The sequence below is a fragment of the Mustela lutreola genome, chromosome 7 (assembly GCF_030435805.1).
Source record: "Mustela lutreola isolate mMusLut2 chromosome 7, mMusLut2.pri, whole genome shotgun sequence".
Classification (NCBI taxonomy): domain Eukaryota; kingdom Metazoa; phylum Chordata; class Mammalia; order Carnivora; family Mustelidae; genus Mustela; species Mustela lutreola.
This window is the reverse complement of record NC_081296.1, coordinates 67,793,090-68,358,501: the sequence shown is the minus strand read 5'-3', so window position 1 is coordinate 68,358,501 and position 565,412 is coordinate 67,793,090. Positions and strand designations below refer to the sequence as shown.

General features: G+C 46.8%; 10 protein-coding genes, 2 long non-coding RNA genes and 3 pseudogenes across 41 annotated transcripts; 8 read left to right on the top strand and 7 right to left on the bottom strand.

The window, feature by feature from the left end:
- The first annotated feature begins 12,252 nt into the window (after window positions 1–12,252).
- On the top strand, window positions 12,253–74,871 carry PLA2G4E (phospholipase A2 group IVE). 2 transcript variants are annotated; one of them, XM_059181255.1, is made up of 20 exons: window positions 12,253–12,663; window positions 44,652–44,724; window positions 51,042–51,178; window positions 53,134–53,265; window positions 54,068–54,108; window positions 56,542–56,584; window positions 57,904–57,967; window positions 58,800–58,960; window positions 59,067–59,156; window positions 59,487–59,524; window positions 61,234–61,369; window positions 62,645–62,781; window positions 64,910–65,132; window positions 67,847–67,961; window positions 68,482–68,619; window positions 68,885–68,992; window positions 69,552–69,755; window positions 70,604–70,770; window positions 72,167–72,350; window positions 72,830–74,871. In XM_059181255.1, the coding sequence occupies exons 1-20, from the start codon at window positions 12,643–12,645 to the stop codon at window positions 73,048–73,050; spliced, it is 2,433 nt and encodes an 810-aa protein (XP_059037238.1). In that variant the 5' UTR covers window positions 12,253–12,642; the 3' UTR covers window positions 73,051–74,871. The 2 variants fall into 2 exon arrangements, with proteins under 2 accessions (XP_059037238.1, XP_059037237.1); XM_059181254.1 differs by lacking the exon at window positions 12,253–12,663 and adding an exon at window positions 38,870–38,965.
- Window positions 17,680–18,760, bottom strand: LOC131836159 (uncharacterized). Its single transcript, XR_009355524.1, has 3 exons — window positions 18,604–18,760; window positions 18,220–18,274; window positions 17,680–18,065 (listed from the first exon to the last, which is right to left on the bottom strand). It is a non-coding gene; the product is annotated as an uncharacterized LOC131836159 (long non-coding RNA).
- Window positions 74,872–85,610: 10,739 nt separating the features above from the next.
- On the top strand, window positions 85,611–164,353 carry EHD4 (EH domain containing 4). The gene is made up of 6 exons (XM_059181253.1): window positions 85,611–85,953; window positions 103,403–103,579; window positions 114,676–114,773; window positions 143,492–143,904; window positions 153,452–153,616; window positions 160,272–164,353. Exons 1-6 carry the CDS (start codon window positions 85,718–85,720, stop codon window positions 160,806–160,808), a joined length of 1,626 nt encoding a protein of 541 aa, XP_059037236.1. The 5' UTR covers window positions 85,611–85,717; the 3' UTR covers window positions 160,809–164,353.
- Window positions 164,354–168,141: 3,788 nt separating this feature from the next.
- SPTBN5 (spectrin beta, non-erythrocytic 5) lies at window positions 168,142–214,069 on the top strand. The gene is made up of 70 exons (XM_059181219.1): window positions 168,142–168,252; window positions 168,526–168,693; window positions 171,305–171,421; window positions 173,088–173,245; window positions 173,773–174,001; window positions 175,049–175,686; window positions 176,925–177,063; window positions 177,162–177,394; window positions 177,632–177,788; window positions 177,874–178,074; window positions 178,162–178,368; window positions 178,813–179,013; window positions 179,677–179,829; window positions 182,623–182,753; window positions 182,977–183,216; window positions 183,528–183,815; window positions 185,001–185,241; window positions 185,411–185,550; window positions 185,700–185,799; window positions 186,530–186,700; window positions 187,215–187,370; window positions 187,817–188,028; window positions 188,428–188,605; window positions 188,829–189,029; window positions 189,257–189,373; window positions 190,396–190,553; window positions 190,949–191,084; window positions 191,330–191,475; window positions 192,246–192,360; window positions 192,467–192,577; window positions 192,831–193,010; window positions 194,217–194,426; window positions 194,599–194,748; window positions 194,979–195,083; window positions 195,478–195,645; window positions 196,165–196,314; window positions 196,437–196,628; window positions 196,832–196,927; window positions 198,246–198,361; window positions 198,446–198,560; window positions 199,357–199,470; window positions 199,653–199,774; window positions 200,024–200,186; window positions 200,379–200,567; window positions 200,822–200,899; window positions 201,530–201,702; window positions 203,585–203,675; window positions 203,808–203,954; window positions 204,536–204,673; window positions 204,770–205,026; window positions 205,195–205,381; window positions 205,594–205,803; window positions 206,249–206,445; window positions 206,568–206,772; window positions 207,051–207,245; window positions 208,176–208,331; window positions 208,577–208,794; window positions 208,959–209,148; window positions 209,369–209,545; window positions 209,717–209,821; window positions 210,180–210,413; window positions 210,589–210,660; window positions 211,129–211,215; window positions 211,306–211,397; window positions 211,543–211,628; window positions 211,959–212,087; window positions 212,431–212,481; window positions 212,737–212,830; window positions 213,054–213,205; window positions 213,827–214,069. Exons 1-70 carry the CDS (start codon window positions 168,142–168,144, stop codon window positions 213,892–213,894), a joined length of 11,412 nt encoding a protein of 3,803 aa, XP_059037202.1. The 3' UTR covers window positions 213,895–214,069.
- PLA2G4B (phospholipase A2 group IVB) lies at window positions 214,068–226,120 on the bottom strand. The gene is made up of 22 exons (XM_059181251.1): window positions 226,025–226,120; window positions 225,754–225,830; window positions 225,366–225,525; window positions 222,211–222,283; window positions 221,775–221,911; window positions 221,542–221,673; window positions 221,160–221,200; window positions 220,923–220,965; window positions 220,617–220,671; window positions 220,143–220,273; window positions 219,796–219,879; window positions 219,444–219,478; window positions 218,715–218,850; window positions 218,040–218,176; window positions 217,612–217,834; window positions 217,369–217,486; window positions 216,959–217,096; window positions 216,686–216,790; window positions 216,349–216,528; window positions 215,854–216,020; window positions 215,129–215,315; window positions 214,068–215,041 (listed from the first exon to the last, which is right to left on the bottom strand). The coding sequence occupies exons 2-22, from the start codon at window positions 225,771–225,773 to the stop codon at window positions 214,827–214,829; spliced, it is 2,517 nt and encodes an 838-aa protein (XP_059037234.1). The 5' UTR covers window positions 225,774–225,830; window positions 226,025–226,120; the 3' UTR covers window positions 214,068–214,826.
- On the bottom strand, window positions 226,025–231,217 carry JMJD7 (jumonji domain containing 7). The gene is made up of 5 exons (XM_059181252.1): window positions 231,093–231,217; window positions 227,368–227,521; window positions 227,041–227,294; window positions 226,567–226,682; window positions 226,025–226,120 (listed from the first exon to the last, which is right to left on the bottom strand). Exons 1-4 carry the CDS (start codon window positions 231,154–231,156, stop codon window positions 226,570–226,572), a joined length of 585 nt encoding a protein of 194 aa, XP_059037235.1. The 5' UTR covers window positions 231,157–231,217; the 3' UTR covers window positions 226,025–226,120; window positions 226,567–226,569.
- Window positions 231,218–231,350: 133 nt separating this feature from the next.
- On the bottom strand, window positions 231,351–284,839 carry MAPKBP1 (mitogen-activated protein kinase binding protein 1). Of its 3 annotated transcripts, none has more exons than XM_059181248.1 (32): window positions 284,678–284,839; window positions 283,922–284,144; window positions 259,847–259,938; window positions 248,193–248,255; window positions 247,903–247,960; window positions 246,970–247,140; window positions 246,457–246,594; window positions 246,004–246,186; window positions 245,737–245,754; window positions 245,270–245,430; window positions 244,291–244,480; window positions 243,567–243,713; window positions 243,168–243,343; window positions 242,300–242,391; window positions 242,038–242,163; window positions 241,600–241,670; window positions 241,341–241,462; window positions 240,768–240,843; window positions 240,538–240,649; window positions 240,297–240,360; window positions 239,926–240,060; window positions 239,573–239,709; window positions 239,308–239,363; window positions 237,710–237,937; window positions 237,116–237,282; window positions 236,736–236,881; window positions 236,438–236,635; window positions 236,186–236,270; window positions 235,605–235,888; window positions 234,787–235,383; window positions 234,260–234,345; window positions 231,351–233,790 (listed from the first exon to the last, which is right to left on the bottom strand). In XM_059181248.1, the coding sequence occupies exons 2-32, from the start codon at window positions 284,036–284,038 to the stop codon at window positions 233,563–233,565; spliced, it is 4,524 nt and encodes a 1,507-aa protein (XP_059037231.1). In that variant the 5' UTR covers window positions 284,039–284,144; window positions 284,678–284,839; the 3' UTR covers window positions 231,351–233,562. The 3 variants fall into 3 exon arrangements, with proteins under 3 accessions (XP_059037231.1, XP_059037233.1, XP_059037232.1); XM_059181250.1 differs by lacking the exon at window positions 284,678–284,839 and adding an exon at window positions 260,054–260,150 and having other exon boundaries at window positions 283,922–284,058; XM_059181249.1 differs by lacking the exon at window positions 245,737–245,754 and having other exon boundaries at window positions 283,922–284,839.
- Window positions 284,799–293,548, top strand: LOC131836155 (uncharacterized). The gene is made up of 3 exons (XR_009355523.1): window positions 284,799–285,099; window positions 285,679–285,849; window positions 293,403–293,548. It is a non-coding gene; the product is annotated as an uncharacterized LOC131836155 (long non-coding RNA).
- MGA (MAX dimerization protein MGA) lies at window positions 288,426–458,904 on the bottom strand. 25 transcript variants are annotated; one of them, XM_059181225.1, is made up of 24 exons: window positions 458,829–458,904; window positions 378,889–380,019; window positions 352,278–353,226; window positions 351,445–351,523; window positions 351,235–351,330; window positions 339,819–339,950; window positions 339,485–339,589; window positions 337,573–338,234; window positions 335,730–336,075; window positions 320,524–320,750; window positions 319,329–319,505; window positions 318,654–318,726; window positions 316,846–317,360; window positions 314,340–314,637; window positions 312,454–313,065; window positions 308,639–308,929; window positions 306,936–308,452; window positions 303,770–303,900; window positions 300,121–300,172; window positions 297,247–297,453; window positions 295,615–295,726; window positions 295,100–295,330; window positions 293,449–293,625; window positions 288,426–292,285 (listed from the first exon to the last, which is right to left on the bottom strand). In XM_059181225.1, exons 2-24 carry the CDS (start codon window positions 379,950–379,952, stop codon window positions 291,006–291,008), a joined length of 9,333 nt encoding a protein of 3,110 aa, XP_059037208.1. In that variant the 5' UTR covers window positions 379,953–380,019; window positions 458,829–458,904; the 3' UTR covers window positions 288,426–291,005. The 25 variants fall into 25 exon arrangements, with proteins under 25 accessions (XP_059037208.1, XP_059037204.1, XP_059037203.1 ...); XM_059181221.1 differs by lacking the exon at window positions 458,829–458,904 and adding an exon at window positions 458,535–458,635; XM_059181220.1 differs by lacking the exon at window positions 458,829–458,904 and adding an exon at window positions 388,080–388,221.
- LOC131837171 (small ribosomal subunit protein uS12-like) lies at window positions 451,576–452,289 on the top strand (annotated as a pseudogene).
- Window positions 458,905–497,384: 38,480 nt separating the features above from the next.
- TYRO3 (TYRO3 protein tyrosine kinase) lies at window positions 497,385–514,115 on the bottom strand. 2 transcript variants are annotated; one of them, XM_059181217.1, is made up of 19 exons: window positions 513,708–514,115; window positions 511,754–511,937; window positions 511,398–511,498; window positions 510,479–510,649; window positions 508,916–509,002; window positions 507,994–508,109; window positions 506,246–506,423; window positions 505,414–505,559; window positions 504,678–504,822; window positions 504,161–504,290; window positions 503,980–504,080; window positions 503,624–503,719; window positions 503,267–503,347; window positions 502,817–502,909; window positions 502,258–502,379; window positions 501,738–501,847; window positions 501,394–501,553; window positions 501,060–501,196; window positions 497,385–498,869 (listed from the first exon to the last, which is right to left on the bottom strand). In XM_059181217.1, the coding sequence occupies exons 1-19, from the start codon at window positions 513,832–513,834 to the stop codon at window positions 498,476–498,478; spliced, it is 2,679 nt and encodes an 892-aa protein (XP_059037200.1). In that variant the 5' UTR covers window positions 513,835–514,115; the 3' UTR covers window positions 497,385–498,475. The 2 variants fall into 2 exon arrangements, with proteins under 2 accessions (XP_059037200.1, XP_059037201.1); XM_059181218.1 differs by lacking the exon at window positions 508,916–509,002.
- Window positions 514,116–522,565: 8,450 nt separating this feature from the next.
- Window positions 522,566–540,004, top strand: RPAP1 (RNA polymerase II associated protein 1). 2 transcript variants are annotated; one of them, XM_059181216.1, is made up of 25 exons: window positions 522,566–522,653; window positions 523,879–524,135; window positions 524,444–524,592; window positions 524,872–524,961; window positions 525,422–525,539; window positions 526,162–526,383; window positions 527,266–527,445; window positions 528,662–528,777; window positions 529,047–529,145; window positions 530,189–530,290; window positions 530,514–530,681; window positions 530,936–531,118; window positions 531,453–531,587; window positions 531,689–531,859; window positions 532,352–532,509; window positions 532,970–533,128; window positions 533,258–533,459; window positions 533,880–533,989; window positions 534,339–534,534; window positions 534,745–534,897; window positions 535,115–535,257; window positions 535,833–536,589; window positions 538,994–539,170; window positions 539,324–539,383; window positions 539,490–540,004. In XM_059181216.1, the coding sequence occupies exons 2-25, from the start codon at window positions 523,955–523,957 to the stop codon at window positions 539,637–539,639; spliced, it is 4,179 nt and encodes a 1,392-aa protein (XP_059037199.1). In that variant the 5' UTR covers window positions 522,566–522,653; window positions 523,879–523,954; the 3' UTR covers window positions 539,640–540,004. The 2 variants fall into 2 exon arrangements, with proteins under 2 accessions (XP_059037199.1, XP_059037198.1); XM_059181215.1 differs by having other exon boundaries at window positions 538,973–539,170.
- A 3,992-nt stretch (window positions 540,005–543,996) lies between these two features.
- On the top strand, window positions 543,997–548,401 carry LOC131836146 (leukocyte tyrosine kinase receptor-like; annotated as a pseudogene).
- A 1,767-nt stretch (window positions 548,402–550,168) lies between these two features.
- On the top strand, window positions 550,169–552,551 carry LOC131837170 (leukocyte tyrosine kinase receptor-like; annotated as a pseudogene).
- Window positions 552,552–553,140: 589 nt separating this feature from the next.
- Window positions 553,141–562,659, bottom strand: ITPKA (inositol-trisphosphate 3-kinase A). Its single transcript, XM_059181213.1, has 7 exons — window positions 562,071–562,659; window positions 555,145–555,241; window positions 554,843–555,059; window positions 554,509–554,713; window positions 554,176–554,277; window positions 553,860–553,931; window positions 553,141–553,745 (listed from the first exon to the last, which is right to left on the bottom strand). Exons 1-7 carry the CDS (start codon window positions 562,557–562,559, stop codon window positions 553,542–553,544), a joined length of 1,386 nt encoding a protein of 461 aa, XP_059037196.1. The 5' UTR covers window positions 562,560–562,659; the 3' UTR covers window positions 553,141–553,541.
- Between the last annotated feature and the right edge of the window lie 2,753 nt (window positions 562,660–565,412).

Here is a 565,412-nt window from a genome sequence, read left to right as displayed (position 1 = left end):
CAAATATCCAAAACTTAACAAGATCTTATTTAGGGTCATACATGTATGTAGTAAACATATAACTGAAGTCAGGAAAATGATAAACACAAATTCAGATTAGTTGTTACCCTTGCAGGGAAGTTATGATCACTGAGGGGCGCACCAGCAGCTTCATCGGCAATATTCTGTGTCTCCAGCCAGGTGGGGGTGGGGGGAGCCGGGGTTGGGTAGGGGTGGTGAGTACGTAGATATATGTGTGGGTTTTTTTTTTTTTAAAGATTGTATTTATTTATTTGTCAGACAGTGAGATAGAGAGAGAGCACAAGCAGAAGGAATGGCAGGCAGAGGGAGAAGCAGGCTCCCCGCTGAGCAAAGAGCCCGATGCAGAACTTGATCCCAAGACCCTGGGATCATGACCTGAGCCAAAGGCAGATGCTTAACCGACTGAGCCACCCAGGCATCCTGATTACTTTTGACGTCCTACATGTGAATGTGTAGGATATCTATTCTTTGGTATTATGAAACATCCCATAATAAAAATAAATAAAAGAACTAGGCTCACTACCTGGGATACCATCGCAGCTTGCTGTTCTCACAACTGATGCAAAAACCAGGAGGACCAGCAATGGCTACCATTTATTGAGCATGACCTGTGAGCCCAACTCTTCACATTTTTTTTTTTTTAATTCTCACGCTAGCCCGATGAGGTAGGTGCTGTGCTGTAAGTTAGGCCGTGAGGCTGGAGGTCATGAAATCACTTGCCCATGGCCACGGAGCCAGTGAGAGGAGGAGCCCAGGTCCAAACCCAGGCAACCTGCAGAACTCACGTGCCGCTAAAGCCCATCTTCGGAGGCAGGACAAGCCCCCTGATGATTCTCACTCCCAGTGCAGAGCTCGGGTAGTGGCCTCTCACAAGCCAGGAGGCTTAAAGAATGTCTATCCTCTCACAGGCTCTGGAGCTGCTGAATCCATGGCACAACTTGGGTCCTAACTGCTCAGGATTGAGAGGGGAAATCAACTTGCTCAGGACTGAGGGAGTTCCTGGGACTTTGGAACATCAGTGCAAGGACACAGCAAGTCCAGGCATACCAAGAAAGATTGGTTGTCCTAGCGCCTTGTCATGAGCAGTAAGCAAGGGCAGAGAATAGGCCCTGACATCCTACAGATGCAGGGAGATGGAGAAAACTCCACGTAACTCTTGACCTTTGGTGTTTTAACCCATTCCCTAGTACAAGACCCAGGCAGTTTCTCGAGCTTCTTCTTTTTTCTATTTTTAAAGATTTTATTTATTTATTTGTCAGAGAGAGAGAGAGAGAGAGTGCACACAAGCGGGGGGGAGGGGCAGACAGAGCAGGCATGGGGAGAAGCAGGCTCCCCACTGAGCAAGGAGCCCGAAGATGACATGGAGCTCGGTCCTAGGACCCTGGGATCGTGACCTGAGTCAAAGGCAGACATTTAACCAACTGAGCCACCCCGGCGTCCCAATGTCTCAGCCTTCTACTAATGAGAAAATTGTATCCCGCTTGTGTAAATGGACAAGGGAAAGCATGCATGCCTGTCACCTCCTCATGGGCAGAGGGAGATATAGGAAGAGGAGCTAGAAGCATTTGCCTCCAAGCAGAGAGCCACAGAAGGGAGCACAAGCTCTTCTCCAGCCGTCCTGGGGAGGCGTCTGGTCTAGAGGCAATGAACCTGGAGCGTAAACTTGAATAGTGAGGCACCTCATCGTAGAAGGTGTTAGAAACCAGGACCATGGGAGAGCTGGAGTCCAAATCCTGGTCTGTGTACCTTGAGATGCTTATTGAACTTGTTAGTCTGTTTTCTCATCTCTAAAAGCAGACAGCAGTAAACACTTCGCAACCTTGCTTAAGGATTACACAGAACACCGTATGTGAAGAAGTTGCCATAACATCAGCACACAGGTACTAATAAATGAGAGTTGTTATTCTTAACATGTTATCATGATTTTAGAGGTGGACCTGTATCCTGATTGTGAGATTAAGACGGAGCAGTTTTATTCACATAAGTGATACTTGGCTCAAGTAAAAGTTATATCCTGGGTTGTGATACTTAATACAATGCTTGGTTTGAAAAGCAGGCAATTAAATTCCAGGAGGCATGGTTGCAGTTTAGGCAGCCGCCACCAGGGGGCTTTGTTACCCAATGACCAAAAAAAAAAAAAAAAAAAAAAAAAAAGGAGGGGCGCAGTGGATTGCAAATCCAAAGGACCTGCCGTCACTGTAAACCATTCCACAAAGCATGCTTTAAAACCCAGGCAGCAACCTTAAATGTTAATTACTAACCAACACGTGCATATATATTCAAGGAAGTACATAATTCAGAGGACTGCAAAAAGCTTCTCATTGAACTACTATCTCCATCCCATAGGACTTGGAATCTCTCTCTTTATGGCTAGGATGTCTATCAGCAATAAAATGGATAAATGAATCTTGGTGTAGTCATGCAACCGAATATAGCTGTAAAAATGAACACCGTGCATCTACACACAACAATCTGGTTGGATTTCATCAACATAACGTTGAGTTTAAGAAGCCAGGCATAAACGAAGAATACTGAATGATTGCTTTTTTTTTTTTTAAAGATTTTATTTATTTGACAGAGATCACAAGTAGGCAGAGAGACAGACAGAGAGAGAGGGGAGGCAGGCTCCCTGCTGAGCAGAGAGGCCAGTGTGGGGCGTGATCCCAGGACCCCGAGACCATGACCCAAGCCGAAGGCAGAGGCTTTAACCCACTGAGCCACCCAGGTGCCCCTGAATGATTCCATTTTTATAAAGTTCCAAAATAGATGAAATGAATTGAAAAATTAGATCTGCTTACTGTTGACCTCCAGTGTTTAGGAGAGCAGTGCATAAGGAGGGTTTCTGGGATGCTGATAATGTTCTGCTTCTTGATCAGGGTGCTGATTCTGTAGGTGTGCTCAACAGTGAAAATGCATTGAACCACACTCTTCGGATTCATGCCCTTTTTTGTAGGTACATAAATCTTCACTTGAGAGTTTATTTGAAAATGCTAGGGATATCAACATCCGTATAGTGGACTCTACTACTTTTTGATTTGTGCTCCCCTAACAAGGATTCCCATCACTCTTCTCTGTCAACAAGCTGGGCCCAGTGGCCTCAGGCGAGAGGGTGTAGCCAGGGCTGGCCTATCACGCAGTGTGTCATCTTGTTGACACTGCAGATTAGCCCAGGTACTGAGACTGAACTCAAGCAAGCTGATCAGAGACCTTCTTTGGGATAAAGGTACCCAGTTAAAACAAACAAACAAACTTCCCCCTTGATGTGGGGCTTGCTAAATTTGGGCTGCCAGTGACAATATCCCCCACAGGTGGAAGGGGGGATATTCTCTCACATTAGGAGAGAATGAAGTCAAGGGCAAAGAGAAGCAGAGGAAGAGGACACGGGAGCCAGAGTTCTATTGCTTCAAATCCCACATTCCCTCCTTCCTCGACTTGCCAAGATGTTCATTTCTCAATTCTCTGAGCTAACCCTGTGTCTCTCCCAGCTAGATGAGGCAATAAGTTACTCTTGATCCTTAAGCTTGCTCCTAATACCTACAACTGAAACAGTCCTGACTAATCTATTGAGCAATTGGGTGGATGACAGAACATTTACTGGAGTAGGCAACAGGAAGGGGAGGAGCCCTCTCTTCTGGAGAAAGCATGAGCATTCATGAGTCCATCTCCTCTGGGAAGGGGATGAGAGCTCTTTTGGATGTCAGGAAGTTTCCATAACTTGACGTTGGTGTTTGACATGATCTTTAGCTACACAAAGGGGTGATGATTAGTGCCTGAGGTAAAAGCATATAATCACTCCCCTAGCTTGGCATTCAAATTGAGATTAAATTGTTTTTAATTATCAATGTAGTTGACTTCAAGCTTCTACCTAGTCCAGCTTCGAAATGTGTCATTCTTGGGGTACCTGTGTGGTTTAGTGTGTTAAGCATCTGACTCATGATCTCAGGGTTGTGAGTTCAAGTCCCAGCTTGGAGCATGCTTAAAAAAAGAATAAATAAATGTTTTTCCTCCCTGGATTTCTTCCATCAGTGATCACCACAAAACCTCCAGGGACGCTTGCTAGTCCAAAGATGGTGGGTCGTGGCCCTTAAAATCTTGAGGAAACAGGACAACCTCCCTTCCGCCAAGATTCTCAGCTGTTTTTGCTCTCAGTGCCACATGGTGTCACTGTTGTAGCACGAGCAACCCCAGCATGGGCCTGCTTCCGACCATGTGCTCAGCCCAGGGCCGCAATGGTGAACTACAGATGCTCCGGCTACTCTGGGGTTGTCCTCTTTGCCCACTGCTGGGTGGTCTGGGCCAGCTGACCGTGGACCCCACTGACAGCTGGTCTCTGATGTGCCCCTGTGCTCGTTCTCGGGAAATTAAGCTGAGGGGGCTTATTGGTGTGCGCGTGTGTGTGTGCATGTGTGTGTGCACACACACGCACACACACACACTCCACTCCCCTCCCCTGGGGCAGGTGGTTTGGGCTGGTCCGCCATTTTGCTGGTTCAGGACCCCTCTCGGTTCCTCAGCTCCTGCCATGGTCACCAGCCCATAGCCACTCACTGCAAGGCCTGGGTACCAGGGTGCTAGGGGCCAAAATGTTTCCTAGACCATAGCTTCAGGCACACGCCAGCCCTGAGCTACCTTCCTTTCCAACTCTGTCTGCATTCTGGCCCCTGGAATGAGGGAAATTTTAACTCAAGCCAAACCTTGTCCCATTTCCTGCTCTTCATGAAGAACTCCTCAGTGTGTGTGGAAGGGGTTAGGGGGAGAGCATAATGCTAAGTGCACACCCTTAAAGCTGGTTCCTTTTTTTTTTTTTTTCAAAGATTTTATTTATTTATTTGACAGGGAGACAGTGAGAGAAGGAACACAAGCTAGGGGAGTGGGAGAGGGAGAAGCAGGCTTTCCACTGAGCAGGGAGCCGGACACAGGGCTCAATCCCACGACCCTGGGATCCTGACCTGAGCAGAAGGCAGATGCTTAACAACTGAGCCACCCAGGTGCCCCTTTATTGAGTTTTCTATCTCTGACATGTTGATTGTTTTGAGTAAAAGGCACTTAAAAAAAAAAAAAACAACAGCTGGTGCAAGACGGATACCAGATCTTCCTTTCTCTTCCGAAAGCTGGAGGTAAAACTCCCAAGTGGAAGATGCCCTCCCAATACCAGGAGGAAAGAAACATTTTTATCACCAGAGATTGTTATGCCCCAATAATGGGTCCTCTCTTACAAGAGAGGGCGATCCTTCTCTGTTTCACAGACTAGCTTTTAAGGGCAAAGGCCATGCGGTCAGGCCTGGCCACTCACAGGTGGCCAATGAGATTGTAACACACACAGGAAACTCCACAATAATGCTAGGTGACCAATTGAATTACAATTTCCTCTAGTAGACATTTGAACTAGCCTATTACACCTTGATTAGGATTGGCACCAAAAAGACAGTATGTGCCCCCACTGATGGATGTTTCCACCCGGCCTGACCCACCCTTGTATCTGGGCTTTGTTACCTGGAGCTGGTTTCCAGGACTTGTTTTTAAGTAGGTTCCCTGGGGGAAAGGGAACAGGGACAGTTTAAGGGTTAAACAACAAGGTTTTTGTTTAACCTCAATGAAAGCCTCTTGCTAAAATATAAAAATATAAAATAGGTCCTTATAAGATGAGGCGTTGAGGCAGAGAGGAATCTGTCCAGCACACCTGGTTAAATGAGCTAGTTACTTTTCCAAAATTAACTGCCCTAGCTTAAGCCCCTTGTCTTGCCACATTTTCACTATTTACTACCCTTTGTCTGACAGTACATCTAAGTGTTTGATCCTCATTTTTCTTTGTGAGGGTTCCCTTATACATTTTTTTTTAACCTGTTAAAATTTCTGTTTTTCTCTTGTTGATTTGTCTTTTTTTTTTTTTTAAGATTTTATTTATTTATTTGACAGACAGAGATTACAAGTAGGCAGAGAGGCAGGCAGAGAGAACGGGAAGCAGGCTCCCCGCTGAGCAGAGAGCTGGATGTGGGGCTCCATCCCAGAACCCTGGAATCATGACCTGAGCCGAAGGCAGAGGCTTTAATCCACTGAGCCACCCAGGCGCCCCGTTGATTTGTCTTTTGTTACAGAGCTCCAGCCAAGGACCTAAGATGAGGAGAAAACCTTGTCCTCCCCCCACTATAATAGGTAAAATTTCATGTCCATGGAAAAGACTTGATCCCAATGATAATAAATGGAAAACAGCTCAGTGTTATTCTATTGAAAATCAGTCAAGACATTAAATTGGTGTCATTGAACTGGCTCTGGAATATACTTTTCTCCCTTTCTCTCTTCAATTTTAAGTTTACATAAATTTTATATTTAAAAAACACATTCCTGTTACCAGCAATTGGAATGAAACAGGAATATACAGCCTCTCCTCTCCTACTCTGATTCCCATTTATCAATTACCCATTTACCACTCCCAATTACCACTCCCATTATCAACTTTAGGCTTTTTTCATAAAATATTGTCTAGATAAAAATTCATCAACATGAATATGCTTCTCATTAAAATGCTTACATTTCACAGAACGAAGTCAAAACTTCCTCCATGTGGTAAAGCAGATGCATATTAATGCCACACCAAGGGGCCAGATGCGCTGTCACCAGGAATTGCTTCAGTTGATCCCGGTCCCTCTCCACAACTGTACCTTCCTCGAATCCTCCTCCACCTTTCAGAAGCATTGACCAAGCCCCTGCCCCACACCACACTCAAACCCAGCCCCTCCCTCGGTGAGGGAGGGGACCACACAGGCAGAAATGAGTCCAATGAGACCAGCACCGTCAGGGGCAGTGGCGGGGACCCGTTATAAATATTTAATTCTGTATGTATTTAAGTTCAGAACTCACAATGCTGATTGTAGCCATTCCCCGCCAGCATTCACCAAGAATGCTGCGGGGAGGGGTGCCTGGGTGGCTCAGTGGGTTAAGCCTCTGCGTTCAGCTCAGGTCATGATCTCAGGGTTCTGGGATCAAGCCCCACATCTCAGGCTTTCTGCTCAGAGGGAGCCTGCTTTCCCTTCCACCTCTGCCTGCCTCTCTGCCTCCTTGTGATCTCTATTTCTGTCAAATAATAAAAAAAAAAAGAATCCTGCGGGGAGTGACTGAGCCTCCTGCAGTCCAGGGGAGTGGGGCGCTCTGTAGGACTGGTGGGGAAGGGGCTGGCCCTCGACCTTGGGGATTTCTGGGCACAAGCCCCCCAGGACAAGAACTTGTGTTTTGGCTGAGGTTAAAGTTCACTTGCTTGCCTTTTATTTGTAATATGCAGGAAGTGGATTTTGCAGGGGACTATGCTAGAGGAAACCTGGAGACATTCCTCATTTCTAAAGGGAAAACACATTCAGATACTCCCTGACACAGACCTGTGCAAGACTTGAAGGCTTCTCCCGGGCTGTTCACCAGGTTAAGCCCCTGAGGGTCTGCAGGGAAGGAGCTTCAGGACTCAAGTAGAAGCCACCACAGAGGATGGCAGTTCGAGCCAGTGTGACACTAGGGACACTGTCCAGTCACCTTCTGACTTGCTTCTATTTTCCCAGCTTCATTGAGATGTGATTGACAAATAACAATTTTATCTATTGGGGTGTCTGGGTGGCTCAGTTGGTTAAGCAGGTGCCTTCAGCTCAGGTCATGATCCCAGAGTCCTGGGATGGAGTCCCACATGGGGCTCCCTGCTCCACCGGAAGCCTGATTCTCCCCGCCCCCAACTTCCCCTGCTTGTGTTCCCTCCACCTCTGTCAAATTAATAAATAAAATCTTTTATAAATTTTTAATATATTTTAGGTTGTTCAATGTTGTTATTAAAAGGTGAACAAGGCGGCCGCCTGTGTAGCTCACTCAGTTAACAGTCTGCGTTTAGCTCAGGCCCTGATCCCAGTCTCTGGACAGAGTCCTGTGACCCACTCCCTGCTCCGCAGGGGAGTCTGGCCCTACTCCCCAGGGAATTTGCTTCTCCCTCTGTCCCTCCCACTCAATCTCTCTCTCTCAAATAAATAAATAAAATCTTTTTTTTAAAAAAAGGTATACAGCATGATGATGTGATACATGTACACGCTGTAACCTGATTACCACAATCAAGTTAATTAACCCATCAGTCTCCCACGTGGTTACCAGTGTGCACGTGGGCGCGCATGCGCATGCTCCAATTACCACAATCAAGTTAATGAACCCGTCAATCACCCCACAGGGTTACCAGTGTGTATGTGGGCGCGCATGCGCATGCTCTTGGGCAACAGGATGGGATTTACTATCTTAGCAAGTTTCAAACACACAATACAACATTATTAACTATAATCACCACTTCCCCACTTCTTTCGGAGACGTTTAAGACGTAAGACCCTCTACCTTGATTTCACACCCTCTCCACAACTGTCCTGACCAAAATAGCACTCTGAAAAGCAGACTGTTGTCCCAGCCTCTCCCTACCTCACAGACCACCCCACCCCCCCCCACCCACCCCCCCGTCGGGGAGACACAGACACAGATGACCAAGACCAGGAAGATTTGGTCAAAATTGGCTTCATCTTCTCTCCTGGAAGAAGAGCTGTGTCTGGCATTTCTTCCTGGGAGCTGGAGCAGAGTCCTAAAGTGAGAAGCAGGTGTGGACTGGGGCGGGTGAGGCTCAAGTCTTCTATACTTGGAGCAGGAGAGGAGGTCACTGGGGCGGGGGTGGGGGGGGGTGAGGGGGGGCGGTTCCACAAGATGTTGTTTTGGAATGTTGAGAGGTCCTGAGTGCCTGGCGCAAAAAGGTGGTTTTATTAAAGCATGGGGCCAGGGCCTGGCCGGGGAGGGGGAAAGGGAGGGGGTGGCGGGTGAGAGGTGGGCAGAAAGAGCTGCTGCTCAGGGGTTGTGAGGAGTGGCTGATTATGTACTTGGGAGCTGGGGGAGGTAAAGAAAAAGGGAGTTATCCAAAAGAACTTTCATATGCTAAAGAAGACCTCAGGATACTGGAGGCCTGGCTTGTGTCAAATTAAGGTTATTTTTCCTTCTAGTAAGGAGCTTCCTAGAGGAATGTGATCCTCTCTCACAAGTCCTCATCAATAGGCTGAAGGTCATAAAGGAACATAACTTTGTTTACATTTCCTTCTGCCTTGGTTTCCCACATCACTCATAGAAGGGAAGGTGGTATTAGGGCACCAAGAAATTGAGTTTTGGGTCTCTGAATGTTATACTATTGATAAGAATGCTTTTTCCTTGTATATCACTAAGTCATTAGAACATTCGTGTCTTTCAGGGCTGTGATCAATAATCTTTTACCATTTGCTTTTCCCTCTCCTTAGTCTAAGGGCAACTAGGAGGGCCTGAGGAATGCCGTGTGTGTCCCACTGGAAGGGGTGGGAAGGTGAGGTGGGGGGTGTCAGTTTGTGCTTTGACCTCAGCTTACCTTCTGCTCCCTCATCGCCCATCTCCTCCCTCACCCCCTCTCTCCTGTCACCATGCTTCTGCCTTGGAGCAGCCCTGAAGTTGGGACTCTGGAAGGTCACCAAGCAAGGAGAGGGTCTTGGAGGGCAGGAAGAAGGGAGGCAGGGGAAGGAAAGCCCTGGGTCCCCTCTCTGCAGCCCCACATCCAGGCCTCTCTCTGATAAGGCTGCTCTCTCCACTCACTTTTCAGGGAGTCCTGGCTTCTACGCTGCACCACCAGCTCTGCCACCACCAACTAGCACCAGGTTAGCCTTGACCCAGGATCTGACGGGTTGGCTGCTTAGAATCAGCACCCATTCTGGGTCCCGCTCCCACTCCGTGAGGCATCGCAGCCTCTTTCCCGCTCCCACTCCGTGAGGCATCGCAGCCTCTTACCCTCCAGGATGCACTGTGCAGGGTAGAGGGCTCTGAATCGCCGTGCCTGGGCCCTCCTTTGCCTTCACTAAGCCTGAAAAATACTGACCAAAAAAAGTTTTAAATTACCCCCCTTCTGATATCTATATTTTATCTTTAAAATTTCGTTAAAATTTTTTTTTAAATTTCTAAATTTTAGGGTAAGATTAAGAAAATGAGAACAAGGGACGCCTGGGTGCCTTGGTCAGTTGAGGGCCAACTCTTGGTTTGGGCTCCCATCATGATCTCAGGGTCATCAGATCCAGCCTCACATTGGGCTCCAAGCTAGACGTGGAGCCTGCTGAAGATTCTCTCTCTCTCTCTCTCAAAAAAAAAAGGGAAGCAAGAAAGAAAGAAGAAAAAGAAAATGAGAATATGTAGGTACAGTTAGGTATTTAATTGACTCGTGTTCAATCATCACCAGCCAGTACCTGATCTAATCTGGGTTTCCCCCAGCGTTCTGAAAGTTCTCCTGTAGTCAGAAGTTCTTTTGGGTCACACAGATGGCTTTCTCTTAGACGTCGAGGAAGCTTGGCTTCAAATTTCCTTGTAGACCAGGTATCTTCATCCACAGAACTTCTTTTTCTTCCAACCTCGAGCTTCTTCTCTTTGTGGCAAGATAAAAAGTAAAATATAGTCATATCTGGCCGCTGCCTATTTACTCTACAAATAAATACATTTCCCCCAATCATTTGCTGGCATCGGCTTCTAATAAAGATTTCCAGAAATAAGGTCCCTCATAAATGGCCATGCTTAGTAAATGGCCGAATGCCATGTTGACAAGAGATCCAGCGACTCTGCAGGTCATTTTCCAAATGCCTCCTCTGTGCAGCGACCTGTGCGCGTGTGTGTGCATGCATGTGTGTGTGCATGCATGTGTGTGTGTGTGCTTGCTTTTATTATTATTATTACTGTCATTCACGCTATGTTTTCCAAATAGCATGGTAGGGAACAAAAAAATCTCCTTCTCTACCCATCTCAGTTTCTCTGTCTGCTGTCCTGTGAATTAGAGGGACCAAAGACAGAAAGGCACCAACAGAAGTACATTAACATGTGTGTGGTCAGGGAACCGGGGACACTTGGTCAGGAGTAACTAATGGGGTGCTCAGTGTTTTGGATTACATAGCACTTTAGCAAAGGAGCAATATATTTTTATTTAAGATTTTTTGTTATTCATTTAAGAGAGAAAGAGCACAAGCAGAGGGAGCTGCAAATAGAGGGAGAAATGGGCTCCCTGCTGAGCAAGGAGCCCAATGTAGGTCTCGATCCCAGGACCCTGGGATCATGACCCGAGCCAAAGGCAGACGCTTAATGGACTGAGCCACCCAGACACCCGGAGCAATGCATTTCTAGAGAAGTGACAAGATAAAGGAAAAGGACCTTGAATTTCTAGGGTGGCTAGTTAGTCAAGTCTGTCAGGAGAGTTCCTCTGGTGCTTCTCTGGGGTGATGAGGTTCAGGTGTTGTTTCCGCTGATTAACTTCCATCCTTGCTGGCGGCCAGGGAAGGACAGACACATCTGTAAACGTTTGTCCCGCTTTTAGGCAAAGAGGGGGAGGGCAGAGGGCTTTTCTCGTACCTGCTTCTTTTCAGTTGCCTTCAGCTTAAAATAATCTTTGCGCCAAGGGGCATATCTGGGGCAGGGAGAGGGTGAGGCCAGACGGTGCCACTCTTCAGCTTTCTCCTACTCTTACTCTTCTTACAGAAAAAGGCAAACCGGGGAAACGACGCTTTCCGCACAGGCCTCCGGTCCGTGAGATGTGGGTCCAGCCGCCGCTGGGTTTCTGATTCGCCATCGGCTTAGGTCACAGACAGTCTCTGCTTGGAACACCACAGCCTCAGGAACGAGAGCCCAGAAATAGGGGAGCTCACGGGGTGTCCCCAACTAGAGACGATGCCGGGTCACTCAGAGCCCACATGCTCAGAGACTAAAAGACGCACCTTCGAATGGACATTTTCAAACCCTCGTCAACAGGACGCACCGAGTGTTTGGGTTTTGTCTTTAGGTTAGCGGTTACGGAGCTATGATGCATTCTCTCTCAGTTGCCAGACACCGCATGTATTAAACCAACGGAAGAGCTCAGATGAGATACAGAGTGAATTTTTAAATTCTCTTCTGGCCTTGGGGCCCCTTCCGTCGGCCCTGAACACCATGCCAGGTATTTATTTTGGGGGCTCAATGGAGCGATGTGGGGGTGTCAGCTAAGAGCCAGAGAGTGGCTCCTCCTCCCTCAGGAACCAGGACAGCCTCAGTCACCTCACCTCCAGCCCTGTTCCACCCACTGACAGGCTGGGTTTCACAAGTTTAAAAATAGCTGCTGAGCCGGGAGCAGCCATCTCTGAGCCTGCATCCAGCTCGGAAAGGCAGGCCTCCCCTGACCAAAAGCGTCATCCTAGCTCCCTGCTTTCCTTTCACACAACACACGAACATTCTCTCCACCAAAATAGGTCCAGATTGTTTGAATATTCACAGAGACGTGGGATTCCTTCAACTCAGCCCTGACATCTTTCACCTCCGTAATAATTCATCAGGCTCATTTATCTTCCCGAGGAGTCCAATGGCATTGTTCCACATTTTCGCAAAACTCCCTTGACATTTCCTGAGGATGTCCAGACGCCTCAGTGTGAACAACCAACCCCAGCTCCACACAGTCCATCCTGAGGCCCAGAGAGGGGGACGCGCCCGGAATGACCCTCTAGAACCTGTAAGAGAATGAAGAAGACAGCAGGTCAGAAAGAAAGGTCAATGAGTTAGAGCATCCACGGGACCTGGAAAGTTCCTCGTCACCCACCTCTGCTTCCCATGGCCCTCTGGGGTGCTCAGGTATGTCTGCATTCCTGGGGACAGGGCTCCTACCCCGTAAATTTTACCCCCACTTTGCTGACCCTGAACGAGATCACCCGCATCACGGTGGAGTTAAGAGGTTGAGTTTTTGTTCATTCCTTTCCTGCCCAGAGGAATGTCTTCACCCTCACCCCCCCTCACCTGTCCTTTCCTGCCTCCTTGACCCGGTGACAGCTGTTACTGAGGGCATTCTAAGTGCCGGACACTCTGCGGCCAGAGGGATCAGAATTTCTGTTTGAGAAGGCTGAGGCTCAGAAGGCTCTGGTCCCCCGGCTAGTCCACGGGAGACCTGGGCTGGAGGGCATTTCTATTACTCTGATACTGAGGAGAGGGGATGCGGAGGTCGTGGGGTGTGTGGCACGTGGCAGGCACTCAAACCGGGCAATAGAAGTGGCAGGGCGGGGACGTAAATGTTGGGGGGGGGGGGTGCGCTAAATCGGCCTCCCTCAGGAACCCCCCTCCCCATTGGTCAGTGAAGAGAAAACCTTGAATAACCAAATGCCATTGGTAATTTAGTGGACTAAAAAAAATCGAACAGTGTCTTTAGGTAGTTATCAGTGGGTCCAGATCTGCCCACCAACTCCCAGTCTGCCTGCGTGTGTGAGCTTCTTGGAGGCACCCAGCAGCTGGAGAGGAGGCAATGTTCCTGTGTTCTTCTGACAGCCACTGTCTCATCAGTGGTGCCAGGCTGAGCTCTGCAGGGGAAAGCCTCTTCCTTCTGTGGGCCTGAGCCTTGCTCACAGGGAGCACTGGCCATGGTCCCTTGGCTTCCTATGGACCCCTCTGTCCCTGCCTCACCTTCTGTCTGGCTCCAGGGTTGGTGGGTAGATCCTGGGCCTTGACCATAAGGTCCCCTTGCCTGGCCCCCATGGGCCCCATTTCATAGCTGCAGTGGTTAACCAGCATCCATAACACAGGCAGTGAGGGCTACTGGGGAAGGGGGTGACCAAGCCTCTCAAGGAAACCACTCTACCTCTTGACCAGGATGACTGCCCTACAGAATCACTAGGACCCCTGCCCAGTGACTTCTGTCAGAGACACAAGTGAAGAGTGGCCAAGGGTCCATTCCAGGGCTTTCCTCAATCTCCCGGCCCCACACTCTTCCCACCCATCCTATAATCCTCCCCTGCCCTCCTCAGTGAGCAGGCTTTCTTCCCCTCTTCCTGACTCTATCTTCTTTCCAGAAGTCTCTGTCATCTGATAGGTGACTCCTGCTCTTAATATGCTGCCGTGGGAGGAGACACACTCAGCTCTTGCCCTGACAGAGAGGTCAGCCCCTGCCTCCCCTGGTATCAGAAACCTCCTGACTCACACTTAGAAGCAGCCGGCCTTTAAAACATAATGGTTCAGTATCTGTAAGAGTGTTGTCCTCACTGGTGAGGTGCAGAGGGCATAGGTTGTGGAATCACACTAGGGTTTGATACCTTTCTCTGTCCTTTGCCAGCCCTGTGACCTTAGACCAGCTTCTTAACCTCTTAAGACTTGAGTTTCTTCACCTAAGGGGAAAAAATTATGAGTAGTAAATAGCGTGTGCTTAGCAGATGCTTGGAGCATATGAAATTGGAGCAATGTTGACCATTATTGATTTTATGATTCTTTCCTCCCTTATTTATGCCTGTGTCATCCCCACGCTTGACGTGGTTCAGGAATGAGGCTGCATGGTTGAGAAAGAGGCAACTACACAAAGACATTGTATTTAATCTTAATATTTTCATGTGTGTGTGTGTATAATCATTTCAGAAAATGTTTGGAAACATAAAGGAAAAATCCATCATAATCCCTTAATACAGTAACTGTCCCTTTTCATCTTTTTTCTTCTTAGATAACTTTGACATAGTGGTGCTTATAATATTTATACCAGGGGAAAACCTAAAATTATAGTCATAAATATTTTCTAAGTTGGTCCTTAAATTTCACAATTGTCACTTCAGTGGATAAATCCTATTCTATGGTTGGCCTTTACTCTAATTTATGAAGATTTATGGTGAAATACTAGAGTTTTTATAGGTGCTTTGTTTTTGCAAACTTCAGTGGAATTCCTCAAACTGGTCAGTCGGTCATTTCCTAAGTCCTTCTGAAATATCTGAACAAGATAAGAAGAAACACAGCTCCGCAAGGGGAGGTTTAATGTTAGGGAGTGTATGTCTTGGGGAGGGGTCACATATGACTGGGGAGGATGTATGTGCATTTGGTGATGGAGAAGTCCTTGATCACTTACATGACAAATTTAGAGGGAACCACAAGAAACCACCTCCAATCTTCAAACAGCTCCTCATCTGCCCTCTGTTTTGGTCCTGGGAAGACCACCACGTGGACCGTGTCTTTGTCTTTCTAGAGCCCTCTTAGAGGCCAGCATCACTGGGAAGTATATTGTCATCCAGCAATACTTCAGCAAAAATCATTTTATCAGATAAATTGCAAATCAGTTTTCAGAGTCACCATTTCCTCCATTGCATTCTTGGGTAACTCTTCCTGTAGGTCGTCACTTATCTCTCATCTCAAGAAGACCAGGAACCACATGCAAAGCATTTATTCATTGGTTGAACAAATATTTATTGAGCTCCCACTGTGTTCCTAGTGTTGTTCTAGGAGAGGGATATAGAGCACTGAGCAGGTCAGGCAAGAAGCAGCTCTCTTCCAACTTATATTTTAATGGGGGGAGACAGAAAATAAGCAAATAGATAGCTATTTCTGTGTCACAGGTTAAAGAACAAAATAGGTGATAATGAGGGAGAGCAGCAGGGGAGGAACATCAGTAGGATGGTAACACTTGAACCAAGACCTGAACCATGAGAAGACTAATGGGAAAATGTTCCAAAGAGAGAGCAAATTGTACGTGCAAAGGCCCTGAGGCAGGTACAAGATTGATCTGTTCTGGAAACAGAAAACCAGTGTGTTTGGGGAGAAGAGAGCAGGGAAAGAGAGGAAGAAATCTGTGGTGGAAGATGAGGTCAGAGCCTTATGCTGGCTTGGATGTCACAGAGGTGGTTTCCATGTTGTTCTGAAGCAGTGGGGGGGCCCAGAGGGTTTTCATTGGAGGGGCGGCTTTATCTGATTTGTGTTTCGCACAGATCACTTTGGCTGATCTGTGGAGAAAGGGCTGCCTGGCAGACAAGAGAGGAAACAGCCAGCCAATTGAGAAGGTGTCTGCTGTAGTTTAGGACACAGCTGGGGCTCGACTGGAGTGGTCATGGTGGACAATAGATGTGGACAGATTCTGAATTTTTCTGGAGGTGGGACTTACAGGACTGACTCTCGCTTGGATGTGAAATGAGACATCAGTGATGCCTCCTCAGTTTTGCCTTAATAAGTGGAGGGGTGAGTGTCCGTACTCTGCTGGGGAGCACCCAGGTAGAAATAGGACCAGGGTGGAGGGCACTGGAGGTGTCTGTCTTGGACATTTTAAATCTGAGATGCCGGATATATACCCAAGTAGAGATAGGTGTCAGATGGGCAGTTGAAAATACAAGTCTGGGCCTCAGGAGCCAGAGACTTGCTCTGTAAACACCCCATACTATCATTGGATCGGGTTGTCAGTAAAAAGCACAAACTTTGTGCCACTCACTCATGTCTTGTCTGGCACGGACCTGGGATGTTGAGAGACGGGCCACTGGCAGGCTGGCTGCTGGTAAGAGCGCCCACTATCTGCGACATCAAAGCTGATGCCTCCTGGCGGCTGCAGAGACCTGGCCAAATCAGGCCCCACCCTTGCTCCCCTACTCATGTCACACACCCTATGGCTCAGTAAGGCTTGCTCACTCCCTCACTCCTTCCCTCACGCGGTGCTGCCCACCTGGCATGAGGCAAGCTCCTTCCCACTTCTTCTGGATTCTGCTACTTCCCCTCCTGGAAAGCCCTTCCATCCTCCTACTTTTCCTTCCAGGCCCGGCTCAAGGCTCAGTTCCTCAGTCTCTCCCCGCCTGCCCTCCACTTTGCGACTTGGTGGACTTCCATTCAGGACCTCCCCTATGGTTACACCTTTCCCCGCCAGGTGACTGAAGCCACTCCGTGTCCTTTACCCACCCTTTATATCTAACCCACCTTCCTCCTGCGTAGGGTCTGTCCCGAAGTCCCTCTCAAATCCCACCTCTTCTTTCCATCTCTGCCTCTCAGCCTGGCCCAATTCATCATTTCCCATCTGACCCACTGCAACTCACCTTCCTACCTCCAGCCTTGTCTCCTCCATTCCACTCACGGCAGCCAGTGACCTTGTTCACATCACTTCTCCGTTTCACATCTGCCCATGGCATCCAATCCCATAGGATAAAATACCAGATCCTTGCCAAGTCTTCAAGGCCTCATGTGATTTGGCCAACTGCCCACATTCCCAGGCATTTCTCACTTCGTCACTCCCTACTTACGATGGCCCAGACACACACGTTCATCTCCTAAATGCACCAGCTTCGACCACTGCTCGGCACCTTGTACATGCCGAACCTGCAGTCCATGTGGGGGCTACCTCAGATCTTTCTTTACATTTAGTTTAAAGGCTGCTTCCAAGAGCTCATCCCTGACTCCTCCCCTGGGCGAAATCTGGTATCCTCTGCTAGGGTCTTTAATAGCACCCTGTGCTTTTCCTTGATCAGACAGGTCAGAATTTATTATTATAAATTGCTTTTCATTTATTTGTATGTTGCCCAGCAACTGGATTTCACCACTGCACAAGGGCAGGTGCCACATCTGACTTGACACCCAGAACATACAGTATAGCATAGCATCTAGCACGAACAAGTGCTCACTGTCATTGCCATCAGCGAACAAAGCTTTCCTTCACTTCTCTTCCTCAAACTGACTTTTAGGTTCTTTGCCTTTAGTTAGTCCTTCCCAATTTATTTGTCTCATAGCAGAAACATTAAAAATAGAAATAGCTACCATATATTAAGATTTATTCTATGCTAGACTCTGCATGCCCATCATGTGTGTGTGTGTGTGTGTGTATCTTTACAATAATCCTATGAAATAGATACTATTAATCCCATTTTATAGATTAGAAAAATGAGTCTCAGAGAGAGAAAGTAATCGCCTAGTGCTACCCAGCTAGTAAGTGTCACAGGCCAGGTGTTTATTCAGGCCTCATGGACTCCAAAACTCTTATTTTTCCCTCTACATTTGTCTGTGGGGGTGTTGTCTCCAGCTGGTGTGTGAAATTTTGTTGTTGTTGTGTTTTGTTGGTGGCCTCTTGGGTTTGTGGTGGTTGCTGTTTCTCTGTTTTGTTTTGTTTTCGGTATCTTCCATCTCTGCACTGGAAGTCCCCATAAGTACCTGCCACTTATGTGTCACGTTATGATGGTGCGTCAGAGGACAGGTGAGAGCCATGCAGGACGAAAAAGGTTCCAGATGTCTGTCAGAGTTGCCCTGGGAGGCGCATTCCAGGGCTGGGTCTAAGAAAGACAGGGCAGATGGCCATCTGCAGAGTCTGACTTACGGGGGCCCAAAGGCCCGGTGTCTCATAATATCTCGCTGATCAGGCCAGTCTGGCTCTGTCCCATCCTCTCCTCCCTGCACGGTGAAATTCCCATCACGGGAGCTGCTTACGTGTTTGGCGACAAGGGTTGTTGGTCTGACCTTCAGAAGGCCTCTCCTGTAGACACTTCAAGCAGTAGAAGGGGTAGAGGGGGTTAGTTAGTGAATAGTCCCAGGATCAAGGGTGTGTCTGGATAGGGAGTAATAGACTATCAAAAGGGAAGCAGATGTCCCAGATTCTAGAACCATCTCTGGCATAGTAGAGGACTCTCTTTTGTGCTCCCAGGCAGGTACCCCTTGCATAATTCCAGCAATGGAAATTTCATACCTCCCCTGTGACCAAGTTCTTTCTCACCCTGAGGTCAAACCTATCCACCCACAAAGGCCCATTTCCACTGCCAGGTGTGACACAGCATCAGTCTAACCCTTTTCTGTACTTGACAGCCCTTTACATACCCTGAGTTAGTTTCCGTGTTTGGCAGTGCCAGGACCCCACTGTCCTGGGCTCTGCTTTGCATCCCAGTCAAGTTTTCAGTGAGCCTTGGGTTTGCTCCCTGCTTTGTCCCCTTGGGGATGTTCCAGCTGGGGGAAAGAGGAGGATCCAGATGGTGAACGGTAGGCCAGCTGCTAGGTGGGAGAAGGAGAGGGCCTCTGAGCACTTGAGGAAAAATCTGTCCCTGACCTTGTCCTTACTCAATGCTTCCTGCTCCTCTCAGAGAACAGGCCTAAGAGAATACACCTGCATACTTTTTACAATTAACATATGTAAATATCCAGTATGGTGACAGCACAGAGTAAGCTTGAAATCCAGTAATTTTCCTTCCCTTGTCTCCTTATTTACATAACATATAAGTTATTTAATACACAATCACTTTATTTAAGGTATAGTAATCCTACTTTTAAAAAATTTTATTTATTTATTTGACTGGGGGTAGAGGGGAGGGAGAGAGTAGCAGAAGGAGAGGCAAATTCCCTGCTGAGCAGGGAGCCTAATGCAGGGCTCCATCCCAGCACCCTGGGATCATGACCAGAGCTGAAGATAGATGCTTAACCGACAGAGCCGCCCAGGCGCCCCAGTACTACTACTTTTTTAAAAAAATTGGTTTTCTGTCAAGAACATGGTAAGATATGTTCAGGATAGGTACTAGAAAAAATTTTTTAAGTTTAATAAAGAAAATAAACATTCCCAATAATCTCATCATCTAGAGATAACTTCTTGAACCCTTAAGACAGTTCTTTTCAGTTCTTTTTTCTAGGCACATAGATACTTAGAAATCAGTTTTATTTACATACGCATGCAATATTGAGCTCATATTGTAAAACTTTTCAGCAAATAGTAATCGTTTTCCTTTGCCATTAGAAAAAATATATTTTAAAAAATGGTGACAATTATCATCTTACCATCTAAGTGTGATCATATCTGTCAATGTTTGATGCTGTATTACCTCAAAGCCCAGAAAACAAATATCCAAATTACAATGATTCCTCTCTCCTCTTTGCCGAGTTGGCAGAGATTTCAGTATTTCCCCAAGATTTCTCTCCAAGCAATTCAGAGAATTCCCAGGCTGTTGTCCTTGTCCATGAGGGGGTTCCCGTATCACTTTTTTGCTGACTCTAGACTTCTCTGCAGAGGTATCTCTGCTGACTTGCCCAGGCGAAGGAATGGACTTGCCTGCTCAGAATTAATGAGGAGAATCCCCTAGAAAAGTTATCAGGTTATTAACAAGCACTTGGTAATGATAAGGTTCTCTCAACCCCCCCAAACACAGAATCAGTCCCCACACCCCGCCCATGGCAGCAAGTTGATAAAAGAACTTTCAACATCATTCCCGAGGCTTAGATTCCAATAAGCTAAGCCCCAATACTGAATTCCAGACACCAGTCCAACCTTCTCTCCTCTCTAGGGGCGTTTCCTTCTTGGGACTCCCAGTGTCCTTCCCTGCCCTATGACCTCAATTGGTCTTTTGAGGTCTCTTCAGTTCATTATAGACATGTCAGTAATTTGAATGCCAGTGGGAAAGGGTCAGGGTCCTAAACTCCTTTTTCCACCAGGTGGCTTCTCTGCTCCTACATAAATCTACAGGATTCCTAAAAGAGAGCGTTAACCCAGTTGTCCTCAGCAACACCTTCGACCCAAAAGCCATGGCTATATTAAGACGGGAATGATTGCTATCTCTGTCCATCAGCAACTTCCAAACCATAACCCTTGTTAAGTTCACAAAAACATGTTAAACTAAACAACAAGCTGCCTCATGGACACAGACAACAGCCCAGAAATTCTCAGAATTGCTTGGAGAAAAATCTTGGGGAAATACTGAAATCTCTGCCAATTTGGCAAGGAGGAGAGAGGAATCATTATAATGTGGATTTTTTTTTTATTAGTTTCATTATATTTAACTCTGTAATTACTGTAACAAGTACAATGGACACAAAGGGGTTTATAAAAACATTACAACTTACTATTGGGGAACATATACCTTAAATGCTGAATGCCAAGTTCAGCAAAGATTTTGAGGAGTTGATGCATTTGTACTGCCTTAAGCACATCATTTATGATCAGCTGGCCCATTAAAATGAAGGCCCTTGCTGATTTATGCGATAATACATAGGGCTAGTCTTCCAACGACTCCTACCACTTCTACCCTCTAATACTTAACCCAACTGTGATACTGGATGAAAATTTTTATTATCTTGGGATTTGGCTAAGGTTACAATAAATCTCAGTTTAACTTGGCGAATTGTAATTTGGATATTAATGACATGTTTTCTGGGCTTTGAGGTAATACAACATGAAAAATTGATGGGTATGACCACGCTTAGATGATGAGATGATAATTGTCGCCATTTTTCAAAATCTTTTTTTTTCTAATGGCAAAGAAAAACGATTACTATTTGCTGATAAGTAGAAAAGTTTTACAATATGAGCTCAACATTGAATGTTAACCTAACAACCAACAACAAAAATGAAAGGCAGTTACCGGAATAATGCTACATTGAATATCTCTGAGGTTTTGTACAAGAGTTTCTGTATAATCAATTCCTAGAAATAGAATTGCTGGATATAAGTTCATGCAAATTTTAAATATTAATAAAGATTACCAAATGGCCCTCCAAAAAGTTTGCGCTGATTTACATTTTATCAACAAAGTCTCGTAGAGTCTCCCCCACACCCTGACCAATGTGCAGCCTTATCAACTTCTCATCCTTGCCAATCTGATAGTTGAAAAGTGACATCACTTTGTTGTTTCAATTTACATCCTCGTTATTCGTGATAATCTCTTACAGGTTTATTGCACATTCCAATGATCCCGACTTTGTTGAACGTTAGAATCACCAGGGAAGTTTTAAAAATCCCAGGGTCCAGGTCACTTGTCACACCAAGTACATCAGAATATCCAGGAGCCGGGCATCAATACTTGTTTAATGATCTCTAGGTAACTCCAGCATTGACCATAGTTGGGGAGACGCTGACGTAGGCATAACTACCCGTGTGTATCTTTTGTCAATTTTTCTACTGAATTGTTTGCTTGTTAGTATTTATTTGAAAGAGCTTTTTGTTTACTGAGAAAATTAGCCCTTAGTCCTACATTTGACGAATATTTTTGCATATGAGCCTTTTAGTACTGTCTGTGTTTGTCTTGACACAGAGAAGTTTATTGTGTCCAGAGTCAGAATTATCAATTTATTTTCTTCATTGCATCGCAGTTTTGGATCTCATTTCCTCAATAATGATGATAAAACAATAACTAATTGGGTTTTACTTCATTTTGGAAAGAGTAAGGTATGGATCCAGTTTATTCTTTATCCATATGGCAAGGTTGTTACTTTTTTCAGAAACTACTTAATTTTCCAACATAATACTAGCGCGCCTGGGTGGCTCTCTTGGTTAGGTGTTTGCCTTCGGCTCAGGTTGTGATCCCAGGGTCCTAGTATTTGCCCCAAGTCTGCTTCTCTCTCCCCCTTTACCCCTTCCTTCTTCTTGTGCTCTCTCTTTCTCTCTCTCAAATAAATAAAATCTTTAAAAAAAATTTTTTTTTTTTCTGGGGCACCTGGGTGGTTCAGTTGTTAGGTGTCTGCCTTCAGCTCGGGTTGTGACCCTAGGGCCTGGGATAGAGCCCTGCATTGAGCTCCCTGCTCTGTGAGAAGCCTGCTTCTCCCTCTCCTACTCCCCCTGCTTGTGTTCCCTCTTTCACTGTGTCTCTCTCTGTCGGATGAATAAATAAAATCTTTTTAGAAAAGCACTTTTTTCCAACATAATATAAAAAAATCCATCTTTCCCCTATTAATTTGTAATGCCATCATTTTCACAGGTAAATTTCTTATTTATTTGCCCCCAGATTTACCTACTATATATATCTTTTTAAGATTTTTATTTATTTATTTGACAGCAGAGGTCACAAGTAGGCAGAGAGACAGGTAGAGGTTGGGGGGAAGGTGGGGGAGATGCAGGCTCCCCACCAAGCAGGAAGCCCAATGCAGGGCTTGATCTCAGGACCCTGAGATCATGACCTGAGCCGAAGGCAGAGGCTTTAACCCACTGAGCCACCCAGGCGCCCCTACCTACTATATTTTTATTGCTATTGTGTATGTGATCTCATTTTCTCTGGTGGTTATGATTTTTATAGGAATATTTAAGATTCTTGCTTATTTTTTAATTTGTAAATTTAAAAAAATTTTTTTTTCTCTCAGTTTGAGTTTCCAAGAGTAGAATTACTTGGGCATGCATAGTTTTATAACTTCTGATAATTCCTACTGTATGCTGTTAAATATTGCTGGCCGTTGGTTTGACTGTGATAAAGAAGGACTGAGACAGGTATACTGAGTCCTAAGAATATAGGTGGGAGGAAGTAAATGATCTTGAAAAGATACTCACGATTACTGTATAATCAGGGATATATACATTAAACCACAATGAGATACCATTTCATACCACTGGATTAGCAAAACTCAGAAAGTCAGCCAGTACTCCTGGGTATACCTCAATGGGAGCCCTCTTCAATGGTGATGGGAGTATAAATTGGTAAAAATATTTTGGGGAACAACTGGCAATATCTAGTAAAATTGGTAGTAATGTACATTATAACCCAGCAATTTCTACTTCCAGGGGAATATATACACTAAAGAAACACAACACCTACGGGAAAATTCACAGTAGGGTTAGTGCTACTATGTACTTTATTGAATCTAAGGTGCATCATTCACTAAGGGAAAACATTGCCCATTAAAGTATAACACATCATTGGTTTTAATAAGTATCTCTTAATTCAGAGATTTTTAAATGTGAAAAAATGTAAGCCTTAGAATTGATGAAATATAGTAATTATAAAAACTTAGACACAACTTAAATGGCCATCACACAAAAATATGTAGATAAATTGTGGTCTGCTTTACAGCTATGAAAACGAATGAGACAGATCTATACTTAGCAACATAAATAAGCAAATTCTATAAACATAATATCTAGTAACCAAGTTTGCTACAGAATACATATTCATTATGTGATATTGCTTATATAAAGTTTAAAACATGTAATGTGATACAAAATGGAGCTCAGAAACACGGACATATTTAGAAAAAGAATGAAAAAGATGCCTCGGAATGATGGCTAGAAACCCAGGATTGTGGCTATGCCCAGGAGAGAGGGGAAATGACCATTCAAGTGGCACACAAGAGGACTTAACTCTGTTACCACTGTTCTATTTTTCACTCTGAGTAGTGGATTTATGGATATTTATTATTCTCTATACATTTCGTATGTCATAAAATTGCTCATACTTTTTTAAAAGGAGAAATTCAAATTAGAAGCTAAGCCAGGGAAGATGTGCTTTGCCGAGAGGAGAGGCTCATTTTCGTGGGCAGGAAAGCAGTTTCTCCCTCCTTCCTCCCATCTTCTCCCAGCTGGATGGTTTGGGATTAAAAGGTCATCCTGAAGGTCAAGTATTGAGCTCATTTGTGAATTCTTAAGATATGATTTCCATTTCCTGTGGTCTTTCTGCCATCTGCTTCTTCCTATGCCTGATCTCTGGGCCTGCCCCATCCTGCCTGCCTTTCCCTTCCGTCCACTCAGCCTTACTCACTGGGAAGGGATGGCTGCCTCTTTCCACTCCCAGCCCGCAGACAGAGCGAGCCTCCTCTACTCCTGCTCTAGGCAGGGATAGTAACCAATGCTCTCTCTTTATCCTAGTTTACCTAGTTACCTGATGTAGAAATGGAATAAGAAAGGCAATGGTTGGTCCTCCTGTGACTAGGAAAGGCTTTCCCTATGCAGTGATGTCACAAAGGCAAAAGGTATGTGGTGATGTCACAAAGGCAAAAGGTATGTGAGTGGGAGGTAGATGTATGATAGGGTTGACTTCCAGACTCAAGGACCAAAAAGAGACTTCACCAGATCCTTGAAACAAGGGGAGGGATGGGAGCAGAGGAAAGAACTTGGAAGAGCTCTTGCCCCAGTATCCCTGAAAGATACCCCTGAAGATAAAAGCACAGACAGGTACCTCCCACCTTAGATGTGTCCTGGAGGAGATATTGTTTCCCTAATCTAAAGGCACAAGGGACTCAGTGCAGGAGTCAGAAGAGGATATAACCCTGGATAGGCCTCCCCTCCATCTCCCTAATGGATAGCCCCAAAAGTGCTTTTATCAGAAGAAGGGGAAAGGGATTTGGGGGGTCATTATGTCCATATACCAGGATCTCACACACAGACTCAATCATCTCTTAACCTCAGAACTGGCTTTAATATATTGAATATATGAAATTTTTCCATATAGATTTTGCTTATATACTCCAAAATAAAGCCAATATACAATCAAATTATTTAATCTCAAATAACTATAAAACTTAAGAGTAATTATAAATACTTATAAATATGAATAATTACAAATTGCAGGTCTGGCATGCCAAGTTTGTCTACTGTCCAGGGGCCCCTCAGTGGTGCCGTCGTTGATCTTCAGGGATCCTGGTTTCAGCTCAAGTCATGATCTCATGATAGTGGGATCCAGCCCCACAGTAAGCCACGCGTCAGGCTCAGAGCTCAGTGAGGAATCTGCTGAGGTTTCTCCCTCCCTCTCCCTGTGTCCCCCCCTGCTCTCTCTTTCTCAAGTGAAAAAAATCTTGAAAAATAATTTCTTTCCAAGAAAAGTTAGAAATAATGTAACCAATCATCCTAGTTTGCCCAGCATTCTGGTTTTAGCACTGAACGCCCCTTGTCCCAGGAAACCCCTCATGCCTTGGCCAACCGGGTCATCTGGCCACCCTAAATGAGCCTTTAGTTATTGTTTGCAGCAGACGGGAGCTCAGGGCTCCAAGCCACGTACAACAGGGGCCTGGTCTGCACTCCTGGAACCCAGAGTCCTTCTCTCCAAGGATGTGCTGTTATGCCCACATTCTGAAACCCCCCAAAGACGACCACCAGAGTCCAGAGTCAAAGCCAAACAGCAAGGGTCGTTTATTACGAGTTCGAACCCGGACCTCCATGCACTCGTTGCCGGTGACGCCAAGAGGTCCCGAGCTCAGGATCACAACACTTTTTATACACTATTTTTGGGGAGGCAGGGACTTAGCATACATCATAGTATCTTGTAACAAATCGCCACATACCGTGGGAAAATCAATAAGGAACTCTATAATATGACTGGCACGCTACAGAGCGGGAAAAGGCTGGGAACAGATTATTGGTTAGGTCAAAGGGCTATCATTCTTCAGACTGCTTGGTTGGCACCGCTAGGGTATGTGTCACTTCAGGATTGGCCGGGGTCTCCCTGTCAAGCCACGGGGTGCCAGATGGTTATTATCTCTTGCACCCAGAGCTGGGTGGGGGAGCAATCATTCTGTCACGTCCTATTCTGGGTGGGGGTTTCTCTGCGGCCAGATGACTGTTATCTCTCAGCCCAGAGCCGGGTGGGGGTCCGGGAGTGGCCACTCTGCTAGGTTCAATTCTGGGCGGGGGTTGTGTGGTTACAGAGTGCCTATAGAAAGTCTACTGGTATTTTTCCATCTCCTCATGGGTTAGCAAGCGAAGGTACAGAAACAGAATTAGCGGTAATGGTTATAATTTAGGCATCTCAGTGCATCACCAGAAAGAGGACTGGCACCCCCTACTCCTTCCCACCACACGCCTAGAAAGGCATGTACACAGAGGGAGGAGGGAGGTATCACCTGCACTTGGCAGGAGATGGCTACAAGACTGCCAGCTCCCACGCACTTGGGATGCAGGGCCTGCTCTGGACAGAGCTGAAAGACCCAGCTAGCAGCAGGAGGTGGCTCTACTGGAAGGCTTGGGGCAGGCAGGGAGAGGGCTCCCACCCTTCTCTGCTCCTCACAGATGCAAGGGCCCCTTCTGCCTGCTCTCCTTGGAACACCCCCATCTTCAGGCTTGTCCAGGCACAGCCTAGATTCTAGCGCCCCAACTCCAGAGTCAGCCCCAAGGCCCGCCCCACCCACCCCACCGCCAAGAATGCCCTTCGGCCCCATACATCTTCCCAGCAGCACCCCTCTGCTCTCCAGGCCCAGGGTCCTGAAGCCCACCTGCCACCAACCCGCCAGCACTTGTAAGGGGGTGGGGCAAGGTGGGGGTGGGGCAGAGGAGGGCAAGCCACCAGGTGGGAGAGGGCCTCCCAGAAGCCTTGAATACATGCAATTCTGTGTCTGTCACCGGTGCCACTCACCACATCCTCAGAGTAAATCCTTTAACTCAAATTCTGGTCATGACATCAACATCAACCAAACAGCACTAAAAAAATCCTCAGGATATTTTGCCTAAAGGAGCCACAAGGCTCACATAAACCCTGAGTCTGGCAGAGCAAGAGGGCTGAGGCTCATGGGGATGGCTGGAAATGGGACTTTAGGGTTGTGTTCTAGGACCCCCAGGGGCTGATCCAGTTCAGTGCAACAGGAGTTTGTTCTCCAGCAAGGGCTCAGGGTCACCCCCCACAACAAGAAAGAGCACATGTGTACGCACCGCAAGTGCACACCCCTCCCCGCAACTCCCCCACCACACACACACACACATGCAGCTGGGAGAAGGAGTTGGTAAGAGAAGCCACCAGCCCTGGATCCTGCTGAGAACAGCCCCAAGGCTGTTTCACTCACCCCAAGTGCCCTCCTCATCAGGCCTCCCATCCCCCTCACCAAATGTCAACCTATTTTTAGTCACTTTTAGCTCTTCCCTGACCGTATCCTTGGCTGTTCCTCCTTTCTGGCATCAAACTCACCATTTTCACAGTGTGGTGACTGTCCTATTTTATTCAGAATGACCCTAAGAGTCCCTCATTCTGATTCTGTGCTGAGGCCCAAGCACAGTGAGGCCTCAGTGGGCCGCAGGGCAGGACAGACCCCTGAAGTTAGCAGCAGCCAAGGACTCCAAGGCTTCCCAGTTCTGTGGTCTTGCCATGGCTGCATCCCAGACTCACCTGAGATGAAGGTTCCCTTGCGGGAATGCAGGACTCACCCTGTCCAGCCACCCATTGTACAGAAGATGAAAGTGAGGCCCAGAGAGAGGAAGCCATTTGTTTCATATAATCCTGCAGGGCTGGACCTGCAGGCCACAGCTCTTGGCTTTCAGCCCCAGGGCTCTGCCCAGCACACACAGGGCTTTCCTGAACACGAATGGACACTGACCTTGAAATCGATAAGGAGCCAAGGCGTGCTTCAACTCTGCTGGGCCTTATCAAATTTGGTATGAAGGCATCTTCTGCTCATAGACCCTCACAGGCCAGTACTGTGTGGCTTCCTCTCCTCTGCTCTGAGATGTGGTGGGGAGCATTCTCAGGAAGGGGCTGCAGACCCTTGGCTCAGGGGCTTGATCCAGAAGGAACCAGTGGGGGAATTATATTCCTCTGCTAGAACTTGGCTAGAGCCAAATTCAGGCTCTAGCCAAGGGCGCCTGGGTGTCTCAGTCGGCTGAGTGTCTGAGTCTTGATTTCGGCTCAGGTTATGCTCTCAGAGTCGTGAGATCGGGCCCTCCATCAGGCTCTGTGTTCAGCAGGGAGTCTGCTTGAGATTCTCTCTCTCCCTCTGCCTCTGAAATAGGTAAATAAAATCTTTTAAAAAAGAAAAAAGAGAACCAGTGAACGCTATAGACTGGATACAGTTCTTAATGGCGCCAGTACAAACTCCACCATGACACATTACCCCAGGGCTGAGCTTGCTAGAAGACTCCCCACCAGATCCTCTTCCTGTGGGGTTTGGGGGTCCCCCCAGTTTCCCCAACTGAGAAGCTGATTTCAAGAGACTTAGAAGAGTTTGGGGGGGAGCCTGGGTGGCTCAGTGGGTTAAGCCTCTGCTTTTGGCTCAGGTCATGATCCCAGGGTCCTGGGATCGAGCCCTCCATCAGGCTCTCTGCTCAGCAGGGAGCCTGCTTCCCCCTCTCTCTCTGCTTGCTTCTCTGTCTACTTGTGACCTCTCTGTCAAATAAATAAATAAATAAATAAAAATTAAAAAAAAAAAGAGTTTGGGGGATGCTTGGTCAGCCGGCTTTAGACCAAGAAGTGAGGGCCTGCTGTCACCCTTCTGTGGGAGAAGCCAGGAGCTCCCTCCACATCTGTCCTGTAGGTTCCCTCAGGCCTAGCAGGGGCGGCCTGTGGGATGGGAAGGGCAAAGGGAAGGGTGAGGGAAGATATATGGCACCTCTTTATCCATTCATCTATGGATAGACCCTGAGGTTGATTCCATATCTTGACTATTGTCAATAACACTGCCCTGAACACAGGGGTGTATGTATTCCTTCTGACTAGTCTCTTCATTTTCTTTAGATAAATACTCAGTAGTGGTATTACTGGATCATACGGTAATTTTACTTTTAAGTGTTTGAGGAACCTCCTCCCTGTTTTCCCCAGTGGCTGCAGCAGTTTACATTCCCACCAGCAATGTATGAGGGTTCCCTTCTTTCCACATCCTTGCCAACACTTGTTATCTCCTGTCTTTTTGGCAACAACCCAACTGATAGGTATGAGGTGATATTTCATTATGGTTTTGATCATCTTTTTTTTTTTTTTTTTTTTTAAACCCCTTGGTAAATCTTTGATCCTCAGAAGAGGATAATTCCCAGAGAGTCCCTCACTGGCAAGCAGTGTCTGTTCAGGATCCCTTTCTCCAGAATCAGAGCCTTGTGAGGAGCAAATGTTCTCTTCCAATGTAATGTCATCTGTTGGAGGTACCTGATCCCACCTGGGCTCTGTGGCCAGTTGGCTTTTGCCTGACGTGGCCTCTGTCTCTATCCAGGCCCTCTCACCCCTGTAAAGCAGCCATAGGGAAAGGCAGTATCATGCCTATGTAGACTTAACTTCTACCTAACCACAGACAGACTGGACTATGCTCTGGCCTGGCAGGGTTGACTGAAGGCAAAATGAAGAAATGAATAGAATTTGCAACACCCTTCCCCACTGTCCCCCAAGCCTTACCACCACCACCACCACCATCTTCCCCTGCAGCTTTCAGGCCTGCTCTAGAGTCCACCCCCTTCTCCACAGATAAGCAGATCTTTATCCTTCCCCAGTGGCAGCTAGAGAATCCTGAGGAGGCTGGGGCCTCTCTTAGACAATGGCTTGCCGCTGGGGCCACACTGGGCTGATAAAGGAGGCCAGCCTGCCTTCTAGCACTAAAGACCACAAAGTGCTGCTGGTCGCTGTTGCACGGGGATGGGGGAGGAACGGCTTCTATCTTTCTCAAACATTCTCCACTCAGAAACTTTCCCTGAATTTTACACTGCCAACAAAAGACCATGATTCTTATACTTGATATTCAAGACTTTCTTTTGTCTCTTTTCTGAGCCTTCATACCTTTCCTCATGCTGGCTTGCCTGACACAGATGTCCCTTCCTGCTTTATTCATCAGGTCCCTACCCTTCCTTCTGAGGCAAGTGCGAGGTCTTCCTGTGCCTGGCAACCTCTTCCAACCTTCCCCGCCCTGGGCGGCCATGCTTTCTGAGTGGCATATTTTCACGCCTCTCCTCATACCTGACAGGAGAATCCTAAGACCACTTATGTGACCTTTCCAACTCACCCAAATAGAAAGGAGCTCCTTGGGCAGGGATGATGTCTTGGTGTCTCTGGTATTACTGTGCCTCACACCTCTGTGGTGAAAGCATCACTGACTAACCAACCGTCTGCTGTGTGCTAACCGCTTTATTTCCTTCAGTCTCCATAACCGCCCCATGAGGTAGAAATCATTATGCTTTCCATTTCATGGAAACTCAAGTATATAGGGATAAATTCACCCAAGTTCATGCTGCTAATAGATAGCAGAAGCTGTGTTCAAATCCAGGTCTATGAAACTTTGACGTCTAGACCAACTCTGTCATATTCAGTCAGGTTTGAGACAATGGCAATGTCATCTTCACAGAAGGAACTGGTGACAAAGAGTAAATGGCAGTGTACAAAAGGCTCCAGGCAGTCTCGCTGTATGAGAGAGAGAGTCAGGAGCCGGAAAATAAAACCTATCTTCTAGTTGCAACCAGAGACCACAACTGTTAGGAGCAGGAACTTCACAGGATGGAAAAATGCTGAGCTGTGGACACAGGCGCTTTGAGAATGCAAAGTGCTCAGCTGGGCCTTACACATCGTGTTGTAAAGAGGAAGGACGGGGATGCCTGGGTGGCACAGTTAGTTAGATGCCTGCCTTTGGCTCAGGTCATGATCCCTGGGATCCTGGGATTGAGTCCCACATCGGGCTCCCTGATCAAAAGGGAGCCTGCTTCTCCCTCTCCCTCTGCCTGCTACTCCCCCTGCTTGTGCTCTCTCTCTCTCTGTCAAATAAATAAATAATATTTGAAAGAAAACCAAAAGAGGAAGAATGGGAAATACTTGTGAGCCAGATCTATTGACTGCACTAAGAATATTACCTACACTGGGATGAAGGTCCTTTCTTGTCCTGTTTATGCTTACTTTGTATCTCCCATCATGAAATGGAGTCACGTCTAGCTTGTAGGCCAGAGATTCTGATACATCTCAACATATTAACACGTATCTCCTCATGTGTGTGTTGTTAGAGCCAGACTGACTTGCTTCTCAAACCTGTCACTTACCATGGTGACCCTTAGCTAATTACTTATTACTCCATGTTTCAATATAGTGAGATAACACTATCTCGCAGGTAATATGAAATATGTATCATAGTCTTTGTTGCTTTGTATACATTTAGTAAATGTTAGCCACTTGATTTGTATTGACATCTGTGTAATATTCCAGGTGTGTGAATGTGTCCTAACATTCAAAACATTTCCTCTACTAGTGGGGTTCGGCGTTTCCAGCTGATGAACAAGACAAGCAATATCTTTGCCCTATAAAAGGTTATAGTCTGATAGAAAGAGTCAAAAAGAATCAATGAAAAAGATAATCCAAGATACGATACATTAAATCAGATCAAATAAGCAGAGTGACCCAGAAGCAAGTCGCTGGGCCAGAGGTATACATGTTCTGGAGAGTGGTCAGGCAAGAGTTGCTAGAGAAAAGGACATTTGAGCAGATCCGTGACCATGAGAAGGAACAGCAACACATAGAGTCAGGGTCAAGGATATCAGGCTAGGGGGGCACCTGGGTGGCTCAGTGGGTTAAAGCCTTTGCCTTCGGCTCAGATCATGATCCTAGGACCCATGATCCCAGGGTCCTAGGACTGAGCCCCGCATCCGACTCTCGCTCAGCAGGGAGGCTGCTTCCACCTCTCTCTCTCTCTGCCCATCTCTCCACCTATGTCTGTCTGTCAAATAAATAAATTATAAATAAATTATATATAATATATATTATATATATTTTTATTTTATATATATTATATATTATATCATTCTATATTATTCTATTATTCTATATTATTCTACATTATAATATTAACTATTATTATATATTCTATATTAATATATAAATATTAATATTATATATTAATATTATATAATATTTATATTACTATTGATATAATATGTTATATATTATATAACATATTAATATTATATATAAGTGTTATTAATACTAATATAATATATATTTATATTAATATTCATAGTAATTTAAATATCAAATATAAAATTATATTATTAAATATTAAATACCATATTATTATATAATATAATTATATTAATATTAATATAATATTAAATATTATTATATTATTTTATATTGATAAATATTATATTATATTATTAAATATTAAATTATATTAAATAAATAAATAAATATTAAAAGACAACAGGTCATATATTATATACTATATCAATATAATATATTAATATTAATATATTATTAGTCTTATAATTAATATATAATATTATATTATTAATAATAATTAATGATTACATATAAAAATAATAATCATCAACAATTATAATATTATTGATATTATTATTAGTATTAATATATTATATTAATATATTATATAATATATGACCTATTATCTTTTAATATCTATTTAATAATATAATTTAATATTTAAATCAATTTAATTTAATTAATTAAATTAATATTTAATGTTTAAATTAATTTAAATTAAATCAATATTTAATGATATAATTTAATATTCAATAATACAATCTATTATATAATTATTATATATTAATATTAATAATATAAATATATTAATAATATATTAATAATGTTAATATATTAGTATTATTCATATTTTATATTTTTATTATATATTTATATGTTATATATAAAATATAATATATTATAATATTAGTTATTATAATATAATATTATATATTATTATTACTATTATTCTATATTCTATTCTATATTATTCTATTATTTTATATTATTCTAATATATATTTATATATATAATATATAAATTATTATATATTATATATATTATATATGTTATATATTTATATATATAATATATAAATATGTATATTTTTAAAATTATAAATAAATACTGTCTGGGGCGCCTGAGTGGCTCAGGCTCAGTGGGTTAAGCCTTTGCCTTCGGCTCAGGTCATGATTCGGGGTCCTGGGATCGAGCCCCGCATCAGGCTCTCTGCTCAATGGGGAGGCTGCTTTGCCCTCTCTCTCTGCCTGTCTCTCTGACTACTTGTGATCTCTGTCTCTCTCTCTCTCTCTCTGTCTCTCTACACCAAATAAATAAATAAAATCTTTAAATAAATAAATAAATACTGTCTGTCAAATAAATAAATAAAATCTTAAAAAAAAAAAAAAAAAGGATATCAGGCTATGGAACAGCAAGTGCAGAACCCCTGATGTAGGAAAGAGCTTGCCATGTTCCAGGCATGGAAGGCCGGTGTAGCTTTTGACAGGGGGAGCAGAACAGATGTGAGCAGCCAGACTACCCTGGACCTTTCACGGCCATGGCAAGACGTGAGAGCAGCCAGGGGCTGGGAGGGTTTTACTCATGGCCGTCACAGAATGTAGCTGATGTTTTTAGGAGATCACTTGTGCCTTCAGCAGAGAATGGCTTGTAGGAAGGCAAAAGTGGAAGCATCGAGACCAGTCAGGCTAACTCAGTTGTTGAGATGAGTAGAGGTGGTGACTGGCACTAGACCAGTGGCCGTGAAGCTGGGGAAAACTAAAGGGAAAAAAATCTCCTCTTTGTGCAGAGGACCGAAGACATGGAGCAGATCTTCTTTGGTCCCATGAGCCCCATGCTTGCCCCTATGATCGGTTATTTCCCTGTACCCACATATCCTTCCCCATTCTCTCGTCGGGAAAGGCAACCACTACTCAGCCTTCTCCATGTTTTCCGACTGAATAGCTGCAGTGAAATCTCATTGGTGTTTCAATGTGCCCTTCCCTGAATGCAGATGATTCTAAGCATCTCCTCAAATGCCTGTTAGCTTTTTGGGTTTCCCTCCAATATAAACTGCGGGTTCCAATCTCTGGTCCGTTTTTGCGCTGGTGCAGCCATCTTTTTACTTGTGGACTACATAAAAATTCTTTGTGTATGCCAGATGTCAATGCTTTGGTGATTTGCAGATGCATTATAAATACCTTTCGTCATTCTCTCTTCCATCTATCAACTTTTTTGTATGTGATCTTAGTTACCGAAATCCTTAACCCTTATGTAACGACATTTAGAAATGTTTTTGCTGGGGCGCCTGGGTGGCTCAGTGGGTTAAGCCGCTGCCTTTGGCTCAGGTCATGATCTCAGGGTCCTGGGATCGAGTCCCACATCGGGCTCTCTGCTCAGCGGGGAGCCTGTTTCTCTCTCTCTCTCTCTCTCTGCCAGTCTCTCTGCCTACCTGTGATCTCTCTCTGTCAAATAAATAAATAAATAAAATCTTAAAAGAAAAAAAAAAAAAGAAATGTTTTTGCTGGGACACCTGGGTGGCTTGGTTGGGTGGGTGGCTCAGTTGGTTGGGCAGCTGCCTTCGGCTCAGGTCATGATCCCCGCGTCCTGGGATTGAGTCCCACATCGGGCTCCTTGCTCGGCAGGGAGCCTGCTTCTCCCTCTGTCTCTGCCTGCCATTCTGTCTGCCTGTGCTCACTCGCTCTCCCTCTCTCTCTCTGACAAATAAATAAAATCTTAAAAAAAAAGTCTTAAAAAAATAAAAAAATTAAAAAAAAAAAAAGAAATGTTTTTGCCCTATGGTTCATGGTTTCAATGTACTGTTTAAGAAATCCTTCTCATCCCCAGATCACGGGTAAGATTCTCCTACATTGTCTTCTATGAGCTTCGTCGTTTTCCATGTCAGATGTTGATCCCATTAACAGCCCTTTTATTTAGTATAGAAGTAAGTGGGGATGCTGTTTAATTTGTTCTACTTAGTGAGCCCCTCATGTCCACGTCATCTGTTAAACAGCTGTTCTTTCCCTATTGACTTGTGCCAACTTTATCATTGATTAATTTCCCTTAACAGGGTGTGTCTCCTAGCCCTCTATTTCATCCCATTGGTCCGGTTCTTACACCAACAACATACTGCTTGTCTAAGTGTGCTTTTGTAGTTTACTCAGAATCTGGTAGGGCAAGACTCTCCTCTTTACCAGTATATTTTTTTTTTTTTTTAGATTTTTGTTTATTTATTTGACAGAGAGAGATCAGAAGGAGGGAGAGAAGCAGGCTCCCTGCTGACTAGGAAGCCCGAATGAATGCGAATGCGGGGCTCGATCCCAGGACCCTGAGATCATGATCTGAGCCAAAGGCAGAGGCTTTAACCCACTGAGCCACCCAGGCGCCCCACCAGTGTTTTTTTAAGGGTGAGTTTGTTACCCATGGATGTTTATCAAGAGGAAGAAATTTGGGATATATTTTGCAGATAACAGTGTCCTTGTAGCATCCTTTTGCTTTCCCGAAATTTTATGTTTCTCTATATTCAAATCTGGTAATATATCCTTATTGGCTTCTAGGTTTTGTACCTGATTTAGGAGATTCTCTCCATCCCAGTATTATATTAATATTCTCCAATATCTTATTTTAAATCTTCTGTAGTTTTATTTTAATGGTTAGATATTTAATCTGTCTGGAATTTGTTTCTGTGTAATTATGAAGTTGGGATTGAAGTATTTTATTCCAGTGGCAAGCTAGCTTTTCCAATAGTGAATAGCCCATCCCTTCACCCCTATTTGAAAGACTTCCTTTATCATATTCTAAAATTCCATATATATGTATAGGGCTGTTTGGGCGGCTTTACTTGATTTAAGGAAAGTGCTGGAATCCAAAATTTGTTGGCAAAGGTTGGGTAAGCAATGGATACATTTGAGCAGGAGAATGGCTGTTTAAAAGGGTGTTTCCAAAGCTCCCTGGCCAGCCAGGTGCGTGGAGATGAATTCCTGAGAGAATGAGGAGGCTGAGAGACAGATGTCATAGACAGGATAGGAAGGGAGGGACAGGCACCAGAAGCCCCTTGAAAGAGGAAAGGTGAGGAATTCATCCTTGCAGACTTCTTGGGCTTCTCCAGGGAGGGATGTCAGCTGAACCACTGGACAAATCTGCTTTTCAGTGCTGGCTTTCCCAAGGCCAAGGGCTGCTGGCGAGAGGCAGGTCCTGGTTGCAGTATTCAATTGGAGTCAATTAAGAAGGCCCTGGACATTGCCACAGGCAGAGGCCTCCCAGGATGCAGGTTGGGGTTTCTGGAGGAGATCTCGGGCTCCCTGTGCATCCAGGGGGAGAGGAGCTGGGTGGGAAGGAACTCAGTGCCTTCTGCTCTGTAGCAGCAGCTTTAGAATTTCCCCACTAAGTGACTCTGGGACAAGGTGAGAAAGGGGACCTGGCTTGGAGCATCAGCTGTGTACCAAGAACACTGTTTAAGCTTCAAACGTGTGTTCATTTGGAGATGTATTAGGTGCAAAGGGGAGGCTGATGCATTCCTTCCTTGGTCACATGGACTGGCACTCCATACTTTCCCAGCACACTTCACACCATCCCCATGGAGACCCCTCTCCCCTCCCGCCCTGCTTAAAGTCCACGCTGGACCCTTTACCCTTGAGTTCAGCTCCCTCTTCTCCTCTCACTAGATTGTAAATCTTTGGTGGTTTCCTTCCAGATGATCCTGCCCTGAGCAGACAGCACAGAGCGGGGCACACAGTGGGCAGTAAGGATGTGCTTGCTTCTGGAATGTTCCCTCAGTTCACCACTGCACCAGCTCTAACCTGGGTCAGAAGCCATGCAAGGAGTGGGAGGAAGGAACTCCTCTTAGCCTCCTACTCAATTTGATTTCATTCAGCTGAAATGAGACCCTGCTCTTGAAGCATTTTGGACCATGAGGAAATACAGTGGTTGAAGACCTAGATTATTCCGTGCGTTACCCTGGATGGATGGAGTGGGCTGTGGCTGGGCTTCTTCAGTGAGGAGAGATCATGTACCAGGCTTTGGGAAATGCCCTGGAGTTGGGGGCTTGCCCTGGGCCTAGGGCAACAGAGTGAGGGAAGGGGCAAGCAGGAAGGATCCCCAGTGAGGAGGTTCCCCAGAACTCAGCATATCCCTCACGCCTCACTTTCAGGACACTGTAGTGCTGTGGTTGGGTTGCCCACAACATCAGTTAGCATTGCCTTCTTAAAGTTCAGCTCTGATCATGTCACTCTCCTGCTCAAAAACCACCGATGGCTCTTCATTGCCTTGGGAGTAAGTTCAAATTTAAAGCTTGACCTTTGAGGGTCACAACTATTGGGCCCTAATATATCTTTCTGGATTTGTTCTTTCACAAAGCTTCCCTCCTCTCTGCCCAGCTTCCACATTCCCTGTGTCTCACAGTCCACCCCCCACATCTCCTTCCACACCTTACTCCAGACTACTTGCATAGCTGAGCGGACCCTGCTTTCTGGCCTCCCTATTTTTGCACATGCTGTTCCCTTCCTCCTAGCATACTTTTCCCACCTAACATTAGCTTTTGAAATCCTAGCCATCCTCTAAGATCCAAATCAGGTGCCACCTCCTGCGTGAAGCCTTCCCAGATCTGCTCTTTTACTTCCAGCCAACATCCACCTTCTATTTACTGGGCTCCCTAGCCAGTTATTAGCTATGTGAACCACAGGTTTATAAACGTGAATTCGTATTCCTCCTTCTAAGATGCCCCCTGTTACCTTGGGAGACTTGGACCTCTGAGCCTCTGAGCAGTTGGATGCATTTGCCGCCTCCCTCCCACCCCCCACCCTACCCCCGGACTATCAGCAACTTCAAGCCTGGACTTTCCTCTCTTAGTAGCATGTATACAGTTGGTGCTCACTAAGTGTGTGAACTAAATTGAATTTGGTGGATTCCACTGAGGAGTGTGGGTGCTGAGTCTGTGTCCTTGGCTGAGGGGTAGATGGCAGGGAAGGGGAAGGATGCAAGCTGAGAGGGGTCCACGCTGAGGCCCCATCTGCCTTCTGGAGGTCCTGAAGAGCAGAGGGGAGCGGGTGGGGTAGAAGGGGGCACCTCTGCTGGGCACAGAAAGGCGTCGCACGGATACAACCAACCAGGTTCCATCCCTGCATTTGGGCCTAGTCAGCCCTGTGTTCAGATCTCACCCTCAATTTCACAAAATCGCTTTAATATGTGGGCCAGAAAAGCCGGTTGTAGGGCCTCGGGCGATGGCTCAGGCAGGAAACTCCCAATGTACCTAGCCGGGCAGCCAAGCCTGCGAAGTCACCTTACCAGGCCCCTGAGTGAAGAAGCAGTGATCAGGCCAGAGATAGGGATCAGATGGGTGGAGCGGGAGCATCCTCTAAGCTGTCCTGAGATAGGCAGAGGCTGGGCACACCCTCTCTCCACCTGGCCTCCCAGGAGGGAGAGCTGGAGACACTTGCACTTGACCCTTTCCTCACCAAGGATTCGGGCAATTATTTTTTTCTTCTCCCTCTAACTTTGGGAACCCTGACCATCATCCCTGCCTCCCACGTGGTCCCTGCCCGCAGCTCCTGGGACCAAGGTGTGGGACTACGTGGAGTTAGGAGGGACGGTACTATTCCCCATACCTCTCCCTAGACGCCCAGAAGGGCATGACCTTGATAAGCTGAAGAGAGATGATTTATCCCAAATCATGGCTGGGATAATCCTAAGGTGGTGAGGGTCCAGCATGCCCTTCTTGCCACCCGTTCCCTTGGACCACCAGGTGGTTCTGAGTTTCTGGGGGCAGCAGCCTGCTGACCTCAAGGGTTGGAGCCCCCTGCTGCTTCCTGCCTTTCCAAGCAAGATCTGAAGGCCTCAGGGCCCCTTGATACCAAGAGGTCGAGGCCCCCTCACCCCCCCATCCGCCTACCCACCATAACCCCTCCCCATGCAATCCCAGCAGAGAGGTATCCAGAGGGTGGAGCTCTGAGTCAGAATATAAATTCCCAATCTTGCCACCCAGCTGGAGAGCCGCCACGATGCTGCACAGACAGATGCCCGCCTGGCTCTCGCACTACCTACCAGACCTATGCCAAGCGGAAGATGGCAAGCCTTCAGCCCCCCGGGCCTCAGAGGTGAGGGAGCCGCACTGGGTAGGTGGGGCTGGAAGCTGAACGCAGGAGGCAGGCACCGGGAGGGCCGTGAGTATTGCAGACGTATTGTAGAGTCCAGAGACACGGAGCATCTGGGCTTGGGCCGCCCTGACCTGGCACCTGGGGATGTGGTCTGGCCCGGATGGGGCTCCTGGGTGGATGGCCCAGCTAAGGGACCCACAGATTTGACCAGGTATAGTGGTGTGGCTCAGGGCCTTCTGGGGCCAGGCCAGCACCCAGGTAGATGGTGCTCAGTACTGCCAGGGGTGGATCCATGCTAGCCTGTCCTAGCGGTGAGCCAGCATTGACCTTGTGGACATTCGAAACTGCCTTGCTGTGTGAGTGTGTGGTGTGGTGTCTCAGAAGGATCAGTGGCATTGCCAACCTTTCACATGGGCTGAGAAGCCCAGCTGGATCTGTGGTCAAGACTCCTGGGTCCGTCAGACTCCCCTTAGCCTCCTAGGGAGACCTTGGGTTCAAGGGTCAGGTTGCCAGCGCTCCAGACCAGCTCTGCCTCTGCTTTCCCATTTACCGCAAGCTTCCAGTTTGCCATTGGCACGACATGGTCAGGCCTGGCAGCAGCATCTTCTTCCTTGTTCTCCTCTATAGGCCCCTCCCCTAGCCCACACTGAATCAATGAGATGAGTGAGACCCCCAAAATATCTTGCCCTTTGGGGGTAGAAGGTGGAGACTCTGCTCAGACTCCCAATAGCCCAAGGAGGGGAGCTCCAAGTTTCATGGTGCCCGGTGCTCTGCTGTCCTGGCCAGGATAGGTGTTACCTCCTGGGGTGTCCCCACATTTCCCCACAGCTCTCAGGGGGCTGGAGAGCCTCTGGTCAGCACTTGTGCCTGTCTCCCTAGTCTGGTGGAGCCTCCGAACCTGGGCTGGGTGAGGGGAGAGCTTCCACAGAAGGGACAGAGCACCTTGAAGGAGGGTGTAGAGCAGCTGAGAAGTGTGCCTGTCCCTCTCAGGTCCCCAAGGCTCCATGACTCAGAGCTGGACTTCTTGCCCTGACTCCTCACCTCCCCTGTGTGATAAAAAAGGAGAACAGCCATGGTAGCTTCTCCTGGTCTGGGATGGTGCTCACACTAGCTGGGTCATGTCCTGAGGTCCTATGAAGTCCTCATCCCAATGGTGTCCTTTTAGGGAGAGCCCACACATCCTGGAAGCCACTGCCGGGCTGCTGGGAGCTCCGACACAGGTGTTGCAAGGAACCGGTGGGATGGATACACCCAGCTCCCTGGGGGGAGGAGGAGGTGGCCTCACCGGCCAGGCCTGCCCCAGAAGCCTTGGTGAGGGAGTTCCCACAGGCGCCCTCGGAGCCGTCTGCCCTCTCCTGCACCCAGACCTTGTGGGCTGGTTTGGTTAGGGTTCGCCTGGCCCCGGCGGATGGGTATCACACCCACCACTTCTGAAACCCCACGTGTCAGACCCCCTTCCCCTCTCCCCACTCCCAATGTGGGAGCCCGTTGGTGATAATTCTTCTGACAGATTTGTGGTGACAGCCAAACCTGGGGTGCAGGGAGAGCCCTGAATTGGCCGCTGAGGGCTTACTCCTGCCTCTGCTATTAAGCAGTCCAGGGCATGACCAGGAGCAAGTTTTTAGCGGGTTTGGTTAATTCTCTGTGAGAGCCAGCCCCCAGGCGGATGGAACGCAGGCTACCCTGCGGTCAGGAAGATCTGCGCCCCAAGTCCTGGCCCTGCGGCTTCGGCGCTGGGTACGGGCGTGAGAAGCAGTATCTGTAGACCCATGCTTCTCCACAAAGTAGGGATAAGAGCACCTTCCTTGGAGCGTGGCTGGGGTGCTACATGAGAACAAATGCGGTGCCCCCTGGGATGGGCTCAGGGCCGGGCGCACTGGAGGAGGACAGAGAGTTGTGCTCCATGACCCACACCAAGGTCCTATCTACGAAGCTGGGGGTGGGCGGGGTGGGGTGGGGTGGAGGGGCATCTGTTGAATTGCCTAATAGCCAGTCCTGAGAGTCAAAGAGTCACATCTTGTCCACAAGAGAAGGCAAGATCCCCCTCTTCTGAGTAGGTCTCAAGGGGAAGTAGGGTCCTGCAAGCTCCACCCCAGGAATCAAGGTGGGGGGGGGGGGCGGAGCCAGAGCCGCCTGAACAGTAGAGCCCTTTCTCCCACATGGCTTCCACGAAACCGCTCACACAGGCCCACCGTCCCTGCACAGCTGTAGTTACTGGTTATTAATGCGCTGAATACATTTCTTTACTGTTTGCCCCACAGTTCCTGCCTTGAGCTCCAGCTCCCCTGGGTGCTCCCTGATCCTTACCCAGGACCCTGCAAGGCCCCCATCAATGTCCATCCCAGCTCCAGGCGGCAGCCCAGCTGGCATGGTGCCCAGCCATGGCTGCTGTTCAGTAATTTTATTTTCACCCTGATAACCAGCCAAGGTATCCCGTCCTAGGGTCAGGTTTGTTCAAGTCCTTAAAGTGTTTACCCTTACCACACTGTAAGCCACCCCGTAAACTTGGGATCTGTAATGTCCCTGGTTTCTGGTTCCCATCTGCACAGCCACAGACATTGGTACTTTGTTCCACTGGATCTTTCTACCATGTATCAGTTACCTCTGGGGCCATGAAGTTTTGCTTCTCTCCAGCACTCCTTCCGTTGAGCTGGTTATAGCAAGAGTAAAACAGGTACATTCATTTTTTATCCAAGACGGTCATTTTTTAAAGACCTGGGTGTCTCACTCATCTGGGCCCCAGACTTGAGTCCCATGTTCCCACCTCCTTCCTCCCAGCATGACCGCTCTGGGCTCTCTCTCTCGACACCCCTGCCAGGTTCTGTCTCCTTGCTGGAAAGATGTCAGAGTCCTTTGAGAAGTGCTTTGGAACTGGGTCTCTCCTGCAGATTCCTGAGCTAGAAGTTGTGATTTGAGACTCCAGGTAGACCACAGAGGAGCCTTCTCCTTCAAGAACCCTTAGGCTCTTGTGTGTGCTGGCTCTTTAAAAAAGAGCGAGATGGTGGAATATAGTGGCAGAAATATAGCTCGTGAAAGCGTTCCAAGTAGAAGAACTATTAGAGTTTGGGGGTTATTTTAGAGTCTTGGGGGAATTCCCAGTGAAAAGAAGAATCTGTCAGGGAAATAGTTTCTAAGAGGAAAAGATGAAGGAGGAGGGGGTGGAGGGCAAGAGGCACCAGTCTTTGTGTTTAATGTTAATGCTCGGTTCCAAGTAAGGGGATACCATGGCTGTGGTTACACGCTCAGGCTGAAGAATAAAAATTGAATTCAAACTAGGGCTCCTCCGATTCTAGCTGAGGGCCCAACATCCAAGGACTCAGACTCAGATTCGCCATCTGTAAAGTGAGGTTAATAAGAACTGCTCCGTGGGGGTGTTGTGAGGACTGAGCAAGATGGAATGTAGAGATTACACACACCACGCTTAGCACATGGCGGACGCTTGACAGGTTGCCGCTGAGGCGGTTGGCGCTGCTGAGGTAGAGTGGGAAGAGGTGGGCAGCCTCCCTGGACTTTTCCTGGAAGGCAGAGGGGACCTGGAGTGAGGTCCTAGCGGAAGCCGTGAGTTCTCACGCCCTTCCAAAGAAGACACATGGGGCGGCAGGGGGGTGCAGTCCAGCCCCTCCGGGAGGCAGGAGAAGCCCTTCAATGCTATGAAATGTCCCTGAGGACTGACTCTGGCCCGGGCTGAGGCCTTCGGCGGTCCATTTGAACTCTTGTTGCCCTCTGAGAAAGTAGGCCAGTGGGAACAGGCTTTGCCACAGATGCTCTCACAGGTGAAACCTGACTCTCGCTTCCTCACCAGATCAGACAAGGACACCCACTCCTCGGGAAGGGGGAGTGAGAAATGAGGAGCCCACCCTGCTTAGAATGGGCCTGGCCAAAGACCCAGCCCTATTTCCAGCCCTGGGGGAGGGTGGTGGGGAAGGGGGGAGAAGCGGTGTGCGTGGCCTTTGGCTGAGTCACACAGCTCCAAAGAGAATCCTGTGAGATCGTGTTACGGACTCTGAAGACAGCCTCACACCCACACCTTCGTGAGGTTGGCTATTTCAGAGCCAGCCTCACACGAAGGGATTCAGACCTATTTATAACTATAAACTATAAAGACTATTTATAACTATCAGTTTAGCTTCTGCTCTGATTCTGAGGCAGCTGATGGGGATTGAGGAGGAAGAGGCTCTAATTCTATCTCAGGGTCTATGGAGCAGCCCCACCTCTGTGTATCGTTCTGTTGTTGCTGCTTAGAATGGAGCTCTGGAAGAGGCTGGAAAGACAGACATCAAAAGGGTGACAGTTCTCATGACAAGAAAAAAAGCTCATTGTCACCCTGTATGGTGATGGGTGTTAACTCCTTGTGGTAATCTTACTGCAGTATCTGTGTATATCAAATCATTACATTGTACACTTAAAATGAATACAATGTCATGTCAACGATATTTCAATTTAAAAAGATAGCAAAACCTCTGTCATAAAGGTCTTATGAAGGGACGCCTGGGTGGCTCAGTTGGTTGGGCGGCTGCCTTCGGCTCAGGTCATGATCCCAGCGTCCTGGGATCGAGTCCCACATCGGGCTCCTTGCTCAGCAGGGAGCCTGCTTCTCCCTCTGCCTCTGCCTGCCACTCTGTCTGCCTGTGCTCACTCTCTCTCCCTCTGATAAATAAATAAAATCTTTAAAAAAAAAATAAATAAAAATAAAGGTCTTATGAAGATTTAAATATGTAAGAAAAGTGTCTGGCAAATAGTAAGTGTTCAGTAGGTGCTAGCTAGGTCTTATAGTATTATTACCTTTGACGATACCCAAAGCACATAAATGATCTGTGTACAGTCTGAGTTGAAAATCAAAATAATTATAACATTTATTTACTTTTTAAAAGATTTTATTTATTTATTTGAGAGAAAGAGAGCAAGAGAGAGAAAGAGAGATTGCATGCACAAGCAGAGGGGAGGGATAGAGGGAGAGGGAAAAGCAGACTCCCTGCTGAGCAGGGAGCCTGATGCGGGGCTCAATCCCAAGACCCTGAGATCATGACCCAAGCCAAAGGCAGACGCTTAACAACTGAGTCACCCAGGTGCCTCTAATTATAACCTTCAAAAAAACCCAAAAAACAAGAAAGTGATTATAGTGATCGTCTGAGTGGTGGGATGCTGGAGACTTTTCTTTTTCTTCATACTTTCATGTTTTTCCCAAAACCCCAATAATATTTTAAATAGAGAATTGCATCCTCTTAAAAAGGCATAATGAGATTTTGACAGCATAGCGTGAACTGTGTGGAGTGTAAAAAGTTCTAGTTCAAAGGCCTCTGTAAATATGGTCATTTGGTCAGTGGGAAGGGTCCCAGGGCATCTGCCATGGGCGCAGGCTAGGAGTGAATGGTAAACAGACTCCTCTAAGCCTGGGTAAAACTCTCAGGGAAGGGTCTTCAAATCCTGTGATTCAACCAGGAAAGGCATGAACAGAACAGGCCTGAAGCGGTCTCCTTGCAAGATGTGCTGGCTCATAGTGGGGGCAGGAGAAAGCCTCTCACCTCAGTGGCCTTGGGGGCCAGTGATATCCTCCGGAGCCCAGAAATGCACATTGGCAGGAGAGGCTTCTTGAGTCTGAGCAGTGGGAGCCTGTGACCAGCTTGAGCTGCTCTCTCTGTCAGCGTTGTCACCTGAAGACTGAGTACGCTATCCTCTCCATCCACAGGGCGGGCTGTCTCCATGCCACATGCTAACCGTGAAGGTCATCCGGATGAAAAATGTCCGACAGGCTGATAGGGGTGAGTATCCTGCCCTGTCTTTGCCTCCTCTGCTTGTGGGACCTGGCTGGAGACACATCGGAGATGTGCAAGGTGTGGGGGTGTGGGAGTGTGGGTGTGTGTGTGTGTGGGTGTGTGTGGGTGTGTCTGCTATACTCAGGTTGTATTTCAGACTTCGGGGTTTATATCATTTTTCCAGGTCCCTCCTCGCACCTATAGCCTTGGCACGATCAGCCCCTACTGTCTGCCTGGGTCTGAGAGCCCCGTTCACCTTACTCTCTCCTCCCCACTCCCCTAGCACCCACTTCCAGGGGCAGCAGCTTCTCCTACACTGGGTACTCCTTGCTTCTGAATGAGTTGGTGGGCCAGTAGAGGTGAAGGAGAGGGAGAGGCCCATCTGTCAGCCTAGTCCTGGGGCCCCTTCTTGGTGTATGGCTCCTACACTGGGTTCTGGAGTTCATGGCAGAAGCTGCACAGCACCAGCTCAGCAGCATAGCCCCATGGAATAGACAGTTTGATTCACCAGGGCTGGTTGTGCAGTGTTTTCTCGCAGACGTCACTTTGCCCTTGTCCCAAACCCCACTGCATTCCCAGGTTATGGAGGTCCTGGGAAGTCTCTGGCTTCAGTGAGAAATGAAGGCATCTGGGTGGTCAGGATGCTCTTCTGATGCTTATCTTTGGGAATTCGAGAAATCAGAAGAACCCAGATCCCCTTCCTATGCCACCCTCAAGTTGCCCCATCCAGAGAGAAGCTTGGACCTCAAGGAGGAGAAAGCTCTGTGTCAAGGCCCCATGGCTGAGGGCGTGTCCCCCATCACTGGTGACCACACAGGAATGGCCCAAGGGCCACCAGGGCTCCCCAGAGCTCATGATATTCGTACTGCACTTGCCCTGAGATTTAGGCTAGAGAGGTCCTGGGGTGGTAAGGGGGTGGTGGTGCAGAGAAGGCAGAGAGCTATGATATCAAGAGTACATTTTTTTTTAGATTTTATTTTTATTTATTTATTTATTTATTTGAGAAAAAGAGAGCACACGAGAAGGGAGAAGGTCAGAGGGAGAAGCAGACTCCCCGCAGAGCTGGGAGCCCAACGCAGGACTCAATCCCTGGACTCTGGGATCACGACCTGAGCCAAAGGCAGTGGCTTAACCAACTGAGCCACCCAGGCGCCCCCCAAGTGTACATTTTAACAAGGGAGACATTGATACCCGAAGCGATTATAGACCAGTAACAGGAGATGGCATTCTAACCTTGTCACTATAGAATTTAGAACTGGGGGCGCCTGTGTGGCTCAGTCAGTGAAACGGTTAAGCCTCTGACTCCTGCTTTGGGCTCAGGTCATGCTCCCCTGGTTGTGAGAGCCAAGCCTCATCAGGGTCAGAGTCTCAGGGTCAGGGTGTCAGGGTCAAGGTCCAGCTATGTGCTCAACAGGGAGTCTGCTGGAGATTCTTTCCCTCCCTTTGCCTCCCTCTCTGTTCCACCTCCTACTCATGCTTTCTCTCTCTCTCTCAAATAAATAAATAAATAGATAATAAATGAAATTAAAAAAAAAAAAAGTAAACTGGAGAAGGACACCGAAAACCAGGAGTAGCTAAGGAAGGCCACTCTGAGGGCCTGGGATCTTGAGAGGGGCATAGTGTGAGCATCCGCAGGTCCTGGGAGCCTGATGTGGAGAAGAGGCCATCTTGAGGGAGGGAGAGAAGCCGCTGGGCATCTGGGAGCACCTGTGGGGGGCAGCTTGCTCCTCTGAACGACCTGAGGGTAGTGCTGATGCCCACTGGGTGGGTGAGGGCTGATAATTGCCTAGAGGTGGAAGTAATGTTTGATCCCAGGTCTGGTCCTTGGGGGGCGTGGTGGGGGGACGACAGGACAAGCAGGAAACAGAGGCTGGGGCCAGGCAGAGGAGGAACAGGGATCCAAGGGACAGGGCAGCTGGGTTCCTGACGGGTTCCTGAGGAAGGGATTGTGTGATTTCCTGAGGCGAGTGGCAGACTGTGCTGGAGCACAGGTGGGGAGAGGCTGATGAACTTGGTGAGATGCTGTTGCCACGGTGCAGGCATGAGTGTGTAGGGCAGAGGAGGGAGTGCCCTGGGGCTGAGGGAAAGCCAAGGGGTGGGGAAGGACTCCAGCTGGGCCCCCTGGAGGACAAGTGTCCAGAGCCCATGCTGGCCAGTGTCCAGTTTGGGCCTGGCTTTGCCAGGGACTTCTCGAGTTTCTCGGGGCATCCCAGGCCACCGGTGAGTGATCTGAGGAGAAGTGTTCCCTGGGCAGGGCCTGTCTACCTCTTCTGCCTTCCTTGCCCATGCCATGGTGGGTCATTCGGATACTTCACTCACCCCTGGGCAACGGTCACCCACTCCCTGCGCCCCCAGGATACCTGCAACTTGCACACGCCCACAGCTGCCCTCACCTGTCTCCACTCCTGAGGTGTGTCTGTCCCAACCCTGCGGGTCATCCGGGCTGCACACTCTCGTGACATGCCTGCACCTGTGAGTGTAGACCTTCCCTTGGTCCAAGCTTCTTTCTTCTGTCTTCTCCTGCCACACCCGTCCCCTGCATATCCCAGAGGTGAGAGGATGGGGCAACAGGCAGCCAACAGATGGGCTGAAGTCTGACCCACCGCCCTCTTCTTCCCTTTCCCCACAAGCCCCTCTGGCACACAGGCTGACTTTGGGAGGTTTCCAGGTTCCCCTTGTTGTTTATGTTGTTCTCATTTCCCCTGAGGAACAGGGCGGGAGGCATACATGGTGTCTAGGGGTGTCAGCCTGGGGCATGTTATGTGTAGACCCCACAGAGGACGCAGGCTGGACTCTGTTGCCACCTTGCCTGATGTGGTTGGCAACTATCCTGATGTCTTCTGGTTCCTAGATTACTCTTGCCCCAAACTGTTCTCTTCTAGCTTGGATCAAAAATGTGCTCCACTCTGGTTCAATCCTCTAGTGTGTGTCTGAGTTTCCCAAGATTTCAAGTAGCCTGAAAGGGACGAGACTCAGGAATCCACCCATTCCCGGGCTAGGACTGGATGGAGTAGACCTGGAAACCTCCCAGTGGCCAAGAGCTTTTATTCCTCTTGGGAAATTCAGGTTAAAACTCAAACCAGTACCCTAAGGGAGGCAAGGCAGGTGTCTCCAGAGGTATTAGGAAGATAGTGTTCTCAGCATCTGTAGATCTCATTGAGTCATTCTTTGCCACCCACATTCCGGGAAAGGAGGCATGTCATTCAAATGACCAAGCCCTCTATCACTTAAGAGGAACAAGGATTAGAACCATCAATGCCTAGGAAATCCCCTGCAGTCTCTGAAATCCTCAGAACTGGGTCAGCATTGCTTAACCATTCTTCATTGCCAGCATGCTGGTCACTCTCCTTCCAGTGAGAATATCCTCCAGGCCCCTACCAGCCTTGCTGTATCAAGTCACCTCTCTCCTCCCAGGATTTCCCCCTCCTTTGGCTGCTCTCTCCTTCCCAACCTTGTGGAGAGCAGTGGCACCAGTTCTCTTAGAAAGAACTGAAAAACCAATCAATGCTGGAAGTGTGGGTGTCTGAGCGAACCTGTCTCTTCCAGGAGTATTTGTATCTTACCTAGCGATTTAAGCCTTAGGCCAAAAATAATGAGATTTTATTCAATGGGCTTAATGGGAGAATTTTAGGCATGGACTGAAAATAGGAAAGGGATTTTAGAGGCAAAGGGGCCTCTACAGGGTTGATGAAATCATGCTAAGTAAATGGGTATAGAGTTGGCGGGGTCACTGCCTGCAGGCTCCTTCCTCTATACAGGAGGAAGACCTGAGAAGAATGTCTCAGGCTGAGACATTCTGGCAGGTGTCCAGAAAAAGCCAACAGAGGGGTCCCAGGAGATCCCTGAGGAGTCTCCCTATAGGCAGACGAGTCAGAGATCCAAGTTGCTTAGCTGTATCTGTGGTGACAGCCCAGAATTTGATGCAGTGCCCTCAAGCAGGAAGTTGGGCTTTTCTATTCAGTTCATTTATCCAACAAATGTTTAGTAAGTGCTGACACATGGTCTCCAGGCCCTCCCGGCATCCAGAGTGCAGTGGAGACAGGTGCTCTGACACGCACTGTGGTGGAGTGTAGCTAGTGCCCTGCCAAGAGAAGAGCAGAGACTCTAGGCTAGGAGCAGGGAGGGGCACCTGGCCAAGATGTGGGGACTCAGAGAAGCCTCCCAGCGGTGGTTCCTAACCTGAAGGAGCTAGCCAAGGGAAGGGTGAGGCGAAAATGGAAGAGAACAGTGTTCTAGACAGAAGGAATGGCAAGACAGCATGGCACTCCTGAGACCCACAAATGACTGAGTTTGTCTGGAGTCTAGGGGGTGAGTACAAGCACTGTATGTGCGTGCGCCTACGTGTGTGTTTGGTGGCAGAGCAGGGGCTGGGTGGTAGGGAGGATAGAAGGAGGAGGGCTGAGGCTGGGGAAGTGGGAGAGGTATTCATGTTGAGTGATGGGGACTCCCTCCTGAGGGCAGATGGGAGCCACTGAAAGATTTTAAACTGGGAATAACACAGTCAGCTCTAAAAAGATCCTTCTGGTTTATTCTGAGAGAAAATATGAGAATAGGGCAAGACAGGAGCCAGGACGCCCAGTTGGGAAGCGGCCACAGAGGCGACGGTGGCCTGCATCAAGGCAGTGGTGGCGCAAGTGAGGTGTGGGTGGGCTGGAGAGGTCAACAGAGTAAAGTGACGTCACGTAAGAGCCAAGGATGGCACTTGAGGTCTGGCCTGGCCACCTGAATTGATGGCGAGGAGGAGCAGGTTGGGCATGGAGGGGATGGGTGGAGATGATGAGGTCATCATTTTCTTTAGATTCCTCTGGGTTTGGTCATTCTTTGTGTCTGGATTAAGCAATTATGAACTCTAAAATGCAGTGTCATCCTACCTTTATCGAGTGGGAGGAGGGCCATGTTTTCCAATTCACTGAATGTAAAGCCCTCAAAGATTAATTAGATATCGGAGATGAAATCAGAAGCTAGGGATGCTTATGATGCAAAACGTGGTTCTTAATTCTGTAATGTTCTCAGTGGGGTGACAAAGTAAAACTAGCCAATCCAGGGGGACATCTTGGGTTTTACTCTCATAGGACATTACTACTAATAACTATGAACTAGTTTTGGTCAATCCTACTAGAACAAAACTCATATGTTCACACCAGCTCCACCATCGAGAGGATTCTCTGACACCGGAGACTGTGTTGACTTTTGCCATTTTCTACATATCTGGTGTGTACCCTGGGACTTACCCCAGCACATTGCCAGGAGAGAGACTAGGGCAATCACATCCCCTCTTCCTCCCTCCTCCCAGGTAGAATGGAGGGAGCCAGGCTACCTGTTATTTTTTTTCACCCCATGCCTTCTGCTGCTCCAGCCAGAGGACCTGAGAGGCCTTCATCTACTTTGGGAGGGACTTTTAAGTACAAAACCTTTGCCCCTTCCCCAGAGCACATCTAGCAACATCACCCTTGGGTCATTCAATTCAAATGAGGAAAAAAAAAAAAAGTACATGGCCTCAGATGTGAGGGTTTCTTAAGTCACATGACTTGTGTTGGGAGACTAGTATAGGTATGAAGAACCTGGCTGGATGCAGTCAAGACACTAATCTTATGTAAATAGTGGCCCCTGCTTCTAGATTCTCTTAAACTCTTATTCCACCCAAGCCCTTCCCCATTCTGGCCTCTGAGCAGACTCACAGCAGACTCTGACCCCCTGTTCTCAGCAGCCCTGAGGAAGAGCAGAGCCCTTCTTTGGTTTCCCTGGTACCTTGGGCTAAGGCAAGAGTTAAACTAGACTCTGTGGGATCTCATCCTCTAGATCTTCCATTGGCAGAGGAGAAATTTTATAGGCAGACTTTGTCCTAACCTAGCAGGTGATTGCTCAGAGAGCTGGGATGCTTCTGAAAAGAGCCAGAAGCCAGGACACCTGGATAGCTCAGTGGGTTAAGCCTCTGACTTCAGCTCAGGTCATGATCTCTGGGTCCTGGGATTGAGCCCCGCATTGGGCTCTCTGCCTGCCTCTCTGCCTACTTTGTGATCTCACTCTGTCAAATAAATATATAAAATCTTAAAAAAAAAAAAAAAAAAAAGAGCCAGAAGTCATCTGTGTCCATGAGAGTGATCAGTGGGACCTGAATCCCCCTGTGAGTTTTCTAGCCTATAGGCTGTGACCTTCTTGGGGGTTCTAGGACAAAGGTCTCTGAAGAGCCACCCATGAGTGAGGAGGGGAGACGAGGGCTTGTGCTGGAACTTGCCTGAAGTTTCCTTCTGACTCTATATTCTCCTCTCCGGACCTGGGTTGGTTCCCCACCCTTCCCTCCAACCCTTGTCTTCCTTGGACAGTGAGCCAGACAGACTGCTTTGTGAGCCTCTGGCTGCCCACTGCTTCTCGTGAGAGGTTGAGGACTAGGACCATCTCCAACTGCCCAAACCCAGAGTGGAATGAAACCTTCAGCTTCCAGATCCAGAGCCAAGTGAAGGTGAGACTCAGAGGATGCCTTGTGTCCGTCAGCCTTGCCTACATTTCTATTCCCTTCCATGATTGCTTGTCCTTCTGTTTGCTTATGTGTCCCTCTTATGTCTATTTGTCTTTCTTCCCACCGACTTCTCCTCCCAGTGACCCATCTTCCCACTCACCACTCCTTCATGAGGCCTGCCTCATGTTTGTCCCTCTGAGTCTACTTATCCTTCTACCTTCTTTCCTTTCTCTCTTGTCCTTCTACCTAATTGTTGCTAGAATTTGTGGTTCCTGCTGCAAAACCGAGCGTGCTTGCCAAACATGGTCCAAGTAGGAGAATACGGGGAAGGGAAAGGCCATTCTATTCACTAGGTCTGAGGCCAGTCTAATTCTAGCTGGGGGGCTTTCCCTATCTTAACTCCTTTTTAGAAGGCTTTATTATTTCTAATTCCTTGAATGTCTATTCTTTCATTTGTTGGGCTACTGTTTCATGGTGTTGGCCTTTCTCAGATATATGGCAGTTCTCGTACTAGAGAATTCTCCTTTGAGCTTACTGAGCAGTATGTTTTTTGGGGTTTTTTTTTTTTTTTTTGGCGTAATGTGGGGCTGAAACTCATGACCATGAGATCAAGCTGGGCCAAGATTAAGAGTCAGACACTTAACTGACTGAGCCATCCAGGTTCTCCCTCAGCAGAGTGCTCCTAAAACAAACTTGGTCCTCATCATAGGGGTATCAACACTAGTCTTGGGGCACTTGAGTCTTGATATCTCCAGCTTACTGCTTCCATATTTTAGGGTGATGCTTTATTTCTGGTTCATGATAAGTCCTTTTTTTCCTTTTAAGAAGGGCTTTGGGGGTGCCTGGTGGCACAGTTGGTTAAGTGTCTGACTCTTGATAACAACGTGGGTCATGATCTCTGGGTCATAGGACTGGATCCCATGTCAGGCTCCACGCTCAGCACAGGGTCTGCTTGGGACTCTCTCTCCCTCTCCTTCTGCTGCCCCCTGAGCTCTCTCTCTCTCTAAAGATAAATAATTAAAACTTTTTTTTTTAAAGGGGGCTTTATATTTGTTATTATAAAAATATCTCTTATATTTGTGATTTTGGTGAGGTAGGGGGATTTTGACATGGGCTCAGTCTGCCATCTTGAAACCAGAATTTTGACTTCCTTTGTCTAAAGATCTGTGGGGCTGCTCATATGAATCAATGGGATTGGTTCTGGGACATGTCTGTTTTTCTAGTAATTACAAGGTCAACAGGTCTCATTCAGCAAGGAACCCCCAGACCACCTTGTGTCCACCTGATAAAAACCAAAGAGTCAAACCCAGCCCTAACCTGCATCTCCCAGGTTCCTTGAAACAAGAGAACTCAAAGCTAATCCAAGTCATCCAAAACTGCTGACCTTATCATTCAGCCAGATGTCAGGGTAAATGCTCAACTTTGGGACTACCCATGAGACCTCTTTAGGGGCTGATGGATGGAGGGATAGAGTTCAAACACCTCACCCTAAGCCAACCAAGTATGAGAATCCCTGTAATCTGCCACATCACCCCCCTGGAGCATTAAGGTGTTAACTTCCCTGAATTGGTTTTTCTAGCATGTAATGGGCTGTCTTCAGCTCTGGGGTCCCAGTGCTGAACACAGTCTATGACTTGGCAAGGGTCCTGCTTTTCTGCCCTTCCATCATTCCCCAGGTGAAATGATATCCCCCACACTTCACAGGTCCTTGTCAACCTTGCAAAATAACACAGTTCTCTAGGACAATCAGAGCTGAGGGTCAGGAAGTCTTCAGAAAGTTAGAAAGGAGAGTTTAGACACGATCTCCCCCCTCCCGCCGAGTTCATCATTCTACAAATGTCTGTCATGCTTGAGCCGAGACCTCTGTGCTGTTCCACATCCCTGAGACCCACCTCCTTGCTAAGAAAATGGGTCCATGCAAACACAGTAACCAGACTTGCACCCTCCTTTCTCCCCAGAACGTGCTAGAGCTGAGCGTCTGTGATGAAGACACACTGACACCAGATGACCATCTCTTGACAATCCTCTACGACCTCACCAAACTCTGCTTCCGAAAGAAAACCCACGTGAAGTTCCCACTCAACCCAGAGGTGGGTGCCGGTGTCCAGGCCCTCAGCGTCCTGTCTCATAAGGAAGAGCTGCTTATGTCTGGTGCTGCTCTTCGGGCTTCTCTCCATGTCGCCAAGTCAGAAAACGACAGTACTGCTGGCTCAGTCCCAGTGTCAGGCTTACTAGCTGTGTGGCCTGGCAGGATGGATTTAATTCTTCTGCGCTCTTTTTCCTCATCTGTCCAATGGCAATGGTGATGCATACCTCGCAGGGTTGTTGTGACCCTGAAAAGGAAAAACCTAATTAAGGCCCCTAGCACTGTTCATGGTACAAAATGGAGATGGAGTAAGTGTTGGTTCCCTTTTCTCCCCTAAGAGTCCTTCTGCTGAGATAGCCCAGGGGACGGAGGGCAGATGAGGGTAAAGAAGGGTAAATCTGCAAATCAGAGAGAGTCAGAGCTGGACAAGACCAAGATGTTAATCAATTCAATCATTCAACAAATCCTTGACTTCCTACTATGGTCCAGACACTGTTCCGGGCCCTGGGGACACGGCAGAGGACAAGTCTCTCTGCTCTTGCCCGGCTTCCATTCTGGCAGGGAAATTAAGGTCCATGAAGCCACAACTTCCTGAAGTTACACAACAAGAGGTGTGAAGGAACAGATGAGGGAAGGGGACTCTGTCCTTTGGTGCTTGAGTCTCAGCTCTCCCTTGCCCCAGATGCTGAGCCCCTTGGGAAGGCAGGAGAGCAATGGCAAGCTGGGGGTAGAAGCTAAAGGGGCATGTCTGGGAACAGACAGGGGCAGCCCCAGTCACAGCTGCCTTCCCTTTATCCCCCTGCCAGGGCATGGAAGAGCTGGAAGTCGAGTTCCTGCTGGAGGAGAGGTGAGTAGACCCCATCCTCCAGGACCCCACCATGGTCCTAACCCCCCAGTGGCTCTGAGCAGGCACTTGGGCTGCTCTTGGGCTAACCTCCCTCTCCCACTCTCACCTCTGGCACCCCACACTGTGCCTCAGAGTCACTTGCGAGCTTCTAAATACTGCAGGTGCCTGGGCCCCGCCCTGATCACCCTGTTCCACTAACATCAGTTTTGCTTCAGAGATCTAGAACTCTGGCCAAATTGCCTGCTTCAGCCCCTTGTATTCCTGAGAATGGCCTTTGGGAAGAATTTCTGCCCCATAGTGATGGGGCTTTGGAGAAGCCACGCTGAGAAAGAGGTCAGGAACAGGGGGTTTCCTCCTTGACCCTGAACTGTTAAAACAAACTGCCCCAGGGTTGCCTGGGTGGCTCAGTTGGTTATGTGTCTGCCTTCGACTCAGGTCATGATCTTGGGGTCCGGGGATGGAGCTCCATGAGCTCGGCAGGGAGTCTGTTTCTCCCTCTCCTTCAGCCCCTCCCCCGCTGTTCATGTGCTCTTTCAATCCTTTCTCTCTCGCTCTTGCTCTCAAATAAATAAAATCCAAAAAAAAAAAAAAAACCCCAAAACAAAACCTCCCCCAAACCCTTGTCTGAAACAGCCTGTCCCCTCTGCAGCCAGCTCTAGAGCCTCATCAAGGAGATGCTCAGGCCCAACATGTGGGATTATTTCCTGTCAGTTTCAACTAGGAAAATGACCCGAGGTCCTGGAGATTTCACTATGCTGGGCACTGGAGTAGGATTGGCCCCCAGAGCTGAAAGATAGGAAAGAGAAGAGGACAAAGAGAGAAGGGGCGAGAGGGGAGAAGCCTGCCCAGGATACTAGTGTGTTTTGGTGCTTGAGTCAGCTGGGCAGCTGACTCCTCTCTGTGGTCTCCATAGTGCTGAGCCCCTGGACTCAGGATCAGCCTCAGGAAAAGGGGGAGGGTGAGAGGCAGGAGCTAGAACAAGAAAGCTTGTCAAACTCCATTCCGAGAGAGTCCTCTACCTAGGGGCATGTAGAACTCCTTGGGGTGCCTCACTTCCTACCAACCGCTGATTAACAAATTAAAATCAACTTTGTGTCCCATTGAAGAACATCAGGACTCTCTCCTCCAGTCCTTGATTCAACAAGACTTGGGGGGAAATTCCTTGTAGCTCGCAAAATGAAACATGTCGAAATTGGTAGGAAGAGTTGATCTGGAGACACAATCATCTTGGGCCTGATTTTGGCAAAGGGAGACTGTAGACTCCCATAGGCTAGTTGTAACCTTGAAGTCTTACATTCTTGACTTTATAATATGAAGGCATTTCGTATGCACCAGGCCCCTCTCCGGCTGGATCAGAACTGTTTGTTAAAAGCTTGAATTAAATACAGCACAGAAAGGGGAATGGGCTGTTTCTGCCACCAGAAATCTTTCCACCAGTTGCAGGTGGCAGGGTCAGCCTTTTCCGGCTACCTCTTTATCCTCATAGCTCCTTAAAGTTGTGCAGAAAGCACAGTTGGGTATCTGGCTGGGCATAAAGAATAGTTATCTCTCTCTCTCTCTCTTTTTTTTTTTTTTAAGTTTTTATTTATTCATTTTATAGACAGAGATCACAAGTAGGCAGAGAGAGAGAGAGAGAGAGAGAGAGGGAAGCAGGCTCCCCACTGAGCAGAGAACCTGATACGGGGCTCGATCCCAGGACCATGACCGGAGCTGAAGGCAGAGGCTTAACCCGCTGAGCCACCCAGGCGCCCCTAGGATAGTTATCTCTTTAAAAAAAAGAAAAAGTCAGGAGGTTCCTGGGTGGCTCAGTCAGTTAAGTGACTTCAGCTCAGGTCATTAACCCAGGGTCCTAGGTTTGAGCCCCAGATCAGGCTCTGCTCAGCGGGAACCTTCTTCTCCCCCTCCCTGCCACTCCCCCTGCTTGTACTCTCTCTCTGTCTGTCAAATAGATAAAACCTTTTAAAAAAGGAATAAAAATTTTTAAAAAGGAACTCTTCTTCCAACCTTTACATTTATTTTTTTCATATTCTATTTAAAATGTATGCCACTTTTCGCCTTGACAATCCACAGATATAAGGTTGCTTTATTTTTTTTTTTAATACTGTATTTATTCACTTGAGAGAGAGAGGACAAGCCAGCAGTGGGGTGGGGCAGAGGGAGAGGGAGAAGCAGACTCCCCGCCTCGCAGGAAGCCTTCATGCAGGGCTCAGTCCCATGACCCCGAGATCATGACCTGAGCCAAAGGCAGATACATGCTTAACCAACTGAGCCACTCAGGCACTCTGTGATCTAAGATTTCTTGAGCCGTGATTTTTATAAGAATCAAGGAGACTCTGCTATCTCATTATTGCCCCGATTTAGGTTCTTTAACGCCTCTTGAGAAATCAGGCAAGAACAATATAACTGACCAGGAGTTCTCATTTTGTTTTCCAGTTCCTCTCCACCGGAGATCCTCATCACCAACGGCGTGCTGGTGGTAATTTGTCCTTCCAGGTTCCTGTAGCTCCAGAGACCACACATGGCTGCTGCTCCCAGGAGAACAGAACCATGGGAGAGAACACAGCCCACCCAAGCCCTTGTCCCAGAGCCTTCCAGGAGTCAGACTAACTGAAGCAAGCCAACGCGGACTTGGGCGGTGGGGTGGGGGCCGGGCCCCTGCTTCTGGGGAGGCAGGGGCTGGAACATCCATCCCATATCCCACAAGGATGACCCCTCCCCTTGGGAACCTCCCCAGTAAAAGCATCTCCCTGGAAGCAGCCTCCTCCCAGATTCAGCCTCCGTCCCATCCCCCCTGCCCCCTAACCCCAGCTCCAATTCCTCTACAAGTACAAACTCGGTGTTTTAAGATTGTCATAATTCAGCTCTGGTTCAGACATTTCAGCTAAATAAATGCATCTCAAGCCTCAGGATTCGAGGAGATCTCCCCCCCGCCCCCGAAATCAGTCTTTGGGAGACTGTGGTAAAAGAATCTGACTTTTAGAAGACTATTCTGTTGGGAGTTCTCATTCCAAAGCCCCAAAAGAGGAATGTTCCCTCTTTTTATTTTGGACCAATCCCGCAGCTTCCATCCCTGACGTGTAGCTGAGACCATGACTCCTGGTATATAGAAAGCATATAGCCTGGGGCGCCTGGGTGGCTCATGATCTCAGTGTCCTGGGATCGAGCCCCGCATCGGGCTCTTTGCTCAGCGGGAGCCTGCTTCCTCCTCTCTCTCTGCCTGACTCTCCGCCTACTTGTGATCTTTCTCTCTGTCAAATAAATTAATAAAATCTTTAAAAAAAAAAAAAAAAAAAAAAAAAGAAAGCATATAGCCTAGATTTTTGAAGACAGCTTCATTTTCTTTTTTTTTTTTCCTCAAGATTTTTTTTAAAAATTTTTTTCTTTTTTTCTTTTGTTATTTATTTGACAGAGAGAAAGAGAGAAAGATCAATCACAAGTAGGCAGAGAGGCAGGTAGAGAGAGAGAGAGGAGGAAGCAGGCTCCCCACTGAGCAGAGGGCCCGATGCGGGGCTCCATCCCAGGACCCTGGGATCATAAACTGAGCAGAAGGCAGAGGCTTAACCCACTGAGCCACCCAGGTGCCCCAGGACAACTTCATTTTCAAGTACTGCATCTCTTAATGAGATGACAAGCCTTGATTGGGTTCAGAAAATGTGGTTGGCACACCATGGTTCCCGGGAGCAGGCCCCAAATCAGACCAGCGCTGTATTTATCCCCGGGTTCATCTCCTCCATTTGGCCTGACAGAGGGAGAGGGCAGCCAGCGCTCAGACGGACCCCACTTCCTTTGTTTCAGTCTCGGCAAGTCTCCCGCCTGGAGGTTCATGCAGAGTGTAGGAGGCAGAAGAAGAGGAGGAAAAGTGAGTCTTTTGATTTCCTCTGGGAAGTCAGTGTTTCTTCCCACAGCTATCCTGTGCTGCATCCTGATTGAGCTTGGCCATCGCTCCTCGGGGTCACCTCCCCCTCAGGGGTCATGAACCCCTGGCCTCCCTGCCACTCTATAGGGAGCATGCTCTTCCAGGCACCCATGGGACCCTCAGCACCTGGGCCAGGGCCAGGGTCAGTGGCACAGCACAGCCCTCTCTGCCCACACGGGTTGGCCCTGCACACCTGGTCTGCTGCAGTGGTCTTCCCCAGGGCAGGTCGGCACTGACAACCCCCACTCCCCCTTCTAGCTGTTCCCCTTCCTCACAGAGGGTCCTAGCATTTCATGGCCAGCAGGGACCTAAGAGATCCACAGTTACAAGCTGCTTCTGCTTACCATTCCATTCCATCTCAGTCATGCAAAGCTTCCAGCCCTGTCCCAAGAGAGGAGAGCAGCGTAGCTGCCCAGACATGGGAGAGGGAAGGAGGAAGAAGCTGCACCCCCAAACTGGCGGTATGGAGAGGGCCTGTCTTCGATGCAGGGCACCTCCTGGAGAAGCAGAATCTGGGAGGACCAGTCCAGGGAACTCAGCATCTCAAGGCCTGCTGGGGACCTTCTTTGTCCTCATCATACACAGCCACAGTAAATACAGATTCTTGGGCCCTGCCCAGCCTTACAGAATGAGACTTGGAAGCCTTTTAATCTGTGCCCTAGATGCTTCTGAATCCCTGCCCCCAGGTTCTTCCAGCTTGGCTTTCTCTTGGTGCAAGCTGGGGTGGAGGAGTGAGAGGCTTCTAGGGGCTCAGGCCTCTTGTCCTCTCTTCCAGTGAAGGACCTCCTGGTGACAGTGAAGGAGTCCTTCGAGCACACCCAACGTGTCCCATGCCGCCAGGAGCCCTGCTGCCCAAACCCGGCCTGCTTCCACTACCCCAAGTATTTCCAGCCCTGTATGCATGTGGACGTGCCCACGAGCCAGTGGAGCCATGGGGTACACAACAACGACGGTGGGAGTGGGGGGTAGGAGGGACTGGGGCAGCCAGACCTGCCAGAGGAGCCCCTCACCCCTCCCTCACCAAGCCTGCCCATCCTTCCAGCTTTGCTGCTGCTGTGCGCATAGCAAGAACAGCCCTGTCCGCCAGCCCCTTGACTGCCTCTCTGATGGCCAGACGGTGACCCTACCCGTGGTAAGGGGACCCTGAGCAGCACAGCCAGAAGTTTCTGTGGGAGGAGAGTGGGAAGGGCTTGGGGGGCGGTGTCATGGGAGAGGGTTCTCTCAGGCGGGGCAGAGGAGTCTGCTGGGGTGGGAGACTGCGGGCTGTGCTGTGGGGCCAAAGAGAGTCTGTAGAGGCTGAGCTGAGGGTCATAGAAGGAATGAGGGTAGCATGTGTGTGTGTGCATATGTGTGTGCCGAGTCAGATCAGGGGGTACCATCTGGTGAGACGCCCCTCCTTTACTTGGTACCCCTTGGCTCTAAATCGTCATCCCTGAAAAGTTTTTCCTCTTTCTCTTCCCAGGGCGAGGACTGTGAATTACACATGAAGTCTACACCCTGGTAAAGCACCCTCCTTCTGTCTACCCCTCTGATTTACTAGAACTGAGGGAGGGAAATGAGATTTTGACTTGCATTGCCCTGATGTCTCACCAGGCTGAGCATCTTTTCATGGGCTTATTGGCCATGTTTATATCTTTTGGGAGAAATGTCTATTCAGATCCTTTGTCCATTTTTAAAGTGGGTTACTTGCCTCTTGTTAAGTTGTAAAAGTTCTTTTTATATTCTGTATACAAGTCCCTTGTTGGAGAGATGATCTGCAAATATTTTCTCCTATTCTGGAGGTTGTCTTTATACAATCTTGACGATGTCCTTGGGCGCAAATGCATTTTGAACTTTGGTAATGTCTAGGGCATGCGTATTTTTTCTTTTGTCACCTGTGCTTTTGGCATTATGTTTCAGAAATTATTGCCTCATCCAAGGTCATGAGGATCCCCTGCTTTCTTCTAAGAGTTCTTATGGCTTTAGCTCTCACATTTAGGTCTATGACAGATTTTGAGTTAATTTGTATATACAGCATGAAATAGGGATACAGCTTCGTTCTTTTGCATGTGAATCTCCAGTTGTCCCAACACCATTTGTGGAAAAGACTATTCTTTCCCCTCTGAGTTGTCTTGGCACCCTTGCCAAAAATCAGTGATCTGACAAGAGGGATACTCAGCAACTATCAACCAGTGTTGTTATTACTGTTGTTTTATTATTTATTTTTCATTGAGGCCAAGGAAAGAGGTATTTCCTCACAGTTGTGTCTGTAGGCCTGCATACAACACGGAGGAAACACCATTTCAGGGCTCCCAGGCTCTGCTTTCAAGGACATATGATCTGGTTGGTGACTCGGGTAACTGAGTAAGGCTCAGTTCCGAAATTGTCAATGGTCAGTCACCCAGAGTCCCAGGGGAATCGAGCCTGGAAGGACACCAGGGACGGACATAGGCAGAGGGAGGAAGGTTCTGGTAAAGCCAAGGGCTGCACAAAGCCTCAGAACCCGGACTGCTTCTGGGATCTGAAAGCCTGTGGCCCCTTCTAAGAAGCAGCAAACAGCGAGGGCACACAGAGCAGCTAGGCTCTTGGCTGCCAGGCCAGGATCCTGGACGTGTCCAGGGAAGGAAGGTGGTCAAAAGAAGGCAAGTGTTGGACATGCTTCGGCAACTCCTGCTCCACCTGCCTTGTGGACCTATAGGGATGAGAGGGTGACATCAGGAATACGAGGGTTTTCATAGTTACACAAACACACAGAAGGATTATTTACTCCAGGAGCAGGGAGAACTTACCAAAGAACATGAACTCCACAGGAAAGCCCTTACTGTAGAGCCTGGTCCAGAGGGATTGGCCAAAAGAATCCCAGGGCTCCCTGTTACCCATGTGTAGCCTCAGGTCATGGAAGATACCTGGGGGAAGTCTTCCTGGGCTTTCCAGATCAGGCTGAGGATGCAGAGGGTTGCATGAGCCCCCAATTTTGCGGAGGACCTGCCTAAAGTGTCAGATAAGGGTTCAGTGGCTTTCCGTTTGTCAGTCTCCTTAAGTACGGAAGACAGTGCTGGGAGGTAAGCACAATTAGCCCCATTTTACAGATGAGAGAGGAGAGACTCTAAGTCACAGGAAAGGTATATGGCAGAACCTGGTTTCAAGCCTATGACCCACTGACCCTAAAGATATGTCTTTGTGGTGGTGAAGTCTGCAAGCCTGCTTCTCAGGATCCTCTGTCCCCATAGCCCTCAGACGCTGGACGTGCGGCTGGGCTTCAGCCTGTGCCCCGAGGAGCAGGAGTTCCTGGAGAAGCGGAGAGTCGTGGTGGCCGAGGCGCTGCAACAGGTTTTGCAGCTGGAGGAGGACCTGTCTGCGGACGAGGTGGGTAAGCAGGGGCCTGCCCGCCGGGGCTTCATCCCCCTCTAAGCTGAGCTTGTCCTGCCCACACTGCACACTGCCACCTGCCCCCAAGCCCTTCTCTGCTCCAGAGTGGCTTCACCACTGCCTTTCCTGGGTCCCCAGCGGAGGGCTGTGCTGAATGTGATTAAGTTGTGTGTTTGCAAGGGGAGGGGCGGGGAAGGCAAAGCCGAGAGAGAAAGGAAGGAGTGTCCCTCCCCATCCCTGCTCCTCCCCAGGCACTGAACAGATCCCAAGGGGACTTATGAGGTCTTACACAGGACACAATGGCGCCTCCCCACCACTCCCCCCAGCCAGGAAAACAGCTGAAGCCCTACTATCTCCAATCAAAAGGCCCTGGGCTCTTTGTTCCTCAATTCTCTCTTCCCCCCAAATAGGCGCACAATACGAACCGCCCCCCCAGAAAAAAACAACAGTCAGTGGCACACTACAGAGAAGCCCCTTCCCCTGCAGGGCAGGCTTCTTCCCACAGGCAGAGAGTGTGCTTTTGTTAGGGCTCTTTGTCACCTCCCAGGTATGGACAGGTCTACACCCTGCCCTCCCCACACCAGGCAGCAGGTCACCCTCCAAGTGCCAGAGGATGGAGACCTTGTGCCCGAGGACGGTTGCGATGGGACTTTAGTGGACAGAAGGATCTTACCATCCCTGCTCAAATAGAGTACATCTTGGCAAGGATCCCCCTCCCCACTCTCCCCTCTTTAGAGGAAAACCCCAAGGCCATTTTCAACCTTTGTGAGTCCAGAGGTGACAACCTCGCTCCTTCCCACGTCAAGAATTCAGTGATTCCAGCTGTTGTACATACAGTGTATACTGAGCACCTGTCACGGGCCAGGTCTGGGCCAGGCACCCCCATAGCACATCCTTGCATAGGAGGAGCTGTTAGGGAATCGCCCACTAGCTGGGTCCTCAAGCGAGTCCCTCAGCCCCCTGGATCCCGGTGTCATCACCTGCTAACTGAGGGCTAGACTAACTGTGCAAAGAACTCTTCCAGCCACTACATGTTGATTGACCAAGCTGTGTGACGCCCCGGCACCATTTATGCTCACCAACTACTGAGTTTGGAGGGAAGATCTAATTCTAGCCCTGTGAAAGGCCATTTTCAGGTCACTTTAGTGCCTTGTGCTCTGCTGTCTGTAGCCAGTCCTCCCGCCTCCACCATTCTTTCTAAGCTTCCGTGGGTCAGTCTGTGTCTTCTCCCTCCCCGCACGGCCCCAACAGTCTGCCTCTGTGTGCTCCCAGGTACCGCTGATCGCCATCATGGCCACTGGGGGTGGGACAAGATCCATGACCGCCATGTATGGCCACCTGCTGGGGCTGCAGAAGCTGAACATCCTGAACTGTGCCAGCTACATCACTGGCCTGTCTGGGGCCACCTGGTAAGGAGCTGGCTGCCACTGCCCAGTGGAGCCCAGAGCAAGCACTAAAGAGGCTGACCAGGGTCTCTGGTGAAGCTTTCCCTGCCCCAAGGTAGTGTGACTCACAAAACTGGGAGGCTCTACCCCTTACAGCTGTGTGATGCTGGGCAGCAGCTTCACTTCTCGGAGTCTCAGTTTCTGAATCTGTAAAATGGGTATAACTAGTATTGACCCCATGGGGTCATTGAGCGAGACTCTCCCAGTCCTGGGTGCCTTGGCGCTGTGGCAGGGATCTGGGAATATGGTAGTTAAGAGTTGTGACCCACTCCTACCATTGACCCATCCTGTTGGGAAGAAATAGCTGCCTTCTCCAACCATGCCAGCTCTCCTAGGCTGTGTGGAGCTGGCCCAGCTGCTCTAGCTGCCCTGACCCCAGCCTACCACCCCCATCCTTGCCCCTCCCTCTGCCCTGGTGCCTTTTTCACTCTCTGCTGGTAAGCAAGGAGAATGAGTCCCCCGAACATGAGGCCAGTATTCATATGCCTAGGACCCACAGTGCTTGTAGAAGCCCAGAAAAATGTTTTACCTTCTTTTAAGATCAGGGGGAAAAAAAAAAAAAAAAAAAAAAAACTTCTTGACCAAGAACAAATATAACATTATTATATTTATTTTTATACAACAATCATAAAACATGTTTCATATTTTTATGGTGGACGGGGCCCACATGAGGTCATAGCAGGGGACCCTGGAACAAAATGGCTGCATCTTCTGTCAGGGACTGGTAGGCCTCTGAGCCGTTAAGGTCCCAAGTGGCCCCTCACCCTGGAGGAGCTCTAGGAACTTATATTTGAGCAGTAGATGTGAATTTGCCCTAGGAAGGCCAAGGGCTGCTAGTGTGTCAGAAACTCTGTGGCTTCAGCCCAGATGGGACAGAAGGACAGCTGACGTTTGTTGGCATGGCCTGTGGGTAGTACAATAAGGAGATAAAAGCTGCTTCCATCAGGGCTGAGGGGCATCTGCATCCTTCTGGCCCTGCCTGACAAGCAGGAGACTGGAAGGAACTTGGTGGGTGGGGAGGGGGTACTGTAGGGGAAGAGGGAAGCATCTCCTGGCCTGAGAAAGCACTGGGAAGTATCCTTTTAAAATCAATCATTTGTGATGGTTTTGAAATCTTTTAAACATGTAAAAATAAGAGTAAATCTTACGGAGAGCGGGGTGCTTTTTGTCCATGAAATCTCTTGACCAATCCCTACCTTCCCGGACCAGAAACAAGCCCTGTGAAGGAAGAGGTCACTGTTCAGATACAGTGACACTGCAGACAAGGTCACCCAGGGCACGGGGGTTCCAAGGTGCTGTCCTGACTTCAGCAGAAAAGCTAGCTCCAGGCCAAGAAGAGACCTGGGGCTACAGGGGTCACTGTTTTTGTTTTTGTTTTACTCCTTCCCATTGCCCATGTATAAGTTCAGAAGAAGCAGGGGAAATAAATCTTTAGCCAGCACTGTAATTATGGGAATGGATGCAACGAAGTGGAAACAGTCCAGGATTTGGAATCAGCCAAACCTGGGTTCCAATGTTGGCCTCACCACTCCATGACCCAGCATACACTTCGTCCTGGCCACTGTTTGAGCCTCTTTAAATTGCATTAACTCATGCAACCTTCACAATAACTCTTTGAGGTAGGTGCAGTGCTAATTCTCTCCATTCTACAGATGTGGAAACGGATGGACGAGCAGTTAGATAACTTGCCCAGGATTACACAGTTAGTGAGTGGCAGAGTGTGGTTTTGAACACAGGAAGATCTTGGTCCAGAATCCTTGCTCTTTTTTTTTTTTTCCCCTCCCCACTAAGCAGGGAGCCCAATGCAGGCTCCATCCCAGGACCCTAGGATCATGACCCAAGCTGACGGCAGATGCTTAAGCAACTGAGCTACCCAGGTGCCCCCAGCAGCCTCACTCTCAAGCAACATGCTATACCTGGCTCATGGTAGCCATTGTGACTATGATTAAAAATGTCCTCCCCTTCCCTCCAGGCTCCTCTCCTGATGAGTTAGGGTCTCCCACGATCTGTCCACCTTCTCTCTGGCCAGGGCCCAGAGTTGATTGGACCAGTACTGGCTCAGTTCTATCCCTGTGTGTGTGTCTCTCTCCAGGACCATGGCTACCTTATACCGTGACCCTGACTGGTCCTCCAAAAACCTGGAGCCTGCCATATTGGAGGCACGGAGGCATGTGGTCAAGGACAAGATGCCTGCCCTGTTCCCAGACCAGCTGGCCAAATTCCAGGAAGAGCTTCGGCTGCGTAGTCAGGAAGGCTACAAGGTCACCTTTACAGATTTCTGGGGCCTGCTGATCGAGGCCTGTCTGGGGGATGAGGTAGGTGCTTAGCTTCTTCTGAGGTCCAGCCTGCCCTAGCTGATGACCTGCTCTCTTTCTTCATCAGGGGGTTCTGGACTTAACTTCTCAGAAGAAGGATGTTAGCTGAGACCTGCAGATTCAACTGTGGGTCATAGGAAGCATGAGGTTCCCAAGCACATGATGGAGGAGGATTGTGGAATTGGCTTGCCACATCCCTTTAGTGTATGACTGAGACCCTTGGGGTGGTGATGGCTTAGGAACAGTCCTGCAGATTGGCGGCATGTCCTCTGGGCCATGTCAAGTTACCACAAGAGAACAGGGGGAGGGAGCTGGAGGAGGCTGGACAGACATCAGACTGATACAAGTCTGACCCCAAGTGGAGGAGAGAGGGAAGAAGGGCTGGGTGGAAGCATCAGGACTGCTGATCTAGAAGGTTCAGTAAGTCGGTTGGATAGGCCTCTAGACAAGCTGCTGGTCAGAGGAGTTTGGGGCCCTCCATGGACATAAATGTGCATGCCTCAGGATCCCTCCTGCTCTTAGATATGTGCTGGGAGCAGCCCAAGCCTTGTGACCCCAGCACAAACTCAGTGCAAACTGGGAGGCCCTTAGTTGATTATACTCCTTGTAGCTGAAGATCTGTAGGGCCCCTTCTCATGGCTGCCTTACAGAGGTTGTGCCCAGAAGTTCCTCCCTGCTCTGAGATCCAACAATCCGAGCACTGTGTGCCCAAGAAGAGAAACAGTCTGTATTGGGGGGCTCTCAGCTGCTGGGGCACTCTGTGCAAGGTTGTGGAGCAGTGGCATTGAGGGGAACACCCTCAGTGGTTCAGTGAACACCCAGACTCTTCCAGCTGCACAGGCCCTGGGGAGGGACCAGCTGTGGCTGTCACTTGTCCCCAAAGCAGAGCTTCCCACCTAATTTCTCTCCAGACCTGCAGTTCTCAGCCCCACTCCCAAAAGGCTCTGAGGAGTTCTGAATTCCAAACACAGCTTGCCAGGAAACGGAAGGATAACAAATTATATTCTAGGTGGTCTGTAGAGAGATGAAGGTCATTTCTGAAGTGATAGATGACCTGAACTTCATCTTGGACGTGCATTTATTCCTTCATTTTTTTTTTCTTTCAAAAAAATTAAGTACCTCCCGCATGTCAGAAACTATGCCAGGCAATGGGGGTTTGGAACTGAGGCACTCACAGCTTTTGGTGGGTCCCACCCACCCTCCCCCTCAATAACCACCATCTAATCTGTGCTTATGATGAAGCAGGACAGGTGGAGACTGAAGGAGTTGGCCTTTGGGTTTAGGCAGGTTGGGGTTTAAATCCAGGTCCTGCTCTGTGCCATTCCTTAAATGGAAACTACATCTATAAGGGGTAGTTAATATTTCAAACAATACTTAGTGCCCCATGTGATGAGGAGGAAAGCACCCAGGCTACTGACAACAGACATCTGAGTGTTGCCTGGGGTGGAGTAGGAGGAGGAGCCAAGGTTCCCAGGAGGGCAAGTGTAGGATTGAAATTTGGAGGTCTCTACTGTTCCACTCTGGCCAAGGCAGGAGCCTCTTCCCCTCGGACTCCTTTGACTGTGAGTGTAGACTGCATTCTTCCCTGAGTCTACAGTTTTCTCTACTTCCAGGACTCAGCTTTGCAGTGCCCAGATCTCTGGGCCATTGTGAAAGGCGCCCTGCTTGCCTTTCAAGGGAGGCCCAAGAGTTGTTTGCCCCACATGTGTGTTTAGCATCCCACACAAGGTCAGGGGCCTTCACACACCTGAATAACCCTGGATGGTCACCCAGCAGGCAGCTGCATAGAGCCTAAGGTCAGAGCGTGGCCCTCTAACCCCTCACCTGGCCTGTCTACAATGGTTGATTCATTTCAGTAGGTGGCCTGGCTGTTCTGCAGGGACAGGGAGGCCGCAGTTCCCCCACGGGGCACAAGAGGGCACCCATGACTGGCTACTGCTGACTCCCCTCTGATTTGGCAGCACCATGTTCTGGGGACTCAGAGGGACCTTAGCTGCCAGCTGACCTTGGCTGCCAGCTGGTGCACCATTTCCAAGCCTTTTGTTTAGATTTTTAAAAAAGGTTTTATTTATTTATTTGATAGAGAGACACAGCAAGAGAGGGAACCCAAGTAGGAGAAGTGGGAGAGAGAGAAGCAGGCTTTCCACCGAGTGGGGAGTCCAACGCAGGGCTCGATCCCAGGACCCTGGGATCATGACCCAAGCCAAAGGCAACCGCTTAACTGACTGAGCCACCCAGGTGCCCCTGTTCAGATTTTTTTTTTTTTTAAAGCAGCTTTCCTCCTCCTTCCCAAACAAATTTTATGAGGGAGCCCAACATGCAAAAGCAGAGAAGAAAAATGCACCTGCTCTGGGGTATGTTGGGTGGAAGATGATGGGGATGGAGAGGGACAGTGGTGGCCTTTTCCACCTCTACTTTTTCCTTCTCTGGTCCTTGAGACACCAGGAGAATCTTGGGACTCTGAGGGACAGCCCTAAACTGTAGATTCACCCCCACTCCCGTCCATGTGTCTGGGATGGTGAATAGCCCAGGGACGAGCGAACATTCTCTGGGTACATTTTAAGAGCAGGTTTGACTGGTGTCAGCTGGGATCTGCACAGTGGCCGGATGGGCTCAGGAGCCAGGAAATGGCCTGCTGGAGGTCCAGACCATCCCCCTTACTCTGCACTGCCTCCAGGCTGCCTGTGCTTCTTCACCATTTCATGTCCCCACAGAGAAATGAATCCAAACTGTCAGATCAGCGTGCTGCTTTGTGCCAGGGCCAGAACCCCCTGCCCATCTACCTCACCATCAATGTCAAGGATGATGTAAGCAACCAGGATTTCAGAGGTAACACTGGTGGCTAGTTTATAAGGGGGTCCCTTCTCAGCAGGCAGAAGTACCCAGGGCCCCAGCACACGCCCAACCCACCACATTTGCCCCCTCCACCTCAACTTGGCTACCCCTTCTGTGTGGATGGATCAGACTGGTGGGGGCTTGTGGCTTTTCTAGGAGCAGAGGTTTGATGGGAAGGGGGTAGTAAAGTTAAAAAAGGGAGGGGGTTCTAAATATTTCTCAAGGTTCCCAGACTGAGGGACTCTAGAAACCTGCTCTGCCTGCTTCTAGGTCAGTTGTGAGCTCGGTTTATCCAGTTTGGTGGAGCAAACTAGCCATGCAGGTGACAAAGCAGTCCGACTGGCCAGCAGTAGCCAGTCTTGGGCGCCCCCTTGTGCCCTGTTGGGGGAACTGTGGTCTCCCTGTCCCTACCAGCCCCCGCGCTCCATGCCCCTGATCTGTAGGAACCCTGAGGAGGGAGGGTGGGGCTCTCAAGGCCTGAGACTGACACGCCACCCTTCTGCCCCCCATGCAGAGTGGTGCGAATTCTCCCCTTATGAGGTAGGCCTGCAGAAGTACGGGGCCTTCATCCCCACCGAGCTCTTCGGCTCTGAGTTCTTCATGGGGCGGCTGATGAAGAGGCTCCCAGAGTCGCGGATGTGCTACATGCTAGGTGACTCCTGGGGGGGGGGGGGGGCAGGGGAAGGCCCGTTCCTTTCCCTCAGGATCTTGTCCTGGGTTCGGGTGTTGGTTTGGGTTATCCCTTGAGAATGGGACCCTCCTGCATTTGCCGGGGTGGGGGTGGGGGAGACCAAAGTCTGTCTCACCCCCTGAGCAGCCTGACTGGGAGGGAACATCAAGGTCAAGGGAGAAGCAGGCAGTGTTTGGGTGGCTGGGGCTCTGGGGCAGAGCCACTCACGGCTGGTCCTGCTCCCTAGGCTTGTGGAGCAGTATCTTCTCCCTAAACTTGCTCGATGCCTGGAATCTGTCCCAAAGCTCGGAGGAGTTCTTCCACAGGTGGACGAGGGAGAAAGTTAACGACATCGGTGGGTGACCCCACTGGCTTCCCCTCTTTGGTTGGGGGATGTAGGGGTGGATAACAAACCAAGGCCCAATCCACCTGGCCACCGGTTTCAACGCCATGTCTGTGGTTCCAAGATGAGAAAGCAGCTAGGATGAGGTCGTCCTTGCCTGGAGGGGAGGGAGAGGGAGGCTCCATCACAAGCTTCAGGGGCCAGCCCTGGCCTAACTGGGCGGTGAGGGTGGGGGAAGGCCCAGCAGAGGGGCACAGTGCCCTGGATCCCAGGTAGGGATCCATGAGCACAGTGACAAGTGGCTCTTGTAGATTCCCTGTCTTCTCTGGGACGCCCCCCCACCCCCGCAACTTACTTGTCATCACCGCTCTTCTCCACCGCCCTGTCCCTTGATCTCTCACCTGGGTCTTCCTGGCCCCAATGCCAGGGCCTTATCATCTCAGCAAGGACGGTGTGAGCCTCACTTCCAGTGGCTGAACCCTGGGTGTCAGGTAACCATGCAGGCTTTGCCTGGGCCGTCTGGGGACCCCAGCCCTTGTGACCTGCCTTCCGTCCTCCCTCTCCCCTGCAGAAGATGAGCCACTCCTGCCTGAAATCCCCAAATGTGATGCGACTGTCCTGGACACCTCGGTGGTGATCCCGGGGTCATGGCTGTCCAACACTTTCCGCAGCATCCTCACCCACCGGGCCTTCGTGTCTCAGTTCCACAACTTCCTGCGGGGGTTACAGCTGCACACCGACTACCTCCAGAACAACCAGTTCTCCATGTGGAAAGGTAACCCTCCCTGGCTGCCTGCCCTGGCCTAGATAAAGGGGAAGGGCATGTTGAGGCTGCTGTGGAGAAAGGCTGGCAAAGCCCCTCTGGCCATGTTCTCTGGGGTCAGGGGTTGGGGGGGAGGCAGACTCTCTCCAGGGTGTCTTCCATGTTTGGCGAGGTTCTGAACGTAGGTGCTGTACTGTTGGTATGTAATTACTTGAATCTGTACAACAATCCCAGCAGGTAGAACTTGCGGAAATGTGGGCCTTGACTTGCTCTCATTGTGCTCTGGGGGCCCCTTTTAATGGGAATGGTGCCCTCTGAGGGTGCAGCAGGGATGACCAGCTCAAGAACCCCCAACATGGTAAGTGGCGGGGCCAGGTCTTAAATCATGGTCACGGAGCTTCAACTCGGTGCCCCCTCCCCTTCCTGCTAAGGCTTGAAGATTGACTTGCCCCTGTCTTTGGAATTTTCCTTGGCTACAGCCTGCCAGTGGCTGCTTTGGCCTGGCCTAACGATGCTCATTCTCCCTGTCTGGGGCAGAAAGGGCAGCTGGCTCTGGGCCCAGCGTGTGCACTGATTTATAAGATATTGTTATACCCCTGCAATCCCAAATCTCTGTGTCTAAGTCAGAAGAGTTTTTATCTGTGTTGTAGCAAAGACTTGCTACAGCCCCCAGGATAATGCTCTTCTGTATCAGCCCCCACCCCAAGGGGCACTGGGACTCATGGGGGGGTGCCTCCTGGCTGGAAGGGGTTAGGCCCGGGGCCCAGGCCCAGGTGAAAGAGCTCCAGTCAGGGTGTTCCGTCCATCCGCTAAGATCAGGGCACCAAGGCATGACGGTAACTGTAAATCCTGGCTTTCAGACACAGTGCTGGATGGCTTCCCGAACCAGCTGACAGAGTCTGTGAACCACCTGTGCCTGTTGGACACCGCCTTCTTCGTCAACTCCAGCTACCCGCCCCTCCTGAGGCCTGAGAGAAAAGTGGACCTCATCATCCATCTCAATTACTGTGCTGGGTCCCAGACAAAGGCAAGTGTGACAAAGAAATGCTCCTGCCCACTGGCAGGCCACTCGGTTGTGGGATCTCCCAGGACCGAGCTCCCACAAAACTGGGAAATGGGAGAACAGACTTTCCCCCACGGGCCCCAAGACTTAGCATCTGAGAGACTCAAGCTGTTCTACCTGGCGTGAGGTTAGCCATTCAAACCTCTTGGGGCGGGGGCGGGGGGTGGACGTTGGGCAGCCGCTGGCCCTCACATGCAGCGTGGGTTTTAAGGAGCAAATTCTAGTTTTATTTCAAGCAATTTTATGATCTGAGCATTTGCTGTATTTGGCCATTCATTAGCTGCAAAAAAAAAAAAAAGGAGTTTTTAAAAATAACTTTAATGGGGGTGCCTGGGTGACTCAGAAGGTTAAGCCTCTGCCTTCAGCTCAGGTCATGGTCCCAGGGCCCTGGGATCGAGTCCCACATCGGGCTCTCTGCTCAATGGGAGCCTGCTTCTTTCTCTCCCTCTGCCTGTCATGTCCTCTGTTTGTGCTTTCTCTCTGGCGAATAAATAAATAAAATCTTTAAAAAAATAATTTAATGGAGTCCAGTCCATTCTAAAGTTTTGTACCACTCCAAGAGTTTATAACGTCCTATTTTTAAAATAACCACATTGCCCTTTTCCGCAGGAAATAGGGCCCTCCATGAGATTATATGAAAAGCCAGGATCAGAGGTTTTTATTTATTTTTCTCTATTTACCTTTGAAAAGTTCTGGCCTTTTAAGGGGGAAAAACTGTTTTTTGGTCTCCTTTACTATAGTGCTAGCCTGAAGCCCAGGAAACGGGCTTACAGACAGAGGACCAGCAGGACACCAATGATAAGGACTCAAGTGTATAAATGAGTAACGCTGTGCTTTCCTACCTGTGCTCTCACTTGATCTTTACCCCAGCCAGCTCTTTGAGGTAAATGGCACAGTCAGGAAACAGGCACAGAGAGGGGAAGTGGCTTGCTTGAGATCGCACAGCTAGTGTGCTTGGAACACAGGGTGAGGGCAGAAGTAAGGGGATTCTGATGTTCTCAGTCCACTGCTTTTTCTATTATATCAGACCTTTCAGAGTCCTTTCCAGCCTTGTGGCCCTTTTTCCGTTCCAAAGGCCATGCCCATCTGACAGGAGCCTGGCCAGACGTGGCCTAGCTCCAGTTACCCTCAGTCTGCCTCCCAGGTCTGTGTTTTGAGTGAAGCATCCTTGAAAGGGCTTCTCTCCACCTTCAGAAGGAGCTTACAGTTGGACACACACCAACCTACCGCCTCAGGCCCTTTGTTCCAAAAATAGCACAAAGAGGCAAAGCCATGTGAGACCTGAGTTGTTGTCTGGGGGATATCAGGAAGCTGGAACTAAGAACTCCGTGTTGCTTACCCACCCCACCTCTCATTCCAGCCCATGAAGCAAACCTGTGAGTATTGCTCGGTGCAAAACATCCCCTTCCCCAAATACGAGCTGCGAGAGGACGAGGAAAACCTCAAGGAGTGCTACTTGATGGAGAATTCCCAGGAGCCTGATGCCCCCATCGTGCTTTTCTTCCCACTTATCAATGACACCTTCCAGAAGTACAAGGCCCCAGGTAAGCCGCCTCCGAGCTTGGTTCCCACCACCCGCTTGCTAGCCTTGGGCTGAGAGCTCCTGTGTTTAGCCCAGCCCCATCATCTATCTGACTGTACTAGCAGGGAAGCCCAGCTCCCCTCTAGCCTGAACCAACCTTGGCTTTGGGAAGAAAGCAAAGCCCCTCCCCTGCGTGAGCCAGCAATGTCATCCTCTGCTCTTTCAGTCATTCAGCATTTATCCACATCCCACTAGGTGCCCCGTGCTGTGTCCTGCTAGGGTGGCCCTAAGATAGGCAAGCTGCATCTCTCCCCTGGGGAGGGTGGAGGTGTGCACATGTGCGCATGTGTGTGCATGGGTGCTCGTGTACGTGGGCGCCCATGTGTATGTGGTTTTCGCACAAGTGTGAGTACCCACGTAGGCGGGGCAGGCCATGGGGAGAGATACAGAAGCAAATCATTACAACCCTCCGTGTATAGCAAGTCCTTCTGCTGCCTCCAGGTGTGGAGCGAAGCCCCGAGGAGCTGGAGCAGGGCCACGTGGACATTTATGGCCCCAAAACCCCATATGCTACCAAGGAACTCACATACACAGAGGCCGCCTTTGACAAGCTGGTGAAGCTCTCTGAGTACAACATCCTGAATAACAAAGACAAGCTTCTTCAGGCCTTGAGGCTGGCGGTGGAGAAGAAGAAACGCCTGAAGAGCCAATGTCCCTCCTAAGTTGCAGCGAGCCTCACCGATCCTATGTCTGCTTCTAGGGTCAGAGGCGCCGAGCCCATGGGGGCTGACCGGCTTGCACTGCCGGCTCTGCTATCTGGCGAGGGGTGTAGGCAGGCTGACCTGGGCTTTCTATCAAAAAAATAAATATTTAAACAAGTTGAGGGAGATAGAGAGAGAAGGAGACAAAGGAATACAACGTAGGCAAGTGTTGGGATTTTAGACCTGCAGGAATTTTTTTTTTTAAACCTGTCCCTGCAAGGAAGGGGGTCCCATAGCCACAGGGTCCCACACATCCCCAAAGTGTGGAGAATAAAATCGTGGCCTGTGGAAAAGACTGGTTCCCCCAGAGACCTCAGCCTGCGAGCTGGAGCTCAAAGCCTCCTCCACTCAACTCCTCCCAGACTCCTGGCATAGAGGGCCTCCAGGAATAAATAAGGGGAGGAACCTGAGGAGTATGGCGGGCTCTCTGGAAAAATGCCTTTTTAAATTAAAGGCAATCATGATTTTTATAGGCTATTACATTTTGTGGTTTTCATTGTTTAGAATCAGGGTGTTCATAGATAGTGTGAAGCCAGAGCATCTAGACCGAGCACTGGTCTCTTCAACAACAAAGCCAGACTAGGTAGGTGACAGGTCTCAGTGGCCCCTCTCTAGCCGCTCTGAGCCCCAGGACCGGTGATCCCTGGGATCTCAACCAGGCAGCTTCATCTGAGCACCCATGAAAATGCCAGGCAAAGCCCGAGTTTGCAGCTCAGGCTCACCAAACAAGGATCGGGGGGTGCAGCTCAGGGACGTCTGAGCAGGTAAATGGAGTCAGGCTTCAGGCTAGCGCTCGCCGACCAGCCTGCTCCAGGAGCACTTCTCCATTCCCTTCTCACCTTCCTCTCCTATTTTCAGGTGGGATTATTTATTTCTAAATGGGACTCCTCTTATCTATCATGTAAAAAACGCTGTGGCCAGTATACCCGAAGCTCTCAGAGAGTCAGGAGTCACGAGTCACGGAGAGAACAAACAAGGAAACCCTTCAGGGAGTAGGTTAGCCCTGAGGAAGACACAGAGAAGCCCAGCAAAGTGTCCAGGCCTCCCATCAGGCTAGGAACATGACTAAAGAAATAGGTCACCTGAGTCATAGAGAAGCCCAGGCCGATGGAAGGTGTGACCAGAAAGGCATGTGGTCCCCACGAGGCCCAGCAAACCTGGAAGACTTGGCCCTCTTTCCTGGCCTCTAGGAGATGATGAGTAGTGATAGGTAATGAAAGTTCAGAAAAATCGACTTTCAAAATCCATCCTTGCTACTCAAAGTGTAATGGGGACTCATCAGAAATGCAAAAGTTCAGGCTCCACCCCAGGTCTGCTGAATCAGAATCTGCATTTTCAGGAGATTCCCACCTCCCCTCTGCACCCCGTGGTGGAGCATGGAGCATCTCATGCTCCATTCCCATAAGACTACACATATTAAATTTGAATGGTGTAGATTTATGCCACACTCTCCTATAAGCTTGGAAAGCAGGAATCCATGAGTGCCCCTAAGCCACTGGTAAACAGGGCTCCTGGACCTGCGAAACTGGTCCCCGCCCAGATAATGCGGACCTGAGACACCGCCCATGCCCTCCGAGGGAGCAGCCAACAGCCTCGACCTTCACATCTTTTCTCTCTATCTGCAACAAACAGGCTCTCCTTAAATTAGAGTGAGCCACGCTGTAAGACCTGTTTGCTGGCCGGTGAAGACAGCCCTGCCTTGGATTCATCAAAGTGCGTACAATGAGGCTTGTAAAACCATTGTATTATTTGATCACAGAATAAAATGGCCCTGTGGGTAAATGCTGTTGACTCATCTTCGCTCATCCAGTGCTACAAAACCAGCCGACTCCTGCCCTCACCCCTGCCTGGGCTTCTCACACACCACTGTGTTCTGTCCCCACGTCCCCGTGAAAACACTTCTCCCCAAGGTCACCAGCGTCCTAATTGCCAGATACACTGAGCCAAATGGCACCAGCCCTTTACAGGCCTTATCTTACTTGATTGTTCTCGGGATTTGGCACCGCAGCCCACTCCTGCTTCCTGAAACCATCCCTTCCCACGACTTCCTTGCCAACAGCAGTTCAACTCTGTTCCGCCTGCAAATATTTCTTGCCTTCTCACTACATGCCAGTCACTGTGGTAGGCACTGGGACAATAAAAATGATTAACAACTGACCCCACACTTCAAGGAGCTTCCTTTTGGTCCCTCGTAGAAGGGCGTCATGAAAACAGAGCCTTGCGAGACAAAGGGAAAGTTCCATATTAGCGGTATACACATGGGGGATGCATTGGGGGCTGCCAACTAGACTTCCGCCTAGAGGGAAGGGGCCAGGTTTGCTGGACACCATCCATCCTGGTTTCCTTCCCACTTTCCAGCCCTTCCTGTTGTCTCACTGCCCCTGCCCTCCATTAACTGCTGGTATTCCCTGAGGTTCTCTCCTCAGCTCTCCTCTTTCCACTCTGTACTCCTTAGGCAATCTCATCTACACCCAGGACTTCTATCTTGAAGTCCTGAAAATTCTCTATCTTGAAAATTCTCAAACCTTTAGCACTAGCCAAGCCAGTTTCCTAAGTTCTTGATTCGTGGATTCAAATACTATACCAGTTAGCATTATTTTTCATTACATAATCAAAAAGGTCAAGAAACTTTTGATCTTTTGATTCTTAAGAGTGTCATAAAGAAGATAGAAGAAATTGATTTCTCTATTTCTTAGCAGATACCCAGGTTCCTCTTAGCTCTTGCTTCTGCCATACTCAAGTTTGCCTTCTGGTCCAATATAGCTGCTAGAGCTCCACCCATTATATCCACATTCCAGACAGCAGGGAGGTTAAAGGGTTCTGAACTCCTGCTGACAGTGAGCACACCAAAGTAGCCCTGGTCTGCCTACCTCTGAACATCTTTTCTGTGACAGAAAACCAAATTTTTACCTTAACAAGATAATGAGAATTACCAGTTGTCCCAATTTTCTATTGCTGAGCAAACAAACACAAACAAAACAAAACCCAGAATATAACGGCATAAAAGAACCACCATTTGATTATGCCTACAGATTCTATGGGTCAGGAATTTTAAAAGGGCACAGCAGGGACAACTCTTATTCATGCTGGGAGGCCTCCGCTGAAATGACTTGAAGTGCTTGGGAAGGGCTCAGAGGGCTGGGGTCTGGAAGAGCTGGAGCAGAAGGATCTACCTCTGAGATGAGCAGTGCCTGGGTGAGAGAGGCTGGGACAGCTGAAGGACAAGCTCAATTTGATTGACTGTCAGAGCACCTTCATGTGGCCTCCCCAGTGTGGTGGTTTCAAGATCCCCGGCTTTCTTAAATGGCAGCTCAGGGCTCCAAGAGCGAGTGTTACTCAGCAACAGGTGCCTTGTGTATTATGATCCAGTATCCGAAGGCAGAGACCATCACTTTCACAGCACACTATTGGCAGACGCACTCACAAGCCAACCTGGATTCTAGTGGAGGGGACCCAAGATCCCATCTCTCGATAGGAGGCATATCGAAAAATACGCATGGTTATATTTAAATCCCAGCCTGAGTAATTGAATCCTTAATGCTGACATTCCCTCTCTTCCACTAAGGAAATGTCACATTTGGGTTCTGTTATTGCAGATTCTATATCTAGGAACAAATTCAGTGCTTAGATAGGAATTAGTTTCATCTCTCTCACTAGCAGAGACCTAACAAATAGGGGCCTCAATACATTCATGGGAAAAAAGCCCACAGGGAGGCCATCCAAGGCTGGCATGGCATGTCCAGGACTCATCAGGGATTCTGCTCCTCCCAGCTCTGAGTTACCTTCCCATGTGTAGTTCTTGGCCTCATGGTCCGGGATGGGCCCTTAGGTGCCAGCCAACACATCCCTATCCCAGACTATAAGAGAGAGGACAGGGAGAGCCAAATGGAACTTTTTCTTGTTCTAAAGGAGACTTCCTGCAACTCCCATGCATCCTTCAGGTAACATACCAGCAACCATCCCTTGGTCTTAGGATCACACTTAATTGCACAGAGACTGGAAAATTTTGTCTTTACCTGGTAGCAATGGGCCTGGCTAAAAATGAGAGATCATGTATAAGTGGCTGGTTGTCTTACTACAAGTACCTACTAGACATCTCCACCTGCCCTGTCCTATTAGCCAACATCTCCAAGTGGCAGCAGTGACTTGGGTAAGTGGCCACAGAGAAAGGAGAGGTGTGTGTGAGAATGAAAGGGCTCTTTGCCAAAGTACCTCCTCTAATCTCTTTATCATGTGTCTCTCAGGTCTTTAACTTCTCTGGGACTTAAAGTATCAGAGTAACACACTGCACTTGGTATGCATATAGAACAACCACTGAATATGATCTACAGCAAACCTTGTGAGGGGCGCCTGGGCGGCTCAGTCAGTTAAGTGTACGATTCTTGATTTCAGCTCAGATCACGATCTCAGGGTCATGAGATGGAGGCCCATATTGAACTCCGGGCTGAGCGTGGAATCTGCTTAAGATTCTCTCTCCCTCTCCCTCTCTCCTTCCCTACCCTGCTCACACCCACCAGCACAGTCTCTCTCCCTCTCTTAAAAAAAAAAAAAAAATGAGAGAGAGAGAGCAAACCTTGTGAACATCAAATTACCAAGAATGAAAAGGGGAAAAAAAAACCCCTTCCACAAGAATTATGATTAAAATTTCCATATAACAAAGAGAGTTGTTGAGTATTATTATCAAAATACTTATTTCATGAATTATTTAATCCAACAAAAAACAAGGTAACTAATGGCACTCTCTGCAAAACATTAGCCTGGAAATAATAACGGGATTCAGATGAAAAGGTGACCGTGATTGGAATTGTTGAGTCTGAAGAAAGAAAACCAAAAGAAGATCACAGCTTGTAAATGGATGTGAGATGACTGTCCTGAGGGCGATCAAGAATGAAAACAGTTGTATGAAGACAGAAAAGGGAGAAAAATAAGATGTTGTAATTTGTCCTCTGGACCAGGCTCTTTCAGGACTTCCACTGGTTTTAAGATTAAAGGCAATAACTTTTTTTCTTCCTTCAATTTTTTTTTTAAAGATTTTATTTATTTATCTGACAGACAGAGGTCACAAGTAGGCAGAGAGGCAGGCAGAGTGAGAGAGGAGGAAGCAGGCTCCCCGCGGAGCGGAGAACCTGATGCGGGACTTGATCCCAGGACCCTGGGATCATGACCTGAGCCGAAGGCAGAGGCTTAACCCACTGAGCCACCCAGACATCCCCCTTCAGATTTTTTCTGATTGTAAAACAAGAGCCTGTTTATTGTGTAACATCTGAAAAATGCAAAAGCACATAAAGAAGGAAACTAAGAGCATTTATCATTCCAAAACCCAGAGATCATTACTATTTTGGGGTTCATCTTTCCATGTTTTCATGTCTTTAGAGACTTTTTTTTTCCAGAAGTACAAAAACCCTATACATTTTTAAATTATGGTAAAATATACATGATGTAAAATTTACATCTTAACCATTTTATAGCCATTTTATAGCCCAGTAGTGTTACCTATGATCACATTGTTGTGATCTCCTGGATTTTTTTCATTTTGCGAAACTGAAACTCTATACTACTGAAAACTCCTCATTTCCTCTTCCCTCCAGCCTCCAGTCACCACCATTCGACTTTCTGTTTCTATGAATTTGACTACTTTAGATACCTCATAGAAGTGGAATCATATACTATTTGTCTTTTTGTAACTAGTTTATTTTACTTGGCGTCATGTTCTCAAGGTTCTTGCAGATTATGGCATGTGACAGGACTTCCTTCCTTTTTAAGCCTAAATAATTTTTCATTATATGTATATACCACATTTTGTTTATCCATTCATCCATTAGTGGAAGCTTGGGTGGCATCCACCTCTTGGCTATTATGAATAGTGCTGCTATGAACACGGATGTGAAAATATCTCTTAAAGACCCTACCTTCATGTTTTTTGAAAGTAGGATGACTGGAACACATAGTAGTTCTGTTTTTAATTTTTCAAGGGGTTACCATGCTGTTTTCCATAGTAATTGAATGTCTTCTCTTCTGTAATCTTTTTTCCACTTAAAAATATATTCTGAGTCTTTTCCCAGGTCATTAACATTCTTTTTCTATGACACAATTTTCAGAGACTGCGTAGGAATCCATTATCTATCTAACTAATCCTCCATTGGAGGAACAGCTAATTACAGCTTTTCACTATTGTTAGTGCTATGCTGATAAACATGCTTTAGGTAAAGCTTTACACTGCTTATTTCCTCAGGGCAAAATTTCTGAGTCTAGAAGTCTGAGCATTTCTAACAACTAGTAAACATAGAGTTAAACAAGATAAACCACAGATATTTAAAGCACACAATTTGATGAGTTTGAGCAGATCTGTACAACTGTCAATCATCACCACAATCAAGGTAATGAACAAATCCTTCATCCTCAAAACTTTTCTCATGCTCTTCGTCATTCTTCCCTATGTTCTTCCTTTGCTGGCTCATGCAGTAAGTATATGCTTGACTTTTTAAGAAATTGCCAAACCAGGGCACCTGGGTGGCTGAGTGGGTTAAAGCCTCTGCCTTCGGCTCAGGTCATGATCCCAGGGTCCTGGGATCAAGCCCCACATTGGGCTCTCTGCTTGGCAGGGAGCCTGCTTCCCTTCCTCTCTCTCTGCCTGCCTCTCTGCCTACTTGTGATCTCTGCCTGTCAAATAAATAAATAAATAAAATTTAAAAAAAAGAAAAGAAATTGCCAAACTGTTTTCTAAAGGAGTTGTATAATTTTACATTCTACTGTTAACATATGAGAGTTCCAGTTGCTCCACATCCTCACCAACAACTGGTATGGTCAGTCTTCTAATTTTAGGCATTCTAATAGGTATGTAGTAGTATCTTGTTGTGGTTTTAATTTGAATTTTCCTAATGACTCATTAAAAAGATGTTGAACATCTTTTTATGTGCTTATTTTCCCATACATCTTCTCTGGTGAAGTAGCTGTTTAAATTTTTTCTCTATGTCTTAAATTGGGCTGTTTTCTTATCATTAAATTTTAAGAGGTCTTTGTATATTCTGGGTATAAGTTCTTTATCAGATATGTAATTTGAAAATATATTTTCCTAGTCTGTGCCTTGTCTTTTCACGTTCTTAACAGTATCCTTCAAAGATCAGAAGTTCTTAATCTTGATGAAGTCCAATTTATTAATTTTTTTCTCTTATGGATCATGCTTTTGGTATCACCTAAGAAATCTTTCCCTACATAATATTTAAAGGTTTTCTACTATTTTTTTAAAGATTTTATTTATTTATTTGAGAGAGCAAGCAAGCACACACAGGAGGAGCAGCAGAGGGAGAGGGAGAAGCAGGCACCCTGCTGAGCAGGGAGCCCTATGCAGGGCTAGATTCCAGGATCCTGGGATCATGACCTGAGCTGAAGGCAGATGCTTAACCAACTGAGCCACCCAGGGACCCCTGTATAATGTTTTCTTCTAGAAGTTTCATAATTTTAAGTTTTACATTTTTAAAAAAGATTTTATTTGACAGACAGAGATCACAAGTAGGCAGAAAGGCAGGTGTGGGGGTTTGCGGGGGAGAAGGAAATAGGCTCCTTGCTGAGCAGAGAGCCCAATGTGGGGATTTATCCCAGGACCTTTAGATCATGACCTGAACCAAGGGCAGAAGGTTAACTCACTGATCCACCCAGGTGCCCCTTAAGTTTTACATTTATGTCATAGTCATTTTGAGTTAATTTTTATACACAGTGCAAGGTATGGGTCAAAGTTTATATTTTTTGCATAAGGATATCCAATTGTTGTAGCATTATTGGTTGACAAGAATTTTCCTCATCCATTGAATTGCCTTTTCACTTTGTCAAAAATCAATTGATTATATATCTGTGGGTCTATTTCTGAGCTCTATTTATTTCTTTGATGTATTAGTCTACCTTTATACCAATACCACACTGTCTTGTCTTGATTTCTGTAGGTTTATAAGTCTTGAAATTAGGTAGTATAAGTCCTCCAGCTTTTGTTAGTTTTCTAGTCATTTTGGCTAGATCTTTTGCACTTACATATGGATATTAGAATCAGCCTGTCAATTCTTACAAAAATAACAACCTGCTGGAATTGTGCTAACTCTATACATTCATTTGGAGAAAACTGACATTTTAACAATCTTGAGTTTTCTGATCCATAAGCATGGTATATGGTGTATACCTCCATTTATTTTAGGCCTTTTTTATTTCCCTCAGAAATGTTTTGTGGTTCTCAGTGTATAGACCTTGTCCATTTTTTTTTTTTAATTAGAGAGAGCATGCGTGTGACCAGGGGAGAGGGGCAGAGAGAGAGAGAGAGAGAGAGAGCCTGACAGGGGGCCCAATCTCACAACCCTAAGATCATGACCTACGATGAAATCAAGAGTTGGATGTTTAACCTACTGAGACATCCAGGCGCCCCTAGACCTTGTACATTTTAAAATCTGATTTATCCTTAAGTATTTCATATTTTTGATGCTATTATAAGTGTCGTTGATTTTTTTATTTCATTGTCCCATTGTTCAGTTTTAGTATATAAAGACATAGCTGGATTTTGTATATGTGTATTGTAATCGATCCCCTTACTAAATTCACTTTTTAGTCCTAGTAGCTTTTTTGGTAGGTTCCATAGAATTTTCTACATAGATGGTCATATCTTCTGTAAATAAAGACAAATTTACCTATTCCTATCCAATCTGGATACCTTTTCTTTTTCTTATTGTACTGGTTAGAACCTCTAGTATGACATTGAACAGAAGTGATAAGAGTAGACATCTTTACCTTGTTCCTGATTTTAGCATTCACCATTACGTATGATGTTGCAGAAACCTTGAATGTGCATTTTCAAGATTTTTGATAAATATGGATTCCATTAAAGTGCTAATTTACTCCATATCCAACAATGTATGTGATGATACCTTTTTCCACACTCTTGCCTACATTAGACATTATCTTGGAAAACTAGGCCTGCCATTCTTTTTTTTTTTTTTTAAGATTTTATTTATTTATTTGATAGAGATCACAAGTAGGCAGAAAGGCAAGCAGAGAGAGAGAGGAAGAAGCAAGCTCTCACTGAGCAGAGAGCCCGATGCGGGGCTCGATCCCAGGACCCTGAGATCATGACCTGTGCTGAAGACAGAGGCTTAACCCTCTAAGCCACCCAGGCACCCCCTAGGCCTGTCATTCTTAATGTTATTGATTTTAAATTTATGTTTTTTGACTATTAATGGAGGTTAGCATCATTTAACGTTTATTGGCCAATTATATGTGTCTTTAGTCGTCTATGTCCTCTGCTCATTTTCTAATGGAGCATCATTTCTTTTTTAATAATTTTAGAGTAGCTTTTAAAGTTCTACTATCCTTAATTAAATATATCTATTATATATGTCTGTCAATAGTTTTTCTAATTTGTTTTTGTCTTTTACCTTTGTTTATAGATTTATTTTTTATATATACTATTTTTTTAAAAGATTTTATTTATTCATTTGATAGAGATCACAAGTAGGCAGAGAGGCAGGCAGAGAGAGAGAGAGGGAAGCAGGCTCCCTGCTGAGCAGAGAGCCCGATGCGGGGCTCGATCCGAGGACCCTGAGATCATGACCTGAGCTGAAGGCAGAGGCTTAACCCACTGAGCCACCAAGGTGCCCCACATATATACTATTTTTAATAGAATTTTTTAGAGCAGTCTCAGATTCACAGCAAAATGGAGCATAAAATACACGGAGTTTCCACGCACCTCCTGCCTCCCCAATACATAACCTCCCATTGCCAACATCCCATACCAGCAATATCCACCAGAGTGTAACTGATTCACTCAAATCAATGAATCTAGCCTACACTGACACATCATTATCACCCCAAATCCACAGTTTACATTAGGGTTCATTCTTGGTGGTATATGTTCAATGAATTTGGACAAATGTATAATGACATTATCATACAGAATTATTTTCACTATTCTATAAATCTCCTTGCCCCTCCTCTTCATCCTTCCCTCTTTCTTAACCCCTGGCAATCACTGATATTTTTACTGTTCTCATAGCTTTGCCTTTTCCAGAACGTCGTATAGTCAAATCATACAGTGTGCAGCATTTTCAGATTGTCTTCTTTCACTTAGTAGTACGGATTTAAGGTTTCTCTGTGTCTTTCCCTGACTTGATAGTTCGTTTCTTTTTAGTACTGAATAATATTCTATCAGCCGGTTGTACCACAATGATGTGTGTCCAGTGAAGAACATTTTGGTTGCTTCCAAGTGTGGGCAATTATGAATAAAGCTGCTCTAAATATCTATGTCTGGGTTTTTTTTTTTTTAAGATTTTATTTATTCTCTTGACAGACAGAGATCACAAGTAGGCAGAGAGGCAGGCAGAGAGAGATAGAGGAGGAAGCAGGCTCCCCGCTGAGCAGAGAGCCCAATTCGGGGCTAGATCCCAGGACCCTGGGATCATGACCCAAGCTGAAGGCAGAGGCTTTAACCCACTGAGCCACACAGGCACCCCTCCATGTCCGGTTTTTAGCAGACATAAGCTTTCAGCTTATTTGGGCAAATACCAAGGTGTGCAATTTCTGGATCATATGGTAAAGAGTATGATTACATGTGTTTGTATTTTTAAAAATACACTAAAGCCTTCACTTTTTTGTTGAAATTCCTGCCAATCTTTTCCTTTACAATTTCTGTGTTTGGTTTTGATTGGAAAAGCTTTTCCCTTCCAAAAATTTTTATTAATTTTTTATTTTTTATAAACATATATTTTTATCCCCAGGGGTACAGGTCTGTGAATTGCCAGGTTTACACATTTCACAGCACTCACCATAGCACATACCCTCTCCAATGTCCCTTCCAAAATTTCATAAATCCTCACATGTACCTTCTTCGAGTACATCTATATGTTTCTTTTATTTTTACATTTTAACCTTTGTTTTATTTTGACATGAAGCAGACATCGAAGTTCATTTTCCTTTGGCTTTCTTTTCACTTCCCTAGTTGCATACAGCTTCCTCTAAATATTTGATCCACACAATTCCCAAGGAGTTTCCATTTTTACAAACAAGGAAACTGAGGCAGAGAAGAAGCTCATTGCACTTAAGGCCATATAGCCATTAATTTAGTCGTCAGGATTCAGACTCGGGTCTTTTGATGCTGAGTCCTGTTCTCTCTTCACCATAGCCCTGGCACTGAAAGTATAGTCCACAGACAACACTGGAAACATCTGAGAGCTTGTTAGAAATGCAGTCTGGGCTCCCAACCCACACCCTGGAATCAGAATCTGCATTTCTAACAAGTTAGAGAAGTACTGTTGTGTAGCATATTTCCCCAAATTTAGGGTGTCAGAATCACCTGGGAGCACTTGTTGAGCTCCATGCCTCCTCAATATTTTAACTCAGTGGGTCTGGGGGAGATGCAGAAATCTGCATCTTAACAAGTATCCCAGGTTATTCTTAAGCAGGTGACTCCATGGATTACACCTGAGGAAGACTCTAAAACAACTGAGAAATATTCTCAAACTGTTACCTAAAGCACTAAAAGTGATAGCTGATTATTTCTCCCAGTCTCAATTTAGACATGTCCTTTTAACCAGAGAAAAGAGAGAGCTAGACCATAGCAATAACTCGTTTACATATCCCTATGTGGTAATTAGGTTATAATAATGAGGATGATGATTGGGACGCCTGGGTGGCTCAGTTGGTTAAGCAGCTGCCTTCAGCTCAGGTCATGATCCCAGGGTTCTGGGATCGAGTCCCGCATCGGGCTCCTTGATCGGCATGGAGCCTGCTTCTCCCTCTGCCTCTGCCTGCCTCTCTGTCTGCCTGTGCTCACTCGCTCTCTCTCCCTCGGTCTGTCTGACAAATAAATAAATAAAATCTTTAAAAAAAAATAATGAGGATGATGATTAAACCCTCAATTTTACATTTAGTCAAATAAAGAAAAATAAGGGCAAAAGGCCTTCGATTTATCCAGAATTTAGTGGAGGCAGTGGAGGCAGTTTGAAGTAGGAGGAATATCTAACCAAGTAAACTGGAGTCACCTTCCCCTTATTCAAATCTTGTCAGTATGTCTGTGAGTCAAGGTCTCTTCAGAAATAAAATGAAGGTAAATAGCCCGCCAGCCGTAGAAAGAACCTGCCTATCAACTTCGGCAGTTTTGACCCCAGCATCGACTGGGAGGAGTAAACTTCCTGGGAGACTAAGCAGCCTCCGGAGGCTCATTTTTGCCAGCTCAGATTTGCCCGGAAGCCGACGCCACCTGGCCAGAGGTGGGGCTCCGGCGACCTAAGCGGGGCCCCTCCACAGACCCGTCTGCGCCGCGGGGCTGGGGGACACACTCTCCCTCGCGCAGTCCCGCGGAGAGACTCCGTCATCAATAATTCATTAAGAACCTCCTCTCCATTGGCTGACGCCACCACCCCCGCGCTGGCAGCGACCCAATGAGGAAGGAGTTGAGTGAGCCTTCTGAATAGTGAACGAGCTGCCGTGACGTAACGACCAGCGATTGGCTGCGACGGCACGAGGCGGGGCCAGTTCGGGCGGCGGCGAGAGCGGCTGGGGCACCTCAGTGCGAGCCGGGGAGGGTCAGACCCGGAGCCGGGTGGGAGCGCGGGGCAGGCGCTGAGAGGGCGGGCGCGGGGTGCCGACCGGCCGCAGGATGTTCAGCTGGATGGGGCGGCAGGCGGGCGGGCGCGAGCGCGCGGGAGGCGCGGACGCGGTGCAGACGGTGACTGGCGGCCTGCGCTCGCTCTACCTGCGCAAGGTGCTGCCGCTGGAGGAGGCGTACCGCTTCCACGAGTTCCACTCGCCAGCGCTGGAGGACGCCGACTTCGAGAACAAGCCCATGATCCTGCTGGTGGGCCAGTACAGCACCGGCAAGACCACCTTCATCAGGTAACCCGCCCCGCCCGCTCGTCGCCCTCGCCGGGACCCCTGCTCCCACCACCTACGTGGGGGCGGTCCTCCCCACGTGTGCGGGTGCTGTCACCAGCCTCCCACCGCCCTCGGACGTCCTGCAGCGCCCGCTTCCCCGGTGCAGAATCTCCCCCGCAGCTGTTTCCCCCTTCAGCATCGGCGTGAGCTCAGGTTCACCGTCCAAGCGCGTTGCCTGGGAGCCCTTCGCCTCGCCCCGGGGTGCGGCCGCCCAGGAAGGGGCTGCCTCTCCCCCACGCAGGCAGGAAGGTCCCCGGAACTCCTTCTCCGTGTACTCTGAGCCCTTTTTTCCTTACTCTTGATAAAGGACTCTTCTGACTGGATTTGTTCTGTCACCCTGGCCTGGAGACCCGGGGAAGGGAGGGAAGAGAGCGAGGCTATAATAAGCATCTTCTTGATGAGCGAGTGGGGCCTAGGGCTAGAAATGAGGACGGAGGTGTGTGGTATCGGAATGGGCTATTGAGTCATAGTTGAAGAATTAAACCCCCAGCGCATAACTTCATCGAATGAATGGATGAATGAATGAATGGCAACAGGGGAGGGTACTTCTCCAACACCCCCTTCCATTAAAGTCCTTGTGTGCCGTCCCCCACCAGTGTTGGGGGGAGCGGGTGGAGAGGCCGCTTTTATTAGCTCCTGCACAGCCTCGCCTTTATCCGGCTGTAGGAAGTTAACTGTGTAGCAGCCCCAGCCGGCGCCCAGTGGAACTAAGGGGGAGTGTCATATTACTATTCGTTAGTTTCCATTTCTTAGGTGGGTCATTCCCTCCTCCCTTGACAACTGAAAATATTTGTCATGCTTGCTCTGTCTCCAAAAGCAAACAATTACTGTGCATGCGCTAAGGCTCAGATCATATGGCTTCCTCTGAAGTGATTTTTGTTGGGAAATCATTTACATTGAAACGAATTTCTTTTTGAAGAAGACTGTGACTTCTAAACTAGAAGTAAGACACTTTCAAGGCTTACTTTCTTTGCTTAGGAAATTTATCTTCCTGGGTTAAACCCTGGGTCAGTTAACACAAAGTGACTAATCATTTAAGCGTTTGGTCTACAGTTTGGGAAATTGTAACAGTCTTTTCATCACTGATGTTCAACAGGTATCCAGAAAACTGCATCTATATTTGGATATATGCTGTTTCTATTAAACAGCAGTCTCTTTTTCTCCACTCCAGTGACCTAAATAGTTCCTACAAATAGAGTAGTTGTCACTACAGGAAATGTTTTCAATCCAGACGTACAGTACAGATCCATTATGAATGAATTCAGCAAAAGCAAATACACTATATCGAAATACAGTTCTAGATAGTAGAGTGAAAGTGAAGGAAGACTGAAGGAATTTGGTGTTTATTAATAAGGTGGAAATAGTATTAAAAATATCACACCAGACACTCAAACCTAAAAATGTCACAGTCACCGGTACCTTGAAAGATGAAAGACAATACCTTTCAGGTCTCGGTAATATTAACCAGTTTTTAAGTATATGGGATACTGATTTATTGAGATCAAGTGTGCAAGAGTGGAAGGTGGGCCTTCTGAAACACACAGATAAAGGATGAGAAGCTGCCATTGTCATAATTATAATAATCGCAGACATGAGCAATGGCATGCTCATGGCACCCTGGGCATTTCCTCCTGTCTGTCTCTGGCACAGGGCTTTATTGTGCCCTGTGTGATTAGGGAGCCCTGGTGCTGCTGTCCCCACCAGGATGTGAAGTGACCATCTCTCTACTCACATAGCCTCACTCTTCTCTTTTTCATCGTTTGTGGGGAGCTCTGTGGAATGGCTAAGCATACTTGTAAGAAAGATTTTGAGGCTTGACTCCTGGGAACTTCATCCATATGGACCACTTCTCGGTAGTCACAGGAGACAGGTGCAACCTCAGGGGAAGGGAGGAGTCAGACACCTTACCAAGATGTCACTTGCTCTTTGAGACCTTCTCTGGCCTAAGTGACTTAGTCCTTAGGCAGTGGGCACAAAGTGGACCTGTGAGATTAGAAGGAAATCACGGTGCGCAAGAAGCTTGGTGAGCTACCAGAGATCTGAGTTTGGTTTCAGAGTGGAGGTAGGTGCAGGAGATTTAAGTCCCAAGAGGAAGGCCCCAAACAAAAGGGCAGCTACCCTCTAGAGCCTGCCCTGGGAAGCAGTGGAGTTGGCCCAGGGTGCTGACCCTCCTGGATCCTGCCTGCATCCATGGCTGTCTTTTCTCTGAAGCTTATCAGTGCCTGGATTGTTTGTTTCTAGCCATTGAGCACTAGACGCTCATACTTGGCTATGGGGTGCACCTATTTACATAGTCAAAGATTCCCATCCACCTGACTTCCTGTATATCCCAAGAGGTCACTGGTAACACAGAGCCCGCAATGACAGGAAGGAAACTTCTCTCATTCTAAAGCCAGTCAGCAAGGCCTTTGGTGTGCATCGCATACCTTTAAGAAAACCATTCTTCCCTTCTTTGTCCCTTGACTGGGAAGAAGGAAGAGCCCCACTAAAACATGGTGAGTAAAAAGTTCGTCAGGGATGAGGAAATTAAATGTGTGCCTTGCTCTAATTAAAAGGTCTTCTAGATGGGGTGGATGAAAAATCTGAGTGTCAAAAACTATACTTATTTTTTAGAAGTGTATGGAAGTATATGGAAGGAGAGTCTTGGTGGACCCTCCTCACATGGGTCACAAAACTGGCCCAGAAGGTGACTTCAGATGTGATGTAGGTATTTGTCAAAGTTTTCTTGGGATAGAAGCAGAACAGCTAATGTGCCTACTGTCTGACAGTTTCATTTCTCAGAGGTCAGTTTTATTTCTCAGAAGGCAGAGGATGCTATGAGAGAAACCAGATGTGCTCTACCTCTAACCAGTAAGTAAGACTTGGCCAAAAAAGGAGAAGAGATGGGTATGGGGAAAAGTGGTCATGTTGTCTTAGACTATGTAACAGCCAAGGAAGGGTAGATATTGGGCCCAGCCAGGCTTGTATCCAAAACCTGAGGAAAACAGATTTCAGAGCTTCCCCCAGAAAATCCCTGGGCCCAGGTGCTGTGAAGGAAGACATTTCCTCTGAGAGGAGGTCAGGCTCACCGAAAATCAATTCAAACCACACAGTTGGCATTTTTTTTTTAAAGATTTTATTTATTTATTTATTTGACAGACAGAGATCACAAGTATGCAGAGAGGCAGGCAGAGAGAGAGGAGGAAGCAGGCTCCCTGCTGAGCAGAGAGCCTGATGCCGGGCTCCATCCCATGACCCTGAGATCATGACCTGAGCCGAAGGCAGAGGCCTTAACCCACTGAGCCACCCAGGCACCCTGGCATATTTTGGTTTTTAAAAACTCTGCTTTCTCTCTTGCTCCTACACCCTGTCCCCTTCTCTGAGAAAAATTTATTCTAATGAGGACAAAAGAGGGAAGTCACTCAAGAAACCGTATAGGCTTTAAAAGGGTAGAGCCCAAAGCAATTAGACAAGAAAAAGAAATGAAATGCAGATTAGAGAGGAGTAAAACCATCTCTATTCACAAAGGGCATGATCATATATAGAAATCTTAAGGATTTAGGAAAATCCTAAAAACCTTTTAGAATAAACAAGTTCAGCAATATGTTAGGATACAAGATCACTATACAACCTCAGTTTTATTTCTATGCACTAACAATGAACAATCTGAAATTAAGAAAATAATTCCATTTATAATATCTGAAAGAATAAAATATTTAGAAGTAAATTTAACAAAAGTAGTATAAAACTTATGCTCTGAAAACTACAAAACTTTGCTTCAAGAAATTTAAGAAAACCTAAAAACAGAACAGGAAAGACTTCCCATGTGCATGGATTGGAAGACTTAATATTTTTGGAAGGTCAGTACTGCTCAAAGTGATCTATGATTCCATGCAGTTCCTTCCAAAATCCCAACTGCCTTTTTTACAGAAATTGACAAGCTGCTCCTGAGATTCACTCTGAAACGTGAGGGATCCAGATTAGCCAAGACAATCTTGAAAGACAACAAAATTGGAGTTCTCATACTTTCTCATTTCAAAGCTTGCTACAAAGCTACAGTAAACAAGATAGTGGGATAATAGCATAAGAATGGAGATAGAGACTGACAAACAGAACTGAGAGCCCAGACATAAACCCGTTTGTCTGGTGAATTTGTTTTCCCAAGGGTTCCAAGATAATTCAATGGGGGAAAGAGAACATTCTTTTCAACAAATGATGGTGGACAACTAAATAGCCCCATTGCCAAAGGAATAGAGGGGTGCCTGGGTGGCTTAGTTGGTTAAACAGCTGCCTTCGACTCAGGTCATGATACCAAGGTCCTAGGATCAAGTCCCACATCAGGCTCCTTGCTTAGCAGGGAGCCTGCTTCTCCCTCTCCCTCTTCCCCAGTTTATGTGCACGCTCTCTCTCTCTCCCTCTCTCTCTGTCAAATAAATAAATAAAATCTTTTAAAAAAAGGAATAGAGAGTGACTACTAATGGCTACAGGGTTTCTTTTTGGGGTCATGACAAAGTTCTGAAATTAGAGAGTAGTGTTAGTTGCACAACTTTGTGAAGTTACAAAAAACTAGAGAAGTGTATCTTACCCTTTAAAAGGGTAGGTTTTATGGTATATTAATTTTATCTCAGTTAAAAATATAAAACAGTTCGGTCTTCCAACAGTTCAGCATCCTGTGATTTCTTTAATTTCCATAATTGTGCAGTTAGTGTCAGTCAAGTAATTTCTACATCTCTATCCAATAATTTAAAATAAAAATGGTTGCCAGAGAGAAAGCAAAGCAAAAATTGTGGAAATAAACCAAAAGAACACATGGACAAAAGGAACTAAGGAATATATGTGAGGGGGAAAGAGAGTACAGAGATACCTGGGTGACGCAGTCAGTTAAGCATCTCACTCCTGATTTCAGCTCAGGCGTTGATCTCAGGTCATGAGATCGAGCTCGGCCGCCTGGGCACTGAGCATGGAGTCTGTTTAAGACTCTCTCTTCCTCTGTCCCTCCCCTCTGTGCGACTTCTCTTTCCCTCCCTCAAATAAATAAATAAATCCTCAAAAAAGAAAGAAAGAAAGAAAGAAAGAAAGAAAGAAAGAAAGAAAGAAAGAAAAAGGAAAACAAGTAGCTATCACACAGTCCCTGTATTTTCCTCCATTATTCTTGTCAGTGTAGAAACGTTTGTTTTTTAGTAAAGTCAAAGTCTAATATTTTCCTATAAAATGCTTGATAAAGTAATTGTGTTTTAAAACTTTAAATATCAGTTAAATATAGTGTTAATAGGGGGAAATTTTCAAGTTCCATGTGCAAGTGTGGAAACAAGGTTTATGGACAGTATGAAGTGTTAAGAAGCTTTTTGGAACAAGGAAAGGCGCTTTCCGGTATGATTAGAACAAGAAAAAGAATCAGGAAGTGATAGGCCCACTGCTTGGGACTCTTGCTGTAACCTTCAAAGAAAGCAGAACTACTCAGCTAGTATTGTATTGTCTCCTTTTCTCTCAAAAGCAAATGATCCGGAGATGGGAAGGGGAGCCCATAAATACTGGGGGGTCAGGAGGTAGATGGCAGGACCAGTTAGGAAGGACTTGTAGTTGGGCTCAAAGGGCTGTGTCTGGTAATTTTTAAGTAATTTTTAAGAATAGGAGGAGTATCTGAAAACTTGAAGCAGGCTCATGTCCCAGTTTTCAGAAGAAGGGGGAAATAGATGCTGTTAAAGAACAAAGCTCAATTTCATTCCTTTGATAAGCTCTAGAGTCTGTTATTAAAGTGAAGAGAAGTGAAGGCTCTCACTAGGAGGCAGCCTGGTTTACCCATTAAAGAAAATCCCGTTAAGGAAACACTGTGGCCCTTTTGGGTGGTTCTCACTGTCAGCCAGGCCCTGGAGCCCCTGAAAATGATAGTCTGCTCTGCCAAATATCTAGCCATTCGTAGATCTTTCCAAAATGCTGAAATATTTAATTTCTACAGAAGAATGGACTATCTATAATACACAAGATCATACCTATATACCCAGTGTCCATTTATTCAAATAATATTGATTTCCAGGAAGGGTCTGGCTATCCCAGAACTTAGAGTTTCATGGGGAGTGTGGATAAGAATCCACAGGCCATGAGGGTCTGGGTGACCCGAGCTGTGACGCTAGCAGCACAGGGTAGGATGGGGACATAGGAAAGGCCCTTCATTCAGCTTGGAGGTTGGAAAAGGCCTCCCTGATGACACAACCTAAAAGCTGAGCCCTGAGGAATGAGCCAGAATTAGCTGCCCAAACCAGACCAGGAAATGAGGGCAAGAAGTGTCAATGATGAGGCCCAGGTTTCTTGGATAACTGGGTGGGTGGTGGAGCTATCCACCAAAATGGGGACACACAGAGAGAAAGAGGGGAGGCATAATTACGAGTTTAGATTTAAACCCATGTTTAAGTAGACACCCTAGTGTAGGGTCCACAAGGGGGTGGACATACAGGTCTGGAGTGAAAGGAAGACGAGCTTGTAGAACCACAGGGAAAAGTCACCGGAGAGGTGGGTGGCCATTCAGAGCCATCGTAGGGCTGTTTTGGTTGTGAGTAACAGAAACTCAGGTAAAGAAGGCTTAAGGAAAAACGTACTGTTTTCTCATAAAATTGATCAGACCCGGGTGTGCTGGCTTCAGGCCTGGCCTAGGACCCCAAGTGGCACCATCTGGTCTCTGTCTCTCAGCCCTGCTGCCTTCCTCATGTTGGCTTCCCTCTCATGGGGTGGGCAGGTGGCCATCTCTGATTCCAAACTCACCTGACAGCTCAGCAGCCCCAGTGGGGGAAAAAAAGAGAAGCTTTTCCCAACAGTTTCTGCAGAGGTCTTAGGTTTGAGTCTCATTGGTTAGACCTTGGCTGTATACACATCCTGAACCAATTCCTTGAGCCAGGAAAATGAAATACCCATGTCTGCTGTGGGATGGCCGGGCCCCAAGCCATGTAGACTAAGACTGGGGCAACGTGGCACCTCAAAAGGCAAAATACTTGCTGCATGTGTGAGCCATCGGGCAGCCCCCACAAAAGCCAGCGAAAGAGAGGGCATGGTCAGCAGGGCCAGATGCTTCTGAGAAAAGGGTTGAAATGGATCCAGTAGATTAGCCATCAGGAGTGAGGGTGACCTTGGGAAGAACCATGCCAGTAAGTGGCGGTGATGGAAGCCAGGTGGCAGTGGGCTGAGGAGTGAGTGGGAGGTGAAGCGTCAGATACAGAAAACTCTCAGTGACTGGGTACTGCAGTGGAGGAGCTGTGCCCGGGTGACCGGCATTCCAGCAAAAGCCATTGTAAGTTGATGGAAGGGGCCCCTGGAAAGTGAGCAGCTGGTATCTCAGAAACCTAAGAAGAGAGAGGCCTAGGGGCAAGGGAGGGGGGGCTGGAGGGCAGGGGTTGTGTGGGGGTCACAGCAGTCACGGAGGGAGAACTTGCAGGTTGGCCTCCTGTCCACGTACCACACCACCTGCCTGACAAACGGCAGCAGTTCCCCCAGACGAGGAGAGATGCGAGGAGAAATGTGTTCGGGTTTGTTTGTTTTTAGTTATAAAATTCTCTTCTTTAACTCGCATCTAGAAGCTTGCTTCTAAAAGGCATTCAGGATACTTTTCAAGACCTTGGAAAATTATGAACCAGAAAACCATGGTCCCTGGATCTGGCTATGGGTCAGAATCACTGGAAGCCTGAGAACAAATTCCAGGGGCCTCCATCCCAGACCTCCTGAACTGGAATCTCTGTGGGAGAGGCTCTGAAATCTGGTTTGGGTTTGGTTTTTAGAAACCACCTCCCATGGTAATTCTTAGGTAGCCTCCCCCAGGAAATATTCGGAAACCATAGATAGACAAAGGTTCAGCTAATGGAATCATGATGCTTGAACTTTTTAACTCCTGAGGCGGGTCGGCCTCAACCCAGAAGAGGGAGGCTCCCTTTGGTGGCCTTTCCATGGCATGTGGTCCAGGCTCCATCTGCTCACATTCTTAGCGAATGACCTAGATGAAGACATAGAAGTCATGCTTTCAAAACTGGGAATTGTGCAAAAAAATGCAATTTAATAAACAGTCTTTTTCACCTAATATGATATGATGAACTCTTTCTTGTGTTATGAAGTAATCCTCGGAAATAGCTCTCCTGACTGCATCCTAGTCTATCCTACAGCTTGGAACATTGTTTCTAATTTTATGCTGTTATCTGTAATATAGCAGTGGACATTCTTAGCTGTGAATCTTTGTCTCATTTTTTTTTTGCTTTCTAAGAATATCTGCCCAAGTATCAATTACTGCATCAAAAGGTATAAATATTTGTCAAGTTTATGTATATTGCTGATTTTGTATATACATATAGTACATACATGTTTATATTATATTTTATATAAAATAAAACATTATTTTATCCTGAATATGTATATGTACATATAACTTTTCAGAAAAGTCATCCCAAATTAGATTCCCACCACAGAATCTAATATGAGGATCATTATTTCACCAAACTGTCAGTGAAACTATGTATTATTATTTAAAAACAAATAAGTGTGATGGGAAAAAAAATTTTTTTTTAATTTATTTATATATTTTGAGAGAGAGCACAAACAGGGGGAGCAGCAGAGGCGGAGAGAGAAGCAGACTCCCTGATGAGCAGGGAGCCTGTTGCAGGACTTGATCCCAGGACCCTGGGATCATGACCCAAGCTGAAGGCAGACACTTGACCGACTGAGCCACCCAGGCGCCCCTTGCTTTTTTATTTAGCACTATTGAATAATCCTACCTTTTCCCATTAGTACATGAGGCTTTCTCACATGCTAATTTATTAAATATTGGGATCTTTTGGAACTTTCTCTCCTGTCTTATTGCTCTGTTGGTAGATTCTTATGCCCACACCACACTGTCTTAAGGACTGTCACTTTAAAACATTCTTTAAACAGTGACAGGCAGTAACGCTTTTGATCTCACTTCTCTTTATTTTGCAAATACTGTCAATCATCATTTCCTGTTATTCTTTCAGAGGAACTTTAAAATTGCTTCATTAGATCCTCCCCAGAAAATACCTTTGGGATCCATTTGTATTGGAACTGCCTTGTATCTTGGTATTTGCTCTTCCCAAGCAGGAACACAGCATGGCTTTGACTCAGACCTTTTATGGATCTAAGAAAGGTGTTTGATGTACTTACATAGGTTCTATATACTCTATATTGTTCTTAGGTATTTTATATTCCTTGGCTCTTATGAGTCAGATATTTTTCCTTTATATTTTCTGGATGGGTATTGCAAGTATGTGAGATAACTACTGATTTTTATGCATTTTTGTTTTGTATCCGTTCGTTTGATTCAGGTTACTCTCACAGCTCTTAAGTAGGTTCTCTTGGATTTTCTAGGTAGACAGCTGTATCAATTACGTTCATGATTACTTTATTTCTTCTTCTATTTCCTATTTGATTGTCTTGGGAAGCAAGCATCCACACCAAGCTTCTAACTGTGATGACAATTCTTTTGTTATTTCACCTGAGGATTTGCTGTTAGCTGCTGGTTTAATATTTTATAAATCAATCACATTAAGAAGTATCTTTCTATTATGAATTTTAAAAGAATTTCATTTGAAAACACTAGCACAGATGTTGAGCTTCACTAAATGCCTTTTTACTTTTCCATTTAACCAGTGTTCTGTGGATGGTAGTTCTGGGAGATTGTTAAATAGGTATTCAAAAAGGGTCCTAGAGTTCAGGAACTTTGGGAAATGCTGTGTTCTGTAGCCTTCTCCTGAAGCTTTCCAATGCTCCCAGCTCAAGCTCACTTCTGTTATCTGGTTCATAAATTACAAGTCCTCATGTAGAAGACACTTATTAGATCTTCAATGCATGAGGAAACGAATGACTGGAGAAATTAACAGGGCTGTAAACAACAGGGAAACCTGTTGCCTTGGATTCCAGTGAATGTCCTCTCCCTTTCCTCTCCTTCCTTTCTGTCTTTCTTCCTTCTAGCCTCCTTCCAGAATAGCATGGAAGGCAGAGTGGGGTGGCTCATGGTACTGGCCAGTTAGACAGCCACGTGCCTTAAGCACATCTCGGCCCTGCATGGTTGAAATGCCATTCATAACTGGGAAAATTGAGCTGTGGAAAGGCTTTATGCAGCAAATTCCAGTTTCTTGATCCCACAGGTTAATGTGGATTCCTTCGCAGACACAGCAGTTTGAAAGATGATGTCACCTGAACAAGGAGCTCTGGCTGTAATAGGTCCATGATTCAACCAAAGGAGAAACAAAAATGAAAATAAAAGTCAAGTTTCATCCTTAAGGAAGACCTAGAGTCTTAAAATGGAAGTGCAGCTTTGCCTGACTTAATTTTTCAGCAACTTAAAGAGGATTAAAATTTTAAAGAAAGCGAAATATTTCTGATATTTATCTCGGCATTCTTTATGAGCCAGAAATGGGAAGCTGTTTCAATGCCCAAGAGTAAGGAAGTGGCAAACCCAGTTGTTAGACATTTGTCTTAGAATAGTCTGCAGCCACTAAAAATTGTTTTTGAAGAATTTCTGATGGCATGAGGAAAAATTAATGGTGCAGAAAATCGAGAGGCAAAATTATTTAAACATTCTGATCCCAATTTTAGAAAGAAAAAATATATATTCACAAGAACAGTGATATATTGAGAGAAAGACCACATTATGTAATTTTTATTATAGTATATTGTTATAAGTGTTCTATTTTATTAGTTATTTTTGTTAAGCTCTTACTGCACCTAATTTATAAATTAAATCCATATCATGGGTGGATAAATTAAATCCGTATCATGTAGGAAAAATCAAAATCATTGTGTGTATAGCATTCAGGCATCCACTGAGGGGCTTGGGACATATCCTCCATGAATAAGGGACGACTACTGTATTGCTAAAATGATTAACGCCTTTTCCATTATTCCAAGCACAATTTGGAACCTAGACAGAATGCATGAATGAATAACCAGGGGAGAAAACATTTGCAGCTGGAATTTTGGAAGTCTGTCATTGAATACCGTACCTTGTTTTTAGTCATTCTTAAGCCCATCTCTGAGAAGATGGTGTTTGAGTATTTTGAGGGACTTTTCATCATCCTGAAGATTTCCTTTTCCTCTTAACACAAAACGTTTTTTTGCTATGGCGTTTTGTTTTTTTTTTCCCTAGCCTAAGCTATGGAAGAAGAAAAGACACTGTCCACTTATACCTTTGCATGAAATCAGCTCCCTGAACCAAGGCTGGGCCAGTGTCCCCAGAAGCCATTTGGACGAGGCCACACCATGGCCTTCAGCGGAGAGGGCCATCCTCCTCACCAACCCCCTGCCCAGCTGCTTGGAATCCCAGATGTCCGTCCTTTTTTTTTTTTTTTTTTTACATTGAGGGCTTGGAGCAATCACCCCTGGAAGTGGCAGCCTTTTCTGAGAACACAGAAAAGGAGAGCAAGGCGGAGCCAGGGACCAAAGCCCCGTCTAACACACAGGGTGCCAGTTCAGTGGGCTCGTCGGCTGTGACCCGCAGTGATGCTCATCTGTAGTCTTCCCAAGGCCTCTTGTTCCTTTGAATTCTTGTTATTGCAGATAACACTACAAAGTCCCTGGAACTCGAGCTCTGGGAAAGCCTCTGATACATCAATGTTTAACACAGCTGATCAGCCTTGTGCCTGCAGGTGACCTGTTCTTGTATGTCACACCTTGAAATCCCCTCAGACTCTCCAAGGTGGCTGGTTTTGAACCTTGTCCCTTTCTTTGCACTTTGTTCACTTCAACATGCTGTTGTCCTTAGTCCCTCATGGCCTCGGACATGTGCCTGCCCAACTGGCGGTGTGACCTCAGTGTGCCTGAGTTTCCCCATCCCCCAGTGTAAAACTTCTGGGCAGTCAGCTTAGACTGTCATATATTAACTCATGTATTCGACATGTCCTACTTAGGGTGCCAGCAGCTGGGGGCTGTGTGGGACCCCAACGCTATGGGGCTGAGCATGGTGTAAAAGCAAACGCCTTGGGCCAAGAACGAGGATCCCCAAGCTCTAAGTCTTGCATGGCCACTAACGAGTCTGACCAGCAAGTCACTGCCGGCTCCAATCCTCAGTCTCTTCACCTATCAAGACAAGGCGTTGAGCCTAAGAGAGTTTGGGACTGGAGAGTTCTGAGCGTGTGGATTGCACCCTGCAGGAAGGACGACCTACCAGGAAAGAGGAGATCAGGCCCTCAAACAGCACCCATGCCAGGTGTTCCCGAGGAGTTCCACAAGAGAAGGGGAGGGGGAGGGGGGGAGGGGCCAGAAAAAAAGGTCGTGGAGGGCTCAAGGAGGGAGGACAGCCCAAAGGAGTTGATGCTTTGCCAAGTGACTCAAAGAGCAAGTAGGATGGAAGGTAGAAATCATAAGACTCGATTCCTAGCCAGACAGAGGGAATGAAGTAAGGGGAGTTGGGGCAGGAATTTCAGACCTGGAAGAGACAGAATCAAGGAGGGAATAAAGCCTACCGCAGGTGAGGAGCAAGAACCCAGAGTGCAAGGCAGAGAGGATGGCTCATGGGGAAGGGAAGTCACCTGGGGAGGATTGGGTTGTTGGTGAAGGCTGTCTGATGGAAGTGGTATGTAGAAAAACAATCTCATCTTGCAGGACAGATGGGGGAGAGGGAGGCTGGGAGGCAGCTGGGCAGGACAGAGTGACCAGAGCCAACATGAGGTGCAGAAAAGTGAGGGAGGGAGGCCAAAGCCAGATGGCCACCTGGAGGAGGGCATGGAGAAAGCCGGTCAGCTGCTGGACACTGGTTCACCCTTGCCATGTTCCAGATGCCATGTTAGATGCTAGGGTACGATAGTGAGCCAGACAGAGGGCCTCCCACTCAGGGTGCTCCTGATAACCTGGGACAGTGACGTGCCCACAGAAACATGGCAGAATGTCAGCTCCTGATAAGTGCTCTGATTAGGCTATGAGGAGGAGGGATGGGGAACCAGACCTGAGAGGCTCCTGTGCCAGGAGGCTCCCCAAGGAAGTGCCTGGGGGAGAGCCTTCCAAGCAATCCTGAGGTGGGAATGGCCTTGGCATATTGACAAGGTGGTGCAAAGGCCAGTGTGATCAGACACTCAGACGCTCATTATTTCAACAAGTATTTCTTGAGCACCCCAGCCATGTGCCAGAGATCATTGTACACATGTGGGAAGTATTAGTGAACAGAAGAGACTAAAAGCCCTGCTTTCCTTTAGCATATACTCTACCAGGTGGAGGCAGGGAATAAGTCATAAATATAATAAGTGAATTTTATATCGCAGTAGAGCCATGGGAAAGAAAACACAATTTTCTTTCTCTCTCTCTTTTTTTTTTTTTTTTTTGCTATTATAGGTAATGCTGCAATGGACATTATCACATAAAAATCTTTTTCACGTGTCTAGGGTTTTTGCTAAAATAGATTTCAAAAGGAAGAACTAACCCCATTTTAAAGGCTTTTAACATAAAGTATCAAATTGCTTGTCAGTGAGATTATAGCAACTGATTATTCCACTAATATACATAAGGGTGTTGATTTTACTACCCCCTTGCCACAGTTGGATACTATAAGCTCTTTAAAGCATTAATACATTGTGTCTTTGGCATTGCTTTGATAATGAAATTGAACACTGAATTTTGACTTCTTATTATCTGTGGGAGAAAGTATCACTAACCAGAGTAACAAGGTAAAGAAGCTATACAGAGCCCTTCCTAGTTCTACTTCTCTTCTGCGTCTGGGGCCCACAGATGGAATGGTTTCTCAAAGTCACCTTTTGGGGGCACCTTTCACTTCAAACTGATTCACATTAGCAGCATACTTTAGCAAATATTTGCCAAATATAAACTGAAATATATTTAAGTATACTTTAAAAGTAGTTTATTAAAGTTCCATCTGGTAGGGTTGCTGCTTGGGAAGTTCTAGCTTCTCTTAGATTATAAACTTGAAAATAAGAAACACCTGCTATTCTTTAAACGATTTCATATTCCAGGTTTTTCCTTGAAACCCCTATTACTCCAAAATTAGTAGGGTTTGTTGTGCTTTTATATAAAACTATATATTTCTATGAACATCCAAAGCTATTCAGACTCTCCTTGGCCATGATGGCCTGACTTACACACTTTTACATGTAAGTTACTTCCCTGCTGAGGATTCACTGCTGAACCCTGGCATCCACACAGCCCTCCACGCCTGGGGAAGTGCTGAGAAGCAACAGGACTGCAGAGAGCCACTCAAGGTGGGACCCAACAGTGGGCTTTCCCCCAAAAGGCAGAGCTACAATTCTTGTCTGGTTTGTCCATTTTGTTGGTGCAAGTGTGAACATCGTAGGCTGTCTTCCAAGCCAGCCATTGCTGTTAACATTGATTCCATGGGAGAGTGCCTGTCAAGTTTACGCCAACACTTGGACCTGAGGCTTTTGTGAGAACTGTGTGTGCTCCAGAGAGCATGGCGACATTGACTGCTGTTCTTCCAAGCCCAGCACCCCACCTCGGTGGTCCTCCTTCCTCTGTCCCACAGATCTCCAGGCATAGCATCATCCAGGCCATGGGATGTGGAAATCAAAGTGGACTTGGGAGGGGTGTGACCTGGACTTGAATTCTAGCTTTGCTGATGACTGACTTCAGACTTGAGATCCCAGAGTAGCTGTAAAACTGAAACTCCACATATGAAATCCACATACTCTGCTTACACACTGCAAGTGCTGGAGTCTCCCAGAGCGTGAGATGCTGCTGCTGGTTTCACCAGTATTGCTAAGACCTGTGTGGAATTTCATAAGAAGTTGTGAAGGGGAACATTTCTGCTCCTAAGGGTATTAAGTAGTGTGCTTGGTACCTGCAAAAGTTTTGAAATTTTTAAAAAATTTAATTTGAATGTGCTTTGAAAAGTAGCTCCTTCTCTCCCCAGCTTTTCTCTAGGGAGAACAGAGGGAGCTGGCCACTTGCTGTTAGGGCAGCCCCAGGACCTTGCAGGAAGAGAGTAGGGGAGAGCTCTGCTCCCTGACTTTTGAGGAGAATCAGGATTGCGGTGCTATGGCCAGCACACTGCATGAGGGTGCACTAAACCCCCCTTGTGCTCCTCATCACCCAACAAACCACCACCTCAAGCCCAGGTTTAAAACATTGTCTGGAGGGGTGCCTGGATGGCTCAGTGGGTTAAGCCTCTGCCTTCTGCTCAGGTCCTGATCCCAGGGTCCTGGGATCGAGCCCCACATCAGGCTCCTTGCTCAGCAGGGAGCCTGCTTCTCCCTCTGCGCCTTCTGTCTGTTCATGCTCTCTCTCACTCTCTCTCCTAAATAAGTAAAATCTTTAAAAAAAACAAAGACAAACAAAGAAAAACATTGTCTGGAGACAGCCCAAGGCCTGGAGTCCAGCTGCCAGCATTCCATTTCCACTGAAACACACTTACTGTGTGACCTTAGATAAATTGTGTAGCTTTTCTGATGCCCCAGTTTTCCCACCTGTAAAATGGGAGTAATATTAGTGCCCACTTAAGAGTGTTAACAGGGTTTGCACGAACAATTTTGCATGTGGAGGGCTTTGTACTCCAAGTAAATAACAAGCACTTGGTAAATGCTGGGTGCTATTGTCTAATCATTTTTTCACATTTCCTCAAAATTTAGGGGACATATGTAAATGTTAACTATTCTGGTGCTTCTCAACTTCACAGTAATGTAGAAACTTTGGATGATGTAAAAACTAGCAAATGAGACCAATTAAATGTTCAGAATTTAGCCTACTGAGATGGCTAAACAATGTCAGTTTTCTTTATATAGAAAACATAGGTTTTTCAGGGTTGGCCTGATTTCTTATTCTTAGAAAGATGGCAAAATTATGTTGGGCAGTTGAGTGCAATCCCTCTGTCCCAGGAAATAAAATCACAGGTTTGGGCCTAACTCTGATCAGTTGGAATATTTTAGAAATAAATCGCTGTTAGCTTCAAGAATGGAGAGTCAGCTGGGGAAAACTGTGCACTTTCATGCCCTTGAGCTTCTCCCAGGGTCAAGGGTCATACCCTGGCAGGCTTGAGACATGGCTCCACTCGAATCACCTCCAGTGGGGATTCCTTTCTACCGTTCCCAAGCCCTAGAACTTGCTCTGGGTCACTGTCAAGTATTCTCTGAAGGTGTTGCCTTTCCACTTGTCACTTGGTAATGAAAGAAATGTATTTCAAAGTACTCTTTCTTCATGTTCTCCTCGCTGCAAAGGAAGGAGGGAGGAGTCTTTGCTCTGCCCCTGCCCCATTCCATACACACAAATACAGGGAAGTGTGTTTCTTCTGCATGGAAAGGAAATCTTGCTGGGGAGGGAGGGGCTCTGAGGGCCTTCAGCTGAATGAAGTGCTAGCAGAGGAAGGGTGATGGGGAGCACAGATGACAGGGCTCCACCATTTTCCACAGGAAGCAGACTTTCCCCACTGTGTTACCTCTGGTCACCTTGCCCCGCCCCAGCCATATCACTAAGCCAGTCCTTGGCCTGGATCCGGTCAACTGGTCTCCTCGGCCCCCAGAATAGGAACCCTCGGTGACATTTGCTGGGCCCACCTGCCCAGTTGGGTGGGTCAAACATCATATGGCACTGGGCAGGGCAGCATGTGTGGGGTAAAATCCAGCTAGCTTGCTAAGCTGTGGACCCTGGTGCAGGGCTGTGTCTGCCTGGAGGCAGGGGCATTATTGTGCAGTTTGCACATAGGGCCGGTCATGGCCCTGGTGGTGTCTAATCTTAACCTCTTGCCTTGCCCCCGGCCCCAGCCCCTTCTTCAACCCCCATCCGCCATAGCAGCCTCTGTTGCTGCTGAATTCTTTTGAGATGCGCTTCCATGACCATGACCTCGAGGAACCCAAGGGAGCTATAAAGTGCACAAGGGAGGATGACCCAGCCTCACTGATCACTAGTGACAAGGAGAGATGGTTCATTATTTCATTCTCTACATGGAGTGCCCTCTGGGCAAGCATGGGGCTGGGTGCTGGGGCTTTGCATCTGGCTGTAGGCATGGGCCTGTCAGCAAGGGCCCACAAAAGAAAAATGCAGTGCCCCTGGTAAGCACCATCACTGCAGGCATGGGGTGCCCAGGCCCCACAGAGGAGGTATGCCCAACACAATGGAGGAACAGGGACACTTCCCAAAAGGAGGTGGGCCTGGACAGGTTCTAGCAGGATGCCCAGGAGCTGGCTGGGTACACTTCCCTGGGGTGGTGTCTGTTGTGCCAATGGAACCAGGAGCAGGAATTGTGCTGAGCAAAGGTACATTTTCAGAAGACTTAAGAAGTCTGCAAGATGCCTGATCTGTTACTAGGGTTCAGTGGGGAGGGGGGGTGGGGCTTAGGTCTTTAGATTGTAAGCTTTGAAAATTTATCATTAGCCAAAGAGTAAAATGTTAATCATTCTTTCCCTGGTGGTTCGATTTCTAGGCCTAGGAAGCTTTCTGGCCTCTTGCTTTGTGATAACTTGCTAAGTTTCTTTTCTGTTTCCTCCTCCAGATACTTACTGGAGCAAGATTTCCCAGGCATGAGGATTGGACCAGAGCCCACTACGGATTCCTTCATTGCTGTGATGTATGGGGAGACTGAGGGCAGCACCCCAGGGAATGCTTTAGTTGTGGACCCCAAAAAGCCATTTCGAAAGCTCAGTCGCTTCGGAAATGCATTCCTCAATCGGTAAGGACCAGCGACCCACTGTCTTTAGTCAGGTTGTTTAAACCTTGTCTTTGGATTCTTGCCAGTTATGTATAAAGCTTCAAAAATGGAATGGTGCATGTCTATTCTAGAAGAGAGAAGCTATAAAGAATATGCTTATTGTTATTTAAATATTTGAAAAGATAGAGAATGATCATTTATTACCTATTCTGGGTGGCCTCCAAGGGCAGAGCTAAAGCCCCAGGACTGGGTGTTCTAAGGCCACACAGTACAAGGAATAAATTTCTAATAATTTCAGCTGCACAGAAGTGGATCAAGTTGTCTTATAAGGTAGCGAGCTACCCGTCACTGACAGTATTAAGTGGTGGCTGGATGGCCACTGCTCAGGCATGGTGTGCTAGGGATTCCTGCACTGAGAACTTAGCCCAGAGGACCCCTGGGGTTCACCTGATCCCCAGATCCAGCCTATTGATTTTTCCAGGACAGGTCACCTTACCTGCCTACTACCTGTTATGCTTCTCACTCTCATGCGCTGAGCTGCTTCCTTATTCATTAAGGCCGGGCCAAGGAAATAGAGACAAAACAACACAAAAAGTTAAATTTGTGACTTGGTCATCGTATGACGGAAGTGATGTTGTGGGATAGCTGAGGTTCTGTTTTAGTTGGAGCTGTGTTTCATTTATACTTACCCTGGAACCTCCCTCCAGCGCTCCCAGTGGAACACTGGTGTGAACCCAGGGCACCTGCCCTCTCTGACTGGCCTCCCATTCCCTCCCTCTCCCTCCTCTTTGTCACTCCTAGCTTTTTTTTTTTTAAACCCTTTTCTCTTTCTTGTCTCCTTCCCTACCCCTCGCCCCTCCATTCCCCTCATTTTTATGAGTCTCCTGCCTTAGACCAGTTATGCTAGGGGCGTGAGCCACAGGCATGCAAAGCCAGGGAGGAGTCATCCAAACAAGAAACTATACTTCTTTTTAGATGGTTTTAAAAATAAGGAACGGGGCCGGGGCGGGGGGGCGCCTGAGTGGCTCAGTGGGTTAAGCCTCTGCCTTCCGCTCAGGTCATGATCCCAGGGTCCTGGGATCAAGTCCCACATCCGGCTCCCTGCTGAGCAGGTAGTGTGCTTCCCCCTCTCCTTCTGCTGCTCCCCCTGCTTGTGCTCTCTCTCCTTCTCTCACTCTTTGTCAAATAAATAAATTCTTTTTTTTATTACTTTTTAAATCTTTTATAAACATATAATGTATTTTTATCCCCAGGGGTACAGGTCTGTGATTCACCAGGTTTACACATTTCACAGCACTCACCATAGCACATACCCTCCCCAATGTCCATTTCCCCACCACCCTCTCCTAACCTCCCTCCCCCCAGTAACCCTCAGTCTGTTTTTTGAGATTGGGTCTTTTATGGTTTATCTCCCTCCCGATCCCATCTTCTTTCATTTTTTCTTTTCCTACCCCCCAAACCCCTCATGTTGCATCTCCACTTCCTCGTATCAGGGAGATCATATGATAGTTGTCTTTCTCCGATTAACTTATTTCACTAAGCATAATACCCTCTAATTCCATCTACATCATTGCAAATGTCAAGATTTCATTTCTTTTGATGGCTGCATAGTATTCCATTGTATATATATATACCACATCTTCTTTATCCATTCATCTGTTGATGGACATTTAGGTTCTTTCCATAGTTTGGCTATTGTGGACATTGCTGCTATAAACATTCGGGTGCATGTGCCCCTTCAGAGCACCACGTTTGTATCTTTAGGATATATACCCAGTAGTGCCATCGCTGGGTCAGAGTGTAACTCTATTTTCAGTTTTTTGAGGAACCGCCACACTTTTCCAGAGTGGTTGCACCAGCTTGCATTCCTACCAACAGTGTAAAAAGGTTCCCCCCCTTTTTTTTAAAGAGTTTATTTATTTATTTGAGAGAGAATGAGTGGGAGAGAGCATGAGAGAGGAGAAGGTCAGAGGGAGAAGCAGACTCCCCAAGGAGCTGGGAGCCCGGTGGGAGACTCAATCCTGGAAGTCCGGGATCATGACCTGAGCCAAAGGCAGTCGCTCAACCAACGGAGCCACCCAGGCGCCCTAGGAGGGTTCCCCTTTCTCCACATCCTCGCCAGCATTTGTCATTTCCTGACTTGTTAATTTTAGCCATCTGATTGGTGTGAGGTGGTATCTCATTGTGGTTTTGATTTGTATTTCCCTGATGCCGAGTGATGTGGAGCATTTTTTCATGTGTCTGTTGGCCATCTGGATGTCTTTGCAGAAATGTCTGTTCATGTCCTCTGCCCATTTCTTGATTGGATTATTTGTTCTTTGAGTGTTGAGTTTGTTAAGCTCTTTATAGATTTTGGATATTAACCCTTTATCTGATATGTCATTTGCAAATATCTTCTCCCATTCTGTCAGTTGTCTTTTGGTTTTATTAACTGTTTCCTTTGCTGTGCAAAAGCTTTTGATCTTAATGAAATCCCAATAGTTCATTTTTGCCCTTGCTTCTGTTGCCTTTGGTGATGTTCCTAGGAAGAATTTTCTGTGGCTGAGGTCAAAGAGGTTGCTGCCTGTGTTCTCAAGGATTTTGATGGATTCCTTTCTCATATTGAGGTCCTTCATCCATTTTGAGTCTATTTTCGTGTGTGGTATAAGGAAATGGTCCAATTTAATTTTTCTGCATGTGGCTGTCCAATTTTCCCAGCACCATTTGTTGAAGAGGCTGTCTTTTTTTCATTGGACATTCTCTCCTGCTTTGACAAAGATTAGTTGACCATAGAGTTGAGGGTCTATTTCTGGGCTCTCTATTCTGTTCCATTGATCTATGTTTCTGTTTTTGTCCCAATACCATACTGTCTTGATGATGACAGCTTTGTAAAAGAGCTTGAAGTCTGGAATTGTGATGCCACCAACTTTGGCTTTCTTATAAATTCTTAAAAAAAAAAAAAAAAAAAGAAAGAAACATATCCTTCCGGCCCTCTGTCATCCTCCGAGAGGCTGGTATTTCTCATTGCACAACTCCAGGGGGCGCCATTCACAAGGACGAGGGAAAGAATGATGTGTCCAGGTGCTGTGCAGTGTCTCTGCCAGGGGCAGCACAGGCAACCTCCGGAGATGCATCTGGAAGAAACCAGACTCGAAGAGCTTTCTTATGCTCCTATCATAAATCAAAGAAGGCATTTAAATGGCAGCCAGGGACTATGGCAGTAGGATAGATAGAAATGGAGCGATGATGTAAAGGGAGTCACAGAGAAATCTCTTGCTTCTGACAGTAATTTGCAGAATACTGTCCAGATGATTTTTTTCCACTTACAAGATGCTGTCTGGGAGGCATTTCGTCCTCATCTCCAGAGCAGCCTTGGTTGCACCAGAGCCTGTCTTATGGGAGAAGTGTAGGGGTGGAGCCCAGGCAGGAGAACACCAGAGGGTCTCCCAAGACAATTGAGGAGAAGTGGGACAAAAAGTTCCCCCATCAGGGCCTCCCAGGGAGCCCTGGTCATGGAGCAGGCAACAGCCAGGCCTCCTGTCCCAAGATGGGTCCTGGAAGTTTCCGGAGGCCTGGAAAGTGCAGGCCACAAGCTCCTTGACCATGAGACACTGCCCGGAATTACATGTTTTTGTTACCACTGCCTTATGTCTTACTCTTTTTGCCTGACAAAGGCTTAAAAAAGAAATAAGCTGCCACTTTTTTCAAATTCCTGTTTTGTGAAGTCCTATTCACAAGGGGAAACCCTGAAAGAATGGCTATTGGCTTGTTTTCTTTTGGCAGATGATTTACTTCCCAAACAAATCTTTTTTCAAATGCCAAAGATACAGCAGATGAATATAAAAAAGCAATTAAGAAAATTTTGAATGGTGAGGCTCATTATCTGGGATCTAAAACTTGCTGAAAATAATCCATGCATTATGTTATCAAGCATTAATTAAATTGAGAATACAAAGAAAAATATTAACAAATAATAATAAGCATTTACTGTGTGTCAGATAGAGTTCTAAACTTTACTGGTATGTTAGCTCTAAATACTCAGCAAACCCCTGTGACCTGGTGCTGCTCTTACCTCCAACGTAAACAGGAGGAATTGATGTACAGACGTTAATTTAACTTCCACTGGGTCACTCAGCTGCTAAGTGGCAGCTCAAATTGGAACTCAGGCCATCTGGCCCATAATCCCTACTAGTGACCACTGGACTGCCAAAGGGCATGACATGTGGACTGAGAATCACTGCCTGCTGCCCCCTATGGAACTTTGAAGGCTGTCCTTAATGTAGCCCACAGAAAATGATAAAGGTGATGATTTTGTCCTCAGTTACAGAGTAATAATTTCACACACACTACTTTTTCTGGGTTAATAAGACAATGCTACTGTGGCCATTCAACAGAAGAGAAAACTGAGAGCAAAGAAGTAGAATGACTTACCCAAGAAAAGGCAGACTCTATTAGAATTCAGTTTGCTTGTCCCTTCCATCCACCACCCTGCACCTGCTGGACGGCTGGCGGAAAAGGGTTTCTGTGGCCGTGCATATGGGACGCATCTCATCGCACCTGAGAGTAAACAGCGTGACTAAGTCATATCCACACAACGGTGCTGTTGTTTCTCCCAGGGCTTATGTAAGAAAAAAAGTCAATTAGCGTAGGGCGCTCAAACATGTGTATGTAAGTATACTGTCCCTGTAATTATACTGTCCCTGTGGGAACACCTGTGGGGCTCCCCTCAAGGCAGGCAAACTCCTCTTGACATAGCATACTTTCTGGGAACAAGGTCCAAATACAGTACATAGCAGGAATGGGGATTGGTTGTCTGCAGGGGAGAACTTTCTCTGCACCCCCGCCCCCCGCCCCCAGCAACCACAGGTCACCCCTGGGATACATGTCATTACCCTGGCCTTCTCATTACAAAGCATTGGTTCAAGGCTCTGCCTCCTGGGGCATCTTTAAAAGAGCTTAGTACTTCATAAGGTGGTACCAGGTGACACCTGGAGGGTGTCAGCCTCGAAGCATTAGGCAAACCCATGCAGCCTGAGTTTCAATGTGGAAGGCTGGTTTCTAAAAAGGTAACAAAGAGTCGCTGGAGCAGTTTGGAGAAAAGAAGATAAATTCCCAAAAAGGCAGCTTCAAATTATAGACATTCCACACTTGAACAAGGAGTTGAATCTAACATGAAAACGTCTATGAAAACAACGTGAATGTAGCATTTCGAAACTCCACTGCACTCCCTCGCTTTTGAGAGGAATTCCACAGGCAGGCCTGTCGGGGAGCTGCCCATGTGGGAATGTGGTCCCTGAGGCTCTACAGTCTATCACCTGGAGGCAGTTCCTACTCAGGCAGGAGAAGATGGATGGCCAGCATCGCCCCCCCCCCCCCCGAGGGCACAAGGCCTGAAGGCACCGTGTACCTCATCAATTCCAGAAGTGTCAGGACCAGCTCTGACATTCCCCACCCCACCCATCTGCTTCTGAACTGGGTGTTGTGTTTTTCCCTCAGTCTACTTTTCTAAACATGGTAGTCTTTTTTTTTTTTTTTTTAAATCCAGATAGCTGTAGGCATTGTATTTTGTTTAGGATCTAGTTTAATTTTAAATTGCAGTTGTCCACAGAAGAAATTCATCTCATTTCCTCATTGCCTCTGTTTCCTTTTGAAAAATAGCTTTAACCAGCAGCCCCAGGGACTGAAATTTTGCAACTTTCTTTCGAGCTGAAGGAATCTGAGGGATACTTCCAACATACCTGTCCTTTTAGCCAGGCCTGATCATAGCGACGAGAAAATACAAATCCACTGTCTCACATTGCTGTGAAGATTTAACAATACTAGAACACACAAGTGTATTTTTGGACATATACCCTGTCACCACTCTGAAATTAAACAAAGCTTTAGTAATAGACTTTTTTTTATACGAATGTTACAGTCACTTAGCACCACTGGGATATTTTTTTTTTGTCTGACTTCCCACAAACATACAGCATCAGTCCAGACACGTGCAGGCTCCCTCAGCTAATTTAGATGCAGAGACGAAGGAAGAGAGATTTTTGCCAAGAATCACCAGCAAATTTGTTACTTTCTTTTTAATCTGAGTGACAGACTGGTTCTGTTGGTTTATTTGTTTCCTTTGTGGTGTTTACCCATAATAATCGCCCTGAAGCTCTTCCCATTAATCTTTAAGCTCAGGATTTGTGGTGGCTGCTCGGTCACTGACCATTGCTCTTCACCGGTCACTGGCAGCTGCCTCTGTGGTCCTGGTCCTCAGAGACCAGAAAACCAGCTTCACCTGCTGCCCCCAGGCAGACCCTCCCAGTGCCGGCATGTTGCCATTCCTCACTGCAGCAATCAGGAAAGAGAGACTTCAGTGTAGAAAATTACCTATTTGGGTCATACCACATGAAATTTCCAACATTCAGCCAGCCTTGACTTGTAAAACTGGTGATGCTGTAAGATTCAATCAAAGGGGGTAGCTGTGGGCTCCTTAGAGTCTGGATATGAAGTTAAATTTCTCCTGGGTACTGGAAGTTTTGATCAGCCATTCGTGGCAGAACCGTGTGGTGATAATGATTGGGGCTTGGTTGTAAAAGTCTTTTTTGTGTATTGTGTGCTCTTTACTGTGCCATCTTAGGAAGTCATGTCCTCTATCTGGTCTCTCTCAAGTGGGCTTGAAGGGGTTGTCCCTTGTGTCCCTTGTAAGCATCCGATGTGCTCTGAGCCTGATGACAAGGTGGGAGTTCTGGGGCTGGTAGAAGTGCTTAGATCCCTAGAGCTCACAGCGTGAGTGAGCAACGTCTTCTGGCTCTGGCACCTCCGCCCTCCAGTGTTGGACTGAGAGCACATCACAGGGGAGTCTCTGGTGTGGGATTCCAAGGCTGTGGCAGTCACTCCCTTGTTTTGTTTTGTTTTTTTAAGATTTTATTTAGAGAGAGAGAGATCACAGGCAGAGAGGCAGGCAGAGAGAGAGGAAGGGAAGCAGGCTCCCTGCTGAGCAGAGAGCCCCTATTCGGGGCTCAATCCCAGGACCCTGGGATCATGATCTGAGCTGAAGGCAGAGGCTTTAACCCACTGAGCCACCCAGGTGCCCTGGCACATCACTTCCTTGTTGGAGGATGTTGCCTAATGTGATGAGGTTGGCTTGCACACACAAAATGGTGGTAGGAGTCTAGTAGTCAAAAACCCCAGCCCAAGGCCAAACTCCTAGCTTAGCATCCCAGCTCCATTGCCTACCAGCCATGTGACTTGACAAGTTGTGGTATGTACCCCTCAGTGCCCCATTCTCGTCCTGTGTAAACGGCAACACACAGCCCCTACCTCTCAGGCTGTGGTGAGGATTGAGTGAGTTAAAATGTATACAGAAAGTGTTAAGTGCAGCACTTAGACACATAGTAGGGGGACGGTAAATGTTGGTGCCATTTTATGGTTACTGTAACTGCTGGATATCATGACATTGTTTGGAAAGCAAAAGCAGTATGAAGATACTGCCCAGTTCTTTTAAAATGTTGATCATTAAATTGGAATGTTAGCATTTGGAGGCAGTTTTAAAATCCCTACTCCTCTCTGTTTAAAATCCCTCTCCTCCCTGTTTTACTATGTGGCAGGACCTCAGAGTCCAGACTGTTCCTTGATCCAGCCCCCTTTCTGCTAACCCTGAGCCGCCTTTGGGAAGTGGCAGGGGATGGGGGTCAAGCGCAGAGTCTGTGCCCATCTTCCCCTCCTTTTATCAGAGAACAAGAGGCATCAGGGCAGCTCTGGGTGAGCAGACACTGCCTAACAGCTTCCGTGAGGCTCCTGGGCTTAACCAACACAGGTCTGCCTATTTCATGGGAAACTGTAGGAGGCAAGGTCCAGGTACACTTAGGTTAGTCACTCTGGGAAGGAAGAGGAAATCCATCTTGGGACAGCAAATCTGTGCTTGGAAACACTTCAGCACACAAACATAAACAAGAGAAGCCTGACTCAGGGCTGACTGTAATATACCCAGTAAATAACCTTGCCTTTCACCTTCCTTTCTTAGAGCATAAAAGTAATACAGGATTGCTGTAACAGCATTGCATTAGGGTTTTTTTCTGATTATAATTATTTAGGAAACTATGTGTGGTTTAACTCCTCTTGTAAGACGCCTGCCCCCACACAGGGGTCTGAAAGCTGACTCATGCTTTGTGCTCCCCTGCCACAACACCCCTACCTACCCTCCCCCTTCCTGACCCTCTCACCACCACCACCACCACACCCCCCTGACCCCCACCCCAGCCCCAAGCTTTCTTGCTTTCTTTCATGGAGTGTAGTCTGGTTTTGCACACACAACCCAGCCACTATCTCTCAGGGTGCCCCTAGTGAGCTCCCTCCTCCTCTCTCCGCCATCTTCTCCCTTCTCTCCACTGCCCCATCCCCTACCCCCCCTCCACTTACCCCCTCCTCTTCCCCCTCCTCCCCTTTTCTACAGTTATCCCTGTGGGTCCCTCAGCCTGCCCCCTTGTTTGTTGTGAGGTAACGTCTCCACATTCACTGCATCTGACCACATCTTGTTTTGTGGCTCACAGATTTTGCCTGATTTCGCCTCTGCTGTTATGTCAGGAGGCATGCGAGTTGTTGAAAGTTTGTCACTTTGCAGAGAGAGAGTGGACAGTTTACACATTTGGGATCCTTCTGTTTAACTCCACACTAGAATCCAGGGGTTTTGTGTTTTGAAAAAGTTGCTAGTGAGTGTGAGCTTGTGGCTTTGGAGAAAGGTCAGTCTCTCACAGGAATACTTTGTGTAAAATAGTTCCACATACATGCAGTTTTTCAGCATTATCAAATGTTTCAAGCCATCTAATAAAAAAGATGGGACTGTGATAAGAGACGGAATCATTACTGATGAGACATGCAGTCTACCACAAATGTGCTCAGAACTCTGTTCCTACCTCAGTTCCAAGCCTCAAATGTGGTGGTTTTTTCTCTGTGAATTTACAAAGAGTAAATGCTTAGTGATCTCTGTGCACTTCGTTCTCACAGATCTGGTCTCCCAAGTTTGGACAGTGGGATTTACTGAAAAGTCTGGAGGGTGCATGAGGGGCAGGAGAAAATCAGAAATGAGAGGTTCTCTTCAATTAGCCTGACCGTTTATTTTTAACATTTATTGGTTGAGTCTAGCTCAGCAGACATCAGGTATATTAGGTCGCCCTCTCCAGCCAGCCATACCTTCACGGTGTGACCTCAAGATGTCATAACGACTTTGAGCTTCAGCTTTTCCAGCTGCAAAATGACCCTAGTATCTTTTCCTACATCTGTCCGGGCTGACCTGAAAATATAGAAAAGAATGTGTGGGAAACTTGTCCTGAGCACCTTCAAAGAAAGCTACTTTGAAATGTCAGTAATTGTACCTCTTGCTCGGGACTGCCCACCCACTGCCTGTGAGGCCGTGACCCCACCCTGGCCGGGGGACTGTGCCATCCACGTGTGCACTGTGAAGGCTGGCGTGGCCCCCGGCCTGCATTCCCAGCATATTTACTTTCTGAGTGATCCCACCAGTTCTCCTGAATGAAATAATTGAGCTTTCACTGAGGGTTTTCCAGCCTTCGGCCCACACAGATACAAAAATGACATCTGTTCGTAGCACTCTTTATAACAGTAGAAAATTATTAACCATCCAAATAGCCACAAATTAGTTAAATAAACTGTGTTATGTCCCTTTGATGGAAACTAAGCAGCTCTTAAGAGGAATAAAGTAATTTAACTATACTAGCATGGAACAATGTCTGTGATAGACCATTACAGTTATCCAATTACAAAACAGGAGGAGAGCCACTCTATAGGTTTTGCCTTAAAACAGACACAACGGGGCGCCTGGGTGGCTCAGTCGGTTAAGCGTCCGCCTTCGCCTTCGGCTCAGGTTGTGATCTCAGAATCCTGGGATCAAGTACTGCATTTGGCCCCCAACTCAGCGGGCAGCCTGCTTCTCCCTCTCCCTCTGCTGTTCCCCCATTTGTGTGTGTGCATGCACACGTTCTTTCTTTATCAAATAAATAAATAAAATCTTAAAAAAAAAAAAAAAAAGAAAGAAAGAAAGAAAGAAAGAAAGAAAAAAACACACAGTGACTACCAGAGATGCACCTTGGGCTTTGCTGCCTGGATAAAAGGAACAAAATGTTTCCCTCTGCTACTCTAGAGTTATTCACTATTAAAGCTAAAAAGGACCTTACCGGTCCCCATCCAAGTATCTCCATTTACACATAAGGACACAGGCCTGGAGCTGGGAGGCCCTTGTCCAGGGTCCCACAGAAAATAATTGGCAAAGGCTGAGCTGAACCTGAACCCAGTCTGCTGACCTAACAGCCAAATTTTCCTCCCACGCCACTCTGCTTTGGGTAGGCTGAGGCCAGGGCAGCTGACCGCAGGAGGATGGGGATGAGAAGGAAGAAATGGTATCAGGAATGTGAGGGCCAAGGAAGGAGGCTTGAGCTGCACCACCGGAACTCTCCCATGCCCCTGCCACTTTATCCACTCTTTGGCTACCCCTCGGAGTCTGAGGCACCTGGAGGATTTGGAGTGTGGCCCACGGGTACTTGCAGGGCTTGAAGCCAGATGGGCACTGGACTGGATGCTGAGTCACCAGGGCAACAGTGAAAATAAGCCCCAGTACCTCCACGGCCACAGCAGGGAGTGGGCGGTGTGGCTGGACAGGGAGCTTAGGGTACTCCGGCATGGCAGGGCTGTGACCCTGAGGGAGGTATGGTCTGCCCTGGGAGAAGAAGCCCAGGACACTTGGCCAAGGAGAAGCACAGAAAAGAAGCAAGCAAGGCTGATGGACTTTGTATCTGGCTGACCTGGGTTTAAGCTCTGAGTGATGCTGTGTAAGTTACTTCTCTGATGTTAATAGGAATTTCTTCCTCAAGGGGTTACTCTGAGGGACAAATGAGATGGTGTTTGTAAAATACTGAAGCATTCAGTAAATATCAGCTAAAATCAAAGTTAGCAGTTAAGGATCTGGTGGCAGGTGACAGCATACCCGCCCCCTGGTCCAGCACCTGGCCCCGTGGCACCAGTGGATGTGCTGTCTGTGCAGAGAGTCCTTTTGCAGACAATGGCAATAACCTTAAGAGGCCAAGGATCTTGTTGGAGCTTGGAGAGGTGTGGTTCCTGATCCCACCTTTGATCCTTTTTTCCAGATTCATGTGCTCCCAGCTGCCCAATCAGGTCCTGAAGAGCATCAGCATCATCGACAGCCCTGGCATCCTGTCTGGGGAGAAGCAGCGCATCAGCCGAGGTCAGTGTCCCCTCTTCCCCCACCCCCCCCCCGCCCCAACCCCAGCACTGCTGAGGCTCACTGTCACACCAGCAGGGATGTCTGTCAAGAGGGATTCCATCCAATCCCACCCCGACACCGGGATGCCTCTAGCTACCCTGGACAGATCAGGGGTCCAGAGCCGGGGGGCCCCAAGAAATAACAGGAGGCAGGCATAGAGAGCATCGAAGGTCCTGCCTTTCGGCTGAGAAACTTTCTGAAGTGTTAGCTGTAATCTCTTAGTTCCTTTAAATGCTGCCATCTGCCACTAGTTCCCACCTGACATAATTCTTCTGAGTTTGGGAGGGGACCTTCATATCCCTACTAACCATTCCCTTGGACACATAGGACAACAAATAAAGGAGAGGAGTAGTCACTGCAAAGGAGAGAAGCTGTCCCCGCCACTCTCCCTCCCTCCCCCATCCCACCCCCGTTGCCCCCGCAGCACCCTCCCTTTGTGTCAGCCTTTGTCATGGGCCAGACGCTGCTCTGTCTGCTGGGATGTGGCAAAAAGAGGCCAAGGTTCTGCCTTCAGGAGCTCCTGTTCCCATGGGGAAGACAGACATGGAGCCAATTATCGCAGGGAAATAGAAAGTGAGAACTGTATCTGGGAGGAAGGGGAACTGGCCTGGCCTTGCGATGTTCAGAAAGATTCCCCGGGAGAGGCGACACCTGAGCCAAGACCTATAGGATGAGTGGGAATTACCTAAGGGAGGCCACAAGATGGGGAAAGAGAAGACTGGATGGCACTCAGAGGTCATCTATGGAGGCCCCTGAAACCTCTAAGCCCTCCTTTCTCATGGCATTTAGGGGATACTGACTTTGTACCCTCCATGGACCCGCAGAGAGCTGGGTCCTGCCTTGCTGTGCCTTCATGCCTGAGTCAGGGATTCTGTGGGCCATAGGCCGCCCTGAGGCTTTCAAGATTATTCCTCATAGAAAAAAAATGGCATAATACTTTTCTTCTCTCATAAATACCTGTTAATTTTATTTTCTGTTGTAAAAGTCATGTTTTTTGTAAAGGATTCAAGCAATGAATAGGGACGGGCGAAATATCTCTGTCACAGTTAACACTGGAGTGCTCCAGCTCCTTAGAGACTTTTTCCTGCACATGTACAAACATACCATTTTTAACCCAAATGCCATCTCTTGGCACATTTTCTACAACTTGATTTTTTTTTTGCTGTAATGGTCTATCACAGACACTGTTCCATGCTAGTATAGTTAAATTACTTTATTCCTCTTAAGAGCTGCTTAGTTTCCATCAAAGGAACAACACAGTTTATTTAACTAATTTGTGGATATTTGGATGGTTAATAATTTTCTACTGTTATAAAGAGTGCTACGAACAGATGTCATTTTTGTATCTGTATGCCTTAGTGCCAGTAGATTTTTTTTTTCAGAGCCAGTTTTGGACCACTCATTTGGCCCCGTAAAAGTTGCTCTGCAGATAAAATGTTTTGTTTTAAGAGGAAAGTAAAGCCACCGCATGTCCCACAGCTTTTCTGAGCTGTCTGTCTCTGACTGCTGCTATCACTTGGTTGATTCTAATCATCCATATTCTTTTAAGATTTTATTTATTTATTTGACAGAGAGTGAAATAGAGCATAAGCGGAGGGAGCAGCAGAGGCAGAGGGAGAAGCAGGCTCTCTGCTGAGCAGGGAGCCTGATGTAGGACTCGATCCCACGATTCTGGGATGACCTGAGCTGAAAGCAGATGTTAATCATCCATATTCTTCATGGCCTCTCCTTGGCTCCATGATTATAAGTGTCTTTCAGACTATAGCTCCCCTATAGCCGTGTAGCATGGCAGACTGCTTCTGGGAGGCTTTGAAGACCAGTCCTTTTTAACTCTTTATAGCAATCTGACTCACATCCTGGTCTTACGATGGCATGCACTTACTCACATCCCGTGCCCAGAAATAGTCTACGTGGTTCCAAGCAGTTGTTGCTCGGTGGCCCCTGCCATCCTGACAGACAGAGCAGCTGGTGGGGAGGGACCAAGAGCTGATAAGGATGACGGCACCCTGCACCAGGGCTGACGTTCCCAAGCCTGAGTACCAACCTGTGTTTGGTACACAGCTGGTGGCCAGGGGTTCCCTCAGCTGTCCATTTCTACACGCTCACTCCGAAGAATCTATACTATTTTAGAGCTGCTCCAGCTTAAACTGCTGCATACAGTGCTGCATTCCCACTCACCCTCATGCTGCTTCCATCCCTCCAGCCTTGTAATCATGGCACCACCTTCACCAGTCGCTTATGTCGACATTGGATGAGGGAGGAGGTATAAACAATGAGCCGTAGGATGTTTGAAACATCTGCCATTGACTTTATGAGTGGGGCTTTGACTTCCTTATGGGCGTTCTGTCTCTAAAAGAGGAAAGATGGCAGCTGCTGTGCCTTCTGCTTGTCCCTTGGTGCAGCTGATGGATTAACCTTCAAGAAGCAGAGTCTGATCAGGCAGATGCCTCTTACACATCTAGAGGGTCTCTTTAGGTGTGTATCCGTAATAGCAGTATGAGAACATCCACCTTATACTGAGCCCTTGCTGTATGTCTACACTGGGCTCATCATTGGGGATTTGCCATCTACATTCAACCTGCTTATACTCATGCACTAACAGAAGCTCAGCCCTGGCCAGGTAAACCCCACTTGCCCTCCCTCCCCTGGGAAAGCAGAGCCTTCCAACGGATTGTGAGAGCCTTTGCCCCAGCAACTAGGCAGATGGGTGACTGAGCTTGACATCTGGGGAGTGGACACAGGAAACACTGTTCACTGGGTGCTGCAGGCGGAGGTTGGGAGGGACTGCATTGGCAGACCCCAGTGTCCAGAGCTCTGGGGGCCAGATGGTCAGTGAGTGTGTAGCTCCAGGAAGGAGTCCTGACACCTTAGTGGTGAAAGCAAAATGGGGACTCTGAACATGGGGTTCAGTAACGTATCTCACCTCACCAGGGGCTCCATTCTTCCTGGCTTATTCCTCTCTCTCATGATATGATAAGCCTGGTTCCTTTTTGTCCGGTGCTGAGAAGAGGGAGTAAGTGCGATTACAAGGAGGACATAGCGTTCACAGTTGTGGCTCCTCTCTAGTCCAAAGTTGTAGGTGATGGGAAGAAACATTTGACATTTCTATGTGATCGTTTGTATTTTGTGGTGTCAGATTGGAGGTAAAGCATGCCAGACCCGCTCTTATGGTTAGAAGAGACCTTTACCAAACAACAGGTGTTGGCAAGGATGTAGAGAAAGGGAACCCTCTTGCACTGTTGGTGGGAATGCGAACTGGTGCAGCCACTGTGGAAAACAGTATGGAGGTTCCTCAAAAAATTAAAAATGAAACCACCCTATGATCGAGTATTTGCACTACTAGGGTATCTACCCAAAAATACAAAAACACAAATTCAAAGGGATACATGCACACCTGTGTTTATAGCAGCATTATATATAATAGCCAAATTACAGAAGCTGCCATGTGTCCACCAATTGGTGAATGAATAAAGATGTGGTATGTATGTGTGTGTGTGTAATGGAATATTACTCAGCCATAAGAAAGAATGAAATCTTGCCATTGCAACAACATGGATAGAGCTAGAGTGCATTATGCTAAGCAAAATAAGTCTGAGAAAGAAAGCATATGATCTCACTCATATGTGGAAATTAAGAAACAAAACAAACAAGGGGAAAAAAGAGAGACAAACCAGCAAACAGACTCTTAATTATAGAGAACAAACTGATTGTTCCCGGAGGGAGTGGGGGGACAGGGAAAGCGGGTGATGAGGATAAACAAGAAAGAAAGAAGTGAGCTTTACCAATTAGGATCCTTGTACTTGCAGAATCGTAACATTTTCTCTAGCAGTCAGATCACTGGACCCCTTGTGTCCCTATTCTGCGCTTCAGAGTAAAACAAGAAGGCATAGTCAACATTTGGGGAGTGTATTACCTAAATCCATTTGGTAGCTCTATAAATAAAACCCACCAAGGTGATTGATTTTGGAACAATTTTTAGTATACTCCATATGGAAACCCGTTACTATTCAGATGTTCCTTAGTTTAATTATAGTTTGTGGAAAATCTTTAGAAACAAAAGATTGAGCTTAGTTACTAAACTGTAGTTTTCTTAGCTGACATAAAAAATATCCATCAAGCCCAGATAAAAATGTTCTGATATATTTATAATAATAATTTTTTTCTAATCAAGTAATAGCTAATAAAAGTCCAAGGAACATTTCCTGATTCTTTTCTTGTAGCCAATAGAAGAATGTTTGGATTTTTAAGATTTTCTAAGTTATCTTCTTGAAAGGTGTGAGCAAAATGTAAGTTAGTTGATTCACTTTTTTTTTAAAGATTTTATTTATTTATTTGACAGAGAGAGACACACAGCAAGAGAAGGAATATAAGCGGGGTGTGAAGGGAGAGGGAGAAGCAGGCTTCCCCAAGAGCAAGGAGCCCTATGTGGGGCTCCATCCCAGGACCCCTGGGATCATGACCTGACCCAAAGGCAGATGCAAAAGACTGAGCTGCCCAGGCACCCCTGGTTTACTCTTAAGAAACACCCTTTGCCCTGACGACAGCATCCAAGTTTGGTTTTTTTTTTTTTTTAAGATTTTATTTATTAATTTGACAGAGAGAGATCACAAGTAGGCAGAGCAGTGTCAGGCAAAGATGGGGGGTGGGGGGGGGGGGTGCGGGCAGGCAGTCTCCCCACTGAGCAGAGAGCCCAATGCGGGGCTCGATCCCAGGACCCTGAGTTCATGACCCGAGCCAAAGGCAGAGGCTTAAACCACTGAGCCACCCAGGCACCCCAGCCTCCAGGTTTTTTGCTTACCCACACATCCTTATTTTCATTCCCACTTTCTTGTTATTCTGGCTCCTGGCCTGTTTACTTCCTAAAATACTGTTTATCCATGCTGATCCTAAGCATCATCTGGGACTTATCTCTGGATTCAGGCATGAACACAAGTATATTCCCAACTCCTGGTCCGAATCTCTGGGCTCTGGCTCTGATTGTAATGCGCTGGTCGGACAAGAAGAACACTGAAAAATTTGAATGTGGCAGGTGGCATTCTTGTCCATCTATTTAACATAGAAGCATATGGAAGGCGCTTTAGCAGTGAGTAAGTATTCCTGTGGTTTCCTGAAAGGATGAGGTTTTGTGTCACCTTCAACAGCCTTCACTTTGGTAACACAAGTAGTACAGTTTTTCTTTTAGAAATGTAAATTACTCCAAAAGAGAAAAACTCTTAGTCTGAACTTTCCGACAGCTGGATCTATTCCTCTGAGACCAGTACCTGTCAGCTGAAAATTTGAGAGCATCAAGCCCTTCTCATATTAAGTCAATGAATGCAACTGGGAAGAGAGGGGGGAAGCGGAAGCAGGAGTAGAAAATGTCCTGCTGGTAAAAGCAATAAATTACAGTAATGCAGGGGCGCACTGGGTGGCTCAGTGGGTTGAGCCTCTGGCTTCGGCTCAGGTCATGGTCCTGGGGTCCTGGGATCAAGTCCCATGTCGGGCTCTCTGCTCGGCGGGGAGCCTGCTTCCCTCTGTCTGCCTGTCTCTCTGCCTACTTGTAATCTCTGTGTGTCAAATAAATAAATAAAATCTTTAAAAAAAAATTACAGTAATGCATATGCAACAAAAGGGATCAAAATGTGCTTCAGATAACATGGCCCTCACAGTAGCTTCAACAATCACATTAGCTTCAAAAATTGATTCATGTTTTAACATTCACATACTGACATCCTTAAGTCCCCTTAACTTTAGCAATGTTAAGGAAAGCCTTCAGGAATAAAAAGGGCATCTATGGAGATGACAGGAAACGTGAATAGGCAGTTTCAAGGGTTTGCCAGCTCCTCCCAAATGTAGTATCACACAAGAGCTGTGACAGACCTGGGGAAAAGGGACATGCAGCTCCAACCTGGAATTAATGAAGGTACAGAAAAAATAGAAAAGCTACAAGCAAACCAAAATCAAGGAAGCACAGACACACCTACTTGACACGTCTTTTGAACTTGAAAGGCCAGAGTTTGAAGGCAGTCCAAGAAAGGAGTGAACATTGAGAGGTGTCCCAATAAGACTGACTTCCACCCTCGGGCTTTGGGACTCACTCGGCCTAGGGAGGAAAACACACACATACACAAAGAAGAAGGAGTCTTCTTCCTCTAAGAGACCAAGAAGACCTGGAGCAAGGTGTTAGGCACAGTTGACTGCAGCAAAGACCCTTCTAAGAAGCTTGGGGAGAGCGGAGAGCTAGAGACTTCGGAGGCCAGCAGCAACCTGCGTGGGACAGCGATGTCAGGGGAATCCCATTCTGAAGGTGGGCTGCACAGCCTGGGCTGTGGATGTGAGCTCCGAACTTCATGGAGACTTTCTGAGAGGGGCCTGCTAATGTCCCTGGAACACGGGTATTCAGACTTTACCTGGGTAGAAATAATAACTGAATAAATGGGGGTGGGTAAGGCAGCATTCTCCTTTCCCTCATTCTGGTCGCCACCCAATCACGGATGCAGCTCAGGGCCATTCCAGCTTTCCTGCAGCACTAGAGACTGCAGTCACAAGAGCTCAATGGACCTGCAGCCCCTAGCTCCCCATCCTGTGGTTGCTATGGGGTTTCTTGATTTTTTGTTCTGTTTCTTGGGGCTTGGGCCTAACCACAGTTCGTGCTCTCTTAGCTCCTTTCCTTGTCCGCTGTGGCTCCTCCCAGCTTCAAGGCGTTCCCAGTTTTCATCAGCACGGTCTTGGGCCATCACCCTTGGATCCAGAAGTTGGGTGAACAGGGCCAAACCTTGAGGTACACCAGTAGAGACTGGCGTCTAGGTTGACAGCAATTCATTAAGGATCAAGTTCCACTGAGATGCAGTGAACTCTTGTGTGCCAAGTACCAGGCTAGGAACGGGGAGTAGGAAGATGAACAAGGACCCGCCCCGGCCTACAGTGGCCACAGCCCAGTGTGCTCATCCGGCCGGTCACTAATGCACCCAACTGTTATGAAAGAAAGGTGTCCCCTCAACAGACTTAAATCCATCCAACAAACTGTAGGCCAAAAATGGACACAGTCACTGCCCTTACGGAATTCATGTTCTGATGGGAGGGTCAGACAAGGTCAGCAGGGAAACAAAGGAACAAATGAATAAATCCTTATAAATAGTGGTGAAGGCCAGGAAGGAACAGATGAGACCCTGAGCACAATGAGAGGGACTGGTGTGGAGCTGCCCACTCTCGGGAGGTAGGGAGGCCTGGGGCTTAAAGCCCAGAGGGAACCAACCTTCAGATTGAGGCTGGGTGAGGTCTTGCAAGTTTCAGCTGTCTGTTCAGATATTTCCCACCCGATATATAAAGGGTATATAAACTAATAGATGTTCAGCTGTCAGATATTGACACACGGATTTCAGTTTCTTTTTTTTTTTTTTTTTAAAGATTTTATTTATTTATTTATTTGACAGAGAGAAATCACAAGTAGACGGAGAGGCAGGCAGAGAGAGAGAGAGAGAGGGAAGCAGGCCCCCTGCTGAACAGAGAGCCCGATGCGGGACTCGATCCCAGGACCCTGAGATCATGACCTGAGCCGAAGGCAGCGGCTTAACCCACTGAGCCACCCAGGCGCCCCGGATTTCAGTTTCTGAATATTCATGTTTCCGTTCTTCTCCATCCCCACCCCTCACCCCCCAGGGTCTTTTCTGTGACCTCCATCAGCTGGTCTGTAATCCCAGAATCAAACAAATTGTTTTCTTGGGTCCAGTCAAGGGATTGAAATCCTGAACATAGTATAGCGGGAAGCATGGGCAGTAGTTCTGGTCTTCCTGGGTCCAGCTCAGCTGTGTACCGCTCATGTGACCTTGGGGAAGTAGAGAGTCTGTAAAGGGAGAGTAACGATAGAACCTCACATGCCATGTTGTTGTCACCCGGTTAACACACAGAATGCAGGAAACCATGCCCCGCCCAGCGCATAAAAAGTGCTCAGTGCATGTTAGCTGCTCTTATTACTCTCATAATCTCCTTGTATTATTGTCGTTGTTGCTGTGGAAGGCCAAAGAGTTCTCACAGGCTGAGCTTAATCAGCCTTCATATTGGTTTCTTGCTTCTTGAAGTCTTATGGGTAGGGGAGATGTTTGTCAAGTGGTCCACAATATAGTTTGTTGCTCAGGGACTGAATATTCTATTTTTAGATAAGTGTTCCTACCTCTTACCTCTTATCCACATCTCTCAGTTGTTTTATTGATGATTAGCTTTTAAATTTTGAAATCATAGGCCCCTCTAGCTGTAGAAAAGAGATACCACTCTAATCAATCATCCAGTTTTAAAAATAATTGATGGAAAAGAATTTTAAAATAACAGATTGTGTGTGTGTGTGTGTGTGATCTTTTCAATATTCTTTTATTGTAGAAGTGATGGTATAAAGAGTGGTGTATAATGTTAGGGGCATGCTAGAGACTGTTCATTCAACACACATTTAGATCAATTATCCACTGGGTGGCAAGTACTGTCCTAGATGCCAGGATTCAAAATGAGTCGGACACAGGCTTTGGCCAGGGCACTCATACTCAGTTGGGGTGGATAGACCTGCAAACAAGTCAGGGCTATCCTGTGTGTTACAGGAGTTCCAATCAAGAAGTACAGTGAGTAGGGACCCCACCAGTCCCCAGTGGGGAGTGGAAGGTAGTAGGGACTCTTCTTCTCCCCCTTCTTTTTTTTTTTTCCTTTTGGACTTGCATTTTCTCCCTGTCTCAACAATTTAGTAGGTTTTTTATATATTTACAAAATTGTGCAACCATCACCAAAACCAATTTTAGAACATTTCCATCACCCCAAGAAGAAACTGAATACTCATTAACAATGACTATCAATTTTCCCCCCACCCCCCAGACCCTGGTGACCACTACTTTCTGTGTCTGTGGATTTGCCTATTCTGGACATTTCATATAAATAGAATATGTGGCCTTTTTATCTGGCTTTTTCCACTTAGCATAATGTGTTCAATGTTCATCCATGTTATAATAGGTATCAGTACTTCATTCCTTTTTGGGGTTGAATAGCATTCCATTGTATTGCCATGTAACATTTGATTAATGCATCAATTGATGGACATTTGGGTTTCCACAGTTTGGGCCATTTTGAATAATGATGTGATCATTCATGTAGGAGTTCTTGCAATAACATACATTTTCAATTTTCTTGGGTATTTACCTAGAAGCAGAATTGCTGGGTCCCATGGCAACTCAGTGTTTTGAGGAACTCAGTGCTCCAAAGTGGGTGCATCATTTTACATTCCCACCAGCAGAGTACAACTGTTCTAGTTTCTCCACATCCTCATCAACACTGTCGTTTTAATTAGAACCATCCCAGTAGGTATGAACTAGTATTTCATTATGGTTTCAATCTGCATTTCTCTGAAGGCTAATGATGCTGATCATCTTCTCATGTGCTTTGTTAGCCATTGATATATCTTCTTTAAAGAAATGTATATATAGATTTTTTGCCCATTTTTAATTGGATTATTTGTCTTTTATTGAGTTTAACATTCTTTATGTGTTCTCTATACAGTCAGATATATGATCTTCAAATATTTATTTTGTCTGATGTCGTGGTTGTCTTTTCACTGTCTATATGATATTGTCTGAAGCACAGAACTTTTTCATTTTAATGAAAGCTAATTTATCTATTTTAATTTCTGTCACTTTGCCTAACCCAAGCTCATGAAACTTCAATACTGTATTTTTTTTTTTTTGAGAGGTTTATAGTTCTAGCACTTGCATTTAGGTCATTGATCTATTTTAAGTTAATTTTTGTATATGGTGTGAGGTTGGGATTCACCTTGATTGTTTTGCATGTGTATATCCAGTCCTCCAGCACCCATTTGTTGAAAAGACAGTACTTTCCTTCATTGAATTGTCTTGGCACCCTCTTTGAAAATCAATTGGCTGTAAATGTGAAGCTTTATTTCTGCACTCTCAGTTTTATTTCATTGATCTATATGTCTAACCTTATGAAGCAGCACATCTTGATCAGGGCTTCCAGGTAAACAAATGAGTTCATCAACCTGCAAGCTCAGGGCGTTATCAGATAGAGTGAAGATATAGTAAGATGATGGTATGAAACTCCTACCACAGCACCTGTCTGGTGCATAGTCACGGAAAAGATAACCATGGCTGTCCTTATAATTGTTACCATTTTCCAGGCAGCAGAAGGTATGTTCATGAACAGAGGATCATGTGTGAGCTGGAGCCCTTTGGAGGAATGTGCATTGTGGAACATGGGCATGTGTGGGGCCACACATGACAGGAGACTGGGTTTTGTCCTGGAGATTGCACGGAATATGGAGGAGTGTGAGGTAAAGGATGACATGGTAGAGAATTCTGTAGAATAGAACATATGACTTCAACCTCAGACCACGAAGCCATTTTTATGTTTAGAGCTTGAGCTCAATGCTTGCCTCAGAGCTTTGTTTGAATTTGGCAACAACAGAAGTGTCCATCCCCCAGGGAACGGGGCTGACCCACGATGATTTGTTGGCAGATCCTGTTTTCTGGCTGTGCTAAGGCCAGTTAGGGTGTGAGGTCCTGGACACCACTCGCTCCTTGGGCCTCCCACAGGAAATCCTGGTTCCTTTTTGTTTCAGGGAAGTTTGCTGACAGACGCATTCATGGCTCCTTTTCCGCCACTGCCACAGGAAATTCCACACCACAAGTGCTGCTGCTCCTGTCCCTGATGTGAGCCTGTCATCACTGTGACTCAGAAGGGCCTTTGCCCAGCCCTGGCAGCTATTTTTACTTCTGTCAATATTTTAAATGCATGCTTGATCATGAGGAATGACTGCTTCTACCCAAACTTTAAACCTACCTACCCTTGTAAAAATTTTTTTTTGGGGGGGGGGGGGTAGGGAGAAAATCACTTATCTTACTATCCACTATGGAGCAGCTCATGATCTTCAAATATTTCATAGACATTGGGATGCAGAGATTAGTCAGAGAAAAGCTTCATTCCTTACTCTTGAGTAATAATAATGGCTAATACTTCCACAGCACATTGTAAATTGCTTTTCATACATTATTACCTCATTTGCTCCGCACAAGAGCTCTATGAAGTATGAAGCACATTTCACATTTCACAGGAGAGAAAAATGAGGCATAAAGAGTAAGTAAGTAACTTGCCCACAGTCCTCTAGAAGTGTGGTAGCTAGTCTCAAAAGATGCCTCCTCCTCCTCCCACCACCCCCACCACCATGTACCATGCTCCCGATATTCATGCCTCCTGTAGACCCCTCCCCTTGAATCTAGGACAGCCTTCTGACTCACTTTTTTGACGAGTACAATTCTCCAGGAGTGATGTTTTGTAACTTCCCAAGTCTTAATCATAAGTCCTGAAGTCTCCAGCTGGATCTACAGGCAGCCAAGTGACATTGAAAAAGTCTAACCACCCAGATACCAACATACTGTGAGGGAAGCCCAGGCTAGTCACACAGAGGCTCAGGCACCGCTAGCCTAGGTGAGGTAAGTGAAGAGGCCGTCAAGGACAACCAACTCAGCTGAGCCCTCAGACGGTTCCTGCCCCAGCTGCCATTTGACTGTCCCTTCATGACACTCCCTGATTGAGAACCACCCAGCTGAGCCCAGTCAACCCTCAGACCAGAGAAAATAGTAAGTTATTATTTAAGCCTCTGAGTTTTAAGGTGACTGATAACAAGAGCAGAGAGTAAATGGATGAGTGGGATCCAAACCACACAGCCTCCTTCCAAAGTATGTGCTGTTATCCACAAGAGACGAGGATACAAACCAGGGAAACCTCTCTCTCTCGCTTACTGTCTCTCACACACACACACACACACACACACACACACACAGAGAGAGAGAAGGCAGCGCTGGGGAAGGGTACTGGTGGGGCAAGTTTCCATTTAATTGATGCTTTCCCCCTACAAACACCAAACTTCTGGGTTTTTTTTACCTTCAGCAATTACTGAAAGGCCGCGCACACTGCCCTACATTCTCATTCAAAAGACATTAGCAAGGGGAAGAGGTTGTCTTATATTGAATATCTTCCACGCACCAAACTCTGCTTGGTTCCTCCTGGTCCATTTCTTCCATGTCAGGCATCAGGGGCTTTACTTTTAAACAGAACAGGATAGACCCTGTCATGCCTTCCTGGAGTACACACCAGGGAGGGGGATGGGTGAGCAGAAATACAAAGCAAATGCATGTTGAAAGGAAGACTTGAAGAAAGTAATTGCTGAGTCCCACAGCAGGGGTGTTCTGACTTAGATGGGGTGTTGGGGGAGGGTTCTCTGAGGAAGAGACTTGTAGGTTAAAACCCAAAGAATAAAAGGATTAGCCTTCCAGGGCCTTGGGGAAGCCCAAGAGGAGTGAAGATCTTACGGGTTCAGGGAAGGCTAGAAGCTGCTGAGTAGCTGGGAAGTGGTGGTCAGTGAGGTGGGGAGCCCTTGCTGTGGGGGGGCTGTCGGCCTTAGGGAAGCATGTGGATTTTATTCTGAGAGGAATAGGAAGCCATTGAAGGATTATCTTTTTTAATGTCCTCTTGATTACCCAGAATTATTACTATGAGCATCCGGGAGTTGTGGCCCTGAGCAGCCACAGAACCAGCCCTGGGTCTGCCACTCTGCTTCTGTGGGTTTGGTTGCTAGGTTGGTTTTCTCTTTCCTGGGTGTCACTGTCATTTCTTCTGTGGGACCTGTCCTCAGGTCACCCTCTTTCTGCCCCGTTTCTGCCCTGGAGTTGATGAATCTATGAGTGAGGCCAAGAAGCCCTACCGCTCTGATCCTCAGGCCCCAGGGAACTTGGTAACAGGCTACTTCCTGACCTCAGCACGAGCAAAGTGGGGAGTGTGGGGTGGGGCCGCTGCTCGCGGATCCCCACTTGGAGGAGTCTGGGGTTGCTGAGTGGGCCTCCTGAGTCTGCCCTTTCCTGTGTGCTCCACCACCCCCGAGGCAAGTGAAAGAAGAGAGGATTACAAACTTGGGGAAACTACCAAAATGGACTTGAGCTCTGCCCCACATCTCTGGTTTGCCGGTGAACGCTGTCCTCTTGGAGGCCAGGATGGAGGATGTAAGTTGGTGGGGGTCCAGGGCAGGGTGTCTTTGGGTGAGGCGGGAGCCTCTGGCACTGGGCTGGGCTCTGTGACTCACCAACATCCTCCTGGGGAGGGCTGTGAAAGGAAGCAGAGGTAACCGTCCCACCGTGGTCTCTGGGTGACCCAGTGACCGTGGTTGCCTTCACGAGTGGGCTTCTGACAGGAGTCCTGCCTGACACTGCTGTCCTCTGCTTAGGCCTTCCCTCCATGGAAGAGCACACCTCCCCCCAGCATTTCCATACTTCTTTGGAAGTCAGGAGTTTTAGGAACCTCTAATAAAGAAGAGTTTTTTTTATTTTTTTTTAAGATTTTATTTATTTGACAGACAGAGGTCACAAGTAGGCAGAAAGGCAGAGAGAGAGAGAAGAGAAAGCAGGCTCCCCACTGAGCAGAGCCCTATGTGGGGCTCAATCCCAGGACCTTGGGATCATGACCTGAGCTGAGCCGAAGGCAGAGGCCCTAACCCACCGAGCCACCCAGACACCCCGAAAGAAGAGATTTTTTAAAAATGTCTCATTTACCTTTTCAGATGTTTAATAAGTTCACTGCTGTAATGAGGACATCCTTGATATATAACCTGCACCCCTACAGTTAGGTGTGGTAAAAGCCCTCACCCCCAAGTCACTGTGCACCAGTGGGGAACCCCCAGATTGGAGGGTGGGAGTGATAGATTGAAAATGCAGGATTCTAGGTGGAGGTGGAGCTGTAGAGTGCTGAGCAATGCTGACCTGAAACATTTTTCCATTTCTCTGGCGCTTCCCCTCGCCAGCGGGGGTGACCTGGGCAAGTTCCTCCGCCTCTAGGAACCTCAGTCTCCTCCTCTATAAAATGGGAAGAAAAGTTCTTTCCTTGCAGAATCGGATCTTGTGAGGGTGTGAGTGATTGGTGTGAATGCCTAAGTGTTCCAGAGACATGAGCAATGAAGTGTGCATCCAGTGAGAGGACCCGGAGTGGGGCCGGAAGTCAGGTCTCACGCACTGGCACTGTGTGGCTGAGCATCTCGAGCCAGCAGATGTGGACACGTGCTGAAAATGGCAACACTTTCAAGGCCTCTTTGTTTTCCATGGAAGCAGAGAGGAAGGTGGTGAGAGGCTCACTGTGGGTCCTGGAGGAGGCTGACCTGAGTTCAGATCCCAGCATCCCCACCTCCTGTAGGATCCTCATTTCATGCTTGTATAAAGGGTTGGAATTCTCCCTCCCAGGGTCATTTGAAGATACAGTAACATAACAAGTAAAAAATCATTTGGCAGAGAGTCACGTTACAGATCTGGTGGTTTAAGTGCCCTCATTTCATGGACTTGGATGGTCCCCGCATAGAAGGACCAGGACAGCAGGGTCAGCTCTGCCAGTGCTCCAGCGTTCCCCAGGGATAGCGGATGGTGGCAAGTCCTGGGACTTAGACCAACAGGGACCTTGCTCTTCCAGGAACCCAAAAAAGGAGAGAGGAGGAGAAAGGAAATAGGAGGACTTGACCACAGACCTTTGGAAAGAATACGGGGCGAGTGCAGCTCAGGAAGGGAGCTGGGGGAGCCTGCTGAAGACAGTGACCAACGACCCAGAGGAGGTGTTCTCTTGTAGCCGAGGGCCCTGGCTGTCCGCACGTTTCCACTTCTTTTTGCCATAATCTTTCTGGTATCTGGGGCTATTTCTCACATGTGCCAGATGCAGTTGCCTTTAGAAACCTCCTCTTCGCCTGTGTTATGTCAGTCTCTTTCTCAAAAACCACCTCCTGCTTGAATCCAGATCGCAGTGTAAAGCACAAATCAGACCATTACTCGGCATTTCACCTTTCATTCTGCACAAGTATGTGTACCCACCTGAGATGAAAAATTTACATTACAGAAAGTTAGGTGGGGAAACATGTCCCAACGGCACCCCTAGTTCCTCTCCCAGAGCAAACCCTGTCGGCAGTGTCTCCCAGAGCCGGAGGGTCCCGCACACTGCTCTGCACTGAGAATGTTCCACCTAGCTGTAAGCCTTGCAGCCAGCGCTTGTCAGGACGTTGGAGTGTTCTGTCATACAGAGTTGCCCAAATTAACAGCCGGTGTCTTTTGGGTGGATGGCACCCAAATGTGTTCCAAACTGTGCTGCAGAATATAGTTGTGCACACAGTGCAACTATTCACAGTTTGCGTAGTAGGGTGCGAATGGGACTCTACGATATAAAACAAATGAGCAGAGAAACAATCAGACCGGGGGTCTGTTTGCCAGAGGGGAGGTGGGCAGGGAAATGGGTGAAATTAATAAGGAAGTGAGGGGTACAAACTTCCAGTTATAAAATGAATAAGTCACAGAGGTAAAAAGTGCAGCCTAGAGAATATAGTCGGCAATACTGTAATAACATCGTATGATAATTTCTCTCACTGGGGTGAGCACTGAGCAACATGTAGAATCACGAAGTCACTATATTGTACACCTGAAACTAATATAACACTGCATGTCAATTACACTTCAGTTTAAAAAAAAAAAAAAAAAAAAAAGATGCCCTCTTAGTAGTGAAATTACTGAGTCAAATGGAACTGAGGTCTTCTTACAGAGTTAGCCAGTGCCAAAACGCCTTTTCTAGAAGATGTCCCTACTTCCATTCCCATCAACAAAACATCCTCCCCAACTCAGGGCATTACTATTTCTTTCCCTTATCTTCACTTTATCTTTGATAGGTGAATGGCCTCTCAGTATAATTCTAATTCTCATTTTTATTATTAGTATGGTTAAGCACCTTCCCCTATTTTCAGATTATTTCCAAGTATTTCCTTTCTGGGGGTATTTGACCATTTTGAAATACTATCAGTACCTATGTGAACTTTTATTTAGTAAAATAATTGAGTCATTTTTATTTTAAAGTTTTACTTATATATTTGACAGAGAGAAAGACGGCGAGACAGAGAATACAAGCAGAAGGAGTGGGAGAGAGAGAAACGGGCTTCCCACTGAGCAGGGAGCCTGATGGCGGGCTCGATTCCCAGACCCTGCGACCATGACCTGAGGCAAAGACAGACGCTTAACCAAGTGAGCCATCCAGGTGCCCCCAATGCAGTCATTTTTTATAAAATAAAGAAACCAATGATTATTCACATGGTCCCCATTGACTTGACCTATCTTTCCATCGGTGACATAAACCCAGAAATAACTATCTCTGGGCAATAGTTTGACTTTAGGAGCAGGTTATCCGATAACTTACTGGCTGGCCCTGGTCTTCATGACTGGCTGTTGTCCAAATGCTCACAGAACACTCACACAACACAGGGATTGTTGAGAAGGAGAAACAGGGCAGGGCAGAGGGTCAGAAGTCATTTGTAAGCCGTCTGTTGATCCCAAAGCTGTCACCATCTTGGTTTAACATCTCTCTTGAGAAAAGTATAGCTTGAAGAAATATTGTCTTTTTGCCCTTCTGAACCATAAAATGACAAGATGTATTGTCAAGGTAGAAGCCTTGTTTGGAAATACTCCGTCTCCTCATACTTGGGTGGAGACCGTCTCATTGGCCTTTTGCCTCAAGAAAATCCAGTGTAAGTACCAACTGACCGTCTGATTTATAGATGTATTGTGAGAGGCTTTCTTGCCTTAGGTACACAACGCCCACTTGAAAATGAGGCATGGGTAATCTCCGTGTGCATGACACTTAGTTCCTGGATTCACTTACTTCTATTCTTAGAAGGTGGAGCTGATGATCTCTTAAGCATTTTTGGATGCCTCAGATTCTGTGACTTTTCCTTTGGTAATTTCTGTCAGCACAGAATTGGTGGCAGTTGGGTGACAAATTACACTTCAGGGCAACTAAAGACCCTTCTGGAAACATTCAAGGACCTTCCAATCAGCCCTGTGTGCCATAGTGCATGAGTCCAGGGGTACAAATAGAGTAAAATGAAACTCGTTACTTGATCATTTTTTTCCCTTGGATGTAGTCATTGAGTGTTCCCGTAGCTACCTGAACAGTTTTATGTTCTTATGCTGGTACTATAACTAGCTAATATCTATTGTCTAGATACTATCTAATCTAAGATCTGGAATAAAATCTTTTTTTCCAGATAAGTAAATAAAATCTTTAAAAAAAAAATCTTTTTTTTTTTTAAAGATTTTATTTACTTATTTTACAGAGAGAGAGATGGTGAGAGACGGAACAGAAGCAGGGGGAGTCGGAGAGGGAGAAGCAGGCTTCCTGCAGAGCAGGTAGCCCAATGTGGGGCTCAATCCCAGGACGCTGGGACCATGACCTGAGCCAAAGGCAGGCACTTAATGACTGAGCCACCCAGGCACCCCTGAAAAAAAATCTTCCTGATCATCTAACCCATCTGATTGATATAGAAACTGAGGCCCAGCAAAGCAAAATGGCTGACCCAAGCTCCAGAACTTGGGGCATTTTCTTGGTAAATTTTCACCAACCTCTCTCCCTGGCAAAGAGCCGTAAAATGCCACATAGTATTGCTGTCTCTTTCCGGGGCTCAGTGCTCATTAAATGGCTTTGCTTCCTAACCTCATTTTTAGTCTGAGATGGAAAAGAGATATGAAACCCAGTTTCCCCCTTTGACATGGTCACCTGACCAGAGGCCAGGGTGTTCATCGGGCCAAATATTCAAATAGAGCCTTTCTCTGTTCCCCACCTGTGCAGGATGGTATCATCCCATGGTGTGAGCGGCCTTGGGGGTCACATGCCCCCTGCATCGTTATCTTTACGGCAGCCCCTGGGGAAAGAGAGAGGCTGTGAGTTTGGCTTGTTTATTTTAGGAGGAAACAGGCACCGATAAATTAGTTCACAGACTTTTGGACTAAATTCCAAAGGAAGAAGGAGTTGGGAGAGGAAATAGAGGATAAACAACACCAAGCCCATCCAAGGACAGATTGGTCCTTGATTTTAGTTCAACTGTGGTAATCCAGTGGTGGAACCCCCTGCAGGCCAGGCACAGTGAGACTGGGAACTCTGCAACCACAGGGATTTTCTCATAGACAATTACACTCTCTAAGGGGGAGCCACCACCACCTGAACACTTTGAGGTAGACACGCCCTAAACCCATCCACAGCATGTGCAGATAGGGAGGCCCCTGTTCCTCTTCTCTAGCTGTCTTGTTGGATCTCCAGGACAGGGTTTAGGGTCAGCCCCTCCCAACACCCCGCAGAAACCTAGAACTGCCCCTCCCACTGCTGCCCCTGCCTCCGCTTACCCCCACCCCCCCACCGCACCCCACCTGTGCCTCTGATCAGCTTGGGGTGAGGGGAAGTAGATTGGGCAGAGGGAGCAGAGTGTCTGTAGCTCCTCTCCTGACCAGCTTCTTCCCGATGCTCTGGCCAAGTGTGGCTGATCCAGGGCCGACTCCTCCCCCAGAGGTAATGTGTAGTTGTAAAGACACTACTGCACCCTCAGGGTTTCTTGAGATGGTGATAAGCTGGAAAATACTAGAAATCCAGGCTCTGGCTGAACACCTTTGTAGAAGAAAAGGAAAGCCTTCCTCAGTAATACTGTTAGCGTAGTCACATAGGGACCAATAATCTTTACAGTATGCTTATTCTTTTCTTATTACAAAAAGAGTATATGTTTATTGTAGGACACATAAAACTACTTTACTTTAGAAAGATCGGAAAGAAGGAAATAAAAACCACCTCGAATGCCACCATCCTGGCACACCTGTGGTGCCGTGCAGTGGATAAAAAACACAGGCCCTGGGATGCAAGTCCCTGGGTATGAATCCTGGCCCTCCTAGGAAATAGCTGCGTGACCTTGGGTAAGTTATTTAACCTCTCTGAGTCTCTGGATCCTCACCTGGAAAATAGGGATAATCATAGCACCTGTTTCAGGGGTTACTGTGAGGATTACAGGAGATTTTGTGGGTAGAAATTGCAGGAATGTTGTGAGAATTCAGTAAATATTTGCTGCCATCATTTATTTTGAGCTCTCATTCTCCACCCAACCCCAATCACATTTTCACAAACAGCCTTTTCCAGTTGCAAAGTTAACCCAGACTGTAAACAATACAAGGACTGGTCACACGTGTTTAACTGAAGTAGCTGCTATTGTTAACTGAAGTGACTATTTTTGAAAATATATATTTAATACCTGAGTACTCCCAGAAACTTGATGTCTATTTGAGGTTATTTGTACTTCCTTAAATTAGTAAGAGCTCTTGTTTTTTTAGAAACTCACAGCACTATTTAAGCCTTGGCCTCTAACTTGCTAAAAATCAGTTACACTTCTCATTCCCTTCAATTCACTTCATTAATCAAATTTATTTAATTGTTTTTTATTTTATATGCAGACATATGTATTACATTAAGAACACTTAAAAGGCCGTCCACCCTCTTAAATTTTTAACTGTACAGTACGATATTGTTAACTATAGGCATAGTGTCATACAGCAGGTCTCTGGAAGTTTCTCCTCTTGCTGAACTGAAACTTTGTGCCTACTGCTCAGTAATTTCCCATCCCCCTCCACCCCACCGAGCCCCTGGCAACTGCTGTTGCATGCTATGGTTACATGAGTTCGAGTATTTTAGATCCCTCATATAAACAGAATCACATAGTGTCTGTCTTTCCCTGAGTGAATTTATCTCACTCAGTGTAATGTCCTCCAGGTCCATCCATGTTGCAGAATTTCCTTTTGTAAGGCTGCTTCATATTCTGTTTTATGTCTAAACCACATTTTTCTTAGCCGTGTGCCTGCCAAAGGCATTAAGGCTGTTTCCCCATCTCGGCTATTGTGAATAGCACTGTAGTCAACATGGGAGTGCTAATAATTTTTGAGATGCTGATTTGAAGTTTTTTCGATTTAATTCTCCTGAATTAATCCCAGAAGTGGGATTCCTGGATCATATGGTAGTTCTATTTTTAATTTTTTTGAGGAATAACGCAATTTTATTAAACACCTACTCTGTTCAATAGTGGGTACTGAGTACTAGGTATACAGTGAGAAGTGGAGTCTCTGCCCTCGTAGAGTTTCTGCCTTATTCTCACCAAATGAATACATCACTGGAAAGTGTAAGTGTAAGAAAAATCGTTGATGTGATAAGAATACATCACCGGGAATGTGATTTGGACAGTACAAAGTGTTCTGTGGTGGGCTTTTGGGTTCCAAGCATGACGAAGACTTGGCCCCTGCTCTCGGGCTGCTTATAGTTTAATGAGTGAGCTGTGGCCGAGCACAGAACCTCTCAGGAGGAAATGGGGAGGGAGGGTCTGTTCCACTCAGGTGGGGGAAGGCCTCTTGCAGGGAAGCAACCCAGAGGGCTGGGTAACTGGAAAGAGCAGAGCATGCCAGGCTGAAGGAAGTCTGGGCAGAGGTCCAGAGGCAGGAGACTGTAAGATGTCTCTGAAGAGGGGCAAAGAGCCTGGTGTGGTTTATGGGGTGGGGAGAGTGAGGTTTAGTAAGACACCCTGAGACCAGGCTGGAGAGGGAAGGTGAGAGCTAGTCTTGGAGAATTTGCAAATATCTCTTCTAAAACTAACCAAGGATCTCAACTTTTAGCTCCCAATTGTGAGAAGGAGTGGGGACATTTGAGTGCTGGATTAGAAAGGAAGGAACCTGGGAACAAGAAGTACAGTTCAAAGGTGCTCCCAGCACACTCGTAGGGTCTGGCTGGACGGTCTGCATTGGGCAGTCAACTAGGTGCTGGAGGGACCTCCGGGAGAGAGGCTGGGGTTACCCATACAAACCAGCACAGTGAGAGCTGTGGTGGGGGTATGAGTGGCCTGGCATGGAACAGGAGTTCCTGGCTCTAGAAAGGGCAGGCCTGTGCCCCACCAGTGAGGATAAGTCTAAGCAGAATCTTGGGTCGTGTCCAACTGGGCAAGTGGCTTCACCCACCCCAAGAATGGAACCAGGGGCACGGGCGGGGAGAACCTGGCCTCTGTTCTGGCTGTCCTCCATTGTCTTGCATCCTTTTACTGACACACAACTTGTTTAAAACTCATGTAATTAGCAACTTGGCTCTGGGAAGAAATTGAAGAATTTTGTTTTCTGCTCTATTGAAAGCAGACTGCCAAATTAGTTTTCTCAAGGCCCCCACCCTATATTTACCTGAACCGGGGGGGCAAAAATCTCAGATGTCATTTCCTGGTGGGTGCCTTTGGATGGAGACCACAGCTTCCATGGGTGGAAGGCCCTGATTGGCTGGAAAGGGCCCCTTCCTTCCTGCCCCCTCCCTTTGTTCCCAGAACGTGGAGCCAGGATGCCAAGCTGGGATCTTCCACAGGACAAATTCTCTTTCTCAGCTCCCAAAGCTATATTACTTGTGGATCCATTTGCAATGATAGGAACCCCATTTTTAACCAATTGGGCTGATGACATCTCTGTTTTGTTCTAGACCAATAGAAGTTCCATTAGGTCTAATAGAACTAAGATGTCTATAATTAAATGAATAAATTTTAAAAATACATTGAGCACCATGGGGGCAAGTGTGTTAGGATGTGGATTCCTGTACCTTCCATACACACTCACTAAATAATGCAAGCATACATGCGTTGCCCCATGTGCCTGTGTACAAACACACACACCCATCCAGGTGTGTATGTACCCTGGGCTATGTTGTGTTGGATTCTCATAAACTCAGAGTGCTGTCATCCCTGACCATCACCATGGGAGACTCTCTCAGCCAGAAGGTAAAAGACCTGTTAAATGACACAACTCTCAAAGTTCCAGTGGATGGGCCAAATTGTACATTAACCTTTTTGGTGAAGACTGATTTCGACTAAAGCCTGAGGCTCCTGCTTTCACTACATTCAATTCCCTACCCAGCCAAATGTGCTACAAAGTCGGCTTGGCAAACAGATTTCAACTTCCTGGTCCATCCAGCAGTTTGTGGAAATGTTTATCTTCAAACAAGTTTAGCAGCTTTGAGTACATTCTCCCTTCCTTTCCTTCTTTCTTTCTTTTTTTTTTTTTTTTAATTTTTTAAGGCAGTCTTATTGCAGTAGAACATAATAATGTCCAGTTTGATGAGGTTTTTTTTAAGATTTTTATTTATTCATTTGACACAAAGAGAGAGAGCACAAGTAGGCAGAGAGGCAGGCAGAGAGAGAGGGGGAAGCAGGCTCCCCGCCGAGCAGAGAGCCCAATGCGGGGCTCGATCTCAGGACCCTGAGATCATGACCTGAGCCGAAGGCAGAGGCTTAACCCCCTGAGCCACCCAGGTGCCCCCAGTTTGATCAGTTTTGACCAATGTGTGTACCATCATCAAGAAGTAGAACCTTTCCATTGCCCTCAGAAGTCCCTCTTTGTCCATGTCACTTTGTAGCCCCATCCATGGGCCCGCTCCCAGTCACTATAGCTTGGTTTTGCCTGTTCTAGAATTTCACATACATGGAATCCCGTGGTGCATACTCTTCAGTGTCTGGCTTCTCTCACTCAGCCTGGTGTTCCCGAGATACCCCCGTGTGGCTGCACGTAGCTCCTTCTTTGTATTACTGAGTGCTGTTCCACTGGACAGTTTATCCATTCACCTGTCGAGGGACATTTGGATGGCTGCCACTCTGGGGTTAGTATGGATAAAGCGAGCAGCCTTTGTTTTATAGAAGTATATCCCTCAGCATCCATCCTGAGCACATCCTAGGCATTTGAGAATTATTAATTAATCCATTTTTGACTTTTGTATGTGAAATGTATTGTTACATTTCTAAATGTTTAGTGTACTTCTGAATTCCAGAGAGAGAGGTGTTCCGAAAGCTTATTGAAAGCTACTTCTGGGAATTTTGAACACAGTTTTGCACAGAGAACCTTCAGTCCCTCAGGAAGCATGTACTGAGGCCTGCTCTCGGTGAGCCCCGTCTTGGTGCTGTAGGGAGCAGTGTAAAAAGGGCCCCTCCCCTTGGGTGTTACAGCCCAGAAGGGAAACAGCTGTGGCCTCAGATGGTGCAGTTCTCTGGGGAGCTCTAAGACCCCAGCGGGAGCCCAGGAGCAGGCGGTGGCCTTTCGGAGGCAGAATTTGGTCTGCGTCAGAGCTGTGGTATTTCCACTCAGAAGTGGGCAGCAGGTGGAATGGGCTGTTAGAACTACAGTGCATGTCTGGACCAAAAACAGGCCAAATCCAAACATAACATCACTGTGTAGGCCGTAGGCCCAACGGAATAGCAGCCGAGGGCCATGGTCAGTGTCAGGGCCACTGGTTTCCACTTTGTTTAAGTGGCGGCTCTGTCACAGACCCACTTGTGTGGCTCTGTGGCTGAACTCTAGTTGGTAATGGGGACCTGACCGCCCTCTGTAACCGAGTCTTTGAGAAAATTCGTTACTCCCCTCCTACTGGGTAACAACGTGTGCGTGCCCTATTTATCCCGGCCTGTATGGCTATGCATGGGCTTTTATAAGCCGGGAAGTATCTGAGGTTAGAATCACAGCTTTATTTTAGGAGCAACCCAGGGCCTTTAGGACCAACTGGTAGAGCTCCACCTGTTTCACAAGCAAAAAAAGAAAGGCCTCTGGACTTTGAGGGCCCACCAACTTTATTTATAAGGTATGGGCGATTCTCTGCTAAGTCATATCTTCTATTAGCTACTTTCTGAGTGCCGATTCTTCCACTTGGCTCGAGCGTCATAGGGCCGTCACCTTTACTCTAATTAATTGTGTTTTGTCTGTGGCTGCAGATTTTACTTGACCCCAGGAAGGCATCCTTCAACATTTACCGCACTCCCACCATGCCCCCGTTGCTAAGGTTTCTTAAATAACCAGTAGATAACATTTTGGAGAGCTTTCTAGATGTCAGGATGATTCAAATGTTTCTCATCTGTTAACTCCATAGCCCCATGAGGTATGTGGATGCTATGATTAGCTAGCTTCATTTTACAGATGAGGAAATGAGGCACAGAGAGAGAGGTTAAGGAACTTGCCCTAGTTCATGAAACTGGTAAGTGATGGAGCCAGGATTAGACCTCAGGCAGCCTGAGTCCAAAGCCTGTATATACTCTTCTTTTTTTCCCCCCAGCTTTACTGAGGCATAATTGACAGGTAAAAATTGTGTATACTGAAGGTATACAACATGATCTAGTGTACATATACAGTGAAATGATTCTAGCAGCTAATCAACACATCCTTCACCTTACCTCGTTAGCGCCTGATTTCTGGTTGTATGTAATTTGTGTTAACTTTTTACAGGAGAGAAATAATAGATTTGCAAAAAGAGTCATGTTGATGAAAACAGAAATAGTATCTACCCCAGACTCATGAATTGGTTGATTGATTAATAATAAATTTGGGTGCTTGGGTGGCCCAGTTGGTTAAACATCTGCTTTGGCACTCAGAGTAGCGGTGCTCACATCACCAGGAATCGCCAGTTATCTGGGAGGTTTAAAAACTGCGGGCTACCAAGCCCAGCCTCGGGGATTCTGATTCCATGCTTCTAGGGAGGGATCTGTAAGTCTCACCTTCAGCAAGCAGCTTACTTGAGTCTAAGACCTTCCTTTGATAATCAGTGGTCTGCAGGTCCTTCTGTGTCACCATTTACTTTCAGCAGACAGACTAAATAACGTCATTAAATTAAGTTGTTTCTTTAACATCAGCTGGAACTTTTTTGGTAGATAAGTCCTTGGTACCTGTCTTCTCTCATGAAGATTTAAGAGTCAAGCAGACCTATTCGGCCTTCAAAAGGAAGGAAATTCTGAAGAAGTCTAAAACAGGGGTGGGTTTTGAGGACATTGTGCTAAATGAACGAAGCCAGTCACAAAATGGTACTGTATGATTCCAGTTACATGAGGCACCAAGAGTAGTCAAATTCACAAAGACAAAATAGAATGGTGTTTGCCAGGGCTGGGCAAGGGACGCATGGGAAGTTAATGTTTAATGGGTACTTAGTTTCAGTTTGGGAAGATGAAGAATTCTGTAGGCAGATGGTCATGATTGCACCACAATGAGAATGTGCTTAAAGCCAATAAACTGTATACTTTAAAAATGGTAAAAGTGAGGGCTGCTTGGTGGCTCGTCAGTTAAGCATCTGACTCTTGATTTTGGCTCGGGTCTTGAACTTGAACTCAGGGTTGTGAGATCGAGCCCCTCATCTGGCTCAGTGCTCGGTGAGGAGTCTGCTCCAGATTCTCTCCCTCTCCCTCTGCCCCTTCACCCCCGTCTAAAATAAACAAATCTTTTCTAAAAATTATTTTAAAAAATATTTTTAGTAACAACAACTATGTATGAAATAAATGAGCAGACCAACCTCTCCCAGCTGTGGTAATTATTTGCTTTCTCCTGAGACACTTGGTGATTTCTTTACCTTTGATTATACTCCCTAATGTGTAACAAATAATACCTGTTCAGTGACAAACAGAACACAGTTCTATCTACCTGTACTTCTTAAATCTTTAGTTCTCCTGGTTACTTTAAAACAAGAAAATATGGCCAGAGATAAGTAGTGGCCTCGCTCACGGTAAACTTCTATCTAGCAGCTCTGTTCCCACCTTTTACTTCAATGAAGCATTGGAATGACATCTTTTATAACTTTTTTTTTTTTGAAGATTTTTTATTTATTTATTTGACATACAGAGATCACAAGTAGGCAGAGAGAGAGGAGGAAGCAGGCTCCCTACTGAGCAGAGGGCCCGATGTGGGGCTTGATCCCAAGACCCTGAGATCCTGACCTGAGCCGAAGGCAGCGGGTTAACCTTCTGAGCCACCCAGGTGCCCCTGGAATGACATCTTTTAAAAAGACGTTTAAAATAACTACTAGAAACCCAAGTTTGGGGCACCTGGGTGGCTCAGTTGTTAAGTGGCTGCCTTCGGCTCAGGTCATGATCCCAGGGTCCTAGGATGAACCCCACTTTGGGCTCCCTGCTCAGCAGGAAGCCTGCTTCTCCCTCTTCCACTCCCCCTGCTTGTGTTCCCTCTCTCACTGTGTCTCTCTCTATCAAATAAATAAAGAAAATCTTTTAAAAAAAAAAAAAAGGAAAAGAAAAGAGAAACCCAAATTTAAGTGAGAGTTTAAATATGGGTACTGTCAAGGCCAACCACTTAACCCAGGTGGTCCTTGGAAGAAGAGATTTGTGTGTCTGTGGCTGAAATTGCATGTGTGCAGGCAGGGACAGCAATGGGGGTACCAAGTGTCTTTGGGCGCTGACTGGAAGAGTATTTCTGATGTGGGGAAGATTATTCACCAACTGTGATTCTTGGCAGCAAACCAAAGAAGCTGATTCTGATATAAACAGAAAAGGAAATTTGCAGAAAATCAAGTTGTTCACAGGATTAATAGGATGGAAAACTAGTCTCAAAAACGAGGTGAGGAAGCTACCACCACCTGACTCTCAGTTCAGCACCACTGCCATTAGGAAATTCTCATTTTGGGGACACCTGTGTGGTTAAGTGTCAGCCTTGGGCTCAGGTCATGATCCTGAAGTCCCAGGATCAAGCCTCACATCTGACTTCCTGTTTGCCTAGGAATCTGCTTCTCCCTCTCCCTCTGCTGCTCCCCCTAATAGTTCTCTCTCTCTCTCAAATAAATAATTAATATCTTTTTAAAAAAAAAAGGAAAGAAAGAAATTCTCATTTTCCCTGTGACTTTGTTTCATTCCCTCAAGATCCAATACCCTTGCCTGGTAGAAGGAAATGATTCTCTGGTTCTAGGTCACCTGTCTGTACCCCAACCTGTCAGTGAGTGGGGTGACGGACTGTCCACTACATCTTCAGCATCTATGGCCCACACGGGACCCTTGGCCCAACAGGAAGGGTGCCCAGAAAATGCAACTCCTGTCCACTCCAGTGTCCACAGGCAGGTCCTTCTGGTGGTCAGTTCTAAAACATCTTCCTGGCTCCCCGGGCACAGAGCCATCATCTGCTCAGGATCTCTGAGCCAGGGTCTGGGGCTATCGGGCTGACCCAGATCAGTCTGGAATGACAGAAGCTCCTTGGCAGGCAGTTTGCCCTGTCTTGGTAGGGACAGAACTCCAAGTGAAATCTGCACTCAGAATCTTTACGTACTGCTGTGCGACCCCCATGCCACGGGCCTTTGATTTTCTTCTGTTTTCACCTGACTGCTGATCGTGATGAAAATCAACTCTGGACCACATTCTAACAACTGCCTTTGCCCTCTTTGTCCCCAAGGAATCAGGGGGTGCCACTGTGGGACAGAATAGAGAAGTGAAAAGTCTGAAAAGTCTGAACCAGGGAACACGCAAACCTGTAATGACAAGAAACACCACACTCAGGGCGGTGCTTCCCCCGGGGAGGGGTCTGCAGGGAGTGTTGCGTTTTTGGAATGTTTCATGTTCTTTATTAAAATTGTGTCTAAATCCTTCTGTTCTTCAACTAGTTCTCTTACACTTGTTCTTCAAATTTATGCAAACTTTCATCTACTGACCCCCTTTATGTTTGAAAATACATCATTCTTTAGATGCTTTCTCATCTACCTTAGAACCCTCGGAGTTCATCAGTATTCCAAAATTAGCATTAATATTTTTTTTATTTGTGCTGTCATATACGTATCTCTCGGCTCCTGAGTGTTGATTTGTTTTTTAACACTTTATGGGAATGTTATCATGCTGGACCTATTCTTTTGGAACTGGTTTTTTACTCACCATTCCTTCGGAGATTTGCCTGTGTTGATGAGGGAAAATCTAATTCATCCTCACAGGTATGCAGGATTTTGTTATAGAAAGTACACTTAAATCCTTTAAAGCATCTGAGGCAAATAAAGTGAAAGGTCAAGGTTTATTTAAGTTATGTGATGGGTACATCAGCATTTATCATTTTATTTTCTAGACCTTTACGTGTGTTTGGAGATTCTCAAGACCTATAAAAAGGGGAACAGGAGTCAGGAAAGGGACCATCTTGGCCCTCCTTGGGCTATGTCAAGCCTAAGCCCACAGCTAATCAGACTGGGATTAAAAATAAACCTTGTGGGACTGGTCTTCTCTTGTTTGCTTTTCGAGGGCCTCTGCCTCCCCTGGGGGAGACCCAAAACAGGCCTTAACCAGGGCCTGTGAGAAGTGTTTACAGAGCTGTGTGATTTGGAGCCTATTGGCATGTGGCCAAAGTGAACTAAACAATTTGTTGTCGGCCTGGCCATTTTAAAAAAAGAAATTGGCAAGAGACCACTTCATACAATGGCTGTGAGACATGATCTTTTAAAAATATTTATAACTTACTTACGATATAAATAGTCCAAATGATAAATATTGGTCACCGTTTTGGGGCAGGCCAACATTTGGCCTTCTTAACACCTAAGAACTTAGGATAAGAGAAGACAGTTCCTCTTTTGTTGTGCTTAGTGGTGACACCACGGGACCCCAAGCAACCCCTGAGTTTTCTTCCTTCTCCACCTCCGCTACTTTCAGAAAAGCAAACCTTTGGCCGAAGGGAGAGTTTTGATCCAGGGCCTGTGGCTTTATAGACTCATTGATCCAATTTGTCATCAATCCCAAGGACCATACCAGGAGAAGTAAGAGACTTGTGGGGACTAAATGAAATCACAGATCTAGAAAGAATGCCCCATCCAAATGACTACGAGCACCTTTTCAGGCCCTGTTTTTTCCCAGGGGAGGGCTCCTGGGATCCCCAGCATTGACTCCTGAATGTGTCCAGCCCCAGGGGGCTCACTTGAGGTGATTTTCAGGCCATCAGACCTCCGTCACCTCCTTGGAGGTGGCGCTCTGTCCTTGGCAGTCGCGGCGCACCCACATGTCCCCTGGTCCTGAGTCCCAGCCTCACTGATATGCCCTTCTCTCCACCCAGGCTACGACTTCTGCCAGGTCCTGCAGTGGTTCGCAGAGCGCGTGGACAGGATCATCCTGCTCTTCGATGCTCACAAACTGGACATCTCAGATGAGTTCTCGGAGGCCATCAAGGCCTTCCGGGGCCAGGATGACAAGATCCGCGTGGTGCTGAACAAGGCTGACCAAGTGGACACACAGCAGCTGATGCGCGTCTACGGGGCCCTCATGTGGTCCCTGGGCAAGGTCATCAACACACCCGAGGTGCTCCGTGTCTACATCGGCTCCTTCTGGGCACAGCCCCTGCAGAACACTGACAACCGCCGCCTCTTTGAAGCCGAGGCCCAAGACCTCTTCAGAGACATCCAGAGCCTTCCCCAGAAGGCGGCCGTGCGCAAACTCAACGACCTCATCAAGCGAGCGAGGCTAGCCAAGGTGAGCCAAGGAGACCTCTTCCCGTGTCTCCTCTCTAGGGGAAGGTGGGGGCGCAGGAGGGGATGGAACGTGAACAAGGTTCAGAAGAGAGCCTCAAGATCAGGAGGCCTGTTTAGATTCTGGCTCCTACTCTGTGATCTCAGGCGGATGATCCAACCTTTCCAAACCTGTTTCCTGCTCTGTAAAATGAAGCGCATAAGAGCACGTCATAGGATGCCTGTAAGGATTCAGTGGGACCTCGCTTGCAGGGCACACAGGGAGGGGTCAGTGCGTGCACCACCTGGGTACTGCTGTTGTCTTAAGACAAGGGGGATGTAGACAGCTAAGCCAGAGAGGTGGCCTTGGTGGAACCTGTAGGGTGCTGAGATGCCACCACTGGTCACCCTTTGCCTAAGGCATGGACCCCAGTGTCCCCAACTCTGGAACCAGAGTTGTCATAGGAGGAAGGCTGGGTCAGCCCAACACCCTAAGTATGCTACTTCGGGGGCCGCAGCAGGTCCCCACACTGGGTGGGGTGCCCACAAGCATGCCTGCTGTGGCTTTGGGCTCCTCCACCCCATAGCTGGACCTTTTGGCAGCCCCAGGGGTGCACATCCAATAGGGTGAGCGGTCATCTGCTCGCCATCCTCAAACACTTGTCACATCCCTGAAGAGAGAAAAGCACATGACTCCTCTAAAAAAAAGTGTAGGGAAAAAATGATTCTTTAAAAACTGTGTGCCCCTTTCATAAAATCCCATATTCCTCTCCTGCTGGAAGTGCCTACAGATTTCGGCTAGTGTCAGTGATCATAAGAAGCATCCAGGAGCTTAAACCAATGTAAGTTCCCAGGCCCTGCCCTGGAGCTTCTGATTCGTGTGTGTGTGCATGTCTACGTGTGTATTTGTGAGTATGCATATGCGTGTGTATGTGCGTGTAAAGCTCCCCAGGTGATTCTGATAATCAGCCATGTTTGGAAGCCGGAGGTCTAACCACTCCCTAATTTCAGAAGGACGCAGTAGAATAAGCAATCTCTCCAGGGTCACCTAATCCACGAGTAACAAAACTAGAACGAAAAGACAGCACTCCTGCTCTCAACCTAGCCCTGTGCCTTGTCGCGTAAGCTAAAACCAGTCCACAGGCCTGCCTGGCCAAATCCACGGGCGCTCTGGTCAGGAAGGGAGGAAGGGTACTTCCCCTTCATCTTCTGGTGGGGAAGATGCCCCCTCCCTTATTCTCTTGCTGCAGAGAGAGTGACTTCTAGGCTGGCCTTGGGGGCCAGCAGGCCAGCCTTCTGGAATCCACCACCACTTTGCCTCATTGCAGGCCCCTTTCGCTCAGCACCAGGGCCAGAACTAGGGACCCTAGCGGGTGCAGGAGGAGGCCCCAAACCCCCCATTACAGAATGATGATCTGTGTGCTGAGTGAGGTGTGGACACCATGCTCTGAGGAGGGGGCCTGGCCAGGGGAGGTAGGGAGGGCTTCACTGAGGGTGACTGCTAGACAGGCTATTGGCCTTCTCACACCTCCTCATCTCCGCCCAGCAGCCTCTGTCTTCATGCCAGTGGGCTCACCCAGCAGCCTCTCTCCTGTATCCAGAGAGACAAGGGACACATGGGTGGCTCAGTGGGTTAAGCGTCTGCTTTGGCTGAGGTCATGATTCCAGGATCCTCGGACCGAGTCCCACAAAGGGCTTCTTGCTCAGCAGGGAACCTGCTCCTCTCTCTGCCTACTGCTCCTCCTGCTTGTGCTCTCTCTCTCTGACAAATAAGTAAAATATTTAAAAAACGAAAGAGATACCTGGCGACATCTCTCTCTGGCCCCACAGATAGACCCTCCATCTGCTCTTGTACCCTCGGCTCACATCCCGTCCTGGTGCGAGCTCACGCATACCCCTGTCTTGTTCAGTTGCTCTGTAGCCCCGGTGCCCCTGTGAGGCACCATTCTTTATCCTGTCTTCCTGGTCCAGCTGCTTCCTGTCAGGAGCTGCAGCCATTTTTCTTACATTTCTACTAGGAGGTCCTGCTAACCAGTTCATAAATCCATTTGCAGCTTTCTTGAAGTGCTTTCTTCGTGCGCTAGTCCTGGGCCTAAGGCCTAGTGGCAAGAAATCTGCTTTTGCCCCTTCAGTGGCCCCTTGGCGTGTGGTACTTCTTTTCTTCGGCTGAGACATCCGAACTTACACTGCAGGGCCCACGACACCCAACCTTTATTTTTTTTTTTTTTAATTTATTTTTTTTATAACCAAGATGGTGGATGCTGTGCTAGCCTTTGTAGATTTCAGGATTGTCTTGGAACTATTTAAAACACCCATGGACATTTCTACTTCACCAGTCACTGCTGAAGGCCTAGTGATTCAAGGCACAGCTGTATTCGGTCACAGAAATAAATAGAGAGCAGAGAGTCCACTGGGAGCGCCAAGCGCCTTGGGAGTTCTCTGCCCTCCTTGAGCGTCAGGCCCTCCAAACGGACGGACCCGTGCGGCCACAGAATGCTGCTCTGTCCTGACACTGGGAATAATGAAAGCCCTTGTGCCCATGCAGGGGCTGGGGGGGCAGGGTGGCAAGCAACTTGCTGAGCTTACTTCTAGGAAAAAAGCTTGTCTTTTTTTTTTCTTCCTAAGAATAGCATCTGGCTTGTTCCTTTTCATAAAGGAAAATGTTTGAAGTGTGGCTGTTTCCAGCCGGAGCTTCTCAGTGCCAGGGTGCTCCCAGGGCAGTACCATCCTGCGAAAGGGGACAGGAAATAGAGGCTCAGGCAGAGAAGGAGCAGAACTCAGCACGGTGGCCTTAGCAACAACCGATGTCATCTGCTCTATGCCATCTGTGACTTTCTGGCCGTTTGTGAATTTGTTGTTGCTTAAATGGATGAGGAGTCACTCGAGTTTTCCTCTTTGCAGTGTTTATATTACGTGAAAATGCTCTTTGATTTTGGCGTACTGATCTCTGTTTCTGTTGATCAGGTGTTGCTTTGCTAGCCATCCCTTCCTGAGGGGCTGCGGGGTCCCACAAGCTCTAGCACGAGTATTTCATGCATTCCTTCCTCTGATCCGATCCATAACTGCACAAAGTCGGGCATTATCTTTGTTTCTCTTGCAAGAGAACTGAAGCTCAGAGACGTGAAGCAGCTTGCCTGAGGCCTCACAGCCTATGAGTTGCAAAATATAAACTCAAATCTCAGTTAGTTTGGCTCCTCAGTCTGGAGAGCATTCACCAGAAATGCACAGTGGACAGCCTCTGTAGCTTCTCACTATTGTTTTTTGTGTCCATCTGTCATTACGTGTAGTCTGTGAAATTGTCTATGGGAACCCTGCAAAGTTTAGAGGTTTATCAAGCTGACGTTTTGAAAACATGCAACGAGCAAGTTTTCAGATGTCACTTAGGAAGTGTCAGGTCGAGTTGGGGTGTGGACTGTATCTATTAGGCAGAACTCACATTCCATCCAGGAGTGAAGCATGTGTGTCCTGTCGCTAATATCCTGCTGGGTTCTGCAGTGATCAAGCTCTAGGTACCATAAAAATGACACTGTAGTAATTGAAAAATGGTACTCTTGGGGGCGCCTGGGTGGCTCAGTGGGTTAAAGCCTCTGCCTTCGGCTCAAGAAATGATCTCAGGTCCTGGGATCGAGCCCCACATCGGCCTCTCTGCTTGGCAGGGAGCCTGCTTCCCTTCCTCTCTCTCTGCCTGCCTCTCTGCCTACTTGTGATCTCTGTCTGTCAAATAAATAAATAAAATCTTTTAAAAAAAAAAGGAAAAATGACACTCTTACCAAAGATCTCTTGAAATTTAATGATTTCCCTGGTTTTTCTACTTTTATGTATATTTTTTACATCCCTCTAGTTCAAGGAGCAAGAAAACTTTGGGGTGGGTTTTTTGGTTAACCTCAAAGACCGCATCTTAAGGATATCAGTAGGCATCCTTTTCTGAAGACTGTTTACAATTTAGGGTGCTAATCCAGATTCATTTCATGATTCTTCAGGCGATTTGGGGAAAGCTCAAAACAGCACTGAAAAAAATACCATGTAGTTTTATGCAGCTGTCACTAACCCAGCCAAACAGAAGAAATTCAGCTCTTCCAGACAAACCCCAAACAAGAGTTGTTCATGGAATAAAGGAACAAAAATAGTGAGGGCTCCACCCTTTGTAAATGTTGTCCAGGAGCAAGAGAGGTTCCTACCCCTCTAGTGGTCTTCACACAACAAAAAAAGTGAGTCAATGCTTGAGGAAGGAACAGCTCAAAATGAGAAAGAAAAGGAGAGGTCAGTGGTTTTCCGAGTCCTCCGCCAGGTCTGTGGCATTCAGTGTTGTCTTCAAAGCGTGTTCTCCTCCAATCTCGTGTAAAGCACAGAGCCTAGCTTTGTGGTCTGTCTGCCTTGCCAATTCCCTTTGTGGAGCAGTTAGATGTTTTGAAATTCACCAAATGGACCCAGGTGAAGGTGTGAGGACCCTTCTACAGCAGCTGATGACACCCCACTATGCTTAGCGTGCCACGGGGCTTTTAGAAATCTCTCTGTCCGCTGTGTATGCGTGTGTCAGTATTTGCGCCCAGGCAGGGAAGCCCATCTCCTTGAAGGCTGACCTCACACGAGTGGGTGGGCCCCCATGGGGCCCCCTGCAGCAATTCCGGATGAAGAGCTGTGGGCTTCAGCTTCAGTTTCAACAGAATGACAGACCCCAGCATGAGGGAATCCGGTGAGTGGCTCTTCTCTGCCGCTGATAGTCTCCCAGGCTTACTACTCCACAGCTCCACTTTCTGGGTCTCTAGTTCATGAACTGATTTTTTTTTTAAGATTTTATTTATTTATTTGACAGAGATCACAAGTAGGCAGAGACAGAAGGGGAAGCAGGCTCCCTGCTGAGCAGAGAGCTGGATGCGGGGCTCAATCCCAGGACCCTGACATCATGACCTGAACCGAAGGCAGAGGCTTTAACCCACTGAGCCACCCAGGCGCCCCTGATTTTTTTTATATATCCTCATAAACCCACTTTTTAAAATGTGCTGATCCCCTCGTGTTCAATGCGCAGTGCAACTAGCTGGGCCTCCAAAGACACAGCTCTCCCAACATTTTGGGTTAATGTGCAGATGAGATAACATAGTGAAGAACCATGTTCCCACAGCCCGAGTCCCCCTAAGCTGCTCCTCAAGATCCAAAATCCATGAGGATGTCCACTCCTACTGACCATGAGCTCTGGAAGCTTCCAGCACTCGCTACCTGGGGCTGCCCCCACGCCCAGGAGGAACATATCCAGTATCACTCTGAGTACGTGCTTCTCTGCCTTGGAGATGTATGGACACTTGTCACTAGACACAGTTAATGAGCTTATAGCAGAATCTCTACATGAAATAGATAGAAGTTCATGTTCATTTAAAGAGAAGGACATCTCTTTTTGCTCATTGTGTGATTAGCCCAGACAGAAACTGACATTATGATGCATTTGACTTCGCCCAAATCATCAGCCTTGGATGAGTTGGGGCTTTCCCTGTTTAATACTAGAGAAAGGGTGAATTGGACAAGATAAGAATATCCAGAAGCCACCTAGGGTTCAATGTCACTTATATGTGAATGAAGTGCTTGGGACCCATATCCCTCATATTACTATTCAAATATATAGAACTTATTAATTTTTTCAGTCACTATTAACTCAGTAAGAGTTTATTCTTTATTCAGTAAGAACGAAACAACCACAAGCCTTCTCAGGTTTTACTAACCCTCTGACTCTGGGGTCTTTGGTCATTAGGCAATAATAATTAACATTTTTATTTCTTTTTCAAATATATCCAAATCCATGACCTCTTTTGATTCTCATCCTAACAACCCTGTGAGGTAAGAGCTGTCATTTCCAGTTTGCGTGTGAGTCAGCTAAGGTGGGGGCCTCGAGTCACCTGGCATGGCTCCACAAGTGGGCGGGAAGGCCTGACCCTGGCCTTCCAGAGCCAGGTCTCATCAGGCCTCCCCCTTCTCCGCTCGCTCTTCCCCATAGCTCCCTCCTTCTCGATTAGTTTTCTCTCATTATAAAGAACAAAATGACCTAGACCAAGTCCACCTCCTTCCCCAGGGACCATCACCTGGTCTGGCCCTCAGTCCTGTGTTTATCTGGGAAAAAAATCCTTTGACACAGAAAGGCAGGAATGTGCCTCCAGGTTATCCCCTCTGTTTACCAAGAGTCTTTAGAAAACTACAAGGTGCCATCCTGCCAGAAGATTGCGGTCTTTACCCACATCCTACATGTTATTCATAGTGGTGTTTGCAACAATATATGCATTTTTTGGGTACGGGGAAGGAGACTCTAAATGACCTTCCCATACAGCATCCCTGGGACTTAGGGACAATCAAAACCCATCAAGTCTCAGTCTTCCACAGTTTTTCTATAGGACACAGTTCACATTCAGTTCCAGATTTTCAGCAGCTTTAGTAAGATTTTTTAATGCATCCCCCAGAGAAAGCAATTAACTCTATAAGGACAGGAATGAGGCAGCTGAATGCTAGTGACAGTTCTGCACCTCCTAACTGGTGGTGTGACCTTGAGCAAGTCATATGAATTTCCTGGAACCAAGAGTTCATTTAGATACAGGGAGTCCCTTCCAGATGTAATGTTCCATGATTCTAAGGATTGTAATTTACCTTGTAACTCAATACACGTCTTCTTTTTTTTTTTTTTTTAAGATTTTATTTATTTATTTGACAGAGATCACAAGTAGGCAGAGAGGCTGAGCAGAGAGCCCGATGCGGGGCTCGATCCCAGGACCCTGGGATCGTGACCTGAGCTGAAGGCAGAGGCTTTAACCCACTGAGCCGCCCAAGCACCCCTCAATACACTTCTCAAAAACAGGACCCATACACCGTATCTGGGGCAGGAGGGGGTGGCCAATTAGAGGTAGCACAACAGGAGATTCCCGCAAAACAGGCCAGTGGAACTTTCTGGAAGTGGAGGTTGAGGCTGAGAGCAGCCTGCAGCATGAGCAGGGCACCTGAGGGTGGTGACTCGGACAGTGCCAGACAGGATGGAAGGAAGAAGGAATTGAGGCCCAGTTTCTGTCAGGGCACCGGAGGCCTGGTGTCCAAGGGCAGCCCACCGTCCAGCAGTCTTGGCCATCAGCCAAAGGACACCGTGTGGACTGTGATGAGGGAACAGGTGCAAGGCTGTGGTGGAGAGCTGTAGCAGGTGTCAGGCCAGGCCAGGTAACACAGGCCCCCGGGAACTAGGCAGTGTTCAGAAACCAGGTGCCAATCCCAGTGTGGCCGGCGGCTGTTTGGGGAGTCAGCCTTCCCTGAGCACAGGCCTGGCAACTCGAAAGGTCCACATTAGTAGGTAGTGAGGAAGTCTTGGGGAGCCCTGCAGGGGTCTGGCAACTGCCCCAGGCCTGAGGCCTGGAGGTTGAGGTTCAGTAAAAACCCTTGTAGATAGGAGACTAAGCAGCTTGGGAGTTCCTGCTTCAGGGGGGGCTGGCCCCAGCACAGGGGCAGGCCCGAGTATGGAAGGGAGAGGGACCCACAGACCTGGTACAGAAGTTCCAGGAGGGTCTGGAAATGACGCAAGGACAGCTAGTGAGCAGCTGGTTCTCCCAACTGAGTATGGCAGTCCCCCCAAGTCCTTCGTTGTGATACAGTGCCCTCTACCAGCCCCATCAAACCAAGCCAGGCAGTCACTATCGAGGCAAGGAAATTTCTAGTTTTACCATTTATTCATCATACCTCAGGAATGCAGTTAAAGTCTGCCACTCTAAATAAAGGACTCCCAAATTTGGGGTTTCTCTTTCTCAAAGAATCATATAAATGGTTTAAGCTGTTTTCATTTGAAAAATGGGTAAGTGTACTCGTGACAGGTTTTGACATCTCCCTGCCTATCTGTACTTGTGGCAGCAGCAGACAGCACAGTGCTTGCTTCTGTTGAACGACCTCTGCATAGATGGGAAGGTTCGCATTGTCTGGTCTGAGCCTGTCAGTGTTTACATTACGCCCTTATTTTAGGTTTCAGATCTTAGCAGAATGTTCTGGGTTGCACCCAGTGTGTGTCCTTACGCAGAGGCTTTCAGCTGAGGTGGAGGATGTCTCTGCTTACCCCCTTTATTTGATTGCCATTCTTCCACAAGATGACAGAAGTCTGTTTTCTTTAATAAAGGAGCTCCCATAGCTGCCTAGTCATTTTCTTTTTGTCACCACTGTTCTGTTTTTCATCCATTCTCATTTTATTTTCTTGACTTCTAAATGACTCTACAGAATTCTGGCATACAAAGAGAACTTTTGTAAAGAACATTTCTTCTCATCCTAAAGTTGGAAATCAGCAGAAGAGTGGAAATGTTGACAAAGGGGTGACACAGCCGAGCAGAGCCCCCCACCCCCCTGCAGGGTTCACCACCCCTCGGGTGACAGTCCTGGACCTGCTCCTGCCAGCTCATCAGGGTTTCTGAAGTTTCCCCTTCGTGCACCTGGGGTCCCTCTCCCAGTGGGAGCTTCCGCCATCCAGCCTGGTACCACACAGCTGGGGTGGGAAGGGCTTGTGCAGAAAGGACTTCAGTGCCATCTGTAGAGAACCTGGGGTTCAAACTCTCCATGGGGAGGTTATAAGACTTTCCATCTCCCTGTTCACTTGGCACAGATTTCCATGAAGATTAGCCACTTACTAGCCATTTACATCAGATCAGCCGTTTGCATCGGCCTCCAGTTTCGTTTCCTGGTGCCCTGCTGAAACTTTCTTCAGGTCTTCCGGTTAATTGCCAGAACTGAGGTCTTTCTGCCTAGGCCCCACCCATCCCGCTCGCTCCCTGCGCAGACTTGGAACAGCCACTCAGAGGCACAACTGAACTGTGCCCAAGACCTTGCCCAAGTCAGTCCCCACCCCCCATCCCCGGCCTCACACCACTGGCCAGCTTCCAAAGCAGGGAGCTCATTAGCATCACAGTAGGTTAGCGGAGGCTCATTCTGATCCACCTATCAGCTCCTAGCACCCCCAGCAGTCTGCCCTCCCTGCCTCTGGATACGTGTCGCAGCCACATACACAGCACCCCAAATACGGCCCACAGTGTGTTACCTCCGCACTGCCATCCATGCTCTCCACTCCTGGACGGCAGCAGCCCTCCCTCATGTGCTCCCTGTCTTTGGGGCCCAGCTCAGTTGTCCCCTTTTCCTGGCCCTCCTTTCCTACAGCCTTTATCTGCCACAGCCCACTCCCCGTCCTGGTCCTTCTTGGTGGGGTTTTCTCTGCTCACTTTCCGTTGGTAGTCTCAACCACTCCTCTGGTTCCAGGCACCACCTCTGCTTCTGCTTTCAAACCCAACACCCAGGCCAACTCGGAGCTGGGGGTGCGGGAGGAGGGCCAGGGGGGCCTCTTTCTAGGCACCTGTAGACAGTGCCAACTGGGGGATCTTTCATGTACCTCACATTCTGTACACCCAGAAGCAGGCTTATAATGTACTCCCCAACCCCTCACCCCCGATCCCCTCCCTTCTGTCCTGAGGGCCATGGTCCTGCTGGGCACCTGTTCCATGTTATGATACATTTAAGACACCGACCTGTGTATCTCTCTGGTGCAGTTCTAAATAGCGTGTCCTTACTGACATGTACCCCTTCAGGTCCATGCCTACATTATCAGCCACCTGAAGAAGGAGATGCCAAGCGTATTTGGAAAGGAAAACAAGAAGAGAGAGCTTATCAGCAGATTGCCAGAAATCTATCTTCAGCTGCAGCGAGAATACCAGATTTCTGCCGGGGACTTCCCAGAAGTCAAGGCAATGCAGGTACTGGGAGCTCATTGTAGCCTCATGGGTGTATAACGGAGAGGCAACACCACCTTGTCTGCTGGTTGCTGGGTACGCATGAGGGTTTCATGGTTTAGGATAGAAAACACAGGTCGCCTGGGTGGCTCAGTCACTTAAGCGTCCAACTTGATTTCGGCTCGGGTCATGATCTCAGGGTTGTGAGATCAAGCCCCACGTCAGGCTCCGCCCTGGCTGTGCAGCCTGCTTAAGATTCCATCTCTCCCTCTACCCCACATCCCTCTTAAAAAATAAAGGATAGAGAGTGCAATGAATGCATCTTCCTAATGGTGATCCATGATAATAGGCTTCTGTGAATAAAGCAGAGATTGCCTGCCTCCCCAAAACATTGAACCAAAAAGGGACACATTTTAAGAAGTAAATTTCTACGGTGGAATATTACTCAGCCATCAAAAGGAATGAAAATTTGCCATTTGCAACAATGTAGATGGAACTAGAGGGTATTATGCTAAGTGAAATAAGTCAGAGAAAGACAAATACCATATGATTTCACTCTTGGTGGAATTTAAGAAACAAAACAAATGAACATTGGGCAAGGGAAGGAAAAATAGAAACAGAGATGGAGGCAAACCATGAGAGACTCTTTTTTTTTTTCTTAAGATTTTATTTTTTATTTGTCAGAGAGAGAGAGCACAAGCAGGGAGAGCTGCAGGCAGAGGGAGAAGCAGGTTCCCTCCTCAGCATGGAGCCTGATGCTGGACTCGATCCTAGGACCCTGGGATCATAGCCTGAGCTGAAGGCGGTTGCTTAACCGACTGAGCCACGCTGGCAGCTCCATAAGAGAATCTTAACTCTAGGAAAGAAACTGAGGGTTGTTGGAGGGGAGGGAGAGAGGTGGGGGGATAGGGTAACTGGGTGATGGGCATTGAGGAGGACACGTGATGTCATGAACCCTGGCTGTTGTGTGCAACCAATGAATCATTAAATTCTACCTCGAAACTAATAATGTATTACATGTTAACTAAATTGAATTTAAATAAAAATGGTCAGCCAAACTGACCATCATTTTGTCCAGAGAAAGGACCCATCTCTGCACCAGAGGCCACTGTTCTCCCTGGACAGCAGGCCACACAAAAGCAGACGCCCATAGCTAGTGAGGCAGGCCAGGCAAAGAAAAACCACAACGCCCTCTTGGATTCTTTCTTGTCTTCCCACATTTGATGGAGATGTGGGTTCTCGGAAACAGGACTCTCCCAGGAGAAAACCAGCCTACGAGTACAGTGAGAACTGTACCCCTGGGGGTGGGGGGGCTGGGGGGCTGGGCAGTCTGTGCCCTGCTTCTGGCCACACCCTGGAGACCTCCAGGTACCATCTTCTGCCCTAAGCCACCGAGAAGGATGGGGCTAGAGGAAGAGCAGTAGGAGATATGCCCTTGGAAGGTGGCCGACGAGCTGCCTGGCTGCCTCAGAAAAGCATCCGAGGAGGAGAGGCAGAGCGGTGGGACAAGGATCAGCAGGGAGCAAGAGGGGAAGCTTTGGCCCTGGGGAGTTCCACAGCATAAACCCTTTCTATAAAGGACACACTAGCATAGGAGTGGGCCATACTAACTGTTGAGATGGCAGGGTTCAAGATGGTAAGAGCATGTGGGATATAGGAGGTAGTCAGGTATGACTTAGCTGGCTTCAGAATAAATCCAGAACACCTTTTTTTCTTCCAGAAATGAAATAGGTAGTCCCGTACTCAGAAGATGAATTGGGGGGTGGGGGTGTTTAATCACAAGATGGCTAATTGGAGGGCTGCAGGGCCTCTGGAGCGGTCTTCCTGGGCGGGTCCGCCTCACACCCTTCAGCTATGCCCTGTACCCCGTGACCAAACTGAGGGACAGTGATCTCCTTGCATCCTTCAGATCTTTTTTAAGGGAAATTGGCTTCTTGATTGTAATGAAAGCTATGAAGAAAAACACCGTGCACACTATGGCCTCATTAGCCTCTTGAGCGAGCACAGCACCCCACCCACAAGAAGGGGCCGCTCCCAAGGCCTGAGGCATCGCCAAGCCCAGCAGAAAGCCACTGTAAGCCTCCTTTATAGGACCCGCAGGCCTATCCCAGGTGAAGTCCCATAACACCGGTAGTGTGCCCCCGACCAGAGCTTCTCATAGCCATGTTAGCTTAGCCTTGGCTCAGCCATGTCAGAGGAAACCAGGCCTCTCTGAGTTGGAGCAGAGGGGCAGTCCCTGGGGAAGAAGACAAGGAAGCATGAGCCCCTTAACTAGCATCTCAGGAGAGGCCTTAGCACCATCAGCAGACACCTGAGGGCCCCCAGCCCTTGGAGCGAGGAGTGCATCCTGACGGGTACCCCCCATTTACCCATGTTCATTCGCTCACTCACCAAGAAATATTAAGTGTACCGTCTCAGGCACTGTCCTGGGCCCCTGGGATAAATCCGTGAGCAAACAGCACAACAAACAAACAGCTGTTGTGCTCCCTTGTAATTCATTGATTCACTCAGTGATTCTCTCCCTCCTGAGGCTCCAGGAGGCCAGGGACCCACGTCCTGGGCACCACCATATCTCTGGCCCCTGCCACGTAGCAGGTGCCCCATGTGTAGTTAGATGAGCTCCTTGATAAGTTAGTGTGTGTTTCTATCCAAGCAGGCTGAGGGGGTAGTGACATTCTGGGATCCTGACCTCACCCTGACACCCATACAGCTTGTAGAGAGATGGGGACACCTCCTTGGGAAGCTGGCCAGGTGCTGACCACAGCATCCCAGCCCCTTCAGGGACTCCCCAGGAGACAAAGCAGGCCTGGATGCTTACTATCACCTGATACTTCGAACTAGTTTGCTGTCACCCAGGAAGCTTTGTGGGCGTTGATGGTGGGGGCCAGGGTCTCCATTGTCTTGGATTCTGTGGAGCATCTGACCTCCCCTCCAGCACAGGTGTTCCTCCTCTCATCCACCACATCTGGGATGGCAGTGGGGACACAAGCTGGGAGATAACTTTGTTAGGATCTTTGCACATCTGAGGGCCACTCAGAGAGCTCCCCGAGGCCAGCTTTGCTCTGACCTCCCTGTGTCCTCACAGACCACGCTGCTTGGGGTGACTCAGTGGAAGCAATGATCTGAATGTATTGAAGGCCTTTATGTGGTGCTGAGAGAGGCCTGTGACCTGCTGGTAAAGTAGCCCTCATCTGCCCTGCCTCCTTCCGGGAGGGAATTTGATTTAACCACACAGTAGGGTCCAGATTGGAGAAGGAGAACACGAGCAAGGCCCCTTGGAGCGCAGACTCAGTTTCCCTCCTTCGAGAATGCGCCCCCCGTTTGGCTGACCAGCTGGCCGCATTCTCACAGCAGAGGGCAGCAGAGCCCTCCCCACTTGCTCAGCCCAGCTGGAAACTGGGAAAGTGCTTCTGGTGAATGCCGGGAGTGAGTGGGCAAGAGGGAGGCCAGCAAAGACCCAGCCAGGAACTGACCATTGTGCTTTGGGAGGGAGAAGTTCCAGGATCCGGGGCTTGGTGGCTTCCATGGAGGCAATTGTTGACAGGTTAATCTTTAAATTCCCCAGTGTGTATTCAACCCAATACAAAGATGTCTTTTTGGAGGGAACTCAGTGGAGGGCAGAGATGGCAGAGGTTTACCTCAGACCCCATACTCCCTTGTCAGGCCTTGGGATGAGAGTATAGGGTTTGTTTCCTCTGCACCCTCCAGGCAAGGGGTGGCTGCTGCTGTTACTTCCTGTCCACCCCTGCAACTATGTGGCCATTTCCCCTTGCCAGATTTCCAGAGGTTTGCCGTCTGAATGCACGTACCCCGCGGGAGGGTGGAAAGTTCGGGCAGACACCACCCTCCTTCATCTGCTTGGCCAGACACTGGGGCTTTGTGTGTGCTCAGAACTCAGGCTCATTCATGAGGCAGGAGGGTAGGTGTCTGTGCACCCAGGGGAATCCAGACTTGTTTACCCCAGCAGCACTTGGATTTTTGTGTAGGCTGCCCGCTCTCCTCCTCCTGGGCTTTCTCTTCTCCATTCCCCTGGCTGACCAAGCGAGTGGCAGTTAGAGCCTGAAGTGTCGGGAACGTTGTTGAGTCCTGGTGTTGGGGCACCATACAGGTGACACAAATGGGAAGGGGTTTAGAAACCGGGCCTGCCCCACCTTGCGGCTCTCAGTGGGGCACAGGCTGCCCGCAGGGTATCAGCCCAGCCCAGCCCTGCATGGTTTGAAGGAGTCACAGTTTGCTACTGAGAAGAGTGTTGGAGGTGCCTCTCTACACATCCATCGAGCTGTTTAGCTTTTAACTCTGTCCGTCCATCTGAAGCTCAGGGCTGCCCTTCTAAGCAACAGCACAGAATGTCTGTCCTACTGGCACCCTCTGGACACCACAGTTTTGACTCTCCAGTGGAAACACGTCCAACCACACAGGATAGAGTAAATGAGGAATGGCCCGGCTGGACCATTCAGTGTTGTGTGGGTCTTAGGAATAAGGTTTATAACAATTATTATCAGGGAAAGATATGATACATTTTTTTCTTAAAAATGCAAGTTGTCAAACAGTGTGGTTTTATTTCAGTTAAAAAGAGTGTGTGTGTGTAAGTGTGTGTGTGTGTGTGTGCGCGCGCGCATGTGCCCGTGTATGTGCACACATTTATAAAAATGGCTAGCAGTGTGTGCCCAGAGAAAGTTAGCAGAAGTTATTGCTGGGGGATGGAATTGTAAGTGATTTAAATTTTTTATTTTATCTATCAGTTTTTTTCCCCAAATTTTTACAATAAAGTTGTGATATTTATGATTGCACAAAGCTCTGCTCCCCCACCCCCCACCAATTGCCCATCACATTACTTCTGCCCAGAACAGTGAGGTCTGAGTGAAACCTCTTTTACTCAAGGGTCTTCCTACCTCATCTCCAGGAAATTGCACACCTGGAAAGCCCCTTGCTGGCCTTCTAGAATTTTCCTAACAGAAATATTTCACATAAATCCCATATAAAAACTTCCTTATCTGGAACTTTCTGCATTTATTCAGCAAAACTGTTGTTGAAAACATTTTTCAAAGATCAGAAAAAGCCCCAGGTAACTCTCACAATTCAGAAAAAGCATGTCTCTTACAACGAACAGATGGCTTCTTCCCTCAGGCGATGAGAGGGTGTGCCCCCCAGGACCCCAGACACGGCTTCTGAGGAGCGGTAGCTTTTCTCACCTTTGAAGTCTGATGTGATAGTACTTTCCTCTCCCCTTTAATTACTTAGCTTTTCCTTTTCTAATGACTCTCTTCTATTTCATGTTATCATTTTTCCATTGTAAGCTAAGTCAAACCCTTTTTGAAAATAGGCAGAAACTAAAAATATTAGAATGTTTTCCCTCTCTTAGAGCATTAGCTCCCTGAGGGCAGAGACTGACTCCTCATGATTATATTATCCCCAGACTCCAAATCCCGGTAATCCCCAGACATCCCATCCTGGTAATACCAATCCCCAGACACCATGCCTGGTAATACCAATGGCCAGTAATGTTGGATGGGTCGATGGATGAAGGATGGATGGATGGATGGATAAACGGATGGATGGGAGGCAGAGTAACCAAGGAGAACCAAGGTAGGAAGGACTATTTCTACAGAACCATCCACAGAGCCTATGTGTCATCTATAGTTGGCTCCTGTCCGAGTTGGGCAACTGCTGTGTCCCAGGGCCCTCCGCTGTGCACATCTTCCTGCCGCTCTGCCTGTTGATGGGCCCGTTCTCCTGGCAAGTGATGCCGAGCCCTGCCCTGCCCTGACTAGTGATACTCAGCCCTACTGGCTGGATCTCTACTCACCCTCCCAATCCCTACTCTTCTCCCATTCACCAGTTTCAACTTTTACTTAATTGTACCTTAAACAATACTTTTTCTAACTGATCCAAAAACAACATTCTTAAATAATTGTTTTATCTAAAAAGACCCTTTGACACAGCTTCATGTTACAGCACAAAAGAACATTCGTCAAGGGGCAGGAAGCCATGGGCTCTCGTTTTGGCTCTGTCAGAACACCCCATGGGCTATGCATCCAACAGGGTTACTCACCCCTGCTCCTCCTTGCTCCCAGCATTGTTGTAAAGATCAACTGAAGTGTGTCATTAGATCACCTTAAAAGATAAAAAAGGATAAAAATCACCGCCTGGGTGACTCATGGGTTGAGTCTCTGTCTTCAGCTCGGGTCATGATCTCAGGGTCCTGGGATCGAGTCCTGCATCTGGGTCTCTGCTTGGCGGGGAGCCTGCTTCCCCCTCTCTCTGCCTGTATCTCTGCCTATCTCTCTCTCTCTGTCAAATAAATAAAAATCTTCAAGAAAAAAAAAAAAAGATAAAATGTTGAATCTCTAGAGCACCAAAAAAAAAAAAAAAAAGGCAAGGTTGAAGGAAGGGTATCAGAAAGCCCTTGGGGGACTGCTATCCCTCACATGACTTCCAGACAAAGATTGGTTGCTGTAAAAAATTGTTGTCTTCCCAGCATCTTGTTTCTTGTTCCATAAGCCAATCCTGGATCTGGTGGATTCAGATGTTGGGACTCCAGCAAATAGAGAGAGAGCTCCGGAGCAGCCTCGGGATGGGATGTCTGTTTACAGGACAGTTCTGCCTGCTGTCCTCCCTCTCCCTGCCTGCTTCCTGAAGTGAGGGCCTGTGACCAACTCTGTGGTTTATCCTCTTGCAGGAACAGCTGGAGAACTATGACTTCACCAGGTTCCACTCGCTGAAGCCCAAGCTGATTGAGGCTGTGGACAACATGTTGAGCAGCAAGATCTCGTCCCTGATGAACCTCATCAGCCAGGAGGAGAGCAGTATGCCCACACAACTTGTGCAAGGCGGGGCCTTCGACGGCACCACCGAGGGCCCCTTCAACCAGGGCTATGGGGAGGGCGCCAAGGAGGGCGCCGATGAGGAGGAGTGGGTTGTGGCCAAAGACAAGCCTGTCTACGACGAGCTCTTCTACACCCTGTCACCCATCAACGGCAAGATATCAGGAGTCAACGCCAAGAAGGAAATGGTGACATCCAAGCTGCCCAACAGCGTCCTGGGCAAGATCTGGAAGCTGGCCGACTGTGACTGTGACGGCATGCTGGATGAAGAGGAGTTCGCGCTGGCCAAGCACCTCATCAAGATCAAGCTTGACGGCTACGAGCTGCCCAACAGCCTGCCCCCCCACCTCGTGCCCCCCTCCCACAGGAAGTCCATGCCAAAGGCCGACTGAGGGCCGGGCCGCTCTCAGGGCAGGCCATGGGCAGTAGGGAATGAGGGCAGGAGGGCCCGAGGCCCGTGCTGCCACTGACTCACTGACCCTGGCCACAGTACCGCCCTCTCTGTGCCTCAGTTCCCCCACCTGTGGAATGAGAAGGGCAGACACAGGACACTAGATGAGGTTCTTTCACCTCTAAAATTCCTGAGTTTCTATTCAAATGTTGGAAGGAGGGGGTGGATAAGGAGATGGAAGGGTTGAAAAAAAGGAGAGATTTGACCAAAGAGTCCTTGGAAGGCTGGAGAGACGTAGGCAGGAGGTGGGCTGGATAGAATTTCACAACCCCAGGGAGTGAGCCGAGGGCCCTCCCAGAGCCAGCAAGACTGTGCTGGGCCACACAGCACAACGCATCTGTTTGTCCCTTAGAGCGTACTGGGAGGGAGCAAAGTTGATCTTATTTATTTCATTTCCTGCTGTATTGAGAGTGGAAAACAACAGCACAGAAGGTTTCTCTTCTCTCCAGGCTGTCTACCAAAGAGAAGACTGCTTCCCCACCGAGTCTGTGCCTGTGTTTGCTCCCGTCCACCCCTGCAGGCTCAAGCAGGACAGGCAGCCAGGCCAGGGGAGAGCATCTCTGATAACCAGCATCCTCCTGACTAATCCAACAAGAGCTCCCCCACCCACCCCAGACCCTGCCCCGCAGAGTTACATTTGGTTTGGAATTTGGAACTCAGAAACTTTATTAGCCCCTGGCAAGATTTCTGGTATTCAAGTCATGTCAAAGTCTGAAGGCTGGCTTTTCTTACTGGTCTGTCCAATAATTTGTAGCAAAGTCTATTGATCATAACCAAACCACAATAAAGGAAAGAGATGGTTCTCTGCAGCCATCAGTTAGTGTGGTGACACCTCCCCAAGGCTCCTTGGTCAATGGCGGGAGTTAAAGTTAAACCCGCATCTTGGTGCCTGCTGTGTGCTGGGCCTAGGGACATAAGGGGAACACAAGGCGAGCCTACCCCATGCTGCCAGGTAGAAAAGGTCATTCTCTAGCTTTAGACACTATTTTTTAGTTCTTAAAAAGTTGGCATTTTTATTATGTCCAGTTTTTCTTTCTTACAGGAAAAGCCTTTATACAGAAACAGGACAGAATCTTTCATATGAAACCTTTTCTTCAAAAGGCTGTGAGTTCATATGGTGCCTGCCCATCACAAGGCAGGATTTGGTTCCCGAGTGTTCTCTCTCTGAGTCTTGGTATAAAGCTCTCTGGTCCACTTGCCCAGGTGCCCAACAGACGGAGGTAGAGACAGGTAACTCTCACTACCACACTCCGTCTGTGGGTGGCAGCGCTGGAGTCGCTTCATTATTATTCATGCAGTACAAAAGAGAGGCACAAAACAGGGATAGCCCCAGGGCCCTAAAGGGAAGGAAATCATTACAGTCCCGCCCAGGCCTTCCAAAAACCACATTTTTTTTTTTCTTTTTCTGATTTCCCCTGTAACATCAGGGGCAGAAACGCAGACTTAAAATTTTTATTTTGGGAAAGCTTTGATCCAGAGGCCAGTCCCACACTCCCTAGTTCACTTTCTAAATAATGTCACTTTAAGAGAAGTAAATTCATAATATGATTTTTAATCTTAATGAGCACTTTTAAATTAATTTTAAATTAATCAGAAACATAACCAAAAGGTCTACGTCAGTACTATGATGTAAGCAGATGGTTTGATGAAAGCATGAGGACTGCCCAAGTGTGTGCCCACAAGGGAGTCCACCAAAGGGCAAAGCAGAGAGAAGAGAGAGAATTCATTGATCCAAAGGTTTAGAGATGCCAGGGTTCACTGATTTTCCATTGAGAATTATCCTGCTCCTTTAATTCTTCTCAGTCATCCTACATAAAGATATACATATACATACACTGTGTGAGTATGTTTTCTTGATACTTGCCATTGGGTATATAGGCAGATGGGCAAGTTTTGTCTATGCAGAGACATATAGGAAAGCTTGCAGCAGACTGAGGTTTCTGCTTTCTTTGCGGAAGGAAACTTCTGGTGGCACTGTGATCGCCACCCCCATGCTGTCAGGTGACAGAACATCTGGCAGTTGCCTCCTTTCCCTACTGAGGAAGAAAGAAAAAAGGAAATCCCTTGCCCATTTTTCTTAACATCTTCTCTTAAAACATGAAGTCATTCATCATGAAAAGTTGATTAAGAACTTTGAAAAAAAAGCCCTGGAAAACCTCAGGGATGGCTGCCAAGGATAGGGACTTGTATGTTCCCAGGTCCTGCACCAAGTTCCTTGAGTCTGTCCAAAACTCCCCTTATCCTACCTCCCCATGCAGCAGGGCTGGGGGACAGCAGAGCCCTCTAGAATTCTGTTCACACTGCCCGACCGCACTGCCCTCCCCACACCACCCCAATTTTAAAAAGTAGCCTCTCCACAGAGTTTGCAAGCTGGGCAGGAGGGCAGAGGTAGACAAACCCTAGCACTGTGAGACGCCATGCTCTCCATGATTCCACAGAAGAAGATCGAAGAATCTTGACTCTACAGCCCCAGGTCCCATGTAACAAACCTCCGCAGCCTCGAGTGTAAGAGGAAAGCAGTTTCAGCCTCCTCCTCCCAAAGTCAGCTTGCAAGCTGGAAGCCTGCTGATGAGGCCCTCCTGAACCAATGTGCAAAGAAACAGTGCACCAAGACCTCTCAAAACCCTCTGGTTTCACGGCGACATGCAGACATCCAGCCTGCTCCAGCCTCATGCTCCAGCCCAGCATCCTACGTGGATTCCTTCCTCACCCGTGCCCTGGGATGGCCCAGGGGTCCCCCTGCAATGGGGAGGGGCATGCATTCAGCTGGCTTCCGCCTTTCTGGGACTGGACTGGGTTCTCCTCGGAGCACTCGTCATGACACAACTATAGTGTCTTCCCATCTGGAGCTGTGGTTCTTCCTGCAAGACGGTGGTGGGCCTTTGAGGAGTTAAATTCTGGATCACGGGACTGCATGTCCAGGCGGGTGAAAGAGCATGTGTGGAGAAGCCAATGCCTCCTGCCCTCTTCTTAATGCCACCCCCCCCATTTGCCCACAGGGGAAACCTCCGCAGAGCCCTGACCCCCAGTCGTCTGACCACAGCCCTTTGCCGTGCTCCGTGGTCTCCTGAGGAGCTGCCCGCCCACCGGGCATGTCTTACTGCAGCCCACTACCCAGTCAGGGGGCTAAGAAACTAGTCATGGCCCGACAGCCCCCACAGGGACCTCCCCACTTTGCACCGTTACACTCCTTCATGATGCTCAGAGTAGTAGCCCAGGCAAACTGCCTTGAAGAGAAGGAAAGCGGTTAACAGAGACGTTCTTTATTTCCTCTGAGGAATGTAGCAGAGAAATAACATTCTTAGGACAGATAACCATGGAGTTTATTCAGGTAAACACGGGCCTAATTTAAGAGTGTTAAGTTATGTGTCCATTAGCCAATGCAGTTAATACACAATGCTTCTATTTTTTTTGTAATCGTGTTTAGAAATGTCAAACCAAAAAAGAAGACACAATCTGTTGATCAATAAACTTCTGAAAAATTTACTACCTTTCCTCCATTGATTCTGGTTTTCCAGTGACCCAGTTGTCTCAGGAGTAAAGCGTGGGGGCCAGGGGCAGCAGACTGGGGAGGCGCCTGGATGGCTCAGTCATTAAGCATCTGCCTTCTGCTCAGGTCATGATCCCAGGGTCCTGGGATAGAGTCCCACATCGGGCTCCCTGCTCAGTGGGGAGCCTGCTTCTCCCTCTCCCTTTGCCTGGTGCTCCCCCTGCTTGTGCTCTCTCAAATAAAATCTTCCAAAAAAAAAAAAAAGAGTAAAGCAGGGATCTAATGGAAATGAGGCAGAGAAGTTAGGGGGGAGGGTGTACCCCTTCTGTATGCTATCCCTGTGACTCCCAGCTCTTCCTATGTCCTCTAGGCTGGGAGACTCCCAAAGCGGGGCTTCTTGAGCTGGAAAGCAGCTCCATCTGCTGGGGGCAGAGGCCAGGTCTGGGAGCAGACCCCAGGTGAGGATGACTGGAGACCAGGATGGAAGGAATCATGGGGGCTGGGGGCCTTGTGAGGCTGGGAAGGGCACCACTGAGCACATTCAAGGGAGCTGGATCCCTGAGGCCTCGTCCTCTCCAGCTCAGGGGCAAGCCACTGCGCCTGAAGGCGCAGGAGTGGTAAGGTTGGCGCCCCCTGGTGGCTGGCACTGCTCCTGCCTCTTGTCACCCACCCCCCCACACCCCCGGCCCATAACAGACATCTGGGTTTTCCCCACTGTCACCCATCTACCCTTGCGGTGATTCAGACCCAGAATTTCCTTTGCAGAGCACTCCCTACTTCCCCACCCTGTTTCTGAGCCACAAGGTTTGGGTGAAATAGACACCTCTCCAGGGTAGGTCCTGACTGGCTCAGCCAATGAAAGTATTTCATCCTCCCTGCCCCCCTTCCCATCACAAAAATTGGTTCAGGAATGGATATGTAGCTCAATTCAAGCCTATGAGAGCCATGCACCTCAGATTCCTCTTCAAACTCTTGAGAGAGGTGTTCTCTCTTCTCTGAACCATGAAGTGTAGAGAAGTGAACTCATTAGTACAATACCAATGGCATTGAGAGGACTGCCCAGAGCTACTGGGGGTAGAGGAGCAAGGTTAGGCTGGCAGCAACCAACTCCTGGAGCATGAAGATGAAGGAAGCATCGAGAAAGGCAGAGGGAGTCCAGGCCTGTGGAAGCATCATCTGAACTGCTGGATCAAACCTCTTTGATCTCTTTGACTTTAGGATGCCTAAAGTCCTCCTCTTCCCAGACATTTCAGTCCTCTGGGACTTTTATGTTGTTTAAATCTTTTTTATGTTGTTTAAATCTGTTTGACTTGAGATCTTAGTTACTCACCACACAGATAGCTCAAAACTAGGTACTGACTAACAAGGAATTCTCATTTAAACAGGGGCTGCAATCAGTGGCAGCGAAAGAGGAGCCAGGCCTTGCCGCATGTGCAATGGCTTTAGCGGCATCTGAGCTGAGGAAGAAGACGAGCAGTCCCCCAGCCCCACTCAACAACCTCATAGGACAAGCTCTGTTGAGGTCTGTGTTCAAAGCATCACACAGCTCCAGCCTGTCCTCTGGTGGTCACATCATACAAGACACCCTGGGCCAATGCTCTTGATAGGAGGAAAGACAAACTGGGAACAAGAGGGCAAGTGGCAGGGAACCTACTAGAAGGAGCAGGATTTTTAACTGGGGCTGATAGGATAGGAAAATGTGGATCATGAAGAACAGAAGGCACATTCTAAGCCAAAAGAACAGCTGAACCCCAATATGGGCGGGAAAGCACTGGTCCAGTTGAGGCGATGGGGAGACTTCATAGGCATGAGCAGAGTTGTGCTCTGGGAGGTAAACTAGGGAACTGTGCATAGGCTGATGTGTGGGCAAGATGTCAAGTGGGGGAATGCTGATGGGGCCGTGCAGGGACAGTGTAAGCAGAGTAGGAGGGTAGATCGAGGGGTTCTGGGGAGCATGGAGCAGCTGCCATTGAGGACTGATTGGATCTGGGGCTGTGAACGAGGAGGAAGCTTGGGCTCACTCTGATGTTGGGAAGCCAATGGCAGGAGGGACCTCATAGGGAGAGGGCAACGGGAGGAAACTTCTCTCAGATGAGGGGAGCTGTTGCCATCCTGGGAGCACCATGCCCTCATTCCCAGCCACAGCCCCAGGGTTCCAGAGTGCTCTCTGTCCTGCCCAGCTCTGAAGGGCAGGCTGTGGCCACTGTTCCTCTCACCAGCCTTGGCTGCCCGGGATACCCGCCTGAGGAGTATGGCATCTCCTCTCGGAGTCTCTGGAGCTGCTGGGTGAACCCACAGACACCCACCCCAGACCAGTGACTATGACCCTGAAGTTAGCCAGAATATTTTGTGAAGCCACCCAAATGAGAACCCTCTCTAGCCTGCAGTTCAAGATTGCTCAGGGAGAGGGGCACCTGCGTGGTTCAGTGGGTTAAAACCTCTGCCTTTGGCTCGGGTCATGATCCCAGGGTCCTGGGATCAAGCCCTGAATCCAGCTCTCTGCTCAGCAGGGAGCCTGCTTCCCTTCCTCTCTCTCTGCCTGCCTCTCTGATTACTTGTTATCTCTGTCTGTCAAATAAATAAATAAAATCTTTCAAAAAAATAAATTGCTCAGGGAGAGAGGGAGGGAGAGTTGCCTGTGGGCTCCCTCTATAGCCCCTGCCCTGAGCCACAAGACCCAGATAAAACCCCTAAAAGTGAACACTCTGTCCCTGGCTTTGAAGGAGACTCTATCATTCCCACACCCTTTGCGTCTCCAAGTTACCCCTTCCCAGGGAGAGTCCCCTTCAGAAAGTGGCCCCTGGGTGTGAGGGGGCAGCCACAATTGGGCCCTGGCCGGAGCCCCAAGTCCCAGGACTCCTCTCCCTCTATAGTGGCATTCCCCTGGACAGGACGGGCGCGCCAGTGTGCTCCCTCCCATCCCCACCCTTGTGGGTGCTCATAAAGAGGCCCTGCAGGGGTGCCAAAGGGCAGTCCCAGACTGGGAAGTGGGTGCAGAAGCTTCTGACCAGGGGCTCTGCTATGTTGGTGCTATTTACCTGGACAACAGCAGCCCCATGGCACTCCCACCCAGAGCCAGCTCGGGGTGCTCCCATAGGCCTCTGTGACTTGGCAGCCAGGACCCCCACCTGACACTGGGAGCATCCGAGGTTGGGGGGTGGGGGAGGATGAAGGAGGCCCTCCTGGGACCACAGGCTGCAGCATTCCTGAGCCACCCCCTCCCAGTCCAGGCCCCACCCTTTGGCAGGTGGGAGGACAAAGCCTGCTGTGTGGCGTCACCCCTGCCCCAGGGCTCAAGAGGAGGGCCAGGGCGTGGTCCCAGCTCCAGCCTTGGCCTCTCCTGTGGTTCTCTCCCTCCCCACGCAGCCCCTGCTATCTGCCGTTTCCATCTGTCCAGTAGGGTCCCTTCCAGGCACAGACATCGCCAAGGTGAGTTTCTTGTTTCCCCCTACCCTGCCTGCCCTTTTCATGCTGAGGAACAGCAGCTAGTTCCCGTGCCCCAAGGAATCTGGAAAGTGGGGCGGGTAGGGGAAAGGGCTCTGAGGCATTCAAGCGCAGGGCACCAGCCAGGAGCTCCAGAACTTTACCTGGCTGGGCCCTAAACCACAAACCGCCCCTCCAAATGTGGGAACCGTCACACTCCTTCCCCAACCTCCCTGCCCCTCAACATCTCTGGCTTAGAGAAATATCCAGTGACCTCTCATCCCTAAAGGGCTGCAGGCCTGCCAGCTGGTCGGCCCCACAGTCCCGTCCAGAGCCGCAGGGCAGCTGTCCCAGTCCCGCCATGGACTCCGCATATGAGACAAGCCACATTCGCAAGCTGCAGGCGCAGCACAAGCGGATGCAGGAGAAGACTTTCACTAATTGGATCAACAACATCTTCCAGCACGGCCGGGTGAGTGCATCGGGGCATGCCCAGCAGCCCGCCTCTACTGTTCCTCCCCTGCTCCCTGGCCAGTGGACTCGGGGGGCCGGCCAGGAGGTCATCTGGCTGAGACTTCGAATCCCAGACCCCAGAGCCCAGCTGAAGCCAATTCTGTTGACTCTAAAACCCACCTGAAACCAAGGAAGCTGCTCTGGGCTGCACCTCCCAGGGACTAGGGATAGGCCGGGCAGCTGGGGAAGGCTGACCCTGTGCCTTCTCCCCCCCCCCCCCCGCCCCTTCCAGGTGGCTATCAAGATCCAGAACTTGTACACAGAGCTGGCTGATGGCACCCACCTACTTCGGCTGCTGGAAATCATCTCAGGGGAGTCCCTACCACCCCCCAGCCGGGGCCGTATGCGGGCGCACTTCCTGGAGAACAGCAGCAGAGCTCTGGCTTTCCTCAAGGCCAAGGTGGGGGCTAGGGAGAGGGGATCAGCTGGGCTCCTAGATCATCTTTCCTGGGCTGGTCAGGGCAGAGCAGAGGATCTGGAGCCTGAATCTAGGCATAGTGGCTGGGATACAGAGGTCCAGAAAGTCAAGCCCTTCCTTGAACAGCACTCTCAGCTTGGAGAGCACCAGACTGGCTGGAGTGGGGACAGCTGTCATCGTATGGGCGAGACTGAAACCCACCTCTGCCTGCAGTGAGAGAATTGTGGGATCCTTAACTTTCTCCTTTCCTATATAAGGAAATAATTTGCCAGCCAAGACCCATGGTCCATGGGCCGGCAGAGCCCAGATGCGGGGCTGTGGGAGGCAGGCTGAGAGGAGGACACGGGAGCAGAGCCCTGGACACTGAGCCAAGCGGCAGAGGCAAGAGGTACAGGTCTGCTTTGGAGAAGCTGGATCAGTTAGCTGGCAGGGGCCGCAGCAAGCAGGAGGGAGCCACAGTCTCCTGAAAGAAAGAGCCCAAAGAAATAGTCATTAAAAGGAGGCAAAACTCCATGGCCATGGAAGGACCCTCATGGCCAGCATCGGGGGCTAGGCAAGGGTCCTGTATACTGACAGCCAGGATTGGGGAAGCCCACAGGGCTCCTGGCCTCAGGTCCGGAACCCATGAGGTAGCTGTTCCTAGAGCCTGCAAAATCTCTGAGCTGGAACTGGCTGGGCTGAACTTGAGTGTGTGTGCCTGTCACTTAGGTCCAGGGTGAAGGTCACGGCCCCCTGGGAGCCTGGCATGCCTGAAGCCATTTAGAAGCCAAAGCTAGGGATGGGGGCACTGCTGTCCCCAAGCCTAGGGAGGAGCAGAAAACTGACAGCCACAGGATCCCAGGCTCTTTTTGGTCTCAGGAACCATAGCCTGTGAGCCAGCCACCTTCCCTCCAGATAGTTGGGTAGAGTGGGCACCCCATGGCCCTTGTCAGAGGCTCTGCAGCTCCCCTTGAGCACAGCTTGTCACTGATACATAGTCTATGAAGGTGACAGCCTTGTCTCCACTCCACATACTGCCGCCCCAAAACAGGGTTCATGAGCAGAACGTGGGATTCACTCGCTTCTGGAGACCGTGTCATTTGCTGGGCACTCCATGCCAGGCTCCAGGACCACGGTCATCAAAGCCCAGACCTGGCTGCAAGGGGCCCACGGTTTCAGGGAAGACAGTTGACGTGAACTCAGCTCAGTGGATGCTGGTAAATGTTTAACAACCAGCTCTCCGCGCAGAGGGTCATTCGTAGCATTTGCTAATTTCCCTGGCATTGCTACGGCTGATTCCAAGCTACCAGTGTGATATCACTAAGCACAAGGTGGGAAGATCAGACTTCACAAGCTGGTAAGAGCAGACTCCGACACCCCACCCCCCAGCTGCTCCGGCTCCAAGCTGAGATGAATACCAAAGGGCTCAGGTGTGCCAGGAGAGGAAGGCTGAGCACCAGCTGGACCCCACGTGATACCCAGGGATGCAGCCCCTCTACTAGGCAGGTGGTTGGCTGAAGCCAGCTTCCCGCCAGGTCTTACAGAGAGCCTCCCCTCTTCTGCCCCATTCAGTGCATCTGTATCCATTACCACTATTTGCCAGCCACTCTGCTAGGGAGAGAAAAAGAGAAAGAGACATAAGAGAAAACCAAGATCCCCATCCAAGCAGAGTCAGGGGCTTGAGCACGTGTGTTTAAGGAGGAAGAATAGTCCCTGGGCTTCTATTTGACATAAGGTGGCTATTGAAAACACCCTTGAAAAAGTGGTATTTGGTAAAGACTTAGAAGAAGGGAGGGAAGTAGCCATGTGGCTATTGGCGACAATATTTTTAGATAGCAGGGACAGCCAGTACGAAGCCCCCAAGGCCTGTGCCTAAAACCCTAAGGAATAGCCAGAATCCCACAGGCCTTGGAGCGTTGTGGTCCAGGAGAAGAAGACAGAGCCAGAGGTGAAGGGGCCCAGGTCCCATGAGGCTTTGATGTTTACTCTGTTCCTTTCTCCCCTCATTCATTCCTCTTCCCTGTCCATGCAGGCAAGATCTAGGGCAGCAGGTTTTCAACTTTAGTGCCCAGGAAAACCACCTGAGGAGTTTATCCAAATGCAAATCCTGGGCCCTGGCCCACAAGAGTCTGATTGGGTGGAGCTCGGGAATCTGCCTTTTTACCAGGAGATGGACCACTGAGGAAGAGGGCTGAGATTGAAGTGCTCCCAAGCACCCCTATATGCCCTGAGAGGCAGAGGCCGACAGTTGCTGTTGTCTCTTGAGCCCATATATTATTGACTATGATGAGCCTTTATTTCCAACCCTTACGGCAGAACCACTGATCTTGGCTCCCATTTACCTGTACCCCACATATAGGGAGGTCCCCCACCCTGGGGGTCCAGCCCATTTCACCAGGCTGGGGTTTTGCTGAGAAGGACTTGAGTCCAAAACAGCAACCATTTAAAAAGTCTTCACCTGTGTGGCATTGTGCCCTGCATCTTCCTTCCTTGGGGACCTCCTGGGACAGGATGGACCCTCCCATCTGGCAGCAGACCCCCCCCCAGCTTTTGGGTACTCAGTCTTCTCTGGTACATGGGCTTCACAGCTGAACCCAGCTAGCTGTGCCTGCAGGTGCCAATACCTCTCATTGGGCCAGAGAACATCGTGGATGGAGACCAGACCCTCATCCTGGGACTCATCTGGGTCATCATTCTGCGTTTCCAGATCTCCCACATCTCCCTGGACAGGGTATGTCCCAGCTACCACCTGCACCACCCAGCCCAGCCCTGGCCTCACCCCTGGCCCCTGGGGACAGAGCAGTTCCTCCTGACTCTTAGGAGCCCCACAACAGACCCTGGTGTCCACACAGTGAATATAAACTCTTCAACAACGGGCAAAGAATTGAGAATGTCAGAGAGACTATAATATCCTGAAATAACAACTAGATCCACGAACTTCCATCCTGATCTGGGACAAGCCATTCACAAGTGAGCAGTTTAGGAAACTGCCCAGTGCCCGCCTTTCACCCCGACTGGTTGTTCCCTACTTGGCACTAAAGCCCTCTAACTCCTATTACACATCTAATGTGCTGCTGGAGGAAATTAAACACGTGGAGGGAGTCCCAGCCCCAGAAGTTTCCAAATCCCCAGTATCCTGAACATCAAAGAGATTGTCCTCTGTCCTCCGCTTGTTCTCCCACAACCAAATTGAAAAGAGTAAAAACATAAAGTCCTTATATTTATCAGTTTTCACAGTTTGGTGGTATCCAAAACTCCACCTAACACTTAATTCCACTAGGATATAAAAGCCAACCTAGAAAATGAGACCCTAATGAAAAGAAGCCATAGATCTGGCCCAAATCCAGGAGGACCCTTGACTGTGACTGTGAGCCCCAGGACAGCAGGAGCTTTGCCTGGATGTGTCCCCAGGGTCTCGCACCTATGCGATGAATGATTGGATGGGTGAATTTCTAACTGGCCTCAAACCCAGTTAGAGTTGGAGAGGAAGAAGGAGAGGGGCCTTTGGGGCAGTGAGGGTGAGGGAGGGAGTGGGTAGAAGAAGAGTCCCACTGAGGGCAGGACAGGGACCAAAAATGGAGGCTGGACGTGGCGGGGAGGTGGGGGGCAGGAGACAGGAAGAAGGAGGGGGAGAGTAGCACTGAGGGGAAGAGAGATAGCAAGGCAGGGGTGCAGGCAAGTGGAACCAAGAGCAACAGAGTAAAGGAAACTCTCAGTAAGAGAAACATCAAGGGCGACAGGGGTTCAAAACCAGAGGAAGATATCCTTGCCTGCCTACTCTGCCCTCAGCAGCCCTGTGAGGCATCGAGGTGGCGGACAGGGGGCGCTCACCCGTCAGAGGCAGGCTGTCAGCCATTACAGGACTGGCAAGCCTATTGGTGGAGGGATGCTGGGCAGCCTTCTCCTTGCCCCTCTGCTCCTCCTTGTGTCATCCCTAGAATGGAAATAGTAATAGTGTCCCCCTCGTGGGGCCATGAGAGGTTGGAAAGTCACGGCCCTGTGCCTGGCTGGCAGACAGCCCACGGGGACCAGGAGCCAGTCTGCCAAATCCCAGCCTCAATTTCGTGGGGCCCATTGTTAGCCCAGTGCCCCCCGCCCATGAGAAGGGCTGGAGAAATGACAGCTCCCGCTGTTGTGGTCACCAGCGGGGACTCAAAACCAGCTGCTCAATGGGACAGTGTTCAGGCACTCCACTTTGGAAGGATGATCTTTCTCCCTCAGCCCCAGTCCCCGCCCACCACAAATGAAATCAGTGAAAGAGAGAGCCATCTGCACCTGCCCCCTCGTTGGGGACAGAGAAGGATCACAAGCAGGCCCAGCTCGCCTCTTCCGAGGCTCCCAGGTCCCGCTGCCTTCCCAGAGTTCCTGCATGGTGACCCGCTGTCCCACCCTGCCAGGAGGAGTTTGGGGCCAGCGCTGCGCTGCTGTCTGCCAAGGAAGCTCTGCTGGTCTGGTGCCAGAGGAAGACGGCCTGCTATGCCAATGTCAACATCACCGACTTCTCCCGCAGCTGGAGTGACGGGCTCGGCTTCGGGGCCCTCATCCACGCACACAGGTATGCCTAAGGGAGAGCAGACCCGGCGCTCTCAGCCTCTCAGCCTTCCCCCTGGAGGCCCCCACCACTAAGCCGAACACCCACAATGGGCTTGGGTCCCAAACCTGCCCATCTCCCACATCCCTGGGGCCCATGCACCCCACAAACGGAACGGACGTAGAGCAGGCTGATAGCCTTGGCCCTCCCCTGTCCTTAGGAAATCCTGGGGAGTTGGCCCGGTTTGCCTTGACCCTTGCCCTTCTCTACTTTCTGTGTCCCTGACTCTATTCTCAGTCCTTTTCCCGGCAAGTGGACAGGAAAAACCGGGAGCTTCTCCCCCTTCCCAGAAGCCTGGTCCCTGAGGGAAATTAACATGCCCCCACCCCAAGAGCCCGATTCCTTCATGACCAGCTCAGATTACCAACAGGAGAAACTAATGTATGGTAAGGTGTAAACAGCCAACAGGAGCTGGTTGGCCTTTTTAACAAGTTCCCTAGACCCAAGCAGTAAGTGACTCTGGTGAGGAGCTCTGCCTGCTCTCTGTCCAGGCCAGACCTGCTTGACTACTGTTCCCTGCGTCCGGAGCGTCCACTGCACAACCTTGCCCTGGCTTTCCGAGTGGCTGAGCAGGAACTGGGCATTGCTCAGCTGCTGGACCCCGAGGACGTGGCAGCCCTCCAGCCTGATGAACGCTCCATCATGACCTACATCTCTCTCTACTACCATCACTTCTCCCGCCTGCACCAGGAGCAGACGGTCCAGAGGAGACTTGCTAAGGTTGTTGACAAAGCAAAGGTGGCATCAAGGAGAGGTGGGGTTGGGACGCCTGGGTGGCTCAGTTGGTTGGATGACTGCCTTCGGCTCAGGTCATGATCCCGGATTCCCAGGATCGAATCCCACATCGGGCTGCCAGCTCCATGGGGAGTCTGCTTCTCTCTCTGACCTTCTCCTCGCTCATGCTCTCTCTCACTGTCTCTCTCTCTCAAATAAATAAATAAAATCTTAAAAAAGGAAAAAAAAAAAAAAAAGGAGAGGTGGGGTGAGCATGGGCTCCGGAATCAGACACACCTGAGTTTGAAGCCGGCCTCTGCCACTTCCTAGCTGTGTGGCCCTGACCATGTCCCCTAACTTTTCTCCCTGTTGCCAAACGGCAACAATAATGCCTGGGGTCATAGAAGGCTGCCGTGAGTTTTGGGGGGTGTTAGGCACAGTGCCCAGCGCGGGGTCTGGCGCACAAGGAAAGCCAGGTGAGTTCCATTGCCTCCAGCCCTCCCCCTCCCCCTGCTCTTAGGCTGTTAAGCTCCTAATGGGATCGAAAGGCTCAGAGAGCCGGACTCTGTAAGGACAGCCACAGAAGCAGCTCTGCTGAGCTCAGTCCCAGTTTCGGGGAGCTCTCTTCCTCTCCAGGCATAGTGGCAGGTGCAGAGGTCTGGGAAGGCTGTTCTTAGGGTTGGTGTCTCAGTTGGGCATGAGGGAGACGATTGAGGCCAAGGGTTCTGAGCTGCTTTAGGGATGTGGGGGCCTCAGGGAAGAGAGAGACGGCTCAGAAAAAGAACGGGACTCCCGGACATGAGACCAAATGGGGTAAAATAAGATGGAGGAAGCCAGGATGGGGGACCCACGCTTCTGGGTCTAAGTGTGCAATTCAGGCAGACCTGCTTCTCTGGGGGCTGGGAGGAACCCCACTTTCATGCAACCTCAGCTTGGGGAAAGAAGCTGCCACCCACCCTAGGAACCCTGGTGGTCAACTCAGCAGCCAAAGGGGGAGTGCCTTCAGCCCAGGGCCTGTGCCCCAGTGCTGCCCTGTGCCCTTGCCTCCTCCAGATCCTGCTTCAGCTCCAGGAGACAGAGGAGCTGCAGACCCAGTACAAGCAGCTGGTGGGCGACCTGCTAGGCTGGATTGCGGAGAAGCAGGCACAGCTGGAGGCGCACGATTTCCCAAACTCCCTACCGGCCATGCGCCAGCTCCTGGTCGCCTTTGCCCACTTCCGCACCCAGGAGAAGCCACCACGGCTGCAGCAGCGAGGGGCCATAGAGGCCCTGCTCTTCCGGCTACAGACTGCGTTTCGGGCCCAGAACCGCAAGCCCTTCCTGCCTCCCGAGGGCCTGGGCCTGGCAGAGCTGTCCCAGCTCTGGACATGCCTGGAGCGGGCAGAGGCCTCCCGGAGCCAGGCCCTGCTGCAGAGAATCCTGCAACTCGAGCGGTTGGAAATCCTGGTCCGGCACTTCCAGCACAAGGCTGCCCTTAGGGAGAGCTTCCTGATGGACACAGAGCACATGCTGGACCGGGCTGCAGCTGCCTCCCCACCAGCCAGCCTGGCCACAGTGGAAGTAGCTGCCCAGAGACTAGGAATGCTGGAGGCCAGCATCCTGCCCCAAGAGGGGCGCTTCCAGGCCCTGGCCGAGATTACAGATGTCCTCCAGCAGCAGCAGCACCCTGGCTGGGAGGAGGTGGCCTGCAGGTGAGCCCAGGGCACGGAAACTATCCTCAAAACAGGGTAAGGCCTTCCTATCATACCCTTATCTTTACGTGTGCCCATTCCTGGCCATAGGGGTGTAATATGGTAAGGGCTCCCCTTGGGAAGCCCAAACTCCCACCAATGCCTGAAGTTCCAGCATCTGTAATGGACCCCTTTTGGTAAACCATCACCCTTTCTACATACTTCTTATTAATTCACTCACTAAACATTTATTGAGCATCTACTATTTCCCGAGCACTAGGCTAGTGCTGGGGATTTAGTAGTGAAGAAGACACACAATAATCCCTCCCTTCCCAGAGCTTACACACATCTAAGGAAAACAAACTATATAGATAGATAGATAGATAGATAAAAAATAGAGATAAAGCATAGGAGATTACAAGCTGCCAACAGAGGGAGAGGAAGGTAGACTGGGCAGTCAGAGGAGGTTCACTTTTGAGCAAAGACCACTGAGGAGTGAGGGGGCAGCCATACAGATGGGACAGACTCTCCCAGGCAGCAGGAATGGCTTGTGCAGTGCCTGTAAAAGATAGCACAGAGGCCAGTGCTGACCGAAGGGACCGGCAGCAGCTGAGGTCCCAGAAGGACAGGACCAAAGGCTGGAGCCAGATAGCATGCTGGGTTCTCTAGAGTGCCCTAAAGACTCAGAGGGGAATGAGTCGTGGGAGAGCCTGAGCTAAGGAGTGCCACAGTCCAACTCCTCTTCTACAGTGATCACTTTGGAGGCCATGTCGGGGACAGATGGAAGAAGCAGAAGCAGACCACATAGGAGGCTGCACAATAATCTAGGCCAGAGAGAAGTAACAGAGGCCAGAGAGAAGTAACAGAGGCCATGAGAAATGGTGGGATTCTAGAAATATTTTGAACCCAGAGGGACTTGCAGACAGACCAGATGTGGGGTGTGAGAAAGTGAGTTCTCCAGATTTTAGCACAGGCACTTAGAAAGCTGGAGTTGCTGTCTATCATCTGAGATGGGGCCTGGAAAGAAGGATTGGGGGCCCTGAAGACCTGAACCTCACAGACCCTTCCTCTGACTTCTCTGTCTGTGTCTGAGAAGCAAGAATATGATGGCCCAATCACCCCAGGCTAGGATGCTCCAAGGCCCCAGCCTCCAGGCTGAGGCTCCTCCCTAACAACCAAGTCCCCCACCAGCTATAGCCCCCAAGGTGGCTTCCCCATAGCAGCCCAGTAAAGACCACCCTTATTCTCATGTACTGCAGGCAACTGGAGATCACTGGGCGCTGGGAGCGACTTCTTGAACGTCTCCAAGGGCAGAAGAAGCAGATGGCAGACCTGCAGGCTATGCTGGGCTTGCTGCATGAGGTGGAGAGTGCCTCCAATCAGCTCAAGGAGCTCCAGGTGGGCCCTGTACCAGCCAGCATCCCCCTCCCCCAGGCCAAAAAGCAGGTGAACCAGCACTATGGGGCTGCAATGTTCACTTGTCCACCCCCGGCCAGGTGCTGGCTAGCTCCACAGCCTGTGGGCAGCTGCTGGCAGAGACCATGGAGCTACTGCAGAAGCATGACCTGCTGGAGGCCCAGGTGTCCGCCCACGGAGCCCATGTGCGCCATCTTGCCCTTCAGACCATGGAGCTGGACTCCTCCCTGGGCACTGGTGCGGAGGTGCTGCAGGCCAAGGCCCAGTCACTGGCCCAGCTCCACTGGAGCCTGGTGTCTCTGGTCAAAGCCCGGTAAGAGCTCATCCCACTCTTCTACCTACTGCAGAATCTTCATATAACCCAGTAACCTCCTGCCCATGTTAAAAACTACTGCTGACTTGGCAACTTTCTCCACATTGTCCCTCACCCCCAAGTCTTCTGGGTCCCCTGCTGAGTCATCCAGAACAAGAAAACTCTTGTCTCAGGGGAAGTGTCTGAATCTGGTGGGGAGCCCTCCCCAATCCCTTTGGGGCCCCTGCCTTCCCTCAGGCGGGCCTTGCTGGAGCAGAGCCTGCAGCTGGCGGAATTCCTGCACCACTGCGAGGAGGAGGAAGCCTGGTTGAAGGAACGTGGGCGGCTGCTGGAGGATGATGGGGCCCTGGGCCCGGACCTCAGCCAGATCAGAGCAGCCCTGCAGAAACACAAGGTACCCTCCGCCTGCCACCCTGCCAGTCCCCACCTTGCGACCCCCTTCTTCCCTTCACCCAGATCCCTACTCTGCACCCCGCCAGGCCCTGGAAGCCGAGCTGCGCCACCACCAGAACGTGTGCACTGATCTCGTGCGGAGGGGATGCGACCTGAGTGCCCGCGGGCCCCCCACGCGGCCAGATCCCCGCAAGAGGGCCAAGGCACTGCAGGGCACGTGGCAGTGGCTCCGGGCCGGGGCGGCCAGGCGGGGGGCGAGGCTGCAGGCGGCTCTGCTAGCCCGGCAGGTAGCGGTACGGTGGGCGGCGAACGGCGGCGGGTGTGTGCGGGGCGTCCAGTGCACAGCCTTCCCCCCCCCACCCCCCCCCCCGCAGTACTTGGCCGACGCGGCAGACGCGGCCTCTTGGCTGCGGGAACAGCAGTCGGCCCTGGAGAGCGCCCCCTGCGGACCGGACCCGGAGGCCACCGAGGCCCTGCTGCTGCACCACCGGCGGCTGGAGCGTGCGGTTCAGGCCTTCGGGGCCGAACTGCGGCAGCTGGATGAGCAGGCACGCGCGGCCGCAGCGCAGGTGTCCCTCACGGTGCGTGGGGCTGGCAGGGCCCCAGAACTACGGGCCTCCGGCTCCAAATGCACGCGTGATCTCAGCGAGGCCCCTGTCTCCCGTGACCACACAGAAGATGGAGATGGGAGGGCTTTTGTGGCCGTGGACCAGGAAGCCTGGGCTTCCCCTGGGCTTGTGGGGGCGGAGGGGGTGGTGCGGGGGACGGGGCACCCCTCCGCGGCAACATCCTGCCTCCTGCCCAGCCCAGTGCGTGGCATCCCGTCTGCCCACCCAGGGAGGTCATCCAGTGCGTCTGGCTTTGCTCATTTTGCCCACCAGTTTCCAGGCATTAACCAGGTTCCTGCTGGAATGCCCCCTCTTCACTTTTACCACCCCAGGGACAACCTCTAGGTGCACCATTTGGAGCCTTCTGTGCTTAGGGGAGCCCCAGTGGATGTGCTGCCCTCTGTCTTATCAGCACAGGTGGTGTCTGCCCTGAGCTCTCCGAAGAAAGCCCTGAGCCACCTGGGGACCTGGAGCGAGGTCTCCTGCTACTCCAGCCCCCCAGGCACCCGGAAGATGGCCCTCTCGGCTGAGCCTGACGCCATCTTTGACCCTAACACCATACTCCAGACACAGGACTGCCTGAGCCGAGACTATGAGGGCCTGCGGGCCCTGGCAAAGGTAACATTCTTGTTCTAGAAGATGTTCATGGAGCCCTTACTCTCTACTGGACCCTGAGCTGGGAGCCCAGGGACAGAGCCCTTATTGGACATGCATCCTGGCTGCAAACAGCTTATGTGCTGGCAGAGGAGATGAGAAGTCAGTAGACAGCTGTGGATGTGATAGGAGCCCAGGTCAGGCTGGCAGACAGGGAGGGCATCCCTGAGGGAAGAATACTTGGGCTGAGACTAGGAACAAGGAAAGGCTAAGAGCAGGTAAAGGCGAGGGGGGTGCTACAGCAGAGACAGGGACACAATGGCCTAGGCAGGACCTAAGCCAAGGCAGGAAGGAGGCCCAGGAGGAGTAAAGGCCAGAGAGTCTGGAGCCCAGCAGTGAAGCCGGGAGTGGTAGGCAACAGGAGGAGAGCCTGGAAGGGAGGTGGACCAAGCTAGGCAGAGCCAGGTCCCCCAGAAGTAGGGCCCTACCAGAGAGCCAAGGGCTAGATCAAAAGGGCACACTCTGCCAGGGTCCTTGACCTGATGCTAAGCTCTTGTCAGCGCCCTTCCATAGTCCTCTGACAGAGGGCTTTGTGCCCACCAGTGGGGAATTGGGGTGACAGGACCACTCTGAGGGCCCCATGGGAAGTTGACCCTCACCACAATCCCTGGGCCGGCCTATCCTCAGCACCACAGGGCGCGCTTGGAGGAGGCAATAGCCCTGTGGGGCTTCCATGGCTTCTGTGGGGAGCTGCGGTCCTGGCTGGAGAAGCAGACAGCACTGCTCCAAGCCCTGCAGCCCCAGGCCCACAACTTGGAGGTCACTCAGCTCACATATGAGGTACTGCTCACCAAGGCTGGGGGGGTGGGGTCTCAGCTGCTTGGCCCTGCCACTTCTCCTTATTCCCCATCCTTCTTCCTCCCTGCCCGTTCCTGCCTCTCCATTATTCGCTCCTGTGCCTGACTGATCCATGTTCACTCTAGTCCTCTCTGGGAAGGAAGAGCAAGGGGTCTGGCTTTGGAGTTTTTTTTATCGAGCATAAATGACATGTGACATTACGGTAGTTTCAAGGATGCTATATAATGGTAGGATAGTTGCAGGTATTGTGAAATGATCACCACTGTAAGTCTAGTTAATATCAACACATAATGTTCTATATTACCATAAGGACTCAATATACGTGTACATTTTACAATAAGTTTGGTTAACAGCCATCACCACACATAGTTACATACATTTTTTTCTTGGGATGAGAACTTTTTTTTAAAGATTTTTTTGGCATTTGTCAGAACACAAGCAAGGGGAGTTGGCAGGCAGGGGGAAAAGCAGGCTCCCCGCTGAGCAGGGAACCTGATGTGAGACTCGATCCCAGGACCCTGGAATCAGGACCTGAACTGAAGGCAGATGTTTAACCAACTGAGCCACCCAGGCATCCCTTAGGATGAGAACTTTCAAGATGTGCTCTCTTGGCAACTTTCAAATATGCAACATAGTGTGATTAACTGTAGTCCCCATGCTAGACATTCCATCCCCATGACTTATTTTATAGCTAGAAGTTGGCTAGAACTTCCTCACTACCCTGGCTGTGGGAAGGGGCTACTGGGCTGAGGTCAGCAGCAATGCAGAACAGCTGAAGCAGAGATATCCTGAAGGTATCCCCAGAATTCAGCAACAGCAGGAGGAATTGAGCCATTACCCATGTCATCCACCCCCAGCTCCCTACCTCTGGCAGCTACCAATCTGTTCTCTGTGTCTGTCTTGTTTTGCTTTGTGCTTTTAGATACCCCCATACAAGTAAGATCATACAGTATTTGTCTCTCTCTGACTTACTTCACTTAGCCGAATGCCCTCATGGTCCCTCCCATTGTCCCAAGTAGCAAGACTTCATTCTTTTCCTATGGTATGAAAGAAATATTTAATTCTTTTGGATGCAGTAGATATATATATATATATATATATATATATATATATATATATATATATATATATATCATATTTTCTTTGTCCATCCATTAGTGGACAGTGGGGCGGCTTCCATATCTTGGCTATTGCCCGTAATGCTGCTACGGGCATGAGGGTGCAGATATCTTTTCAAGTTAGTGTTTTCATTTTCTTTGGATAAACGCCAGAAGCAGAGTTGCTAGACCATAAGGTAGGTCTGTTTTTCATTTTTTGAGGAACCTCTGTGTTCTTTTCCATAGTTGCTGCACCAATTTACATTCCCACCAATTGTGCACAAGGGTTTCCTTTCTTCCCCTTCTCCACATTCTCACCAGCACTTCTTTCTAGTTTTTTCCAGAACAGCCATTCTCTAGTGATCTCTGGTTGTGGTTTTGATTTGCATCTCCCTGAAGATTAGTGATGTTGAGCATCTTTCCCTATGTCTGTTGGCTATCTGTATGTCTTCTTTGGAGAAAGAAGATTATTGGCTCTTGGTGTTGAACATTTTGAATTTGTTGTTTATGGTGTAAGGTAAGGGTCTAGTTTCATATTTGGCATGTGGCTGTCCGGTTTTCCCAGCACTATTGAAGAGACTATCTTTTTTTCCCAATTGTATATCCTTGGCTCCTTTTTCATAAATTAATTGACCCTATGTGCATGGGTTTATTTTGGGGATCTCTCTTCTGCTCCACTGATCTATATGTCTGTTTTTATGCCAAGACCATGCTATTTGATTATTATAAATAATTACTATAGTTTATTATAGTAAACTGTATAGTTTGAAATCAGGGAGCATGATGCCTCTGACTTGGTTCTTTCTCAACATTGTTGTAGCTATGTAGTCTTTTGTGTTTCCATACAAATTTTAGGATGGTTCTAGTTCTGTGAAAAATGATGTTAGAATTGATATGGATTATATTGAATTTGTAGCTTGCTTTGAGTAGTATGGACATTTTAACAATATTAACTCGTCCAATCCATGAACATGTTATATCTTCCCATTTATTTGTGGGGTTTGTTTTTTTTTGAATTTCTTTCATCAGAGTCAGTTTTCAGTGTGTAGGTCTTTCATCTCTTATGTTAAATTTATTCTAGGTACTTTATTTTTAATGTAATTATAAGTGAGCTTTTTTTTAAATTTCTCTGACAGTTCATTATTAGTATACAGAAGTGCCAGCTATCCCTGTAGATTGATTCTGTGCCCTGTATTGTTGCTGAATTCATTTGTTGTAACAATTTGTCAGTGAGGTCTTTATGGTTTCTGTATGTAATACATGGTCATCTGCAAATAGTGACAGTTTTACTTCTTTCTAGTTTGGATACCCAGCTTTGAATTTTTTTTTAAGATTTATTTATTTATTCATTTGACAGATTACAAGTAGGCAGAGAGGTGGGGGTGGGGGGAAGCAGGCTCCCTGCTGAGCAGAGAGCCTGATTCGGGGCTAGATCCCAGGACCCTGGGATCATGACCTGAGCTGAAGGCAGAGGCTTAACCCACTGAGCCACCGAGGCACCCCCTGGCTTTGAATTCTTAAAAAGCCCTCCAGCCCTTTAAGGACAGAAATCCCAGTCCTTTGAGAGGGAAGCAGTTCAAACACCTAGGCAGCAGAGCATGTCTGAGGTAATTTGTAGTCTTGAGGGCAGCTGTGAGAAGAGGAAAAAACCCTCAAGGCCTGGTCTTCCTTTCCCTAGAACTTCCTCACTACCCTGGCTGTGGGAAGGGGCTACTGGGCTGAGGTCAGCAGCAATGCAGAACAGCTGAAGCAGAGATATCCTGAAGGTATCCCCAGAATTCAGCAACAGCAGGAGGAATTGAGCCAGAGGTAAGAATGAGGGAGTGCAGGACGGGCTGGATCCAGTTCCCCAGGCCTGTGGAGCCTGCTTATCTACCTCCCAGGATGCCAGGAGGAAACACTGTGTGTGTCAGGGAGGAGAGGGTGTGGGAATGGCCAGCCTGTTAGCAGCCATTGTGTGAGCCCCCAGCCAAGGTCCTGGGATGGATGGGGATGTCCCTGTGATGGAGACATCCCTGTTCCCTCTGGTCAGGTGGGGGCAGATGGAAGCCCTGAAGAAAGAGAAGGAAACACAACTGGCACACACCGCAGATGTGTGCACTTTTCTGCACGAGTGTGGATCCACACAGGTCCAACTGCAAGACCTGATTCTCCAGCTGGAAATCCTACAGCTGGGGCAATCCACGGACAGCCACTGCACCCTGCAGCTGGCCCAGCAGAAGATGTTAACGCTGGAGAGGAGAATCCATTACCTGCAAAGGACAGCCATGAAGTACAGCCTGGGCTTGGCATGGGGACAGGGCCCTGGGAGGCAGGGGAGGACTGAGCAGGGTTGCGGGAATGAGGAATGGGACAGAAAGTGGAGGATGGGCAGGATGTGCTGCCTGAAGGACAGGGACACAGGTGGGGGAAGGGTACAAGGAAATGCCCATGGAGAAAGGGCGGGCCACATAGGCTTGCTGCCCCTGGGGCAAGGGAGGAAATGGGAATGAGGGATCCCCACCCCTTCTCCTGGGGAATCCGAGCCTGGACACCAGGCCTCCAGGGCAGGGTCCTAACAAGGCGGTGGACCCCATCTCCCAGGGCTGAGGAGCTGGGCCCCCCAGAGAGCCGATCCCTGCAAGAACAGGTGGAGCCACTGTGGGAGCTGCTGGAACGGGGACAGCAGCAGGTGGCCCGACAGGCCAGGGCCTGGGCTGAAGCGAGGGCGCGGCAGAGCTTCCTGCAGGAGAGCCAGCAGCTGCTGCTGTGGGTGGAAGGCATCTGGGCTCAGCTGCGCAGGGAGGAGAAGGTGGTGGATGTGGCCTCAGCCCAGCAGCTGCTGATGGAGCACACAGACCTGCAGGTGGAGATACAGCTGCAACAGGAGAGGTCAGGAGGGGAGGGCAGACAGGATAGCCTTCAGGGGACAGGCCACCAGAAAGTGAGAGGCAGGAAACTGGGTGTCACCCAGGGGAGTAGGCCAAGCTAGGATCCAGCAGGTGCTTGGAGCAGGTTTTAAGGAGGGGGATATAGGGGCGCCTGGATGGCTCAGTGGGTTAAAACCTCTGCCTTTACCTCAGGTCATGATCCCAGGGTCCTGGGATTGAGCCCCACACCAGGCTCTTTGCTCAGCAGGGAGCCTGCTTCCTCCTCTCTCTCTGCCTGCTTCTCTGCCTACTTGTGATCTCTGTCTGTCAAATAAATAAATCTTAAAAAAAAAAAAAAAAGGAGGGGGATGTAACCAAGAACTGGTCAGGTATCCTGTGTACTTCTGGGGGTGGGGTGAGGTGGAATACAGGGCAGAATCTTAGCTTCCCGGAAGGTTCTGTCAAGTGCAGATTTGGCCATAAGCCATACCCCACCCAGGTGAGCCTGATGGATTGCTTTGAGTACTCACTTCTGGATGACACAGACCCCACAGGCTCCCATAGTCAGATGGCTCCTCCCCAGTCTGGCTAGACCATCGGTCTTTCGGGGATGTCAGCCCAGGTCTGTCAGGCAGGCAGGGTCACCACGCACAGTTGACAGGCTGTGACCACACAGGAGAACCTGAAGGTAGCCGAGTTGGGCACCGAATCCATCCCGTCCTCTGTTTCCAGACTCTACTAATGGGTTAAGGCTGCCTCACCTCAGAGGAAGCAGAGCCTTTTCCGAATCCACACAAAGGTGTCACCTGTCCCCAAGCTGTGTACCCATGTGCTCAGCTGGCTGAGAGAGGCACCCTTTCTCATGTCCATGGCCATATGGTGGCCGAGGTGCAGTTTGAGGGATTCTTCTACTTGCCTGGGCATGGCCAGTGGGATGGGGCCCTGGAGCAAGTGTGTGACCAGCAGGAAGCGTGGCCGCCATGAGACCTCAGCAGCGTGTCTGGCCCATTATGGTCTGCGCCTCACTAGTGAGCTAGGGCACAGCTGTCCTAGGGGACGAGTACGCCACTGGGGCTAACCAGCCTCAGGTCCCCCCTGCCAGTTAGCCCTTTATCAGAGCTCCAAAGTGAGTGACCAAGGGAGAGGGGAGGAAGGGACAGCGAGAGGTGCAGATGGGATTTGACACTCCGCCTGTCGTTCTGGACAGGCTGCAGCAGCTGGAGGCTCAGGGCCAGACCCTTTCAGTCTTGGACTCCCCGGACTCCCAGGAGGTGGCCCGTGCTCTGAGCCTCCTGGGCCAGCAAGGCCCGGCCCTGCAGGCTGCCTGGGAGCAGAGACGGCAGCGGCTACAGGAGGGGCTGGAGCTGCAGAGGTTTGGCGGAGATGTCGATGGTTTCACTGCCACCTGTGCCAGACACGAGGTCTTCCTGCAGCGGGACAAGCTTGGGGTAGGGGGCCAGGGATACAGGGCTGCAGGGCGCTTCCCCATCACTGGGGGGAGCTTTGAAGATGGGCAGGGGATGGGGTGGGGGTTGCTGGTGGCCCTAGAGCCAGCAGTGGGCAAGATGGTGCTGACCTCATCATCCCAAGCATGACCTCCGGCCTCTGCCCCCCAAGGACGATGTCGGGGAGGCCCAGAGCCTGCTGCAGCAGCACCGGGACTTTGGGTGGCTCCTGGGCATCCTTGGCCATCAAGCAGAGGCTCTGCGGGCACGTGGTGAGAAGCTGGCCCTGAGCCAACACCCTGCTGCACACAAGTGAGCCAAGGCCCATGGGCACAGAGCACACCCTATATGGCCTGCTGCCCCGAGGCTGGGAGAGGGTGTGGGCCTCGAGGTGGCAGCAGGGCATGCCCTGAGCCGAGTCCCCTACCCCTGAGCCCTCCCCCACTCCACCTGGCCTCTAGGGTCCAGGAACAGCTGCAGAGTGTCCAGGCACAGTGGACCAGGGTCCAGGAAAGGAGTGAGCAGAAGAGGAGGCGGTTGCTGGCTTCCCTCCAGCTGCAGGTGAGGTGGCCAGCCCAGGTGGACGAGGCCTCCCGGGAGGAGGGCCTTGGAGGCCCCTGCTGCGTGAACACTCGTGCACAATGCAGAGCCCTTTATGGTTTGCAAAGCACCTTCCCACATGTTCTGTTCTGCCACGGACCCGCATAGCCCCTCTTGTGGGACATGTGTTACGGCTCTGATTTTTACAGGCTGAGGCCACACTGTTGAGGCAGGACTGAACAAAGTCCTGATAAACTCTCTTGGCCTTCCCTCATTTGGCGACTCCCATTGCCCATCATTTTGGGCCACACTCTGGGCTCACACTTGGGCCATGGGCACCCACCGCAGACCTCGGCTCTGTCAGAGACTTGTTCAGCCCCCATGGGGACTCAGAGCTGTGCCGGTCCACAGGCCTCCTGTGGCATAAGCCTATTAGGAGAGAGAAATGGCCATATGTGATCTGAGGTGGCCTGAGTGGTGGGGACTGACCAAGGGCTCCTGTTACCTGGGCACAGGACACCATTGGGGAACCCCAGGCTGTCCCTCCCCGGACCTCCTCCTGCTGTGAGGGGAACATTTCCCTCCCCATCTCCGCTTTCCTGTCCCCACTTGTGAGCAGTAACCCAGGCCCCACCTTGCACACTGTGTCCTGCTCTTTCCCAGGGGGTCCATGAGACCCCCTCTCTAGAGGTCCATGCATCAGCCCTTCCCCCTGGCTCATGAGACCCATTTTCTCCTGGTTCTTGGGCAGGAATGGCAGCAGGATGTGGCAGGTCTGGTGCTGTGGATAGAGGAGAAGGGGCTGAGGGCAGCAGAGGAGCCTTCCCGAAAGCCCAGCGACATCCTGCAGCAAGCTGCATGGCATGAAGCTACCAAGCATGAGCTGCTGGCCTCCTCTGGGCACGTGGAGGGCCTGCAGCAGGTGGGGGTGCTAGACAGAGGGTGCAGGGCTCATGCCTCTTCAAATCCCCAGCCCAGCTGGATGGCCTGTTTTCATGGAACAAACTTGCCGAAGGAAGACTCAATCTCAGTCTCCTCAGAATTAGGATCCCCCAGCTTCCTCCTCCACTCTGCTGGATACCCCTCTGTCTTGGTGCCCAAACCAGCCCAGAACATTCCCTTCGTGTCTTCCCACCATCCCCACCCCACCCCCCGGCTCTCAGGGCAGCTCTAGCACCTGCCACTTCCACCTGACCAAAGCCTTCCCGTCTGCTGCGGGCTCACCCTGCTCACCTCGGGGGCACCAGCCCAGAGCCCGCCTAGCGCTGCCTACAGATCGGGGGGCTACAGGAAATTCTTGAGCCCTTGCAGCCTGGAGAACACAACCTGTAGCAGACTACCCCTCCCCCCACCTCTGCCATCTGGGTCCTGCCTGCTGTGGCCCCTCGTGGAAAAGCAACTTGACACAATTCCCTCCATCTTTGTGTCTACTCCAGGCGGGGAGACGGCTGCTGAGCGACGGGCACTGTGCCGGGGAAGCTGTGCAGGCCAGCCTTCAGGGCCTGAGCAGCAAGTGGGAAGAGTTGAAGAACAAGCTGGCCCGGCAGGGGGACCGGCTCCAGCAGACTAGACAGCTTCTGGGGCTGCTGAAGGTCTGCTGAAGAGAGGCCCAGGGCACAGGAGGGAGACTGAGGCTTTGCTGGGCCAGGATGGGGAAGGGGAACAGGCAGGACAGACAGGGGCATGGAGGAGTCTGGGGTATTCTGCTAAGTCTGGAGGGGCCCTGGGGAGTCCTGCCGTCTTGAGAGGCCTCTGGCTGATGGCAAGTGGGGCCTGGCTCTGACAGTTCAGAATTGTCTCCTGTGTGCCCAGGGTGTAGTCAGCACAGCTGGGATACCTATGGAGGAAGAAGCATGAGGGAATGGGAGTGTTCATGAGGCTCTGGGGCGTGGGGCGGGTGGGAGGTGGACGGTGAGACTCTGGGGTCCTCAGTAGGTCCTCGGCGAATCTGGTAAGCGGCAAGCAGTATGGTCTCGGAGTCCAAAAACTTGCAAACCTGTGCTACAGAGCCTGATGCAGGACCCTGCACTCTCCCCAGGATGCCAAGGAGAAGATGAAGCAGCTAGAGAGGAGCCTGCAAAGCGCAGAAACAGGGCAGGACCTGGGTTCGAGCCGGGAGTTACAGAAATGGCACAGCCAACTGGAAAGCGAGAGCCAGGCACTGGCCAGCAAGATGGCTGCCCTCGTCTCCCAGGCCCACCAGGGGCTCACTTCCCAGACCATTGTGGAGACCCAGAAATACCTACAGAGGTACCCACCTGCTTGTTCCATCTTCACCCCACTCTATGCTACCTCCCACCCCATGAACATGAGGACAGTTTACCCAGTGAGGCCAGCAGTGGCATCTACATGACCTACTTGTCCAAATCTCCTTCCCTTATGAGGAGGGTCATTCCCGGGATAGGAAGGCCAGAGACCCCAATTCTAGGCATCCTCAGTACCCCACAATCTGAAGTCAAGCAGGTTATCTGGGTGAAGTGTTTGGCCCTGGGTCCTTTCCAGCTGCTTCACCATCATCAGATGAGGCTCTCCCCTGTCCTCTGCTTTGTTCCTCATGGGTCCCTCGCTGGACTGTGGGAAGCCCTGAGGGCCTCCCCCCTGTCCCACTGACTGTTTCCACTGTCTACCATGTCTTCTGCCTTCACCCAGGTTCAAGTCTCTGCAGGGACCTTTGGCCGCCCGGCGCCTACAGCTGCAGGCCTCAGTGGAGCTGCATGAGTTCTACCAACTGAGCAACCTGGAGCTCACTTGGGTGGCTGAGCGCATGACCAGAGTCGGCTCCACCCAGTGCTTGAACCGAGCCCAGAGACTTTGCCACAAGCACGAGGTAGTCGCCCCCTGTTCCTCCCAGGATCCCTGACCTCCCACTCTGAGATCTTAGAAGCCTTCTGTCACTAACATGTTGTCCCTATTCCCAAGTCTCTGCCCCCTGTTATTCTCTGCCCAGTTTTGCCCCAGTGGGGCCTAGAGCCGCATGCACAGCTCTGTTGCAGGGGCCCGGTGCCTAAGGGAAGCCCAGAGGCAGCAGTCCCCATCCCATTCTGTGGCAGGAGCTGGGGGCGGAGATGAGAGCCCACCAGGGACAGGTACAGCACGTGCTGGGTTCTGGACAGAGCCTCGCAGCCTCGGGGCACCCCGAAGCCTCACGTGTCCTGGAGCAATGCCAGAAGCTGGAGGGCCGCTGGGCTGAGCTGGAGCGGACGTGGGAGGCACAGGCCCAGTGCCTGCAGCAGGCTGTGGCTCTCCAACAGGTGGGACACGGAGAGCCCCCAGAGTCACACTGTGAGGGAGGTCTGCAAGAGCTGGGCCTCTCAGGGGGGCGGGCCAATTGGCAGAACCCCGGCCCAGAAGCTGGCAAGTCCCCAACAGACACAGAATCCTTTGTACGGGCTGCTGGAAAGCCTAGGGCAATGTCCCCAAGGGTTGGTGGAGGGTCCCAGCTGACATCATCAGGGTGAGGTGGCCTCATTCCTGGCAGTGCTTTCTGGCTGCATCGGAGCTGGAGGACTGGGTAAAGGAAAAGCAGCCTCTGGTGGACAGTGAGGACTGTGGTGGAGATGAAGCAGCCACCTCCAGGCTCATCAAGAAGAACCAGGTACCATGTCCCGGCAGCCTGCACACAGCCTGCCCTGGAGAGATGATGAGCCACTAGGAGAGGTGTATCATGCTCGCCAAGGGCACATTCTCCTTCCCAGGGGCACAGAGCCCTGCTGTTTCTTCCTGAAGATACAGCCAACTCCTTTCCTGCCAACCCCCAAGTCTGGCAGGGCCCCCTGCCTATCCCCAGGGCTCCCGTCCTTCAGAGACAGCTCTTTGAAGAACTCTGCCCCCTTCTTTAGTCTCCTGACCCATTGACACCCCTGTGGGCTCAGGATTTCCCTGCCTTCTTCCTCTCTTGCCCCAGCACCTTCTCCCATGTCTTCCTCAGGGTTCTTTCTCCCACACTTTGAATGTCACCCTTTGAGTTAACCAAATGCCCTCTTGAAACCTACCTCCCCTGGCAAGCATTCCCCCGCCACAGTTAAAGGGAGGGTGGCCCAGTGCACCCTCCTCCTGGGCTCAGACTCTCAGGACCTCACAGCTCTGAACCCCACAGCAGCCCTGGTTCCGGCTGGCAGTGACACGTCCTCTTGTCTGGACGTGGTTTCCGTAGAGCCCTCATGGTCGGTGTTTCCACGTCCTGGGATGGAGGACTCTCAGCCATTTGTGCGGAGCATGCCTGGGGCCATGCCCTTGTGGGGCTTCGGTGTCCCAGACGTCCTGGGCAGCTCACTTAACCCCAGCCATCGCTGTCTTCTGTATTGTCTGGGTCTAGTGCAGTATCTCCTATGTCCGCCCTCTCCCGGCCCCAGTTACCCAGCACCTAACCTCTCTTACTAAATAGTGAGTCCTCTGAGGACACAGTAAGAACTCCACGAGCATTGGGTGGGTGGATGTTGGATGCATGGCTGGGCAGATGGGGTGGGGATGAATGGACGGGTGGATTAGTGGGTATGTAGATGGGCAGACGGTTGAGTCTGAGGATCCGTGGCTGAAGGGAAGGGTGGGGAAGATGCGTGTGTGTGTGTGAAGGAGCCATCCAGTCTGCACCGGACCTGGGTCGGTGTGTGCTGGCAGGCCCTGCAGCAGGAACTGGCCCTCTGCTGGAGCTCCATGGAGAAGCTTGACCAGAGGGCGCAAATCCTCGCTGGCCCTGGGGCTCCGGAGCACCTGCGCGTGGTACGGGAGAGGCTCTGGGAGCAGCTGCGGGCACTGCGGGAACGGGCGGCCACACGGTAAGGGGGTGCTGTACCCGCTCTGGGTCTGGCGGGGCCTAGCCATGGTTGACCGTTCCCATGCCGTGACCCTGAGCTGGAAGGAAAGTCTGGCCCCCCAGCCCATAGAGATGTGTCAGAGGAGCCCTTGCTGGGGGTTACTCTCCTCCTTCCGTCATGTCCACAGCAAGGCCCGCTGGGCAAGAGCTCAGCCCCCAGCTCCCTGCTCCCAGCTCCGGTTGCTTCCCTGCATATGAGCCCACTGCCCTGCCCTGGCTTACTTCTCCCTGAATCCAGAACCACAGGCTTTCACAGAGACCACGAATATGCTCCTTCAGGTTCCCCCCTTCCGCTGGGCCCACTCTCCCCAGGGGAGTGGGCAGCCAACCTATAGGAACCACAGGCTGTCCCCACAGGGGCCAAGAGCTGGAGGGGACTCTGAAGCTGCATGAGTTCATGGGGGAGGCTGAGGAGCTGCGGACCTGGCTGGCTAGCCAGAAGCAGGCGGCTGGGCTGGGGGAGAGCCTCGGAGAAGACCATGAGCACATCTTGGTGAGCAGAATAGGGTTGGGAGGACACCCTCAGGGAGAAGGCCGGGGGCAGTGGGCCGGCCCAAAGGACTGTGGAGGAGGGGGCTGTGGGAGTCCTGAGTGCTGGCTGAGGACAGGCCTTCTGAGGAGGTATAGGCAACAGGGGCTGTCCCACCCCTCGTTGCCCAATCAGGAGACCCCAGCTTCCCAGCTGCTTGCTGCCTTCCTGGGGGGTCACTCTGTCACCCACTCCCCTCTTGTCCTCAGCACCTCTGCACTGAGTTCACAAGGTTTCAGCGGCGAGTGGAGCTGGGTGCCCTGCGGGTGGCGGCCTGCCGGCAGCTGGCAGAGAACCTGCAGGAGCTCGGGCACAGGGCCGCCCCTGATGCCCGGCAGACGCAGCAGCACCTGCAGTGAGTGCCCAGTGGGCTAGGCGGGGGGTGCTGGCTTGGGGGAGTGAGCTGTGCAGGCAGCTCCTGGGGTGTTCAGAGAGGGCAGGCTGCTCTGAGGGCCACACTGGCTCTGTCTGCCTGCAAGGATTCTGGAGAGGGCGCTGGCCCCAGGGAGGCTGAGCCAGCTCCTGGTGACCACAGACTGTGAAGGGAGGCAAGTCTGGGTGTGCAGATCAGGGACGCCTGCCCGGACCCCCAGGGACACTTTTCCAAACTCCTGGCTCCCAGGACTTGGGGAAGGAGCTGTGCAAAGACGGCCTAGCTGCCACCTGGCTGGCATGGGTCCCCCCACCTCCAATCCCAGCCTGCGGGCTCTGAGGCCAGGCCTGACTTGTCCATGACCCCTGGCATGGAGCCTGGCCTGGTGGAAGCCTTAGAAGCTCAGTGAGAGTTGGCTGAGCACACTGAGGAATGGAGAGAAGATGCAGCTCCTGTCCTTGAATGTTTATAAGCTGATTGACATTTGCGACTGGAACACACAAGAGGGAAGAAGGAGCACAAAGCTTAGAAATCAAGGGCTGAGCATGACAGCAGTGAAGGACTGAACTCGTGGTAAAGCTGGAAAGGCTCCAGGCAGGCCCTGAGGCAGGAAAGGGGTTCCAAAGGGGAGCTCTGAGCCAGTCCTGGATGCAGCCCGGAAAGGACAAGGGCTGACAGGACCAGCCAAGTGTGGAATGAGATGCTGGGCCAATGGCTGACATCCCATTCGTCTTCCACACACCTGGGGACAGGGCTGCCTGGTCGGAGCTGTGGGAGCTGACCCAGGCCCGAGGCCACCAGCTGCAAGATGCTGAGGTCACCCTCAGAGTACACAGAGATCTGTTGGAAGCCCTCACGCAGGTCCAGGTACGAGCCCAAGGGGAGGAAGGGGATTCTTTCTAGAAGGGGACACACCCCCAGTTCGGTGTCGCACCCTCTATTCCTGACAGCCTTGGCCATCTCCTCTCCTCAGGAGAAAGCCACAAGCCTCCCCAGTGAGGTGGCCCCAGACTTGCATGGGCTGGAGGCTCAGCTGAGGAGACACGAAGAGCTGGAGCATGAGCTCAGGGGCGCTGGGCAGCAGGTGAGCCAGTCTGGCTGCCTCTCCCCCCTTTACCTCCTTTTCGCCCCCCTCCCCCCCGTGCCTCCACTGGCCCCCTTGAGCTTTGTCTATCTCTTCTTCTGGGTTTCCTGCGCTCTCCCAGGGCCTCCCACTGGGCCTACTGGGCATGGCAGGGCCTGGCTGGAGGAGGGTTCTGTGGGATGGGCAGGCCCTTCAGTCTCCAGGAGGACGTGACATTCCCCCCACCACCCCCGTCTCCTCTCCCTGCCCCCAGCTGCAGGAACTGCTAGAGGCTGCAAGTGCAGTTCAGAAGCTGGGGCCAGGGCCCCAGGCCCAGGCTGTGCAGCAGAGGCAGGAGGCACTGGCGCAGGCCTGGGAAGCCCTGAAGTTACACATGGAACAGCGCAGGACGCAGCTAGAGCGGGCATGCCTCCTGGCCCGTTTCCACAGAGCGGTGAGGGCTCTGTCCTCTTGGGCTGCATGCGTGTACGTGCGTGTGTGTGTGTGTGTGTGTGTGTGTGTGTGTGTGTTGCCATGCACGTGCATGTGCTATTGAGGCCCTCCAGCTCTGGAGGGAAACTCAGTGTGGACACGAGTTAGAGGAACACAGGTACGTCTGGAGGTCTGTCGCAGGTCCGTCTGTCTGCCAGGGCACTGAATGCGTGGGACACAGCAGGTACTCCTTAGGTTTGAGTCAACAGCAGCACAGGTGAGTAACAGAGCAGTCAGTGAGGCCTGGGAAGGAAAAGCAGCCCATAATGGGAGAGTCACATGTTCTAGACAGTGACCTCAGGATAAGCTAGCATCTGTTGAACATCTGTGTCTCACTGTCTACCGGGGTCCATGGATGGAGAGAGAAGGGTGATGAAGAAGCTAGGTAAGATGGACTTGGTTGTCCTCAGGGAGCCTCTCTAGATGAGGGGACAAGCCTCAAACTCCAGAAGCCAGATTGGGACGGGGACCCTGGCCACAGGCTGTCTCAGAAGTCCCCAGAGCCAGTGCCTGGTAAACCAGGAGGCCCAAACTCTGACCCTGCAAAAAGAATTGATCTGGGGATCTGCCTCTGCTACTGTCCAGCAGCGTGAGCTTGAGCAAGGCCTCTGTCTGTGAGTCCTCCCTCACACACACTGTGCCGTTGACCGTTCTTCACCTCGGCAATGAGGAGTTTGGACAAGGACCCAAGGCCCCTTCAGCTCTCATGCTGTGTACACGGATCTGAAGACAGTGTGCAAGTGTTAAAGCAGAAATCTCTCGAGTACAAGGTGAGCAGCGAGGTGTCACAGTGTCAGAGAAGCCTTCATGAGGTAAAAGAGGCCCTGGACCCTGCAGAGCATGTGAGCTGGGGAGAGACGGAAGGGGGAGGAGAAGGAGCTTATAAAGCAGGAGGGACACCAGAAGCAAAGGGTGAGGAGCCTTGCTGAGGGGGACGAGGAGGCTGGCAAACAGGCACATTTCATGAACCTGGAAAGATTAGGTTGGATGACAGTAGAGGAACCTGGTGACAAAATGCCCCTGAGCCTCAGCGGAAGCTCTGCCCTGGAACGGTTAGTCTGCTGTGCGAGTGGACACGGGCCGGCTGGAGTTGGGCCTCAGAGCCCGGCTCTCTGCTGCCCAGCCCAGCCCTCACCCAACTCTCTCCCTGGGTCTCCTGGGGCCACAGGTGCAGGACTACACCTCCTGGGCGGCCGCTGTATGGCGGGAGCTGCAGGGACAAGAGGGCTCCCAGGAGCCCGGCCATGGCCTTCCCATACTACTCAGCAGCCACCGGCAGCTCCGGGCAGAGCTGGAGGCCCGGGAGGAGCTGCACCAGAGGGCCTCGCAGCTGGGCCAGCAGGCGCTTCTGGCTGTAGTAGGGACACCCATCAAGGAGGTGGGCCCCTTTCTCCGGTGCCCCCCCCACCTGCCCTGACCTCGTCTGAGCCCCATCACCTCACACCCTGCCCCGTCGTGCCACGCTGGCCTCTCGTCAGGGGCTTCCCTCAAGATCAGCTGCCAGCTTGTCCAGGCGGCTTTCCCCAGGCTTCCCATGTGTCTGTCCCCAGGTCCAGGAAGGGCTGCGAGCCCTGCGGGATGAACGGGAGCAGGTGTTCCAGGCCTGGGAGCAGAAGGAAGAGAAGCTGCAGGCCATGCAGCGGGAGCAGCTCTTCCTCAGAAAGTGTGGTCACCTGGACCAGATCCTCACGGTCCAGGAGGCAGGTCCTCCCCCTGCCCCACCACACACGTCCCCATGTGCCCCCTTCTCCCTTTCTCCTCTACCCCCTACTTGCTTCCTTGCCTCCTGGGACTCAGCTTTTTTCCTTGATGGGAGGCCCAAAGACTGGGCACAGCCTCAGTGCACATGGCTGCAAATGGGGGTCGGGGGGCCCAGCTGTTTCTGGACAGTCCCTGATGGCCTATTTGACTTCTCCATGGGCTGATCCAGATCTCCCTGAAAACCGGTGCACTGGGGAGCTCAGTGGAAGAGGTAGAGCAGTTGATCCGCAAACACAAGACTTTCCAGAATGTTCTGACTGCCCAAGATGAGAAGGTAAGAGGCTCAGAACTGGGCATGGTCAGAAATTGGGGGATGGGGGAGGGAAGCGGGTGGAGTCTGGGGACTTTGGAGAGTTCTGAATGGGGAACATGGAGGGCTTGGTGTGCACCCACAGGTAATATCGGAGTATAGGGACAGCCTGTGGGTCTAGAGGTGCCTGGCTGGGGCTGACTGAGCAGAAGTGGGTATGTGGCTCAAGAGGTGGGCCATGCTTCAGGGACACCAGAGCCACTTGGCTCCCCATGACATGGTCACAGGGGAGCTGTGGGTTTGGTTCTGGCTTGCTGGGAGAGAAGGGCCATGCTGGGCTGAGGGAAGGGCTTTCTTGTGGGCCAGCCTCCCATCATGGGAGAATAGGAGACTGTGACCCTGACCCTCCCCCCACCAGGAGGCAGCCCTGTGTGAGCAAGCGAAGACACTTGGGGGCCCCATCGTGCAGGATTGGCTCCACACATTGTTAGAGCATCGGGCTCAAGTGAAGGACCTGGCAGAGAGCCGGGGACAAGCCTTGAACACCTGTCTCCTGATGACTGGCTTCACCAGGGCTGTGACCCAGGTCAGAGGGCCACCCCCAACCCTGTGCCTTCTGCTTGGGCCACATTTTACAGGGTACCAATGACCTTCACCTTCCCACGCTCCTTCAGGCCTCACCACACCCCTGTGATGAGGACACTGAAGTCTGGAAGGTTCAGTGGATTTCCCAGTGGCCTTGCTGGGACCCAGAACATTTGATTCAAAGACACTGTGAACAGAGATCCTGCTGCTTCCTGAGCCCATGAGGGCTAGGTCAGAGAGAACCAGGGAGGCAGAGGGAGGGAGCCAAGTATCCTGAGAGTAGGCCAACTTTCCCTCCAGAGGCCCTGTCCAGCCCTACCCTGTGGCTGGGGACAGGGCCAGGCCTGGAGCATGTCCTCTTGGGCTAAAGCACTGGATGGCATCTATCCAGCTTGACTTCACCCAGCCCTGGGGGGCAACAGTCCACTCCCTGGGCACAGCTGAGAATGAGTGCGTGGGACATCCCTGGGGACTGAAGCAGAACCGGCATAATGAGATTCATGACCCCAACCCCCACCAGGCCCAGGACTGGATTGAGGAGCGAGTCCGGCAGCTGAGAGAGCCAATCCCTCCTGGGGACCTGAAAGATAAACTGAGGCTCCTGCGAAAACACCAGGCCTTCGAGGCTGAGATCCAGGCCCACGAGGAGGTCATAACCTCTGTCACCAAGGTAACAGGCCCTCAGCCCCAGTCCTACTCCAAAGTGTGGGCTCTTGCGTGGCCAAGGAGGAGGGTTTCAGGCAGGGGGAGAGGTGACGGGTAGGCAAGATCTGTGGGTGTCCTCTCTCCCAGGATGGCGAGGCTCTCCTGGCACAGAGCCCCCCTCAGGCAGGAGAAGTCTCCCAGAGGCTGCAGGATCTGCAGGAACACTGGCGGAAGCTGAGGCAGGCAGTGGCTCTCCGGGGCCAGGACTTGGAGGACAGGTGGAAGTTTCTGGAGTTCCTGTGGAGAGCTGACCTTACAGATGCCTGGATCCAGGAGATGGTGAGACCCAGCCGGGCAGGGACAGAGCTGGGGGTAAGGCTTCGGGGCTGAGAGATGGGGACAAGGACAGGCCTGCTACTCCCCAGCTCCCTGACAGGCGGGAGCCCCAGCAGACAGTTGCCCCAACACTGCTCCAGGAGCTGGCTGCCCTGGTGCTGGGGCTCAGAGCGCCATCCCAGACCCTCACCCCTTGGCCTCTGCAGGAGGCGATGGTGAACCTGGGCGAGCTGGGCCAGGACCTTGAGCACTGTCTGCAGCTCCGCAAGCGTCTCCGGGAGCTCCCAGGAGTCTGGGCCGAGGTATGGGGTCGGAGGGAGGAGGGGGAGACACAGTCAACCTGTCCCCATGGGGGGACAGAACTGCTCAGAATAGTGAGACAGCATGGGTCGGGGAAGGGCTCCAGCCACTGCCCCAGGCTCACTACGTGCATGTGCTTGGGCAGCCCCCTCATCTCACCAAGTCGTAGTTCCTACGTCTTTAAAATGGGGATAATGCTGGCTTCCTAGGTAAGAGAGCCAGAATGAGTGGTGGTGGTCACATGAATTGGTACTTGTGCTGAAACTGCCAGGAACTGTCCTCCCCACCACACATACACAGTTGCACATGTGCAGAAACTGACATACTCTGAATCAAACCCGTGGTCGAGTCTGCAGTTAGCATGTCCATTCTGTGCCCCAGTCATATAAGGTTTTACCCTCAGGGGAAGCTGGGGGAAGGGATTGTGTGGCTTCTCGATACTACTTTTATTGTTATTGTTGTTGCTGCAATTTTGCAATTTCCTGTACATCTATAATTATTTCAAAATTAAAAAAAAAAAAAAAAGATACACATGTGCCTGGATGGAGTGGACAATCCAACCGAAAACTCCAGCTGCCCAGAACCTTCATTCAGCTTCTCGGCTTCTTCTCACCACACCCCCACACGCACCCCCAAAATCTCTCTCCTGTGAAAGAAATGAGACAAATGTAGTCACAGTCAGGTGTTAGAGACCAAACACGCTCCCTTCCTCCATCCAGTGTCAGCACATACGATTTCTAGAAGGCTGAGGTTCTTGCCCGGAGCTCCCCTTTGGTGCTGGTGGAATTCACAGCCTCCCTGCCGGGTGCTGTGGTAGAGGAAGCACCAGAGAGACTCAAAGAGGAGGGCTCAGATCCTGGGCCTGCCACACACCAGTCGTGGTAGCCTCTGGCTCTGCTCTGGTGCATGCAGAAGGAGAGCGAGCCCCTCCCCTGCCCAGCTCAGCTGAGACCCTTCCTCAGAAATGCTTGGGGAATTTTAACCAGCTCTCTGAATATGAGCTGCTGTTACTGGGGGCAGGATCCCTGCACTCTCTCCTGCGGCTGGGGACCCCGCCCAGTGGACCCATAAGCCCCTCTCACAGCCCCCGCCCAGGACGCATAGGGGTGCAGACGCTCCTGCACCAGGAGATCCCAGCTTGCCATTTCATTCCACCACTTGCTTTGCTTTGCTTGTCTATTCTTATTCTCAACTCTTTGTGCTTTCTTATCACTTGCTTTCCCAAGCAATTTAACACGCCGTTCCTCATCCTCTCTTGGGCTGAGGCAGACCCTCCATGGGCTGTGACTGTCCGGGTGCCCTCACCCTTCACCCCTGCAGGACACCGTGGATGACATCCACATCAGGAGCATCAGTGACTTGTCCCTGAAGCTCGGGAACCTGGATCCTGAGCAAGTCAAGACCATCCACAAGCGGCGACAGCAGCTGAACAGCAGGCCAGTCCCTGACGGGAACGCCATGGGTCTAGGGGAGGGGACTGGAGGGCCATCTCTGACTAAGCCTTACTCCTCCCTTCCCAGATGGAAGAGTTTCCGTGGCAACCTACTCTGGTACCAGCAGCAGCTTGAGGGGGCCCTGGAGATACATACATTGTCCCGAGAGCTGGATGGTGTCACTGAGCAGATTGGGGAGAAGGTAAGTAGCAAAAGACTATGGCAGCTGGGGGGCAAGGCGCCCACCCAGAGTTTCCCTTGCATCTTGCGCCCCCTTCTCTTCAGCTTGGGTAGTGGAGGTAGATGCTTCTAGGGGTCCTTCAGGGCTAGGGAGAGGGGTCTGCCAGGGGCTCTCTCGCTATTGACTCTGGGCCCGAGAAGCCCCCATTACAGGCTTGGAGGCTGGCCCACCTGGCTTCTAGAAACACTGTGGGTCAAGAAGCCAGAGCACAGCTCCCCCACATACTCTTCTGTCTCTGGTCCCTGAGCATGGCCAGAGCGCACAGGTGTTTGGCCCCAGAGCATGTCAGCAACCACTGAGAAACGTGGGCTGAACGCTGGCAGGGAGGTGGGGGGCATGTGAAGAAGTCGTCTGCCCCCTCACCACCCAAGAAGTCCCATGCAACACAGATGGTGCCCTGTTCTGAGCGTGAAGGGGCTCTTGCCTCACTCTTCTTACTCCTCTGTTCCCTGCCCCCAGCCAGCCAGGCCTGGCTCTCTGTCCACGCTCAGTTCCCCCCAAAGGAATGAGAGACCACTGAGACATGGTATGTGGAAGCAGCACACAAAGATGATGGGGTCAGAAGAGACTCCATCCCCTGGTCTCTCCTGGGAATTGTTCTTCACAGAAGGAAGGGACCTTGGTCAGCAAAAGGCTTGGGGAAGGGAATCGGTGGGGTACTTGGTTCTCACACAGAAACCCCATGGCTGGTGACCCCTCAGCAGTGAACAGGGAGCTGCAGAAAAGGTAAAACCAGTAAGGTTACATTCCTTCCCAGGCTGCCCTGGTCCAGGCCCTGGACTATGGAAAAGATCAAGAGAGCTTGCAGAGGCTGATCCGGAAACACAAGGAGTTGGAGCAGGAAATAGGCCTCCTCCAGGCCCAGGTGGAGGTACACCTCGTCTGGGGGATGCTGGGCAGGCCACAGAAGGCAGGAGGCCTTCCAGACCAGGGGAGCCAGCATACTCCATTGAGCATTATGCCCCCTAGAGGCCAGGGGCCTCCCTCAGCTGGGGCTCCCCTGACTACCACCTACCTCCCTGCCCCAGCTCCTGAGCCCAGCTTTCCCCACAGTCCCTAGAGCGGGCGGTGGGCCGCGTCTGCCAAAGAAGCCCTGGGACAGCCCACCGCCTCAGCAGCAAGCAGCGGGAGGTGACAGACAGTTGGTGGCAGCTCTGGAGGGGGGCCCAGAAGCGGTAAGGACCCCTGGGCCTTTTTCCTCACAGACTGAGTCCTGGGAGCCTCTCTGTCTCTCCCCCTCCCCTTAACCCTGGTCTCCCCTGAGAACATTTTTCCACCCTTCGAATAACCATTGATGTTGTCCCCCTATTAATCCCCAGCCCTGGGCCCTTGTCTGGCCAAGGGGATTCGGAGAGCATTGGTGTGGGTGTGAGGGAAGGAGGGGCTCGGAGGCTCCAGGGCTAGCTGATGAACCCTGCGGGCAGGAGGGAGTCCCTGGAGGCCTTATACGAAGCTCAGAGTCTGCAGGCCGAGCTGCGGCACTTGTCGGTCTGGGCCCAGGGGCTGCGGGCGGAGATGGAGGCCCAAAGCACCCCGAGCAGCCCTGCGGAGGCCCGGCGCAGGCTGGAGGAGCACCAGGAGCTCAAGGTGAGGGCCGGACCCTGGGACCTCATTTTGCCTCTGCCCTGTCCCAACTTTCTCTGAGCCCTTCCTCCCTCACCTGCCCGGGCCTCTGTCCTCTTCCATCTTACCCACTCCGCTGTGTTCCACCTCACGCCGCCTCCTCCCTTGCATGGAGGGAGCCCTGGCCTTGGGGGTCTTAGGCCCATCTTATGACAGGCTGAGCTGGACTTGAAGACAAATCGCATCAGCCTGGCCCGAAGCACCGGGCAGCGACTGCTTGCTGCAGGGCACCCAGCTCCCCCTGACCTCCGCCAGGCCCTGGCTGGCTTAGACCACGAGCTGAACAGCCTGGAAAGGGCCTGGCAGGACCACCAGCTCCAGCTGCAGCAGGCCTTGGAGCTTCAGGTAGGCAGCCTCCATCCTGCCCTCCCTTAACCCCACCGGCCCCTGGTCAAAGCCAAACCCCGAGGCCACTGTTCCGAGGCTTTGCCCGGTGCCCAGCGCCCAGCTGGCCCACAGCAAGTCCTGCCGGCTGTGCACGTGTTTTATCGAGCCAAGGTCTTGGTCCCTGGTTTCTCCTCAGGGCACCCACAGGCTCACTCCACCTACACCGAGGGGAGCCTCTGCTCACTTCCTTTTGCCTTTCCCTTTCTTGACAGCTGGTTCTGAGTTCCGTGGAGCAGATGGAAAGTTGGCTCTGCAGCCAGGAGGCCTGCCCCACTAGCAAGGGTCTCGGGGTGGGTGCTGACCCAGGTTTTACCAAAGCAGCGGCAAGTGCTGTCTGAGCTCCCCAGGCCCCGGGGGCAGGGGGAGGGCTCCCCATCCTCTACCATCTGCAGCCCTGAAGCCTTCACTCCTCCATGTTTGTGGTTCTCCTGCACCTGGTGCTCAGCCCACAGGGAATGTCCCGGGAACTGAGAGGGTGGGCGTGCATCCTTTGACCTGTTCTTGCCTCCTTCCCACGACTTCTTACCTCTGCCCTCCTCATGTCCCTCCCCCAAGGTTTGCTCTTCTAGCCACCATCCCAACCCCTGTGGCTGGCGAGCCTGATTCAGGGGGGGTCTTAGAAAAATCAGGGGCCAGCTGGTTCCTTGCTGACACAGTCTTACCAGAGTGCAGAGGCGGGGGTGTTCCTGTTGGGTGAAAAAGCTCCATGTGCCCTGAAAATTATGACCCTGACACCATCCTCAGTACCTCCCCTGGCTAAGAATCACTGTCCTAAAGCCAAACGCAGCCCTGAGACCTCAGAGGGATGGGTTTGGGCAGAGGGCTCATCATGTGGGGGAGTGTGGGTGGCATGGCCGGCAGAGAGATTGGGATGGGAGGGGCAGCCCCGCGGATGGTAGTGGCTTCCCTGCTCCTGCCAGGACTCTTGGGCCGCTGCAGAGACCCTCCTGAGGAAGCACGAGGTGGTGGAACGGGGCCTGGAGGCTCAGGCTGAAAAGATGAGCGCGCTGGAGGCCGCGGCCCGCAGGCTGCACCAGGCTGGGTACCCCGAGGCCCAGGGTGCCCTGGGTCGGTGCCAGGCCATGCTCCTGAGGTACATCTGGTTCTGGGCTGTGGGTGGGGTGGTGCAGCAAACTCCCCAGCGTTTTCTGGGGGCTGAGGTCGATGCCAAGCACCCCTGCCGGCCCAGCATGTGGCCCCCCAGGGGAGATGAAAGGGAGTTGTACCAAGAAACGTGTCCCAGGAAACTGAAGAAGGGGCGACCTAATGGAAGGGCCTGGCCAGAGCCCAGTGGTTAAGTGTCCATGAGCCAGTGTCCTGAGTTCCTGTGCTGCCCCCTTGTGGTGGGATTTGGGGCACTTGCCTCACAGAGTTTCAGATCTACAAGGATGGGGTAACAACGCCTGCCTCTTCAGGTAGTGGAGGATTGAGAAGGTACCCTTGATGTCTTAGCATGGTGCCTGCCACTCGCGCAGGTCAGCACATTTCTCACGCCCATTTATTTATTTTTTTTTAAAGATTTTATTTATTTGACAGAGAAAGAGATCACAAGCAGGCAGAGAGGCCGGTAGAGGGAGAGGGAGAAGATGGCTCCCTGCTGAGCAGAGAGCCCGACGTGGGGCTCGATCCCAGAACCCTGGGATCATGACCTGAGCCGAAGGCAGAAGCCTAACCCACTGAGCCACCCAGGCGCCCCTCTCACGCCCATTTAGATGAACCCAGCACAGCTCATGAGACACCAGGCTCTTCCTTTTTTCCTCCTAAAAGCCTGTCCAGTTCAGCTAAGTCATCCAGCTTCTCAGACTTTTAGAGCCAGATGGATGTGGCCAAAATCCAGCTCTCAGACTGGCAGGGGTCTCTGCCTTTTCCAGAGAGCCCACTGGGGTCCACAGTGCTTGTCAGCCCTCATGCAGGCCCAGGGGGGGGCCTGGGCCCTTTGCTCCTGTTCCTTGCTCGTGGGACCCCCACCTGGCTACCAGGAGGCCTTTGATGGACAGATGACAAATGCTGGTTTGCTGGTCTCTGTCAGTGCCCTCCCCTCGTGGCCCCCCTGATCACCTTAGATAGTTTCTGGTGGTCTGACTTGCCCCTGGGACAGTGCCACCGTGACCCCTCCCCTTTGGGCTTCTGGCATCTTCTGGGGAGGCGACAGTTCCCATTCCACCAAGCCTCGCTGCACCTCCACCCCCACACCCTTTGGTAGCCCCAGCGGGAGGAGAGAAGTTTCCACTCAACGCTGGTGTGGAGACGACAGGGATGTGGTCAGTGTTAGGGTTTTGTTCCTATTTATTTTTTAGATCACGGGTCTAATCTCTCTTTTTGTGCGTACAGCAATGTATTTGATACACTGGTACAGAGAGATACACACACACACACACACACACACACACACATATTTGGGTGGGTACCCGTTCAGAGTCCTTCCTAAGGGTAGTGCATGATCCAAACTAGTGGTTTGGATGCTGTAGTAGTTGGCTACTGTGGCCATGACAAAATCCCACAGACTGGTGACTTCAATGCCAGAAACGTGTTTTCTCACAGTGCTGGAGGCTGGAAGCCCTCAATCCAGACGCTGACAGGGTGGGTTTGTCCTGAGGCCCCTCTTCTCGGCTTACACTCCTCCCCTCTCCTCACATGGTCATCGCTGCATGTGCGTGACACCTGACATGGCCGCTTGGGGGCGCTCTGAGAAGCTCATTTTAACTTCTTTAAAACCCTGTCCTCCGATTCAGTCCCACTGTGAGGTACTGGGAATGAGGACTTCAACTTAAAAATATGGGGGGACACAATCAGCCCCTGATAGGCACTAGTGAAGAGGAGAAGTAGAAGTTCTCTCCTTTCAGAGGGAGCCCGGGGGTCCGGGCGTACTGGTCCAGAGGAAGGGCTGTGGCCATGGGGAGGTATGTGCATGCCCCTGGAGCAGCTCCAGATCCGGTGAAGGGACCTGAAGGCCCATGAGACCCTCTTTCTGGCAGGAAAGAGGCACTGGTAGAGCGAGCCAGGACCCGTCGCCGCCAGCTAGAGGAGCTCCAGCAGCTGCAGACTTTCCTGCAGGATTCCTTCGAGGTTCCCGTGGATTGGGGGGTGGTAGCGGTTGTGGTGGGGAAGAAGAGGCCAGCCTTCCTCGGGGCAGCCCAGAGGTTCGGGGGTAGGGGGAGAGCCCGAGGGAGCTGGGCCTGGTCCTCTGTGTATGTGCAGGTGGCCACGTGGCTGAGGGAGAAGCACTCGGTGGCCCTGGAAGAGGGCTGGAGGGACCCTGCTCTGCTGCAGGCCCAGCTGCGGAAGCAACGGAGTCTCCAGGCTGAACTAGATGCAAGTGTCCACCACCACCAAAGGCTGCAAAAGGTGAGGGGACAGTCCTGCAGGCCAGAGAGTGTGGGGAGACCCAGCAGAGCCCTGGCCAGGGCTCTGATCCGGAGTCGCGGATGACTGACACTTATCTAGTCCTTTCTGTACACAAGCACTATGCCCAACACCCAAGGGGAGAGACAAACAGTAGCTTTTCTGGGGCACCCTCTCCAAAAATAGTGCCTTTTCAATCACGTATTGACGGAATAGTTTTTAAAGCCATCTTGGATGGACACGAGGGGACAGAGAAAGGCCGCAGTGAGCAAGCCTGTGTGTAAAGGAGCCAAAGTGTAGCATCTTTGAAATTTACCCTCTCCCACCTACAGAGGGCAGGACCTGACCCCAGGCTGGCTCCCTCTAGCATGAGGTGTCCTGCTAAAAATGTTTGATGTTTGATCTCGCTTTTGAAACAAAATAACTGTTGTTTTCTCCATTCTATGGATAAGGAAAATGAGCTCAGAGAGGTTCAAGAATTCGCCCAGGTCACACAGTGAGCTCACAGGCTGGGGGTGGAGCCCGCGCAGGTTCATGGGCACCAGCCATCCTAAGTCCTAGTGGTGTTCCCTGTGTGGCTGTAGGAAGGACAGAGGCTGTTGCAGGAGGGCCACCCAGCCTCAGAGACCATCCAGGAGCGGCTGCGGGAGCTGGGGGAGCTCTGGGACGAGCTGCAGGCCAACAGCCGGAGGAAGGCAGCCATGCTGCAGGTGGTTTGTGAGGTGGGCTCTGTGTGCCAGGCGACAGGCCAGAGGCGGCGGGGGGTGGTGGTGGTGCTAGGCCTCTCCCCCATGTGCCCACCTCACATTCTGCCCTAGGCCCTGCATCTCCGGCGGAGAGTGGAGGAACTAGAGAGCTGGCTGGAGCCTGTGGAGGTTGAGCTGAGAGTCCCTGTCAGGGACCAGGACCAGCCTGGGCTAGACAAGCTCCTGGGGGCACAGGGAGAGCTGGAGGTCACCGTGGAAGGGCAGGCCAGGCAGGCACAATGGCTGTGGGGCCAGGCCCAGGTCCTTACAGGGGAAAGCCTCTGCCTCGCCCAAGATGTAAAAGACCAGGCCCTGCAGCTGCTTCGGAGGTAGATCGACCTATGTGCCTCCTGCTTGCCCCCTCCCTCCCTGCCCTCCAGCTTGTCTCCTCCGGGCCACCCCCTGCCCCCACGATGAGGGGCACTGAGTGGGTGAGCGCTGGGTTACCATCTGGCCCCCACCCCTGACTGTCCCGTCCCCACCCTCCACCGTTGCAGGTTTGAGTGCCTGAGGGAACCCCTGCGGGAGCGCAGAGCTGCCCTGGAGACCCGGAGCCGCCTCCTGCAGTTCTTCAGGGATGCTGATGATGAGATGGCGTGGGTGCGGGAGAAGCTGCCCCTCGCCACCACCCAGGACTGTGGACAGAGCCTGAGCGCTGTGCGACAGCTGCAGGAGAAGCACCAGGTGTGGGTCTGCTCACCCTGAACCTCAGATCAGGCACCAGTCCCAGCTAGCCAGGGGTGCTGGGATCTCTCCACCTCTGGGGGGCTTTGAGGGCACCCCAGGTTCTTTGTGGGCCAGGAAAGGGAAGGCTTTGGGGGCAGATCTGCGGGATCCTCTAAGGCTTCTAGCACGACTCTGGGTCCCCTGAGGTGGGTCTTCCTCCCACTCCCCAGAACCTGGAGAATGAGATGAGTAGCCACGAGGCTCTGACCAAGGCCGTGGTGGCCGAGGGACACCAGCTGGCACAGGCCGGGCCCTTCACCACAGAGGCTGCCGCCCGGGTGCAGCAGCTGGAGAGTGCCGTGCGCGGCCTGCGGGCAGAGGCCACGCGGAGGCAGCTGCGGCTGCAGCAGGCTCAAGAGGCCCAGCAGTTCCTGATGGAGGTGAGGGGCTGAGGCGGGCACAGCTGGGCCTGAGGAAACCCAGAGTGTAGGCGGCATTCTGGGCTCTCTGTGCGTCCCCTCTTCCCTTGGCTAAGTGCTCTTCTGCGCCCCACCCCTGGAGCTCGTCCTTCTCTGCAAGTCGCCCAGAGCCCTGGATTGGGTGTGATTTTGTTTTGTTGTCTCTTCTAAACCGGTGGTTCTCAGTCATTGCCTTCCATCAGAACCACCTGCAAGCTTTACGAAATGCAGATACTCAGGTTCCATTCCAGATGAGATCAGAATCTTCGGGGTTGAGGGCCAGGCACGGGGAGCAGGGAAGCTCTGGGGGATTCCCACGTGCAGCCAGGGTGCGAACCACAGCTCGAGACCTCAAGGCTGTGCGTGCCCCAAGCTGGGGGCCCCAGAGGCCGTGACCCAGGGAAGACTGCTCTCCCTGCACCTCTAGCTCCAGGAGGCAGAAGCCTGGCTGGAAGAACGGGGCTGTGTCCTGGAGCTCAAGGATGTTGGCCAGAGTGCCGAGGCCATGTGTGCCTTTCTGCGGCGGCTGGAGGCCACCCAGAGAGACCTAGAGGCGTTCGGCTTGCGCATTGAGAGCCTGCAGCAGACGGCAGCCCTCCTGGAGAGCAGGCAGAACCCGGAAAGGTGTGGGGGAGCCCAGCCCACGTAGGGAGGCCCAGGGAGGGCTCTCCCTTCAGAGGCAGGCATGTGAGGCTGTTTTGGCCTAGAAAGGAAAGACTTCAGCCAGGTTGTCCTTTGTGCCACAGCGGCAGGGCACTGGCCCGGATGCAGGCAGTGAGGGAGGCCTACTCAGGGCTGCTGCAGAGGGCAGACGGCAGGCAGCAAGGCTTGCGGGAGCAGCTACAGCTCCACCAGCTGGAACAGGAGGCCCTACTTCTCGAGGCCTGGCTGGCCAGCAAGGCTGCCACGGCTGAGTCGCAGGACCACGGGCAGGACCTGGAGGCTGTCACGGTGAGTCTCTCCTGAGCCTGGGGTCAAGTAGATGGAGGCCGAGCCAGGGCAAAGGAGGCGTGCATTTGGGCAAGAGGGAGGCGAGGGTGAGAGCCGAAGGGAAGAGGGGGTGCTCTGGGCGGATCCCCATGGTGCCAGAGCCGGTGTCAAGGGATGTCTGCTCCTGCCTCGTCCAGTATGGGTGGGGCGGGGGGTGGGGGGGGAGGGGAATGACTTCAGACAGTGCCAACCCTTTGCGAGCTGCTAGACGTCACCCCCTTGCCCTTCTCTCCCCGTAGATGTTGGAAGAGAAGTTTGATGCTTTCAGAAAGGAAGCTCAGAGCCTGGGGCAGGCCAAGGTGCAGGCCCTAAGGGAGCTGGCAGACTCCCTGGAACGGATGGCACCCAGGTGCACTCCCCAGATTCAAGCCCAGAGGAGTCGCATCGAGGCTGCTTGGGAGAGGCTGGACAGGGCAATAAAAGCCCGCATCCAGGTAAGTGCCCCCCTAGGCCAGGTGAGGGGCAGCCAAGGAGCAAGAGCATTGATGCCTTCTGCCTGGGTCGGAGGCCTGTAGGCCAGCCTGGGGTACGCGTAGGAGCATGGGAGTGTGGGCATGAGTGTGTGTGTGTGTGTGTGTGTGTGTGTGTGTGTGTGTGTATACGTGTGCATGTGGCGAGAGGGGGCTGCCTTTGATTCCCAGCACTAGGCAGATGGGGACTCCCAAATCCTTGTACCTTCACCTCCCCCTACCCCAGCTCTCTCCAGCAATTTTCTTTCTTGATGGCACAGTTCCTCCTCCAGGGAGAAACAGAAAGCCAGTCTGGCCAGCTTCCAAACCCCTCGGAGCCTCCTCTAAACACAGGCCTGGGGTCTGAAACCACCCACAGTATTGATCTGTCCTCACCCACATGCACTTAACGGTTTCCTTTGCTGCACCCCCCACATTCTCCGAGCTGCAGTGCCTTGTGCAGACGGGCTCCATGTTGCTCCCTGACCTTTGTTCTCAGCTGGAGCCGCTGGTTTTCTTTAACACAGGCTGCTCCCCAAGTCCCTGACAGCCCGGGCAGCCTCCTGAATTGACCCTCCCCTCCTTGCCAGTCCTCCCAGAAACCAAAGCCCTCCTTCCTAGGGACCCATCCCCCATGCTTTAGAGCCTCCATTTCCGCCTTTCTCGTGATTTGTAACCAAAGATCCCCTCATCACACGGTGCCCTCCTGAGACCCTATCCCCTCATCTGTAACATCACACACTCATTGAGCACCTGCCACATCTGGGACATTCTCTGTACCTGGTGGTGACAAAGGAGTCACCGAGCCCCATGGTCCTCATTATTTAAAGGGAGGCGGCCCACAAGGCCACATCTCTAGAGAGAAAGACCCTAGGAATGAGCTTAACCAAGAGCAGACCCTCATCCCTCTCCCAGAGCCTGGCCATAGCCCGGGAGGTCCGGGGCTTTGAGCAGGCAGCGGCTGAGCTCCAGGAATGGATGCAAGAGAAGGCCACCCAGACAGTGAGAGATATCTGTGACCATAGCCCGTCATCAGTGCAGACCTTGCAGCAACAGCACAGGGGCCTGGAGGTGAGGGCCCCAAGGTTTCCCTGTGGGTCGGGGAACCCCCCCACACCCAGAGGGGAGAAGGGAAGGCCTTCCTAGCCCGGGAGTTCTTACCCGGGGTACATGTGGAACACAGTGGAGCTGGCTTGGGAAATCCTGGGAAAGAGGACCCCCCCCACACTCCGCGCAGAGAGGCTGGGGTGCTCCCAGAATGAGGGGCATGCATCAAGTTGTGTTGGGTGAGGCCTGATCAGGTATTCTGGTGGCAGCGGGACCTGGCAGCTCTGGAGAAGGAGGTGGCCCGGGTGCAGATGGAGGCCTGCCGACTGGGCCAGCTTTACCCTACAGCTCAGGAGGGCTTGTGCAAGCAGCTGGCCAAGGTGGAGGAGGCCTGGGTGACCCTGGACATGAAGGCTCTGGAGCGGGGTCGGCAGCTGGAGCAGGCTGCCCAGGGCCATGCCTTCCTCAGTTGCTGTCGGGAACTGCTGTAGGTGACATCCCGCCCTGGTATTGGCCCAGCTCTGCCCTGCTGGGTGGGGGTCACCCCAGCTCTTCCGGGAGCTGGTCTCCCCTTCCCTGGGCACACCTCAGGCCTTGCTTCTTGAGGCTGCTCTCCCAGACCTGACGGCAGCTTCATCTCCTTGCCTGCAGAGCATGGGCTCAGGAGAAGAAAGCTCTGGTCTCTTCCGAGGAGCTGGCCGGGGACATGGTAGGGGCTGAGCGGCTCCTGGTGCAGCAGGTGGAGCTGGGGCAGGAACTCCAGGAGCCTTGCCTTCGAGCCCACGATGTACAGCAGGAAGGGCGGCAGCTGATAGACAGCGGCCACTTCATGTCCCTGGAGGTAGGAGCACAAAAGGGATGGAGCCCGACTGCCCAAGGCCTTGGAACCCCTAGCAGAAATCTCAGCCCTCAGGAAAAGGCAGGCAAGGAGCAGAGAGAGAGGCCAAGAAGGGAAGGGGAGGGTCTGGGCCTTCCCTGGAGCCCTCTGCTGGCCCCTCCAGGCCTCCTCTGCCTCAGTGCTTCCTCTGGAGCATCTGACCCAGAGCATCCCTTCCCACCAGGTGGCAGCGTGTCTGCGGGAGCTAGAAGGGCAGCTGCAGGCACTTACAGAGGCCTGCACCCTGCGCCAGGAGCGCTGCGAGGAGAACTGGGGCCTGCAAAAGCTACGGCAGGAGCTGGACCGGGCCGAGGCTTGGCTGGCCTCCCAGGAGGTTCTACTGCTGGACCCCAACTATGGGGTGAGCCCAGTCCCTCCACCCCATTAGCCAGTTACACCGACTGGCAGCTGTGGCCAAGGGCAGGTCCTGCTGTTCCTCAGCTCCCTACCCGCTAAACCGGGTTGCAGACCCCGAGGGGAGGCTCTTGGCACCCCCTGGAGCTGGGTTTCACCTTGGCTGGCTTCTCCCCAGCACAATGTGTCCGACGTGCAGCTGCTACTCTGCAGACACCAGGACTTAGAGAAGTTGCTGGCAGCCCAGGAAGAGAAGTTTGCCCAGCTGCAGAGGAAGGCAGGGGTGAGAAGAGGCTGGGTGAGGGTCCACCAGCAGCTAGGGGCCTGAGGGTGGGGGGCGGGGAGGGGTGGGAGCAAGCTGAGAAAGGAGCTGCCCTATGTCCCATGCACTGAGCCCACGGCTGACCCCTCGGTCAGCCTCGGGATGGAGCTGATTCTTTGCCAGGCCAGCTGCAGGGCCCTGTTACCCTCCGACCCGGGAAAGGCTGGAGTCCCACTGTGGACTAGGATGACGGGGAAGTGTCTTAAGCCAGCTAAAGCAGGAACAGATGAAAGAACCATGAGGCTGGGGTTCTCTCTAGGGGAAGGGATTCGGGGAAGAGAGGTGACCTGACCTGGCTCACCTCACTCCCCTCTCAAAGGTGGACTGGACGCTGCTGCAGCAAGTGACAGGGCTGGAGCCCAGGAGTGCTGGCCACAGGCTCACATCCCCCAAGCAGAGGCCCTTTGGAAGCTGGTGGCCAGGAGTACAACTGACGGAGACAAGGGACCTGCAGCCAGGTGTCCCCATTGGGCCACCCATACCCTCTGCCACCACGGTCTCCCTGGAACCTGTGGCCCGGCAGCAGGAGCCCAGTGGGGCTGGGGCCACAGGGGTAAGGCCCAGACCCTGCAGCCAGCACTGAGCCCCGGGGTGGGGGGCACTGGACCTAGGAACTGAGAGTCCTCGGGAATGAAGTAATCAGAGAGGGGAAGATTGCTAGCCCACCTCTCAGAGGGGGCCTCTCCTCTGTTTTTGGATGTTTCCTGTGCCCCATCTTGCCCTTTCAGGATGCTAAGGATGTCCCCACCATGGAGGGATTTTTGGAGTTCCAGCAGCAGCTCCAGTCTGCCCAGAGGCAGGTAAGTATGAGAAGGTTCCTTCTCCAGGCAGCTCTCTCCCACAGAACAGCTTGGGCTCAGAAGGGCCACCAGGGCCTGGAGTCTTGACATGGTGGATAATCCCCCACCCCCGTTCTTAAGACAGTTTCATTCTCTTTATTTAAGTAATCTCTACACCCAGCACGGGGTTCAAATTCACAACCCAGCCCTGAGAGCAAGAGTCACACACACTATTGGCTGAGCCAGCCGGGTGTCCCAGAACAGTTTCCTTCTTAAGCTACCTCAGAGCTTCCCCACCCCAGGCTGGAGGATGGGACCCTCCTCCTCCTCCTCCTCTTCCTGGTTTCCCAGCACCTCATTCCCAGGCTCCCTTGGGCCAGTCCAGCACTTGGCCTTGGAGCCTCTGGTGACACACAGGTCTTCGCAAGGCCAGACTCCAGCCTCCCCTCCACACCCAGCTGGTACAGCCTCCCCACCTTCTCCCCACAGCCCTGCTTGAGCCTCTGGGATGGCTGCCATGGGACCCTAAGAGGTAGCTCCCTCAGCCTCTTCTGGGACAAGAGGACAGCAGCAGAGGTACTGGGCAGTGGAAAACATGGAAGACAGAGGACAGGCCCACAGGGAAGAGCGGACATGGCCGCGGTGACCCCTCTCATGTCTTCTCAGAATATGGCCCCGGTGGCCACCCTTGACCTCAGAGGAGCCCAGTGCGAGAGGCCAGGGCACCAGCATGGCAGGAAACACGCCTTCTCCTTAAGGTGAGGGCCATGTAGAGAAGGAGACAACAGCCCAGGGCCATACTGACCCAGCAGGCACAGCCTCCGAAGAGCAGCCCAGGGGCTGGAGGCAGGGGTCCCCTTATGGGTGGCCAAGAATTTTGACCCCTGGCTCCCTGGGTGGCAGGCTGAGCAGCAGGGTGGAGACGCCCTGGGCAGCACCATCAGAAGGGCAGGCCGAGAGCAGGATTCCAGCCTTGAGCAGCGCAGCTGGTAAGCACTGGGGGAACCTGGGGAGGGACTTGGGGTACTGAGTCCCTGGGCCCCCGGCTGCTGTTTCAGACATCTTCAGAAGTGCCATATCTAGTACCTCTCTACTTAGAGAGGTAAGTGGGACATCATGTCTTCCCAGAGAACTGAAGGCCCAGAAGGGGTAAACCACTTGCCAAAGATCACAAAGGGCAGGCTGGGCTTGCCCCCTGGCTGCCTTCTGGCCCTATCCCACCCCCCTCGGAATCTCTCGGACTCCCCTTCATGCTCCTTGGCTTTGTTCTGTGACCCTGGGACATTCTCTAACCTTCCAGTCCTCAAAAATCTCTGCAGGCCCTGCCCTTGGGGTGTCCTGTGGACAGTGGCCAAACCCAGCTCCAGCAGGAGGCATGCCTGGAACACACCCCAGAAGTCTCTCATCACTGTGGTCAGACGGGCTCCATCCAGAGACCGTGTGTTCAGGTCCTGTCCTCAGGCTGCTGTGAGCCCCGGGTGGGAGTCCCTCACCTGTTCCTCCCAAGCTCTCAGGGTTCCTGGCTCCCTTCCTCAGTCTCTGGTCCCATGGGAGCTGAGCCTGACCTTCCAGCATCCCAAAGGCCTCCTGAGTGTCTTCAGGGTCTTCTCTAGACTGAGTCTTTCTCAGCCCGTCTGCATTCAGCCTTCTGGGAGGCAGGGTGTGCGGGGTACCACATGGGCAAGGCTTGACGTGTGCCTGGCCTCCTGTAGCAGGCACGTCAGTCCATTTGAGCTGCTTTTAAAAAAATCACAGACTAGGTAGGTAACCAGAACCATTTATTTCTTACAGTTCTAGAGACTGGGAAGTCCACCATCAAGGTGCCACCAGATTCAGGGTCTGGTAAGAGCCATCTTCCAAGTCGTGATGGGAGCCCTCTCACCGTGTCTCACTTGGTGGAAGGGGCTAGGTTGTTCTCTAGGGTTTCTGTAAGGGCTCCCCTCTCATCACCTAATCATCTCCCAATATCATCCCCTTAGCGTTAGCATTTCCATGTAGGACTCTGTGGGGGAGACACAAACATGCAGGGAGTCTGCTGTCTACAGAAGGCCTCGCACAGGGGCCGGGACTGACCACTGATCTCCCTTTGCTATGCAGCCCAAAGTCTGAGCCTGGAGCACCCGGCCAGACCAGGGGGCCTCCCCTCTGAGCACACTGCTGAGGGCGTGCCCGGCCCGGCCGCCCCACTCAGGTAGGGCACCTGCGGATGTGGTGGGGGAGTGGTCCTGAGCTCCACGATTGGCACAGCTGCAGCCCTCTTAAGCCCAAGATCTGAAGACTCAGATCTGCTAGGGTGTGGGGTAACCCCCATATTTGAGACCCTCAGCAATAGAAAATCCTAGCACCCACCCTCCCAATCGGGTATGAGCCTCTGCTCAGAATCCAGGCCCTGAGGGTCCTCCTTTTCCTCACAGATTCCACGCCTGTCCCCTGACTTCTTCACTGAGGGAGATGCCCGTGAGCACTCACAGCCAGCCCCAACCCCTGGAGTTCCTGCAGGCTGAGGGCCCTGCCCAGGCACCTGCCCCCGGCTCACCCTCCCTTCCCTGCCCTGGCCAGGCCCAAGGTAAGGATACGCTGGGCATCTACCCCTGGCTCACTTCTTGGCCTCCTCTTCCTGTCCAAGACAGAAGATGGGTTGCCGGCTAGCCATATCTGGCCAGCACTCTGCCCTCTCTCCGGCTCTTCCCTCTTCCAACAGGAAAGGGGAACCTTACTATCCTCGAGCAGGCCAGAAGTCAGGCTGTCACCCCTCACACATACACTCATACAGACTCTCGCAAAGACAGACACCCCAGGTCAGGCCCGAGGAGTGTTTCCAGCACCTCAGAAGGCGGCCATGGCTGTGGTCTCTGGCACACAGGCTCCACTTTCAAATCCAGAGAACATGTTGCTGAATGAATAGGCTTTGTCCCTGGATGGTGGCTTCTAAGGCTCCCAGGGCCCCCATTTTTTTTCCACTGTGACACTAGCTACATGCCCTAGGCAGGGCCCAAGCATCAGTGGGCCAGAGCAAACAGGGGGATTTGGGTCACAAGAACCTGTTCTCTTCCCTCTACCCTCTGCACACTATGTATGGTCAGTCCTGCAGCTGCCTGTCAGCCACAATCCCAGCACCAGCAGGAGGAGGAATGTTCTAAGGGAGGCCAAGCCCTAAGTTCACTCTGCCTTCCTGTTCCCCCAACAGGTCAGGACCCTGAACCAAACCCTGAGGTGGCAGCAACCCTCAGGGCTACCAACAAGGACAATCTCTAGGAGACCAGCCTAAGATTCTGCTACCAGGACCAAGGTCTGGAACAGATAGTTCCTTGTTAAGAGGCAGCCCTCACCAAGACCACAGCTTGCTGTAGGAGGTCACTCTCTTGTTCCTGTGGCTCCTCTGATTGCAGATGTGGCCACCCCTGCTGTGGGAAAGAAAGCAGCCGTCTGACGGGGGTGCCACTGCCTCTGTGTCCACTCACCTGCGCAAGGCCAGGGTTCCCACAGCAGAACCCCCCGGGCCAAACGGGCCTCCCCACTGCTTAGAAAGGGTGGCCCTAACAGGGCACATGTGGTCTTCTCCTCAGGGGAAGTCCAGATGCACCTATTCGCTAGCTCTGGATGGGGTCTGGCAAGAGCTTTTTCAAACCAGTCCTTGTTACGTGTAACCACGAGCCTGGCATGATGTCACCTGTTCCCACCTCACATTTATATGAGCCTCTGTGACATATAAACCGCTCTATTTCACACAGTACAGTTACTCAAGGGAGCAAGGGGAGAGGGGCCCAGGGCTTTGAGCGCTTCCACAACTAGGATCCATACCACTCTGGGCTCAAGCCATTGTCTCCCATGTCTACCTCGGGTGACCACAGGCCCTCTAAACGTTCTCTTTGCTTGAAGAGGGAGCCATCTCTGGCCTGAGGAGACCAGGCCCAGCCCTTCTAAGCCGCTCAGGCTCCTGGCCCATGTAGGGGACAAGGCTGCTGGTAGCTGTGGGGCCCTGTCAGGGTGGTGTTGGGCACATGGCCTGGTGAAGCCCCTCGGAGGGCAAGGGGGCCGTGGCTAGGCCCTCCAGGCCCCAGGGGCTCTGGAACCCTGGGTGAGGAGTGTCTGCCCCAACTCTTCCTGTCCACCAGGGTCTCCTGGGTGCAAGTCTGAGGGGCCCGTTGGGGGGCTCGGGGGAAGCCCTGAGCCTGCCCCCCATGCCCTCACTGGGGTTGGTGGTGCTGTCGCCTCCGCAGCACGGCACCCCGCAGGGCCTCCAGTAGCTGCTCCCGGTTGTTGCAGATGTTGTAGTGGGTCAGGCGGAGCAGCTTGTCTGCATCCTCCAGGCTGTAGGTCAGCTTCGAGTAGTGGTAGGGAGAGTCGGAAGGAGACAGGTTCACCTCCCCAGCCGCCTTCTCTGTGGGGGTCCGTGGGATGCCTGGGGGAGGGTGTGGAGCTGAGGCTGGGGGTCCCCCAGGGAGAGGCATGAAGGCCGGGCTGGGGTGACAAGGGGCTGGGGGCTCACCCGGGGCCGAATACTCCCGGAAGGAGTCGTCCACCAGAGGGAAGTGCAGCACCGCCGGGGCGTCGGGGCAGTCTGGGTCTAGAAACAAGTGGCACTCGCGAGGCTGGCGCTGCTCCTCAGGGCTGGGCGAGATGGGCGGGAATGGGATGCCCTGCTCCCCACACAGCCGGCCCAGAAGCTGCAGTTGCTGCACGGCAGGAAGAAGGGGGTCAGAGGGCAGGGCCCGTGGGGGCTCCCCAGTGTCTCCAACGCCGGGCCAACTGAACGGGGAAGTCAGCTGAGACCCCTAGGACTAGGTGCCCAGATGCCAAATCGAACCCAGGCAGACCCCCCAGGACCAGGCCAGACTTTAGAAAGTGCTTCAACACTGAGCTCACTGCAAGGGGCTGCTAACAATTCCCAGAAACTTTACTGGACGAACGAAAACTGACATCAGAGGGTTCCCGAGGTTCAGGACCAAATGGTGGGTGGCAGGGAACCCAAAGGGGTCCCAAAGGTAAAATACACTTAAAAACCTCTCCCTGTCCCTCTAACTTCCCCTGGTGGTAAAAATCATAGGATCCAGAATTCACAGGACGCCATTCACATGTTGTCTCCATCTCAGACCCTAAGGGAACTAGGACCAGATACTGGACTTTAAGGTAGATGTCCTGGGAGGCAGGAGCCAGAATGTCAGGCCAGGCCCGTTGTCACTACTCCCTCCCACACCTGCCCCCCCAGCCCACCTGAAAGGCTCCTTCAAGGTTGTAATCCAGTGACAGGACGAGGTCCACATCCCGTGTGGGCCGCAGAAGGGGTGGGAAGCTGGTGTTGATAAGGTAGCCAACATCCAGCAGACAAAGGTGAGGCTCGGCAGGTGTCAGCTGGTTGGGGAACCCATCCAGTTTGGTGGCTGGAATGATTAAGGGGATGGGGTGGAAAAGCAGTGCTGAGGGCACCAGACCCCTTGAGCCTAATGCTAGCACTGTGCTGCTGGTAGAAGCCGACTCTGTCCTCTGGTCCCTGAGCTCTCCTGCCAGAGTCGCCCTGCCCCCGCCAGAGGGGCCCTGGTTCCCAAAATAAGGAGAGAAAAAAAGCTTGCCAGTCTAGGCAGCCCAGCGAACTAAGCTCAAGAAGCTTGCGGCCCAGGGGTCGGAGGGTGTCGATGTCTAGACCAGAGACCCAAGGCTCAGGTGGCCATGGGCAGACCTTGGAGAGCCGGGACCAAGGAGAGAAGATACCTTTCCAGGTGGAAAAGTAAGGATCATGGAAATAGTCCTTATGGAAATGGAGGCCACGCAGGAAATTATGGGTGGCCTGGGCCAGTGGGCGCCGTGTCAGAAGGTCGGTGAAAAACTCTGCAATCCTTCCGGCCCCCGTAGGAGGCTCTTCTATCTTCAGAAGAGGGACCTGCTCCTTGTCTGCAGTCAAGAAAGGGGAAAGTGGAATGTCTTTTAGGAAATGGGGACCCCTGAAATTTTACCCCAGTTTCCATGGACTCCCAAAGGCCAGCCCACCATGCCCCTGCTACCCCAGTGGCTGCATCTCCAGCTCCTTCCAAGAAGCCCAGGCACCTACCCCGGCTGGCCTGATCCTGTGCCCAGCGGTCCCAGAACTGGCTGGGCTCCGAAGCCCAGTATAAGCTGTCCTGGAGGTTGGCTGCATACAGGTTGCTCCAGATACCTGAGAGAGGGACACGAGGGCGACAGCCCCCCACCCTATCACAACCTGACCCATCCTAGACCAGGAAACGGCCCCGTGACTGAGCCAAGAGGTGGAGGCTTGCCATCTGCCTCGGGCCCCTTCTCCCCACTACCCCAGCTTCCCAAACCTGCCAGGCCCCACCCTCACCTTCAAGGAAGCAGATTCGGGACTCAGGAAGCCGCTTGGTCAGGCGCCCCATGAAGAACTCAGAACCGAAGAGCTCAGAGGGGATGAAGGCTCCATACTTGGGAAAGCCAACCTCATACGGGGAGAACTCGCACCACTCTGTGGGAGACGACACAGCCTCACTGTGGGGATCAGAACCCCCGCACCCTCTAACACCACAGGCTTCACATCGGGGCAGCCTGGTGACCCAGAGACTCAGACTGGTTGCAGGCACCCTGAGCATGAGTGACTCTGGTAGGATAACAGTCTCTGGCAAGCATGAGACCTGGCCCTGAAGTGGGGAGTGAAACACCCACCTTCTACACACAAGCCCAGCTCCCCCCGACCCTGCTGGCCACGAGGGCGCCACTCTCGGCACCAGGACTGCTCACCTCCAAATTCAAAGGTGGTCAGGCCCTTCTCCTTGGTGTTTAGGGCACAGTAGATGGGCAGAGGGTTCTGGCCTCGACTCAGGGCCTCCCGCTGGTCTGACAGTGTGCAGTCACGGGGCTGGTGGAAGGAGAGGATTCGAGCCTCAAGCTGTGGCTTTCTGGGGCCGGAGACCTTTGCCCGCCCTGCTGCCCAGGGCTGCTCCCCATCTCCCAGCTGTGCCCTGGCCATGCCCCTCCCCGCACCTCCTCGTGCAGCAGGCCCTCACTGATGAGGGCCCACAGGTTGGTGAAGCAGGGCGGGTGGCCCAGGCGGGCCCGCTCAGCCAGCTCCTGCCGGTACCGCTGCAGCTGGCTGGGGGCAAGCACGCCCAACTTGCTTTTGGTCACCTGTGTCTTCAGGGACTCGGTGGGTCCCGCCAGGTCCTTCTGAGACCATTCTGGGTCCTCATAGAGGTTGGTCAAAGCCCTGGGAAAAGCCAAAGCCAGGGCGTCACTGCACACCGTGCGCTCTCTATCCCAGTCCAGTAGGCACCTTCCAACAGTCCCGCTATGCAGGTCTCCCTCCAGCACATCCTTTCTCCCTTCTCTCACTGCTGGGTCAGAGGCACCCACGGAGTCTAGAAGAGTCCCCCCACCCCCCAACTCCTGCACTGCACCTGCCGCCAGCTCACCAGGTGGAGCCCGAGGCCCCTGTGATGTAGGAGACACAATCCAAGAGCCCCAGCTCCCTCAGTCCAGCCAGCTGCCCGTAGAGGGACAACATTGCCCGTATCCCACCGCCGGTGGCCATGACAGCGACCACGGGGACCTGGAAGAGAGCACACCAGGCCAGGTCAGGCAGGCCTGCTGAGGAGGATCTAATCAGAAGTAGCCTCTCAAGGATTGGATTTATTTGGTTTTAAGAACTCCAGTACAAATGGACAAGTTCCAGGCCTCACCTCCTCACCCCTAGCCCCTGAGGAGTCTGGTGACCACTTTCTGGAAGCCCCACAGCCACCTCAAAAGTCTCCCACACAGCCACCCCTTTCCCTCTTGACAGGAGATTCCCCAAGCTGATTGAGCCTCCAGGGGCTCCCCCAGGCCCACAGGCAGCCCTCAGGCTGCATGTCCCACTGATTGGGCAGACTGGATCCAAGTCCCAAAACCTGGACCAGGCTGAGAATCAATAAACAAGGAGAAGGAAAGTGGTTTACAGCTCCAGGTGCCTGGTGCGATGCTCTGCTGCGTCGCCAGGGAAGCAGCGCAGGGGCAGGCACACAGGAGGCGGGCCGAGCTCTGCTCTGCTGAAGAAACAAGCCCTTGGCTCTGCGCCCGCCCAGCCTGTCCAGTACACATGGCCCACAGACCTCGTCCTCCTGCAGGTCGTCATCCAGCTGCAGGACCTGCTTCAGGGCTCTGGCCACCAGCTGCTTCCTCCTGCTCAGGAAGGCCTGCTCCTCCGCACAGGGGCCACAGCCCAGCCGCACGGCCAGCTCCTTTGGTCTAGGGGGGTAAGGAAGGGGCTAGGAGGCAGCTCCCCACCTCATCACAGACAAGGAAGCCGGGTCTGCCTCCCCTGAGAAACCCACTGCCAACTCCCACCCCTCTCCCCAGCCCTCACCCCTGCCTGGCCTGAAGCATGAGGTGTATGACTGTGAGGGGGAGAAAGTGGACACGGACCCCCACAGGACCACAGGAAGGCAACAAAGTGGATTCGCAGGACCAGAAATGCTGGGGTCCCAGGCTGCATGGAGGCCGCTGGGTGGGTCCCACCACCACAGATCTACTCCCCCCACCCTGAGCTTTGCTCCCTCACCACCCAAAAATGACTCCAAAAGAGATAAGAAACAGTGCTCCCACCTCTTCAAGGTGAAAAGCTAGTCTTCCAGGCATGTGAGGAAGGGCCCAGTTTGGGGGACTCCTCTTGTCTCATGAAGGTTAGCTAAGGTCCACCCACAACAGCTGCCACCCAAAGGGAGTGTGATTTCTCTCCTCTGGCAGCTCCCTTGCGCTCTCTCTGCCTCAGTCTCAGGCTTAGGTACTTAGGTAACCCCCCCACACCACCACCCCACCGCCCTCTCCCAGCCGGTTCTCACCCTTCTTTTCTCAGCTCCACCCTCATCAGGGGCTCCTGGAAACCATAAACACCAGTCACAAAAGTCGGCCACCATGTTTCTTTCACCCCAGCCCAAGTTACACCCTATGATAACAACACACCACACCACACCCCCCCACCCCCCACACACCCCCCACCCCCCACCCCATGCTCCCTTGGGCCTCCGGCCATCTCCACAGGGGCAAGGCCTGAGGCTTGAAGGCAGGGCTGCTCAGAAGATCCCTGTCCCCAGAACCTGGCCCAAAGCCTGCAGCCCCTACTACAATGGGCCAGCCCTGAAAGCCTAGGGCCCGGCCCATGCTCCTGGCATTCTTCCTCTGGTGATCAAGTACCTGGGATGTAGGGAAGACAAGCCTCACTACTTGGCCAGAGGGCAAGGCGCTTAGGGGCACCTTTAGTTGCTCTTGAGGGGCACCCTGCAGGGCAGATGAAAGAAGACCTCAGAAGACCCTTTGGTTCCAGCAAGGACCTCACCCATTGCCCCCAGGGAGTAACAAAGCAGCAGGAAGAGGGGTAGGAAGCCATCGACCCACCCTCTTCTCAGGATGCCTGATTCTGCTAGAGAGTGATGTGGCAAAGGGCTCAGCATGAGCAGAGGGGCCGGCTAGGAGCAAGCAGGGAGGAAAGGAGGGAGGAAGACCCCGCAGGCCCTGCCCCATATGAGGAAGCAGCACACTACCTGCAGAAGGATACCCAGCTCCTGCTCCCAGCAGGCCGGGCAATGGAAGCAGACAGGGCCAGCGCCTACGGAGGCCTCCTGTTGACCCTCACAGGACCCAGGAACCACAAGCTGAACTCTGCCCTCAGATTCTGGAAACAGGAACCAGAGCAGAGATGCTGCAAGTGAGATCTTGATGCTCAGAGGCCCAAGGCTGTCTCACCTAAGGGGCCTGAGGGCCACTTCTGTCCCCCCACTGCAAGGGAAGACTGGCACAGGACCAGGCTGGGCGATGGGGCCCCCACCATACCCCCTCACAGACTATGGGGCACACTCAAGTCCTAGGAAGTCCCAGCATGGATCTGCCCCTAACCTCTACTGCTGCCTATGAGAGCAGAGGGCAGCTAATGGAAGGTCCGTCCCTTCCAGGGTCCCCTTAGAAAGGGGAAGACAAGGACAGAGGGCTGTGGGCTATGCTAGTAGGTAGAGACTTACGTTTCTGATCCCCTGCCTCCTCCAGTCGAACATGCAAGCAGGAGAGCTCCCGGGCCTGAGTCATTAAGAAAGCCCCTTAGACTTGAACCCCTCTGTGCTAGAGGCCCCCACCCTCCCAGTACCCTGGTTTTGGTCCTCAGCACCTTATTACATTGGCACTGAGTCACCAAACATGTGCTTGGGCTTGTATTCTCTTGAAGAACTGAAATCCCACGGCCTCCCCAACTCAGATCAACCCAAGTCCCCAGTGGGGGCCCAAGCTTCGGGCCCAGGAAAGAAGGCCTGAGGGAGGGTTTCTGCACTCACCACCAGGATGCCATTACTGACGAGCTGCTCAGCACAGTCTGTCCTGGAAAGAGCCCCCAGTGACCCTCAGTGTAAGCCCAGCTTTCCAGGTTCTCACCCTTCAAGGAGGACAAGACATTCCCCCACCATCACTAGAGGTCTCCCAGGGAAAGGTGTCAGCTCTGCGTGTGCTGGGCTCTGTCCTTTCCCCAAAAGAAACACTCCCACCCAGGAATCACCCCATCCCTCCTGACTCACAGTCTCTGCAGCCGAAATTCAACTTCTAGCCGCTCCTCACCCTGGAGACATAAAAGGGCAAGTTAGAAAGGGAGAGGAGCATGTGTATAGATTTTAATGCAGATGCCAGCTGGGGTTCCTCGGGCCCCAAAGGTGGGGAGAACCAATGTCCATCTCCAGGTTGCTCTGTCCACCTTCTCTGGGGGGCTCCTAGAAAGCTGTTCTTGGCTTAAGGGCCACGAAAGAGGGCCGGAGATGGGACTGTTCTTCAGTGACAGCAGGTCCTGGCTGACTATGGCCTTTGAGATGCCAGGGAGCCTAGACCACTCACTGGAGAAGAGGGCCATGTGCCCAGCTCTCCTCCCTGGGCGGAACCCCACTGTTACCCTGTGCACAGCCTTGCCTGAGGGTTCAGTGAGAAGCTCTCTCGGCGAAAGTCCCCAGCCTGCAAAGTCCCCAAGTCAAACAGCACTGACAACATGGGGTCATCACTGGTCAGAAGGTCCTGGTCAAAGACTTGCAGCTGCAAGACATTCTGGAAAGGAAGAGAGTGAGCAGCTGCAGGAAGGAGGAGTGGAGTAGGAAGATGAGCAGGTCAGAGCATGGAGTGAGGGCTGTCAGGGACAGTGGGCCCACCTTGAGCTGGCTGTGGATTCGAAAGCGAAAGCTCTGATTCCAGATGGGGTTTCTGCTGTTCTTGACCGTGCGTGTCTGGAGCCTGTGGCTAGAGGCTGTGGGCAGCCACAGACTCACATAGCAGTCAGAGGGAGTCACTGTGGGAAGGGGGAACATGTGCCTGCTAATGGTCAAGAGCCCAACCCAGCCCAGCTGCCCACAGTCCATGACCTTCCATCACAAGCAGGCCCCAGAGGCTGAGACCCATGGAATGGGGCTGGGTCAGGAGGTAGGAGGAGGAGAGGCTGAGGGCCTACCTGACATTCAACCCAGTCCCTCCTCTTGGCACCCTCTCTTGGACTTCCTGCATCCCCAGCCCTGGAGTCTCTTCCCACTGGCTCTGTCCCACTGTGAACCCAGCTACAATGTCGATGTCCTCCCTGGGCCCAACACTCACCTAGGTCCTTTGAGGGCAGGCCATGAGCCTGCAGGACACGAACAGTGAGCAAGCAGGTCCCAGGAATTTTTGCCTGCAGAGTGGGGAGAGGACAGGCTTGCTGCAGGCTGCTGGGCCCAAAGGAGACGAGGGTCATAGAAGAGGCCAGGGTGACCCCTCCAAGACTAATCATGACCCAAAGGGACTGGCCCTGCCCAGCCACACGGCTGCTCTGCACCCCATCAGAGCCCTGAAAGGAAAGGCGGCTATGGTAGCAGCTACCTACCAATACTTACACAACACTCGGCGCCGGCACTGGTCCAAGGGCTTTATGTACATTCATTTAATCACACAACCGCCCTATGTGTAGGGACTACTTATTATAACCAGTCCCACAAGGAAACAGAAGCACAGAAAGGCTAGTCACTTGCGTGAGGTTCAGGGCCAGGACAGACCAGGCTGGCACAACTCAAGCTCTCCATCCCACACTCACCTGCTTCCAGTTCCTGCTATAGTTTCTTCCAATCTTTTGACCCCATAGCTAACACATCCCAGCTAACCCCTGCTAAGTGGCCTGGAGGCTGGCCTTGGGTGGCAGGAGGCCTGGAGGAATAGGAGGCTCCAGAGGGAGCCAGACCCAGCCTGGCCTCGGGCTCCCTGGTGGGACCCCTCCCCTAGTTAAGCAGCTAAATGTAGGCATTTAGCTGCAGGTCTCTTTGGAGAAACAGAAATGAACACAGACTTGGTTTTCAGACAGCCTCTCCACCCCTGGCCAGGAATCATTTCTGGAAATGGGCCCTCTGCTTGAGTAGGAACAGCAGTTAGCAGCTCCCACCTCCCACAGGTTTTCAAGTCCTCCAGGGGCTACAGGGTTGGGCGAAAGAGGGTCCCCAGGTGGGTCCATCCAAACCCATGAACATGGATCTGGGGATATAAACCATGGCAAGTGTGCCAGGGAAGCCTGTACCAGCTATTCCTTTTGGCCTCAGAAGGGTCCTGAAGGATACAGTCCAGGAGCAGAGCTGGGGAAACACATCTGTCAGTGTCTGCCCTGGAGCCCCCACGGTCCAAGCCTGGGAGAACCCACTTCCTCGGAACCTGGGCTCTCAGGGCCCAAACCCACAGGGCCAGGGAACTCTGCCTGGAGCCCATCGCTAGGGCAGGACACCTTCATCCGACACCAGCATCCCCCACCGACTCCCTTCTCCACACCTGGAGACACCCACAGCTCCCAGTAAGAAATAGCATTAAGCTGGAGACACCAGGGTGACTCAGTTAAGCATCCAACTCTTTATTTCAGCTCAGGTGAGGACCAGCCACGGGCCCCCAAAAGTCGGGCCCCACGCATCGGGCTCCGAGCTCCGTGGGCAGTAAGCTGGAGATTCTCTCCTTCTGCCCCCTCTCCACCCCCAGCTCCACATGCGTACTCTCTCTCAAGTCAACAAATTTTAAAAATTAAAAATAAATAAACATTAAAGAATAAATAGTATTAACCAGGCCCCAGGAGGACCAAGGGTCAGAGTAGGGGCCTAGTGCCCTAGCAGGTCTTACCAGAGCCATGAGGCTGGCTGTTCTCAAGGGCCACAAATGGCAGGCAGTGGACGCAGGACCAAGGACTGCTGGCTTTTTAACCCAGGGCCAGTGATGTACCTGTTTGCCCCAAGCTCCTCCCTGGTCCCTCCCAACTGCTCCCACTCCACCCAAGCCTCACACCCACTCTAAGACAAGCCACCTGCCAAGGAAACGAGGGACCTTAAACCTATGCGGAGACTCAGACACCCCCGTGATGGGGGCCTACCACCCACGAAGACCTGTTTCCTCCAGCCGTTGCCATCAGCACCAATCCCACCCACCCCTGCTCTCATGCCCGCACCTAGAAGGGCCACTGACGTCTAGAAAGTAGGGAGTGGGCCCAGGGCAGCAGCAAGTGGAAGAGTCTCATCCCCTGTCACAGGGTCTTTCACAACCTTCAGTGCCAGTAGGACAGGAATGCCCGGTCCTGACTGAAGCACTTGGCCAACCTCAGTGCCTCAGGCCCATCACAACCCAGCAGGGGTGTGGTTTACTCCGTGCAGCCTTCCCAAGTCATGCAGGGCTGCCTCCACCCTTGGAGCCGGGTGGCCAGGATGATGAGGCCTCCGGGTGGCATTCAGGGATGGGGGCTCTTCCAGGTCTGGGTGGCTGCAGGGAGGGAGGGGGTCTGAGTGCAGGGACCCCTGCGGAGGTAGGGGGCAGGGGTCCCCTACCTGTCCTTGTTGTGGGAGAAGCAGGAGTGTCCCTGGAGGCTCCAAACCCCACCAGCTGCCCTGGAGCCGGAGGACAGCCAACAAGGCAGAGTAAAGCTCAGTGCGGCTTCACAGGCTGAGTCAGTGAGGTGCACTCGCCCTAAGAGTGGCTGTGATGGCTATCATGGAGAGAGGGGTCTTGGGAGCTGAGAGCCCCTCAGGCTCAGGTCTGAAACCGGCCCTTGGCCGCTATCAGAGTAACTCTGAAATGTTTACCTAAACCTTCCAGCCCTCACCAGACCATAGAAGGCACCTTCGAGAGGGAGTCTCAGCACATGTAAATCAGTCATCTTTTATTGCATGTTTCCCTCCATGACAGCCCTTATGGTCCCTAAGGCGCTCTCTCCGAGGCTCCCAACACCCCGTGGGGAAGGAAGCAACCTTCTGCCAGTGCTCCAAGGCAATCAGCTGCCCGAGGCCACGGGGCCAGCGAGAGGTGGCACCACACCTGAAGCCCCACGCCTCCCCCCAGGACAAGCTGCTGCCTCACCTGTGTGGCAACTTCCTGGGAGCCTACACCCAGACCTGTCTGGCACCTCCTGGACCTCCAGGTCACCTCCCCAAGTCCTCCATCGCTGATCCCAAGCTGAGCTAGGCCAGCAGCCAGCACACTGACTCTGGGTTGCCTCTGGAAGTGACCTGGCCAGGGAGGGACACGACCTTTTCCCCCAGTTGGCAATGTAGGCAGTGTTCAGCAGGGCTCCATCAGTCGAGGCCCGAGGCCTTAGTAAGGGAGTCAAGCAGCTGGAAGTAACTGTACTTAAGGTCATACTCCATGTCATACCAGTAGTTCACTGTGGACAAAATGGAGACCCTTGCACAAAGGTCCCCCTCTGAACTACCTGCCACCCTGACCCACCGCCCAGCTGCCCTGCTGGGCCAGCTCCTCACCCGCAATGCAGCCATGGGACTGCTGCACATGGTGGAACCACAGGGCCGGCAGGTAGAGCATCTCACCGGCCTGCACCGTGCAGCAAAGGGCCCGGGCCTGACTGTAACTGGGGTACCGGGCCAGATCCGGAGCCAGCGGGTCCAGTGGGATCCAGGGTACCTGGGGACACAATGGATGCCGGGGAGCAGGTCAAAAGCCCCCAGGCCCTGCAGCTCTGTCCCGTCCAAAGGTAAAGCCCACGAGCCTGGCCCTGTTCAGCACTGGGAGAGCCCCAACTTAGGGATCTTTCAGAGTCAGATGCCATCTCCCCAGCTCCATTGTGCCTGCTCCTCAGAGACCAGTATCCGACCCTTCCCTCTCCCCAGGGCCCAAGAACAAGGCAGACACCTTCTCCATGGCCTCTTCATCCACTATCTCAAAGGAGTCCTCTTCGGTTAGCTGGTAGGTCGCCGGTGTGTACAGCTCTGAAAGCAGAGAAAGGTGTGCGGACACTAGAATGGCTGCGGCTTCAGTTCCTCCCACTTGCTCCCAGTGTTGAGTACAACTGCAACACTGCATCCACACCTCAGGCCTGGCGCACCAGCCCACCCAGGGCCCTCACTGGCCTCCCTCTACCTTGGCCCCCTGCTCTTCAGCCCCTGCTGATGGAGTCCCATACCATAGGGGATGAAGGGCCGGTCGCTGGGTGGGTGTAGCAGGAAGCGTTTCTCCCCTGAGACCACACAGTAGAGGTTCTCGTAGTGGTCCTTATGTACTGCCAATGCAAAGAAGGCCCAGTGGGCAAGGTTATGAGGGTCAGGGCACAGGAGGAGCCAAATAATCACATTCAGGGCCCTGCCCCCAAGACAGATGTGACAGATGGTCTAAAAGAAGAACACAAGGGAGGCTCAAGGGGATGGTGAGGATGTGGGCAAGCATTAGGGTTTCAGATCTAGGCCCACCAGGGACCTGATGCTCACTGGGGCTCATCTCTAACAAGAGGGGGAATTCAAGCAAACAGGGCTCTTCTGAGTTCACCCCTGACCTATCTAGCCTTTGGTAGGCTTTCTAGAGACCTAGAAGAAACCACGTCCTCTGCTGCCAGTGCCATGGGACCTTCCCCAGCCTGAGCTGTCGGGAAGCCCTCTGTTGTGTCAAAACCCCAGAATCCGGGTAGAAATCCTGGAGAGAATAGTCAGTCCAACTTCCATCCAAACCAACCTTCTACTCTTGGCCTCCTCTTCCCTCCTCCCCCACCTCTGCATCCCTTTGACACCTACAAGATGTCACTGCAGCCGCCTCCCCCAGCCAGAAGTTCACAGCATCAGGCATCTTTCCTGCAGGTTGGAGGTAAGAGAGCGAGTTAGGAGGGGCTGTCCTCCAAGGCCAGGCTGGGAATAACCACCATACGGTGATACTGGTCCAGAGCCTGGAGGGGGGACCAGAGACTCACAGGGAGAAAACAGAGAAGGGTGAGTTCCAAGAGGGGCCTCCTCCCCTGGAGCACAAAGGAGGACAGCAATGTTCAGTTGTTCAATTCAAAGTCACGGCCTGGAGACTTGGGTGTTTAGTGCACAGAACCCGACCCTGAGGGACCAAGAGTGTGGGCGAAGTCATCACCCAAGGGAGAGGCTGCAAGCAGAGCCGACTCCTTCCTCCCCATTTCTTCCCTGCCCAGCTGACATCGTCACTCACCCAGTGCCTCGGAGGCCCAGGGAACATGGGACTCCAGATCAGGCAGCAGCTGGGGCAGCTCGGTGGGTAGGTTGGAGCACTGCTTCTGCACGTAGAGGACCCCCGGGTGTTGGGCATGGCCCTCTAGCACATCCAACACGTGGTTCAGGGGCAGGCGGCGCTCGGCTGGCATCACGAAGCGGTCCGCTCGAACGGCATCGGCATAGCCATCGGGGGTCACAGCCACGCTCACCTCTGTGGAGCCCACTGTGGCTCTGGAGGAGAGGACTTTCAGCTGCACCCAAATACCACCAAGTACCACCCAACACCCCCTAGGGCAGCCCCCACCTGAGATAGGGGAAGGACCACTTCCGCAGAGCTGGCCAGTGCTGCAGGGCATTACGGATGATGCAGGGCCTGTTGGGGCAGACCCAGTCGCGGTAGAAGTGGAGCGGAGTGGGGGGCTCGTCCAGGTAGGGCACGGCAGGAGGCACGCTGAGCTCTGAGAAAAAGAGGTGGAGGGGGGCTGAAGACGAGAGCGCCCAGCTGCTGCCCCTCCCTCTGCAGGGCACACTGTCACCACTGGATGATGCCCACTGATGCCCAAGGGACCCTGGACAACCAGGAACTGATGAAAGAGGGAACTTTAAGGGAGAAAGTGTGAAGCACCCACAAACACACCAAGATGCAGCCCTCAGAGTCCACAAGCCGGAGGCTGCTGCTCAACCCCAAACCCAAACCCTCCTCGAGACCACGTCCAGCCCCATATAGTGACCCCTTGGCTTTCCCATTCTGCAGTGCCTAACCCCCCCGCAGCCATGAGGGCAGGCAGCCATTTCAGGTGGTGCAGGGAGCTCCAGAATGAGCAGAGCTGAGGCCCCAAGGCCACAGACTGGTGTGGGTGAGTCAAGACTCTGGAAAGCACCCTCCCCCCAGTGATATATTCACTGAGCACCTAGAATGTACTCAGTGCTTGGTCTGGCCCGTGTGGAGGTATCAAGGGAGGATCCTACTGTCATCACAAGAAGATTACAACCCAACTGGGGAGACAGGCTGCCCCACGAAACCCTAAGAGGAAGAGTTAAGGGCTGAACTGTGTTTCTGATCTTACCCAATGGCATCACCACCCTCGGACACCCCACGCTACCTTGTGCATGTAGGCAGGTCGAACAGGACGCCACCTGCGCAGATGTTTCTAGTGGCCCTGTGTCACTTCTCACAGACCTCCTCTTCTCGGCTCTTCCTTCTTCCTCACTCTGGTCACCCTATGGGTGGTCCTGAAGTTCTACTGATGCCACCTCCTCTGTCTCTCCAACCACCCCCCACCTCCCCTCTGCTGCTATCTACATTCAGACTACCTCCTTGGGTCCTCAAATATCACTTCAGTGAGGCTTCCTTCCCTGGCGACCCTTTTAAATTGGAACCTGTCCCAAACAATCCTACACCCCTTCCCTTTTTTTCTTTTCTCTCCCTTTTTCATCACCACGTAACACACTACGTACCTCCCTTAGCAAAACTGTTTATTGATCTCTCTTGCTAAAATAGAACATAAACTCCACAAAGACAGAGATGCAAGTCTCATTTGCTGGTGTATCCCCAGGTCATAGAATGATCCCTAATACACAGCAGGAGCTCAGCAAATGTTGGCTTAGTGGTTGAAACAGAGTCTCCAACATCTCCTGGCTGGCTGTTTGCTGCAGTCAACTAACTAGTTTCCTTGGCTTACTTCCACTCCTTCGCAAAGCACCCCTCACCCTGGCCCTAGTCATCTTCCTAAAATACAATCTCATCTTGTCATACCCCTCGTTTAAAAAAAAAATGCTTTGATGGTTTACAAATTATAGTCCGTCCTGGCATGCATTCAAGGTGATACATGATCAGGCCCAACCTACCTTTCCAGTCTGGTTTCCTCCTGTCTGGTGCCGGCCCCTTACCACACTCTCAGGTGGAGCCAAACTTTGTTCCTGCTGCTCACTCAGACTGGAATGCCTTTTTCCTGGCTTCTACAGAGGCCGCACGGGGCTTCACTTTTTAGTTTCATCCGTGAGATCTAGCCTGAATGTCTTGGCCCCAGTGGGCGGGCGGCCACTGCACTAATTTTCTCTCTGAGGTCATTCCCTATCTCTTATGTCAGCCTCCACACCAAAGCAAAGTCATCTTTGCTTTGCGGGCAGAAAGTAAATGTCTTTAGATCAAAAACTGGAACTGAGTGGGAAGACCCTGGCAGGCCCAAGAAAACTGAAAAGGATAAGAGCTGGCACAGTGATTGCTTCACTGTCTAGAGAGGTAAGATGGAAACTGCCAAGCAGAAAAGGAAGCAAGGGGAGTGGGGAAGTTGGGGGGAGAGACACTGGCCCAGGGTCTTCCTAATTAGGCCATCCCATCAAAGCAGACACCCCTGCTTTGGGAAGGTGATTTAGGGGGCTCTGAAAATCTCCCTATTGTTCTCACTGAGATTCTTAAAATATGTGGAAACTGCTTTTTTTTTTTTAACCTTTTGCATTTTCTGCAATTATTTCAGTTTTACTACTTCCAGTTAAAAGACTTCCTGTAGAGAATGGCTATTGCTCCCTGCTGAGGCTTCGATGTGAGAGAATTTCAAAAGGAATTCAAACAATTCCTTTGGTCTAACAGTTCTTCTGTTAGAACTTTAAACACAAAATTCACAGGTGCAGAAAGCCTGCTCCAGCCACACTGGCCTTATCACTGTTCCGTGCACTCACCACACACCAGGCACGGTCCCACCTCAGGGCATCTGTCCCAGTGCCCTGTACATGCAAGACCCTTCTCTGATGTCTGAGCAGCTCACTTCCTCCCCGCCGCCCCCCTTTGTCAAGCCTGTGCTCAAATGTCGCTTTATCTAAGCTTACCCACCATGAATATCTTACTTAAAATTGGAACCTGCGCACCCCCCCTTCCTAGCCTGAGACCTTTTATTCTGCTTTACTTTTTTACCCACAACACTGATCTTCTAATCCACCTCTTCTACTGTATAATTAACTCATTTAGTGTGTCTAGGATTACCTCCTCACCTGGAATGTAAGGTCCACCAGGGCAAAAATTTTATTCAGTGACATATCCTAAATACATTGTTCAGAGCCTCACACATTGAGGTGCTTAGTACTGAGGGGCTCAAAATATTCGTTGCAACATTGGTGAAAAGAAACACTGCAAATGACCTAAATGCCTATCAACAGTAGGCTGATTCAGTGAATTACCATACTAGTACACAGGAGTGAAAATGACTGAGAAAGAAGGATATACGACGATCTTCAGGATACTTCGTGCAGAAAATTGTGTTTATCAGGCTACCACTTGTATACAGAAGGAGCTATATAGGCGTGTGTGTGTATAGATATAAACTGAGTATTTCTGGAAGGATGCAAACTGGAGCCTAGAATGGGAGGTATCCTTGCATTATAAATCCGGGTTTTTTTTTTTTTTTAAGCCACGTGCACGTGTTGCTAATTAATGGTAAAACAGATATGGGAGGGAAGGAATTAAGGAGAGAGAAAAACAAAAAAACAAGCAGGGGCAAAGCCAATGATTACTTATACAGCTGCCTACAATTCTCCCAAAGCTCTGCACCAGCTCGTAGAAAAATAAAGCGTTCCAGCAAAGGGTTCGGAAAGGGAGCATCCGACCACCTTAAGACAGCGATAGGAAAGGCTGGGAAGGGCAACAACAGACCGCCCCATTACTCAGGACGGGCTGACTGTGGGAAACACACCAGGGGGAAGACTGGCCCGGGCCTTGGGAGTAGGGCGAAGAGTCACCCCCAGAAAGCCACGAGAACACTGGAGCAGGGGAGCTGAGGACTCAGCACGGGGGCGAGGGCAGGGGTGGAACAAAAAAGAGTGATCGGAGAGGGGCCGGCAACGAGTCAGGTGAACGAGCTCCTGCGCTCCTTGAGGACACGAACTCACGGGAACCGTGGTGTCGGCGGCCCAGGAGGGTCAGGGCCCTCCCGACTCGGGGCCCCGGTTCCCCGCATGCCCAAGGTCCCGCCCGCGTCGTGAGGCTGCCCCGCGGTCTAGGCGAGGCCGCCGCAGCCTCCGCGTGAACCCACTCACCCCTTGCGGCGGCCGGGAATTCTCGTAACTCCCTCCGCACGGCGTCCAAAGCCGCCTCCGCCATCACGCCGCCGCCGCTGCGAGGCCACGCGTCCGCCCCCTGAAGACTCCGCCCCGAGAGGCCCCGCCCCACCGGGCCCGCCCCCAGCCGCTGAGCCCCGGCCCCCGCCTCCCCCCCTCCCCCGCGCCCGGATTCGGCTAACACCACCGCCTGTGAAAAGCCGTGCCTTCTCCCGCCTGACCCATTCGCTGGCATCCTAGAGTTAACAAATGATTGTTTATTGACGAGTTCATACATCAGTACAAACGGACGAGTTAAAAACAGCCCCTGCCCCCGTGAGACCTGGGGAAGAGGGAAGAGCCACGGTCTGGACAAAATATAAAAGTTATAAATAAGGGGGTGGGTGTTTCAAAACTGGGTCAGGGCAAATCTGGTCGGGGCGGGGGGTGGGGCGGCAGTTGCCGGTGGCCTCAGACATGCAGAAGGGGACGGGCGACGGCCGACCGCAAGACCCTCTCTCCCATCCGACACTCGGCTCGGGGTAGGGAAAGGGCGGCCACCTTCTCACAAACCTTAGCGGGAGTGTAGTTAGTTCCCTCAAGCGAGGGGCTGGCTGGCTGATTGAGGATCGAGAGGAACCCAGGCCAGAGGGCCAGGCCTGAGCCCTATTTGGTCTGGGCTGTGGCTAGTGTGCCGGTAGGGGGAGTGGAGTAGACTTCTAAACCCCACAGGGCAGCTGCAGCCCCGCTGGGGTTCTCTGCACTTTGGCTGTGCAGGTGGTGGTACGAGGAAGGTTGGGGGGGGGGATAGGCTTCATCTGTTCTGGTGCACTCCGGCTGACGCAAACAGGAGCTGCGCACTCTACGGAAACCAGTTTCTTTCTAAGTTTCTGTCTAGAGAACCAGCAGGACCCCATGGCCTTTCCATGGGAGCATAGGTTTTCCTGACCTGAATCTTCAGGAAAGCTACCCGGACATACATAAGGCAGAGGGAAGCAGTAGGGCCCAGAGACACGTGTTCTTCACCCCAACTCAACAACAGCCTCACTACTTGGTCCTAGTCTACCTGCCTGCTCTGCCCTATATCCTTCCCCCACTCCTAACAGCTGCCCTTCTGATTCTAACCTACCCCCTCCCCTCTAGCACTTACCCATTCCACCTACCTTTCCAGTGTGTCTCTTGGCCCCTTCTGCAGTCGCAGGTGCCTCTGCCTCCCCTCAACTTCCAGTCCCCAGGGAGTCCTGGGTGCCCAGCACTGGCTTTGAGGAGGCTTCTTCCACCCAAACCAGAAACCTATGAGCCATCTCATTCTGGCTAGGTTGTGGACACCAAAAATCCAGAATTCGGTTTAGTGTGTCCCAGTCCTTTTCGTGCTCCCTAATGGTTCCACATGAGCCAGGGTGGTAAAGCAGGAGTAGCAAATGAAGGGAAACCAGGCACACGTCAGCCAGCCAAGTACTCTAGCAATGAACACTCAACTGTGTGTGTGTGTGTGTGTGTGTGTGTGTGTGTGTGTCTCTAGACTCCGTCTTCGTCTGTGGCCAAGGGCCTTAGAAGGTGGTGCCCTGTAAACCATGAGGGAAGTTCTAACACCAGCATCACTCAGGATGCAAGGAAAAGGTGGCCTCTGGGTCTAGCAGCCTGCTGGGGATCAGGGTTGGGAAGACAGGGAAGACCAAGGGGCTGGGAAAAGGAGGCCAGGGCTCTATGTCTGCCCAGCAGAGGGCTTTACTGTCCTGCAGCAACATCCCACAGCTGTCTCCACAAGTTCTGGCTAGGAGAGAAAGGGGAGCAGAGGGAGAGAGAGAATGCTAGGGCTCTCTTAGAGGGGGCAATGGGAGTGGAATGTGGGGGGCTCAGGCCTTGATACCAACTCCGGCCTCCTTATGGCTGGGAATGCCTGGAGGGCTAGAGGGTTTTGCCTTTGGGAACTGCCAGGAACTGGGGAAAACAGCCCCGGGTCTGGCAGCCAGGTGAGTGCAGCTGGTGTGGGAGGGGAAGTGGAGGTAGAGGTGAAGCTCCCGCTGTTGGTTGAAGGGCACTGATACCACACGCCTCTCACTTCCACCCCACCTAATACCCTGTGTGTGCTCCCCCCCCAGGGAGCTGATCCCTGCAGTAATTTCAAATGGCTTCTAAGAAGAGAGGGCCAGCCCTTCCCAATTTCCCCCAGATGGGGCAGGCTGCCCTCCGACTCCTCACAGCACCAAGATGACGAAGATCCAAGACCTATACCCTGCGTGAGCCACTGAAGGGGCTGTGGAGGCAGGAGTTCCAAGAAAGTGAGGCAACAGTCAGGGAAATAAATTAATAAATACAAGGGCCCCATGAGGAGTGGCTGGGAAAGCTGCTTCCCCTCTGAGCACTGATCCCTGCTATCCACTCCAAGCATCCCCTCCAGGTTTTAGAGAGTGGATCAGGGGCTACAGTCTGGAACAGGGGGGCTTTCACTTGGAACGGGATTCTGGAACTAGAGTCTGCGTTCCATGCGCCGCTCCACTGCCCGAAGCAGCAGCTCTGAGTATTGCTCTAGGAGGGCCTGTGTCTGCTCAGCCCCCACGGCCCCGGGGCTCCCGCCCGGGCTGCACAAGACTGCCCCGGCCAGGGCCTCGAGCTCCTGCCGCACTGAAGAGAAGGTGCTTCTGAGGAGCTGGGTGATGCGACTTTGCTCCGCTGAGGGTGTCTTGCAGCCAGCCACCTGTAGCAAGACCCAAAAAGGGAGTCAGAGGGACAGTGGACGGACGTCCTGTCAGTGGATATATAAAGGGAGGGGCCCACCTGGGCCTAGCCTGCCCCCAGAGAAGGCCCTCCTGGACCGTCCACTGTGTCTAGGGTGGGCAAAGTGCTACTGTTGATAATTACACGGGAACAACAGGCATAAACTGGGATGGTCCTAGAACAAACCAGGCAAACTAGGCCATAGGGTCTCTCCACAACACCCCCCCCCCCCCATCCAGTCTGAGGAAGTCTCCAGACAGAGAGGATCAGTAGGTGCTCAATCAAGAGGCCTGGTCTGGCCTCTAAGCCCCTCGCCTACTCTGCCCGGGATGTTCTTGCTTGCCCCGCCCACCCGTCAGTGGAAGAGCCTCATGGTTGTTCCTTGTTCCGGATACTCAGCTGGCACTGCTGATGTGCTACCTCCCCCACGATGGGTGCCCAGCACGTACCAAGTGGTAGAGACGCACAGCCTGGCGCACATTGCCCTGGAGCTCTGCCACAAGCTGTTCGCACTCCTCCAGGCTCACTACCGGTTCTGGGGGGTGGGGGGACACATACAACTTAATGAGGCCCAGTGAAGCTGCCCTTTCAGGCCTCCCCCGTCCCAGAGGCCCTGAAAGCAGGAGAGGCCTACCACAGGAGCACACACCCCCTCTGCTTTCCTTTGTCTCGCCTCCTTCCTTCCCAACACTGCCAGCCCCCAACACCACACAGAAAAAAAGGTCCTGGGGGGAGGGCCAGCCCCAGCACAAGCAGCTAGAAGGTGGCGAAGGGGCAAGTAAGTCACAAGGAGGTCATGAAGATTAACAGGAGTGTCTCACCATTGGGGTGTGACTTACAGACCAAGACAGGAGCAGAGACAGGACGAAAACGCCAGAGGCTGGACGCACAGAAATGGGATGGAGCCAGAGAGCAGACAACAGAGATAGGAGAAAGAGGATGGGGCAGGAGATGAGAGCTGGGGAGCTGTGCACACCTGAGCCCTGGCTCAGGGCTGCCCCTGGCCTGGTGCATTCCACGGGGCTGGGGGTCTTCTCGAGGGGTGGGAGCTGCAAGTCCTCAGGGCCTCGGAGGAGGCTGCTGACCGGCAGCTGCTGGGCACAGGGGCTGTTGGGCCTAGGCGGAGCTGGGCACTCTGTCCTAGGCTTGGGAGGGCCACCCTCCCCCAAACAGGCCCGCCGCTCGGATGTGTTGTGAGCCTTTGTGAGGCCCATTGGGGAGCCAGGCTGTTCTGCCTCACCAGGGGCCCTGCCCTTGGTAACAGGTGAGAACGTGGCCAGGGTAGGACGGTCAGGCAGTGGCTTTGGGATGTCCAGGACCAGGTGAGCCCGGCTGGGCAAGGCTAGCTTGCTGAGCGGTGAGACTCGAATGGGAGCAGGAGCCTGAGGTTCGGCTGCCAGGCCCAAATTCTCCCCAACAGACACGCTGCGGGAAATCTTGGCCATGGCACTGGTGGTGGGGTTCTGGTAGGACTGAGGCGGAGACGGACAACCATCAGCATGCAGCAGGGAGCACAGGCCCTCCTGGGCATTGGTCTCCCGTGAGAGCAATGGGCCTGGTGGAGTGGCCTCATCTGCAGAGAAGACAGAGACACAGGTCAGGTGGTGAGGAAGGCTTCCCAGACGTTAAGGCTCACAGCTCCCTAGGAGTTGCTGTGCCCTGCATACACCCACTAAGGGACACCCAGTGGCAAGCACAGGGGCACATCAGGGTTGAATCAGCCCACCTTCCTCTAGCATGTGCATGCACGCCACACTCTCCGCTCCCTGGACTTGAGCCCCTCAGGCCCCTCACCCTGCAGCACCAGACTTTGCACAGACTGGGCCTTCTGGAGTCCACCTAAGGTACTGGCTGCAGCCACTTTCTTGGGAGCCCAGCTGCTGTCAGGGTTGAGGCGGCGTCGAGGCAAAAGCACAGGGACTGGCTGCTGGGGGCTGGCGTTTCCAGGGGAGGGCTGTGCCTCCGGTGGCGCTCCTGGAGGGCTGGCTCCACTGCCTCTCAGGGAGTCCCCTGAATCTGCCAGCATCTGGGCTGCTCTCTCTGTCAGCGCCAGGCTTGAGGAGGATGGAGACGGTTCCCTACAGGGAGGAAATGGGGAGGAAGGCCCAAAGGCTTAGGAGTCCTCCCTGCCAAGATGGGGAGAAGCTCTCACAGCACCAGAAGCTCTGGGTAGGAAGGGCAGGCATGAAGCCAGTAGGCCAGTGGTCCCCAAACACGGGATTATGCAATGCTGTTTGATGTGGGAAGACAGAAGTCGGCACCCTTGGAGGGAGAAGCCTCACCTGGGGGCGGGACAAGCCCTCTGGGGAGCACTAGGAGGTCTAGTGAGCCACAGCTCCTAGTCAGAGAGTGAAAGCTGCTGTGGGGAGAGGTACCTGAGCGGGGCCGTCTGTACTTGCAACAGGAATCGTGAAGAGATGCTCCGAGACTCTGTCCTCTCTGGTACCCGGACTGGGGCCCCTACCAAGGTGACAGAAATCATGAACTGAAGCCTGCCCTCACCCCGATTCTACCTTCCCTCAAAGGTAACCCCAGGGCACGGCCTGCCCATGGCCCCTCCCTCTCAGCCAGGCAAGGAGGGAAGGAGGGCAGACGGCCATGACCACATACGGGCCCTCTGAACACACCTGGAGCAGCCCCATGGGCCAGAGTCTCAAAGTGCTGTTTGAGAAACTGCTCCTGGTCTGGGGTATGGGGACTGCCTTCCTGCAGCCCATAGGAGCCAGTGCCTCCCTCTTCTTCCTCCTCTTCCTCATCACCCTCGGCGGGCTCTTCAAGGTCTGAGGAAATGCCATCCACACTCAGGGGCTCCGTGCTCTCCGAGTCTGGATGTGGGGAGAGAGAAGCAGCACGCTGCACCCACCCCTCGCCAGAGCCTCAACGGCGGCCTCGGCCCATGGGCTTCCCTCGGAGCTGCAGTCTCACCTCCGTTGGGGTGCTCAGGGCTGGAGAGGCGGCTGCTAGTATCATCTACAGAGCAGGCGCTGTCAGGACTGTGCTTCTCAGGGCCTCTGCTGCCTGGATATACTCTTCCCAGGGTCCCTCGGACTGGTGCCTGCACCTGGAACTCACTTTCAGGAAGGCCAGCCGGGGAAGCAAGAGGCAGTCAGTAGGGGTGAGTGGCCCCACCAGGACACCTGGCTTCTGTCTCCCCGACCTGTGAGTGGGGCTGGGGATGAGGCAGGGGCAAGGGGGCGGGCAAGCCCCAAGGAACCTGGGCCAGCCCTCCCCTAACTAAAGGGAAGGGAAGCCTGGGAAAGGAAGACAGCATGGCCCCTGAGGTCTGGTGAGGGAAGGACCCTTGCCTGGTATCCAGGGTGGGGCTGTCACTCGGCTCCGGGTAGACAATACCATCTTCGATGGGTGCAGCCTCCAGATCTTGGGCAAAGACCCCTTCCTCTTGGGACAACAACCGAATAATGTGGGGACAGGAACAGGGCTGGGAAGCCTGAGGCCGAGGGGGCTTTTCGTTCTGGGAATACACAAAGGAGCATTACTGAGGTTGCTGGTGTGAGAGAGGGTCTGGGAAAAGAGGGGGAAGTGGGCAAGGATCTGGTAGGCGTCAGTTCTGGGATGATGCTGAGTAGTCCAGCTCTGAGGAGAACTGCTAATGTTCTTGAGTTTCTGGAAAGACTATATTCTGTCATACTCTAGACTGCCAACCTCCAGTCACCACTTGATATCATGAGCCCTTTAAGAAACCTGGCCCAGGGCAAAGGGTACCACCCCAGTTCCCAGACCATACCGCTTAGCCAGCTTGACCCTCTGCAGTCCCAGTTACCCATGTGTCACAGGGGCAGGGCAGGCCAGCTGGCCCAGTGCTCAGGCCCCAGCTGTTGGCATAAGGCTGGTTAAGGCTGCTTGGCGATCTCTAGGTTGCTGGGAGAAAGCTGGCTCACCTGGCTAGCACGGGAGGCCTCAGGAGCCTGCTGACCAGGGCAGGACGGGGTCATGGCCAGCAAGTCTTGGCTAGCACCGCGAGGGCTCGGGGCCAGCGTCTCTAGCTGCCGCAGGTCCAGCATGGAGCGGACACTCAGCTCCACACCTGGCTGGGCCCAGCGGCTCCTTCTCCTGGGTCCTTGGTTGGCTGCAGGGGCTGGGGCCAGGAATTCCGCCGTCTCCTGCGCCTGGTGTGAGGCAGGGATTGGGGAGGAGGTCACAACCACCAGACAGCAGTATCAGCAAACACTCAGATATCACTCATTGTGTGCCATGCGTTTTATGTACATGTACCCACTCCCTTAATCCCCACAGCAACCCTAGAAAGTAGGTATTATCATTATCCCCATTTTTATAGGTGGGAAAACTGAAGTACAGTTTTCCCATCTATAAATTACAGGTTTTGAATTATAGTTTTGAATGACTTATCGAGTCCTGTGGACAGAGGCCTGCCTGATGTTTACAACTCGAGTGGTCTGGCTCCAGAGTTCATGCTCTTAGCTTCACTCTACATCCTGTCTGAGACCTTCTAGTCTCAGCCTTCACCTGGTCTCACGGACACCTCGGAGCTGGTCATCCCTAAAAAGTCCCTTACTCTGAGGTCCATTCAGAACACCAAGGACAAACCCAATAGTCCAGCCCTGAGCCCCTGGCCTGGTCAGAAGGCCCTGAAGGCACCACGCCACCAGCATTCTAGGGAGCTGCTACTGACAGTGACGGCGCTGCCATCTGAAGTCTTGACACGGCACAAGTGAGGGTACGGCTGCCTTGGGGATGGCTCAGAAAGCCTTGACCTTCCTTCTGGCTGCCCTGAAGTAGCTGCCCAGTTACTGGTCCTCTTACCACCCGGTCCCTCTAACTAACTGCTCTGGAAGTTCTGCGCTTGGGGGTGGTGAAGCCCACGGGTCTCCTAACCTGCAGTCTTCAGAGCTACAGTTCCTCCAGATGCCTACTCTTTGAACCTTTAAGGTTCTTGAACTTACGTTCTTTTTTTTTAAACATTATTTATTTACTAGAGAGAGCGAGCTACTGCACACAGGCACACGGACACAAGGGGAGTGCAGAAGAGAAAGAAGAGGGACAAGCAAATTGTCCTCTGAGCATGGAACCCTAAGAGGGGCCCCACATGGGGCAAGGCTCAATCCCATGACACTGAGATCATGACCTAAGCTGAAACCAAGAGTCAGACGTGTAACCAACTGGGCTACCCAGGCACCCCTTGAACTTCAGCTCTACCTCTTTGGCTCAGACAACCCTTGTCTACTGCCCACCTCAACCTGTTCTTTCTTTACACTTCCCCGCCGGCCCCCAGGAAGCTGAACTACTACAGCACTTCTTCTAGTGGTGACTAGACCTTGCAGGCCACCCATCCTGGCGTGCAGGAAGGAGACCCGTGGGCTTCACCACCCCCAACCTGGGATCAGCCGAGCTGCTTAAACTCTCCCACGAGGCCCTTCCTGGGACACAAGGGGTACAGCACAGGCTCGGAGAGCTCTGCCTTCACCTCCCTCCACCCCCTGGGAACCTTGGAAGGGCATTTTTAATGATGGTGACTCACCCGACTCATCTCCCAATGGGACAGGCTTCGGGGCAGGGCCGGGCCAGGCACTGAGGCTAGACAGAGACAGGCAGTCAGAGAGAGTGTCTCCTGCCCACCCACCCACCCAGAGCCCCAGCCCCGCACCAGCTCACCCCGCTGTGTGGCCATAGTGATGCTCTGGCCTCCTCAGCTCACCCTGCTCTCACCTCCAGTCCCAGAAAGGGCACATCTAGCCACTATGCCAACTGCTGCCTGTCTCCCCCTCCTCCAGACTTCCACATACCTGGCTCCTTCTTGGTACCCTTGGCAAGGATGGGCAGAGCTGGAAGCTCCTCTTCTTCAGTGCCCTCATCTTCTCCCTCCTTGTCACTGTCTGATGACAGAGCTGGTCCAGGAGACAGCATCGATGGGGCCTCGTGCCTGAGTCCAAGACAAGGAAGGTCACAGGAAGAGGAGATTCAGTTCAGAAAGAGGCCAGTGTTCATGGGTCTTCAGGTATGAAACAGGTGTTGGGGGACCCAGGAGTCAGGAGGTACAGGTGAAAGGCAGGTCCAGAGCATAAAGGGAGGAGCACTGAAACAGCGAGCAGTCCAGATGCCTACCCACCTCTAGCCCGTATCCACACTCTGTTCTCACCGGTTGGGTCCTGCAGCCCTCTGGGGAGAAGACGGCGCTTGCTGCTTGACCCCTCGTTGACGCTGGCGCAGCTCAGCCAGACGCTGCCTCATGCTGATGGTCATCTCAGAGCTCAGGCGCCATACAAATATACAGCTGAGTAGAGCCAGAGTTGGGTGAGGGAGAGGTAAGGTAAGACACCAGCTCCCCTTCTCCATGGGCTGGCAGGAGGGCCAAAGCCAACCTCTAGTGCCACATCAGGCCCAGCCAAGAAATACCCCTGCTCAGCCCTACTTCCCAGAGACATCCCTCATATAAAGAGAGAGGAAGGGGCAGTGTGTGTGTGTCACAGAGGAAAATTCTGTGTCTCAGGGAAGTCGGCTCCTACTCACCTGTCCCCTGACACTGAGATGAGATGTTTGCAGTCATTACTAAACTTCATTCCAGTGACAATCTCTGTGAGGAACAAAGAATACGGCCTGTGAGCCACCCTAAAGTCCTGGCCAAGCTTCTGCCCCAACAATGGAGGTGGATGTTGGTTGGAAGCAAGGGACAGGCAGCTCTGTGAGGTCCTGAGAAACTAAAGGAAGAAAGAGTAAAGTTCCAGCAGTAGAGTACTGGGGCAACGCTCACCTGAGTGGCCGAACATGGTGGCCACGCACTCGCCTGAGGAGAAGTCAAAAATGGAGAGGTTCTTGTCAGAACAGCTGGTGGCAATGTAGATCCCTGAGGGGTCTGTCTGCACCTGAGGAGCGGGACACACAGCTGGCAGAGGACAAGGGAGACGCCAGTCCCTTTCCACCTTGTACCCCAGTGCTTCCCTTTCTGTGGCCTAGGGTCCATCCTCCTGGGCAAGGCCTTACCTTAATCAGAGTGCCGTCCTCACCCTGTGACCCTTTAAACAGCTTCTTCTGCTTCCCACTGCTGATGTTAAAGATCCTGTAAAGAAACATGCTCTTGGGGTGCCTGGGTGGCTCAGTGGGTTAAAGCCTCTGCCTTCGGCTCAGATCATGATCCCAGGGTCCTGGGATCAAGCCCTGCACTGGGCTCTCTGCTTAGCGGGGAGCCTGCTTCCCCCCGACTCTCTCTGCCTGCCTCTCTGCCTACTTATCTCTGTCAAATAAATAAATAAAATCTTAAAAAAGAAAGAAAGAAAGAAAGAAAGATGGTCTTGTTCACATGAGGAGGAGGCCGTGATCAAGCACACCCGGGTGGCGGGGTCCCTAGCATTCGGTCCCAGCCATGTCCTCACTGGGAGCCAGGCCCCAACACCAACTCCTGCCTCCTTGGTACAGTGAAGTGCTCATTCTCTAGGCTCAAGGGGGCACAAGGCCCTGGACAAAAAGATAGAAGTAGGGAGAGAGCTGCCAAGAGCTGACTCCCTGCCCCCGGGCTTGAAGGAATGCTATCAGACGATTTGAAAAGGACATGCCCACCGAATATTTCGGTCCTGGCAGCCGATGGCCGTGTACTTCCAGCTGGGCTCCACATCCATGTCATAGAGGGTCGTCTTCCGTACCACGTGGTGTGTCCGTGTAAACTGGACTCCGTCTCCAGACTGCAGGGGTAGAGCGCATGGCCCCACCAGGCCCAGAAAGCCCCGCTTTTACCTCCCTTCACCTCTTACAACCTCAGCTGGGGGCAGGGTAGGAGCCCCCCACCCCCACCCCAGTCCAGGAAGCCCCAGACCCTCACCTTCTGTGCTGTGCGGAAGTAAATGCTCTTGTCTGCTCCACAGCTGATCATGCGGACTTGCCCGTCGCTGGCTACGGAAGATGGGAGCCTTGCTATTCCCACTGCTCTCACCACAAGGGGCCAGCCCTTCCTCTACTGGCCCACTACCAAGCTCTCTACACGACCCAGACGACCGATTAAATCAGGATCCTTCCCTCCAAACCTAAGCTTTCCGTACTCTCCATCTCCAGCCAACTGGTTGGCTCAGGGTCCCCTACACATAGAGTCTACACTCCATCTGCCTTCCAGTGAGGCCCCAAGCCTCCCAGCAGCTGTCCAACATGCCCCTGTGAGGGGCACACCCCTCTCACCGAGCCGGGAGGCTGGTGGCAGTCGGAGTGGGGGTGGAGGATGTTGGTGGTAGGTGGTTAAGATGTGTCCCAACTGCCCTGCCCCCACCTGCAAACTTGACAGCGGTGATGGAGGAGGAGTGCTCGTCCAACGTCTGCTGCAGGCTATACTCGCGGCCAGCATCTAGGACGTGGATGAGCCGGTCCCGGCTCGCTGATGCCAGCAGCTTCAGACCTGGGGTTCAAAGAACTCCATCAGCCCGTGCGTGCCCACAGCAGGCCCCTATCTGGGCCCAGCGGAAGGCCCGCAGGAACCGAGCCCCGTAACCCTAAGTCAGTGAACCACGCGGAGCAGGAATGGAGCTCTATACCCGTGTCCGGCTTAGAGTACTCCAGGCAGAGGATCTCTGAGTCATGGGCCTCCACCTTCAGCATCTCGCTCAGGGACTGCAGCTCATGCACCCTGCAAAGAGGAGAGGGAGGAGGTCACTGCCAGACTACAGGAGGAAAGACTCACCCTCCATTCTCTGCTATATCTTCCCGCCAGGGCCTGTTTCTAAAATCAAATTTTTATTTATTTTTGAACTTTGAGGCTTAGAGAAAAGTGGCAATGAGTACAGCGATTTCCCGTGTTAACGACAAATCGAATACCAGAACCGGGAAATCTACATTGGTACAATACTGCTAATTCAAGATTTTAGTTTCATTTCACCAGCTTTCCCACAGTATCTTTTTTTCTGGATCCAGGATCCTCGCAAGAGTCCAAATTGTACTTAGTTGTTACTTCTCCTTAGTCTCCTGTAGTCGGTGACAGTACTTCAGTCTTTCCTTATCTTTCATGACCCTGATGCCTTTACTCCCCTGTACTCTTTAGAAGAGTACTCATTACTCTTGTCCTCTTTACCTCAATTTGAGTCTGTGGGCTGTTTTCCCACAATCGGACTGAATTTATGCATTTTTGGCCAGAAGACCACCGAAACCACTCTCTGTAGCTTCTTAGTGCATCCTATCACAGGCTTCGTGATGCTATTATGAGGATGGTAAGCTTAATCACTTGAAGGATGGTTTCTGCTGGGTTTCTTCCTTGTCAATTTACTACCTTTCTCCTTGTATATAGACACCTTGTTCCCCAATCTTTTTGCACAAATTTTTCTCAAGCTCTGTCCTTTGGGACCTACCCCCCCACACCAAAGCCTGCACTGCAGGAGGCTATTGGTACCACTCCCAGCCTGGCATTACCTAAGCGTGCCTACACGGTCCCCAGAGGCTAGATGCTGTCCATTGGGGCTGATACACACAGAGCGGATGCCCACACGGGGGTCCATCAGGGACCCATCAGCCTTGTCTCCTCCGGGCAGCTCCGTGTCCAGCAGGGCCTGAGTGTTCCCATCCACATAGATGATCTTAATGAGGTCCTAGTGGAGCAGGTCAGGAGGAAAGGTGGGTAAGGCAGGCCTGACCCCATACAGCTGCAAGGGGAGATGAATGCTGGGCAAGATAAACCCTTGGCTCAAGGAGCCCAGCCGAATCTAAGCCGGAAGATCTAAATCTGGGGACCCAGATCCTGAGAGGGAGGTGTGAAGGCTGTGGGGGGGGGCACTGAGCGGGGAGCGGGTGCCCTATGGCCTCGGGGCTCACATTGCTGAGGATGTTTCTGTGCAGAGTGGACCCATGCACCCCGGAGCTCTCTGTGTTCCACAGCCGGATGGTATTGTCCGAGGAGCAGGTGATAAAGGAACTTGGGGGCAGGCAGGCCTGGTTACTGTCCTTCACTTCAGGGTAGACCTGAGAGGCAGAGGGAACAGAGTCAGATCTCCAGTTAGGGGGCAGTCCTTTCCCTGCCTGAGGAGATGGACGGGAATGCGATTTAAAGACAGAACGTTGGAAGAACTTAGCGCCATGTTTGTCACATAGGAAGCAAGCTGTCGCTACTGGATACTCTCTGTAATGGCTAAGGGCAAACACCTTAACGAGCTCCTACTACATTCCAGGCCCTCTTCCACGTCTCCCATTTATATCGTTTCATTTAGTTCTCAGGACAAGATTAAACAGGTGCCTCGATTTACAGCTCAGGAAACTGCGGTTCAGCCAAGTTCAGTAACTTGTCCAAGATCACCCAGCGCAGGATGAAGCAAAGCTAAGGTCAGACAAGGGTACAAGGGAAGAAGCCCGAGCTTTAGAAGCACTAAAATTTAAGCTCAGTCCTTGGGACCCATCTGAAGATATGGAGATACACAGGGATGTTGCCAGAGAAACAAGGAGGCAGCAGGAGTATAACTTTATACTCAGGGATTCCCACTTCCCACCTCACAATGGTATCCCAGCAAACATGGTCCATCCCAGGCCAGCCCAGCCCACATACCTCCACACTCCAGACGCAGGAGGAATGATACAGAGCCGAGTACACCTTGCCTACTTTCTTGGGGTCCCTCACATCCCAAACATAAATGCTGTGGTCGTTGTATACACAAGACAGCCACTGATTCGTAGGATCAAAGGTCAAAGCAATGGTGTCTGGATACTTGGCATTGGCCACTCCAGAGAAGAGGCGACTGTGGAGAAGAGGACAGGGCAAAGAGTGAGTGGGGAGCTGATGAAACGAAGGACTGGAAAGAATGAAAACCAAAGCCAAACCACAAAGGAAGCAGCAGAGTGAGCCTCTTCAGACCTGCAGGGGGGAGCTGCCTGAGAAAGGAAAAAGCAGCGCCTCATAGTTGTCAGTGGGGAGCTGACCTGGCACACGCTGTTGGACCATCGAGTTCTCTTAAGGAACACAACCCACGTCACGGAACACCACAGTCTGACAAGGGAACTCCGTGGCCGTGACGGAGTGGAACAAAACAAGACCTCTCATAACCGTGTCCGAGAACACAGATAAACACACAGCACAGCACAAACCACAAACATGACCAAACGTTCCCGGTCCCGTCTGTGGTGACTGGCTACTGCTTCTTCATCCATTACAGCTTTTGCCCCATACCTTCCCTTCCACCTTTGAGATTAAAATTATAAAGATGCCCAACTGTGCAACTGCCCCCACTTTCTGACAGCATCTAACCAGAGCAAACCTTCAATCCCTTGAACCATCCCTAAAATCCTCCACTACAAGCCCAAATCTTAAAGCCCCGCCTAACCCCCCCTTACTGAGACACTCCCCACTTTCCTAAGATGTATGGTCTTCTCTGTGGCCACCATTATCAGGAAACCCAAATCTGTGGGACTGCAGAGGTGTTCCTGGCAATCACTGGGGCAGACACACTCTTCATACCACACAGCCAGGGAAGGCTGGGCCCAGAGGGAGGCTCTGAGCGGAGGCAGCCCCCGCACCCTCCGTAGCTCACCTGGCCTCAGTGACGCTGGCAATGTCGGTCCCCAGGGCGTGGGGCCGGGGCAGCGTGCTGAGGAAGTGCAGGTTAGAGGGGTTGAAAAGGCGCACGGTGCCATCGGCACAGCCACAGAAGATGTAGTCTTGGCTCACAGAGATACAATGGGCCACAGTGGTCTGCAGGCGGAGGGGCTCGGGTCAGCAAGGGTCCCCCGCCCAACCCCTCCACCATAGTCGCCTGCCAAAAGGAGAGCAGCTAAGCAGAGGCTGCTCTGGCCTGAGCCCCTCAGCTGCTGACTAGAGATGCCCCTCCCTCCAGCAGCAGGTGGCCAGCAGGCCCACAGCCACGTGCAGTTGGGGGATGGGAGCCAGGGACCCTTCTAAGGCTCAAGAGGTTTCAGCCAAGAGGACAAAGTAAGGAAAAGCCCAGCAGAGGGAAAAGAAACAGCATGAGAAAGACAGGAGGGTCTAGGCCCCACTTACTGTGAAGCTGTCTGTATTCTGAGCAGAAGAGGAAAGCAGGGGAAAGAAAGGCAGGAAGAAAAAGCAGAGAGGAGGGAGTTATACAGATCTTCGTGGGCTGGAACTAGGCCATGCTGGGGCTCCCCCAAGCTCCTCTCTCCTGTGGTCCCCTCCTACACGCCTGAGGGCCTGAGCCCCTGCTTACGGAGCCAGAGGCATCCGATCTCCCCTGACCTGACCCCCGGGCGGCCAGCCCTGACCCATGGACCCATGGTCGGAGGTGCTTACTCTCAGCTCCACCCACTTATCCAAAAGCCTCCTGTCGCTGAACTCGCACAGCAACCCTGAGGACGTGATGCAGAAGGTGCTGTCAGCCTTCTTCCCTCGGCCACAGGCCACGTCGGTGAACAGGTTGTTGCGCAGCTCCCCCAGCAGCCCTGAGCGACCCAGCAGAGGCACAGTGGCATTCACCTGTGGAGACACAGCACTCTTGCCGCCCATCCACCCTGGAGCCTGTCCTGACACATGAGGCCCTGAGGGGAGGTAGGAAAAGGAGCAAGCCCCCCCCCCCCCCACCGGCTTGCTCTTTGAGACGCTCCCTCAGCCCAGATAGCATCTGGCTCACCCAGAACTTCTGTACCGCTGCTGAGTGAGTGGAGGGGGGCCCATGTGGAACAGGGTCTCCTGGGGAGGGCCGAGCAGGCTCTGGCCCTGGGGCTACTTCTGGCTGCATCGGCTCACCTTTGAGGTCTTACTGTCATCGAGGTACCAGAATTTGATGTGCCGGTTGCCTGCAGTGACGAAGTAGCTGCAATCTTCCGAGAAGGACACTGCTGTCACCCGACTGGACACCTTGTTGGAGGCCACCACAATGTTTTTCTGGAGGGAAAGCCAGAGGAAGAATCTAAATTCTGCCCCGTGGGGCTAAGGAGGAGGTTCAGAGGACAGCGGAAGGGTTGGATAGGCTGTGTACTTTTAAAAATGTTCCTTTCCAAGATTTTTTGGTCAGAAAAAGAAGGGAGAGAGAAGAATTTCTTTCCTTGGGAGGCCCCCCCCCAGAGACATAAAACTAGCCCCTTTTTACCAGCACACTTGGCTACACAGTTGCTTTTCTGTGCTTCAGGCTCTTTTCTAGAACAAGACTGAGATCAGCGGGGGGGTGGGGGGGGCTCCCATCAGCTGTGTCCTGGCTCCCCAACTGGCCCGTGACCGCCCACCATGAGACTGTCAGGCCAGCCCAGCCAGTCCACTCACCTTCCAGGCCCAGACGTTGACAATCATGTCATGCTGGTAGCCCACGGAGACGATGTACTTGGCGCTGGGGGAGAAGGCCACACAAGCCACCCCGTACTTATGCTCCTGCAACTCCGCCACCTGGCTCTGCTCGGCCACGTCCCAGACACGTACGGCAGGCATGTGCCCACTCTGCAGGGCAACAAGAACCGGAAGTGAGGGCCGAGGCATGCAGCTTCCCTGAGCCTTTCAGAGTGGGGGCCCCTGCCTCCCCAACAACTACGTACAATGTCTCTAATGACCCTTGGCCGAGAGTCAGGAGCAGAGTGCTGTATGGGGCCAAGGGTAAAAACCAAAACAAAAAAACATGATCTCTATCTCAGGACCATAATGATTATCCAGGAGAAGACGACCCCAGATTTTGTTCCACATCTCTGTATCCGTGTGTGCACCTGTGTGTTTGCTCGAAATTCCTCGAGTGATTCTGATGGGCCTGCAGGGTCGAGAACTGCTCCCACTCAGGCCTATTGGGGCTCCCCAGGGGGCCTCCCGGCAAACCTGAGAAAGAGGCATTCCCCATGTGCCCAGCAGGGGGCCTCCGGGGACCAGGAACATTTTAAGACTGTGGATTTAAAGCCTGCTTCCCAAATGGGCAGAATCAACCAGTGGGAACTTGTAAGAAATGCAGATTTTGGGGTCCCATCTCAGACCTATAGAATCAGAAATCCTAGGAGGCCTGGCCATGTGTGCTTCACCCCGCAATCCAGGCAATTCTAGAGCTCACTAAAGCTTAAGAACTATTGTTTTCTCAGGTAGAGCAAAAACTAGGCTTTAGCATCTATTCAGGAAGCCAGAGAGGCAGCAGCCCTCACCAGGCCTAGAACTGGAGCCCTCTGCTGAGGCTAGGCCAGTCCCCCCACCCCCAGAGGACTGCAGCCCCCTTCTCTCACTCACCTCTCCGGTGACCAAGTACTTGCCATCGGGAGAGAAGGCGAGCGCGGTGATGGTTTTCCTGCAGGGCAAAAGGGGGCCTCAGAGGGGCACTGACTGCCTGGCTTAAGCCCAGCTCCCACAGAGTCCCCTCAAAAGGCAAGACCAGCAGACGCCAAACTCCGTGCGTCATTTTGCTCTCTGGGCCTGGGGCCCGAGCAGGCCCCAGACCGCAGAGCCACAACGCCCCAGGCAGTGCCTTTCTCACAGCTCCCCGGAAAAGGAGGTCCTCCCCGAGGCACAGACCCATTTACCTGGAACTGTTGAGGATGTGGTGCTGTTTGTGTTTCCGGGGATTGAACAGCACGACCACACACCTGGGGAGATGAGTGAGACGAGAGACTTAGCCCCAGACCACAGCTCCCCCAGGAGCATCCAGGCCACCTGGAAATTCCGGTCACTCAGCACTGAGAGCTGCGTAGAGAGAGTGCAGAGGGACCCTCTGCTTGCCACCGAGGGCAACTGACAGCTTTTTGGCAACCCACTTTTCTGACTTCCCTTTCCCACCCACCAGGACCTATCTCTGCAGCCCCGTGAGCACGAAGGCTCCCTGGAAGGCTATCCTGCCAGGTCCCTAAGCACCAGCAACATCTCTGGTCATACCCACAAAGGGCAGCGAGGGCTCAGGCCTCCCCACAGCCCTTGCCCAGAGCCCAGGAAAAGGTGCAGGAAGGAAGAGTCCATGTGATTTGATAAAGGTTGGCCACAGGTGTGCAGCCCAATTCACAGGCTTGGAGCCACATGTCTGACAAGTGTTTGTGCTCCAAGGAGGGGTGAGGCCTCTCCTGGGTGTGCCCACGTGTGTACCTGGCAGGAGCCCACCCCACACCCTCTGTGCCTCAGATGAGGCAGGGGGTGGGAGGCAGGAGGCTAAAGGTTCAGGGATGCTCAGTGAGACTAGAATCTCAGTGAGACTCAGGCAGAGAGAGCCCAAGAGGGCCTGGGGAGGCCTGTTCAGTGTCTTGGATCTCCTGGGCCCTGCCCTGAGAATCCCTGGCCCCAGCAAGCCCAAGAAGGGTCCTTCAGACTGCCAGAAGACAATCAGAGGAGAGAAGGGTGGGAGGACCCTCTCCGACCAGGCAGCATGGGTTGACAGGATCAGGCTCAAACCGACTTTCCAGAGGCAGTTACAGGAGGAGGCCAGGCAGTAGGAATCAAGGCAGGAAGCCCAAAGCTGTGGCTGGGCAGTGTTCTCCCATTGGCTCAATGGCTGTCAGCAGGCCTGGGCCCATCGCCCCTTCTGCCTCATTTCATTAGTACTGTAGGTAGCTGACAGGAGCAAGCGTGGGGCCTGCTACGCCAGGTCAGGGGATGGGCACAGAATGAGCAGAGAGTGGCATCCCCAGACCAGCCTTGTTTAATGGGAAGCCCAGTGCCTGCTAGAGCTTGAAGCAAAGGCAAGTACAGCTGCTGATGAGCGCTTAGCTCCACGGAACATTTTGATACGCACATTCCACAGGTATCTCTGGGGACCCAGGCATCTCTGAGGCACACTAGGTATGCCCACAACTGCCAGGCTGAGCAACAAACAGCCTTGGAATTCCTGAGTCACATCTCCTCCTCTAAGCCCTCCCCAGATCTGCCCTCAGTTTCCTCTCTCCTTCACTCTCCGTCTGCTCATCTTTCCTTGTTCCCCTTCCTCATCTCCCTTCTCACACCAACTTCTAGTCTCCTGCTTCCCTTACACATACGACAAAAGTTAGATGGCCTTGGGAACCCCGTGCCCCATCATTCTCCTTCCCTGTTCCCAAACACCACACACACACACATACACACACCCCCATGCACGCTTCCCCAGTTTCTGTTAGGGGCAGTCCGGGGTACAGGGAGCCTAATTCCTCCAAACAGACAGACTCAAAGAACCTTAGAGCTGGAAGGAAGGATGGAAGGAATTAAATGCAGTGTGCTAGGTGACTTTAAAATCATTGAGTCCAACCCTCCAGAACTTTGAGATGAGGAGGCCTAGGCTCAGAAAGGTCCCAGAAAGAATACAGCCAGGACTCCCAGGCCTCCTGCTTCCAGTGTACTTTACATCAAACATATATCCATGTCTGATCTGATCATAACACTCCTGGAAGATGAGCCCTGGGGCTTCTAAAACCAAACTCCTTCAAGTACCCATGAAGGCTCTGGGTTGTATGACCCCAACCCACCCTCCAGCTTCACCCTGAACCATGCTCCAACGTCATTCTTTCACTCTTTTTAATCTCCCTTGCTCCTTTGCAGAACTATTTCCCTTATCTAGAACATTCTTCTCTCCCTTTTCCAATTAGTTCATCTTTAGTCCCCTTTCAGATCTCAGCTCAAATGGTCTCAGTAGATGCTCTCATAGCAAGCATGGCATATCAATCTTGTAACATTTATCAGAGCTGTAATTTCCATTATTTTTGAAGGCCTTCCCACCAAACTGTGCCTTTCACGAGAACCGTCTCCTGGGCCCAGGAGAGGCTGGCCCACTGCAGTTGTTCAAGAAGGATGTGAATGGGATAGTGCCTCCCTTAGTCCACTAGCTTGGTCCTGTGCGGCATCAGTAGGCCCAGCCCTCCCTGCTCCACGCCCCACCTGTCTTCTACGGACGGAGGGACTGAGGACATCTGGATTCTCAGAGGTAGAGTTGGGGCGGTCAGGATGCTGTGGGCTTTGGAGGCAGAGACCAGGGTCTGAGCCCTTGTTCCCCACGAACAACTCTACGACCCTGATAAGGTACAAGCATATCAACTTCTCTGTAATAAAGGATGGACACTCAGATCTAGCTCACAGGGCTTCTATGAAGATTAAATGATTTTTTTCTGACAGATAGTAGGAGCCAAACAAATGGCAATTCTTAAATTACTACTCTTTAAGCACGGAAAGGAAGCTGCAAGGGGGCTCCTGGCGGTGGGCAACGAGGTGTTAAGGGACTGTGTCAGGTTCTTCCTCTGAAAGAATGGAGGGAAGTCCTGTTAGGATCTCAGCAATGGTAAAAACTTCAAAGGAGGCTTTATTTTTTTGTTCTCGGAAGGCAGCCAGGAAAGGAGAGTTTGATTAAGCTTGGGGAAAGAAAATAGCCACATCTCCATTCACTGAAGGCATGACAAGATTGGAAGGTGGCAAGAAAGGGATGGGGGAAATGCGGAGAGAGAAGCCCCCTCAAATGTCTAGAACAGCAGTGCAGAGGCATGGAAGGAAACAGAAGTGCCATCTCCTGGCTAAGTTAGAAAGAACCACACAAGAGTTTCAGTGCACCGTGAACATGAAGGCTTCCAGTTCCTTCAGTAAGACGTCCTCAGCTCTGCACGCAGTGGGGTTCAGTAACAAGAGTTACCAAAGTAAGCACTTTCTAGGTAGCAGGCACTCTGCTAAGCAGCCTTCATGTCTGGTTTTAGCTAATCCTTACAGCAACCTTGTGACTCTTAGTACAATTATCCCCACTTCAGAGACGGAGAACCAAGATCATAGAACGAAGAACCAAGAGCAGCAAGGTAACTGGGTCAAAGCTACTCAGCTAAAGCCACAGAGAGAGTCAGGATTCCAGAAACAGTGCTCTCAGGGATCTGGAGTGGAGTGAATTGAGGAAAGTGAAGTTGGAGATGAGAGACATGAAATGCAGCTGACCTAACGTGTGCAGGGTGCCTGGCTGGGGAGCCTTTGAGAAGAAGGGAAAGCTGACTGGAGCACTTTGAGGGGAAAAGGATTTGGGCCACAAGATTTTTGGAAATCAGGACAGGGCAGATGAAAACTATAGCAGTTACAGTTACGAGTTCATAAATTTAGATACTTAGATTTTAATACTTTAGTCAGGGGCACCTGGGTGGCTCAGTGGGTTAAAGCCTCTGCCTTCCGCTCGGGTCATAATCCCAAGGTCTTGTGATCAAGCCCCACATCAGGCTCTCTGCTCAGCAGGAAGCCTGCTTCCTCCCCCCACCTGCATCTCTGCTTACTTGTGATCTCTGTCAAATAAATAAATAAAATCTTAAAAAATATATATACTTTAGTCAGTGTGGGGGGAAAAAATCACACACACACAAACACACACCTGCTTTCCACCATGTTTTCTAATTTTCTTGGTATCTGGGTCGATCTGCTGAGAAGGCCCGTCTCTGCAGGCTCATCTCTCCAGCAGTGACCTCCAGTGTGAGCGGTTACAGGTTACCCGGCTTTCTCATCAGCTCCACAAAAACCATGGCAAAGGGCTTCGGCTGAGAGCTGCTCTGACTCAACCTGACCCCACACATATTCCAGTCGGCCGCACTCCAAATCCAGGAAAAGTAGGTGATGAGGAGACTCTATGATATGCTTTTGAGTTTTCCTTTAAGCCCGTCATCCCAAAGCAGCATTGTGACTTTCCAAGGACGGTGCATCAGGCTGCTTAAAACACTGTCCAGGGACACCTGGGTGGCTCAGTGGGTTAGGCCTCTGCTCATGATCCTGGGGTCCTGGGATTGAGCCCTGTGTTGGGCTCTCTGCTCTGCAGGGAGCCTGCTTCCCCTCCCCCTCTGCCTGCCTCCCTGCCTACTTGTGATCTCTCTCTCTGTCAAATAAATAAATAAAATCTTTAAAAAACAAACAAACAAACAAACACTGTCCAAATCACCCCATACTCACTCTGAGTCTTGCTAGACCACAGCACCTTGTTTCCTCCTCCTGATAAGTACAGCTCCATGGGGGAAGGAGGAAGGAGAGCAGTGTGTGTATATAAAAATACAGCACAGATAGAGAGGGAGATGACCAGCTGTGAGGCAACCCTTCCCTTCTCCCACACTGTTTCCCCCCCACCCCCCAGCATAGCCTGGAAAGTTCTCAGGCATGGCATAGAGGAGTTACACAAAGAGAAATGTGCAAAGGAGAGGAACACACAGAGATAGACCCCTAAGCTGAAATTTTTACTTTTAATTATTCAGATCTGGAAACCTCCCAATAGAGAGGAAGAGGAAGAAAGAGACCAACCCCTGGTCACAGCTCCACTGGGGAGAGTAGTGCAGGTGCCAAAGGGAGGGTAGAACTTGGCACAGATATCCAAGGTTCCCACTGTGCCCCGCTGGCTGAGGTCCTCGCAAGAGAAGAGAGCTCAACAACACTGATGTGAGAGCCACATCCGTCTTCTGTGACCCTGAGCAAGCTCCCCAGTCTACAGGGAGTGGAGGGTGGGGTGCAGCCTGCATCAGCCTTTGGCCCTCCGCCTTGGCCTCCCGGGCCCTTGACCTCGCCCAGGACAGCAGGCAGGCATCTGCACGTGTGCCCTTACAGCACTGCTGGCCGCAAACCACCACAATGGCTAGGCTGGTCGAAACGGCTGAGTCCCATAATTCAGAACCCCAGGCTGTGGGTGCAGGGAGACAGTGAGGTCTCTGTCCCCCGGGGCCTCGGCCTGGGAGTCACGTGGTGGAACACCAGCACCAGGTGGTGGGCCCACTGCCCAGGAGCTCCTCTGAACCAGGAAGGGCCAAGCCCTCAACATGCCCCTTCCCTGGACAGGTCCAGGCTTGCCGCCATCACCAAGAGCCTGGCATTCTCACAGGATCTGCCTCCTACCACTCTCCATCCCCCAGAAGGCAGAAACAAAAGAAGCGTGGGATGAGCAATGACACAGCAGCACAAACAGGGAGCAGGACACAGAAGGTTCAAGCGGAGACCCTGTGACTTAGCCGTTCTCCTTTCAGACCAGGTGAAAACAGAAGGTGACTCACACGGGACAAGAGGTCCTTCAAGCCTTGCTCACATGTCACCCTCCAGCACGATTTGACATTACAACCCCATGCCCTACCCCCATTCCCTATTCCCTTTCACTGTTTATTGCTTATACTTTTCCTAAAGCACACATTTTATATTCTGTGAAGTTCACTTTGGGGGAGGGAGGAGATCTGCCAGCCCTGTGCAGGTGGTACTTGTATCCGTTTTGTTTACATCTCCAGGGCCTAGAAGAGAGGCCCTCACTCAATAAATATCTGTGATGGAGGGAATAATTGACTAAGTCACTAACCACCAGATCTCAAAGCCAAGGACCCCCTGATGAGCAGAACTGAGAACTAGGGCCCTAGGGCAGGTATGTGTTCTCCCCTACCTCAGGCTTTTCAGACTCATGGTCACCTGAGGGCAGTGTGATGATGGAAGGAACAAGAAAACTGGGGCAAGGCAGACCTGTGTGCTAGCATACTGTGTGATCTTGGGCGCATTCCTTAACTTCTCTGCATCTCAGTTGTAAAACTGTAAAACAGGAAGAGTAATGTCTACCTCACAGAACTGTGGCAGGGACTGAAGAAGACAGTGTGCACAGTGACCAGCACAGTGCTCCTGGCCATTTTCTTGAAGGGGACTCTGGCCCACCACTAACAAGGACAGCGAAATCCAGGGGATCAGCAGTTAACTACGGGAGCCCCCACTGTGGCATCCCAGACACGACTTGTTGGACACTAATGACTCATCAGGATCCTCACCCAGGTGTGGAATTATAAACCATCCCTCTGGATTCACTCCCAAAAGGGAACCATGTAGCTTTAATTATTCTAAGAGACAATGAGTCTAAGATGTTTCCGAAGGCATCCTTGTCTGCCGTCCTCTTTAAATGCCTGCCATCTGGGACCTTCCAAATAAGTGATCCTTTGAGGCCAGGTCACGGGCCCTACTGGCATCTCTGTTTCTGGGGCATTTTATGAGTCCCTCTTCAAAAACAGGAGAGAATGGGGCACCTGGGTGGCTCTGATGGTTAAGCATCTGCCTTTGACTTGGGTCATGATCCTGGGGTCCTAAGATGGAGGCCTGCATCGGGATCCTGGTGGCAGGAAGCCTGCTTTCTCTCTCCCACTCCCCCTGCTTATGTTCCCTTTCTCGCTCCCTTTCTCGTTCCCTTTCTCGCTGTCTCTGTCAAATAAATAAAATCTTAAAACAAATAAACAAACAAAAAACAGGAGAGAAGACAGAGTACCATGGGTATCAGTGGAGAGCTGGGCAGCACTTCTCTCTGCCCAGAGGACTCTAAGCACGGTCCCTTCTAGAACAAGATGGGAATCTCTGTGGACTCTAAGACTTACAGGCCCCGCCAAAATGCAATGTCTGGGCCCCCGTCCTCCCACGCATTATACTGTAGCCACCACGGCCACCATTCAGCCCCTCAAACAGATACCCAGTTCCTCTTCTCCCTGGCACTTTGGTCCCTGCGGCTTCTGCCACGCGGACCACTGGGAAGTCAGATCCTCACAAGTTCGTTCCTCCTGGTCATTCACACGTTAGCTGAACGTGACCTCCCCCTGAGTCTTAAACACCCACTCCTAAAGCAGCCCCCTCCCCAACCCCAGCCTCTCCAACTGGCCACTTACCCTCCTCTCCGTCACTTGGTTTTACTTTCTCAGAACACTTCCCATCTCTGATGTCATCTTGCTCATTTATGGCCTTACACGCTTATGGCATGCCTGCCCTTCCTGAATCTAAACCCCACAAAGCACAGCCATGCTTCCTGCCCTGCTGCCGTACACCCTGTGCCAGGAACAGTGCCTGGCCCAGAGCAGCTTTCGACAATAGCTGCTGACCAAAAATGAATGAAGGCATCTAGGACCAAGCCACCTGAGGAAGAGCTAAGGCGACTCAGGGTCAGATGTGAGGCCCACAGAGCGACCAGAAGACAGACCCCAAGGGGACCAAGGCTTGTGAGAACCCCTTCACACGACTCCCATCCACCAGGGCACGAAGCCCAGGTGTCCTCTCTCAGGCCCACCCAGTGTCTCCACAGTCCCATGCACTCCCTGGCAAACCGCCACACAGGGCTTGCCCATAGATAGAAGCTAATTCCATGCGCCCTTAGCTCAGATGTCATTAGAACACTGTTCAGGTCGAGAGACTGTGGTTTCATACTGATGAAGTCCCAGAACCTAAGTCAGGTTCGGTGGGGTGAGGAGGTTCGGAGCCGACGACTAAAGAAAGAATTCTTAAGACGTCGTTGGTGCAAAAGGTGATTTATTAAAGCACGGGGACAGGGCCCGTGGGCAGGCAGAGATGCGGCTGCCCCAGGTTGTGAGGAGTGGCTGGTTATATACACAGGAGTTGGGTAGGTGAGGACTAAGGGGTGTTCAGAAGGGCTACTGGGGCAAAGAATACTATCAGGATATTGAAGGCTTAGTTGCTATCAAGTAAAGACAATTGAGAGTCTCCTGGTGGAATGTTACATTCCTGCTATCAAGCATCCTTGTTAATGAGATTTAGGTTTAGAAGAAATTTAACTTTATTTACTTTTCCTTCTACTTCCACCTCCTTCAGTTTTTTATGGAGGGGAGGGTGACATTAGGGCTTGAGGAACTGAGTTCTGTGTCTTTGGAAATTGGGCTATTGATAAGGTAACTTCTTTGTTGTAATCTCAAGGACATTTGCAAACCAAGGGAGACTCCTGTCTTGCAGGATTGTGATCTCAGCAAGTTAACTATTTATCATTTTATGGCAGTCAGGGGTGCCTGAGGAATGCTACACCTATGGAGGGGAGCGGATGAAAGGGGGAGGGGTGCAAGGCGCCAGCTCTTGCTTTGTCCTCAGCCAGCCTCCTGCTCCCTCATCAATACCTTGCCCAGTGCTTTGGAACTGGGAGAACCTCAGTGTGACTTCCAGGATGGGCTGAGTGAACGGTAAGGCCTTCTCAGGAAATCTGGGTTTGCCTTTCTCCTCCCTAGCCGAGGCAACGAAGAGGTCTTCTCCAGGCTGCTGGAGAGGGCTCCTCTCACTCCAGTGAGGGCTCTGCCCAGAGCATTCCCCCCAGCCCAGGCCCCAGACTGAGGCACTGGGGGTCAAGAGAAGCTCACTCTCAGAATTGACGGGCCCCACCATGGCACTGGGGGCCATGCTGGGCTCTGCAGCACCTGAGCCCTCTACCAAGCCAACCACAGGAGGGGCCCAAGTCAATTATGGATGTGCAACTAAACTGAGTCCCTCCAAGAGGCTATCTGGGGACCACCTGGCCTCCTGGAGTGGGGGGACTCTAAGTGTGACAGGTGAGGGGTAGGCTTTTCTGCGGAGAGAACAGCAAAGGGGGAGCTCTGGAGAAGAGATGCAGGAGCCACTAAAACTGAGGGGTCTCTGCAGAGACGTCACCCACCTCTGCCTGACACACAATCCCCCCAACCCCCACTACCCCACCCTCTTGGAGCGGTTTCATTTCCTTTCAAAAAACTTTGTTTTGGTTTGATATTTGCCTCTAGGCCTCCAGGAGACTTTTCTGAGCTTTGTTTTTCTTCTTGTTTCTAGGATACCTGAGCCACTCCTAGAGCAACAAGCACAGTAGGAACTAGAGAGTGGGGGTGGGGTTAGGATCCCCAGATAGGAAAAGAAGAAGAGAAGGGAGGGAAAGAGACTCCTTGGCTCACAGAGATTTTGGGGGCCCCCAGACACCTCAGAAGCACAATAGGGACCTCCAGCACAGAACAAAACGAAAAATACTCAGAAAAAAGGGGCATTTGCAAAGAGAGGACTTGGAAGTCCTAGGAAATCAAAAGGTCAAGGAATAGATCATGTCACCGCCCAGGGCTCACCCAAGCCAAGCACCCTGAGGGAACCTACTAGATACAAAGCTTCCATATTCCATCTGGAAGGCTACTGACTCCCAGACACATGTGCCAGCATGGGCCCTGGTCACACACAGAATCACACATCCTTTAGCACCAGGCCTGGGGTCAGGAGTGTGGGGGGAAGAGGTAGGGAGCACAGCTCTACAATCCCGAGGGCAGGCACACTGGGCTCAGCACAGACCAAGCAGCTGCCCAGGTCTTTCCTGCCCATCTCAAATCCAGCCCCGGCCCAAACTCCAACAAGAAGGAACCCAGCTTTCCCAGGCAGAGGCAGGCACGAGTGGAATTCCCCTGAGGCCGGCTGCACAGGGTACCCAGCAACAGAGGTCATTCATCAGCTTGCTTCTGTAAGGGGAGAAGGAGGCCAGCCCAGCCTCCGCAGAGGAAAGCTGGCGCAGCTCTCACAGTACCCCCACCATAGACATCAGATGCCAAAGGGAAGATCAGGAGAGGCACTGGCCCCAGAACCCAGACCCAGAAGTTTCCCTGGCATAGACTGAGATGCCCAGAAATTGGGCTCTTCTCAATCGTGTGGCAGGTAGGCAGCTACTCGAGATCCAGCTTTTAAAAAAATAAGCAGGAAGTCAGGTCTTCCCCGAGCCCACACCATTTTGAGATCGAGAGCTTTATAGCCAGACTACTAGGGTTGAAATGCCAGTGTAGACACCCACCAGCTGTGTGACCTGGAGCAAGCTGCTTAACCTCTCTTTATCTTAGCTTCTGCTCTAAATGGGATAGTAGTAGTACCAACCTCACTACCCAGGGTTGCTCTGGGTAGTAAATGAAATCATTCCTTACAAAGTGCTTAGCAAAGGGCCTGGCACAAAACAAGTTGTTGACAAAGGCAGATTTTGGATGGGATGATCAAACTAAGAGAAATCATATACTTGTATAAAAGCTACAAGAGTCGCTGTGGAACTCACACTGGGAAAGTGGGCACTCCTGAGCTGACAGTGGGGGAGGACAAGTGGAGCATGGTGGCCTTCCCATTTCTGGGCTCCCGTGCCCAGCAGCAAGGTACGGAGGTTGACAGAGAGAACCAGAAACAGCAAGGGCACCAAGCCTCCCGAGGAAACACTTTTGCAAGAGCCTAAAGAAACTGTGGCTGAGGGGTTTCTCATCTGCAGGAGCAGAGGAGTGAAAAGGCAGCAAGGGACAGAGGAACACCGGCCCCAGAAACCCTGCTTTTCTTCCACGGCACTGACATCTCTCCAAGTGAGGAGAGTAGGCAAATGTTCAAAGCAGTATTTTTCTTTCTTTCTTTTCTTTTTTTTTTTTTAAAGATTTTATTTATATATTTGTCTGATGGAGAGAGAGTGAAGGTACGAGCAGCGGGGAAGGGCAGAGGCAATGGGAGAAGCAGACCCCTCCGAGTAGGGAGCCTGATGTGGGACTGGATCCCAGGACCCTGGGCTCATGTCCTGAACTGAAGGTAGATGCTTAACCAACTGAGCCACCCAGGCACCTGGTATTTTTCCTAAAAGTAGCTGGAAAGTGGAAACAACCCAAAAGCCCATCAACTGATGATTAGAGGAAGTATGGGACATCCACATAATGGAATATTTTCCGGCCATAAAAAGAAACAAAGTACTGATACCCAACATGACATGTATGAACATTAAAAACACGATGCTCAGGGGGAAAAGCCTCACAAAAGGCCAGATATTCTACTTAAATGGAATGACTCCACTTACAGGAAATGTCCAGAACAGATAAATCTATAGAGACAGGAAGTGCGTTAGTGGTTACCTGGGGCTGGGGGTCTTGGGGTTGGGGGAGAATGGGGACTAACTGCTAATGGGTATGGGGCTTCTCTTTCGGAGTGACGAAAATGTTTGAAGATGAACTGTGGTGATGGTGGCACCAAACACAGAGTTGTACATTTTAAATGGGCAAACTGTGTGGTACATGAGAAAGTGACTAGAAGGTAGATATTAAAGATGGTGATGGGGGGCACGTGGGTGGCTCAGTGGGTTAAAGCCTCTGCCTTCGGCTTGGGTCATGATCCCAGGGTCCTGGGCTCGAGCCCCGCAGCAGGCTCTCTGCTCAGCGGGGAGCCTGCTTCCTCCTCTCTCTCTCCCTACCTCTCTGCCTACTTGTAGATCTCTATCTGTCAAATAAACAAAATCTTAAAAAAAAAAAAAAAAGATGGTGATGGGAACTGTGTGTAATATCAAGTGTGACTCTCTATGTACTGGGCAGATGGCAACAAGGACAACATTCCACAAAGAGCCTTGACCTGGCCCTGTTATCTCCTTTACAGAAAAGGTACCAAAACATTCACCTGGACAGATCTCCCGGAGAAAACCAAAAAACCCTTGCCCACCCCAACTGGTTTAGCATGGTTAAAAACTCCCATGCAGTAAGCCTTCTTCCAATGTACTTACCCTGCCGGGTAGGCAACTAAACCCGATCGAGGGTCACAGGCAAGTCCTCTGCCTCCAGACACTGTTATTCCAAGTACCTTCTCCAAGGTCACCTGTCAGAGCAAGACAGAGAAGTGACATATGGAACGGGGTTGGGAAGGAGGTGCTGAAGGTACACACGGTCACCTAGCAAACACTGACTACTTTCTTCAGAATAGGGCTACTGACTTCTCCAGGGTCTGTCCAGGCCACATGTCCCTTGGTCACATGGGGGAAAAGCCAGTGTGCGTCGCAGGGTTTTAACAGGGCTCAATCTGTGGGGACCCTGGGAAAGAAAATGAAGAATTAAAGCTCAGCTCATAGCCACAGGGGAAAAAGCATTCCCCCAGATCGAGAGAAGTCTCTGTTTACAAGATAAAGCCTACGGTCCCCAGACTGGACTCTTGGGTCTCTGAGAGTCAGGAGAAGTCACTGATCTTCGTGCCTTGGCAGGCATGAAAGAAAGGCTGCTCTGATCTACCAAGAGTCAGAGGAATGTGAGGTACTAATTAGGTGACTCATAATATCTCTGATCTTTGCATCCCATCACGTTCCTCCACCAGAGAACTCTACCCACCTCAAACATCCACACCAGTTCATACAGACTATGAGCCTAGGAGACAGAAACATGACTTGATGCTGTGTTTTGCCAAGCACAGATGCTCAGAGTACTCTAATTATTATTATTAAGCCCCACTCCCACAGAGATGAAAGGGAAACATGTGTAAAGTGCTCAGAGATTCTGAGGACATGGCCATATGCGACATTCACCATCACTCTCACCAACAATATTGTTACCCAACACTGGACGCTCAGCCCTAGGGCGTACACTGAACTAACCTCAAATTAGCTCACTGGCTTTTCTGCTAGATGATCCCATGAGAGATTCAAAATGCCCTGGAACCTCTTCTCACTCCACCTCACTGTCAGAACATCTTGCTTGATAGAGGGCCGCCCTCTAGTACTGTCTGAACTCCCTGTACTGGCCCTGCTCAGAGATGTCCTTGGTCTCTCTGTTGGCTCAGAGAAAGAGGCATCTGAATGCGGAAAGGTCATGTAAATAGGCTACAGTGTACTCTGCTAAGAGCCTCGGAGGCCCTAGGAGGGTGATGTGAATCAGAAACACTTCAGGAGTATTCAAGTCTGTGGTCTACTCCTAGTCCAGGCCAGTGTCTAGAGGGGAAACCCAAACGGGATGCTTGGTGGCTCAGTGGGTTAAGCACTTGCCTTCAGCTCAGGTCATGATCCCAGGGTCCTGAGACTGAGTCCCGCATCACGCTCCCTGCTCAGGGAAGCCTCAAGAAGCCTGCTTCTCCCTCTGCCTGCCTCTCTCTCTGACAAATAAATAAATATATATATATTTTATTTTTAAAAAAATAGGGAAGGAAAACCGAGATTCAGTTAGGATGGTTAGGATCTCTCCTCTCTTACTGTTCCAGCTGGAGAATTCAAAGTCCTTCTAGAGGGCAGGTTTAAATTCTTATCTCCAAGGACCATTTTAGCTTGAATTAGGTTAGAAAGAAATGCCCTTTGGTGGCCAAAGACCAAAATAACCCCCCGGGACATGATAGTTAAAACCTATTCCTCCAGGAAGGCCCCCAAGAGTCTTCTGAGCTCCCTGGGGGATGTGGACCAGTAATTCCAACTTGTGTCTACTCACTGACAGAGGCAGGTTAGTCCCACAGCCAACCCACAGCCTTCTGACAAGTACCGGACTTGCCAGTAACCGTGGGGCCTACCTGAGCCACTAAGCCTAGTGTGGGATAAACTAACTGTACCTGTGTTTTTGAGAGTTTGCCCTAACTTATGCCTCCTTCCTCACTTTTTCTTCACTGCGTCATGCCGTGGCACCCAGTGAGCATGCTGAAAGGTCTGAGTACCAGGCACACTGGGTAGGGAGCACAAAACACCCCCGTGGAAGTCTGGGGAAAAGCTCAGCTCAATGCACCACTCCCCATCCTGGCACTGTGATCTCCAGCTATCGCAGAGGGAGGGCACTCGGGAACGTTCCTGCTGCACCAACTGCCTGCTGCAGACAGAACAGAAAGAGAGAGAAGAACCCAAGGCCAGCATCACCCACATAGATGGGAAAGGTCACAGAATCAGGGGCAGTGAGCTAAAAGGCTGCTCAAGTCCTATTCCTTTCCAGCGAATCATTTCAGGTAAATCCTTTGGATTCAAATTTGTATCAGTCCCTCACTTAATGCTATGGCTTTGGTCCCAAAGAATCAGACCAGTCTGCCTGTTCTCAGCTCTCCTTCCCTCTGCCAGTAGTCTGGGTAGGTGTTTTGGGGACAGATGATAGAGTTCCATAAAAGATTCATTCTCAAACTAGCTTGGACTTTTCAACAGCAAGCGAAAGCAGGAAGGAGATGTCAGTTACTCCTACCTTTAAGGCCAGTGTTCACCAAACGTTTTGGACCAAGACCCACAGTAAGCAAGACAGTTTATAAGTTTCTATCATGACCAGGTATATAGATCCATGTACATGTGTGCCTGTACACACACACCGAAATAAAAGTTTCACAAAACAATACTTCCCTGATCACATGTGATATACTTGATTTTCTATCACATTCTATTTCATTAAAAAAATGATACTGGTCACAGCCCAGGGTATTGATTTCATGGCCTACAAATGGGCTGGAAGTTCCAATTTGAGAAACTGCTGCAGACCACCTTTTCCTTGCTGGGCCTGGGTTCCGGGCTCCGATGTCTAGCAACTTTTGTGTTCCTTGGGCCCTTTCCTCCTAGGACTCTTGGCGGTGGGACAGACATCCGGGCTAGGAAACCCCATGGGCAGAAGTTTGCCTGGGCTCCAAACTTGGCTTATTTTCAAAGGATTTATGGGTTTGGGCTTTTTCTAACTTTCTGAACAACTATCCAAAGACAAAAAAAGGCAGTTTCCTTTGGCTCTGCGGAGTGGGAGGAGCAAGGGAAAAACATTCAGGGGCATCAGCTGGTTTTTATTTTATGTTCTAACTCAAACCAGCTTCCTGTTTGTAGGGAGGTTTTGGGCTGAATTCCACTTTCAAAGGATCTGAGAGAGTCCAAAGCTCCTGTGAGGCCTCCAACATCTAGGCTTATTTTGAAAGGGCCCAGCATGATGGAAATTATAAATGGACTCTCTCCCCATCATAACCTCCATATCCCCTCCTTCTGAAAAGGTGATACAGCTTCCATCTACCATAGAAAATGAATGCCCCCTGAAAACACACCGGCAGCTGAATACCCAAGTTCAAGCAGCGGGGTGCCTGAGCCAGCTTCCATGAGCTTAGGACAGCGGACAGTGCCCTTGTCTTCCCACCTCCTCATTGGGGGGCGGCACACTGGGAGCCCGAAATCACCACAGTGGGAGTACTTACACCATGGAAATCAGCAAATGCTACAAATCAGGGCTCTTTTTTTATCCCCAGGGAGAGCCTGTAAACATTCAGCAACACCCCACTGAGTTCAGGCTGCTGTTATCTCCCACTTGGACTATCATTCCCATGTGTTCTCCCTGCTTCCGACCTTGGCCCCTAGAGTATTCTTCTCAACATGACAGGCCACAGTGGGGTGGTTGTTGTTCTGTTTATTTTTTAAGATTTTATTTATTTGACAGGCAGAGAGAAAGTACAAGCAGGGGGAGCAGCAGGCAGAGAGAGAAGCAGGCCCCCGCTGAGCAGGGAGCCCGAGGTAGGGCTCAGTCCCAGGACCCTGGGCTCATGACCTGAGCCAAAGGCAGACGCTTGACTGAATGAGCCACCCAGGCACCACCAGAGTGAATTTTTTTTTTTTTTAAATATATATGAGATCATGTTATTACTCAGCTCAAAACCCTCCACAGGCTTCCCATCCTTCAGTTCAAATTCAAACACTTTACCCTGTTTACAAAGCCCTAAATCATCTGGCCTCTGGCTCCCTCTCTGACCTCATTTCCTCCACTCTCCGCCTCTTCCTCCACCTCAGCCACACTGGCTGCCTCAAGCACCTCAAGCAGATTCGAGCTTCAGGTCCTGCGTATACTCTTCCTTCAATTAAAATGCTCTTCCCTCAGCTGTTCACAGAGCTACTCCCCTCAGGTTTTTGCTCAAAGGTCTCCTCCTTAGAGAAGGCTTTCCAGACTCACTTCGTTGTTACCATTCTATACCTAACTTACCCTGTTTTATCTTTCTTCATAGCACTTCGATTCAGGTAGTGACCCTACACTGATTACATTTCCATCCACACACTTACTGTCCATCTTACTGCCCAGGTAAGGGTGAGCACAAAGGGAGCTTAATGGTACAGGGACCATTTTGTTTCTTAAGCTGAGAGTAGGCAGACAGTTGTTCATTCTATATCTTTACTGTATGTCTTAAATATTGCACAGTTATTGTTAAAGAAAAGATAATGGTCTAGGACGTGCCATGGGGCTCAGTACCTCATGAACAACATCCTTCTGGAATTCATACCTTTGGTTCTCTTTTCCCCTGTAAGCAATGGCTTTTGGATACTCACTGACCCAACAATGTTGGGGGAAAGGGTACAAAGAACTCAAGAATATGAGTTTCTGTTTGATTAGGTTTCTCACTTATGTGCTTCTAAGACTGCACGTTTTTATGATGCTCTGACACACCATTTTCAGTGGAAGCTTTCGACAATCACTATCCCTTCTCCTGACTGCTAAGCATGGCAGCAGATAATAAGAGAGCGCTCCCTCAGCCTGGGTCCCTGAGTAACTTTGATGAACAGAGCCCCTGTGCTGACCCATAGTGAATATGAGCATGAGCAAGAAATAAACTATCTGTTAAGTCAGGAAGATTTTGAGGTGATTTTGTTACCACAGCATGACATAACCTGGCAATTTTCATACTTTTTGGTCTCTTACACCCTTTGGTTTCTTTACACTCTTAGAAATTACCAAGGACACCAAAGAGCTTTTATTTGTATCAGCTTATTAGAAGTTACAATAGAAATAGTTTAAAATATTTGTTAATTCACTTTAAAATAATAATAAATCCATACCTGTTAATATTTTTATTAAGGATAACTCTATCTTCCAAAACAAAAAAAATTTCAGTGAGAAGAATAGCATTATTTAACATTTTTGCAAGTCTCTTCAATGTCCAGCTTCCCAGTAAACAGCTGGATTCTCCTATCAGCTCTCCATTCAATCTATTGTGATATGTCATGCTAGTTGAAGATGAAGAAAATCTGGCCCATTTGGATATGTAACTCACAGATGCCCTAAAAGGGGACCCAGGAATTCCCAGCCCATACTTTGAGAACCAAACACCTAACCTGTCCTGAATAAGATAGCATTTTTCCACATAAGGAAGCAAGCCCACCAGTGTGGTCTCAAGCATTGTTGAGGAAACTGAGGCAGGGAAGAGATCCTGTGAGAAAAGAGCTGTCCTGAAAGTCTGGGGTGGGGCCCAAGGTACTGAAAGGAAAGTAAGTCATAAACCCTCACTGCCTGCATGCCAATGAAACCTAGCCGAAAAGACAACCAATCCAGGTAACTGATTATGGCCAGTGACTTGGGACACAGCCACTATAGGCAGCTGGCACCCTGATACAGCCACACAGTTCTAGAACATCACTTCATGCACATGTGAAAACAGAAGAAGAGAGCACCCGCATCAGACTCTACAATGATCTCCTCCACATCCGAAAGCCCAGAAGCAGAGAAAATGCTCAAGGCGTGACCCAGCCTTTGCTTTGGCAGATGGGGAGTGTTGAGATGGAGGAAAGCCTACACCAGCCTGAGAGGGGGTATCATCTGTCCCCAGAAGCGAAGACACAGGAGGGCAGAAATTACTACAGACAAACTTCGAGGGAGGCCTTGAATAGCCACCCCTCCCAGCACACACTTGGCAGAGCAGTACCGTACCCTCCTGAGAGAAAGAAGGAAAGCAAAATCATCCCTCACCTTAATGAGATAAAGGGATAACTTCATAATAGCCTAATCCCAAGAGAGAAGGAAAGACTATAAAGCCAACTGTTTTGTTAAGTGCTCTTCTGGCTCTCATTAAAGGAGATGGAAAAAACAGGTGGCCAAAGGGCAATAGACAGGACAACTTGCTTATACTAGGTAGAATAATATTTTCCAAATGTGCAGATTGTAGCTTATTAATGGGACCTGAAATTGACTGATTTAGTGGGTAGTGAATAAATACAGCAGAACACAAAACAGATCTCACAGCATGTAGTGACAGTATGTATTGACCATGAAACTTCTGTTGGGAGGGGTGTATTCTGGGTTACAATATAAAATGTATCTCTTAATGTGGGTCACCCTCAAAGAAGTTTGAAAATCACCAGGATGTTATAGGAGATCCTAAGATGAAGAATACACAAACTCTACCCTCTATTCTCAAAATCCATTAGGGAGAAGTGCCTGGGTGCCTCAGTGGGTTAAAGCCTCAGCCTGAGCCTTCAGCTCAGGTCATGATCCAAGGGTCCTGGAATCTAGCCCCACATTGGGATCTCTGTTCAGCAGGGAGCCTGCTTCCCACTCTCTCTCTCTCTCTCTCTCTCTCTCTCTCTGCCTGCTGCTCTGCCTAGTTGTGATCTCTGTCTGTCAAATAAATAAATAAATAATCTTTTAAAAAATCCATCAGGGAAAATTCATGATATATTACAAAGCAACCCCCAGTATGTGATAAGCGTCATAAGAAAGATACAAAGTGCTCAAAGAGGAGGAAGAGAAATGATTTCTGAACAGGATCAGGAAAGGAAAACCAAAGAGGCTTTCTTGGAGGTCGAGATGGTATTTGACCTGGGCCTTGCCATAAGGATAGGATCTTAACAGGTAGAAATACAGAAAAAAGGAATTCTCAGTAGAAGCAGCTGCATGAACTAAAGCTTGGCAGAAGGAAATGACAGAGCAGGTGAGCAATGGTGAATGCAGACAGTGTTAGGAGAGTACGTCGGGAGAGGCAGACTTGCAACCAGACCAGGAAGAGCCTTGAATGCCAAATGAAATGGGGTCATCTGTAGGCTCTGGGAAGCCACTGAAGGATTTCAAGCTGGAGACTCAGTCAAAGCTATGTTTTGGTGATGACATATGTGAGAAAAACAACACAAGCAGGGAGCCCAATCAGGAGGCTCTTACAACAGTTCAGGTGAGAAGTAATGAGGATTTAGACCAGCATGAAGATAATAAGAGCAGAAAAGACATGATGGGTTCAAAAGTAACAAGGCAAATAGAATCAGCAAGACTGGGCACTTGACAACTATGGAGAAAGAAGGCAGAAGACTCAAAATTTTTAAACTCAGAGATAGAGAACATGAAAAGAAATGGTGCAGGATCAGAATGCAAACCTGGATCTGGATAAAGGAGGAAGGATGGGAGCCAGTGATGTCTGTTTTAGGCATGCTGAATCCAAAACATTTCTGGGATATTCAATAGGAACCACAGAATATGCACTTTAGCAACATAAACATGGAATTAAATGCCTGGGAAAGAGGTCAGGGCTCGAAATAGGTATCCGAGAATTATTTGCATGGAGGTGAAAACCACCACTGAAAGTACAGTAGAAGATGGAGGGGGTGGGGGGGAGAGGCTGAGGAAAGAATCGTGCAGAGTAACTATTTTTAGAGTATGGAGAAGATGAGATGCCAGGCAATTAGAAAGAGAGAAGGAGACCCAGGAAGTCAGTGAAGGGGAGAGCACCCAGAAAGGAGAGGGAGTTGATGTAAGTGCCCAAAAGAAGTGAAGGAGGCAAGAAAAGGACTCTCCAGAGTCCAGAACCATCTGCAACACAGGCAGCAGAGCACAAGGTTCCAAGTAGTCCCAGACTCCTAAACACGTGATCCCGGGAAGCCTGGGGAGGGTCATCTAAGCCTCTCTGGTCTCTCCATTAGGGCCCTAGATCGGCTCAGTCCACAGGCTAAAGTAGAGGCACCAGGCAATGAAAGATCCAGCCTGTGGAGCTAATACAATGGCTCTCCTAGCGAAGGGCTTCTTGTTGGAGTCTGAGATAGAAGTGACATGGAGTTGCCCTTCCTTGCTCAGCGTGAGGGTCCACTCCAGTGAGTCTGCAAGGGCAAGTTGGCAGCTGCTCCCTTAAGGAAGAGAACAAAGAGGCCAGAGCCACAAAAGGCCTGGGTCATCTAGGACTGAGTTGACCTCAAAGTGGTAAAGAAACCCAGCAACTGGGAGGAAGGTGACCTCTGGTTTTGTTGCCCCCAGTTCCTACTTCCCCCCTCCCTTTCCCCACTTCTCAATCCCACTAACACAAGCTATAAATACTTGAATTGTAAGTCATTCCAGCCAAACCATGGGCTTGCTATTTCTATAAACAAGCATGTCACAGACCTGTCCATGGCAGAGCACTCTCCGCCTTCCCCTCCCTTCCTGCAGGTTAAGAATAACTATGCTTGTCTCTTACCCACGCACTACACTCTAATCTCACAGAGCAGATTCGCCACCAGATTCTGACAATTGCTGCTTATAAAAAAGCCACAGAGAAAGCCCAAGGCCAGCAGGCTTTGTGCATGGACTTCGCCAGCTGGGCAGGGACCCAGTGCCTGGCCTGGGGAGGGGGAGGGGAGAGGTGGGTACCGTGCCCAAGCTCAATCACTCCTGTTCCTTCAGAGTCCAAAGTGCCATCTGGTCGGAGGCAGGAAGGGACACGACGGCCACGACAAGACTGCAGGACAGATCCTGCCTCTCCATGCTGCTCCTGGCCTCCATCCTGTCTGGCTGATTTATAATTCTACCCTCTATACCATGAAGACTTCCAGAGACAAGTAACTTCCAAAATGACCGAAAAACTGGGCTCCCAAGCTTAGAGTTCAGCATAATCTGGAGCTGAGCCAAATTCTCCAGGTTGGGATTAAAATAGCCTCAGCTTCTAGGAAGGTAAATCTGCCCCAGCTTGGGAGGAGGTGACCTTAGAGATCCTCTGGCCATAAACCCCTGAAGACTAGAGAACAAAGGTTCTCAGTCCTGGCCTACCAACAGAATTACTCAGAGGGTTTAACAAGTCTTTCTCAGTTATCAGTCCTTACCCTATGATTTTCACTCAGCAGACATGGAGCCGGGGGTTCGGAGTCTGCATATTAAAGCTCTCCAGGGGGCTCTAATGATTAATCAGGTAGTGAACTATAAATTAAAGCATTTTGCCTTTTTATTTCCAAATGTCAGCCCCTCCTGGGACTAAGGAGAAAACAGTGCTCCAAATGCTCTCCTAAGAATATCCAGACCCATGGGGTGTGAAAGGTCTGTGCAAAAAGAGAATCTACAGCTGTAACAACTGCCATTCACTGAATGTGTACTCGGCCAAGAACTGTGCTAGGCAATTTGTAAGATTGTTTCATTTAATACCCTTGACAACTTTTTTTATTTTTTTATTTTTTAAAGTAAGCTCTATGCCCAATGCGTGGCTTGAACTCCTCACCTCAAGATCAAGAGTTGCATGCTCCACTGACGGAGCCAGCCAGGCGCCCCTTACCCTTGACAGCTTCATGAAGGACAGGCATTATCTCCATTTTTCAGATGAAGGAATCAGGTTAAGTAGTGAGTGGAAGACCCAGTATTTAAACCTATGTCTGCCTGCCTGGTTCCAGAAACTCTCGTGACCTGAGGAAGGAGTTCGAGTTCTCCCAAACCATCAGAATGGTGCAGTTTGTGGAAAAGCACCTGGGGAAGTCCCCAGGCCTTCATAGCAGCATCAGGGATAGGTCTAGGAACCAAGGTAGAAGGCAGAGGGCACAGGACGAAGTAGAGGGGAATAGGGTCCTCTCTTGCTAGTTTTAACATACTTTTTAAAATTAGCAAGTCTTATCAGTATCTGAAATGGGTCTAAAAAATGGGTTCTGACCTCTCCTCACTGAATGGTTGCAGAGAAAAATAAACAGAGGATCTTCTAATGCCAGAATAGCACCTCACCCCAGGGCCTGCTCATGTCCAGCCAGCTCTAGAACCTATAGTCAACATGGACAGCTGACACCCATTTCCAAGGCAAATGACATCATAGTGTCCAAAGCAGCAGCATCTGATTTCGTGTGCAGATGGAGGAAGAGGTGAGGGCAGCATCAGACCTCAGACCTGAGTTCTGGAAATCAGAGATCCCAAGCTAAGGGACTCTGTTATGGTATCACCATCAGCTTGCACCCAAGTCCAAAGAGCAGTGTTAACAACACAGTGCCTGGTACAGAGCAGCACTTCCACTCTCTCTTTCTCTTCCAGTTATCAGGAAGACCAGGATAGGAGATACCTCAACTTAAGCTACCAGAATAAGAGGGAAAAAAAATTTTTTTTCCTATCTAGTGTCAGTCCTTCCTATAGCAAGACCAGAACCACAAATAACACTTCATTAGCAAAAGTCTGATCATGAAGAAAGGTCTAAGTCCTCCTCATTCACCAGCTCTACATGCCTGAGTTTTCTTAATCTGTTGCTTCCAAACTTTGTAACCAGGGAGAATACTAAGTGTTCCTTATCTGAACTAAGTGTGCAATGTGGATGTGTGATCTGGGACAAAAAGGGCAGTGGGGGAGGATCTTGGTACCCCTGTAATCATGCCAGCTTGGGCCATGAGACTCCCCTCTACAAAATGCTCACTTCTTTTCCATTCTGAATCCCAGCACCCTGAACTAGGCCTTCAGCACCGCATTCCTGTATATAGCAATGACTTTCTAATCAATTTCCTTCCTATGGACCCTGTCCTCTTCTCCCTTGACCTGTCAGAACAATCTTGCCATAGCACAGCTTTGATCACATTCCTCCCTGCTCAAAAACTTTCAATGGCTCCTCACTGCCGACAAAATAAATTATGAATGTCTTAGTCTGGCAACTGCAGCTCTCTGTTAAGTGATCATACCTTTCTTCTAATTCTATTTCCTACTACTCACCTATATGAATCATGTGCATTTGTCAATCTGGATTATTCATGATTCTGGAAAGGTGCTTTGGGGCTTTAGTTTATAATCTTCTTCTACCAAGAAGCCCTTCCCTTCCACCACCCCCTCCTGAAATCCTTCCCTTCCTCTCAAGGATCAGCTCAAATATCATATCCCCTGTGATTCTTTGCATGATCACCGTGGCCAGGAATGATTCATTCCTTGTTTGGTACTCTTACAATGGTAATATGTGCCTCATTCACATGGCCTGTGCTACTTAGCACCTCGTACGGAAGTTCTTTATGGATCTGTTACTTCTCTCCTACTAGTCTCCTGAAAGGCAGAGGCCATACCTACACTCTATGCTTACAACACAGAGCACAGTGTTTAATAAATATTTGAGTCCATGTTTTAGTATTTTAAAAATATTTGTGAATACTCTGGTTCATCTTACCCAGTAAGTTCTTTAACCTCCTAGAGAATTCTCCATCTATCACAGCCAGCCCTAGAAGTTGGAGCAGGAAGCAGGATTTTTATGCCTTTCCAGAAAGAATGGGGAGGGCCCGTATGGAATAACCCATGTGCTTTAAATGATTACAGACAAAACCATTTCATCCTTGACTTTAGTAAATATATGTATGGCATAAATATATGTATATGTATATGTATATGCCATACATGTATTTACTTCACAAGTCTTACAAAATCATAATTAAAGACTAAGTCTAAAGAGATCAGAGGTATTATTTATTTATTTATTTATTTATTTATTTATTTATTTAAAGTAGGCTCCACGCCCAGCATGGAGCCCACTTCAGGATTTGAACTCATGACCCTGAGATCAAGACCTGAGCTTCAATCAAGAGTCAGAGGCTTTTTTTTTTTTTTTTTAATATTTTATTTATTTATCAGAGGGAGAGAGGGGGAGAGAGCGAGCACAGGCAGACAGAATGGCAGGCAGAGGCAGAGGGAGAAGCAGGCTCCCTGCTGAGCAAGGAGCCCGATGTGGGACTCAATCCCAGGATGCTGGGATCATGACCTGAGCCGAAGGCAGCTGCTTAACCAACTGAGCCACCCAGGCGTCCCAAGAGTCAAAGGCTTAACTGACTCAGCCCCCCAGGAACCCCTCAGAGGTAACTTTTTAAATAAAAATGACAGTACTGTTATTTAAAAAGAACATTACCTCTCCTTTATAATCAGAAATGGATACAGCTATAAGTAGTTATTCTGGATGTTGAAACTATGAATAACATGTTTTCTTTACGTTTATCTGTATTATTTGTGTAAAAAATCTTTTCAGAAAGCATATGTACTGGGGTGCCTGGGTGGCTCAGTGGGTTAAAGCCTCTGCCTTAGGCTCAGGTCATGATCTCAGGGTCCTGGGATCAAGCCCTGCATGAGACTCTCTGCTCAGCAGGGAGCCTGCTTCCTCCTCTCTCCCTTCCTGCCTCTCTCCCTACTTGTGATCTCTGTCTGTCAAATAAATAAATAAATAATCTTTAAAAAATAAATAAAGAAAGAAAGCATATATACTTCAGAAAGTATTAAAAAAATATTTTGTTTACCAAAGCTAACCAAGAAAATATTTCCAAAGATACAAAAAATGAATTATCTCCAAAAAAATGAATCACCTCAAATTCAACAAGTTAATGATGAATTTGTGAGAAAACATTTTTATGTCCTATCATTGTAAAAAAAAAAACCCAAGTTATAATTTCATATATATTTTTCAACATTTGTGCATAACTTTGTGCTTGCGTGAGTATATAGATTTTTAAAGTTAAGCATTTTAGATTTAAATATGAAATACACAGGTTTAAATTGGATACCTTTATCTTTATTGTTTTCTACTTACAAAAATAATACAGACTTATTGTAAAAAAATTCCAACGTTACAGAAATATAGAAATGTAGACAGTGAATGTCCGCCATAATCTACTAGCCCTCCCTGAGGTAACCAATATTAACAACAGTTTGGTATTTATAGCCTCACTTTTTTTTTCTATGCATATACTGACATACAGCTTTTAACAAAAATATAATCATTAACATAAAAAGTTATATAGTTTCTTTTTGTCACTTAATATATCTTGTATACCCTTTCACATCAGTAAATATAGATTGACCTCATTCTTTTGAGCAAGTGCAAGGTGTTTCATTTCATGGATTTATCCCAATTCCCTATTGATGGCTACCCAGACTACTCCAAAGATTTTACTATTGCGAGTAACACCAAAAATAATAATAATAATAATAAAATTCAGTCATATACACTTTTGTGTGGTGTGAATGTTTGCATAGAATAGATCCCCGAATTATAACTGCTAGATCAAAAGATGTGAATATATTAATGCTGCTTCTAATTGATATCACCAAATTGGGCAAATTAGAAAACTTAAAACAATGGGTTATAAATTTAACACGTTTTCACTCTGTCTTTAAAGTCTTAGTCTGAAAAGGAGCTCTAGGACTAATTCATTTCCCAAATTATTTTTCAATACAAATGAACTGGCTCCCAAAGAAGAAAAATTATCTCTAGAGAAGCTAGAGATTTTTAATCGCAGTTAAAAAGCATGCGCGTCCCTCCAGTGGTTTCTAAATAGAGTAAACTAGGACTCCTACCTCCCGTCCTGGTTCATGAGTTTGACTTTTCAAAAGTTCCCAAAAATCATACCCAAGGCCCTGAAATAATGAACTATACAGTAGTTGGTATTAAGAAAAAATGCTTGCTAAGCCTTTCTCTTGGTCAGTATTGTTGATACAAGTTACAATATTGGCAAGAAAAACGTACTGAAGATAACTGAAAGCTGCATGTGGAGGATGATTAAATGTTGGAACAGAAGAGGCTGAACCTGCAAAAAGGGACTCCTCGCAAACGTAAATCTGAACGAATAAAATCTTGCCAGCAAATGAGAAAAAAATTCCTGAATATTTTAGAAAGCTATGAACCCTCATAACATTAGCAACCCCTTAACAGCGATAAACTTATTTAGACCTTACAGTGTGCTTTCACATTCATTAGCTCTCCTTTAATCCTCACAATAGCCCAAGGAGGAAGCCCTCCCTCAGTGTTCTCACTTTACAAAGGAGAAAGAAGCCAGCATGCGCTCGCGCTCTCTCTCTCACTCACACACACACACACACATACACACACACACACACACAGACACCTGACTACTCAATGTACAGCCCAAGGAAATGCAGCAGGGGCTTCACTCAGGAGCCTGGGTGAACTGCAGAGTTCCAGGATAGACCCAAATCTGAAACTGCTTTTTTAACCAGACCACTCATGGCCTCTTGCCCCTGCCCACTAACCTGCCTGCACATTCATTCTTAGAAACCCTATTCACTAGCCAGTTCTGGGTTTGCTATGAGGGCCAGTCGTGAAGACAGTTGCTGGCGGGGTAGGGTGGGGGTGGGGGGGGGAGCCTCACTAGAGAGATCAAAGCAGCCTGGGGAAGGAAGGACACCGTAAGGAGAAAGGACATGTTTAGTCTGCACCAGGTTACTATGCCATATGAAAACAATCATGGATGTGTGCCTTTTCCCAAACAAAAGTCGAGCATCAGGATAACTCAAGGAGAGCAGCTACAGGCTGCCTACCCCATGTTTGGTTCTGACAAGCAGCTGCTTGCTTTTCTCCAACGCAGCAGTCCAGAAGTGGCAAGGGTCAGAGTCTCTGAGCACGCTCTGAGCTCCTCCCCCACGATCAATCACAAACTGCCTGTGGGCTGCCCTCCACCACCCAATCCACCTGGCCTGGGGCTTCCTCTCCTCAGATGACCTAGGGCAGCTGCAGGAAAGCATGTATTAAGATCCCATGCTTTTGCACCCATAATGTTACCATCATTGCCTATTTGACAAAAGAAATGAAAATAATACAAATCTGAGGTCAGGGGAGGCAAGATCCTTGCTCAAGGAACTTAGCAACCTTGGAGCCTGCCCAACCAAAGAGTCAGGTGGGCATATGACCTCATTTTTGCTCTTTTTCATGGTCACTTGAACTCCAGCTGTCATCATCGAGATTAGCTCTGGCATGGGGCATTTTAGATGCATTTTTTCCACAGAAAATAGGCATTTTAACTCAGCAATTCTCCACTGTTTCAAAGACAAGGTCAGTTGTGAGTAGGGAGAGGCAAAGAAATAAAAAGGCAGAAGTAGCAAGCCATCAGGAGTGTGAGCTACACATTCTGGTTCAAGGCCCTTGAGTCCCCCCACACCAAAACAAACAAAGCATCTGCTGGTCTCCACTTTACTCCACCACCTCACTCCAACCCCAGAGAGAAGCAGCAACTACTTGCAGCTTATGGTCATCTGACATGAAAGAACTGTGCCCGGTCAACTTGACATTCATGGACCCACAGAACCACTGTGTGTAACAGTACAACTGCTCCTAATGGTACCACAGGGCAAGAAGTGGAAATCTGGAGTTGGGGGTGGGAAGAAATGCAAGGATGTAATGGGAAAGGAGGGTTACCAAATGATGGCTCTAAAATAATCTGAGAGGGGTATCAGGGTGGCTTAGTCGGTTAAGCAGCTGCCTTCCACTCAGGTCATGATCCCAGGGCCCTGGGATCAAGCCCTGCACGGGGTTCCCTGCTCAATGGAGAGCCTGCTTCTCCCTCTCCCTCTGCCTGCCACTCTGCCTACTCTGCCTAATTGTGCTCGCTATCTCTGTCAAATAAATACATAAAATCTTTTTTTTTTTTTTTTAAGATTTTATGTATTTATTTGACAGAGAGAAATCACAAGCAGGCAGAGAGAGAGAGGAGGAAGCAGGCTCCCTGCGGAGCAGAGAGCCCGATGCGGGACCCGATCCCAGGACCCTGAGATCATGACCTGAGCCGAAGGCAGCGGCTTAACCCACTGAGCCACCCAGGCGCCCCCTACATAAAATCTTTTTAAAAAATAAATTATTTTGGGGTGCCTGGGTGGCTCAGTGGGTTAAGCCACTGCCTTCGGCTCAGGTCATGATCTCAGGGTCCTGGGATCAAGTCCCGCATCGGGCTCTCTGCTCCGCAGGGAGCCTGCTTCCTCCTCTCTCTCTCTGCCTGCCTTTCTGCCTACTTGTGATCTCTCTCTGTCAAATAAATAAATAAATAATCTTTTAAAAAAAATAAATTATTTTTAAAAAATAAACATGGGGACCATGTTTTAATTACATGCAATATGATGTTATTGTATTTCATAATTTTTTTAAAGTTAGTTTTGTTTTTTAAGGGCTACCACCTTTAGCAAGGTTAGCTGGGCATATGGGGAAATGACCAGGGGCACCACTAAAGGAATATAGATCTCAAAGCCTGAGAAATATGATGGGAAGTTAGAAACTGTATTGTGCTCAGCATGAATGAGAGGCAATGTTCAAATCCAGAAGAACCTAAGAAACTCCCTTCTCAGGATTCCTCCAGAAGAGAATCTACCATACTGGGGAAAAAAAAAAAAAAAAAGAAAGAAGGAAAGAAAGAAAGAAAAAAATCAGTCATGTGGTTTCACTAAGTGCTCCAAGATCTTTGAGTAAATTTAAATCTCAGCTATGAAAGAAGGGGCAAGGAGGGGAAAAAGTCTTTAGCTTCATTCCAGTTTTAGGAAGAGATAAAGTATATAAACTTAGAATCTAATCTAAAAAAAAAAAAAAGAGTGTTTTATAGATTACAGAAGCAACAAAAAGCATTATAAACATTCTCTGGGATAAAATGAGAGCGGGTAGAATTTACTCCCAAGAAATCTAAGAAGAGATACCCATCCTGTGATGTGAACTCACTCTTCTGTAAGTGCCCTTCAAAACCAGAGGAAAATGCTGTAGCCAATTAAGAAGCACCGCAGACTTGGTGATTAAACTGTTGGGAGAGAGGAAACCAAGGTGTGGAAAATGGAAACACTCAAAAATACCAACCCTAAAGATCTACACTGCCCCATCTGTCTGTCGTACTCACTTAATTTCGTGCCCCCCCCTTAGCCTTTCTTTTCATTTTAAGAGGTAACAGAAGTTAAGGTAAAACCCACAGTGTGGATCTGATTCATCAAACACCCAAGCAGGTGGGCAAGCTCTCATTGCTCAACTCTGCTGAGAGGTACTGTAAAGGGAAACTACGAGAAAACCCGTTAGACAATGGGCCCAGAGGAGAGACTTAGCTTGTAGAGATGGGAATGTGATGTATAATATAACAAATCCTACTGCAAACACTGTAGCTGTTTTTCTAACCAACATTGCAGTCTGCCCATGAAGTAAAACCAACAGATACTTGGAGAACAACAGTGCAACAGACCCCGTTCCCAGAGAAGCTTAGTTTGAATAAACAGAGTCCCAAATTTCAAGCTCTGGACTGTTTCCCAAACAAAGGGGCAGTGATAAGAGTCCACAAGCCCAACTTTAGATTCAGGAGGTTGACGGAGAGGTTACAGAAGTCAGACTGAAGGCTTACTTCTACCAATGTTTTTTTATTAGTCAAGAGATGGAAAACACGCAAGTGACAAATGGAAGAGGGAAGAGTGAAGGCAGAGAAATACAAATAGCCCCAAAGACATTCAAAATATGGGCAAGAAATAAGATAGTGACTCAAACTGACCCAACAGGGGAAACTTGCCTCAAATTACAAGCAGAGGGAGGGGAAAGAAACTTGGAAAGCAGCAGTGTTGTTAGACTTTGAAATAAGTGAGACCAAGCAGATGAGGGATAGCTCTGCAAGACGACTTAAAGCCTGAAGAGGCTGGACTATTTTAGACAGCAAAGGAGGAGCTGGGCTGGGGAGAGAGGAATCCTCTCTCTCCAGTGAGAATCACTTTGAAAGCTGAGGGCAGCTGCAGGCACCGGAAGGAGAAATGAAGCAGAGATCAAAGGAACAAAACCAGGAGAACACCTCACACTTTTCCTTGGACACCACCTGTTCTGAGAAGCTCAAGGCACTTTACGAGCCTTACTTGAGGAATAAGTCAGAGATAGAAAACTCAATAAAGGGGTGCCTGGGTGACTCAATTGTTAAGCGTCTGCCTTCGGCTCAGTCATGATCCCAGGCTCCTGGGATCGAGCCCCACATCGGACTCCCTACCCTGTGGGACGCCTTCTTCTCCCTTTCCTAATTCCCCTGCTTGTGTTCCTGCTCTCCTTATCTCTCCCTCTCTCTGTCAAATAAATAAATAAAATCTTTAAAATTAAAAAAAACTCAATAACAAGTTGCTCAAGGTCATTCACAAAGGCTGGTGAGGGGCATGTCTTTGGCCCACAGGGGCCCCATACCCTTCGCCATCTACTTCTAGGTGGGGAGACCAGAGAGGGTGTATTTTTTTTTAAAGACTTTATTTATTTATTTGACAGAGAGAGAGATCATAAGTAGGCAGAGAGGCAGGCAGAGAGAGGGGGGGGGAAGCAGGCTCCCCACTGAGCAAAGAGCCCAATGTGGGGCTCAATCCCAGGACCCCAAGATCATGACCTAAGCCAAAGGCAGAGGCTTAACCCACCAAGCCACCCAGGCAACCTGAGAGAGTGTATTAAACACTAAAAACCCTTGGTTCCTATGAATGCCAAGGGAAGTGGGTAGTGGAATGGTGACATAAAAAACTGGCCAGGACTCAAGAGACATTATCATAAAGTTTCCTATTCCTGCCCACAGAGGAAATTCCTGCTGATCTGTCTTAGTAAGGCAATTATCAGTTCCTCATATCTGACCCTGCAAAAGGGCAGTTCTCTCAGACCTATCTCTGACATAACACTTTACACAGCAATTGGTCTAAGAGACAGTGGAGATAAGAACTGCCCAAGGAGAACAGTATACTCACTGGGCTAGCTTTCTATACTCTCAAGAAGTCTCAGTGAGGGGGCACCTGGGTGGCTTAGTCGGCTAAGTGTTTGACTCTTGACTTTGGCTCCGGTCATGATCTCAGGGTCATGGGACTGAACCCCACATCCGGCTGTGCTCCGTGAAGTGTCTGCTTGAGAATCTCTGTCTCCTCTCCCTCTGCTCCTCCCCACATTCATGCTCTCTCTCCCTCTCTCTAATAAATAAATAAAACTCTAAATAAAGTAAAATAATTTTTTTTAACTTTTAAGTCAGAGTTGTAAATGAAGTATGAACCAGCATTACCATTCTACAGAATCTAATTTTAATTTTATATTTACCACCACCAGTAAGGTGTTTTGGGTTTTTTTAAAGATTTTATTTATTTATTTGACAGCAGAGATCACAAGTAGGCAGAGAGGCAGGCAGAGAGAGAGAGGAGAAAGCAGGCTCCCTGCTGAGCAGAGAGCCCGATGTGAGGCTCGATCGCAGGACCCTGGAATCATGACCTGAGCTGAAGGCAGAGGCTTTAACCCACTGAGCTACCCAGGTGCCCCAGCAAAATAATTTTTGAAAAAACGAATAAGAAGAAGAAGTCTCGATGAGTGCTAGGGTATGAAGCCAACAGATTTCAGGTCCTAGCACTTAAGCCACAGGTTTGTAATCCAGCAGCAGGCTTCTGGTGGAACTTAAATTATACACTGCTCTGTGGGGAGCCTGCTTCGCCCTCTTCCTCTCCCTCTCTTTCTCTCTCTGTCCAATAAATAAAAAATAAAATCCTTAAGAAACAACTACCAAACCCTACCCCAAGAGGAAACCTGGGTGGCTCGGTCGGTTAAGCGTCTGCCTTCGCCTCAGGCCATGAGCCCCAGGTCCTAAGATCGAATCGCTGAGCAAGGAGCCTGCTTCTCCCACTGCCTGCCGTGGCCCCTGCTTGTGTGTGTGCTCTCTCTCTCTCTCTCTCACAAATAAATAAACTCTTAAAAAACATATTAAAAAACAATTTTAAAAAGCTCTACCTCCAGAGCCTCTGATTCCAGATTGCTAGGATGGGGCCCAGGAATGTGTATTTTTTAAAACACTGCAAAAGTGTTCTGTCTCCTGCTGTCCTGACTCCTCCCCCAAGTCAAGAGACATCCAGCTCAAGCCAATGATGGCTATATAAATGCCCTGGAAATGAATATGCTTTCCCAATACCAAACAGACAGATTAAAGGGTCTCAGTATTAACACCTGGACTCAAACACTGAGCAAAAGCTAAAATTAGATTATTGCCAGTTTTTTCTCTTCCATGAAAATCCCCTACAAAAACTCTTCTTAGAGCCGCATATTAAAAGGCTCAAAGCACCACCATACAACCAGACATGAGAAAATTTGGGGAAAAAATGAGAGAGAATGCGTTAAACTCGTACCCATAAAAACTGAGAACTAGAAGAAAGCTACAAGTCATCTCACCCATTGTTTCCGGAGAAATAATAATACATAACCCAGAGTGGACAAACGGCTATTAGGGAGGAGGAGGTTTTCAAAACCTCTTCATTTACTTTTTTCAAAATCTAACAACTCTCTAGCACAGGCAATCCTTTTGTATCCCTAACTGAAATCGTGCCTGCTCGGCTTCATTCCATTTCTGTCCTTTGTTAAAAGAGAAAAATGACCCAGCTCCCTCCACATAAAAATCTGCCAGAAATTTTAAGAAAAGAGGGGGAGGGCTAGCTACCCAGAGCACACACATTTCTGAGGCTGAAAGCACAGCCTCTGCTGAAAGGCAAAACTGACAACTGTAGAGAATTTGAAGCTGAAGCATGTTTACAACTGATAACTTTGAGTTACATTTCATCAACGCTCAGCAGATTTGGCAATAAAACGTCAAATTACTCTTTTCTTTTTTTTTTTTTTTTTAAGATTTTATTTATTTATTTGACAGAGAGAAATCACAAGTAGATGGAGAGGCAGGCTGAAAGAGAGAGAGGAAGAAGCAGGCTCCCTGCCCAGCAGAGAGCCCGATGTGGGACTCGATCCCAGGACCCTGGGATCACGACCCGAGCCGAAGGCAGCAGCTTAACCCACTGAGCCACCCAGGCGCCCCCTAAATTACTCTTTTCTAATTCTATCTCACTGCAGAGACTTCCCTCCCTTAGAGAAAGCTTAATACAAATCCCAGCTCTCAATTACCCATTTCTCAATCAAGACTCTCAATGCCATTTCTACTTGGCTCTCATTCCAGCTTTTAACCATATTTCAACCATATTTTAACTAAGTCTCTCCTGAGTTAAAAAGTCTTTAATGAGCACTCTTTTCTGAATATATGCAACCCCTCTTCTCACTTGTGCCCTTCATCCCTAACGTGGCTGGCTACATCTCTACTTCTTTTTCAACATTTTCATATTCCTAATTCCAATTTTTCTTTAAAGACATCACAAAACTCCTCCTGATCATCTCCCTTTCTTCTGGAATTCCAAGTTTATTCCCACTATATCTGACACCATTAAAGTGTTTTCATTCACTTATGCACTTAAGATTTACTGCTCACCTTACACTATACTAAACAATGTGATATAAAAGAAATAAATAACATGACTCTTGGCCTTAAGAAATGAAGGCATACATAAAAGAGCAATTAGAGGGCGCCTGGGTGGCTCAGTGGGTTAGGCCGCTGCTTTCGGCTCGGGTCATGATCTCAGAGTCCTGGGATCGAGTCCCGCATCGGGCTCTCAGCAGGGAGCCTGCTTCCCTCTCTCTCTCTCTGCCTGCCTCTCTATCTACTTGTGATTTCTCTCTGTCAAATAAATAAATAAAATCTTTAAAAAAAAAAAAAAAAAAAAAAAAAAAAGAGCAATTAGAGATTGGTTCCAAGGTAGTGGGGCTACTCAGAGAAGTCCCTGTGGCTGCAGTAAATATAGAATTGGAGGTAAAAGTAAGGGGAGAGGACGCCTGGGTGGTTCAGTTGGTTAAGTGGCTGTCTTCAGCTCAGGTCATGATCCCAGGGTCCTGGGATCGAGTCCCACATTGGGCTCCTTGCTCAATGGGGAGCCTGCTTCTCTCTCTGCGTCTGCCTGCCTCTCTGCCTACTTGTGATCTCTCTGACAAAAAATAAATAAAATATTGTTTTTTTTTCTTTTTAAGTAAGGGGAGAATTTGATGAAAAGGCTGCTTTAGACAGGAGGAATAGTATGACTCCAAGCAGCAAGCCATCTGAGGTAAAAGCTGCACAAAGGCCCTCTGTCACTTCCTTCTTTGCCCGCCCCCAACCTCAAAGGCAGATGTCTTTTGGTCGTCAAATTTTACTTCAGCATTAGTTATCCGTGAATCACAAGCTTTCTGATTGTTATCATGATGACCCACAGCCACCACATAGTAGAGCAGCTCACAAAGCTTTATCATCAGGTCCTATGTGGATTACTACAGGACAGGCTTTTAGAATCATCTTAAGTCAAGAGTTCAGTGAGTGTGGGGGGTCAGGCATCTGTAGGGTCCTGGGCACACAAAACCAGCAACTACTTTTGGGTGCTAAAGATAGACACCAGCACTCTTGCTCTGTCAGACTACTCAAGGGTCATTCAACTTCAGCTAAGTATTTCCTTCATTCTCAGCTCTAGGACAAACAAAGCCATTTAAAGCAGTCTGAAACACTGATTTTCTATTTGAAAACAGGGATGTTTAATGGTGATGCCAGAGGGATACTCTTTTTCACTGTTTTCCTAGAGAACTTCTCCTCTTTTCTTGTCTCAGGACTCAGGACTTCACCTCTGTGAAGTCTTCTCTAATTCCCCTAAACTGACTTAGGTTCCCTCCCATGTGTTGCCCTTAAGACCTTTATGCTTACTTCTAGGACAGCAATTAAACATACCAAGTTGTAATTATTTGTTTCTATATCTGACTAGCCACAAGCTCTTTGATGGCAAGGATGTTTTATTCGTCACTGATTCCATACATAACAGGCACAGAATAAATATTTGTTGAGTCCTTTAATGATGAATGATATGGGAAGTTTTAAAGAATGGCAACTGTACCTTCTGAATTCCATTCCAAAATTATAGTAAGTATTAACACTGAAGAATAAACTCCCATTACATAATTCTACTACCTATAGCATTCTTGGTCAGAAAAAGAGGCCAAAACATATGAGAAGATTGCTTCAATAGTGGTAGTCACTGTCAAGTTACCAGCCAAGAATAACAGAGCTTGCAGTACTAAGAATGATCCAACACAGTAAATGAGCGAAGACAGTCAAATCTTAGTTTCTAAGTTCCAGGATCATTCTCCTACTTCTGGAGAATATGAACAGTGAATTCCTATTAGAGTCCTTAGAAAGGTCACCAACTCCACTGCCATGAAACCTTGTGGCTAATTTCAATTCAATATGACCTCTGCTGGAATATACAGGAAGGCTGTTCTCCTTCTGACCACATTGAAGTAAGGTTCTGTTAAAGGACAGAGATATGAACTAAGCCTTCCCGGAATCCTTCCATGTTGTACATGAGCACTCTAAATTATTCCTCATTGGCCCTACTCATCCTCTGAAGAGATACAGGCAAGGCAATAAAATGCTGCTGTTTCCAATGCTTCTCCCTGTAGCAATCCTGTACTGCACAAGGCTACTGTGCATATTGGCTGCTAATATTACACAAAAGTCTACCTATTCTATGAGAACAAAGCCCTAGGTTCCTTAAGGGATTAAATAAATTTGGTCTACTTTTCTAATCCCAAAGTTGTGGGGGCTCAACGAAGTTGAAGAAAACATAAGGACCTACACCTGGACAAGTGAGGGGATGGAAAAGGACTGGCCTCTAAGCAACTTCTGGAGTGTTGGGTTGGGGGTGTGTGTGTAACAGTGCTAGGCACAGAATGAGTAAGACAGGCAATGTTCAAGGACAAACCAGGAGAACTGTTTTGCTGGCAGATACCTGGCTCCTTGCATGTTATCATTCCTTGGCTGACCAGAGGCTCCAGTTAAGTTAATTTAGGCTTCTTGAAGAGACAAATTTGTTTTGACCCCAGGCAAAAGCACTTAGCAAGCCAACTCCTCAAACTAGGTGTTCTTTCTGCTACTTCTGTCTTGCATAACCTCAGCCATGACACTAACACCTGCAGCTACCTTAGTCACAATTTAGCCCTTCACAGGGTATATGGTCCCACTACTTTATCCAAAATGGGCTGAGTCATCACTTATGAACTGGCTTCCCCAAGCACCGTTTGAGTTTGTAGCGAAGCTACAAGTGAACCCGGGTTGCTTTTCTCTTATTCCTTTTCATGGAGAAATCTCAGCATGCCCACTCCTGCTGCTCTTTTTCCTTTAACCTAAAATGAAATCTTTGCTTCCTTGAGGAGCAGAGATGGGCACATTTGATCCTTTAGAGCCGACAGGAGCTCTTGGTTCTTCTCTCTCCCAAGAAAAGAGGAAGCTGAAAGAGGAACATGGAAGAGAAGACGGGAGGACTGGAAAGGGGTGCCTCCCAATTTTAGGACTCACCTTGGAGCTGAGATCCTCCCGCCGGTTTCCTGCCTTACTCCTGCGTAATTTGATGGATGGGGATCGCAGCAGGTTCTTGATTCGGCTGGTAATGGTTGACCCTTCCACAGCCATCATGATGAGGAGCACCCGGGGACAGATCCTGGCCCAGTCTTGGAACTTGTCTCAAAAGCGGCACTGCCTTCCCACTCCACAGGTCCTTCCAGTATGCCCTCCCACTGACCTGAGATGGCAGAGGCCACCTTACCTTCTGCCTAGCTGTGTCTGCAGCTCTTATCTCTAGGCATTACCCTCTCTTTGCTCCTCACACCTGCCTTCAAGCCCTGCGTGGTTTCTTACGTCTGAAGGACAAACCCATGAAAAAGAGGGGGGAAAAGAGCTGCAAAGAAATACCAGGCCCACGCCTGCCAGAGGCATTCAGCTAGAGGGATGGGATTGGCCCTAGTAGGGCTTGTGGTTGTTCTGCTCCCCGTTAATTCCCAACTGTTTCCATGGCAACTGCAGTGTCTAAAGAAGGAGGCCGCCGAGGCCACCGAAGAGTCCGCCCAGGGCTTGGACACCTGAGCTGGCGGCCACAGGGACGCTCGGCGCGGCGGGGTTCGCAGTGGCCCGGCAACCGGTTCTGCCACGGGAGCCTCCCTCCCCCACCCCCGACCCTCCGGAGCTCGCTCTCCGCAGGGGCCCTGGACCCTACTCTTTCACCTCCCTCAGCAGCCCCAGCAACTCGCCAGCGCCCCCGCTCGGGCTCAGCCTCACCAGCCCCAGGGCGCGGGGGGCACCCCGCTCACAGCGCCCTCAGGCATCGCGCTCGGCGATTTCGGCTCCGCAGCAGCAGCGGCAGCAGCAGCTATGGTGGCACGAGCGGCTCAAAACGCGAACTACCGCCTGGGCCAAGCTACAGGCTGGTGAGGCGGAGCCGAGGCGAGTGGGTGCGGTCTGTAACCAGGAGGGCGTTCTGAGAGTGGACCAGTAAGGCTTAAGAGGGCGGAGCCAATAAAAGGGCCTAGGAAGCAGAGACGGGACTCGACAACTAAGGGTTTCGCACAGTGCGGTCGCGGGGAGCGCTCCTAAAGGAAGGTCACCAGAACATGGCTTCAGAATTGAGAGAACCAGCCTTTTATGGTATTATGAGGCCCGGTCCTCCAGAGAAGTGCTCTTCCCAGAGCTCCAGCAAGACGGTAACCACGCCCCCAGGGTGCAGCGGTTGGCATTTGAAAGGCCCGGGGGACCTTAGCCTTAACTGACTCCTAGCTCACGATTACAAGGTTGAGGTACAGCTACAAGGCTCTGCGCCCATCGACCCCAAGCGCTGGAATTTAAAGCGGTTTCTGCTCGCCGCCTCCCCCGGCGCTTTGACCTACGTGAAAGGACTCCCCTAACTCTTTAGATAATAAGTGTTTTGAACTGGGGGCAACCTGATTGGCCATGATCGAAAAGGGGCAGGAAATGATAGCCATGTACTGAGCTTTAGATATGTGAGGTAAGTGAATGCTCCTGAGATACATTTCTTTAGGCTCCAATATCCCACCGCACTCTCACCTAGCTGATAAGGACTTTGTTGATCCAGATTTTTACCCTGTTTTCTTTCAAAATTTTTCAAAAGTTTTCCCTAGTATCGTTACTTTGGCGAGGTCACCATCAAGCTTGCTTTCACTAGATATAGTGGTATAGTCTGAACTTTCTAGCTCATTGTGGGGGAGAGGAATGCAGCGCTCGCACAGAAATACTCTTTATATATTACTTCTTTGGTGTCTCAGTTTGTTTTCTAGAAGCCCTCTGGCGTCATTATTACTTCAAGATGGCCTATGAAAAGGTTAACATAAGCCAAAAGACTTGGGCCCCAGACGAAGTGTACACTGCTATGTATCTTGTCTCACCCTATCCAAATCTTTCGAACCCCTGGGGGAGATGACGCCTTAGCAAAAGAGGTATGTACTTAGGTGTATTATAGCCATGTATTAAAAACAAGATCTGCAAAGCCCACAAGTTGAAACAAAAATCAGAAAAGTCATCTCCTAGACAACCAACTGGCAATAGCTAGGAGAGGCATGAGGCTTCCTTCTCTTCCACCACACACTGCAGACATAATGGAACATAAAATGGGATTTTCCATTTATTTCTCAAATCTGAGGAAGTAGGCAAGGGTCAGCCAGAGTATTCAATGGAAAGTTGGTTCCTTCAATTCCTTGCCACTATTTTATCTCTACTGGGGGCGGGGGACAGGGGGAGAAGGAAGCAAATGTAACACTAGTAAATGGTGCCACCTGCCGTCCTTGCTTGTGTGCTACATGGCCCAGCAACTGCCCACCTCTACCCTCGGTTGTCCCTAATTCTCTCCACATTTTTGCGTTCTCTAGTGGTTTTCTCACATCCCTTGTGGCCAGACGAATAGGTTTACAAAGTGTCATTGGTCATTTCCTGTCCTAAGTTAAGTTAGCCTGGTTTATCCCCTTAGAGAAAATGTTCCCCAAATTACTCTCATCTGAAGTTGTGGAGGCAAATCCAAGCTCCTTTCATTGTCTAAAATGATCTGGCTGAAAAACTGAGAACAGTGTAATGAGATATTCTAAGTCTAGAATCTGCGTACTTCCAGTCTAAGATCCCAACAAAAACCATGTATCTTTAATTCTATACCATTTAATCCATTTATTGTCTAGGTTACTATGCAGCTTTTCAGTATGGGAATAGGCTGTAGGCTGTTCCCATGCTTCATGAATTATTTCCTCAGAAAACAGTAATCCTAGGTCGTGTAAATAAAAGCGCTATTCCCTTTTCTTCAAATTAATTGCCAACCCACCCTGCAAATGCAGTTGACCCTTATGTAAGTATTTCACCATCCATACACTATTTCACTTTTTATTCTGCCTGTGTATGTCCTAAACATACATGGTTGTCATATTCTAAAATGTAGATGTCTAGGAATAGATGCATACAATTTTGCACTATATTCATTAGACCAGATTTTTAAATTCACTCTAGGCTTAACATGCAAAAAGGTGCAATTCTAAGATCCTAGAAAACTAACAGGCTGGAGTAAACATTTGCTCATCAGTTCAAATATTTATTGAGCACCTTCACATGCAAGGCACTGTGGACAGCTGAGATCAATGCTTGCAGTTGGAAACAGGATGGATCTCAAAACAATGCTTCCAAGACTGCTTTCCTATTTAACATAATCTCTTCTAACAGCAGTTTGCAATGATGTAAGAAATTTAGTAGAGCTTAGATTTGTCTCAAAATACCCAACCCATTCCGTGGTTCAGCCTTCTCACCCTCCACATATGCCTCGAGGCATCACACCATTACTCAATGCTTATGTACCTCTGTAGAGCAGGTAAAGCATATTTAATATACTACAGACATGCCTCAGTTCAGAATTTATATCAAATTATTCCCCTTAGTTCTGAAAATGCATTTATTTTTGACTGAACTTTTTCTCCAAATGGTAGTGAGAGTCTATGTACCTCAGCTTTAATTTTCTTTGTATCCAGCCATTCGTGTTCATGTAAAATTTCATTAGAGATAATACAATAACATGAAGATTTGATGCCCTCACAAGCATTTTCTTTGAAATCAACAATTATGTGCAAGAAATGTATTGAGATTCTTGGTTATCCATCATTCTCCATGAAAGTACCTAAAAAGGTGCTGCCTATTCTACTCTGTGCATTGTTTTTTAATCTGGGTGGGAGGAACAAGGGTTATCACCATTTTTCAAACCCATCTTCAAAGTGCATTTACCTCTCTATTCACCTGATCCCATTCAATTATCTTAACCAATATAATTGAGAGAGAGAGAGAAACTACTAAACACTGTCCCAAATTATATATGGATTATCTGCTTTTCATTTGTGTTCAAAACATTTTCAAACTTGTTACAGAAGGGCCTGCCAGGTATTTCCTTCATAGTTCTAGGGGGAAGAACTCTGAATTTATTATACATTTACCCAAAGTAATTTGCATCAAGTTTATAATACATAGTACACAGATTTCATGTTATCTTCATCTTAATGTCTGAAGGACCCCTTTAACAAAACTTTTTGTAAATCCTGATACTAGTTAGTAAACATGTACTTTGCTTCAAGAACATTTATTGTCCTTAGCCCCTCAGACTGTTTGTCTCCTTATTCTCTAAGGTAACTGGTATACCTTGCACACATTAATATTATGAGACTAGCCTTTCTTCACTCTAAACTTCTTGAGACAAACACTTGCCATCAATTTGTGTAAAATTTTGAAGTCTCCATGTAAAATATGCTACAATTAGCAAAGATCTCCCCCAAACGGCACGTCAGACACTTTGAAAACAGGAAGTAATTCCTATGATAAAACTACTTCAGTGGCACCTCTCTCATAGACTCAGGGCATTAAATTTCTCTGCTCCAACTCAGCACAAACCTCCCAACAAATCCTGCTTTAATTATTATAACTGATTTATTTCAAGTTTATACAGTCTGCCTTCCACTCACCAAACTTGTTCTTACGTTTCTAAAAAAATAAGTCATTTTTCAAAAGCAGAAAAGGAAAGATATATATTTAATATATAAAAGAAAAGGCTAAATCTGACATAATTATATTCTTAAAAACATTCCATTTATTTACAGATGTATAAAAAGGCGAATTATTGGTCTACTGAGATCATGCTTCTTATAGTGTTAGGGTGAGAGCTCACTATCCTCCCAATTCCTCAACTCCTCTCACTCTTTCATCTTTCATAATCTTTCATAATCATACATGTCATTTTCATAGATCAGTTTCTCCTGGGGTAAGGTTAAAGGGTAGGAGTTTTTGGAGATTTGAGATTTCTGTCAAGACTGCAGGACTATTGTAAAGACGGAGCCCTCCAAATTAGCCCTCACAACTTAGTAGTTCTAAGAGGTCTTGAAAACGCCATTATCTTGGGAGTTTGTAAAGACATCTGCAGCCTTCCTTAAACACGTGGAATCATCTCTTATTTCCATCTTTGTACATCTCTCATGTCAACTATCTTCCCATCAAGAACTGATACTACCTGTTTATCTATTTTCTTCTAAAAAAGGAAACAGTGTTCAGAAGCAGAATGGTCCTTCTTTTCCTGAGGATTATTCAACTCACTTGCCTTCTCCTTGGCTGACCCTCAAAAGCCCTAAGAGCCTTGGGAAGTCAGGAGGAAATGTGAGGACGAGACAAGCAAGTTAATAATGGGAAACTGCGATACCTGGATTAAAGTACTAAGATCTCCAAGGACAATTATTAGCAGGGGAGACAGGTACTGGACTCCTTGGCTAAGGCATTGAATGAAATCTGCTGGGTAAAGAGGACTGGGAGGGATAATGAGAAGCTGAGGGGCACTCATTACCTACTTCAAGCTTCTTCAAGAACCTTTAAAGGAGGGAAGGTTGAATGCTGATGAGCAGGTCTAGAAAGGCAAGTAGCACAAAACCAACAATGAATTTGCTCTCACTGTAATTTGCGGAGGAAATTTTCCATGCTTTTTCAATCTGCTGATACCAGAGTTATGAGAAAGGGAACCAACCATGTTAGTACTAATTCACTGGCTAGAACCATTCCAAAGCTGGTCTCACAAACTATGTCTGAAGATATGCTGAGTGGGATTTGGCATAAAGAAGGCAAGGGGTGGGGGGATGCAGAAGAAACAGCATCACCTAGGCACAGCCCAGGCACTGGAAGCTCTTGTGTTAGTGTTTCACAACACAAGCAAATCCTGTCAATGAAGACAGAACAGGGGTTACATTCCAAAATATAATTATTTAAGAAAGGCAAAATGCAGCAGCTAAATCCCAATCTATACATTTTCAGAATAGTGATTCTTGCCCCCAGGAGTTTCCAAGAGACCCCTCAAGTGCACCATGATTATTTACAAACTAGATAGGAAACATCATTTCTATACTCAATACAAATCTCATCTTCTAGGTTGAAAACTTCAGCCTTTGAGAAATCTATGAAAACAACTATACAAAAATATAAATATCTTTATCTTTACAGGCTGTCAGTCCTTCATACCCTGACAGCTAATGAGTGAAAAAGCTCTACAGATCATTGAATCCATGGTAGCAGATAATAAAAAATATATCTCGTGATTCAAATACTGCCTCATTTCCCTGGTAAAGAGTGCCTACTGTGACTTTCCTTTTCTTTACATCCTGTGCAGGTAATAGTGAATGAAACCTTCAAGCACCAGGAGGCTGGTTTGATTTGGGAAACATCCAGCCCCACAATTTTTTGTTTTGGCCACTGTCTCTGGTCTGGGCAGGGAATGCTTTTCATTTTAGCTGTCTTTTGAGTGATGTGATTTATGAAAAGGGGAGGGCTCCTTCTATGCCTATCTCCAAAATATAAATTCCAGGTAGAAATCCCTGGTACTATGAAATGTCTTTTCAACACCCAGACAGTAAGGAGGAACTAGTATTTTCCTTAACATCTCAAAATAATCACCTTAGTATTAAAAGTTAAAAGCATTCCTACTTTACCAGAAGGCTTGGGTTTATAATTCTGATTGAAAAAATAAGGGAATGGAAGCTACTTGGGAAAAAGAAGAGAAAATTTTGCTGAATGACACAAAGTGTTTCACTTTGGTATTCCATGGTACCCATCCTCTCTCCCACTACTCTTAAAACACCAACTAAAATCTATCTCTTCTGGATCCCTTTGCACAAGTGCATCACATTCCTTGGATTTCAGACTTAAACCACTTAAAACAATAGCTATCCACTACAGTTCAGCCCATAGCAACTCCAAAGTCTCAAGCAGCTTTTAATCTAGGAGGGAAGAACTAGGAACCACTATGGACCTAGAGTCTTGTTATGAATTCCTTAGGTAAGAGGGGCACCTCGTGTTCAGTAATGGATCACATCTTCTTAGAGAGGATGAGGAGACCCAGCACCACAAGTGAGGTAACACATTTTAACATGATCAGAATTTCATAGTAGTTATTTCTAATACCAAGGTCAGCACCCTACCCCTCTTTCTCTACCATCCATCCACCGCATCAAAGTCAAGGATCACAGTTCCATGACACAAAGAGATGCCTATAGAGAAAGGAGGTTTCCCTCATAGCCTGGCTTCTGCCTGAGGACAAGTAAGTTCATTTCCCTGCAGAACTTGGTGAGGCCCCAGAGTTGCCCAATTTGGCCACAACAGGTGCCAGTGTAGGCATCACCTTGCTCTCCCGGCATTCCTGGTCATTCCCTGTTAAGTTCATTTTGTGTCCAACTGATCCAACTTTGGCAGCTACAGGTGCCAAACAAGGCATCACTTTGAGACTCTGACCATCTGCATCACTAGAGGGATTAGCTACTTTTAAACCTAGAGGTGCCAACTTTGGCATAGGCCTCCACAAAGTATCTGTGGTGCTGCTGTTTTCTAGGCCAGCCTTCATGTGTAGGACAGGAGGTGAGGACACACTTTCAGGCTCTGCAGGGACACCAGAAGTACTCTTCCCTCCATCACTGGCTTTCCTGTGGGGAAGGAGGGAATCCTTTATCTCAGAGTCAATAACAATCTTAAGGACATCTGGCTCAGAAGCTGGTTCAGCAAGTTGTTTTTCATTCTCAGAAAAGTCATCATCTTCCAAGTGCAAGAGGAGAGGACTGACAGAGTCACTCTCCCCTTGTACATCAGGTAACTCTTTCAAACCAGTTCCCAAGTGGCCAACCTGGAAAGTTGCTCGGTTCCCAGGAGGAAGCTTACTGATAAAAGCCCGTCGAGCATCCCCTGTGAACTCCGTATCCATAGAGCTGGGCAGTTCAGCCAGGCTAACAGAGTCATCATTTAGTTGCTGATTAAGAAAGGCAATCTCATTGAGCAAAGAAGTCAGTGTCTCATCAGTATCATCCTCATCTTCCATGTTAGTTAGCAGTTCACTGGGATCCAGCGCTGCTTCCTCTATAGCAGATGCTACCTTTCTCAGTTCCATCTCTATACTTGAGTCTTTGAGATCTTTCATCTTCAATTTATGAAACGTAGACTCCTTTGGCTTCGGTTTCTCCCGTCTAGATTCACACTCTTTCCATTTATATTGAATACCTCTCATTTCACCAGAAATCTTTTTGGGTAAGAACTCTTGTGTTTCTTGCATACTGGAAACATCAACTATCTGTGGAAAACCAGAATCTTTATTCGCCAGAAAAACTGGTGTTGAACCCAATGCCATTCGGCCTTCTCTATGGTTGCTTCTGGAAGAGATTCTACCCAAATCTTCAAAGGAGTTATCTTCATTCCTGATAGTACTTTTCAGGTGGTCAGATGGCTTGCCATCAGGAACTTCATGAGGATATTTGCTGCCACCCATATCTCCCAAACCTCCCTCTGTGGCCAATGATGTCACATTAACAATTCTTGGCATCATAAATAAGTCGTCATTTTCTGGGGGAGGGAAAAAAAAAATGCGTTTAGATCTACATTGGTAAGCATCCCTCTCTCATTCATACCCAAAGACCAGAGTTCTGAGAGATTTAGTAGTCAAAATTCACCAGTTTACTTTTTAAATTTTTTTTTTATTTTTATTTTTTAAGATTTTATTATTTTAGAGAGAGAGAGAGAGAGAGAGAGAGAGCGCACTCAGGATGAACGGCAGGCAGGGGGAGAGGGAAAAGCAGGCTCCAGGAAGCCTGATGCAATGCAGGGCTCAATATCAGGACCCTGGGATCATGACCTGAGTCGAAGGCAGACACTTAAATGACTGAGCCATGCTGGTGTCCCTCACCAGTTTACTGTTATCAAGAAGATGAAAGGAAATATTAGCTCTTCAAATTATGAACCTAGCTTAACAAGAAAACAGGTAAAATCTAACCAAAGGATTCTTTAACAGTGTTTAAAGTCTTATTTAATTATTTTATAGAAATGCTCCCCAGTTTATTTTTTTATCCTGAGGCAAACTTGTATCTTGATTCTGTTCACCCAATTAACTGCTACTCTGAGGGTAAAATGAAGCCCTAAGAGGCAGCACTGTAAAGAAAAGGTGACCCCTCTAGAAAGGGTTTAGCAGTTACTAGTACTGGTAAAGATACCCTTTTACCTTAATAGAAATTTAGGTGCCTAGAACCTAAATCATCAAACTGAGACTTCCTTTTCAATTCTACTCCTTATCCCCAAAAGGGAGTGGTGCTCAAACTGAATCAGGCTAGTAAAGCAGAAGTGCACCATCTCAGATTATAACACAAAATTAATAAATATTTATCAACACCAAAACCTAAAACAATGACTCTGCATCTTCCTTTTACTTTATCTTTTCATGTTTTTCCTACTTAGAAATAACTAAAAATCACAAAACAGTTCCCAATCCCAAGTTTAAAAAAAAAAAAATCAATAGAGCCAAACATGTTATAAAAAGAGGGTCAATTCTTTCCAAAGAAAATGCAAATATAAGAGATCTTTATCATTACAGAACACATTCAAAAGCTTTCTCTGTCACAATGGTACCAGGGTAACTCCTTTTGTTTGTTGTTAGTGTTTTTTTGTTTTTGTTTTTTTTTTTAACCAGGGCTAACTCTTCTCCCTACCCAAAGAAGATAACACTTACAACATACCTGATTGAGCCACAGCACTGGTGGCAACTTGAGGCTTCAGATCTGCTTCCAAGAGAGCAGGAGAAACAGTTACCACTGGTCCTGAGAATAAAGGACCCTTCAAGGTGAGCAACTGCCCTTGCGGAGTCATCACGATGTTAGCAGAGGTGTGTGGAGTGTTAGAGGGTGAGGTATTTTCTGTAAGGAAAATCAGAAATAAGTTAAGGACAAAAGATCTTCAATTATGCTAATATAACCTAGGAGTCTAGGAGATATCCCTAAAACCACACTCTGACTTAAAAGGCCAAGAAGTAAATTTCAAATTTGGTTAGGGACCCTCAACTTGGAATTTACTTCCTGAACCACTTTTCACTGCATAATGGGTTATCTGTGCACTGATTCTCCTAAGGGACAGAACTTCTGTTGAGGAAAACTCAACATGCAACCACTTTTTCATTGGAATGGTTCCAACAGTCCTGATAGTGAATTTAGATAAAGGCAAGCATAATTCTATCCTCCGGCTTGCTTTTCTTATACACCTCTAACAAAGTACAAGTTTCTAGCCCTTAAACTTTGTTTTTCCATCTATGAAATGAGGTGGACTAGACTTAACTGATCATTAAAATTCTTTCTTAGCAAAGTTAAAACTACCTCATTTTAGTATCTCTCAGTACTTTCCTAGATTTCCTGGTTCACACACTGGGCAACGCAAAGAGTAAAAGAGGAAATACTATTCTCTTAATGATATAAACAAGTAATATTAAAGCAGAATAGCCGCATTTCCAAAATCAAGATAGGTGAGAACAGTAACTTAAAACCAATTTACTTTGTTCCTTAATAGCAATTCACTGATAGGCAATTGGATAAATATGGAGTCTGGCTCAACAAAATTAAACTTTTTTTTTTTTTAATTTATTTATTTGACAGACAGAGACCCCAAGTAGGCAGAGAGGCAGGCAGAAAGAGAGAGGAGGAAGAAGCAGGCTTCCCCGCAGAGCAGAAAGCCCGATGCGGGGCTCGATCCCAGGACCCCGGGATCATGACCCGAGCCGAAGGCAGAGGCTTTAACCCACTGAGCCACCCAGGTGCCCCAACAAAATTAAACTTTTTAAAAATTCCAATTTATTGGGGTGCCTGGGTGGCTCAGGGGGTTGGGCCACTGCCTTTGGCTCAGGTCATGATCTCAGGGTCCTGGGATCGAGTCCCATATTGGGCTCTCTACTCAGTGGGGAGCTTCCCCCTCTCTCCGCCTGCCTCTCTGTCTACTTGTGATCTCTCTTTGTCAAATAAATAAATAAAATCTTTAAAAAAAAAAATTCCAATTTATTTGTCTCAGCAAGACAATTCAACTCAGAAACAAAAACTGCAGGGAAATCAAGAGTTTGAATATAAAGTATGAAAGGATGGCAGCTTAAAAAAAATGATTATTGAAACATTAGGATAACATGACTGCTATCAAAAGCAGGTCTTACATGTTACCATAACTGGTAACTTAAGATTTCCTTGAGTATGTAAAGCTAGAAACTAAAATCTAATGTAGCTAATATTCTTTTTATACAACCTACCTTTAATTCATTTAATTAAATCTAAAATTACAGACAAGAGATGACTCACTCCACTGAACTAAATGATATTCACCTATATTAAGGAAGGCAAAAAATGTCCCTCCTACCTGTGGCCTGGTCTCTTTTTCTGGAAAGAATCAAAGGTTTCCCCTTCCTGTTATTTATAAACATCTGTCCAAGATCTACAGATGATGCAGATCCTTCCTGCTGTTTGCTAGTTCTGGGAGACACATCAAACTCATCTGATCCCATCTTCTTTTTTCTTTTTTGTGCCTCTAGTGCTTGTTGTTTTGCATAAATATACTCCAGCTTCTTCAGGACCACTTCTTCTGTCTTACCTGTAGGTTGATAGGGAATAAATTGTCACTCTTTATAAGACCCCATATAATAATGAGAAATAGAGTCAACTGAAATCCAGTTTATTTAACTGTATTCCCCAAAACTATGGAAGGCAAGAGTGATTATAATTCAGAGGAAACATCCCACCCATTCAAAAGGTTAACTGTTAGCTCTGGGAACCAAGCCATAAACTAAGAAGTATCTGAAATGTCTACTGAGGATTTCTCCTCACTAAAGATGTTGTATTATACTCTTTTTACCAGGTATCATTCACGTATCTCACCTGAAAGAGATGATACTTTCCGAATCAAAATATTCCGTTTTCGAGTCAGAAGATTTTTCTGTCCTATCAACTTGTCTGCTTGATCTGTTAGTCCCTGAATTTCGCTGAATGCCTAAAAACAAAAAATTAATATGTGAATTGATTTGCTCTTTCCTATAAACAGGTAAGGCCTACACAATTTCCTCAATGAAAATATTTTAATCTAATGCTTTATAGAAAACTTTATGTCATTTAAAACAATTCTTAATGCTTCAGAAATTGCTTTGTTAAACTGTAGGAGGCTATACTTATATAAGTATACTTATACTTCTAAGGAACATGACTATTTCCAAAGGGCACCACTGAGTGTTTCATAGGTGTTTCTACTACTACAAGGAAATAGAAAACATTTTACTTTGCTTAGATTTTAATAATCAACTTTAAAATCAGCACCTAGTAAGTAAAATCTGGTTGCAGTAATTATGTTCTAGATAGACGTGAGTGCTTGCCTTGTACTCCTCCAACTTCTACTTAGAAGCAATTTAAATGAAATTACTGTAGATATTTCAGATTTCCTTTTAAAATGACTGATGACTGTTTTTTTTTTAAAGATTTTATTTATTTATTTGACAGAGAGAAATCACAAGTAGGCAGAGAGGCAGGCAGAGAGAGAGGAAGGGAAGCAGGCCCCCCTGCCGAGCAGGGAGCCTGATGCGGGACTCAATCCCAGGACCCTGAGATCATGACCTGAGCGAAAGGCAGCGGCCTAACCCACTGAGCCACCCAGGCGGCCCTGACGACTGTTTTTAAAAACTGTTAAAATACCACCTATGTGACCACCTGGGTGGCTCAGTCAGTTAAGCATCTGCCTTCTGCTCAGGTCATGGGTTCCAGGGCAGACTCCTTGCTCGGCAGTGAACCTGCTTCTCTTTCTGCCTGCTTGTCCTCTCTCTCTCTCTCACTTACACACAAATAAATAAAATATTTTTAAAAATCAGAAACATTAAAAGTATCCATCTATCTATATATCACTTATGTTGTGCTTTTCACTGTGGTAAACTATTCTAAGGCCACCTCAGTGGTGTAGTCGGTTAACCTATTCAACTCTTAGTTTCAGGTCAGGCTGTGATCTCAGGGTCTTGAGATCAAGCCCTATGTCAGGCTCTGGCTTCTGCACAGAGTGTGCCTAAGACACTCTCTTCCTCTCCCTCTATCCCTCCCCACTGCTTGCTCTTGCTCACATGCTCTCTAAAATAAATAAATCTAAAAGTAAATAAAATGACGGGCAACTGTTAAAACTATGTTAAAATATCTCTTATGTTGTGCTTTTCACTGTGGTAAATCATCCTAAATGCTATGGAGAACACCAATGCTAAAGAGATTGTGGTAAGTAGAGCTAATCAGAGTTTCTGACTTAATCGAAGTTAGTTTAGCTGGTTAAGAACTTGACTTTAGGTGACAAACAGCTCTGACTCAACACGAGGTGTTTTCCCCTTAAGAGATTTGTTGGATGTTCACTAGTCCATATTCAAATGTTAAATACAAGCTCTACTTCAATCTCCTCTTAGGGCGAGGATTCTCTGTCTCATAGTATGTCGAGAAGATTCTCTTAGTCAAATTGTCATTTGTGGGTCATTTATAGATGACACTTACCCTAGTGAGAATGAGACTTTTGGAAACCTTGGAAGAATGAAGCAATCCCAATGTGATCTTCAATTTCTCAAAGAGATCCCTCATTTCACCACGCCGGCGACGCTCATTGGCAGTGTGTGTCCGGCGATAATAAGCAAAAGCTTCTGCTTCTTTTTGTAGTTTTTCACTCCAGTAATCAGGCTTCAGTTTTAGAGGAATTGGTGGAGCCTATCCAAACAAAAGATTGCCACCTGATTATTTCTCATTCGTACTGGCCCTCTACCTCCATCCCAAATGGCAATGTTCCATACTACATACTAGATATCCATTGTTTTCTATCTGTCTATTTTAATAACCTCTTGATGTTGGTCATCTTACTATCAGTCTATCCTTCCTCCAAATCTGGTAACCAACAGTATAAATCACTACGCAGCTCAAATTTCAGTGGTTCTCAAATGAAGAAGACTTTGAAGAGGGAAATCTAAAAACTTACCCATGTAATTTATTATTAAAACTTGTTTTCATGACAAAAATCACATGAAAATTTTCAACAAAATCTTAATTTGTGGAAAACAGGTTTAAAATTTTTTTCTTAAATGCTTTAAGATCTTTTACAATTTGGTAAAGGATCAACTGCCTCTCTTCCTAAATCACCATTCTGTCCAACCATTCTCAGGTGCTAGAAGTTTCCAAAATGCACTATGCAATCTCACACTACCCTGCCATTACAAACTGTTGCCTGAACCTATCCCTCCCATCCTATTCTCCAAAACTCAACATGTAAAAGTCATACTTTGCATTTCTTCAGGAAAGTCTTTCTTGACCCTCAGTATGCCTTAGGCTTCTTTCTCTTACTCTCACTTTTAAAAAAATTATTTACTTAAAAAAAAATAAATAATAGTAGATGCACATAGGGTTTTAAATCTAACTATCTGAAGAGCTTTTAATGAAAACCAACTGTTCCCTACATTTGTACCTGAATCCTTAAAAACAACCACTTCCTGATTCTTTCAGAGGCTTCTTCTGGTTCTTAAATCTGTATTCTAAGTAAAGAAAACAGTAATACAGCTTATACTTCTCCATTTTCAATGCTATCTACTTCCTGCTATGCAGAAGTTTTAGCTCACACACCACTCTAACATCTCACATTCTTCCTAATATAGACATGTCAATAATTCTAATTCTTCTACTGATCCCTTTGCAACCTGAATATAATTCTACATCAATTTCCCATTTCATCAACACAGTATCTCTCTGTAAAATGAGGACATCAGCACTCATATCCTTCATTTCTTCTTCCCTCTTTCACCTCCCAATTTGTTCTTTGTACTTACATACTTTTTAAGACTGCAAGTAAGTCTTCCATACTTTATTCACAGATTATGAAAGCTTGAAAAAATCATTAACAATGGCTACCTTAAATCAAGACAATGTGAATACTACTCATACAAAGTGAATCATATTTCCTGTCTTCTATAGTTTCTTGGTTTTGTGTTTTTTCACTATGATGTTTCTAACTCCTTTCTGACACTGGAGGCCTTTATCTAACCCTGACAGTATCCCAAAACCCTTACATAAAATCACTGTCTTCCTAAAGTCAAACTCATTGTGCATTAGTATAGTATGGGAAAAGAAAAGATACAAGATACAAAATTATCAAATTTAATTATATAGTAAGACACTACAAATGATTTGCACATAATAATTAGGGGTCAAAATAGTGGCTTACGTACATAAGGTATTATGAAAATTCTTACATCTGAAAAATGTTTTAGGATGAATGAAAAAATACGGTGATATATGCAAAATGATTATAATCATGTAAATATGTCCACCCAAGGGCGCCTGGGTGGCTCAGTGGGTTAAGCCGCTGCCTTCGGCTCAGGTCATGATCTCAGGGTCCTGGGATCGAGTCCCGCATCGGGCTCTCTGCTCAGCAGAGAGTCTGCTTCCCTTCCTCCCTCTCTGCCTGCCTCTCCATCTACTTGTGATTTCTCTCTGTCAAATAAATAAATAAAATCTTTAAAAAAAAAAAAAAATGTCCACCCAAAACCAGATCAAACTCCAACTAATCACCCAGTGGTTTTTAAAAAGGCTTGAATACCTCAAACCCATATCCATCACTGTTTTATATTACTTAAACTAAAAACAAACAAGTGGAAAATGGTTTAAACAACCAAACTCTCTTCCACGCTTAGCCTAAGTGGGGAGGAGGGGAACCTTGCTTAATTATGGTGCTATGAAATCATACACTCAAATACATCAAGAAAAGCAAAAGAGGGCTCATAATTTAGTGGCTCCTTGAATTTCTAGCCATCATTCAGAGAATTAATTTTTTTATTCACTGAAAATCATGAGCCTAGACAGAAAGAATGCCAGCCTTTTTTCACATCATACAATTACAGTACAGGATTAGTTTTCAAATAAGCACATCAATTTTCATCAACTCTGTACCCATTTTATTTTATTTATTTATTTTTTAAAGATTTTATTTATTTATTTGACAGAGAGAGATCGCAAGTAGACAGAGAGGCAGGCAGAGAGAGAGAGAGAAGCAGGCTCCCTGCCGAGCAGAGAGCCCAATGTGGGACTCGATCCCAGGACCCCGAGACCATGACCAGAGCCGAAGGTAGCGGCTTAATCCACTGAGCCACCCAGGCGCCCCTCTGTACCCATTTTAATTCTTCTAAAATATTCTATTTAGTAGTAGAGAGTTAAGAGAGGAAAAAAAGCACTTCAACAGTATAATTTCATGAAGGAAAAAAAAAAAACTAATTATATTAACCCACTGGCACAAATAACCCTGAAAAGTCATAGCTAATAGAGGAATGTTATTTCAACTGTAATGACAAATGTTATCAATTGCGTTATTGCCATTAAATATATTGTAAATACCTTTCGACTCCTTTCAGCAGCTTTTTCATCTGCAGAGATATGGGTACGGCACCTAGGTAAAGACAATATTTTCCAATGTCTTACTGAAATTCAATAACCCAAGACCTATTTCACTGAACAAAGCCATCCCAAACTGTTTGAAAGTATAACCAGCTTCTTTTAGTCAAGGTCTGATGATATGGGGCAATATGATTTATTTCAACAGTATGCTTTTTCCTCTAAGTATTCAAATAGTCCCTAAAACTGCAAATTACTTTTTCAACCATGAAATATTTCATATATACAACCTGTTTAAACAAATTATACAATGAACATCTATCTGGGTGTCTACCACTGAGCTCAAGAAATAAAACATCTCAAATATACAGGGAATCTTTTTTCTATTTCAAATTTTTATTTAAATTCTATTTAGTTAACATTCAGTGAAGTACCAGTTTGAGGAGAATTCAGTGACTCATCACTTACATACAACACCCAGTGCTCATCGTTATCAAATGCCCTCCTTAAATACCCATTACCCATCTAGCCACCCCCTCCCGCCCTCACCCCCTGCTGCCCGGCCCACGGCTCAGTATGTTCTCTAAGAGTCTCTTAGGTTTTCCTCTTTCCTCCCCGTACCATATGTTCATCTGTTTTGTTTCTTAAATCCCACACATGAGGGAAATCATATGGTATTTGTCTTTCTCTGACATATTTCGCTTAGCAAAATACACTCTAGATCCATGCATGTGGTTGTAGATGGCAAGATTTCATTCTTTTTGATGGCTGAAGAATATTCCACTATGTGTGGAATACCACCACACACATCTTCTTTATCCATTCATCAAAAAAATACAGCCCACCCAATCACATTTCCTTCCTCTCTTTTTTCTTGTAGGTGAACACTCTCAAAATGAGTTTTTTGGTTTTTTTTTTTTTTAAGATTTATTTATTTTGAAAGAGGGGGTAGAGAGCACGCATGAATGGAAGGGAGGGGCTGAGGGAGATGGACAATCTCAAGCAGCCTCAGCAATGAGTGCAGAGCCAAATGTGAGACTCGATCTCGTGACCCTGAGATCATGACCTGAGCCAAAATCAAGAGCTGGAGGCTTAACTGACTGAGGCACCTGGGTGCCCTCAAAATGAGTTTTAACCTTGCATATCTTTGCAGTTTTACTAGGAATGTACATATCCCTAAATAGAAAATACTAGGTAGCACTTTTAACATTATATATTATGGTATATCTTCATCTGATTTCACTCAACATTACATCTGAGATATTGACAGACACAGTTCTAGTTCAATCATTTTAACTGCTATATAGTGTTCCCTAAGCATGAAGTTTACAAAATTTTTCAGAATTCTAATAATTGTTTAGATTGCTTTCCAATTTTCTCAATGGCAAACAATGTTGCAGTGCATAGTCCCATACATGGCCCCTTGTACCTATGTGTGAACTTTTCCAGGTTATATATACCTAAGAGTAGAATTGCTGGTTAGAAGAAAGGTGTGGAAGTCAACTTCAGTCATATCACACTACTCTCCAAAATGGTTATAACAATTTATACTCCCACCTGCAGTATGTTCTGACTGCTCCACAATTAGACACAACAGTATGATGAGAAATCACAACTTTTGCCAATCTTATGGATGTAAACTAATGAAGTCACTGTGGTTTAATCTGTATATCCCAAAATACTTGTGAGGTTAAACAAATTTTTATGTGTTTATTGTTCGTCCAGGTTTCCTCTTCTGTGATCTGCCTATGATATCCATTATATACTTACCTATTCCCTCATCTTTCTCTTACTGACTTAAAAAATTATTTATATCATTGATACTAATCCTTTGTCAAACATGTACTGCAAATATTTTCCTTATACTATTAATTTGCCTTTCACAGTTTTCATGGTATAGTAAGAGAAATTTTTAAATGTTTAACAATCTGTTCCTTTGCAATTTGTCCTCTGTGTTGGTTATTCTTGACCCTTTTATTGTTCCAGCCCATTAAGATGGTATCTTTCCATACAAATGTAGTGATCCGAAGGGGCACATGTACCTGAATGTTTATAGCAGCAATGTCCACAATAGCCAAACTATAGAAAGAACCTAGATGTCCATCAACAGATGAATAGATAAAGAAAATGTGGTAGGTATATATATATATATATATATATATATATATATACACACACACAATGGAATATTATGCAGCCATCAAAAGAAATGAAATCTTGCCATTTGCGATGGTGTGGATGGAACTAGAGAGTATTATGCTTAGCGAAATAAGTCAATCAGAGAAAGACAATTATCATATGAGCTCCCTGATATGAGGAAGTTGAAATGCAACGTGGGGGGCTTGGGGGGCAGGAAAAGAATAAATGAAACAAGATAGGATCTGGAAGGAGACAAACCATAAGAGACTCTTAATCTCACAAAACAAACTGAGGGTTGCTGGGGGGGAGGAGGGAAGGGAGAGGGTGGTGGGGTTATAGACACTGGGGAAGGTGTATGGTATGGTTAAGTGCTGTGAAGTGTGTAAACCTGGTGGTGATTCACAGACCTGTACCCCTGGGGCTAATAATACATTATATGTTAATAAAAAAATTAAAACAAATTTAAAAAGATGGTATCTTTCCATTTATTGACTTGATCTTCAATGTCCTACAGTAATTTTATAAAAATTTTACACAGCTTTTGTTAATAATCCAAATATGTTTTTTTCTATTATAAATGGTATTTTTTTGTTTGTTGCTATTGTTCAGAAAAATCAACTTTAGTATAATCAATGTAATCCAGCGATACTGCTAACCTTAAGTCTAATTAATTACATTGTTAAAAGATTTAAACTCTTTCAACCTTAACCAACAGGCAGCTGAAATAGTCTCCAAATAGCTCTGCAATGAAGAAAATTATTAGACCTATGTCCCCATCCTGAGACTTTCTCAGCATCATCAGGGATGAAGAATTACTCTTTCTGAATTACTCTTTTACATGGTGGTTAAAAAGATAACAGGAAAAGCACATCTGGCACAAAATAAGGACTTCTATCTTATTTCCATCAATCTCTCACACCCCAATCCCTAAAAATTACAAGGTTTACTAACACAGAAAATGGAATAAATTTTCCTGAACATACTCTATTTTCATCTCATCTGAACACATAAAAATTGCCCAACTGTATCTCACCTGTTCAACCAACAAAGTAACCAAATTCAGAATTTAATGCCTATTCTTAAAAGACAAAGGAACTAACTTCTGTTGAGTATAGTCCACTTTTGTGTCAGTTACCCTAGTCACATACATGATCTTATAGAATACTTCAAATTAGGGGTATTTTCCTCATTTCACAGCTAAAGAATCTAAGACTCAGATTAAAGACTCGCCCGAGGTTAAACAGCTACAAACAGAACTACTATTTTACTATCCATGTGTCAGGCTCCAAAAGCGTAGGTTATTCACATTCACACATGGTCTTCTAGCAATAACCAAGGCAAGTTAATTACCTCTGAATTCCAGCTCCCCTCCACCTACTAATCAGAAAAAAGCTAAAGGAATAAAGAAACTAGGTCAGTTATCCAGAGCTCCTCAAAAGAACATTTAATTTTGTTTATGGTAACAAAACAACGATAACAAAAAACAAAAATCCAAAGACAAATTAAGACTTACGGCTGTTTGAAAGTCTGTGTTTGGGCAGCTGTGGTCTTCACGTGGGAAACATTAATTTCCTCAGAGAGCTCTTCTACAGTCTCAATGTCCACCTGTTCCTCATCATCCTCAATGTATTCTACACAGTTATTCTGAAATAAAGCAATCCAACAGTAAATAAAGTATTGGGAAACAAACATACCTAAACCTTCTTACCAAATACTCCCTTTATAAAACCAACCAGGGCCAAACATTGATTTTAAACCATGAATACTAATGTTACCAAACTTGTTTTTCATTAAGAAGGAATGAGTTAGAAGATAACATATGGTTAGAGCTAACAACCAAGCACTACATTAAAAATCATACATACTGAACAGACATCACTAGAGTCCCCAGAGGGCTGTATATGTTTCAGTGTTATTTCTAGTGGACAAAATTCAGGTACAAATATATTAAAGCTTCATAAATCTTAAGATTAAATAGCAGCGAAGTAAAATTTTGTGACTGGTAGAGGGAAAGGAGAAAAATTCATGTTCTACTTCACGAGTGCTTCATGGCTAACCCCTTATCACATACCCACAAAAATACACTCAAGGCAGATATGAAAACAGAATATAGCCCAGAGTCAGTCTTCTAAGCCTCTTAATCACACACAAGGAGAGCTTCTGAGGAATTTCAGATACCAAAAAAGCCCAAACTTACTGTACAGTTAAAAAAAAACAAAGTTGGGCTGCCCAGGTGGGCTCAGTCGATTTAACAACCAACTCTCGATTTCAGCTTAAGTCATGATCTCAGAGGTGTGAGATCGAGCCCCACACTGGGCTCCACGCTCAGCTCGGGAGTCTGCTGGTCCCTCTCCCTCTGCTCCTCCTCCACTCATGCACGTGCATGTGCATGCACATTCTAACACATAAAATTTTTTTAAAAAGTCTATCAGTGAGCATTTATTGAGCACCTGTCATGGAAACTCACTGTATTATTTTATGTTAACACCAGATTATAGAAATTATGGAATATGTAGATATACTTAAGTCCACCTTTAAAAGTGGTGTTTACTATGCCAGAAACTAAACTGGAAATATGTTATCTGTTTATAACAGTACTATACCTGAGAGGCACAACTTAAATGAAGCATCCCAATCACCTTATTAATTCTGTTTAAACTTGATGGAAAAATTACTTACCCCCATGAATTATAGGTTCCATAAGGCTGACAGACACTAAATGCAAGCCATCAATTATGGTCCCCAATTCAAACAATGTCTATTAAATTTAAACAATGTGAACAATATATATTAACTCTAGGAAGCTAAATCAACAGAGTTGACAGAATCTAACTAGTAGACAGAATCTAAAAAGTCTGAATTATAATGTAGGTAGATGCTTTATGGTGTTTAAACTGAAGAATGTCTGCCTACAGCATGGCTTTAACTGAAGGCTTTATAAATAATATCCAATAAACTTCACAATGGAAGATTAAATTAAAGAGGCTACTCACTACTTTCCTTAACTATTCCAGTATAATGCTAATCACATGCACAAAAATATTCTATGTGTCAGACAGGTACAGAAATACAGTACAGAATTTAGATTTGACAGACCATTTATTATAATGCCTGTACTTTTAAAAAGGTTTCTGTACCTTGTATGTCAGATTCCCTATTAGGAAACCCAATCCCTTGATTATGACACTTTAAAGCTTCTGTTAAGTCGGTTCTACTGAGAGCAACAGTTTTCACTGGTTTTAAGGTTGGACTGTCTTTGGTCTGATGCTTATCCAGGCTGACTTACAATGGGAGATTCCACAAAAAGCACAAGAAGTTCTGCAATCTAACTCTTAAACTCAATGAATTCAGATTCTTCAGCTACCCATAGGTTATCTGTCCTCAAAAAGGATGAGGCTACAAATAGAATAAGGCAAATGTATATAGAATCCTCTAATAGTAGAGCTAGATCCTCGTTTTACAAATGAGACAACCGAGGTAAAGAAATAACCAACACAGGAACATTAGAATACTTAAACATTTTTGAGTTTTAAAATACTAATCTTCCTGTTATATTTTATCTGCATAAGGCAGTTAGGCATTAACAGAGAAGGACCAGGTAACACAGAGACTGAATCTCATGAAGTGAGATTCTGAAACAACCAAATGCATGATGATCACCTCAGAGGGCCATATTATCTGCTCCTAGTGAGAGGGACATGATTTAGATTTAAGGGCATCCTACAGGCAGCTGGCTACAATCTCCTTATGTTTTACATCAAACCCCATTGTCAGGCGTCAGCATACGAGAGCCTGCCATCTGTTTTCGTAAATACAAGTTTTACTGGAGCACAGCCACACTCTTTCACTTACTATTGTTTATGGCTGCTTTCATGCTGTAACAGCAACCAGTTGCCAACAACAAGCCATCCAGCCTACAAAGTCTAAAATGTTAACAATCCAGCCCTTTACAGAAAAAGTCTGTCCAACTCCTGCCCTATATGCTTCTTACTTAGATAGGGTTAAAACCTTAAGCAGAAGTCTAGAAAAACGGCTTCAGAAAAAATGGTTGTGAAAATTATAAAAGTCATATTACAAAGGAAGATGACCAAAGTTTAGAACATAAACTCTAGAAATCATCAAAAGCAAAAAGAAAGCACCAAAATAAAAAAAAAGCAACTTAGGGCAGGGTGATAATAAAATATTAAATGGTATTTTCCATTTTTCTCCAAAAAAGAGAAACCTTTCTCTAAATGTAAGCAGTAGTTCTCCACTGGTGGTAAGGCCACCCTTCCCTGTTCTTTATGTAGCTACCAGACAGGTTATAATCGCTTCACACAGAAAATGTCAAAAACAAAACAAAAAAACCAAAACTAACAAAAAACCTGAGAAAAATAGGAGCAGGAGTTTCAGGAATTCTTTTTTTTTTTTAACCTAACTTGAAAGCACTCTCAAGCATCTATCCCCCAAAGGCATAAGCCAGCCTTTCCATAATAGCAGGTACGTCTCAAAGAACAATATAAGCTCAATAAATGTTACTTGACTGACATAGCCTAAAAACTACGAAGTCATTTAATCATGATCTAAACCTAGGAATCCAAATCAATGTATCAAGTCTTAGTGATCTTCTGGAAAAGCTACTGTCTCTAATAAATCATTTTAAATTCTTGAGGTTTCAGTCACAACAAAAATGGGCTCACCACCTTGTCTACATCATCAACCTCCTCACTCTGGTAGTCAGAAACAACATCCACAATCTCATCAATAGAATCATCGGTTTTCTCATTCTCATCTTCCTCATCCTCCTCTTCCAAATCCAAAACAGTCAAGTCAGCACTGCTTCGCCCACCCTTCTTCTCTTGCTTTGGTTGTATCTGTTCTCCTGACAGCAGTAAGTGACCTTGAAAATGTCCTTCCCCTCTGCTCCCTTTTGTGGCTCTCCGCGGAACACTGGAGAAGGCTGTAGGACTAGAAATCCTACTCCAAGAATCACATTCAGTTTTTAAAACTCTGACATTTTCAGTAGTTTCACTTTTTCCAAGTAGATCAGAGATGCCTTGTTCTTGCTGAAACACATCAGAATTTTCCTGACAGGTCTTTATTTCTTTAATTAACTGCTCATCTGCCTCTTTCTTGCATTCTTGTGAAGTTCCAACACATTTCTGGGTCAGAGGGCCCTTCAGGTGTTTTCTCCATCTCTCCCTAATACTGTCCTTCTCCAGAGAGTCTCCACATCCCTTCTCCTTGGCCTCTGGCTGTGGAATAGATTGTTGCTCCACAACTTTGTTCCCTGATAATTCGAGTTTACTTTCTTCCTTAGAGAAGACTGGAAATTCATTTGATTTTTCCTCTGGATTTTCTAATCCTTTCTGCTGTTCCACTTTCACATCACCAAGCTTTTTAAGCTGTATACTACTTACACTTTGGACTGTCACATTGCTGGCTTTTTTGGAAATGGTCTTAACTTCTAGAACAGTCAGTTTTTCTTTGGAATTATTATGATTTCTAATCCCATACTCTTCATCAACATCTTTATAGTCTTCACCTGTGTGTGACCCAGTGATACAGGAGTGCTGAGAAGGTTTAACAATTATAGGACTCTCTTCTGTAAGGGATTCTTCATCTAAATGATCACCCCCATCTACCAAGGAATCACGCAGGATTTCTTCTGACGCAGCAGCCCCAGAGTTTTGCTTTATTACATTAGCTCCAGAATCTATAGCTTCTCCTTCTGACTGCAGGGCCTTCTTAGTATCCTGCTCTCTTTTTAAAAAGCTTGTTCCATCTTTCTGGTCTGCACTCTGAGACTCTCTTTTCATCTGAAGAGAAGCGACATGTTGAAGAATAGAACTGGGAACAGGCTTTTGTCCAGGGAGCTGCAACAAAGCAAAACTACCAGACTGGAGAGGAATAAGACTGGCTGTACCAACAGGCTGCCCTCCTGAACTATAGGTTATTTTGGTCTCAGAGCCTGTTTTACTTGCAAAGCTTTGTGGTTCAGGAGGGGAAATCCTCAGGGTCAATGTACCAGACTGAGACACAAAACTAGGTCCAGAAGAAAGCAATGATGGTGCCTGAGTGATAACATTCACTGCTGGAGAAGACCCAACAGCCTGAATTACAGGATTCATAACAGAGAAAGCAGAGGACGAAGCAGAAGATGGTGGAGTCTCTGAAGGTTTGGAAGGAGTGGGTAACCGGATTCCCATCACAGAACCTGATAAGAAAAAAAAATTTTTTTTTTTTTAATTATCACTGCCTGTATAAAGACTTTCAAGGCATGCTTTTCTTTTTGGCAGGTTAACTCTAATAAGAGACTAAGAAATCCTGGTGTATTAACATCCCATACGGCCAAATGATTCAACAAAAGAAAAACTCATCAGAAAGATCTCCAGTTTTATACCTGGGTTCCGAAACATAACAGGCTGTAAGTTGGGCTGGGTATTAGAGCCTCGAAGCTGATGCAAGGGGAGGAGCTGAACAATCTGCCCGTTAGGATGCCTGAACAGATTCATCCCACTTGGGCTCCTAACAGGCTGCAAGACCATCCGATGCCCCTGAAGCTGTGTGTTTGGAACAGGTCTAAGAGTAGGAGAACCTTGCTGCACTGGAATCAGCAACAATCGAGGTCCAGTACGTTTCACTGGGTTAGAAGAGACCTGAGGAGTAGCCACTGGAATCTGAGGGGCATTTTCTGAAAAACAGAAAACGGAAACATAGTATCAGTTCACTTTAATGCATACAGAAAAAACTATTAGGACATAAGATCTGACCACACTATAAATAATTTCTAATTTGAATTGTACAGTTGGTGAAATCCTGTACCTCTATCATACGTTACTTAATAGTCCTATGGCGGAGAACAATTTATCTTAAAACCCAATTATCAAGACATTGTAGGACCTTATGCTCAGAATGGTTAAAAAAAAAAAAAAAGAAAGGAAAAAAGCATCAGTTGTCAAGAGGTGCATTTAAAGAGATAATGCCTCTGCCTAATGAAAAACATGGCAGGCCTCTAAATCTCGATTCTCATTAAAATTAAACAGATCATTCATGATAAAATGCTCTTCAACTTTATAATTCAGGTCATTAACAATAAAATTACGACTTCATTTCATAGGTCACACTCAAGTAAGATAAAGTCAAGGACTAAAAATCACGAGGCTTAAAAAACTCCTTGGCTTTTAAAATACACTGACAAATAACCAAAGCGTAAAGATATGTGGAAATTATTTTTCAGAAGAAAAAAAAATACATACCCCCAAAAAATGGAATGAAATTAAGAGACATCAAAGAAGCAGGGAAATAAAGCCTGGTTAGGAAGAGGCAAAAGATAGTTTTAAAACAAACAGAAAAAGCAAAAATTTAATGCAAAAGATGTGAATTTTAAAAAATTTCAAATCATTAATAGTACCTAAAGTCCCACTTCAATGTTTGGAAGAGATATTTAGAAATACTGAAGACAGAAAAATAATAATACGAACAATCTACAGACAGATTTTTGGTCATGGGGATGAAAAGACAGGAGTGACGGTGATGCTGGGCAGAAATGAAACTAATCTAACATTACTATTCAAATTAGTGAACTTATTTAACAATACTAATAAATATTTTCATTAGTTTGTCGCTAAATAAAAAAAATCAACAAACCAAACGAATCAGTTTAACATGTGACACTATCAGATAAGTACTCTACCCACAAAATATATCCAACTTCTAAAAGGAAATTATGCTCCTAACATTTACATGACAAATTATATGTAAGATCCAGAACTACTCTTGAAAGTGAAATAAAACACAAAGACCAAACTGTTGGGGGAAGGTGCAACTTAAATTAAAAACATCCACCTTACACGAATTAAGAAACACGTTAAAGCATTCTTAATTTCCTGAACATTTCTAACATTTTAGAGAGTGGTTCAAACCCAAAGCACTCTTAATTCAGAGAACGAAAGCAACCTTTAACAGACACAAAATATGCAAGTATTTATTCACATGCAGGTGAGGGCTAAGAATGGAAAAGAAAAATAAGTTAAATGAAAAAGTCACAGACATCTGTCTAAGTACCCAAGTTGGGAATCCTCTTTACGAACTTAAAACGAAATTACACACACTTAGAAGTTACCAGAGTCAGCTCCATTTTAAAAAGAGCAGTTAATAAAATCTGTTAACATTAATATTTCCTCAAGTGGTATTACAGAAGATATTTTTAGATGGTATATGGATATAGTATATCACCATATCATGCTGTCAGAAAGTAATTTCTTTTTCAATTTTAATCTTCTGATTATATACAGAAGAAAATACTAGTCTTTGATATTACATCAGCATTTTCTAGGTTTCTTCATTAACAGAGTGCAAGCTACATATTAACATGGTAGCTAGCTACAATGTATTTCTTTTTATTATTGTTTCTAATGTATTTATTTATGGAGTAAACCTCTGTTAGGACAAGTAATGTTGGTTTCCAATTACAGTAAAATAGCTCCTTCTAAAAATACATTTAAGCAAACAAAGCAGTTTATTTAAATAAGAATATTAAGTCAATAATAGTACAAATGAGAATCAGAGCAACATAACCTGAATGTATATTCCAAATGACTGAAATCTGAGAAACAGCAAACCACAAAAAGCTAAACAAACTACTTTATAGTTTCATGACAGAAGTAAGGAAAAGGGTTGGAATCCGTATCGTTTAGAAAAATCTCAAGTTAAAATATGACAAGATATAAACCTTGAGATCCAATAGGAAATCAAAATGGCTTTATCAACAACAATCTCAGTTCTGAAACTGCATATTAAACTAATCATTTTTAATCTTTATATATGGGGAGAAGCAGAAGATAACAAATTTAATCCATGTTTCATTTATCCTTTGGAAAGACCTTCAACTTTAAACTAACTCCCACATCACTTCATTCCTAAAACACTGATAGAGATTTGGACTTTGTCACTAAATGCAAAAATACTTAGTAGGAAAAATATGAATAACCAAAGAATTATTGTTGCCTACTTATTTCCCCTTAAGTCCTATGAAGTCTCTCACTCTTACATAGTAATTCTGAGAACATTAAGAGAACCATTTATTTTAGCTGGTTGAATTAGGATATAAAAAATTAGCCAAGTGTAGGATATTCCTATTTTATATTCACTTAACATAAGCCTACAAAAAAACTTTAACTGAAAAGTTGATAAACATATAGATTCCTAAACAAAGATATATGCCTCCTTATTTCTATCTCAGTCAGTTCATACAAAATAATAAATAGAAGGATAATGTCAGTAGTATATAGGAATTGGTTGGATTCACAAAAATGATTTTTACTAGGTAAAAGGACTTAGGGTCTTAATCTTCAGTAAGGAGAGAAAAGCCCTTAGCCTGGCTGTAGCATGGCAAAAGCCCTCTGTTCTCTTTTTTAATTAAAAGGAAGCACACACAGGGACTTCTGGGTGGCTCAGTCAGTTAAGCATCTGCATTCGGCTCAGGTCATTATCCCATAATCCTAGGTTCTGGGATGGAGCCCCACACCAGGCTTCCTGCTCAGCAGGGAGCCTGCTTCTCCCTCTGCCTGTGGCTGGCTCCCCTCTGCTTGTGTGCATGCGCATGTGTGCACATGCTCTCTCTCTGGAAAATGAATAAATAAAATCTTTTAAAAAATAAAAAGAAAAAGAAGCACACACAGTCCCCACCCCCACCCCCCAGAAAGGAATACCTACATTTGGGTTCCCTCCCTCCTCAGAGACGTACAGACCTAGCTCTCAGCACACAGAAGTACACTTCGTGCTGTGCCCATCTTGATGGCAGCTCTACTGGCTCAGAACTCCACTCCTACATACATTATTTCAGATTCAGCCAGTATTTCCATTACAATTTTTTTGAGTATTTTTAATCTCCTCAGAAAATCTCCAGCTCCACACTAAACCATCTGTCAAGGCTGTTCAATTTATCTCTAAAGTACCAGTTATGGTTTTTATCAGTGCTCTGGTTACAAAGTTGCAGAGATTTTTAGTGATTTGTCCTAACCCTTTATTAACCATGAGGTCTATTATTTTCAGTGTTTAGTTTTGCAGAAGGTCAAGGTTTTCAGGAATCCATGTATCATGTTACAGCAGAAACACCTACACTGTTACCCTGATATAGCCGTAATCCTAACAAAACGGTAAGTGATATAAACAGTTGTATGGTAGGTAAACCAGCTAGTAACATCTAGGCCTTACCTGGTCTCTGGCTCACTGGTGGACTCCCATCAATTCCCGAGAGTATAATGGGAACAGAGCCCAGAGATGAAGTTGGTGTGGTCACCATGGAGGAAGATGCAGCTGTGGTCACCACGACTATGGAGGTGGAGGCAGTGGAAGCAACAGGAAGAGTTATAGTTGGAGGAGATGCTACCAAAGACTTAGGAAAAGCAACTGAAGCCACAGTCGTTTTGATAAGGTTCACAGTGGCTGTAGACTGGGAAGGTGTTACAGGGGTGCTGGTATTAGTTTCAGAAACCTCAACAACCCCTGCAGTGGTGGCACCAGAAGAATAAGTAGTTTCTTTAGTTCCCACGTCAGAAATAGCAGTCATAGGTGTCACAGCAGTAACATTCTCTAAAAACACTTGAGGGGTGGTAGTAGTGACAGCAGCAGTCACAGGGCTGCACACCTGAACTGGCTCAGAAGAAACCACAGGTGTGACGACCATTACTGGAGAAGGTCTGATACTGAACTTCTGTGGCCCTGTTAGGGGTTGGGGTGTGCTAACTCCAGGTATCTTCTGCTGCAGGGCTCCAACTTTACTCATCACAAACTGTGTGAACACACCACCAGGAGAGGGTCGAGCCGCTGCAAATAAAAATTTGCAGGTCAAATATCTTCAGTTCTCATATTTTATCCTCTTAGTGATTGTGTTTATCAACATTTATTGTGCACCACTGGGTCAATTTCTTACAGGTACTACCTACCGGCATGATATGTGCCAATTTCCACCCACAGAAATCACACACTTCTCTCAACCCAAACCAAACCTTTATAATACTATGAAAGGGATTAAAACTAGGTGTTTCTACTAAGATTCTTTCGACGGTGCAATATAGCCAAATTGCCAGGACACTAAAAAGGCAATATAGCAGCACACAACTTCATCATCTAATACAGTGAAGAACATCGTAAGGAGATTTTTCTTCCCCTAACTCTAATTTTAAAACTTGTTTCACCACTTCCTCCTGTCCCAGCACCTCCACGTCTTTGTAACTGCTATCCTCTTATGAGACAGTTAAGTTTTACATATTTCTGAAGTGTATAAAGACACTTTTCAAAAGAGAGCAGGATAGGACTTAAAATCACCAGTTAGAGCTACTTTAAAAATAGTAAAATGGGGTCTTTTTAAGGCATACAATGCTTGTCCTCCATCTTCATATAACTCCAGCATTCAGCCGGATTATTTCAATTTCCCATTACAGGAATAAGAATACAGCAATGGACACTTATAGTCCTAAACAGATCTGAACAACAAAAAGAATTATTCAATAAACTGACTACATATACTCGCAATGCTATAACACAAAATGCTTTCAGAAAGTAGTTTATTACAGACTCCAGCATTGAAATATTAAACAAATGAGGTTTTCACAGAACAGGATGAATAGAATAAAGCAACACTTCCAACTTATGTTTTTCAAGAGCTTTTTATTCTAAGCCTATACTACACAAACTCAACCCCCTTGGATTTGCTAGCTCCTTGGTTTCTTAAGTTCAAGGAACATATATATGACTGGTTACAAAAATACCAGGGCCCATAAAAGAAATATTAAAGTAGGTAAAGTATTTAAGAGTAAGTCTTCCTTTTTTAAAAGTAAAATAAAAAATCTAAGTCTTTTCTGTATTAATAAAACCAGCCTAAAAGTCTAGAAATAACTATTAACTAGAGTTCATCTACTATCATAGGTGGTCAGGAAGAATTACCAAAAACAGACAAGATCAGGCAAGACAGACATCAAGAATAAGAACAATGCCAATTATATATTTCTCTAATTTTCACAACCTCTATACTTGTATCCACTGGCCAAGCACCAAGGCACAGGCCTTTCTAAAATATATATATATACAGTCCAACTTACCAATCGGTCTTTTTGCCGGGACAAATGCCTTCAGATTCTTCCCAGGGTGATTTGTTGTAGCGCCAGAGAAGGATGCCGTTTTGCAATTGGATGTTGAAGGCAACAGGGTACGTGGTTTCCTGGATGCAGCCACCTTGGCATTGGATGCTACCTTGGAGATGACAGTACTGAGGGTTGAGAGGTCCAGGACTGAGGGTCGCAACCTGCCTGTGATATAAGCAGCTAGCCTATTGGCTGGATGCAATGCCCCCATCTGTCCCAATAGCAACTTAGCCTGCGGGTAACTCTTACCATTAACCTGAAACAAGTGGCAAAGAGAAATTCTGTAAAGATAAAATTCTCTTGCTAACTTATCTCCCTTGACAGGGGTTTCATTTTTACAAGGTTTTAAAAGTCTATTCTTCAGATTTAAAGGGAAAAAGAAATGAACTTTTTCCATTTGATACATAATCTGAGTATTAGAAGGTGGGAAAAAAAAAAGCTGCCATCTCATATTCTGAACTAATCTCATCTTCATTTTGGTAGTTTGGAAACAGACTACTTAGTTCATCAATATCTGCTCCTAGATATGTGAGAGGCACAGTCAAATCTAAGGAATCATCCAACAGTTTTACTTAAGCAATTCTGGTTAAACTATTAACAATCACCACCAAAAAATGAATAGCTGTGTTCCCCAGAATCTCTCTGACAAGACCAAGGAGGCACAGTGAAGCCCTCTCAAGGGTCCCTTCAAGCATCCTTCATATTTGAAAAATATATGGTGAATCTACTTTTAAGTTTTAAGAAAGCCATTGTTATAATATCCTAAGCCAAAAGGTCCCCTTCAGTCTTTAAAACCCTCAACTTTGAAGATTCTGTTACGTCTTGGACAAAACTTGAGCTCAAGAAAAGAGCTAGAAGAAACTCAATTATAACTTTAGAAACAATCACTGGCCACCAGAACAAGTAATCAATAAATGAGGTAAAGATTTTTCTCTACTGCCTGAGCTGACACACTGTCCATCTGAGACTGCACAATTGTTTTTTTAAAAAGAAAAGGAAAAAAAAAACCTTCTCTAATTTCTTACCCATGTTCTCAAAGTCCTATTCCTGGGTGACTAGAGAAGACATCCTTTTCTGTTCCTCCTTTCCATCACTGAAAAGGGGGAGAGGGTGAAGTGTGGTGGAGAAACCCCTACTCTCTAAAGTAATAGGAAACTGGTAAAGAGAAGAGCTACAGCAAGCCAACCTCTCCTCAAAGACAAAAATTACTCTTTACTACTTAAATGAAACCACAATTATTCCCAGATAGATCAGAAATATCTCTGCCTTGAGTTTGATATAAAGAATGTGATCTTTCCAACCTAAAGGAAAGTTTACTGTAGTTTTTCAGGGTCTCTGGAGGTCTAAGATACCTCATCTTCTCCTTTGGGACTTGCTGTGAAGACTATTCAACAGCTTCCCTAAAGCCTACATTACAGTGGCTTGACTACTTAGGCAAATTTGTATTTTACGGTGGCTTTCTGAGTCCGAGACAGGAGAGAACACAAATTTCTATACCTGTATTGGGGGGGGTCCCCAAGTCTCACTAGAAATGAGCTCAAGTCTCTGTTCTCAAAGTATCAAAACAATAAATAAGAAAACACTGTTCCCCTCAAGAAATACCAAAAGAACCAGTTACATAGCACCATCAAGAATAAACTGCAATAAAAAGTTTTTAATTAAGTAGATAAGTGAAAGAGTCATATTAATGGAACAGCCCACAGCCCAGAGAAGTGGTCAAGCTAGTAAAGTCAAGTAACCTTGGCAAGCATGTCAGACACTTCCACCCATTTGCTACTCTGACATAAAAGTGCATTTAATATCACTGAGCAAGAGGAGAAAACCTTTTTACTAAAATTACATTTTACTTCAAAACTTCTCCTTCCAAAGGATTTTCTAGATGCCGGTGTAATTTTACTAATATAACCTGTCTAAATTACTAAACAACGAGGATTTATTTGTACTATGACAATCATCATATTAGCAAGAACCCTACTATGGACCAAATCAAGAAAAAAAATGCAATTTTTAGAAATTTTATACTTTTCAATAACACCTTGCAAAACTAAAATTTTCTCCAAGTTTCCAACCATACACTACTACCTTACAATCAATTTCACCTTGTTTTGTTTTGAAAGCTATTTATTAATAATAATAATCCCAAGAACTAGATGGAACTCCTTACTATAGTTGTCTAAGTATCAGCAGAGCCCAAGCAGTAAAATTTTGAGAGTCAGGAACTTTCTGAGAAGATAGAAATAAAATCATGAGCTAATATAGGGCTCCACAGTTCGTTTATAAATGTGTCAAAAATTTACTCTAGGTATGCATTTATAAACTAGGCCTATTACAAAAAGAGATGTTTGTCACCCAGTTCCCAGGAAATGTGAAGATAAATGATATAAGGCCCACAAAGGGCTCTGAAAAATCAAGATGTTACCTAAGTAGAAAAAGGTGCTACATCCAGATTAAAGGCAATTCTCACCTGGATAAGCCCAGATGTGCTTGAACTGGGTTTACGTTTATAGGCCACAAGCTTCCCTGCAGGAGAAAGCCCTGCGTAAAAAGGCAGACCTTTGCCTCCATGTAATCTCTCCCTCACTGAATCCAGGGCATCTGTCTGCACAGGAGAGATATCATCCATTTTCCCAGGGGATAATGGACCATCAGGAGTCTCTGATCCAGATTTCTCAGCCATATCATCTTGGTCTTGGCATGATGGCATAGAGATTTTCACACGAGAAGAATAAACAGGAGGGTTCTTCTCACCCCGGCTCTTTCGCTGAGAAGCCAACTCAATGATGAAGTTGCCCACCTTAAGTGACTGTGGCATGTTGCTATTGATGTGCTGGGATAAGATGCTCAAAATCTTGTTCCGATCCTCCTCCCAGTTGCAGTCTGAGATGATTTCTATCAGTTTGGTGGGACCACCTGGTGACCTCTGATGCACATAGGAGGTAGAGGATTCCCCTTCATTGCAGGAAGACTTCCAGCTTTTCTCTGATAAGGAATTGAAAGATATTTCTGCATCATAGCATTTTGTACTGAACTTTAAAAGATTTTATTTTCTCTGGGTTCTCAGAAAAGTGCCAATAGCACAGAAATTGAGCACTTGCCCAGTGTCTGAATCCCACGTACTTCCAGTGGTAATTTAACAACTCACAATTTGGGACTTTTCCATGAAAAAGGAATATTCCAGAGAATCATACTATAATAGGATATCCTGCTGCTTGGGGTCACTAATAAAAAAAGAGTCTCACTTTAAGACCGCTCCAAAAGCCATAACTATTATATAAGAAAGTGTTACACCTTGCAAACAAAGCATGACCTATAACCAAGGTTAAGACTTGATATAGTTTGGTGTTCTGCTATCCATACAGGAAAAGCAAAGACACCTGCAAGACGCTTTGTAACATGTGATAGCTAGATTCAATCCTAAAGAACAAGTGTATTCTACTTCTAGTTTCTACTGCAAATACTTCTGAATTACTTCTGTGACACTAGATATGACTGCTCCATTTCTACATTATGTGCAGATTATTTAGCTCACCAGGTATTTATATTCATAGCAATGTGTTAACTGGATGTCTGTTTCACTGATTTCTACAGCACAGTCTCCCAACCACTGTGCTAATTACAAGTATGTCAGGATATAGATGCACTCAGCCTTCAAGGTGGCTATGTTCTCAGACAGGTTCTCTTTACCCCAGCAGCCTCTCCCAAATACCTCAATATGCTATAAAAATAATACCACTTTTCATGTGTATCATGCCATTAAAAAGAGGGGGCACGCTTGGGTGGCTCAGTGAGTTAAGCATCCAACTCTTGATTTGGGCTCAGGTCATGATCTCGGGGTCCTGGGATCATGCCCCACATTGGGCTCCACGGTCAGCTGGGAGTCTGCTTAAGGACTCTCTCTCTTCCCCTGCCCCTGCCCCCCACTTGTACTGTTTCTAATAAATAAATCTTAAAAAAAGACAAAAGAGAGAGAATCATTAAACATATCCTAAGTGTCTCATGAAATAACGTGCCAGATCAACATGAATGAATTTTATTTTTTTTTTTAGTAGGAGTGATAAACAGTCCAAATAATAGGAAAAGACTTCTCTATCATCTCCATTTTTAGAAGAAGCTAGAAAAGGGGTAGGTAAAAATGTTTTGTGTGTGTGTGTGTGTGTGTGTGTGCGCGCGCAGATTATTACCATACATATATATATATATATATACATATACAGATTATTACCATACATATAATTACTATAAAATGACTTAAGACTTAATTTTCAAACAGACCTTGCAATTTATCAGAATCATCCTCTAGGTCACAGGTGACTGGTTTCAATGGCCGCTGTTCAGAATCAGGCTCCTAAAGAAGGGTATAACACAAATACTTCAACACAAAATAATTACCAACAGAAACTAGGACATAGACATTGAATCTCTGAAAGAAGCCTGAAACAGCAGAAAGACTCAAGTGTCAACAGCTTCACATCTATATGCACAGCTGCATTACTATCATATTATATAAGCCTTGGCAAAAACAGCCTAGCTCTCTAATGTCCTTGACAGTAACTGAGTCACCAAGAAAAAAATTAACAGCACACTTTATATTTAGTTTATTCTAGTAAAGAAGGCAAAAAATTCGATGTTTAATAGAACAAGCTTCAGTTAATCTGAAAAATCACTAATGCAGATACTAATCCTAATAATCACAGAAAAATGATTTAATAAAACTCAGAAATGTTTAAGCTTTTAAAAATTACTTCAGCTTCAGAAATAGTACTTTAAATAACCTTAAGGGATTGTTCTCTAAAACAAGTATGCAGAGAAACAAACTGATACATCATCACATAACCTTTCTCTGCCCCTCAAGAATGACTCCAAATTTTTCTGATAGTGATGTAAATTCTAATACTAGCAACAGGGAAATGGAAGTTAAAAAGACAAATCAGGCAATAAGTAAATCACCTTTACACTACAGTTCTCGGGACTAGACTGACATGAGCCCTGCTGCTGAAATGATGGGGATGGGGATGGTGATGGTTGTCTCTGTTCCTCTTTCTTTCGTTCATATACTCGAACTCGGGCACAAGTCATCATACTCTCAAAGTACAAGTACACTGGATCCTTGTCCTCTTCCCGAATCTGTAAGTTTCATAAAACAAAACATTCAATACAGTGGGGTAAAAAACATGCTAGACTCCAAAAGGAAAAGAATGTTTAATCTTTATCTCTATTACAACATTTGAAATTTTTAAATGCAAATTTTAACGAGTAGAATCAATATGTGCTAAATGTCGTGGGCAGTCAGAAAGGATCTGGTTTTCTACCAAGAAATCTCAGATCACATCAGAGCAGTGCTTCTCAAATAATCTGCAATGAGGATGCATTTCTGAATTACCAATCCAACACAGACTGATCCTTTTGTAAAATGTTTTTAGAAAAACAAAAGACATGTAAAATACAAGCCTAAGTATTTTAGTATTGAGTTTAATACACATAAAATTATTCTATCAAGTATCTGTAAAAGTTTCTAAATATTTACTCCCATTTTCTATATTTATTTCATCATATCCTAGTAACAAGTAGTTTTGGATCAGCACAAAGAACACATTGAACAGCACCACACTAAGACATCTTTAAGACTGAAATGGATTTAATCATCAGAAATGCTTAAGCTCTTAACAGAAAAAGCATCAGCTCTTTTACCTATCAATCTTCACAGTCATATATCAACTATTACTTAAATCTTTACTGTTACTGTATATAAAGAAGTCGGCTTTAAAAAGATGAGTTACTTCTTACAGCTTTTCCAAATGCTTTCCTACTAAAAATATGTATGCACTACATCTCAATTACTCAATATTCTACACTATAGGACTAAGAACAGGATCTTTAAAACACTTTTGAACACAACTTTATATGATCTTCCTGAATAGAGATCTGGCTATCCTTAAAAACAGTAGGAATTCTTAGTATATTCACTCCACTTTTAAAGACATTTAAAGTTCCAGCAATTAAGCTAATTAAAAATTGATGCTCACAGGTGTATTACTTAAAAGCAGAATGATTCACAGAATACAAACCAAAAATCTCATTGAAATCCATTATCTCTACAAATGACTTTTGTAACTTGCAGCAAAAGATGAAAATCTGGGCTTACCACAGGATTGGGTTTGGGAGTATATGCCCGTGCAGGTTTAATTCCAGCGAGCACTTTGCCCTTCACAGTAGCAGGTAAAACTTCTGGCTGAGGCAACAACAATGGCTTCATAGGCTCAATGACAGAAGGTGTTGGGATATAAACTGGCTCTGGATCTACTTCACCTTCTACTTTCACCCATAATGGGTAATGTCGAACCGGCTGTTCAGGCTCTGTTTCACATATAGCTTAACAAAAGAGACGGGTAAGATTTTAAGTGACTTTGGCAACAAAAGTTCAGAGGCATTTCCAAAACAAAATGTGTTCCCTCACAGAAAGCAGTAACTCATTAAAACGATCTAACAGATGCCCCCTAAAAAACCTTTAGTTGCCATCATATACCTTAATTTATTCATCTATTAACCAAATATTTGTTGAATACAAAGTTAATATAACAGTAATTTGCAGCTGTACTGAAAGACCCGGTTTGCTGATTGGCTTTGGGGACCCGCGCGCGCGAAGAGAGAGGCGGGAAGGGGGAACAAGCTGATTGGTTCTGAGGGCCCGCGTGCGGGAGGAGAGAGGCAGGGAGGGGGAACAAGAAGGGGGAAGGTAGGAATGCCATCATGGCGTCTTCTATTATTTCTATAAGCCAAGCAGTTACAGAAGGGCAAAAGAGCAATTAATAAGCAATTAATAACCTAATTTACGCCTAAAAGCCAGCGGTTCACAGAAAAGCAAACAAGTGGTTAGTTATCCTATCTATCTTCTAGGGGAGGGGTCTTTCAGTACTTTGTTTCCTAGAGGATTTAAGAGACTAATACTTTTAAGAGGAAAAAAAATTTATTAGTGTAAAAGCTATTATTACTTTAATTTTGGTTTGTAACTTGAAATTGTTTTCTAGATAATTTGGAAAATTAGTATTTTTTTAAAGTTTTAGTTTATCTTTTTGAACAATGTATAAAGTTGTAAAACTGTGACATCAGCAACTGAAAAGGGTAGGGATGGAGGTGTAAAGGAGAATTTCTGCATGTTATTGAAGTTAAATTACATAAATTCGACCTAGTGTCTTACAAATTTAGAATATTAAATGTAATCCCATGGTAACCACAAAGAAAATAGTTACACAGTATACATTAAAGAAAACAAGGAAAGAATCGGAAAAATTCACTACAAAATACCTACTAAACACAAAAAATAATAATGTAGGAAATAAGGGCCAAAAGGCTTCAAGGCATACACAACAAATACAAGATGAATAAGAAAAAGAAAGCACAATGACAGAAGTTCCTCCTATCAGTCATTATTTTAAACATAAATGCATTGAATTCTCCCATCAAAGACAGACTGGAAAAACTGATAAAAACACTTGATCTGGTCGCCAGGGTGACTCAGTGGGTTATGCCTCTGCCTTTGACTCAGGTCATGATCTTGGGGTCCTGCGATGAAGCCCCACAACAGGCTCTCTGCCCAGCAGGGAGCCTGCTTCCCACCCCCTGCCTGCTTCTTTGCCTACCTGTGACCTCTTTCCCTGTCAAATAAATAAATAAAACCTTAAAAATAAAAAACAAAAAACCCCACACATGATCTAGTTATACCTTGTCCACACAAGACACAAGATCCAAAGACACAAACAAGTTGAAAGTGAAAGGCTAGGAAAAGATATTCCCTGAAAATGATAACCAAAAAAAGAGTAGGAGTGGCTGCACTAATATCAAACAAAATAAATATTAAATTTAAAAAAGCTGGGGCGCCTAGGTGGCTCAGTCGGTTAAGCATCCAACTCTTATCTTGGTTTTGGTTTGGGTCATGATCTCAAGATCAGGCCCCACAATGGGCTGAAGAGTCAGCGATAAATATGCATGAGATTCTCTCCCACACTCTCTGCCCCTCCCCCTACTTGGGCGCTCTCACTCTCTCAAAATAAAATCTTAAAAAAAAAAAAAAAGTTGCAAGAGACAAAAAAAGAACATTATGTATTAATAAAAGTTTCAATACATCCAGAACAAGTAACAATTATAAACATGAACATACCTAATGACAACCCATCAAAATATATGAAGCAAAAACTGAAAAGAATTAAAGGCACAAACACACAGTTCTGCAATAATACCTGGAGACTTCAAAACCCCACTCACAATAACGGATAGAAAATAAGTAGGGAAACAGAGGATTCAACACAATAAACCAACTAGATCTATTTATTTGACAGAGAGAGAGAGAGAGATCACAAGTAGGCAAAGAGGCAAGCAGAGAGAGAGGGGGGAAGCAGGCTCCCTGCTGAGCAAAGAGCCCCATGCAGGGCTCGATCCCAGGCCCCTGAGATCAGGACCTGAGCCAAAGGCAGAGGGTTAACCCACTGAGCCACCCAGGAGCGCCAAACTAACTCGATCTAAAAGGCATATACAGAACACCCTACCCAACAAGAGAACACACATTCTTCTCCAACTGCATATCTTCTGGGATAGATCACATGTTAGGTCACAAATTAAGTCTGAAGAGATTTAAAAAGATATCATGCAAATTACTTTCTCTGCCTAGGACAGGATGAAGTCAGAAATCAGTAACAAAAGAACACTGGATAAATCACAAAACTGTGGATATTAAACAACACACTTTTAAACAATCAATGGATTAAAGAAGAAATCAACAAAGGAAATCAGGAGATACTGAGAGACAAAGGAAAACAAAAATACAACACACCAAAACGACAGACAAAGCAGGAGTGGTTTTATAGGAAAAACATAGCAGCTCTAAATGACATTAAAAAACAAGAAAGACCTCCCAAATTAACAACCTAGCTTTACAACTTAAAGTTTAAGGTCCTATTCAGCCAGAGCCTCCCCACCCCAGTTGAACAGCCATTTTGTTGTTTATACAGTAAAACTTATATTGACCCTGCTCCCCCAGGGGAACTTACTTAAAAGCAAGTCCAGGAAAACCAGTCCTAGGTAACAAAGCTCAAATACAAGGGTGGGTCAGATCAGGTGGAGATAACAGCCCGAGAATCAGGAATGAGTCGGGTCTGGTGGAGACATCCAATCAGTGGAGTATGCATACTGTCCCCCTAGGAGTGTGGGCCCCACCTTTTGGGCACCTTTTGAAAGGCATCAATTCTGACCAAGGTGATAGGCTAGTTCAAAATAGCTACTATGGGGTGAACTTTAGTTCAATTGGCCACCCGTGTGTGACCTAGCATGACTGTGCAGCTTTCTCTGTGTGTTGCAATCTCATTGGCCACCTGTGTGTGGCCAGGTTCAACCACCATGGTCTTTGCTCTATAAAAAGTTAGTCTGTGAGGCAGGGAGGGGTCGCCCTCTCTGTAAGAGGTGCCCCGAATGGTCTGTTTGCTGGTCGGTTTGATTCTTAATGCTTGGCGCGAAATAAAGCTTTGCTTGACCTTCCCTTTGTATCAGTCTCGCTCCTTTGACCATGGACCCATTATTGGGGGACCCAACAAAAGAACTAGGAAAAAGGAACAAAGCTAAATAAAAAGAAAATAAAGATTAGAACAGAGATAAATGAAATATGTAATAGAAAAATAAAGACAATCAATGAAACCAAAAGTTGCTTATTCAGAGAGATCAACAAAACTATTATACTACCTAGACAGACTAAGAAAAAAAAGTGGACTCAGATGACTAAATCCAAAATGAAATTAATTCTACAAAAATAAAAAAGATTACAAGAAAGCACTATAAAAAACTGTAAACCAACAAACTGGACCACCTAAATGAAATGAACAAATTCCTAGAAATACAAAATCTACCCAGGGGAAACAGCCAATCAGACCTAAAAACTAGTAAGGAGACTGAATCACTAATCAAAAACCCACTGAAAAAGCCCTGGACTTGAAAGCTTCACTGATAAATTCTATTGAACACGTTAAGGACAAATATCTCAATCACTGTAAAACTTATCCAAAAAATGAAAAAGGGTACATTTCCCAACTCATTCTATGAGGCCAACATTACTCTGATACCAAACCCAAAGACATTTAACAAAAATCCAGACCAATATCCTTTACCAACACTGTTGCAAAATTCCTCCACATGGAAATAAAGACTTAGACAATTACAACCACAAAACACTTCTGAAAGAAATTAAACAAAACACTTCTGAAAGAAATTAAACACAACAGAAAAAGAAGCACACCCCATGCTCATGGATTTTAAGATTTAACATTAAAATGTCAATATTACTCAAAGCAATCTACAGATTCAGTGCAATCCTCATTAAAATCATAATGACATTTTTTGCACAAACAGAAAAATTCATTCTGAAATTCATATGGAATCTCAACTCATGTGACTAGCCAAAAAAAATCTAGGACCAAAACAAAACTGGAGTACTCACACTTCCTGATTTCAAAACTTACTACAAAACTACCATAATCAAAACAGTGTAGGACCAACATAAAGGCAGACAAACAGACGAATGGAATACAACAGAAAGCCCAAAAATAAATCCTTGCATATACGGTCAATTAATTTTTGAACAACAGTGCCAACCAAGATCATTCCGTACAAATAGGACAGTGTTTTCAACAAAAGGTGCTGGGAACACTAGGTATCCACATGCAAAAGAGTGAAACTGGATCCTTATATAACACCACATATAAAAATATTAACTCAAAATGGATCAAGGACCTAAATATAAGACCTAAATCAATAAAACTCTTACAAGAAAAAACAAATGCTTCAAAACACTGGATTTGGTGATCACTTCTTGAATACAACATTAAAGGAACAGACAGCAAAAGAAAAAGAACCACAAGAGTCATAAAGATTTTTTAATATTTTCTATCAAAAGACAGAAAACAAAAAGTAAAAAGGTAACCCAAGAATCGGAGATTTGCAAAAAAACACATTTTGGTAGGAGATAATACACAGAATATAGAGAGAACTCCTAAAACTCAGAAACAACAACAAAAAAAACCCCAAACAACCCAGATCAACAACGAGGAGCTAACTTGAATAGGCATTTCTACAAAGAAAACAGACAAATGGCTAATAAGCACATGAAAAGATGCGTGTCAACACCAGTAATCTTCAGGGAAGTGCAAATCAAAACTACAATCAGATACCATACTTCACAGACATTTGGATGGATTCCATCCAAAAAGGGGGGGGAAAAAAAGATGCTGGTGAGGATGTAGAAAAATTAGAACCCTTGGGCACTGTTAGTGGGAATATTAAATTGCACAGATACTACAGGAAACAGTAGGAAAGTTCCTCAAAAAATTTAAAAAAGAATTACAATATGATCCCAAAATTCCCCTTCTGGATATATACCCCAAAAAACTAAAAGGATCTCAAAAAGATACCTGTACACACCAGCATTATTATTTTTTTAATTTATTTATTTGATAGACAGAGAGAGATCACAAGTAGGTGGAGAGGCAGGCAGAGAGAAGGGCAAAGCAGGCTCTGCTCAGCAGAAAGCCTGATGTGGAACTCGATCCCAGGACCCTGAGACCATGACCTGAGCCGAAGGCAGAGGCTTAACCCACTGAGCCACCCAGGAGCCCCGTCACCAGCCTTATTCACAATCGCTAAAATGAGGAAAACAGGAGTGCCCATCAATGGATGAATGGTTAAGCAAAATACAGTACAGTCCATCAATGGAATATTATTCAGCCTTTAAAAAGGAAGGAAATTCTACAATAAGCTGTAGCATCAGTGAACCCTGAGAAGGTATTATTAAGTGAGATGAACCAGTCACAAAAAGACAAACACTAAATGATTCCACTTATATGAAGTACTTGGTCAAAATCATCAAGACAAAGTAAAATGGTGACTGCCAGAGGCTGGGGAAGAGGGAAAAGAGGAGTTATGGTTTTAATGGATTCACAGTTTCAGCTCTTTAACATAATGAAAGTTATGGTGATAACAGTTATTAGCAACAGTGTGAGTGTATTTAATACCATTGAACTGAGCACTTCCCCACATCAGGTTCCCTGCTCGGCAGAAGGCCTGCTTCTCCCTCTCCCACTCCCCCTGCTTGTGTTCCCTCTTTCTCTCTCTCTCTCTCTCTGTGTCAAATAAATCTTTAAAACACAACAACAAATGGTTAAGATAGAAGTTTATGATGAATGTATTCTACAATAAAAAAGTTTTTCTAAAGAATGGATGTTGAATTTTAATCTTTACAGCATTTGCTAGTATCATAAAATTTCTCTCCTTTAATCTTGCTAATGGGGGGCACCTGGGTGGCTCAGTGGGTTAAGCCGCTGCCTTCGGCTCAGGTCATGATCTCAGGGTCCTGGGATCGAGCCCCACATCGGACTCTCTGCTCTTCGGGGAGCCTGCTTCCTCCTCTCTGCCTGCCTCTCTGCCTACTTGTGATCTCTGTCTGTCAAATAAATAATCTTGCTAATGGTTTTAAATGTTCTATCATTTGAGATAACACTGTATCCCTGTGTAAAGATAAGTAAAAATTTAACAATAAATTTCCCATTTTTTCATATCAAACAGCCAACAACAGTCCTATATGTAAACATGTTTTTCCTTTTTTTCTCTTATAGCTTTATTGATCTATAACATATAGTACCACACATTCAACTTAATGAACTCTGACATACATATACCACTGTGAAACCATCACAACAATTAAAGGTAACATCAACTCCAAGATGTCCTTGTAATTTTAACTGGATAAACTTCTTATACAATCCCTCCATCTTCCCCTCTGCCTCCAACATCCATCCCAACCCTGTCTAGGCAAACACTGTTCTATATATTAGGTTTTTTTTTTCTTTCTTAACATAGAATAGAAATGTTAACTTGGGGGAAAGGTTGAAGCCAACTGCTTATCATTCAGCATAATTATTCTGAGACTGATCCTTATTGCTGAGTGTATCAATAGTTTGTTTCATCTTTCTGCTGAGTAGTATTCCACTGTTTGTAACTATACCAAATGTCTTTATCCATTCACCTCTTGAGGGACACCTAGGCTGTTTGCAATTTTCTTGCTATTACATATAAAGCTGTTATGAGTGCCCACACACAAGATTTTATGTGACACACACTTTCATTTCTGTTGAATAAATGAAAACAAGTGAAATAACTATGTTGTACGGCAGACTTATTTTTAGTATTTTAAGAAACTACCAAACTGTTTTCTAAAGTGACTATACCGTTTCACATTCCTACCAGCTATGCAAGAGACTTCATATGCTCTATATTCTAATCAGGACTTGGTACAGTCAGTCTTCTTAATTTTAGCCAGTTAAATGTATACGTTAATATCTTCTTGTGTGTGTTTTTTAGCTGGGTACAGTGCACTTTATTGATGGTACATAACAAGGCAGGACTCCCTAAGTCCCTCCCCTTCTCCAGGTAATCTGGGAAGAAATTGTATAGAGGTCAAGACATTCTCAGTGTGCTGGGGCAAGAATTCTCAACATCTCTCTTCTTGCTCTTCCTGAGGCTGTTACTCCTTGGAGGCCATGCAGACTGTAAGGTCCACCACACCTGATTCGTGTAGCCAAATTCATTCTCACACCAGAAAATGAGCAAGGGTGGAAGACTGGGTGTCAGTGTTAAAGATGCAGGAGACAATCTTGTCCTCCAAGTGGCCCAGGATGCCCTCTGAGGAAGCCAGTCAAAGCCTGTTTACTCCAGTCTTCACCATCATGTCTTGGGGACAAGGCTGGCACTGCACCAGAAGATGAGGCTATCTATTGATCAGGGAAGAGCAGAGAGCCTCCTCGTGGCTTTAATAAAGCACTTTTTAATGACTACTGATAACTTTTCATGTGCCTGATCTTTGTGTACCACCTACTTATATTGTCTTTTCATTTTTCTGTTCATTTTTTAAAAATTATGTTGACTGTCTTCTGAGTTCTTAGTATTTTCAATGAATTTTAAGAATTCTTTATTACAGGGCGCCTGGGTGGCTCAGTGGGTTAAGCCGCTGCCTTCGGCTCAGGTCATGATCTCAGGGTCCTGGGATCGAGTCCCGCATCGGGCTCTCTGCTCGGCGGGGAGCCTGCTTCCTCCTCTCTCTCTCTGCCTGCCTCTCTGCCTACTTGTGATCTCTCTCTGTCAAATAAATAAATAAAATCTTTTAAAAAAAAGAAAAAAAAAAAAGAATTCTTTATTACAGACAAGGGCCACCTGGGTGGCACAGTCAAGCTGGACATGTGACTTCGGCTCCGGTCGTAATCTTGGGGTCCTGGGATACGGCTCTAAGTTGGGTTACCTGCTCAGCAGGCTCTGCTTCTCCCTCTGCCCGCACCCGCCCCATCTCAATAAATAAAATCTTTAAAAAAAAAATTCTTTATTACAGATACAGGTCCTATGTTGGCTGCATATTTTCTATAGTATTTCTCTTAGTTTATGGCTTGTCTTTTAATTTTAACAGGTCTTCTGAAAAGCAAGTTTTTAATCTTGAGAAATTCATTTCATTACATTTTTTTATATTAATGATTGTGGTTCTGGTATCCTATTTTAAAAATCTTTATGAGTCACAGATCACAAAGGATATTTCCCTTTATTTTGTTCTATACAGTGTATACTTTAAAGCACTTACACTTAATCCAAGACTAACTCTTAAATCTTGAGATAATTTTTATATATAAAGTCATGACTGAGGTTCTGATTTTATTTTTGGAGGCAGGAGAGAGCAGTTTCTAGCTATCAAATTGCTCCACATTCATTTGTTGAGAAGATCATTTCCTCATTAAACTGACTTGGCACTGTGCCAAAAAAATTCACTGAATTCACTGGCTTTGTATTTATGTATATCAACTTCTGATTTCTCTGTTCTGTCTCACTAATGTATAAGTCTTTATCCCAAATCCTTCAGCTTTATAGTATGTCTTAAAATCTGGTAGTCTAACTCTACCAACTCTGTTCTTTATTGAAATTGTTTATCAAACAGCCATTCTCAGTTCTTTGCTTTTCCATGTAAATTTTACAAACTTGAAAATTTCTACCGAGAAAACCCTGCTGGGATTTTCACTGGAAGACCATTTTTTTTTTAAATATTTTATTTATTTCAGAGTGTACGAGAGAGAGAGAACATGAGAGCAGGGTGAGGGGTGGAGGGAAAAACAGACTCCTCGCTGAGCAAGGGACTCTGGGATCACGACCTGAGCCAAAGGTAGATGCTTAACTAACTGAGCACGCATGTGCCCCATGAAGAGCATTTATTTATTTATAAATCAGTCTGTGGAGAACTGTATCTTACGAAGATAGTCTCCAGATGTACAAAAACAGTCTACCTCTCCATTTATTTAGGTTTATTTAAAAAGTGCTCTCACAGGGTACCTGGTGGCTCAGTGGGTTAAGCCACTGCCCTCGGCTCAGATCACGGTCTCAGGGTCCTGGGATCAAGCCCCACATCATGCTCTCTGCTCAGGCAGAGAGCCTGCTTCCCCCTCTCTCTCTGCCTGCTGCTCTGCCTACTTGTGATCTCTCTCTCTGTCAAATAAATAAATAAAATCTTTAAAAAAAAATTGCTCTCAACAATGTTTTGTAGTTTTTAATAAGAGGTTTTTAGGCAACTTTTATCAGATTTATCCTTTAAGTGTCTATTTATTTGGATGCTATTTTAACTGGTACTTTTTATTTCAATTTCTAGTTCTTACTGGCATCTATACAAATATATTGTCTACTGATATTATTATACGTCATAAACTCGCTGAACTAACATAGTTCTAGTAGTATTTTTATAGATTCCTTAGGATTTTCCAGTCTAAGAATAAAACCAATTTTACTTCCTTCTTTCCAATCTGGATACATTTTCTTTTTCATGACTTACTGCACTGGCTAGGATACCCTATACAATTTTAAATAGACAAGGCAAAAGAGGACGTTTTCCTCATTCCTAATCACTGGGGAAAGCTGTCTTTCACAATTAATATGCTGTTTGTATAGTTTTTCATAGATACTCTTTATCAGATTGGGAACGTTTCCTTCTACTATGCTTAAGAATTTTTACCAGAAATGGATTTTGTCAATTTTTAAAACTATCTATTGAAATGATAGTATGGTGTCTGCCTTTTGCGCAGGTCATGTTTCTGAAGTCCCAGGATTGAGCCCTGGATTGAAGAGTCTGCTTCTCCATCTCCCTCTGCTCCTCCCCTCATGCGTGTGCACTCTCTCTCTCACTGATGAATAAATAAAATCTTAAACAAAAAAAAGAAATGATAATATGGCCTTTTTAAATTTAAAGTCTATTATGGTAATGGTGAACAATGCTGATCATTTTCAAATGTTAAATCAACCACGCACCACTGTGGTAAATCCACTTGGTCATGATGTATTATTCTTTAAATATACTCCTGGATTTGGTATGTTAAAATTGTATTTATCATCTGTACATATGTTCATGAGAGAATGTACTCTACCATTTTCTTGTAATGTCTTTTTCTGGTTTGAGCATCAGGGGAATGCCAGTCTCTCAGAATGAGATCATTTTATGGAAGCATTTAAATTAAATGGGCATTATTTCTTCCCTAAATGTTTGAGAATTCAACAGTGAAGGCATCTGGACCACAGCCATTACTGTGCAGTTTTTCACTGCAAGTTCATATGTATAGGAGTAAGCAGTTACTTATTTCTTCTTGAGTGAGTTTGGTAGCTTTGCATCTAACAAAGAATTTGTCCATTTCATCTAACTTATTGGCATTAAACTGTTCCCTACTAATCAATGAATGTCTTTAGTGATGCCATTTTTCATTCCTGATATATTGGTAATTTGTGTGTTCTCCTTTTTTCCTAATCAGGTATCAATTTTATTATCTTCCCTTTAGACAGTTAACTTGTACATAGAGACACATCTCCAACAACTCTCTAAGTGGGCTAAGAAAGCAGGAATGTCATGTTTTATCCTTTCTCTTGGTTCCTCCCACAGCAGCTAAGCACAATGCCTTTACATCAGCAGCATTTTTTTTAAACTAACAAAAGGGTAAATGGACGGTAATCAGGTGAAGGCCAAATTTCAAAAATCATTATTTTATACACTAGGAAAAAAAAAAAAATGAAGACCTTCAAGTCAGAAAAACTTGGGTTCAAATCTCTATCACTCCCTTAAAATGAAGCTGACTTTGGGGAACAAGTTACATAAACTCTCTAAGCACACAATTAGTACATTTGTAAAATGGAGAATCCCTCTTACAACAGGTTTTAAGATTTAAGTGATATAACCCTCATAGAGTGCGCTGCATAAAGAGGGACACCAAAGAGAACATGAAAAGAGGCACAATATCACTTATCATCAAGGAAATGCAAATCAAAACTACAATGAGGTTATACCTCACACCTGTCAGAATGGCTAAAATCAAAAACACAAGAAACAAGCATTGAAGATAATGTGGGGGGGGGCCTCTTGCACTGTTGGTGGGAATGTAAACTGGTACAGCCATTCTGAAAAACAATATGGAGGTTCCTCATAAAGTTAAAAACAGAACTACCCTCTGATCCAGGAATCACACTACTGGATACTTACTCAAAAACTACAGAAACACTAAATCAAAGGGATGGATTCATCCGTCCCTACGTTAATAGCATTATTTACAATAGCCAAATTATGGAAACAGCCCAAGTGTCCACTGACTGATGAATGGATAAAGAAGATGTGGTATGGGGGGTGCCTGGGTGGCTCAGTGGATTAAGCCCTGCTTTCGGCTCAGGTTATAATCTCAGTGTCCTGGGATAGAGCCCTGTGTCGGGCTCTTTGCTCAGCGGGAGCCTGCTTCTCTCTCTCTCTGCCGGACTCTCTGCCTACTTGTGATCTCTCTGTCAAATAAGTAAATAAAATCTTTAAAAAAACAACAACAAAAAAGAAGATGTGGTATGTATATATACTATGGAATATTATTCAGCCATAAGAAAAAATGAAATCTTGACATCTGCAAGATGGATGGTGCCAGACAGTATTATGCTAAGTGAACGTCAGTCATTCAAAGGAAGACATATACCATATGAGCTCACTCATATGTAGAATTTAAGAAACAAAATAAATAGGCAAAGAAAATTAAAAAGACAAAACAAGAAACAGACTCTTAACTATAGAGAACAGATGGTTATCAGAGGAGAAGTTCGGGGAGGGGAGGTGAATAGGGATGGGATTAAAGAGTATACTTAACCAAGATGGAAAAATAAATTAATTATTTTAATCCAGTGTAAATTACTGAAGATGATGATCTCTTCAACATCAAACTGATTTTAAATCCTTCCTAGGCAAAGTGGTTTCTCTTTAAAACAGTTCAGGATGTCCTCTTTATTCTTGATGTTACAAATATAAGAAACACGTGTCTAGATGGTTATTATTGCCTGCTATTCAGGGGACCCCTTAAATCTGAAATTTCATGTCCTTTAGAGATACTTTTTTCTATCATTTGAGTATTTTCTCACCTCTATAACTTCTCTAAATCACCCCCCCACCTATGTTTTTTCAAAACAGACTAAAAGATTTCTTCATCTTCTTCCAGTTTTTATGTACATTTTTGTTTGGTTTTGGTTTCAGCAACATTTTGCCTCTAAGAACTCTTCCCTATTTCTATTCCTTTTCCATAGCAGTTATAACAAAAATATCTTCCCACCTTTCCTCATCTTCCCTAACACTACAGGAAAATGATGGCTCCTAGAACACAGTAAGGCATGTTTTTTTATAATGGTCTAATACCAGTGAGAAAAACAAAAAAATACTTTGATAACTGGCTAGCTTTTGGAGTTAACTCAGGTCAAGAATAAGACATAGGGTAAATACACTAACCAAGAAAGCAAACTAATGAAGCCTAACAGATAGTTTTCATTCTTATGCATCTTCTAGAGCTTATTCTTGTTACTTTGAAATGGAAAAGTACTGTTTTAAAAGTGCAAAATGGGGGAAAACTCAGGAGATACAGATAAAACTAAACTAATAATCCTGTATTTTATTTCATTTTAAACCTTTTTAATCTTATCTATATAAAGATCATTTAGGTATATGGAGGCAATATCTTAAACACTGACATGGCAATTAGAACAGCCTGGCACTAATCACAAAATAGCAGAAATCAGAAACAGACACAGACATAAATATTTTTTAATTTACTACATAATTGGTGACATTTTAAGCCAGTAGGGAAAGTATTTCTTCTCAGTAAGTCAGGGGAAAACTGCCTAGCCATACTGTGGAAAAAAGATTTCCTACTACAAATTTCACATCAAAAAAATTCTAGATCATATTTTATTTTAAGCCCTTTATTAATCTAATTAGTATTTCTTTTTAAATCTTGCAGATGAAGAAATACATTCTAAACACTCTAAACACAGAAACCATAAAAAAACTTTTAAAAAAACCACTAGACTTAACCATCCTTGCTTTTTTCTTTTTCAGAGCAAGTGAGGGAATAGGGAAGAACTATTAACAAAGCTAAAATATAAATTACAAAATTATAACCTGTGAAAAATGAAGCTCTTGGAAATGTAGGGAAGGGGGAGCCTGGGTGGTTCAGCTAGATAAGCAGCTGCCTTTGGCTCAGGTCATGATCTCAGGGTCCTGGGATTGAGTCATCATCAGGCTCCCTGCTCTGGGGCGCAGGAAAGCCCGCTTCTCCCTCTGCCTGACACTCCCCCTGCTTGTGCTCTCTCTGTCAAATAAATAATTAAATTCTTAAAAGTAATGCAGGGAGGGGCGCCTGGGTGGCTCAGTGGGTTAAGCCTCTGCCTTTGGCTCAGGTCATGATCTCAGGGTCCTGGGATCAAGCCCCACATCGCGCTCTCTGCTTGGCAGGGAGCCTGCTTCCTCCTCTCTCTCTGCCTGCCTCTCTACCTACTTGTGATCTCTGTCAAATAAATAATAAATAAAATCTTTAAAAAAAAAAAAAGTAATGCAGGGAAAAACATAGGTGGCTCCAATGAAAACAAAAAATTCAAAAAGTCAAATTTACAGAAGCAAGTTTATGACAAATGGTCAATAAACCTACTACTTGAAGAACTATAAATTTTAAAACAAAGTATCAATTTCTGCCTATCAGGTGAACTACCCAGTTAAGAGCATAGAAAATCCAGCACTATCCAACTATTGGTAAATGTGTACCTTGGTACAATTCCAGAAACATCTATAAACCTTTAAAGTGCTATCACTGCCACAGCAATTCCACTTTTAATAGCCTATCATCACTGTACTGTTTATAATAAAGAATATATAAAAAGGCTGAATGTCTGACCAAAAGGACTGTAATAACATGAAGCCATTTAAACTAAAATTATAATATAGATCTTTATTGTATGGTCTACATACGGAAAACAAAACATGACTTTATATCAGATTTCTAAAGGTTATGATACCATATACAGAGCAATTCCATTTCTAGAGAAATATGTATGTATGCACACAAGTCTATTAACAGAAAATCCTGGAAGAACATACACTGAAATATTAAACATCTATTATGACTTAAGTATGTGGTAATCAACGTGAATGTAAATATAAACTGCCAAAAAAGGAATTTAGTCTCCTAATAAACTAAGAAGCAAAAAACTCTTCAATTGTATGGCAAAAATATATTCAATGTATTTGAACAAAATAAAAAGATACAGTAGAAAGGAAAAAAAATCAAAAATGATTTAGTATGTAATTTGGTGGGACAACAGACTATTTTATCAAAAAAGGAAAAATAAGCTTTTCAAAATAGTACATAATGCTTAACTCAGTTACGCCCTTATCCTGTCACCAAAACTCCAATCACCTGGTTAATGGCTCAAACCAGAACCAAAGGGTCTTGTTACAAATCTCTTCATTTAGAAAATAATGAGATGGATTAGTTGACTTGACTGTGATAAAATCATGTCACAATGTATACCTATGCCAAATCGTCATATTGCACACTTAAAACATATGCAAGGGTACTTGTCAATTATACTTCAATAAAAGCTGGAGGGGGGAATGGATTATACTGATCATCATGTATTCAAAGAACACAGGAAGAGAAGGGAGACACAGAAAAATAGAAGTTTCAAAGGCATTCTGGAAGTCCAAATGAATGATTCCAATGGAGCACAAAAAAGCCATCTTCAAAAGAAAAAGTCTGTTTTAAAAAGGTGTATGTGTGTGTGTACACACAAACATTATCACACAAACCACAAAGAGCATTTAAGGATATTAAGAATTTCTCAAAATTCTTTCTAGACCACTGATTAAAGGATTAAAATAAGTAACAGTAATATGTTAAATAACCAAACTGTTCTAAGAAAAACTATACACACTTTTAATTCTCAGTTAATACTCACTGTATTCTAGCTTCTTCCTCCTCTTTTTCTCTTTCAATTGTTCTTCCTCCTCCCTGACTCCCTCTTCTTCTCCTCGTTGTTCCTCTCCCAAAGCATCATAAAATACTGGGTCACGATGAGCAGCTTTCCTCTGGAAATGCTTAGCTTTGGATCCTCCTTTAACAAGCACAACTTTTCTTTTCAAACAAGTGCAGCCAAACATGCAGTCTGGTCGGCGGCAGTGAGCAGGCTGACGCTTCTCCAAAGCTAGACTGGAACACACGCAACCCAATCGACAGAAGTCATTGTTGCATGGAGGGGCTCGTTTCCTTATGATTGTGTGGATGGGTTTAGTTTTGAGAGACGCCTAAAGTTAAAATAAAGAATTGTAAATCTACTGAATCATGCCCCAACACCATCCACAACTTACAAGTCATACTGGTCTGCCTTTTTGGACTCTGAACACTCAGTACCAATAGCACAAGATTAGCAGTATATTTAAAGAAGAACATAAATATAACCAGGACTCTGAACAATCTGCCTTTCTAAAGCACAGCGCAGTCGAGAGAAATTTTTTTTAAAATATTTTATTTATTTGACAGAGAGATCACAAGTAGGCAGAGAGGCAGGCAGGGATTTTGGGGGGGAGCAAGCTCCCTGCTCAGCAGAGCGCCCAATGCATGGCTCAACCCCAAGACCCAGAGATCATGACCCAAGCCAAAGGCAGAGGCTTTAACCCACTGAGCCACCCAGGTACCCCAAGTCAAGAGAATATTTAAATTAACTATGAGCCAGAATATCAACAGCGATCAATCTATTCTCAATGGAAATCACATGTAACGTTCAGGGCACCTGGGCAGCTCAGTGGTTAAGCATCTGCCTTTGGCTCAGGTCATGCCTGGAATGAGCTCCACATCGGTCTCTCTCTGTCAAATCAAGAAATAAAATTAAAAAAAAAAAAAAAAAAAGAAAAAGAAAAAGAAAGTAATGTTCAAAGGCAGGGGTTGACAAGACGCAAAGGCCAAATTCAGCCTGTTTCGTAAAGTTTCACTGAAACACAAAACGCCTGTGGCATTGTAAAAGCAGACATGAGTAAATGCAACAGAGTGTATATGGCCTACAAAGCCTAAAATATTTACTACCTGGCCCTTTACTGAAATACTTTGCGGACACCTGCTTTCCAGTAACTAATAGAAAGGGACTGGGATAATATGTACTTAACAGTCTTTAGGAATGATTAATAATAAAGGATACACTGTGTATTTAATCCAAACATCTAATCATCTTCAGGTCTAGAATTTATTTACATAATTTAAAAATGGAAGGTAAGGTGCACAAATTTCATGACCAAAAAAAAAAAATTAGTCACATGCTATTGTAACATTTCATGTTCACCAGAGGCTGCTCTAAGACAGGTAAATCGATAAGTGAAAAATTCTCAATATAAAATTTTATAAAACACAAAAGCTTTTTCTCCACAGGTCTATAATTTTTAAATTTTCTGAAATGTAATACCTTTTAAGGAGAACTTTCAAAGCGGTTTTAACAAGATTAGCAAACATACTTGCCCACATGCTAGAGAATGAAATTAGAGATTTTCAGAATGGACAGCTGACTTCATACAAGGTGAAAGACATTATCCAAAAGCACAACTGTACTGTCCCCCTCTACTGGCAGAAGGGTATCTACACTAAGGTGTCTAAGAACAACAACAAACCAAGAAAATCTCCTTAATTATTCTATCACTAAGATAACTAAATGGCCTATCCTTCCGCCAAAAAGCCCATACACATTTCCCCTTACTAACCTAATTTTTTCCAACCATGAACTAATACACTTCTAAAAAAAACCATCAGATACTTACTTGAGCAGTAAGCAGAGTTGTTAAGGATACATCTGCTCGCTCTTCAGTGATATAGGTCCTTGGTTTTCCTTCCCAAAGTGCACAGTCTTCCAGGTCCATTAGCTTCACTTGGGATTTAGACAAGCCTGGTGGGCGAGTTCCCTGTTGCTGTTGCTGCTGCTGCTGGTGTGCCTGCCGCAAACTAATTTGCTTTGGAAATGTATTTTCATCTAAAGTTGGCACAACAAAGTTGTTCACCTGATTTTCTGAGATAGTACTTGAAGAATTCTTGGCAACCTTATCTCCTGGAATCACTTGAGTGTGTTTCTGCTTTGGTGAAATAGGGTAGGGTAAAATGGATTTATAAGATGATTTAGTTCGGCCACCAAAAGTTGTCTGTTTGTTCTGAGACTTTGCCTTTCGAGAGGCAGAGGGCACAGAATGAGGCTTCAAAGAGTAGGAGGTAGAAGGGGAAATGGTAGATTGCTTCTTTAGTACACTGTCAAGTGTTCGTACATAGCTGGTACTCTTGGTGGGAAGCTGGTATACCACAGGAGATGTAGGAGCATTAGAAGAGAAACCCATACTGGTTTCCATCAGTTTGCCTTCATTTTCCAAGTACTCATCTAGTTTATCACTGCAGAAAGCAGAACGGTTTTTCAGTGGACCTTCAGAATTTCCACCTAGAAATAAGGAGATGCAGATACTTAAAGAAACATATGGCAGATCTTCAGAAAAATAAACTAAAAAATGCCAAGAGCATTAAGTTATAAGCTACTGAATCTTCTCAACTGTCCTTAATCTTCTAAACATAGGAAAAACAATATACTATTAATAAACCAAATGAAGAGATGGAATCATACATTCATTACATTAAAACCATCTCATTACATATATATACATTAATTTTGGGGAAATACCAACAATAAATTAACATTAAGGTAAGAGTCTACAACTCTGACAACTTATGACCTTAGCAGAGAAACCACATTTAAGTAAAAACATAAGAACAAAAAATATACTTAAGTCAAACTTCAACAGAACACATCAATTGAGATTGTTTAACAGATTGTAATACCTGGACTCTGATATAAAACATAAGGGAAGAGGTGAGGGCACAAAAAGAGAAGTATAAAATTTAGTTTCTAAGGAATGAAAAAGCAAATGTAGTGGACAGACAAGCATTGTATTATTGTAACACTGTGGAGAGATTCAAAGATGAGAAAAACTATTTTGGATACATGATAAATTTACCTGGCTAGAATGTAAAACCGCAAGTAACTACAATGGGAAAAGCACTAAGAAAGGAGACCAACAGGCACACAGTCCAAATGCTTGGGTTAGAAGTTTTCCTTGGACTGTAATGCTGTCAAGAATCACTCTATAGCTATAAAGTACACAGTTCTGAAGTAATACTTGAGAATGGTGATTATGGTAACTGCAGGTGGCTCAGTCCGTCAAGCTTCTCTAAAAAAATGAAAATTTAAAAAATAACTGAAAGGCAGTACAATTGAAAAGCGGGTGCAGTTGGGGCGGGTATATGCTATAGTGAGTGATGTGAAATGTGTAAGCCTAATGATTCACAGACCTGTACCCCTGGAGCAAATAGTATATTATATGTTAATAAAAAATTTTTTTAAATAGTAATAATAATAATAAAAACAAAAAATAATTAAAATTTTAAATTTTTTTTTTAAATTAAAAAAATAAAACATAAAATAAAATAAAAGAGGTACATGGATTATTTAAGCCTGACATGGTTAGGGATATGGAACATAGGGAATGAACAGACATTAGCAAGCAATTTATTTGCCCTGTATTTTATAGCATATAAAGGAAAGATGAAGAAAAACCACCAAATCTTACTTTTAACAAAAGGCTTTTTGGCCACATGTTTCAGAACACATTTACAGTTCTTTAAAAAGCTGATTACCTTCACTCCTAGATGCAGAAGCACTATGAAACTTTCCCCTCCATCCCTTGATTTTGGTGAAGTCATTGGTCTTCCCTGTCCTAGAAACAAAGGGAAACCCAGCATCTATAAAAGAAAAAGTAAAAGAGATTACCAAAATTCAAGTCAACTAATATTTAATATCTAATTAGTTACCAAAACTTAATCACAAAAAAAACTTAACCTAAAACGCATAAATCATTAAGACTATGCCACCAGGCAAAAAAAATCTACCTTAGAATATCCTAAATGTCTCTAACAAAGGCAGTTTTTTACTTATATCACAACTTTGACTTTACAAATGCCACACACTCACCAGGAGAGGCAGGGTTGGTTCCGGTAAGGTTCCAAAAAGGAAAGCTAGTGGCTGGAGCCAAAGGTAGCTGTACTCCCAAATATTTAAGATCAATGCTCATTGTCGGATCCACGGAATTCAATTTTAAGCCCACTACAAGGAAAAAGAAACACAAATTACATTCTTTTTTTAAACTTCTGAGGTGTGAGGAGAGAGTAAAATGGGAGTGAAAAGCAGAAATGAAATAAAAATAAAAAGTTGGAGACAGACTTTAAGTTGGCCCATGATCCTCACCTCTTAATACTACATATTTCTGTACTCCTCCATCCTCCCTCTCCCTTAAGTGCAGATAGGACCTTTGTTTTATTTCTAACATACAAAAAGTGGCAAAAGGGATGAGATGTACATGATTTGGTGTTTATGAGACTATGGGTGCATGTATCACCCATCTTGCTAAAGCTGCAAGGATATAAATTCTGCCAACAACCTGAGGGAAACTGGAAGCAGAATCCTCCCAAGTCAAGCCTCTGAGGAGAAACCAGACCTGACATTTTGACTGAAGCACTGTGAGACACTAAGCGGAGGACTCAGTTAAGCTATGCCCAAACTCCTAATCGAAAGTAAATGAAACAGTATGTCTTAAGTTTACACTAATTTGTTAAGCAATAGAAAACTAATACATAAACACAGCAGAATTAAGATCCTTTGTGATCCAGAGACTTTCTAGGACTTTCAATACAAATCTGTCATTGACTAAGCTTCTGGCCTGAATTAGGGTTTCTAATTCCCTAGTAATCCATTAGTGTTGTTTATGGTTAACTGAGCCTATAAATATTATAACTTATTTGTAGATTAAGAGGTAATCTTTTGGGAAAATATTTACTCATATCCTTTTAGAGGTTTTGGTGAGCTCCCCCCCTCCCCTAACATTTTACGACTGAGATTTGTCTATGCTGACAGATTTATCTGTGGACCATTTATTTTCACCACCGTACATTACTCCAGATTATGAATATATAGTACTACCCAATTTATTCACGATTCCCCTACAGATGAGAATTAGGTTGTTTTCTAACTTTTTTTAATTTTATTTTTTGAGTACACACAACATTAAAATACCATTAACTATATTCTTTACACTGTACCTTGCATTCCTGTGATTTACTCATCCCTTAACTGAAAGCCTGTAACTACTCCCAGCTCCCTTCACCCATTTTTTTCCTACTTTTAACAATTACAAGCAATGCACCCATGTAATTATTCACTGTGTACAAGAAAGTGTATCACAGGGAACCTGGGTGGCTCAGTCCCTAAGCATCTGCCTTTGGCTCAGGTCATGATCCCAGGGTCTTGGGATCAAGCCCCACATCCAGGAATACTATGCAGTATGTGCATCCATCCTGCTAAGCAGGAAGCCTGCTTCTCCTTCTCCCACTCCCCCTCCTGGTGTTCTCTCCCTGACAAATAAATAAATATAATCTTTAAAAAAAATGTGTATCACAGAGATGATGTGTAAGAGCTTCTCTAGTGCATTTAGCTTTTCCTTGTAGCATTTAACCAGGAATGGAATTGCTATATAACAGGGCATATTCATCTTTCAACTGTATTGGATTGTGAGTGCTCAACATACTTGTGGCTGTCCAAAATATTTGAACACCCTTTCCCTAGCTTTTACTAGCTGTTACTTTTCTCCATTATAACCCCAACCTCTTCAAGGTAGGTATTGGGAAAAAATCACTTTCTACCTTCCCTTGCAATTTATGTGCAGACATGTAACACAGGTTTTGCTGATCAACTGTACCATGAAAGACTTCAATTTGGGTAAGAGTACCATGATGGGATACTTTGCAGAACTGTGTGAATGAGGGTGATGGTGTTTGGCCAAGTAAAGAATTTTTAGAGGCAGAAGTAACCAAGGTCCTAGCTGTATGCATACTGTGTGCAGTGTCCCTACTGAAAATGGTGGTGCTTGTCCAATGTTGTGGGACTGCTTATATGCGGATTCAGTAAAAGTAATGTGGGCATGTTTCCCTACTGCACAGTCCCAGAGTGTGTTTTTCTGGCATTTTGTGTGTTTTCAAGAGATTGTGTAAGTCATCTGGTACTCTTTAATAAATTTATCTTCTATGTCATCTGTACAGTCTGATATTTACTACTAAAAAGGTAAATGATACACTTAGTTATTCTGAATACTTCTTGTGTAATGGCACATAAAATGATAATTAGGGGTGCCTGGGTGGCTCAGTCAGTTAAGTGTCTGCCTTCAGCTTGGGTCATGATCCCAGGGTTCTAGGATCAAGTCCTGCCACCCCCTGTCCCGTCAGGCTCCCTGCTCAGTAGGCAACCTGCCTCTCCCTCTTCCTCTGCTGTACCCCCCGCTTGTACTTGTGCTCTGTCAAAGAAATAAACATCTTTTTTAAAAAGGTAATTATACAACAAACTGGGATAAACCTGAGGCTGCTTTTCACTAGAGGCAACCAGCTCTACAGTTATTAATTACCCTTTGTCAAGCTTGGCCATTCTGAGGAGATCACTATCTCAAGAGCCTACTATTGTCACACATCATGGATAACCATGTGCAACAATGCACTAATTGGGAGTCTGCACTAAATAATGCCAAATTACTCTCAATTTATACTCCCTCCAGTAGTGCATAAGAGCTCTTGCTGATCCAATTTCTTTTCAATATTTGATGTCACCTGTTCCAATCTTTTGCTTTAAATTTATATCCTATTATTCTTGAATTTATATTTTTCTGTTACTAATGACCATCATCTACTTTGTATTCACTCATCTGTGAATTACTAGCTTCAAATTATTGTGCAGTAAAGTGTTTAACTTAAATTTTAACAAAACTGAAGCCAAAAGGAGTTCAAAGTATTAAGTATTCTATTAATAGCTATCAGAAATCTTAGGTACAGGTTTTTAATAAAAGGCTTACATAATACTCATCGCCTGAAAGGTGAAGGCATTAGACAGATTATGAGCCACAAACTCTTATGGCTAATTTGTATATCCACCACAGAGAACTTACCTTAACAAAGGAGATCACTGAATCACTATGCTGTTTTAGTACGTTAAGCCCAGTTCTTTATTTTTTTTTTAAGATCTTATTTATTTATTTGACAGAGAACACAAGTAGGCAGAGAGGCAGGCAGAGACAGAGAGAGAGAGAGAGAGAAGCAGGCTCTGCACTGAGCAGAGAGCCCGATGCGGGGCTTGATCCCGGGACCCTGGGATCATGACCTGGGCTGAAGGCAAAGGCTTTAACCCGCTGAGCCACCCAGGCGCCCCAAGCCCAGTTCTTTAAATATTGTATCTTATTATTTCTTTTTTTTTAAAGAATGTTATTTATTTGACAGAGAGAGATCACAAGTAGGCAGAGAGGCAGGCAGAGAGAGAGGGAAGGAAGCAGGCTCCCCGCTGAGCAGAGAGCCCTATGTGGGGCTCGATCCCAGGACCCTGGGATCATGATCCGAGCTGAAGGCAGAGGCTTTAACCCACTGAGCCACCCAAGTGCCCCTGTATCTTATTTTTATTTTATTTAAGTACATGGTATGATTCCTATTAACATCAATAAAACATTCTTTCCAGGGGCACCTCTCATGCTTAGTATGTTGAATATGCAACTCCTGATCCGGGGGTTATGAGCTCAATCTCCACACTGGGTCTAGAGATTGCTTGAAAATAAAATAAGATTTGGTGGTGTTTTTTTGTTTGTTTTTTTGTTGTTGTTGTTTTTAAGATTTTATCACCTCTTTGAGAAAGACAGAGAGAGAGAGAGAACATGAACAGGTGGAAGGCAGAGGGACAAGCAGATTCCCCACTGAGTGGGGAGTCCCAAACAGTGCTCAATCCCAGGATTATGAGTTCATACCTGACCTAAAGTCAGACACTTAACCGACTGAGCCACCCACGTGCCCCGATTTGAGAGAGTGAGAGGGCATGCACATGAGCAGGGGGAGGGACAGAGGAAGAGAAAGAACCCTCCATCAGACACTCCCCCACCCTACAAGTGTGAAGCATGACACAAAGCTTGATCCCAGGACCCTGAGGATCATGACCTAAACAAAAACCAAGACTCTGCTTCTTCTTTTTTTTTTTAAGACTTTATTTATTTATTTGACAGAGATCACAAGTAGGTAGAGGCAGGCAGAGAAGGGGGTGGGGGAAGCAGACTCCCTGCTGAGCAGAGAGCCCCATGAGGGGCTCCATTCCAGGACCCTGAAATCATGACCTGAGCTGAAGGCAGAGGCTTAACCCACTGAGCCACCCAGGCACCCCAAGACTAGGCTTCTTAACTGAGCCACCAAGACACCCCAGAAATAAAATCTTTTAAGCAATTATTCTTTCCTCATGTTTCCAGTCAATCAGGGGAAAATAAGACTGGGAGTCAAAACAACTGGTTTCTAATCGTGTGCTTGGGCTAAATTTCTCTTGGCTTTTGCTTCCTCATCAGTAAAATAAATCGACTACAATGAGTTTTATGTTTTAAGAATTTATTGCACCTTCTTTGTGAAATACTCTGTAATACAGATGGTAATAGAGATAAAAGACATTCCCCAGACCTCAAGGGGCTTTAATGCTATTTTCCCAACTGACTCATCAGTAGTTACAATGGTGTAAGTAAGTCCCAAGAGAGGTAACCAAGAAGAAATAATACTTGAAAAGCCCAAGGGAATGTGGTAAAATTTTTACTGAGTCTGTAGTTCTTAAGTTAGAATAAGTAAAATTAACTAAGAAAGGTGGGAAGGGACAGCAGAGTGGAACCACAAAGTAAAATACTCAGAAATTCAAGTAAGAATTGAATCCTAAACACAGGATAAAGATACTCTAATTCTTTGAGAAGAGAAAAATACTATTATTATTGACCCCAAATTGCCAAAATAGCTGCCTACATAGATGATAAAAATAAAGGAATTAAGTTGATAAAAAAAAGCACCCATACACAGACCTGCAAACTCTAGACCCCACACAATCAAATTTAGAGACTGTTTTTCCTATTTTCTTGTCTGTGTTTACTTCTATTTTAAACTTCCACTTTCCTCCAAAAGTGAAAGCAAGTTCTAAAAACAAGATGAAATCTATTTTAAATATACCTATCAATTTTTTAAAGCCATAAAAGTAGAAGTCAATGGCACATAGACAATGTTCAAAGTAATTCCCAATTTAGCTTCTCTGTACCATCGTGAAATGTTTGCCCTGCAAGAAAATCCCCTATTTAGCACATACATGAGACCTAGACTTAGTTTCCTATAAATGAGATTAACTTGTACAGAAGATAACTAAATAATTCACAGAAAGCATATCCCCCCCCCAAAAAATAAAATCCTTTCCACTAGGACAGTTTAAACTGAACTATATTCCTAAATGCGTTGGCCTTTTCACCAGATTAGGAACTACTTCCTAAAAACATAGGAACTACTTCCTAAAAACATATTATTGCACCATTACAAAAAAAAGACTCCTAAATTCAGATTCAAATGAAGAATCACATAAGATCATAAACCATAATTTAAAAAAAAAAAAATGCCTGGGATGCCTGGGAGGTTCAGCTGATTAAGTGTCATCTGACTCTTGACTTCAGCTCAGTTATGAACTCAGGGTCTTCAGACTCAGCCCCCAATAGGCTCCACACTAGGCATGGAGTCAGCTTGAGATTCTCTCTCCCCATCTCCTTCTACCTTCCTGCCCCCTGCTTGTGCGCATGTGCTCACTTACACATGCTCACCCACTTCTCTCTCTAAAAAATAAAACATTTTAAAAACTGTCTACCCCAGCTAAACACACTAAAATATAAAGCACCCAACAAAACACACTCAAGAGGAATAAACTCCTATATAACTAACCAGCATAAAAGAGCAAATCTACATAAAAAAGAAAAGCTCCAGTTAATTGTCAATTTAACAACACTCAGTATTTTTTAACTAAAATTCAAGAGTCACAGAGCTCTAAAGAGATTGCCATAAAGGAACTTAACATTGTAACTGACAGAAGTTCATAGTGATATAATAAATAAATAAATAGGTTGCAACAACATCAACATGGATGGCCCTTTAGAGTACAACGTGAAGCAATGTAAGTCAATCAGATAAAGACAAATACCTTTTCACTCATATGTGGAATTTAAGAAACAAATGAACAACGGGAAAAAAGGGGAGAAACAAAATGAAGAAACAGACTCTTAATTATAGAGAACAAACTGATGGTCACTAGAGGGGAGAAGGGGGACAGGAGAAATAGGGGACGGGGATTAGGATGTGTACTTGTGATGAGCAATGGGTAATGTATGTAACTAGTAAATCACTGTACTGTACACCTGAAACTAATATAACTGTATGTTAACTAAAAGGCATTAAAATAAAAACTCTTTAAAAATTGGGGAAAAAAGAAATCTCTGCTGTAGAGGAATTCCAATTAATTTATGCTCATTTCTACCTCATATTCCACAAGAAAGTAGAGCTTAACTTCCCACTAAATATGAACTACCCAGTGACTTCCTTCTAATAGTACAGCATGGAAAGGTCAGTGATTGTTGATAAAATGTACCCTTGATACAATGGGATGAAAATGGCACTCCCTCTCTGTGATCTTCCTCTCATGAACATACAACCACAATCTAACCATGAGAAAAACAACAGATGAAACTCAACTGAAAGACATTCCACAAAATATTTGACCAGTACTCCTCAGAATTGTCAAGGTCATTAAAAATTTTTAAATCTGAGCAACTGTCCCAGCCAAGAGGACCCTAAGGAGACATGACTACTAAATTGATTTCCTAGATGGAATGCTGAAATTAAAAAAAATAAGGGAATCTGATTAAAGTATGGACCTCAGTTAATATTAATATATCAATATTGTCTAATTGTAACAAATATTCTATACTAATGTTAGATGTATTTAATAATAAGGGAAAAGGAATGAAGAGTATATGGGAACTCTGTTATGTTCCCAATTTTACTACAAACCTAAAACTTAACTAAAATAGAAAAAAAATTTAGGGTGCCTGGGTGGCTCAATCATTAGGCACCTGCCTTCAGCTCAGATCATGATCCTGGTCAGGGTCCTGGGGTAGAGCCTCACATTTGGCACCCTGCTCAGTGGGACTCTGCTTCTTCCTCTCCCTCTGTACCTCGCTCCACTCTTGTGAGCACACATACTTGCGTGCACGCTCGCTCTGTCTCTAAAATAAATTAAATATTTTAAAAAATGTTTTAATTAATGTGGAATTGACTTGGTAGCAGTGAAGTAGAAATGCTTGTATAAAAATACCTTTAAAGTTCAAAACTAGATGGTAATTTCTAGGTTGACAGGAAATACATCAATTTGGATGTAGTACCTCCAAGTTAGTACATAGGATAGTACAGGAGACAGAAAAAATATAGTCCTGTGGAAAACAACATTAAGATTCTTATTTTAGGAGTGCCTGGGTGGCTCAGTGGGTTAAAGCCTCTGTCTTCAGCTCAGGTTGTGATCCCAGGGTCCTGGGATCAAGCCTCACATCAGGCTCTCTGCTCAGCAGGGAGCCTGCTTCCTCCCTCTCTCTGCCTGCCTCTCTGCCTACTTGCAATCTCTGTCTGTCATATAAATAAATAAAATCTTTTAAAAAATTTTAAAAAGATTCTTATTTAATTTTAACAATAAGACTACCACCACCAATAAAAACACTTCCTCAGGCTTAACACTTCTTCCAGAACTTCAGAGCAAGCTCAAAAATCTTAGTTAAGTTTTTCAAGTTTCCAACACAAAAAGTTGTGTTTTGTTTTGTTTTTTTAATATTTTATTTATTTGACAGAGAGAGACACAACGAAAGAGGGAACACAAGCAGGGAAGTGTGAGAGGGAGAAGCAGGCTTCCTGCTGAGCAGGGAGCCTGATGCGGGGCTCAATCCCAGGACCCTAGGACCATGACCGAAGCTGAAGGCAGATGCTTAACGACTGAGCCACCCAGGTGCCCACAAAAAGATTTTTAAATGTTTATATTCTAAAGAATAGTGAAACTCCACAGTTAACAGAAAGGGAGAGAAAATGACATTACTGAAGTAAAATTTAACAAGTTCTTTAAATCACCAATTTTTAGAGAGGGACCTTAAAGGAACATGTGATTGGCTCAATCCCAGTTACAAATACTTAACAATGTAACTCATTTTTCTGAAATTCTAAGTCTTAAGAAACAAAGGTTGAGGAGTGGAGGGATATCTGCCAAAACAAAATAGAAAAATCCAAAACAGATCTCTACCTCACATCTTATGAATAGCACCACATGAATTACAGATTTAACTGTTTTTTTTTTTTTTTTTTTTAAAATAGGGACACCTGGGAGGCTGTCAGTTAAGCATATGCTTTTTGTTCAGGTCATGATCCCAGGGTCCTAGAATCAAGTCCTGCATCCGGCTCCTTGCTCAGCGGAGTGCCTGCTTCCCCTGTCCCTCTGTCACTTCCCCTGCTTGTGCTCTCTCTCTCTCTGTCTCTGACAAATAAATAAAACATAGATAGATAGATAAAACAAGACTATATAGGGCAGCTGGATGGCTCAGTTGGTTGAGTGTCCAACTCTTAATTTCAGCCCAGGTCATGATGGTGCAGTCCTGGGACTGAGCCCCCATCTGACTCCATGCTCAACGCAGTCTGCTCGTCCTGCTCCCTGTTTCTACCCCCACTTGCACTCTCTCAAATAATAAAAATCTTTTCGAAAAATAAAATAATAGGGGCGCCTGGGTGGCTCAGTCATTAAGCATCTGGCTTTAGCTCAGGTCATGATCCCAGAGACCTGGGATCAAGCCTCACATTGGGCTCCCTGCTCTACAGGAAGCCTGCTTTTTTCCCTTTCCTACTCCCCCTGCTTGTGTTCCCTCTCTTGCTGTGTCTCTGTCAAATAAATAAAATCTCAAAATAATAATAAAACTAAGTAAGAATACAGTTGAATTAATTTTAAACAACATGATGATTAAATAAAAACTTATATATGACACCTAATGCAGAATCTGTACAGCAGGTGAAAACTGATGGCTCACCCACATTTTGTTTGGCTCAGTGTTTAACACTTTGCCCAAAAAACTTAGAAGTTGAGCATCATTACATAAAAATGCTGACTTCAGTTTCTACTGAACAATGAGAATTTCTGAAAATACTATGCCAGTCTTCCCATATGACAATAATCCACAACTATGACTGCCCCTTTAGAAGAGGCACCTGTGTTCCAGCCTGCCAGAGTCCAACCTTGTACACGAAATCAGGCTAATTTCATTTGCTTACCTGCTTAGTTTCTAGGAGCATTTGACTTTGAACCCCAACTACACAGAGGAAAATACCAGATTTGTCTACAATGTATGTAGGGGAAGGAAAAAACACACTTAAACCTTAACCAGCCAAGAAGTAATAGGCAACCAAACCATAACGAAAAGACCAACAGAGAGCATGGAATATATTTACCTCTAGAACTAAGACTGAAACAAAGGTAAGGATTAGGCTGCAAGATATTTATACATTGTTGGAGTACATAACTACCAAAATAGGAAAGTAGGAGGGAGGAAAAAAGATAAAGGAAAAGTTAACTGATAGAGGTTAAGAGAATACTATTTAAATAAAATAGCAGAAATGAAAGCTGACAGTAAGCGATAATAAATGATGTGACTGTAACTGTCCCATTACAAACCACAGTACCCCTCTAAGATCACAGTGTCAGACAAGCAGCCTCATATTAAAGCAAAAGTTCAAGTATTACTAGCTGACTTAGATACTGAATGATCATCTTATACATCATTTTATTAGCATACAATGCTTAGCTTCTTATATAAATGATCTATTATATAATGTAAATCAGCTCAACAATCCCTTGGCGGGGGGGGGGGTGGGGTGGAGGGGGGCTGACTAATAGCAAAAACTCAAACTACTCCAAAAGGTAGTTGGGGCACCTGGGTGGCTCAGTGGGTTAAAGCCTCTGCCTTTGGCTCAGGTCATGATCTCAGGGTCCTGAGATCAAGCCCCACATCAGGCTCTCTGCTCAGCAGGGAGCCTGCTGCTTTACCTACTTGTGATCTCTCCCTCTCTCTGTCAAATAAATAAATAAAATCTTAAAAAAAAAAAAAAAAAAAGGGCTCTCTGCTCGGCAGGGAGCCTGCTTCCTCCTCTCTCTCTCTCTCTCTGCCTGCCTCTCTGCCTACTTGTGATTTCTCTCTGTCAAACAAATAAATAAAATCTTTAAAAAAAAAAAAAAAAAACCTAAAAAAAAAAGGTACACCTAAAATCAAACACACAAGAAACTAAAAATTGGAGCACAGTTTACAATATCTCATTTACAACAAGTGGGAAAGTCAGTAGTTGCTATGATGGTAATAAATATAGAGCAAGTCCTCCTCGTCTGCAAGGGATATGTTTTAAGACCTGTAGTGGGTACATTCTAAGACCCTCAGTGGATGCCTGAAACCACCTGGTACCAAACCTTGACGCACACACACACAGACACACACACGATGTTTTTTCCTAGACATACGCACTCATGATAAAGTTTAATTTATAAATTATAAATTTATAAATTAAAGAAAACAATAACAAATAGAGTAATTTGAAGAATACCCTGTAATAACAGTTATGGAATATGGTCTTTCTCTCTCAAAGTATCTTATTACACTGTTCTCGCCATTCTTCTTGTGATAATGTGAGATGATAAAATGAATTGAAGTGAATGATGTAGGTACTGTGATATAGTGTTAGGCTACTACTGACCTTCTGACCATACGTCAGAGGGAGGATCATCTGCTTCCATTAAGTGAAACCACAGAAAGACTGCACATTTGGGGGAGGCAGGGGGTAGGACTAATATAGATTTCAATATTAAAATAGAGGATTAAGCAACATAATCAAAACCAAAGATAATTTATTACAACAAAACAGAGATAATAATGAAAATTTTAACTGACATCCCAAGCCATACATGAAATACACAAAATATGCTGACAGCCACACAATAAGGAAAGTATTCTATTTACAGACTTACATATTACTAAGTATATAAAAGAATAAGTAGCCCCCCCCCAAAAAACATACAAAAACAAAAGCAACTAAAACTTAAAAATGATAAACAGGGAAGAAAATACTGGGTTTTAAGACAGAAGAAACACCAATTTCTTATTATGACACGGTTTTTAAATGCGTAAGATATGCTTCACAGAGACAGTATCTTCAGAGTTGGGAAGGTTTTTCTTAGGATAAAAAAAAAACTAGAGAAGCTTTCAAATTAAGAGGAAGAATAAGAGAAAAAAACACAAGTTGAGAGGGGCACTAAAAGAAATGAAATCAGGGATGGGGGGAAAGGAAGAAAAACAAAAAACGGGTAAGAACAAGAGGGAAGGGAAAGAAGAGGGAAAAGAGAAAATGAGAGAAAAAAGAGAACAAAATTAAAAATTGGTTTGCATATATGGATTTTTAAATATTACCTTCTTGAAGACCAGGATGTATCACCTGCTTATGCCGCAAGGCCTTCAAGTCTTCTATCAGTTCCTTTTCCAGCTGGGAAATTCTTGCTCTACAACCTACTCAGAAAATAATGACAAAATAAGCTGCTGTACACTACAGAAAAAGAAACATTGCATCTTTCCCCTCTAGAGCCAAATCACAAATCTCTCTCCTTTTAAACTATATAATACCTGGGTCGTTTGTGGTTGATGCCTGAAGACTACAGGGTTCTTCGGCTGTCCCATCAACTGCATGAATGTCAAGAGCTTCCTATATATAAAAAAAGGAAAAAGTTCTTATCACTCCTAGAAGTTTAAATGTAAACAAGGAATCTTTTCTTTTCTGATACTTTTGATATTTTCTCAATGTTCTACATTAACAGAGTTTCAAATATGAAGGAAAAAAAAGAAAAAAATCTGAACAGGAACATATGCTGATCAAACTGTTTATGTCAATTTACATACTGATATAGCCTATGTAAAGAAAGCTTACTCAGCAATTAACAAAGAGACAGAAGACCAGCTAAAGAGAATTCAACCTCTCTGTAGCCAACTTAGAAATGCCAGGCTTCTATAAAGATTTAAAAGAAAAATAATGCAGCTAAAGAGCTGCAGTAAAATAAAGAAACTATCCATGTGTGAGACAACAGAATTTTTAAAACAATATTAGTTCTCCAGTGGTACTCTGCTACTATTGATGAAAACCAGAGGATGGGATATACTGAAACAGTCAATTTTTCATGTATGTATGCCTTTTTAGAGTCTGTAATAATGTAAATTCCAGTAACAATCAGTTCAACAATCGTGAACTGAAATCAAAGCAGACATTTAAGTCCATTCCAACAAAATACCTTAAGTGGTGCCTGTTAATTAAACCATTTTGGAGACACTCCCCTCCCTACACACACAAACCTTCACATAACAGGTGCATTCAAAAAAAAGAATTCTAAGTTAGTTATCAACCTGTATACAATTTGAGAATCACTATCTGACCTCCAAAGAAATGCTGAAAATTATAATCTTACCTTTGATTCAAAGGAAACAAAGAGAACACCATCCACGTCTTCCAGATCAGGCTTCACATCTGGAAAGTTACTCCCAGGACCCAAAGGAGCGCTCTTTGTAGAAGTTAAAGATTTTCCTGTGCTTTTAGGTGGTCGCCCTGCCTTAGAGAGTTTCAATTTTCGTGGTCTTCCTCTTTTTCCAGGGATATTTGAAGGGACATTCTGATTAGCATTCACAACCTTGGAGGCTGTTGAAATCTTAAGCACAGTTGTTCTCCTTCTGCCCAAGTCTTCTTTTGCTAAAAATGGGTCCCCAGCTGAACTCTTCGAACTGTCAAGTATTCTTTCTGTGTTAATGCTGTCAGAAAGCTCAGGATATTTCCACTGAGGCTCTTTAAGTAAGGGGTATTTCTGTACCACTCTGAGATCTGGTGAATGTTTTCTAAGACCATTGTCTGATTCCTTGCCTAAGCAGAAGCCAGTCTCATCAGTATTTTCAATGTACGTGGGCAAATAGTCTAATTCTGTCAATACAGAAGACTTATCCTTTCGAGATGTGGAAAGCATGTTATCAGGGAGCTCAGAAATCTTCACTGTGCTTTTGGTGACAGCACAGGGTTCCAGATAGACTACTGGCATCTTTCCAGCGTCTAACTTGAACATTTTAGCTTGAGCAACACCTGATGGGCTATTTGGTAGCCATTTAGAAGACGGATGGTCAGCTTCTAGGTTATCAACTTTATTGTGCCTCTTTAGCTGTTTCTCTAGTATAGGATCATCATCACTGTTTGAGTATACATCTGTTTCCTCATCTGTCTCTTCCTGTTTTATAGTTACCCCTTCCGGGCACTCAGCAAGTTCATATTCATAATCATCTACAGGCTCCTCTTTAATAACCACATCGAAGTTTTCATTTGGGTCTAATGGTGACACTACATGGGGATCGTCTTCAAAATTGTTGGCAACAAGACTGAAGAGACAGGGGAGGGAGGTTAAAAGGGTAAAATTAAGACTCAAGAGAAAAAAAGAAGTCTGTTGGAAACCAAGTGACACATCAAATTTCATGAGCCATTCTCCAAAAAACAATGTATAACTTAGCGAAGTTCTCCAAAGCAGTTAGCAAAGTTCTCAAAAGCAGTTTGTCAACATCACACTTTTACCCTTTCCATCAATTTCTCAGAAACTATACAGGATAAAAAGTAAGTTTTTAATGAGTAACTTTATCACAAATTTAAAAATGTAGCACTTATTTACTAATGGTATTTTTCAAATAAACTCAATTTTGAAAGTCAGTTGACACTGACCCAAATTCAAACTCAAGAACTAATTGGCCCACCAATTAAAAGTAAAAGCAAACAAATGTCCATTACAACTAAGAATTGCAATAAACATCAGGAAAGGACTTTCAAACTGCCTGATCTGTTTTAACTGAGATAAAATTCATATAACGGAAGACATAACTGGTTGGCTCAAATGGTAGAGCATATGAGCATATGACTCTTTATCTTGGGGTTGTAAATTCAAGCCTGATGTGGGTAGAAATTACTTAAAAATCTTTTAAAAAAATATAAAACATAACATTTAAAAAAATTTTAAATGTACAAGCCAGTAGTTTTTTGGTATATTCACAATGTTGTTGCCAGGTGATTTTCAACTTTAAAATAGTAAAACTCACTTTCAATGTAATGAATACACCATTAATTCTTCCAAAATAAAAGGGTAGGGTAGTTGAAGGAAAGTACATATAATCAGGTAAGCTCAGTGTCTATATTTCATTAAAAAAATCTTTTTAGCTTCCCCCCTCCTCCCCATTAACCACTGAAAGCATTATTAATTGTACCAATATAACTTGAGGACATGTTAGAACTACTCATTGACCCAATTAAAGCCACTTGTCTTTGTAAAATTGTTTATTAATCTCAAATACACACAAAGCAGCCCCTAAAATAACGTGTAAGCTACTCCTTCCTTGCACAACTTAGTATCTTGACCTTACTCAAAAATCCTTCAATGAAGGACTTCTACTTCCATTTAGAATGTGGAAGATCACAAAGACAATCAATTCTGTCAAAACAATTAGAAAACACTGGGTAAATTAAAACCCTTTTCTTTTTTAAAGACATCAAAGACCTCTAGTCACAAGTCCAAATGAACTGAATTCTAGAGAGGAACCAGCCTTCTCTAGTTGGCCACAGATGAAGACTGCTTTAAACCCTGAGTACCGCCGTTTACACTGTCTGAAGCACAAGTGCACAAAGAAAAAAAAGCAGTGATAGACAAAGGATCTTTAGTGAGACACAGAGAAATCAAACTTTCAATACCTGAGTGTGAGGAGACTAAAATCTAGAGAACCCCAAGGAGAAAACTAGTCCTCACTCCCACCAATTACCTCCAGAGCACTTCTGCAGAGTAAGCAGCAGTGATGCAGGAAGTTGGCCTGAAAACCAAGCACTTACAGTCTCCCACAACTTATTTTCCAATTTCCCATCACACGAGTCCAATTCTAGCCCTAACACATTTGAAACCTGAAGTAAGCTAAAATTTATTAAAGTAAATCACCTAGACAGAAGGATAGGGGAAAAAAAAAAAAAGTATGTCAGAAATCTGTGGGACAACACCAAATGACCTAACATAACATTAATTGCACTTCCTAAAAGGCATAAGAAAGGAGAACATTTGGAGAGAAAAATGAACAAAAACACCCCAAAAGTAAAAGATTTTAACCCACAGATCCAAGAAGCACAGCCAATACACAGGAGAATAAATAAAAAGAAAGTCAAACCTAGGCATATAAAGATCAGGTGGCCAAAAATTAAAAATCAAAAGAATAGTCTTATAAACATCAGTAAAAAAGAAACATTAGATAAACAACAAGAACAGACTGACTACTCACTGGAAACAATGTAAGGCAAACAAACAAACAAACAAACAAAAAACAATAAATGATAGTACTGAAAGAGTACTTAAAGAGTCAACCAATCTAATGTTCTAGATTACCAAAGAAGACTTTTTCAGACATCTGAGAAAATTGAGACTGCACAAGAAATACTACCTCCTAAGATCAGAAACAAGGTAAGAATTTCGTTAACTCTCACAACTTAAACTCAGATGTACTAGAGGTTCCACCAGGGTGATCAGGAAAGAAAAGAAAATAAAAAACATCCAGATTAAAAAGGACAAAGTAAAATTTTCTATTCACAGATCATGATCTTGTATATAGAAAATCCTAAGGAAACCACTAAAAACCTAATGAACTAATAAATGAGTTTAGCAAGAGTATCCAAGATCAATATACACAAAAAACGTTATTGCTACAAATGAGAAGCATCAAAATGGAATAAATTCCAGGAGCACCTGGGTGGCTCAATGGGTTAAGCCTCTGCCTTCGGCCCAGGTCACGATCCCAGGGTCCTGGGATCGAGCCCCACGTGGGGCTCTCTGCTCAGCAGGGAGCCTGCTTCCCTTCCTGCTTCCCTTCCTCTCTCTCTCTGCCTGCCTCTCTGCCTACTTGTGATTTCTGTCTGTCAAATAAATAAATAAAATCTTTAAAAAAAAATTGAATAAATTCCATTTTCATTTATAACAGCATCAGTAAGAATAAAATGCTTAGGAATAAACTGAACCAAAAAAAGTGTAAGAGCTATACACGGAAAACTACAAAACACTTTTTTTTTTTTTTTTAAGATTTTATTTATTTATTTGACAGAGAGAGATCACAGTAGGAGAGAGGAAGGGAAGAGATCACAGAGAGAGAGGAAGGGAAGCAGGCCCCCTGCCGAGCAGGGAGCCCGATGCGGGACTCGATCCCAGGACCCTGAGATCATGACCTGAGCTGAAGGCAGCGGCTTAACCCACTGAGCCACCCAGGCGCCCTACAAAACACTTTTGAAAGAAATTAAAGACAACCTAAATAAGATACAGCCTACATTTATGTACTGTCAGACTTAATACTGGTACAACAGCAATAGCAATACTGCCCTATCAAGATCCCACCTGTGACTTTTGTAAAAAAAAATTCGTAAGGTGATCTTAGATTAAACATGAAAATACAAGGACCTCAAAATAACCCAAAAAATCCTGAAAAATAGGAATGGAGTTCTCTAAAACTTGTATTTCACAATTTCAAACCTTACTACAAAGCTATCACCATCATAACAGTGTGATGATATCCGCATAAGGCAAAACAGAAACCAACTGAATATAATTAGAGTTCAGTAATATACACCCACATTTACATCAAATGATCTTCAATTGCCAAGGGTACCAAAACAATTCAGCGAGGAAAGAATAGGCATACATTATTTATAACAGCGAAAAAGTGGAAATAACTTTAATGTCTATCAACTAATGGATGGATATATAAAATGTGCCATATCCACAGAATATTATTTTCAGCAATAAAAGAAAAAAGTACAGATACACACTACAACATGGATGACCTTGAGAAAGTTATAAGACCACACATATTATATAACTGCACATATATAAAAGTCCAAAACAGACAAATCCATTCAGAGAAAAAGGAGACTAATGGTCATGTATGGATGGAGTGGTGTTGAGGAGGCAATGTGGGAAAATGAAGAGTGACTAAGAGAGGGCAAGAGGTTTATTTGTGGGGTGATGAAAACATCCTAAAAATAACTGTGTCATGGCTGCACAATTCTATGAGTATACTAAAAAATCATTAAACTATACACTTTAAAAGGGCAAATTTTAGAGGCACCTTGGTGGCTCAGTCTGTTAAGTGTCCAACTCTTGATATCAGCTCAGGTCTTGATCTCATGGTCATGAGTTCAAGCTCTACACTAGGCATGGAGCCTACTTAAAAAAAATAAAAATAAGGGGTGCCTCGGTGGCTCAGTGGGTTAAAGCCTCTGCCTTCGGCTCAGGTTGTTGATCCGGGGGGGTTCTGGGATCAAGCCTTGAGTTGGGTTCTCTGCTCGGCAGGGAGCCTGCTTCCTCCTCTCTCTCTCTGCCTGCCTTTCTGCCTACTTGTGATCTCTGTCAAATAAATAAATAAATAAATCTTTAAAAATGTAAATAAATAGGGCGCCTGGGTGGCTCAGTGGGTTAAGCTGCTGCCTTCGGCTCAGGTCATGATCTCAGGGTCCTGGGATCAAGTCCCTCATCGGGCTCTCTGCTCAGCAGGGAGCCTGCTTCCTCCTCTCTCTCTCTCTCTCTCTCTGCCTGCCTCTCTGCCTACTTGTGATCTCTCTCTGTCAAATAAATAAATAAAATCTTTAAAAAAAAAAAGTAAAAAAATAAAAATAAAAAATAAAAATAAATTCCAAAAAATAAAAGGGTAAATTTTATGGTGATGAATGAATCTCAATTTTTAGAAAGTTAATAAAAATATACTAAAGAAAGTTCTTTGAATAAATAGGAAATGGACCAATATGAAAATGGATCCAGTAATGAATGACAAATAAATATGTAAGCATTTACACCACTTTTTCCTAGATTTCATTAAGTAACTACTGTTTAAAGCAAATAAATAATGATGTTTGTGGAATTTATAACACATGTACAACATGAATTATAAGGACTATCCTTATTAGCTGTACATGTACTGCTACCATTAACTGAATTCTACTTAATAAACTAAAGATACATATACAATCTCTATAAACACTGCAATGGATTGAATTGTGTCCCTCCCAAGTTCTTATGTTGAAGTTCTAACCCCCAAAGTGACTGTACATGGAGAGTCTTGAAGACATAATTAAGGTTTGGGGCGCCTGGGTGGCTCAGTGGGTTGGGCCGCTGCCTTCGGCTCGGGTCATGATCTCGGGGTCCTGGGATCGAGTCCCGCATCGGGCTCTCTGCTCAGCGGGGAGCCTGCTTCCTCCTCTCTCTCTCTCTGCCTACTTGTGATCTCTCTCTGTCAAATGAATAAATAAATCTTTAAAAAAAAAAAAAAAAAGACATAATTAAGGTTAAATAAGGTCATAAAGGTGAGGGCGGTCTTTACCCACTCTACATGAAGACACAGTTCACAGGCAGCTGTCTAAAGCCAGGATGAGAGTTTTCAACAGAAACAGAACCCTGCCAAAACCCTTACCTTAGCCTTTCTAGCCTCCAGAATTGTGAGAAAATTAATTTTCATTGTTTAAGCCACAGTCTATGGTCTTTTGTTATATTAACCTAAGCAGACTAATACAACCACTTTAAAAAAAAAAAAAAAGGGGGGGAAGAAAGAAAAAAGAGGCATAGCTAAAAAGGCAACAGGCAGTATAAATATAATTTAAAAAACCCAATCCACATGAAAACAGGGAAATATAACCAAAGAACCCATGAGAAAAGCAGAAAATATCAAGACGTAATGCTTTAAACTAGGCCTATTAGTGATAATATTAAATGTAAATGAACAAAACAATCCAGATAAAAGTCAAGAGATTTTAAGAGTCAACAACAAAAAAAGTTCCAACCATAAGCTGCTTAAAAAAATCCACACAATTTAAAGCCAAGGACAGAAATAGATTCAAAGTGAAAGAAAGGAAAAAGATAAAACCATGTAAACAGAAAAATCAGAAGAAAGCCAAGGCGGCTCAATAACATCAAAGTACACTTCTTTTTTTTTTAAAAGATTTTATTTATTTATCTGACAGAGACACAGCGAGAAAGGGAACACAAGCAGGGGGAGTGGGAAAGGGAAAAGCAGGCCTCCCACCCAGTGGGGAGCCCTACACAGGGCTGATTCCCGGACCCCAGGATCATTAGCTGAGCAGAAGACAGATGCCCAATGACTGAGCCACCCAACGGCCCCAAAGAACACTTTAAAATATGTACCATCAGGGCACCTGGGTGGCTCAGTTGGTTAAGCATCTGTCTTCAGCTCAGGTCATGATCCCAGGGGCCTGGATCAAAGTCCCACATCAGGCTCCTCACTCCATGGGGAGTCTGCTTCTCACTCTGACCCTCCCCCAACCCCCTCCCCTGGCCTTGTAATCTCTCTCCCGCTCTCTCAAATAAATAAATAAAATCTTAAAAAAAAAAAAAGACTGCCATCAAAGATAAAAAGAGACCTTATAAAAATTTTATGAACTCAATTCATCAAAAAGACAACCCTAAAAATATATATAACTTATCATATAGCTTCAAGATAAACGAAGCAAAAATTTATATTACTGAAAAGAAAAAGACAAGTCCGCTAACTTTGGTGGGAGATTTTAACACACCTTTCTCAGTAACTGACAGAGGACATCATACAGAGAGACTAACTGAGAAAGAAGAAATGAACAATAATATACTCACCTAAGAAAACTACACAACTCCACTACATCCAGCAACTATGTAACACATACATTTTCAAGTGTGCACTTAATTTTTTTTTTAATTTATTTGAAAGAGAGAGAGAGAGAGAATTGAGAATGAGAGAGGTCAATGGGAGAAATAGACTCCCCGCCAAGCAGGGAGGTGGATATGCAACTTGATCCAGGACTCCAAGATCATGACCTGTGCCAAAGGCAGTCAATTTACCAACTAAGACACCCAGGCGCCCAAGTATGCATTTAGTATTAATCAAAGCTGACCATATAACAATAAAACAAAGTCACAATAAATTTCTATTCTTTTAAGATTTTATTTACTTATCTGAGAGAGAGAGAGACACATCAAGAGAGGGAACACAAGCAGGGAGAGAGGAGGAGGAGAAGCATAATTCCCGCTGAGCAGGGAGCCCCATGCAGGGCTTCATCCCAGGACCCCAGGATCACGACCTAAGCCGAAGGCAGACGCTTAAGGACTGAGCCACCCAGGCGCCCCTAAATATCTATTTCAGAGGTTTTTAGGTTACATGTTCTCTAACAATAGAATCAAGCTACAAATCAATTAACGATAATCAGTACAACATATCAAAATTTGTAGAAGGCACCTAAACCAATGCTCAAAGGAAATTTCATAGCTTTAAATAAAAAGTCTAAAATCAGTTATTTTAGTCAGGAGTTGATAAACTTGTCTGCTAAGTGCTAGATGGTAAAAATTTTAGGCTCAAGGTCCAGTCTCTACTACAACTACTCAACTCTATCACTGTAACATAAAAGCAGCACAGACAATATATAAACAAATGAACATAACTATATTCCAACAAATGGACAATGTAATTTGAATACTATATAGTCACAAGTGACAACATATTACTCTTCTTTTGTTCTTTTTCCCTACCCATTTGAAAATATAAAAATCATTCTTAGTTTGCAGGCCATGCAAAACAAATAGCAAGCTAGGTATGGTTCACAGGTCTTAGTTTGTCAAGCCCTGTTCTAAAATAGGCATATTAGGGGCACCTGGGTGGCTCAGTGGGTTAAGCCGCTGCCTTCGGCTCAGGTCATGATCTCTCATCCCGGGATCGAGTCCCGCATCGGGCTCTCTGCTCGGCAGGGAGCCTGCTTCCTCCTCTCTCTCTCTCTGCCTGCCTCTCTGCCTACTTGTGATCTCTCTCTGTCAAATAAATAAATAAAATCTTAAAAAAAAAAAATAATAAAATAAAATAAAATAGGCATATTAGAGGGCACCTGGGTGGCTCAGTGGGTTAAGCTGCTGCCTTCAGCTCAGGTCATGATCTCAGGGTCCTAGGATCGAGTGCCGCATCAGGCTCTCTGCTCAGCAGGGAGCCTGCTTCCTCCTCTCTCTCTCTCTACCTTCCTCTCTGCCTCCTTGTGATCTCTCTCTCTGTCAAATAAATAAATAAATAATCTCTTAAAAAAAATAAAATAAAATAGGCATATTAGAGCAAAACTAAGTAGAAAGAAGGAAATAAAGATAAGAGGAAAACTGAAACAATGAAACAGAAACAGAGAAACTGAATTTGTGATCTGAAAACCTGCCAACAAAGAAAATTCCGAGGCTTCCCTGATGAAGTCTATCAAACACATAATGAAAAAAATACTAATCTTGCACAAATCCAGAAAAATGCAGGAGAGTGCAACAGTCTATAAGTTGTTTTATGAAGAAAGCATTACCTTGAATGAAACCAAGAGATCAGAAATAAAACTAAAAATATTCATCATGAATTTACATCTAAAAACCCTCAACAAAATATTAGCAAGTTGAATATAACAATATTAAAAAGGATGTTATTATAACCCAGCAATATTTATCCCACAAACACAAAGCTGGTACAACATTTCCAGCCCTTACACTAACTTTGTTCACAGACAACACAACTGCATATGGAGAAAATCCAAAGGCGTAAAAAACCAGTAAGCGAATTCAGCAAGGCAATAAGATACAAAATCAATACATAAATATCAACTGTGGGACGCCTGGGTGGCTCAGTTGGTTGGGCAGCTGCCTTCGGCTCAGGTCATGATCCCGGCGTCCTGGGATCGAGTCCCACATCGGGCTCCTTGCTCAGCAGGGAGCCTGCTTCTCCCTCTGACTCTGCCTTCCACTCTGTCTGCCTGTGCTTGCTCTCACTCTCTCTCTCTCTCTTACAAATAAATAAATAAAATCTTTAAAAAAAAAAAATATCAACTGTATTTCTATATAGTATCAGAAGTTAGAGGATTACAATACTGGATTCCAAGAATTATTATATCCAATGTCATCAAAATTGAATGGTACCAGCAAAAGAATAAATGGAAAACTTAGTCCAAAAGTAGACCCAACTATACATATACACACCTGATTTTCCAAAACATGATACATTTTAATGGAGCAAATAGTCTTTCAAATAAATTATCATAGCCACTAGATATCTGCATGGAAAAATATGAGCCTTGACCTTTATCCTCACACCATACACAAGAACTAAGCCAAGATGGATTACAGACTTAAATGTGACAAGCTAAAACAAGTTCCCCCTTTCAAAAATTTCACTTAAAGGGGCGCCTGGGTGGCTCAGTGGTTTAGGCCTCTGCCTTCAGCTCGGGTCATGATCCCAGGGTCCTGGGATCAAGCCCCACATCGGGCTCTCTGCTCAGCGGGGTGTCTGCTTCCCCCTCTCTCTCTGCCTGCCTCTCTGCCTACTTGTGATCTCTCTCTATCAAATAAATAAATAAAAATCTTTAAAAAAAAATAAAAAATTTAAAAAAAAATTTTTCACTTAAAAAATAGCTTTTTCTTTATGTTTTCTTGAAACAGCTTTATTCAACCTAACTGTGCATCCATAGAACAATGGCTAAAGAAGATGTGATATACAGAAATGGAAATTTACCCAGCTATAAAAAAGAATGAAATCTTGTCATTTGCAAACAACATGGATGGACCTAAGGGTATAATGCTAAGTGAAATAATTCAATCAGAGGAAAATAAATACCATATGGAGCAACCAAATCTAAGCTATTGTAAATAATGCAGCAATAAACATAGGGGTGCATATATCTTTTCAAATTAGAGTTTTCATTTTCTTTGGGTAAATATCCAGTAGGGGAATTACTAGATATGTAATCCTATTTTTAATTTTTTTAGGAAATCCACACTGCTTTCCACAGTAGCTGCACTAGTCTACATTCCCATCAATAGTGCTGACAGTTCCTTTTTTCTCGACATCCTCACCAACACTTATTTCTTGGACCACTTTCTTACACCATATACAAAAGTAAACTCAAAACAGCTTAAAGACCTGAAACCATAAAATTCCTAGAAGAAAACAGAGGCAATTATCTCTTTGTCATTAGCCAATGAAACATATTTTTCTTTTTCTTTTTTTTTTTTTAAGATTTTATTTATTTATTTGATAGAGAGAGATCACAAGTAGATGGAGAGGCAGGCAGAGAGAGAGAGAGAGAGAGATGGAAGCAGGCTCCCTGCTGAGCAGAGACCCTGATGCGGGACTCAATCCCAGGACCCTGAGATCATGACCTGAGCCGAAGGCAGCGGCCCAACCCACTGAGCCACCCAGGCGCCCGAAACATTTTTTTCTAAGTAAGTGTCCTTTGGTAAGGGAAACAAAAGCAAAACAAAACAAAACAAAACTATTGGGACTATACCAAAATAAAGAATTTTTGCAGAGCAAAGGAAATCAACAAAATAAAAGACAACCTACTGAACAGGAGAAGATAATTGGAAATGATAGATAATTGGAAATAACCCCAGTAAGGGTTAACACCCAAAATATTAACCCCAGTAAGGGTTAATACCTAAAGACTTAACACCAATAAATAATCCAATTAAAAATAGGCAGAAGAGGGGCACCTGGGTGGCTCAGCTGGTTAAGTGACTGCCTTCAGCTCAGGTCATGGTCCTGGAGTACCAGGATGGAGTTCCTCAGCAGGGAGTCTGCTCCTCTCTGACCTACCCCCTTCTCGTGCTTTCTCTCACTCTCAAATAAATAAATAAAATCTTAAAAAAAAAAAAAATGGGCAGAAGACATGAACATTTTTCCAAAGAAGACCTACAGATCCCCAACAGACACATGAAAAGATGTTCAACATCACTTATCATCAGGGATATGCAATCAAAACCATAACAATATCACATCTGTCAGAATGGCTAAAAACCATTAAAAGGTTAGGCAAAACAAGTGCTCTTTGTCCCTGTCCCATAATGTCAGTTTTTTCTACAAGCTCATAAATACCATTCTGTATCAAGTAACTGAAGAATGGAAGTTCTCTCGTTATCTTCACATTTCAAGACATTAACTTCCAAAACGCAGGAAAAATTCTGCATCTTCTTTTCATTTAGCCACATGACCCGAATTTGTGTTCAGTAGCTGAGAACTTCATAAAGCTAGATCTTGGCTGCTACTGCAATAATTGCTTTCACATTTTCCTGAGGAATTAAACTTGTTCTTAGAAAGGGTCTCAAAAAGTATCTCTCCTTATCTTCCAAAAATAACTTTATGCATAAAGCATGAAAATTTGTCTTGGCAGGAGGATTTTGCACACAACCCTGAAGTTTCATAGTTCTAAGAAGTCTCCATCCAAATAAATGAGGTGAAAGATTATTTAAGCAAGAATACAAGCAAAACAATTTGTACAACTTAAAGAAAAGGATTACTTTTTTGTTGATAGTACATAATCAATGCAACAAATAAATATGACATATAACAGTCACTCTGAAACACATTTTAAAAGGTTTAAGTTCGGGATGCCTGGGTGGCTCAGTCGGGTAGGCATCTATCTGCCTTGGGCTTGGGTAATGATCTCAGGTTCCTGGGATGAGTCCACCAACGGGCCCGGCTCCTTGCTCAGCAGGGAGCCTGCTTCCCTCTCTCTCTCTCTGCCTGCCTCTCCGACTACTTGTGATTTCTCTCTGTCAAATAAATAAATAAAATCTTTTAAAAAAAAATGGTAATTGGCTGGCACTGTATATGATTTAGACAAAGCCAAGTATCACAAGAAGTGATTATAAGAAAAACAAATTTCCTCTAGGAAGAAATACAGGGGTGAAGAGGAGTGAAGTAAGAGAGAGCATATTTTTCAGCATGTGGTTTTATTTAAGTTTTTTAAATTATGTATATATACTGGAAATTCCTCAGTGATAGAAATGTCTTTGCTATTCATGAACCACTGGAGCACATCTAAGATTATGCTAATGAGGTAACAACAGCGAGCTATTAGATAGCTTCATGATGGGGCGAGGCACTAGAAAAACCAACTCTGTGATAAAAGGATTGGGACTACAAAGCAGTCTTGTGGAAAGGCAGTAGAGTGTTGGAGATTTAAATTCAATCACCTAACCAAAGATTTAATCAATCTCACCTACTTAAAAAAAACTCAACTATAAGTGGACACCAGAACTTGATGGAGCTTCTTACCTGGTGAACACACCAATATGCCATGAGAGTGACATACCCTGTATGTCTCCTAGGGAAGGAGCATGGAGGCTTTCCATCTGAGACCCTCCTGACCTCACACTGTGTCTCTTCAACTGGATGATTCATGATTCTAACCTGTATCCTTTATAATAAAACTGCTCTCATAAGTATAGTCCTTTCCTGAGTTCTCTTAAGATATTCCAGTGAATAAGAAAACCTGAGGGTGTTCATGGGAACCTATGAATTCATAAACACTTGGTAAGTCCAAGTGGCCTGGAGACCTCACTTGAGGCTGGCATCTTAAGTAAGGGCAGTCTTCTCAGGGACCATGCCCTCATACTTGTGGAGTCTGACACTAACTCAGCGGTTAGTGTCAGAACTCAACTGCAAACTCTATCAGCTGGAGTTGAAACAAAATAGTACTACTTTTACTTTTTTTTTTTAAGGCAATCAGTAGACCCCAAAGAATTAAACTCAGAATAACAGTATTCAGTTACCTTTAAAAAAATTAACTCTGGGGGCACCTGGGCGGCTTAGTGGGTTAAAGCCTCTGCCTTCGGCTAAGGTCATGATCCCACGGTCCTGGGATCGAGCCCCACATGGGCCTCCCTGCTCAGCAGGGGGCCTGCTTCCCCACCCCCTGCCTGCCTGCCTGTCTGCTTGTGATCTGTCTGTCAAATAAATAAATGAAATCTTAGAAAAAATTAAAAGCTTGCTTTTGTACAACAAAGGACGCTATGAGTCAACTCACACAAAAAAGAAAACTATTTGCAAATCATTTATTTAATAATAGAGTAACATCTATTATAAAAAACTGCCACAACTCAACAACAACAAAAAAACAATTTGAAAATGAGCAAAGGACTTAAAAAGACACTTCTCTCCAAAGAAGATATACAAATGGCCAATAAAAATATGAAAAGATGTTCAACATCACTATTCACAAGGGAAATAGAAACCAAAACCACAGTGATACTTAACACCCACTAAATGACCATCAAAAAAACAGTAGTGGTAACAACTGTTGGCAAGGATATGGAGAAACTGGACCCTTGTGCAGTGGGTAAGAATGTAAAAGTGTTCAGGAACTATGAAAAACAGTAGGGCAGTTCCTCAAAAAATTAAAAATAGAAGATCCAGATATACCACTTCTGGAAAAATAACCGGAATAACTGAAAGCAGAGTCTCTGAGAGATACTTAAATACAACGTTCACAGCAACATTATCCACAACAGTCAAAAGGAAGAAGGTAGAAGGAACCCAAGTGTCCACCAACAGATGAATCGAAAAATAAAATGTCGTATATATACCCAATGGAATATTATTCAGTCACAAAAAGGAATCAAGCAATAGTACATGCTGCAACATGGATATACTCTAAAGACATTATGCTATGTGGTATAAGCCAGACAAATGATTTCATTTGTATGAGGTACCTAGAATAAGTAAAATACAGACAAAAAGTAGAACAGAAGTTACCAGGAGCAGAGACAAAGAGTTACCACTTAAAGGGTATAAAGTATCTATTTAGGATGAAGAAAATGTCTAGAAATGGATAGTAGAGATGGTTACAAAAAACTGTAAAATGTACTTAATGCCCCTCAACTGTACACTTAAAAATGTTAAGTTAAAATGGTAAACTTCATGTTATGTATATTTTACCGCAACTTTTAAAAAAACCACAAGAAGGGGCGCCCGGGTGGCTCAGTGGGTTAAAGCCTCTGCCTTTGGCTCTGGTCATGATCCCAGGGTCCTGGGATCGAGCCCCGCATCAGGCTCTCTGCTCGGCAGGGAGCCTGCTTCCTCCTTTTCTCTGCCTACTTCTCTGCCTACTTGTGATCTCTGTCTGATAAGTAAATAAAATCTTAAAAAAAAAAAAAAAAAAAACACACACAAGGACGCCTGGGTGGCTCAGTCGGTTAAGCATCTGCCTTCGGCTCAGGTCATCATGCCAGAGTCCAGGGATCAAGTCCTACATCAGGCTCCCTGCTCAGCAGGGAGTCTGCTTCTCCCTCTGCCCTTCACCCTGAATGAGAGCTCATGCTCTCATTCACTCGATCTCTCAAATAAATTAAAAAAAAAAAAAAAAGTTTAAAATAAAAATAAAAACACACAATACTTTGCCACTATACAGTCACCAGAACAGCTAAAATTAAAAAGAATAAAGTTCTGGCAGGGATGTTGAGCAACCTCAATTCTTATTCACTGATGGTAGAAGAACAAGTTGATAAAACCATGTGAGAACTTACACTAAAGCTAAATATATGGGCACCTGGGTGGCTCAGTTGGTTAAGATCTGCCTTAGGCTCAGGTCATGATCCCAGACTCCTGGGATCAAGTCCCTCATCAGGCTCCCTGCTCAGTGAGGAGTCTGCTTCTCACTCTGCCACTCCCTCTGCTCATGTGTGCTCTCTTTTTCACAAAAATAAATAAAATCTTAAAAAAAATGTGTTAAAAAGATAAATTTGGTTGCACAATGCAGGAGAAACTAAAGAGAGAAAAATAACAGATAACTCAGGAATAAATTCATAGGAATCTGAACAAGAGGGATTTTAAGAATAAGGACACAATTCTTAAATACCACAGAAGAACCAATAAGATGTGGCAGAGCAGAACAATAGAGAGTAACAGTATCATCAAGGATGATTCCCACATTTTTAGCCTCAAAAGAAACTATGATGGTCTGATATAAATAAATTGAGCTGGAAAAGATCTAAAAATGGGGGGCACCTGGATGGCTCAGTCAGTTAAGCATCTGCCTTCAGCTCAGGTCATGATCCCAGGGTCCTGCAATCGAGCACCACATCCTGCTCCCTGCTCTGCAGGGAGTGTGCTTCTCCCTCTCCCCACTCTCTCTAGCTCTTGCGCTCTCTCTCTCTCTCAAATAAAATCTTAAAAAAAAAAAAATCTAAAAACTGTGTCCTTTGGAAGTTACCACATAAGACAGTTAGAATTACAAGATGCACTAAAAGTAATGGTGTAAACAGAATAAGAAGAATAATTTTTTAAAATACCCAACTTGAGGGCTGAAAAGATAATGTTCTAAAGAGCAAAGAAAGATAAGGATAGTATTATCTAAAGAGAAATGAAGAATTTTATTTGCCAAGTAATGTCAGAATACTGGTAATAAGGACATAAACAGGCTTTGATCAACCTGTTAAGTGCTTTACACATGACCTTCAAGAGGACAAGTACATAATATGACCAGGAAAGGCAGACTGCAGGGAATATTAAGAAAGAAGTAAGTGAAAAAAAAAAAAAAAAAAGAAAGAAAAAAAAGAAAGAAGTAAGCGATGTTAACTCAAGCAATGGGTGGAGATTAATCATTCAACAACACTGATTATAAATAAAAGAAGGGAAGGGGAGTAAATAATAATGGAAAAAAAGACAACTAAGAAAAAAATTGTCGGGGCGCCTGGGTGGCTCAGTGGGTTAAGCCGCTGCCTTCGGCTCAGGTCATGATCTCAGGGTCCTGGGATCGAGTCCCGCATCGGGCTCTCTGCTCAGCAGGGAGCCTGCTTCCCTCTCTCTCTCTCTCTGCCTGCCTCTCTATCTACTTGTGATTTCTCTCTGTCAAATAAATAAATAAAATCTTTAAAAAAAAAAAAAAAAAGAAAAAAAGAAAAAAATTGTCTTGTCTTTAAGAAAAAAAAAAAAAGAGGAGGAGGAGAAGGAAAGCAAAGCAAAAAAACAAACAAACAAAAAAAAGAAAATAAGAAACTAACTTCCGAAGGGTAAAATACTCTCCCCTAAAACTACACTGAAATGTATCATAACCTTAGACAGGAACATAACAAATTAAATGATAAGTTAAAGATTTACTGCTAACTACTCAAAGTAATGAAATATCAAATGAGTGTTCATAAATGGTATTTCTAATATTCCAGAAGTTTCATTTCATTGACATTATTCAGGTTTTGGCTAAACTATACAAATTCAAATATTTATTAACTACCTACAGAATATCACTCAAGGGCTGAGCAATCAGTACTAGGTAAAACAAGATCCTTACTCTCACAAAGCTTATAAGCTAGTAAGAAAAGCAGAATATATCCTAGCCAACCCAATAAGATGATAGCTGATGAATGCCATAAAAAACCTGAAAGACCAAAACAGAGAAATTCACTAAAAATAAGATAATGGATTAAAAAAAATAAGTATGAAACTAGATCTGAAAGATGAGGGGGTACCAAAGGTAAAATAATATGCAGAAACACCTAAGGTATTAAGAGCAAAGGGAGTAGATGCCTGAATGGCTCAGTGGGTTAAGTAAGTCATGATCATGACTCTCAGATCATGATCCCAGAGTCCCAGGATCGAGCCCCACATTGGGCTCCTTGTTCAACAGGGAGCCTGCTTCTCTCTCTCCTGCTCCCCCTGCTTGTGCTCTCTATCAAATAAATAAATAAAATCTTAAAAAAAAAAAAAAGCAAAAGGAATTAAGATTAAAGGAAAAGGGGTAAACTGAGGTGGCTAAAGTGCAGCATACTCAGGAAAGTATGGTACAAGATTAAGTCCAAAGAGATAAGACAAGGAGCCTTTAAAGTATAGTAATAAGCCACTAAGGGGTTTTAAGAGAAGAATGACATAATCTAATTCACATTTTTCAAAGAACATTCAGTCTGCTAAGTAGAGCGTAGACTGCAGGGGAGAAAAAAGCAACTGGGAAACCAGTCAAGATGGTATGCAGTAGGAATGGGTGTTTTGGACCACCATGTTAGCAAAAGAGACAGTACAGAAATCAGTAGGCTCATACACTAAGGCTGGAGATATAAGTGGTTTTAAACTTCTGTTACTGAATTAGGCAATTATTCAAATTTTAAAACCTGTATACCCTTTGATCCAGGCAGTTCCATTCCTATGAACTGATCCTTGCATTTGGAAAAGTGTCCAAGAATATGTGCATGAGAAATTTCACTGCTACATTAATTGTCATGGCCAAACAACTGAAATAATCTCAAGGTCCATCAAGATGCCTGATTAAATTCATTTTATGGATACCAACAATGCCCTCTGAAAATGCCTAACACAGGATGTTCACTGTTGAGATTAAAAAAGGATTCTAGACTACAGAGCACTATTTTGCAAAACCACTTCATACATATCTAATTTGGTATTTGTAACTTAATCTTTTCTTTTTTATTAGGTCAGAGTGGTTCTTCTCTATAATAATGTCATTCTCACTTCTTGCATTCTGACGGGGGGGGGGGGGGGTTATAAACACCTTTGGCTCAGGCCATGATCCCAGGGTCCTACCTTTTCCCATTTCTTGGGGAAAAAAATACATGTACCAGTGATTCCAGGTATATACAAGATATACAGTGTGATTCCAGATATACACATGTGATTCCAGGTATAAACAAGGAATACACAGTGTTCAATTAGCCAATCAAATGTAAAAATAAATAAATAAATAAATAAAATAAAAACTATGCCACACAGGGTGCCTGGGTGGCTCAGTGGGTTAAGCCGCTGCCTTCGGCTCGGGTCATGATCTCAGGGTCCTGGGATCGAGTCCCACATCGGGCTCTCTGCTCAGCGGGGAGCCTGCTTCCTCCTCTATCTCTCTCTGCCTGCCTCTCTGCCTACTTGTGATCTCTCTCTGTCAAATAAATAAATAAATAATCTTTTAAAAAAAAAACAAAAAACAAAAAACTATGCCACACACGGAAAAGCTGAAGGATGTGTGAATGTTTAGGTTTAAATTATGTAGAAGGTAGTAGTATCATTAAGGCAAGAGTTATTTTGGTTGGGGCTTAGAAAAGTACTGAAAACAGAAGATGGTCAGTCATGTTTAGTTAATGCCTAAATAAAGGAGAACACAATTCTTGGTGGGATATAAAGAATTTTTTGTCCAATGTTTAAACGTCAGTCACATCAAAGAGGGTATTGGATTAATTCTGCCCTCTAAAACTACAATTACCTTAAAAAAAAAAAAAAAAGTGAAGTAAACTTATACAAGAGGGAGCACAAAGATAAAAAGATACAAATTTCGGGACGCCTGGGTGGCTCAGTTGGTTAAGCAGCTGCCTTCAGCTCAAGTCATGATCCCGGCATCCTGGGATCGAGTCCCACATCGGGCTCCTTGCTCCACGGGGAGCCTGCTTCTCCCTCTGACTCTGCCTGCCACTCTGTCTGCCTGTGTTCGCTCTCACTCTCTCTCTCTGACTAAATAAATTAAACAAAAAAAAAAATCTTTAAAAAAAAAAAAAAGATACAAATTTCAACTTATGCAAAATAAGCAGTGATCCAGTAATGAAATTAGCTGCCTCAAAAATATGTGAAACCGGGGCGCCTGGGTGGCTCAGTGGATTAAGCCGCTGCCTTCGGCTCAGGTCATGATCTCAGAGTCCTGGGATCGAGCCCCGCATCGGGCTCTCTGCTCAGCAGGGAGCCTGCTTCCCCCTCTGTCTCTGCCTGCCTCTCTGCCTACTTGTGATCTCTCTCTCTGTCAAATAAAATAAATAAAATCTTTAAAAAAAAAAAAAAAGTATGTGAAACCACAGCAGATAAAAAAAAGACTATGTGTTGACAAGGATGTGGAAGTAATTGTTGGATTGTCGGTAGTAGTGTGAACTGATAAAATCATTTTGAAAAATTCTAGCATTACATATCTACTAACACTAAAATACAGCAATTCTATGCCCCAGCAATTCTACTTACAGATAATAACAAAGATTAATGCACCTGAAGTCTACCTGAAGTCATTTTCAAGAATACTCATAGTAGCTTCATTAGTAACAGTCAAAACTAGAAACAATCTAAATATCCATCAACAGAACAATGTTGGATTTGTGGAGGGAGGCAAAAATAATGTACAGATTTCCATTTTGAAAGACTAATAGCTAATATAAAAGAAAAGTAGATTTTTCTTTGGTTAGAGTTTATTTGTCAGGGAGAGAGGAGGGATTGAAGAGTGCACAAGCAGGGCGAGCAGCAGGCCAAGGGAGAAGCAGGCTCCCTGCTGAGAAAGGAGCCCAATTCGGGACTCAATCCCAGGACCCTGGGATCAGGACCTGAGCCGAAGGCAGACACTTCACAGACTGTGCCACCCAGGCTACCCAGAAAAGTTTTAAGATGAAAAAATGGGGGGGAACCTGGGTGGCTCAGTGGGTTAAGCCTATGCCTTCGGCTCAGGTCGTGATTGCAGAGTCCTGGGATCCAGCCCCGCACCGGGCTCTCTGCTCAGCAGGGAGCCTGCTTCCCCCTCTCTCTGCCTGCCTCTCTGCCTACTTGTGATCTTTCTCTGTCAAATAAAAAAATAAAATCTTAAAAAAAAAAAAAGACGAAAAAATTAGTTGGAGTTAGCAATTACAATGTATACGACAGGTAAAATTCCAGGAGTCAGGATGATTTAAAGGTGTGGAGCTAAGAAATCAAATCTAAGCTAGAGGGGCGCCTGGGTGGCTCAGTGAGTTAAAGCCTCAGCCTCTGGCTCAGGTCATGATCCCAGGGTCCTGGGATGGAGCCCCACATCAGGCTCTCTGCTCAGCGGGGAGCCTGCTTCCCTTCCTCTCTCTGCCTGCCTCTCTGTCTACTTGTAATCTCTGTCAAATAAATAAATAAAAATATTTTTTTTAAGAAAACTAAACTAGACATACTATTGGCTTTCAAAATAATCAATACTGGGCACCTGGGTGGCTCAGTTCTTAAGCATATGCCTTCAGCTCAAATCATGATTCCAGGGTGCTGGGATCCAGCCCCACATCGGGCTCCCAGCATAGTGGGAAGCCTGCTTCTCCCTCTTCCACTGCCCCTGCCTGCGTTCCCTCTGTCAAATAAAAAAAATCTTAAAATAAAAATAAAAGTAAATAATCAATATTACATGAAAACAGAAGACAAAATCAAGAATAAGACCGTAAGGGGCGCCTGGGTGGCTCAGTGGGTTAAAGCCTCTGCCTTCGGCTCGGGTTGTGGTCCCGGGGTCCTGGGATCGAGCCCCGCGTCGGGCTCTCTGCTTGGCAGGGAGCCTGCTTCCTCCTCTCTCTCTGCCTGCCTCTCTGCCTACTTGTGATCTCTGTCTGTCAAATAAATAAATAAAATCTTTAAAAAAAAAAGATTAAGACCGTAAGAACAGAATACCTGGAAATACCATTATTTAATAAAAGGCTGAATACATTAGAAGGAACCAATGAAGACAGCTGGGAAATAAAAGGAAGTATCAGGAGTTAGGAGAACCAGGTAAATGGTATAATAAAGACCAAGAAATAAGTTTAAAATAGTAAGAGATGGTCAAAAAACAGCATTATGTAACAAAGCCTAGATAGTGGTCACTAAATAAAATAAAGAACACACTGAGGATATTAACTGAAACAAAATGGAATGATAGGATGTAATCTATTTCAGTGGATTAAGCACAGAAGAGACAAAGAATAAAATTTTAAAAATATATATGTATGATTAAAAAAAAACTTTAAAATCAACAAATAGTAGACTGGCAAGCTTTTTGTGTAGAGAGAAACATAGTAAATACTTAAGGCTTTGAAGGCCTCATATAGTCCCTTCTTACATATTCCTATATCCACACAAAACAGGCTGCAGGCCAGATTAGCCAACACCTGCCTAAAATAATCTGAGCTCCCAAACAAGCATTTGGAGACAAAGTTTGCATACAGCTGAACACTGTTTTCACAACTGAAAATAATGCTTTTTCTTGGAGCATGCACTTCAAGTTGTTATTTATTTTTTCCTTTCAGCAACAGATTACGAATCTGTAAATTGGAACCATTTTCTTGATCCATTAAGAGAAGAAGCTTGACCACGTACACTGAAAAACTACTGTCTATATAACAAATACACCTGACTTTTTCAGCTAACAAACTCCTTCTTACCCGGGCCTTCAAAGTAATTTTAAAAATAAATTCTCAGGGGCGCCTGTGTGGCTCAGTCACCTAAACATCCGCCATGATACTCTTGATTTCCACTCAGGTCATGATCCCAGGGTCCTGGAATCAAGATCCTCATATAAGGGACACCCCCACCCTCAGCAGGTAGTCTGCTTGAGGATTCTCTCCTTCTCCCTCTGTCCATCCCCTCACTCAGGCTCACAAGCACACACACACTCTCACAGTCTAAAATAAATCTTTTTAAAAAATAAACATAATAAAAATAAATTCTTCATTATAATGTGCACAAAAATACTGATAGTGAACTGTTCAAGAATTCTTTTTAATTGTGTTGGGTAATTAAGATGATTAGACTGTGGTTGGAAAACCAGTTATTATAGATGGCATTCACTAGTTACAACTATAAAAAAATACTATAGTGATAAGCAAATATTGAAAAGAGCACTCACTCTAAAAACCACATTTAGAAAAAGCAAAGCACAGGGAGCCTGGGTGGCTCAGGTCATGATCTCAGGGTCCTGGGATTGAGCCCCGCATCGGGCTCTCTGCTCAGCGGGGAGCCTGCTTCTCCCCCTCTCTCTGCCTGCTCGTGATCTCTCTCTCCGTCAAATAAATAAATAAAATCTTTAAAAAAAAAAAAAGAAAAGAAAAAGAAAAGCACTATTTTGTCCATAAACAAGTCAAGGGGATCTCATAAGCATGGGAATTTCAAACCTGAAGAACAGTAATTGTTAATGGGAATATGAATTAAGTGAGAAAGAAAAGGAAAAGTACTGGGCTGGGATTTAGACTACTAAAGACTACTGAGACAGACAGGTGAATACAGGGGGTCATGGCTTTAGTGCAGCAAAGACTAATAAGTAAAAACCAACTCAGGAACCAGTGCCAGCCAGGGTAGAAAAACCTGAATCAGAACCGACAAATTGCTAGAGGCTCAGTGTGAATAAGTCTAGAAGTTAAAAACTCCAGTACAAAAAAGAACTCCCACACTTTTTATGAGCTTTATCCCCAGAAGCTAGACCAGGTTCTCACAGTAGATATCCCCTCACAGGAGGAGTACCGGGAGCGCAGGGGGAAGTAACAATGAGGACTCACCTCTAGACAGAGTAGTTAACCAGGGCCTAATTGACCTGACCAAAAAAAAAATAGCCAAAAGCTCCTACTCTGAAAAGATCAATAAAATCAATAAGCCTCTAGAGGCAGCTGACTCAGTAGGTAAAACACGTGACTTCTGATCTTGGGGTTGTGGGTTTGAGTCTCACACTGGGTGCACAGATTACTTAAAAATAGTAACTTAAAAAAAAAAAATCAGTAAGCCCCAAGCCAGGCTTTAAAAAAGAAGAAGAAGAAGAAGAAGAAGAAGAGTATACAAATTAATCAAATACATAGGGATGCCTGGGTGGCTCAGTTGATCAAGCAGATGACTCTTGGTTTGGACTCAGGTCATGATCTCAGGGTTCTAATAGAGAGACCCGCATCAGGCTTCTCTGCTCAGCAGGGAGCCTGTTTCCCCCCCAACTCTCTCTATGCCTGCTGCTCTGCCTACTTGTGATCTCTCACTGTCAAATAAATAAATAAAATCTTTTTTTTTAAAAAACACACAATACTATGTATTACCCAAAAAAATTAAATGCCTAAGTAAAAATCTAACAAAATATGTACAAGATTGGGCACCTGGCTGGCTTAGTCAGTAGAGCATACAACTCTTGATCTTGGGGCCATGTGTTCAGGCACCACACTGCGAACGGAGCTCAAAAGAAATAAAAAACAGCCCCCCCCACACACAAATCCAAGATCTACATGAGGCAAGTGATAACACTCAGATAAAAGAAACTGAAGAGCTAAACAGATAAAAGATGTGATTGATACACACACACACACACACACACACACCCCCTGGAGTATTACTCAGCCATAAAAAAAGAACAAAATCTTGCCATTTACAATGACATATATGGAACTAAGAATTAAGCTAAGTGAAATAAATCAGTCGGAGAAAGACAAATACCATATGATTTCATTCATAGGTGAAATTTAAGAAACAAAACTGATGAACACAGGGAAGAGAAGGAAAGATAAAATGAGATAAAAACAGAAGGAGACAAATCATAAGAAACAACTACAGGAAACACACTGAGGGTTGCTGGACGAGATGTGAGTGGGGGATAGGGTAACTGGGTGATGGGTATTAAGGAGGACACTTGATATAATGAGAACTGAATGTTATATGCAACTGATGAGTCACTAGATTCTACTCTGAAAATAATACACCATATTAACTAACTTGAATTTGAGTAAAACCAAAAAAATAAATAAAAAATTAAACAGAAAAAGATTCCACGTTCACAGATGCACACAATCAATATAGTCAAGCTGGCGGTTCTTCCCAAGTTGATCTAAAAGTTCAATGCAACCACAACTAAAATCCCAGCAAGTTATTTGTGGATACGGATAAACTGATTCTGACTCTAACGTCATATGAAGAAGGTAAAGACCCAGAATAGCCAATACCCAACACAATATTAAAGGAGGAAGGAAGGGCGCCTGGGTGGCTCAGTCAGTTAAGCGTCTTCCTTGGCTAAGGTCATAATCCCAGGGTCCTGGGACCCAGTCCCACATGGGGTTCCCTGCTCAGCAGGAAGCCTGCTTCTCCCTCTCTCTCTGTCTGCCTCTCTGCCTAATTGTGCTCTCTCTCTATATAGCTCTCTGTCAAATAAATAAATAAAAATCTTAAAAAAAAAAAAAAAAAAGAGGGAGGAGTACAAAGTTGGAGGAGGGCTGATACTCCCCAACTCCAAGCTTATTATAAAGAAACCAACACAGTGTGGTATTTGTGAAAGAAAAAACAAATAGGTCAGTGTAACAGACCAGAGAGGCCAGAAATAGCCCCCCCATAAATACAGTCACCTGATCTTTGATCAAGGAGCAAAAGACAATACACTAGAGCAAAGATCATCTTCTCAACAACTGGTACTGGAATGGCAGGACATCCACATGCAAAAAACTAAATCGAGACACACCCCTTCCACCCTTCACCAAAAAAAAAAAAAAAAAAAAGGATCAAAATGGGTAATAAACTGAAATGTGATACACTAGACCATAAGAGTCCTAGAAGAGAGCACAGGAGGAAGCCTACATGTTCTAAGTATGGACTTTTTAAAATACAGCACCAAAGGCAAGATCCATGAAAGAAATAACTCACAGGCTGAACTTCATAAAAATAAACTGCTCTGTGAAAGACAGTATCAAGAGAACGAGAAGAGAAGCCACAGACTGGGAGAAAATACCTGCAAGAGCCATATCTGATAAAGGACTGCTGTTCCAAAATACTAAAAAAAAAAAAAAACTTCTTAAAACTTAAGAAAAAGTATAATTTAAAAATGGACCACGGGGGTACCTGAGTGACTCAGTTAAGCAGCCAACTCTTGATTTCAGCTCACCTCATGATCTCAAGGTTGTGTAATCAAGCTCCACATCCAGCTCTGGACTCTGAGCTAAGAGCAGAGCCTGCTTGAGCGTTTCTCTCTCCCTCTCCTCCTGTCCCTCCCCTAACTTATGTGCTAAGTAAATAAAACCTCAACCAAAAAAAAAGGAAAAATAAAAAAGGACTACGGACCTTAACAGACACCTCACCAAAGAAAACATACAGACAGCAATTAAGTGTATGAAAAGAGGCTCCACATTGCCTGCCGTCAGGGAATTACAAATTATTTTAAAATAACAAGATACTACTATACACCTATCAGAATTGCCCAAATCCAGAAAACTGACAACATCAAATGCTGAGAAGGAGGCAGAACAACAAGTCTCATTCACTACTGCTTGGAATGCAAAACAGCACAGCCACTTTAAAAGACAATTTGGAAATTTTTTACCAATCTAACATACTCCTACCATACGATTTAGCAATCACGCTCCTTGGTACTTACTCAACCTGAAAAACTGACATGAATGTTTATGGGAGCTTTATTAATAATTGCCAAAACTTGGAAGCAACCAAGATGCCCTTTAGTAGGTGAATGGATAAACAAACTGGTACATTGGGACAATGGAGTACTACTTAGCACTAAAAAGAAATGTGCTACCAGATCATGAGAAGATAGGAAGGAAACTTGAATACATATTACTAAGGGAAGAAATCAATGTGAAAAGGTTACATACAGTATGATTCCAACTATATGACAGTCTGGACAAGGCAAAGCTTGAGAGACAATAAAAAGATCAGAAGCTGCCAGAGGTTGGGAGGGAAGGGAAGGATTAACAGAGCAGAGGATTTTTAGGCAATAAAAATACTATGTGATATTAAAATGACACATACAGATCATTACTTGCCCAAATTCATAGACTATTAAAGCACTAAAAATGAACCCTAATGTAATCTATGGACTTTGGATGATTATGATGTATCAATGGTTTATAAACTGGAACAAATATATTACTTTTGTGGGGGGTGCTAATAGTGGGGGATGCATGTGTGTCAGTAGAGGATATGTGGGAAATCTCTACACCTTCCTCTCAATTTTGCAGTGAACCTAAAACTGCTCTAAAAAATTTAAGTCTTCAATTAAAAAATAGTAAGTAATGCAAGTTCAAATAAAAAAACAACAGCACATGATGCGGTTTTAACATATAAGGCTTTTCAGCTTATTTGTAGTAAACTTGTGGATAGTAGCTGTCCAGAGAGCATTAAATTCTGAAATAGATAAAAGTAAGTTTACTTTGAATCCCTTCTGTGCCTCAATTGTTTCAGTTAGGATCTGAAGTATTTTCCTTTCCCTCCCCCAATTAATGAAGAGTTCTCTCTATATATATTACCAAGGAACAGTCATGAACTATCAACAAAATCCTAAAAACTCTGTATCTAAATGAGCAAAAGGTCCCCATTCTGAAAAACCATCTAATTTGCCTATAATTCTAAATCCTAAACCCAACTCATATTCATTACAAAAAAATGAACTGTCACTTCACAAAATGTAAAAGCAATTGTGGTATATTTGATACTGGCTTAAGTCAGTAATCCACAGAATCAATGTATTAAATCCAAATTTTTCCTTTTATCTCTAAGAACAGAAAGGCTATTACCTACCTTTCAGAAACTTCTTGTTTCAGTTGAGGAACTTCACCAAGGGCTGAATCAATATCCATGAAACCAAGAAAGTCCCGTTTTATACTAAGAGAAGGCTTCTCCAAACACTTGCCTGACGTTTCATGACCCCTCGATAAAGAATCTGAATCAGTTAGCTGTATCTCTGACCCCTCACCTTCTGTAAGACGGACCCGCTGACCAGGAGAACCGGGAACACTATTACCTTCCTGGTCAGAGCTGTTCTTTTGCTTTCCATCTCTCTGGGGTTTACTATTCAGCCCATCATCCCGAAAGCCTTTAGCAAATGGATTGTAATCTATTTTCAGCTGGGTAATCTGAATGTTCTGGTAAGCTGTTACTGCAAAGAATTCCGTCTGTGGAAAGGTAAAAGTGTGGACACCAGGGCCATTTAACTGTATCACTTCAGTAGCCTTTTCTGCAGGCACCAAATGAAGTCTCGGCAGGTACCGATGCATAGAGTGCAAAATGATATGCCCTTCTTGGTCTAACGTATTGTTGGTAAGTTTGAGTTTATAGAAAGATACTGGTTGATGCATCCAATAATGACCTGTGGAAGGAGATTCTGGATGAATAAAAACCCTCCCCAAAACATGGGGCTCAGCCTTCCCACTTGGTTCCCACCAGCGACCATTCCACTTATAACGATGGTTATCCACAGGAGATATATCCATGACAAGGATATACTTCATATTTGAATCTAAACCTGTTATCCAGTAACGACAGTATGGAAACATGCGTCTTCCCTGCTTGGTCAGAATCATCTCTGTGCTTCGATGATAGAATTCATTCCACATACTATTGTTATCCAGAGTGACAGTGATTCCTCCCACAGTACAATCAGCTGGAAGACAAATCCTCCCTTTAGATTTTCCTGGTGATGACACACTGCTAGCCAAAGCACAGGCATCCCGATTAGTAACCAAAATTCCTTGATCAGTTTTGCCATTTCCTGGCTGTTTTAGGATGACAAAAAAGGTAGGTGCTGCTCCTGCCACTGTTCCACCATCTTGATTAGCCAATATAATCTGCTGTTTCTCCTCCATGATTCCAGTGGGAAACTCAGTCGTAAGATAACTGTAGTCACCACATAGTCACAGTGGACTTCCCAGCCTGCAACAAAAAACAAACAAAACCCTTTTCAATCAAGAGAACGTCTGTTTTGTTATAAATACAAGAATAATCATGTTATCCCCAAAATATATTCCTCAACTCTTTGAAGACTTTGCTTCTACCTTTCTCTCACCACTGTAAGGATATTCAGTCCAGAATATTTAATATTTAAAAATTCATTTTAGGGGCACCTGGGTGACTCAGTCAGTTAAGCAGTCAACTCTTGATTTCAGCTCAGGTCATGATCTCAGGGTTGTGAGTGAGATTGAGCCCTACGTCAGACTGCTTGGGATTCTCTCTCCCTCTACCCCTCCCTCTGCCCGTTCCCCTGAAATCTCTCAGAAAGAAAACAAAAGGGGAGTAGAGGAGGGGAGAGGAAAAAAAAAGGAGAGGAGAGGAAAAAACAAAAGAAAGAAAGATCTCATTTTAATCTAATTACAATTGACCCCTGAGCAACTCAGGGGTTATTAGGACCTTGACTTCCCCCTCACTGCACATACAGGTGAAAATCCATATGTAACTTCTGACTCCTCAAAAACTTAAATACTGACAGTCTACTGCTGATGGAAGGCTTACCATAATATAAACAGTTGATTAATATATTTTGTATGCTATATATATTATATACTGTACTCCTACAGTAGAGTAAAATTAGGAAAATTCTAAAAAAGAAAACATATTTGCAGTCCTGTACTGTATCAAATAATAGATAAAACAGGGGTGCCTGAGTGGCTCAGTGGGTTAAAGCCTGCTTTCGGCTCAGGTCATGATCCCAGGGTCCTGGGATAGAGCCCCGCATCGGGCTCTCTGCTCGGCAGGGAGCCTGCTTCCCTTCCTCTCTCTCTGCCTGCCTCTGCCTACTTGTGATCTCTCTCTGCCAAATAAATAAAATCTTAAAAAAAAAATAGATAAAACATAGGAAAATCAAACACCTATAAAAATGTACATAATGTCAGAATAAGAGAAATGCAAATGAAAACCATCTTGACACTGTCTTTTACCCTATCACACCAGCAAAAATCAAAATTTCGTAGAGGTGTTGGAAAGGCTGCAAATCAACCTCCTCATCTAACAAGATGCTGAGACTATAAAACAAAAGAATCTCTATGATAGAGGGCAACATGAAAATATAAGAAGTACAAATGCATATAACCTATGAAACATCAGTTCTTCTAAGGCCTTACCTTTTTTTTTTTTTTTTTAAGATTTTATTTATTTATTTGACAGACAGAGATCACAAGTAGGCAGAGAGGCAGGCAGAGAGAGAGGGGAAAGCAGGCTCCCCACCGAGCAGAGAGCCAGATGTGGGGCTCGATCCCAGGACCCCGGGATCACGACCTGAGCCAAAGGCAGAGGCTTAACCCACTGAGCCACCCAGGCGCCCCTCTAAGGCCTCACCTTAAGTATGCACGTGCACACACAGACACACATCCATAAGTGATGCATACAAGATCCTTCCCTGTATTTCTCTGTATAACAGCAAAGGACTTTGGGGGTATGGGAGAATCCATCAAGAAAGATTAAATGGTTAAATAAATTATGCTACATCTAAAGAATGGAATGAATACTCTGCAGCTAAAATGGTAATGCATAAATATTAGGGACTCCTATTTTACAAGATATGTTAAGGGCAAAATGTTCCATAGAGTGGTAGATTATACTACACTTCTTTATAAAGCTAAAAACAAAAAACCAAAGAAAAAACAAATAGGTATGTATTTGCCTGACATATACAAACTATTTGTAAGGAAACAAAAGGAACTAGCATTGCTGGCTGTAACAAGGAAAAACTGGGAGGATGGGAAAGCATGTTCTAAAATTTTCCCTTGTGAACATACAACCTATTCAAAAAGTGTTAAAATTGGTTAATTTTTTTAAAGTTCAAATGAAAAATCCCACAAATATTGTATGATTTTGTATCATTTATATGTAATGTCCAAAATAAATAAATCTGTAGAGACAGAAGTAGATTAGTGGTTGCCACGGGAAGGAGAGAGGGATAACTGAGACAACAGCTAAAGGGTATGGATGGGGTTTCTTTGGGAGTGACAGAAATGTTCAGGAACTAAAAAAGTGAAGTGTACTCTTTAAAATAGTACATTTTATGTTATGTGATTTATATCTCAATAAAAAGTTATAAAGAAATCTCAGGGGGTATACCTGGGTGGCTCAATGGGTTAAGCCTCTGCCTTCAACTCAGGTCATGATCTCAGGGTCTTGGGATCTAGCCCCACATAGGCTCTCTGCTCAGCAGGGAGCCTGATTCCACACACATACACACACACCCGCCTGCCTTTCTGCTTACTTGTAATCTCTGTCAAATAAATAAAAAAAAAGAAAAGAAAGAAATCTCACGTTGTTATATTCAACTGATGTTGTTAAATTACCTAAATATTCTACAAATATAAAGTTATCTCCAATTAGCTTTTACACAAAAAGGAAGATGCTACATCACTACCCCTGATCAAGTGGGTCAGTAATTTTGATTAATCAAATCCATCTTTTATTGGTTCTCCTAATTTTAATTAAAAAGTCTAATTTTATCTTTCATCAGAGCTACTGACAAGCAGCAAAAATCATATGAGCTGAATTTTACCTCTTTTTAGAGAACTGACCAAATCAACAAAAAAAATCTCTGGAACTTAAAATATTCACAATTAGCCTGAGGATAATAGATATTTTAAAAGTCAAGACTTCAAAAAAAGGTTAGCTACTGTTTCCTATTATAGCTAGACATAAAAAAAGAAACCTACTTCCTTACACTAAAACACTAATACCCAGGAAAGATTAAAAAATATATGTGTCTTCTCCAATTTGGATCTTACTCTTAAGAGATAGAATTTAGGGTGATTCTTTCCAAAGGCTGCTTTAGGCTTTAGACTATTAAGCTTATTGTTTCCTAAAACTAACAAGTTTAGGCAACACCTATCAGAGACTGATAAGGCAAAATTTGAACAGCCTTAGAAATCAAAATTAAGGGGCACCTGGGTGGCTCAGTCAGTTAAGTGTCTGCCCTCTGCTCAGGGCATGATTTCAGGGTACTGGGGATCAAGCCCCACATGGGGCTCTCTGCTTGGCAGTAAGCCTGCTTCAGCCTCTCCCTCTGCCTGCCTCTCCCCCTGCTTGTGCTCTCTCCCTTGTTTGCTCTCTCTCTCAAATAAGCATATAAGATCTTTTTTAAAAAATCAAAATCAAGGTGACTATAAAAATAGTAAAGCTTAGACAGTTCACAAATACCTCTACAATGGCATATAACTCAAACAATGCAAAATCCTGTACTTAGTTCATAAAGTTTAAAGTTTTTCTCATAAACCACCAAAAATTTTTGCAAACAATTATGTAAAACATTCTTTTTAAGTACATTTAAATATAACTAAGGTGGCAAAGAACTAACAAAAAAAATGCAGCTATTCCAAACCTATGAATATATTAAAGGGTTCAAAATTTCTTAAACATTATCTTCTATAATAGTAAAATCTTAGGTTTCAGATTACAGGTAAAACTAGAGCAAAGAGGTTTTGGGGTTTTTTGTTTTGTTTTGTTTTAAAGATTTTATTTATTTATTTATTTGAGAAAGAATGAGTGAGAGGGGTGTCTGGGTGGCTCAGTGGGTTAAGCCGCTGCCTTCGGTTCAGGTCATGATCTCAGGGTCCTGGGATCGAGTCCCGCATCGGGCTCTCTGCTCAGCAGGGAGCCTGCTTCCTCCTCTCTCTCTCTCTCTCTCTCTGCCTGCCTCTCTGCCTACTTGTGATTTCTCTCTGTCAAATAAATAAAATCTTAAAAAAAAAAAAAAAAAAAAAAGAATGAGTGAGAGAGAACATGAGAGAGAAGAAGGTCAGAGGGAGAAGGAGACTCCCCAAGAAGCTGGGAGCCCGATGCGGGACTCTATCCTGGAAGTCCAGGATCATGACCTGAGCCGAAGTCAGTTGCTCAACCAACTGAGCCACCGAGGCGCCCTAGAGCAAAGAAGTTTTAACTAATACTTTAAAAAGCACTCTTAAGGGGAACCTGAGTGGCTCAGTCCACTAAGCGTTTGACTCTGGATTTCAGCTCAGGTCAGGATCTCAGGTTTTTGAGATGGACCCCAACAGGCTCTGTGCTGGGCATGGAGCATGCCTAAGATTCTCCCCCCCACTCTCTGCACAACCCCCATCAAAAATAAAAAGCACTCTTAATAATCTATGAAATGTCAAAGATTCAACTGACAGAAATCCCACTTAGTGCTACAGAATACACTGAGTAAATTTTATGCTAACTTCATACACATACATTTCAATTATTCTTTTTGCCTAAATAAAGAAATTAAGTGCAGAAGAGTCAGCCTGCTATTTGAACTCTGCACAGGTAACAAATATAAAAACAATGTAAAAATGTGTATGAAGACAGGAAATAAAGCTTTCAGACTTATGATCTGTGTAAGGCGTTTATTTAAAAAAAAAAAAAAAAAACTCCAAACTATTCCAAGTTGATGAAAATGCATAAAACCAAAAACCTAACTTATGACCAAAACAATCTCTACTTCTTGAACCTATACTGCTACTAGTATAGAAACAAGAAATTGAATTCTTATTCCATGCCAATCTTTAAGCAGAGTCCACTATAAGCACGCCTACATTTCTGGGATCTATACAGGATCTTAGAATAAGAGGATAGTCAATTCAGTATATTCAGCTACTTCAGACACACAAGTAACTAAGGCTTTAACCAACTGCAAAAAATCAAATGTACTTAAGGAAGGGTTAAGCCACTCATGAAGAAATAAATCTATTCCCAGCAAGATTCTAAAAATATCTTATATTTGGCTCTCTAAAAGCTTTAGGGAAGACCACAGTTGGGGTACACTTACAGCTTAACATTTGAAAAGTCTCACTTCAGCTTTTCAGTATCAAGCATTTATCTATATAACCACAGTAATGAGCCACGAAGTTTAGTAGTGGATGATAAACAACATTCCAAAAAAGTCCCATCAGAACACACACACACACACACACAGGCTTTGAATGTTTTCAGATAATGTGACAAGCGCCATAAATCACTACAATTTCAGAGTCCCTATTCTAAATGTCTTTTCACCAATGACCTCTTTAGGAAATGTTTAACTACTAAAGCCATAACCCTCACACAACTTACAAAATACACCAGTTAGTTTACTAGGTAGTTACCTAATTCAATGATTCATGTACTGCCTGCCTCCCACATTTCCCCGTCCAAAAAAACACCCAATCAAAATAACATTACTTTAAAAACACAGAAATGCTGGTCAACCTATTCTGAATGTTCCCAAAGTTGATTAAAAAAAAAAAAGGGGGGGGGGAGCCTGCGTGGCTCAGTGAGTTAAGCCTCTACCTTCTTCTCAGGTCATCATCTCAGGGTCCTGAGCTCCCTGCTCCCTCAGCAGGGAGCCTGCTTCCCCTTCTCTCTGCCTGCCTCTCTGCCTATTTGTGATCTCTGTCAAATAAATAAATAGAATCCTTTAAAAAAAAAAAAAAGGGCAACCTTTCGTAAAACAAATGTATTACTGTATGGCAGGCACCAAGATATAAGTTTGCTCCTTAATAAAATCACTACAAAAAATAAAAATAAACACTCACTACAAAAATATGATTTAAGTTAAACTAAGTTTCTGAAACACAAAATTTAAGAGAATGAGTTCATCAGAATGTCGGTATTTACCAGTATACAATGGGCCCAGAAATTCAGAAAATCTTAAAACAGAACCTGGGGGGCATTAGGGTGGCCTAGCTGTTATGGTTTGCCTTCAGCCCAGGTCATGATCTCAAGGTTCTCAGATTTAGCGCCCCTGCCCCCTATTTCAAGGCTCCCTGCTTAGCAGGGAACCTGCTTCTTTTCTCCCTCTGCCCCTCCCCTTGCCTGTGCGTGAGTGCGAGAGCTCTACCTCTGTCAATAAATTAAAAGCCTAAAAAAAAAAAAAAAATTGGATATAATCAGAAAACATAACAGCAAATGGTAGCAAAACCAGTAAAATAGCCAACCACCAATTCTTAACCACTTGGTTGATTTTAATAAGTGAGACTTGCAATCTGTATTAGTAAGCACCTAACTTCAGACCAGACAACATCCTGAGAATTTTATAATCACAATCCTGTAAAGTAAGTCGCAAAATACTACCTGAAATATGTTAGGTTTTAAGGCACAGAACTGGATTTGCCTAAGACATTAAGTCCCAACCCTTCTCTTCCCAGATACCACCAGTTAATTGCTAAGTACAGAAGCATTTTCTATTCCTAGGAATGGTCCCTTAACTATAACTTGGGGTAATCAAGCTCTCAGTTTATGGCAGAAACGGCTAGTAATCAAACTGCCACTCTACCCTAGAATAAGTATGGCAAAGTATCCAGGGCACTGAATTTCCTCAAGTCCTAAGCATGTGTTTTTTGTTAGGTGAACTCAACCCACTTAACCCACAGAACCGCTGGAAACATAACCACTGGGAAGCAAGAAGCACCAGCACTGATCCCATACCCCTGTAAGTGAAAAGGCCTCCTGCTAGTTCCTGCTAGTCCCCGGGAAGAGCAGTCGCCGTCGACTGTCAAGGGCCCAAAATCACCGCTTTTAACTGCAGAGATTAGCTAGCCGACAACCACGTGAAAAAATGCCGCAAAGAAAGCTCTTCCGGAGAAGAGGAGTCCGGACAGATCACGTGCCGCCGGCCGGAACCTGCCGAACGCGGGGCGGGATCCAGTCGCATTCTGTTACCGTGGAGACTACAGAACCAGCCACCCAACCCTCTCCGGCCAGCCCCCTTCCCAGCAGTCGTCACGCCGCCTCCAGGCACTTTCCCTGCAGCCTAGCCGCGGCGTCGTGCCCGTAAAGAAGAAGGAGACCAGGCTGTATTTGCCAGGGATTACACCACAGAAGCCTGAGAACCTTCACAACACCCACGGGGGCGCGCGGGTGGACTCGAGAGTTCCTTTGATCCACGTGTCTGCTCCGGCGACGCGAACCCTGACCGTGGTCGTGGTCTTCTCTCAGAGAAGGCTGTACTTTGATCACTCACGTTGTTCTGCCCTCAGTCACCCTCCTTTAAGACCTCCTTCACCCCTCCCAGCTTGCACCCTCCCCAGGAAGAGGCAACCCCAGGGTTCCAAAAGCAAAGCAAAAATCTTCACGGGAAAACATTACCACTTTCCACTTACAACCCAGTTTGAAACGATCTCTAACTTCTCCATGCTCTTCGCACATAGATCCTTCAACTTTGGTTAGTGTTACTCGAATAGACTGTTATATCCCAGACCCACCTACCACTAAGGGCAAAGACCTCCTTGACAATTTAACAGACGCGGGAAGCCTCATAAACGGAGAACTAGCCAAAGGCTGCCCACAGAGGGGAAGAAAAAAATAACACCTGCTCTTCCCACCTGTTTTCCCCGCCCTCATTTCTGCACTTACTAGCCACCGGTCCTTTGTTTACCAAGTTCCCACTCCTGTGTGGCTCACTTCCTCGCCCTCCTTCTTTATTAAACTCACGCGCGGTCCTGCCTCAAACAACTTGCCCGGAAATTACATGCTAAAAAAAGACGTTTACACAGGTGTCAAAACGCTACACACAGCTCCTTTAAAAGCGACGTCAGCACCGTTTCCCTCAGAGTTTTGGAACCCCGAGACCAGAGCTCTAAAATGCAAAGCGCACAAGCGCAGCTCTCGACCTAAAGCCCCGCGCCGCCCTGAAAGTCATCACGCTGATAGTACCATGCGGTGCGGCACCCCACGCACGCGAGGGCAGGGCCACGCCAAGGGCGCTTCTCACCCCGCCCGCCTCGTGGCTTCTCTTTCTGGCGTCGATGTTCCCAGTTACTTCGCTGCGCGACGCGGAAGTGAGGCCGGGAACGCGCGCGAGGTGACATGCGCAGCCTCGCTCCGGGGGCCACAGGCGCGCGCCAAAGGCAGCCCCGCGCAAGGCCCGGCCTGGCCGGTGCGTGCGAAGATCGCACAGCGGAACGCTTCTCACGCTGTTCAAATCCACAAGCGCTTCAAACTCTCAAAAAACTCTCTTCGGGCCAGTACTAAAGCGACGCCCTCCACCCAGGCCCGAGAGTTACCGTGCGGGGCGTGGTCGGCTTCACCCGGAGTCCTTCACATCCCGCTGGGGGCGGGTTATTCTGTTCGGTTCGCACACCGTGTGTCCGCTCCAGCTGAAGAGCCTGCGCGCGCACCGGACGTCCACGTCACCGCGCACGCGCTCCTACCCGCTCAGAGCCCGCCGCGCAAGCGCAAGAGGAGGCGCGAGCAGCGCCTCCCTCGCCCCTCCCCCAACACCAGGAGGCCAAACGGCCCCGGAGCAGCGACAAGACCCTTGGGACCCGCCCCTGGAGCTCAAGCCTCTGCTTTTCCGGGTCCAAGAAACCGATAAAAGCCTAATGAAGCTTCCAGAATCAAGAACGGCGAGGGAGGAAGAAGGCACCCCAATTCCCTCACCCTCGCACACGAAGGCTTCGTGAAAACTGTGAAACCTTTGCCCGCGGGCTTTCTCAACTGTGCCCTCCACCGTTTCCCTCGGGCTCCTCAGCGGCCCCGCCCCTGCCGCACCCAGTCCCACCCACATCTGGCTCCACAGCCCCGGGGGCTTCACCAGCTCGTCTAATGAATCCGCGGTCTTCCTCTCCAATGTGCTGTGGGTTTGGATAGCGCTAGACCGTCGGGAAATATCGAAGAAAAGACTGAGAGACGGGTGGTCGAGTCTACAACATCCACGACCGAAGAACACTAGGAAAGTAGGAAGGAGACCGAAAACTCCACTACCAAGAAGGAAGAGAAGAAGAGTTGCCATTAACTTGCCTGACAAAGATGAAAGATGTCCTAATAAAACAGTAAACCGTGGAAACAATTTTTTGCACGACAGAGTATTATCTAAGCTTTAATGCCCTGATCCTGTGTTTTCAATTTTTGTTTATTCAAGATATTTAGGCTATGAAGTGCAAAGAAAAAACTGCTGAATATTATGTCAGGCAGTCGCTGAACAAGTTAACGAATAGCATTTCTCCCAACCAAACATCAAAAATTATTTCTTCCTACCCCTGACCAGCTGCTGCTCCTTCTGAACTGCTAACAGTCAAGTAGTAAAAAGGGACAGTTGTTTAAAATGAGAAAGAAAAGAGGCAAAATAGAAAGCAGAAATTGTGGTCCATGTTTCCAAACTGTATTCTTTCAACTCTTACAAGAATTAGCAAATACTGAGAAGTACTAATTACTTGTTGACCTAATACAAAACACTATATGAAGGAGAATGAGGGGATTGAAAGAAAGGAGCCAAGAGGAAGAGACTTAACCAACAGGATTAATCAGACCTGGACCAGAAACATGTTAGGAAGAAGGGTCTTGTTTCCCTTCATTCTGCTCTTCCTCTGCCACACCACAGGAAGAAAGTGTGATGGAGTTATAGTATGGACTGGAAAATGTGTAGGTTAAAGGTCACAGACTTACGAAGTTGCTCTGAAACCCCCATGCAGGCACTGTCAACAGGAGCATCACCAGTGCAACAAATGAATAATATCCAAAATCCTAGGCAAAACTGAAAAACATAAATTTCTTTAACACCTTCCTCCTCTTCCCTGACCCCAGAAACCTCTCCTCCTGCCTTGTCAAAATCTCCCACCTCTTCCAAGAATGCTTTCCTCTTAGGGTCTAAGGTTTCCTCACACAAAATTAAAGACAGAATTGTGTTGACATTGATTCTAAGATGTAAATGACTAATGACTGGTTAACAACCATAACTAGTGGTAGTTGCATCCCAAAGAAGACGTTGAAATAAAATCTCTCATTGGAGAATCTCAGAGGACACTGTGGAAGACAGGGAAATTGGAGATTTTCTTTTGCTACTCTTCCCCTACATCAAGCAAACATGAAATGCCAGATCTTTTAGAACCACCACCAGGGGCTCTTGATTTCCACTCATGTCATGATCTCAAGGTAGTGAAATCAAACCCCACATCTGGCTCTGTGCTCAGCCAAGAGTCTGCTTGAGTTTTTTTTTCCCTCCTTCTGCCCTTCACCCAGCCTGCACATACTCTTTCTCTCTTTAAAAATAAAAGGCATCCTTATATAACCCAAGTTTTGAATATGCCAAGCTAACTAACTGCTAAAGCTGACACTCCTGCATTTTACCTCGCTATTAGGATTCTCTCATTTCAGTATATTAGGCATCCCAACTCCTGGTTCTGGCTCAAGTCATGATCCTCCATCCTCGTGGGATGGAGCCTGCGTAGGGCTCTGCATTCAGCATGGAGTCTGTTGGAGATTATCTCCCTCTCCCTTGGCTCCCCCCCCCCTCATGCACACACACATTCTCTCTCTCTCTCTCTCTCCCTATTCTTAAAAAAAAAGGAAAGAAAAATTCCCTCATTTCAGTTATCATTCCTAACCCCTGCTCATCAGCCTAACACAAAAATCTTTCCCTTGGTTTCCCTTGTTTGAGCTTTCAAAAAGATATTTTACTAAATTTAAGGAAGGTAGGGATAGAGAATTCATGGAATATGAACACAACTTTGATCCCAGATTGCTCTATAAACACATAAGCCCTATTCCACTTACATGCACATTTTGTCTATTCAAATATTTGAATGTCTTGTATGTGTTGAGGATAGGGCAAAGACCGGCACTTTTTGCACTGTTCAGATGTCTACACTAGAACTAGTTGGCAAGCCTTAACAGAATCCACCAACAAAACAAACTATATCCCTTATCCAATCTACTCAGATCCCATCAACTCAGTTCCAATATCTACCAGTGACCTACCTCTCTGAAGTGACTAAAATGTTTGGTAATCATCTTAAATCTTTAGACAAAGCCATCACCACACACATCCCCAAAACCCCAGGGTTATGGTCTTATTTACTGTATTCCTAAATCAACACAGTAAAAACCATTCTTAGAATAACAGCTACAGGGGCACCTGGGTGGCTCAGTGGGTTAAAGCCTCTGCCTTCGGCTCAGGTCATGGTCTCAGGGTCCTGGGATCGAGCCCTACATCGGGCTCTGCTCAGCAGGGAGCCTGCTTCCCCCTTTCTCTCTGCCTACTTGTGATCTCTCTCTCTGTCAAATAAATAAATAAAATCTTAAAAAAAAAAATAACAGCTACAGACAAAGTTACAAAACAGGCTTTGCACCTAAATAAATAAATAAATAAACTTTGCTAGCAACAAACTTGCTGGCGTGTGTTAGGCAGCAGGAAAAGAAGAGCAAATCATACTACTTTAAACACAACCCCATCCCTGGCTACCATTTAGTACTGCAACTAAAACCAACTCCTCTATCTACAGGCAAAGTATGACTAGCTCCAATATGTGAAACCTGAACTAAGGAATTAAAAGTGGCAAAAAGTCCTATCGTCAAAGAGCCAACAATCTACTCAATAAAGAGCTCTAAAACCTTCCTAACCAGCATAGTAATATGATTAAAAGCATATTTTAGAAAGTGTTCAGAGAGGTAAAGATGGAAAGAGAGGACAGAATGTGACAGAATGTTATCTCAAGCCCACATAATCACCTTCCTTGCCTTTTGCTAAGATTTTCCCAGATACCTCAAATCTAACTGCTATTAACCCACCTTTCAAGCATAAGTTTCTGTCACTTCCTCAGGAAACTTTTCTTAACCCCCAAGGATCAGATGAGGTCTCCTTTTATTTTTTTTTATTTTATTTATTTATTTTTTATTTATTTTGAGCATAACAGTATTCATTATTTTTTTAATTAAATTTATTTATTTTCAGCATAACTATTCATTATTTTTTCACCACACCCAGTGCTCCATGCAATCCTTTTAATATGCTCTCATAGTACCCTGTATTTCTTCGTAGCACCTACCACAACTCTATTTTTATTTTTTTATAGATTTTATTTATTGAGAGAGAAAAAGAGAGAGAGAGAATACAAGTGGGGGAGGGGCCAAGAAAGAGAAGCAGGCTCCCCACTAAGCAGGGAGCCTGATGTGGAGCTGGATCCTGGCCCCTTGAGGATCATGACCTGAGCCAAAGGCAGCTGCTTAACTGACTGAGCCACTCAGGCATCCCCACAACTCTACTTTTATAAAACTATGTATTGAGACGCCTGTGTGGCTCAGTGGGTTAAGCTGCTGCCTTCAGCTCAGGTCATGATCCCAGGGTCCTGGGATGGAGTCCCACATCAGGCTCCTTGCTCAGCAGGGAGCCTGCCTCTCTCTCCGCCTCTGCCTGCTTGTGTGCTTTCTCTCTCTCTCTTTCTGACAAATAAATAAATAAAATCTTCTTAAAAATAAAATAAAACTATGTATTAATTAACGTCTTGCCCACCAGACTGTTAGCTCCACTCTATTCCAGTGCCTACCACCATGCCTGGAACACAGCAAACACAAACTATCTGTTGAATAAATGAATATGAAACCATAGGTCCCAGTTTTCAGGCAAGTCCAAATACCAAATACTGATTTACTGTCAATAATTTGGGATTTGGAAACAGGACCTATATACATTTAACCACACTCACGTTATATATGCAAACAAGGATTCTGCTTTCCAAAGAGGTACAGTTTTAATTAGAAAAAACTAGTACCACTGACTCTCATCACAAATTATTTCTCCTTAAAGAAATGGATAAATATTATTGACAGATACTTGAAGAGATAAGAATATTTTCCTAGGAAAGTCTAATAACTTACTACTTTTTGCCTGAATGACTTTTGACTGAATATTTCTTAGAAAAATCAACAAAGGCAAACAGATTCTTTGCGTTGTAAGAAATATTATGATTCAATAATTTACCATATGTAATAAAAGCAAAAGCTGTAATGAAGACTGCCATCTGCATATACTCATCTACAAGAAAAAATCAGTAAATATCTTCAGAATCAAAGGATACCTTAGTAACAGTTTCTTTTCTGTTTGTTTTACTAAGACCTCAAAGAAAAATGTCAGAAATCAGTAACATAAAGGAAGTTTAAAAAGTTAGTTCCAGGGGCGCCTGGGTGGCTCAGTGGGTTAAGCCTCTGCCTTCAGCTCAGGTCATGATCTCGGGGTCCTGGGATCGAGCCCCCCGTCGGGCTCTCTGCTCAGCAGGGAGACTGCTTCCTTCTCTCTCTCTCTGCCTGCCTCTCTGCCTACTTGTGATCTGTCAAATAAATAAATAAAATCTTAAAAAAAAAAAGTTAGTTCCATATGAATTACAAAATAAAAAAGAATAGGTCTAAAAGAAACATGAACAATGAAAGCTGTCAATGTACTACTGAACCCTTAAAAGAAACATCTTATCTAGAAAAGCATAAAAGGAAAAACAGGAAGAAATTTACCTAAGCTGAGAGCTGCACAGAGCTTTAAAACGCTCATGAATGTATAAAAACAGAAAGTAGAACTACTGGCCAAAGATGAGCACTGGGAGACAGCAAGTAACCTTCAAGGGTAGAATCAGGCAAAAATCAAGATGCTTATAACAAAAAAAGAGACCGAAAAATTGTCCACAAATGCATATGAAAGAAGTCATGCCTACTTTACAAGAAGGACCACAATGCTTCATGAAAATGAGTGATAGTCAACACAACAGTTCCTAAACTACTAGACATCACAGATCAGTAAAATTTAGTTGACCACCATAACATGACCACATTTTTATGTAACAAAGTATACCACCTACTATTACCATTCTTTCTTTAAATGGTGGATATTTTAGGGGCTTCTGGGTGGCTCAGTCAGTTCAGCAACCAAATCTTAATTTTGGCTTAGGTGATAACCTCAGGGTCCTGGGATCAAGCCCCACATCAGGCCCCCCTCTCAGCAAGGAATTTGTTCCAGCAAGGAATCTGCTCATCTCTCTCTCCTTCTGTCCCCCACAACCCGACTCGCTCACACACTCTCTCTCTCTCTTTCAAATAAATAAATAAATCTTTTAAAAATAATGGATATTTTAAGACCAAAAATCTAGGCAGAACGCATCTCATAATGAGTAATACTCTTTTATTTTGAATATATTTAGATTGATGAAAAATCTACTACATTGTCCTTCTTTCATGATATACTACTGAAATCTTTGCAGCAGCAGGGCACCTGGGTGGCTCAGTCGTTAATCACCTGTCTTTGCCCCAGGTCTGGCCAGGGTCCTGGGATAGAGCCCCATTGAGCTCCCTGCTCAGTGGGGAGCCTGCTTCTCCCTCTCCCTCTGCCACTCCCCCTGCTTACGGGCACTCACTCTGTCAAATAAATAAATAAAATCTTTACCAAAAAAAAAAAAAAAAAAAAAAGCGAGAGAGAGAGGGAAGAAAAGAGAACTTTGCAGCAGGTATTTAGAAATAACAGCTAGCCATATATACATAGCAAGTCTCCCTAGATAGCTAAGATTTGGTTTCTGAGAAAAAATAACGTATAAAGGCATAGGACAGGGTATAAGTCAACTTGCCAAGAAATCAAGAGTCAGCCTCTCATTGTCAATAATACAGGAGAAAGGACATTAGCCAGGAGATACCCCAAACCAGACTACAGGGGATACTCCAATTCAGTCTAAAGAACAGCCACATGATCAGCAAGCAACTCTGAGCATGTGCTAGGGATAGAGGGAGGAGGCAGGTTTCTAAAAACAAGATGATAGCTATTCACTGTAGCAAAATTTTAGAATCTTGATAGGGCTATGTGAGAACAATGTAGTGAAACCAAGAATCAAAGTCAGACTGAGTGACTCTCCCAACTAATAACTGCATAATTGGAATACATGGTAGCTCATTGTGGCAAAAGCACAGGTAGGTCAAGCTACACTTACTTAGATTAAGCTGGGCTCCAGGCATATCAGACATAAAGGAAAAATGGTGAGGGGGAGGCCAGCACTGTTTTATCTGAAAATTAACCTATGGGATTTTAAATATGACTTAAAAAGAAACACCATAAAAGGATTTTTTTTTTTTAAGATTTTATTTATTTGACAGAGATCACAAGTAGGCAGAGAGGCAGGCAGAGAGAGAAAGGAGGAAGCAGGTTTCCCGCTGAGAGAGAGCCAGATGTGGGGCTCAATCCCAGGACCCTGGGATCACGACCTGAGCAGAAAACAGAGGCTTAACCCACTGAGCCACCCAGGTGCCCCATAAAAGGATTTTAAAACCTTTACCTTGACTAAAAATGTTAGCCATGATCTAACCACTGGGGGGCAGGGAACACCTGCTAAAGGACAGGAGAAAGCAGTACTGAAATAGAGAATATAAAGATTACTCAAGCAACTTGAACCCAGTACATTATCCAAATTACCTACGTAGAGACCATAAATTGTACAGATTATACAGGGACAGTATTTTTCATCCCAAAACTAGTTCCACCCAACATTCTCTGGGTTATGTAAACACAAATAAATAAGGATACAATCAATTCAATAATACTTGTTAAGCACTAATTAGACACTGAACCAGGTTTAAGGAATGGATAAAATTAACTCCCTTTATGAAGCTCAAGTTCTATATAAAGAGATCGGATGATAACACTGCAATACTGTTGGTAGCAGTTTAGAAAAAGCCTTCCAGGAACACTGTAGAACACATAGAACCTAGGTAATCTAGGAAGGTTACAAAAGAAGAGTGGACTTTTGAGCTGCGTCATGAAGGAGAAATAAAGTTAATGAAGGGAGAAAAGGAGGCATTGCAGGTAGCATCTACACAGTAAACAAAGAATACTTATTATCCAGAATTTGGAGATACAGCTGCCTTTATGGAACAATGAAGTACAAGTCAATGCAACAGGTAAGACGAGTATTATTCAAAAGTAACCTACCCCATGAAATGGAATTGGACACTGAGGAATTATTTATTCAATCTACAACTCCATGATGCTCATGATATATATACATGCACTCATTTATTTTTTATTCAAGTATAATTAACACACTATATTAATGCTGTATTAGTTTCAGGTGTGCAATATAATGATCAACAATTCTATACATTTCTCAGTGCTCAACAAGATAAATTTTTTTTTTAAGATTGATTTATTGATTGATTGATCAATTGATTTGACAGACAAAGATCACAAGTTAGCAGAGAGGCGGCAGAAGCGGAGGGGAGGAAAGCAGGCTCCCTGCTGAGCAGAGAGCCTGATGCAGGGCTGGATCCCAGGACCCTGAGATCATGACCTGAACCAAAGGCAGAGGCTTAACCCACTGATTCACCTAGGTGCCCCCAAGATATTTCACCCATCCCTGCTTCTGGCAACTACCAGTTTGTTCTCTGTATTGAGTCCGTTTTGGGGGGCACCTGGGTGGCTAAGTGGGTTAAGCCTCTCATCGGGCTCTCTGCTCAGCAGGGAGACTGCTTCTCCTTCTCACTCTCTGCTTGCCTCTCTGCCTACTTGTGATCTGTCAAATAAATAAATAAATTCTTTAAAAAAAAAAAAAAGAGCATTTTTTGTCTCTTTTTTTTGTTCACTTGTTTTGTTTAATTCCAGATATGACTGAAATCATATGTTATTTGTCTTTCTCTGACTTATACCCTCTAGGTCCATCCATGTTATTGTAAATTACAAGATTTCATTCTTTTTTATACCTGAGTAATATGCAATGGCGTGTTTGTGTGTGTGTGTGTGCATGTTTGTATACACATGTATACACCACATCTTCTTTATCCATTCATCTCCTGAAGGACACTTGATCTCTACTCTGTACTGTCAAATATTTACCTGGGTATAAAGAAAAGGAAAGCTATAGAAGCACAATGGAAGGAGGAACTGTCACTGAAGGATCAAGTACGGATTAGTGTTAAATAAAGGATGTCTACAAGTTAACAAAGCAAAGAAGGCATTCTAAACAGAACAATTTGTACAAAGTCACACTACATAAAAGAAGAGCGAATTCATAAATTCCTCAAGTTAAACATTTACTGAGCATTCACCACCCACAGATCTTGGAACACAAAGACAAGACATTCCCACTCTCAAGAGATTGCAATCAATTACCAGACAACCAATTATCATATAACCAATAATCAATAAAGAAGCAAAAACTAAAGAATCCTATTAGTAAGGACAGGCTCTCTCTGCCCGGGGTACAAAGGAAGCACAGCAAAGGGCAGCTCAATCAGACTAACGAGGTCCAAAAAGAATTCCCAGAGAAAATGAAAAATGAGTAGAAATTACCAAAGTATCAAAGAGCAGAGGCAGGATGGGCACAAAAGAAAAGCATTTCAAAGAGAATGTAACCTATGTAAAGACAAAGAAACAAGAGAGGGAACACATTCAGGGAGCATAATAACTGTAATATGGCTACATTAAAAATGCCCAGGATCTGTGGAGGAACAAAAGGCAAAGGGAGCCAAATTATACAATACACTTAGCAATCAAGAGTTTGAAATTCATCTTGTAGAAAAAGAAGAGCCATTCAAGGAATTCTAAGAAGATATATGACACACTCAAACCAGGTGTTTTAAGAAAATTACCTGTAGCCACTGCTTAAGATGGTGTGGACCATGACAAAACTAGAAACCAATCAGACTTCTCTCTGCATGCACATAGTTGCTCATACCAGAAACCTAGCCATTCTTGATACCTATCTCTTCCTCATCTGGCTCCTGTATCTAATCAGTCACCAAGTGTTCTTATTGATTCTACATCCTTGACCTTCCAGACCATGATATGCTGTCAAAACACCACATACCTGCCCTTATTAGAATTTACCACAGGTCTAATTTTTTATATTTGTATAATTCTTTCATTGCTTTATGTCTCTTGCCCATCCCACCAACACTACAAACTAGACTATAAATTAGGAATTGTAACCTTTTTAAATTCTACATTGTACCCTCACCACCTATTATGGTATCTGGTACTTAGAAGCTCTCAATTTAAAATGTTTTAAATCCAAATTTTTCAGGGTACCCAGGTGGCTCAGTTAGTTAAGCATCTGTCTTTGGCTCAGGTCATGATCTCAGGGTCCTGGCCTGAGTGGTGCTCCTTGCTCAGCAAAGAGTCTGCGTCTCCCTCTCCCTCTCTCCCTTCTCTCCATCCCATACCCACTTATGCTCTCTCTCAAATAAATAAAATCTGAAGGAAAAGACCACAGACCTGTAAGGAGTCCATGGAAGGGGTCTGGGTGGGGGGCATGAACACCCAAAAAGGGTATGCAAAATTTGTTTAATCTATGTACTTCTCTGGGAAGAAGGATATAGCTTTAATCAGATTCTTAAAGAGATATGTAATCCCCCAAGTATTTAGGAACCACTGATCTGAGTGGAAACATCTAGTAGTCACTTGGTGATAAAGGTGTGATCTTTAGCTATATACAATGTTTCGGGAAATAACCGAAGCCAGGGATCTGTAAAAGTTTGTCCAAAAACATATAGAGAGTGACAGATCAGGAGGGTTGAGGTCAAAACACTGGGAAAAGAGACATTTACAGGATGAGTAGTAAAAGAAGACTCTAGGAAGGAGGAGGAGAAGATGTCACAGAGGTAACAGAATATAGGTGAGCATAGCATCACAGAAGCTAAGGAGGAAAGAGAGTCTCAAAGATTATGTCTCAAAGCAATCAGTCAACAGAGCCTAATGACTAAGGAGTCAACCAATGAAGAACAAACAACAACAACAAAATGTGTCCAAGGAACTACACACAGTTTCATAAGTTCAAAATACAAAATAGAATAGTACATAGTGAGAGAAGAAACTTCCAGTTATGGAATGAGTAAGTCACCAGAATAAAAGGTAGAGCATAGGGTATATATTCAATGATATTATAATATACTATAGCTACAGATGGTAGCTACACTTGTGGTGAGCATAACATAATGTATAAATTTGTCCAATCACTATGTTGTATACTTGAATTAATGTAACATTTTGTGTCAACTATACTTCAATAAAAAATAAATAGCCCATGAACAAAGTAGACCAGAGTAACAGGACATCCTGAAGACCAGGAAGTAAACGAGTATCAGGGTCTAGTGCTCTAGAGAGACTTATACTGAAGATACAGACTGGGAAATCACTGATGTATTTGGAAGAATTAAAAGAAATGAAGTTGGGGTGCGTGGGTGGTTGAACAGTTGTCTACGACTCAGGTCATGATCCCGGGATCCTGGGACTGAGCCCCGCATCAGGCTCCCTGTTCTGCAGGAAGCCTGCTTCTGTCCCCGCCTCTGCTGCTCCCCCTGCTTGTGCTCTCTCTCTAAAATAAATAAAATCATTTAAAAAAAATAAATGAAATTGTTCAGGAAGCTCATCTGGTAGTGGGGCTCTAATCTGGAATCCGCGAATGATCTTGGGAGAGGATGACCTATGAAACTCCCAAAATTGTGAGAATTTTGTGTAACATATATATGGTAGCAACTTTCTAGAGAGAGTCCATTAAGTTTTATAAGACTTTCAAAGGGGTGTGTGACCCCCCAAAAAAGTTAAAAACCACCAGAGCGGAAAAAGAAAACAGGAGGAGCTAGAGAGAAAATAACTTTGGAGAACGTCAACATATTAAAAAAACCCTGAAGTTCAGGACACCTGGGTGACTCAGTTGGTTAAGCCTTCAGCTCAGGTCATGATCCTAGGCTCCTGGGATGGAATCCCACATCCAACTCCTTGCTCGGCAAGAAGCCTGCTTCTCTCTCCACCTCTGCCTGCCACTCTGCCTGCTTGTGCACATTCTCTCTCTCTCCCACCCCCCTCTCTCTGACAAATAAATAAATAAATAAATAAAATCTTAAAAAAAAAAAAAAAACCTGAAGCTCATCAAATGAGATAAACAAATCTAAAGAACTAAAAGTAGGGGTGCCTGGGTTGCTCAGTGGGTTGGGCCTCTGCTCAGGTCATGATCTCAGGGTCCTGGGATCGAGCCCCACATCAGGCTCCCTGCAGGGAGCCTGCTTCCTCCTCTCTCTCTGCCTGCCTCTCTGCCTACTTGTGGTGTGTGTGTGTGTGTGTGTGTGTGTGTGTGTGTGTGTGAAATAAATAAATAAATAATCTTAAAAGAACTAAAAGTACACAGGAAGAGAGGCAGTCTGCATGGAACTCAGAAAATTTTTTTAAATGGTATTATATACACTATATAAGTATTTCTCAAACTTTTTGTAATTTGGAATGAAAAATACATTGCTAACCAAAGTACACACAGATTATGAAAATAATTTTCCAATAACCTGGAATGATCACAATACAACATTTACTTGCTAAAATGTTCATCTCTAAGAACAGGGGAGAAAAGACTGGAGTTTATAAAGAGTAGGTTATTTAAGGTCCTGGACTTTTATTTCTGACTTTTAGTTGTTTTGCAATATTGCTGGTATTTAGACATTTATCTTTAACCTAACTTTTTCAGTAATTATATATATAAAAACTTTTTATTTTTATTTTTTTTTAAAGATTTTATTTATTTATTTGACAGAGAGAGATCACAAGTAGGCAGAGAGGCAGGCAGAGAGAGAGAGAGGAGGAAGCAGGCTCCCTGCTGAGCAGAGAGCCTGATGCGGGACTTGAACCCAGGACCCTGAGATCATGACCTGAGCCGAAGGCAGCGGCTTAACCCACTGAGCCACCCAGGCGCCCTATAAAAACTTTTTAAATTGTTTTTTTCTTTGAAGAGCCAAAACTAAAATGTCCCCTGGCTTCCCTATTTCACTAGTTTTATATATCCCTGACCTCTCACTACTAGAAGAAGAGTAAAAGAGATGGGAGGGTAGGCAGATAAGATTTAGCAGGAATACAAGAAACACCAAGGGCACAAAGATTAACAGTTCTTCTCTGAGTAGGATCTCTAAAGTGCAGGCCCTAAAATTGCATAATTTAAGTAATTAAAGCTTGAAAAAAGGGTAACAGCAGATACCCCAAAGTGGTTACATGATGTGGTAAAGAGCAAATATTTTAGAGTCCCAATAAAACCCAACTCTACCACTCCTGATTGTGTGACTTGGGTAAATTACTCAATTTCTTTGTGCCTCAGTTTCACCATCCTAATGTTTTAAAAGATTTTATTTATCCATTTATTTGAGAGAGAGAGTACATGAGCTGGGGGAGGAGCAGAGGGAGAGGCAAGCAGACTCGGTGCTGAGAGTGGAGCCCTACACAAGGTTGAGTACCACAACTCTGAGATCACAACCTTAACCAAAACCTTGAGTCCAACACTTAACCAACTAAGCCACCCATTAAACCCCCCTATATTTTAAGATTTTTTTACTTATTTGATAGAGATTACAAGTAGTCAGAGAGGCAGGCAGAGAGAGAGGAGGAAGCAGGTTCCCCACCCAGCAGAGAGCGCAATGTAGGGCTCGATCCCAGGACCCTGAGACCATGACCTGAGCTGAAGGCAGAGGCTTTAACCCACTGAGACACTCAGGTGCCCCCAGACACCCCTATATTTGCCTGATGACTAAGCACTCAACACAGTATTTAAATTCACAGGAAAACAGTCAGAAAAATTTGGAAAATTTAAACAGTAGGCCATATCACAGCTGAATTTCTTCACAAAAATAAAAATGAGTATGCAATCAAAGTAAGCTTCTGAATGGCTCATTTGTTAGCCAAACACGAAAAGTATTTTATCAATAGCAAGTTAATTAAATCATGTTTATAGAAGCCAAAGAAATGCATCTAGAAAAGTAAAATTTATTTAAGATCATAAGCCTAATGGTAAGGACAGTTGCTCAAAAAAAAGTATTATATCAATTAAGAAAGAGGGTGCCTGGAAGGCTCAGTCCATAGAGCATATAAATCTTGATCTCAGGGTCAAAATTTCAAGCCCTGCAGTGGGTATAGAGATTACTATTAAATCAGTCAATCAATCAATCAATAAAACAATCTCACAATATCAAGGCAAATGATTTTGAATGTTTCCTTGGCTCTTGATAAATCGATAGTAGTACAAATATTTCTCAGTTATTACCGTTTGAGAAGCTAATACAAGTTTGAACTAAGTAATTATAATTAGCCTAAATAAATAATCTGCAAGGAACAACAGACAAGATGATTTTCAAAGATTCTGGGAAAACACTAATTCAGTGCAACCTAAGGTGGAATCTGCTATGATGTGTTAAAACTGATAGTGGTCAAAATACATATGGGCAGAAAATAAGTCTTAATTAGACAAATTTATAAAATTCATGAAAATGTACGGTGTTTAAACAAGTCTATGGTTATTCATTGTAATATTCATCAGAAAACAGTCTGCAGAAAACATCTATCATGTGTTACTCAACTAGTAGTGTCAACAGTTAATTCTTAAAAAAAAAAAAAAATTGGGGATGCCTGGGTGCTTAGTCAGTTAAGCCTCTGCCTTTGGCTCAGGTCATGATTCCAGAGTCCTGGGATCGAGTCCTACATCAGGCTCCTTGCCCAGCAGGGAGACTGTTTCTCTCTCCACCTCTGTCTGCCACTCTGCCTGATTGTGTACTCTCTCTGATAAATAAATAAATCTTTAAAAAATAAAAAGTTAACTTTGCTCTCATGGACTTAAGTGTCCTTGATTCCATTAATTTTTGCCAAAAATAGAAGATGTATATTCTGATTTGCCTTACCACTAAGAAGACGGCAAGCTTAGCAGAGAAAATTTTATTGCAATTTTTCTAGCTGAAATTTTTCTGAATGAAAAGAACTACCCTCAACCACTATTACTGAACACTAAAATAGCTTTGGAAATTAACTTTTTTTATAGACTGGATAATGTTTCTCAATGAAATCAGCCTAAAATCAAAAGGCAAAAGTGATCATGTGCAAAACTTATACTGCAACCAAGTCCTTTAAATGAAAACAAGGTTTGAATCACAAGTAATATCAAGCTACATACACACACGTTGTCAAGAGTTAATATGCAAGATGGCTACTCCCATACCTCACATCTGTTAGAATGATTAGCATCAAAAAGACAGATAAAAAATGTTGCCAAGAATGTAGAGAAAAGGGAAGTCTTGTGCACTACTAGTGGAACAATAAATTGGCAAAGCCACTATGGAAAACACACTATGGAGGTTCTTCAACAAACTGAAAACAGAACTACATATGATTCAGCAATTCCACTTCTGGTTATTTATCTGAAGGAACTGAAATCACTGTATGGATGAGATATCTGCACTCCCATGTTCACTGCAGCATTATTTACAACAGCTAAGACATGGAAGCAACCTAAGTCTTCATCAACAAATGAATAAAGAAAATGTGATATATATTTGTGTACGTATACACACACACACACACATACACACACACACACACACACACACACACACACACGTAATGGAATACTATTCAGCCATAAAAAAGGAAGAAACCCTGCCATTTGCAACAACACAAATGGACCCTGAGGGCATTACACTAAATGAGTAAGTTAGACAGAAAGGCAAATACTGTATGATCTTACTTATCTATGAAACCTTTAACACACACACACACACACACACAAAACACCTCATCGAAAAAGAGACCAGATTTGACATTACCTGGGCAAGAGAGTTGTGGGGCTAGTGGAACTCGGTGAAAGTGGTCAAAAGGTGCAACTTTCAAGTTATAAGATAAATGAGTGCTGGGGGAATATAATATACAAGATGACTATAGTTAAAATTGCTATTTGAAAGTAGCTCAAAGGGGCGCCTGGGTGGCTCAGTGGGTTAAGCCGCTGCCTTCGGCTCAGGTCATGATCTCAGAGTCCTGGGATCGAGTCCCGCATCGGGCTCTCTGCTCGGCAGAGAGCCTGCTTCCCTCTCTCTCTCTCTGGCTGCCTCTCTGTCTACTTGTGATTTCTCTCTGTCAAATTAATAAATAAAATCTTTAAAAAAAAAAAAAAAAAGAAAAAAAAAAAAATGAAAGTAGCTCAAAGACTCAATCCTAAAAGTTCCTTTCACAAGTAAAACAAAAAGAAAGAAAAAAAAAAAGACTTTCTTTCCCCAATTTTCCTTTTTTTTTCTATCCATATGAGATGGTGAATGTTAAGTTACCACTGTAATCACTTTACAATGTATGTAAATCACTATGCTCCACAATAATAGTGCTTTATGTCAATTATATCTCAATAGCGCTTTATGTCAATTATATCTCAATAAACTAAAATGGGAAAAAACGGTAAAAAAGATGCCATTCCTATACAAATTTGTAACAGATCTATGTTACAAGTTCAAACTATGGTTTCAGCAGTGTTTTCAGACCTTAGTACAACTGAAAGTGTATTTCCCTATTTCAAAATCTATTTACCTATGCCTATGCAGCTGAAGGTTTCCACCTACTCTTAAACTGAAGTGATTAATCTGCAATTCATATCAAAAAGGCAAATACCAAGGAGAAAAATCTAGCAATTCTCTATATGCTTTCCAAGCAAGTACATGCTCAATGAGAAACATGTATCAGTATTTGGCAGTAACTTTCTATGTAAAAGACATTTTCAAAGATGAAATACAGGGGTGCCTGGGTGGCTCAGCTGCTTAAAAACCCAACTATTTTGGCTCAGGTCATGATGTCAGGATTGCTGAGATCAAGCCCAGCAACTGGCTCCACACCCAGCATGAAGCAGGGTTAAGATTCTTTCTCCTTATCTCCTAAAAAATACACAAAACTTCAAACAGATCAACAATTAACAGATGAATATTTCCAATCAGTTCTGATGCTAAGGAATGTTAATTTTGAACATCAAATAAAATGTTAACCTCCCCGCCCCCCCCAAAAAATCCTCTATTTTTCTCATTAGTAGATATGTATTACCAAAAAAAGAGGGAGAGATTCTATTAATTATATTTTGAAATTCATTAATAAAAATATTTGTGGAAATTTGCTTTTTTTCATTACAAAAGTACCTACACAATACCCTATTTTGCCTCTTCTCCCACAAAGCCTAAAATATTTACTATCTGGTCCTCTACAGGAAAGGTTTGCTAATCCTTGGGTTAAAGCATCTTTAACCGATAGCTACATAGCCTTAGACATCAATTAACTTCTCCAGGTCTTTGTTTCTTTATTTATAATATGAGAGGAACTGAACAAAATCTGTATGGAACTTTACAACTCTAATATTCCAATTCTAATAGTATGTTCTATATTCATTTTATGATAGTATTTTGAATGGGAGCTTATGCCAGTTTATCAGGTATGAAGAAATGTCCTACTACCCAAAGTATGAAGAAAATACTTTATTAAATCACAGAAGATCAAGTATACTGGCTATACACACGCAGAAGAATGAAGGTGTACCTCTATCTCATACCATATGCAAAAATTAATTCAAAACAGATCAATAATCTAGGGGCCCTTGGCTGGCTCAGTCAGTGAAGCATGCCACTTGTGATCTGGCCATTCTGAGTTCGGGCCCCATGTTGTATGTAAAGATTACTTAAAAAAATAAAATCTTCAAAACAAACCAATGATCTAAACATAAACACTAAAATTACAAAACTTTTTTAAGAAAACAGGGAAAATCTTCATGATCTTGGTTGGGTTTGGAACCTATTATGATATTGAAAAGACAATCCACAGAATGAGAGAAGATATCTGCAAATCATGGATACTGGATTAATACCCAAAATATACAAATAACTCTTACAGTTCAACAACAACCAAAAAAATTCAAGCCAATTCAAAAATGGGTAAATGACTTGAACAGACAGTTCACCAAAGAAGATAAACAAAAATGATCAATAAAAGCAAAGGAAATATGCTCAAAGTCATTAGTGATTAGGGAAATGCAAATCAAAACCCCAGTGAGATGCTACTTCCCTCAGACTAAGATGGCTATAATTAAAAAGACAGATACTGGGGCACCAGAGTGGCTCAGTCAGTTGAATGACCCACCAACTCCCGGTTGCGGCTCAGGTCATAATCCCTGTGTCATGGAATCTGAGCCCCATGATGGGCTTTGCATTTAGCAGGGAGTTTGCTTTAAGATTCTCTCCCTCTACCCCTCTCCCCACTCATGCACTCCCACTCTCTTGCACTCTCTAAAATAAATAAATAAATCTTTTTTTTTTTAAGCAGGTGGGCCTGGGTGGCTCAGTCAGTTGAGCATCCAACTTTTGGTTTCGGCTGGGGTTGTGATCTGATAAGAGATCACATAGGAGTTCTCATAAGAGAGATCAAGCCCAGCACTGGGGGTCTGTGTTCAGCGGGGAGTCTGCTTAGAGATTCTCTCCCTCCGTCCCTCCCCCAACTTGTGCTCACTCTTGCACACTCCTCTCTAAAAAATAAAAAAAATTAGTAAATCTTCAAAAAAACAATAAATAAAAAAAGATAGATACTTATAAGTGTTGACAAGAATGTGGAGAAATTAGGACCTTCATACTGTTGGGTGAGAATGTAAAATGGTACAGATGCTTTGAAAAAGTTTGGCAGTTCCTCAAAAGGTTAAACATGACCCAGTAATTCCACTACTAGGTATATATTCAAGAAAAATGAAAATATTTTCACACACACACACACAAAGTACATGAATGTTTCTATTAGTATTATTTATAGTAGCCAAAAAGGAGAAACAATGCAATTGTTCACTAACCAAAGAATGGATAAACAAAATATGGTATATCCAAACAACTAAATATTATTTAGCCACAAAAAGGAATGAACTACCAATACATAGTACAACATGGATAAACTCTGAAAACATTGTAAGTTGGTGCCTGGATAGCTCAGTGGGTTAAACCTCTGCCTTCGCCTCTGGTCATGGTCTCAAGTTCTGGGATTGAGCCATGCATCGGGCTCTCTGCTCAGCAGGGAGCCTGCTTACTCCCCACCCCTGCCCCCTGCCTCTCTGCCTACTTGTGACCTCTGTCTGTCAAATAAATAAATAAAATCTTTTTAAAAATTAGATGTGAAACTCAATCACAAAGGACCTCCTATTGTATGAACCTATAGAGACACAAAGTAGAATACTGGTTGCCTAGGACTGAGGATATTACACCTCAGCGTCCTGGGATCAAGCCCCATGTTGGGCTCTCAGCTCAGTGGGGAGTCTGTGTCTCCCTCTCCCTCTGCCTCTCCTGCTTGTACTGGCTCTCTCAAATGAATAAAAAATTTAAAAAAAAAAAATGAACCTTATTCCCATTAGCAGTCACTTTCTATTCTCCCCTTCCCCCATGCAATATCCCCAGAGGCAGAGGGAGACACAGACTCCCCACTGAGCTGAGAGCCAGATACGGGCTCCATCCCAGGACCCTGAGATCAAGACCTGAGCCGAAGGCAGGTGCTTAACCATCTGAGCCACCCAGGTGCCCCATAAGTTTTCTTTTTGATGTTATGAAAATGTTCTAAATTTGGGGGTAAGATTGAGTACACAACTGTGAATATACTAAAAACCACTGAACTGCATACTTTAAATGAATTTTATGGTATGTGAATTATATCTCAAAACTTCTGTAAAACTCACATAAGTCTTATAAATAAATGAACAATATACTAGTGTCACAAAATTAAGATCTGAAAGTCATGTAGTCTTAACTACAAGAAAAAAATTACAACACTTCTCTAGACTGAACTTCACTCACTCATAAATTCTCATAGTGATTTTAAGGTTAGTGAGAACTTCAAGACAACTAAACAATGAACATCCTCAACTCCTTGGCTTAGCATAAAAAGACCTCAATACTCTGAATTTATCTTTCTTTCTCATTAGTACTATATGCTGAACTAAATATGCCCCACACTTTTCTTACCTGAACCTTTTGCATATACAATTTCCACTGCTTTAGCATCTTCTTACTGTCTTCATTGTCTATCATATCAACATCATTCTCCCTACTCTCCTCATACAGAAACCCTCTCATTCTTGTGTGTGTGGGTGGGTTTCCTTTTTAATTTAAATTCAATTAATTAGGGTACCTGGGTGGCTCAGTGGGTTCAGCCTCTGCTTTCGGCTCAGGTCATGATCCCAGGGTCCTGGGATCGAGCCCTGCATCAGGCTCTCTGCTCAGCAGGGAGCCTGCTTTCCTTCCTCTCTCTCTGCCTGCCTCTCTGCCTACTTGTAATCTCTGTCTGTCAAATAAATTTCTTTTAAAAATTAAATTCAATTAATTAAGATGTGATGTATTATTAGTTTCAGAGGCAGAGTTCAGTGATTCATCAATTGCACAGAACACCCAGTGCTCATTCCATCAAGTGTCCCCCTTAATGCCCATCACTCAGTTACTCCATTCTCACACCCCTTTCCCCTCCAGCAACCCTCAGTTTGTTTCCTATGCTTAAGAGTCTCTATGGTTTGTCTCCCTCTCTGATTTCATCTTGTTTTATTTTCCCCAGTTTGCTTCTCTTACTAACCAGAATCATGCTGTATGTGTCTTTGATGCGCTTGTTAGAGATATTCTCGGCCTAGCACATTACATGTTATATATTCCATTATATATTCCACAGAATTAGTGTCACTGTTTGGGCTTTTATCCATTATATATTCTTTTATCCATTATATATTCCACAGAATTAGTGTCACTGTTTGGGTTGCTTCATTCTGCTGTAATAATTATGCCCACTTTTGTGCACAAACTTGAGTACAGGGCTGGAATTTGAGAGGAAGAGTGTAAGTTTGAGTCCTTGGCAATCTGAGGTGAAGGCGTGTTGACTTGGCACTGAGCAGGTGGCAGGCTGTGCATGGTGACTTGGTCAGGAGGGTGGCTGGACTATGAATTTGGGACCCACCTGATGGCATGTGTGACAGGGATGTGGCTGGTTTTGCTTTTAACTTTTGTTTTCCCAGGAAACTGTATCTCTCCTTCTATTCTAAATGAAAGCCTTGCTGGATAGAGTATTCTTGGCTATAAATTTTTTCCTTTTAGCTGCTAGAATTTATCATGCCGCTCCCTTCTGTCCTGCAGAGTTTCTGCTAAAAAACCCACTGACACCTGTATGGGATTTCCCTTGTATGTCACTGCTTTCCTTTCTCTTGTTGCTTTTAATTTTTATTTATTTATTTATTTGACAGATAGAGATCACAAATAGGTAGAGAGGCAGGCAGAGAGGAGGAAGCAGGCTCCCTGCTAAGCAGAGAGCCCGATGCAGGGCTCGATCCCAGAACCCTGAGATCATGACCTGAGCCGAAGGCAGAGGCTTAACCCACTGAGCCACCCAGGCGCCCCTCTCTTGTTGCTTTTAAAATTCTCTATTTGTCACTACTTTTGGCCATATTATTTACTTCTGTCTTGCTGCAGACCTCTTTGGGTTGGTTTTGTTGGGGGCTCTTTGTGCTTCCTGGATCTGGATTTCTCTTTCCTTCCTCAAATTCAGGAAGTTTTTAGTTATTATTTCTTCAGGCAAATCTTCTGCCCCCTTTTCTCACTCTTCTCCTTCTAGGATTCCTATCATGCAACTGTTATGCTTGACAGTGTTGCTTAGTTCCCTGGGTCTATTCTCATTTTGTGTTTTTTTCCCCCTCTCATCTGCTTAGCTTGGTTACATTCCATGACTCTGTCCTCCAGGTGGCTCATCCATTCTTCTACTTCCTCTTGTATGCAATCCAGGTGGTCTATTTTTATTTCCATTTAAGGAGTCCAACAGCTCTAATTGGTTCTTTTTTACATCTACTATCTCTTGGTGGAGGGTCTCATGGAGGTTCTGCACTCCTTTCTCAATTCTAGCGAGCATCTTTATGAGCATTACTTTAAATTCACAATCAGACATATTACTCATCTCCATTTTGTTTAGGTCTCCTGCTGTAATTGTGTTCTGCTCTTTCATTTGGGACATATTCCTGTCTCCACATTTTAATTCTGGGTCTGTTTCTCTCCTGCACTTGACGGTAGTGGCTTTATGAAAAAGAGGGCCTGCAGTGACCTGCTGTGCAGCGTCCCGTTCCCCAGAACGTGGCACTTCAGGAGGTCTCCCCTGTGTGCTGTCTGCCCCCTCCTGTTGTGGCAGAGCTGTGTTTGTCTTCAGTCTAGCCTGCAATGGCTCTCTGCCTGTTGTGAGCAGAGTCTGGTCCCCACAGTGTTAGTGGGCCAGTCTGGAGCCGCCCTGGGCTTAAGTGGAGTAAGACCAGGCATTTGCCAGAGATGAAGTAGCATCAAACTGTAGGCACTTACCCAGTGTTGTCCCCTGAGCAACTTTTGTTGGTGTGTGGGGCCTGTATTCAAACCAGGTGCCTGATTTGTGCCAGACCAGCACTCTATCACCTGAGTAGTGGACCATCACCCACTACTGGGGTGATAGTCAGATTGCTATGTGGTTCTCTTCTCCTCTCCCAGGAGCAGGACTCACTTCAGAGTGGTGCTGACCCTTGTCTGCGCTGCACACACACTGCCAGGCTTTGTGGCCCTGCTTTATAGGATCTTGCCATGGGCAATTCCAAGGGTGGATCTGCTTCGCTGTGGCTTCTTGTTTATGTCAGGCCGCAGAAAGTCTGTTCAGCCAGCTATCCAGTTGTTTTCTGGGTTATTCATGGCAATGTGGGGACTCTCTAGATGGCCCCGTGGCAACACTTCAGCCCAGGGTCCTTCTACTCCAACATCTTCCCAGCAGCCAATCCTCTCATTCTTAAAAGTCTAGTACTTTCATGGAGCCTATCTAGATGCCCTTATTGAGGTAAACCCTGGTCTTCTAAGCAATCTAGTTCTCACCAGATTGGTCAACAAAATCACAGTTCTCCCTCAAGGTAAAAGCTGAACTAACAGTCCTCTGCATATTAAAAAGCTGTGTGGCAGTGTTTTATTTCACATAATCTCCTAATCTCCATATAAGTACCACATGATCCTGGTTCAGAGGCATGCACCTGACCCAAAGGTCACCAGTCCTACAGAATGGCCATCAGCCTAGGAAGAAAGAGCTTACTAAGTAAGAGGTTAGCCCAACAAGAATGAAGGATTCTCTCTCACATGCAAATGCACTCCTTCTCTCAATAGAACGGGAATACAGGGAGGGACTTGTGCCGGTGGGAAGCAAGAACAGAATTTGAACTAACTGCCAGAGAAGAGGCCTTAAGAAAACATGGACCAGGGTGCCTGGGTGGCTCAGTGGGTTAAAGCCTCTGCCTTTGGCTCAGGTCATGATCCCAGGGTCCTGGGATCGAGCCCCACATCGGGCTCTCTGCTCAGCAGGGAGCCTGCTTCCTCCTCTCTGCCTGCCTCTCGCCCTGCTTGTGATCTCTGCCAGTCAAATAAATAAATAAAATCTTAAAAAAAAAGAAAAGAAAAGAAAACATGGACCAGGGCCACCTGGATGGCTCAGTCAGTTAAGCAGCTGCCTTTGACTCAGGCCATGATCCCAGCTTCCTGGGATCGAGCTCCATATCCAGCTTCCTGCTCTTCTGGAGCCTGCTTCTCCCTCTCCATGCCACTCCCCCTGCTTGCACATTCACGCACTCTCTCTGTCAAATAAATAAAAGAAATCTTTAAAAAAAAATTAATTAAGTAATTTAAATATATATATATATATATATATATATATATATATATATATATCCTGGACCATACATGAGATGACACCATAAGGTAAGGAAGAGCATATACAAAGAAGAGGATAAAGTCAGGGCATAGATGAGACAGAAATGGTATAACCAGTCTTTTAAAAAAAAAAAAAAAAAAAAAAGACATTAAGAAACCCCAAAGAAGCAGGGGTGCTTGGTTGGCTCAGTAGGCAGAACATGAGATTCCTGATCTTAGGGTCATGAGTTCAAGCCCCCCTGTTGAGCAGAAAATTTACTTTAAAAAAAAAAAAAAAAGCCACGCAGGCATCCCTCCCCTCAACAACTCTTTTAATTATTTTTTCAACTCAAGCCCCCCAATCCCCATCATCCTATGTCCAGGCCCTTCACGCTCAACCAACAACCTTGCTCCTGACCTTATAAAGATATGCAGGGGTGCCTGGGTGGCTCAGTGGGTTAAAGCCTCTGCCTTCGGCTCAGGTCATAATCCCAGGGTCCTGGGATCGAGCCCCACATCGGGCTCTCTGCTCTGCAAGGAGCCTGCTTCCTCCTCTCTCTCTCTCTCTCTCTGCCTGCCTCTCTGCCTACTTGTGATCTCTGTCTGTCAAATAAATAAATAAAATCTTAAAAAAAAAAATAAAGATATGCAAACTATCAGGCATACCCTCCCTCTACCCAGATTTCCCTACCTATAACTTTATCTATATTCATACATCTCCCTATTTTTATTTCGGTCCCAGAAAATGAGGCACTCCTCTTCCTGTACAAAGCCAACCTATCCATCTGTATTCCTGACCCACATCATGACTTCCACCTGATTCCTGCCTCATTCAACACCTTGCTCTATCAGACATACCATATCTTGAATCTTCAACCTCTCTTTCCTTATTAGCACCTTTCCCTCACCAAGTACACAAGGTGAGGTTTTAATGTAAAAACAAAGTCCTTCCTGGCTCCTATCCAGCCTTCTCAGCAAACCTTCTCACAGAGAAATAATTCCTTTTCTCTCCTTCTCGCTCCCCACTTCCTCTTCCCTTCTTCCTTCAGGTCCAACACTCCCCCTCTTCCTCCCTCTCACTCCTGTGCTCCCTTCTGTACTCCCTCCCCACTTCTCTCTCTATCCTCCTCCTTTATCACCTGCCATTTATTCTTCCACCAACTATAAGGGGGATTCCATCTTAACTCCCTACTAATACTACTTTTAGGATAACCATGACTTCTTTTTTTTTTTTTAAGATTTATTTATTTGACAGAGACAGCAAGAGAGGGAACACAAGCAGGGGGAGTGGAAGAGGGAGAAGTAGGCTTCCCACTGAGCAGGCAGCCCTAAGTGATGCAGGGCTCAATCTCAGGACCCTGGGATCATGACCTGAGCCAAAGGCAGACACTTCACAAATGAGCTACCCAGGCACCCCTCACTATAACTTCTTAATCACCAAGTCAAATTAATATTTTATCTTTTTCCACACTGATGTATTGTAATTGGCACTTTTAACTGTTTCCCTCTTAACTATTTTCTACTCATTAGCATACTGGTTGACATATAGTAGGCACTTGAATATATTTGAATAAATTAACAGGGGTACAAAAATGAAATAATATCATGCACATTTTTGTCAAGGCAATGAGAAAGAGTCAATATCCCATGAAATGTTCACGGTAATTAACTATAACATCAAGGGTCAAATCAGACTAAGCAGCATGTATTAGTCAGTAGTGGAACAATTAGCTCAATTATATGGTTTTTTCCAGTCATCCTCAGCACCCAAAAATCACAAACAGAAATAAGACTGATGATAACCAAGGGCAAAGGAATGGAAATGCTAATGGAATCAAGAGTGCTAAGAAAACACAATGCCAAAAAAAGAGAGAGAGAGAGAAACAGAGAAGGGAAGAGCACAACACAAACCTTTTTTTTTTTAACTAAATACCATGTAATAGACTCACTACATATAAAAACTGAACCTATATGTCGTAAAGACACAGATAAAGCGGAAACGAGCTAAGCATAAATCTAAGGCACCAAACCTTAAGATTTCATAAAAACTTGAAGTTTCATTTTTTCAAAAGCTTTTTTTTTTCCCAGTGAGGCATTTTATTTGCACATGGGTATTACAACCCTAGAAAAAGAATCCCAGGATTTTCCCTCCTGTGTGTTTTCATGTTACTTCTTCATGGTCCATGACGCCAGCTGAGGTTGTCAGTACAATGAAACCAAACTAGCAGGAACTGGAACAAATTATTCTGTCATTTTTCTAGATCTCTGAGTTTTACATCAAATCTGGGGTTGATCACTCCACCTCTATTTAACCTCCTGTAAGGATCAAAACAATTTTCCCAGCTCCCTGATCATTACTGATTTCAAATTGACCAATTTAATCATGCTTTGTCATCACCATGAGAAACGATGACTCTGGAACATGACCTAAAAAGAACCTGGCAGGGGCGCCTGGGTGGCTCAGCGGGTTAAATCTCTGCCTTTCGCTCAGGTCATGATCTCAGGGTCTTGGGACTGAGTCCCACATCTGGCTCTCTGCTCAGCGGGGAGCCTGCTTCCACCCCACCCTGCCTGCCTCTCTGCCTACTAGCAATCTCTGTCAAATAAATAAATAAAATCTTAAAAAATAAAAATAAAATTAAAAGAACCTGGCATTTGCCTCTCTTTTCAGCACTGTTAATGCTCTTGTGTGCATCTGCCAGGACATTCATACCCACCATTACGGCCACATAGAAAGATGGCAGAAAAGAGCTAAGCATAAATTAATAAAAGGCACCAAAACGTTAAGAGTTCGTAAAAACTTGAAGTTTAGTTTTTCTCAAAAGTTTTTTAAATGTTTTCAGAAGTGAACAAGCAGAAAACACAAGAGAATGTAGAATTCCTGCCGTCTCATGCCAAATTTAAACTACTGAAAAATTCACTTCCCTTTGTTTCGAAGGAGATTTCTTCCTACACATTTTCCCCTAATTATTCCCACCGTCAACATTTTAAATGATCTCAAGCGCTAATGTCAGCAGCAGTTCTTATTAAGACACATTCCTGACTTACAAAGAAAACTTTCCAGATATAAGATAAAGCTTGAGAGGCCTAAGACTCTCACATTATGGTACTAAAACACCTCACCTTCTTGCTATTAGAAACATTCTGTTTGGGGTGCCCAGATGGCTCAGTTGGTTAAGCGACTGCCTCCGGCTCAGGTCATGATCCTGGAGTCCCCGGACTCCCGAATCAGGCTCCCTGCTTGACAAGGAGTCTGCTTCTCCCTCTGACATTTCTCCACTTACGCAGGCTACCTCTCTCTCATTCTCTCTCTCAAATAAATAAAATCTTTAAAAAAAAAAAAAAAAAGAAGAAGAAGAAGAAAGAAAGAAAGAAAGAAACATTCTGGTTTAGTAAGTTTTTGTAAAGACCTATTTATCTGAGAGGGAGAAAGAGTATGTGCATGCACACATAAGGGGGAAGGGAAGAGGGAGAGAGAAACCCAAGGTGACTCCAAACTGAGCAGGGAGCCCAAAACAGGCTACATCTCACAACCCTGAGATCAGACCTGAGTGGCAACCAAGAGTAGGATGCATAAGTCACTGTGCCATCCAGGCGCTCCAGATTTAATGATCTTTACAGACTCTATTCAAAAACCCAAGTTGTCCACGGATTATAAAACACATAGCTAAAAAGTGGCAATGAAGCATAATCACCTCCAAATTTTTTCTCTCCTACTCCTTTATCCTCAACAACTTACCTCCTTCCTATCCATCTTAAAGGAAGGAATACCTCTGCTTTCTGAAAATAGTCCCCACCCAGACCCTTAATCTTCAAGTAACTTCTTTTCCCCCACCCACAATATCTCCCTTTCCTCTAACTACCATTTCCATGTTCTATGAATATGCTCAACTCTTCCCCTCCTAAAAAACAAAACAAAACACACACACACACACACTTTGACTCTATCCCTCCCAGAAGGTGTAACCTACTCTCTTTTCATCCTTTCCCTGATTAAACTCTTTTTTTTTTAATATTTTATTATTTATTTGACAGAGAGAGATCACAACCAGGCAGAGAGGCAGGGGGAAAGCAGGCTCCCCACCAAGCAGGGAGCCCGACGCGGGGCTCGATCCCAGGACCCTGGGACCATGACCCGAGCCGAAGGCAGAGGCTTAACCCACTGAGCCACCCAGGCGCCCCTCCTGATTAAATTCTTAAGAGTCTACAACCATAGGCACTTGTACTACACTTTCATCTCTCCACTAAAATATTCCTTATTAAAACATTCTCCACTAAAACAACAGTGAATTTCTAGTGGCCAAACCCAACAACCACTCTTCAGTTCTTATCATAAGGTGTTCCATCTTTGTGCTAAGGTAACTGATACTACTGATCACTCTACCCTTCCTAAAACTTCTGTCTCCCATGGGCTCTATGTCCCTCTCTCCTTATTTTCCTACCAGGGACTTCCTTTTGACCTCTTTTATTTAACTCATCCTTTGCAGATTATCTACCTACACATTTCTGCAAAGGTTTCCTCTCCCTGCCTTTTCCCTTGCTAAACTCTCTTTCTGAACAATCTCTTCCACACCCATGCCGTCAGTTACTAACCATATGGCTATGATTTCCTAAACTCTATGGTCTCAACACACCCTTTCATTTTTGTTAGGAGGAAGCTAAAACAAAACAAAAGTCAGTATTTATCAAATCTCTGGGCAGGAAGGAGAAAATAGAACCATTTTCTAAGTTTAGAAACAAAGAAAACACATGACTGAATAGAAATTTTTAGTTCTGTAAACTAAGATGAACAACACAGGAAATAAAGAAAACATACATATGTTAATTACATACATATCCATAAATATATCCTGACAAATAAATGGAAAAAATAAGGAAATTTAGAAAGAAACTTATTTTTAAAAACCATTAAAAATGTTCAACATTGGGGCGCCTGGGTGGCTCAGTGACTTAAAGCCTCTGCCTTCAGCTCGGGTCATGATCCCAGGATCCTGGGATCAAGCCCCACATAGGGCTCTCTGCTCAGCAGGGAGCCTGCTGCCTCCTCTTTCTCTCTCTTTCTCTCTCTCAGCCTACTTGTGATCTCTGACAAATAAATAAATAAAATCTTTTTTTTTTTTTTTTAATGTTCAACATTACTAGCAATTTAAAAAGTTCACTTTAGGTCTGGTAATTTTTTTTTAAATTTCATTTATTTATTTATTTAACAGAGAGAGAGAGACAGAGACAGAGAGACAGAGATAGAGATATCACAAGTAGGGATAGAGGCAGGCAGAGGGAGGGGGGAAGCAGGCTCCCTGCTAAGCAGAGAGCCCAATGCAGGGCTTGATCCGAGGACCCTGAGTTCATGACCTGAGCGGAAGGAAGAGGCTTAACCCACTGAACCAGGGGGCCCCAGGTCTGGTAATTATTTTTTTAATTACGAGGGAATCCATATAACTTTCATTAAATTTTACAACTGTCCTTTAACTCCCCAAATCAAGAATTACTACTATTCTAGGGGTACCTGGGTGGCTTCATTGGTTAAGCATCAGACATTTTTTAAGATTTAATTTATTTATCTGACAGACACACACACACACACACACACACACACACACACACACGGAGAGAGGGAACACAAGCAGGGGGAGTGAAAGTGGGGGAATCAGACTCCCTGCTGAGCAGGGAGCCCAATGAGGGGCTAGATCCCATGACCCTGGGATCATTACCTGAGCTGAAAGCAGACACTCAACAAGTGAGCCACCCAGGCGCCCCATGAGCATCAGATTCTTGATTTCAGCTCAGGCCATGATCTGGGGGATGAGCCCATACCCTGTATCTGGCTCTGTGCTCACTGCGGAGTCTACCTGAAGATTCTTTCCCTCTGCTCCTCCCCATACTCAAGGGCATGTGTGATCTCCCTCTTTTTAATAAATAAAATATGTAAAGAAAATAAAAAGAATTACTATTCTAGACACATTTCTATTCATGTTCTAAGACTGTATTACGTGGGGGGGGGGGGGGCTTTAGAGCTTTATTTGATAATCCGCAGTAAGTTCTTATCCACAATGATTACCCGCGGATTTTCTTTGAAGTGCCAACAGGAACACAGGTAACCAATATACAGACCCTGTTTGGTGAATCTTCATTCTTACTATGTTTTCTGAATAAACACGGAAATATATGGTATAGGACATTCCTTATCCCCTTGGCCTGGACAGATTTGCTGAGCCTGATGACAATGCACACATCTGGAATTCCCATCTCCTTCATGGCAAATTTCTGGGTCTCTTTGAGTGTCCAAAGGACACACGTCTTCAGGTCCACTCGATGAATGTACTTGTTAATGGTGACAAGTGTATTCTCTGGTCACTACTTCAGTGATGGCAAAATGGCCCTTCCTCTTCTCACCACCCTTCTTTGCAGAAGCCATGTGTCAGGCCCCAGTTGGAAAGGAAGAACATAAGGTATTACTGCATTAGCTTTTAAATAACATTATGCTATGTTCTTAACATTCACAGTTACCCCTACAAAATGTCAGGCACTCTTCTACGTGCTAGAGGATACAGCAATGAGCAAAATAGATAAAAATCACTGTTCCTCTGGAGGTTATACAGGATTCTAGTCTAAGGATGGGGAGAAGAGACAAATTAAATAAGTAATACACGGGGAGACTGGGTGGCTCAGCGGTTGACTGTCTTCGGCTTAGGTCATGATCCTAGGGTCCTGGAATTGAGCCCTGCACTGGGCTCCCTGCTTGAAGGGAAGCCGGCTTCTCCCCTCCCACTCCCCCTACTTGTGTTCGTTCTCTGTGTATCTCTCTGTTAAATAAGTAAATAAAATCTTTAATAAATAGTAAGTTATATGGTGACTAAGGACTATGGAAATAATGTAGGAAAGGAGATTAGCAATGTTGATAAGGGTTATAAGTTTAAATAGTGTGATTAAAGACTCAGTGAAAAGGTGACACTTAAGTAAAGAGAAGAGGTCACGGAATAAGCCATATCAGAGGGAAGAATATTACAGGCAAAGGCCTACAGGTGGAAGCTTTCCCAGAGTGTTTGAGGGACAGCAAGGAAGCATTAAAGCTAAAGAAAAGTGACAAAGGAGAACAATAAGTGAAAAATGAGATCAGAGGAGTAACTGGGGGAAGAACAAACAGATTACTTAATGTCCACCAGGGACCCTGAATATCTCTGCATGTATTTTCTGAGTATGCTAAACCACAAGGCTTAACTGTCCTCTAATTCTAAGCCACTTCTGTAGCTACTCACCTAGGCAATTAATAAATAAGACAAGGTGACCACAACTTGACTACTGTATGACTCCTCGCTCCAAGAGGGTGGGTAGGGAACTGGAAATTTGGGGTTAGAAGGAGATTAGGGCTCAGTTTTGGACAAATTTAAAATCTATTAGATATCTACCTGGAGATGTTGGGTAAGGTAACTGAATATGAGTCCACACTTCAAAGAAAAGGCCAAAAATGGAGATATAAATTTCAAAGCGTAAGAAACTAAATGAGCTAAGCAAGTAAGTTTTGTTTTGTTTTGTTTTGTTTTGTTTTTTTAAGATGATAACCAAGATGTGAGCCCTGGAGCATTCTAACATTGAAAGGTAGGAGGGTTAGGAGGAACCAGCACACAGCAGGAAGGACAGACCCTGAGATATGAGTAGAACTAGGAGAATGTGATGTCCTGAAAGCAAGTGGTAAAATGGGTTCAGTTCAAGAGCAAGAAAGTAATCAACAATGGCACAGGGGCTGAGAGATCATGTAGAATGAGAAGACTACTAGATTTAGCAATGTGGAGATAATATGGTCACAAAGTTTAATTCTAGAAGAGTAATGAGGACAAAAGAAAAACTGGGAGGAGATTAATTGTAGACACTGTAGACATTGTTTCACTCTAAAGAAACATACACTTATGAATGATGGGGAAATGCATATGCTTAATCATGTCAAGTACAGTCAATTGACATACTTTGATCATGAAAAAATAAAATATTACAACCACTGGAAAGAGCCCTAACACTTTAAATGTATAGGATATACAGAAAGACAGATAATATATATCTCTAGAAAGAAATACACCAAAATGTTTTGTGTTGTTTTTTAAGATTTTTATTTACTTATTTGACAGAGAGAGACACAATGAGAGAGGGAACACAAGCAGGGGGAGTGGAGAGAGAGAGGCAGGCTTCCTGCTGAGCAGGGGGCCTGATGCAGGGCTCGCTCCCAGGACCCTGGGATCATGACCGGAGCAGAAGGCAGATGCTTAACAAGTGAGCCACCCAAAGGCCCCTACACCAAAATATTAAAGCAGTGTTATCACAGCATTATGTAATTAAAGCTGACTTGCTCTTTTTTTAATACTCCTTACATTCTTCAAATGCTCTACAATGAACATGTTTAACTCTTATAATTAATAGCTTTTTAACTGTCCCAGAAGCTATATCTAAGTATTGCTCCTAAGGAAACACCTTCAGGCTGAGAAAACATTTTATGCACCAAAATTTTATCCTAGATTCTTTAAATAGTAACACCCAAGTTTCCAACAACAAGGGATAGTAAAAGTTTAAGGAAATGTATAGTATAGAGCGAGCGAGAGACAGAGCGCACAAGCAGGGCAAGTGGCAAAGGAAGAGGGAAAAGTAGGCTCTCCAACAAGCAGGGAGCCCAAAATGGGGCTCAATCCCAGGACCTGGGATCATGACCTGAGGGGAAGGCAGACGCCAAACCAACCTAGCCACCCAGGTGCCCCTGTTTTCTCAATTTAGAAGGATGTTAATTAACTGGAAAAATGTTTATATTAAAATGTTAACTGGGGACTCCTGGGTGGCTCAGTTGGTTAAGCAGCTGCCTTCGGCTCAGGTCATGATCCCAGCGTCCTGGGATCGAGTCCCACATCGGGCTCCTTGCTCAGCAGGGAGCCTGCTTCTCCCTCTGCCTCTGCCTGCCATTCTGTCTGCCTGTGCTCGCTCTCTCCCTCTCTCTCTCTGATAAATAAATAAAATCTTTAAAAAAAAATGTTAACTGAATAAAACTGAATAGTAGACTAGTCAGATATGTTTCTCTCTTTGCCTTTCTAATCTCTTCTAAAACAACAGTAAAATCATTTTTAAAAAGGAAAAAGATGACAATGAAGCCTAAAGAAAGGAAAAGAAGGGACAAGAGGATTAGTAAAGGACACAACAACAAAAGATGTCAACAAATTTTGTAATTTAGGAAAATGTTTTAGTGATTAGCAGAACAGAGAAGGGACAAATTAAAAGTCTGGCAGAGTTGGGGATGTACCAAAAAGAAGAGGCAATTTTACTTGATTGAGTTAATGTGTGAAAGCAATTGTCTATTCACATTCTTTCATTTCGCAAATATTTCCTAAGTGCCTTCTAATTCTAGGTGCCAGATTCTGTAATATGCATAGACTATAAAAAGTGAAAAAGTCCGTTAAGAAGCTCACCTCCTTATCTTCTAGATTTCCATTTTGAAGTGTGTAAGCTAGGCTAACATATTCTGCCTATCATATAAACCAATACCAATACTATCATTCTGCATTGAACACACCAACTGTTTCTAGCTAATTCTAAAAAGTGATACCAATGGGGTGCCTGGGTGGTTCAGTGGGTTAAGCCTTTGCCTTTGGCTCGGGTCATGGTTTCAAGGTGTTTGGATCAAGCCCCACATCAGACTTTCTGCTTAGCAGGGAGCCTTCTTCCCCCACCTCTCTCTGCCTGCCTCTCTGCCTACTTGTGATCTCTCTCTGTATGTCAAATAACAAATAAAATCTTTAAAAAAAAAATGTGATACCAAACGTCACCATACATTTCCTTAGGAGATATATAATTATAAAAAATCAGATAAACAGACCTCTTTGGCAACCCTTTAGACAACTTTGTACTTAGGTTAAAAATTTGCCTACTGGGGTGTCTGGATGGCTCAGTCGGTTCAGCGTCTGCCTTCAGCTCAGGTCATGATCCAGGGGTTCCTGGGATCGAGCCCCACTTTGGGCTCCTTACTCAGCAAGAAGCCTCCTTCTTCTACCTCTGTCTGCTGCTCCCCCTGCTTTTGCACTCTCTGTCAAATGCATATATCAAATCTTTAAAAAAAAATTGCCTATTAACACATTATTTAGTGCTTTTTCGTTTTCACTGTTTTGACTTTGCATGTTTCTAGAGGTATTTCTTTTAGAGAAATATTAAAACTTCAATATTCTGGGGCACCTGGGTGGCTCAGTTGGTTAAGCATCTGCCTTCGACTCAAGTCAGGATCTCAGGGTCCCTGCTCAGCGGGAAGAGTGTGCTTCTCCCTCTCCCTCTCCCCCTAACCCCACTCATTATCACACATGCATGATCTCTCCCAAATACATAAAATCTTAAAAAAAAAACTTTAATATTCTATTTTATGAAAAAGTATTACTTACTTCACTCAACTTTTTATCATGTGAACCACAATGGAAAATATTTCCACTCAGAATGATGTTATGGGATTGCTAAAGTGAGCAAGGTTTCCATTAATAACATTAAAATTCATTTGCATCAATGAATTGAAGAAAGTAGACTGAGTTAAAAGGTTAAATGACCAGTATTAAGCGCATCTCTAGTCAAAACTAGAAAACATAACAGAAATAATTCCTAGCAGCAGAAAACCAAGGAACAGAAATACAGTGATGATTCCCATCTTCCAGATGGATATATGCAACATTTGGATAACATAATGGTGGTCATATCATTAAAAAAAAAAAAAAAAAAAACTACATGAAAAATAAGAGCCAATCATCCAACTAAGTGGTTTCCCATATTATAACTTAATAGTTAATATCACTCTCCTAATTAACAAGGTCCTTCCTACCACAATTTATATCAACATGTAATAAATTAAGTAAGTGGTAGTGATGGATTACCAAGAGCTTTTGCTTAAACCCAAAGGACAACTGAGAGATTTACTAGATTTATAAAGTAGTGGTACACATGCTCACAGTTGGAAGAATATTGTTAAAATGTTCACACCACCTAAAGCAATCTACAGACTCAATGCAATCACTATCAAAACACCAGTAAGACTTTCCATAAAACTAGAATAATTATAAAACTTGTACAGAATCACAAAAGACCCAAATAATCAAAGCAATCAAGAAAGAACAAAGCTGGAGGTATCACAATCCCAGATTTCAAACTATGCTGTAAAGCTTCAAATGAAAACACTTTGTTACCGGCACAAAAAGAGACACAAAGATCAATGAAATAGAATAGACAACACAGAAATAAACCCACAATTATATGCTCAATTAATTGACCACAAAGGAGGCAAGAACAAACAACTGGAAAAGACAGTCAGTCCAATGAATGGTGTTGGGAAAACTGAATGGCTGGCTACATGCAAAAGAATGACACTGGACCACTTTCTTACACCACATACAAAAGTAAAGAGATTGAGCTCTGTGCTCAGCAGGGATTCTCTGTAATATTCTCCTCCTCTCCCTCTGCCTCTCTCCCTGCTCGCTCGCTCTCTTTCAAATAAATCTTCTTTAAAAAAAAAAAAAAAAATGAATTAAAGACCTAAATGTAAAACATGAAACCCTAAAACTCCTAAAAGAAAATATAGCCAGCAATCTCTTGGATTATCAACCTCAGCAATATTTTCTCATCTGTCTCTTTGCGCAAGGGAAACAAAAGCAAAACTTAACTACTGGGACTAGATACATTGAACTAAAAAGCTTTCCCATAGCAAAAAAAAAAAAAAAAAAACTATCAACAAAACAGAATGGGAGAAGAGATTTGCAAACAATATATCTGATAGGGAGTTAATATCCAAAATATACAAAGAACTCACATAATTCAACATCAAAGAACAACCATCAGGGCACCTGGGTGGCTCAGTCAGTCAGGTGTCTGCCTTTAGCTCAGGTCATGATCCCAGGGTCCTGGTATTGAGCCCTGCATCAAATTCCTTGCTCATCAAGGAGCCTGCTTTTCCCTGTCTTCCCCACTCATGCTCTCTCTTGCTATCTCTGCCCCTCTCTCTCAAATAAATAAGTAAAATCTTTCTTAAAAATTAAAAAATTTTTGGGCGCCTGGGTGGCTCAGTGGGTTAAGCCGCTGCCTTCGGCTCAGGTCATGATCTCAGGGTCCTGGGATCGAGTCCCACATCGGGCTCTCTGCTCAGCAGGGAGCCTGCTTCCCGCTCTCTCTCTCTCTGCCTGCCTCTCCATCTGCTTGTGATTTCTCTCTGTCAAATAAATAAATAAAATCTTTAAAAAAAAATTAAAAAAATTTTTTTAAAAATAAAAATGGGCAGAGGGCCTAAATAGGCATTTTTTCCAAAGACCTACAGATGGCCCACTGACACATGAAAAGATGTTCAAGTCACTAATCATCAAGGAAATGCAAATCAAAACCACAATGAGCTATCACCGAATACTAGTCAGAATCAAAAAATATCAAGTAATATTAAAAAGATAAGCAATAACCAGTGCTGGTGAGGATGTGGAGAAAAGAGAACCCTCCTGGACTGGTGACAGAAATGTAAACTGGAGCAGCCACTCTGGAATAGTATGGAGGTTCCCCAAAACTTTAAAAATACCAAGTGACCCACTAATTCCACTTTGGAGTATTCACGCAAAGAAAACAAAAACACTAATCCAATAAGATGTATGTACCCCTATGCTTACTGCACCATTAAGTACAACAGCCAAGATAAGGAAGTAATGTAAGGTTCCATCCATAGATAAACAGATAAGGTAGTCAACCAATACTTGTATCAGACAAAACAGACTTTGAAACAAAGGCTGTAACAAGGGACAAGGGCATTACATAATGATAAAGGGGTCAATCCAACAAAAGGAAATAATTTTTTTTTTTTTTAAGAATTTTTATTTATTTATTTATTTATTTGACAGACAGAGATCACAAGCAGGCAAGAGAGACAGGCAGAGAGGGGGAAGCAAGATCTCTGCTCAGCAGAGAGCCTGACGCAGGGCTTGATCCCAGGACCCTGAGATCATAAACCGAGCCCAAGGCAGACGCTTAACCCAATGTGCCACCCAGGCACCCCGGAAATGAAAAATTTTAAATATCTACACCCAGGAGCACCTGGGTGGCTCAGAGGGTTAAGCCTCTGCCTTCGGCTCAGGTATGATCTCAGGATCCTGAGATAGAGCCCCACATCGGGCTCTCTGCTCAGCAGGGAGCCTGCTCCCCACACCCTGCCTGCTTGCTTGTGATTTCTCTCTCTCTGTCAAATAAATGAAATCTTTAAATAAATTAATAAATATCTACACCCAACATTGAAGCAATTAAGTAAATAAAAGAAATATAACAGACATAACAAGAGAAACTGATAGTAATACAATAATAGTAGGGGACTTTAACATCTTATTTTAGATCAATGGACAGATTATCACAAGCAGAAAAAATGACACATTGGACCAGATGGACAAGTCAGATTTTCTACCCCAAAACTACAAAATACACATTCCTTTCAAGTGCATATGGGACATTCTCCAAAACAGATAACATGCTAGACCACAAAATAACCTTCAATAAATTTAAGAAAACTGAAATCATAGCATTCACCTTTTCCAACCACAGTGGTATGAAACTAGAAATCAATCACAAGAAAAAAAAATGAGAAGAACACAAACACACAGAGGCTAAACTACAACATTAAACATCCAATGAGTGGAGGAAGCAAAGAAGATAGATGAATGGATAAAGATGTAGTATATACATACAATGGAATATTATTCAGGCTTCAAAAAGGAAGTATATTCTAGGGGCGCCTGGTCATGATCCCGGCGGCCTGGGATCAAGTCCCGCATCGGGCTCTCTGCTCAGCAGGGAGCCTGCTTCTCCTCATCTCTCTCTCTCTCTCTGCCTACTTGTGATCTCTCTCTGTCGAATAAATAAATAAAATATTAAAAAATAAAAAGGAAGTATATTCTAACACAGGCTATAATACTGATGAACCTTGAAAACATGCCACGTAAAATAAGCTAGACACAAAAGGACAAACAGTTTACATGATTCAAATTATGAGGTAACTCAAGAATTTAAGGTCATTGAGACAAAAAGTAGAATGGTAATTATAAGGACTAGAGAAAAAGAGAATGGAAAATTTGTGTTTAGTGGATACAAAGTTTCAGTTTGGACAGATGAAAAAATTCTGGAGACAGATGATAGTGATACATAACAATGTGAATGTTTTGGTACTATTATGTACTATTAAAAATGGTTAAATTGATAAACTGGTAAATTTTGTTATGCATATTTACCACAATAAAAAGTGGTGATAACATTCTCAAACAAGCATCGTAGGTAAAATTTGAGTAGATCTATTGCTAAGACATGACTTTATCCTCTCCTCTGAAAAGAATCTGGTATAAGATCAGCTTAGGCTAAATAACCCTTGTAGGAGCACCTGGGTGGCTCAGTCAGTTAAGCATCGGGAAGACTCTTGATTTTGGCTCAGATCATGATCTCAGGGTCATAAGATCGAGCCTGCTTAAGAGTCTCTGGCCACACCTGGGTTAAGTGGTTAAGTGGCTGCCTTCAGCTCAGGTCATGATCCCTGGGTGCTGGGATCAAACCCTGCATCGGGCTCCCTGCTTGGCAGGAAGCCTGCTTCTCCTTCTCCCACTCCCCCTGCTTGTGTTCCCTCTCTCACTGTATCTCTCTCTGTCAAATAAATAAATAAAATCTTTTTAAAAAAAAAGATTCTCTCTTCCTCTCCCTCTCCCTCCATCCCCCCACCCTGCTTGCACTCTCTCCCTCTCGAAAAACAAAACAAAACTAAAAAAATTTTTAAAAAAACAACAATCCTCGGTAAAGAATAAACCATAATGCTCCAAGATCACTCACTCATCTCAAGAATGATCCTTTAACATTTGTAAAATAAATAATTTTCATCTATCCTCATGTCCATTAATGGTCCTAGTTGTTTTGTGTGGGTTTTTTTTTAAGATTTTATTTATCTATTTATTTATTTATTTATTTATTTATTTAAGAGAGACAGCACAAACACAGGCAGTGGCAGAAGCAAAGGGAGAAGGACACTCCCCGCTGAGCAGGGAGCCCAATGCAGGACTGGGTCCCAAGACCCACAGATCAAGACCCGAGCCAAAAACAGATGCTTAACCAACCCAGCCACACAGGCCCCCAATGGTCCTGATTTTCAAGATAATCCACACTGTGGTCTCAAAGAGCTCCTTCATCATCTATTTCCCATCATTTCCCGCTATAAACATTCCCTTCAATCACAATGGTTTACTACTTCGTCCTGAACATACTTTATACTGACTTTCCTATGTAAACTCTGCTTCTCCCTTTAGAATTCCTGTCTCTCCATTTTTACAGCACAGTAGGAAAGATGTAGAACTTTGAACCAAGAGAGTCTGAGTTCAAATCCTTCCTGCACCAGTACTTAACTTTGTGACCGGGAACAAAAAGCACTTTGAAAGCAAAACTAACACTGCCTTGTCACCACCATTATGAGTAAATGTCACATCCCATAAACAGGGGAAAAGGAAATACTTAGCATTTTGAAATAAATAAAAAATAACAGTCATACTTAAGGCGCCTGAGTGGCTCAGTGGGTTAAGCCTCTGCCTTCGGCTTGAGTCATGATCTCAGGGTCCTGGGATCAAGCCCCACATCGGGCTCTCTGTTCAGTGTGGAGCCTGCTTCCCTCCTCTCTCTGTCTTTGCCTCTCTGCCTACTTGTGATCTCTCTCTCTGTGTCAGGTAAGTGGATGAAATCTTTAAAAAAAAAAAAAAATAACAGTCATACTCTCTATACATCCAACCTCCCAAATAAATGAAATCTTGAGCATTTTCTATTAACACTTTTCCCCCTAATTTTAACAATGCAGTATCCAAAAAATGTTATACCCTTTGTGGATATAATAATCATATTAGAAAATTGCTATTTTTCTACGAGGACAGACTAATATAAACTCAGTAACTCTGGTGATTTCATGTTTTTTCCCAATAAGTACCTACTTGTTTTTTTAAGATTTTTTTTAAATATTTTTATTTATTTACTTATTTGACAGAGAGAGAGAGAGAGAGCAAGAGAGCAAGAACCACCCCTGTGCCCCAAGATTTTCTTTTTCTAAAGTGATCTCTATACCCTATGTGGAGCTTGAACTCACAACCCTGAGAATAAGAGCTGCACACTCCAACTAAGCCAGCCAGGTATGTCGTTCCCCCCGCCCTCCCTGGGTATTCTTTAATTTTTTCTTTTTAAGATTTTATTTATTTATTTTAGAGAGAGAAAGCGTGAGTACATACATGCTAGTGTGAGCTTGGGTAACAAAAAACAGGGAGGAAAAAGAAGAGAATCTCAAGCAGATTCCCCACTTGTCACCAACTCAGACAACACAGGCCTCAATCCCACAACCCTGAGATCATAACCTGAGCTGAAGGCAGAGGCTTAACCCACTAGGCCACCCAGGTGCCCCTCCAGACCTTTTTTTTATAAAATGATTTTCATACATATATATAGACCTCTCAAAAACATACACACTCATCTCTAGTTTCTTCATTTCTACAACACAAATGGAAACTGTAACTGTCTTAAAGGGTTACTATAAAGATTAAATGAGAAAAAATTACATAAAATGCTATGTGCATAGTCAACACAAAGAAAAATCTCATTCATCTTTTAGGGTCCAGCTCAAATTACACCTACACCTTCTTCACCCAGTTTACTCAGACTGTTCTACTACTGGGAATTTCTTTTTTCTCCAGTGAAGTTTCTCCAACATTTAGGGACATATCATCTAGTGCCTTGGGTCATGGCCCATCTTACAGCTGGCAAACTCGTGGACAGCAGAAATTCAGTCTCAGCCTTCTTCAGAATTGGCAAAGGGATATACACAAAGTAGGTATTAAAATACTGAAATTTTTTTTAAAGATTTATTCATTTATTTGACAGACAAGACAGAGATCACAAGTAGGCAGAGAGGCAGACAGAGAGAGAGAGGAAGGGAAGCAGGCTCTCTGCTGAGCAGAGAGCCCAATGCGGGGCTCGATCCCAGGACCCTGAGACCATGACCTGAGCCGAAGGCAGAAGCGCCCACTGAGCCACCCAGGTGCCCCTAAAATACTGAGTATTTCTAAGAAACAGAAACCTATTGGTTTCTTCCCAATACATCTAAAATTCCAGTGTTAACAGACTCTAACTATTGTAAGAGAAGCTATCTAAGTTACCAAGCATATAATAAAAGCTAACTGCTATTAAGTAGAAACACAAAATCCCACTGATAAAGCATTGTCTATTTTTTTCTCTCCATCAAGAGTTAAGTACCTTAAGCAAATCTAACAACTTTTTAAATTTTTTTTATTTATAATTTTTTAAATTTTTTTTTATATATTTCAATTTTAATGATCTATCAGCTTTAACAATTCATGAATCAAGCAGGATCCAATCTGGCAGATAGAAAGGAGCTCCAAGGAGATGTACAGGCAGAGAGGAGAAGAATGAAGGAAATTATACTAGCAAAAAAGTGGTTATGGTAAGGTCACTTTTCTTTAGGGAGCCAGGGGTTTATCAGGCAGATTATCTAACTACTGCTGATCCAGTGATTCCTGATTGGTTAAGATTCCATTTCTCCAAGAGCCAAAACTGAGATTAAGATAAATCTCCATGGGATTAGCATAAATGAGTCTATTTTGGCCTCTTTTGTGCTCTTGCTTAACAATTCCCCGGTTTGATCAGACTCTCAGCCCAATAATATTTTTTAATATTTTATTTATTTATTTGTCAGAGAGAGAGAGCGCACAAGCAGGGGGAGCAGCAAGCAGAGGGAGAAGCAGGCTCCCTGCCAAGCAAGAAGTCCAATGCAGGACTCGATCCCAGAACTCTGGGATGGTGACCCAAGCTGAAGACAGACACCTATCCAACTAAGCCACCCAGGCATTCCCAGCCTAATAATTTTATTAATGAAATACAGTTGGCCATTGTACAGCACAATGCAGGGGATAAGAGTACCGAGCCTCATGCAGTCAAAAATCCACATATAATTTTTGACTCCCCAAAACCTTTACAAATAGCTTACCATTGACAGAAAGACTTAGTAATAACAAACAGCTGATTAAGCCATATTTGTATATGTGCCACATACTATATTCTTACCACAAAGTAAGCTAGAGGAAAGAGTATGTTTTTAAAAATCATAAGGAGGGGCGCCTGGGTGGCTCAGTGGGTTAAGCCGCTGCCTTTGGCTCAGGTCATGATCTCAGGGTGCTGGGATCGAGTCCCACATCAGGCTCTCTGCTCAGCAGGGAGCCTGCTTCCTCCTCTCTCTCTCTGCCTGCCTCTCTGCCTACTTGTGATCTCTCTCTGTCAAATAAATAAATAAAATATTTAAATAAATAAATAAAAAATAAAAAAATCATAAGGAAAAGAAAAAAATTTACAGTACTGTACCACATTTATTGAAAAAACTCGGCATGTAAGTGGACCCCACACACAGTTCAAACCTGTGCTGTTCAAGGGTAAATTTATATGCAGGGCCACTTTGGTGGCACAGTTAAGCTTCCAACTCTTGATTTCAGCTCAGGTCATGATCTCTGGTCATGGGATTGAGTGTGTCAGGCTCCATGCTAGGTGTAGCCCGCTTGAGATTCTCTCTCACTCCCTCCACAACTCCCAACACCAAAAATGCACTCATGTGCACGCTGTCCAAAAAAAAAATCTTAAAAAACGTAAATGCAGAAATGGTATTAGAGAGACACAAATAGACTTATATGATAAATATATTCCTTAAAACTCACACCTAGAAAAAACCAAAAAGGAAAAAACTAAGAGATACACACCTATAACTACATAAAAATAGTAACTGTTTAAAACTTAAGTAGGATAATTCATTAATTAAATAATTTAAGTGGCATATTGGAGAAAAATCCCTAAATAGACAAATTATCAACCATGACACATAATCCTAAAAACAAAGGAAAAAAGAAAACCACTTAGGGGCGCCTGGGTGGCTCAGCGGGTTAAAGCCTCTGCCTTTGGCTCAGGTCATGATCGCAGGGAGCCTGCTTCCCTTCCTCTCCCTCTGCCTGCCTCTCTGCCTACTTGTGATCTCTATCTGTCAAATAAATAAATAGAATCTTGAAAAAAAAGAAAATTAAAAAAAAAGAAAAAGAAAACTCCTCAGTATAAAATACATAAAAATGTATAAAATATGCAAAGGATGGGGCACTGGGTGGCTCAGTCATTAGGTGTCTGCCTTCAGCTGGTGTCATGATCCTGAAGTCCTGAGAGTCTCCCTCCTGCCACTCCCTACCCCACTCTCCCCACCCCCTCACCCCAACTTTGTGTTCCCTTCCCTCCCTCTCTCTCTGTGTCAAATAAATAAATAAAATTTTAAAAAATAAAATAAAATATGCAAAGGATATAAACAGGCAGTCACATACAAAGAATACACGTCAATAACTCACTAAAAAAATGCTTGATCTCACTAGAAGTTAGAAAATGCAAATTAAACTCAACAACAAAATACCATTTTTGACCTATCAGATTAACAAAAATAAAAATGATTTAACCACTACTGGTAAAGCTAAAGGGAAACAAGAACTCATACTTTTGGTGGGAATGTAAATTTGTCTTTTTTTACTCTCTATTCCAGTAATTACATGTGTAGAAATGTATTCTACAAAAGTAGATCAGCAAAAAAAATTTTTAAAGTTTAAACTGACTTATATCTGCACTATCAGCCTAGGACTTACTAATTCTCCCTGATCAAGGACACTCTTAGTCCTAGGCTCCAGGGTAAGGCTGAATTTATTGATTCCCAACCAGGGCCACCTACAAAATATAAGTAATAGCAGCTCTATCATGACACTGGAAAAATGAATTTTAAAAAATAGCCTCTGCAGTACTGTCAACCCAAAAAAATAAAAGGAAGACAAAGCAAAATGCATCATTGAAAGTCCATTATATCTAGTCATGAAAACAATTTTGGATATTTCTTTTCTCTGAGAATTTTACAAAGATAAAAGAAACATGCAAGACCAATATGAAGAAAATTACAAAGTTCTAAAATTTATAAAAACAGAAAATACGTAAAGAAATATCTCATATTCTAGGATGGTAGACTCAATTATGAAGATATCAGATTGTCCCCAAACTATTTTATAAATTCAAGACAATTATAATCAAAATCCCAACAAAGGGGCACCTGGGTGGCTCAGTGGGTTAAAGCCTCTGCCTTCGGCTCAGGTCATGATCTCAGGGTCCTGGGATTCAGCCCCGCATCGGGCTCTCTGCTCAGCAGGAAGCCTGCTTCCCCCTCTCTCTCTCTGCCTGCCTCTCTACTTGTGATCTCTCTTTGTCTGTCAAATAAATTAATAAAAATCTTTAAATAAAAAATAAAAATCCCAACAGAATGTTTTCCAAAGCTTAAAAGTCTGACTCTAAAACTGAACTAGAAATCAAAATGAGAATATCCAATAAAAATCTTAAAAAGATACAGTAAGGGATGGGGTACCTGGGTGGCTCAGTCAGATGAAATCTTTTTTTTTTTTTTAAGATTTTTATTTATTTGGCAGACAGATCACAAGTAGGCAGAGAAGCAGGCAGAGAGCCTGCTGAGCAGAGAGCCGATGCGGGACTCGGACCCCAGGACCCTGAGGTTATGACCTAAGCCGAGGCTTTAACCCACTGAGCCACCCAGGCACCCGTCAGATGAACTCTTGATTTTGGCCCAGGTCATGATCTCAGGATTCTTGGATCAAGGCCCACATCAGGCTCCTTGCTCTGCTGAGTCTGCTTGAGATTCCCTTCCCTCTCCCTCTGCTTCTGCCCCTCCTTTCTTTCTTTCTTTCTCTCTCTAAAATAAATAAATAAATCTTAAAAAAAAAAAAAAAAAAAAGAAGGGGCGCTTACCCCACCTGCTCTCAAAACTATAAAATAGGAATCTCATATGGTATACAATATTGATGCACAAATAAATACACAGAAAGACAACTCCAAAAACTGAATAAATGGGAATTAAATATATGATAAAAGAGGCATTTCATCAGAAAGACAGAAAGTATAATGGTGGAGGTTGCCAGGGATGGGCAGGGGGATTATTTTTGTAGTAACATATAGTTTCAGTTTTACAAGATGACAAGAGTTATAGGCAATGGATGGTAATGATGGCTGCACAATGTGAATGTATTTAATATCACTGAACATTTAAAAATGGTTAAAATGTTCACATTAGAGTTGTTGAATCACTATTGTGTACACCTGAAACTATAACGATGCATGTCAACTACACTTCAATAAAAAATATTTTAAGTAAAAATAACAAACAAAAAAATATTTAAAACAGTTAACATGGTATATTTTATTCTTATATATTTTACCAAAATTTTTTAAAAACAGGGGGAGGGCACTTGAGGGGTCCAGGCAGTTAACTGCCCAACTCTTGGTTTCAATTCAGGTCATGGTCTCAGGGTCTAATGATTGAGTCCCATGTCAGGCTTCATGCTGGGTGTGGAACCTGCTTAAGATCTTTCTCTCTCTCTCTCTCCCTCTGCCCCTCCCCCCCACCTTCTAGCTCTTAAAAAAAAAAAAATTAAGGCACATACCAAGTTATTAACAGCAATACTGGTGAAGAGGAAAAAGACTGGAGGGAAGAAGGAGGAGCAGGGTACAGAGAAGATGCCATGAAAAGAAATTTCCCTTTTCTAAGGTATAATCTTTTATAACATTTGAAGTTTTCTTTACCATATATTATATTACTTATGTGTTTCAAAAATGAAATTAACAAAAAATATTTTTTAAAGATTTTTTATTTATTTATTTGTCACAGAGAGCAGAAGCACAGAGAACTGCAGGCAGAACAGGCAGAGCAAGAAGCAGGTTCCCTGCTGAGCAAGGATCCCAATGTAGGACTCGATCCCAGGACCCTGGGATCATGACCCAAGTCGAAGGTAGACACTTAACCAACTGAACCACCCAGGCGTCCCAACAGAATAGAGTTTTAATATGGTTATCCCTCAATCAGAAATCTCACAAAAGAGATAACTGCTATAAGAAAATTGAGCAAAACCAAGGACAGCAATGGGAAGCATGCAGAATTACATAGTATCATGCTTCTATTTTCTGAATCAACCCTGTCTGATGAAGATTCAAAGAAAAAAAATGAATGTGAAAAATCTTATAAAATTATTAAAGTTAAATGCATTTAATTACATTTGACAAATCACCTTTACTAAGAAGAAAAATATTCACTGAAATTAGATATCCAGGCTTTTGCTTCTCCCTATTTATAATACATATATGTGGCTCCCTCATAGGAGTAGGTCTCTCCATGACCCAGTGAAAAAGTATTATAGAAAACAGAATTTCAACTTCAGTTATATACATAGCTATTTAATCTTCAATTGAATTGAAGAGCCTTCCAACTCGCTTGCATGTCCTCATACTGTGCTTTCAGGTCATACTGAATGAAAAACAAAGTCAATGTCATATATTTCTTCACTGTATTTGCCTGCCTGATACTGAATTTAAAAGATGCCCAGAGAAAAATCAATCACTGTCAGATTCATTTAAAAGAATATGCTCGTCGGGACGCCTGGGTGGCTCAGTTGGTTGGGCAGCTGCCTTCGGCTCAGGTCATGATCCCAGCACCCTGGGATCGAGTCCCACATCGGGCTCCTTGCTCAGCAGGGAGCCTGCTTCTCCCTCTGCCTGCCTCTCTGTCTGCCTGTGCTCACTCGCTCTCTCTCCCTCTATCTCTGACAAGTAAATAAATAAAATCTTTAAAAAATAAAAAAATAAAAAATAAAAGAATATGCTCGTGACGGACGTCTGGGTGGCTCAGTCATTGGGCATCTGCCTTCAGCTCAGGTCATGATCCCGGTATCCTGGGACTGAGCCCCAAGCCCCTGCTTGGCGAGGAGCCTGCTTCTCCCCGTCCCACTCCCTCTGCTTATGTTCCCTCTCTCGCTGTGTATCTCTCTGTCAAATAAATAAATAAAATCGATGGGACCTTCTTGTTTAAAAAAAAAAAAAAGAATATGCTCATGGGGCACCTGGGTGGCTCCATCGTTATGAGGCTGCCTTCAGCTTGGGCCATGATCCCAGCATCCTGGGATCTAGCTGGCATTGGGCTCCCTGCTCCGTAGGAAGCCTGCTTCTCCTTCTGCCACTCCCCCTGCTTGTGTTCCCTCTCGCTGTGTCTCTGTCAAATAAAATTTTTTAAAAATTAAAAAAAAGAATATGCTTAGGGGGGCACCTAGGTGGCTGAGGTGGTTAAGCATCTGACTTGATTTTGGCTCAGGTCATGATCTCAGCATCCTAGGAACAGCCCTGAGTTGGGCTCAGAGCTCAGTGTGGAGTCTACATCTCCCTCTCCCTCTACACCTTCCTCTCCTCACTCGCTTGCACACACTCTCGTTTTCCCTCTCTCTAAAATTTAAATAAAATTAAAAATAGAATCTCTAAAAAAAAAGAAAAAAAGAATATACTCAAAAAAACATTTTTAAAATATGCTCAGGCAAATTCATTCATTCTGAAAAGCCACGTAATGATTTTATACTATAATGATGGGATGGGGGGAAAGCAGCAGCAAAAAGGAGGTGCCTGGGTGGCTCAGTTGGTTAAGCAACTGCCTTCAGCTCAGGTCATCATCCCGGGGTCCTGGGATCCAGCCCCACATTGGGCTCCCTGCTCAGTGGGGAGTCTGGTTCTCCTTTTCCCACTTCCCTGCTTCTACTCTCTGTCAAATAAATAAACAAAATCTTTGGGGTACCTGGGTGGCTCAGAGGTTAAGCATGTGCTTTCAGCTCAGGTCATGATCCTGGGGTCCTGGGATCAAGCCCTGCATCGGGCTCCCTAAACAAAATCTCATTCTAGCCAAACTGTTCCCTGAATTATGCAGCTCCCACCATATGACCTTAGCTCACAGTATTCATCCCTCCACCTCTACAAACAAACTTTATTATCCTTGATTCTTCTCTACATCACCATTTCTTCTGCAAATAAAGTTCTACGTAAGTAGGAGGCAAGAAAGAATATTCCCACTGAGGAAATAACATGAGGAAAAGCACAGAAGTCTGAATATGTACATGATAATCACACACACAAAAATAGTGTCTATAAGCAAAGAAGGCATGGTGAAATACAGTAGAAAATAAAGCCATTCAGCAGGACAGTTAAAAGCTATGTGACCTTATCCAAATTATTTATCCTTTCTGACCTTCAGTTTCTTCACCTGCACAACTTACTCAGGAAACATTTCCTGAGCACTTATTCTATATCCCAGCATTGTTCTATGAATGTGGAAACAGCAGTGAACAAGACAAACAAAAATCTCTGCCTTACGGTACTTAAATAATAGTAAGAGAACCATCAAAGAAGCAAAATAAATGAATATATGATATGATGTTACCTAGTAACAAATGAGACAGAAAACAAAATAAATAAAGCAGAAAAGAGGGAAAAGGAAAAAAAGCAAAATTTGATTCAAGACACAGAATTGAGGAAACAAGCCATGCAATTCCAGACAGAATAAATCAGAAATAAAAGGGTATGATCACGGAAAAACAAGGAGGCTAAGGAGCTGGGGCAGAGAGTAGAGGGTAAATTGTAAAAGATGAGGTCAGAGAAGTTACGAGATCAGCTCAACATAGAACGTTACAGCCACGGCAAAGACTTTAGATTTTGTTTTGCTAGAAATAATATGACACTGGTGAGCACCCAGGTGGCTCACTCAGGTCAGGTCATGATCCCAGAGTTCCAGGATCAAGTCCCACATCAGGCTCCAGCTCCACGGGGAGTCTGCTTCTCCCTCTGACCTTCTCCCCTCTCATGTTCATTCTCTGTCTCTCTCTCAAATAAATAAATAAAATCTTAAAAATAAATAAATAATTAAGACGAGACTAGAGGATGTTCAGCATGGTATGACCGGACTTCAACAGCATCTCTGATTTAACAGCACCTCTCTAGCTGCTATATTAAGAATAAACTGGGGCACCTGGGTGGCTCAGTGGGTTAAACCTCTGCCATCAGCTCAGGTCATGATCCCAGGGTCCTGGGATTGAGCCCCACATCAGGCTCTCTGCTCAGCAGGGAGCCTGCTTCCTCCTTTCTCTCTGCCTGCCTCTCTACCTACTTGTGATCTCTGTCAAATAAATAAATAAAACCTTTAAAAGGGGGCGGGGGGCGCACCTGGGTGGCTCAGTGGATTAAGTCACTGCCTTCGGCTCAGGTCATGATCTCAATGTCCTGGGATCAAGCCCCACATCAGGCTCTTTGCTCAGCGGGGAGCCTGCTTCTCTCTCTCTTTGCCTGACTCTCTGCCTACTTGTGATCTCTCTCTGTGTCAAATAAATAAATAAAATCTTTAAAAAAAAAAAAAAGAAATGAACAGAATATACTATAAGAAACCAAGGTCAGGAAGAAAAGACCATCTAGGAGATTAAATTAGATAACGGTGCTTAACATAATGCCTGGCATATTAGTAGGTGTCCCTTAAAAGGTGTTTGTTTTTCCAGGAGTGGGAATGAATTTCTCATACCACTGAACCAAACAATAGCAAAATAACCAGATGAAAATAAGGCTGAAGTTTTGGGGTAAGGCAAATGTATTTCATAATCTTAGGCTCATCAAATATAAAAATGTTTAAACAAGTAAAGACAACTTTTGTAATTCCCTATTTCCCATATAGACTGTAGAAGGTCTGAAGATCTGCTTCTCTCTACATCTTTAGCAGCAGGCCACTCTAAAAACAAAACAAAAATTGTTCTCAAAACAAAACAAAATTAAGGAGAATTTTAGGAAATTAACCTATGCTTCAACATAAAAATATTTCAACCTGCAAAAATCTGCTCTTTTCATATCTACTATTTCAAATGGCACCAATATTGGTTACCTCTGTTGAAGTATAAATATATATCAACATATATTTATATAAATATAAAACTCTGGTTGCAAGAATTAGCACTATTTAAAATAAAAAGGCAGTTATAACACTTTAAAAGAACTTCAAAATAGGTACACCTGGGTGGTTCAGTCAGTTAGGCAACCGGCTCAGTTCATGACCTCTGGATCATCTGATCAATCCCCATATGGGGCTCTATGCTGGGCCTGGAGCCTGCTTAAGATTTTCTCTCCCTCTCCCTCTGCCCACCCCTTCCCACTCTCTCCTCCTCTTAAAAAAAAAAAGAAAGAAAGAAAGAAAGAAAAGAAAAACTGCAAAGTAACCTGCAGTGCTGAAAAGCTTTCATTCTGAAAATATAAATACAGCTAACAGCTTAGAAAACTATGACTGACACTAACAATCCTGTAAGAGATCACCTGGGTGGAGAAAGGTACACATACACCCTGACCTCTCCTTTCAAACTCAGAGAATACAACTTAGAACCAAATTCCTATGTGACTTTAATATCTGTTAGGCTCAGGGTTACAGGACTATTCCATTCCCATTCCTTAATCTTTAAAATTTTCTGGTAATACTTCAAAGATATCCCAGACTTTGTCTATGAAATCAAGACTCCACATCATAGAAACACTACAATTGCAAGAGGTAGTATATGGACTGCCAAAACCACTGAAAAAGGCATTTCAGTTTACAAAATTATATTGATGATAATAGCAACAATTCTTTAGTAGGTGCTTACTATAATGCCAAACATTGTTTTTAGCACTTTATGTTCTTACCTCATTAATTCTCAGAACAAGCCTAAAGTAGATATTATAATCCCCACTGTACTCCTAAGGAAATGTGTTGAGAATTTAATCTACATTTAAGCTACTTGTAAGAGCACGCAGAAATTGCAAAGTGGTGGGCCAAGAAAAGCAGAGGTGGGTGGCTGAAACAAAGGAACAAGAAATCAGAACAGCAAGGGATTTTTCAAAAGGAACACTGGAAGCCAGAAACAAGCCCTTCAAAAATTCTGGGGAAAAGAAAAAACCAAAAAGCAAAAAAAGAAACCCGACCTCCAACCTAGATTTCTATTATTCTATTTTCATGGATGGTAAAAGTGGTGGGTCTATGATGGGGTAATCAATCTACTCAATCTAATTTTCGTTTTTGTAAATAGTTTTATTGAAACACAGCCACATTCAGGGGCACCTAGCTGGCTCTGTCAGTAGAGTATGGGACTTTTGATTTTTGGGTCATGAGTTCGATCCCCACACTGGGTGTAGAGACAACTAAGAAAAAGAAAGAAAGAAACAGGCCACATTCATTTATGTGTCATCTATGGCTGTTTTTGTAATATAACAGCACAGATGAGTTGCTCAGGCAAGACCCTATAGCCCATAAAGCCTAAAACACTTATTATCTGGTCCTTTATAGAAAAAATTTGCCAACCCCTGGCCTCTGAATACAAAATCCAGTGATGGCCAGGAAAATGGAGGGCTGACAGCAGTTGATAAGAGTTTGAATATAACGCTAAAAAATCAGGGTAAAACTATAATGCACATTTCCCTGAGAAAAAATAGTTTGTAATATTACTTAGAGAGAATGCCAAGAGATTAGTTTCTGATATTTATACAGGTACTTACCTCCTGCCATTTCAGGAATTCTAAAGAAGGCACCTAGAAGATGTATAATCATCATTAAATTATTTGGAAAATAATTATAAAATGTACAGATTTCTAGAGGTTTTGCCTCTTTTATTCTCTGGTTGCCCATCTTTTGAATGTTCTACTACCTTTCTTTTTATTTTATTTTATTTTATTTTATTTTATTTATTTGACAGGGCGCGCACACACAAGCAGGGGTAGTAGTAGGCAGAGGGAGATGTAGAAGCAGGCTCCCTGTGAGCAAGGAGCCTGATGCTGGGCTCTATCCCAGAACCTCCGGATCATGACCAGAGCTGAAGGCAGACCCCAACCAACTGAGCCACCCAGGTGTCCCATACTTTATTTTTTTAAAGTAAGATCTACACCTAATGTGGGGCTTGAACTCATAACATCAAGAGTTGCATGCTCTACCAACTAAGCCAGCCAGGCACCCCAAATGTTCTACTACTTATTAGCACTTGCAGCGAAGGTAGACAGGGATAACAAAAATATGTGAAAGGCAAGCTGGCCAATTCTATTATATCAGCAGGTAAACACACTGGGAAAAGAACTGGCAAATATTATCATGTATTAGCAAAACTAAAATTTTAAATGCCAACAAAATGGGGTGCCTGGGTGGCTCAGTTGGTTAAGTGTCCAACTCTTGGTTTCAACTCAGGTCATGATCTTAGGGTTGTAAGACTGAATCCCACATCAGGCTCCATGCCCAGCATGCTTAAGATTCTTTTCCCGCTTTTAAATAAAAATGAACATAAATATCAACAAAGTAAGTTCAATATAAGCCAACAGTGGGCCACATCTGCAAAAAACTCTAAAATGGAGGTTTGGTATCTACTTCCTGAGAGGAAATAACTCCTCTATATGAGAAGCTGGCCTGTCTAAATCTGGATTAATATACCCTGTTTGGGACACCATTTTTTTTTTTAATTTATTTATTTGACAGAGAGAAATCACAAGTAGGCAAAGAGGCAGGCAGAGAGAGAGAGGAGGAAGCAGGCTCCCCGCCAAGCAGAGAGCTGGATGCGGCACTTGATCCCAGGACCCTGAAATCATGACCTGAGCCGAAGGCAGAGGCTTTAACCCACTGAGCCACCCAGGCGCCCCGAGGGACACCATCTTTTAAGAGGACAAGAAGAGACAAGTAAAGGTGGTGAGAATATGCAGAAAATATGATGTATTAAACAAAGATTGAAATCATTATTTTAATTTGTTTTCATTTTAAGTCAATAAGCATTACGATAGCATTAAACATTAAAGCCATTAATTTATGAGACAATCAACTGGGGCACCTGAGTGGCTCAGTCAGTTAAGTTTTGCCCTGGGATCAAGCCCACATTGGGCTCCCTGTTCAGTAAGGAGACTGCTTCTCCCTTCTCCCTCTGCTCCTCCCATATCTCTCTCTCTCTCTCTCTCTCTCTCTCTCTCTCGTGCACCCGCATGCTAATAAATATATAAAATCTTTTTAAAAATTCATTAAACAGGGGCACCTGGGTGGCTCAGTGGGTTAAAGCCTCTGCCTTCAGCTCAGGTCATGATCCCAGGGTCCTGGGATCAAGCCCCACATTGGGCTCTCTGCTCCGCAGGGAGCCTGCTTCCTCCCCTCTCTCTCTCTGCCTGCCTCTCTGCCTACTTGTGATCTCTCTCTCTCTCTGTCAAATAAATAAAATCATTAAAAAAAAAATTCATTAAACAATCAACAAATATTTACTGAAGAACTACTATAGGCCAGGCACTGTTCTAGGACAGACAAAAATCCCTGACCTCGTAGAGTTTACATTCTAGTGCAAAACACAGAAAATAAACAAATAAAACAACAAATAATATAATTTTAAATACCTACAATCTTACCACTGACCATAACCTTTTATTCCTCTGAATTTCCATATGCATGTATGTAAATTTTGTATGTATTTAATTCTTTCATAATTTAAAGCAATAATCTTGGCATTTGGTCTCAACTTTTCATTTAATATTTTAAGACTTTATTTACTTATTTATCTATTGATTCATTCAAGAGAGAGTGGGAGCAGGAGAAGAAACAAAGGGAGAGGGACTAGAAGACTTCATGAGGGCAGACCCCAGCAAGGCTCCAATCTATAACCCTGAGATCATGACCCAAGCTGAAATCAAGAGTCAGATACTTCCACTGAGCCATCTAGGTGCCCCCTTTTAACATTGTTTTGAGAACTTATTTTCCAAGTTGTTACAAAGCCTTTAATTTATATATATTTTTTACTTTTAATGTTATAATTTACTTAATATTTCCCCTATTCTCGGGACGCCTGGGTGGCTCAGTTGGTTAAGCATCTGCCTTCAGCTCAGGTCATGATCCCAGCGTCCTGGGATCGAGTCCCACATCAGGCTCCTTGCTCGGCAGGGAGCCTGCTTCTCTCTCTGCCTCTGCCTGCCATTCTGTCTGCCTGTGCTCGCTCGCTCTCTCTCTGACAAATAAATAAATAAAATCTTTAAAAAAAAAAAATTCCCCTATTCTTCAGTACATGTTACCTCCAGCCTTTGCTGTAAGTACAAAAAAGGACCAGAGTGGGGTGATTTCTTTTTCCAGAGGAATTTGGGCAGGGTAGGCAATGAACTGTTGGGTTTGCAGCAGATCATTAAAACTAATAGTAGGAACCCACATCATTAGGACTAACTTACTTAAATAAGTAACAGGCCAAGGGCATCTGAGTGGCTCAGTCAGTTGAGCATTGACTCTTGGTTTCAGCTCGGTCCTGATCTCAGAGTGGTGGGACTGGCACCTGGGTGGCTCAGTGGGTTAAAGCCTCTGCCTTCGGCTCAGGTCATGATCCCAAGGTCCTGGGATCAAGCTCCTCATCAGGCTCTCTGATCAGCAGGGAGCCTGCTTCCTTGCTTCCTCCTCTCTCTCTGTCTGCCTCTCTGTCTACTTGTGATCTCTGTCTGCCAAATAAATAAATATTTTAAAAAAGAAGAAGAAGAAAGAAAGAAAAGAAAAAGGCCATATCCAATCACTCCAGGCAAAACTGCAGTACAAAAAATTTTCATTCAGGTGACAGACCCAAGAAATGTAGGCTCTGTTCAGGGACTCTGGTTGACTATATTTAAAGATAGAATCCTCTGGCATGCTTGCACTATGACATGGTGCACTTCCAAGCCAGAGAAACTTTTCTCAAATTCCTTGAAAGTATATGCAGAACCAACAAATCGACATCCAAAAATAGTCATGAGCGACTGAAGAGTCCATGAGGATTTACAAGGACTTGATGATAATCAGTCTCAAAATCAAAACTGATTTTCATTATCACTGGTTAGAAATGGATCATGAAGATAATTTAAAGGATCATTTGAAGGCTGACATGGAAGCAGGTATAGACTATTTCATATGCTCCAGAGGATCCTAGAATGGAAGTTTCTGAATGGAAGATTTCATGTCGGTACAAGGAAAAGTGATAAGCTCTTTGTCATCAGATATATTTAGCAAAAAATGACTGATCAACTTTTGTGGCTTTGTAAAGGATAATCAGAAACTGACAGGGTTTTTTTCCTTATTCTTTACCAGTATCTTTTTTTTTTTAAAGATTTTATTTATTTATTTGACAGAAATCACAAGAAATCACAAGTAGGTAGAGAGGCGAGCAGAGAGAGAGAGGAGGAAGCAGGCTCCCTGCTGAGCAGAGAGCCCAATGCAGGGCTCGATCCCAGGACCCTGGGATCGTGACCTGAGCTGAAGGCAGAGGCTTTAACCTACTGAGCCACCCAGGTGCCCCACTTTACCAGTATCTTTAATTGGTTTTTGTTTTTATCAAAGTTATCCATGAACAGTGACTAAAGGGGTAAATAATGGCTTATTACAGAAGACAGTGAACCTCTATTCTAACAATTTCCCAATTCCCCAGGAATTTTTGGAGCTGAATCTTTTGGTATATACAAGGCTTCCGAGGCTGTCCCGGATATTGCGGCCCAGATAGCCAGGGGAGGCTGATAAAACTGGAACACATGAAGGAGGTCAGGCCCACTTCCACTAGAGAAAATAATTCATGCATCTAACCAAACTACAATAGAGACTGGGGGATTCTGACTACATGCCCAAAGAAAGAGAAGGCAAATATGAGTAGTTAGTGGTTTTTGCCACATATACCATGGTTACTTTTCCTCAAAAAAACTGAAAAAAACTGTAATGGACCTTGGAAACAGATGGCAGAGGAAGAGAGAAGAAAGGATATAAGGGAAAATAAGTCAGCTAACCAAATCTAAAGGAAGATTAATAAACATCCCACAAAAATGGAAAAAAATTAAAAGATGATTAATTCACTCAAAAAAATCTCCTTTTGTTATGTACCCTATTCTATGTAAAGTACAATAAAAAATATTTACATTAAATGTAATGTAGTATCCTCAATTAGATCCTGGAACAGAATAAGGACATTAGTGGAAAAACTAATGAAATCCAAATAAAGTCCAGAAATTACTAACAATGATGTACCAACATTGGTATCTTAGTTTGGACAAAAGTGCCATAGTAATATAAGATGTTAACATGAGGAGAAATTGGATGAGGCATATACAGAAACTCTATATATAGTCTTTGCAACTTCTCTATAAATCTAAAATTATCCTCAAAAAGTATTAAAAAATTCAGCATTATAAAGATGCAACCACTGTCGTTCCTCAAAAAACTACAGAATCACCATGTGATCCAGCAAGTCTACTTCTAGATATATACTCAAAAGACTTGAAAGCAGAGACTCAAAGAGATATCTGTATATCCACATCCACAGCAGCATTACTCACAATAAACAAAAGGTGGAAGCAATCAAAGTACTCATCAACAGATAACAAAATAAACCAAAAAATGTGATATATACATACAATGTTGTATTATTCAGCATTAAAAAAGAAATTCTAATACATGCTACAATATGGATGAACCTTGAAGATATAGGCTAAATGAAATAAGCCAGTTCCAAAAGGACAAGTATTTTGCATGACTCCACTGTGTGAGGTACTTAGAGTAGTCAAATTCGTAGACAGAAAGTAAAATGTAGTTGCCAGGAACTGGAGTGAGAGAATAGTAAGCTAGTATTTTCTGAGTACAGTGTTTCAGCTTGGAAAGATGAAAATTCTAGAGATGGATGGTGGTAACCAGTTGCACAATTCTGTGAATGTACTTAGTGTCAAAGATCAGTACTCTTAAAAATGGTTACAGTGGGAGTTCCTGGGGGCACAGTTAAGTGTCCAACTCTAGTTTTGGCTCAGGTTGTAATCTCAGAGTGGTGAGATTGAGCCCCTTGACCTGCTCCCCACTGATTGCAGAGTTTGCTTGAGATTCTCTCTCCCTCTCCCTCTGCCCCTCCGACTTGTGCACTCATTTCTCTTCCCCTAAAATAAATCTTTTCTTAAAAATGGTTACAATGAGGGACGCCTGGGTGGCTCAGTTGGTTAAGCAGCTGCCTTCGGCTCAGGTCATGATCCCAGCGTCCTGGGATCGAGTCCCACATCGGGCTCCTTGCTCGGCGGGGAGCCTGCTTCTCCCTCTGCCTCTAGCCTGCCACTCTGTCTGCCTGTGCTTGCACTCTGTATCTCTCTCTCTCTCTAACAAATAAAAAAAAAAAAAAATGGTTACAATGATATGCTTTACACATTATTTTACTCCAATTTTAAAAAATACTGCTATATAAGCACATTGATAGAGGTTTGGACAGAATACTTCCAAACAATAGAAAAAAAAGATCTAAAACAAATTCTGACTTCCCTAAGACGATGCCATCTAAGGTAGTTTTGAGCAAGACAGTCATACTAGAAAAGGAAATGGGAGGTGGGGGGTACTGAATACGACAGAGGCAAAGCAAATATGGTAGTTTAGAGCAGGGGTCAGCACACAATAACCCCATAATCCATATTCTGCCACAGGTTTTTGTAAAGCCCATAAATTAAGAGTGGTTTTCACATTTTTAATGTGGAAAAAAAAAAGCTAAAATATAAAGCTGAAAAAAAGTTAAAATAGGGGTGCCTGCTTGGCTCAGCTGAAAGAACATGTGACCCTTGATCTCGGGGTCTCGGGTTCGAGCCCCACATCAGATGTAGAGATTGCTTAAACTTCTAAAAAAAAAATTAAAATAAAATTTTATGACATTCAAGAATTATATGGAATTCCAATTTCAGTGTCCATGAATAGTTTCCCTGGAACACAGCCATAATCATTTGTTTACATAATGTCTACAGCTGCTTTCATGCTACCACAGCAGAGTTGAATAGTTATGACAGAAATAAAGCCTACAAAACTTAAAATATTTACTAGCTTCCCCTTTACAGAAAAAGTCTGCCAACCCCTTGTCTAGAGGCCTGAAAGTAGTCCATTTAGTATGGCTACATCAAAGATCTCTATGAGGGAGACACATGGCAAATGATGAGACCATAAGGTAATGGGCTTTATGAGCTAAGCTAAGGAACCTGAACTTGTCTCAACTTGATTCCATTTACTATGAGAAGCCACTGAAGAACTGTGTAGAAAGTAATTCAGATAAACTTCATGTAAAGACAATTATCCACTTGCTTTTAAAGGTATCTGAGCTATTCGTGGACTAAAAGAACAAAACCTCCCACTAAAAAACAAGGTCTTGGGCGCCTGGGTGGCTCAGTGGGTTAAGCCGCTGCCTTCGGCTCAGGTCATGATCTCAGGGTCCTGGGATCGAGTCCCGCATCGGGCTCTCTGCTCGGCAGGGAGCCTGCTTCCTTCTCTCTCTCTCTCTGTCTGACTCTCAGTGTACTTGTAATTTCTCTCTGTCAAATAAATAAATAAAATCTTTAAAAAAAAAAAAATAAAATAAAAAAAATAAAAAAAAATAAAAAACAAGGTCTTAAAAAATAAATAAAACTAAAATTTAAATTTTAAAAAAGCCCTAGAAGCATATCAATAAGGTTAACATAACATATTAAAAATTTTTATCTCCTGGGGTACCTGGATGGCTCATTCAAACATGTAACTCTTGATTGTGACTTCAAGCTCCATGATGTGTATAGAAATTACTTAAAATCTTAAAAAAAAAAATTGTTACCTCCTTCTTTGTGCTTACCCATGTTTTCAAATCTTCAAATCTGAATTATAAAGCTGCTTTAATAACCCAAATGCAAAACTCAGTATTTTTAAACTCCTATTCATATGCACACATTTGTTTTTCATGTTCTGTACTCTTCTTCCCCACCCCTAGGTAGAATGTCTAGGAAAACCCACACATAGTAAAACTATGAAAGCATACCTCTGTCATACTTGCAAAGGATAAATGACATTCTGCATTTTCAAATTACATATTTGCTTTACAGACATAAAAGAATAAAATATTTGAATTCAAGTTCTGGGGGCACCTGGGTGGCTCAGTGGGTTGAAGCCTCTGCCTTCGGCTCAGGTCATGATCTCAGGATCCTGGGATCGAGTCCCACATTGGGCTTTCTGCTCCACGGGGAGCCTGCTTCTTCCTCTTTCTCTCTCTGCCTGCCTCTCTGCCTACTTGGAGTCTCTGTCTATCAAGTAAATAAATAAAATCTTAAAAAAAAAAAAAAATGAATTCAAGTTCTGGCAGGGCACTCTCGTTCCTACATAGGGCTTTCATCACATTGAACAAATAGCCAAATTAATCTTTTTTTTTTTTTTTTTTTTTGACAGAGATCACAAGTAGGCAGAGCAGCAGGCAGAGAGAGAGAGAGGGAAGCAGGCTCCTTGCTGAGCAGAGAGCCCGATGCGGGGCTCGATCGCAGGACCCTGAGATCATGACCTGAACCAAAGGCAGAGGCTTAATCCAGTGAGCCACCCAGGCACCCCAAATCAGTATCTCAATGAAAGCAAAAATGTTAAAAGATAGAAGAAAATGCACAGCTTGAAAACCAAGTCAAAATGTTGAAAACTGATGCAAGATAAGACTACATGTAACCCTGAGAATATAATTATGTGTTTAAAGAAATGCAAAGTCCTTGATTTATACCACAGTACTCTGCACTTCATGATACACTGTTTGTTAAGATTAAATTCCTTTTAATGTTCTGTTTCAGTTCTTCCACTAAACTGTCGGGAATTCATGTGCAGGGAACCATGTCTTTTATTTCTTTTGTGTGTCCCCCACAGCACCTCATAGAGTGCCCATATATAGTAGGTGCTCGATACATACTTACAATTGAATGACAAAATAATTAATCCTAGTTTGAGCTCACATACTGAAACCCTCACACCTACAATTCACACCATTAAGCCTCCTTCTACCCAACAGTTTAAAGGACATTCCTGGGGTGAGTACTGCTGATTCTACTGGATTTATTACATTAGGTTTCTTCTCCAGCAAAGAGCTCAAAGTACACATCTAATGTTAAAATAGAATTCCTGACTACTGAGAAGGTGGGTGGAAAAGTAGGCAAGTGAAGGAAAAATCTATTATAATAGCTTGCCTCCAATGAAATAAGCATTATTCAGGCCTAAAGATTAAAACATTCCTAAGATATCTCTAAACTAAGACCCCTAACTGCATCATTTCATTAAACTTTGTATTAGCTAAATTCTATCACAATGAATATCATTAAAAACCAAAAATTCACTATTAAGATCCTAAAAATCTCAACTACCAGTCCATATGATTGTATAAGATCTAGGTATAATTATTTACTCTGCCAAAACCAAACTTCTAAACTTTTTCAAAGTATTATGATTGAACATCTACCACATGCTAAGCACTGGACAAACAAATGAAAAAGAAAACCAGTCAAAATATCAAGTGACTTTGTATTCTGCTATAAACTAAAGTACTACCAAAAGAGCTGAGGGAGTACCATACAGTGAGGAGTCAATTTCTACCTGTGGAAATTTGGGGAAATTAAATACCAAATCTAAGCTGGACATTGAAGACTTGAGGAGGAGTTTGAGGCAAAGAGCAAGAAGAGGGGGAGAAAGAATAATCCTGGCAAACGCACAGCTGTTCACAAGCAGAGCACACTGGGCATGAGAAATAGAGGATAAAGAGGTAGGGTAGAGTTAGACAACAATGGGTCTGGTATGAAAGCTATGAAAGTTGGAATTTATGCCCCCAGGTAATGGACACAAAGTAGAAATCCTGAAGCAGACAGTAACAAAAACCCGAAGAATCCGTTCACATAAAAGCAAGAGCCTAGGCCATATTAAAATCATCTCAAAGGCATGATTTCATATTATGCCATATAGACACAGCTCTAAATACTGTGCTGATGCAGATACAAAAGAAATCTAAGTGTAAACCATTCCTCTGTCCATGCTTTCAACTGAGTCTCAGGGCTCAGTCGTTGGCCCTCTTTACTTCCTCATCTTACCAGACCCATGGTTTTAAAACACAACATACTGATGATATCCCAAATGTGTCTTATAGGCACAGTTTTGACTTTTTCTGAGCTCCAGACTTAAACAGTCAACTGCTACTCAATGGTTATTCCTATATATCTAGTGGTATCTCAAACCCAACATTAACCAATAAAACTCTTCATTTTAGGGGCACCGGGGGTGGGTGGCTCAGTAGGTTAAGCATCTGACTCTTGATTTTGGCTCAGGTCAGGATCTCAGGGACACTGAGATCAAGCCTGCTTAATATGCTCTCTCTTAAAAAAGAAAGAAAGAGGGATGCCTGGGTGGCTCAGTTGGTTGGGCAGCTGCCTTCGGCTCAGGTCATGATCCCAGCGTCCTGGGATCGAGTCCCACATCGGGCTCCTTGCTCGGCGGGGAGCCTGCTTCTCCCTCTGCCTCTGCCTGCCATTCTGTCTGCCTGTGCTTGCTCTCTCCCCCTCTCTCTCTCTGATAAATAAAATGGAATCTTTAAAAAAAAAAAAAAAAAAAAAAGAAAGAAAGAAAGATGCTCTTTCTTCCTCTCCCCCAAGTGCCCTCCTCCCCTGCACGCTCAGTGGGCAGTCTGCTTGAGATTCTCTGCCTCTGCCCCTCCCCTCCCACTCTCTCTCTCTAAAAATAAGTCTTTAAAAATAAATAAAAGGGGCACCGAGGTTAAACAACTGCCTTCAGCTCAGGTGATGCTCCTGGAGTTGCAGGACCGAGTCCCACACCAGGCTCCTTGCTCAGCGGGGAGCCTGCTTCTCCCTCTGACCTTTCCTCTCTCATTTTCTCTTTCTCTCTCTCTCATCCTCTCCCTCTCTCAAATAAATAAATAAAAATAAAATCTTTTAAAAATAAATAAAAATAAACTCTTCAGTTTAAATCCCTATCTAGCTCCTTCCAGTTTGCATCTCTGTATGTGGCACCAGTTACTCTAGCTAAAATCCTTGTTATCATCTTTAATTCCTTCTTTCCCTCGCCTCCAACTAAGCTATCAGCAAACTCTATTGGTTCTACCTTCAAAATATACCTTGAATCGGATCGCTTCTCACTGCCTCCATCACTGCCTCCCTGATCCAAGCCACCATACTTCTGCCTTCAATTCCAGTGACTTCCTAAATGGTCTCCTACGGCCCCTCTTGTCTCTACAGCACTCAAAGTGATCTTTTTAAAAGATAAATTTAAAAAACAAATTAAAAAAAAAAAACTTAGGGATGCCTAAGGGATGGCTCAGTGGGTTAAGCCGCTGCCTTCAGCTCGGATCGTGATCTCAGGGTCTTGGAATCGAGTCCTGCATCAGGCTCCTTGCTCAATGGTGAGTCTGCTTCTCCCTCTCCCTCTGCTCCACTCCCTCCCCCCGGCTCATGTTCTCTTTCTCTCTCAAATAAAATCTTTAAAATAAATACATAAATAGGGGCGCCTGGGTGGCTCAGTGGGTTAAGCCACTGCCTTCAGCTCAAGTCATGATCTCGGGGTCCTGGGATCGAGCCCCGCGTCAGACTCTCTGCTCAGTGGGGAGCCTGCTTCCCCTTCTCTCTCTGCCTGCCTGCTTCCCCTTCTCTCTCTGCCTGCCTCTCTGCCTACTTGTGATTTCTCTCTGTCAAATAAATAAATAAAATCTTTAAAAAAAAAAAAAAAACTTAAATGTGACTGTATCATTTTTTCTTCATAAAACTATTCAATGAATCCCATCACACTTAGAATGCAATCCAAAGCCTTTCTAGTCTACGAGACTCTATACCATCTGAGATCATCAACTACCCAGTATCATTTCCTAACACATCCAATTATTACCCAGCAATCTCCAAACTACAGGACCCTAGCCTTTTTCACTTCCTTGAAAATTGCAAACTGATTCTCTCCCCAGAGTCTTTGCATTAGTACTCTCTCTCCCCCACTTGAAATGCACCACGTTGGCCTGGCACACTCTTTTATCATTCAGGTCTCTTTATGCTCAAGAGTTACCTCAGAGAAACCTTACCTGACAACCTATCTAAAAGAACCACCAAACCTACCACACCACTCACTATCCTCTCATACTACTTTCTTCACATCACTTAAGTAATATCTGAAATCATATTACTTATTAGTTTATTCTTTATTTACTAGAGGGTAAATTCCATGAGAACAGGGACTTTGTCTTATTCACTGCTCAATCCTGAGCCCTGGTTCCTACCTGGCATCCAATACGGTTCATCAATTATTTGTAGTTGAATGAACAAATTTGCCTAATTGGTCTAATCTATCTTATTTATATTTTTATCCTGTTGTGCATAACTGAATTTGCTTCCCTACTTTTGGATTTATATCTAACTCATGATTACCAGGGTTTTCTTCCTAGAACAGAGCTAAACTAGCTAGACTAAATAGCTAAATAGCTAGACTATTAAAACAAGCTATACTATATTAATGCCTTTAATTCCTTGCCTATAATTAGCCCTGTCAGCAACTTGGCCAGTAGTTTTTGACTATAACTTCCATTATCCTCTTTCTATATAATCAGAATTTTCAGTGTACTGCTGATCATAAATGCTATTGATAAAGATGGACTGACATGCCAAGAAAGTTACAACAAATATTTTTTATATTGCAAGTAACTCAAGTTTTGGGGTTTAAGATTTTACTTATTTATTTATCAGAGAGAGACCACAAGCAGGGGAGCGGGCGAGCAGCAGACAGATGGAGAAGCAGGCTCCCCACTGAGCAAGAGGCCCAACATGGGACTCGATCCTACAACTGCGACCACGACCACAGACAAAGGCAGACACTTAACCAACTGAGCCACCCAGGCATCCTTGGTTTTATTTGGGGTTTGCGTGTGTTTGTGTGTGTGTGTGTGTGTGTGTGCGTGTTTATTTATTTGTCAGAGAGAGAGAGAAAGAGCAAGAGCACAGGCAGACAGAGTGGCAGGCAGAGGCAGAGGGAGAAGCAGGCTCCCTGCCAAGCAAGGAGCCCAATGTGGGACTCAATCCCAGGACGCTGGGATCATGACCTGAACCAAAGGCAGCCGCTTAACCCACTGAGCCACCCAGGTGTCCTTTTTTTTTTAAAGTGGCTCACTGGGTTAAGCCTCTGCCTTCGGCTCAGGTCATGAACTCAGGGTCCTGGGATCAAGACCTGCACCGGGCTCTCTGCTCACTGGGGAGCCTGCCAACCCCTCTCTCTCTGCCTGCCTCTCTGCCTACTTGTGGTATCTCTCTCTCTCTCTCTCTCTCTCTCTCTGTTAAATAAATAAATAAATAGTCTTTTTACCAAAAAAAGTAAAGAAAAAGAAAACCATAAAAAAGCAAACATTTATACAACAAATTCACAGGCAGGTGACGAAGATCAACACCAAGAGCAACAAGTCATGTTGATAGTATATACTCTAATCCCAGTCTACTAATGAGAAAAATATTAAATCCCAACTGAGGGACATGTTACAAAATACTGACCAGTACTCCTCAAAATTGGCAAGGTTATCAAAAGTAAAGTCTGAGCTCTCTTGTCAGGTGCGTGGCACTGGCAGGATGAGCAAGCGCTGCAGTCTTCATACTGCAAGGAAGTTCTGTAGCCACAGAGATCAGAAGTGACATGTTAAACAGCACAAGAAAGCACATTTGGGCACAAACCTGAAGACCAACAATTCTGGAGGTGTTTCCCATGCAAAGGGAATTGTGCTGGGAAAAGTGGGAGTTGAAGCCAAACAGCCAATTTTGCCATCAGGAAGTGTGTCAGGGTTCGGCTGATCAAGAATTGCAAAAAAAGGGGGCACCTGGATGGCTCAATGGGTTAAGCCTCTGCCTTTGGCTCAGATCATGATCTCAGGGTCCTGGGATCAAGCCCCACATCAGGCTCTCTACTCAGAAGAAAGTCTGCTTCCCCCTCTCTCTCTGCCTTCTGCTCTGCCTACTTGTGATTTCTCTCTGTCAAATAAATAAATAAAATCTTAAAAAAAAAAAAAAAGAATAGCAAAAAATCAGTTTTTGTACCCAATGATGGTTGTCTGGATTTTACTCAGGAATGTGATGAGGTTCTAATTGCTGGATTTGGTTGTAAAGATCATGCTATCAGTGACATTCCTGGAGTTCACTTTGAGGTTATCAAAGTAACCAACATCTCTCTTTTGGCCTTACACAAAGACAAGAAAGAAAGACCAAGATCATAAGTTTTGAAGGTGAAAACCTGATATATTAAATGTTCATATGCCAAGAAAGAATCTGAGAAACTATTATAACCAAGAAGATCCCAAAGGGACATAATTACCAAAAGTATTCTGGCTGTGTAACAGACAGTTCTGAAAGGCAATAGCTTCATATGAACTCTCTGGAGATGCCTTGGAAGATGAAGCAACCAGCTTTGTTTGCAATGAAGCTATAGCCATCTTGATAACACATCCCTTGTTTGTTATCACTTTTCCCTACCTCACTTCCTTTTCTTCCCCTATTAAAGGGTGAAATTTCACCCTTTAATAGGGCATTAGTATAGAAGCATTATCTACAATAGTCAAATTATGGAAACAGCCCAAGAATCCATCAACTGATAAATGGATAAAGAAGATGTGTTATACACACACACCATGGAATATTAGTCATAAAAGAAGAATGAAATCTTGCCATTTGCAACAACATGGATACAGCTAGAGAGTAAAATGTTAAGTGGAATAAGCCAGAGAAAGGCAAATACTGTATGATTTCACTCATATGTAGAATTTAAGAAACAACAGGGGCACTCAGGTGGCTCAGTGGGTTAAGCCGCTGCCTTCGGCTCAGGTCATGATCTCAGGGTCCTGGGATCCAGCCCTGTAAGGGGCTGTCTGCTCAGCGGGGAGCCTGTTTCCTCCTCTCTCTCTGCTTGCCTCTCTGTCTACTTGTGGTCTCTGTCTGCCAAATAAATAAATAAAATCTTTAAAAAAAAAAAGAATTTAAGAAACAACAAATGAGGGGTGTCTGGCTGGCTCAGTCTGTGGAGCATGCAACTCTTGATCTCGGGAATGAGTCTGAGCCCCACCCTGGATATAGAAATTACTTAAATAAATATTAAGGGGGAAAAAATTAGCAAAGGGGGGGAAAAGGGGGCGGGGCAGGCAAGCCAAGAAACAAACTCCCAACTACAGAGAACAAGCTGATGGATACCAGGAGGGAGGGAGGTGGGGGGATGGGGATAAGTTATGGGGATTAAGGAGTGTACTTGTTTTAAAAAAAAAAAAAAAAGACAGGAAGGGTGGTTAGGTTATGGACATAGGGGAAATTATGTGCTATGGTGAATGCTGTGAAGTGTGTAAACCTGGCAATTCACAGACCTGTACCCCTGGGGCTAATATATGTTAATTTAAAAAATGAGCTTGTTGTGATGAGCTTCAGGTGATATATCGAAGTACTAAATCATTATATTGTACAACTGAAACTAATATTACACTGTATATTAACTAAATGGAATTTTTTAAAGATTTTATTTATTTTTTAATTTTTTTTAAGATTTCATTTATCTATCTGACAGAGATCACAAGTAGTCAGAGAGGCAGGCAAAAAGACAGAGAGGAGGAAGCAGGCTCCCCACTAAGCAGAGAGCCCGATGCAGGGCTCGATCCCAGGACCCTGGGATCATGACCTGAGCCAAAGGCAGAGGCTTTAACCCACCGAGCCACCCCAACGCCCTAACATTTTATTTTTAAGTAATCTCTACAACCACTGTGGGGCTCAAACTCACAACCCCAAGATCAAAAGCTGCATGTTTTGCCAAATGAGCCAGCCAGGCACCCCAACTAACTGGAATTTTTTTTTTTTAACTTTAAAAAAAATAAAAATAAAGCATTCATACATTTAAAGATTTATTTACTTATTTATTTATTTGACAGAGAAAGAGAGAGTCTACAAGAAGGCAGAATAGCAGGTAGAGGGAGAGAGAGAAGCAGTCCCCTCAACTAAGCAGGGAGCCTGATTGCAGGGCTTGATCCCAGGACCCTGGGATCATGACCTGAGCTCAAGGCAGACACCTAACAACTAAGCCACTCAGCATTAGTACATGTAAAAAAACAAAAAGAAATATTGTGGTATCCTGGATGGGATCCTGGAAGAGAAAAAGGACATTAGGGTCATGTAGGTGGCTCAGTCAGTTGGACATCTGCCTTCAGCTCAGGTCATGATCCCAAGGTCCTGGGATCAAATCCCACATCAGGCTCCCTGCTAGGCCACGAACCTACCCCTCCCTCTGCCTGCTGCTTCCCCTGCTTGTGTTCTATCTCTCTGTCAAATAAATAAAAATCTTTAAAAAAAAAAAAAAAAAAAAGGGCGGTCACCTGGGTGCTCAGTCTTTTAAGAGTCTGCCTTTGACTGAGGTCAGGATCCCAGGATCCTGGAATGGAGCCAATATCCCTGCTCAGCAGGAAGCCTGCTTCTCCCTCTCTCACACTCCCTGCTTGTATTCCCTCTCTTGCTATCTGTCTCTCTCTCTGTCAAATAAATAAATAAGATCTTTAAAAATAATAATGTTTGTTTTTTAATTAAATTCATCCAAAAACCCTGCCACTCAAATAAAATCACCATTAGTTTACATTTGAAGTAAATGTAGACTTTTATGTAAATGTTTAGACATATATGTACAGTCCTACAAAAATGCAATCTTCCTACACATTTTACTTGACAAAATATAATATGATTTCCAAATAATTATTAGAAATCTATATTATACCTACTAGCTACAAGGTATTATCCTCTATAAAAGTATCATATTTATTTAACCAACCCCTTATTACTTAACATTTAAGTTTTTCCAAGTTTTAGCTATTACTAAAAAATACTACAAAAATAACAGTTTAATAAACATATTTCCAAACTTACGAATTAGTGCCTTAACCAAGAAAAGCTGCTGAGTCAAGGGGCATATAGGTTTTGAATGCTTTCAATACATATAACCAAAATGTCCTTCAAATAGGATGTTCACAAGTAAATATCCACGAACAGCAGTGTATTAGCCAATTTCCTCACTCCTATGCCATTACAATATTAATACTTTATTATGTATATACAAAAGTCAAAAGTGCCAGACTTGCGGGCGGGGGGGGGGGTTATTCATAAATGAAAAATAATCTGTATCCTTACTGGTTATTTTTCTTTCTCTGTGTATGTTATCTACCTATTCACATATCTTTAGCCCATCTACTAGATATTAAAGTCATTAAACTTTTAAGTACAACACGTGGTGCAACTTCCCCTCCCCCACAATCTTCCTGGCATTGCTCATCACTGGATGCCCTACACCTGAAAAATTGCCTAGCACTAGTAAGCACTCAGTAAATATGTTAAGTACTAACCGAATTAATCTCTTTCAACTTTATGATGTTTTTGCCAATTACAGGTTGTTTTATGCAGTAATTCAAACAATATCTGCCTTTATGGATTCTGCTTTTACAGTCATGCTTAGAACAGCTCATCCCATTTCAAGACTGAAAAAATGTGTACCCATTTTTTTAAACTGGTCATTTTCTGCCTTCACATTTTTTTAAAGATTGTATTTTTAAATAACCTCTATGCCCAAAATGGGGCTTAAATTTACAACCCTGAGCTCAAGAGTGGCATACTCTACCAAATGAGGCAGCCAGGTGCCTGCTGACCTCATATCTTATATTTATTTTTTTTTTTTTTTATTTTTTTTTTTTAAAGATTTTTTTATTTATTAATTTGACAGAGAGAAATCACAAGTAGACGGAGAGGCAGCCAGAGAGAGAGAGGGAAGCAGGCTCTCTGCTGAGCAGAGAGCCCGATGCGGGACTCGATCCCAGAACTCTGAGATCATGACCTGAGCCGAAGGCAGCGGCTTAACCCACTGAGCCACCCAGGCGCCCTATATTTATTTTTTTTTAAAGATTTTATTTATTTATTTGATAGACAGAGATCACAAGTAGGCAGAGAGGCAGACAGAGAGAGAGAGAGAGGGAAGCAGGCTTCCTGCGGCGCAGGGAGCCCGATGCGGGGCTCGATCCCAGGACCCTGAGATCATGACCCGAGCCAAAGGCAGCAGCCCAAACCACTGAGCCACCCAGGCGCCCCTCATATCTTATATTTAACTACTTATTTAATTCACTTGGACTTTATTTTACCTACATTTTAAGGTAGGATTCCATTTTATTATTACTTTTCAAATGGTTAGCCAATTGTTCCAACATAACTTTGAAATTCTCTCTCAACTAGTGTGAAAAACCACCTTTATAGGGATGCCTGGGTGGCTCAGTTGGTTAAGCAGCTGCCTTTGGCTCAGGTCATGATCCCAGTGCCCTGGGATCGAGTACCACATCAGGCTCCTTGCTCCACAGGGAGCCTGCTTCTCCCTCTGACTCTTGCCTGCCACTCTGCCTGTGCGCGCGCTCTCTCTCTCTCTCCCTCTCTCTCTCTCTGACAAATAAATAAATAAAATCTTAAAAAAAAAAAAAAAAAAACTTTATAGGGGCGCCTGGGTGGCTCAGTGGGTTAGGCCGCTGCCTTCGGCTCAGGTCATGATCTCAGGGTCCTGGGATCGAGTCCCGCATCGGGCTCTCTGCTCAGCGGGGAGCCTGCTTCCTCCTCTCTCTCTGCCTGCCTTTCTGTCTACTTGTAATCTCTCTCTGTCAAATAAATAAATAAATAAATAATAAAAATAAATAAATAAATAAATAAAAACAAAAAAAAACTTTATAATAATTATTAGCTTTACATATTTCTAAATTTATTATTCTGTACCAATGCTCTGTATAATCCAAAATTACTACTCATTGTTTTATTACAGCTTTACTTATATACTCACTAGTAGAAGTTGCACACACACACATACATACATACACACTTTACTCTTTCAGAACTTTTCTTACTTTACAGATTCATTCTTCCAAATAAATTTTGGAATCATTCTGTCAAATTTTCAAAAGGCATTATGGTTGGAATCATGTAAAATTATCAGCCACATGAGCTAATGCAAGTTAAAGTTACTTAATTTCTCTGTATTTTCCTCTTTGGTAAAATGGAAATAATTTTACTTACCTCACAGATCTGTTAACAAAACTAAACGAATTAAGACATAAAATATTAAGCTAGAAAGATTTTAACATAATTGTTCAAAAGTAACTACTGTTACAATGCTTACTCAAAAAATGCTCTCCAGGTTGTGCTCTCACAAAATTCAAAGGCCCTTTAAGATACATCAAAGGGTAGCACACACATGATATGAAGAATACATAATCAATGCCTGCTTCATTTCACGAAAGCCCTAACCCTTGACAAAATGAATGGCTAGAGCTGGCAGCAGGAACCCATGAAAAACATCAAAGGTCAGCGGCAAGGAAGCCTCAAAAAGTTATATCAATACTGGCCACCCAGTGGAGAGGACAACTTCTAGGTCCTTCTAGTCACAGCCTTATAGAGCATCAGCAAATCTCCTCTAACGACTTGTTCCCCCAGATCCACAGTTAATAGACAAAACTATTTATTTCTTGCTTTCTATTCAGGAAACACATGGAGACTATTGTCCTCTCCACAATAGTTTTCAAACGAGAGTGCAAAGGCAGAATATAAATGCGATCAATAAATATAGACTGATAGGCCCAGATTATTCTAAGAAATTATCTCCAGGTTTTCCACATCACTGTAATGATGGGGGCGGAGGGATACAGTGTGGGTTTTTTTTTTTTTCTTTCTGTGGGGAGACAGGCTTGTCTCATTTTGTTCCTTACTCTTTTGTTATCTGCATGACACTGGGATTAGTTAGAGGTCACATAACACAAGGAGGCCTTAAAAAAAATCTTACACCTAACTAACACAAATAAGAATACGGAGGCCAAGAGCAGCAAAAGGACTTGCTCATTACAAAAATAGCCAAAGGCCTAGACCCCAGGTCTTCTAATTCCCAGACCACAGCTCACTCCACCACACCAACAAACACAGCCTCTCGCCGACGACTGCCACGCTTCGAGGTGGGAGGAGCAAAAGCAGACCGATCACGCTGCCGCAAGGACACTGGAGAAAACCACGGATCAGCGCAGTCGACGGCACGTGACTGACCACGCCTCTCCCCTACCCCGCTCCCCCTTCCCCGCGCCAGCAGCACGCGCTGCCAACCTCGTCATGTGACCTTCACGCGGCCCCAGCGCTCCCCCTGCTAGGCGACTCTTTCCAGCAGCCATTTTGCCGAGAACTTGTCGTCCGTGCTCACAGCGGAGCAGGACGCCACGAAAACCCGTGGCCAGATTTTACAGGCCGCACAGGCGCTTCGAAAAAGAGCTCAGACCGTGAGGGCTGAGCCGAACCTCATTGAACACGTCGCACCCCGGGGCGCCGGGGAAAGCTGTGGGTGCGCCTCAGCCCGCGATTGGCTGTGGCGTCCACGTGACGCCACGGCCCCCTCTCTAATCCCCCCCCCAACAAAAACACCCAAACAGACTCTTAACACCTCGCGCCAAGTACACGCCACCGGGCGCGTGAGGACTAACGGGGCGCGTGGCAATCAAAGCGCCTGCGCGTACCTGCCAAGGCCGACCGGAACGGGCCCACGCGCCGCTCAGCTCACGGGTCCTGGAATCCTCGCGCTGCCGGACCACCCGGCTAGTCATTGGCTGCCAGGTTTGGTCACGTGTTCACCTCAGGCCCGCCCCTAACCGCTAATCACCTGGCACCGTGCTCGAAGCGGCGCCGAAAGTCGTCCGCACGCGGAAAGGGAGGGTAGTTAGAAAACCTACTTTTTTTTGCCGCTTTGGGGTTACATTCATAAAGGGGAAACGAGAAAGCTGGGTCTCAAAACTAAGTAAGCTCACACCTACCGGTTTAACTTCGCGTGCCTCTCCAGGAGCCGGGAACCATCGCCCTTGGGCGCTCCCCGATGCACGCCGGGATACGTCTGGCGCCCCTCAGTGTGCTGCAGAGCATGCCGGGAAAAGCACCTCTCCCGATTTCCTGGCTCTTACCTCCGGGGTGTTCCTTTCATGTCCCCTTGAAAGCCAGGTTCTTGGGCTGGGAGTTTGAGTAATTATGGGAGTGTGACTCCATATAACAGGCACTTTCAGTGCCCCTTTTCCCACTTGTTCATCTGTGTGGTCTTGGGGAAACTGCTTAACCTTTCTTCATGGAGCATGCATTTAGGAAGTGCCTGTTGAGTGCCTTTGTGGATACTGGAAAGAAAAAAAAAGCAAGAGTGTTTGTCTACAATGGAACTATCAGCCTTTCATAGTTACTGGAAAATAATGCTAATTTAAATACAACTTACCTACAAACCCCACTAGGAAGTGGAAATAATACTTGGGACTTTCTCTTAGTATAAAAGACCAGACTTTTCATGGTAACCTCATTGCTGTTGTTGGTGAAAATGGGGGTAGAAGAAGCAGGAGGCATTTTACAGGGGCCAGAGATGTGGCCTTATTATATTTTCTGGTTCAACCTGCCTTAGCTATGGTATATTGGTTCCAAGAAAAACACCATCTGCTAACGGTGAGAAAAGGTGGTCTTAGGATGAGTTAATTTTGTAGTCTTCACAGACTGACCTCCAGGCCAAACCCTGATGTTTTACTCCCATGAAGCCACCAGTTAGAACAATTCATATCTCTTTTGCTTTGAACTCCATTTCTCAGCTATTTAGATTTCAAAGCTATTTTTTCAGTTATCAAAGGGATGATTAAGCTTGGGGAATTTGACTAGCACTGGTCAGACTCACGAGAGTGCTGATTAATAAACTAGAAATTAAATGTATTAATTCATAATGTGGTTACTGAGTCAAAACACAGTTTTGGGCACACTTTTCTGGCTGTAAGATATTTGATAAGCCTAATCAGAAAATTATTTTCTAACTAGAAAAACGAAGGGGAATTAGTTGATCACATGTAATAAAACCATTAAGGAACCACTGGCTGGCTCAGTGGGTAGAGTATGTAACTACTAATCTCATGGTGGTAAATTGGGGAGCCCCATGTGGGTGTAGAGATTACTTTTTTTAAAAATCTTTTTTAAAAAACTATAAATTATAAGCATAACTATCAAACTCGAAGTTCATAAAACACTCCAATATATTTGATTACATTTGATCCTAACAACCATGAGAGCAAAGTACTATTCTAATATTACCATCTCCTAAAAAAAAATCTTGAATGGGAAACTGGAAAATGTGTTTTAACATGTTCTCCAAGTGAATGTGGTGCACAACTAGGTTTGGGGTCTATTGGCCATAGGTGAAAGAACCCAGTCCTTGAAGTCAGACCCATCTGGATGGACCTGCAGTTCTCTCATTTACTGTACTTTGAACTTGAACAGGTTTTTTAACTTTCTGAACCTCAGTTCCTTTAACCACAAATTGTGGCCAGCCCTAGTCTCAGATTGTCATGATGATTCTGAGATAATAATATTTAAAACACCTATCCTTTAAACCCTGATGCATAAGAGGTGTTCTGTAAATGTGAGGACTAGTTAGTGGTAAAGGTTGTATTCTAACCAGCATCCGTACTCTATCCAACACAGCACACTCTTGAATTATTTTTTTCCACTATTCTGTTTCTCCCCTAGACAGTGCTAGAGGCACACTAGCAGATTCTTACACTGCAGTTCTTTTTTAAGACTTTTTGGTAACTGTTGCCCATCTGTTGGTGCATATTGTTACATTATCTCCTTGCTTTCATTTCAAGGTTGTTTTTTTTCTCTTAGCATGTTAACATGCTGAACTCTAGACATTACTGATGTAAAATAACGATGATACAGAAATAGAAAATGGAGGTGGCACCTGTACCTTTGCTTCAGGTAGGTTAAAAATTGTTTACATTTACATACCTCAGAGTAAAGACACCCTCAAAATGCACCTTCACTTTTATAACAATGTTTTGGAGGCTCCAATTCCCAGTGTTCTTCCAGTGGTTCCTTTTTCAATACCTTCATATATTTCTAACAAAAGGAGGATTTAGCTAAGGCAGAGTTTCCCACAGACATCTGAAATTCAATATTTCCAAAGTCAAACTAATTTTCCAACCCTTCACTCCACACACCAGCTATGAGTGCATTTCCTTACGTGAGCAATGATATCACTGTTCCAGGAATTCTTCCTGTCTAGGAAACCTCCATTTTTTTTTTTCATGGCTCTAACTGTTTTCCACATTCAACTGGCCACAAAGTTCTGCTGCTTCTAATGTTAAACACCTTGTAAGTCCAAACCGTACTTTCCATTTCTTACACTATTTCATTAGTTCTAGCCTTATCTTTCTTTTTTAAGATTTTATTTATTTATTTGACAGAGAGAGATCACAAGTAGGCAGAGAGGCAGGCAGAGAGAGAGAGAGGAGGAAACAGGCTCCCTGCCGAGCAGAGAGCCCGATGCGGGACTCGATCCCAGGACCCTGAGATCATGACCTGAGCTGAAGGCAGCGGCTTAACCCACTGAGCCACCCAGGCACCCAGTTCTACCCTTATCTTTATGAGACCCTACAAATATAGAGATTTCATCCTAATGATAATAGCATGTTAAAGTTGATTTCAGAATACAAAACTTGTCATCTGTATTATTTACAATAGACCACTGAAAGGTTTGCAACGTCTTGCACAGGGAATGCTGTTAGTAAGGATGAGTGAAATAATTTCTTTAATATAAACAAATATATCTAATTATATAATAGAGGAAATTATAAAGTCTAGATGTTTGGGACATATTTTACTGAGTGCTGAAGAGTATTAGTAGTAATCTTGGAAGTAATTATAGATTTATGCTATTCTTTTTTTTTTTTTTAAGATTTTTTTTTTAATTTATTTGTCAGAGAGAGAGCGAGCGAGAGTGAGCACAGGCAGATAGAGTGGAAGGCAGAGTCAGAGGGAGAAGCAGGCTCCCCGCGGAGCAAGAAGCCCGATGCGGGACTTGATCCCAGGACGCTAGGATCATGACCTGAGCCGAAGGCAGCTGCTTAACCAACTGAGCTACCCAGGCGTCCCTAGATTTATGCTATTCTTAAGTATTTCTGGTTCACCCAACCTCCTAGAACATGATAAAATTGTTTTTTCTTGCTCTCTTGAAGTTAAGGATGATTATTCACTTGGGAATGAATGTGAGTAGAAGTGACATGTATTACTTCTAGGAGGAAGGTTTAAATACCAATGTGCAATTACCCATTTTCCCTTTCCTTTTGCCACAGACGCTAGCAATGCTTCAACTTGTGGTTACTCTATCAGCCTTGGTCCCATCAAATGACTGACACAGAGCAGATATTCCAAGCCGGCTAAGAGTGACTATGCAGAATGCACAAGAAATAACTTATGTTGTTTAGAGACACTGGGATTTGAGATTGTTAGTTAGCACATATAACCTAGCACTTATTTAATGGTATAGAGATGGAGGAAGTTTCTTGAAGTCCATTTTGTTAAGGAAGACCCCAATGGCCAATGACCACAATGTGATATAAATTTAGAAACATAAGAGAATGTGGGGGACAACTGCCTGATTGTGATATAAAGCCTGAAGAAAGAACAATCATTGGAATCTTGCTCTTTCATCTCCCCCCCACTGCATAATCATTCTTCACAGACCAGGAAAAGTGATCTTTTAAAAATATTAGTGAGATCGTGTGACTCCTCTCTTTGAAAATGACCAAAATGTTTCATACTACACTTCAGTTAAAATTCACACTGTTTACCTTGGTCTGTGAACCTAACAGATCTGGCCTTTACCCTCTTATCATTGTTGTGGTTTGTGCACCCTTAATCATTATTATCATCCTTACTTTATGGTCTTCATCTGGTTGTCCCCTCAGCCTGTGATCCCTCCATGTGGATGGATCCTTCTCTGTGATTCTCATCAGCTCCAATGTAACTTTCTAAGAGAAAGGTCTTAACTGACTACCCTATCTAAAGGGAACTGCGGGAATGCCTGGGTGGCTCAGTTGGTTAAGCGGCTGTCTTCGGCTCAGGTCATGATCCCAGCGTCCTGGGATCGAGTCCCACATCGGGCTCCTTGCTTGGCAGGGAGCCTGCTTCTCCCTCTGCCTCTGCCTGCCACTCTGTCTGCCTGTGCTTGCTCTCGCTTCTCTCTCTATGATAAATAAAAATAAAAATAAAAAAAATAAAGGGAACTGCGTCCATCCACTGGTCATCTCTATTTTAGCACCCCCTTTTTTTTTAAGTTTATTTATTTATAATCTCTACACCCAACATAGGGCTTGAACTCACGACCCTGAGATCAAGAGTTACATGCTCCTCCAACTGAGCCAGCCGTGCACCCCTCACCTCATTTTATTTTTTTTATGGCAGTTCTCATTATCTCAAAGAACCTTATTTTATTGTTTCCCTTCTGCCTCTACCCAAGATGAGAATAGAAGCCTCCTGTATATTCTCAGCACCTTGAAAAGTATCTGGCACACAAAATACAGCAAGTGGGGGCGCCTGGGTGACTCAGTCATTGGGCAGCTGCCTTCGGCTTGGGTCATGATCCCAGAGTCGTGGGATCAACTCCAGCATTGTGCTCCCTGCTCAGTGGGAAACTTGCTTCTCCCTCTCCCACTCCCCCTGCTTGTGTTCCCTCTCTTGCTCTCTCTCTGTGTTGAGTAAATAAATAAATAATCATTTTTTAAAAGTACAGTAAGTGAAAAAATATCTTCATATATCTGATAAATGTTTAATATCCACAATAAAGAACTCCTACAATTCAACAACAACAAAAACTCTATTAGAAAATGGGCCACAGGGGCACCCGGGTAGCTCAGTTGGTTAAGTGCCTGATTTTGGCTCAGGTCATGATCTTGGGGTCATGGGATGGAGTCCCACATCAGGCTCCCTGCTCATCATGAGGTCAGCTTCTCCCTCTCCCTCTGCCCCTCCCCCTGCTCATGCTCTCTGTCTCTTTCAAATAAATAAAAAGTCTTTTTAAAAAATGGGCAAAAGGGGCGCCTGGGTGGCTCAATGGGTTAAGCCGCTGTGTTCGGCTCGGGTCATGATCTCAGGGTCCTGGGATCGAGTCCCGCATCGGGCTCTCTGCTCAGCAGGGAGCCTGCTTCCTCCTCTCTCTCTCTCTGCCTGCCTCTCTGCCTACTTGTGATCTCTTTCTGTCAAATAAATAAATAAAATCTTAAAAAAAAAAATAAAAAAAAAATAAAAAATGGGCAAAGGATTTGAATAGACATTTCCTCAAAGAAGATATACAAATGGCCAATAAAGGGGCACCTGGGTGGCTTAGTGGGTTAAAGCCTCTGCTTTCGGCTCAGGTCATGATCCCAGGGTCATGGGATCGAGCCCCACATCGGGCTCTCTACTCTGCGGAGAGCCTGCTTCCTCCTCTCTCTCCCTGCCTGCCTCCTCTCTTGCCTACTTTGACCTCTGTCTGTCAAATAAATAAAATCTTTAAAAAAAAATGGCCAATAAACCCATAAAAGGGTACTCAGCATCACTGATCATTAGGGAAATGCAAATCAAAAACACTATGAGATACCACTTCACACCTCTTAGGACAGTTACCATTTTTTTTAAAAAAATTTTTTTAAGATTTTATTTATTTATTTGACAAAGAGAGATCACAAGTAGGCAGAGAGAGAGGAGGAAGCATGCTCCCCGCTGAGCAGAGAGCCCGATGTGGGACTTGATCCTAGGATCCCAAGATCATGACCTGAGCCAAAGGCAGAGGCTTAACCCACTGAGCCACACAGGCGCCCCCCCCCAAAAAATTTTTTTAAACAGAAAATAGAGGCACTTGGATGGCTCAGTAGGTTAAGCATATGACTTTTTTTTTTTTTCTTTAGCATCTGACTCTTGATTTCAGCTCAAGCCATGATCTCAAGCCATGAGATCTAGCTAAACATTGGGCTCTACACCGGGTATGGAGCCTACTTAAGATCCTCTCTCTCCCTCTCCCTCTGCTCCTCCCCGCCAAAAAAATAAATAAAAATAGAAAATAACAAGTGTTGGCAAGGAAATGGAGATATTGAAAGCTTTGTATATTGTTGGTAGAAGTGTAAAATGGTACAGCCACTATGGAAAATAGTATGGCAGTCCCTAAAAAAAACAAAAATATATTACTGTATAATCCAGCAATTCCACTTCTGAATATGTGTTTAAAAGAATTGAAAGTAGGGTCTTGAAGAGATATTTGTACACCCCAATTCATAGCAGCATTCTTCAGAATAGTCAAAAGATAGAAACAACACAAATGTTCATGACAGATGAATGGATAAGCAAAATGAGGTATATACTTACAATAGAACTACTATTCATCCCCAAAAAAGAAGGAAAGTCTGACACACATTTTGAGGGTATTATAGTACATGAAATAAGACAGACACAAGAAGATAAATACTGTTTCCACTTACACAAAGTATCTAGAGTAGTCAAATTAATAGAGACAGAAAGTTGTTCCCAGGGGTTGGAGGAAGGGGGTAATGGGGAGTTGCTACAATAAGGGCTTAGAGTTTCAGTTTTGCAAGATGAAAAGAGTTCTGGAGATTGGATGTATAAAAAAGTAAATGTACTTCACATTACTGAACTATACACTTAATAGGATGGTCAATTTTATGTTAAATATATTTTACCACAATTTAAAAAAAAGTCAGCAGAACTTTCTTGACAGGAAGAAGGAAGGAATGAATATATAAGCTAAAACTGATGTGTCTGATACTCATTTACCATTTCAACTTCACTGAACTTATCCATTTCCAATGGTCACTAGTATTGAGCATTTGTAAGTGTGTGACAAAGACAGAGAGACAGCCATCTAGACTGTTCCCAGATATATCTTACTTTTCTGAAGCACAGATCTCATCATATAATGCCTTAATTTAAAAAAAAAAAAAAAAAAAAAAACGTAGATAGGGCACCTGGGTGCTTCAGTAGGTTAAGCCTCTGACTTTGGCTCTCGTCATGATCCCAGGGTTGTGCAATCAAGTCCCACATTAGACTTCCTGTTCAGCAGGGAGTCTGCTTCTCCCTTCCTCCCTCCCCTCAACTAGTTATCTGTCACACAAAAATAAAAAATATATAACTAACTAACTAAATAAATAAATACTTTGATAAAGTCTAATTTATTGACCTTTTTGTTAATGGTTAATTTTCTATCTTATCTAAGAAATCTTTGCCTACCCAAAGTTGTAAAGATTTTCTTCTCTGTTTTTTTGCAGAAGTATTATAGTTTTAGCTTTTACATTCAGGTCTGATATCTACATCAAATTAATCTCAGTGTATTGTGTGAGGTAGGGGTTTAGCTTCAATTTTTCCCCTCATTAAAATATCAAGTTGGTTCAACACTATTGGTTGAACACTTTTTCCCCCTTCGAATTACCTTGGTACCTGTATTAGTTATCTATCATTGTGTAAGAAATTACCCAAAAACTTAGTAAGTTTAAACAGCAAATATTTATTACCTTATAGTTTCTGTGGTTAAGGAATCTGGGTACAGTTTGCCTGGGTGCCTCCAGAAGTTTCTCATGAGGTTGCAGTCAAGCTATTGGCCAGGGCTGCAGCTCATCTGAAGGCTTGATTCAAGGGAAACAGAGCCTGCTTCCAAAGCTCATTCATGTGGTTCTTGGCAGACCTTGATCACTTGCCACATGGGTTTTTCTACAAAGCTGCTTTACAACATGTCAGCTAGCTCTTTACCAGTAGCAAGCCACCCAAGAGTGAAAGATTATGCTCAAGATGTAAGCCAGAGTCTTTTCTAAACCTAATCCCAGAAGTAACACTTGTTACTTCCATCAGCCCTCACTCAAAGGGAGATCACAGAAGGGTAGGAATCATTGGAGGTCATCTTAGAGGTTGCCTACCACATCCTTTTTCAAAAATCAATTGACTACTATGTATGTTTGGGTCTATCTCTAGGTTCTATTTTGTTTCATTGACCTATTTATTTTTCCATATACCAATGCCATGCTGCCTTGATTTCTGTAGCTTTTTAGTAAGTCTTAAGGTCAAAGTGTTGTTGTTGTTGTTCTTAAGTAATCTTTACACCCAATGTGGGACTCAAATTCATGACCCCAAGGTCAAGCCAAGCATCCCTTTAAAAACTGTTTTGACTATTCTAGGTCCTTTGTATCCCCACATAAATTTTAGAATCAGTTTGTCAATTTCTATGCCCCCCCAAATCCTTTTATTTTAAATAGAATTGAATTGACTCCATAACTGTGTATAACTAATACCTTAATAATATTGTCTTTCACTCCATTAATATGAAGTCACAATACAGATATCTGACAAAGGACAAATATTTAGAACATAGAAAGAAACCTTAATAACTCAATAATAACAAGACAGCAACACTTTATTTTATTTTATTTTTTAAAGATTTTATTCATTCATCTGACAGACAGAGATCACAAGTAGGCAGAAAGGTGGCCAGAGAGGAGGAAGCAGGCTCCCCGCCAAGCAGAGAGCCCGATGTGGGGCTCAATCCCCCGACCCTGGGACCACGACCCAAGCCAAAGGCAGAGGCCCTAACCCACTGAGCCACCCAAGCAGCAACACTTTTTTTAGATGGGCAGTATTTTTTTAGATCGACAAAATCCTTGAACTGATATCTACAAATGGCTAATAAGTATATATATGAAAAGATGCAGAAGACTATTATCATGGAAGTACAAATTAAAACAACAGTGAGAGGGGCTCCTGGGTGTCTCAGTTGTTAAGCGTCTGCCTTCAGCTCAGGTCATGATCCCAAGGTCTTGGGATAGTCCCACATCGGGCTCCCTGCTCTATGGAAAGCCTGCTTCTCCCTCTCCCACTCCCCCTGCTTGTTTTCCTTCTCTCACTGTGTCTCTGTCAAGTAAATAAGTAAAATCTTTAAAAGTAAAAAAAAAAAAAAAAAGAAAGAAAGAAAGAAAAAAAAATAAAATGACAGGGGCACCTGGGTGGCTCAGTGGGTTAAAGTTTCTGCCTTCGGCTCAGGTCATGATCCCAGAGTCTTGGGATCAAGCCCCACATTGGGCTCTCTGCTCAGCGGGGAGCCTGCTTCTTCCTCTCTCTCTCTGCCTGCCTCTCTGTCTACTTGTAATCTCTGCCTGTCAAATAAATAAATAAAATCTTTTTAAAAAAATAAATAAATAATAAAATGACAGTGAGATATCACTCATACCCCCCAAAATATCTAAAATTAAAAAGACTTGACAATACTAGTGTTGGCTAGATTTGGAGCAATTGAAACTCTCAGACACTGCAGCTAGGAGTATAAAATGGTACAATCCTTCAGAAAATGGTATTTCTTAAATTTTAACATATACCAGGGCACCTGGATGGCTCAGTTAGTAGAGAAGGTAACTCTTATCTTGGAGTCATGAGTTCAAGCCCCCCCCCCATATCGAGATATTGCTTTTTTTTTTTTTTAAGATTTTATTTATTTATTTGAGGGAGAGAGAGAGCGAGCACAGAGGGAGAGTGACTAAGAGAAACAGACTCTCCCCTAAGCAGAGAGCCCAATTCAGAACTTGAACCCAGAACCCTGAGATCGTCACCTGAGCTAAAGGCAGGCACTTAACTGACTGAGCCACCCAGGCACCCCGAGATTGCTTTTATTTATTTTTTAAGATTTTGTTTATTTACTTGTCAGAGAGAGAGAGAGCACGCACAAGCAGGCAAAGTGGCAGGCAGAGGTGCAAAGAGAAGCAGGCTCCCTGCCGAGCAAGGGGCCCAATGCAGGACTGGACCCTAGGACCCTGGGATCATGACCTGAGCCGAATGCAGCAGCTTAACCGACTGAACCGCCCAGGTGTCTCTCGAGATTGCTTTAAAAAAATAAAATAAAATATAAATTTTTTTTTAAAGATTTTATTTATTTATTTGACAGACAGATCACAAGTAGGCAGAGAGGCAGGCAGAAAGAGAGGAGGAAGCAGGCTCCCCACTGAGCAGAAAGCCCGATGTAGGGCTCGATCCCAGGACCCTGGGATCATGACCTGAGCCAAAGGCAGAGGTTTTAACCCACTGAGCCACCCAGGCGCCCCTAAAATATAAAATTTTAACATACACCTACTCTATGACCAGAAATTCAACTTCCAGGTATTCACTCAAGAGAAATGAAAACATTTATCTTCAAAAAGAGGTGCTATACAGGATAAAACCAGAGAGGGAGACAAACCATAAGATATTCCTAATCATAGGAAACAAATTGAGGGTTGCTGGAGGGGACCAGGGTAGAAGGATGAAGTAACTGGGTGATGGACATTGGGGACATTAATGAGCAGTGGGTATTATATAAGACTAATGAATCACAGACCTGTACCCCTGAAACAAATAATACATTATATGTTAATTAATTGAATTTAAATTTTAAAAAGAAACTTAAAGATAAAAAAGAGATATTGTATAAGAACTTTTATACCGACTTTATTCGTAATAAACAAAAAGTAGAAATAGCCCACATGTCCATCAACAGAAAAATGGATAAACAGATGAATTATCAATGAACCATTATTCAGTAATGAAAAGAAGGAACTACTGATGTATGTAACAATATGGAGGAATCTCAAAACACATGTTGAACAAAAGAAGCCAGATATACAATGATCCACACTGTATGATTCCATTTATATGAAATTCCTGAGTCCTTGGACGCCTGGATGGCTCAGTCAGTTAAGCATCTGCCTTTGGCTCAGGTCATGATCCTGGAGTCCCGGGATCAAGCCCCATATCATGCTTTGTGCTCAGCAAGCCCCTGCTTCCCCTTCTCCCTCTGCCCCTCCCTATTCATGCTTGCTCACTCTCACTCTCTCTCAAATAAATAAATAAAATTTTAAAAAGAAGAAGAAGAAGAAGAAGAAAGCCCAAATTCTTTGCCATTATCCTCACTGAAATTTATCTCTCCACCCCTTGGAATTTGCACTGACTTTGTGCTTTTTTTTTTTTTTTTTGAGAAAGAGAACACGAGTGGAAGAGAAAGCATCTTAAGCAGGCTCCAGCTAAGCATGGAGCCTGATATGGGCTCGATCTCATGTCCCTAAGCTGAAACCAAGAGTCAGTTGCTTAACCAACTGAGGGATCCAGGGCCCCCATGACTGCTTTGACCTATAGAATATGGCAGAAGTGATGCTATGCCAGCGTGCGGTTTAGTCTTTAAAAGGACTAGCAGCTTCTACTTCCTCCTTCTTGGAACCCATGCTGTGAGGAAGCCCAAACAACCATGTGCAAGAGAAACAAAGTCGTTACTGGCAGTCCTATCAGTGCTCCCAGCCAAGAGCCAATCCTGTCTTGCCAGCCATGTGAGTGAGTCATCTTGGAAGGGGACTCTCCAGCCTCATTCAGACTATCTCAGCTGATGTCACAGAAAGCAGAGAGAAATTTATTCCACAAAACCCTAAATTGCAATACCAATGAGCCAATAAATAATTTTTGTTGTTTTAGGTCATTAGCCTTGGGGGTGTTGTACATATCAATAAATAACCAAAACATATAGAAAAATCATATGAATTGTTGCCTTAGGGAAGAAGTGCAATCAATTGCAAAACACAAGTGGATTTTCAGAAGTGATGGAAATGTTCTATATCTTGATTGGAGTAGCAGTTATAAGGATATACATACTTGTCAAAAATTTTTGAGCCATTGACTTTAAATTTACATATTATAATGTATGTAAATTATACCACATGAAGTAAATGTAAAAAAAATAATAACTTGGACGACTCTCTATTAACTAGAATATAAAGACTAAGATCTCAACTTGCTTGGAGACTCTTCACCAAAGGTAGCCCCAGCCTGAATTCCCAGAATACTCCCTTCCCACCCTTCACACTAAAGCTAGATAAAATGATTTGCAGTTCCACGTGGGCCCAGGCTCTTTGACGTCGTGCTATCTTCCTGGCCCATCACTCCTTGTCTCAGGCTGCTGAAGTCTCAGTCATCCTGTGACACCCAACTTTACCCATCCCTGTGCTGAGACAGTCTTAGTCACCACGTGCTCTTGCTCAAAATACACTTTGTGAATACTTTTATTACAATACTTACCATATTCTAGGGGCTCCTGGGTGGCTCAGTGGGTTGGGCCTTTGCCTTCAGCTCAGGTCATGATCTTAGGGTCCTGGGATTGAGCCCCACATTAGGCTCTCTGCTCAGTGGGAAGCCTGTTTCTCCCTCTGCCTGCCTCTCTGTCTACTTGTGATCTCTATCAAATAAATAAATAAACTCTTTAAAAACATAAAACAATACTTACCATATTCTAGTGTAAATTTTTGTTTGTGTGTTTCTCTACTAGACCCTGACTTCCTTCAGGAAAGAGACAACTTCTGATTCATTTTTGCATCACCATAATCTAACCACTGGGCAGGTTGTAAACACTCATTAAATGATGAATGAATTATTATACATTGGCCAGGCATTCCTTTTGTTCCTCTCATTATTTTACTAGTCTTTTCCAGCCTTCTGTGGTATAGGTGTCTCTTGATCTCCATCCACTGCCATCCTCCACTACCTGCTTTTCTCTCCCTTTCCCTCTTTCTCTCACACATTCCTTTGGCAGTCTCAAAAGGCTCATCCAACACCATGGCTGCAACATTCTCCTTCACTACAGATATCTCCAAAGTTCAGTCATTATCAGTAAATGTTTATTGAGCATTAAGGACTTGCCAAAGAATCCAGAGGACTTAAGGATTTGAAGTCTCCCACATGTTGGAGACAAGAGAGAGAAGGAATTGAATATCTTCAAGAAATGGAGGCTGTGTACCCTAGAGAATGAGGAAGCATTATTAAACAGGTAAGTATGAAGGAGGAATTGGTTTGGGGAGAAATAATGAATTTTGTCTTAGCCATGTTGGGAGTCCTACTATTACATTCAAGTGAAACAGTGTTATAAATGGAGATACAGAATTTTATTCGTTTTTTTAAAGATTTTATTTATTTATTTGAGAGAGAGTGAGAGCGAGAAAGCACCAGAGGGGGGAGGGATAGAAGGAGAAGCAGACTTCCCGCTGAGAAGGGAGCCCAATCTGGGTTTGGATACTGGTCTCCAGGGTCATGACCTGAGCCAAACACAGACACTTAACCCACTGAGCCACCCAAGCACCCAAATTTTATTTATTTTTGAATGCCTCTCTCCCCCTCAAATAAATAGTTTTTGCCTTCATGAAACTTACTGAGGTGACAGACATAAATCAAATAATTATTTAAATAAATATAAAATTGCATGGAGCACCTGCCTTTGCATCTGCCTTCAGCTTTGGTCATGATCCCGGAGTCCTGGGATCAGGTCATGCACTGGGTTCCCTGCTCAGCTGGGAGCCTGCTCTTCCCTCTCCCTCTGCCCCTCTCCCCCTACTCATGTTCTCTCTCAGTCACTCTGTTCTCTCTCAGATAATAAATATATCTTTAATAAAATTTAATACATTTAAAATTTAAAATAAGGGGCACCTGGGTGGCTCAGAGGGTTAAGCCTCTGCCTTTGGCTCGGGTCATGATCTCAGGGTCCTGGGATCGAGTCCTGCATCGGGCTCTCTGCTCAGCAGGAAGCCTGCTTCCTCCTCTCTCTCTCTCTGCCTGCCTCTCTACCTGCTTGTGATCTCTGTCTGTCAAATAAATAAATAAAATCTTAAAAAATAAATAAATAAAATAAAATAAAATAAAATAAAATAAAATTTAAAATAAATATTTTAAAATAAATTTAAAATAAATCTTTAAATAAATAAAATTGAAATCTATAATAAATATAGAAGTACATATTCTTTTGTTGTTTTTTTTTTAAGATTTATTTATTTATTTATTTGTCAGAAAGAGAGACCGCCCACAGGCGGCAGAGAGGCAGGCAGAGACCGAGGGAGAAGTAGGCTCCCTGCCGAGCAGGAAGCCCAATGTGGGACTCAATCCCAGGACGCTGGGATCATGATCCGAGCCAAAGGCAGCGCCTCAACCAACTGAGCCACCCAGGCAACCCAGAAGTACATATTCTTATGAAATGTATACAGCAGAAATAACTGGCCTCTTCAAGGAAGCTGGCATTGACTGCCGAAGGGAGAGTAGAAGTTGACTAGGGGGTGGGAGGGAAAAGATTTGAAGCAAAGGAAGAGCATGTGTAAAAGCCTGTAGCATAGAGACAGAAAGCAGATTAATGATTGTTAGGAGGGAAGGGGGAAAGGGAGTGCCTGTTAATGGACCTAGAGTTTCTTTTCTTTTTTTTAAATTTATTTTTATTTATTTGTCAGAGAGAGAGAGAGCGCGCACAGGCAGACAGAGTGGCAGGCAGAGGCAGAGGGAGAAGCAGGCTCCCCACTGAGCAAAAAGTCCGATGCGGGACTCGATCCCGGGACAATGGGATTATGACCTGAGCTGAAGGCAGCTGCCTAACCAACTGAGCCACCCAGGCGTCCCTAGAGTTTCTTTTTGAGGTGATGAAAATGTTTTAGAATGAGATATGGATGATGACTGCATAACTTTACAAATATCCTGAAATCCACTGATTTGTCTACCTGAAAAGGGCAAAGGTTGCAGTATGTGAATTACATCTCAAAATTAAAGAGAGAAAGAGATGACAATAAGGATAAAGATGAGTGCGAGGGAAACAACACCGCTAACAGAAGTCCTCTGTCCCACAGGCCACAGCACCTTCAAGAAACTAAAAGAAGGTCAGCATAGCCAAAACAGAGTGAGAGCAAACACAGTGCATGATGAGGCCGCAAAGTGCGAACAATGGGGATGGGGCCAGGATTAGAGGAAGAATGGTAAGGCACGAGACAAAAAGGAGATCAAAGGGTAAGAGCACAGCGACAGCTTGAGAGGTTGCACGTTGACCCTATCTCCAAGCCCACAGCTGAGGAGCGTCAAGACAGAAATGGAACATGTAAAAGGCATAAGACAATGAGGCCACAGGGGAGGAAAAGCTGCCGCACACCGGACTTGCACACAGGCCACCAGAGGAGACCACTCCTCAGAGCAGATGACGATCAACAATACTGACCACTGCAAAGAAGCCAGAGGACAGAAACCGGGAGCAGTCCTCTGAGTCTGGAGATGACCGTTGACACAGCCACATGAGATCGGGGGCCAGAGGGTGAGATGGAAGGAAGGAACCAGATGGCAGAGGGAGAATGAGAGCATTCGTCATGAAGACATGGGGGCACACCAGATTTGGCAGTGGAAGGAGGAGGGAAAGGGGGACAGTAGCTGAAAGAGAGTGGAGTTATATGGAGCCCTCTTTCTTTTTTTAAGATTTTATTTATTTATTTGACAGAGATCACAAGTAGGCAGAGAGACAGGTGGGGCAGGGCAGGGGGAGCAGGCTCCCCACTGAGCAGAGAGCCCAATGCGGGGCTCCATCTCAGGACCCTGAGATCATGACCTGAGCCGAAGGCAGAGGATTTAACCCACTGAGCCTCCCAGGTGCCCTGGAGCCCTTTTTCAAAATAGAAGAGACTTGAGTCTGATGGGGAATGCGAAAAGCCAGTGAGGAAAAAGGAATCCATTTAAAGCATAAGGGAGAAGAGAATTCAGGAGACAGGTTCCCTTGAGGAGATGGGAAACCATGGAATCCAGACACGGGTGGATGGCACAGACTTCCACAATAAGCCAGTCTTTTACTCTGAGGCAAGGCAAGAGAGTGATAGAGATTTTTTTCCAGGTAGAGAGGAGTTTGGATGGAGTCTGCGGTATTGGCCTCTGCCTTCCCCATGATATTAAGAGCTAACATTTACTAAGCATTCGCCATGGCAATGGCCTAAACAATGTCTATATGTTAACGCACCTCATCCTTACCGGTTAACACACTTCCTCATAAGGTGTGTTCTGTTGTTGTGCCCATTACAGTTGAAGAGTCACCGAGGAGGGAAGTAACTTCAACAACATGACAAAGGTAATAAATAACAGAGCTCATATTTCTACCCCTGAGGTGCAAAGGGAGGAGGCTGATTTGCCAAGATTGAAAGATGAAACAGTGAGAAAGGAAGGAAAAAGGAAAAATTGGGGATCTGATGAATATAAGAAACTTTACAAGAGGGGCACCTGGGTGGCTCAGTGGGTTAAAGCCTCTGCCTTTGGCTCGGGTCATGATCCCAGGGTCCTGGGATCAAGCCCCGCATCAAGCCCCGCATCGGGCTCTCTGCTCAGCAGGGATCCTGCTTCTCTGCCTCTCTCTCTCTGCCTGTCTCTCTGCCTACTTGTAATCTCTGTCTGTGAAATAAAATAAATAAAATATTAAAAAAAAAAAAAAAAAACTTTACAAGAGCCAGCGCGAAAAGTATGCTACCAATGCTGTTAAAGTCAGATGGCTTCCTTTTTTGTTTTTGTTTTTATTTGACAGAGAAAGAGAGGAAGCACAAGCAGGGGGAGCTGCAGAGGAAGAGGGAGGAGCAGGCTTCCCACCCAAGCAGGGAGCCCTATGTGGGATTCAATCTCAGGACCCCAGGATCATGACTGAGTGGAAGGCAGACACTTAACAGAGTTAGCCACCCAGGTGCCCCAAAAGTCAGACCTCTTCCTGAATGGTAGTTGCTTATTCTCTCCTGTACACAGAACCTCTCCCCTTGAAGATTCCACAATCAAGATTTGTGTAATTCCTCACTCGTTTGTAGGTGAGTCCGCCTTTCTTTTCCAGTACCTGGGCTCTGGGTCTGCCCATTGGACAGGAGTCTCCTAGCAAAGCTGAATTGGCAGGGAATTGTCCTGTCAGAGCTGGGGCCTGAAGCCACCCACATGCATGGACCATTTTACGGAAACTCATAAAGTGCACATCTAATATTGCCATTAGAATTGGGGTCTCTATAGGCCCTGCCTTTCAAGGGAGATTTTCTAATTTAAAGCAAGGTAAAGAGGAAAAGAGAATTTCTTGCTGAGATTGTTCCTGGAGCCCTTAGCACAGGTAACAAACCTGCTCTTCCAAAACGAAACTTGAATTTGCTAAAAACTTTTCATATGTTCCATAATTATTTACATCACCAAGGAAACAGAAGAATTTACAAGAAGCCAAACTGTCTCTATTCTCTTCCTCAAATGTCAGTAGTGTGTTGGCAAAGATTCTTAGAGCAGTGAGAACAGAAAAGCAGCAACACTAAAAAGCCAAAAACCTCCTCATATAGAGACATCAATCAAAAAAAATGCCACAACCCAAATTTTATTTCACAGAAAGGGAAATTGGATTCAGAAGAATTTCCAGGCAAATTTGCATCATCGCTATTACCTCGTCCAGCAATATGCATTAGTACTTTTTCACATCAAAACACTGTGAAGAACTAGCAACTTAGTAATAATTCTCTTGCCCAGTGGACACACACAACATTCAGTATTCCAATTCTCGAGCACAGGCGGAGCTAGCTTGATGAGGTTTCATGACCTAGAAGGGTAAATACCAGCACAAATATGGCACAAATATATCATAAGCCGGGCAGCCCGGCTGTTCAGCCACACAACCAGTTGGGAATCAAACTCAGATACAAAGATGTAGAGATCCATTGTTCCTGAGCTGCGAACAAGGAGCAAACACAGCACAGAATGAAATTGGGTTTAAGAATGTGTCCTGTGAATCCGCCTACGGACAACTCTGGGAACTGTTCCTGAAATGGGAGGAGGCTGTCATCACCTCTCCCTCGGTAGCACCATGTGCTACAGAAATCATTTTCCTTCTGGAAGTGCATTTTGATATGCTGTCTCCCTTCCCTCGTTTCTCTCCTCCCCACTCTGGGAGACAAACCGAGGCTCTCTCACCTCTGCATTGGCTGTCAGGGAAGGAAGTAGGGGGAAGTTTTACAAATCCCAGGGAAGCAAGGCTGCCCCCCACCCCCACCCCTCACCCCGGCACCGCGCGTCCCCCAGGCAGGCGTGCTCTCTGACTCCTCCTGGCGGACGCGGAGGGAAAACTAATTCTTTCCAGCGAGGGGGAAAGAGCTGTCGGGTGGGCAGCTTGCGGAGAGACCTCCAGCAGAGGTCAGATCAGAGGGACTGATGGGCACCTTTGGACCTACTTCGTTCTTTGTGGACAGACACAAGAATGGTGAACGGCAACGTCTCGTCTTGTACCGGGACAAGAAGCCTATAGTGACTCTCACTGTATCTCGTGAAGGCTCAGGAAAGATCAGCAGTGCCTGACAGGAAAGCAGACACAGTTCAGACTGTCAAACCATTCCATTAACAACTTAACCATTGTTATCCAGCCCCACTCCTTGGTGCCCCTCCGGTATGGGCAGATACTCTCTTGAAGCCAAAGAAGACAGTGTTTTAACTACTGTATCTTATCAGAGACAGATGTTATGCCTCCACATGCACAAGTAAATCAGATTGAGGATGGCTTGTGATCATGCCATCTAAACTAAAGCTCTCTGCAGGTCTTTTCCAGAAGATTCTATATTGTCCTGAAGACCAATCCTACCGTTTATAAAAGTTTGTCTTTTCCCATTACTTTTGCTCCTGGACAGGCTAATACCCTCTTTTTGATTGTTTATATCATACTTAATTTTCTCTTAATCACTGCTTAGCTCTGTAGATTTTGGTCTTCACATTTTTACCAGAAATCAGCTCTTCTTTCCTCTTAGTCATCTTGTTCTACTCTCCTAGAGTTATCTCACCGTAATCATATGGAAAGCCCTTCTTCCTACTCCATTATTTATTTCTACAGAAATTTCACATTCATGCCCCTGACACACACTCAATATTTACATGAGGTCCAGATGTTCTGGGCCCAAGGACTTATTCTAAATGGATATTCAGAGCCTGAATCCATAGCTCTTGAGGAATTTGGCCCTAGAATACCTGCTTACCCAAATGAAGAGCAAGGCTGTGAGTTGTGAATATGCAATGTAGACCATTTCCTATAGAGCCAAAAACAAGACTAACTGAGAGGACAGACTTCATGTCAACCCCAGCGACCCAGCAGTGGTTTTCCAAGTTCTCATTAACATTTCCTGCTGACCTAGGAGATAGGGAAATTCTGAAAACATATCAGTGAGGGATAGCAGGCTTGTGTGCTGGAAAAGCAACTTTGTCCTAGGTTACAGCCATCACAATTAATACTTGTATTGTAATTTGTGATACGCAAAGCATTTTATGAGAACTGATCTGATCTCTGCAGCACTCTAGTGAAAAGGCCAAAGCATTTTTGAGTTAAGAGGGTCCACAAATAGGACACACAGCAGAATGAGTGGGAAAATGCAAGAAAGAGACAAAGTGCACTGTATTCAGAGAGCTGTTGGCATCTCAAACTTTGTGATACAGGGGACCCTCTGGCCCGTGTGGGGGTGCAGGAATGCAGCAAAGCCACTCAGTTCTGCTAATCTCCCCAGTTCTGAACTCCCAGGCATGTTGCAGAGAAAACCTGGGAAGTTAGCCCACAGCTCTTCCGAGGGCAGGGGACCATGGGAACACCGGGCTTTATCATTGATTAAACCTGCAAACTTCCTTCTTTATTTTCTACATGCATTTCATGGGTCCCTATAAAATGTTCCCCGGAATTCGGGTTAGTATTGTTATGAGCAGAACCCTGCCTGTCTGCCTTTCCCTCCCGCCCTCACATTCCCAATTTTTTTCCTGCTCCTGCTGCTGTTGTTGCTATTGGCCTTTTTCTCCTCCCTCAGCATCACTCACTTCCTCTCCCTCTTCTGCATGAGTCTTTCTCGCCCCACTCCTCCTCCTCACTGTTTTCCTCCAGTGCTCCTGGAGGAACCAAAAGGCTCCACTGTAAGGCTCTGAAACCCAAGGAACAGGCTGTGGTGGGCTGACCTGCTGAGTGGAAGACATCACGGGATACCACACGGATATCCTACAGCCAGTCAACCTGGACTGGCCTGGCGTTCTCCCGCTGTCCTATTGGCAGCAACTTCGGAGAGTCCAGATGGTCCTAGAAAAATATCTGGTCCAACAATAGTAAGGCAGAATTGATTTTAAACCCCTAGAATTGTTGAATTGGAATCAGGTTGAATCTGAGACCTGGATAGATGGAACATAACCTAAACCTACAGGGAATCCAATGTGGCCTCATTCAAGGGTCAGGAGTTCCCTGAGATAGTTCTGGTGGGAGGAATGTCAGTGCTGGAACTGAAGACTGGGAGGGACATAGGCTACTTCTTGAAGGTAGGAATGGGAAAAGCCCAGAAACTTCCTTCTGGAAAGGAATATGGCTCAGGATAATCTCCTCTACGCTCAAGGTCCTCAGGAAGGGACAGGGCTGGGCTGAACACATCTTCTGCGTACTTCTACTCCTGCTCAGAGCCAAAATGCTGTCCTGAGGCCACCACGACAGAGGTGAGCAAATGCATACATCTCCGGGTAGAGAAAGATGCTCGTTCTGGGGCTGGGAGCTGATTGTATTCTAGCTTAACCTTTGTTCTAAAGTATTATGAAAGGCAACACTGTGGCCTTACGGAATCCATTTTCCACTTCCTCTTCCCAAATGAGTGGATGTTTGCAGCTCAGAAAAGGGGTTGCAGGAATGAATGGGCAGGACTAAGGGCCATGAGCCCCATGTGAGTTGTGTGAGTCGCCAGCCCTGGGGTTGGAACAGAGGAACTGACAGAACAGGTAAGAGAAGAGAATCTAAAAGACAAACAGGGAGAAGACTTTTTTTTTTTTTGACCCAACTAATAATGACAGTAGAAGTATCTGGGATCCCTACAGGCCAGCTATATGGTCAGGACATGGGCAAATGGCAATTATCCTGACAGCAGTGTCTTCTAGAGAAAATAAGCAGCAGACTCGGTTAGAAAAATCCAGTAGACTTCTTCATCCATGAAATTGCTCTAAGAATTTGGCTGGAGAATATGGTGGAGACAGAACAATCCAAGAATCGCAGAGATAGGAAGGAACCTAAAGTTCGAGAGTCCTTTTTATTTACGGGACTAGGAAATACTGGGGTAGAAGGGCTACAGACAGAGTATTTCAAGTCAGAGAGGTAACAGTGGTCAGTAAAGTAAGTCTTGATCCTGACAACCCTGGCAAAGGGCAAGGAAGCTTCTGGCTTCTGCAAGATTAGAAGCCTGCAGCCAAGGCACTCCATTTACTAACGACCCAGATAAGGGGCACATAGGTGGCTCAGTTAGTTAAGCGTCCAACTCTTGATCTTAGCTCCAGTCTTGATCTCGGGGTCTTGGGGTCAAGCCCTGTATTGGGCTCCACACTAAAAAATAAACCAAAACACACACACACACACACACACACACACACACACACACACACACAACGGAGAAGACACAGCACAAAGAAGTTCCTGCTCAAAGCAAAATAGGAATGGCTGTGTCCCAGGCAGGACAGAAGGGTTGGGTTCTCCAGCATCCAGGAGGAAAACTAGCTAATGGAACCTGGTCTTCCCAGGACTGGAGGTGACACAGAAAGGAACAAAGGGAAAGAAATTCACATATGGGAGTCTTCCTGGGGCTTTTGTGTACTCTGAGGTTCTGGCCATGGATAAAGGCCAACAGTTTGAATATAGGATAAGAGTTAGAACAAGCTAACTTGTTCTAAATGAGAATGGGATCTTTTCGTTTTGTTTTGTTTTAGATCTTTTTTAATTCAGAAGAATCCTCTTGGTGTATTCTTCTGTGTATACTTCTCCTTTCTGCCCATATAGTATTTGCTTTAAGACAATGATTCTCAAGGGGGTGGAGGGTGGGGAGAAGGCAAATCAGATCCCTTGAGTAGACAAGAAAGAAGAGGGTAGTGTGCATTCACAGTTTGTAAGATTACCCAGCTAACTCTGATATGTTCCTCCCTCTGCCTCTTTGAGAACCACAGCCCAAGAAGTCACCCAGAGGGAAGAATAAAGCAAGCTGCGTTGTAGGGGTCAGTGTGCCTTCTGTTGGTCCACCCAGAGGGGTAGCAAAGGGAATATGGTTTAAATTATTATCATATCAATAGTGCATCCAATCTGGAATTATCCCAAGCTCTTTCTTAATCCATTCATGTTGTCATAACAGAATACCATAGACTGAGTGGGATCATAAACAATAGAAATCTATTTCTCGGGGCACCTGGGTGGCTCAGTGGTTTGGTCTGCTGCCTTCGGCTCAGGTCATGATCTCAGGGTCCTGGGATCGAGCCCCGCATTGGGCTCTCTGCTCCGCAGGAAGCCTGCTTCTCTCTCTCTCTCTCTCTCTCTGCCTGCCTCTCTGCCTACTTGTGATCTCTGTCTGTCAAATAAATAAATAAAATCTTTAAAAAAAAAAAAAAAAGAAATCTATTTCTCATAGTTTTGGAAGCTGGGCGTCCAAGGTCAAGGCACCAGCAGATTTAATGTCTGGTGAGGGCTCATTTCTTGGTTCACAGAGAGTCATCTTGCTGTGTCCCATGCTGGCAGGATCAAGGGAGCTCCCTGGAGTCCCCCCCCCCTTTTTTTTTTTAAAGATTTTATTTATTTATTTGACAGAGAGAGATCTCAAGTAGGCATAGAGGCAGGCAGAGAGAGAGAGAGGAGGAAGCAGGCTCCCTGCTGAACAGAGAGCCCGATGTGGGACTCGATTCCAGGACCCTGAGATCATGACCTGAGCCGAAGGCAGCGGCTTAACCCCCTGAGCCACCTAAGTGCCCTAGAGTCCCTTTTATAAGCACACTAATTCCATTCATAAGGGTTCCACCCCCATGACCAAATCATTTCCCAAAGGCCTCACCTCCAAATACTCTGACATTGAGAATTAGGTTTCAACACGGGAATTTGGAAGAAATACAAACATCCACTCTTCAATCTCAAAATCACTTTAGCACCACCCCAGGGATTTCATGTTATTTAAGATATGAGTACCTTACAGAGAGATAGTATGATCCAAACTAAATTTTCTCTCCTCTAAAATTAGGATTATTATAAGAAAAAGGTAAAAGATTTGTCCTTGATTCATTAATTCAGGTAGTCAACAAGCATTTATTCAAGACTCTACTAGTTCTCTATTTCTGCTACAACAAATTACCAGAAATGTACTGGTTTAAAACAACACACTTTTGGAGCACTTGGTTGGCTTGGACAGTAGAGTGTGTGATTCTTGATCTTGGGGTTGTGAGTTTGAGCCCCATGTTGGTTATAGAGATTACTTTAAAATAAATAAGTAAATAAAATCTTTAAAATAAAATAAAATGCCACGCTTTTATGACCTATAGTTCTGGGGGTCAGAAGCCCACAGTAGGTTTCACTGAGCCAAAGTAAAGTTAGTAGCGGTGATCTCTTGGAGGCTCTAGGAGGGTATCTGGTTCCTGGTATTTTCCAGTTTCTAGAAGCTGCTCACATTCTTTTGCTCATGGCCCCTTCCATCTTCAAAACCATGTACAGCAAAGTCAGGGAGTCCTTCTCACACCATCTCTGATTTTCCCTCTTCTGCCCTCCCTCTTCTACCCACACAGGCTCTCTTATAATCCAGAATAATATGCCCATCTCCAGGGTAGTTGATCAGCAACTTAATTCCATCTGTAACCTTAATTCCCCTTCTGGCATGCTACCTGACATACTCACAGGTTCCTGAGATTAACAAGTAGACATCTTTGGTGCCATTACCTGGGTGCCACAAACACTTTCACAGTCTGGGTAATATCCCAGGGACTGTTCCAGAGAGTAGAAGTAGGACCAATAAGTGGCAGTCAAAGTGCTTAGTTTGTTATTGTATGTAAATTATACCTTAACCAAGCCTTTAAAAAGTTAATAACTTGACATTCAAGGCCCTTCATAATGCTTATAAAGTTATGGGTACTAATTATTAAGAGTTTACTGTGTCTTTATGTACATTACCAACAATTATACTCATTATAACTCTCTGAGGCAAGAGATACTCTTACCTTTCTATAGATGAAACTAAGGCTCAGAAAGGTGAAGTGAACTGTCCAGGCTCACACCTCTAGTCTATGGCAGAGGCGGGACTGGAACGAAATCTGTGTGAACTCCACAACCTAAGCTCCCAACTTCCAGCATCTTCCTTCATTACCTCGTCCACACTCCTCCAAGGCAGCTCATGCTCCAGTTTCAAGGAGCTGTCCCCAAACTGCCATGTCCACTCCCACAACCACATCTCTAAATGACCTGTTCTAAAGCCACAACCTCTGAGGAGCTTTCCTTATCCCCTTCCTCACAAGCCCTTGCTTCTTCCTGGGGTCTCCAGCTCTACTTATCCCTTCCAATAGATCAGTTGTCAGTCTGTAGTATGGTGGTATGGTCTGGGTCACCCTCTTTCACTAGACTCTTATCTCTTCGAGAGCAGGAGCCTTTCTGATTCAGTTTTTTTTCTTTTTAAGATTTTATTTATTTATTTGACAGAGATCACAAGTAGGCACAGAGGCAGATAGAGAGAGAGGGGGAAGCAGGCTCCCTGCTGAGCAGAGAGCCTGATGTGGGGCTCTATCCCAGGACTCTGGGATCATGACCTGAGCCGAAGGCAGAGGCTTAACCCATTGAACCACGCAGGTGCCCCGTCTGATTCAGTTTTGTGTCCTGGTGGTGCCTTGTCAGTTCATTGTGTATTGTTCATTCAAAACTGTTTTTTGAGGGGCACCTGGGTGGCTTTACTGATCCCAGGGTCCTGGGATCGAGCCCCGCATCGGGCTATCTGCTCCTCAAAGAGCCTGCTTCCTCCTTTCTCTCTCTGCCTGCCTCTCTGCCTACTTGTGATCTCTCTCTATCAGATAAATAAATTAAATTAAAAAAAACTTTTTTGAGATACTTTGAGTCAAGATGGCTCTCCGAGTTCGCTCTTTTGCCACTTCCTCTGCTGTAAATACATAGCAGGGAGAGATAAAACACCAAAGAAAAAAGAAAACACCAAAATGATAGTGCTGAGTTCAAACGCAAGATTATCATCTCTGTGGCCCTGAACTAAATAGAAACATAAAGCCATGAACAGGACTGAAGCCTCCTTGAGGATCCTAGTTGAGATGCAGGGGAGGCAGCAGGCACCGTAGGGGACAAAAAGTTCTTCAGGCCAGGTCAGGAGTTAGAGTCCAGTTCAGCGCTTATAGCCAGGGCTTGCAACAGTTCCTCTACCCGAGGGGAAAGACTGACAAACATAGCTCCTAAAAGCATCCAGAGACCTAAGTCTCTTTGGTTTATAAAGGAAATGTGTGTACATAATAAAAGATTTAGCGTTGAAGGATAATAAATGCAATATATGACAATACTAGTGACGTGAGAGAAGACTACCGAGGCAGCAAAATGCACCTGGGATGGCAAACAAAAGGCTCGTGGATAACAGCGCCACAAATCCGGGTGGCAAGGCATGCCTCTGGATCCACAAATTCAAAGGTGGCAAGGATAAACCCTGTCAACTACAAGACTCGTATGGGATCAGAATCTGTGTAGAGGGAGGCAAAGCGAAGGAACTCAGCTTTTGACAACCCTGAGAGCAGGGGTACCCATAATCGGCAACTCTCTGTCAAAGCCAGGAGAGGATCCTGCAGGGTCCAGCAGGACTACAAAGATGCAATAAGGTCTCATAGTGATGGGACAGACTGGGTCCTACAAGCTCTTAGAACTACAAATAAAGCTCCTTCCAAGGGACAAAACTCTTTAGCTCTTCCATGAGGGGTGACTGCTAGGAATGAAATCCCAGGGAGGACAAATAGGAAGAAGGTCCAAATAAAAGGGAGGGAGGCACATCTCAGAAAATCGAAGGCAAATATAAGGCCGACTTGGGGCTTGATCCCACAACCCTGAGATCATGACCTGAGTTGAAACCAAGAATCAGATGCTCAACCAATTGAGCCAGCCAGACACCCCATATATATATATATATATATTTTAACTTTTATTATTTTTTTGAAATCATTTTATTTATTTGACGGAGAGAGACAGAGAGAGAGGGAACACAAGCAGGGGAGAGGGAGAAGCAGGCTTCCCGCTGAGCAGGGAACCTGATGTGGGCTCCATCCCAGGCCCCTGGGATCATGACCTGAGCTGAAGGCAGACGCTTAAAGATTAAGCCACCCAGGCGCCCACCCCATATTTTTTTTAAAGCCACTATGTGAATACAATAAAAAAGGGAGTTCTACTCTAGAACTTGGAACCATATACTGAAAAAGCATGGCACGTATTTGGGTAAACAGTTCCAGAAAGGCCAATAAATGGTCTCTTGAAACTATTGGACTTGAAAGAAAAATAAATGGTTATTGGCATCCAGACAAAAAAAAAAAAAAGGACCAAGGGGAAAAATATTACACTTTTTGTTAGTTCACACTTTATCCAGAAAGTAATGGAGTAACATATTTAAGACAAAGACAGAAAATGTGAACCACAGATTCTGTATCCAACCAAACTGAGCTTCAAGTAAAAAGGCTACAGAGAAACTGTTAAGAATACTGCAAACACTCAGAGACTGCTGTTCCCATAAGTTCTTTCTGGGAAATCAACCAAAGAAAGACCAGAGGGACACAGGCATGAAGATTGGCAGCTGGAGTGTAGTTGTATGAGTAACCACTTTGACCACACCTAAGAGGTCAACACCTTAGGAAAATGTGGGGCAACAAGATAGAGGGAACCTGGACCTCGAATCGGCAGCTGGAACAGAGCTGCCTACAAACCTCAAATACCCTTCACATCCAGACAGCTGGATGAGTGTGAAAGAAACTCAGGTTTGGTTTGAGTCACTCTATTTTGTAGTCTCTTTGTTGTATCAATTTACCTTATAACCTAATAATGTAGAAATTGGTACCTGGAAATGAGGCTGCTACCCTAACAATAATCTAAAAGATGGGATTTTGACTTACTGGTAAGGCAGCCTGTGACAAACAGATTTTGAGAGCTGGATATTTGGTGACACATCAGATTTTGGAAAAACTCTTCCCTGAAAACACTTGGAAGACAGATCTATGGAGCTTTTAGCTCCAGGGAAAATGCTTGGTTGGAAAAAGCCATAATGTTAGTCAGTACAGCCCTTAGACCTGCCAAGTCAGCTCCCTGCCCCAGACATTTCCCTGCCTTGGGGAGTCCATGCTTTGATGTACCTGCCCTCAGTGGCTACGAATGGCTGGGGCCACATATGCCAAGCTGGTGGGAAATCCCAGTTGGAACCAGGTCCCCCAAGGGCCTGGGTGACCAGAAATGCCTTCCTCAGAATTTTCTAAATCCCCCTCTGATGCCGCAGATTGGCCAGGACCAACAGCATGGTCTAGGTAGTGTGCCTGAGCCCAGACTGGACTTGGGTGGGCCCTAGGAAACATTTCCCCCCTTTAGAGCTCTCTCCAAATCTATATATACCCATCCAGGCTATAGATGTTTTTTGTTTCGGGGGATTTTTCAAAAGATTTTATTTATTTATTTGACAGAAAGAGACACAGTGAGAGAGGGAGCACAAGCAGGGGGAATGGGAGAGGGAAAAGCAGGCTTCCCGCTGGGCAAGGAGCCCCATGCAGGACTCAATCCCAGGACCCTGGGATCATGACCTGAGCCAAAGGCAGATGCTTAACGACTGAGCCACCCAAGTGCCCTGTTCTGTTTTGTTTTTTAGTTGAATTATTCTTGTCTGGTCGGCAAATGATGCTGGGGTTAGATATGCATAAGAGAAAAATGAAATTACCTTATACCATTCACAAAGGTAATTCCAGATAAAGACTTTGATTTGAAAAGAAAATCTTCAAAACTTTTAAAAGACTATAAAGGAGGAGCGCCTGTATGAAATCAGTCAGGGGGGCAACTGACTCTTGGTTTCATCTCAGGTCATGATCTCAGGGTCCTGAGATGGAGCCCTGAGTCGGGTTCCATGCTTAGCTCAGAATTTGCTCTGGACTCTCTCTCCCTCTGCCCCTCCCCACTGCTTTCTCTCTAAAATAAATAAATAAATCTTTAAATATATACATATATATATACACACACACATATATAGGACCAACTATATGACCTCCAGGGTAGGAAACAATTTCTCTTTCTTTCTTTCTTTTTTTCTTTCCTTCTTTCAAGATTTTATTTATTTGGACGCCTGGGTGGCTCAATGGGTTAAGCCACTGCCTTAGGCTCAGGTCATGATCTCAGGGTCCTGGGATCGAGTCCCGTGTCGGGCTCTCTGCTCAGCGGGGAGCCTGCTTCCTCCTCTCTCTCTCTGCCTGCCTCTCTGCCTACTTGTGATCTCTCTCTGTCAAATAAATAAAATCTTTAAAAAAAAGAGAGAGATTTTATTTATTTATTTGACAGAGAGAGACACAGCAAGAGAGGAAACACAGCAGAGGGAATGGAAGAGGGAGAAGCAGGCTTCCCACAGAGCAGGGAGCCAGACTTGGGGCTCGATCCCAGGACCCTGGGATCATGACCTGAGCCGAAGGCAGATGCCCAATGACTGAGCTACACAGGCACTCCAGGAAGTAATTTCTTTAAAATGTCACAAAAAGCTATAAAGTAAAATATTAATAAGTTTGACTACATTGACATTTAGAACTTTTGTACCAAAAAAAAAAAAAAGAGAGAGAGAGAGCGAGGGAGACAAGTTGCAACCAGGAGAAGATTGTTTGCCTCATATATAGCTGATATGTGATTAGTCCAAAATACGTGAAGAATTTCTTTCTTTCTTTTTTTTTTTTTTTGAAAGAGAGAGAGAGAGACAGAGACAGAGACAGGGCACACACAAGCATGTGAGAGGGGAGGGGCAGAGGGAGAAAGAGAATCTCAAGCAGGCTCCATGTCTGGGGCAGAGTCAACAGGGACTCCATCTCAAGACCCTGAGATCATGACCTGAGCAGAAATAAAGAGTTGTACACCCAACCTACTGAGCCACCCAGGCGCCCCAAGAATATGTAAGGATTATCTATAATCAGTAAGTAAAATAAAACTGAGCAAAGACTATAAACAAAGCCAAGAAAGAAAAATGCAGTGTCCCATAAACATTTGAAAAAATGCTCAGTCTCACGAGTAAGTCTGAAAATAGAAATTAAGACAGAAATGAGATATCAGGGCCGCCTCTGTGGCTCAGTCAGATAAGCGTTTGGCAGGCTCAAGTCATGATCCCACAGTCCTGGGATCAAGTCCCCAGTCAGGCTCCCAGCTCAGCCAGGAGTCAGCTTCTCTCTCCCTCTGCTTCTCCCCCAAACCCGTACTCTCTCTCTAGCTCTGCTGTCTCTCTCTCAAATAAACAAAATCTTTAAACTAAATTTATAAAAAGAAAAAAAAAAGAAACGCGATATCATTTCACACTCATCAGACTGTTAAAAATTAAAACATCTGACGATACTAAGTATTACTGAGAATGTGAAGCAAAAGGAACTCTCAGTTGCTGCTGGTGAAAATGCTACTTTTATAGCCATTGTGAGAACTTGGCCATATCTAGCAGAGTTGGAGATGTGCATTCCTAAAAACCAGCCTGAAACTCTCTCTCTTGTATATGTAAGGAGACCTAAGCAAGAATGTTTGTTGCAGGGGCGCCTAGGTGGCTCAATGGGTTAAAGCCTCTGCCTTCGGCTCAGGTCATGATCCCAGAGTCCTGGGATCGAGCCCCACATCAGGCTCTCTGCTTGGTGGGGAGCCTGCTTTCCTTCCTCTCTCTCTGCCTGCCTCTCTGCCTACTTGTGATCTGTCAAATGAGTAAAATCTTAAAAAAAAAAAAAAAAATCATGACCTATGCTCAAGGAAGAGGCTTTAACACTGAGCCACCCAGGCACCCAGTATGAAGTGTTGTTTTTTTTTTTGGTTTTTTTTTTTTTTTTTTAAGAAAAACCCCACAGAGTTGAGGCTCCTAGGTGGTTCAGTGGGTTAAGTGCTTAAGATTCTCTCTCCTTGGGGCGACTGGGTGGCTCAGTGGGTTAAGCCGCTGCCTTCGGCTCGGGTCATGATCTCAGGGTCCTGGAATCGTGTCCTGAATCCGGCTCTCTGCTCAGCAGGGAGCCTGCTTCCCTCTCTCTCTCTCTCTACCTGCCTCTCCATCTACTTGTGATTTCTCTCTGTCAAGTAAATAAATAAAATCTTAAAAAAAAAAAAAAAAAAGATTCTCTCTCCTTCTGTGCTTCCCTACTCCCCAACAAAATAAAACAATCACAAAGTAAACAGTTGTGTTCACTAACCAAGCTAAAACATACCATGGCTGAGGATTAAAAATAATAAAGTTTACAAATGTCCAAGAGTACCTGGTATGTAGTACATGCTTGAACAGAGACTGTTAGAACAATGATTCTAAATGTCAAATAGTTTCTAAGTATCAAAAAAGGAGCCACGAGCTGATTAAAAAAATAGTAGGGTTGGAAAAGGCTGTCCAGTTCCAGTAATATTCGTTGTATTTCTAGAAGACATTATCGATGCACTGTAAAACTCAATCTTCATGAGGTTTGACACTTTCCTCCTTCCAAGTTTGGAACTCAAGAGTACTGTGAGATAGTGCTGGTAGAAATACATGCTCCGTTTTACAACGGAAGTTTCAGCAAGCAGCAAATGACTGCGGCTTTTTTTTTTTTTTTTTCTCAGTGGCCGGATTAAGGTCCCTCAAGGTCACAAAGAAGAAAGTATTTCCTAAGGAAGAAGATTTAAATGTTTGGAGGACCGCATGTTTTCATCCAATTTATATATGGACGTTATACATAATATTTCATGGTAATAAAAGATTGCTGCTATGAAACTGAAAAAATAAAAAATGAAAACTTGTCTATTGAGCTGGATATTCGTTTCCTTTGGCTTTAGCAGTTTCCTCCGAGTCTTCAGCTATCTTTTGCCCAGTAAGTGTCTGCAGCCCTCGTTTCCATGTGGCCTGGCCATCGCTCCAGCCACCTGGCTAGGACACCTTCCAGCCTCCACTCTGCCCAGCTGGCTCCAGCCACCCCTCCCCTCCTCTGCCCTCCCGGGGGCGCGCCTACTGTCCACACTGCTCCTTAGCTCTTTCTGGACAAACTCGGGGTGCTTTCCTTCTTTCCCAGAGCCTGAGCTCCCAGGGCGGAAAAACTAGAGCTCACGGTTCCTTTCTGTTCCTCGCGGCCAAGTCAATCCTGGTTTAAAGAAATTTTACCTCCAGAGAGGACAGCTTTAACAAAAGCCGCTCGGGCCTCCGACGCAGGCGCCCGGTGCAGAGCGGCGGAGGCCCCACCCGGCCAACCTGGAGCTGCACGGCTCCCCCTCCCGGCGGCTCTCAGCGCCCTCCCGCCCGGGAAGCGCTCCCCCGGCCGCGCCGAGCTCCGCGGCGAGTCTGCAGCTGGGGCCCCTCCGCTCCGCGGACAAAGGGGCCTGTGTTCCGCCGCCCGGCCCGAGCCTTTCTCCACGGTGGCCAGGGCGGAGCGAGTCCGCACGTGACCTTGCGCGTGGCTCCGAGTGTGGTGCGGTCCCTCGTGGACCTGCAGAGGCAGCGCGTTAGGCGGCGCTAGGCCCCGGTCCCCCTTGTCGGAACGCGGGTAGAAGGACCTTCACTCGGGATTTCTGGGAACCCGCCAGCAAAGTTCAGCCCAGGCCGTCTGACTTGAGGTCTTTTGGGTTCTCAAGGGTCAAGATGTAAAATTCCTTTCTCCTTTTGAATAATCCTGGGTCCTCCTCCTCTCAGTATCTTAGGGAGGACCCAAACAACCTCTCCTTTTTGCGTTACTCTTTTTTTACTGGGAAAAACAGTAATTTGGGGGAAAAGGTGAGAAATTGGGCTTATCATTTACTGAACCTTGGCTACATACGTGCCAGGCCCTTTTACAGCCCACAGATACTTTGTTTCAGTTAATCCTCAAAAGGATTTGTGAAATAAATTTTTCCCATTCTACTTTTCCATTTTTGTAAAACTGGGGTTAGGATTTTGTGCTAAGGGGCTGGGAATACTGCAATAAATAAAGCAGACAAGATCCTGTGCTCACCCAGCTTCCATGGGGGATAGGGTGGATAATCACAACTAATTAATTACAAAAGGGGAACGAGAGGCCTGCAGATAAATTCCCCAGGTGCCAAAGAATGGAGCTTTATAACCAGGGGGGCATGACCTGGCCTGGGTTGGGAGAGGTCAGGAAGCTTCCAGAACTGTTGCAGTAGTCTGGGGAACAGGGGAGATCTGAGGATGTTGATGGCAGGAAGAATCCATTCAAAAGAGTGCAATCAATAGAACTTAGAAACCTGTTCATTGTGAATGAATGGTGACTGAAAAGTTAGTGCAGCCTCTCTACCACATCTACCCCCCAACTCTGGGACACTGGAAAGATAGAGGAACTAAGTGAATTCCTGGGGTCTGGTCCTAATTATGCCCCTTCTTGCTGGGTGACATCATGGGCAAATCACTCTGTAAAGCCTTGGGAGACCTGCATTCCTTCATTAGCCTGCTGTCATGTTATGCCCTATGATGGTGCTCCTTCAACTTTGAGGGAATATTGCAAAAAAAAAAAAAGGGTAAGAGGGATATGTAGGAAAACTACACCATACATCTACAGTAGTGTAGCAGTGATGGTACTAGCACACATAAATGGAATAGAGCCTAGAAATAAACCCCAATACACATGTGAGCATGTGTATGACATATATGGCAAACCCTGGAGATACATAGAAATGGATTTTTTTTAAAAGATTTTATTTATTTATTTGACAGATAGAGATCACAAGCAGGCAAAGAGGCAGGCAGAGAGAGAGAGAGGAAGGGAAGCAGGCTCCCCACTGAGCAGAGAGCCGGGATCACAACCTGAGCAAAGGCAGAGGCTTTAGCCCACTGAGCCACCCAGGTGCCCCCATAGAGATGGATTATTAAACAAGTGTTCAGAAACTATAGATTGGGGGGCACCTGGGTGGCTCAGTGGGTTAAGCCTCTGCCCTCAGCTCGGGTCATGATCTCAGGGTCCTGGGATCCAGCCTCATGTAGGGCTTTCTGCTCAGGAGGGAGCCTGCTTCCTCCTCTCTCTGCCTGCCTCCCTACCTAGTTGTGACCTCTCTCTCTGTCAAATAAATAAATAAAATCTTAAAAAAAAAAAAAAAAGGAAGAAAGAAACTATATAGATCGTTCAACATACAGTGTTGAGACATTGGGTAGCCACCTGGAAAAAAAAAATTGGATCTGTATCTCACTTCTTTTAGACAACTCGAAATGAAACACTGAAAAAAACTTTAGAAGCACTAGAAGAAAATGCAGGTTTCTAAAAACACCCCTGGAGTGGGGAAATCCTTTCTAACTATCACACAAAACCTAGAAGCCACACACATAAACACTCACACACAGACATATTTGAACAAGCGCAACAAAAACATCACCTACGCCACATATCACACAGGAATAATTTTCTTTATATAAAATGAGCACTTACAAATTAGAAACAAGGGACCCACAACTTAGTAGAAAAGGATATGACAAACGGTTCACAGTAAAGAAGATCAAAATGGCTCTTAAACATGGAAAGATGCCTCACTTATAATAAGAGAAATGGAAACTAAAATTACAATGAAGTATCATTCTCACTTACCAAATGGGCAAAACTCACCTCTGGAAGGCAACTTGGCAATATCAATTAAAAATGCAGATTCCTGGGGTGCCTGGGTGGCTCAGTGGGTTAAGGCCTCTGCCTTCAGCTCAGGTCATGGTCTCAGGGTCCTGGGATTGAGCCCTGCGTCAGGCTCTCTGCTCAGTGAGGAGCCTGCTCCCCGCCCCCCACCTGCCTCTCTGCCTACTTGTGATCTCTCTCTCTCTCTCTGTGTCAGATAAATAAATAAAATCTTTTTTAAAAATGCAGATTCCTGGGGCGCCTGGGTGGCTCAGTGGGTTAAGCCACTGCCTTCGGCTCAGGTCATGATCTCAGAGTCCTGGGATCGAGTCCCGCATCGGGCTCTCTGCTCAGCAGAGAGCCTGCTTCCCTCTCTCTCTCTCTGCCTGCCTCTCCATCTACTTGTGATTTCTCTCTGTCAAATAAACAAATAAAATCTTTAAAAAAAAAAAAAATGCAGATTCCTTCAGCAACTTTTCTTTTTTTTTTTTTTTTTTAAAGATTTTATTTATTTATTTGACAGAGAGAAATTACAAGTACACTGAGAGGCAGGCAGAGAGAGAGAGAAGGAAGCAGGCTCCCTGCCGAGCAGAGAGCCCGATGTGGGACTCGATCCCAGGACCCTGAGATCATGACCTGAGCCGAAGGCAGCGGCTTAACCCACTGAGCCACCCAGGCGCCCACCTTCAGCAACTTTTCTTATAGGAATTTTTCTATGGATACATTCCTATGGATATATGCCTAAAAAATTCATTGCAGCACTATTTGTAATAGCCAAGTATTGGAAACAACCTAAATGTCCACTGATAAGGAACTTGTTAAATTATGACACAGCACAAAGAAGACTGGAGATGCAGATGACAGGTAGGAAAAAATCTTCATAATACAGAGGTTCTGGAAGGTATACTAGATTTGAATTACATCCATAAAATAGAAACAATAATTGTACCTAGTGCACAAGGTTGTTGTGAAAACTATAGTTAAAATACTTAAAGAGGAGCACCTGGGTGATTCAGTCATTAAGTATCTGCCTTCAGCTCAGGTCATGATTCCAGGGTCCTGGGATCGAGCCCCAAATCTGGCTCCCCGCTCAGCGGGAAGCCTGCTTCTCCCTCTCCCATTCCCCCTGCTTCTGTGCCCTCTCTTACTGTGTCTCTCTCTCTCTCTCTGTCAAATAAATAAATAAATAAAATCTTAAAAAAAAAAAAACAAATAAAATAAAATACTGAAAGCACTTAGGAACGTCTGGGTGGCTCAGTAGGTTAAGCATCTGCCTTCAGCTCAGATAATGATCCTTGGACCCTAGGATCGAGTCCCACATTGGGCTCCCTGCTCAGCAGGGAGTCTGCTTCTCCCTCTCCCTTTGCCCCTCCTCCCCAGCTCATTCTCTCTCTCTCAAATAAATAAAATCTTAAAACAAAACAAAACACCAAAAGCACTTAAAGTATTTTAGCTATTTACTTATACATACTGGGTTTTTTTTAAGATATTTTTTTTATTTTTCAGTAATCTCTGTACTCAAACAGGGCTCAAACTCACAACCCTGAGGTCAAGAGCTACACGCTGCAATGACTGAGCCAGCCAGGCACCCCACATATACTGTTAATAAAAAGAGCAAAGGGTTAGAACAGCTTGTACATTAACCTACCATGTATGCAAAAGAAAAATAAGTATACAGATTACTGAAAATTTCAATCAAATCAGTAAACAGTGGCTGCCTCTGGAAAGAGAAACTGAGGGGCCAGGGGCAAGGCCTTTTCATAGTCTGCCTTCCTTCCGTCCACCCCATCTACCCTCCTGTACTTTTAAAATTTTTTACCATGGGTATTTGACATCTATTCAAAAGATAAATTAATTTATTTATTAAAGATTTTATTCATTTATTTGACCAACAGAGATCACAAGTAGGCAGAGAGGCAGGCAGAGAGGAGCAAAGCAGACACCCTGCCTAGCAGAGAGCCCAGATGCGGGGCTCGATCCCAGGACCCTGAGATGATGGCCGAGCTGAAGGCAGAGGCTTAACCTGCTGAGCCACCCAGGCATCCCTGTTATTTTATTTCTTTTTAAAGTAGGATCCATACCATGTGGAGCCCAGTACAGAGCTTGAACTCACGTCCCTGAGATTAAGACCAAGACCTGAGCTGAGATCAAGAGTCAGATGCTCACCCAACTGAGCCATGCAGGCATCCCAATGAACTCATTTTTTTAAGTAGAAAACTATCAATCAGATACACATAAAGAAAAAGTAACTACATTTTTAAGATGTAGAAATTAAACTATGCTCTCATGTTCTCAAACAGTGTGATTTTGCTAGAATGACCATATATTGGAGGCACTGAATGATTTTTCAAATATATGCTGCACCCTTTCCAATTACTGATGCAGCTTGCCCCAGGAAGTGTGGACCAGCAGCAGCAGCAGCAGCAGCTCCTGAGAACTTGTTAGAACGCAGAATCTCAGGCCCCACCCTAGACCCACTGAATAGGAGTCTACATTTTTTTTTTTTTTTTCAAGATTCCATCTATCTGACAGAGACAGAGAGAGATCACAAGCAGGCAGAGAGGCAGGCAGAAAGAGAGGGGGGAGGAAGCAGGCTCCCCGCTGAGCCGAGAGCCCGATGCGGGGCTCGATCCCAGGACCCTGGGTTCATGACCTGAGCCGAAGGCAGAGGCCCCAACCCCCTGAGCCACCCAGGTGCCCCAGGAGTCTACATTTTAACAAGATTCTCGGGGGATTTGTCTGGGGGATCTTATTTGAGGCAGGAGAGGCACTGAGCTAGGCACATAAAAAAGAAAAATATAAAACAGAACAAAACCACTGTTCTACTCTTGGTTTTTTTTTTTTTTTTTTTTGACCCCCACTTCTCAAAATTGCTACATTTCAATGATTTTGAAAACATATTGTGGGACACAAGAAAGCAAACACAAAATAATCCACCCTATATGACTCTATATGAACTTTGAAAAAAGAGCTACTCTAATCCATGATGTTGTAAGTCAGGAGAGAGGTTACCTTTGGGGAGGTGGGAGGAGGCAGAGGTTGGGAGGGGGCCCCAAAGGTTGTTTCTAGAGTGCTGGTAATATTGTCTCTTGATCTGGTTGCTGGTTATTTGGATCTGACTGCTAAAATTCTCAAGGACTGTGTACTTCGGGTTGGTCTATTTTTTTTTTTTACATGTTTCCTATACTTCAAAAAAAGGTTTTCAAAAACTCTACTATTATCACCTACCTCAAACTCCTTGACCATGGGGGTGCCAAGAAGCTAAGGGAAAAGAGACTGAGCTGAGAAAATTATTGACATAGATTTAATCACTGGTAGGTAACTCCCACTTAAACTCACACACACACACACACACACACACTCATACTAGAACTCCTGTTTTTTGTTTGTTTGTTTGTTTAAGTAGGCTCCACGCCCAGCATGGAGTCCAATGCAAGGCTTGAACTTACAACCCTGAGATCATGACCTGAGCTGAGACCAAGAGTTGGATGTTTAACCGACTGAGTCACCTGGGAGCCTCCTGTATGTTTTAAAAGGTGTACTTTTTAAAGTACATTCACCCAAAAGATAACGTGATCCTGACAGAGCTGCCTAAGGGTGCCCTCTGGAATGCTGGTGGGAGAGTGAGCCCAGGCTGTGCTCTCTGACTTTGCGGGTTTCAAGCCTGAATTGACCATTCATAGCTATATAACCTTGGACAAGTTACTAACCCCCATTTCTGTCCTATCCAGGGACGATCATTATGTTGCCAACTTGTAGGAATGCTCTTTGTATTAAGTGAGATAATATATATGAAGTGCTTGGTGCAGTGCCTGGCACATCATGGGAGTCCATTAACGGCAGCTGAGTATTTGAGAGTAAAGCTCTTCTCCATCAGTAATTCCCAAACATTATTTCACAAGTAATCATTACTTGCAGTTAAAGCTAATCACAGCAAGAAACATTCTGAAAGCCACTTCCCTGCAAGTGAATTCAGGTCTCACGATCCACGATCCACGTGGGAACCAGAATCTCGAGTACCAGCACCAGATTTTTCAGGATATTTGCTTTCAGAAGCACCCACCCCATTCCATTGCCCTGAGCCAGCAGGGCAATACCTGTGTCCCTCCCTGTCTTCCCACACCCCTCCACAGAGAAAGGCCCAGTTCTCGTACCTCCTGCTACATGTTCCCATGAGCTTGCTCGCAGAGCTTCTAAGCTATGGGGTGCATGGATGGTCAAATAGTTGTGATTAGGTGTCTGCCTTCGGCTCTGGTTATGATCCCGGGATCCTGGGATTCAGCCCCACAGTCCGCATAGGGCTCCCTGCACAGCAGAGAGTCTGCGTCTCCCTCTCTCTCTGCCTAACCACTCCCACTGCTTGTGCTCTGTGTCAAATAAATAAATAAAATCTTAATAAATAAATAAAGCTTCTAAATTAAAGATTTCAGGTGGAAATAGTTGGAAGCAAACTTCATGGTCTTATTTCTTGCACACTAGAGGCAGACATTTTCTGTTTGCCGTCTCCCCCCCCCCCCCCCCCGATTTCCCCTGGCTCCCAGCAATGGTATACAGGTGAGAACAAAGTCTCCACACCCAAGGATAGAAGGAAAGTCTGAAAGAGGAAGAGACAGCCAAAGCCGTCTTTGTCCTTATTCCAAGATAAAGAACTTTTTCAAAACATTTATGTTTTCAAAAGGTCAAGGGCAGCTATCTCTAGGTGGTAGAAATACAGGTATTTGGCACGTTTAAAAATGGTTTTCTTCAGGGGCACCTAGGTGGCTCAGTGGGTTAAGCCGCTGCCTTCCGCTCAGGTCATGATCCCAGGGTCCTGGGATCGAGTCCCGCATCGGGCTCTCTGCTCAGAAGGGAGCCTGCTTCCTCCTCTCTCTCTGCCTGCTTGTGATCTCTGTCAAATAAATAAATAAAATCTTTGAAAAAAAAAAATGATTTTCTACACTTTCCTTATTGTCTACAATGACCATGTATTATCTTTAATTACCATTCTTTGGGGTCTTCTGTAATCACAAAAGCACTTTGTGCTCCGTGCAGAAAACTTGGAAGGCACAAAGGAAAACGAGTCCCTTTAACTCACATCATGTAAAGATAACAGCTGTTAACATTTTGGCATATGTCTTTCCAGATTTTTCTCTACGCAGTGATGCTTCGTTTTTTGCGATCTGGAAAAAAGTCAACAGTTAAGAGACAAAGCCTTGGGTCTTTAGTTCTCAATTTTATTTCTGTTTTTAAACAGCTTCTAACGGCTTGGAAATATCCCTAACAGCAGGGGCCTGCCCCATGCAATCCGGGGGCTCCCCTACCAGGACTGGGGTCTAGGCTCCAGTAACTCCCTCTCACCCACACCAGCCATCAGGCCTATATTCTCTCTGCATCTGGAGACTTGGGACAGAAGAGGGTCTCCAGTGAGAGGGAAAATTGGGACTAAGGGATGCTGCGTGGAAGGATTGAGCTCAGACACAGCTGCCTTTGTTAGTCTTAGGATATTTTGGGATTTGGTAGCATGCTCAGACAGACTGTGGGAGGGCGTAAAGAGGGGCTCTGGGACTCCTCTCTGGCCTCACGCGTTCCTGGGCAGGGCCCACAGCACCCCTTCCTCTTGCCGGGCTGGGTGGACTACCTTTACAGGCTGGGCAAACAGTAGCCTGCAGAAATTCAGCATGCCTTGCTGTGACCTGGTCAGCTGCACATGACTCCTGGCCTAGGTGGGATGGGTCATCAGGAAGGGGATGCAGACTCAGACCTGAGAGTGCCCCACTGCCTCCTACAGCAGCACTTGGGACCTGACTGCATCAAACCCTTACCAACTCTTACCTACAGGGGAATAACACAAGGGCATCTCTCTGTGAGCAGCAGTAACCCGCACACTTGAACCCCAAGCACAGGCAGGGCTGGGCCCCCTGTTGGGGGGCGGTCAGAGACACCTCAATGCATGCACTGAAGCAGCAGGGGCCGCTGGGCCAGAGAGTAGGGGCCCACAGGACTGGATCTACCCTCCCCCAACTCCTCTCCACACCCATGGTAACCATGGAAACATAACCACCCCCTTCTGCCAGCTGCCTGGGTTTAGGCAACCAGGCCTGGCCCACCTCCACCCAGCCAAGGCCTGAACTGATGCCAGGCAGGCCAGAGTGGCCGCAGGAAGAACTGGGATTGGGCCATTTGGTCAGTCCAGGCTTCCAGCGCAGCTCGGGAGGACTACCACAGGAGCCTCCACGCCATGCTGCCTGGGCTAGGGTCAGCCGGGGCTTCATCGGCCAGCAGCATGGCCCCGGACACCTGTGGGCTAACAGCTACTGTGGGGCAGTAGCCCTTGTTGCAGCAGCAGCAGCCTCTGGGCCTCACCCACGGGGCTTTCCGGCTGCTGCTCCTCCTGCCTGGGCCGCTCAGCCAGCCCCCCAGGGCTGAGGATGTACCGATAGTCACTACTGGGGGTGCCCCCCACTGCCCCCACACCACTGCCATCCCCGGCCCCGCTGCTGGCCTGGTCCCCGCCAGGCAGCTCCAGGGGGCCTCCCTCGGCCGGCTCCTCGGCTCTCTCCAGGTTGATGTACAAGGGGTCCTGGCTGGTGGACAGCACGGACAGGTGGCCCAGGATGCTTTCCAGCTCCATCCGCAGGCATGTGAAGCTCGGCCGCTGCTTGGGGTCGGCACTCCAGCACTGGTACATGAGCTCATACCTGGGGTGAGAGAAGCAGGAGGGGAGGCAGTAAGAAACCACAAGGGGAGGCAGAGGCCCCTTAAGCCTACAGAACCAGGATTTGGAAAACTTTTCCTAAACATGCCCATACGGAGCCCATACTTACTTTGTGTCAGGCCCTCGTCTAAGTATTTTACATTTACTATTTAATTCTCACCATAACCCTGTGGAATAAATCAGTCCTATTTTACCACTGTGGAAACTGAGGGCCAGAGAGGTTAAGAACCTCAACCAAGGTCACACAGGTGGAAAGTGATGGAGCTGGCTCTGTCCTAGGCAACGTGGGGGGGAGGGAGGGGATGAGGAGTGTTTTTGCTTTGCAGAACCTGGCAGGAGTCACTGTTATTTTAATGGCAAGGATTTGAACAGCTGCCCTTTGTCCTAAATCCCCACCCACTCAGGATGACTTAAATCTTCATTATTCATGGACATCTTTGTATGTAGAAAAGCTTCTAGCCCTCTCCCCTGGGGAAGGAACACTTTTTACACACACTTTCAGGAGCCTTACAGATTCCCTGAGGTCTTATTCCTGTTCCAGGGGAACGCTTCAGGCTTAAGGAAAAAAAAAAAAAGAACTAATGGAAGAGGACTGAGAACAGACGCAGTCAGAGCAAATGCCTGACTCTCTTGTGCCCACAAACAGAAGCCCCAAACACTGTCCCACTCATTGGCCCTCCTGACAGAGGCCCCCAGTGATGGGCGGAATGGTGCCAGACATCCAAGAGGCCATGGAAATGGTCCAGGGCCATGGGGATGTGGCCCAGCTGGGCTACATTGTCAAGGCTGTGCTAGGAGCCAATTGGCGCCTGTCCACCAGGCTGGCTGGTAGGAGGCCAGCACCCGCCCTACTGACAACACTAGCTCTGGCCCAGGAGGAAGCTGAGCTGGGGCCTGGTCCCCGATGCCCAGTGGAACCTCTGCTGCTCCAGATGTCCAAGTAGGCTGCAACTACAGGGAGACCTGAGCTCCTGCCTCTGCCACACCCTGAGCTGTGCTCAAGGAGGAGGGGTAGGGTCTGGCTCTCACCCTCAGATCTCCCTCTCATCCACAGTACAGGATCTCCTTTAAACCTTCCGACTTCAAACCCGCTGCCCTAGAGAAAGAGAACCCCACCATTCAGGCTGGGCCTTCTTGTGCCTGTCTCTGTTCCTCTGTTCTTGGCCCACAGCAAGAAATAGGGAGCAGATTCCTTCCCCGGATCACTGTGGACTATCTCCCCCGGGTACTAGTGAAAATGTCCTCCAGGGCCACAGGGAAACTCTGGCTTGCACAGGGTGGGAAATACAACACTAGAACGGACAAAGTATGTCTGGCGTCATCGTTAAGAGGCACCTATTCTAAAATCATAAGGATCTAGGTTCACATCCCAACTCAGCTACTTAATAGCTGTGTGACCTTGGCCACGTTACTTAACCTCCTTAATCTTAGTTTCTCATCTACAAAATAGCGATAATGAGAGTCTTTTCCTTATAGGGTGAGAAGGGGATTACCTGAAAGAATGCCTGTAAACTACCCAGCTAATGCTAGTCTTCCAGTCATGAGGGGTTTACAACCCTCCCCTGGTTGGGCGGGTATCCCGACCCTACCGGGCTCCCAAGGGCTCCGGGCTTTCAGAAAGGAAAGAAGGCAGTTCCCTTCTCCCCAGCATCTTGGGTGTCTCCACTCCCTTAAGAAGAGGCCAGCCTCCCTCACCCCCGCACTCCCTCCTTGTCTAGCGGAGGAATGTAATACAGCAGCAGTTTTTTCTTGCCCCGGTGCAGTCTTCTCTGAGGGGGAGGGAGGGCTCAGCCTGGGAGGTTTTCTTAGACTAGCTGGGGACTGAGAAGGAGTGGGGGTGGGAAGAAGGTGACAGAATCGTGCACTATTGCTCAACCCTGTACCTTCTGCCCTTGGGGTTCCTGGTTCTTCCAGGAAAGTGGAGAAAATAGAGTGTAAGAAAAGGTGGAACAAAAATATGACAGGATGGGAAAGGGGGAGAGAAAGAAAACAGGGAGGTGGCAGAGGAAGAGGCAGCTTGGGGTGGGGGTTGGTCCTCCCTCTAATGACAAGGACATTAAACAAAAGGTCCAGTTGAGGTCCTGGGTTCTTACTGGACCAGCAGCTGTGGCGGCAGCCAGCACCTGAAACCCCAAATTCCTTCCTCCCCAAATCCCCTTCCCAGGGTACTCACACATCCTCTATACAGTCCGGAGGCTGTTTCAGGCGGTTTCCGCCGATGAGGTAGTTGTAAATCTCAGCATTCTCAATGCCAGCGTACGGCGTCTGCCCACGAGTCATGATCTCCCACATGGTCACCCCGAAGGCCCACTGGGATGGAAGCAAGTTTGGAGGGGAGATGTCACTAGGTTTCCTGGGCAGGGCAGAGCCCTAAGCCGAACATACCTCAGGGCTCTAAGCAGGCAGCCCAAGCCCAAAGAAGGGACCAGGCTAGGTTCTTGAGGACTCTACAGGGCCGGCCACACTGCCAGCATCCCCACCAGACTTCACTGTGCCACCCAACTTACTACGTCACTGTGCACAGTATACAGGTTGTCAGCCAGGCTCTCCAGGGCCAGCCACTTGACAGGCAATTTGGAGGCACAGCCCTGGCGATAGTAATCCCCACTGTAGATCTTCCGGGAGAGCCCAAAATCAGCAACGCACACTGTCATGTCCTCTGCCAGCCTGTGAGGGGTGTTGGAGGATGGAGTCAGCCTTACAGAACTATGGCATCTTGGCTCCCCAGCTGTCCCCACACACAGCACACACTGTCCCAGGTGAGAGCTGACCATAAGCTAGTCCTCCTGTCACAAGCTGCTCTGTCCCCGCCCCCTGGACCCCACCCCCCAGCCCTCTAGAATTCACATACATGCAATTTCGAGCAGCCAGGTCTCGGTGGATGAAGTTCCGGGAGCTCAGGTACTCCATGCCACAGGCGATGTCCACCATGAACCGGACCAGGGTCTGCAGGGGCAGGTTCTGGTGGGCAGACAGGGCAAGTTCAGGCCCGATTTGCTCACCTACCCAGGCAGGGTAGGATGAAGGGGGTTCCCTGGCCAGAAAGCCTAAAGACTTGGGGCTACTGAAAGGAGGGGACTTAGCGGGGCTTCCCAAGGCAAAGAAGTTTTGGGAGACCTATGGAGCATCCCAGAGTCAAGACACTCCCAGAACGGAGCTTCAGAGGTCTCTTCTCCCAGAATGGCCCTGGCCCGGCCTAAAATTCTCAGCAGCGCTTTGTGAGGGAGAAGGAAGCCTTCTAACATCGAAAGGGTCGAAGCCAGGCTGCCTCTCTTCCTAACCAGCTTGATCGGCCCTGCCCACCAAGCCAAACTCTCTCCCAGGGTCTTTGTCTCTTTCCAACTCCCAGCCAGTCCACCCCAGGCACTCACAAAGGGATTCTCCCCAATCCGGGAGGCGAGCAGGAAGGCGTGCAGGTCCCCGTGCTTCATGAAGGGCAAAATGACCATAGGGATGGGGAGACGACCTTTGGCCCTGCTGCGGAGGCTCACCCCTGGGGACAAGAGAGTCAGGAACAGGGCACACAGCAGTCAGGAGATGGCTCAGGAGTCTGCATGAGTCTCCCACCTGCTAGGCCCTACTTCCAGCCCTAACTCTGTTACTTCCCTCTCTGTAAGTCCACACTGGCCTACCTACTGGTGACCACCTAAGATGTGGCTGCCCCCAGATCTCTGCAGCATCTACTTGTCTCCTCCTTCTCCTCTGTTCACATGAGCAGTCTTTCAGTGCAGACCTCTGGTACAGGGCCCACACAATAAATCCCTTACCTGGAGGGGGATCAGAGTTCAGCCAGGACCCTCCTCGTGATTTTGCTCCCTGCTTACTCACCAGCTAAGTCCGAACTTCTCTCCTACAGGCTTGCCCTCCCACCTTGGGGGAGCACACTTTTAGCCCTATTGTGTATCTGTCGCCCCTGAGGAAGGAGCTCACCAACAAGCTTGGCCACGTGTGGGTGATCAAATTCCTTCATGCAAGCCGCTTCCCTGAGGAACTCTTCAATGTCACTCGAAGCAATGATGTCAGCTGGAAGAAAAGGACGGCAGGGAGGAAAGAAGGGAGATGTGCCCCCAATTCTGGTCTAAGTCCACATGCAGTGGGGCTCTCCAACCATTTCTCCACTTGCTAACGGTCTTCCCTTTGGTTCGGATAGCTGTAATCACCCTGAAGGAGCCCAGAGGACAGTCACTGCTGATGGCAGAAAGCAAAAGCGAGGGCACAAATGTGTGTGGGTTTATGCTTTTGAATTATTCACATGGCACAGGCAGCATCCTAGTTAGTACTAACTAACTCTTCTTGGAAAGTCTAGGGGCACAGCAGAGCCTACTTCCGGCTCAGTCACCTTTGCCACACCTCACTCCGTGTCTTCTACTCTCCACTCACCTTTCAGCATCTTGACGGCCACTTTCACAAAGGAGCCATCCTCCTGCTTCAGCTGGGCCTCCCGCACTGAACCGAACTCTCCTAGGAACAGATCCAAACAACGGTGAGGGTCCTTGCCCCACCGCCCCCCCCAGCCCCTTTTCTCCAAGGTGACCCTCCTCAGGGACACAAATCACTAGCCACTGCAGGAAGACTCCCTTGTCTGCATCTCCAGCCACCATTCCCCCAAACAGCCCACACTCGGGAGTCTTCAAGCATATCCTGTTCACAGGAGCTGCCCCAAGCCCACACCCTCAAAGCACGTGGAGCCATCGAAGACAACCTCCACTCAGCTAACCCCCACGCAGCCCCACACACCTTTGCCCAACATCCGGCCCAGGGTGAACTGCTGCTCAGGGATGAGCACGTCCTCCAACTTGTCCTTGAGCTCATCGCTGATGCCCAAGCTGTCCACTGTGGGGAGAGAGAAGAGGGGCCTCCTGGACTCCTGACCTGCACCCCAGTCTCGGCCCTCAGAGCAGACATGAGCTTCATTTGGCTCTCCCACAGCCAGGATGGTAAATCTCCATGAGGGTAGTTCTGTGTTTCTTTTCACTGTTGTGTGCTCAGGACTCATGGATGCTCAGACACACTGGCCAAACCCATGAGCCAGCAAAAAGAATATAGCTAGGGGCACGAAGGCAGCCCCCGTTTCCTAAGATTTCCATACTCACATGTGGCTTCGATGCGCTCAGGCCGCTCTCGATTGAAGGACCGGGCCGCCCGGAAGTGAACAGCTGGCTCCCCACGGGCCATGACACTGTCAAAGGCTTGCCTAAGGGGAAACCCCAGAGTCGGAGTCAGCTCCAAGGTCGTCTGTCACCTCTTGCTTTTCCCTCATCCTTACCCCCTTACCCGAACCGTGTCTCCTTCCGCCTCTTTCGAAGCAGGATGAGGGCCAAGGCCGCGGCTGTCACCAAGGCTGTCAGCACACCCAGGACCACAGGCACCCAGGATGTGCGGCTATGGGGAGGACCCTGTTGGCCTATGGGAGGAGACAGAGCCAGTGGCATGAGCGAGGCTAACAAAAGGAGTCCCTTTAGAACTTTCCAGTGATGGCCATCTGGCCTGGACAAGAGGTTCTCTTGGGTCCATAAAGGTCCCAAGTGGAAAGAAGGCCCAAAGGAAGCCCCAAGAGTTCCTATCCTGTCAGTGATAGGCCCTGGCTGTTGGAACCTACAAATCTATCAGGGACTTCTATGCTAGTGCTGGGGCAGAGGGAGGAGAAGGGCATATAGTTCAAATACCAATCCTGGCCTCAACAGTTGAGTCCTTGGATCTATTAGGAGCAAAGGTTCTGCCCAGCTCCTCCCACCAATCTAGGCTGTCCCTGAAAGCCATGACCCGTCTGCCCTTCCCCTACAGGCCTCACCTGCATGGTCATGCGAAGGAACCACCAGTGGCTGACTCCAGGGCCCACAGCCAACTGCATTGGAGATGCACACACGCACAGTCAGGTCCTTCTGCGGGTCCCAGCCTGTCAAGTTGGCCCTGGTCCCCTCCACTGTCAGCTCACCCTAGGGCCAGGAAAAGCCCCCATCCCACATTTGAGTCAGAGGAGGAGGCCTTCAGAGAGGCCTGAATGCAGAAAGTGGTCTAGCTAGGAACCCAGTAGGCAAGGGACACTGTGGGTTCAGGGACCCCAGGAACACAACCTGCTAAGTCATCACATTCCCCTTCCAGGCTGCAGAAGCCTCCCCTGAACACAACAAACAAGGCTCAGTCCCTGCGGGGTGGGTGGGGGGGGTGGGGGGTGGTGTTGGGAGGGGTGTGGTGCTGGGAGGGAACCAGGCTGGGGATAAGAGCCTTATCTGTGCCCTCCCCCAGTTTGTTCAGGAATGCGCTTCCTGCTTTACAAATGAAATGGTCACCACAGGATGCAATTCTAACAGGAGACAATCTAGTAAGGAGGGAAGCCTGCAGGGGAAGGTGGGGAAAAGTGGACTCTCTGGGATGGTGGGGAAAAGTGGACTCTCTGGGATGCTGGGAAGCCCAGCCCACCAAAGTCCCAGGGCCCACCAAAGACAGCCATTCGGAAGCTCTGAAGGTCTTGAGCCCTGAAAGCGCACTCTGGTGCCCTTGGAGAGTTGAGGTTTATCTCCCCTTACCTGGGTGCCGTTGTCTTGAACCCAGGACAATTTATAAGGTCCCAGGGGGCCTTCCAAAGGGCCCTCAGGTATCACTTCTTCCCACTCCAGGATGAGGCCTGAGTCTGTGCGGATGGCATGGAGGTTCTGGGGAGCGCTGGTTGGGGCTGAACCCAAAGACAGAATACCGCTAAGAGCCCTGCCCTCCCCACCATCACTATCCCGTGCTAGCCTTTGGAACCAACTCTCAAGAGCTACACAGCTCAGACAGCTACAGGTATGGGTTAGAACGGGACTCCCAGTTCTGACTGCTCTCACCTTTGGTCCTGTGGAGGAGAGGTGAACAATGGCAAGCCCCACAGCACCCCACTAGGTACAGCACTGCTCTTAGTTACTGCCTCAGCAGCATCCTTCACCCTTGCCCCCTCATAGTCCCGCCAACTCTCAGCAATTGGTAAGAGAACTCCAAGCAAGTTCCTGCCACAGGAACTTTGCAGTTGCCGTGCCGTCTTCCACAGTGATTTCCCCTAGCCTCAGTATGGCTTGTTCCTTATCAAACTTCTCTTTATAGGATACACCTACACCACCCTGGGAGCAACTCTTCCTCACCATACTATCAGATCTTTCCTAATTTGCATGTTTGCTCCACCCCCTAGAACTAAAGCTGCAGGGGAAGGGGCAGGATTCATCTAGTTCATAGGTATGCAGCAGACACTTGGGTGCTTGCTGAAGGAGGCAGGACCCTCCCTTCAGGTAACAACTCTCTCCAGCAACTTCCTTCAGAACTGAAGCCAACACTGCCTTTTCCCCACTCAGGCCCTGCCCAGCCACTCCGCCCCGTTAAGTCTCTTACCTAGGCCCTTCGTCCGAAAGGGCACCCAGTCAGCATATGGAGAAGGCCCCAAGGCATTGGCACAGCGTACCCTGAGGCTGTAGTTGGTGGCAGGTGCCAGGTCCCGGAGGAGGCAGGTAAAAGGTGGCACAGGGACCACCACAGCCAGGACCTCCCAGCCTCCTGGAGCTTGTGTCACCTACAGAAGAACAGCAAAAGAACGATGAAGAGGAGGGAGACAGAAGGTGGGACAGGCCTGGGTGGGAGCAGGGTGCCCAGGAAGGGGGGTGTATCTTGAGTTAATGCCTCCTCTAAGCCTATCAGCAAACACTTGCAACCCACCCCCTCCCGCCTGCCCCCACTCTAATAACACAAGGATCCTCGCCTCCACACCTTTGCAAATGCTGCTCCCTGGCCTGGAACTGCTCTTCCTAGCAAAGCCCAACTCATCTTTTAAAACTCAGTGCAAACACCACTTTTTCTGCCAAGGACGTTGCCAACTACTCCAGAAAACTCATACCCTTTCTCGCTTGGTACATAACTCAGTTAGAAGAGCTCCCATTTATTATAACTACACGCCAGTGCAAAAGAGTCAGTTTCTCAAGGGCAGAGTAACTGGGACTCTAGGGGCATCGTGAACCAGACCTTCACCTCACATTTTTTAGGACGCCCACCATAAGTGTACAAATGGAGAGCCACATACCATGTGGCTAAGTATGTAAATGTTAGAATCAGCTAACAAATTATTAAACAAAATATTTCCTATGATGGTATATGGACAAATAAAGCTTCAAAACAACCTGGAAGATCAGTTTTGCATTTATAATCCCCTGGTCCCTGGGATTCCCAAGCCAGAATGTGGTGGCATAAGAAAAGCCAGCCTGTGGGCCAAGGGTCTATACCCAGGGAACACCAAATGCGCAGGTATGGACAGTGCTGCCTGCATACTGACTCCCCTAAGGAATGTACTTGAGGTGCACAAACCAAGCCCTCCTAAGGACAGACCAGGGAAGAGGCTTACACAGGTCCTAGAAGCAGACTGGGGATCATAGGGAGGAGGTCTTGAGTATCTAGAAAATGGTATAGGGTGGCAGTTGGGGGAAGCGGAGGCAGGTAGCCTCATGATCTAGATGGGCATATCCCCTAGTCTCTACAGCCTCCTTGCCCAGAGGCAAGGAATGCAGCCAAAGGAGGGCCAGAGCAGGGTCCTCCAAATTGTCCAGCCCAGAGCAGGGGCCTCTCCTGCCTGGGGGAACTGGCTACAACAGTTTCATCAAAGGCGCTCCTTAAATACCTCTGAGTAAACAGATGAAAATAAACAAGGCTGCATTGCCTCTTGTTTTTGGTATCACCTCACCCAGGCTTTCTACTCTCTGGGGCTTCGAACCCCCTCCAATCGCCTTGTTCTCTTTGGCATGAGTCAGGGGATGGGGAAGGAGAGTATCAGCTAAATCAAAGGTTTGGGGTTTTGCCGACAGAAGAAACACCCCTCCAGGCATCTCAAATCTGCTCTAGTGATCTGCTTTCCAGCCTGAAGAATGTATGGGTTTGAGACAATTTGCCCAGTTACTTGGTGGCCAGAGCACCCTGTGGGAAGGGGCAGGCTGGGCTGTTCCTGGTAAAGGGGACAGTAACACCTGGAGAGAGCTAGGGACCCAGCCCTGCGGACAAGTGTAGGTCAATGGGATGGATACCACTGCGAACGGAGCACCATCGAGGCAGCCACAGAAGGAACGTGGCCAGGAGAGCCTGTCCCCCCGGCTCCCTACCTGGACCGTACAGGACTGGAGCAGGGCCCGGCCATCGGCACCTGGCGTCCAGGCCACACTAGCATTGCTGCTGGAGAGCTTCGTCACTGTGATGTTGAAGGGGGCTGCAGGCAGTGCTGTGGACAGGAGGGACAGTCAGCACCCTGGACTTCAGTGCTCGGGAAGGACAGGAGGAAGCAGAAAGCAGGGGCATCAAGCCTCAAGTCCCTCCCTGAGGTCTGGGGGTCCCCCCACACCTGACAATGGCTACTCAGCACTCCCAGAACTACAATTATAAACAAGCCAAGAAGCCAGTGGGGGAGAGCTGCTCATACCAGGGAGTGTGGGCTGGCTGTGGGAAGAAGTCGCCTCTCTCTGAATCAGGGCCCCTATCTGACCAAGGAGTAAGATAAGATAGTGGGTGTGGTGGGGGCACAGGGGTGGGGGGCACAGTACCTTGCCCTGGGAGAGACAAATGAGAGGCAGCCCCTACAGCCACAACCCATTCCCCCACACACTGGCTCCCTCCCTCCCCTCTTCTCTCCCTTTATGCATACCAACCCTTTGGATCTCTGTTATCCTGCTTGGCGGTTTTCCCCAGCCCCATTCCCTCCACTGTGACTGGCAGAAGCAAGGCTGGGCATGAGCCCTGACCATCTCCTGCTGGCTCCCTCTCCACCTCCCTCTCTGCCTCCCTCCCAAGGACTCTGCTTCGTGATGGGAAATCTGCTGTGACGTCAGGTTTCTATTCTCATCTCAGCCATGGCAGGGTCTCAGGTGCTCTCACTAGGGATGGAGCTCTGCCAATTAACCCTTCATCCCTCAGATCCCAGCAGGGCCTCGGGAAGGCGGAACAGGGAACACCAAATGATTTTGTACTTCATCTGCTGCGCGGGCCCCAGGCCCCTGCCTCACTCACCCTCCCTCCCGCCAGTCCTCCTACCTTGAAGGCGAACGGTGGCTGGTCGAGAAGAGGCCAGGCCTTTAAGGTTGTGAGCTTCGCAGGAGAACACCGTGCTCTGGGTCACCCCTGATGCCACAAAACCTCAGTCAGCACCCCCCACCCCCAAGCAGCAATTCCCATTCAGCCTGGGACCAGGGAATGGGGTTTATGCAGGCTCTGGATGTGAATATCCTATTAGTCCCTCCAGTCAGAGGAAGGGGCTAGACACTGGGTACGACCAGGGACTCTGGAATCTAACGAGCCTGGCTATACCCAGTGCTGGTGCTCTGTCTTCTCATCTCCAACACTGGGTGAATTGTGCAAACCAAATGAGGGAATTCACCTAAAGTGTGTGGCACACACGAAACACACAAGAAAGGTTATACTACTCCCCCTGCCTCAATCCCACCTCCCACATATGGCACAAAGCTGCCTCCCCTCTCTGTTCACGCCTCTACTGCACATTCCAGAGCCCTTCTCAGTTTGCTCTACACGGCAGCCCTATCATTGTTGATTTGCATTCTTTGCCCTGCAATAGTTCTCAGCTCCTTATGCATGTGTCTTGTCTCCCCAATTACACTAATTCCTTGGGGGCTGGACTGATGGCTTCTATTTCTTTTGTATTCCCACGATCCCCCGTGGTGCCTAGCACAGTGTGGTGTGAGGAGTAGGAGTTCAGTGAGTGCTTATTATCTTGCGGGCTGCCAGGGAGGGTCCCAACCACGCACATCTGGAGAGAACTGAACCGAACATTCCCTCTCATGGGCTCCAACCCAGCACCTCCTGAACAGAACCCCCAGCCCACCTCTTCTCAAGATTCGTATTGGGGACTTGACACATCCATACCTATCCCTCCCACCATCGAGCATGTGAGACCCAGCTCAGACTCCCAACTTCTTGAGTCAGTTCAAGCCTCGACCAGGAACATTAGCTTCATTTCACAGAGAAGTGAGCCTCACAAGCCTCGTTAAATGCCTGAGGGTCTTGGGACCCAGGTGGGTGTGCAGGTGTTGCTGCTTTGGGTTTAGCTGCGTGGAGGTATGGATAAATACAGTTGTTTGAGAAAATGTCTAGAAATTTCTGGAAAGGGCCATTAGGAGAGGAGGCTCCTGTTTCTTTGTGCTGCACCTCCCTCCTTTTGCTTCTCCCTGCCATTCCCCACTCTGCAGCCCTAGACTGTTGTCTTCTAGGCAAGTCGGCCAGACACTCCTGCTAGCTCTGCGTGGGCTGGTTCCTGGCTCCTTCCCTTGGGAGGAGTGGGGGAAATGGGTGCCCCTGGTTTCACATGACTCCTCTCCCAGGGCCAGCTGTGCACGGCCGGAGCTGCTGTGCAGGACGGAAAGAGGCTCCAGTGGCCTCGAGCACACCCGGTAGGATCACCACTAATCAGCTCACCTGGCCAGCCCTGCACACCTGACTAACCAGCTTAGTAATGGTGCAGCTCATGTCCCCAGGCCCCGGGGTGGGCTCCAGACACTCACAACAGCAGACCTGGTGATTTACAGATTGCACACTGCCCAGTCTCACCACCCCTATTCAAAGTCCCCTCCTGCAGCTGCTCACCTGTTACATTTAAAACAGAAGGAGAGGGGGCCGGTCCCCCAACCTTCGTGCCTCCTCTCCACCACACAATGGTAACAGGTTCGGGGGGACCCACAGCCTCACAAGACAGTTGGAAAGGGGCATTGGGTGGCACTGCCAGATCTTTTGGCTCCACAGTGAAAAATGGCACACCTAAGGAGAAAGGGGGTTGGGGAATGAACCTTACCCCTTCCCGATTTCCAACTACCCAAACCACAAGTTTGCTACCATTTACAGTCCCCTATGCAGAAGGTCCTACAGGTCCCCTTAGGATTGGGTCAACCGCCAAACAGGTGGCTAGCTTGATGGGGGAGCTTCTCTTCTTTGGGCATCTTAGGAATACCCTTTATGCTGTCCCCTTGGGCTCTTCCCAGACCTGCTCCAACAGCCTGCTCAGAGCAGGGGAGGAGGCAGAGGGTGAGGAGCTGGGGGAGGGTCAGAAAGGGAGGGGGAGTGGGCGGAAGCCTTAGCAGAGTTTCCAGATCCCGTTCAGGGTCCTTTGTTACTTTCTTAGTCACTTTGTTTTCCTGGGCTGAACAGCTCTGAGCTCCCACAGCTGCGGATCCTTCCTCCCCTCCCCCAGCCCGCCTCCCCCTCCTGGCCTGGCCACTTGGCAGAACAGGGTCCAGCCCCCGATGGGTGCTTAGGCTTGTGGCTCAGACAACTGAAACTTACTGCACCCCATAGATTGGAGGTCCTTACTGCCCCCTTAGCTGTGAAATACCCAGACTCCAGTGAGTAGGATCTTCCCATGTCTGGGGTAGGCCTGGAGCCTGGTGCAATCAGGCTCCAGAGAGCAATGGGGCAAATCAACTTCCACTGAACTTTCTTCCGCACAGGTGTGGTCACTAGAAGCACATGCATCAGGCCGACATGCCCACCCATGTCTCTGCTTCCTCACCTTCTACTGTGAGCCACACTGGCTGGGAGGTCTCCATTTCACCCCCATCCTCCACCTGGCACCAGTACCGGCCTGCATCAGAGCGGTCCACTGACTTTAGGCTGTGGAAACAGGATACCAGGCTCACCTCCTAGGGTTGGGGGGGGAGGCGGCGCAGCTATGCTGGGCAGACTCAGTGGGTTGAGCCTGCCCCCACTTCTGGAAGTTTCTTTAGGTTGCCAAATTAAAAAAAAAACCAAAAACAAAAAAAACCCCACACCTCTGGGCATCAGCATTGCCCCCAGCTCCCAAGCCCAAGGAAAAAGCACAACTTGCCCCCAGGCTGGCATGCCACACCCTCCCCCACCGTCCTGCACCTGAGGAAGCCAATCCAGTGCTGCTCACTGACTGGGATGTACACCTGATCCACACTCTGGACCACAGCCCCATCTTTCACCCACTGTATCTCCGGCTCCTCCATTCCCTCCACACTGCAGTTGAGCTTCACCGGCTGCCCCTGAGACACTGTCAGCTTCACCGGGGCTCCCATGAGCTTCAGGCCTGAGAGGTGGGAAGGAGAAGGTGTCAGCCCACTTGACAGGGAGACTGTCTCTGGAAATGTCCCCTATCGGCTTCCAGAACCTAGTTTCTGGGTCAGAGGGCTCATCCTCGGCTCATGGTCAAGAAAACAGAGGTTGGACAGTGTGGGCGGGAAGGTGGCCTGGGCTTAGGCTGGGGGGAGGAAAATGACAAGCTCTCCAGGCACCAATTCTGCTACTGCCAAGTTCCCCCCAGCTCTAAGGAAGTGACCTTTTCCCCACACCTCCTGACTAGGTGATGTGAAGTTCGAGCGCAACCACCAAAAGGCAGGCAAGCCAGGCTAAAAAGGTGGGGCCCTCTTATACACCTAGGGCAGGTACTGTCCTGGGAATGACAGCTGTACCCATGGAGATCAACAGGCGGCCAGTTCTCTGCTGGCCCAGGGTTTCTGGCCAGACTTCACACTGCTGCTGGCATCCCCCTGTACCCTGCCCCAGCAAAAGAAAGGAGGCTGAGGAAGAGAAGGAGGGGGTGCTCCCCTGAAGTGGAGAACATATGGCTGCAGAACCACGTCAGATCAAACACATGGCAGCCTTCCTGGCAGCCACCCGCTCTATTAATACCTGAATGTGTGCCGGGGCGGGTGCTAGGGAGGTGGGAGGGAGGAGGGAGGGGAGGGGCCCTGAGCAGGGAGCCCAAGACCCCTGAGCTACTGTCACATCAACAGGAGCCACTTTGTGGAACACTACCCTGCGGGTGCTGACAGACAGACACACATGCACACACACACACCCCTCTCCTGAGCTCCCCGCGTGTTTTTAAGCAGAGGGGCAGGTGAACTACCCACAGGGCTGAATCCAGTCCTGCTTCATCCTGCCATTGCTGTGAGACTCTAGGCAAATTCCTGGGCTCTCTGATCCAGAGATACACACCTTTCCCGTCTTGTAAATACTTGTCACTCTCTGCCTTCCCTTCCCTGATTATCTCATATGGCAGGGAGTTCAGTCCCAAAATCATGTGCCAGCTCTGTTGTTTCTGCTTTAGCCTGTGACACAACGCAGGTCAAGGGGCAAGGAGGGATAACCTCACACCGCATACACACCCAACAGTCGTGTGTGTCGTGTGAACTTGGGAGAGGCAGGGTGCGAGCACTCGCTCCTACCACCCGCAAATGTCTCAGTGGCCACGGGGGAACACAAGGATAACCCCCACATGGACCGGCCACCTTGCTTCGGTCCATCCTCGCCAGCATTCCCGGGTTCAGGAAGCTCTGAGTACAGGAACTAGCATGTGTCCAGATGTTTTCTGCGACTGGGCACCCTCACAGCCCCTGTGCCCAAATGGTGTAGGTGTGCCTCTTGGGCGCTGAGTCCAGCCCCTGCGGTTTCGGAGTGGGACTTTCCTGTGTAAGGCGGGCAGAATGGGGTCCCCAGGACTGGGAGGGGGGAAGCAAACAACTAGATACGTCGAGGCGGGAACATCCAGTTCCTAACACCGCCCCCCTCCCCCGACCATTCAACCCACAGCCCTACTCCTTCCCCTTCCACCCCTCCAGAAGAGCCCCGGACGCGAGAAAGTTGGGGGTGGGGCTCCGGCCAGAGAACCAGCAGCGGACGCTGCGCTGCGCCCCCTCCCCCAGCCCCCAAGCCTCGGCCTTCCAACGTGGGTCCCCCCACCCAAGTCTCTCGCCCGCCCAGGCCCGGGGCTCGCTCCGCTGCGGTCCCTGGGCGCCCACCCGGCCGCGCCCCTCCGCAACCCCCCGCGTTCCGCCGCCTCCCGACCAACCCCTACCTGCGGCCGCGGGCTCCGCGAGCAGCAGAGCGGCCAGACCCGCCAGGAGCAGCGGCGGCGGCGGCGGCGGCAGCGGCAGCGGCAGCGGCGGGAGCCCCGGCCGCCCCATGCTCCGCCTCAGCGCCATCGGCGGCGACGCCGCACCATGCCGGGCCCGGCCCGCGAGCGACAGGGGAGGAGGGAGGAGGGACGGAGGAGGAGGGACGAGAGAGGAGGGCTGCGGGAGGGGCGGGGGCCGGACGGGGGCGGCGCTGGGGCCCGCGCCTCCGAGACCCGCGCCCGCTGCGAGTCGCCCCGGCCGCCGTCAGCAGCGCGGGGTCCCCGGGGCCGCCGCTGGGCCACCGCGGTTCCTCCACAGCAGTCGCCGCCGTCGCCGCCGCCGCTGATTCATGTTCTTCTGCGAGCCGCCGCCTCCTCCCCAGCCCGCCCGCCCGCAAGCCTGAGCTCGTACCGCCCCCCCGCGGAGCCTCGAGCCGCTGGCTCCCAGCGCCTACCCTGCCGCCGCCTGCCCGGCCGGCCCCCGCCCGCCGACCTCCCCAACAGCGGCGGGACCCCGGACCAGATTCCCCAAGGCCGACCCGAGCATCGGCCGTGTTGCCCGGGTGGCGCACTCAGCCACGCCCCTCCTCTCCCTTAACTCTCTCCAGCATCCTTTCAAACCCAGCACTCCAGATCTTGCTTTCAAATCTCGCTAAAACCTCTCGCACCCCAACTTTTGTCCAGGCTCTGATGCCAGAATCCCGTCCCCCATCTCAGGACATGAAGCATCTCAGCCCCCTAAATTCCCAACCGTCAGAGGCCCCGAAATCGTGACTCAAGACTCCCCCCACTGGACTAACACTCCTTCCTGCCTTTTTCTTGAGTCTTTCACCCAAAATTCCCTTATCCGTGCTCCATTTCCCACCCCTTTTCCTCCAGGATCTTGGGCCTCGGGTCTCGAGTTTTCCAAGATCTTTTTGGTAATCCTCACGTTTTATCTCTGACACCCCCACTGCTACACCACACAGGCCAAAGCCCCATGGTCCATATCTTTGGGGGTTATCATTCTTCCTAGTTGCTTCCTCTGCTTCTGCTCCCCACCCCCATCCCCTAGGACATGGTGTGAAAGTTGGCTGTGTCCTCACAGTATCCAATAAAACCTCAGCTATTATTAGCAGACCACCTTGCACACAGTAGGCATTCCATAAATAGACAGATGCCTGTTAAATTAATGAATAATTGCCTCAAGAGTTTGGCCTGCCCCACAACCAGTAATCACGGGGGTGGCTGTGCCCAAAGACATTCTGTCAGGCAGATGCAGGGCAGGTTCCAAATGCAGCCTACCAAGTGTTTGCCCTCCCCTAGCCCTTGCCTCTCTACCTGTCCCCTGAAACCAGTTCCCAGTGCCCTTTCCAGAAGTCCTGGGAAGGGAGGAGGAACGAGCTACTCAGTCCCCTGTTCCCCCACAGCCTCACTGGATCTTTCCAGGGATTCTCATGAGCAGCAGGGTCCTTCCTCTTCCTCCACTTGGCCCCGTCAGTGCATGCTTATTAATTATCCTAATGATAACAACAGCAACGCCGGCAGCAGCCTCAGACCCAGCTCCAGGCGCCCTCAGGTGGCAACACCAGGAGAGACTCCAGCAGGGCTGTCAGACTTGGATGGCAGGGGCCTGAAGTCTCAGTGTAGCTTGGCATTCTGCCAGTTTCCTTGGGTGCTGTGGGTGGGCTCCAGGACCCTTTCTTAAAGGAAAAGACTTGTTCTGTTCCAGAATCCACAGAGCTCGGGCTGAGTCGGGTCAGGGCAGGCAGAGGGCAGTCTGGGGCTGAAGCCAAGTGCACTGGGGCCCTATTTGCTGTTGCGGCAAAGTGGCTGCCGCAGCTCTGCACTTGGGCATTCATCACCCCTTGGGGCCCTCTCCACATCTCTCCCCTCTCCAGGGGACTTCAAGTTTCCATTGCAGAAAGCCTTCTCCTATTGACTCTGGTTGACATTGGAAAGACTCTCTCCCAGAGGACGTTGAACGCAGAGCCCAAACCCAACCTTCCACTTCCCTTCTCCCCTCATTTCTTCCTTCCTTTCCTGAGCTCCAATGGGGGTATCCAAGCCTGAGGATGACCCTTAGCTACCAGTCCAAATGGGCTTTTTGGACACGTGGATGCCACTGCTTTCTGTGCTCACAGTCTAGACAAATTCTTATCTCAGTGCAGGCCTCAGGCACATCACTGTTACCCTGGGGCGGCACGCTTTCCTGGTGGGGCCAGGAGCTCTGAGTCTGCTTTCTTTACCCCTGCTCTCGAGTCCTTCTCTATTCTTAGTATTTCTATTTGCAGGAGGAAGGGGAGACTGTGGGGTCCTGGTCTTCTGACTTTCTAGTTCCCACACAGAGTGCTTGCCTTCCTGAGCTGTAGCAACACATTCCTAACCTCTCTCTCTCTCTCTTTTTCTCAGCATGGTATAGGAACGTGCTTTAAGGGTATATGAGCAGGTGTGATTCTATGGAAGAAGTGTGTAGGTGGGTGAGAGGGTGTGCATTGTGATGTACGAGGGAGGGTGTGCATTTGTGCAAACTCTAAATGTGACTGACACTTTGTGGGTGGATGGGGAGAAAGTAAGTGTGTGTGTGTGTGTGTGTGTGTGACTGAAGGAGGTGGGCTGCCTGTGCAAATACATGCCTGCAAAATCTTCCTTTCTTTCATAAATGCATTGCTTTGAAGGAAACTAATCAAATCAACAGGAAATGTATTTGACAAAATGCAGGAGCAGCTGTCCCAGGAGTTCCTGTCCTCAGAACAGAACCAGAGCCAGCTATGATCTACCCCAAGGGAGTAAGAAGGGACCACAGAGGAGAGGAAGGGCCAGCAGCAGCCCCTTATTGTGGATTGAGCTGAGCTGGGCCTTGGCATCTCCCTTCTTGGGTGAAGTAAGTATCTGCCCACTCTGCCTTTTATGATCCAGGCCTGCCCAAGGAGGCCAAGGATAGAGAGAAGACACAGACAAACCTGGAAAGATAAGCCATCTGCCTGGGGTACCCGGGTGGCACAGTCAATTAAGTGTCTAACTCTTGACTTCTAGCTCCAGGTCATGATCTCAGGGTCTTGAGATCCAACCCCAAGCCCCATGGTGGCCTCGAGATGGACATGGAGCTTGTTTGAGATTCTCCCTCCCGCTCCCTCTGCCTCTCCCCACCCCCTCTCTCTAAAACAAACAAACGAACACACAAAAAAACAAAAAACCATCTGCCCATAGTAGCAGAATCCCCTGATGGCCATTTCCATCAGTCTCAGGAAGAAGCTGCTTCAGCTTTCCATTCAGGGAAGAGGAGGAATGGACCAAGAGGGAACCAAGGTGAGCCATGAGGTCAACATAGTCTTGCTGCCCTGTGAGCAAGGATCCATTCTTTCTGGACTACTTACTGGTTCAAGAGGTCAGTTGGGACATGCCGTGTCTGGAATGGGCAGGCTGCAGACTGTGCTCCACATCCCTTTAGAGAAAGCCAGGAGGCCACTCCTTCAGGGCTTGGAGGCAAACTGCCTGCCGGTGTGATGGCAGGAGTGCTGGGGATGGCCCCCATGCCTGCCGAACACTGCTTGCCTAAAATTCCTGAGTCGGAATCAGTGCAACACCTTGCCCAAGGGAAGATGGAGTGGAAAGGTGAATCCCTAGGAAAGACAGAACTTCGATGTACAGTCACTAAGGGACTTTCAAATGCTCAGATTTTTTTCCTAGAAGTAAACTGAGGAGGCTGGAAGAGAACAATAAGTTTGGGGTTTCTGAAACAGCACATGGATCTGAACACATGAAAGAAAAAAATTTTCCTCTTCAAAATTTCGCCTAGGGATGGCCCTGAGGGCCCTTGTCACCTGGAAAAGGAAATACATGTGTGAGTGTGAGTGTATTTGTTTGAATACACTCTAGCTGTCTGTGTTTCCTTTTTTGACCCTTTTTACAGCCTGGCAAGTGATACTTTTCTGGTTCTATTTTTTTTAACTTTTTTTTTTTTTTTTTTAAGTAGGCTCCACACTGCATGTGAATCCAAACGTGGAGCTTGAACTTGAGACCCTGAGATCATGACCTGAACTGAGATCAAGACTTGGATGCTTAATCGACTCAGCAGCCCCTAAAAAAATTTCAATTATGAAATTTTTTTTAAAGATTTTATTTATTTATTTGACAGACAGAGATCACAAGTAGGCAGAGAGGCAGGCAGAGAGAGAGAGAGAGAGAGAAGCAGGCTCCCTGCTGAGCAGAGACCGATGCGGGGCTTGATCCCAGGACCCTGAGATCATGACCTGAGCTGAAGGCAGCGGCTTAACCCACTGAGCCACCCAGGCGCCCCCGATTATGAAATATTTTAAACATAAACAGAAATAGAGAGGAAAGTATAATGAATCATTCTGCTTCAATGATTATCTTAGCTAATTTTCTTCTATTGTCCCATTTCTTGGTGTTTTCCTAGGCTTTTTATTTTATTTTATTTATTAATGCGTGTGTGTGCAGGAGAGAAAGAGAGATAAAGACAGCGAGAGCACAGATGGGAGAGTGAGAGGGAGAAGCAGACTCTGCTGAACAGCGAGCCTGTTGTGGGACTCAGTTCCAGGACCCTGCCATCATGACCTGAGCCAAAGGCAGATGCTTAACTGACTGAGACACCCAGATGCCCCTTCCTTGAGTTTTTAAAAGCAAGTCTTAGGAGCACATGCATACACACATACACACAAGAGATGGGAGGGCCAGAAGAAGAGAAAGAGAATCCCAAGCAGGCTCCCTGGTTCCCTCAACCAGGCATGCTGGTTCATTCATTCTAACAAATGTAACCAGTTAATGTTAGATGTTAAGAACAGGGGAAATGGGGCACCTGGCTGGCTCAGTAGGTTGAGCATGTGATTCTTGATCTTGGGGTCCTGAGTTCAAGCCCCAAATCAGGCGTAGAGCTCACTTTAAAAATTGACAAGATGGGACACCTGGGTGGCTCAGTTGGTTAGGCAGCTGCCTTCGGCTCAGGTCATGATCCCAGCGTCCTGGGATCGAGTCCCACATCGGGCTCCTTGCTCCATGGGGAGTCTGCTTCTCCCTCTGACTCTGCCTGCCTCTCTGTCTGCCTGTGCTTGCTCTCGCTCTCCCTCTGAAAAATAAATAAAATCTTTAAAAAAAAAATTGACAAGAGATGAATGGATAAAGATGTGGCATATATATATTCAATGGAATACTATGCAGCCATCAAAAAACCTCCAAAATCCTGCCAATTGCAATGACGTGGATGGAACTAGAGGGTATTATGCTAAGTGAAATAAGTCAATCAGAGAGAGACAATTATCACATGATCTCCCTGATGTGAGGAATTTGAGAGGAAGGGCAGGGGGTTTGGGAGGTAGAGAAGGAAAAAAAAACAAGATGGGACCAGGGAGGGAGACAAACCATAAGAGACTCTTTTCTTTTCTTTCTTTTTTTTTTTTTTTAAAGATTTATTTATTTATTTATTTGACAGAGAGAGATCACAAGCAGGCAGAGAGGCAGGCAGAGAGAGAGAGAGAGGAGGAAGCAGGCTCCCCGCTGAGCAGAGAGCCCGATGCGGGACTCCATCCCAGGACCCTGGGATCATGACCTGAGCCGAAGGCAGCGGCCCAAATAAATAAACTTTTTTAAAAGATGGGAGGCAAGGCCAACCCTCTCAGGTGCCTTCCCTCTTTGGGAGCTTCGTACTCTATCATTCAATAAACTTTATCCCCCCCACCAAAATGGTGCACCTGGGTGGTTCAGTCAGTTAAGCGTTTGCCTTTGACTCAGGTCATGATCCCAGGGTTCTGGGATTGAGTGGCATCTGCCTCCCTAATCAGCGGGAGTCTGCTTCTCCCTCTGTCTCTCCCCCGCCCTCCCCTCAACTTGTGCTCTCTCTCTCTCTCTCAAATAAATAAATAAAATCTTTAAAAAAAATGGGGGACACCTGGCTGGCTCAGTCAGTGGAGCTGGTGACCCTTGCTCTTAGGGCTGTGGCTTTGAGCCCCACATTGGGTGTAGAGAGAGATTACTTAAAAATAAAATCTTTGGAGGTGCTTAGATGGCTCAGTCAGTTGAGCATCTAACTCCTAATTTCAGCTCAGGTCATGAGCTCCAGTGGTGGGACCAATCCCTGTGTCAGGCTCTGCTCTGGGCATGGGGCCTGCTTGGGATTTTCTCTCTCCTTTTCCCTCTACTCCTCTTCTCCCCCTACCCTTTATCAAAATAAATAAATAATCTTTTTTAAGAAATGGGGAAACTATGTTTGGAGTAAATGGAAACTGTAATTTTCCTATAAATCTAAAACTATTTTAGGGGCTCCTGGCTGGCTCAGTCAGTGGAGCAGGTGATTCTTGATCTTGAGGTCATGGATTTGAGCCCCAGATTGGAGGACAGAGATTATATTAAAAAATAAGTAAATAAAGGGGCACCTGAGTGGTCAGTCACTTAAGCATCTCCATTCAGCTCAGGTCATGATCTCGGGGTCCTGGATCAAGCCCTTCATCGGGATCCCTGCTCAGAGGGAGTCTGCTTCTCCCTCTCCCTTCTTCAGCTCCTCCCCCTGGCTCATGCTCTCTCTCTCTCTCTCTCAAATAAATTAACCAAATCCTAAAAGTAAATAAATAAAATCTTAAAACTATCCCCCCCCTTTTTTGTCGGAGAGAGAGCATGAACAGGGGGAGCAGCAGGTAGAGCGAGAAGCAGGTTCCTCACTGAGCAAGGAGCCTGATGTAGGTCTCAATCCCAGGACCCTGGGATCATGATCTGAGCCAAAGGGAGATGAATAACTGACTGAGCCACCCAGGCATCCCTTAAAAATATTATAAAATAAAGTTTATTTTTCAAAAAAACCACATCCATAACCAATAATTTTTTTTAATCCTTAATATAAAACCCAATTTGTGTTTAGTCTTCCCCAACAGTCTCAAAAAAACATGTTCTTACATTAGGCTTATTTGAATCAAGATCCAAACAAGGACCATATATTTAATTGATAGTGTCTTATGTATTTGTAAATATGTAAAAGATTGCCTTCTCTCTGGGACATGAAATTTATAGAAAACACTGGGTCATTTGTAGAATTTTCCACAATTTGGGTTTGTTTAATTGTATCCTTGTGTTATCATTTAACATGTTTCTCTACCACACATATTTCCTGTAGACTAATAGTTAGAGCTAGATCCTTCACTAGATTCCATTCAATTTCTGGCAGGAAGGTTTACTTGGGAGGTGTTTTATAACTTCCAGTTTCATCGGATCAGGAGCACATTATGTCCACTAGTCTCACTTTTAGTGATATTCATAAATTGGCAACCTGATCCATCATATATAAAATCCTCATCAACCTTTTGCCTAATAGTTTTATCAGTCATTGATGATCATTGCCTGGAACAATTATTTCATCAGTGGTTGCAAACAATGATTTTCTACTATTGTTCTTCCAGGATTTCTAGCTCTAGCTCCCCTTCCTTACTCCCCAAAACTTCTGACCAGGTACAGTACTATTTTGAACCCCAAGGATGGCTAAAACCTAGTAGCTGAAATTTACTGCTGCAGAGACCGTGAGAACTAAAGAAGGAGGCTATAGTATACCTGGAAACTTAGGAATGCAAATTCTTAGGTGCCTGGTTGGTTCAGTGGGTTAAGCCTCTCTCTGCCTTCGGCTCAGGTCATGATCTCAGGGTCCTGGGATCAAGTCCCGCATTGGGCTCTCTGCTCAGCAGGGAGCCTGCTTCCCTCTCTCTCTCTCTCTGCCTGCCTCTCCATCTACTTGTGATCTCTCTCTGTCAAATAAATAAATAAAATCTTAAAAAAAAAAAAAAGAAAGAAAGAAAGAAAGAAACTCTTGAGGGTGAGGCCCAGTAGTCTGTTTTTAATAAGCCCCCAAGGTGATTCTCATGCCTGCTAAAGTTTGAGAACCAATGGACTAACACTGGCTACACTAAGATGGTCTTCAGTCAAGCAATGATTTACTAAGGATCCTAAATTCAATGCAATATGCTGGATGCTGAGTCCTATGGATGCCAAAAAGAAAGCCTGGTGCCTCCAAGGAGCCCACAGTCTATTCAAGAGAACAGCACATATACTTATGAAAGGTTACCCAGCAAGAGCTGATAACTGGCAATGCATTCCAAAGAAGCCAGCAAGTGGTATGGTGGAAGATTCCATGGAAAGTTCAGTGAATAGGCCTGGTTGGCAGGCAGAGATTTTAGGGTTCCTTCCAGCTAGGCCTTAAAGGAAGGTAAAGACTATGGGGGTAGGAGGTGGGAGAGAAGAAAGGGAGAATTTCCAAGAAGAGACACTTGAATGAGCAAATGTGGGCTGCTTACGAAGGGGATCACCTCCTGGGCAATTCACCACTGCCATTCCTACAATTCTTCATTAAGCCTCAACTTTCCTATTACATGCTTACCTTCTTGCTCACCCATAAACGCAGTGGGGAGGTCACCTTGGTGTGTGCTGGTTTCTGGGTGCTGCCCGCGAGCTAGGTTTAGGATGGGATTATCCGGGCTGGTGAGTGCAGAGGGATGTCTGAAGTACACTTTGCCTCTGTCACGGTTATCGTATGTGCAAAAGGGCTTGTATATGCCGTACATCCAAAGGATGAGTGTTTTCAGTGTCAGCAAAGAGCCTACGTGGTGAGATATGGCAGGTATAGCCCAGTATCTTGGCGCTCAAGGGTTCCGAGTGCAGGGGCGCGTGGCTGGCTCATTCTTAAGAGCATGCGGCTCTCCATCACGGGGTGGAGCTAGGGTCCCACATAGTATGAATGTCGAGATCACTTAACTAAATAAACTGTTTTTTAAAAAGGGGTGTGTGTGTGTCCAAGCGCCAAGCTGGCAAACCCCAGAGGGGGTGGAGCCGGACCAGCGAGAGGCGTGGCTGGGGTGTGGGGCGGAAGCTCGAATCTGGCGGCGGCGGAAGCGCGGCCCTTGCGGGGCAAGATGGCGGCGCCCAGGAGGTCTTAGAGTAAGTAAGGGGCGACGCTGGAGGGACGGACTTCAGAGTTCCCTGGCTGAGGGCTGGCTACAGGGTATCCGGTTCCTTTGTGGGAACCTCCCCGAGTGTCTTTGCTCTACACTGGAGTGGCCTCGGCCTCTTTGGTGTGGAGATCCCGGCCGCGGCCCTCCATCCTCAAGCTGCATAAACTTGAGACTCGGTGATTTCTCTGTTGATGCGGGTGGTCCAGAAATGTCGGCGACCGCAGAACCCTAGGGACAGGTGTCGGACCCGACAGTGTACTAGTCTTGTACTTCTTTGGTGAAATTTATTCCTAAGTGTTTTGCTCTTTACTTTTTTTTTTTTTTTTTTTAATTTGTTAGAGAGAGAGTGAGAGAGATACAGAGCGCAAGCACGGGCAGACAGAGTGGCAGGCTAGAGGCAGAGGGAGAAGCAGGCTCCCTGCCGAGCAAGGAGCCCGATGTGGGACTCGATCCCAGGACGCTGGGATCATGACCTGAGCCGAAGGTAGCCGCTTAACCAACTGAGCCACCCAGGCGTCCCTATTTTGCTCTTTTTGATGCGATTGTAAATGACATTGTTTTTTAAATTTCATTTTTTGATTGTTCATTTTGCTGGTGTATAGAAATACAGATGATTTTAATATGTTGACCTTTTATAGCCCAAGTGTTGGTTGGTTGGTTTAATAATTTGAACACCTTTAGGTCCGGCATAGTCTCTCTAGTTTGATACAGAATCATTATTCCCTATCTGCCTGGCTCCTGATGTTATTTTTCTTAGATTCCCTACAGTTGTTCCTGAGACTTTTTTTTTTTTTTTAAAGATTTTATTTATTTATTTGACAGAGAGAAATCACAAGTAGATGGAGAGGCAGGCAGAAAGAGAGAGAGGGAAGCAGGCTCCCTGCTGAGCAGAGAGCCCGATGCGGGACTTGATCCCAGGACCCTGAGATCATGGCCTGAGCCGAAGGCAGCGGCTTAACCCACTGAGCCACCCACGCGCCCACTGAGCCACCCAGGCGCCCGTTCCTGAGACTTTTTATCATCCACAGATTGTAAACAATCTTCAGTTGGCAGTAAATATTATTAGGCTGATGACTTCAAGAAGGGCTAAACAGGGAGGGGGTGGCAATAAGGTATGAATGAGAAGGAATGAGTTGATGTGTCTTTTCTGATGCACAATAAAGAGAGTCAGGGTTCAGTTGCAGAGGGCACATCAACTTTATTGTTTGTAGGGTCGAATGAGAGGCAGTCCCCACACCAAAGCAGTACTGGAAAGAACTGCAAGAGAGCAGCAGCTAGAGTGTCGAGATGCTGTCAAGACCAAAGCCAGGGGAGTCAGAGGTGGACCTGCTGCGCTTCCAGAGTCAGTTTCTTGCAACTGGTGCAGCTCCAGCAGTACAACTGGTGAAGAAAGGAAGTAGGGGAGGTGGCAACACTAACCTGGACCAGCCTCTGCTGCAGGACCATCGGGATGTGGTGACACTGGACAGTGAGTGGCTGTGGATGTGAGGCTGAGAAAGAGAGAGGGTGTGGCCTCAGGGTCCTCTCCCTCTCCCTGATGTGGCTGGATTTTTTTCCCCATCATTATTTCAAACACTGCATAACCTCTGTCGCTGCAGCCCCATTTGACATATGAAGAAACTGAGGTTCACAGAGGTTAAATATCTTGCCCAGGGTGACACAGCTTGAGCCAGGACCCCGCAGAAGCTGCCTTTCTTTCTTTGGTTTCCTCCTGCCCTCAGTCTCTTCCTGAGAAAGAATGACTATCCTCACATCCGGGGTTTTTTTCTTTCTCAGACCTCCCAGATTCGCCCCCAGCTTTGGTCCCTGCTCCCCCGAAGAGAGCTAGACCCAGCCCTGGCTGCCCCCTGCCTGAAAATGAGGATCCTGAAGAGAGGCTGAACAGGCATGATCAGCACATCACTGCCGTCTTGACTAAGATTATTGTGCGTCTCACCCTGGTTGAGTGGGATGAGGCATCCTGGGGCAGTGAGGATATTGGGTGGGTGTGGTAAGCCGTATGAGTAGAGGGTGATTCAGAAAGGTGGGAATTTATCCCCCTGAAGTCAGTTTGGGGCTGCTTTAGAATCACTGTACCCAAAGAAGCAAGGTGCATTCATAACTCCCTAGAGAGATTCCGAGTCATACAGAATTGGGGCTAGTGGGATAGTGTTCAGCCTGGGGAAATCTCAGTATCTTCACTACATTGTGCTTTGTTGCTGCAGGAACGAGATACAAGTTCAGTGGCAGTGAACCTGCCTGTGCCCAGTGGTGTTGCTTTCCCCCCTGTGTTTCATCGCTCACAGGAGAGACAGGTAGGCAAGGTGCTTAGGTGGTATTTAGGAGACATTAGGTGAGCCTCATAGTGCCTCTTCTTCAGGCAGATAATCTGAAAAATGATAAGCAGTTTCTCTTGTTAAGGGAGCACCATGCTAAGTGCTTTGTACACATTACTTAATCCTCATAACAACCTTGTAAGGTAGGTAACATCATCCCCATTTTTCAGATGAGGACACTGAGACCCTGAAAAGATAAGTAACTTGTCCAACATCACATATCTAATAGGTAGAGGAACCAGAAATCCAACCCAAATTTGACAGACTTCAAGGCCTGTCCTCCTGTAGAGCCCTGCTTTTTCTGAGGACTAGGGTTGTGATCCTTGGAGACTAAGCAAGTTGTTTTATCTCTTTGTTCCAGTGGCCTTAGTGTAAAGAGGTTGAGAAGAAAAGGGGGTAGTGAGCCATCAGTCTTCTGAGTTTTCTTCTTGCCCCATAGGGGAAGTCGGCAACATCTGGTAAGAGAAGCATCTTTGCCCAAGAAATTGCAGCAAAGAGAACGTCTGAAACCAGTGTCCCACCAGTTAGAGAAGTGTCTACCCCAGATCCACCAGATGGTAAGCTGGGTTTGAAAAGACTTGAGCTTGGCCTTTTTGTAATACACAATCATAGAGTCACCTTAGGGTATAAGTCTACCCTGTGTCAAATATGAAGGCGTATTTAGATGGCATTTGAGCCATCTAAAGAGAAAGCTGTCCATTATCCCCACTTACAGTATTGAGTACCAGTGGCTTGGGTCTACATCCGGATCTTAAGTGCAGGGGAAATGCAGGCCATTATTCGACCCTAGATGAAAGGAAGGAGACAGAGGTGTTTGTCAGAGACTGTAAAATAAAGATGTAGGCTGGAATTCCTGTAATGATTTAATTAGCAAAAGAGCTGGGGGCAGGCTTCTGGAGGCAGACGGCTACCTGGACACCCAAGAAAAGAGTCAGAAAGTAGGATGTTTCTTAGGGAAATATCCCTCAGAAAGGGGAAAAATGAGTGGAGAGGTCTCTACCTAATCCAGCCTGTGTTTGTCTTACTGGGGGGTGGGAGGGTGGGCAAAGGGATGTCTCTGCTCTGTGCCTGGGAAATCTCTGGGGTCTCCATCTGTCTCCAGGACTAATGGGGTTAGGGAAGAGGGCCAGAAGGCCCAGCTGGGGCAAGGCAGTGAAACCGATGGTACACTTGTTCCAGGTGCTGCTTCCTGTGAAGCACTCACACCTCGGGAGCAGGGCTCCCAGCTTCCCTGGGGCAGCTGTGGCTTCCAGGGACCCCATCTGGTCACCGGGAAGGGGCTCGGGAGCAAGAATGCTGAGCAGGAAGCCCAGACCATCCATGAAGAGAATATAGCAAAACTGCACGCCATGGCCCCTGAGGAGATCCTGCGGGAGCAGCAGCAGTTGCTGGCTCAGCTCGGTATGGCACGCCAGGCTTCCTGCCGGGCCGGGTCTCGGAAAGAACCACTACTCACTGATGAAGGCCTGCTGAGAGGGCCAGACCTTTTGCTGGGTATTTGAATGCATTATTTCATTCTGTCTTCAAATAGGTCCTGGAAGGTAGGTACTATACTAGTATATACTAGTATTCGAGTCATTTACTTAGGAAAAAAACCCGAGCCTCAAAACTTGAAGAAATTCTCCTCTGGTCACATGACTGGTAAGGAGCACAGATGAGATATAAACCCAGGTGTCTCGGGTCTGACAGGCCCTGCTCTGAACCACTATATTGTGTATGCTGTACTACTCTAGGATACGTATGCTGTGTGATAGCTGCGCCCTCTCTAGCACAGCTGTGACATGTTCGTAGGAAGCCCTACCTTCCTGGTTTCTGTTCACCCCCACAGTACCACTTGTACTTTGGGCTTGTCCCAAACTGTGTACTTAATGCCTTCATAGAACATACATAGATTAGGTTCTAGTAAATATTTGTGTGTAAATAAATTAGCTGAAAGCCAGAGAAATGGTTCCCTGAAATGCCTTCTCTTGGGCCCTAGTCAGCATTCATTCATTTATTCCACAGCCACCCCTTGGGCCTCTGACCTGGGGCCAAGCACAGGGGCGGGCAGGAACCTGGGTGGGCCAGAGGACTGAGAAGAATGGACAGAAAGGTGGGTGGGTAGGTCCTAGTGACAGGTATGGGTCATTGAGGTCCCAAGAGAACCCAGGGGGCTCAGGCCAGGTGTGGGAAGGGGCCTGTCCTGGCCTTGGCACCGGCAGAGAGGCAGTGTTCAGCAGGTTTCAGGTCTACAGGAGCCTGGGGAGGATCTGTCACCACTCACTCTCCCATTCTTTCCTCTAGATCCCAGCTTGGTTGCCTTCCTGAGGTCTCCCAGGCACACCCATGAGCAAGCAGGAGAGAAGACCACAGAGGAGCAGAGGCCAGGAGGACCCTCTGTTGAGGTCACTGGAGAGGAACCCATTGTGCCAACTTTTGCAAGTAAGCCCAGGCAGGAAGAAGATCTGGATCCAAGAGCCCCAGGTTTGGACAAAAGGGGACATCTTTGGGGGAATAAAAGTAGAGGAAAGTATCCCTTCTTCTAGGCCTGGCAGATGGGAAAAGAGAATCTTCTCTGTCCTTGCACATCTAACATTAATCTTCATTATTGTCTGGAAATCAGTCTTTATTTGTTGATATGTATGTTCTTTCTTCCTGTGCTTCCTGTTTTCTTGTCCTGTTAATGCTCCTTCTCTCCCTCCCCCAGTAAGTGGCAACAGGATGTGACAGCTGAACCCTCCCACAGCAGATCATCTCCACCCACCACCCATCCACCCCAGCTCTGGCTTTGTCCACCCCACGGTTTTCTGCCTCTGCTGTCCACGCTGAGGGGGGAGATGGCAGGGCCGGGGCAATGGGAGAAGAGGCTGACGCAAGTCTTAGGAACATGCCAGACCTAAAGCAGAAAGGCCAGTGGGAGCACTCATTTCCCAGGACCTGGATTATTTTATTAGTGATTAACAAAAGAAGAAATTATATTATGAAAGCCAGGAAGCTCCTGCCCCTCGGTGAGCTCCAGGCCAGCTGAGCAGGTCAGGTGAGGGTTGGGGGAGAAAAAGGAGGGTTTACCGGATGTGTGTTTCTGTATCTTGCCCCACAGAAGCAGGGTTGCTGCCCCTCAATGCCCCCACTCCCCTGCTTCTTTAGAAGGTCAGTACTGGGGGCGCCTGGGTGGCTCAGTGGGTTAAAGCCTCTGCCTTCGGCTCAGGTCATGATGCCAGGGTCCTGGGATCGAGCCCCGCATCAGGCTCTCTGCTCAGCAGGAAGCCTGCTTCCTCCTCTCTCTCTCTGCCTACCTGTGATCTCTGTCAAATAAATGAATTTAAAAAAAAAAAAAAAAAGGTCAGTACTAGGCAGTAGAGAACTGTGTTTTCCTTGATATATATGGTCCTCCCTTCCTCCTTTGCTCCATCTCTCTCCTTTCCTTTACCTCGTCTCTTTCTCTTGCCCCTCCCAGCAAGTACTTGGGGTCAGCAAAGGGTAGAGCCCAGCCCTGGGTGTGTTCTGCCATATCTGAAATATTTGCCCAGTTCCTGGGAGTTCCAGCCCCTGGGCTGTGCCACTTAACTCTAGTTAAAGGCAGTAGCTGCCAGACCCTTGGGCAGAGGTAGGTGTGGCAGCTTCGGGGTAATGGCTGGGACCCCAGGGGATCAGTGAGCTGAGCTCCTTAGGGAATATCGCTCCACTTCCATCTCCCTAGCTCTGGCCCTGCCTGTGACCCCCGACAAAGAATGGGTGCACATGGACACCGTGGAGCTGGAGAAGCTGCACTGGACCCAGGATCTGCCTCCGCTCCGAAAGAAGCGGACGCAGGAGGTGAGGAGGGCTGGCCAGCCTATGAGGCAGGGAGCAGGCTGGGAGTGGCCATGGAAGCCCTACTCATTGGGACCACATCACTTGTTCTTTCTCCCATGCTCTTGAACCCAAACTCAGGCCCTTTTCCAAATCCCTGGAGCTTGAGGAACATGTCTCCTTTGCAATCCTCCTCCTCTCCCATCACCCTGCCTGTCCCCTGGTAGGGTGAGGAGTGGGTGTAGGGAAGTTGCTGTGTCCCCAGCCTACAGTCTTCTTTCTCTTCCCATTAGAGGATGCAAGCCCGATTTAATCTTCAGGGAGAGCTCCTGGCCCCCGATGTGGACCTGCCCACCCATCTGGGGCTACACCACCATGGAGAAGAGGCAGAGGTGAGGCATGGGCCGAGGGAGGACTGGGCAGTTCTCAGCAAGTGCCTTTATCCGCCGTATGGAAGGGGACCTCTGGTCACTTGCCTTGGGCCTTCTCTGTAGCCTGTTCCATTTCATGGCCTTGCTGTCCATAGGTTCTTAAGCTCAAAATGTTTCTCCTCTTCCCTTCACATTCCAGTCTTGCCCGAACTTGCCAGTTTTATGTCTGTCACCTCCCCTGGTGCTTTCTACAGAAGAGGCTTGCTTCCTCTTATCTGTTTGGTCACCATGTCTTCCCATCCAGCCCTCAAGGGGCGGCCATACTGATTCCCTCTGGGCCAGCCCAGGCCACACCTTGCCTTCGAAAGTTTCCTAGCTCCCTTCTGCCCACGGGATAGTCTTGGCTCGTTAGCCTGGCGAGGCAGCCCTTCAATAGTGTCTGCCTCCTGACCCTCTAGCTCTGCCTTCTCACTCCCGCCTCACCGCTGTGGTGCTCTCTCCCCCGCATACAGAGTGTGCTCAGGGACCTCCGGGCTCAGGGCTCCAGGCATTGGAAGCTCCCTCTACCCACTGAGACAACACCACTTTTCCACATTGCCCCCCCCCCTTTTTTTAAGATTTTATTCATTCATTTGACAGACAGATCACAAGTAGGCAGAGAGAGAGGAGGAAGCTGGCTCCCCCCTGAGCGGAGAGTCTGATGCGGGGCTCGATCCCAGGACCCTGAGATCATGACCTGAGCCGAAGGCAGAGGCTTAACCCACTGAGCCACCCAGGCGCCCCCACATCCCCCCTTTCTCTCTCTCCTATTCCCTTGTTGCAAGTTAAATACAGATTGCTGCATTTCTCCCTGTCTGCTTTATGCCATGGTTACTTATGTGCAAATCTTACCTTCTTTACCAGTTTCTCTCCATGGAGAGAAGAGGCAAGAGATAACCACTTACTTAACTTTGTCTTCCCCATGACAACTAACACAGTGCCTAGGAATATAGGGGTTTCTGTTTATTGTTTGGGGGTTGCTGCCCCGTGGGTTGGCTTCTTCTGACCTTTTGTTCCTGCCCCAGAGAGCAGGGTATTCCCTGCAGGAGCTCTTCCACCTGACGCGCAGCCAGGTGTCCCAGCAGAGAGCATTAGCGCTGCACGTGTTGGCCCAGGTCATCAGCAGGGTGAGTGGACTGCCCGCCCGGTCCTGCCTGCCCCCATGCCTCGCCCCCTAACCCCGACCTCAGACTTCCCCACCTCCTTTTGGTTCGAACACAGGAGCCCATATAGCAGCTCTCCCTGGAGGCAGACTGGGAATGGGACAAACCCTCGGTGGGCAAGTGTAGGGCTTAGGACAAAGACTCTATAACTTCAGCATCTTCAGCCAGGTATTCCCCTGCCCCCTAGGCACAGGCTGGTGAGTTCGGGGACCGGCTAGTGGGCAGTGTCCTGCGCCTGCTTTTGGATGCTGGTTTCCTCTTCCTGCTGCGCTTCTCCCTGGATGACAGAGTGGATGGAGTCATTGCAGCTGCCGTCCGGGCTCTTCGGGCTCTGCTGGTGGCTCCTGGAGATGAGGTGCACAGGGATAGACATGGAGCTTGGAGGGATCAGGGTCCCTACCCCCTGCTCCTGCGCACACCCCCACTGCAAAGGCTTTGCCCAGCAGAGCAGAGAAGGGGATGGCAGCGGCACTGTCTTCTCCTAAGAGCCCCTACACCCAACAGCCTTGTTTTCTTTTCTTAGTGCAAAGCTTCTGCTGACTACTCCTAGGCCCTTTTGGGGCCTGACTCCTTCCTCTTCTTCCCACCCCCTTCTCTTCCCTATGGCAGGAGCTCCTTGACAGCACCTTCTCCTGGTACCGTGGAGCTTTGGTGTTCCCTCTGATGCCCAGCCAGGAAGACGAGGACGATGAGGATGAAGATGAAGAGCCTCCAGCAGAGAAAATAAAAAGGAAGAGTCCTGAGCAAGGAAACCGGCCTCCATCTGACCTGGCTCGACACGATGTCATCAAGGTAAAGATGCCGGGCAGTTGCACCTGTCCCCCAACCTTGAGGGCGAGCACGTCTTTTGGGGATGGGGGGTGGTGCAGAAAGAGAGAATCCAAGCAGGCTCCATGACCAGAGGAGAGCAGAAAGAGAGAATCCAAGCAGGCTCCATGAACAGAGGAAAGCCCAACATGGGGCTCGATCCTACAACCCTGAGTTCATGACCTGAAGTCAAGAGTTGGACACTCAACAGACTGCTCCACATCAGTGCCCCCACAGGGCAAGCACATCTTGGGCAGGAATGGTCATCGGGGCTTGGGGCCCAGCTGTGTGTGGCACTGGGTTTATCTCTGATCACCAGGGGCTTCTGGCTACCAACTTGCTGCCTCGGCTGCGCTACTTGCTAGAGGTCACCTGCCCAGCACCATCTGTGGTCCTTGACATCCTAGCTGTGCTCATCCGTCTGGCCCGGCATTCCCTGGAGTCAGCCACAAGGGTGAGAAAGAGGAGAGGAGACGGGGAATGGGCAAAGAGCCTAGCTGGGCCTGGGCCTGACCCTCAGCCTCCCTGCCTCCCTTTTCTTCCTCTTCTCCACAGGTCCTAGAGTGCCCTCGGCTAATAGAGACCGTGGTTCGGGAGTTCCTGCCCACCAGCTGGTACCCCATGAGAGCGGGGCCTGCCCCCAGCCTACACAGAGTGCCCTGTGCCGCTGCCATGAAACTGCTTCGTGTCCTGGCCTCGGCTGGTAGGAACATCGCTGCCCGACTGGTGAGCAAGACGAAGGTGCAGAGGTAAAGGGCTGATGACAGGGCTGGGCTGGGGGCTAAGCATGGCCTCTGGGCTCTGGGTAACTGGCTCATGCCATCTTCTTCTTCACCTCTGATCCAGTTGCTCTGAAATGCAATAGGAACCACCAGCCGGAAACCTAGTCACTTGGAATCTAGTGTATTCTCTAGGCCCACTGTACTTTCGTTACCTAAAAGGCTCCCTCTTCCCTGACCAGGAGAGCTACGTAGAGATGGGCAGCCATCACCCATAGCCTAGTCGCCCTAGAAAAGGTGTCTAGCAAGTGCTTGCTAGAAAGAAGGAGGGGAGGGAGGGATGGCTGAGGTAGTTTCATCCTGGCCCAGAGCAAAGACCCCGTGGCACAGAAGGGGCCTGGAACTGGGCTGAATTGAGCCCATCGCCATAGCAAGAGAACCTGAGGCTGCTTGGACCCGCAGCTAAATGGGATGCCAGACTCTGCCCTCTCGCCCTCAGCTGAGCAGCTTTGATCTTCGGAGCCGCCTGAGCCGCTTTCTAGCAGAGGCTCCCCAGGAAATGGCCTTGCCCCTAGAGGAAGCTGAGGCTCTGAGCAGCGAGGCCTTCCGTCTGTGGGCTGTGGCTGCCTCCTATGGCCAAGGTGCTGAACTTTACAGGTGAGGAGAAATGGGAGGAGGCTCCCTTGTAGACCCTTCCAGTTGTGCACTCGGGCCTAATCTGATGGCCCATCCTTGCTCAATGAGTCCAGCTCAAAAGGATGCTGAGAAAGAGGAGGAGGGGATTCTGGGAGGAACAAAGGAAGCCTGGGGGCCAGGACTAGCCAGGGGACAGTAGAACAAAGCTGAGGTAACCATATTCTGTGCACGAGAGCCTCGGTAGCTTGGTGAAATCGATTTAAATCCCCTGTTGGGAGGAAGCCTGAAAGGTCTACCTCCTTCCCTTTGGCCCCCAGCCTTCCTTCCTTCTGAAGCCTTCCACAAGTACCCATCTGGGGCCTCTGCCTCCGGAACCACCTTAACCAGCCTGCAGATCCCTGGGGGAGCGCCCTGCCTTGTGTCTCCTGTTTCCCCATGCAGGGTCTTCATACACTGATGGATAATAACTGTTCTCTCCCAGGGAGCTGTACCCAGTGCTGATGCGGGCCCTGCAGGCCGTGCCAGAGGAACTCAGCACACAGCCTGCTCGGCCCTTGTCCATGCAGCGGATAGCGTCCTTGCTCACTCTCCTTGCCCAGCTGACCCTGGCCACCAGCAGCACCACCCCTGAACCCAGCAGGTGGGTTATAGATAGCTCTGAGCTCCAAAATGGGGAGAAGCACTCCTTCAGAGGGAGAAGGTGGGTAGAGCTTATGGGGGCCCCGAGGCATCCAGACCTTCACTGTGACCCCTTTTGGCACTCCTGTAGTGACAGTGCTGGGGCCAGTGTGTCGGCCACCCCTTCCTCAATCACTTGGACACAGGTGTCCGGGCTCCAGCCTCTTGTGGAGCCCTGTCTAAGACAGACCTTGAAGTTGCTGCCCAGACCTGAGATGTGGCAGGCCCTGGGCCCAGTGCCCACTGCCTGCTTGCTCTTCTTGGATGCATACTACCAGGCCTGGAGCCAGCAGGTGAGTGTGGCCTGCCAACCTTTCTCTTTGCCCTGCATGCCTGCCTCTGTCTTTACACACCACCCTCCATCTCCCTCTCTGTTTCCACCTCTCTACCCCTCCTTCCCCATTCCGCTTTTTCCTGCTCTCCGTGTTTTTCCTCCCACCTTTCTTCCTTTTTCCCCCTCCACATCCGTTGGAGCTACAAAGGAGCTGTGTTGGTGGGATCAGATTCCCCCAAGCAGCAGCTCTGTCTCCCTGGAGGAAGACAGTGGGTGTTGGGACAACCTCGGGGTCTTTTCTCTCCAGAGGGTCAGAAGGCAGAAGCCTCCAAACACTTGACTCTTGGGCTCTTATAGTAATGGGCTTGGCCTGGGGACCCAGGGTCTAGGAGAACGGGTGTCTTGGGCTCTTAGCTCAGTGAGCTCCTTGGTCCCCCAGCCAAGCCTGTGCCCAGGGGATTGGCTACAGGATATGGAGCGCCTGTCAGAGAGCCTGCTGTTACCCTTGCTGCACACACCCACTCTGGGCAGCCTGTGGGATTCTCTTGGGTATGTACTGTATGTGGGGGTGGAGGTTGGGAAGTGGGGGTAGGGGAGAGGATTATGTACTTTTGGGTATGTACTGTGGGGGGGGGGTTGGGAAGTGGGAGCAGCCGGGAGGAGGCAGCTTCTTTCCCTGTGGGACTCCTGGGTCTAGCTCCCTCATCCATCCCAAATAGAACCTCTCAGCCAGAAGAAACCGGACTCCCTCGCAGGCAGCACTTGAGGGCTCTGAGGAGTGTGGGTACTGGTCCATATAGCCAGGTTCCTGGTGGCCTTGGTGGCAGACCAAGCAGCTCTTTCCTGGTCTGGCACACATCAGGCCAGAGCCCTCTCAGCTCCTTCATTCTGCCTCCAGGAGCTGCTCCCCTCTCTGCAACCCGCAGTTCTGTGTTCGGGCCCCTGAAGCTCTCCCCAGCCTCGTGTCACTGGGCAGCACAGGAGGCCGCCTCTCTCTCAGTTTGGCTGGCTCAGCCTCACCGTTCCCATTCCTCACTGCCCTTCTCTGTCTTTTCAACACCTTGGCCCGGATCCACAAGGGGCTGTGTGACCAGGTGAGACCTAGGCGCCTGGTTTGGGGTCAGGCAGGGCGGTGAGGGGCATGGAGTGGCTATACAGGAAGAGTCAAAACAAAAGGTACCACTGGGGGAAGGGAGGTCTCTCCTGCCAGCCCCCATTTCTGTGAGTTTGTCTGGGGAAGGGGCAGCCGCCTGAGGAACCCCAGGAAAGATCAAAGTCCCTTCAGAACTGTTTCTTTCCTTTAGCTGGCTGCCATATTGGCCGCCCCGGGACTCCAGAACTACTTCCTCCAGTGTTTGGCTCCCATGGCTGCCCCACACTTCACGCCCTTCTCTGCGTGGGCCTTGCGCCACGAGTACCACCTGCAGTACCTGGCACTCATCCTGGCACAGAAAGCGGTAGGTACAGCCCAATCCTCCGTACCGCTGTCCTTCCCCCCACCTCCCATTAACCACTACCCCTCCCCACCTTCTTTGGAGCTTGTGCTGCTTCTGGCAGCCCATACACACCCTCCTCTGCTCTAGACATGCCTATGATTTGGGTAGCTATCCTCTGTGCACGTGTCCTCACATCTCTCTGTTCTGTCCCTCTCATACCCCGCTTCTCTGTTCGTAGGCAACAGTCCAGCCAGATCTGGCCATCAACACTGCCCTCCATCACAGTCTGGTCTTGGCCTTGCTGAGCCGACTGCTGCCCGGAAGTGAGCACCTTGCCCATGAGCTCCTGCTGAGCTGTGTATTCCGTCTGGAGTTCCTCCCGTGAGTCCAGGCTTGGTGATATCAACTCGGCCCTTTCAGAGGCTGCTGTGGGTGTTGATGAAGCAGCCCTGAATATGGAGCCAGGGGCCCTGGGTTTAATCCTCTTTCTTTGTGGATTGTGCTCTCCGTGTCAGAGCTTCTGTTTCTCGTCAGTAAAGTGGGATGAAGATACCCATGCTAGAGAATAGCTGAGATTCCCGTATGACCGCTCAGCTAAGAAGTGGCGTATAAACTAGCTGTACACACGTAAGAGCTAATGGGGACGGAGTGCTTACTCTGTACCTGGCCACTTCTTAAGTACTTCTCTTGTGTTTTTCCTGTACTATGCGATAGGTACTGTTATCCCCATTTTACTGTGAGGAAACTGAGGCACAGAGAAGCCCCATTAGCCTGTCCCTAGGCAGTGGACTCTGATGCCCACCCTCTTAATTACTGCGTGCACTACATAGAAAATGATTAGGGAACAGGGAAGAGCAGGATTGACCTGGAACCTCTGGGAAGCCCTGGAGAGCTGGCATGGTGTCCAGAGCACTGTGGTTCAAGCGGTCACTTTGGGCTTTTGGGTTCTATTGCAGGGAAAGAACATCAGGGGGTCTGGAGGCAGCTGACTTCTCTGACCGGCTGTCCTTAGGGAACAACAAGGACTCGGGGTGTGGGCGAGGCGCTCTGCTGGCTCAGGCCTGCCAGGACCTCCCCAGCATCCGCAGCTGCTACCTGACCCACTGTTCACTGGCCCGAGCCAGCCTGCTAGCCTCGCAGGCCTCATACCGAGGGGAGCTGCAGCGAGTCCCCGGCCTGCTGCTCCCTGTGCCGAAGGAGCCGCTGCTGCCCACCGACTGGCCTTTCCTGCCACTGATCCACCTCTACCACCAGGCCGCAGACACTTCCCTGGGGCTCCCTCCTGCTGACACTATAGGCACGGCTCTGCGGGCTCTGCAGTGGGTGCTGGTCCTGGAGAGCTGGCGCCCTCAGGCCCTCTGGGCCGTGCCTCCCGCCGCCCGCCTGGCACGGCTCATGTGTGTGTTCCTCGTGGACACTGAACTATTCCGGGAGACCCCAGTACAACATCTGGTGGCCACGCTCCTGGCCCGGCTCTGCCAGCCTCAAGTTCTGCTGGACCTCAAGCTGGATTGCCCACTACCTGGCCTGGCGTCTTTCCCTGACCTCTATGCCAGCTTCCTGGAGCACTTTGAGGCTGTCTCTTATGGGGACCACCTCTTTGGAGCCCTGGTGCTCCTTCCCCTGCAGCGCCGGTTCAGCGTCACTCTGCGCCTTGCCCTCTTTGGGGAGCATGTGGGAGCCTTGCGAGCTCTGGGCCTGCCTCTGACCCAGGTACTTTCTCAGGCCAGCAGAACCTGCTGTGGCCTTCCTGTGCTGGGCCTGGGAGGGAGTCCTGAGCAGTGGGGAGCTTTGGTGGTCCTCAGGTTCCTTACCTTCTGGGGAATTTTGACGAGATTAACAGAATCATGGAAAGACTTTAAAATGGTATCTGGCATATAGGATGTATTGGTTATTATTAGCAAGCCACAATCTAGATGAGAGACATAGTAAAACCTAACAGTTCTAAGTTATTCACATTTTAGATGTTAGGTCAGGATTCAGGAAAGGAAAAGATCAAAGTTGGCTTCCCATAAGGAGAAAGCTTTGGGGAAGAAGCAGGGATTGACTTGGGTACTGAAGGATGGGTAGAATTTTATGTTGGGGATAAGGACAGTATGTCCCTAGTGGAACACCATCAACAAAAGCTCAGAGGCAGGAAAGAATATAACAGGGTGGGAAGGAGGAGGAGCCAGATTTCAGTTTAGGAACTTCTTGGGAACAAGCCTAATAAAGTCTTAGAGAGGCTCAAAAATCAGACTAAATGGTTAAACTTGTATAAGCTGTAGAGAGTTAACTTTCTTAAGGTTTGGGGTTTTTTTTTTCTTTATAACTTTTTCTGGTAAACTTAAAATATAAAAATTTTAATAAATACATTTATCATATATAAAATAAGTCTTTTATATAAAGAACTAAAGAAAAAACATTAAAAAATTTTTTTAAGATTTTTATTTATTTGAGAGAGAGATTACAAGTAGGCAGAGAGGCAGGGAGAGAGAGAGAGGAGGAAGCAGGCTCCCTGCTGAGCAGAGAGCCCGGTGCGGGGCTCGATCCTAGGACCCTGGGATCACAACCTGAGCTGAAGGCAGAGGCTCAACCCACTGAGCAACCCAGGTACCCCGAAAACTTAAAATATTTTTAAGAATTTTAAAAAAACAGGGGTACCTTGGTGGCTCAGTGGGTTAAAGCCTCTGCCTTCAGCTCAGGTCATAATCCCAGGGTCCTGGGATCAAGCCCCGAATCAGGTCATGATCCCAGGGTCCTGGAATCGAGCCTGGCATTGGGCTCTCTGCTCAGCAGGGAGCCTACTTCCATTCCCCTCTCTGCCTGCCTCTTTGCCTACTTGTGCTCTGTCAAATAAATAATAAAAATAAAATCTTAGGGGCGCCTGGGTGGCTCAGTGGTTAATCCTCTGCCTTCGGCTCAGGTCATGGTCTCAGGGTCCTGGGATCGAGCCCCGCATTGGGCTCTCTGCGCAGCGAGGAGTCTGCTTCCCCCTCTCTCTGCCTGCCTCTCTGCCTACTTGTGACATGAAGAAATAAAAAATCTTATGAAAAATAAATAAATAAATAAATAATAAAATCTTAAAAAAAAAAAAAGACCCACATTGGGCTCCCTGCTCAGCAGGGAATCTGCTTCTCCCTCTACCCTTCCCAGCGACAGTGGTTTTCTAATTTTTTGCTATTTGAAGTAACACTATGATAAACACCACTGGATATAAACCTTATCTCTTTCTCTCATAATCATGTCTTTTTTTTTAAGATTTTATTTACTCATTTGTCAGAGCACAAGCAGGGGGAACCAGAGAGGGAGAAGCAGACTCCCTACTGAGCAAGGAGCAAGGAGCCCAATGTGGGACTTGATTCGAGGACCCTAGGATCCTGAGCTGAAGGCAGACACTTAACCAACTGAGCCATCCAGGCATCCCTCCTTTTTTTTTTTTTTTTTTTTTTAAAGATTTTATTCTTTAAAATAATCTCTTCACCCAATGTAGGGCTCGAACTCACAACCCCAAGATCAACTGTTGCATGCTGTACTGAGTGAGCCACCCAGGTGCCCCTCTCATAATCATTTCTGCATGGAATTGAGAGTGATTTTTTTAGAGAGTCACTGGTCCAAAGAAAAGGAACTTTAGAGGGGTGCCTGGATGGCTCAGTGGGTTAAAGCCTCTGCCTTCGGCTTAGGTCATGATCCCAGGGTCCTGGGATTGAGCCCCACATCAGGTTCTCTGCTCGGCAGGGAGCCTGCTTCCTCCCCTCTCTCTCTGTCTGCCTCTCTGCCCACTTGTGATCTCTGTCTGTCAAATAAATAAAATCTTTAAAAAAAACAAAAAAGGAACTTTAGAAAGGTTTCATAATAAAATTGAGCAGTTGAATATGAAAGTTTTGAAAGTTTAATTTTAAGCAGATTAAACAAGTAGTGGTAGGCAGTAGAAATTTACTACTGCTTCCCAATTTCCCAGTTTCCCCTGCTTCCCAGCTCTTTAGTCTTTAATCTCCGTTCTTATGCTAGACAGGAATGAATGTCTTTCCAGGGCCTTATCTCTGCCTTACGATTTGGCTCAGGTGACCATCAGGCCTCCACCCTGTTGTCCCATGATAAACATTCCCATCAGCAGGTCTCATTCCCCCTGTCACAGCTGCCTGTGTCCTTGGAGTGCTATACAGAGCCTCCCGAAGACAACCTGGCCCTTCTTCAGCTCTACTTCCAGGCTCTGGTTACTGGTGCTCTCTGTCCACGTTGGTGCCCTGTGCTCTATGCTGTGGCCATGGCTCATGTCAACAGCTTCATCTTCTCTCAGGACCCCAAGAGCTCAGTAAGTTAACATCCCCATCACCAGAGGGTGTAAGAGAGACTGCAGCTGAGCTGCCTCCGGGTCAGCTGGGGAGGAGATGAGGGTTGGATGAGGGCAGTGATGGGTGTCAGCCCTGGGCCCAGTGCCATCTCTCCCTCCCTGTTCTGCCTCTAGGAGGAGGTCAAGGCTGCCCGCAGAAGCATGCTGCAGAAAACTTGGCTGCTGGCAGATGAGGTAGGATGGCGCACATCCTGGATGGGGGGAAATAGTAGGTCTTAGGGGACAGAGATCTCAACAAGATCTCAGTAGATACTTCATAAAATTTCTTCCCTTTTTGCAGGGTCTCCGGCATCACCTCCTCCACTATAAGCTCCCTAATTCTGCCCTCCCAGAAGGCTTTGAGCTCTATCCCCAGTTGCCCCCTCTGCGTCAGCAGTACCTCCAGCAACTGACCTCAGGGATGCTCCAAAATGGGGTATCCAAGGCCTAGTACAGTTGCTATAGATGGAGACTTGGATACATTCTCCTGGGGTTCACCAACACGTGCCTGACCAAACAAAAGGATTTCGTGTCCTTATGGGTGCACAAGAGACAAAGGAACAGAAGGTTTGCCTTCCTGGAAGCAGGCCATTGGAGCTTTTTTGGAGCAGGGTGAGCCCTACCATTATATACTATTGTGTGAAGCTCAGGATCTGGGCCTTCTGAGGGTCTGTACTGTGAGTGAAGGGTGACTTAATTATTTAACCCTCTTTTGGGGACAAGGAAAACTATGGACATCTCTCCTTCCCCTGCCCCAGACCAGGATATATGAATGCTGTAGATGTGTACTGAAATAAAAAATTTTTGTATCTCCTAGGAATCTGATTTGGACTAATTTCAGACATGGTAGTTCAGGATTAGTATGGAGGGATGGACTGTCCCAGAGGAGAAGCAGGACTTCTGTGAGAGATGGGGAAGTAAAAACTAAGTCCACATCTGGGACAACTAAAATGTGGGTCCCAGTTCTGGAGGCAAGCCAGGCCAGAGCAATTCTCTTAGGAAGGGGTACTACCTTTTTTTTTTTTTTTTTTTTTAATTTGACAGAGAGACACAGAAAGAGGGAACACAAGCAGGGGGGAGTGGGAGGGAGAAGCAGGCACCCTGCTGAGCAAGGAGCCTGATGTGGGGCTTGATCCCAGGACCCTGGGATCATGACCTCAGCCAAAGGCAGATGCCCAATGACTAAGCTATCCAGGTGCCCCAGGAAGGGGTACTTCTTAAAGGACTCTCAGCAGTCCATTTGGAGTAGAAGTATCCTTAGTGAGGTCAGCATCTTATCTCCATATGGTCCATTAACTGCTATCCTGAGATATGAAGAAAGCAAAAACCAGACTGTGCAATAGTTGTCTGTCTTAATCCGTTGGGGCTTCTGTAACAGAATACCATAGACTGGATGCCTTATAAACAACAGAAGTTCATTTCTAACATTTCTGGAGGCTGGGAAGTCCAAAATCAAGGTGCTGGCACAGTTGGTCTCCAGTGACGGCCCACTCCCTGGTTCGTGGACAGCCATCACATGGTTGAAGGGACCTGGGAGTCCTCTGCGGCTTCTTTAATAAAGACACCCATGAGGGTGGCACCCTTATGACCCAATCACTTTCTAGAGGCCTTGCCTCCAGATACCCTCACACTGGGTATTAGAGTTCAACATATGAACTTGGTTGGAGGAGGGGGGAGTGGACACAGTCTATAGTTCTGTCCTACAACTCCCCCTCCATTGTGGACTTCAGTGGTGCCAGGGAAGGAAGAGCTGGGAAGGAGTGGATCACCATGAACTCTGGTTCATTGGTTCATCTCTTTTGGTACAGTTTTTCGGTTCTTTGTCTAAATTCTAACACTTAAGCTTTCTTACAGTGTCATTTTCTGTGTGGGATCCCCCATGTTTACAGGTCATTGGAGTGAGTGCAGTGTGTCCTGTCAGTAGGTAGAGAGAACCACTTCCCATGAACAGAGCTGCTGGACACAGAATAATACAATAGGTTTTATAAGCAACTACTGCGTCTGCAAACAGATTGGTCCCCAAACCCATGTGACAAAAATTGCGGGAAGAATGTGTTAAAACACACTGCCCAGCCCTTCACGGATGTTTCTGATTCAGTGGACCTAGGGTGAAACCCAAGAATTTGCATCTCTAACAGATTTCCAGGTGGTGCTGATGGGGCTATCCAAGCCCTAACACAATTGGAGAACCACTGGCTTAGGGGAATGTTACCAAGTAAATTCTGGGACCTCACAGTGGGATACCCACGGAGTTCAATAGAGCATGGGTCCTCTACAGTGCTTTCAGAATCACTGTAGTATCTTTACTTAGCACTATAGTCTTAGACAACCAAGTAGCTAACCACTATCACTTTTTTTCCCCAGTGCTTTGTATATAGGCCTCAGCCTTTAAAATTAGTATTTCGGACAAAAAATTAAGGAAGACACAAGACCACCTGAAGGCTGAGGACCTTCACAATTATAGGGTCCCTTGTGGTTTACAGAGCAATTCCCCTTCATAGGATTTTATAGGTGGGGAAATGGTCTCAGAACAGTGCAACCTGTGCACCATCATGTTGACTAGAAATGCTAGTACTAGCGCTTAGATCTTTGAGATCAGGATCCAGGCTTTTACCCCATCATAGTATGAAATTGTGCAAAGGAGGCTCCTGGGTGGCTCAGATGGTTAAGCATACCTTTGGCTCAGGTCATGATCCCAGGGTCCTAGGATTGAGCGAGCCGCACATTGGGCTCCCTGCTCAGTGGAGAGCCCGCTTTGCCCTCTCCCTCTGCTGCTCCCCACTGCTCACGCTCTCTCGCTCTCTCTGTCAAATAAATAAATAAAATCTTAAAAAAAAAAATTGTGCAAAGGGTTAAGACAGTGGAGTTGTATGAAGTGAACCTAAAGACTCATGTTTCTGAGGGTTTGAGGATTTCTGGAGGTTCAGCCTTTCAGTCACAAAGGTAGGGAAAAGACACAAACAGTGGTGAGTAATGATGCCTTACTTGGGGCAGTTTAAAAGAGCACTTGCTGGGGCGCCCGGGTGGCTCAGTCAGTTAAACTGAAGTGTCTGCCTTTGGCTCAGGTCATGATCCCAGAGCCCTGGGATTGACCTCAGCACCCCAGCATCTGGCTCCTTGCTCATCAGGGAGTCTGCTCCCCCATCTCCCTTGCCCCTCCTCCCTGCTTGTGTTCTCTCTCCTCTCAAATAAATAAAATCTTTAAAAAAAAAAAAAAAAAAAAAAGCACTTCCTATGTGTTATTACACATGCCCACACCCCACCACCAATGAACCACTCACTCCATTGCTCCTGATGTGAGAACTAGAAAAACCTAGAAGCCTGAGCAGGATATCTGGGGTGTGGTTGCCCCTTTTTTCACCTCCTGCCTCAAAAGGGTAGGGGGCACTTTTTCCCCTACCTTGGGATCCAGACAGCCCTGGGAGGGGTGCTCACAAGGCTCTTCCAGGAAGCTTAGGGACCTTGCTGCCCACATGCCCTGCCCTTCCCTCCTTCAGCATCCTGGGGTCTGAGGTGGAAGTGGCCAGGCGGGCTTTAGGATGACAGTGTCTAGCAAGCTGCTGGACTCCGCTATAAGTAGGGTGGTCAGGCAGAAGTGACATGGTCTTAGTCCACAGCTCTATCTGTGGCAGGCTGAACAAGCCATGGACTGCTTAGGGTCACGGCTGCTGTGGCTTGAAGCAGCAGCTAAGTACCTCCTGTCAGTCAAGGAAACATCTGGCTAGAGGCATCTTCTGAGGCTTGGTAACAGTAATTGAGAAGACTGGGTCCTAGTGGCTCCACCAGAGACCCGGAGCCCTCAAGGCCGGTGCTTTTGGGTCAGTGCTGCTGGTGAGTGGGCCCAGAAGCACAGCGCGGGTCTGAATTCAAGGTTCCCCATCACACAGTGTGGGAAGGAGGGACAGGCCCTAGGGTCTCAGGAGCACCTGGGGGTGAGACCACCTAGCTAGGTTGAGGAAAGGTTGGGGAGCCTGCAAGACCAAACTCAGGGAAGCCCCCAAGTCATTCACTGGGAAGGACTCCCCAGGGGAGAAATTTACAGAGGTATCAGTGGGTACCCAGAGGCACTTCAGTGACTGGATTTGGTCAGGGCTGGCTTCCAGGCGCTGGTGTGCCCTGGCTGGGTGAGTTTAGGAACGTCGTGACTGACCACAAGAGACAAGGGCTAGATGTTGAGAGGTTATCTCTTTATCTATCTTTATCTCTTGTCCCCATTTAACCACAGGCCCCCTTTCCCAACCCCGCTGTCTCGCTGTCACATTTCAGGAACCATTCTTTGCTCCAACTCGGGGTCCCAGGCAGCTTTTCTGCCATCCTTGCCCCTGTCACTGCCAGCTTCAAGATGCGAACGTCACCGCCCCACCTAGTTGCTTAGAGCTAGTTTCTCCCCTAGTTCCAGGTGAGCTCCAGGCTCTCCCTCCCTTCTCTGCTCACCTTACCAGGCCAGGTCAGATGTTCTGTGACTCTTTCCTCCCTCCCTGCTCCAAGGCACTGACAGGACTTGGCTGTTTTCATCCCGTGGGCCTGTGGCAGGCAAGGACCCACACAAACAGTGCAACAAGTCACACACCAGCAGCAGAGTGATGGTGACAATGGGTACCACGGAACCTCAGAAAGGTTTGCAGGTGTGGTGGGCGCCAGCCACCAGCGAGTACCTCTAAGTGTGGAGCAGGGGGAGATGGGTGGTGACCCTGGTGTCTGAAGTTCTAAAGTCAGGGGACAGAAGGCCTCAGGTGACCACATTGTTGTAGGATATATTCCACAACCCTGTGTGGCCCTAGCGACTTTGTCCCTTCTTCCAATGGAACCAGGGTCGGAGGTAATGGTCGCCACTGAATTAGCCCAGTACCTAGGAGCCTGTTGCTTGCCACTGGAGAGCCCCTAACCAGCTGCGGCGCTAAGCGGTGGCTGGAGCACACCACCCCCCCCCATCTCCATTAAGCCTCCTAAGATAAGTGTAAAATCTAATCTGGCGTACGGATCTAGTCTCCCCATCTTTTCAAAATCAACCACAGCCTCTTAAGCCCCTCAGATAAATTCTGGAGCCGCTTTTTTCACCAACATGTGCCCCAGGCGAGCAGCGCGAGGACCAAAGAGCGAGGACCACGGACTCCGCGCCCGCTTCCGTAGGATCTCAGCTTACCTACCTGCGGGGGCCGAAGGCGCGGAGAACCACCTGTCGCGGGCGCACGGCGTCTTCGTCTCTGCCGTCTTCTCCCTTGGTCGCGGGGAGCCGCTTTACATCCTAGCTGGGCAGCAGGGAGAGGACGCCTGTCCCGGAGCGAGCGGAGCCAGTGGGATGAGGCAGCTCAAGCTCACCGGGGCTAGGGCCGGGCAGACCGAGGTCGCTCCTCGAGGTCCAGACCCCCGCGCTGTGAGGGGAGCGTCCGGGGCCCCGCCGAATTTGGCGCCCGCTGCCCGCAGGAAAGCCCGGAGAACGAGCTCGTCTGCCTCGGAGAATCTTGGGTCGCTGAGGAGCACGCGGCGACGGAGGGGGCCGCAGGGGTCTCGGGGTCACGGCGCTGGGCGCAAGGCGGCAGGGGTGGCGGGGGTGGCGGGGTACGTGCTGCCCTCAGCGTGGTCAGCTCCCGCCCCCAGCAATCCGCGTTGGGGTCCCAAGCTTCTGGCTGCGGGCGCGCCCACACAAGCTCTTCGTCCGGTCCTTGGGCTCCCGGTCTCTGGGCCCTGCCTGGAGTCCGTTCCCTTACTCGACGGTCCTCACTCGATGGCTGGCGCGCCGCAGGTCCGGTAGCCGCACGCCGCCTAGCTAGAGCCCCGGGCTGGAGGCGGCCCGAGGAGGAGAGCGGGCCCACCTGCGGCGCGGGGACCGAGGCCGGCTTCAGGTCTCACCTGAGAAACTGGAGAACCGCTCGGCGGCGCCCGGGAGCAGCGAGAAAGGCGGCGCCGCAGGTGAGGGCGCGGGAGGCGGGGTCGGGGGAGGTGGGCGTGCTCCCCGTCCCCGGTGCGGGCCATCACGCTGTCGCCCCGCAGACGGAGGGGGTGGCTGGACGTCGCGGGTCCCACTTTCCGCAGGCCGGCCGCTCCTCGCAGGAGGGGGCGGAATGCGGCCAGGGCTGCGCGGAGGCCTGGGGTACGCTGCGCGGGCCCGCACTCCGGGGCTCCGGGGGCGGCGGCGGGGCCTGTAGTGCGGGTGCAGTAGTTGGCGGCTACCCGGGTAGGTGCGCTCTCAAGGAGGGGAGCTCAGGGGCTCCCAGGGTGAAGTGTCATTGGAACCTTAGAACATACCCTCTGAAGGATAGGTGGGGAAGCGGTTGAGCCCCGCTCAGGGCCCCAGGACAAGTAGAGTTAAGAGCTCTTGGGAAAGGGGCGCCTGGGTGGCTCAGTGGGTTAAAGCCTCTGCCTTCGGCTGGGTCTTGGGATCGAGCCCCGCATCGGGCTCGCTCTCTCTCTGCTCAGTGGGGAGCCTGCTTTCTCCTCTCTCTCTGCCTGCCTCTCTGTCTACTTGTGGTCTCTGTCAAATAAATGAATAAAATCTTAAAAAAAAAAAAAAAAAAAAAAAAAAAAGAGCTCTCAAGAGATTAAGTAGATGATCCTGGGTGGCTCTGTGGGTTAAGTGCCTGACTCTTGGTTTCAGCTCAGGTCCTGATCTTAAGGATCATGAGACTGAGCCCCACATTGGGCTCCACACTCAGTGTGGAGTCGGCTTAAGATTCTGCCCCTCCCCCACTGGTGAGCGCGTGCACGCCCTCTCTCTCTCTCATAAATCTTTTAAAAAAGAGAGGGGGTGGCTCAGTGGGTTAAGCCTCTGCCTTCGGCTCAGGTCATGATCTCGGGGTCCTGGGATCGAGCCCCGCGTCGGGCTCTCTGCTCAGCAGGGAGCTCTCTCTCTCTCTGCCTGCCTCTCTGCCTGCTTGTGATCTCTCTCTGTCAAATAAATAAATAAAATCTTAAAAAAGAAAAAAAAAAAGAGAGGGGTTGGGGCGTCTGGGTGGCTCAGTGGGTTAAGCCGCTGCCTTCAGCTTGGGTCATGATCTCAGGGTCCTGGGATCCAGTCCTGCTTCGCTTGGTGCTCTCTGCTCAGCAGGGAGCCTGCTTCTCACTCTCTCTCTCTCTCTCTCTGCCTGCCCCTCCATCTACTTGTGATCTCTCTCTGTCAAATAAATAAATAAATAAAATAGAAAAGAGAGGGGTGGAGGGATGGATGAGCCTGGTGGTGGATATTAAGGAAGGCACTTATTGCATGGCGCTCTGGGTGTGGGCAGCAACAATGAATCTTAGAACACTGAAAAAATTAAATTTAAAAAATCTTTTTAAAAAGAAAAGAGATCAAGTAAGCTGCAAATCACACAAGCAGACAGGATTCCCTAGATTTTCATTTAAATCTGAGCCTTTTTATTTTTTTTAATCACAACAGGTCTCCTTGCTCTACAGCAGTCCTAGGAACTTAGAGCTAGCTAAATAGCTAAATTAGTAAACTGAGCAGAGAGGCAGAAAGGCCTAGATAATTTATTCTTTTTTTTTTTTTTTTTTTTTTTTTTTGAGAGAGGGAGAGAGGAGGGGGTGCTGAGGGCAGATAGAGAATCTTATGCAGTCTCCACTCCCAGCACAGAGCGTGTGGTGGGTCTTGCCTGGGGGCTCCACCTGGGTCTCCATTTCAGCACCCTAAGATCATGACCTGAGCTGAAATTAGGAGACCAAGTGTGGAGCAGGGGGAGGTGGGTGGTGATCCGGGTGCCTGAGGTTCTATACCTAATACCCTCTATACCTGAGGTTCAATACCCAACTGACTGAGCCACACAGGTGCCCCAGGCAGGGGTAATTTAAGTTAATAGTTCTCAAAGTGTGGTTTCTGAACCAGTAACATTAGTACCACCTAAGAAATGGTTAGACATCCAAGTTCTCAGTCCCTCTCCAACTTACTGAATCAAAAACTCTAAGTAACACTCCTAGCCTTCTGTGTTTCAATCAATCCTCTGGGTGATTTTAATACACTCCAGAGTTTGGAAATCACTGGTGTAAAGAGCGAAAGCCTTTGAGTCTGTCTAAGCCATCCTGTTCAGAAGTACTTTATACACATCTTCTCCATTCTCACAAAAATGGAACATGTGGATTGGGCCTGGCCCATTCTGTAGCTGAGGACATGAAGTCAGAGGATTTCAGGCAGACAAGGTTGTCCCAACCAGCCTGAGCCAGGCCTTTAGGCTCCTGCTGATGACTCCCACCCACCTGTCTGGCTCCTGGCTCCCACTTCGGAGTGGGGAGCACCTGTGTTGTAATGCTAGCGTAGAAAGGGCCACACTAGTTGCACCTGGAGACAACAGCTTCCCCCCATTCATAAGCTCACTTCCCATTTGTGTGCCGCTTCCTCCCCCCATTTTGTAGCCAAACGTTCTATCACTTTTCAATTTCCAGGGGGTGATGCCTCAGAGAGTGATATCCTCTGGGTTGATGGGGAAGATGGGTTATCCCTCATACACCCCTGCAGTGAACCCTACCTATAGCCTCTGGCAGGTATTGGCCCCTAACCCTCCTGTCCCCCACCTCTCAGCCTGGCCTAGCCTTATTCCTCAATCCCAGAACCCACTCCCATTTGAGCCACCAGCTCTATGCTGTGAACTATCTGTTTCTTGCACACACAGGAGTCCTCGAGAGTTAGGCTGTCAGTTGTGATGCCAGTATGGGGCATTCTGGGGTACTCTCCTACTCAGGCTCAACCTGTGAGCTCAAGGATCCCAGAAGAGGAAGTATGCAGGCTTGACAGAAGTCCTCCAGACCCTCCCCCCACCTCTTAAATGCCAGGTACTGCTCATTGTTCTAAAGTCCAGGACCAGGGGCGCCTGGGTGGCTCAGTTGTTAAGCATCTGCCCTCGGCTCAGGTCATGATCCCAGGGTCCTGGAGTCGAACCCCTCATCGGGTTCCCTGCTCCTCGGGAAGCCTGCTTCTCCCTCTCCCACTCCCCCTGCTTGTGTTTCCTCTCTCGCTGTGTCTCTGTCAAATAAATAAAATCTTAAAATAAAGTCCAGGACTAGAATTCACCATGTGGCTGGAAAAGTGTGTCTGTCTGCCACCCTCACCCTGCAATATCCATTCTTCTACTCAGTCATGGAGAGCCATGGAGAAGTAGAGATCTGATCGCACCTCAGGTCTGGTCATTGCCTTTTGAAAGACTGCCAATGGCAGGCAGGGCTCTGGTTAGCCAAATGAATGCCTTTGTCCACAGTCAGGACTCCTGGGGCCATGGGCTGGGAGGAGCAGAAGGGAACTGGAAGAGATGACTGGTGTGTGCCAGGCACCATTCCCAGGGCTGGGCAGGAGATTGGAGCTTCATCAGCATATGCTTTGTCTTCAAGGAGCATGTAGACAAGTGGTCTAGTGTGGAGGGGTGATACCTATCTCTCTACCTACCTATTTTTCTATCTAGATATGAATCTAGATTTATTTTTTTTTAGATTCTGTTTATTTATTAGAGGGGGTAGAGAACACACATGAGAGAGAGCAAGAGAAGGGGGGAGAGGGATGCCTGGGTGGCTCAGTGGGTTAAAGCCTCTGCCTTCGGCTGGGTCATGATCTCAGGGTCTTGGGATCGAGCCCCGAATCAGGCTCTCTGCTCAGCGGGGAGCCTGCTTCCCCCTTTCTTTCTCTCTGCCTGCCTCTCTGCCTACTTGTGATCTCTGTCTGTCAAATAAATAAATAAAATCTTAAAGAAAAAAAAAAGTGCAGGGGGGAGAGGTAGAGGGAGAGGGAGAAGACTCCCTGCTGAGCAGGGAGCCCAATGCAGGGCTCTGTCCCAGGCCCCTGGGATCATGACCTGAGCTGAAGGCAGACTCTTAACCCATGGAGTCACCCAGGCACTCAGATATGTATCTAGATTTAGATATAGATATCTATTAACGTGACAATTGCCATGGGAGACTTAAAATATTTTAGGGTTTCTCAGGAGGGAAAGGTTGCTTTTATCTAGGATCAGTGGGGGAAAAAACATCATGAAAAAGTTAACACTTGGGCTGAATCTTGTGGTATGGGTAAAATTTGGGGAAGAAGACAGAGAGGAGCTTCCCACTCTGTCCCAAAGACAGAGAGGTGTCTTTCTCCCTAGACCTGCCCACTCTACCAGGCCCTCTGGTTCTGTTGGTGATTGTCATTGTGACCTCTACACTGAGACTCCTTATGATGTGTGGGATCCTGATTCCGGGTAAGGAACATCCAGGAGGCATGGCTGATTCAAAGCTGCCCACCTCTTCACTGAGCTGTGTGTGGGGTCCCAGGGACAGACATGGCTGATTTCAAGATCTCTCCTTCCAGCATGGGTTCCTCTGGGATTCTAAGTGTAGAAGCAGCTGTGCAGGCCCAGGGAAGACGTTTGCCTTAATGGGTGTCTGGAGAGATGTCCTGGGTGGAGGGGTGGCAAAGCAGGTGGGCCAGATGAGTAGGTAGAGAGTTTGCCCTTCTTCCTCAGTGAACCATAAGAAGTGTCAGGGCTTGTGGGGGACAAGGCTGCCAGGCCCTGAGCTTGCGCTGAGCAATCCTTGAACCTCCATCATCAGGACAGCCCTCAACCCCTACTACTTCTAGGCGGGGTATGGCTAGGCCCAGCCCTGGCCTGCCCCCAGGGCCTACAGAAGTTTCCCCAGCCAATGTCAGCCTGCTTGGTTAAGTTCTTTCCCTCCTCTGAGAATCTATGCCCTCTGAATCCTTCCCACTCCCATCCTGTGCCCTGCTGTGCTAAATTATGGTTCATAGAGAGCATCAGGCCCCAAACCTCTGTGTGGAGGAGACAGAAGTCAGAGAAATTCCAAAAGGCAGAGTAACCTGTCCAAAGTCAGCTGTCATCCCCAATTCTGGGATGGCGGGGACCCTATGATTTGGAGCAAGGGTTGCCTCTACCCAGGATGTCTGCAAGGACATAAGGAAAACCCCATCATAGACTCCCACCTCCACCCTGAGCCCATACCTTCTCTCTCTTCTGCCCTGGTTCTGTGCCAGCCAACATCGCCTCAGTAGGGCTTGTACTTGGGGAGATGCTGAAAGACTTGAGTCCTCAGATAGGGCCACCTGGGCATGTAGGGGATGGCAAGAAGGGAAAGTAGGCACTAGCTCCTCTAGGACCATTCCCCAGGCCCATCCACCCACGCCCTTCCAACCTGTTTTCCTACAGAGCCCTGAGCCATGGTACCTTTGGAAAAGTCCATGAGGGACTGGTAATTGGCCTTCCTGGGGACCCCAGCCCCCTGCAGGTGGCTGTCAAGGTGAGAGGGGTGGAACTTCTGGAACAGTTGCTGGAGCTAGGATCAGCCCACTCTCCTGAAGTGTCTGGGGGAGCCCAGGAGCCATCTTCCTCCCCAGACCCTGCCAGAACTCTGCTCTGGTCAGGATGAGCTGATTTCCTCACGGAGGGCTCACTATCAGGTGCGCCTGGGGCTAGCAGCCGGGGCGGAGAGTGGGAGCAGAACTCCCTCTCAGGACAGCTGCTCTTCACCCTGGGGTGAGAGGTAGCAGCCCTAATGATACAGAGCCTGTCTCCAGTTTTGTGGAACCTACAGCCTGGTTCCCTCCCTGCTGGCAGCTCGGATATGTGCACCCCCACCCAGCAAGTTCAGCCATCAGAACACTATGTGCTATGTGGGGCTCCGCCTCTGGACTGCCCCTTGCCTAATTCTGCTCCAGTTGATGTCTGGAGAGGATGTAAGGAGTGTCCTGAGGAACAGCCAGCCACACTTGGTAAGACCCTTCTCCCAGCCCACTGAGCCCATCTATACACCCTGTCTGAAGAGTGGGCGATGGGCAGGGCACCTGGGTAGCTCAGTGGGTTAAGCATCTGCCTTCAGCTTGGATCATGATCCCAGGGTCCTAGAATCGAATCTCATGTTGGGCTCCCTGCTTAGCAGGGAGTCTACTTCTCCCTCTGCACCTTCCTCCCCCAACTCCTGCTCATGTTCTCTTTCTCTCTCTAGAAATAAAAAATTTTAAAAATAATAATAAAGGGGAGCCTGGGTGGCTCAGTGGGTAAAGCCGCTGCCTTCGGCTCAGGTCATGATCTCAGGGTCCTGGGATCGAGTCCCACATCGGGCTCTCTGCTCAGCAGGGAGCCTGCTTCCTCCTCTCTCTCTCTCTCTCTCTCTCTCTGCCTGCTTCTCAACCTACTTGTGATCTCTCTCTGTCAAATAAATAAATAAAAATCTTCAAAGTAAAGTGTTACTTAAAAAAAATAATAATAATAATAAAGACCCTGTCCTTGTGTCCTAAAACACACATGGACTAATGCACTCGGCCCTACCCAGGGCCAGCCATTACCTCTGGCCATGCGTGACCTGCTCCATCTGGCCCAAGACAGAGTCCCGGTCTGCCTCTACCTGGAAGAAAATCACTTCATCCACATTTTGGGAGTGATCCTGACTCACAGGGTGTGGGGGAGTGGCTCAACCCTCTCCCCAAGGAACTGCTCTTCCATATAACTTTAATGGAAACAGATCAGGGCAAGAGCTTCTGAGTTCTGGTGGTGATGTTTTGCCTGCAAGAATGTTGCCGCCAGGAGCTGCCTGCTGAACTGTACTGGGCCCAGCTGAGTGGCCAAGATTAGAGACTTTGGGATGGCAAGAGATATCTACAGGTGTGGGGTCTGGGGAGGTGGGGAAGGCTGCTGCTCCAAGGGAGTTTACAGGCCCTCTGGTGGCACTTGAGCAGCTCATGGTGGTCCTCCTCCCTCCCCGAAGAGCTGTTTATTACAGAGAGGGCTGCCAGGCAGGTGGATGTCCTAGAGGCCTTCTTGGAGGGCATCTTCACATCCAAGACAGACTCCTGGTGATAACCGACCCAACCCCCTCTCTACCCTTGGGCCAACTCATGTGAGAGAAAGGGGGGGCTGTGCCTGATGGGCTTCATTCAGTTTCCTCCACTCATGATGCAGATCTTTTGGGGGTAGTGCTCTGGGAAGTCTCATTAGGCTACATCCCCTAGCCTGGGTGCACCAACCTGGACATGCTGTACTTCGTTGCTGGAGGTGGACGGATGAGCCCTCCCCAGGGCTCTCCAGGGCCTGTGTGAATGTGGAGTGTTGTCCAGAGAGAAAGGTCCTTCACAGCCATGGGTGGGATGAACTCCTGCCTCTACCCAGTGTTGGCAGCACCAGCCTGAACTCCATCCCAGTTTTGCTGGCATCTCGAAGCATCTCAGATACCATATTCAGGTGTGGCCCCTGACCCACCTTGACCATGTTGATCTTGAGGGTCAGGAGGGCAGTCACGGAACAACGCTGTGGTCCCCTGCTCTCTTGCCCCGCCATTACAGGACCCTGATGTGCCAAATTCACTCCTGCTAATGGACCTGGGGCCCATCCTGGAGCAGGAAGGGACTTCTGGGTTGGAGAGCAGGTCTTTGGAGGGCCTAAGAGCCCCACATGCCTAGAAACTGAATCTGGAGAGCTTAAAATGCTAGGGAGGGAGGCTCCTTGACTCCTGCCTGCCCTCTAGCCTCAAAACCCCTCAATCCAAGGACTTCCAACCTCAGAGGGTATTCCAAACGAATCCAGAGGAATCCCCCTTTGGCTCTCGGGTCCCAAGGGGCCCCGAAGGTGAGGACTCAGGCGCTATGGGTAACAGTGATTTCTCCCTGCACTCTTCCTCAGGCTTTTAGGGAGCTTATTATTCCAGTAGCTTCTGTCCCCTGGAGTCTGTGCTATGTGTCTGGGCTATGTGTCTGTGCTATGTGTCCAGCCTGGCACCACTGGACCCTCCATCCTGGAAACCTGCTCAGGCTTCCTGGAGAAGAGCTTGGCCACTCCCAGCCTTTGATCTTTGGGACCAGAGGTAGAAACTGCCTCCTGCGGGAAGCCTTCTCTGGATTACCTTTCCCCCATGAGCATTCTTCATCTGGGCAGCCCCCAGTCCTACAGATGCCTCCAGTAAAGAGCTCTTCGCAAACCCTCCAGTGATCTGAGTGGACATAAGGGATGCCAGAGAAGTGAGAAAGAGACCAGAGGAAGGAGGGGAGGAGTCCTGAGTCACCAAAGCTGGTGTTTTTGAGTTTTATTGGGAAAGGCTGTCCATTGTAGTGTGGGAGGTTAGACCAATAGATCTAGTGCCTGCGAAATAAAATTCGTTATCTGGCCTCTCTAAAGAGATATACAGCCCCCTCAGAAGAGCTGGGCCCAGGAAGGAGCCCATTGTCCCAGCCACCCCTCCCCCACCCCCCACCCCCTGTTAATTAGTGCCATCGTTTCTGGGAACTCTGGGTCTTGTATGGGGGACAGCCCCCAGCGCGTGCAGTGCGTCCCATAGTGGTTGGCACCTGGCCCTGCAGAACAGTGTAAACCGCCCCGCACCGCGGGGTTTCAGTCTCTCGCTGGCATGCATGGCGGAGACCCAGCCGAAGGTCTGTTAGAACGGGGGCTCAGCCTCATCTCTCTGCCAGACTGGCCAGGATGCTAATGAGATTGTCCAGCCCCAGCAAATAGCCGTCCTCGCGGTTGCCCTCCTCCCAGGGTCGCCGGTGGTCCAGGGTCTGGCCGTCGGGGAGGGGCGTGGTCTTGCCGAAGTCGATGAGCCACACACCCGCTCGATGGCAGTGATCGTGCACGAAGAGTAGCGAGCTGCCGATCACCTGCCGAGCCCCACATGGTCAGGCCGCAGCTCTTTCCTGGAGAAGATCCCCATCCCATTCCCGCTGTAGCCCTCACAGACCACAGGCCCCGCACCTGGACCTACCCCCTCTTACCTCGTGCCTCCTAAAGAACTCAGAGACCTCCAGGGTGTCGCGAATCTGCTGCAGGCGGTTCAGATACCTCCTCTGGAGAGGGCGGGATAGGGTAGGAGGGCAGACTTAACCAAATACTAATCGAGCCTCTGCTAGCATCAGGGGCCACGATGCATGCTTGGCTTGGAGGATACCATGGTAAGGAAGACATAAGCCCCCGGGTGCGATAAATGCTACGATGGGGGTGACAGGTGAGGGCACCAGACCGGATGATCTAGGGGGCAACCCTCGGTTTCAGGTTCCCCAACAACTCAGGGTTCTAGAATCCGGCGCTCACCAGCACTTCTGCGTCCCCTTGCACAAACTCCTCGAAGACGCGAATCACCTGCTCCCGGCTTCTAGTGGTCTTAAAGTCGGTGCTGCAGGAGCCGTCGGCTTTCTGAAGGAAGTGGGACAGGAAGTGTCAGTGTTCCCGTGCCTCTCCTCTGCTCGAGGGGAGAGGATCCGGCTAGAGTGGCTGTACCTCCCAGGGCGTGGGCTGCCGGGGAAGGCGGGAAGGCAGCCAGAGGAGGCCTCGTGGCCGGGATCCACAGGGAGGACCCACAGACCGCGGTGGGGTTAGGGCAGGGCGGGGGGCAGGGCGCTGCAGAGCAAAGCGGGCCTGGCCCACCTTGATGCCTTCGATGCGGAAGCCAAGCGTGGTGCTGGAGCTGATGCCTTCTCGCCACTGCATGTAGCGTGGCTTGGTGACCGCGCGCTGCGCGTGCTCCTCCTCGGTTGGAGCCGCGGGGTCTACCGCCAGCATCTTCTTGTACATGTCCTTCCGTAGCTTGGGCCGCTCGCGGGCTTTGGTCAGCTCCTCTTCCAGGTAAGTCCTGCGGAGGGGCAGGCAGGTGGGGCTTGAGGGAACGCAGACCTGGACCCCGTCCCGCGCGGTTCCGGGCACCCGGGAGAGCGCTTCTCCCCGCCCTGTGCCCCCGCCCAGACAGGCTGGGCACGTGTACCTGACGCCCATCTTGCAGTCCAGGACGCAGGGCCCATCGAAGCCGTCGAGCAGGTCCTGCAACTGCAAGTAGCTCTCGCCATCGCGCTCCACCACGCCGTGGAAGGCGGGCACACAGCCGCGCAGCGCGTCCGCCATGAGTCGCGCCAGGCAGTAGCGCTCCGGCTCCGAGCTGCGCTTCAGGATCAGCCCGCTGGTGCCAGCCGCCTTGAAACTCCCTGCGGACTGGCACCAGTTAGCGCTGCCCGGTCCCTTCCTTTCCCGGGCACCCGCCCGCCCCGCCGGCGCCTGCCCTGTGCTCACCCGTGTGCCCAGCCAGCTGCACCCAGGCGTAGCGCCTCTTGAAAGGGCTCATGACGGGCAGATTCACCATGGTCCGGATCTTCTGCCAGTGGCTTTTCTGAAAGCGACAGGGTCACGGAGTGCACGTTGGCATCTCAGCAATGCACAAGCTTTCCCTCCCTTGGTGTAGGGTCTCCTCCTGCCCCAGGCCACCGCAAGCAGCTAGGGCCCCATGATTCATTCATTCAATCACTCCCTCACTCAAGGAAAGTGTATTGTGAGCCTGTGCAAAGGATACTGAGATGGGCACAGGGTGATGGCAGACATCCAGCTTCTCCATTTCCTGCGGAAAAGAGCCCTGGACTTAATGTCAGAAGGTTTTCACCCCAGGTCTGCTCTCCAGCTGTGTGGGTAGGTTACTAAAGTGTTCTGTCAAGGATTTAGAACTTTCCTGAGCATGAGAATCACCTGATGGTCACCCATGTTCAAAAAATGCAGACACTCAGGTCTGCCTCAGGGAAATTCTGAGTAGGTCTGGGTGAAATAAAAAATTTTTGCATTTCTAACAATGCCTCAGGAGATTCTGGGGCCTGAGAATTCTCTGAGGGTCGGTTTCTTCATCTGTAAAATGGGAAATAATCACTCTCACTGGGTTGTTATGAGTAGCAAATGAGGCTTTAATGTGACAGGCTCCCACCCCTGTGCCTCCCTCACGGACCCCTTTTGAAGCAGAAGCTAGACAAATCTGGATATTGTTTCATTCATTTTGGACCAGTGGTTACTCTCATTTAGAGAGACAAACATGAAAACAAATCTTTGCAAAGGCCCAGAGCAGAGAAGCTAGCCTGGCAAGGCCTGGGAAAAGAATGACTGGGGACTTCCTAAGACCCTCTTGCTGTTCCTGGAGGCCATCTCCCTCCCCACCAGTTGGCTAGGGCCAGGCTACCCTTGGTCTTCTTCTTCTTCTTCTTCTTCTTCTTCTTCTTTTTTTTTTTAAAGATTTTATTTATTTATTTTATATAGAGAGATCACAAGTAGACAGAGAGGTAGGCAGAGAGAGAGAGAGAGGGAAGCAGGCTCCCTGCCGAGCAAAGAGCCCGATGCGGGACTCGATCCCAGGACCCTGAGATCATGACCTGAGCTGAAGGCAGTGGCTTAGCCCACTGAGCCACCCAGGCGCCCTTCTTTTTTTCTTTTTCTTTTTTTTTTTTTTTTAAAGATTTTATTTATTTATTTGACAGACAGAGATCACAAGTACACGCAGAGGCAGTCAGAGAGAGAGAGGGAAGCAGGCTCCCCGCTGAGCAGAGAGCCCCATGCAGGGGCTCTCACGACCTGAGCCAAAGGCAGAGGCTTTAACCCACTGAGCCACCCAGACACCCCTACCCTTGGTCTTCTTAATCCAGACCCAGAAACCCGAGAGCCTGTCATCTCACATGAAACTGTGGAGGAAGTGGAGAGTTTGGTGTACCGCTTGTCTCACAAACATTGCTTCTGGCCTCCACCCAATCCTGAGAGGCTCTCAGACTCTGGACCTTTCCTTTTCTCACCCAAGACTCATCAGTCCTGTGCCCAACCTCTGAAGTACACAGGTTCACTCATCCATGCTGTGTCTGCTGCCTCCTCCCAGGAATGCTTGTCTAAGAGAAGTTATGTATGCATTGCAAGAGTTAAAGGACTGGAACTCAACTTAGAAATCCAGCTTCCCTGGGCGCCTGGGTGGCTCAGTGGGTTAAGCCACTGCCTTCGGCTCAGGTCGTGATCTCAGGGTCTCTGCTCAGCAGGGAGCCTGCTTCCTCCTCTCTCTCTCTCTGCCTGCCTCTCTGCCTACTTGTGATCTCTGTCAAATAGATAGATAAAATCTTTTTAAAAAATCATTTAAAAAAAAAAAAGAAAGAAAGAAATCCAGCCTCCCTGATCAGAGGAAGGTGAATGAGAGAGGGAGAACAGGTACAGTGGCCTAAGCAAGGGAAGGCTGTTGACCAGAAAGCCCCTTCCCATGGGGAGGCGGTGGGGGTTAGTGACAGAGCACTGGAATCTGGTGGCTCTGTCACTTTTTAGCTGAGTGAACCCAAGTGAGAATTTCATCCGTGTGAGCCTGTTTCCTCTGGGAGGATAGGAGCTGCTGCCATAACACGAGCCACCATTTACTGACCGCCTACTGCCTGCCAGGCGCTTCTCATCTTCCATCAGAAAGCATTGCTCCTGTTTTCCTACTGAAGTTCCTACATGGCACACTAGGGTGTGATCACATGTCCAACCTCCAGGGATCTGGGGGTGTAGCCAGAAGCAGCCCACTGGAAGCATGACATCTCTTTTAAACTCCCTTTTTTTCCTCTTTAAATACATACAAGGTTTGCATTCTGCTGCATAATAAATCCAAGTTTTATTATAAAACTCTCCCACCTCCAAATCCTCAAGTAAAATTCCAGGAAGATGTATGTGCCATGTGTATTCAGCGGCGCCGTCTTATAGCCTCTTCCCCCACTTGTGATTTTCAAATCGAGCACATGAACATCAAGTGCCTGCTGTGGTAACATTATTGCCATTTTACAGAAGGAAGTCAAGGCCTGGAGGAGTTCACATCCCCTCACTCCCCGCCTTCAAGCAGCCCAGCCTCTGGCTGAAGTTCTCTCCTAGCCCAACCTCCTCCCCATGTTCTGATTACCCTGGCAGTTTCTGGAATCCATGCTACCGCCCAAACTCCCTTTGGGGGTCAAATGGGAGTCTGGGTGAGAAAGAGCTTTGAAGGGGGTGCCTGGGGGTGGCTGAATTGGGTAAGTGTCTGACTCCTAATTTCAGCTCAGGTCATGATCTCAGGGTCAGGAGATCCAGCCCCTCTTTCTCTTCGGGCTCTGTGCTGAGCATGAAGCCTGCTTAGGACTCTCTCTCTCTCTCCTTCTCCCTCTGCCCCTCCCAGCTGGTGCTTTTCTTAAAATAAAACAGAATAGGGGCACCTGGGTAGCTCAGTTGTTATGCCTCTGCCTTTGGAGAGGGATGGAGTCCTACATCATTATTTAATAAATTTAATAAACTATTTAATAATAAAAACAAAAAATAAATTTAATAAATTATTATTATTTTTTTAAATAAAATGGCTCTGTATAAGTTGAAGCAATTTGCAGCCACAAGGTGGTATGTCTGCTATCTCAGGACACACTGAGATCAGCCTGGGGACCCCCTCTGATGGATGGATACCTCTGTGTTCATCCAAAAGAATGGGTTTAATGGTAGGGTTTCAGGCAGCTTTAGGGGCCCACTGGCAGAATTCTGGGGTCAGTGGGGCCCAAATGTCCTTAGAGGGACCTTCAGTTGTTCTGTAGTTACCCCAGTGGAAAAGCGAGACAGCCCTGGGTGAGGTGCAAAGGGAGAACTGCACCGTCCTTTCTTCTGGGATCTTGAAGGAGCAGTGAGTGGAGCCAGAAGATGGGAAGTGGGGTCAGTAGAAGAGGATTTAGTTCCTGCAACTATGGCTGGTTCCAGCCCTGCAAATTACAAAGGGCTTTCATCTGAGCCCCTCCCCCCAAGCCACCCCTTGAGGTTGGGAGGACAGGATTTAGCTCCCCTGCCAGCGGATGGATATGGCCAAACCTGGAAGGAGTTTATGCAAGCATCAATGAACTCACCACCACCCATCTTAGGGAGCTACCTCCTCCAGGGAACAGAATGCAGATAAAAATGCATGTATCCAAAAAGGCTCTTGAAGAGTCATTCTTCAGTGGGTGGGGATTTTGGCATACGAACAACAGCAGGGAAGATATTTTTGAGCAGGTAAGGCTTTTATTGTATGGATACCAGAAAGCAGATTTGTTATGTTACAGAGTGAAATTTAGCTGGAAAGAGGGCCAAAGCCCTGACCTCCTGCTGAGCCTAGTCTGGGAAACCGACTCACAGCCAAAGGCATCTTGGCATCTTAGGGCCAAAAACCCAGTAGAGCTGACTATGTGAGTCTTTGAGGAAGTCACAGGGGCCCCTTCTGGTCTCCACCCTTGGGGCTGCACAGGGGAGCATCTCTCTCTGGGAAGGGCACCGCTAGACACTACCCTCCCACTCTCCTTTAGCCAAGCTTTTGGAAGGAAGGCCTGAGGACTCCTTAAATCACACCAGATACTTAGTGTATCTTCTGCTGGAATGGACCCTGGTCCCTATACCTCCTGACTCCCACTCCCTACCTCTAACCACTCCATCTCTGGCTGAAGCCCTCTCCCAGCCCAACACCCTCCTCATGTTCCCATTGCCCTATCAAATCAGCACTCCCTGTGGTGGTGGGGTAGTGAGAGCAATCAGTTTAAATTTATAAAATGATTTGCACTAAGGTATAAGTGACCCACGACTTCACCCTCCCAGGGGCATTTGCTTTTTAAAAAGGAAGTCTGTTAACCTAAATTCAGCTCTATAATTAGTGAAAAGTGAAGTGTGGGAGTTCTGGGTCCAGGACAGGATGGCATCGAGGTCTCCTTACCTATCCTGGAGTCCTGAAAGAAGAGAACCAAGGGAAGGGGAGCCAATCAACCTGTCTTCTGCTACACCAACACCCCAACATTGTTTTTTAAGAGGCAAACAAGGCCTAAGAATACAGTCCTGCCAGCTGCTGTTGGGGATAGGTCCCCAACTCCTCTCCTGAAGTGTCTGGGTTTCCCCTGCCCACAACTTTCTCCTCTAGAAGAGGGGCCCCAGGAGGGATGCAGGTTGCCCAGTCCTAACTACTTTGGGAGGGGGGGTGGAGAGGGAGCCCAGCCCCAGGCTCTGGACAGAATGTGCGGTGCTCCTAGGAGATGGAGCCTCTGTCTTGAGTGAACCCAAGACATAACTCAAGACACCATGTGCCACGTGTGACTGTATGCCAGGCAGAGGCAAGGCAGAGCCTTCTCGGTGGCCTTTCGATCTGAGCTAGCACGTTAGGTGCCTAGGCCCGAGTGTGAGTGTGAGGGGCTGGCCAGCCGGCAGCTCCCAGGGCTGCTGCATGACCCTTCTCCCAGGCACATCCTTTACCGCCCTCCCACGGCCTCCGGTTTCTGATCGGGGGAAGCCCTAAAGGCAACCTGGGCGGCGCTCTGTGCCTCTCCCAGACGGCAGCGAGGCAAAGTCCGCGCCGGGCCCTTCCACGAGGACGCAGGCAGCCTCTGTCAACAGCTACTGGCTTATCTGCCACCGCCGTGGCTGTTTGCCTTCGGGGAGGCCCCGGCGGGCTGGGGGTTGGGAAGGCCTGGGAGCCGCAGCCTTGGAGCTGGAAGGGCCCTCGGCAGCCATCTGCTCCAGCTCCTGGCCAGGCCGGAAGACCGCGGAACTTGGGGAGGGAGAGATCAACCGAAGACGCCCGGGGCACAGCTGCCGTCTGGTCCCCGAAGTCTTGACCCCAGCCGGGCTGCCTACGTTGCAGGCAGGCTTGGGCCGCGGGAGCTGCTCCGACTGGGGGCGGAAGAGGGAAGCGGGGGCGGGAGGGGGGCTGCGATCCTGGCGTACTTTATTCTGCACCCGCTTCTCGGCTTGTCAGAGATCGGACCAGGGCAGTGGTCCACCCAGACCTACTGCTCCACATTTCGGAGGAGGTGGGAAAGGAGTCCTCTCACTGCCCCACATTCCACCGCCCTGGAAATCCCTCGGTGGCACCCGCATCCCTGTAGGAGCCGGGGTTGTACTAGGAATGATCACGGATCGGGGTATCCTTAGCTCCGGGGGAGAAGAGAGGGACTCCCAGCACCCTACACCTGCGGGTAACGCGCGCGCGCGCGCGCGCGTGTGTGTTCCTGCTCTAGGAGACCTTTTTCCCTTGTATCCCTTAAAAATCACGTTGCCCTCTGGGTAATGTAAGTTTCAGCGAGTAACTGAGTCAGATAACTGCAAGTCGTCACAGGGGCTCCTCCGCCTCATCCAGTCCGACAGAGCTGCGAAGCCTGGGTTCAGCAGGCGGACACCGCGTCTCAGGGCTCTCCACACCGCGTCTCAGGGCTCTCCACACCGCGTCTCAGGGCTCTCCGCACCGCGCCCAGGCCACCCCCGCGTGCGTCCGCAGCTCTTAACCGCCCTTCTGGGCGGGCCGGGAGCCACCAGAGCCTGCGGGGCGCCCTTCGCCTCTCCCTCCGCTCCAGGGACACTTGCATAACGTGGATCTGGAGCAACTCCTTCACCCTGACCGCGGGTAGTTATTTAAAATATTTGGCCTTGGTTAAAAAGAGGGGACAAGATGGATATCCCAGGCGCTGCACACCCCTAAGGGGCAGACACTAGGAATGACTCCGCTGCACCCTGACCGGGGTTATCCGGGGGTCAAACCTGGCCCCGAACAGCCAGGTTACCAGAGGCGACCAGCCTCAGTTTACCTTCTCCCGGCTTTAATTAGGAGCAGTAAAGCGGGGAAGGGCTGCGTTCCACTCTCTGCTGGAGCCCCCAACCCCGAGCCCCTCCCTTCTCTGAGTCCACGCCTCGTGCGGGCGCGGGGAGCAGACGGCGGCAGCTCCCGAGCAGAGCCTGGAGCGCCGCTCCACTCCCACTCAGGAGAGGGAAACCGTGGCAACGGCGGAGGTGGGGCCGCCGCGCGGAAGAGGGGGCGGGGAAAGAGGGAGACTCGTTCGCCCCTCTCTCTCCGAGAGTTCGCCCGGCAAGTCCAAGCCCCTCCGATCTCTCCGGCCCCACTTCCCGGCTCGCAAGTCACGATCTGCACCTCCGCCCCACCTGGTGCCCACGGCAGGTCGCAGACTCCTCCCGCCTCTCCTTCTTAGACGCCCTAGGGCCCGGGCCGAGACCCGCCGATGGAAGCCCGGAGAAAACTGCCAAGGCAGGAGGTCGGCCCGGCGCCTCCCTGCGACCCCAGTGCCCCCGCTAAGAAGTGAGTGTCAGACCTTGGCGGAGGGAGCTGAGCGCCGGGGTCAGACCTCCGCCAGCTCCGAGCTGGGTCTGCTGTGCGCAGCCCCCGCGCCCCGCGCTGGCCCCGCCCCCGCGGCCCATACCTGACCCACGTCCTCGCTGGCTTCCAGCTGCACGTTGCCGCGGCTTCGGCTCTCGCTGTCGCTCAGCAGATCGTCCTCTGAGTCCTCGGGCAGCGACGAGGAGCCAGTGGAGGAGAGCGACGAGGTGGAGAGGCGGCGCGGCTGCTGCAGGTGCGAGGAGCCCCCGGCCGGGAGCCAGCCACCAGCCGGCTCCGGCGGCCCGGGGCTGGCCGGGGGCACGTCCGGCTCCTCAGCTGTCACAGTCAGCTGCGGGATCACCGGGGCAGGGGGAGCCCGCGGAAGCCCGTTAGGGACTTGTCCCCCACGCCTCTTGGCCCCGCGGGCCCGGGGCTCCCCTGCGGCGGCGGCGGCAGCGACCGCCGCGCAGCGCGCCTCGAAGAGCAGGCGCAGCTCCCCGACACTCCGGCGCGGGGCCCGCTCCAGCCCCGGGCTGCAGGGCGCCGCGCCTCCCGGCCGCGCCATGCTCGTCGGGCCCCCGGGCAGGGTCATTTCCCCGCAAGCGAGCCGCAGCGGAGCCCACCAGCCCGCGCCGCGGCGAGGACTGGAGACGCTCGGCGCCCCCGGCTCGAGACTGCCCCGAGGCGGAGCCTGCGCGGCCTGCCCTCCTGGGCCCCGCCTCGGCCGCGCCCCCCGCCCACTCCTTTCACTTTCAGAGAAAGCGCGGGCCTCCAAGGGCCCTTGCCGGGCCGGGAAGCTCCTTGTCGCTCCTCCAGGTGGCTGGGAAACCCAGACCTTGCGGACACAAAGCAGGGGCCTGGCCCGCGTGGGCCCCCTGTGCCCGCCCTCGAGGAGACGGGAGGGGTCGCCCCGCCTCCGGGCCCCATGGTCTTAGAGATGGCCCCGCTCTCGCTCTCCCGTCCCGTCCCTCCGGCTCCTTTCCGCGTTCCATCCATCCCTGGGCCAAGGCTTCCAGGTTTCCGGGCTTTCCTACGCTCCCGGGGCCCCTTCTGCGCTGAATGCAAGGCCATCAGCTTCCCGAAGAAGCCTCACCCCAAGGCGTGTGCCTAAGTGAGGACTCTGTCCCGGGAACGACCTGAGGCCTCTTTCCCCCAAGCTCCCCACTCCCCAGCGGGCAGAGAACAAGGTCAGGGGGCGGGGCCTGAGTCTCTCCGGGTGTCCTGGCGGTGTCCTGGGCAGCATCCTTTGGCTACTGGCGGGCGGGGGCGCCCAGCCCTTCTTCCTCCTTCCCCTATGGAGTTCAGAAGCTTGGAGTCCGCTGTGTGATCATAAAAGCAGGTTGTCTCACCTTGAACTACTGCTTCTCCTCCTCAGGGCTGTTGTCCACCTCACGGGATTGCTGTGAGAATACAATCAAATGAAAAGATGTAAAATCTAGAAAACCCTGGAATAGTTTTAGTGTGGGTGGTAGAAAGAGCCAGTCTCAGGTTGGTCACACTCTGGATGTGATCTTAAGCAGTCTCTTCCCTTTGCAGATTTAGGAGAACCTCCCCTGACCCGGAGCTATGGCTGTGATGGGAGAAGAGAACCCTGCTGCTGGTCAAGGGTTTCACACACTGCGATGTGCTCATGGTGGCATCGGGATGCTCAGGTCTTCAGACACTTGACAAGTTAGTGGTCAGCTAACTGCAAGGCTGCTTTGAGTCGAAGTTTGTATTTCACGTTATTTCTTGTCTTCCCCCAAATGCCACTGGTGCAGATCGTCCTCAGGTGGCCAGTGCCTGTTGGGTGCCCTGTGGCACGGTGTCCCAGAAAGACTGCTTCTGATACTGATGGAGACCAAAAGGAGACACTTTCCATCGCTTATCTCCTCTCAGCCAGATTCAAGGATGGCCCAGGAGGAGAGAAAAGGAGAGTTCAGAGAGAGAATGGAAAGCTCCAACAGAGAAGAAAGGAGAAGATCTTGGGGGAATTGATGAAGAAAGTCAAAGTGTGGAAGGATGAGTGGAGGGGAAGGAGGGAATGCAGGAGTGAAAGAAAGAAGGAAATACAGGAGTTTGAGTATTAAGGTCCTCTGGGAAGGGTCTAGGAAATCACATGGCGACCTCCTCTAGGACACGGAGTTCTCTGGGAGCCTGGGTGTGTGGGAGGGGTGTAATCTAGAGCTTGAGGGCCCAGAAGCAACCATGTCTCCTGCATTCACCTCCTCCCTCTTTGGAGGCTACCCTGGTCTTCGGTAGGACCTTCCTACTGGGTCAGGGCAGGGGAGGACTGGGGGCAAATCCAGGGTGGAGGGAGCCAGCAAGGAGGGACCATGTTTTGTGCACCTGTCAAAGTTGTTTGCCAGTCAATGTGTGGACAGTACTGGAGGCACAAACAAGGCAGGAGATGGATCTCTGTCCTGGCTGCCAAGAGAAAACTCAGGGGCAACTCCTTTTCTTCTTGTACCAGGCACTTGTCCTAAGCCCAGCAACCAAAGAAGAGCTCTTTGCCATACTGAGGAGGTATTCCACAGTGGAAAGGTGAGGGAAAACCTGGGAATAGGTATTCAAATGAGAGTGCATTTCACAGATTTTAGAGTGGGAAAGGCCTTTAGATGCACCCTATTCTTCTCAAAATACAGGGTAAGTAACAAAGGAGTTAGATGGCTCAATACCAGAAGGTTAAAATCTTTGCACAGGGCCACAGAGCTAGTTGGTGGAAAAGCCAGAGAGTGTCTTGGCTAGGTCCCCTAAGTTCTATTCCTGTGCCATGCCTACTTTCTTTTATTAGCATCTTGTAGTTCAGTCTCTAGTTCCTTATCCAATGAAGGGAGAGTCTGCCTCTATCTCCCACAGGCAGAAGGTAGAAGGCAGAAGGCACACCCATTGGAGGACAAGGTGAGGGGGTTCTCTTGTCCTCTTAGTTGAGCCAGGAATGACCTTTCACAACCTGGAATCCTGTTGTTTGTGCCTCAGTTTCCACAGTCTTTGAGGCTGTGAGTAAATGACTCTGCGAAGAACGAAGGATGTAGAAGGCTGTGGAGAAAATCAGACTACTATGTAGATGGAGGAATGGCCTCTTCTGAGCTGTAAAAATGGAAAACGGGGGCGTGGGCAGAGAGGAATGTTTCAAGGTTTCGATGGTCATGAGGTGGCTGATCTGAGAGAAGCCATTGGTGTCCCACCGCTTTATCCACAAGGCCAGCTATGTGTATCTGAGGAAAAAAATAATCTTTCTTCTTGTTCTCCATCTCAGTTCATGGATCCCCTGTACACCATCCCCCCACCCCAGGCCTGCTCCCTGGAGTATCTGAGTCTTTGCTCCTGCCCTCCCTTCAGGATTTATCAGGCCTGGGAGCTACATACCTCCTAGGGGGTAACAACACTGGGCACAAGAGCTGGGAAAAGGGGGAGGCCTGGAAAACAGGGTGTGTGAGGTGAGGGTTTTCTGGGGGCCTGGTTT

Bases quoted from the DNA above. Each gene is read 5' to 3' on its own strand.
- PLA2G4E (XM_059181254.1), top strand. From the start codon at position 38,870: ATGCTGCACAGACAGATGCCCGCCTGGCTCTCGCACTACCTACCAGAC. The intron at 38,966-44,651 runs GTGAGGGAGCCG...CTCCATCCACAG, and splicing joins CAGCCCCCCGGGCCTCAGAG to GGCGGGCTGTCTCCATGCCA. The intron at 65,133-67,846 runs GTAGGTGCTTAG...ATGTCCCCACAG, and splicing joins AGGCCTGTCTGGGGGATGAG to AGAAATGAATCCAAACTGTC.
- EHD4 (XM_059181253.1), top strand. From the start codon at position 85,718: ATGTTCAGCTGGATGGGGCGGCAGGCGGGCGGGCGCGAGCGCGCGGGA. The intron at 85,954-103,402 runs GTAACCCGCCCC...TTCCTCCTCCAG, and splicing joins GGCAAGACCACCTTCATCAG to ATACTTACTGGAGCAAGATT. The intron at 153,617-160,271 runs GTACTGGGAGCT...ATCCTCTTGCAG, and splicing joins CAGAAGTCAAGGCAATGCAG to GAACAGCTGGAGAACTATGA.
- SPTBN5 (XM_059181219.1), top strand. From the start codon at position 168,142: ATGGACTCCGCATATGAGACAAGCCACATTCGCAAGCTGCAGGCGCAG. The intron at 179,830-182,622 runs GTACTGCTCACC...TCCTTTCCCTAG, and splicing joins TCACTCAGCTCACATATGAG to AACTTCCTCACTACCCTGGC. The intron at 183,816-185,000 runs GTCAGGAGGGGA...CGTTCTGGACAG, and splicing joins ATACAGCTGCAACAGGAGAG to GCTGCAGCAGCTGGAGGCTC.
- PLA2G4B (XM_059181251.1), bottom strand. From the start codon at position 225,773: ATGAAGAGGCCATGGAGAAG. The intron at 218,851-219,443 runs GTGAGAACCGGC...TTACCCCCCTAG, and splicing joins GTGGAGCTGAGAAAAGAAGG to ACCAAAGGAGCTGGCCGTGC. The intron at 216,529-216,685 runs GTAGGTGCCTGG...TCTTGACTGCAG, and splicing joins ACAGGATCAGGCCAGCCGGG to ACAAGGAGCAGGTCCCTCTT.
- JMJD7 (XM_059181252.1), bottom strand. From the start codon at position 231,156: ATGGCGGAGGCGGCTTTGGACGCCGTGCGGAGGGAGTTACGAGAATTC. The intron at 227,522-231,092 runs GTGAGTGGGTTC...TCTTTTTCTCAG, and splicing joins ATTCCCGGCCGCCGCAAGGG to AGCTCAGCGTGCCTCCTGCC. The intron at 227,295-227,367 runs GTGGGGGCTGCC...CCTCTCCTCCAG, and splicing joins TGGTCCTTCCCCTATCTCAG to AGCCACAGTGGGCTCCACAG.
- MAPKBP1 (XM_059181248.1), bottom strand. From the start codon at position 284,038: ATGATGGCTGTGGAAGGGTCAACCATTACCAGCCGAATCAAGAACCTG. The intron at 242,392-243,167 runs GTAATGCCAGGC...TCCTCTTTGCAG, and splicing joins GACCGTGTAGGCACGCTTAG to GGTGCATGAGCTGCAGTCCC. The intron at 241,463-241,599 runs GTGAGGGTCTGG...CTACCCCTGCAG, and splicing joins ACTTCCGCACAGCACAGAAG to TCTGGAGACGGAGTCCAGTT.
- MGA (XM_059181225.1), bottom strand. From the start codon at position 379,952: ATGGAGGAGAAACAGCAGATTATATTGGCTAATCAAGATGGTGGAACA. The intron at 336,076-337,572 runs GTAAGTATCTGA...TTTTAACTTTAG, and splicing joins CAACTCTGCTTACTGCTCAA to GCGTCTCTCAAAACTAAACC. The intron at 308,453-308,638 runs GTATAAAACTGG...TTTTCTTATCAG, and splicing joins TGTTATGTTTCGGAACCCAG to GTTCTGTGATGGGAATCCGG.
- TYRO3 (XM_059181217.1), bottom strand. From the start codon at position 513,834: ATGGCGCTGAGGCGGAGCATGGGGCGGCCGGGGCTCCCGCCGCTGCCG. The intron at 504,823-505,413 runs GTAAGGGGAGAT...TCCTGGCCCTAG, and splicing joins TTCAAGACAACGGCACCCAG to GGTGAGCTGACAGTGGAGGG. The intron at 498,870-501,059 runs GTGAGTACCCTG...CTCTCACCCCAG, and splicing joins CCGGACTGTATAGAGGATGT to GTATGAGCTCATGTACCAGT.
- RPAP1 (XM_059181215.1), top strand. From the start codon at position 523,955: ATGCTGTCAAGACCAAAGCCAGGGGAGTCAGAGGTGGACCTGCTGCGC. The intron at 524,593-524,871 runs GTGCGTCTCACC...TTGTTGCTGCAG, and splicing joins CCGTCTTGACTAAGATTATT to GAACGAGATACAAGTTCAGT. The intron at 526,384-527,265 runs GTATGGCACGCC...TCTTTCCTCTAG, and splicing joins GCAGTTGCTGGCTCAGCTCG to ATCCCAGCTTGGTTGCCTTC.
- ITPKA (XM_059181213.1), bottom strand. From the start codon at position 562,559: ATGACCCTGCCCGGGGGCCCGACGAGCATGGCGCGGCCGGGAGGCGCG. The intron at 553,932-554,175 runs GTGAGCGCCGGA...CGCCCTCTCCAG, and splicing joins AAGGGGACGCAGAAGTGCTG to AGGAGGTATCTGAACCGCCT. The intron at 553,746-553,859 runs GTAAGAGGGGGT...GGGGCTCGGCAG, and splicing joins AGTTCTTTAGGAGGCACGAG to GTGATCGGCAGCTCGCTACT.